The 490,292-nt window shown below is 44.8% G+C and overlaps 1 protein-coding gene and 1 long non-coding RNA gene across 2 annotated transcripts in view; both read right to left on the bottom strand.

Annotated features, from left to right (window-relative positions):
- Positions 1-40,370: 40,370 nt before the first annotated feature.
- On the bottom strand, positions 40,371-320,277 carry MCAM (melanoma cell adhesion molecule). The gene is made up of 17 exons (XM_088443798.1): positions 320,199-320,277; positions 198,401-198,525; positions 192,113-192,323; positions 186,103-186,170; positions 127,141-127,228; positions 121,868-122,047; positions 121,572-121,693; positions 116,502-116,643; positions 97,940-98,055; positions 94,326-94,467; positions 94,118-94,242; positions 90,597-90,753; positions 61,964-61,999; positions 58,076-58,111; positions 56,043-56,184; positions 45,023-45,134; positions 40,371-42,224 (listed from the first exon to the last, which is right to left on the bottom strand). The coding sequence occupies exons 1-17, from the start codon at positions 320,242-320,244 to the stop codon at positions 42,198-42,200; spliced, it is 1,875 nt and encodes a 624-aa protein (XP_088299924.1). The 5' UTR covers positions 320,245-320,277; the 3' UTR covers positions 40,371-42,197.
- A 169,525-nt stretch (positions 320,278-489,802) lies between these two features.
- LOC148508922 (uncharacterized) overlaps positions 489,803-490,292 on the bottom strand; it is a 3,247-nt gene continuing 2,757 nt past the window's right edge. The window contains exon 2 of the long non-coding RNA XR_015869526.1: positions 489,803-490,029. This is a non-coding gene — a long non-coding RNA (uncharacterized LOC148508922). The remainder of the gene's footprint in view (positions 490,030-490,292) is intronic.

Raw genomic sequence — 490,292 nt, 5'->3', positions numbered from 1 at the left:
ATGTATGCTTGCGTGGGTGATACTGTTGAAAACAAAATAATGTTACTATTACACAAGTACAGAAAAGCAATACACTGAGAAAGAAAGAGAGAGATAAAGAGAGAGAGAGAAAGAGATACCGTAGGTAGAGAGAGACTGACAAGGGAAGAAAAGGAGAGATACAGTATACAGTGCTGTAGAAAACAATGTGGTGTACTGTACTTACATGGCATGGGGCTTGCAGTACCTGCAGCCTCCTCATCAATGACGAGTCTGTCTGTGTGTACAGTATAAGAAAAAAAATATTATACAAAAAATCAAAAAGGCAGTAGCATGACACTATTGTGTCCATACTGTAACTGTTGTAATAATTACCACTGTCATTTGAGGAGGAGGCTGCAGAAGGTGGTGGTGGTGGTGGTCGTGGAGGTAGGACTGTGGAAAAAGAACACTGTCAGTTTCCCTCAAAACCATTTTGAAACAAATAAACTGTACAAATCTTGACCAGAGTCTCCATAACACCAAAAACAAACACACAAATGAGAGAGAGAGAGAGAGAGAGAACGGTGTGCAGTAGTGTGTACAGTACTTACTCCGACAAATCAGCCCACTGGTCCCTGCTGCTGGTGGTGGTGGGGGTGGCGGCGGCGGCGGTGGTGGTGGCGCTGCCGGGGCAGGCGCTGCTTGCCCTGTGGGGAAAAATACATGTCGTCATTAAGGAGCATTTGAAAACAAGAGTTCAGACCTCTATTCCAAACTGGAGAGGGATTACGGTACAATACTGTAGATGGCCTTAGGGAAATAGCTATTGATTAAAATACAAACCAATACAGTATACTGTAGTACAAAAACTACTGTAGTCTGTGAAGTTGGCATTGGGCCCAACATAAAACAGTATGGTACTGTACTGTACTGTATATAAAAAAATATACAGTCCAGTAAAATACTGTATGACCAAGTGGTGCAACGTCACACAGAGGCTCTGTGGGTGGCACTGTCGCCACCCCACGAGCTGTACAAGATGGCACAAAAGATGGCGAGAGTGATGTGGGCCCCATTGCCAGCAATGGAGACCCGGCGGTGCCTTTCCAGCTTCAACGAAGCATTCGAGGCACTGCCGGGTCGCCCTGTCATGCACATGCGCATGACACTGGAGCCCGAACCCAGCGGACTTTGCGACACCTCTCCGGAGGGATAAGTACGGTATTAATAAATACAGTACCAGTGGAATTTTCGTTTGTATCACAGTGATACTAAACGAAAATTCCCCCTCTGATTTCCCTTCGTTTGTAAATGGGGCACAGAGTGAGAAGTGATAAGATACCAGCCAATCAGCTCCCAAATTTCATTTTTCAAACACAGCCTGTGAGATGACAGTTGGGAGCTGATTGGAGACCCCTGAATCTGTCCGTGACATACAGTAATAATGTCAGACTTAAAGGGGGTAGGCCCAGCACAGAAAAATAGTGTGTACAGTACTGTAGGTTAACATAGATTTGGTCGACAGACATTAGAATGGTGGATCAATCAACTTGCCTTTTGTTACTGTTGGTTTATTAATCAAACAAGCCATGTCGACCAATAGTGTGTCACCCTTTAGTCCATGTACAGTACAGTACTGTAGATTTAATCAGCCTGTCAATCAAATGTCTGCCAGTCATGTCAGTATGTGGTAACAACTGTCAGTCATCGTCAGATACTGTAATATCCAACACCCTACAGTGCAGTGTACAGTAATGTAGAGTATGGCAGAGTCGTGCATTGTACTGTATTCGTTATTGTACAGTATACTGTAATTCATGTGATTATACAGCAATACTGTACTTACTTTGCCTTATACGCCTCCGGATGCGCTCTAGGCGAGGCCTGTCTCTCCTAAGCAAATCCGACCACCTGCGCTGCAGTGAGCGGACGTTGCGGCACAGGCCGTATAGCTGTAGTATTTCTTGGCTTGCACTTCTGTAGGCGAGCTCTTTGTCTTGGTTGGTGGCGAAGGCTTGGTCCCGCCACTTCACCAAGATAAAGAGCTCACCTGAGGAGAACCTTCGTGCCCTCATAGCAGCCATTTTCAATAGCCAGTGACGCACATCGTACTTCGCACAGTGCATAACGCACGACGCACGTCGACACTAATTCACTCGTTACGGCAGGCGTCTGTGGTGCAGTGTAATGTAGTCATAACCATAGTGGCAAAGTAGTGTGGGCATCACGGGATTGAAAAGTTTCTGAAGTCATGAAATCACTATTGTGTAACATTCATAGCGGCACACTACAGTAGTTGTCCTAGCAGATGGGGGATGGTAACTTTTCGTAGCCATTTTCAGGACACAAGGGCAGAGCTGACTGCTTACAGTAAATGGATTAACAAAGCATCCTTTATTATGGTAATGAGAGGCTCTTGCTTGCTTTGGGGGAAGGGACCTGATGCACTGTGTATGACTCTCGGCCAACTGGGCATGCGCCAGAAATCCCATCACAACCCTCCTACTGGGCATGCGCCCGCCAGAGATGGAAATTCAGCGCATGCTCAGTGATGGCATAGCGCTACATGGCGTATGGCTTGGTGCCACAGATCCCATTGTACCCCCTCCATTTCTAATCCATCGCAGATGGCTGACAGCCACCGTAGCGCCAACCGTGTAATACAGAGAGCTCTCTCTCATACAGATCCCACTACTACCGTACTTAGTGTGCAAGGTTGGAACAGCATCACCATTGTCATAAGTTGGCGATGCAACGCTATTTTGCGCTTCAAACGCTCAGACAGCTTTGAACACAGAGCTCTCTCTCACAGTCAGTAACCACTCTCAGACACAGTCCAAGAGACGTCGCTATAGTATGTACGGCTGAGACTGTTTCTGCCTTGTCGCATGTTTGCGTTTTGCGTTTTGGGCGCACAGTTTGTGATACAGAGCCCTGTCTCTCATTCTATACAGTCCATTCACTAACAGTTTCTGCAGTTATGAAATCACTATTCTGTGGTGCAAAATTCAATGGTACCGTCAGTTTTTAATATACAGTACAGGCACATTCATAGCGGCACACTAGTTGTCCTAGCAGACGGGGGATGGTGTCCTTGGCAATGGTCACTATTCATAGCATTTTTCAGGACTCTAGGGCAGAGCTGACTGCTTACAGTAAATGGATTAACAAAGCATACTTTATTATGGTAATGAGAGGCTCTTGCTTGCTTTGGGGGAAGGGACTTGATGCACTGTGTATGACTCTCGGCCAACTGGGCATGCGCCAGAAATCCCATCGCAACCCTCCTACTGGGCATGCGCCCGCCAGATATGGAAATTCAGTGCATGCTCAGTGTTGGCATAGCGCTACATGGCGTATGGCTTGGCGCCATGGATCCCATTGTACCCCCTCCATTTCTAATCCATCGCAGATGGCTGACAGCCACCATAGCGCCAACCGTGTAATACAGAGAGCTCTCTCTCATACAGATCCCACTACTACCGTACTTAGTGTGCAAGGTTGGAACAGCATCACCATTGTCATAAGTTGGCGATGCAACGCTATTTTGCGCTTCAAACGCACAGACAGCTTTGAACACAGAACGCTCTCTCACAGTCAGTAACCACTCTCAGATACAGTCCAAGAGACGTCGCTATAGTATGTACGGCTGAGACCGTTTCTGCCTTGTCGCATGTTTGCATTTTGCGTTTTGGGCGCACAGTTTGTGATACAGAGCCCTGTCTCTCATTCTAAACAGTCCATTCACTAACAGTTTCTGCAGTTATGAAATCACTATTCTGTGATACAGAGCCCTCTCTTGGTGCTACAGATCCCATTGTAAGGTATTCAGTACAAATTACAACAGTGGAGCACTCGCCACCCAGCGGTTAAGCACTGTATTACATGCAATTACAAAAGTGGAGCACTCGCCACCCAGCGGTTAAGCACTGTATTACATGCCGTAGCATATCCTTCGTTGAAGAATACCACGGTAAGTCCATGGCGCGACTCAGAGGCCTGCACGCCACGCCACAAGTCCATGGCGCGACTCACACCACGAGCAACAAAATAGCTGGGCAGATCTGTATGTCGGTCGGACTATCAGGAAATTTAAATTACGGTTCTTAGAACATAGACGTAATATTATGAATTGCATGACCAGACATAGTGTCGCTAGCCATTTTACACAGGAACATGGGGCCAATCCTGAATTACTCAATGCAACCATTACTGAGCAAGTACCAAGAACTCAAAGAGGAGGGGATCGATATAAAAGGCTATGCATGAGAGAGGCCTTCTGGATCCATGCACTACATACCTTGTTTCTAGATGGATTAAACGAAACCATCGAATTAGATTTTTGCTGAAATGTGTTCTCTTATCCCTAAAACACATCAATTAGTTTACAGAACCTAGTTTACAGAACCTAGTGCCGCTGTATCGTGATGTGATATGTGTGCTTTCATTTCTAGAGGTTATTAGCTATTAGTATGTTAAGGAATATCTTTGAAAGGAGTAGTGATCCCACTGCACTATCAGACTATGGACCTCATTCAGACCCGGTCGCAAGCGCTGAGTGCTCGCAACCGGGTCGATGTTTTGGTCCTGCGCACGCACAGCAGCCGCACTGCGCGTGCGTAAGCCCCGGAGCTAGAGAGAAACTCTCTCGCTCCGGAGCTCACTACAAAAGGGCCGGCTGTCGATGTTGATCGACAGCTCAGCCCGTTTTGTAGGCAGGGCGGGGGGGTGGCTACACAAACGGAGACGTTCCTGACGGAACGCTTGCCGTTTTGTGGGCGGCCGCACTGACATCAGCAGTAATGTCAGTGGGGAGTTTCCTGCTCGATCAGAGCAGGAAGCTCCCTGGTGCTTGCGGTTGCCGAGACCCAACCAAGCCCCGACCATCGCGACCATCACCCTGGTCGGTCGCTAAGCTGTGGGTGGTATCATATTCCAGTGTTGGTTACATGCTTGTATCCCTGATTTAACTGGTGGACGAAGTAGAGTGTTTAAGGCCATAACACTTACTGGTACCAGTGATTGTAATAACCAGAGATACCCATATATCCACCAATGTGTGCCTAAATATTCGGGACTTGGAAATACCAGTATAACAATAGGAATTGACACAAAAGAAGATTGGTTAGAACATACAAATCAATTTAACCTTTTTGGAAAAAATCATACAGCTATAACATCCATCATGGATATCTAATTATGCTGGACTGATCCATTATACCTTTATATGGAAATAAATTCTATTCACAGAGCTTGAATAGATCAATGCACTATTTTGTATTAATACCTATTTTTTATTGTTATTATGTACTGTATTTGCAACAGTGATATTAAATTACAACATATTTTTAAAATATCTTTGTGTGGTTATTCAGACAAGTGCTCTACCTCTATATTTCCATATCCTCTATCTCTAGCAGGCAGCAGATCCTGCTGGTTGAGCTGCCAGTCTGAAAACCAATATATTTATGTACTGAGTGAGGAGCGCATCTATCATTTTTTGTTGTTCATTATTATTATTACCAGTTATTTATATAGCGCACACATATTCTGCAACGCTTTACAGAGAATATTTGGCCATTCACATCAGTCCCTGTCCCAGTGAAGCTTACAATCTATACTCCCTAACACACGCTCACGCACATACACACTAGGGTTAATTTTTTGCTGGGAGCCTTAACCTACCAGTATATTTTTGAAGTGTGGGAGGAAACCAGAGTACCTGGAGGAAACCCACGCAAACACAGGGAGAATATACAAACTCCGCACAGTTAGGGCCGTGGTGGGAATTGAACCCACAACCTCAGTGCTGTGAGGCAGTAACGCTAACCATTACACCGTCTGGGATTATAGGTTAGATTCCCAAATATCACAATTATGTCACTACAGTAATTTAAATGGCATATCAGTAAGTGACTGTGGGCCTGATTCAGAGACGGATGCTCTGAAAGAGCGCTCGCTCTGAATCAGGGCGTTTTTGTTTTGTTTTTGGAGCGACCTCCTGGCCGCTCGCATAGCTGATGGTGACCACCCACAGCTATAGCGAGCGGCCAGGTTGATGGTCGCGATGGTCAAGACCAACGCGACCATCGGGCTTGCGACAAGACCCTTGTGGTAGGGTCTCGTGGCCGCAAATCCCAGAGAGCTTCTGGCTCTAAAAGAGTGATGTCAGTGGGGCCGCCCACAAATGGCAGGCGGTCGCTTGGGAATGCCTCCATTTGTGAAGCCACCCCCCGGCCACGCCTACCAAATGGGGCGAGCTGTCAATCACCATCGACAGCTCGCCCCCTTTGGTGCGAGACCAGGAGCGACAGAGCACCCGTCGCTAGCCGGGCCTCACCCATGCGCACAACGGAGCTGGCTCCATCGTGCGCATGCCCAGTGGGCAAACATCGACCCAGTTGGAAATAAGACACATACAGATATCCTACTAACTACGCTTCATAGCTAACAGAGCACGACTCATCATGCCGCTCACCGGATGTCGGCTCCATGGTTGGGACCCGCCGCTTAAGACAAATATCAGCACATGTATTGCAAGCAGGCGAGGGTGACCCGGCCCGGACACTCAACATCAGGAAGGAGTGAGACTCTATGCCGGTCTGCAGCACTACCGCACGTGTGTGAAAGAACTACAGAACACATAACACAAGGCATGGGTAAGTCTCAGCGTGGGATGCCGTGGCTGTAGACTTCTCTCATATGAGACTGTTATCACCACATGTGTTCGGAGTGCAAGGGTTACGTATGAAATCTCTCCATACGGTATAATTAACACTTATCCAGCTTTAATAAGCGTCATACAAAGTGTGTTGTGTATCATAATTGCAGCAAATACAGGACCAGTGATCACAGTAAGCCATTAGATGCGGCAGTAGGCCATCCTGCCTGAGCTGAATGTGTTTATTTCAGATGTGGACACCATTCCAGAGCATTAGAGCTTGTCCAGGAGTATAGTGGAGCAGCAGAAAAACCCAGCACTGCCCTGGACATATATGTACATATTGGTCTCCTTATGCACTGGATAGTGTATTATTATACAGTGTTAATAATTAACTCTATTGATGGTCTATAGTAGTGCACCCCTAACAGTACATATTTTCCAGATCTCCTAGTTGGTGAAAACTAAGGTGTATTTATTACTGGCTGACACATGTTAAAATATCCAAAGATGGTGCTAACTATTTAATTTGTGATACTGAGAAGAACATGCAGCACTAGTAACATTCTATTATATTACTATTTCTATTGTGGTCATGGTGTGGGCTGGGGAGGGGGGTTTCCAGGCAACCAGAAGCCCCCCTTCGTTTGCCTATGATGTCTATAACAGGTGCTAGGCTCCTCTTACATTTCTCTTGGCTATTTTCAGTATTCACTGCTGGACTACCTCTATCACCGTACATCAGACACCTCCTGTGAGTATCAGCAACCTCAGGGTTACTACTGCTGTAAGATGATCACGGCTCCTGGTATGATTCCCTTCACCTTCGCTGGCTTAACATTCCTACCCCCGACTATGTGTCTACAGTCCAGGCATCTGGAAGGTATGCAGCCTGTCTGCGCTGTCACTGGCCTCCCACAGCGTGGCTTGGGTTCCCCTTGTGCCTTGCAGCCTATTTACAGCCCAAGGAGAGAATAGCAGTCTGGCTGTCAGTGCTATTGACAGCTCTTATATATCAATAGGGATGGCCACCGACCATCGGCGATTGAAAATCATTGATGGTTTATGGCTGATGTTGAATAGTTTTACCATCGATGACAGAGAGCCAATGGTTCTTTGCCATCGACGGACGAGTAGGAGGCAATTTTTTTTTCCTGGATGGGATAGAGCTTAGCCCCACCCCTGGCACCCAGTAAGCCCCACCCCTTTTTTGATTGGCCCGCGACCCCCTGTTCCTCACTGGAATGGTGGCCATCGAGGGGTGCAAACCATTGATGGTTCACCATAGAGTAACCACCTATGGACCCTCGATGTTAGCCATAGATGGACACCCCTCTGATGGCCATCCCTATATACCACTCCTGACCTGACCCCTCTTTCTCTGCCAGGATCAAATCACTCCCAGCTGTATCACAACACCCCTTTCTGCTACTATCAACAATGTCTGCGAAATGTACATGTGCAGCACTAAAGGCCACTGCTATAAAAAATATCTGACATGCATAGGGTACATACATTTCCATACATTAACAATACCTTTACTTACATTTACATGACATCCCATATCCCTACAGTATATTTACCATTCACCTCATTAATGGCATTTTGGGGTAAATACATGAATTAAATATATTTTTACCTCATATTATACATGAATTTGACATACATTTTTCTGTTATATTGACAAAAACACACTTAGCAGGCGCTAATCAGAAATGTATAGAAGGTGAGTTTAAAAAGCAGCAAAACAAATTATGAGCCTGTGTAAGCTCAAACCCGTGATCAACCTAGTTGGACACCCCAAAATCCAAACAAAAAAAGTTTTGTGCTAGTTATATTAAGTATCACTATCTCTATTGGATATGGTAGAATGAACGATCAAGACACCAATCAATTTAGTTAGTAAATCAGTTTATAATATATATATATAAAAAATGTAATAGCAACAATAACAATAAAACAAAACTTCATATAAATTCATCTCCTATTGCTAGCAGCATATTTCATAATAGCAAACCACTTGGATATAGGGCCTGATTCAGAGCCGCTTGTAAGCGATGTTCGCACAACTGCGCATGCGTATGGGTCGTAATGCGCATGCGCAAACCAGTCATTGCGGTCGGAAATCGTGCGCTCGCAAAACAGCAAGGGGCTGCTAATTTGATTGACAGAATGTACCGTTTGTGGGTGGTAACAGGGGAAGGTGCTTGAAAACGGGGGTGTGGAGATCCGAACGCAGGCGTGCCTAACGGTCAAAAGGGCGTTTAATGGGAGTGCATAATTAGTAAAGGAGCGTCATCGACCACGTCACTTGGTTGTCTTTTAGCCTGCACTGCTCACAGTGATTGCGGTAGGAACAACCTACCACAAGCATTGTGAGCAGTTCAGATGCCTTTCGATGTACCCGATTAATCTAATAAATACCGGAGATGACGTGTGATGCGAACGGCAAAGGGGCGTCTTTACAAAATAGCTAGCGCATTTTTCGTTCGCTCGCTCAGACATAGAGGCGTCAACAGACCGCAAAGAGTGAGCGCTCAATTTAAATAGCTGGACCCTTTTTTGGAATGACCGTCCGCAAATAGCGTCCGGCTCTGAATCAGGCCCATAGTTCTTGTATATTGCGTGACCTAAGAAATCCTCCTCTAGACTATCTGTGCTGAATAGGTTTATGCACATGTTTAAATTGGCCCCATGGGGACCTCACCACATCATCCGTAAGGAGAAAGCAAAGTTCGTTCCCTGGTCTCCAGACCTGTAGTAAAGAGCGTCGCCTTGGAAACCTGTGATGCTGCAGACGCAGCCGGACTTCCAAAGTAACCGGCGATTCTACGGGCAAAGGTATTTTAAGTCAGCTTGTGACAGCCCCAAGTAGCAAAGAGACGGGTGAGTAGTCCCTCCAGTCCATGGATCTCCAGTTGATAATGGATAGAGAAGAAGGTATTTTGATGTTAGCGGTCACTCCAGAATGTTAATCCAGTGGCAGCACCAAGTCCACTGACGCGTTTTGCTTCCAAATTGGAGGATTTATCTGGATTTTTATGTTATAACAAGTAAAGTAGGTTATAGCACTCATTTCCCTATACCATACCATATTAGTATGTATATAGTTTTTATTAACCCATTCTCAGTTATATTTTCTCCTTAATATCTCACATTAACCCTTATCTAGGGTTACACTCAGGGCCGTAGAGAGCCGGCCTGGGCCCAAGGGAAGGGGCATGGCCTAATCCTGGGAGGCATGGCCATACCCCCTTTAGAATAAAACTGTTTTTGCAGCGCCATCAGGGAACATCCAGGGGGAGGGACACAATCAGTATGATCTCTCCCTCCCCTGCTCCACAGTCAGAGGAGACAGCAGTGAGCAGGCTCCCACTGCAGCCCAGCACACAGCTAGCAGGCCTGGATAAATAGTACCCCCTCCCCCTCCTCTGTACTGGTAATACTTAGTACTGTTATGGACACACTAGTGTACAGTTACTTTACTTTGTTGATTTTACAATAAAGTATTTTTCTTTTATACACAGATTGCCTCATCATCGACAACTTGGACCCGGACTGTCAGGTCCTAGTCAGCTGCACTCCACCTATCCAAATTGCAGCGCACTCTCCTGCATGCCCGCTTTCCCCACTGCTGTGAGTGGCATCTGTGCATGCAACAGCTTAACACTGCCATGAAGCCTAGTGTCCAGTCCCACTACCCAGTGGTTCTCACTCACCTGCTATAGCGCTGCTACGTTGTATCCACGAGGGCTTCTCCTGTCCATGAACGCAGCCATCTTGGTTTGATCATGTGATATTGCAAGTACCAATCCTATTCACTTCTTGGATCAGCTGTTAGTGTATAGCCAACCAGCAGCAGGCACTGGGTATATAAAACCTTCCTGAACTCTCAGTCAGTGTCTGTGCAACGCCTCCTAAAGGTTTCCTTTTGTCTCCTGCCAGATCTACTTTTGTCCCTGACTCGGTACACTTAAACCAGCTTCGAAGAACTTTTGCTATTTACTGAACATTGCTCAGCACCTTGCTCCAAGTACTTTTGTTATTTACTGAGCATTGCTCAGCACCTTGCTCCAAGAACTCTTGCTAATTACTTGCTCCTAGAACTCTGGGTCTCATTCAGACCCGCTCGCAAGCGCCTATGGCCTCGCTAGCAGTTGATGTTGAGGCCCTGTGCACATGCAGCGCTGCACTGCGCATGGGCAAGCCCCGGAGTGAGAGAGAAATTCTCTTGCTCCGGGGCTCACTACAAAAGGGGTGGCTGTCGATGGTGATCAACAGCTCGCACCATTTTGTAGGCGGGTTGGGGGGGTGGCTGGCCAAATGGAGGCGTACCCGAAGGAACGCCTTCCATTTGGGGTCGGCCCCACTGACATCACTCATGATGTCAGTGGTGAGTTTCCGGCTATATTAGAGCCGAAAGCTCACTGGGGCTTGCGGCCGACGAGACCCTACCACAAGGGTCTCGTCACAAGCCCCGATGGTCGTGATGGTCTTGACCATCGCAACCATCAACCTGGCTGCTCGCTAAAGCTGTGGGTGGTCACCCACAGCCTAGCGAGCGGCCAGGAGGCCGGCTCTGAACATAAAAGCGGAAGGCCTCATTCAGAGTCAGCGGCTCTGAATGAGGTCCCCTGTCTTTTACCTGGGCCCAACCCAGTGCTTCTGCATACAGGGGGTCATTCAGACCCGGTCGTAGCGCCGATGCGCTCGGAACGGGTCGATGGCCCCCCACAGAGCATGCGCACGCCGGCGCCGTCGTGCACATGCGTGAAACCCGCTACGACCAACAGCGCCGGTCGTAGCGGGTCTCGATCCAAAGGGGGCGAGCTGTCGATGTTGATTGACAGCTCGCCCCGTTTGGAAGGCGGGCCAAGGGGGTGGCAGCCCAAATGGGGGCATTCCCATGGGAACGCCTACCGTTTGGGGGCGGCCCCACTGACATCACTAGTGATGTCAGTGGAGAGCTTCTGGCTCAGACAGAGCCAGAAGCTCTCCGGGGCTTACGACAAGGGAGACCCTACCCTAGGGTCTCGTCGTAAGCCCCGATGGTCTTGACCATTGCGACCATCACCTTAGGCGGTCGTAAGGCTGTGGGTGTTAACCCACAGCCTTACCACCGCAAAGGAGGACGTCTTGAAAATTCAAGAGGTCCTCCCCTCATTCAGAAAGACCGCACGCTCTGTGCGACCGGCTCTGAATGAGGTCCTCAGTCTTCAGTCTCAAAAAATCATTTACGGACTGTTTCAAGCATCTATCTAGTGGAATATTACTCAGTATTGCTACTACGTATTCCCGGGACTGGTTATGTGCCTATACCACTATTTCCTCCAACCTTTCTTGTTATCATTAAAGTTCTATTCTTCAGATCAACTCGTGTCCAGTTCCAGCTTCTATACAGTCTGTATTCCTCTATCGTTCCTGTAATCAGTTCTCCCAGTCTCGTGCAGTCATATGAGGAAAACATATATCAGACTTCCTCAGTTTGTGCTGCCGAAATCTCAGCCAGCAAAGCCTGTTCTATCACAGGAGGCCAATTTCTCCAGAGTAGTGGCAGGCTATGGACATCGACAGTTCCATAGCTGAGGAGATGGGAGTGTCTCCTTTAGGTAATGCAGTGGTGAGAGAGAGAGTATACAGTATATGTAAATAATGTATAGTACAGTAGAGCACCATATTGGAATCTGATTAATGTAGTTATTAATTAAAAAAAAAAAAAGATAATTCCTCAACGCCAGCCAGGGACAACATTGCCCGCATGGCCCATGTGCCCTTTTTAGAGGCAGCTATACCCAAGGTTAAGTATAGCAATGCTTACTACTACAATATACAGTAGTGTATTACTTACAGTACATTGTGGATGTCAATATTTTAAAATATACTGTACAGTACTGTATATTAGTTTTGTAATACCTTTTTCTTTTTTTCCACAGATTACATTTTTTGGGTGATAGCCCTCTTCAGAGTGATGGTTCACATCTTAGTGAATTTATTTTGCTGTTTATTTCATTTAATTAATTATTTATTTGTAATATATCGATACTATCCTTAACGCATTTCCCTGCCTTTCATTGATTTCAGCAGCTTCATCAGAAGCCGCTGATATCAATGAAAGGCGGGGAAACGCGTTAAGGATATTATCGATATATGATACACCAGCTAGTTCATTTACATAACTTTGGACCTCACTTCCTAAAAGTCTTTTCAACGGAGTTGTGGGACTGACATCGAACCCAAACCCAGAGACGAGCACTACCCAAACAGCCCAGTGTACACTGTAAGATCGAAGCAGGACAGTTAAGTAAATTGTGATTAATTATATTACTATTAAGTACTTGAATGCTATCATTGGCGACTAATCCAAGAAGCTAATATAGTTTTGCTTATGCTTCTGCATGATCGGGGAATGATTTAAAAACTGTTATCTTCATGCATGAACAACTTTACTATCACTAATTACGCTGTTTACTGGTCTGGTTGAAATCAGAGATAATCTCACGCTGATATGTGGCAGTGAAATAAACTTGTCATTTTATCAGATGAACAGACGTTATGGTGATGCATATTTAACTGCGGATACCTGCATGTAATCTGTGGCAACTAACTGATTATGGGGTCTGTTTACTAAGCAGTGTTAGGTGACAGAGTGAAAAGTGATAAGGTGCCAGCCAATCAGCTCCCTACTGTAATTTTTCAAACACAGGGCCTGATTCAGACCCGCTCGCATGTGCACAGCGCTTGCAAGTGGGTCAATGGTCCCCCACTGTGCTTGCGCACGCCGGAGCCGGCATGCACATGGACGAGACCCGGCCAGAGACAGGCGCTCCGTCGCTACGGGTCTCGCACCAAAATGGAGCGGCTGTCGATTGTGATTGACAGGTCGCCCCGTTTTGGAGGTGGGCAGGGGGGGTGGCTGGCCAAACGGAGGCGTTCCCAAAGGAACACTTGCCGTTTGGGGGCGGCCTCAGTAGTGAGCTTCTGGCTCTATTAGAGCCGGAAGCCCACTGGGGATTGCGATGGACGAGACCCAACCACAAGGGTCTCGTTGCAAGCCCGATGGTCGGATGGTCGCGACCATCACCTGGCCACTTGCAAAAGCTGTGGGTGGTCACCCACAGCTTAGCGAGCAGCCAGGAGGCCGGCTCTCAAAAAAAAAAAATGCCGCCCTGATTCAGAGCGAGCACTCTGAAAGAACGTCCAGCTCTGAATCAGGCACACAGCCTGTGAGATCAGTTAGGAGCTGATTGGCTGGCACCTTATCACTTTTCACTCTGTTTCCTAACACTGCTTAGTAAATAAACCCCTATAACTTTGTGATGTGCTCTGGAGCCCGGGTGTTTTGACTTTAGAATTGTTTTAGCCCTGCATGTACATGTGAAGACTAACAAGCACGGACCAGACATTTAACAAATCTATGACTGGAATTGAGAGGCTAGATTAGGGATCAACATCAAATACTGTTGATTTTATATAAAATTGTGATTTTGATTGCAAGACACCGGCCGGTGTATTTAGATGTACTTTCTATTTTATTTATTTATTCTGTTTTATTAAATTTACCTTGAATCGAAGTGATTTTGTGAACATTTGCTTTTCCTGTACTAAACCTGAGGGATGAGTATTCCAACAGACAATAGCTGCTGGAAAGACAGGGTAACGGTTACATTTTGGAGATTTTGTAATTATTTATTTTTAAATCAGCGCCTGTATTTGCTTTGGTTTTTACTCTAAGTATAGTATTGTGTTGTGTGTGAGTCTGTGCCCCTGAGTCTAGGAGGAGGTCCCCACCACACACCTTGCACCCATTTATTAAATACGTACCTCTCCGGAGTTCTGCGTCGGCGGTACCATTGCTCTACAAAGCACCTGGAAAATGGCCGCCGCTATTTTCCTGGTATTTTGCGCATACACAGTGAGATCACCGGGAAATTGGCTGCTGCGCCATTTTCCTGGTGATCTGCGCATGCGCAGTAGACTCCGGCAGAGCACAAGAGTTTACTCTAGTGCCCAGAGTCTGCTGCATCTGCTCTGCCAACAGCTGGATGGAGAGGAGGGGGCCCAGGACGGAGACTGCACACAGGTCCCCTCCTCTGTTAATACGCCCCTGATAGGGGGAACTGTATATGGAGCACTGCATATGGGTAACTGTATAAGGGGCACTACTACTGGGGCACTGTATAAGGAGCACTACTACTGGGGCACTGTATAAGGGGCTCTGCATAAGGGGAGCACTACTATTGGGGGCCCTGTATAATGGGCACTACTACTGTGGGCCCTGTATAAGGGGCACTACAGTACTTCTGGGGGCACTGTATAAGGGGCACTACTACTAGGTCACTGTATAAGAGGCACTACTACTGGGGCACTGTATAAGGGGCTCTGCATAAGGGGCGCTACTACTGGGTGCCCGTATAAGGGGCACTACTACTGGGGGCTCTGTATAAGGGGCACTACAGTACTTCTGGGGGCCCCTGCATAAGGGGCACTACTACTGGGGGGCACTGTATAAGGGGCACTCTTACTGGGGGCACTGTATAAGAGGCACTACTACTGGGGCACTGTATAAGGGGCTCTGCATAAGGGGCGCTACTACTGGGCACCCGTATAAGGAGCAGGATGGAGACTGCACACAGGTCCCCTCCTCTGTTAATACGCCCCTGATAGGGGGAACTGTATATGGAGCACTGCATACGGGTAACTGTATAAGGGGCACTACTACTGGGGCACTGTATAAGGGGCACTACTACTGGGGCACTGTATAAGGGGCTCTGCATAAGGGGCGCTACTATTGGGGGCCCTGTATAATGGGCACTACTACTGGGGGCCCTGTATAAGGGGCACCACAGTACTTCTGGGGGCACTGTATAAGGGGCACTACTACTGGGGGCACTGTATAAGGGGCACTATTACTGGGGGCACTGTATAAGGAGCACTTTTACTGGGGCACTGCATAAGGGGCACTATTACTGGGGCACTTCTACTAGGGGCACTGTATAAGGGGGACTATTACTGGGGCACTACTGCTGGGGGCATTAAGGTGCATATGGAATGGAAAAGAATGTTCCCAGAGTGATGAGAAATAATGTTGACACACCCCCATTTTTCAGTGGCCACGCCCATTTTTTGTCGTGCGCACACACACAGTTCGGGGGGTGTATGTGTAATTTCTCAACTTGCCCTGGGCACCAAAGACCCTAGTTACGCCACTGCTGTACAGTCTTGTTACTGAGTACCAAACAGTACAGTATGTGATAGAAGCACTGGAGAAGTGTGGAATGGCTTCTATATCTGTCCCAGATTCCTGTCTTATGTCTTTTAAAACCCCCAGGAGAAGTTTGTTGGATAAAGCAGACTAGAAATGTCGGCTTCTGTGAAAAGCCGGAATGGATCCTGGGGGTGTGGAGGTGAGGAGAGGGAGGGCTCCATCCACAGGCCACTCCAGGTGTTGGGTCTTTCAGCCTGGTAGCAGGCTCATTAGGGCTTGCACCTGGAAATGTCTGATTCATGCTGGGTTTAGTGAGGGCTGAGTGTCTCATACCTGGGAGAGCAGGCCCGCAGGTTAGCTTGCTCATATACACTGTTGGCTACAAACCAGAAGGTACTGTGGACGGGGATTTATTTAGTGTTCTGTTAGTGAGGGAACTTACTGTCTAGTTAGTGCCCAGCCGGGCTAGAGTTTATTTTATGTTTTGTTTCTTTGATTATTGATATTGCACAATAAAAACTGGCGCCGACCAGCTTGTATGAAAATCCACAACTGGAGTGCTATTTCCTGGCTGCTGTGTGTAAGGAAGTGTCCATCTACCCCAGGAGAGGGACCCCCTACCCCGACCTTATTACAAGTATCACACACTTACATTATTCAATGCAGCTACTGTATAGCTGCCAACAATTTATCTTCCTTCTGTGGCCCAACAAACTGCACTTTACAGGATACACAGCATGGTTGTTCAAAAATTAAGTGCATGGTGGAAAAAAATACAATTTGTTACAAGTATAGTACACTTCTGTTCACAACATTTCCTCTGCCACTATCATTGTATCTGTTGACTACTGTAGCTGACAACATACTGTGCAACAAAAAACAATGGATACTCTTCAGTGCATACTGTACTGACAGTACTGTATGTCAGTCTTTCACACTCTGGGGCTGATTCACAGCCGGACGCTCTGACAAGAGCGCTCGCTCTGAATCAGGGCCCTCCTACCTAAAATTGGAGCGGCCTCCTGGCCGCTCGCATAGCTGTGGGCGACCACCCACAGCTTATGCGAGCGGCCAAAAAGATGGTCGCGATGGTCAAGACCATCGCAACCATCGGGCTTGCGACGAGACCCTGCGGTGGGGTCTCGCTGCCGCAAGCCCAGGAGTGCTTTTGGCTCTATCAGAGCCAAAAGCACTCCCACTGACATCACTAGTGATGTCAGTGGGGCCGGCTTCAGATGGAAGGCGTTCCCATGGGAACGTCTCCGTCTGGGCAGCAACGCCCCCGGCATGCCCACCAAAGGGGGCGTGCTGTCACTCACCATCGACAGCACGCCCCCTTTGGTGAGAGACCCATAATGACGGCTTGGCCGTCGCTATGCGGGTCTCGCGCATGCGCACGACGGAGCTCCCTCCATCGTGCGCATGCGCACTTGGGCACCATCGGCCCGCTTGCGAGCAGTCATCGCTCGCGAGCGGGTCTGAATCAGGCCCTCTATTCCCAAGTCTGAATCAGGCCCTCTGTCCTTTGGACCCCTACCATTTCATGTATTTGAAAACACCTGTGGATCTTTTCATTATTGTGAGGCTAACAAATACTGTACACCTGAGCAACAGCTTGGAGATCTGGAAAATTAAAACTGTTAGTGTTCATGAGGATTGAGTTGGAGAAACACTTCGGTATGCAGTTTAACATTACTGTTATTCAATCTATAACTCTTACAACATAGTCATTTAATGTTTATGCAAGAGGTTCCCAAACTCAGGGCCTGATTCAGAGGTGCTCGCTATTTGCAAGCGCTCGCTCTGAATCAAGGCAGATTTTTTTCCTTTTAAAATCCACCTCCAGGCCGCTCACATAGCTGTGGGTGACCACCCACAGTTTTTGCAAGCGGCCTGGCGATGGTCGCTATCATCACGACCATCGGGTTTGCGACGAGACCCAGTAGAGCAGGAAGTTCACTACAGACATCACGAATGATGTCAGTAGGGCCGCCCACAAATGGCAGGCGTTCCTTCGGGAACACCTCCGTTTGTCCAGCCACCCCTCCCTCCCCGCCTACAAAACGGGGCGAGCTGTCGATCAACATCGACAGCCGCCCCGTTTTATAGCGGCCCCGTTTTGTAGCGAGCCCCGGAGCGAGTGAAGTTCTCACTCGCTCCGGGGCTCGCGCACGTGCATTGCTCATGCCGCACATGCGCACCCCCCCTCCCTTGCATAGCGCTGCATGGAATCGTCAGCCACATTGCATCACCTTATATGCTGCATATAAGATCAGATGATGAAGCTGATAACTCCACGGGAGCGTGCACTACACACTGTAGTACATTCACACTGCACATTCTTTATTGATTCGTCGTTCCGATGTGTCAGAATTGGCCAAATCGTTATTTATCGTGTAGTTTGTTGGGGCCATTAGGGCCTGATTCAGAGTTGAAAGCAATGCTGATTTTCACACATTTGAGCGATTATTAGTGGGCTGGTATGCATTGCAGCCGCATTGTGCACGCACGGTGAATGAAACGCGATCGAGCTCGCTGTGAGGATTCACTGGCAATTGATCGACAGGAAGAGATCGTTTTGTGGATGGTAATGGGGAGTTCAGGCAAAACACGCCCATGTCAGGGCTGTTTCCTGAGCGTGTACTAGCCAGCTTCTGTGATTGCGTACGCAGAGAAAAATGCTCCAGTGTCTCAGTCACCGCAGCCATTCTCAGTGACCATAGATAGGAGTTGATGTTTTTAGGACATGCGTCCAATGCTGCGTTTATTTACACAGTTGCAGACAGCTGCGAGGGCATCAGTGGGTGTCTTAAATTTCACTGGCTGACGCATTAGCATATTTTAGCAATTGTTAAGTGGCAAAATGCGCAATGTGTTGTCATAAGCATACAACTCTTAATCAGGCCCTACATGGGCGTGCCTCTAGCTACAGATTGAACAAAATGGTTGCCAAGCGGTGAGACCAGCTTCGGGGGAGTCGACTGCCACGGAGTAAACAGTGGTGTGTATTTAACATATGTGCCATTGCTTTATTTGCGTGAATAGGGACATGGGTATTGTAGAAAAATAGGAATAATGCTAGTATTCATTACTTTTAATTTTCTATGTGACAAAGTAGTCATCGAGCAGTGAGACCACACTTGAGGGAGCTGATTGCCATGGAGCGAGCAGAGGCATGCATCTAAGATGTGCTGCTGCTCTATCTGTCAGACTAGGGACATGGCTATCTCTGGGGCTGGCACCACCGCACAGCTGCGGCGGTGGAAGTGCCCAACCACCAGCGGGACACTTTGGCCCACGGGTGGAACAGCGGGGCAGTGCCTGAAAAACTGGATTGTCCTGCTGAAATTGGAATGGTTGGGAGGGGTGTGCCCTCTATGGGGTGGAGCCCCTGTTCGACCGCACCGGTCGAGCATGCCTCAAGCCGTCCCTGCTATTAGTTTACATGTTCTTTGTGACTAAATACATGGGCGTGCATCTAGTTATGGATGGGACAAATAGGACACCGAGCGGTGAGACCAGACTCGAGGGAGCCACTGCCACGAAGTGAGTATCAGCGTAAAGTACCGAGGCATTGAGTCTAACATGCTGGCAGTATTCACCAGGGACCCCTGCAAGGAGGTTTGGACTTAGCTATGTCCAACACGCAGGTCATGGCCCTCAGACTTGGTTACCTAATACAGGTGCTGATGTATTCTGCTGGTGTACTTTGGATTGAAGCGGAGTATGATGAAGGCGTACAACGTAGTTGACCGGCCAAGTAAGAACCAAACAGACAAGACAGTACCAAGAATCAGATGTAATCAGTCATGGAGAATAAACGTAATACCAAGCTCAGTACCACGGAGGAGACGGAATTAGGTCACAAGCAAAGCCAAGGTCAGGAACAAGCAGTAGAATTCACTAAGAATGCTTGAGTATAGTTTGGGAGCTTATACTCTGGCACACGAGTGCCCTTAGGAGTCTCCTCCTATATAAGGAGGTGACTTGAAATTGGCACCTGTGTGACATCACCTATGGTGTGCCTGGTCCTTTAAGACTGCAGCTGAGTGGCCCGGGTGGCTCTCTGGCAACCGCAGCTGCTCCCCAGAAGTAATAGACAAGCTGCCGGGGACACACCTCAGCGTGCCCCGAGTGGCTGCAGAGATAGTCGGCTGAACATCGTAGCAGCAGGTGCTGGGACATCCCGTCCACATCCCCTTAGGACACCAGCGCTGCTGGACCCAGTAAGTAGATGCCGGGATTTGGCATGCTGTCACATTAGCCCCTCCTCTAGGGGTGGGCACAAAACACACCACTAATGGCTAGTTAGGGAACTTCTGATTAAATTTCCGGAGGAGTTGAGCATTAATATCCGAAGCCTTAACCCAACAATGTTCCTTAGGACCATACTCCTTCCAGTCTACCAAAAACTGAACTGTGCCTCAGGAAATTCTGGATTCCAGAATTTGTTTCACCTCGTATTCTAGCTTGGTGGTTTACTGAAATAACCAAAGGAGATTTGATGGGTGTTGAAAACTGGTTGATAACCAGAAGTTTGAGGAGGAATACATGAACACATTTGGTATCCTGAGTGTGCCAGGAAGTTTCAGAAGATATACCACCGGATTAACTAATTTGCAAGGGACCAATGAATCTAGGAGTGACCTTTATCATGGGTACCTTCAAGTGCAGATGTTTGGTTGATAACCAGACTTTATCACCTGGGTTCAGCAAAGGAACCTTCTTCCTAATTTTATAGACAAAAGCTTGTAATGTGATGAGGCTTTACACAGGTTCTTTAGGTTGGTCCACAGTACCATGGATGGCTGGAAGTGAAACTGACCAACTGACCAGTAGGCTGGCAATTTCCGGTAATACAGGATGTAGAATATACTGAATGAAGAGTGACCAGATGCCTCATTAAACAAATTATTGTGGACAAATTCAGCCAATGGTAACAGAGAGACCCAGTCATCTTGATTGGCAGATACGTAAATCTGAATACATTTCTCCAAATCTTAATTCACTTGTTCCGTCTGAGGATGATAGGCTGAGGAATAGCTCAAATAGATACCAAAACACTTACACAGTGCTCTCCAGAACGTAGAAGTGAATTGTACCCCTCGATCAGAGACTATGGGCCTGATTCAGAGCCGGACGCTATTTGCGCTCGCTCGTTCAGAAAAAGGGTCCGGCTATTTAAATTGAGCGCTCGCTCTTTGCGGTCTGTTGACGCCTCTACATCTGAGCGAGCGAACGAAACATGCGCTCGCTATTTTGTAAAGACGCCCCCTGGCCGCTCGCATCCTACGTCATCTCCGCTATTTATTTGATTAATCGAGTACATCGAAAGGCGTCTGAACTGCTCGCAATGCTTGTGGTAGGATTTTCCTACCGCAATCATGCGAACAGTTCAGGCTAAGAAACAACCAAGTGACGTGGTCGATGACGCTGCTTTGTTAATTATGCACACCCTTAAAACACCCGTTTTGACCATTTGGCACGCCTGCATTCAGATCACCACTCCCCGTTTTCAAGCACCTTCCCCTGTTACCACCCACAAACGCCTCATCCTGTCACTCAAATTAGCAGGCACTCGCTATTTTGCGAGCGCTCGATTTCCGACCGCAATGACTGGTTGGCGCATGCACATTATGACCCATACGCATGCGCAGTTGTGCGAACATCGCTTGGAGCGAACGACCGGCCGCTTACGAGCGGCTCTGAATCAGGCCCTATGTCCTTGAGGAACCCATGCAACCTTAATACTTCCTTAATAAATGCTTCTAACAAATTTGCATCTGATGGAAGTTCCTTTAACGGAACAAAGTGAGCTGCTTTGGAAACAGATATATATATGTATGGAATACTAAGTGCGCTGTCAATTAGCAGTTAGTCAGAGGTTGTCAGCCTCTAAACAGATAAACAAATATATATAAAGGGGGAGACTAGCACTAAATAATCAATTATGGTAGATATATTATAGAGCAACGGATGTATAAAGTATATAAAATAACATTTATTACATATACATGAACATTGATAAAATAAATAAATATCTCATGGGAGCATGAATAGAAAAAATCTTTCAAATGATTCAGCTGCTAGGAGATCCCCTGATTGGATAATAGTTAGGACACCAATACATTCTGGTATCATTTGCAATAAGGATTTTGTAGGCTTAGGTACAGCAAATATTTACCAAGTGAAAGTGTCTTAGAATGGCAGTCCAATTAGCAGATCACCGCAAAGGCAAGTTGAAATATGGTCCACTTGTAGCTGTATCCTGAGTCCAGTTGGAAAGAAAACAATCCAAGTAGTATGTTTTGCTGTATCCAGAATTCACCAAGTCCACCAGGTGCAGGAGAAACTCCAAAGTCAAAGCAGCATCAGTGAAAGGTATTTTAAAAGTGCTTAACGTGTATTGCTGGATATTATGACTCCAGCTTCATCAGAAGCATGCTTTGGAAAATCTATCCTCCACCACCCAGTTTGTGTTGAACCCTTGGCAGGACAGTAGTTCTATGTTAAAATCCATGGAGATAAGGGTCAAAGGATGATCAGGTACTGATAGTGGATGTAGAGGACCCAATAGATGGTGGGGTTGGGACCTTGTGTTGAGCACAGGTAGTACATGCTGCCATGAAATCCTTGACATACTGATGGACAGTAGACCACCAATAATCCCTTAGGATTAACTCCAGGGTTCTTTTCACACCCACATGACTGGTAAAGCGTGAACAATGTGCCCATTGGAGTAGCTTTGCATGAAGTTCGGGAGATATGAAAGTCTTCCCTGGGGGATCTTGAACTTGTTCGTTACTGCTACAAATCAAGTAGGGTTCAGAATGTGTATATCCTTCCGAACTTCTTCCTCCTCTGTGGAACTGAATGCCCTGGACAAGCATCAGCTTTGGTATTTTTGCTACCCGGCTGGTATGTGATAACCAAGTTGAAGTGATCACAAAAATAACAACCATCTGGACTGATGGTAGTTAAAGCAGTGTGCTGTCTTAGGTACATAAGACTCTTGTGGTCATTATAAACAGACACAAGGAATTTTGATCCCTCCAGCTGGTAATGCCATTCTTGCAGGGTCAGCGTGATGTTTAACGGTTCCTTATCCCTGATGGCATATTTCTTCTCTGGAGCTGAGAACGTTCGAGAAAAGAAGCCACACGAGTACCAGTTCCCCTCTTCATCTTTCTGTGAGAGCACTGTCCCAACCCCAACTGTAGAAGCATCCACCTCCAAGAAAAAAGGCTGATCACAGTTGGGTTGGCTTAAAATGGGTGCTGAGATGAAACACTGCTTTAGACAAGTAAATATTTCCTCTATTTCAGGAGGCCATACCCTGGTATCTTGATCCTTCTTGGTAAGAGCTGTGATGGGAGCTGCAACAGATGAGTAGTTCCTTATGAACTGCTGGTAAAAGTTACAGTAGCCCAGAAAGTGTTGTATTGCCTTCAACCTCACCAGATGAGGCCAATTAATAATGTTGGAGAGGTTTTCTGGGTCCATCTGAAGACAAGAAACCAAAGTGATATACCCCAGGAAAATTAGCTCCTTTTGCTCAAAGAAGAACTTTTCTTGCTTACAGAAAGGCTGGTTAGCCCGGAGTCATGACAGCACCTCACATAAGTGTTTGCAATGACATCTTCGGGAAATATTAGGATGTAATCCAGATACACCAGCACATACTTGTATAACAGGTCTCGGAAGATGTTATTCATGTACTTTTGGAAAACAGCTGGAGCATTGCTTAATTCAAAAGGCAAAACCAAGTACTCATAATGACCATCTTGAGTGTTGAAGACAGTCTTCCACTTGTCCCCAGATCAGATCCTGATTAAATTGTAAGCTCCACGAAGATCCACCTTGGAAAAAAAACTTTGCCCCTTTTATGCGGTCGAAGAATTCTGAGATCAGAAGTAGTGGGAACCGGTCCTTGATGGTGATGGCGTTTAAACTTAGGTAATCGATGCAAGGTCTTAATTTTCCATCTAGCGTGCTTGCGTAACCATGGAAGACTTAGGATAATTGGACTCTTGGCTGATGGGAGAATATAGAAGGAAATCAACTCCCTGTGGAGAGCACCTATCTGCATGGCAAATTCTGAAGTCCTGGAGCGGATGGTAGCTGTTGAAAGTTTATTCCTGTCCACTATGATGATACAGAGTGGAGTGTGAAGAGGCACACTAGGAATTTTCAACCGCTGGACTTTCTTGGATGTGATGAAGTTGCCTTTGGAACCTGAATCTAAGAAGGCTTTGAGAGTTTCAGAGGTTTTCTCCAGAACATAGTCATCTTGATTGTAAACTGGGAAGAAGCATTTTCTTTTGGAGTGTGCTAAAAAGCACCTAAATTGACCACAGCTCGATCAATTTGGCCATCTTGTTACCCAGACATTTTGGACAGCTAGTAAGGAGATGACCTGAATCACCACAGTACAGGTGCAGCTTGTTCTTGAACCACCTTTCCTTTTCTGTGCAGGAGGACGTGATTTCCTGATCTGCATAGGCTCTTTAAGAGGATCAATTGGTGCCATGAATCAAGGAGCGAGTTTGAAGCTGGAGAGATGAGACTGTTCCCTCTCTAATGCTCTTTCTCTGTGACAAAATGCATCTCTGTGATGTATAAGGATATTAGGACATCCAGAGATGTTGACAGTTCTCTGGATGCCAATACATCCTTAATTTGCTCTAAAAGTCCTTGCATGAATGCAACAACCAGGGCATCATTGTTCCATCTCAACTCCGAGCCAAGGGTTCGGAACTGCACCATGTACTGACCAGCAGTCATACTGCCTTGCTTCAGTTGTGAAATATCCAATGCTGCAGAGGAAACTCGTCTGGGTTCAGATTTTACGGAAAGCTGCTATGAAATCAGTGCTATGATTGACCAGAGGGTAATTTCTTTCCCACAACGGGGAGGCCCATGCTAGGGCCTGTCCAGACAAAAGTGATATAATGTAAGCCACCTTCATCCTTTCAGAAGGGAAATTTGCAGCCTAGACCTCGAACTGAATCGAGCACTGATTCAGAAAGCCCCGACAGCCTTTGCAATATCCATCAAATTTTGTGGGATTCGGAATCCGTAATGGCGCAGAAGCATCAGCAGCTTGAATGTCAACCACAGGAGGTGGTGCTGGTTTTACCAGCGGTGGTTGGATGGCACCAATTCATTGCATAAGCGTCTGTAGGCACTGCATAATTTGGCCTGGTCTTGCTCTTGTTTCTTAACTCTGGCAAGGAGTTTCTCCAGAAGATCTCATGGTGAAAGATAACCAGCGGCATCCAAGTTTGGGCCAGAGTTTTCTGGTGCAGCTCATGAATGGATAGTGGATGCTAGCCCATACTTCGAGATTGATGAGACCTAGTACTGAGGCGCAGAGTCTAATGTGCAGGCGGTATTCACCAGGGACCAACGCAAGGAGGTTTGGACCTGCATCTGACACACAGGTCACGGCCCTCAGACTTGGTTCCCTAATACAGGTGCTGGTGTACTCTGGATTGGAGTGGAGTACGATAAAGGAAATGTAGTTGACAAGTCAAGTCAGAACCAAATGGACAAGACGGTACCAGGGATCAGACATAAACAGGTCACAGAGAGTAGCCAAAGTCAAAACCAGAATACCAAGCACAGTACCAGGGAGGAGACAGAATCAAGTCACAAGCAAATCTAAGTTCAGGAATGAGCAGTAGGGATCACTAGGAATGCTGGACTTTGGGAGCCTATACCCTGGCACAGGAGTGACCTCAGGAACCTCCTAATATAGGATGAGACTTGGCACCTGGCCCTTTAAAACTGTTGCTGAGCGGACCTTGTGGCCCTATGGGAGCTGCAGCTGCTACCCGGAAGTGAGGGACAAGCTGCTGGGGATGCACCACAGTATGCCCCAAGCAGCTGCAGAGGGAGAGAGCCAGTCGAATACCGCCTGTTGCCCAATAGTACACCAGCGTTGCTATACCCAGTAAGAAGATACTGGAATCCGGCGTGTTGTGACATTTAAATGTTCTATGCAACTAAACACATAAGGATGCGTCTAGCTATGGCTGGGACAAATTGGCCACAGAGACATGCCTCGAAGGATCCTACCAACACAGAGCGAGCAACAGCGTGTATGTAAAATCTATATGTGCAACTAAGAACATGGCGATTGTAAAACTTAAGAGACCATGCTAATAGCCATTAGTTGTTCTATGCAACTAAATACATAAGCATGCGTCTAGCTATGGATGGGCCAAAGTGGTCGTCAAATGGTGAGACCAGACTCGAGGGAGCTGACCGCCACTGAGCGAGCAGCGGCATGTATGTAAAATATGTGTCGTGCTCTATCTGTGCAACTAGTGACATGGCTCTTGTAAAACTTACAGACAATGCTAGTAGCCATTAGTTTACATGTTCTATGCGACTAACTATGCATTTAGCTATGGACGGAACAAAATGGCCACTGAGCAGTGAGACCAGCCTTAAGGAAGCCGACCACCATGAAGCAAGCAGTGGTGTGCATGTAAGATATGCACTATCTTTGCGACTAGGGACATGGCTGTTGTAAAACTTAGGGACAATGCTAGTAGCCATTACTTTAAATGTTTTATGCGACTAAATACATGGGTGTGCGTCTAGCTTCGGATGGTACAAAATGGCACCAAAGTATGTATTTAATTACATAGGACATGTAAAGTAATGACTAGTAGTATTATTCCTATTTTGTACAATAGCCATGTCCCTAGTCACATGGAGCAGTGGCAGTCGGCTCCCTCGAGGCTGGTCTCATTGTTCAGCGGCCATTTTGTCAAACCTATTCCTTGATGCAAGCTCATGTATATAATTGCATAGAACATGTAAAGTAATGAACAGTAGTATTATTCTTATGTTTTACAATAGCCATGTCCCTAGGCACACAGATAGATCTCAGCACTTGGTGGCGATTGTGTTAAATTCAAATTGTGCTAGTTTGTGCCAGATTCTGCAACTTTTGAATTTTAAAATTTGTTTTAATAAGTTAAACTATTTATAAAATGTGTTACTGTACTGTATGTGGGGGCAACTAAATTGTTTTCCTCTGCCGCCACCAGTAAATAACCCCCAAGCGAACTATGGAATTGTTGCTCCATTCGCGTTAGACTGCTGGAGGGGGAAGTTTCTGATGGCAGCCTCCTGATTTGGCGAGCATTCATTTGCAAAAGTACTTTACATGGTTTGGGCACACTAAACATGAGCTTAGACGCGTTTGGCGGCTAAAAGTGGTATAATTACTTGCAAGAAGCGCAATAATTATTCCCTGTCCAGAACAATTTAATTGCTCTGAGGGGGGCACCCATTCATTATCATGGCTGTTAGAACAATTGATTATCCCCCTGTGTGTTGTAAAATACTGTATATGATTCAGTACAGTACTGATTGTTTTAAGATACTGGACAGTAAATATACTTACAGTATTTCTCTTGTCTCTTTATTATTATTATTATCGTTTATTTATATGGCGCCACAAGTGTTCCGCAGCACCTTACAAAGTACATAAACAAATAGATTGATTTACAGTGACTTACAGTACAGTACAATACATTACAGGACATGGATAATATACATTGCTACATTCACGACCATAACACCCAGATAAGCAACAATGCAAAGCAATCAAGTGTTAGGTGCCCTGGTAGAGAGTAAGAAGTAGATGAAGGTATAGTAAGGAGATGCACAAGAGGGTAGAGGGCCCTGCTCATAGGAGCTTACATTCTAAGGGGGAGGGACAGACAGACAGGGGTGAAACAGATGGGGTAGGCAGGGAGAGACGAGTATGTAGCAGCAAGTTAAGATGAGAGCTGGAAGGCTTTGATGAAATAGTGGGTCTTGAGAGCACGTTTGAAGGATTGTAGAGAGGCGGAGAGTCTGATGGGAAGCGGGAGAGAGTTCCAAAGGTGGGGAGCAGCGTGGGCAAAATCTTGTAGGCGGGAGTGGGAGGAAGTAATCAATTGGCATGAGAGGCGGCGTGCATTTGTTGAACGAAGAGGGCGGACAGGAGAGTGAAGGGAGATGAGATCAGAGATGTAAATAGGAGAGGAATGGCTGAGGGCTTTGTAAGTGAGTGTGAGAACCTTAAATTGCATTCTAAAGGGGAAGGGGAGCCCGTGGAGGGCTTGTAGAAGAGGGGAGGCAGATGCAGAGCGTTTTGAGAGAAAGATGAGCGAAGCAGCAGCATTGAGGACAGACTGGAGAGGGGAGAGAAGGGATTAGGGGAGGCCAGATAGGAGAAGGTTACAGTAGTCCAATCTGGAGATGACCAATGAGTGTATGAGGGTTTTAGTGGCATCCTGGGTGAGAAAGGGTCTAATCTTGGAAATATTTTTAAGATGAAAGCGACAGGACTGTGAGAGATTCTGGATATGTGGTTTGAAGGAGAGGGAGGAGTCCAGGATAACTCCAAGATAGCGCACTTTGGGACTAGAGGAGATAGTTGTGCCATCAATTGATAAAGAAATGGTGGGAAGTGTGGTTATGTAGGGGGGAGGGAAGATGATAAGCTCAGTCTTAGACATATTAAGTTTAAGAAATCGCTGGGACATCCAGGAAGAAATGGCAGAGAGACAGTTGGAGACACGAGTGAGGAGAGAGGGAGAGAGGTCAGGGGAGGAAAGGTAGATCTGAGTATCATCAGCATAGAGATGATATTGGAGGTCAAAAGAGCTGATTAGTTCACCTAGTGAGGATGTGTAGAGTGAGAAAAGGAGAGGTCCAAGAACAGAACCTTGGGGAACACCCACCGCAAGAGGCTGCGGGGGAGAAGAGGAGTCATGAGAGGAGACAGAGAAGGATCGTCAGAGAGGTAGGAGGCTAGCCAGGAGAGGGCAGTGTCACGCAGACCAAGGGAGTGAAGGATTTGCAGAAGGAGAGGGTGGTCCACATTGTCAAAAGCAGCAGAAAGGTCAAGGAGAATGAGCAGAGAGTAGTGGCCCTTGGATTTAGCAGCAAGGAGGTCATTGCTGACTTTTGTGAGGGCAGTTTCAGTGGAGTGGAGAGAGCGGAAGCCAGACTGAAAAGGGTCAAGGAGGGAATGAGAGGAAAGAAAGGTGGTAAGGCGCTTGAAAACAACACGCTCAAGGAGCTTGGAAGCAAAATGGGAGATGGGACGGTAGTTGGAGAGAGTGTTAGGATCAAGGGTTGTTTTTTTTTAGTATGGGGGAGACAAGGGCATGTTTGAATGCAGACGGGACAGTGCCTGATGATAGGGAGAGATTAAAGAGGTGGGCAAGATGGGAGAAGGCAGAAGGAGAGAGGTAGCGGAGGAGACGTGAAGGGATAGGGTCAAGGGGGGAGGTGGAAGGGGGGGAGGACTGGATGAGGGACATGACTTCATCTCCAGATACAGGGGAGAAGAAAGTTAGAGTCGGTAAAATTGAAGGAGAGGGGTGATCTGGGAAGAGAGGCTGAAGTGGATAGCAGGGGGACTGGTGGGATATGATGTCCTGACGTATGGAGTCAATTTTAGATGTAAAGTAGGTAGCAAAATCAAGGGCAGAGAGCGAGGAGGGGAGGCGAGGAGGGGGTGGGCGGAGGAGGGAGTTGAAGGTGGTGAAGAGACGTTGGGGATTTGAGGACTGAGAGGAGATGAGGTTCTTGAAATATGACTGTTTAGAGAGGGAAAGGGCAGCACTGTATGATGAGAGCATAAATTTCAAATGGAGAAAATCAGCCTTAGAGCGTGATCTTCTCCACTGTCGTTCGGCAGTTCGTGAGCACTTTTGCAGGTATCTGGTGCATTTGGAATGCCAGGGTTGAGGTGTAAATCTGCGAGGGTGAATAGTGATCGCCGGAGCGACAGACTCCAGAGCAGAAGTAAGGGAGGTATTGTATAGAGAAATGGCTTGTTCAGGGCAGGAGAGAGAGAGGATAGGGGAGAGAAGTGAGTCAAGCTGGGAGGAAAAAGAAACGGTGTCAATAGCGTCAATGTTACGCTTAGTGATAGTGGCCTTAGGAGGTAGAGGAAGGGAATGAGAGAGGGATAGGTTAAAAGAGAGGTGATGGTCTGAGAGGGGGAATGGGGAATTGGAGTAATCAGATATCACAACGGTGAGTGAAGACCAGGTCAAGCGAATGCCCACTCACATGGGAGGGTGAGGAGGTCCATTGGGAGAGACCAAATGAAGACATGAGGGTGAGGAGTTTGGAGGCAGAGGCTTCTGTGGGGATATCAATAGGAATATTGAAGTCACCAAGGATAATAGAGGGAAGGTCAGAGGAGAGAAAGTGAGGAAGCCAGGAAGCGAAGTTGTCAATGAATTTGGAAGGAGGGCCAGGGGGACGGTAAATGACAGCTACTCTAAGGTGAACTGGTTGGAAGAGGCGTATAGCATGAACCTCAAATGTAGAGAAAGTAAGAGATGGTTCAGAGGGTAGGAGTTGGTAGAAGTAACCGGGGGATAGAAGGACCCCTACCCCACCACCATGGCGACCCCCAGGCTGAGGGGTATGAGAGAAGATGAGGCCCCCAGAGGAGAGAGCAGCAGGGGAAGTGGTGTCAGAGGGTGAAATCCAGGTTTCAGTAATGGCTAGGAGATGCAAGTTTTTAGAGATGAAAAGGTCATGGGTGGGTACGAGTTTGTTACATACTGATCTGGCATTCCAGAGGGCACAGGATAGAGGGATAGTGTTTGTGGGAGAGATGTGAATTAGATTATTTGGGTTGCTGTAGCGAGAAGATGAGTTTAATATGGGAGGCCGAGATGAATGTAGTGGAGAGATTATGCGGGGACCAGAGCTGGGAAGGGAATCTGTAGGTGGTTGGCAGGGAGGGAGTTTAGTTTGATGGGGGTGGAATGGGGTGACATGGAGAGGAGGTTTGGAGGAAGGATTATCAGTGGGGTAGTAGGATAAAGGAGGGGTAGAAGAGAATGAAAGTGTATTAGTGGGAGAGAAGAGAAAGAACACGCAGACAGAGGAGGGGAGATAAAGGAAGGAGGAGGCGGAGGAGACAAGGGGGAAATGATATAGGTGGAAAAAGGGGGTAGAGCAGAGTATTAGGTAGACAGTGAGTGGAGGGGGAGGTACACATGATAATGGTGTGGAAGAGTTGGGTAGGGGGAGAAAAACTAGATGTGGGAATAAAGTATGAGTGCAGAGAAGCAAGTAACAAGGAAAATGTGCCTGCAAAATTTCCAAACTATTATTGAGCAGAGGAAAAGAGGAGAAATGGAATATTAAAGTAAACTGAATTAGAAGACAGATGACAGGCTAGGAAAAGAAGAGAGGTGGGAAGATATTATTTCTAAGACATATACTAAATTTGGCACTGAATACAGTAAGCTATGAGTTGTTTGTGAAACGAGCGAGTCAGTACAAATAATAGCAGGTGAAGTTCTTATAGTGAGCAAACAGAGGCCAGTGAAGATTGCCCAGGTGATGAAGGCAGCAGTTGCTTGTAGTGTAGATATTGTGAACTTACATTTCTTGATTATACTTTGTCCATATGTTCTTGTTAAAGAATAGATTCAGGTTAGAGTGGTCTCCTTCTGTTTAATGACGGTATACTGCCGAATTTGGTAAGAAATGCACTTTTACAAATTATGCACTTCTAATAATTATGCCCTACTCAGCCTCTCCATAGTTCCTGTTGACGCACGCAACAAGCAGTGGTAAATATCCTAAGTATACTGGGAACCCGGTTGCGTCCCACCCAATTATATAGGAGGTAACACTTTGAATATGCAGGGACACTATTAGCATTTATCTGGAGACTGGTGGCTTCTGGTCGAGTACTGCGGGAGCTCTATAATACATGCTGCAGCACACAGCTTGGTCTTTCTCTGCAGAACCGCATAATATTTTATTACATCTGGTGGCCTATTAACTGCTTGTTCACTGCTGTTCTTTCTGCTGAGACAGAGGTGACCAGGATATATTAACAAGTGCCTCTTTGGCCCATTATTGGGATCAATCAGATATTTACATTGGATATGTGAACAGCATAATTTATTCAACAGTTGGAAGATTTATCAGGAGTTTTTTTTTATAGTGCTTAGAGGCCAAGAAACCCGTGTCTTATTTAATAGACACTTGGTCTTACAACAAACATTTGAATATCTATTAAGAGTGCTGATTTGTAGGCAATTTGAGAAGTATTATTGCACTTTATTGCATATTGACACACTTGCATTTTAATTATAATTCTTTTTTCTATAAACATTTGTTACAATATGTGCAAACTGTGTTTTTAATAACCTGCATATCAGTCTTTATATTAATGTTGAATAAATAGATTTATAACAGCTTTTGGGATCATTGAGTGTTTATATACTAGCGCAGACATCTATGTTCTACGTAATTAATACATAGAAAATAGATGTCTATTTATTGATACATTATTCACAGACAATATACAGACAATATATGTATTGAACTGTACTCTATGTTTTAATTAGGTAATGTATTGTATTACTGTACTGTCTGAATAATGAGGTACATTTTTCTTTTTGCAAACTACAGTACTGTATTACAGAAAATAATGTTTACTCAAATTACTGTAAACACAGCAGTGTAATGTTTATTTATTTTTATAAATTTCGTACTAAAGTATACTATATGTATTTAAGGACTGTAGTAGTTTTCTTTTGTATTACTATAAGTAAAACACTACTGTACTTATTTCCTTGTGTTTTTAACTCATGGCAGCCATGGCTAACATGCCAGTGGTAATGTAATATCAGGGATGTACAATGCATATAGTACAGTGTAACAAAATACAGTATGAAGCCTTGAAATGCTGACACCTGTTAGCCAGTAGTACACCAGTATAGAACAATATGAATAAAAATTGTTATTGCGACTTGTACTGTGGCCTTGCGGCTCTTTACTGTATATTTATGTGTGGTCTATAGTGGTTAGCAGAAAAGCCATCTCTGTGTCATTGTACAGAAATGAAGGGTGGGGAGAGGTGCCGAGTCATGCAGTAAGTTAAGCAGCAGTACCCTATAAGTGGTCATCATGAATTCCTCTCCTGTTATTGAAAGCTGTGAGCATGTCTATATACCACCGCAGGTGATTAGTGTCATGTTGAGTAAGCTGCTAGCGACAATGTCTATAGTGGTTAGCAGAACAGCCATCTCAGGGCCTGATTTAGATCCAGACGCTATTTGCGGACGGTCGTTGTAAAAAAGGGGCCGGATATTTAAATTGAGCGCTCGCTCTTTGCGGTTTGTTGACGCCTCTATGTCTGAGCGAGCGTCCGAAAAATGCGCTTGCTATTTTGTGAAGACGCCCCTTTGCCGTTCGCATCACACGTAATTTCAGGTATTTATTAGATTAATCTTGAACATCGAAAGGCATCTGAACTGCTCGCAGTGCTTGTGGTAGGATTTTCTTACCGCTATCACTGCGAGCAGTTCAGGCTAAAAGACAACCAAGTGACGTGGTCGATGACGCTCCTTTACTAATTATGCACTCCCATTAAACGCCCTTTTGACTGTTAGGCACGCCTGCATTCGGATCTCCACTCCCCTGTTTTCAAGCACCTTTCCCTGTTACCACCCACAAACAGTACATTCTGTGACTCAAATTAGCAGCCCCTCGCTGTTTTACGAGTGCACGATTTGCGATCGCAATGACTGGTTTGCGCTTGCGCATTACGACCCATACGCATGCGCAGTTGTGCGAACGTCGCTCAGAGCTAACGAGCGGCCGCTTACGAGCGGCTCTGAATCAGGCCCTCTGTGTCATTGCATAGAAATGAAGGGTGGAGGGAGGTAAAGAGCAATGCAGTGAGTTAAGCAGGGGACCCTACAAGTGATCAACATGAATTTCTCTCCTTTTATTGAAAGCTGAGAGTGCATCTTTATACTGCCGCAGTTTTGTGATCGGATTAGCGGCATGTTGAGCAAGATGCTAGTGACAATGTCTATAGTGACAAAACCCTCTCTGTGGCATTGCATACAGTAGAAATGAACAGTGGTGTTGGGGGGGGGTGTTAGTGGCTTAGTAAAATTTTTTTTAACTGTATTGAGAATTATTATTCTATGACCCTGGCCTTAATGGGATTAGAACCCCAGTTGACCATTATGTCAAGCATTAAACATACCAATCACCCACTGCAGCAACTGACTGAGATGCTATTAGAGCCCATATTCACAGCAATCTTATCCATACTTGCCTACCCTCCCGATTCGTCCGGGAGCCTTCCGAAAATCGGGTGCTGCTCCCGGCTCCCCGGAAAGGCAGCCAAGCGGAATCGCATCATCGTGGCCACGCCCCTTGCTTCACAATGCGATTATTTACAATGACGCGATCACGCTGTCACGCCCCAAGCTCCGCCCCCAAACTAGCGTCAGTTGGCGCCCACACCCCGCTTTTTATTGCAACCCGCCCCCACTGAGAATGCCCAACAGCTTCCTCCCGGAAAGAGGGAGCGAGATGTAGGCAAGTATGACCTTACCCTGTAGCGCACCAGATGCATACTGAGACGCGTACCTGAGTCTGCTTTATGTTCTCATACTGTACAGTGTGTGTGTCTCAGACCCTGATGGTGGTAGGTGTAAGATTGATTTTTATCAGTTACAGTACAGTTGGACTACAAGTCACAGCCAGCCCGCACCGCACCTCAGCACCGAAAAGTGCCAGGATGTCCAGACAGTAATTGGCAGCTGGCACCTGTACTTCCAGTATTACCAATATATTTATAACAAATGCAGGACTGACACCGATTGATTTAATCATTTATTACACACTCACACTACTACAGTATACTGTACAAACATACCTACTACTGTATACTGTACAAACATACCTACTACAGTATACTGTACAAACATACCTACTACTGTATACTATAGCATCATGAATGACAATTCCTATATTGTTCAGGCAGGGCAGAGTGGTGAGGGGAGATGGCACAGGCAGTCCAGTGAGTACAGCAGTGACTAGAGGAGCAGGAAGAGGGGGGCTGATACCCACAGCCTATTCTGAGCACCCTGGGGAAGGGGCCAGTCACTGGGAGGCAAAGTCAGACGGCCCGATATGTGTGCTGCTTTGGCTGTTGGCCAGGTCATTTGCTTTAGTTTACCTGCAGCACTCCTATCAGCAGACCAGCTGCAACGCCGGTTATTCCACCCCTGTGCTCCAATCGCGGCAGCTATGAATCGGCCAGTGTGGCGGCGAGGAAGACGGGTGGAAAGGTGTGGGGGGACTGGTCAGGCCTGGCATAGTGGGAAATGTCCCGACTTCCCAGTGGCCCAATACGCCCCTGCTGACATCTCAAATGGGTGAGCAAATTTAAATGCCCACCTAGTTGTGATGTCAGCCAGGACACTTCGATCGCCGATTGGTAAGTGTGTATAGCTTACCAATCGGGTGTTATTTAAAAATAAAGCTCTGCTTTTCATCTTCATAATCCCTAATCCGTGGAATAACTAGTACATGGTAGACTTGTTGTGAGCAATGCTTTTATGCAAATGAGAAAGAGTATTCTTTAAAACAGGAACAGATAAGAGACTACAGTATGGCCATTCCGTTTCTTGTGTTAAAGAGGGATGTGGTATTTATCATTGTAAATAGTACTGGTCTGTAGCTTCCTGCCAGTGGTTTTTATTTTTTTTCATATCTCCATTATAAGTTGTATGCATTGCTGTATTTAACAATGAACCTCATTCAGAGCCGGACGCTATTTGCGCTCGCTCGTTCAGAAAAAAGGGGTGGCTATTCAAATGAACCGTTCGCTCTTTGCGGTCTGTTCACGCCTCTAGGTCTGAACGAGCGAACCAAACATGCGGTCGTTTTTTTGAAAACTACGCCCCCTGGCCGCTCGCATCCTACGTCATGTCCGCTATTTATTAGATTAATCGAGTACATCGACCAGCGTATGAACTGCTCGCTATTCTTGTGGTTGTTTTTTCCTACCGCAGTCTTGCGAGCAGTTCTGACTACAAAATAACCCAGTGACGTGGTCAATGACGCTGCTGTATTAATTATGCACACCCATAAAACGCCCGTTTTGACCTTTAAGCACACCTGCGTTCGGATCTCCACTCCCCGTTTTCAAGCACCTTCCCCTGTTACCACCCACATACGCCTCCTCCTGTCACTCAAAATAGCAGGCATTCGCTATTTAGCGAACAAACGATTTTCGACCGCACTGACTGGTACGCGCATGCGTATTACGATCCGTACGCATGCGCAGTTCTGCAAACATCGCTCGGAACGAACGAGCGGCCGCTTACGAGCGGCTCTGAATCAGGCCCAATGAGCTGTATTTTTCAACTTACCACTCGTTGCATATATTAGATTTCCTTGTCCTGCTGCAGCTGTTATCTTGCGCTGACGAGTGCTATGTTCCTGGAAGGTTGACCGGCAACTGAGTAGAATCCAGTGCGTCGACAGTACATCCCCCAGTACATAGCACCTTTCATTCACCCCAGTCCCTCACAGCACTCCATGGACCCCCCCTCCCCAGCAGTGACCAACCGCCCCTCCTCCCCTTCCTCCAGTAAGTACACTGCTGTAGCCAGGCTTGTTTCTGCAGACCGATGCTGATAACTGGCTGCCATCACAGCCTAGAGGGGGAGGCAGCCGGGAACAGATAAGGGTAGTCCTCCAGGATGTTTTTCATGTGTGAACTGTGCGCATGTGCAGTTCAGCAGACCAGACGCCGAGGATCTTCCGGATCTCCTCGGCGTCTGGTCTGCTGAACTCTGCATGCGCACAGTTCACACATGAAAATCTCAACTTCATTCGGCAACGTTGTTTAAAGAGAGAAACAGCGTTGCCAGATTTTTTAACACTAGTGTACGCCGGCGAGCTCCTCAATGATAAATTCTGGATTAAAAAATAAATAAATTGTGGTGAGGGCTAGTGCTAAATATCTTTAGAGTAAAAACTCATTAGTAAATGGAGCCCTTTGGACCTTATTTATCAACGAGTCTAGCATTCACAATGGGGGAGATGTAAGAAGCTCAGAATCGGAATCAGCGCACATTATGTGTGCTGATACAGCTTCTACCTGATGTATGCTGGGGGGGTTTGTCAGTAAAGATAGCAGCGCGATAGCCTGGGCCATGTATGAACGGTCAGATCGCCTGACCGTTCGGCCCGCTGTAGCTGTCGCTATCGACAGCTGCAGCCTGGCTCTGCCCTATCCCTGCAGATATGGCCATACAATGATAATCATATTAACCATAATATAAATAACAATAATAAATCTTAGAGAAGTGAGAAAACTTCAATCCCAAACTGTAAATAGACTAACTGAGTGGGTCAAAAGATATCTTATTAAAGAATACAAGAGAAGGGGAGCATTTCATTGAGACTGTGAGGGTGAACAGTGGGCCTGATTCAGAGCCGCTCGTAAGCGGCCGCTCGTTTGCTCCGAGCGATGTTCGCACAACTGCGCATGCGTTGTAATACGCATGCGCGAACCAGTCATTGCGGTCGGAAATTGTGTGCTTGCAAAATAGCGAATGCCTGCTAATTTGAGTGACAGAATGAGGCGTTTGTGGGTGGTAACAGGGCAAGGTGCTTGAAAACGGGGAGTGGTGATCCGAACGCAGGCGTGCCAAACGGTCAAAACGGGCGTTTTAATGGTGTGCATAATTAACAAAGCAGCGTCATCGACCACGTCACTTGGTTGTCTTTTAGCCTGAACTGCTTGCATGATTGCGGTAAGAAAATCCAACCACAAGCACTGCGAGCAGTTCAGATGCCTTTCGATGTACTCGATTAATCTAATAAATAGCGGAGATGACGTAGGATGCGAGCGGCCAGGGGGCATTTTTTACAAAATAGCGAGCGCATGTTTCGTTCGCTCGTTCAGACATAGAGGCGTCAACAGACCGCAAAGAGCGAGCGCTCTATTTAAATATCCGGCCCCTTTTTCTGAGCGAGCGAGCGCAAATAGCGTCCAGCTCTGAATCAGGCCCAGTGTTCAATAAATATATCCATTTGGATTCCCGTCTTAACAACGCTTTGTTGCGATCTCCAACTCTACGTGGTGCAGGTTCTTGTTATTTTGTATTTGATGGTACCACATTCGAACAATCAGGCCATAAAATATTTTACCACGCATATGCATGACTACATTGATCAATCCAATGATTTGAGAGCGGATACCACGTCCAATTTATCAAGGGAACAGAAAAGAGCCTTGGGTGACGAGTCAGTATTCAGATTTAGTAATTCACCCCGCCAATAAAGGTGACCCACAGCTATACGAGCGTCCAGGAGGACGCTCCATTTTTATGGAGGACGGCCCTCATTCAGAGCGTGCGCTCTGCTCAGAGCGTACGGCTCTGAATGAGGGCCATGGTTCGCTGACGGGTAACACTAAGGTGTACACGCCCCCGGGATGACGATGACGCCGGCGCCACCAGTGACGTCATCGGACCCCCTTCGGGACGAAACAGCGTGGTGAAGGCACACGGGTGAAGACTACTTAAGGTATGTGATGTATGTGTTTTTTTCATGTATTGATAAAAGTGGCTAACACTGAAACGTTGATATAAGACAGCACAGTATTGCCGTGATTTATTGTTCTGATGTGAAGTCTCTTTGATTGCCTCCTGATTATTGCTGCTACATTCCACTACATGGGAAGGACACCGCCGCAATTAACCATTTAATAGAGTGCCGGGTTTATTTGGATCCTATATATATAACATATATATAATATACACACATGGATATAAATGTTTATACACACACATAAATATATATATTACATACGTGTTTAAATAGATATACCTATCTATATATTATATAAATATATATACATATATATATATATATATAAATATATATATATATATTATATCTGATATACAAATATACAATAATGGTGATGGATGCATATTTATAAATTATATAGAATTTATAGATGTATTATAACTTACAGCAGCAGGTATCAGTTGCAGCACCGCACAAGTGTCATAGACAACCAACTCACAGCAGTCACTGGCACGCTCGGCTCTTCCCTCACAGACTTCCAATTTCTCACACTCCCTTATTCTGAGTCCGGCTCACCCACGGTGTCACACAAACAAGGCACCCAGACTGCCTTTTTGTTATTCCTCTCTCCCAGTCCCCGCCCGAAGCCTGGAAGTGGTGCCACTGCCTGCTGATAAGAGAGAGCTCGCGAGATGTAGTCTGTAACAAGTGAGTGACACGCTGTCACACCGACACAGCCGGTGCGGTAGGGATGGACATCGGAAGCCCACCATCATATGATGGCAGTGCTTCCACCATTTAATCTTTCGATGCGATGGTAACTAACCATCGCATCAAAAGCATTTAATGGTGAAAACTATTCATATGAATAGTAAAAGGGCGGGGTTAGGGGAGGGGCTCAGACACAAAGCAATAAAAAAAAAAAACCCAGGCAGGCCTAGCTGATTTAGGATGAGGAGAAGAATGGGAAACACTGCCATGCTGCTGCTGTGGGCACTTAAAGCAACAAGAAAGTGAAGTGTAAAAAACATGTATAAAATATACTTATAACACACAGAAAACTGACCTCTTACATCACCAGCAGAGACATCACTCCCCATCTCTGCTGTGAAAACGTTTTTAGCTGTCCCTCTGTGTGTGTCTGTGAGTGACAGCAGCTGCAGGGCCAGGGCAGCACACTGATTGGCTCTCACTGTCTCAGAGAGAGGTGGGCGGGCCAGATCTGAGGCAGTGAGAGACAGCCTCCAATGATCCCAGCAACATGAGCCAGGAAGGTAATCAGAGGCAGAGACACTGGGCCTGATTCAGAGCCGAACTATCTGACCAGAGCGCTCGCTCTGAATCAGTGCCCTCCTCCATGAAAATGGACCACCCACAGCATATGCGAGCGTCCATGATGATGGTCGCGATGGTCTTGACCATCGCGACCCTACCGCAACGGATACCCTGCGGTAGGGTCTCGCTGCCGCAAACCCTGGAATGATTTTGGCTCTATCAGCCATGGGAACGCCTCCGTCTGGCAAGCACGCCCCCGGCACGCCCACCAAAGGGGGCGTGCTGTCAATCAACATCGACAGCACGCCCCCTTTGGTGCGAGACCCGGAGCGATGGAGAGCCCGTCGCTCGCTGGGTCTCGCGCATGCGCACGACGGAGCTCCCTCCATCGTGCGCATGCGCAGTGGGGGAACATCGACCCGCTTGCGAGGGTCCTGCGCTCGCGAGCGGGTCTGAATGACCCCCACAGCACACAGCAGCCAGGGGAGGCAGAGCTTTTAGTTTTTAAAGAAAAGAAGCCACCATCGCAACACCATTGAATGATTACCATTCGATGGTAGCAAAAATCGGAATGCTGCCATCGAATGGTAAAAACACTAACATTGGAAGAAAAACATTGATTGTCGGCAAACATCGACCATCGATGTCCATCCCTACGGTGCGGTGACTGAAACCTCCGCCCCTCCCCCCCTGTACCCGCTCCCCACCCCTCTCGGCACCCCTTGGGCAACTGAATGGAGCTAATCAATGTTTTTAACAAGTGTATTTTGGACAAAAAATTGTTACATACAGTTATTTGTATAAATGTCTTCCATTGCCAAGTCAATGAAATATGTCTGTGCTGCAACAGAAAGATAGCTATTCAGATTAGGTTTCTTTATTTTTATATACTTAAAAAAACATAGGCAAAGCAATATTAGATCCCTTAAATTTACACACAAACCATTGCAAATATATAGAAGTTTATATATATAATATATACTGTAGAGACTCTTCTCAGCATGTGCAGTTGATGGCGAGCAGTAACATTGATATGACAGTCCCTGAAATGTGTGGTCATGTACTATTTTAAGGATATTGTAATATGCCCCCTATTACCCTGATTTGAACACATACAGTATGTAACTATTGAGGATGTAATTATGTGACCTGTTAATGCAGAATGAAGAAATAATCCAAGGGGGTCACAGCAATCTCTATATAAAGAGATGTAGTGTGAAGAATGAAGGATTGTCAGTGCTTATTTTCAATAGGTGATTTTAGTAAAGCTTAAAACTCAATAAATAGTTGTGCAGTCTTCTTTGTGCTTAATCATAAGTGCCTACCCTTCCCCCAAAATAACCATTTTACATCACCTGAGTATAAAATTAGTGTCAGAAGAGTCAAAGGTAGCCATATACAGTGCTACCATCTGTGAAGCTAACCTTCATATGGTCAGATCAAACCATCACTACTGTACAGTACAGTATGTGCAATGAAGATAGACTGCCACAGTAATAAGGCTGTATCACCACACACTTTACCTGCTGCTATTCAAACAATGATGCTTACAAAGGTGATATACTGTAAGCACTGATGCAGCATTTTGTCCAATTTCAAATAATAACAAGCTACCTCTGCACCAAATAAGCAGGGCTTTCAGCCATATACTGTATCACTGAACTATGGAACAGTTACTGTATGTTCACCTTAGGTGATGGTCGAAGACGCTGCTAGGTAGATAACCTTATTATTGTTTGGTACCAAAAACATGAAGATTTTACACATGTCAAAGCGCAACATTACATGTGCCAAAGCCCATGTATCTTGGTAAGCCAATAACTGCACAAAAATGAAAGTGCAATCAGTTAATATAGAATATTGATCTAGAACCAATTCCGTTGTACACACTGGGCCAAAATCAGAGATGTATGCTAACCCGATGGTTAGCGCACATCTCCGACGGTAGGAGTACTGCGCATGTGCAGCCCTCCGTCTGAGAGTTCGCTCGCAGAGCCTCACATCCGCAGCTTGATTGACAGACTGCGGCGTTTAGGAGGCAGGGTGGGAGCATTCCTGGGCAGCGTTCTCGGAAACGGGGACGTGACACCACTGTTTTCCTGGAGGGATGAGGCCAGGGTCTGCGTGGGTGCACACAGACTTCCTGGCTTTGCAAGTTGCCAGGACCCGGTCAGGCAGCGGTAAGCTTCAGCTACCGCAGCCTGGGGCCTAAGGGACAACAATAGGGACCGATGGTCGTGATTGTTCCGATGGTGATCCCAGGCTGTGACCACGCAGATGCAGCAAGGAGGTGTCTGGCACCTCCTTCTGCATTTGCATTTTAAATGGATAGAATTGCGCTTGTGTGCGGCTGTGCAATTCCATCCATCTCTGAATCAGGCCCACTGTGCAATGATGCCCCAAATTAGATTACCTGATTGTACCACAAATGGCCAAATCTAGCAGTTATGCAGGTATGCTGGAGGTCACAAAGATACCTATTGTGTAAAATGTCCATATGATAAAAGAATGCCCAGTTGAAGCAAAAAGTACAGTTTAACGTAAAGATGTTCATGCCAGCAGAGTCCTGGCACCAGAATAATGAGGGCGACCTCTGGTGGATTTTATTTCTTCAAAATAGCCACAGTTACAGATAAACTTGGAGACACAGGAGGTCACTTCAGGGTCCAATCTAATGTGCCAGGGGACTCAATTTCTTAGATCCATGTATTTTTCCTTTTTTAGAGAAAAATAAAAGACATCACTGGATGTTAATTTAAGTTGGAACAAACTTAAAATATGCATGTTTGTCAATATAAGAATGTTTTCATATAATGTACTGTCCTGTATTTTGATACAATAAGGATGTACAGATGTGTCCTCATACACTATTGCCACAGTCACGCAACACAGCCTTTCTTGGCGCACCAGGTTCCGTGTGACTAGGCTTGTACCAACATCTTTAATGCAACTTCTTGACCCGAAAATGGCTTGCATTCCGACTAAGAGCCGTATTCAATTTGAGCCGAGCCGCGTTGTTAACACGGCTCGGACTTAACGCCGACTTCACCTGTTTTGTAGGCATTAAAGTATCGCACGCGTGCACGCTTTACACATACTTTCAAATTGAATACGGGGTAAACGGCCCCCGGCGATACTGTAACAAGCGGAAAGTACTGTAATTTTTGGGGAAATCACCCTTTCACCCCCCAAATGATGCTCTGACATGGGGATTCACTATGGTACCCCCTGATTTGGCTTGCTGAAGGTATTTGGTGTTTTTAAATGGGCTCAATAGCTGCTAAATAGCGTTTTTCTATAGCTGATGCAGAATAGTATTTAGGAGTATTTTTTCTAGAAAATAACTTATCCCAGCAAATTTGGGGTACTTGAAAATGGGGGTCAGCATATTTAAAGTTGAAAAAGTGAATTTGAAAAAATCGTGAAAAATCCACCTGCCGCAAACACCTGCAATCAAAAAAACACCTGGGGCATACTTGGGGACCCCCCCCAGAGTCAAGTTCACTAGATTTTAAGTTTGTACCCCAACATTTTTTTTTTCGCCCCCTTTTTCAAAGTCAAATTTTGGGGTGTCCTTAAGTTTTTTTTTTTGACACAAATTACCTTTGGGGGACAGTCTGAAGGCTGCATGGGGGTTCCCAAAATGTTGCACCCCAAAACCCCTATTCTGCATTTTTTTCTGCCTGACAGTCATAGGCGATACTTTACTGCCTATTACATTGTATTGAGGCGGAAAATCTTTCAAATTGAATACGGGGTAAAACAAAAACAGGCGATAATTACCTCATCGGCGGTAACTTAATGCGGATCCGGACTTAACGCTTCAAATTGAATACGGGCCTAAGACGCATTTTCGGGTAAAAAAGCTGCAAAAAAGATGTTGGTGCACGAGACTGCACGGATTAATGTGATATACATTTGTACATCTGTGTGCAAATGGGTCTGAATCTGTATATGAAGTGCTACAATGCAGCAGCTGTGGCTTTTTCTCACGCCAAGTTCCGTTGTGCTTCTGTACATATTTAAAACGACTTCCTGTTTGGTTAAAGTCACAGCCCGATGTCTTTGGTACTGATTGAGTGGTGTTTTGCTGTGTGTGCAGTGTGATTAAGACAGGGGCTTACTCACACAAGGCTTTCGCGGCTAGGTGTATGAGGACACATCTGTAGCAACATTTTGCACTTTTACCCTCATGATTGGTTTCACACTAGCACTCTTTGAGCTTTTGTAAACCAAGCTCTCCTTATAGAACCTGCTGCTCTCTCTTCTGACTCTGGCCCTCATTCAGAGGCGGTCGCAAGAAGCGATCGCTCTCTCTGAATGAGACAGGCGCTTTTTTTTCTTCTATGCGACCTCCTGGTCACTAGCTAAGCTGTGTGTTACCACCCACAGCTTAGCGACCGACCAGGGTGATGGGCGCGATGGTCAAGACCATCGCGACCATCAGGGCTTGCGACGAGACCCTAAGGTTGGGTCTCGGCAACCGCAAGCCCCAGGGAGCTAACTGCTCTGATCGAGCAGGAAACTCCCCACTGACATCACTGCTGATGTCAGTGCGGCCACCCACAAAACGGCAAGCATTCCGTCAGGAACGCCTCCGTTTGTGTAACCACTCCACCCGCCCCACCTACAAAACGGGGCGAGCTGTCGATCAAAATCGACAGCCGCCCTTTTTGTAGTGAGCTCCGGAGCGAGAGAGTTTCTCTCTCGCTCTGGGGCTTGCGCACACGCAGTGCGGCTGCTGCGCGTGAGCAGGACCAAAACATTGAGTCGGTTGCGAGCGCTCAGCGCTTGCGACTGACTCTGAATGAGGTCCTCTGAGTATTGCATCGGTTGTTCAATTGAACAGCTGATATATTGTGTATGCGTCGGCCAGTGTGTACCAGCGAAATGTCTGTGAATGACTTAGTTTATAGACACATCACATCAGCTGTGCTGCACAGCCGATACCCAGTATATTTCCTGATATATTGGTGCATCATGCTGTGTGTACCAGCGGTCAGCCGACCATCTGTACACTTGCTACACGGCTGGTGGTGATTGACAGCTCAACTGGACGGGTGCATGTTAATGCCCGCACAGTTGTGACATCAGTTACGACGAATCGGGCAGACGGTATGCAGAACATATGTTCTACACAGTTTGCAGATCAGTCGATCTGCAGATATTTATGAGTCAGGAGTGTATCCACCTTTGGGGCCTGATTCTGCTTCATAGGCAATGTCGAAGTTCACGAAATTGCGTGTGTAAAAATCACAAAAAAGTGGTAGCCTCAGTTCTTGCACATTCATGTGCACACTTGAACACTACGGAAAGGGATGATAGCATTCGCATAAAGTTGCACACGTGACTGTGGCAAAAGAGACTAAAGCAGCAGTGTGTGATTCAGAATCAGGCCCTTAGATCTAATACACTAGAAAAGAGGCTTGGGGCAAGTAATGGTGCCCTGTAGCAAGTCGTCAATCTCAGATCACTATATTCAGTGTGGCTTTAACCTCCAAAGAATAAATCACCTGGTCTCCTGGATGCTGCTTTTCTTGAGGTCCAGGAAGTAGCACAGATTCTTCAGCTGGTGAGTCTGGCTTCATTTCCACAACAATTTTATCTTTGTCACCCACCTTTGTGCTAAACAAAAATATACAGAAAAAGAAATGTGTTATAAAATGATAAGCACACTTTAAGAGAAAAAAAACCTTTCTGGAGGCTAACAAACCATTATTATCAGTAACTATTTCTAAAGCACTGTACAAATGGGTAGCAGTGGATCAAGTTAGGGTAGGGCCAGAGGGCCTGATTCAGACCCGGTCGCAAGCGCTGAGCGCTCGCAAACGGGTCGATGGTGGCCCAGAGTGCATGCACACGACGGAACCGGCTCCATCGTGCGCATGCGCGAGACCCGGATAGCGACGGGCAAGCCGTCGTTCTGGGTCTCGTACCAAAGGGGGTGTGCTGTCGATGTTGAGTGACAGCACGCCCCCTTTGGTGGGCAGGGCGGGGGAGTGGCTGCCCAAATGGAGACGTTCCCATGTGAACGCCTCCGTTTGGGGCTGGCCCCACTGATATCACGAGTGATGTCAGTGGGAGAGGCTTCGGCTCTAACAGATCTCTCTGGGGCTTGCGGCAACGAGACCCTACCACAAGGGTCTCGTCGCAAGCCCGATGGTCGCGATGGTCTTGACCATCGCGTCCATCTTCCTGGCCGCTCGCTATAGCTGTGGGTGGTGACCCACAGCTATGCGAGCGGCCAGGAGGCCGTTCTAAAAAAAAAATAGCCCAGCCCTGATTCAGAGCGAGCGCTCTGTCAGAGCGTCCGGCTCTGAATCAGGGCCAGAGTGCAGTCTGTGTGCCCCTCCCCCCTCTGACCAGATGATTTCCACTTGACATGTACCGATAGCTAGAAAAATGGCGCAGGTCTCATTTTCCGTGGTGATAGTGTGCATGTACAGATCTCCAGAAACATGGCATCTGTGCTATGTTTCCAGTTATATCTGCGGCACCAATGAAGAGGTAAGTATTGTGAATGGGTGCAGGATGTGCACTGTGGGTTCCCCTGAACCCAGGCACACCATGCACCCATTATAGATATGCCCATGCTATTGGGGTGATTTATCGCAGGGTGAAAAACCATTATACTGGTCACCAGCAATAGGACTTTTTCTCACTTAAATCAGTTGTAAGCCCCACAGGTGATATGATAGACTGGCTTTTTTCCAGTGAGAGCAACCCCACATCTTCACATGGGAAAGCCTATTTTATTATTGGTTTTGCTGATTTTTTAAGGTGCCACAGTACTGTGCTACAGCTGTGGGGGTGCTTTAGTGTGGCGAGTAAAAGTTAAGATAGAGTGAGCTCTAATGAAAAGATGGGTTTTCAGAGAGCATTTAAAGATTTGCAGTCTGTGGGACAGTCTAATTGGGCATGGTTGGGAATTCCATACAGTAAGTGGATAGAGACCTGAGAGAAGTTTGTTGGCAGTAGTGAGAGGTGGTTACCATGGATGGGGCAAAGGTCAGAAGAAGATCTTAATGGGAGAGAGTTCTGAGCTGAGATATGAGATATATGAGGGGGTGTTATTGTTGAGGATGGATGTGGATTGATAATCTACAGTATTTAGATCTTTATCGATCTATCTTTATCTATCTAGATAGACATTCATTAGGTTTGACACCAAGTGATCGAAAGGCAATAGGTAGACAGGATCAACAGGTTAAAATGATCAAATTGTTGACAGGGTCAAAAGGGTGACACACAAATGGTCAACACAGAAAAGGTTGACACATTTTTTTTTTGTTATTTTAACTCTAGTGCCTAACCCTAACCCTCCCCCTAGTGCCTATGCCTAACCCAACCTAACCCTCATTTTTACCCTAACCCTAAAAATCTAAATGACACACAACCTTTTCTGTGTCAATCTTTTGACCCTGTTTGCCATATGACTGTCGATTTTAGTCCATGTCGACCTTTTAACTGTTGACCATTTGATTTTGTCAACCTTTTGACCTTGTCTACTTATTGCCTGTTGGCCATTTGGTGTCAACCTATTGACTGTCTATCTAGACACTGTAGATCTTCCATACCTGTACCATTGAGGATTTGTATGTAGGGTTGGTAATTTAAATTAGATTCTGAAGGACCAGTGTAGAAATATCTAAGGTGGTGTAGCAGATATGGAGCAGCAGCAGAAAAGAGGTGCAACACCAACAGGTAGTCGGAGTGGAGTGTATGTATGATGTGTCAGAGGTGGAGAAACTAAAGAAGTAGTTTGATAGGTAGAAAGAGAACCAGCAAAGAACTGTGTCCCTCATTCAGAGGCGGTCGGAGGATGCAAGCGGTTGCTCAGAAACTGGGCGGCCGCTTGCATCCTGACCGGCCGCCTCTGTTTCGGTTGTTAGGCTGTGGGTTTACACCCACAGCTCTAACGACCGCTAGGGTGATGGTCGCGATGGTCATAGACCATCGCGGCTTACGACGAGACCCTAGGGTAGGGTCTCACTTGTCGTAAGCCCCAGAGAGCTTCTGGCTCTGTCAGAGCCGGAAGCTCTCCACTGACATCACTGGTGATGTCAGTGGGGCCTCCCCCAAACGGCAGGCGTTCCCATGGGAACGCCTCCGTTTGGGCTGCCACCCCCCTGGCCCGCCTTCCAAACGGGGCGAGCTGTCAATCAACATTAACAGCTTGCCCCCTTTGGAAAGAGACCCGCTACGACCGGCGCTGTTGGTCGTAGCGGGTCTCACGCATGCGCACGAAGGAGCTGGCTCCCTCGTGCGCATGCGCACTGGACAAACATCGAGGTGGCCGTGCGGTCGTAGACCGTACGGCCGCCTCTGAATGAAGCCCTGTGTCTCGGAGGCCAATGGACTGCACAGTGTGAATGAGGAGAAGGTGATCAATAATGTCAAAAGCAGCAGAGATGTCCAAAGGAGAAGTCACCCTAATACTGGGTACACACTGATTGATATATCGGCCGTTCCATTAAACGGCCAATATATCTATAGAGCATCGTCGGGTGTGTACACCCAATATGTCTGTGAAAGACGTCATTCACAGACTTATCGGATCGTCCCTGCAAGCACAGCCGATGTCAATATATCTGAAAGATACAGTATATCAGTCATCTGTTGGTGTGTACAGGCGACCCGCCGATTGCCCGTACACTTGCCTCAGGGACCCAATGGTAAATGGCTTTTCAACTGGGCAGGCCACATTAAATGCCCACCCAGTTGTGATTTCAGCGCTGACACACATCGACAGAATGATTGGTAAGTGTGTATGCACTTACCAATCATTAGATAGATCGGCGGTTCAGCCAAACCCATCGATCTAGTGTGTACCCAGCTTTAGACTTTGCTGAAAGTAGAGCATTGATAACTTTTGTGAGTGCAGTCTCAGTGGAATGTTGTGGGCAGAACCAGTGAATTGAGAATAGAGTAGAGAGTGAGATATCTAATTGTACATAAGTCACTAAAGTGGTTTGGAAGCAACAAGGAGGACAGAAATAGGGCTGTAGTTTGAGAAAGAGACTGGGTCGAGAAATTTGCCTTTAGGATTGGAACAGAATAGAATACTTTATTGTCATTAACAGCACGAGTGGATGTAAGGTGTGCGGTCCAGGGGGGTGCACACCCTGCTCCCATAGTTAAATTATACTTGCTGCAGAGCAGCAAACACTAACTGGGAAAATGGTGGCGCCCATTTTCCCAGTGATCTGCGCATGCGCAGAAAAGATGTTCCCGGGAATGTAGGCACGGGCGCCATTTTGCTGGAGACATGAAGCCAGAATCTACAGCGATTAGTGCGCTGACAGAGACGAGGGGGCCCAAACGGAGGCTGAACATGGGCCCCCTCCTCTCTTAAAATGCCCCTGCGCACAGTTAATGCAGGTCAGACCTCACTCAGGAATTGCTTACTTCAGCGCACGCTATGAGGCCTCAGGCGGCGTCTAGTATCGCAGTGGCTAATTTATGCACGCCCTTGCAATGGCATTGAGACGCACTGGCACGCCTGACCACCCCCATCACCACCCACAAATGACAATTCTTGTCAATCACTCTGCCATGGGTATGCGTAGCCTCTGCGATCGCCGTCCTGATCACAGCATCTGGTTCGCGCACGTGCAATTCGATTCGTACGCATGCGCAGTTCGAATTAATCAGCCGATTGCGTTCGTATAAGCAACTGCATTCCTTGCTGAATCAGGCACAGAGACAGATCAAAGAGGTGAGCTAGATGTGACCATGCAGTGATGAAAGGGATTGGAGAAGTTGGAAAGGAATAGGGTCAAGGTTGTTGTGTGAGATCATTAGCGCAGAAACTTCATCTTTAATCACTGGAGAAATTAAATTGAGATTGGATTGGAGAATACAGGAGAGAGTGTTCGGGGTGCGCAAGATTTAACATGAGTAAATATTTTTACAAATAATGTTGATTTTGTCTTTAAGTGTGTGTCAAAATCATGGACTAGAATGGGGTAAGGGTGGGCAGAGAGTTGAAGGTAGCAAACAGAAGACTGAAGTTTGAAGTCAGTGTATATTAGAAAAACAAAGCATCTTGTTTGGTAAGTGAAAGGGCAGTGTAAGATGAAAAGATACATTTATAGTGGAGTGAGATATCCTCCTGTTATTTCAGCAGTGCAGGAGCACTTTTCAAGGTTTGGATTACTGTACACTATATGTGGTGGCTGGAGCTGTGTTACCTAAGGCTGAACTGGGTGTTTTGTTGTTGCAAGAGGCAGATTTTAGGGCACAGCAAGATAATGCCATGTTTGTGCCAACCTGGCTCTAACCTGTATTTCTCTAATGCACTTCCTGCATCTCTCAGAGCAAAGAAAGCAGAGTAGGTAAGTATGCCAACATCTGGTGACCAATCTGTCATGCAACCTTTGAGATTTCTTGTCTGTCAACGACACTTGGCAGTAACCTTTGGTAAAGTCCAGGGTGATTAAGTACCATGCTGTTACCAATCTTTCAATAAGTTCATCCACTCGATGCATTAGAAATTGCAATAGTATAGGCACCAATCGGGTTTCGGAATGAGTATAATGGAATTTAACCACTCACTATGTGAGTCTTCAGTTATATCTAATTCCAAAATGTTTTACATTTCTTTAGACACTGCTTCCCAATGGGCTTCTGGTACTCTATAGGGATTTAGGGTAACCTTAACCACTGGTTCTGTGATTGTCATGTTTAATGACATTTGTTTTCTGACATACCTGGTAAAACAACAGTCTATTTCTTACAAGAAATTATTTAGCCTCATGCTGTTAAAAATTTGAGAGGGTTTTAGATATTGTTACTTCAGGAACCAAAAGTACTTCTGTTACTGGAGGCACCTGTGTGGCTGACAGAGCTACTCTATTTTTCCAAGGTTTTATAAGATTTACAGTACATGGTAGATCTGTTCAGGCTTTCATTTCCCAGGATGGTACACCCTATAATTAACCTCACCCGCTTTTTCTATGTTTTGAAATGGTCCTTGCTACTTGGGAAAAAATGTACTGTCTACTGTACTGTGTGAACCAAAAAAGGAATCTGTCCCATGGAGCATATGTGCATAATTAGGCATTACGATTGTACACCCTTTGATTTGCCTGTTGGGCCGGTTCCAAAAGCTCTCTCATTATCTGCATCGCTGCAGGGAATATCCAGCATCTCAGGAAGATGCTCACCAAATAGTCCTGCATCTCAGAAACATGCTCACCGACAGTCCTGCATCTCAGAAACATGCTCACTAACAGTCCTGCATCTCAGAAACATGCTCACCAACAGTCCTGCATCTCAGAAACATGCTCACCAACAGTCCTGCAACTCAGAAACATGCTCACCGACAGTTTTATAAGGACTGCGTTGCCCCTTACCATGTTTCTCTTGCAATATCCAGCAATCTCCTTGGGTGTCTCCCATACAGCAAATAAAAAGAGGTGAGAACCCCATCGAAGATTGTGGAACCTCTCTAAAAGCCAGCAATAAATAGGGTAACAAATACGTTTTGTTAAACCTCTCCACTAAACCATCAGTCTGAGTGATACACAGAGGTCCTTAGCTGAACAACCTTAAACAGACTGTTCAACCTTTTCATGATTCTTGGCATAAATGTGGTACCCTGGTCAATTCGGATTTCCTTAGGTATTCCCAATCTGTTTAACATATGTACTAGTTCCCTAGCAATTGTCTTTGTAGACGTACTGTACAATGGTATAACTTCTGGATATCTGGAAGAGTAAAGAGTAATCCATTACCACCAAAATATACTGATGACCCTGGGCAGACTTTATTAGAGGTCCAACCAAATCCATAGCTACAGTATTCTCTCAAACGGGTCCTCAATAATAGGTAATAGAACAAGCGGATAGAGATGTGTCTTGCTACATCTTTGCTCATAGCGTGCCAAACAAGCTTCCCGTAAGTATGACGGATAGTGTAGGATCTGCAGAGAAATGGGGTCCCATGATGTGGGCTGCAGTCTTAGATGCATTGATCAATCCATGAACCAAAACCCCATTATTTATGTGAGTGATTTAACAATGGTGAGTGCTGAGTTTTGTGGTCTGGGCCTGGGAATGGCGAGTGCAGGTATGCACCCCAAATCTAGGAGTGGCGAGTGCAGTGGTTTTATGACTTTGTATATATATATATATATATATATATATATACACACACAATGGACGAAATGGGCTGGGGATATGCGCACCTGGGTCCACACTGACAGCAGGTAAGATTCAACACTGGGCATACTATAGTACTGGGCAGCACTGGGCACATCATAGTACCGTGCAGCACTGTTCACATCAAAGTGCTGGGCACACCATAGTACTGGGCTGCACTGGATACACCATAGTAATGTGTAGCACTAGACACACCATAGTTCAGGCACAATATAGTACTGTGTAGCACTGGGCACATGATAGTACTGGGCAGCACTGGGCACACCACCATACCCCGCTTTGGTGACCAGTGACTGGTGGGCTGTGACAGCTTTGCACTGATTTACAGACATGTTCCCCTCTGAGGCATGTCTAACGGACCAATATATAGACTACTTTCCCAAATATCACAATCACAGTAAAATAATGGGTACACACTATGCCGATGGCCCAATCAAGCGACAGACCCACAGGCCGAGCGGACGATTTTGGTAAGCATCCACACTTACCAATGGGACGCTCAATATGTCTGACCAAACATCACACCTGTATGGGCATTTAAATTTGCTTGCCCAGTTGTGGTGTCAGTGTCTGCGTTTCCTGCGGCCAGTGTATGGGTCGGTCGGTGGGTCGCTCGTACATGCTGGCAGATGTGCATGATATATTGCATCTGTCATGCTTCATAGCAGACGCGATATATCTGTTGTGTACATATGAGCCGACACACTTAACAATATATAGTTTGTCGGTTGTAGGAACAAAATATTGCATAGCGTGTCCCCAGCATTATTGTGGTTCTACCTTTGTGCACTGAGGGCCTGATTCAGACTCGCTCGCTAGATGCGTTCGCACGCAGCCGTCAGCTGCCAAAGTATGCAAATCCCACGATCACACGGGAAGACATTAGCAGGCCCATTATGTCTTGGCGTGCGATCGCGGTATGTATTTAGATGCCCACCAGCCTGATACAAGCCACCTTCCCTTAGTAACATACTTCATCTCCAGGAAGTGTATTCAACAATCGGTAACATCGGACCCATACGCAGCACTTGTGGCTGACCATACCCTACCGCAACCACTGCGTAATTCAGCCATGTGCCGTGTATCATGACGCTGCATCTTAATAATGCACGCCTCTGAAACGGCGTTAAGACACACAGACACGCCTGTGTTCGCACCACCACACCCCCGTTTCCATCGACCAACCCCTGTCACTGCCCACAAACGGCTTGTCCTGTCACTCATTCTAGTGAGGCATCTATGTACAGGGGGTCTGATTCAGACCCGGCCGCTATGAGCGTACGCTCGCTTCATGCGTATGCAAATATTTGAAAGTGACGCGGCGGGGAGTGATCACTCGCCAAAGCATAAGCACGCCCATCTTACCTGTACAAGCGTTCGCTTTGTGTATGCAGACTCCCCTTTGCGAATGCAGAGACGCCCACTGCCTCACTTCATCTTCTGGAAGTTTGTGAAAACATTGGTACATCGACCACTATAGGATGTGAACGCAGGGCTTGTGGTAGCTTTTTTCTACTGCAAGCATTGCGAGGAAAACAGAGTAAAAAAATGGCTGGTGACTTGTACTATGATGCTGCCTGTTAATTATGTACGCCTCTAAAACGGTGTTTAAACACTCAGGCACGCCTGCGTTCACACCTCCACTCCCCCGTTTTTACTGGACTGCCCCTGTTACCACCCACAAATGGCCTCTCCTGTCACTCACTCTGCTGGGCTGACTTTGCTGTGCGAGCGAGCGGTCTGCGAACGCACTGTGTAGTTTGCGCACGCGAACTGCGATGCATACGCATGTGCAGATTAGCAACCATCGGCAATAACGAGCGCACTGCGGATAGCGTCCGGGTCTGAATCGGGTCCAGGGTGCGAACACTTCCCGATCGCATGGACTAGTTCACGCACACGCACTGCTTCTTATATGCATGCGCACATTGCAAACATCAGCAGGCTACGTGCGAACGCAGCCTAGCGAGCATGTCTGAATCGGGCAATGTACACTGTAACACCCAGCAGCAGAAAATGTGTACATAGTAATAATTACCTATAAGGTAGGTGCCGGTAGCTCGGCTTTGTGCGATAATGGATAATATGTAACAGGGCTGTATGTGGTGCTGTGAGGTGGACATTGATGAGGCTGGGGGAGGTGCTATGAGGCGATTATTGTATATTGCTTCCTATATTTTATATCAGTCAATAGAATAGTCTGTTTCTCAGACAGGGCTGTTAGGTGATGTATTTGTCTTAGTTCTTAGACATAATGATTTTTTATATATCATTACACATTTAAATTGCAACCCAAATAGATAATCCATGACTATGGCCCTCATTCAGACCCACTCGCTAGCAGCTGTCCGCTCGCAAGTGGGTCGGTGGTCCCCACTGCGCATGCGCACGACGGAGGGAGCTCCGTCGTGCGCATGCGCGAGACCCGACGAGCGAAGGACTTTCCTTCGCTCGGAGTGTCTCATCAAAGGGGGCGTGCTGTCGATGGTGACTGACAGCACGCCCCCTTTGGTGGGCGTGCCGGGGCGTGCCTGCCAGACGTAGGCGTTCCCAAGGGAACGCCTACCGTCTGAAGCCGGCCCCACTGACATCACTAGTGATGTCAGTGGGAGTGATTTTGGCTCTGATAGAGCCAAAATCACTCCTGGCCTTGCGGTTGAAAAACCCAACCGCAGGCTTTTGCTCGCAGGTTCGATGGTCGCGATGGTCAAGACCATCGCGACCATCATCCTGCACGCTCGTATATGCTGTGGGTGGTGACCCACAGCTATACGAGCGTCCAGGAGGACGCTCCATATTAATGGAGGTGGGCCCTGATTCAGAGCGAGCGATCTGGTCAGAGCGTCCGGCTCTGAATCAGGGCCTATTTTGCCATTGCCTTTCACTGGTAGAAAAGCCGGGGCCACTTGATTTCATTTGCCCCCCAGACTATAAATTGCCAGCCAGCCCCTGACTACACCCTACCTCTTCAGACATATGGGGACACAAATCTATGATATGCAAAAAATCTTGCTATGGGTGAGTTTTCGGTGCACCTGCACAGTACAGAAATACGTATCTTGTACGTCCAACTCTAAGTGAGGCACAATGCCATACCAAAAGGCACATAAAGTAGGGACAACACCGGCTAGTCTGAATCATTGCAATAATTGTTGGAAGCTTTCAAACATCAAAAGTAGTCAAGCCATTTTGGCAATGTAAAGAAAAATGTACAATGATAAGTTAAACTGTAAAATGGACTGTGGAAAAAGAAATATTGTAAATTAATATTAAAGAAGAACAGTTACATAGTAGCGTGTAATTCTGAGGTATACCAGGATGTACTGCATGAGAAAGCTACTGTATCATATAACAGTATGAGGATGAGTCATCTCATTCAGGGACAGGGATAACACTAGTAGCAGATAGTCACATATTGAATCCAATGTGACCTGGAGTCTCAACAAATTAAGGGGCCATTTATCAACCAGTTTTATCATACGCAGAGCTGTAACTAGACTTCTTGGTATCCTGTGCCAGAAAGAGCATTGGTGCCCCCATCATTTTTCAAAGGGACATAATACACCCAAAAAAGAGGAATAGCCTCATGGGGAAGGGCCAAGGAAGATATAGGGGAAGCCAGGAGATGCTGGGGATGAAATAAGAGGAAGCTACAAGTAATAATGATAATAAACAGTAATTTGACAGGCCAAACAGCGCCCCCTGACCTGTGGTGCCCTGTGCGATGGCACCGGCCGCACTACCCTAGCTACGGCCCTGATCATACGCAACGTGTTTTAAAACTCGTTGCGTATGATAAATAGGGGTCTATTCATGAAGCAGTGAAGTGTCCTGTTTATCTATCATAGAGCAAGGTATCGTTGGAGAAGCTTATTACTTCTTAAGTCGGACACACGCTCCTGTGTGTATCGTATCACCATATATTTCAATGGTGGGTGCAATTCATAAAGGAGCATAAAGCTCAGCTTTCCCCTCCTCTGCTTGTACCGCATTGGCCATCTCAGGAGTGTGTGTATCTTCACGTGACAGGCACAGGAAAGTGGATAACTTGCCTGTCCTCGAAGCCAACCTCCATGTTAGCTCTGCCCCTTTGTATCCCATCACCCATTACACGCAGAAGCCTGCGCAGGCGCACTGAATATTCCTCGGAGCCGCCAGAGCATGCATTTTTCAAACAGATGACAGTTAGGAGCTGATTGGCTGGAGCACCATTATCATACACAACAACTTATTGCGTATGATAAAACTCGTTCATAAATGGGCCCCATAGTATAAAGAAAGACAGGGGAGTTGACAGAGGTATTGATGCAGGATGAAGGAGTTGAAAACTTACTGCTGTAGTGTGGTAAATCTGATAGTAACTACTCACATATCTTGTTTTCCAGAGCGTCCGCAAGGAATGCGTCCCTTCTTGTAAAGGAAGTATAGCACAGCTCCGAGAATGGCCAACAGAAGAATACACACAATGACAGCCACGATAATAACGCCATAGCTCTTTTCACTTCTGGAACCTACACAAATTATCACACATATCACAGTTAATCAATACATATTAGTACATTAATACATATTAGACATAAGAGGTACTTTTCATTGGCATACATATAGGATGATCATCGTGAACCATGTCAGAATCAGATTATTAGCATGCAAGATGTTACATTATCATATGTATCTGGCAGTCAAAAGACTTAGGGCCTGAGGGGTCTATTTACTAAGCAGTGTTATGGTGGGTACACTCTATACAGATATATCTACAGATGATGGTTGTTCGTACACACTGAACAAGCATCATCTGTGTCTGCCCGCAGGTCCCGGCGACCAGGGGGCGTGGTGGGGGCTGCCGCTGTGTGTGTATGGGCAGTCTGCCGACCGCCCGTACACACCTGCCGATGGACAGACATATCTGTCCATCGGCTGTGCAGCACAGCCATTGCGATATGTCGCGGGTACACACTGCCCGACGGGCAGCAGATACATTGGCCGATCAATTGATCGGCCAATGTATCTGTCAGTGTGTACCCAGCTTTAGGAGACAGAGTGAAAAGTGATAAGGTGCCAGCCAATCAGCTCCCAACTGTCATTTTTCAAACACAGCCTCTGAGATGTTAGGAGCTGATTGGCTGGCACCTTATAACCTAACACTGCTTAGTAAGTAGACCCCTGAGTCAGAGACGGATGCAATGCAGATATTGTCGCAGAACAAGCAATTGTTTGCTAATGCACATGCACAAACGCTGCTCTGCGCACGCACAGCGACTGCAATGCGATTACGTTCATAAAGAGGAACCACTCGCAAAGTGAGTGACACTTAGTCAGTTTGTGAGTGTTAATGTGGGCATGCATATATTAGCCACTGTGTTCTCCAGCGCAGCACGAGAGCTCTCTGCATGTCAGGATAGCTGCAGTGTTTGCGGCTGGTCAGACTTGCCTTACATGCTGCGTGACTGCCTGCCTTGCGTCAATAGTACCGATATTTACTCTGTTATCGTCGGACAGATATGGGAAGGCAGCAGTGGGCGTCCCTATGCTTGGGTTGGCTGTGGTTTGGACGCTATTAGCATATTTTAGCAACTGTGATCCATGAGAGAATGCCGTTGCGATTGCATTAGTGTACATCTCTGAATCAGGCCCTTAATACAAAGAAAACATCTGGTTCTACCTCTATACCCTGTTTCTATGCAAGGAACATAACTACCGTAGGTGCAGCTGCTATGGGGCCCACAACTGATGAGGGGCCTGTCTTCTCTGTCCCATGTTTCTATGTGAGATTTTTTACATTGAGCCATACATGGGGCACTTAAAAATGTCGCAAAGGTAGTTTTCAAGCGATCGCATGAACATGTGCTTTTGTGATCCATGTAAGAATTATCGGCAGCATGTCTGACATGAAGGAAACTCTGGCCCAACTGTGGCCTACAGCTATAAGGAGAGGAAGAGAGTGACTTCAAACCTCACTTGGCTGGGAGCCAGTCAAGCCAGACTGGCTCCCTAAACACACACCCAGGTAGTCAAAGCTTCCAGAGCATCTCAGTTTGACACATCTGCAGGTAAAGGGAAGAATCCAGCGATCCATAGAACACTGAAGGGGAGATGTATCAAACTGTCTAAAGAGTGGAGAATTTGCCCATGCTGAAATATGGCAGATGAAATTTTTGCAGTTAATAAAAGGCATGCCTTATACAGTTTGTATATGAGTTTGGGAGACAACCACTAGTCACCCATATGTGTGATCATGTTCTAATTGCACCAATAAAGCGATAAAATAAACAGCTCTGGGCATGTATCCTGAATTACTGGGGTTTGTCCTTGTGGCCACCCACATTTGTGGCTATCTGGGCACTGATGCTGTCAGGATGGAACCATGTGTGGTCAAGCTCCTTTCATCTAAAGTTTTCTTACCTGCTTTGGGGATAGGAACCACAGTGGCTCCAGGTTCTGTAAGACAACGTGAGAAACAGACTCAAATTAGGATATTGCTTTCTTTTTTTAAGCACTTTGTAAGACAATTAATACTTAAAATGACCTTATTTTTTATTACCAGTATTTGAAACACACTTTCATACTCACTAGGGCCAATTTGTTGTCAGAAGCCAATTAACCTACCAATATGTTTTGGAGGAAATCCAAGCAAACATGAGGAGAACATACAAACTCTACACAGATGTGCCATGATTGAGTATTTCATATATATGCCTTCAGTTTGTAGCATTAAAACCATGTTGGTATTGTGCTGTCTACATTCTCCTATCAGCATTTTCAATGTGGACATTATGACTACATCCTAGCGAATTAAACTCATGACTTCTTTGTTGTGAGTCAGTAAAGCTGACCACACAGGGATCTATGGACTAAACAGTGATAAGAGACAGAGTGAAAAGTGATAAGTCTGTGATAAGGTGCTAGCCAATCAGCTCCCAACTGTCATTTTTCAAACACAGCCTGTGAGATGGCAGTTGGGAGCTGATTGGCTGGCACCTTATCACTTACTTATCACTTTTCACTCTGTCTCTTATCACTGCTTAGTACGTAGACTCCTAAGTCATTTGTGCTGTCCAACTATTAAAATAACTAAGCAGAAAAAGTGAGACTAATATGATATACAATAATAGCACCTAACATCACATGTGCCTGTATTGTAAAACAAATATCTTTCCAATGAAAGTATTGGAGGACTTCTGAACACATATAGTATGAATGAGAAATCCGTCCAATGAATGCCACAGTAATTGTGCACTATTTGAGGCTCATATCTCATCCCACCACAGCCCTGTATTTATTACAAACTTCATTGCATATTTGAGAATAAGGATTCAATAGTTGAAATTAAACATTCACTAGCTAGTCTGTTTGGCATGGCCTATGTAACTGTTTCACACAGGGTTGCCGAGAGGGGGATACTAAATAGCCAGGCTTATTGGAGGGGCCCGATGGGGGTCAGGGTCAGCTGCTGAGGGGGGCATTGTTGAGAGATTTTTTGCTACTGCACAAAATATTGGAAAATCCCCATGACGCATGTGTACCACTGTGTATGCAGAGACCGCTGCTGCGCATTGGAATTGCTTCCATCAGAGCTGGTGGCGGAAAGCCATGGTTGTGTTGACATGTAGTTGAATGGTTAAACGGTACAAGTAGTCTCTTAACTGAGTGTTATTGTGCATGATTCATCAGCCACAATAACATCACAAGTCTCTTTTATTGTGCATGACTTACCAGCCTAAACAAAATCCCATGTCTGAGTCACCAGACTTAAAGGTCAGGCTGTGAGTGACACTGTGCTGTATGGCTTTACAGTACTTAGCCCAAGAGAGATTGATACCTTATCATATTGATGTTTATGTTCTATCACCTGTATCCTGTTATCGTCAATAAAACCTACTCTTTTTTGGCATCAAAATGTGGACTAACCTACTTGCTCACATCTGCTACGCACCTACCAATTTGTAGGCATCTGCCAATAGGTTGTTCCTTGGAGGTGACTGGAAGGCGGCTTAAAGTGATTGCAAAAAAAGGCCTTCTCATGGGCATGTTACGGAACTCTCACGGGCATGTCAATCAATTGAGTTCTCAAACACAGGACCACAGCCACACAGAGGACATGTTCAGAGAAAGTACAGAAGGAGACACTGCGACAGCCATAGGGCGTCATAAATGCCGATGGTGATCACCACTGGCAGATTTGCACTGTCCATGATCATTGAAATTCGGTGTTTCAGGGCTTGCAATGTCTGGTTCTCACAAGTACACAAGGGGAAGGCTGAAACTAGCATTTTCATGTTATCGCAAATGCAAATTTTAAATTGCAGCCGTGCATGCAGTAGCATCCACCTCTGAACAAGGCTCTCAGAAATTTAGATTTAACCATCTGTGATCTGCCATGGATAGCCTTAAAACCTTGGCTGTTAGGGTGCCTTGAGGACCATGTTTGAGAACCACTATTATAATTGGCAAGTGCCTTTATGAAAAACAAAACATTTTTTCTAATATATTTTATGATTGTAGTAGTAGTAGTGACGACAACTTACATAAAGAGTAATTGTAAGTGGGGGCTTATGAAATACTGTAGCTTTCCAGAACAAGGAGCAGTTATGTCTACTGCCTCCAGAGTAGATGAAGCAAGGGAGGTGGGACAGAGCAGGGGAGACGGGACAGAGCAGAGAGGGCAGGATGACGTGAATTCCAGACACTGTCCATCTGGGATTGCTAACCTTCTGGACAGATATCCTAATTTCCAGATTGTCTGGAGCAATTACAGATGGGTGGCAGCCCTACTTAGATTTTCTTTGTCATTCAAGTCCCAGTTGAGGTATATTGGTAGCTTTGTGGATTTTCTCACACATTTAAGCCATGCTCACAAAATAGGTATTGTCTTTGGTATGCCCACTAACCCTTTTTCCACAGAACCTACAAACCACTAAAAGGAAGAGCAAGAGACTTAAAATTGACTTTAACCACAAGGCCCAGGTACATACTAAAGACACCACTCAGTCCTCCAACACCCAGCACATTCACATCACTGTATCACAGAAACAATCCCATATACATTTCTTCACCTTTGTACTACAGAAATCTCTGACCACAGATGTCGCCAAGAAAAGTAGTGGTTGCAGAAAGGTTTGCAGATTTGCTCATGGGAAAATGCAGAGGGGGAGGTGACAATTGCCCTGAAACCTCACCTCCGTTGGCTGGGCGAATGGGACAATAAAAGTAGTCTATAATACAATATAACTAGATCTGCAGCCACAACATTCAGTATACAATAAGCTGTTGCACATTCCCAGTGGCAGTGGATTTTTCTACCAAGAGAATAGCTGCCAACAAGAAGAGAGCGGTGTCTTCACATGAATTGTAGCATAATATTTCAATTCACAAAATCAAATGGAGGAAATGCTACTACTTGGAGCTTGTAATTATACAGTATCACAAATAAGAGGAGCAGAATAGCCTGCATGGCACTACACTTCATTAGGTATTGAAAAAAATATAACTATAAAACTAGTGAGAAAATGACAAAAAATATTTATGAAGTAAAATGAAAGGTGCTAGAAAACAAATTCTCCTATAATAGATATAATCCTAAATTAAAGTATTGTATATTTTATTACACAGATAGGAAGCCTGTTGTCAGTGTTAACTTTGTCTTTTAAATCCTATATGTTATTGCAGTGGCTTCATATTGGAAGCACTATCTGCTAATCACATGCTGGAAGGCAGTCTGGACTGTGATCGGCGGAAAGTGCTTCCAATTCCCTGCCTCTCTGCCAGCTGAAATATGCTCCTAGGGGTTGCAGCCTATGCAGTCCCTCGAAGTCATGAGGTAGAAGGGGGGGGATGTGAATGCGCAAGTTTTCCTGACAATTGTAATGGGTTTATAGGGGCTGCAGCCAATGTAGCCCCTAGAAGTCAGAAGATTGTGTGCATGAGCAAGTCTCTGGCTTTTTTCCTTTTACGTCTCCTACACACATGCGGTGCTGCTCAGATAGCAACGCAGTGGCAGCCCCCTTTAAGTCTACAGGTACTATGGGGACTGCCAATTAAGAGTGGTGTAGAAATGGCTCATAAGGGTACTGTATATTCATAACATTTCTCAGTAACTCTGATTCTTAACACCTAAGGCCAATTGGTGCACAAATGAGTTAAAGGAAAGGGTTTGAATGTATGATTGTGCACTCAATGGTGCGCACTTCTCTTCACCACATAAACAGTATTTCTAGTGGTTAATGACGCAGCCCATCATGGTCTGTGAATAGAAAATGTGTGGTCAGCTCCTCTCATCTAAAGATTTTTTACCTGTGTTGGTGATAGGAACAACCGTAGTTTCAGATTCTGTAAGGCAACGTGAGAAATAGACTCAAATTAGGAAGTTCATTTTTAAAATTGAAAATTGTAATTCATCTTATTGTATTGCTTTTGTTTTTTAAAGCACTTCATAAGACAATTAATACTTAAATAACTCTTTATTTGCAGACCATTAAAATAAAATGACAGAAATAGTAACCAATAGTAACAACATTGATATTATACTTCCAAAATTTTTATTTACATACAGTGAAAAAATGCGTCAGCAATAATTCTTCCCATATAGTACATATCAATACAGTAATACACAAATAAATACATATTTTAATTATTGATACAAAATATTTCAACTGGAATTAATCAGAGACATTGGCCCTCATTCAGAGACGCTCGCTAGCGGCAGTACGCTCGTTCCGAGCGATGTTCGCACATCTGCGCATGCGTACGGTTTTTAGTACGCATGCGCGAACCAGTCAGTGCGGCCGAAAATCGTTTGTACGCTATATAGCGAGTGCCTGCTATTTTGAGTGACAGAATGAGGCGTATGTGGGTGGTAACAGGGGAAGGTGCTTGAAAACGGGGGAGTGGAATTCGAACGCAGGCGTTTTAAGGGAGTGCATAATTAATACAGCAGCGTCATTGACCACGTCACTTGTTTTTTTTTAACTCAGAACTGCTCGCAAAATAGCGGTTGAAAAAACCAACCACAAGAATAGCGAGCAGTTCATACGCTGTACGATGTACTCGATTAATCTAATAAATAGCGGACATGACGTATGGTGCGAGCGGCCAGGGGGCGTTTTTATCAAATAAACGAGCGTATGTTTTGCTCGCTCGTTCAGACTTAGAGGTGTGAACAGACTGCAATGTGCGAACGGATCATTTGAATAGCCACCCCTTGTTTTTGAACGAACGACCGCAAATAGCGAACGGCTCTGAATGAGGGCCATTATTCAGAGTCAGTCTGAAACCTAAATTTGCAATTTGTTTTCAAAAATCGAATTTCTGCTATATACAGTATACATAGGCAATCGCATCTGCAAACCTTGAGGTTTTTGAGACCAATCGAACAGTCATCTTTAGTCTCTTCATAGTTATCATAAGTGATGTTTCATCATATTTATTTTTAAGACAAAATATACAGTATGATACCCAAAACTCTGACAAACTTCTGATATATGTACTTGATAATGTTTCATGATGTGTTGTCACTCAGATTTCAATATCATTCTTGTCCCAATTGAGGCATATTGGTAACATTGTTTGTTGATTTCTTCATAAATTGTAAGCAATATTCACAAGGAGTTATTTTTTTCGTTGAAAACTCTTGCAGAAAAATATATCTGTTCTAAAGAATATTCATGTATATATAAGCTGCTCCTGTGTGGTACCACCATGAACATTTTTGTAGCTTTGTACTCTTCAGATACTTTTAACATTTCTAGATTTCAGATTTCCAAGGTAAAGAGCACAGATACATAAAAATATTAAAATTGGAATAAAGACCATTCATTCTATTATTCTTCTTTCGGTAGGCTGGGTGTCAGGATTTTGTAGTGGAGCTAACGATAGGCGTCAGGATTTCGACGCCTATCTTTAGTCCCATGTCGGGGTGCCAGTGTCGGGATATTGGCGGGCGGGATAGCGCCTGCCGGTATCCTGACTGCATCTTGTTTTACAAAGGTTCTCTAATGGGATGAGCAGGCTAAAACTGGGTAGATTGGGGTTTTACTGTGTAAGATCTAGGTGCATTCATGCACCTCAGGAAGAAAGTGCTCATGTCAAATATCATAGAGCATCTTAAACAGCTAGAAAACTTTACATGGCTGCCTAAGGATCGGCATACACTAGCATTAGAATCCTTTTTGTGCTATATGGTGCGAGATGTCTGACGCGACTCATGCTCCGCCATGGGAGAGACGATTCCTGGACATTCATACCTTCTCCTGAATTTAGCATACAAGGACGATATGCATGACGCATCGAATTCTCTTCGCATGCATGCCGGTGTTGGTAACACCGGTATGCATGAAGGAATGCGCAAAGGACCGCTCTCTCTGTAAGAGTGGCCCTTTGCGAATGCGGGACTTCTGGGTCAAATACCCAGACGCCCCTCTGGTGTCCTTCAGCACATGCGCAAAAGGACGCACGCGCCGTGGGGGGTACTGGGAGGGATCCGATTGTATCCCTCTCACAGCACTCTCCCGATAGAAGCCCATAGGCTTCTATAGGGAAACGCCGTCAGGAGATGGTGTTAATCACCACAACCGAGCCCCAGAATGCATCGCATTCCAAGGCTTGGTGCATATGAGAAATGTGGTCAAACACCGAAAATGCATTTCCCCTTGCTGCATCCCACACAAAATCTTTTATAGTGTCCTAGGCATAGGTATTTTTGTTACAGAGAAATTGGTAGAAAGTCACAGATTAAGCACAGTGATGCATGGTGTGATATATGACGCAACTCACTCATATTGGTCCTCAGGTTATCGTCTGAGTTGCACACAGCAGCTGCATGTAATGCCAGTGCCAGCATCCATGGTACCCGTTCATTGAACTACAGTACATTACCTATGTAAGATGTATATTTGTACAACACTGTTACCTGTATTCAATTAGGGAGCGAAAAGTCTGTGCTGGACTTTTCGCTCCACATCGGAGCTTTTCTGGGGATAAAGTATCGGGCGGGTGCCCGCTTTATCCCCGTATTCAATTTAAAATAAGCGAAAACGGGAGCCGGCGAATAGGGATCTAGGAAAAAAAACGGGAATATTCGGGAAATAATTGTAGGACCCCCTAAAGATGTCCGGACATGGGGGATCACTATGGGTACCCCCGTTTTTGCCTGCAGGAGAAAATCAGGTTTTTAAATAGCCGCGGCAGGTGTTTTTTTCCCGACATTGAAGAAGTGATACAGAAAAGCACTACCCCTGAACCTATTTCCCTATTTTTAAACATTGTTTCCCCTTTTTTTTTCACCCCAAATTTTGTATTCATTTTTTTGGGGTGTCCCTATTTTTTTAAAAACTTTTTTTTAACACAGTTTATTTTTAAAGGACATTCCCAGGGGTGTAGGCTATTTTTGTTTAAAGCCTGCACCTCTAAACCCCAATTCTGCACTTTTTTCATCATGTAAAACATGGTGAAAAGTTATCCCTGTTTTTTTTCAAAGACTTTTCGAGCTAGCGAAAAGTCTTTGAAATTCAATATGGGGATAATTGAAATAGGCGAAAATGACATAATCGGTGACTTTTCGCAGCCTAATTGAATACCCCCCTGTGTGGTTTAACACATGGCACAGTTTAGTCACAAATTGGATTGCATTTGTATTTTGAACAGTGGAGCTTACTCAGAGCCACGCAAGTTGGCTGCAATTGTAATTTCATTGCATTCATGTAACTAAGGGCCTTATGAGATGTACACAGTGCCGATATTTACACAGTTGAGCGATTATCAGTAAACTGAACGTGTCTAAGTCTCCTGGTGCATCCAAATTAATCAGTGAAGTCCCCTGGTGCATCTTAGTCGCATTGCATTGCCCCTAGATTATGGGTCCTCCTCCCCACTGTCTCACAGCCTTCTTCTCTAGCACTTCTATGACAGCCTTCACATTCAGAGCTATACTGTGTATGGAGAATTGTGTTGCTAATTGTTACTTGTGTTCTGTTTTATATTTTGGTTACTGTATTGTAATGTAATGTTCTGTGTACCCTTTACTGTATGTAAGACGCTGCAGACCACTGTGGCGCCCTATAAATAAAATGTAATAATAATAATAATAATATCCTTGAAATCTGGACCGTGAGAGGGCTTTGAGAACTGTATTTGAGAAGCATTGCCTTATCTTATGCTTTCAGTGACTCACACCAAACACAGGGACATAACTAGGGGAATCCTTTCGATGATCTGGACTTGCACCCTGCAGCTTGTACAGCCGTCTGGAGCGTAACTTCCTAGTGCCTGTGGCACCTCCCCCTCAGTATGATGTCATGATGTCTTGTGTTCAGGGGCAGGGCTGGGTTAGGGCGCAGTGCCACCCTGTTCCGGCACTGACCAAACATATGGAAAAATGCTTTTCTAGGCAAAATTCTACCTATATAAAACAACATGGTATTGCCACAGAACATTTTTAATTGAGAGGTGTGTCCTAAAGTAGTACATTTTCAAACATGTGCATTGCCTTCCAAAATTGCTCAGATTATTTGTACTGGGGTGTTTCAGGTGTTAATCAGGTATTAACCTACAGTAGATTGCTGCACACACATAAATTTGCAGTATATTATTGTTAGCGTCGATAGCAAAAGTTTTTCTGTTTTGTATTAATTTATGGCATTAATATTGCCATGCTGCTGGTACCATGTATGATATGGGTAAAACCGAGCGTGGGCATATTTCTTTTCTGTTTTGTTTCAAAAATTTGCCTTGTGCTATCATGGCAGCTTTCAATTAAGGCTATAAAAGGCCTAGTTGGGTGTGGCTAATAGCCAGCCCCTGTATAGATGTGTCCCTCTGTATCTAGGAGGTGAGTACATTCAACTGCAATGTAATGATGTGCTGGGCATATATGCTAGTGTTAGGGACCTGCAGAAAAATGGGGTCCCTTGATGCTGGGCTGCAGGCTTAAATGCTTTGATCAAATCATGACAAAAACCCCTTTGTTTTATTTGCTGCACACACTTAAATTTGCAATATATTAATGTTAGCGCCGACAGTCAAAGTTTTTCTGTTTTGTATACATTTATGCAGTGCTCGATGTGAGCCGGTATGTAGCGGTATGGCATACCGGCACTTCAAGCATTAAACATTTTTTTTTTTCATTTGCAAGGACGGAGGGCGGAGGCGTGACTACAGGAATGTGCGGGGAAGCTACTTGCCTCTGCCCGCTGCTGTCAGTGACTGACGCTGCTCACAGGCTGTCAGTCACAGGAGGACAGCCCCGGCCCCCTAAAGCAATAGCCAGCCGCAGAGATAAGATTGCGCGGCTGGCTCCGATGCCTGTTTACCCCGCCCATCAGTGCCCGCCCCTTACCCACTGCCGGAAGCTCTCTGCCACATCCCCGCGGAAGAGTCCAGCATTCTACCTCAGCCGCTGCCACCTGCCCTTCTGCCCTGCCAGCCAGTGCGTGGCTGTGTGCTTGGCCGGCCCCTGAAGTAACAGGACAGCCACTCATACTGCTCGGGTGACAGTCTGCATGTCCGCTTGAGCACTGGAGCTTATTTTTACTGCTGTTGCTTCCACCCTCCCTAGTAAAGCATTTGCTCCACCTTTTTCATTCTCAGTTAGAGACCACAAGAAACTGCTAAGTAATATCAGATTTCAGTTAATATTTCTCTATAGTGTGTACCCCTCCACTCCACCCTTTGTGTAGCCCTCCTCTGTGTACCTCATTTTCTTTGTGTACCCAACCCTCCTCTGTGTACCCCTCCTCTGTGTACCTCATTTCCTTTGTGTACCCCACCTTCTCTGTGTACCTCATTTCCTTTGTGTACCCCTCCTCTGTGTACCCCACCTCCTCTGTGTACCTCATTTCCTTTGTGTACCCCACCTTCTCTGTGTACCTCATTTCCTTTGTGTACCCCTCCTCTGTGTACCTCATTTCCTTTGTGTACCCCTCCTCTGTGTACCTCATTTCCTTTGTGTACCCCACCTCCTCTGTGTACCTAATTTCCTTTGTGTACCCTACCTCCTCCGTGTACCTCATTTCCTTTGTGTACCCCACCTTCTCTGTGTACCTCATTTCCTTTGTGTATCCCTCCTCCGTGTACCTCATTTCCTTTGTGTACCCCACCTCCTCTGTGTACCTCATTTCCTTTGTGTACCCCACCTACTCTGTGTACCTCATTTCCTTTGTGTACCCCTCCTCTGTGTACCTCATTTCCTTTGTGTACCCCTCCTCTGTGTACCTCATTTCCTTTGTGTACCTCACCCTCCTCTGTGTACCTCATTTCCTTTGTGTACCCCTCCACTGTGTACCTCATTTCCTTTGTGTACCCCACCTCCTCTGTGTACCTCATTTCCTTTGTGTACCCCTCCTCTGTGTACCTAATTTCCTTTGTGTACCCCACCCTCCTCTGTGTACCTCATTTCCTTTGTGTACCCCTCCTCTGTGTACCTCATTTCCTTTGTGTACCCCACCCTCCTCTGTGTACCTCATTTCGTTTGTGTACCCCACCTTCTCTGTGTACCTCATTTCCATTGTGTACCCAACCTCCTCGGTGTACCCCTCCTCTGTGTACCTCATTTCCTTTGTGTACCCCACCTCCTCTGTGTACCTCATTTCCTTTGTGTACCCCTCCTCTGTGTACCTCATTTCCTCCCTCCTCTGTGTACCTCATTTCGTTTGTGTACCCCACCTTCTCTATGTACCTCATTTCCTTTGTGTACCCCACCCTCCTCTGTGTACCTCATTTCGTTTGTGTACCCCACCCTCCTCTGTGTACCTCATTTCCTTTGTGTACCCCTCCTCTGTGTACCTCATTTCCTTTGTGTACCCCACCCTCCTCTGTGTACCTCATTTCGTTTGTGTACCCCACCTTCTCTGTGTACCTCATTTCCTTTGTGTACCCAACCTCCTCGGTGTACCTCATTTCCTTTGTGTACCCCTCCTCTGTGTACCTCATTTCCTTTGTGTACCCCACCCTCCTGTGTACCTCATTTCGTTTGTGTACCCCACCTTCTCTGTGTACCTCATTTCCTTTGTGTACCCAACCTCCTCGGTGTACCTCATTTCCTTTGTGTACCCCTCCTCTGTGTACCTCATTTCCTTTGTGTACCCCACCCTCCTCTGTGTACCTCATTTCGTTTGTGTACCCCACCTTCTCTGTGTACCTCATTTCCTTTGTGTACCCAACCTCCTCTGTGTACCTCATTTCCTTTGTGTACCCCTCCACTGTGTACCTCATTTCCTTTGTGTACCCCTCCTCTGTGTCTCATTTCCTTTGTGTACCCCTCCTCCTCTGTGTACCTCATTTCCTTTGTGTACCCCACCCTCCTCTGTGTACCTCATTTCGTTTGTGTACCCCACCTTCTCTATGTACCTCATTTCCTTTGTGTACCCCACCCTCCTCTGTGTACCTCATTTCGTTTGTGTACCCCACCCTCCTCTGTGTACCTCATTTCCTTTGTGTACTCCACCTTCTCTGTGTACCTAATTTCCTTTGTGTACCCAACCTCCTCTGTGTACCTCATTTCCTTTGTGTACCCCTCCTCTGTGTACCTCATTTCCTTTGTGTACCCCTCCTCTGTGTACCTCATTTCCTTTGTGTAACCCACCCTCCTCTGTGTACCTCATTTCCTTTGTGTACCCCACCTTCTCTGTGTACCTCATTTCCTTTGTGTACCCCACCTCCTCTGTCTACCCCCACCTCCACTGTGTACTCCATCTCTTTTGTGTACCCCACCTTCTCTATGTGCCTCATTACCTGTGTGTTCCTTACCACCCCTTTGTACCCCACAACATTTCCCTTTCTGTGCCAATGGGCTCTATTTATTAACATTATTTTTACTAAAATAAAGTGAAAATGGGTGTTTTCACACCCTTTTCACATTATTTTAGTATCACCTGTAGTTATTACAGGGCAATTGGAGTAGAATTAGTAAAATTCTACTCCAACCCCTAAGTATCACTTATTTTTAGTAAAGCAGATCGCATTTCCCATAATTGTAATGAGAAATGTGATCTGACCAGAGTTACTAAAAATAAATTGTAAAAAAATACCGGGGGAAGCTCTGTGATAATAACGCCACCTGGAGGTGGCGTTATCCAGGGTCTCCCCCGGTTACCGGGCTCCCACTCTGCTCTAATGGGGAGAGCAGAGGCGGGAGCCGGTACCAGTAATCAGCTGTGTGGTCTAAGCAGACCGCAAGCTGATTGCTGTAAAAAAAAGAAAAAAAAAATGAAACATTTTTTTTTTACTTACCTGAATCCAGGGACCGGTGATCGGGCCTCCGGTGATGGCTCCTCTCTGGTCAGCAGGTCTCCCACAGTGCACTGCTGCCCGGTCATCAGGTGATCGGGCCCCAGTGCAGTATGGGAGATCACCTGATCGGGAGCCCGGAGATCACCGGAGGCCAGGAGAATGCAGGTAAGTGTAATGAAGGGAGGGGGGGGTCGCGGGGGGCCGCAATCGCGGGGGGCGGGGCTTAGCACCAGGGGGCGGGGCTTAGCGTCGGTGGGGGGGCAGCAGCGACGGTATTTCCGGAAATACCGCGACTAGAGTGCGGATGGGGTCCGCAGGGACAGAGCTTTATCGCAAGCTCTGTCCCTGCAAGGGATTTATAGTAAATCCCTGTGATATTGCCTGAATTCGCAATGCGAATTCACTCGGTAATATCACACTACAATCCGCATTCAATATGCGGATTGTAGTAAATAGAGCCCAATATGTTTATTTTTCATGCAATGCCTATGGGCGGTATCCATTTACCACCGAATGTGATTTGGGCGCTAATGGATCCACTGGATCTATCCAAGCAGCCCTGTAGTCCTGCCAGATGAAGACACTTATTGGTGGAAACACATAGGTCCGTAAACTTATCACGGATTGTATGTTTTTTTTCGGCCTAATTATCCTATTTGTTCACCCAAAACAAATGGGATAGGGTGAAAACGTCAAAAATCAGCGAAAAACAGGTATTATCATAGAAAAATCCCCGATTTTCACCACCGAAAATATATACAGGTTACTTGGATACTGTCCTAAGTATTTTTGTTTTCTCCTGTGGCCGATGTATTTTTTATTTTCCCATCGGTGCCAATGGGGTCAATTCAATGTATGGCAATGTGAATAGCTCTGGTAACAAGCTCCTGGAGCTATTCAATTGGCCATGTAGTTTAGGTGTGTACACAATAGACGATTTGTGTACGCACCGGTATCGGCAGCGAATGACCCGGCAGGGGCGGCAGCATCGTTAAGTGCGCACACACTAGCCGATGCCTGTAACGATGGGGAGCACACATTGTTAACGATCTAGTGCATACACACTAAACGATTAAACAAAATGGTCATAACGATGTGTCATTATCGGCAATATCGTTTAAAAAATCGTCTACTGTGTACGCACCTTTAGTCCAACTAAAGGATTTATGCTCACACCCTCCTGAGAGTGCAAGCAGAAATCTGAATAAAGTCCCAGCCGCAATGCCCTTTTTAAGTTTAACACGGCGCTGACAGCATTGCGGTCAGCACTTTATTTGGAAAATGCCGGTTAGCACGCCTAAACACCTCGCTTAAGGCTTGCTAACGCGCATCTCCCGACTAAGTGCCGGACATGGGTGAAACAACTGAATTGACTCCTTCCCCGCGCTATTCACATCACATTTAATTCAACTGCCCCAAATATGTGCGTTTTTTCATGCAAAACCTGTGATTTTTTTTTTTTTTTTTTCATGCAAAACATATTGGGGGAATTCCTCTGAGTGGTGTTTAAAGTCAATTCTATTTATTCGGGCGCCCATTACTTTTGAAGCACCTTGAAGCACCAGGTTTAGCTAAACCTGTCTACACTCATGGTATCAGCACCCCAACAGCTGTTTTGGCATCCAAACCAGTGCTCGAAGTGGGGCGGTATACGGCGGTATGACATACCGCCACTTCCTGCCACCACTTCGTTTTTGCCACGGTAAAAAAGGTACCAGCATTGGGATCAGCTGCCAGCCAATCCTGGTTCGCGGACAGGCTAACAATTAAAGAAGGGGTGGCCACAAGCCAATTATGGCTCGCGGGCCCGCCAGCCAATGAGAAGCTTACAAGTGGCAGCTTCTCATTGGCTGCCGGCCAGTGCCGGCTTTAAAATGCTGCCTCGTCTGCGGAAACATCTCTCTCCACTTGGTTGGGAACCACCGAGTGCTGTTCCTTAGTCGGCGTCAGCACGCTGCTCACATAGGCGAGCCTGATCTTCAATCCCCCAGCGTGACTTAGGTTGCAGGGACAGTACAAGGCAGGGTGAGTATGTGCACTGCTTACCGCTCACTGCTAACACATGAAGGGGGGGGGGGATCAGTTGGAGATTGAAAGTTCCATACCCCCACCTCCAAATTCCCACTTCGAGCACTTATCCAAACCATGGACTTTTCACACATTTTTTCTCTCACCACCTCATCAGGCTGCGAGAAGAAATGTGTTACCCACAGTAATGTGTACCCGAAGGAGCAGAATTTGAATTGCTGCACTGGACCCAGAACAATTGTATCTGTTTTATTTATTTCCTTTGGGGCCTATTTCTTTCTGAGCGGTGCCAATGTGTGTGTGTTTATTTTATTTTTTTCATGGATAGCTCCTGTGATTTATCTATTTCCTGTGGGAGCCTATGGAGTATATTTACTAAAATGCAGGTTTTAGTAGTGGAGATGTTGTTCATACTGTAGCAACCAATCAGATTCTAGCTAGTATCTTCTAGAATAGGGGTTGGCTATAAGCAGTCCCCAGATGTTGTAAAACTACACATCCCAGCATGCTCTGCCACAGTTTTGCTATTTGGTCATAAAAAAAGTATTGCAATACATCCTGGGATTTGTAGTTGCCGCTTATAGCCCACCCCTGTTCTAGAAGGTGCTGGATACATGTTAAGTAGAATCTGATTGGTTGCTATGAGCAACATCTCCACTTTTAAAAACCCACACTTTAGTTTATATACCCACAGTGTTTGTTTTTTTTCATATGGGTGCCAGGTTTTTTTTTTCCATGCAACGGTTATGCGATTTATTTATTTCCTGTAGGGGCCTTTTTTCATTATGGGTGCCAATGTGTGTGTTTTTTTTTTCATGCAAAGATTGTGATTTATTTCTATTTTGCAGCGGGGGACTATGTGTTTGGTGTTTCCCTATAAGTGCCAATGTGTGTATTTTTTTTTCATGCACAGATTATTTGATTTACTTATTTTCTTCGGCGGGGGCCTATGTGTTTGAGAGGAGCGAGAGGTGCAAAAGGTGAGAGATGAAAGGTAGGAATGAGAGATGGATGCATGACATGCCCCCATTTTGAGTAGCCACATCCTTCACGACACGTAGCCACACCCCTTGTGATGCATAGCCACACCCCTCGTGATGTATAGCCACACCCTTTTTTTTTGCACACCTTCGGCGCGCCTACTCGGTCTCCATACCCCCACTTCAAAATTCCCACTTCGACCACTGCACTTATGGCACTTAATATTGCCATGCTGCTGGTACCATGTATGATATGGGTAAAACCGAGCGCGGGCATATTCTTTTATATATATATATATATATATATATATATATATATATGTTGGGCCTCCCACATCCAAAATACTTGGGACCGGGAGAATTTTGGATATCGGATACTTCCTTATTTTGGAATATATGCATACTATAATGAGATATCTTGGGTAAGGGAACCAAGTCTAAACACAGAATGCATTTATGTTTCATATACACCTTAGAGATATATACGTAGCCTGAAGATAATTTTATACAATATTTTAATAATTTTGTGCATCAAACAGTTTGCTTACATGATGATGATGATTATCCGTTTAGTCGAAATCGACTTTCGGACACTTTATGGATCAATGAACGCCACGTTTCTCTTTCTCTGACCGCTTCCTTCAGGTCATTTATGGGCATGTTTGTGTCAGCCTTTATTGTGTCCAGCCAACGAGTTCTTTGGCGTCCTCTTCTTCTGGATCCGCTGACGAATCCAAGCATTAGCGCTGTTTCTAGGGAAGTAGCCCGCATGACATGTCCAAAATACGAGAGTCATTGTTTGGTGATCTAGCCTTCTAATGATATTTTTGGTTTGACCCGCTCTAGGATTGCCTTGTTCGTATTCATTGCTGTCCATGGTATGTGCAGCATTCGCCTCCAGCACCACAATTCAAAAGTATTGATTCTCTTGCGATCTGCCTTCTTGAGTGTCCAGGTTTCGCATGCATACATAAAGATCGGAAAAACAATTGCATTGACCAACCGTGCTTTTGTTGAGCTGCTGATATCGTTGCTCTTCCATATCTTCATCATTCCTAGCATAGCATTGAGGCCAAGTGCAAGTCATCGCTTTATTTCAGTAGATGATTCTCCGCTGCAATCAATCTTAGAACCCAGAAAGAGGTAGTCTCGTACCGTTTCGACTTCCTCATTATCGATTGCAATATAGACTGCATCGTCACTTGCCATAGTCATTATCTTTGTTTTCTTGATGTTGAGGTACAGTCCTATGCTCTCGCTTTCTTCTTTGACTCTTCTGACCAGATATTCTAGGTCATTTCTACTTTCAGCAAGCAGAGTCGTGTCATCGGCATATCGTAGATTGTTGATGTTCCTCCCTCCGATTTTTACTCCAATTGTAGACTCGTCCAAACTGCATCGTCTCATGATCATTTCGGCGTAAAGATTGAATAAAGCTGGCGAGAGAATACAGCCTTGTCAAACGCCTTTTCTGATCTTGAACCAATCCGTGTTGACAAAAGCTGTCCTGACTGTGGCTTCTTGACTCATGTAGAGCGATCGCATCAGTTTCTCCAGGTGCTCCGGAATGCCCATCTGCCGTAAACATTTCCATAGCTTGTCGTGATCAACGCAATCGAATGCTTTGCTGTAGTCAATGTAGCAAATGTACACGTCCTTTTGATACTCTCGTGTCTTTTCCATAATCCATCGCAGGTTTGCGATTTGATCTCTGGTCCCTCGACCCATGCGAAATCCAGCCTGGGTGACTGGGAGCTCCTTCTCTACAAAGTAGGCCATGCGTCTTTGAATAATCTTCAGCAATATTTTGCTTGCGTGCGATATGAGTGCAGTAGTCCGATAGCTGCCACATTCCTGTGCATCACCTTTTTTTGGAAGCGGGACAAAGACTGATCTAGTCCAATCTTTGGGCCATGGGTTCATTCTCCATATCTGCTGGCAAAGTGATGCTAGTGTTGTTTACATACCCTAAATTAATTTATGTTTCATATACAGCTCATACACACAGCCCGAAGATAATTTTATACAATATTTTCAATAATTTTGTGCATTGAACAAAGCTCGTGCACATAGAAACATCAGAAAGCAAAGGTGCCACTATCTCAGTCGCACTCAAAAAATTCCGTATTTTGGAATATTCCGTATTTTGCTAAATATTTGGATATGGGAGACTCAACCTGTGTGTGTATATATGTATATGTTGGAAAAATGAATTGGCACATTTAGATAAAATTAAATGATCTGCAGGGCTGTACATTTTCACCATTGTGGACCTCAGATGCGACCGCATTGCATCCTTGGAAATTAACACTGATCTTTGCCCGTTTTCAGAGTTGGACACATCTGCTGCCCCTTTGTAGCCACTTGTTAAACTAGCCGTTATCACCATCAGTGTGCATCTGCACAAGCCCTCTATTTGGTCCAAGAGTTCCATCCGAAACCAGACAGGTCTTAGCATACTTTTGAACTCAGCATAATCTGTAATTCCGACGTGTAAATGCCCAGTTACACCCAATCATTGGCATTTCAAGTGGAGACAGCAATGACTCGGAAGCACTTGAAGTCACTCAGACTTGCGCGTCCATGCACAATCCGAAAAAAATAATTGCAAGATACAGCTGCAGCATCTACTTCTTTGCACTTTGAAATCATTTTACTTTTATTTGTATGAAATTGTTATTTAAATCACCACTTGAAATCTCTCCAACGTTAGTGACAGAAATATTATCTATATGGCAAAAGTGCATTATTTTAACTTAAATGAAATTGAGATCCTTTTGTGTGACTAGAGTCTCTTTCTGAGTAAGTGATCGAAAGCATCAAAATTTTAAAGAATCATTTTTAAATAGTGTTTCCTGTGGCGTCCATAACCTCAGTTTTTGTTACAGCATTCTAAATGGAACTAGATGTCTCCAAAACAGGGGCGTTTATACTGGACATGTCTGCAGATAGATGATAGTTATCTGTTATCTACATTTCTGTTACATTATCAAAATGATAAACAGTGGCATTTAAATATTTATTTCTAATGCAGCATAAAAACAAGCAGAATTACTGTAAGTTAAGGTGCCATACATGGTGTGATTTTTTACATGATTCGTCCGTTTTCAATCATTCGTAACGACCAATCGTGTAAAAACTAAAAGTGGAATATTCCAGTACGATTACGATGCTGATGTGCGTTCCCGGCGTCATGTATCGGCATCGCAGATCAACTGAACCTGCAGTAAGATTTCGACCTATCGTGAAGGATTTGACACACATCGTACGCTGTTTTGCTTGATGTACGATTGCGATGTGCGATATATACGATGTCCCTGGCCACTCCCCTCCTCCATTTTCTGACAGATGGGAGAAGAGGAAGCAGCAGCATCAGCATCGTCTATCTTGCGGACGTTTGCCTATAAAAAGTGTGTAATCACCTGTATTCTATGTACACCCTGAACCACCAATGTACCACTGCACCCCCAATGCGTATAAACCCCTGCCCCACCAATGCATAGTAACCACTTAACCCCCAATGCATATTAATCCCTGCCCCACCAATGCATAATAACTTCTATCCCCCTAATGCGTATTAACCCCTGCCCCACCAATGCATAGTAACCACTGCACTCCTAATGCATATTAACCCCTGCTCCACCAATGCATAATAACTTCTGCTCCCCTAATGTGTATTAACCCCTGCCCCAACAATGCATATTAACCAGTGCACCCCCAATGTATTAACCACTGCTCCACCAATGCATAATAACTACTGCCCCCCAATGTGTATTTTAACCCTTGCCCCCCCGATGTGTATTTTAACCTCTGCACCCCCAATGTACTCTATGCCACCAATGTACTAGCCTATCAATGGTTAATATCCACCACACCAGCAATGTACTCACTCCCCCAACCAATGTTATGACAGTGTAGGACAATGTAAGTTGTCCCCCAATTGTTTTTTTTTTTTAAAAGTACTATGAAAATAAACTGACACGTTTAAAAATGTATTTCGAACACATGTAAAACATATCAACTCATTAAAATAATTCAACTGTTAAAACACTAAAACTTTCAAATTTTATAAACATTAATTTTTTAATTTTTCCACAGAAATGACAAGTGCAAGAGAGCGTCAATTTGTGACGGGGTTTCTTGAGTGCTATCGCGCCCACGAATGTTTGTGGCGAATCAAGGGGCCCGATTACAGTAACAAAAACAAGAGAGCTGCTAAATCGAATAACTTGTCACTTTAAAGGTGCGTATCCACTACAAGACATGGAAACGACAGCACAATTTTGACATTGTAATCGTGCTGTCATTTCCATGTCTTTGATGTGCCTACACTGAACGTTCTCTCGTTCAGTTTAGGCACATCCATCATCCTCCCCGTACATGCTGAATGTACGACCGATGATAGATGTCAGAAACGACCAGCGGGCGCGCGGATCACTGGTCGTTTCCGATCAAAATGTGCCCGATGCGTGCGCGATTTGCAAGCGATTGCACAATAACGACGTCGTTATCATGCAATCGCTTACTTAAATCACTATGTGGATACGCGGCATTAGCAAGACCTTCCATGACGTGGCTTTAATGAAGTGGGTGAAAGACAAAATCCCAAATTTGCGTACAGTGTACTTTAAAGAAAATAAAAAGCAGCAGGAGTCGTGGGTATCTGGAGCAGGGGCTGAAGAGGTCTACACCAGTAACCTGTGGTAGTTCGACCTCCTCAAGTTCCTGCATGAGCAGGACCCGCAGCGCCCATCTCAAGCACTTATGGTTGAGAATGTCCTTGGAGAACAGCAAGAGGACTCTGCGGAAACAGAACTTCAGTCCTCTTTGGATGTGGTAAGTACAGACATACTGCATACACACCATGCCAAATGTTTTTTAAAAGTTCAATAGTCCACAACTGTCCATATCACACTAGTGATATGTCCTCCTGCCATGGTACTGCCCCCACTCCATTAAAGTAGGCCAGGTATTGCTCCCTGACCTCTTTAGCCTGCACAGTCCCTGTTGACTCCACAACTGCAGATGGGGCCGCAGAGGGCATTTGCAATGTCTCCTGTGGATGGTTGGGGGCGGCTGCCATAGCTGTGTCTATTGTCCTCTGTTGTATAGACTAAGTTTTTCGGAGGTAATTGTGGAGGACCTCTATTTTGTACGTAGATTTATAGCCGTATGGAAAATTCGGAAATGGTTGCATAGAATGCCAAAGGTGTTTTCCACTATCCTTCGTGCCATGGATAGATGGTAATAAAAGATGCGCTTTTCTTTTGTCAGGCCCCTTTGCGCATATGGCTTCAGCAAGTGTTCATAGAGAGCAAATGCCTCATCAGCCACAAAAACGTAGTTTAGGCCATGCTTCGTTGCCTCTGTATTTGGCAAATTCAGACGGTTGGTGTTAAGTCTCTCTTAGAAGAGGGTTTGTTTAAATGACCCTCCATCAGAAGCACGGCCATTTTTGCCCACATCAACAAAAAGAAATGTATTTGGCGTTCACCACCGCCATGAGCACTAAACTAAAAAGAACCCTTATAATTGTATTAAAAGGATCAACTGTGGGCAGTTGGGTTAATGCGCATATGTTTGCCATCAATGGCTCCTCCGCAGTTGGGGAAATTCCACCTAATATCAAATTCCTCAGCAATGGTCTGCCACTCCTCCACCATTGTTGGGAACTAGAATAAAGAAAGAAAAAACAAAATATTAGAAAACATGTTATTAACATTAATCTTTTCTCTTTCTTCTCCAACAGTCTACAACACCAGACGTCAACCTAACTACTAGTCCACAAATGGCCACCCGTAGCAAGTACGAGGCCGAATTTACCCAGCCTGCTGCAAGGCGGTGTAGGTACCAGCGCAAGACCCAGGCGCAGCAAGATCCATTGCTTAAACAGGTTGAGCAGGCCCTACAAAAGCCCCCGGATATGTTCGATCACCTGGGCACTCATATAGCCAGTAGTCTACATGAAATGGAAGGTCAGCAACTCCATGCCAAGAGGATCATATACGAGACAGTGATCCGGGAGCGTATGAAGCAGCTGGGCACCACATCTAGGCTGACGGATGAGTCTCTGCCCCTGACAATAGTGCAGCCCCGCTATGGGTCATCCTCATCACAGTCATACCCACCACCAAGCTACAAGGCCACACATCTGAGGCCAACCCCATCCTACTTACGTTACTCCCGAACCTTCCAAACCCTCCACATCCTCCTCTGAGGTTCTTTACAGAGCCATTTTGGCAGAGGAAGAGGAGCCACCCCATTTTTACAATTTTTACATATATAGTAAATTTCAAATATCAACAAGTTTTATCTCTCCCAATACCTACTGCATGGTATATGGTGCGGATGATGCAGATTGGACAGGGTCACTAAACGCATGACGCAAGGACAGATTGGGGAATGCCGGGGCCTCAATCTGGACTTGCGCAATGTACCTCTTGGCCAATTCAATCCGTCATCTGACACACCGTATACCATACAGCTGGCTAGCTATTGGGAGAGATACAACTTCTTGATATATCAGCTTTTATACATTTAAAACCATGTTGGTTTTGGTAACCATTAAAAAGCAGCCATGTTGGTTTTGCTTTTAAGTAAAATTATGTTTAGTGATGTTTAGAGTTTTTTCCCTCAGTGTGAAAAAAACAATAAAAAAAAAAACATTTTCTTTCACCAGACACAAATGTGTAGTGTTTTTACTCACTTTAAAGTAGTGGAACTTCGGACATTCACAACGGCTTGACAGGTGTCTGGTATGATGCGCCCCAAAGCCTGGGGGGAAATGAGGGTCCCAAACTACAGGTCTTTAAAGGACCTTCCTGTAGTCAGGTACCTCAGGGTAGCCATCAACCTCTCCTCAGCCGGGATGACCATCCTCATTCTGGTGTCCTGCCTCTGGACATAGGGTGGTCACCAGACGCAGCAACTCCTGGAAGGTGGCATCATCCATACGCAGGTAGTTGCGGTAATCTTCTGGGTTGTTCTCCCTAATCTCCATCAACAGGGGCATATGGCAGCGGGTCTCTCTCCTCATCAGCCCCTCCTTGGTCCAGCTGGACCTCATCCTCCTCCTCTCCTCAGCTCCATCACCTTTCAGCTTCAGCAGATAGCCATAGGCTAGCAGAAGCTTATAGCGATAGGAATCCATCACCACAAAACTGATTTAGTATAGAACACACTTTGTTAAAGGCAAGCCCAAACAAAGCAAATCACAATAGCAATGTACAGCGTTCAGCAGGATATAAAACCAAGCCTCACTATAAAGCAAAGTGTGCCCAATCGATGCTGCCTTTTATACCCCCTAGATAAGCCCTCCCCTATTGAGATTCTAGCAGATACATTGTGAGGTGGTTTGCTGACATACGATATATCTTTAACGATTTGCAAACGCTTAAGACACTTCAAATTGTATGCTCGTTTACAATCGTACAATTTTTTTGTCACAAATCGAATTTCAACGGAAGAATTTTCAAGGGAAATCGTATACGAGATCGCATCTTATGCCTATCGCACCGTGTATGGGGCCCTTTAGTATTTGAAGTTACTGTAGCTGCATCATTTGCACGTCTTATGACAGATAAATTCGCAGTTATGTCAAAAGCAGTTCTGGTTGCAGGTCCTGTGTAAAGTTTAAAATGAGGTCAAGTTACAATTGTCCTCATACATCTAGCCTCAATACGCCAAGCAGCGCGACTTGCCTTGCGTGTGAGTGAGCCGCTAGGTCCCATGTTTCTCTGCTAGCATCGGCCAACTTTTCTGCCAAAAATGTATCTAAGTCGCAATGCGATGCACTGGGACGCACCAGGAGACTGTGCTGATTCATTTTAATATGTGACAATTGTATATCTGTGTGCACCTGAGTCTGTATATGAAGCACAATGAAACTTGGAATGAAAAAAGCTGTGGCCGCTACATTGTAGCACTTCGTATACAGACTCAGGGACTCAGTCACACACAGATATACAAGTGTCACATATCAAATTAATCAGCACAGTCTGCGTATGTCTCTTAGTTGCGTTGCATTGCGACTTAGATGCATTTTCAGAAAAAAAAACACAAAAAGACGTCCGGCACTAGCAGAGTTTCACAGGCACCGGTGCGAGAGCGGCTTTCTGGCGTGACTGCAGCAAAGATGTGTAAGGATTCTAAATATTCAAGGGAAAGGGGGGTGGGAAATAGGATCCTGCACAGGATTTACTATGTGTATAAAATCTAATATATGAAACCAACAATAGAGGCGGTACTTATTGATAGTCCGGTGTTGGTGGTGCTCCCAGGAATTAATATATTTCTACATACGATTTTGTTTTTGCACAGGCAAAAATAATGAAAAATTTCCTTTGTAGGGAACTCTTTTATACACTAGTTTGTCATTTTGCCTGTGCAAAAACAAAATAAGATGTGTAAGGACACATCTGCAGATATTGGCAGTGTTTATTATATATTATATTAGCCTGTGGTACACATAAGCAATAGTATAAAATGCAATTCACTGAATGAGGAACTTTCACTTTTGCAAAGTATGTTGTCAACCGAAGCAGAAGGGACCTCACAGACACAAATACATTACTAGGCCTTAGATTTTCTATAAACACGATTTGGGCTGATACAGAGTCACATGCAATGTGGCTGTAGTTATGGGCAGCCACGGTAGCCTGATTTACTACCTTATGCTAATGAGAGCATCCGTTCAACGAATGCGGGTGTGTGTATGCAATCAAAAACCTGTGCCAACCATTGGTTTTATGTGGCAGCTGCCACAACCATCAATTCATTAGAATCTACACTTGCACCAGTCCCATGCTAGGTGCAAGAGATCTATCAGAAACAGGCTTCCCTTCCCTATACACATGACTCAGACTCGAACAGAGATACATGCCCATGACAGTCCCACAAGTCGGGGTGGTTACATGTGATCACATAGTCACTGCCCAGTTCATGCTTGTTTCACAAAAAGACAGATGCATCCAAGTTCCAATTAAAAATAGGACGGGCATACGCAAAGATGCTTAAATTCCCATCTGCGTATGCGCTGTATGTAAAAGCTATCCATTTGCATACCTAAGAGATCTGTATGACTCACAATTAGCTCCTATGTGACATACTGTATTTATCAGATTTCAGCATTAAATATGATTTTTTTATTTAATCACCATGGTAACAATTTATTTATCAGTGCCATTTATCAAACATATTTGACTGGGGCAGCTGAACGTAAAGTCAATGGCGATATTAACAGGGGCGCCGAGAAGGGGGGGAGCGGGTACAGATTACCCGGGCCCGGGCTTCCTGAGGGGCCCGGCGGGGGCCCGGGTCCGACGCCGCCCCCCCCTCCCTCACAGCAGCCCAGCAGCCTGATGAAGAGGACATTTCCCTGAATGCATGTCCTGACGGCTGGGAAAGCCTGCTTTCCATCTGAGGATTCCTGAATGAACACTGCCGATGATGGCAGGGATATAGCCTTCCACCCAAGCCAGAATCCGGGACACCACTGTTAGTGTCACCCGACTTCGGGAACCTCCTAGGTGGTTTACATAAGCCATCATGATGGCGTTGTCAGACTGTACCTGCACTGTATTTCCGTGGAGGACCTGTCCTGTATGCTGGAGAACCTTGAATACTGCTGTGAGTTCTCAGATGTTTATGGGAAGCGCAAAAACTACTGGTGTCCACCTGCCCTGGAACAAGTGTGGACCCGTCACTGCTTCCCAGGCACGGATACTGGCGTCCGTCGTCAGAAGGACCCTGTCCGCAATCCCAAAGGGGGTGCCCCTTGTTTAGGTGAGCTTACCGCAGCCACCAGACCAGAGAGAGACAAACCTCCGGGGAAAGCACTATTGACTTTATCCTATGGGGCAACCCATCCCATCCGGAGAGGATCAAGTTTTCTAGAGGTTCAGAGTGACACTGGGTACTCTCCACCATGTCGAACAGCGACACCCTGGAACCCAGGAACCACATTGCCGAGTGAATAGACACTCGTTGACTCTGCAGGCAGCTGCGTACCTTTGCCTGTAATGCAGAGATCTTTTCCTCAATCACAAAGATTCTCAGATGTTGGGATATGGAGCATCCTCTGTGAAGAATCAGAGAGGACCATTTCCAGTGTATCAGTCAGCCCTAACGTAGCAACACAGATATTGTCCGTTGCAGATGGCACTGAAGTATCTCTGGAGACTCTGGTAGCACCAGGAGGTCGCCTGGATTGGGTAACAAGCGGACCCCCTGCATCCGCAGGTGGGCTGCCATAACTGCCATGACCCTGGTAAAACTGGAAATGCTTATCGACCACTGCAAACCTGAGGTGTTCTAAGAAAATAGGGACATTCAGGTAGTCACCCTGAATATATCCAACGAAACCACAAAATTCCCAGGCTCCATTGAATGATGGAATGCAGGGTCCCCCTCCTGAACCGAGGAACCCTTAAAAATTTGTTGAAGGATTCGAGGTTGAGGATGTCCACGTAAGACCCATTGGGTTTCTGTACCAGGAAGAGGATGGAGTAATACCTCGTTCCCCTTTGGGGCAACGGAATAGGTACTATAACTCCTGCCTGGAGCATAGAGTGTAACACCCTCAAAAATTACAGGGCCTTGTCTTGAATTGACAGAAGACCTGTAACGAAAACCCGTCTGGGAGGCGTTTACCGGGAGGAGAGGACATACCTTCAAGAAAATACTTCTCTTACCCCAGTGGCCGTGGAGGTCAGACACCAGCACTGGGCAAACTGGAGAAGCCGGCCTCCAACTCTGGGGTCCCCCGAGAGGAGGCCCGTCCCGTGAGGCTGAAGGCTTATAGTCCAACTTGGGACGTCTTGTACTCTAAGTCTGTTCTTATGGTTGAGCAATTTCCTGGCTACTGACTGTCTTGGAAAGCTATATTTTAGACTTAGCCTGGCCTCACAGGGCCGAAAAGACGAAGCCCCAGACCCCGATGGGACTGTAGCGATGGCAGACACGCAGACGTAGCTGCGGCCTGCGGGGCCACAATTGTGTCCAGATGAGGGCCAAACAGGACCTATCCCGTAAAAGGCAAAGCATTCCAAATGGAATCTGCGTCCGCTTTCCAAGAGCGCAACCACAGGGAGCGGCGAGCCGCTACTACTGCCGAGCCGCTACTGCCGCCGAGGAGATTCTGGAAAGGAGTAGGCTATATGTAAGACTGTCTCATTATGAACGTGGCTAAGTCTCTGAGAATTTGCCACTATCCACCTGCTCTGCTGGAGAGTCAGTGTGCAGAGATCCAGTTACCTACCCAGCGCTCCATGGCTCTGGCCCCCCAGCACACGGCCATAGCCGGCCTGGAAGCCCCTCCAGCAAGGGAATAATTTAGATTTTAAATATATTTGCACCTTGCAATGTGTAACCTCCTTCAAGGAGGACCTGGAGGGCATGGGCAACGTAGCACTCCTCACTAGGCGTGTAACAGGAGAATCTACCTGTAAAGATAACTCCCTTTCGAAAAAATAATTATCCACAAAGGGGTATGCAAAAGGTCAACTGTTTTTGAGGCTGGAACCGCTTATCCGGATTTTCCACACCTCCTCTAAATGATCCACCTGACCAGATAGAGGAATTACAGTGGCAACACCCTTATCCTTAAGAAGGCATTTTTGGATTTAGCCACGGGGGATATGTAATAACCAAAGCCGCACGTACTGCCCGTATAAGGCCAGGTATATAGACTTTAGACCCAGACTACGCCTCCTTTGCACTAAGGGGCTCGTGTCTGAAAAAGTCAATAATGTCACCGTCATCAGACGTCATGTCCTTACCCGTCTGAGACCCGAAAGGCCGTTTAGAAGGCTGAAATGGTGACTCCCCCTGTAAAACGTCCATCAGGTGCTATACCATTTGGACAATAAATTCACCCACACAGGCTCCTGCGAGACCTGGGGGGGCGAAAAACAGGCTACACTGGGGTATCATCAACTGTCCAGGGACCCATGCATGTGATGAGACCACCACTCGCTGCGATAACCCCTATGGGAAAACGCAGGGGGCGTTGCCCCCAAGGGCTGTAAGCATCTTAGCCAGCCGGGGGCGGTCCCCTTTTTGTGCAGGCACAGTGACAGAAATGGGGCGTGATATATAGAATACAACATGCCCTCCATAAGCCCTCAGCGTCTACATATCCCTCCGCTAACTGCACATGATATCAGTACATTATAGCTGGAAGAGGATATCCTCGTTCACTTTCAGACATGAGGAGTGTGAACGGAGCGTATGTGACCTCCCACACAGAAAAACCACGTTTACCGCACCGCAAGGGCTGTAGCAGAAGAACAGGGATAGGAAAAAGGCTGACAGTCAGAAAGGAAAGTACAGGCAAACAGCGCTAGCATTTAAGTCACATACAATGCACAGATAATATCCTGCATTACAAGCACTGCGATCAACTACAAAGACCAGAGCCTGGTAGGAAACAGTGCTGCATACACTCACCTTAATTGAAGGAGAGGTATGCGGAGGACCCGGACCGCAATGGTACCTATAACAGCTTCCAGCAGCGTTTGTCATTCCCAGCACATGTAGTGAGAAAATGGCCACCGAGGAGCAGAGAGGAGGCGGGCCTGGGGGAGGAGCGCTGACACAGCCCGCTCAGACCGCTGTGGAATGGCACTGTGCAGCGGGGGAGGCTGGAAATTTAACTCTGTGGTGCCTGGATGTCTGCCGCCATACCCCAAGGTATCCTGTGGATACCCTATGGACCCTGCAGTAGAAATAACATTTTTAAGGACATTTTCCTTAATTAACGTTATTTTAGTATTCACAAAGAGACTTAACACGGGAGATATCACTGATATCTCCTGGTTAAGTCCCCCTGTGTTAATTTCCACACTCCCCATACATTAGTATGGGGATGTGGATATTATGGTATTCATCAAATTTGATGGTGTTACTATTCGCCACTGTGAGGTGGCGAATAGCAGGTAAAACTTACCTGTGTCAGCGTGGGCAGGTCCCCCAGAGTCTTCCTCCGTCGCTCTGGTCCCAGAACACAATAAAGTTTAGAAAAAAAATATATATATTTTTTTCTAAACTGTACAGTGTGCTGCTGGGAGACCACATGTCAGCACAGCCACCGGAGCCGGAGGCGCTGCAGCGGGCAGGTAGGTGCGGGGACGGGGGAAGGTGAGGGGAGGGGGGTTGGGGACACACAAAATTAAAGCAGCTGTAGGTAGTGCTGCGCATGCACTGGTTTTACAGATGTAACAGTGCATGCGCAGCACGGATTCCAGCTGCGGTAAGTTCATGTAGATAAGGAAAACTATCTATTTTCTGAAAACCTGTCATCGCAAAAATGACAGCTTTTTGAAATAGATAGTTATGGAGAGGAGGAATTTTGAATTCCTCTGGTAACTAGGTAGAACTCCATGCAAGTTCTAAACCTAATTACCTCCATCAAATTTTTATGATGAATAGGCCCCTTTGACACACAGCCATTGTTTTCTGGGCCAGGCAAAAATCTTGAAAATAATTACATGTCCCTCTTTATTTTAATATATTTAGATGCTTTATTTTTTATTACATAAAATGGGTCTTCATAAACTAGAAAGAATAATGTAATAATTATTTGGCAAGGTGGCAAGCCCATGGTCTCACATGTATCTTCCATATTTGTATATGATGCATATAATATACTAAATAGTGGCTTTGACTAGATATGTCCATGTCACTTTAGGTAGACATTCCTGTTACCACTTAATTCTCTGTTTATTATTATATTTATGTGTTACTCAAAGCACCATCATATTACACTGCTCAGTAGAGAGAATATTTAATTCACATGAGACCCTGCCCTGTTGGAGCTTACAATCTACAGTAAGTTGTATACTACGCAAACATGCACTGGAACGGGCAACTGTGAAGCAGCTGAAGACAGTGGGCTGGAGCTTATGCAACTTTGGCCCTGATTCAGACCCACTCGCGAGCAGCTGTCCGCTCGCAAGTGGGTCGATGTTCTGCACTGAGCATGTGCACGACGGAGGTAGCTCCGTCGTGCGCATGCGCCAGACGCGACGAGCGAAGGAAAGTCCTTCGCTCGTTGTGTCTGATCAAAGGGGGCGTGCTGTCGATGTTGATTGACAGCACGCCCCCTTTGGTGGGCGTGCCGGGGGCGTGCCTCCCTGACGGGGGCGTTCCCACGGGAACGCCTCCCGTCAGAAGCCGGCCCACTGACATCACTAGTGATGTCAGTGGGAGTGATTTTGGCTCTGATAGAGCCAAAATCACTCCGGAGCTTGCGGTTGAAAACCTCAACCGCAGGCTCCGGCTCGCAGTTTCGATGGTCGCGATGGTCACGACCATCGCGGCCATCAAAATGCACGCTCGTATAGGCTGTGGGTGGTGACCCACAGCTATACGAGCGTCCAGGAAGACGCTCCATTTTTATGGAGGGCGGCCCTCATTCAGAGCGTGCGCTCTGCTCAGAGCGTACGGCTCTGAATGAGGGCCTTTATTTTAATAATTACCCTCACAAACCAATTTCAAATAAATCAAATTAACAAAAGTCCTTTAACTAGTGTCAAAAATGGAAATAAAAATAATCTCAATAATTAGAAGAGGGTTCAATTACTTTTGATAGATACATATACACACATGCACATATATATGAGCCAAAACATTATGACCACCTGCCTAATATATATCACAGCATTAGGAGGTTGGAGATTTGGGTCAGGACCCTTTGGTATAAATGTATGTGCTGGAGTGAGAGTAAGGCTGGATTGTCTAATAATGCTACTCTCCATGCAGGTCACTTGTAGTGGTAGCAAAAGGCTAATGCTGCAGAGGGATAAAAAATTAAGCAGGTTGCAGTAGTGTTCTGGAACTGGGTGTTGGAAGCATGCTGCAGAAATATACTGTACACTGGGTGCTGGAGCACAACTCATGCAGGCTGCATACATATACTGGATCTGGGTGCTGGAAGCATAACTGAAGCAAGCTGAAGACATACTGTACACTGGAACTGGGTGCTGGAAGCACAATTAAAGCAGGCTGCAGGACTATACTGGAACAGAATCCTGTGGAACATTACAGGAACAGGTTGCTGGAATATACTACACAGTATATAACAGAATGCTGTGAAGAAACACTGGAACAGTTTGATGGAATATACGCGAACGCGTCCAGCCCATGATACCGGTTAGTACGGATATTACTCTGCCTACATTGAGTTCACTCAGCCAAATTGGCTGTGAGAGCAAGCGGTATCCTTTGTAGAACTATCAAGGACATAAGACCGCTAATAGACCACGGAATTGGTCAGGCTATTGCACTATCCATTAGTCGTCACTCTGTTCTAATTTTCAGAAGTAACTATTGACACACAATTAACATTGGTTCGTGTTGTATATTTATATCAACAGTACTGGCAGACTACAGATCCCAGCCAGACACAGAATCACTGAAGAGATATCATTATTGTGCAATCTATTGTGTGCCAGGTTGCCTTGGTGGATCAAGTGGCATGTTTTCATTCAAGTGTACTTTAATATAAAGAATCTTGATATACTGCATCATCAGTCTAGATGCAGTTTTTAGATTAATCCATTAAGCATCAGATACAGCTGATACATTGAGCGGTTGAAATCAATTATATCCACGTACAGATACATTTATTCCAGTTCTAGCTGTCACAGTATTTATAACCAATTTGTTGTTGTTTTTATATGGAGATATTATATCTTTTAATATGTCTATTTTATTGTATGCACAATAAATAATTTGCGATTCAGAGAAGTTGTCATGTGGATCAATCAAGTATACTCCATTATACAGCAACAGCAGCGCAATCTTTTTTCTGTTTATCTTGTAGTTTTTGTTGTGTCAGTCCAGCAACTGACATTAAGGTATGCTGCGCTGGTGCTAGTATATATACATTTTCATATACAGTAGTATACCATCAATATTGTTTCTATTATGATTGTTATATAAGGAGCACTAGGTAGGAATTGAGATCCCAAGATCTCAACTCTTTTCTCTTCATTGGTACATGTGATCAGAACTGCTGAGAGCTGGTTGGCAGAGTGGATCATGTGACACGCAGATGGTGACACCCATAGTCCAGAATGGCAGGAACCCAATGGGAGGAGGATGCCAGTCACATTTCAGATAAGTGACTTAGGAACTTGGGGATGCATCGGGTGACCAGCAGGGGCAAAAATGGACACTAAGAGACATTGTTGGACCCAGTAATGAGGTCCTGGGCTCCAGGATGTGACAGTATGCTGTTGGTTCTCCGTGTGCTGCCAAAATAGCTCTGACCCAACAAGACAAGAACTCTACAAGAACTCTGAAGATGTCCTGTGGAACCAGGACTTTACCAGCAGATCCTTTGACTCCTGTAAGTTGCAAGGTGGAACCACGGTGGACTGGACTTGCTGTTACAACACAGTTCCTCGACTGGATTGAAATCTAGTGAATTTGGAGGCCAGGGCAACACCTTGAACTCTTGCTTTTCCTAAAACCATGGTCAAACAATCAGTCCAGTGTGGTAGGGCGTATTATCCTGCTCAAGTAGAGAATATAATATAAGTCCCTTGCGCACTGGAGTTGATGGGGAGGAGCGTGCTGCACGTATTTGGGAAGATGCCTAAAGCCTCTCATAGATAAATATAATATAGTTCATAGAAATACTGCGCTCACCCCTATACATCCAGCAGCGCTCACCACTCAAACGGGAAAACTTCCAGAACAAGGTACATTTCAGCCACTCTGCCTTTTACCCTCACCAGACTAGCTCATTGATTTTGATCATTGAGACTTTTGGACACAGAAACTGAGTTCTATGGGCTACAGTTCTGCTACAAATAGACTGTTTTACCTGGTATAGATACATATACTTATGTATGGCAGGTTTTCTATTATATGATTTTTTTTTGTGTAGAATTCAGCAATATATCACGACTTGTATTGTATATACATTTGTGAAGTAGCTGTACCATTACCACGGTATTGTTTTACAAAATTTGGATGTGTAGGCTGTAATACAATAAATTGATACTTGAATAGACCTAATTACTATTACTTCAGACCAACTCCCTACTGTGTATATAAAACATCTATACACTCTTCACACTCAGCCACCAGACATATAGGGGTGAGCGCAGTATTTCTATGAACTATATTATCCTCAAGTAAGCTACTTCCATTGGTCATTACCATTGCCAGGAAAATTATATATCTGGTATGCAATAATGATTATATATGTTGTATGTGTCAAATAAACCTCCACATGAATGGCCGGACTCAGGGTTTCCCAGCAGAACACTGCCCAAAGCACCGACACCTATTTCCAGCATGTTTTCTCACCATAATGCATCCTGGTGACACATTTTGCCTAAGTAAATGATGCACATGTACCATATAGTATGATACAAAAGAAAACTGGATTAATCTGTTGATTCAAGGTCCAGTTCCATCACTTACATGACAATTGTAGGCACATTTGATAGTTTAGAGGGGTTAGTATGGGCACTCTGACAGTCCCATACACAGCAGGGTGAAATGCACTGTGTGTCATGACACATTTCTCCCATCACCATCATTACAAGTTTCTGCAACCCTTCTGTTGACTCGTACCAGATTTACTAGCCTTTATTGATCTCTTACATCGATTAACACATACTATACATACACATGTATTATGATATATATGTCATTCTCTGAAAAATATACATATGACTTACTTTCCTGTAAGAGGATATATCCCATGTCGTTGTCCAACTCATTGTAGGCCTTACATGTGATATTTTCATTAATCAAGTCTTGTGTCACCAACAAGGTCAGTTCGCTAACTACTCCATAATCACTTACACTGGAAACTTGAGCAATCTGAGCATTTACCTGTGAAATTAGACACATAGAATGAATGCAAGGAACAAATGTGATACAAAGTGATTAGTGAATAAATACTGAAAGCAGTGCGAACAGTAGAGACTTCCATTGACTGGAAAGATCATAAGTTTAGTACAGAGGGCCTGATTCTCATGTGCATGCAATGCCAATGTTTTTGCAACTGAGCGATTATTTGCTACAGTGCATGCACAGCAAATTCTGAAAACCCCTACGACGCATGCATTACACTGAGGGCCTGATTCAGAGCCGCTCGTAAGCGGCCGCTCGTTCGTTCCGACCGATGTTTGCACAACTGCGCATGCGTACGGATTTTAATACGCATGCGCGAACCAGTCAGTGCGGCCGAAAACCGTTTGTTCGCTAAATAGCGAATGCCTGCTATTTTGAGTGACAGGAGGCGTATGTGGGTGGTAACAGGGGAAGGTGCTTGAAAACGGGGAGTGGAAATCAGAAACGGGCGTTTTATGGGTGTGCATAATTAATACAGGAGCTTCATTGACCACGTCACTTGGTTGATTTATAGTCAGAACTGCTCGCAAGATTGTGGTAGGAAAAACCAACCACAAGAATAGCGAGCAGTTCATACGCTGTTCGATGTACTCGATTAATCTATTAAACAGCGGACATGACGTATGGTGCGAGCGGCCAGGGGGCGTCTTTTTCAAAATTACGACCGCAAGTTTTGTTCGCTCGTTCAGACATAGAGCCGTGAACAGACAGCAAAGTGCGAACGGTTCATTTGAATAGCCACCCCTTTTTAATGAACGAGCGAGTGCAAATAGCGTCCGGCTCTGAATCAGGCCCTGAGTGTATCCTGATGCATACGGGAGTGCTGGTATTAGGAATAGCGAGGCAAAGCCAGGGGCATTCCCGGGGGTGAACGGGATGTGGTCTAAAAAAATGCTGTCTCATGGGTGTGTTATGGCAGTATCGTGTGTGTCTCAGTGTAAGCGGCTGCATTCAGACGCACAGGCACAGAGGCCACGTTTAGGCGGAGTTCAGAAAAAGACACTGCATCTGTCATAGGCAGGTGCAAGTGTCGATGGTGAACGTGATGATGCACCAAAGGTGCATTGTTGAGAAGCACTGGTGGTGTTGCAGCTTCCCATGTGCATTGAATGTGGGTGTCATTGGACTTGCACATTCTGGCACATGCTAAAATTAGCATCTGCATATTATCCCTGCTGCAACTCCGTAAAAAGTCGCAGTCGCGGCTGCAATAGCGTGCATCTCTGAATCAGGCCCAGAGTATTGTTTCTAAAAAATTAGATGGACTATATAAGGTAGATAGATAGAAACTTACTAGATTCATTTTAAAGCAACTTTAATTATATTTTTAAATGAATTATACTGTACATATGTGTCTTCATATATCTATTCCTTTTGCACCATATGGTGCGAAACGCCTGACGCGATTCCCATTGCTTTTTCCTTCATTGTTCTACTTTTCTCTCAATTTTGTGTCTTAGGACCTGATTTTGAGATTTACACTAATGCAATCGAAACTGAGATCTTTCACGTATCGCAAAAATAAAATATGCTAATGCCTTCCAAGCTTAACCAAGCATGGAGGCACACACTGCTGCCTTCTCATATACGTCTGATGACATGCAACAGCATAAACATCGATGACATTAACGCAGATCGGACAGTCACGCAGCTTGTAAGTCAAGTCTGACCTGCCTCTAACAATACGGATCTCCTGACACGCTGAGAGCTCTCACTAACTTTGCGAGTGAATCCCACACACAGTGCAATCGCTGCACATGTGCAGTGCGGTGTTCGCATATGCACAATGGCTAACAATTACTCAATCTGCATAAATATCAGCATTGTGTAAATCTCGGAATCAGGCCTATAGTGTACTAGGTACTTATGATTAATGTTTTGGTGCAACTAAGTAGAAAAGTCTGTGGCATGACAAACAGGGCTATTTGGTACGATTTGAGCATAGGTGTAAGTGGACACATCTGTATATTTAAAATTTCTGATATATAAATACAGCTACTTATTGGAGCATATCCAATTGCATACGAGGTTTCCCCCGCAAATATTTACGCGGACATCATGACCAATTTTCTATTACACTCCAGATACCCATGGTATCCAAAAGAAAAAAATCGGTCGCATATTTTGGGGAAATTTAAAGGAAAAAATTGGGAACAACCTGTACCCTAAAGACAATTCCAAAAATATTGAGTAATGGTTATTAAGGTGCCTACAACACATCAGAACGACAGATCATGTAAAATATGCCCAAATCATAAGTCCCCACTCACGATCACGATGCGCATCCCCGCAGGTTGCACATCGCATCTTCAGATCTACCGTGCTGTAGGGCAGATCTGATAATCTCAAGTCACTATGCACTGGATAGTTTAGGAGGCACGATAGATCGTGTGTCAAACTGGCAGCTTTTTCAGACCAAATCGTGCCCACGACTGCCGGGGAGCTCCCGTGGAGAGTTCAGGGGGAAATCGTACACATCGTGGGATTGTGAGCACATCGCTATGTGTGTTTTTTTAAATATGCATTAAATGATTTGTGCATTTTTTAGAAAAAAAAATAGAAAAGCAATTTTTTTTTATTTATTACACATTAATAAAATTAAAAATGCAACAAAAGTAGCAAAAAAAGTGATTTAGGGGTAATTTTATACCAATTAAAAAAAAGAAAAAGAAAGATAATAAAGCAATTATTTTTTCAAGTAAATAAATGCTTTCATTTAATTTGGGGTACAAAAATGAACGAAAAATATTAATTTGGGATAATTGGAGGACATTACTGGATTTAACGACCAGTAATGACATTTAATTATTGGACCAATTAGGCTAACGGAAAGCTTCCAATTTCGTTGGAAGCCATTAGAGAGGGGGTATCCAAGGGATTCTGAAAGGGTCCCCGACATTGTAAGCTTAAAATAGGAATTTAAACTTTTTTTAGAAATTCTTTGGAGCTGCATGAAAATAGCTGTGGTAGTTCCTACAGAAATTACTGCAACTAATTTTCTACTCGGCAATTGAGTAGGAAAAATGTTGCGGCTGTGGGAAAGACCCAGCCCTGCAGGATTTTTCAAAATTTTGCGTGCAATTGCATATGACCCATTTATTTTTTTTAATATATGTATTTTACATTTTTAACTAATGGCAGTGAATGCCAATAGCAAAGGGATGTACCACATTTGTAGGAAGTTAGGATGACCCAGCTGTCTAAGGAAATAAAATGTAAACAATTCCACTTTTAATAAAAATCACATCCTTATTTAATGTTTCAAGCACAACAATATATTATATAACTTATATATTGTGAACATAGCAGGTATGCCTAACAAAATGCATACATGCTAAATTACCTCAGAGCCATTGATATACCAAGTTATTTGGGGAAGTGGATAACCAGTTGCCTTGCATCTTGCAATCACATTTTTGCCTTTTTGCACCCCTACATATTGTTGACTGACTTCCACATATGGTTTTCCTGCAAATAATGTGAAACATTAGATATGATGATCTTTGAACGCTGATTGATGTTTTATTTTTACAAATCACCACTTCCAATACCTTTCACAATCACTTGTAGCTCCTTGCTGACGGTAAGTACCGGTACACTAGGCAGGTCAACAACACATGTGTACTGCCCTCCATTACTGTAATCCTCCAAGCTAATGTTTAAGATAGGACCATTTGCTATTGTTATCTCATCCTGTATATGTCAAAAACACAAACAAAAAAACAGTATAGAGGTTACAAATCAGAATCACTGGAATTAGTTACATAGCTATTTCAGTTTAAAAAAGACATACGTCGATCAAGGGCAACCCTTCAGCCTCAAAATCCCTAGTCAGTAGAACTAGGTGAAGACAAAAAAATAAACAACAATAAAACATACAATACCATGTACACTAGTTTAATTTACCACATAGAAAAAAATGCGCAAACACACATATATCTTTTAAACATGGTTCTCAGTGAGTATGATGCTTATAAAATTGAGCCTGATGTACAAGTATTCACTAAAACGAGGCCTCAAAGTGACTGCAGAAATATGCTAGATACATAGTTATTGATATATCCAACCTTAAAAACAGCATACAAATCAATCCAGAACAAGAACAGAGTCAGTGACCATCAACATGTTAACTTAGGACATGTATATAGAACACACAGAGATATGTCTCCTAGGAATGGGTATGAAATACCGCCGGCCGCATGGCGGTTCGATTTCCGTCAGCGGCAGGCCGACATCAGCAGAGTTCCGAGCAGCGGAAGCCTGACAGCGCTGGAAATCCCGATCGTGGATAGGTGAGTATCTACTAACCTAACCTAACCTAACCCCCCTAACCCTAACCCTCCTTAGGGGTGCCTAACCCTATCTTCCCCCCCAAGTGCCTAACCCTAATCCCCCCTCTAAGTGCCTAACCCTAACCACCCCCTTCCCCGCTGCCTAAACCTAAGTCCCCCGGGGGGGTGCCTAATCCTAAATCCCCCCAGGGGGTGCCTAACCCTAATCCTCCCTCCCCCTAGCCTAACCCTCCCGGGGGGGTGCCTATCCCTAAGTCCCCCCCGGGAGCCCTAAACCTAACCCTCCCCCCCGCGGCTGTCCGCTCGCGGCGCCCGGCATCACTACGATTGGGATGCCGGGCGCCGGTCTCCCGGCATCGGGGAAATGCGGGCGTCTACATCAGTCGGGAAGCCGGCTGCCGGTATTTAGGCAGTCGGCTTCCCGATTGCTTCCCGTCTCCTAAGGGTTGGGTATGGGATGCCGCTAGTCAGAATCCCGCAACCCATAAGGAAAAAGGGTAAGACTAACCCTTACCCCTACCCCTCCCTCCATGGTGCCTAACGCTAACCTCCCCCCTAGTGCCTAAACCTAACCTCCCCCTCCCTGCACCCTAAACCTAACCCTCCCCCCTAGTGCCTAACCCTAACCCTCCCCGTAATGCCTAATCCTAACAATGCACACTAACCCTCCCCTAACGCCGGCTGTCGGGATTCTGGTACCCCGCACAACTACATTTCCTCTCCTAAATAGTGTGTTTTAAAGGTACACACAAGTCAAAATCACAAAGGGAACATCAGGAGCGAATGTGGATGGCAGCAACATGCATGTGGTTTGATTCTTTCAAAACTGGCAGACAATGGGGCATATTCAAATGTCGCTCCTGACCTATTCAGTTAGCAGGGATAATCTGCGCGCGAGTCCCAGAGACCCCGCACGCGAGTCCTCACAGTCGGCCTTTACCTGGCAGCACATGGAGGTGCAAGGTAAAATCCACATAAAAACCACCAAACTGGGCTCACGCGGGTGGGGAAAAAAACATTTATTCTGCAGTTTACGCGGAATCAGTGTGTTTCTGCGCGTGAGTTCCAATTTTTCGGCGCTGGAAAAAGGCTATTTTATTGAACAGCTTTTCCCCGCGCCGCAGGAATTTTGGCCGGCAATTGGTCGCGGGGTAAACCCTGCGGCTAGTTGGATGTGCCCCAATGGATGCGATTGTATGCAAACTGCATGTTCTGCTGAATCTGAAGGGCCTCGCCCTCTATGAACCTTGTTACTCAGTGGACCTGCTAAAATAAGGAGAATTGGTCCCTGCCTTGCTGTCAGAGAAGTGAAAAGCATGACTCGATGGTCAAGATAGAGCTCCAGAATAATAGTGACTATAGTCCACTACAGTAGGGTCGGGTTCTATTATATGCCTATGTGATATAAATATCTATATATTAATTCTATAAGGTTTTCTTACTGTGAGACCTATTTTGAGAGAAAAACTGAATGTAAAAATATGGTTGCGGTATCAAAATTAAGGTCTTACCATGTAGAAGTGCCGGTTGAAGAGATTGGGGCAATGGTTTGGGTGGGGCGGAGCGGCAAAGTTCTCATGTAAAGTAGTGTGTTATAATGACAGCATTCCCACTAACTGATTAGACTAAATCACATGACTGTGCATTATTTCCCATTGGCCACACACTTACAGTGTAACCGCTCACTTGAACTAAATCCAACTGTCACATGACAAATCCAACTGTACACAACAGCATCACTCATACAGACACTACTCACAGGAAGGTAGCACATCCCTGCTTCACTGACAGCGGCACATCCCTGCCTCACTGACAGCGGCACATCCCTGACTCACTGACAGCGGCACATCCCTGACTCACTGACAGCGGCACATCCCTGCTTCTCTGACAGCGGCACATCCCTGCCTCACTGACAGCGGCACATCCCTGCCTCACTGACAGCGGCACATCCCTGCCTCACTGACAGCGGCACATCCCTGCTTCACTGACAGCGGCACATCCCTGCTTCACTGACAGCGGCACATCCCTGCCTCGCTGACAGCGGCACATCCCTGTTTCACTGACAGCGGCACATCCCTGCCTCACTGACAGCGGCACATCCCTGCTTCACTGACAGCGGCACATCCCTGCCTCACTGACAGCGGCACATCCCTGCCTCACTGACAGCGGCACATCCCTGCCTCACTGACAGCGGCACATCCCTGCCTCACTGACAGCGGCACATCCCTGCCTCACTGACAGCGGCACATCCCTGCCTCACTGACAGCGGCACATCCCTGCCTCACTGACAGCGGCACATCCCTGCCTCACTGACAGCGGTACATCCCTGCCTCACTGACAGCGACACATCCCTGCCTCACTGACAGTGCATATGTGTGTGTGCATGTGATAGGGAATATAGATTGTAAGCTCTTCTGGGGCAGGGACTGATGTGAATGGCCAATTATTCACTGTAAAGCGCTGCGGAATATGTGTGCGCTATATAAATAACTGGTAATAAATAATAAATAAATAATAATAATAATTCTCACTTGTAGCTTCCTCTTTTTTTATCCCCAGCATTTCCTGGCCTCCCCTATCTCTTCCCTGGCCCTTCTCCATGAAACCATGGCTATTTTTCAGATGCACTATCTGTTGTCCTTATTTAAAAAATGGGAGGGGGAGGTGCCAATGCTCTCTCTGGCACAGGGCACCAAAAAGTCTAGTTATGGCTCTGGTATCAACCATACTAAAAGCAGGTGTTAACATGGGATATGACCAATTATTAGTAGGAAACACTACTTTGTGGTCTTGATGTGTAGCTTAGATAAGACTAGTAACCGTAATGGAATACATAACGCTACTGATGCCGTCTGAGCCAGATGATAACTTACTCGTTTCCATTGGATCTCTGTTTGAACTGATGCATTTGCCTGACAGGTTACACTCAAAACACTTCCAAGCATCACAATAACAGGGGACTCTTCAGAAAACACAGGAGGATCCAGAACTAGGAAAGGGGAGAAGATAGGTTAAACACTATGATATAAACTATGTGATTATATTCAAATAATATTTAATTCTAAGTACAGTAGCATTTGTCAGAAAACTCTGTGTGTGGCACCCAAAGTGTGCTTACCATGTCCATTTGCAGTTGGTCTTCACACTGCCTCCTTGTGCTCCATGCTGACTGTGCTGTCTCTGCCATTCTCCCTGCCTATAAGGGAGGGTGCATGACACTTTGCTAGCTTGTGTGGTCATGTGACCACTGACATCATGGAGGTAGGCAGTTCAAATGAGACTTCCTATTATGGGCTTACAATCTTGCTCCAGCTACTTTGCTACTGACATTGCTCGTGTATTACAGTGTACGAACACTGGTATTTCTATGACCATTCTTCTCTGTTATATCCCTGTAGCTTCTAATTCCTTTCTTGTTTGTGACTCTCCTCTGCTAAACGACTATAGCTAATCTGTGACCTCTCAAGTATTCAGGGCCGGCTCTAGGGGTGTTCGAGCAGTGCGGTTGCACAGGGGCGCCACCCACAGAGGACGCACCCCTCCCCAACATCCCGATTTCAGCGGAACAGCATTGTCCCACTTTTCCACCTGTGGGCTGAAGTGGCCCGCGGGTGGTCAAATCGGGAGGTTGGGGACCCCCGCCGCCGCAACTGTGCAGCGGTGCCGGACCCCCGGAGTGTGAATGGATGCAGCGCATGCAGGAAAGGGCTGGGGAAAGCCCAGCCAGTGACAGAGGAGGCTGGGGAAAGCCCAGCCAGTGTGGGCACGCTTCCTAATAACGTCACTTAGGGGTGTGGCCTATGGTAATGAGGCCACGCCCCCAATTTCGGCCGCCGGGCGCATCGTGACGGGCCAGCACAGGGTGCCCAGACCCCTGGAGCCAGCCCTGCAAGTATTACTTCGGCTTGTTGACACCTCTTTGTGCAATCCTCTACCATTCTATCATACTAGAAACCAGTGCAGTGGGCTGCAACCTGTGTACTGGATGCAGTGAAGCCCAAACCTCCTTGCAGGGGTCCCTGTGAATACCACCAGTGTACTAGACTCCATGCTTCTGTTTCTAGTTGTGTAAATACTAGCTGTTGGATCGAGAATCCTGACTCTCCACAGATTTATGACAGATTTATGACAGGCATTAAACACCTTTATGCTATTTTAAGTTATTGGCTTGTTTATGTCCTTGCCGACTTTTAGCTTAGCGTTTCAACTAATTTATGTCTCTACACAGTTGTATATTGGATATAAGATAACATTGAGGTCTGTATATAAATATATCCAATGAAGTGATAAGATGTGCTGTAACTAAGGGCAACACAAATAGTCAACTATGGCCCACATTCAGAGCCGTACGCTCTGAGCAGAGCGCACGCTCTGAATGAGGGCCGTCCTCCATAACTATGGAGCGTCCTCCTGGACGCTCATATAGCTGTGGGTCACCACCCACAGCCTATACGAGCGTGCAGTTTGATGACCGCGATGGTCGTGACCATCGTGACCATCGAAACTGCGAGCCGGAGCCTGCGGTTGAGGTTTTCAACCGCAAGGACCGAAGTAATTTTGGCTCTATCAGAGCCAAAATCACTCCCACTGACATCACTAGTGATGTCAGTGGGCCGGCTTCTGACAGGAGGCGTTCCTTTGGGAACGCCCCCGTCAGGGAGGCACGCCCCCGGCACGCCCACCAAAGGGGGCGTGCTGTCAATCAACATCGACAGCACGCCCCCTTTGATCAGACACAACGAGTGAAGGAAAGTCCTTCGCTCGTCGCGTCTGGCGCATGCGCACGACGGAGCTCCCTCCGTCGTGTGCATGCTCAGTGCAGACCATCGACCCACTTGCGAGCGTACAGCCGCTCGCGAGTGGGTCTGAATCAGGCCCTATGTCTTATGATGTAAACACAAGGCTAAAAATAAATGTACATAGTAAAAAAAATTTAGGAGGGCATATTCAAGCCTACCAGCATCTGATAATTCCTTTAGTATATCAAGCAGAGTTAAATAATGTATCAACTTTGGGTACTTGGACAGTTTGTCTGAAAACTGCAGATTTGGATGAGCTCATCCAATCAAGGGTCTGCAATGTCAGAACTTAAGGTGCCCACACACATACCGACTTTTCATCCAATTTGGCCGATTTCGATGAATTGTGACGACAGATCATGTAAAAAATGGCCAAATCGTGAGTTTCTACACTTGATCACGATGCCGATGCGCGTCCCCGCTCGTCGTACATCGCATCTTCAGATCTGCCGTGCTGTAGGGCAGATTAGCCAATCTGGGATACAATGCACTGGCTGCAAGATAGATCTTAAGTCAGATTGGACATTTTTAACTCCAAATCGTGACCACGACTGCCTGGGGAGAGTTCAGGGAGAGTTCAGGGGAAATCGTGTACATTGGCTGATTGGGAGCAAGTCGGTATGTGTGTGGGCACCATTAGGCACTGTCTTCAGATTCTGGAGAGATTCAGGACACAGAAGACCAGGGACGTACAGTCAGGGTAGAGCCTCCCCTGTCATACTCCTGAGATTTGAAATAAAAATTATGTAAACACAAAGAAGATATTTCTAACTTATAAACATCTTCTTTGTTTATTGTAATAATTTTTATTGTTAACACTCAGTAGCTTTGTGAAGCTCCCTGGGACTGCTTCTGTATAGTCAGACACTGCTTGCAGAGCTTGGGGCGGGGCCACACCATGGGCAATAAGCTGCACATAAAGAGAGCTAATAGAGGCATGCCTCTGAGTATGGGGGAGCACTGATGGACACCTTGGATGTGTCATGTGACCAGGAACTGCACTGCAGTGTTTAGAGATTGGAGCTCAGTCAGCAGCAAGAGAATACACAAATCTGCAGGTAGGAGAGTGTCATGTGACCAGGACGTGCTCGGCAGTGTTTAGAGATCGGAGCTCAGTCAGCAGCAGCAAGAGAAGACACAGTGATGCAGATAGGAGAATCAATGGACACTGAAGCTCAGTGTAGTGAGGGAGAGTTACAATGAGTAGGGGGTGAGACAGACTCCCAGCACTCAGACCCATCTCAAATGCGTGCTTCACTAGCCATTGACCTCACCGCACATCACCGCCGAAGGCTACCAGGTTTGAAGTCATTATCAGGGACCACTGGCAAGTACAGTTTTCATAAAGATCTATACATTATTGGAAAATACTGGGCCTGATTCAGAGCTGCTCGCTCTGACAGAGCGCTCGCTTTGAATCAGGGCCAGGCTTTTTTTGGGGGGGTCGGCCTCTTGGCCGCTCGCATAGCTGTGGGTGACCACCCACAGCTATTGCGAGTGGCCATGATGATGGTCGCGATGGTCAAGACCATCGCGACCATCGGGATTGCGACAAGACCCTTGTGGTAGGGTCTCATGGCCGCAAGCCCGAGAGATTTCGGCTCTAACAGAGCCAGAATCTCTCCACTGACATCACTCGTGATGTCAGTGGGGCCGCCCCCAAACGGCTCTGTTCGGGCAGCCATCCCCCCGGCCCACCCACCAAAGGGGGCGAACTGTCACTCAACATCAACAGCTTGCCCCCTTTGGTGCGAGACCCGGAGCGACGGATTACCTGTCGCTAGCCAGGTCTCGCGCATGCGCACGATGGAGCCGGCTCCGCCGTGCGCATGCGCTGTGGGCCACCATCGACCCGGTTGCGAGCGCTCAGCGCTTGCGACCGGGTCTGAATCAGGCCCACTGTACGGTAAATTACATAATACATCGATGATAAAACAGGACAGTGATACACAATTACACAGATCTACATATAAACATAGAACATAATTATGTAGAGAGTACAAGATGACATAAGAGTTTGGTAAAGGACTTGCACGAAAAACATGAACATTTCAACCTAATCACATACAGAAGCAAATAACCATGGGACGTAACAGGGACAAGTGAGGAAGATGGACAATGGATAGACATGAGACATAGCATAGACCACCCTGCCATGAGAAATGTTTTTATAAAGGAGTCTGGTATTTACATGTACATGTTATTTTAATGTTATTTTAATTGTATTAGTTTTATTAACATTTTTATGAACACATATATCTATATATAGATAGATAGATAGATAGATAGATATTATAGGATGGCATTTGTGCTTAGCGCTACACCTATGCGTATGATATACTGAGTGTTATATGCAAGAAATGTGCATCTGCAGAGGTTGAGGAAAAGCTTGTGACTATGTGACGTCTACACAAATCAAACCAAAGTTTTAGTAAAATATCAAGATGATTTAATGCTAATTTACTTCAATCATCATTTGGAGTCACAGTGCTCCGATAAAATGATATGGATGAGGCAAGTCTCCGTATGCCAGTAGTTATGTGAGAGCGTATCAGGTCGTTTATGGGGTAGAGACTGCCAGGGACATTATTCGGCTCCTTCAGGGTGCCTCTATCCATATTTCCTGTGGAACTACGTTACCCTTGTCGCACCTGTGGTGCGGGAACAACCTACTCTCCCCTAGAGTCCAATGATAATGAGTGGTGATGAAAGACCAGGGTAGTGAATGGGCCCTTTTATCCTATGTCACCCCTGCAAGTGCACAGTGTAGATGTTATGATGTTTGTAAACAGTCACGAGAAAAGACAGACTGCAGCTGTGGCGTCCTGCGCTGAGACTTACCCTTGCCTTGCAGGAGGTTGGACAACCGTAATGCACTGTACCCCAGGTCTCTACCCCACCAGTGACCTGATACGCTCTCACATAACTACTGGCATACGGAGACTTGCCTTATCCATATAATTTTATAGGAGCACTATGACTCCAAATGATGACTGAAGTATATTAGCATTAAATCACCTTGATATTTTACTATAACTCTGGCTTGATTTGTGTAGACATCACAGACACAAGCTTTTCCTCAACCTCTGCAGATGCACATTTCTTTCATATGACACTCAGTATATTATACGCATAGGTGTAGCGCTAAGCACAAACCCCATGAATAGTACGTATATAGGTGAGAGTGGATGACTCGTGTGCTGAGCTGCTCCCACCCACATTAGAATTTGGCAGAGCGCTACTACGGATATAATGCAATAAGGCAAGCTCAGGGAGGACAGAAACCTCTCGTGGAGCAGAAGGGCATGTACAGTATTTTTTTTATTTCTGACTTTTTATATTAAGGATCTTCGCGGGAGCACTGCCCAGCGGCCAATGTGAAGAGACGTAAGTAAGAGAGTGGTAAGTACTGCAGTGGGGCCTGTTCTACACTGGGAGGAGGCACAGCATAAGGGGCACTACTAGGGGCATTACTGGAGGCACAACATAAAGGGCACTACTGGGGCACTGCATAATGGGCAGTACTGAGGGCACTACATAAGGGGCACTGCATAATGGGCACTACTAGGGGCACTGCATAATGGGCACTACATAAGGGGCACTACTAGGGGCATTATGGGGGACATTGCATAAGAGGCGCTACTGGGGGCACTGCATAATGTGTACTACTGTGGGCACTGCATAAGTGCACTACTAGGGTCTTTACTGGGGGCACAACATAAGGGGCACTACTAGTGGTATTACTGGGGGCACGGCATAATGGGGACTACTGGAGGCACTGCATAATGGGCACTACTGGGGGCACTGCATAATGGGCACTACTGGAGGCACTGCATAATGGGCACTACTGGGGGCACTGCAGAAGGGGCTCTAATACAGGGGGCATTGCATGAGGGGCTCTTATACAGGGGCATTGTATAATGGGCACAACTACAGTGGCATTGTATAAGGAGCTCTTATACAGGGGGCATTGCATAATGGGCACAACTACAGTGGCATTGCATAAGGAGCTCTTATACAGGGGGCATTGCATAATGGGCACAACTTCAGGGGGCATTGTACAAGGGGCTCTAATACAAAGAGGCACTGCATAAGGTGGACTACTACAGGGGACACTTCATTCGTTTTTATTAATAATAAGCCTTTCAAAATTGCATATACTGTAAGACTTTTTTTTCTTGCGGCCCACACACTCTTAGGGCCTGATTCAGAGCCGGACGCAATTAGCGCTCGCTCGTCCTGAAAATAGGGGTGGCTATTCGAATGAACCGTTCGCTGTTTGCGGTCTGTTCACGCCTCTAGGTCTGAACGAGCGTACAAAACTTGCGGTCGTTTTTTGGGAAACTACGCCCCCTGGCCGCTCGCATCCTACGTCATGTCCGCTATTTATTAGATTAATCGAGTACATCGAACAGGGTATGAACTGCTCGCTATTCTTGTGGTTGGTTTTTGCAACCACAATTTTGCGAGCAGTTCTGGCTTAAAAAAAACCCAGTGACTTGGTCAATGACGCTGCTGTTTTAAATATGCACACCCATAAAATGCCCGTTTTGACCTTTAAGCACGCCTGCGATCGGATCTCCACTCCCCGTTTTCAAGCACCTTCCCCTGTTACAACCCACATACGCCTCATTCTGTCACTCAAATTAGCAGGCATTCGCTATTTTGCGAGCACATGAATTTCGGCCGCACTGACTGGTTCGCGCATGCGTATAACGATACGTACGCATGCACAGTTGGGCAAACATCGCTCGGAGCGAACCAGCTGCCGCTTACGAGTAGCTCTGAATCAGGCCCTTAGACCATGAATTTTCGGCCCGGTTGGTATTTTGAGTTTGACATGCCTGTTCTACAAAGACCAGACCTGAAGGTGCGGCACATGTCGGCAGTGAGGTGCTTTTAGTAATTGGCTCCCCAAGGAGAACAATGCTTCTTAACACCAGACAGGACATCATTTTATTTTGGATGACATATGACCATACAGTTACACTAATGTGGGAGGCACATTGCTCATTGGACAATTGAGCATTTACCATCTGTATCAGGAGAACAGGTAAATCCAGAGCCATAATGGGACTAAAAATAAGCCCTGGCATTAAAAGCACACAGGCACACCTCGCGTCAGCATCTGGCTCCTGGCATAGATTCCTCCCCTTACTATTCCTGACTCCTCCCACTTTTTTGTCTATGCTCTTACAAATATCATTAATATTAGAACAACATACAAGTGTACATCATTCTCTGTATTAAAATACACACAACAATGCACATCCTGCAGGGGGATTCAAACATGTGCCATACTCAGACATTTGGTATTTGGTTGGTTGATTCTGTTAATTATAGCTGGCACTACATTGGTATAGGTCACGCACAAAGAAAAGGGAAGGCATTTTCCAAATTAACCAAGCCCTAGCTTAGCGGTCGTAGAGGATTTTATATTAGAATTTTTCAGGGCAGGGGTGCTAAACACAGAGGATAACACATCTGTGCACACCAAAGCAGAGCCAAAACTACACATTTTGGTACTCTTTTTTCATAAAGATCATTGGTGCCGTCATCCGCAAGTGAATCAGGGAGAACTGACGCATTCGAAAAAAACAGGTGTAGTCTCGCTGGGAAAGGGCGTGACCTCATAATAGTAGCCTCAATTCAAATTATGCCACATAGTAGTGCCCCTTCGTCACATTACACCGACACTAGTGTCCCTTACAACGAGATGTAGTGTCCCTTATTCACGTTACGCCACACAGTAGTCGATTTTCACGTCATGTCACACAGTAGTGCCCCTTATTCACAATATGCCATATGCCCCTTATTCACGTTACGCCACACAGAGCCATATCACGTTGTGCTACACAGGGCCCTTTCACGGTATTCCAAACAGGGCCCATTCATGTTATGCCACACAGGGCATATTCATGTTATGCCACACAGAGCCCAATCATGTTATGCCACACAGTAACATCCTTATACACATTATGCAACACAGTAGTAGTGCCCCTTATAACACTTCATGCCATGCAGTAGTAGTGCCCCTTATACATTATACCACACACAGTAATGCCCCTTACAACACATTATGATACACATTATGCCACACAGTAGAGCCCTTTATAACACTTTATGCCACACAGTAATGCCTCTTACACATTATGCCACACTCATTATAACCCATTATGCCACACTGTAATGTCCCTTATAACATTATACCACACACAGTAATGCACCTTATAACATTATGCTACACACAGTAATGCCCTTTATGACATTATGCCACACATAGTATTGTCCCTTATATCTTTATGCCACACATATTAATGCCCCTTATAACATGCCACATGCAGTAATGCCCCTTATAACATTATACCACAAAATAACGCACTTACACAGTATGCCCCCCACACCCCTGTGTCCCACCAGCAACATCTCACTTCTCCCTTTGTGTATCCAGCAGCCTCTGTCCTCCCCCAGTGTGCAAGATCAGCAGGTGAATTTGGTGCCCAGCATCCAGCGCACCAGCAGCAGCCACAGTCATGGAGAGATAGTGTCACCATCATGTGAATCTGGCGCCAGTCACAAGCCAATCAGAGCTCCAGAAACTGGCAGGCGCTGCTGATTGATTGGCTCGCAACCAGTGCCAGATTCGAATGAAGGCGGCGCTGACTCTCAAGGGCTATCTCTGCAAGCCCACCAAATTCACAATGCTGCCATCCGGGCCCCCCATGGCGGCACTGGCCAGACCGGCCTATCTGGCTATCAACCCTTCTGGAATTTGCCAGAACTGTTAGATGGCCAATCCATATCAGTGGGGTTGGGTAAGGAATGCCGGCGCTCGAGATCCTAGCGATCAACAGCCCAATGCCAGCATCCCGACAGGGTTAGGATACCGACATCTGTTGGTAGGTATCCTAACCCTACCCCTAACTCTCCCTCCCCTCACCCTGAACTAAACCCGCCAGTGCCTAACCCTCCCTGTCTAGTCCCTAACCATAACACAACCACCTAGTGTCTAACCCTAACCATCATCCTAGTGTCCAACCCTAATCCTCCCTATCCGCCCACTACTTACCTTCGGGATCTCAGCGATCGGAATGTCGACGCTAGGATTCTGACAGGTGTCAGGGTTATGATGACGATATTCTAAGTGCCAGCATACCATGTGCTGGGATTGTGACTACATCCCTATCAGTGTATACAGTACAATATGAACACTGTTATTGTTCAGTGGTGTTTATTCCTTTTGGAGGTTTAATCAATAATATAGGACTCTGTGAACATATTGTAGAGAGCCTCAGACTGTTTTTCAATAGAAAAATGGGTGATCCTCCCTCCGGAGCTTACTAATATGAAAAACTGGTGAAAAGATGAATACAATGAAAAAAAAAAAATTTAATTACATTCCTTTTTGCAAGAAAATGTCATATGAGTTCTTTCATTCACAGAGATTCATATAATACACCTTCTCCTTATTAAATCTTCCTCCAATGTATTCTCTGATAAAAATTTCTCATAAATCGGCAGGGCTTTCAGAGCTAAACTTAACATGTCTAAGACTGAGCTGATCATCTTCCCACCCTCTTCCATTACGTCTCTTCCCACAATTTCATTATCTATTGATGACAAAACTATCTCCACTAGCCCCAAAGTGCGCTGTCTTATCCTAGACTCCTCCCTCTCCTTTAAGCCACACATTCAGCCCCTCTTGCAGTCTTGCCGTTTCCATCTCAAAAATATTTCCAGGATTAGACCCTTCCTCACCCTGGATGCTACTAAAACCGTCATCCACTCACTGGTCATCTCCAGATTGGACTACTGTAACCTTCTCCTAGCTGGCCTCCCAGTCTCCCACCTCTCTCCACTACATGCAGTCCTCAATGCTGCGGCCCGGCCCATCTTCTTCTCCAGATGTTGTACATCTGCTTCCCCTCTCCTTCAAGCCCTACACTGGCTCCCCTTCCCCTTCAGATGCCAATTCAAAGTTCTTACACTCGCCTACAAAGCCCTCACCAAATCCTCTCCCACTTACATCTCTGACCTCATCTCCCTTCACACTCCAGCCCATCCACTTCGATTTTGCCTGTGCTGCTCCCTATCTTTGGAACTCTCTCCCTGTCAGACTCTCCACCTCTCTACAAATCTTCAAACAGGCTCTCAAGATGCACTACTTCATCAAGGCCTTCCAGCTCTCATCCTAACCCACTTCATGCTCTTTTCTCCCTATCTACCCCTTCTGTGTCACACCTGTCTGTCTGCTCCTCCACTTTAGAATGTAAGCTCTCACATGCAGGGACCTCTTCCCTCATGTGCTTCTCCTTACACTTTCTTCTTCTCCTTACTCCCCACAAGGGCACCTAACACTTGACTGCTAACTCCCTGCTGCTTATTGTGAGCTATTGTTTGGAGGTTAGGGGAGCCTCACTGGGAGTATCCACCCTTAGGCTGCTTAAAGTTGCGCACAAGGAATTTTCTACTGTTTATTTTGTGATTTTATGTTTTTCAGATTTGGATACAATACTTATTAACAAGTATCAAACTGCAGCTGATTGAACAATTTGATACCCATATGATACATTGTATTGGAACCCAGAAGTTTGCTTTACGGGTTTTTTGCTTATATTTTAACTATGGTAAAATAATTTTTTGTATATGTTTAGTTTTTAATTGTATATGTGCACATATTTTCTTTTGTGATTTATGTGAATACATTTATATATTTTTTTTAAATTAATGAATTTTTTTTATAAATTTTCTTAAAACAATTAAAAAAAAATTACAGAAAAACTAAATAAATGCTGCAGACATGGAAAATAAATGTGGTGCAGAAAATAACATTAAACAGTGTAGTAAAGTAATTATAATAATCAAAACAGGATATACGCAAACCCACATCTTAGAAATGTAGTATACCATGTACCCATTCGGGTACACATAGCCTGAGACCAAGGATGGGTATATGAGGCATAGAACACATAAAAAATAATTTACAGAAATACACTGCCAATAGAGAACCAAAATAAATAACCGCATACCGAGACAGGAGAAATAAAATAAAACAAACCATGTTCACCAGTATAGCAAACTAAAATAAAAAGCCCAAAGCAAACCCCCCCATAACCCCCACTCCGTATAACCTAACCCCAACTGTGGCATACTTGGATCACTAAATACCCCACCTCCCCCAACTACACTAAACTACCTAAGAACCCCCTCCCTCAACTCAAATTAAGGATAGTAAAACATTATTCTATATGCTGACATTATTTCATTAGTATATTTATTTTAGCCTTATCATCCGATAATTTTTAGCCATGTTATGGATATTTTTACATGGAGACTGAATAGTCTGTATAGTCCTAAATCCATATTGTAGTACATACTAATTTGTTTTATACTGTATTTATATGTATCTTGTATTATTTATGTTATGATTTGCTGCTGCTATTTCTATTATTCTATCTGTATATGGCTGCCCACAGTGTACTAATATAGTATACCTAAGAAAATGGCCACTGCCGGACCCTGCAGTATGTCTTATACAACCAATAAAATGGCCGCCGTCATTCTGGAGTCCATAGGCAACCAACAAAATGACCACCATTCTATTTCAGCGTTCTTAATGGCCTGTTTACTTCAGTCCGAAGGCAGAGTATACAACAAACGTGCCCATACACGCTCTAGTGCCTGCTGCCGTCCTTCTCCGGCGCCCACTGTTCGGACCTATGGGAGTGACGTCAGGAGGGTGCAGGGGGTGCGATCGCTGGGCCGGCAGGCCCCTTAAGCCACCGGGCCCCTTAGGAACCGCACCCCCTGCACCCTCCGGCGCCCCTAGGTAGCTGCCTAAGCTTGCCTAGTGGTAGCGCTGGCCCTGCACAGGAGGAGAATTCAATTGACAAGGGATGATATATGGAGGTGGATAGCTGTGTGTCTTGAACGGTCTGAGAGGGGATCGAGATCGATGGACATAATATGACTACATGAGTATCAATTTTCCCTAATATATGATGAATTATTGAATTGAGAAGCATTGCATTTGCTTGGCATAAGCGTTGATGTGAGTCACGGATTGGCAATCCTTGTCAGTACACTGGGTGGTGATGAAGACTAAAAAAGAGATGAAATACATAAAAATTATTGACATACTATATTGGAGAGTGCCCTTCTTTCATGGACTTTAAGATGTGTTTCGCTTCAGGAGTGGAATACAATGGTGTGGCACCCCGAAAGTTGGATTTAATTGAAGGAAGAGTGTAGGAGCAAATGGATCAATATTATACATATATATATATATATATATATATATATATATACATATATATATATATATATATATATATATATATATATATATATATTAGGGGTGAGTGGGTTCGGATTTCTGAAATCCGAACCCCCCCGAGCCCCCTCGATCCGAGGCCGATCCGAGTCAGGCTCGACTTTTCCCGCCTGACTCGGATCTGAAATCGAGGCAAAACGTCATCATCCCGCCTTCCGGGTCTCGCGGGTTTTGGATCCTATATAAGGTACCCGCGTCGGCGCCATTTTCTCACTCGGCTGTATACAGTGAAGAGGGAGGGTGGGAGTTAAGGCTGGCTGGGCTGTGTAGTGTAGTGCAGTCTAGTGTTGTGCTGTGCTGTGCTGCTGTTGTCCAAAGTGTCCACTCCTCCAAAGTCCACAGGGGCTGGCTGGACTGTTGTGCAGTCAGCTGTCCATAGGGGCTGTGTCCAAGTCCTATGCAGTGTCCCAGTCCTAAAGGGGTGCTGTAGTGTTGTCTAGGGGGTGCTCTGTCCATCAGGGGTGCTCCCCCCAAGAGCAAAAAAAAAAAAATTTTTTTTCTGTGTTTGTGAATTGTGTGCACAGTAGCCGCACGTGCATCAACAAAGTAGTGCCAAGCGTGCGCCTGTGTCATAAGTAAAGGGGTGGCTGGCTTGACCTTAAAGGGTGCTGTAACCCCCAAAGTGCACTCCAAACAAAATAAAAAATATTTTCTGTGTTTGTTAATTGTGTGCACTGTGGCTGCACATGCATCAACAAAGGAGCAGCGCCCAGCGTGCGCCTGTGTCACATTAGTAAAGGGCCGGCTGGCTTGTCCGTTAAAGGGTGCTGTAACCCCCAAAGTACACTCCAAACAAAATAAAAAAATATTTTCTGTGTTTGTGAATTATGTGCACTGTGGCTGCACGTGCATCAACAAAGGAGCAGCGCCAAGCATGCGCCTGTGTCCCATAAGTAAAGGGCCGGCTGGCTTGTCTGTTAAAGGGTGCTGTAACCCCGAAAGTACACTCCAAACAAAATAAAAAAATATTTTCTGTGTTTGTGAATTGTGTGCACTGTGGCTGCACGTGCATCAACAAAGTAGTGCCAAGCGTGCGCCTGTGTCCCATTAGTAAAGGGCCGGTTGGCCTGTCCGTTAAAGGGTGCTGTAACCCCCAAAGGGCACTCCAAACAAAAAAAAAATATTTTCTGTGTTTGTGAATTGTGTGCACTGTAGCCGCACGTGCATCAACAAAGTAGTGCCAAACGTGCGCCTGTGTCATAAGTAAAGGGCCGGCTGGCTTGACCGTTAAAGGGTGCTGTAGCCCCCAAAGTACACTCCAAACAAAATAAAACAATATTTTCTGTGTTTGTGAATTGTGTGCACTGTGGCTGCACGTGCATCAACAAAGGAGCAGCGCCAAGCGTGCGCCTGTGTCCCATAAGTAAAGGGCCGGCTGGCTTGTCCATTAAAGGGTGCTGTAACCCCCAAAGGGCACTCCAAACAAAATAAAAAAATATTTTCTGTGTATGTGAATTGTGTGCACTGTGGCTGCACGTGCATCAACAAAGGAGCAGCGCCAAGCGTGCGCCTGTGTCCCATAAGTAAAGAGCCGGCTGGCTCATTTCTTAAAGGGTGGTGTAACCCACAAAGTGCACTAGTCTCCAGAAAAAATAAAAAAATATTTTCTGTGTTTGTGTGTGCCTTAGCCGCACGTATATATCAAATCAATATAACATAAATGGAGGACCAAACTTTTTCCGATAAAAATAAAACAGGGAAAGATCAAGAACCACTTCCTCCTAGTGCTGAAGCTGCTGCCACTAGTCATGACATAGACGATAACATGCCATCAACGTCGTCTGCCAAGGCCGATGCCCAATGTCATAGTAGAGGGCACATATAATCCCAAATGACAAAGTTCAGGGAAATGACCTAAAAAAAAACATTTAAATCATCTGAAGAGAAACGTAAACTTGCCAATATGCCATTTATGACACGGAGTTGCAAGGAACGGCTAAGGTCTTTCCCTATGTTCATGACTAGTGGTTCAGCTTCACATGACGATGGAAGCCCTCCTCCCGCTAAAAAAATCAAACGAGTTAAGCTGGCAAAAGCACAGCGAAGAACTGTGCGTTCTAAGAAGATATTACAAATCCCCAAGGAGAGTCCAAGTGTGGTGGCGGTTGCGATGCCTGACCTTCCCAGCACTGGACGGGAAGAGGTGGCTCTTTCCACCATTTGCATGCCCCCTGCAAGTGCTGAAAGGAGCACCCACAGTCCACTTGCTGATATGCAAATTGAAGATGTCACTGTTGAAGTACAACAGGATGAGGATACTGGTGTAGCTGGCGCTGAGGAGGAAGTTGGCGAGGAGGATTCTGATGGTGATGTGGTTTGTTTAAATCAGGCTCCGGGGGAGACAGTTGTTGTCCGTGGGATGTAAAAGCCCATCACGGTCATGCCTGGGCAGAAGACCAAACATTCCACCTCTTTGGTCTGGCAATATTTCTATCCAAATCCGGACAACAACTGCCTTGCCATATGTACCATATGTAAAGGTGAAATAAGTAGGGGTAGGGATGTTAACTACCTAGGAACATCCTCCCTTATATGACACCTTCAGCGCGTTCATAAAAAGTTACTGTCAAGTTCAGAAACTTTGGCTAAGACCGTAAGCAGTCCAGGGACACCTAAATCCTGTTGTCCTGTTGTATCCAAGCGCCTGCAAACCACACCGTCAACTCCCTCCTCGTCAATTTCCTCCTTTGTCAGGATCGGAAGTAGTCCTGCAGGCCATGTCTCTGGCATGACTGACTCTCCTATCCGGGATTCCTCCGGAGGATCCTGCATTGCTACACCTACTGCTGCCGCTGCTGCTGTTGCTGCTGGGAGTCGTTCATCATCCCAGAGAGGAAGTAGGAACACCACTACTTTTACTAAACAACTGACCCTCCAACAGTCCTTAGCGAGGAGGATGAAGTACGACAGCAGTCATCTCGAAGCAAAACGTATAACTGAGGCTTTGACTGTTATGTTGGTGTTAGACGTGCGTCCGGTATCCGCCATTAGTGCAGTGGGATTTAGACAATTGATGGAGGTAGTGTGTCCCCGGTTCCAAATCCCATCTAGATTCCACTTCACTAGGCAGGCGATACAGAGACTGTACAGAAACATCAGAAAAAGTGTCCTCAGTGTCCTGAAAAATGCGGTTGTACCCAATGTCCACTTAACCACGGACATGTGGACAAGTGGAACAGGGCAGACTAAGGACTATATGATTGTGACAGCCCACTGGGTAGATGTATCACCTTACGCAGCAACAACAGCAGCATCACCAGTAGCAGCATCTCAGAAACGCCAGCTCGTTCCAAAGCAGGCTACGCTGTGTATCACCTGTTTCAGTAAGAGGCACACCGCCGACAACCTCTTAGAGAAACTGAGGGAAATCATCGCCCAGTGGCTTACCCCACTTAGACTCTCCTGGGGATTTGTGATATCTGACAACGCCACCAATATTGTGCGGGCATTACATCTGGGCAAATTCCAGCACGTCCCATGTTTTGCTCACACAATAAACTTGGTGGTGCAGAATTTTCTGAAAAGCAACAGGTGCGTGCAGGAGACGCTTTGGGTGGCCCGAAAAATTTCTGCCCGCTTTTGCCATTCAGCGACTGCGTGCCGAAGACTCTTGAACCTGCCCCGTCATTACCTGAAGCAAGAGGTTGTGACGCGGTGGAACTCAACCCTCTATATGCTCCAGAGGATGGAGGAGCAGCAAAAGGCCATTCAAGTCTATACATCCACCTATGACATAGACAAAGGAGGGGGTATGCACCTGACTCAAGCGCAGTGGAGAGTGATTTCCGTGTTGTGCAAGGTTCTCCAGCCCTTCGAACTTGCCACACGTTAAGTCAGTTCAGACACTGCCAGCTTGAGTCAGGTCATTCCCCTCATCAGGCTTTTGCAGAAGCAGCTGGAGAAAGTGAAGGAGGAGCTAAGACGGAGCGATTCCACTCGGCATGTGGGACTTGTGGATGAAGCCCTTCATTCGCTTTGCCAGGATTCCAGGGTGGTCAATCTGTTGAAATCAGACCACTACATTTTGGCCACCATGCTCGATCCTAGGTTTAAAACCTATGTGGTGTCTCTCTTTCCGGCCGACACAAGCCTGCAGAGGTGCAAAGACCTGCTGGTGAAAACACTGTCAGCTGAAGCGGAACGTGACACGTCAACAGCTCCTTCTTCATTTTCTCCCGCAACTGGGGGTGCCAGGAAAAAACTTAGGTATCCTAAGCAACCCGCTGGCGGTGATGCAGGGCAGGCAGGACCAAGTTTGGACATCTGGTCCGGACTGAAGGACCTGGCAACAATTTCTGACATGTCTACTGTCACTGCATATGATACTGTCACCATTGACAGAATGGTGGAGGATTACATCGGTGACAGCATCCAAGTAGGCATGTCAGACAGTCCGTACCTGTACTGGCAGGAATAAGAGGCAATTTGGAGGCCCCTGTACAAACTGGCTCTATTTTACCTGAGTTGCCCCTCCTCCAGTGTATACTACGAAAGAGTGTTTAGTGCAGCCGGGAACCTTGTCAGCGAAAGGCGTAGGAGGTTGCTTCCACAAAATGTGGAGAAGATGATGTTCATAAAAATGAATTACCAACTCTTCCAGGGAGACCAGCCTCCAGAACGTACAGAGGGACCTGTGGTGGTGGATTCCAGCGGGGATGAGTTAATAGTATGTGAGGATGAGGATGTACACAACACTGAAGAGGGTGAGGAATCGGTGGATGAGGACGACATTTTGCCTCCGTAGAGCCAGTTTGTGCAGGGACAGATTAATTGCCAGCTTGCTTTGTGGGGGCCCAAACGAACCAATCATTTCAGCCACAGTCGTGTGGCAGACCCTGGCGCTGAAATGATTGGTCTGTTAAAGTGTGCATGTCCTGTTTATACAACATAAGGGTGGGTGGGAGGGCCCAAGGACAATTCCATCTTGCACCTCTTTTTTTTCTTTGCATTATGTACTGTTTGGGGCCTAGTTTTACAAACTGCCATCCTGTCTGCCACTGCAGTGCCACTCCTAGATGGGCCACGTGTTTGTGCCGCCCACTCGTGTCGCTTAGCATAGCCTTTTGGACATAAAAACACTATTGTGAGGTGTGAGGTGTTCAGAATAGACTGGAAATGAGTGGAAATTAAGGTTATTGAGGTTAATAATAGCATAGGAGCAGAAAAAACAACACATTCTGTGATTTTACCTGTTTTTATTCTTTTTAAAAAAAAAAAAAAAACAGATCCAAAACACAAAACCCAGGACCCAAAACACGGAAGGGTGGTTTTGGCAAAACCAATCCAGATCCAAAACACAAAGAAAGATCCAGATCCAAAACCAAAACACAAAAAGTGGCCGGTGCACACCCCTAATATATATATATATATATATATATATATATATATATATATATATATATATATGTGTGTATACATATTTAGATTTTGATTTTTTAAAATTTTTAAAGATCCTATTTTATTCGACAAGTGCCATTAGGTCTTTTACCCTAGACATTTGTAAAGCATGTCTCTATCTCCAGACTACAAATTATCAACTTATCCTGAGAAAACGACCTTCAAAATAGAAAGGACAGGAAGGTCACTAATGCCCCTTTTAAACCCCCCCGGGTCTAGACTATGTGAAAGGGGCAGACCAGGGTTGGAGACTCGGGTCCACGACCCTGCTCTATACCAGGGTCATGGACTAAGACATGGGAAATTCATGGGTTGATAGACCCGTGTATATCCTTGGACGTCAGTCGAAAAGGAGTTTTACATTTTTAGTACCTATCTATTACTTTTGTAATTATTTGTATATGTTGTTTTGTTGTTGGCACCCTGGAACTGGCTTGTAATATTGAATGCCTGATAAACAAAGGGAAAAATGTTGCCTACCTCTGCCATGCAGCAATGTACTAAACAGAGGTCCTTGCACATTAATACATAAACACCTCTAAACTATCTCAATTTTGGCAGGACAGACAAGATATTTGGAGGATTGCCATGCCTTGCCAAAATTTAAGAATTTAGTCCTAACTGTTAGGACTGCTGGGAGGTGTGAACCATTCACTGCACTGAGTGGTCGCACAATGCACATGGCCATAGTGGGGGTGTTTTTAGGGGAAGGTGGTTGGTGGCAGCCTAGCACATCAGTAGGACTAGCCATGTCATGGGGCATGTGACACACCCTAACATGACCATGCTCTGTTCCCAGTTAAAGTTTATACCCTTTACAGTTTTCTCTCACATGTGTAGGATATGGACATACAATACTGTTAATGAACTTTTCCGTTTCAAAACATAACAAATTACTTCACTTACAGTGGACGTGCATTTCAGTATCTGCTGACATATCTTCAAAAGATTCTACATCATATGCTGAACAGTGATAGCCACCAGAATCCTCACGTGAAACAATCCAACGTTGTGATTCCAAAGGTGTATCATTAGAGTCATTACCTTTCTGGGAACAAACAGGAGACACTAATAATGTTAGATAATTTAGATACAATCTGGCTTGTTTACCACAATGGCTTTTGGCAAATACTCATATTGTACAAATACACTGTATGGGGCTGATACAAAATTTAATGAAGGCATAGTGTATCCTGCAATTATTCACTTTGCACATTCCCATAATATCATCATATCCAAGTATAATAATGCAGAATCATATGAATTTTGATCACAAGAAAACTTACGGAGGTGGGAATAGGCGTTCTCATGAAAATGTGGCCCATACAAACCAGCATAAGTTTTCATACAACTATTATGAGGCTTATCTTTTGAAACTAGTATAGAGCAGGAGGAAGTATGCGATTGATGATGACGACTAAAACAGACGCGTATGCTGCAAAGCAGAGGCAGGCACAAATAGAGATGCATATAGCTCTGCAGATGTGTGGAAATATGCTATTTTTCAGTGCTCATTTATTTGACGAATACTCTGCATCACCCCCTCTATGCCTCTCTATATCTGTGTACCTGCAACGTGCTAAATAGTTTAAACAAATCTCTGCCAATAGACAAAAGAGAAATGATCATTATTCCGATCTTCCTTCCCTCCCGTCTCCACAGACACCTATTCTCAGTGTCGGACAGGGGTATTAAGGGCCCACAAGGGAAATGAAGCTGCAGGGGCATGTTGAGGGGCTGTGACTAACCACTCGTAGGTGTCGTCATCAATGGGTTGGGCGTGACCATCCCACAAAAGACAATGCATATTATTCATTCTCAAATTCACAGACACAACACTGTGCCCAATTTAGTCTAATATATTTTATTTGTACCTCCTGTAGTCTAATAATAATAATCAGTGGCAGCATAATAACAATAATAATAATAATAATACTGTAGTAATAATAATAATAATAATAATAATAATATCATCCTGTGTCATCTTTAGTTTAATAAATATAATCGATGCCTAGTCTAATGCATGTTGAGTCTCCCATATCCAAATATTCCAAAATACGGAATATTCCGAAATATTAAATATTTTTAGCGTGACTGAGAAAGTGAAACCTTTGCTTTCTGATGGTTCAATGTACACAAAATTTGTTTAAAGCACAAAATTATTAAAATAAAGTATAAAATAACATTCAGGCTGTGTGTATAAGGTGTCTATGAAACATAAATGAATTTCATGTATGTACACAAACTTTTTTTGATACACAAAATTATTGAAAATATTGTATAAAATGACCTGCAGGCTGTGTGTATAAGGTGTATATAACACATAAATGCATTCTGTGTTCAGATTTGGGTCCCATTCACAAGATATCTCATTACAGTAGGCAATTATTCCAAAATACGGAATATTCCGATATCCAAAATACACCTGGTCCCAAGCATCTTGGATATGGGAGACTCAACCTGTAATTACCTGTACCTTCCAGGCTTGGACTGGGCCACTGGGGATTCGGTGAAATCCCCGGTGAGCCCCATTGATTTGTAGCCACGCCCTCTATTGCGGGAGGGCGTGACCTACAGCACCGTTTGTATAGTAGGCTGCAGTGCAGTTGTTTGCCGAGCAGTCAAGGCTGGGACTTACCCAGCAAGCGGCACAGTGCACTGAGTGCAGTCAGACTCAGCACTGCAGTGCACTACTGGGTAATAAATCCCAGTAGTCTCTGCAGAGGGGTCAGAGGAGCATATGCTGAACTCTGATTATAGGAGCTCAGCACATGCTCCTCTGACTTGGAGATCAGCAGCAGCACAGCCTCATGGGTGTGACTCATTGTAAGGCTGTGACTGCTGCTGTGATTGCTGCTCTGCCAGTTGCTGTCTGAGGATGCTTCTGGTGAGTACACCCTGTGGGTACTACTGTGTGGCATAATGTGTGGGCACTACAGTGTGGCATAATATGGTGGGCACTACAGATGGCATGTGTTGGCACTACAGTGTAGCATAATGTGTGGACACTACAGGTGGCATAATTTGTAGGTACTACAGTGTGGTATAATGTGGCGGCACTACTGTGTGGCATATGTGGGCATTACAGTGGCATAATGTGTGGGCACTACAGTGATATACTGTTTGGGCACTACAGGTGGCATAATGTGTTGGCACTACAGTGTAGCATAACATGTGGGCACTTCAGGTGGCATGTGTGGGCATTACAGTTTGGTATGTGTGGGTACTACAGTGTAGCATAATGTGTGGGCACTACAAAGTGGTATAATGTGGATGCACTATAGTGTGGCATAATGTGTGTGCACTACACTGTGACATAATATGTGGACACTGCAATGTAGCATTATGTGTGAGCATTATAGTGTGGCATAATAATTAGGGCACTACAGTGTGGCATAATGTGTAGGCACTACATTGTGGCATAATTTGTGGGGCACTACAGTGTGGAATAATGTGGGGGGCACTATAGTGTGACATACTGTGGGGGCACTACAGTGTGGCATAATGTGGGGGGCACTATAGTGTGGCATGTTAGTACATGTATAGTGGTCTAATTTAACCACAACTGACCAGCATTGCAAGGGTTACTGGGTGGCTCTCTGTCTCCTCCATGCCTACCACTACCTCCCTGAGCCCTACATACTCACCACTACCTATCTGCACTGCCCTCCTGATCCCTCCTTACCAAACATTATGTCTCTGCACTCCTATCTGACCCCTCCATACTCACCACTGTCTAACTGAACTATTCCATTGATCCTTCCATACCAAATGCTATCTCTCTGCTGTTTGTACTATCCCCCTGGCCCCTCCATACCAAACACTGCACTGCCTACATGACCTTTTCATGCCCACCACAACCTCCCTTTTCCACATAACCGACTGCTATACATAGGAGTAGATCACTGACCTCTCCAACTAATATATATATATATATATATATATATAAAAATATATATATATATATTACTTATTAGCCACACACTCTCCAGTGATTCGCCACACCCCTTTGTGGGCATCTATTATTGCGTTCCATTGTGGGCCCTTCATGCTCCAGCCCACTACTGGTTCCTCCTTTAGTCTAGTAATAATAATCTGTATCCACTTTAGCCTAGTGATAATTTGTACCCTCTGCACCACTCACCGCCACCAGGGCCGTAAGGAGGATGGTGAGCATGGGATGCCCTGCGGAAAAGAACCAGTTTTCACTGTCATCTCAATTTCCTGGACACTAGCATGTTATGCTAGCAGTGTGCCCGGCTCTTTCTCTCCACACTCCAGATACTTACCTGCCTGGCTCCCATCTGCACTCTGCACTGTGTGGGGAGAGGCTCCCACAGTGCCGTGCAACTCAGGAAGCAGATGGGGAGGAGGCAGGGGAGGGCTGGGCACTGTGTGGTGGTACTGCTCGCACACCTCTTGTTATGGCCCTGACACTGTGGTTCTGACACACACTGATGCACACTCTGGACCTCATTCAGAGTCGGTCGAAGCGGCCGCACGGTCGTTCGGGAAAAGGGGATGGATATTCAAATGATTCCCTCGCAAGTTGCGTCCCTAAGTTCGGATCGGTAGCTGGCCGACCAAGGGGAGGAAGCGGTCGGAATTAAAAAAAATACGCCCCCTTCTCGTACACATTGCACGTCATCTCCGGGCATATAAGGATTAATCGAGACCATCGGGAACCACCGGAACTGGTCGTAGAGCTTAAGGTTGACCATACCCTCCCTTAAGCTCTACGATCATATCAGTGTAAAAACCTCCCATGTCACATGTGCCATGACGCTACTTTGTTAATTATGCACTCCCATAAACCGTATTCACTCCCATAAAACGCCGTTCGCATAATTAGGCACGCCTGCGTTCGGATCTCCACTCCCCCGTTTTCAAGCACCTTCCCCTGTTACCACCCACAAACGCCTCCATCTGTCACTCAAACTACCGACCTGGCTGTGTTCAAGGAGAGAGAAATTTCTGATCGTAGCGGCTAGTTTGCGCACGCGCATTGCGAACTTTACGCATGCGCAGTTTAGCGAACATCGGTGGCGTACGACCGTGCGGCCGCAACGACCGACTCTGAATGAGGTCCTCTGTCCCTCTCTCTCTCACACACACTGGCTTGAGGCCGACTCTGTTCCAAATATAAGTATTTATGATTATGGCATGCTCCTTGCCTTCCATTTCGCTGCATAGACAACCAAAAACTTATTCCAAACTGGTCTTGCTCTATATAAACAAATCCTAACAAACTTGCATGGCCAGAAAGCACAATATACAACTGATACTAATGCCCATTATAGACTATGAGATGATGGATAGCACTCTATATTTGAAAAGACCTAACAGAGGGCCTGATTCAGAGAAGGACGGAATTGCACAGCCACGCACAAGCGCACCTCCTTGCTGCATTTGCGTGATCCCAGCGCTGCGACCCAGGTCGCAGCCTGGGATCACCATTGAAAATATTGCGACCATCGGTCGCGATTGTTGTCGATGTTCCATTGGCCATGGCGGCTGCGGGAGCTAAAGCTGCCCTTCAGCCTGGCCGGGTCCTGGCAGCTTGCAAGGCCACACAGACCCTGGCTCATCCCTCCCGGAAAACAGTTTCCGGGAACGTTGCCAGGGAATGCCCCCGCTCCGCCTCCCAAATGCCGCAGCCAGTCAATTAGTATGCTCCTAAGGGGGAATGGCCACACTGTTGTTGTTAATCATTCCTGACAGGCCCAGGTCCCAGATGGGCCCTAAACAGGCATTGCAAATGTGCTCCCCCTTATTGCCCCATAATATCCATGAAATATTTAAAAACAATAGGTAACTTTCATTGTATTTTTTCCTCGTAAAATCCTTGATAAGTAAACAAATATAGGGCCAACATATTATGCACATCACATATAATAATTATCATTCATATCAGGGCGGTAAGGCCTTGGGTGATTGTATATTGGAAGACAATACAGAAGCTTGAATGCTACTTGCCTTATATAAGTTAATTTCAGGTTGTGGATTTCCATTGCCCTCACATATCAGCTCTATAGTATCTCCTTCCTTTATCTTCTCAGACTGGCTCTTTATAAATAGTCTTACTTCAGTGTTTATGTCTGTGGATAGAGAATCAAATAGGAAAAAACATATCTGCATAAGAGCTATTTGAAGCAAATTTCCAAAATACAGATATTTTACCACAGAAATGGTAATATACAACAACAATAAAGAGTCTCCAAGATCTCCAAATAAATAACCAGACATTACCAAGCCATTAATCAAATACTCACAAAATACTGTAATGTTTTTTTTCTGTGACTCCTTCATGTGAGCACCCTTTGGAAGATAGTATGAGACCTCACAGTAGAAAATAGAATCAACATCAGACTTCTGCACAGGGCTGAAAAGAGTGCTCTTGACTGTAATTAAACCACTGGACTCCACTGTCACCTGAGAATTGACTTCCACAGCTTTAGAAAAAAAAATAGAAATAAGATATTACTATAATATATATATATATTCTGAATTATAGGAATAATGTTTTTTTAAATGCTCATTGTTACAAAAAAATTATGTATTTAAAGTTTTAGGTATTTAATAAAGTTTTTTTTAAAGGTCCAATGTGATCTCATACATGTAATCCTTCAATTAATGTATGGAGTTTCACTATAGTCTGTGCTTCCTTTCGAAAAAGGTGAGACCTTAGTACAGTATCATTCACCACTGTGAAATCTGCTTCGTAACAGATAAATGCATTTAGGTTATATATTTGCGATAACGATCCCTTTTCCACATTCTCCGAAAAAAAAAAAAGACTAAAGCATAACCTAAAGAAAACCAGGCACACTAGAACTAGGGGGTACATTTACTAAGATTCAAGATGGGTCGAGATGACCATCTCGGGTGATTTATTCACTTTTTTCCTACTTGCAAATTCACAAAAGGCAAAAGTCGATTGAGTTAGAGAGAGATTTCTCTCATCTCACTCGTAAAACTCGGGTGAGACAGCAATCTCGAATCAAATCACCAATCGGGCCAACTCTGAAATACTTTTCACCTGAAACATACATCTCTCAAATTTACCAAGAATCGGGATGACAAGCTCGGGTGAGATAGGAGCAAACTCTCTGTCAAAATCACTTTACAATCTCTGACTGAGGAGTTTTTACCTGGGATAAAATATTGGGAGCATGTCCGCTTATCCCCGTATTCAATTTGGATATGGTGGAAACGGGACCCGGTGGAAAAGTAAGTATCGGAAAAGTCCTGTCAATTTTTGGGAAATCATCCTGGCACCCCCCTAAAGATGTCCTGACATGGGGGATTACTATGGGTACCCCCGAATAGCCCTGCTAAAGGTATTTGGGGTTTTTAAATGGTCTTGATAGGAGCTATTTCGCTTCATTGAGCAAGTGAACACATTTTTGCTAATTTTTTTGGAGAAAATAAGTATTCCCATCAAATTTGGGGTACATGAACATGGGTGCAAGCATAGTTCAAAGTCACTAAAATAAAGCTTTAAAGTGCACAAAAAACACACCTTCAGCAAGCACCTGCAATAAAATAAACATCCCACATATTTCCAGACCCCCCCAGAGGCTATTTCGCTAGTTTTTTAAATTATCCCCCAACTTTTTTTTTTTCGTCCATTTTTTCAAGTGATTTTTTGGGGTGTCCTTTGTGTAATTGTTTGTGTTTTTTGACACAGTTAGCATCAAGGGGGGTGTAAAAAGGGTTAGGGTGGTCCCCGCAAGTTTGCACCCCAGAACCCCAATTCTGCACTTTTTTCCGCCGGGCATCCATTGCCGATACTTTTCTGCTTGTTACAATGCGCAATCTTTTTGCACCGGTGAAAAGTCTGGGAAATTCAATACGGGGATAAATGAAATCGGTGAAAATTACGTCATCGGCTAAAAAGTTTTGCCGAAAATGGCTTTTTGCTCCCAATTGAATACGGCCCCTAACCCGTTTTTTTGCAGGTACAACACAAGCAGCTTACACATATCTCACTGATATGTGCAGGCTGCTTGTTAGGGAGAGTTGTGCAAAGAGAAATCACTGCAATCTCAGGTGACATAACTCACTCGAGCTTGCTTACAAATCACCCGAGAATCCTGACCTACATCACCATCGGCAAACTTGTTTAGCCTCAAATCGTCTGTTGATAAATTTGAGAGATAAAAAGAGATTAAATCACCCGAGTTCAGGTGAATTACACCGAGATGAATCACTTTGCAAATCGGGAAAATCCAGATTCTTAGTAAATTTACCCCTTGGTATCATACACGGGCAAAAAGAGGATCTAAGGAGTACTGAAATTAATTTAGGAACACTACCCTTATTTCTGTCTGGAATATGGAAGACACAAAGAGACTATTCAATTTGCCATGTTGTTAACCCCAACTAGAGGATTCCTGCGCACAGCCTCCTGAGGTGCAAGCAGAAATCCGACTAAACTAGGGCCACAATGTTGTAACGAAAACTGAAGGTTTTCGCCAAAAAAACTGCATAATTTTCACCAAAAAACGTTGAAAACGGCAAACAGGCGAAAATGGAGAAAAAAAACTGGAGGGAAGTTTTCTCCATCCCAGACCAGGAGAGAGAGAGAGAAAAAAAAAAAGCAAAATCCCTATTTTTGGCTAAAAATGTGGGGATTTCTTTCAGAACCGTTTGGACACCCCCCTAATGATAATTACTGCAATAAAAATTAGTAAGTTGCGTACTTTTCAAAAAAAGTGCAAATTTTGTGCGAAAAAAAATATTGTATTGGGTCTGATGTTTTGCAGGGCTGTATAGATGCATCAAGTGTTTTAAACATTGCATCCGGTCATAGCAGGTGGTTTTATAAGGGTTTTTAAAATTGCCTTTTTACGACACGAATATATACTTGCACCCATTTTAACATTTCTGTGGAACAGTAATTTCCTGTACACAAAATAGCTTTCTATTATTTTCAACAATATTTTTTTTTTCACTCAAGATTTGCGCGGTCGTTTTACGCCAAAGTACGCAACTTCTGAAAAAAATTTGAGTCATTTATCAGTAGGGGGATTGTCCAAAGGGTTCTGAAAGAAATCTCCAAAGTTTTAGGCAAAAATAGGGATTTTGCATTTATTTTCTCCTGGTCTGGGATGGAGAAAACTTTCTCCAGTTTTTTATCTCCATTTTGGCGAAAAAATTGGCAGTTTTTGCGCTAATTGAATACGGCCCTTAATGCGTGCGCTAACAGTATTGCAGCCAGAACTTAAGATGGAGAATGCAGGTTACCTTGACTAAACTCCCAGCTTTAGGCTCCATAATCTGCATCTCCTGACTTAAGTGCAGGCTGCAATGGAGACAATTGAATTCCCGCTGCTATTCAACATTGCACTGAACTAAATCGCCCCCAAAGATGGCATTTTTTATTTACATTTTTGCTCAATTTGTTTTCATGATTTTTCTTAATTATTTAAAATTCTAAAGAGAATATGCCGACAAAACCCACCTGAGATACAGAAGGAAATGCCAGAGGCAGCACAGGATCCCTAACTTAACACCATAAGCAACCTTCCAAGTGCACAACTGCCATAAACATTTTATTCAATTGCAAAAAAGTCTAATGGTGCATACACACGGTCAGATTTTCCTTCAGATTTGTACAATAACGATTCTAAAAATCGTTCAATCGTTCATATCTGAAAGAAAATCTGACATGTGTCCCTGCAACGATGAACGATGCGTGTTCCCGTTAGTCAGATAACGATATCTGACATCTGATGTGTTTGCAGTCAGATTGGTCAGATTTTCATTAATACTGTCAAAAATCGTTCGTAGTTCATGAAATCGTTGGTAAAATCGTTGATCGTTCATAGTTCATCGTTCATCTGACATATCTGACCGTGTGTATGCACCATTACAGCAACCTCTACGCTAATGATATAGAAGAAGGTTGGTATGGAAGATATCACACACTAATTGAAAAATATCTATGAACACATTTATTATTATAAACAATCCATTGACCGGTCAACAAGATATTTTTTAAAAAGCCTCACATAAATTGTACATAAACAGTAATTAAAATTATAAATAAAAACAGATATTGCAGACTATTTAATAACAATTATTAGGGCTCCGCTTATTTAGCTTGTTAAAGGAGGTGGATCTTTTTTTTGCCAAAAATGCATCTTAGTCACAACACAATGCGACTAATATGCACCTGGAGACTTTACTGATTAATGCCACTGGGTCCAGCATGCCCAAAAATGAGGCACACATCCACTCTCCCGTTTTCTGTAACGCTGCCTGTCGGCGCCTCGTTGCCCCCCCCCTTCAAATACCAGCAGCATATCAATCATGCTGCTGGATTTGGGGAACTGCGAGTGACATTGCAGCCTCGGATTTGCACCTGCGCAGTGCGGCTTCTATGCATGCGCAGGTCTAAAAACATTGGCGATGTACGTAAACATTGTATCTCTGAATTAGGCCCTGAGTCGCACATTTATATTGTCTCTCTGAATTAGGCCCTGACTTGCACATTTATATTGTCTCTCTGAATTAGGCCCTGACTTGCACATTTATATTGTCTCTCTGAATTAGGCCCTGACTTGCACATTTATATTGTCTCTCTGAATTAGGCCCTGACTTGCACATTTATATTGTCTCTCTGAATTAGGACCTGAGTCGCACATTTATATTGTCTCTCTGAATTAGGCCCTGACTTGCACATTTATATTGTCTCTCTGAATTAGGCCCTGAGTCGCACATTTATATTGTGTCTCTGAATTAGGCCTTGACTTGCACATTTATATTGTCTCTCTGAATTAGGCCCTGACTTGCACATTTATATTGTCTCTCTGAATTAGGCCCTGACTTGCACATTTATATTGTCTCTCTGAATTAGGCCCTGAGTCGCACATTTATATTGTCTCTCTGAATTAGGCCCTGACTTGCACATTTATATTGTCTCTCTGAATTAGGCCCTGAGTTGCACATTTATATTGTCTCTCTGAATTAGGCCCTGAGTCGCACATTTATATTGTCTCTCTGAATTAGGCCCTGACTTGCACATTTATATTGGCTCTCTGAATTAGGACCTGAGTTGCACATTTATATTGTCTCTCTGAATTAGGCCCTGATTTGCACATTTATATTGTCTCTCTGAATTAGGCCCTGAGTCGCACATTTATATTGTCTCTCTGAATTAGGCCCTGAGTCGCACATTTATATTGTCTCTCTGAATTAGGCCCTGACTTGCACATTTATATTGTCTCTCTGAATTAGGCCCTGAGTCGCACATTTATATTGTCTCTCTGAATTAGGCCCTGAGTTGCACATTTTTTGTGTGACATTTTTTCAGAAATTCCTGTGAATTTCAATTTAGGAGGAATTAATTAGTTTATCTCTAATTGTTATTTTTAAAATGATGGAAATGACTGAAAGCCTTGATGTTTAAGATAAAAGTTCTAATTATTATTTTCCAATTATACACATTACTGTACATTATAATAATGCAATTATACTATCAGTAAATGTAGTTTCATTTACATGCAAAACCTCATAATCAGTTCAATTAGTTACATACCATCTTGTCCATTTCTCAAAGGTGATACATTCTTATACCATGTGATATTGGGAGTGGGAAATCCATTTGTACTTTCACATGTTCCAATCTGTAAGGCAAGAACTATGTCAGAGGCATCAGTGACTACTTATTTTTAAACAAGTCATATTTCTCATTTAAAAGAAAATATTGCTAAGATCTATATTTATCCGGTATTAACAATGTTTATTTTCTGCGTAACCTAATAATACAGTTGTTCATACACTTCCCTGTCTCACTTCACCATTGCATTTACAGCACAGATTATGCCACGCAAAACAATAAGAAAGGCATACTTGCCTACTTTTGAAAACATGTTTCAGGGAGATTCTTCCTAGTAGTAGAATTGAGGGGGTGAGTCATGCTCCGCCCATAGGGTGTGTCTAGCTCCACTTGTAATACCCCGCTAAGTGAAGTATTACTTCTGCCATTTCATTACACAGGGATACAGGCCCTGATTCAGGGCCGGATGCTCTGACAGAGCGCTTGCTCTGAATCGGGGCCGGACGCTCTGACAGAGCGCTTGCTCTGAATCAGGGCCGGGCTATTTTTTTTTTGAACGGCCTCCTGCCCGCTCGCATAGCTTTGGGTGACCACCCACAGCTATAGAGAGCGGGCAGGAAGATGGCCGCGATGGTCAAGATCATCGCGACCATCAGGCTTGCGACGAGACCCTTGTGGTAGGGTCTCGTTGCCGCAAGCCCTGGAGTGCTTTTGGCTCAAACAGAGCCGAAAGCACTCCCACTAACATCACTTGTGATGTCAGTGGGGCCGGCCCCAGACGGTAGGCGTTCCCATGGGAACGCCTCTGTCTGGGCAGCCACGCCCCCGGCATGCCCACCAAAGGGGGCATGCTGTCACTCACCATCGACAGCACGCCCCCATTGGTACGAGACCCGGAGCGATGGCTAGCCCGTCGCTATCCGGGTCTCGCGCAAGCGCAGGACGGAGCCAGCACCATCGTGCGCATGCGCACTGGGCCACCATCGACCCGCTTGCGAGTGCTCAGCGCTCGTGAGCGGGTCTGAATCAGGCCCACAGTTCCCAGCAATCTCTGCAGCTGCTCAAGAGGTCAGGGGTAGATCACGTGACCAGTGTCAGCTGATCAGACATATGACAGTTGGAAGCAAGCAGCAGTTGATCAGTATTACCCCTTTTACACCAAAGTCCGCTGAAGCCGGCCACACCGGAGCCAGGTTTGCCGTGACCCGGCTCTTTCGGCGTTGCAGTGGATGCTTGGAGATGATGTAATCTCCAAGCGCCACTGAAGCCAGCCAATCAGGTAGCATGCAGCACGATCCGGGTCATCGTGACCCGGATCGGACTGTTTACACTGCAGAGTGACATGGATAAGACCCATGGCCAACCCTGCAAACTATCCGATTTGGATCCGCGGGTCCCTGGATCCGGGTAGATCCATTTACACTGACAAAAATCCCAGGTTGATGCGTGTTCATGTGCATCAAGTCGGTGTAAAGGAGGTATTAGAGTCTGAGGTAACTTTCGGAGAGCAGGATGCCAACTGTGGTAAAAGGCTCCTGATAGGAACCAGTGGCTGTGTGAGCTGAGGCAGCAGACGGCCCCAGAAGGTGGGGGTTTGCTTAGTAGACCCAGGGCCGCTGACAGCCACACTGGGCCCAGGAAACAGGGGCGTGGCCTAATCGTGGGAGGCGTGGCAACACCCCCTTAGAGATAATTTTTAAAAAAAAAGTTATATTTGTGCCCCTCAGAGTGATCGCTCTCCCATAGGCATAGTAGACTGTTCCGGCTGCTGCTTTAGCAGCCATGAGCAGTCTCCCAGTGCAGACCAGCACACAGCAGTGTGTGCTGGGCTACTGTGACATAAGCATAAGCAAATTGTCAGCTCAAGTGGCACTTGATGCAGCAATGCTTCTCCTTCAGTTTCTCCAGCAAAATGCATCTGCCGAGAAAAAAACTAAACTTTCCCAAAAGACCCACTGGTGATGCAGATGAGTCAACACAACCAAGTTTTGACATCTGGTTGGGTCTAAAAGAATTGCCTACAATTAATGAGACCTCAAAGAATGGTTGAGGACTATTTTACAATTTTTAATGATAGCATCCAAATAGGCATGTCAGACAGTCTGTTTGACTACTGGCAGAAAAAAAGGCAATTTGGAGGCACTTGCACAAACTGGATTTGCTTTACTTGAGCTGCCCACCCTCAAGTGTGTAAAGAGTTTTCAGCACAGCCAGGAACCTTGTCAGCGAATGGCATAGGAGGCTATTTCCTCAAAGTGTGGAAAAGATGACGTCCATCAAAATGAACACCAAATCATATGCCATTACATCAAATCATTACAACGGCACTTGTAATGGTGGATTCCAGCGGGGATGAATTAATATTGTGTGAAGATGATGTACACACTGATGAGGGTGAGGAATTGGATGATGATGGTGACAACAGTTTGTGCACGTAGAGATCATTGCCAGCAATGCCAGCTGCCAATTGGTAGCTTGTTTTGTGGGGGCCCAAACAAACCATTTGCTTCATGATTGATATTGTTGATGTGTTGGTGGTGAAGATGGCAGGTGCTTGGATCTAGCAGAGAGAAGGAAGCTAGCTGACGCTGGACTGCTTGTTGGTACTTTTTTAGCCAAAGTTTCTGTATTTTGAAAAAACCTCTTGGATGGATGCACTGCAGATGATGTAACAGGGATGAGGTTCCTAGATGGTTAAGGATTATACCTCTACTTACTCTGGCTTTACAAAGGGTTATTGATGGCTTGACAATTGTTGTCTGGATTTGGGTAGAAATAATTCCACACATAAGAAGTTGAATTTTTTGTCTTTTGCCCAGGCATGACAATGGGCTTTTCCTTACACAAACAACATCCTCATCATCAGTATCCTTAATTAGCTATAAAAATATCCTGCTCATCCTAGTGCACTTCCACAGAAGCATCCTTGATTTCTATGTTAGCATGTTCACTTTTGCTTACATCATCAGAACCACCAATCATAAATAAAGGCCAAGGCCTTAGCCTTTCCTTGCCACTTCATGTGGTGAAAGGCATATTGCCAATTTTATGTCTTTCTGCAGCTAACTTTCCCTTTGATGTTGTTTTCTTTACCACTGTAAAAGATTGGTTCTTGATTTTAGATGCCCTGACTTAAGCCCTGTATGCCCTTGGGCATCGGCTTTAGTAGATGATGTAGATGGACTAGTATCATCATGATTGATGGCACTGGCAGCAGGTCCAGCACTAGTACGTGTTTCCTGCTCTCCTCTCAACTGATCGTTCTCCATATCAACAAACATGAATGAAGTGGGGTACAGCACACACGTCAATTTGTACTAATTTTAAATATTACACTGCGGTATCAATGACCTACAGTGTCACAAGATTTTTTATGAATAATAAAATAATAACACTGCACTACCACTTACAGTGTTACAATATTCTTTATGAATAAGAGAAGAATAACACAATGCGCCACCACTTACAGAGTCACAAGATTTTTTATGAATAAGAAAAGAATAACACACTGCGCTACACTTACAGGAGTAAATTTACTAAGTTTCAAGTTTTGTCGATATTGCAATCTTGGGTGAGTTTAGGCATGTTTTTCATCTAGCAAATTTACTAAAGACAAACTTGGGTGAGTTTGTGAGAGATTTCTCATTTTTCACTTTGAGATTGCAAACTTGATTAAACTCACCATTGGCCAAACTCTGAAGTACTTTTCATGAAAAAGATACAAGGGAATTTGCTAAGAAACGAGATTACAATCTCAGATGGAATTGGCTCCGGCTCCTGACTGGCTGAACAGCCCACGTGGGAACTGTAAGGAGCCGGAGCCAATCAGCAGCCGCTCTACAGTTAGCGACCGCTGATTGGCTGCCGGCTCCTGACAGTTCACACTGAGCAGTCAGGAACCGGCTAGCGGTTTATGTGGTCACACACATACACTGCTACTGTAAGTGTCTTTTCCGGGTGCTGGTTTGTTTTTTTGCCAAGACACGGAGATGCTACGGAGACCGGCGCCAGGAAGGAGGTGAGTATTGTTGTTGTTTTTTTTAGGTACTCCCGGTGGATTCTACTTGGAGAAGCAGACCGAACGACGGCCAGCAGGTAAGTATGTGTGAGTGGGGTAGGTAGGTAGGTGTATGTAAGAAAGTTTTACTTTCTATGGTGTGTGTGTTGTGGTTTTTAAACTATTTGTGGCCGGAGGCTGACCACACGTGTTTAAAATGTTTGCCACGGCGCTGAAAGGGTTAACTCCCTGTGCTGCGGCGTCATATTTAAAGAGACAAAGGGCGCTCGGCGCCATGTTTAAATGTATTACCGGCGCTAGGCGCCAAGTGTTTATACATAAAAACGTACTCAAGATGGTATGTGCAGCACTGAGCCAGGACATGTATTTAAAATGTATGATTTTAAATGTAAACTGGGTTTAAATGTACTTATAGAAATGTCACATGTCCTGACCTTTGGAGACAAACTGCTCGTTAAACATCCTCACCTAGGAATGGATATGGTAATTACCCTAGCCTGGTAGTGGGGATGGATATGGTAATTACCCTAGCCTGGCAGTGGGGGGTTAGGTGGTGACTGAAGAAGCCTTTCCTTTGAAATGCGGGCTAGGGAGACTCCTGTGTGTCTGTATACGATACCAAGCAAAGATGTAAAAGACAAGCAGTTTGTGCTTAGGAAACCAAATGTTTTTGGGTGGTATCAAGGAAATTGATTTAATTTCTGTGAAATGTAAGACGTATTTATTTATGTTTTCTGAGATAGCCTGATTGGCTAGAAGGAACACAGGGTGGATTTGCCCCTCTGTGATGTTGTGTGTAAGAATGACATAAAAAGAGGGCCTGTGAGCCCTGTATGTTTACAACCCTGTAACTTCTTTGAGGAGAAGAGCTGCTGATAAGATTCCTGTATCTGGTACATCCTTGTAAATCCTGTGTGGAGAAGAATTGCTGTAACATCTTATGTATGCTGATTATTCCCCTTCAATCCGAAGGGAGGGTCTTTTTTAAGACTGAGAGCAATAAACACCTTTGCCTTTAAATTCTATTACATCTGTATCCTGCGACCAACAGAATGGCGCAAAACGCTATTCCGTTCTCCTGCTGTTCTGGGTGAGAGCTCCGTGTCTCCAAGTTCAAGCCCTCTGCCAAACTACCGTGCAGACCTGGTCCATTGTGAGGGATCAGGTGGGAACAGCCGACACCAAACAGGAGGTGTGTCTGCAGTTGGTCAACGCATAAGTGGTTCCAGCTGCCTAGGCAGGAGCCTGATTGTACGTAAAAAGCGGTTCCAAACGCCGATGGTAGAGTTTGGTGGTGGCAGCATCGTTAAACGCCCACGGCGCAGTGGGCGGAGTCAGTGACAGGCGGTCACTGACGGTGAGTGGGAGTCCAAAAGCGCTAACCCGTGACCAGTGACGGCCTAGGCGAAAGGCATCCGGTCACACTATTTTTTATTACAACAGGGGTATGGGTGCGAGTTGCCTGCTGGCACTTTTAGTTCCACAAGTGCCAAAGGGAAGGCATGCTGGCACCTGTAGTTTCAAGATAAAAAACAATAGTTTATTACTGTTTAAAATACTATTACCTCTGTACCCACAGCCCAGGGGTGCAGGGAAGAGCCCTAGGCTTCAAACTAAGCCTGGGGGTCCCCACCTCCCCTGAGATCCCCGGCTTGTGCTGACCGGCTTGGTGTGTGAATGCTTTGGCTGGGGTGACCCGGTGATAGGGTCCCCTGGCTGTGGCATTACGCCACAGCCGGATTTGAGTCTGGTGCTGGTTTTAAATATAGGTGAACCCCTACGCATTTTTTTCCCCTTATATTTAAAAAAGGACTGGCTCAGCAGCCAGGTGCTGGTTCCTAAAATATGGGGGGGACCCTATTCATTTTTTTTCTTGTATTTTTAGGAACCAGGACGGGCTGAGCAGCCTGGAGCTGGTTATGCTTTGGGGGGGATCCTACATCATTTTATTTTTTAAATTAACACTTTTTTTTACAGCTATAACACAGGCAGCCTTCACGTATCTCACTGATATGTTCAGGCTGCTTGTTCAGGAGAGTTAGGCAGAGAGAAGACACTGCAATCTCGGGTGAGTAATCCCCTTCAAAACTTGCTACATCGGCCAACTCAACTGTCAGCTAAACTCACTTCTTAGTAAATTGGTGAGTTTCAGAAGCATCAAATCACCCGAGTTTTGGCGATGCTAATCGAGTTCAAAATTTAAAAAAATCGATCAGACTCGATTCTTAGTAAATTTACCCCAGTGTCACAAGATTTTTTTTGAATAAGAAAAGAATAACACACTGCTCTGTCACTTACAGTGATGTCATTATTTTTATATATTACACATGATATTTATCACTTTGTTGTGGCATACTCACCTACTTTTTTGTAATCCTTTCCGGGAGCAGCCGGAGAAGAACGGCTGCTCCCTGCTTCGGAGGGCGGGGCCAGACTATAGTCATCATTAGGCCCTGTCCCTTTTACAGGAGAACTCAGTGATCCGCGGGTCTGTGCAGAGGGGGCGGGGCTAAATGAAGCGAATTTGCATAATTTAGCCCTATCCTCTCCCTATGGACCTGTAGATTTCTCAGATAATCTCCACATCCTGCCCACTTCACTAGGAAGTGAGTGGGATGCGGGAGATCTGCCTTCTATTCCGGGGGTTCGGGCGGTTACCCGAAAAATCGGGAGCTTCCCGCAACACAGCAGCAGGTCTTTATGTACTGCAGCCCCTGCCCCTTGATTGACAGAACAACAGTGAGTGACACAGCAGCACCCCCACTTTATGTACTGCAGCCCCAGCCTGACACTGCACCCTTGAACAAATAGTGACAAGTCACTGACAACAACACACAACACTGACTGCAACCTAGAAAAACAGAGCACGTTTGCTCTGTACACTCTCCACAGAAAATGGCGCCGATCACCGGGACCTTCATAGAATCCAAAACCAGCGAGAATTCAACAGCGGGAGGATGACGTTTTGCCTCGTTTTCAGATCCGAGTCATGCGGGAAACCCCAAGCCAGACTCAGATCTCACCTCATATCACGAAGTTTGGGTGGGTCCGGTTTTCAGAGAACCAGACCTGCTCATCTCTACACATAACCCGGTCATATTGATAATGCAGTTATTATTAGGGGACTAGCTAGGTGAAACTGGTACCAAGGATTACTTAAAGTAGTGTTAAACAAAAAAAACACTCCCCCTTGCCTGAGAAATCTGACATCTGCCAAAAGCAGTTGTGTGAGTCACAGAGAAAACTAATTCACATCCTCACTCAAATCAGCTATAGAGGGGGGGCTGTGACCACCAATAGTGCAGGATAAAGGACAGAGAGACTTGTAATGTGTTGTTAATTTCAGGCTTGCTGACAATCTGGCTGCTCTTTCCGGGAGAGGCAGCCAGTTCGGCAAAGCAAGGGGGTGTGACGCAGTTTTGTCGTGATCGCGTCATCGTTGCCCTGTCCCCGCTACACAACGCCGAGATTACCAGCACTGTGTAGCCGGGGGCAGGGCCACGATTGCGCAATTCAGCGCGAATCGCATCATCAGTTACCCACGGACCCGCCATCTATTCCAAGGTGAGAGCAGATACCGGTGGGGGGTGCAGGCGGGTGGCGCCGGCCGGCAGACTTGCCCACTCTTCCATGGGGCTTGGAGCGACACCGGATTTTCTAGGAGAGTAGGCAAGTATGGTTCATTTCCGGCGAGAAACTGTGAGATGTGCCAATCTATCTTTCCTGTAAGCTGCACAACAGAGTTTAACTCTCACTTCCATGTTTTTCAGACTCAAAAAACTCAAGATTTAAACTCTCATACAGATGTTTTCCCATTTTGAAAATACAACTCGACCAATGTAATAGTGTCAGAGTTTACTGCTAAACTCTCACATTTTCTAAACTCTCACCCTATTACATTTGGTCCATAGGCCTTGTTATAAGTGATGAGATTTCTCAGATTTTTAGGGGTAAATCTACTAAGATTCGAGATGGTCCCAATTTTCAAAGTGATTTATCTTGCTGGAATTCGCCCAAATTCGGGTGATTTAATCCCTTTTCTGTTACCAAATTTACCAACAGATGATTTGAGGCTAAATGAGTTTGCCGATGGTGAAGCAGAACGAGATATCTCTCCCGAGTAACTCATTTTGCAGGAGATTAGTCACCCGAGATTGCAGTGTTTTCTTTCTGCAAATCTCTCCCGAACTAGCAGCCAGCACATATCAGTGAGATATGCGCTTGCTGGTTGTGTTTTAACCCTTGTAAAAATTATAAAAATGTTTTTAAAAAAGTGACGTGAGGTCCCCCCCCAAAACACTAACCAGCCCCGGGCTTGCCAGCCTGTCCAGGTTCTTAACATTGCAGGGAAAAAAATGTGTAAGGATCCCCTGTAAAGTAAGAACCAGCACAAGGCAGCAGGGACAGAGCTGGTTTGAAATATACGGAGAAAAAAAATGATGTGAGTTCCACCGTAAATTTATAACCAGCCCTGGACCCTTTCTAACGTTGGGCTGATGTCACAGCCAGGGGAGCCCTTTCACCGGGCCCCCCAGCCGCAGCATCAGCCCTGACCGTTAGTCAGCCCAGGCCAGGGATCCCTGGGGAGTTGGTGAACCCCCAATAAAGGGGTCACCCTCTCCAAGGCACCCCTGGCCTAGGCTGATAGCCACCCCTGGGTGGTGGGTTGATTGTGTTAGGTGTAGTGGAAAAAATAGATTTATCATCATTGTCTTTACAGTGAAACTACAGGTCCCAGCAAGCCTCTCCCGTCTTTTTTTTTTTTACAAATTATCCCTATTTTTACAAGTTACAGAAAGAAACATACACAAATCACAATGATTTGTGTATGTTTCTGACCATCTCACAGCTCAGGGGGGTTGAGAGTTTGAAAAGTGATTTTGACAGAGAGTTTGCTCTTATCTCACCCGAGCTTGTCATCATGATTTTTGGTATATTTGAGAGATGTATGTTTTAGGTGAAAAGTACTTCCGATTCAGCCTGATGGTGATTTGATCGAGATTGCTATCTCACCCGAGTTTTATGAGTGAGATGAGAGAAATCTCTCTCTAACTCACCCGACTTTGCCTTTAGTAAATTTGCAAGTAGGAAAAAATCAATAAATCACCCGATATGGTCATCTCGACCTATCTCGATTGTTAGTAAATTTACCCCTAATTCTATTTTTTTTTGTTTTAAACTGAATTTGCATTAAAATCTGTGTGTCAATTTATTTAACCACTTAACTGACAATTTTTTTTTCTAAAAACTGCTCAGAATTTGTCATTATGAGTGAATTAGATGAAGAACATCTATTTCAACTTATCCAAAATGATTTAATTAAAAAAAAAATATTATTTTTTTAACATTTGTAAAATTTATAATTTTTTTTCAAACATTGGAACATTGGATCATCACCATAGGAACATTGGAAACATCACGACTTTCCATTTTACAGCGGTTACAGGCACCAGGTAGTTTTAGGGGGTGAGGTGGGGGGCTAATTTACCTTTTCCACTGGCTGCTAGTCTCAGCAGCCGCTGAGTGGGAGGTCCTGCTGTGCTGACCAATCAGCAGTGACCGACAGCACAGCAGACACTGAGGGAGGGAGTAGGGAAGCAGGGGGACCGGAAGGTCCTTCTGAGAGCAGCAGCTGCGGGGAGATTCTCTTCCTACAGCCGTCCTCACTGTTTATCTGACTGATCGGAATATTGTGACCAGACCAGATAAGGCATTACCTGGTATGGTCGGAAAAATACGACCATGCCAGGCAAGTGGTTAAAGTATTTTTGTACCTGTAAGCCTTGGAAACCTTTTTTTAATTTAAACTACATTTTATTCTAGCATATTTCTCTGTGTTCCTGGATGAATTTTGAAGCCTGTGAGGCCCATGCTAGATACCTACAATATGTGAATTAAGTGTGAAATATTAATAACTGCGTGCAAGTAGAATTCAACGGCTACCTGGTGGAGTAAGATATTTCTGAAAATAATCTCTGTATGGTGGCAGTTGATTCCTTAATCCATAAATGCTGACGTAACCATTAAGTCATTGACAGCTGTTTCAGAGTGACGTATCTGGGGACAGACTGAATTTTGACATTTTGCTGGACAGCAGTGGGATCAAAATATTTTTTGTTATTGAAAGAACTCAAGTGAATTAGTGGTGTATATTCCTGAGAGGGCCAGCATTATAATTGAGTAGAGAATACGCTCAAATACAGTGCAAATCGTTTCTGTTCCCCCCTCTTCTTTTTATTTACTATTTTATTTGCCAAGAAATGAGATTCAAGATGACAGAATATAAGCATCTGAAAAAGGATAAGCTTCTGGCCTGTGAAGACAGAGGAACTATTGTTTCTGGCAAGAATTGAGATCAACTGATCCAGTTGGAGAATGATCAGAATTCAGGTGCTGGAAAAAGTCAGGCACACGCCAGCTCTGTTTTGGAGAACTAGCTGGCAATGGACATTACAACAAATCCCCAGTGAAGGTCGGACACATCTGTTAGTTACGGTGAGGTTCCTGCCTTGTACAGGTACTTACAAACTGCCCTCAAATATCTGAGGGATACAGACAATGTGTATTCCTTGCAGCTGATACAACAGTTACAAACAGCCGCAGAATGCCAAGCAGCTGTAAAACGTGAGCTGCCAAGGGAGCTGCAGAATGGGAGGCAGAATGCAGGCACCAGTTAGGATCAATAGCCAGGTTGCAGCCAAGGACTCACATGTCACTCTGCCCCGCCCAGAGCATTTACCTGTGCTGAAATAAGATGGGGACCTGGATAAGTTTTTCATTGGAGTTGAGAAATTCTGCAGTCAGTGGGCTTACTGTTTAACTCCTGGACTGAGTGGAAATGCTTTGGATGCATTTGCAGATCTTCCCCCTGAGATAGATAGCAATTATGCCGCAATCAAACAGGTAGAGATTCAGAAATTCTCTGGTACTTATGCTGGACTTTTAGCTAAATTATTCATGGTTCTGCATCAGTGGATTGAGGGGCTGGGGGTCACCAAATATGATAAACTAAAAGATCTAATTCTCCAGAAACAATTTATCTTGCTGTGCCCAGCAGATGCCAATGTGCAGGTCTTGGCTCATGAGCCCCAATCCTCTCAGGAGGCTGACAACCTAGCAGACAAGAAAAGCTGTATCAGAGCTCTGGCATATATTGGGAAAGAAGAAAAAAGGACTCTTTATGGGGGCACACAATAGGTAACGAGATATGGCTGATATAGCTTGTTAAAAATTAACCTTTAATGAATATATTTAAAAGAGCAATAATCAAAATTTAGGACAAACTGATATACATACAACAAAAAACATATAATTGACTGGAGACTGTTGTCTCTCAGTATGGACAAACAAATATACATACAACAAGAAAACTCTATAATATGCTGGAGATTATTGTCTCACAGTACAAAGAAATCTGTAAGGATACATTCCTTCTGGATGTTAAAAAAGCCAGGCGAGATAATAAAGTCAGTCAATTAAATAAATAATATGCTGAACCAGCAATATAATGTAACTCCAGTTAAACACAGACCAGGCATGAAAAATGATAAATGCAATTCATCTGTATCGCAATATCAATGCCTGCATGCACTCTGATAATTAGCCACAAAAAGATAATGAGATAATACCAATATTATTATTCATATAACCTAACCATCAGTATATAAGCGATCAGCCAGCAAATCAATGAGTGATTCATGTAACACATAAATCATACTTAGTGCCTGATAACATATTAGCTCTTAACATATAACATATGCCGAGTTGTACATAAGGAACACATGTATGACATTGAATAGTCTCTAATATATTTACAGTGACTGCAGTCAGATGTCAAAATAATACGCTGATAGGATTCGTGGCCGTCTGCCCTGATGCGCCAGGCAGTGCAGGGGGTATGCGCCACTTACCTGATCAGCGAGCCTCAGTAGGTATGGTCAGTGGTAATTTCACTAGCACGAGTGCATGCCACTGTGCCTGGGGTAGACGCCGGCGTCACGTGTGCGCACCACGTGACCCGGAAGTAAGACGCACGTTTCGCCGTTATCAGGCTTGCTCACAGTCTCCACCCTAGTTTCTCAATCCCAATACAGCATACTAATAGTTGAGATCAACCAATCATATTTCCCTGCATTGACTGGCAGATTAAAGAGCCAATACCTACATGTTCTCCATCAGCCAATAAAATGGAGTACGAATATGATAGACATTTGTATTTACAAATAGGAAGGCTCAAAAAACGGCAATGCATAGAATAAATAAGATTTATAATTATATACCACAGTAACCTTCTATAAGGGATGATACTATTGAAAAAAGGGTGATTAAAAATATACAACATATAGAAATTGCTCGTGAACACGATTATAAATAATAAAATGTATATCAGTGTTGTGAGTAGAGTTCAATACTGCTTAATTTAACCCTGTAGATACCTGATATTATTCACAGATATGATGAAATCGTGTAAGTTGAAAAAGTTTTTATTGGATCGGTAGAGTATCATCCTAATACAAAAATATACAAAATATAGAAATTGCTCGTGAACACGATTGCAATTAAATAAAAATGTATATCAGTGTTGTGTGTAGAGTTCAAAACTACTTCATTTAACCCTGTAGATACCTGATATTATTCACCAATATGATGGGATCATGTAAGTTGAAAAAGTTTTTATTGGATCGGTAGAGTGTCATTATAATACAAAAGATAGGGTGATTCGAACAAGGTAAGTAATATCCTGTCATAATGCTACAAAGAGCAGCTACTGCACATCATTATATAATATAGTGAATGATGCGTGAGCGTACTCATAAGAGCGTACAGGAATTCGAGTCAGGAAATATGGCATCTACTGTTGCATTGTATCAGCTGAGGGGTACCTGATGAAAAACATTGCAGGCGCCTCTCCTGAAAATCTACAATGAGAGTACCATGATTAAAAAGGTAGATAAAATAGTTAACACAGTAAAAGATAGAATTGAAATGAAGAAAAAATACATCAGTATAATGTTATCAGAGACCCATGCAATAACTGATCATTTCCCTTATGGAATTGATGATTAGAGAGCAATGGGGACCTGTATACTGGTATGAAGAAAGAAAGTACATATTGCACACATGGCAGCCGTGTTGGACACTAAACTTTGTTACACGGGCATTGCAAAGTAAGTGAAACCATAAATACAGGTCGCCATGCTACATATTTGGAAAAGTTGTGACAAAGGTGATAGGTGAAAAAACAATAAGGTAAAAAAATTGAATTAAAACTAAAGGTGTAAAACAGTGAGAAATAAATAAACTATAATTAATATTGTGATAATTAATTAATATAATTGTGTTAGTGTAAGGTCAATCCGCTAATTCTAAATTGGGTTGACTGTAATTAAAGTGACTGTGACTGAATGGTGATATATAAGAATAAATTAAGTGTAAGTGTGACTAAAATTAGTGATCATCTGTAAAAAAATTGAATTAAAATTTCCAGTTAAGTAAAAAACTGACATTTTTAATACTCTTTTACTTTTTATTTTTTATATTTTATATAAAGGGATTAATAAAAATAATTTTTTTCTTCAGGTAGATAGGAAAACACCAAAATTTATGTATTCATTCATCCCAGTCGGAGCAACTGCTCCTAGTCTAAATGTCCATTCACTTTCTTTCCTAAGCAGAGCATTGGTGATATCTCCTCCACGTATACCTAGTTTAATTTTTTCTAGTCCACATACTTTCAGATCTTGATGGGATTTATTATGACAGTAATAGAAATGTCGAGCTACTGTAGTGATTTGCTTCATCCTTTGTAAATCCCTGGCTGCATTGCGTATTGTACCGATGTGTTCTAATATACGTTGTTTTAAGGGCCGAATGGTCATACCTACATATTTCTTATCACATGGGCACATAATGCAGTATATAACTCCTTCAGTCTTACAATTTATATAGTCATGAATTCTCACATCATTGTTGAATCTGTCTTTAATCCTGTCAGTTTTTAAAATATGACTGCATATTTTGCATGTACCACAGGCAAAAGTGCCTGATGCAATGGATTTTTTAGTTGTGGACCTCAGAAAATGACTATGGACCAACTGGTCCCTGAGGTTTTTAGATCGTCTCCACCCCATAGCAACTCTTTCTTCCAAAACTTCTGCTAGATCTGTGTCAGCTAGCAGAATAGGCCAATATTTTTGAATTGCCCCTTGAAGTTCTTTCCACTCTCTGCAAAAATTGGCAATGAATCTTATTTTGCCAATCTTGTCCTTTTTCGTCTTATCCTTAAAAATTAAATCCTGTCTTTTGGTATATTGTATACCCCTTTGGGCTTTCTTGATAGCTGTATTGCTATAACCTCTTTCACGAAGTCTTTGTGACAGATCTAGGCTTTGTTGCTTGTAATGAGTATCATCAGAGCAATTCCTGCGCAATCGCAGGAATTCCCCTTTTGGTATGTTGTCCACCATTGGTGGATAATGTGAACTCGTCTGATGGAGAAGACTGTTGGTGGCGGTTGTTTTTCGATATAAATCAGTAGCAATCATACCTTCATCATTCACATATATCAACAAGTCTAAGAAGGGTATTTTTTCTTGGCTGATATCATGTGTAAGGGTGATGTTAAGAGCATTGCTGTTCAGAGTTTCAATGAACAGCAATAACAAATCAACATCACCCTCCCAGATCATTAATATATCGTCAATATATCTGATCCATGTGATAATATGAGATGAGAGATTGTCATTGTCTTCATGAAAAACAGATTCCTTCTCCCACCACCCTAAAAAGATGTTGGCATACGTAGGGGCACACGCAGCCCCATCGCAGTTCCTCTCGTCTGTAAATACAGTTTATCATTGAACGTAAAAAGGTTATGATATAGCACAAATCTCAACAGGTCCAAAAGGAACTTATGAAAATCATTAGAGCCTTCCATTGACATAAAGTATTGTACCGCCTTAATACCAATATCATGAGATATGCTGGTATAAAGGGCTTCAACAACCAATGTCACCAAATATTGATTTTTCTCAAGTTTAATATCATTCACTTTACGTAATACGTCAGTCGTATCCTGGACATAAGAAGACAAACTTGTCACATAATGTCTTAGATGTAAATCTAAGAAAGTACTAGCCCGTTCGGTCAGGCTGCCCTTTCCTGATACGATCGGTCTCCCTGGTGGAATATCAAAGTTTTTGTGTACTTTTGGTAACATGTAGTATGTTGGTATCTTAGGATACTTGACTTGGAGAAATGCATGTTCCTGTGCCGAGATGATTTGATCCCTCAAGGCTCTGTCAATGATGTTATCATACAGAGTTTTATAATTCTCTATGGGATTATATCTCTTTTCTTGATAACAGTCTGATACATCAAGTTGCCTGTTGGCCTCCCTTATATACATATCTCGTGGCCAGATTACGACATTGCCTCCTTTATCAGAGGGTTTAATCAAAATGTCTTGCCACTCTCCAATTTCCTTCAATGCATGTTTCTCATTGAAGGTCGGCACAGGAACATGCATTTCTCCAAGTCAAGTATCCTAAGATACCAACATACTACATGTTACGACTGACGTATTACGTAAAGTGAATGATATTAAACTTGAGAAAAATCAATATTTGGTGACATTGGATGTTGAAGCCCTTTATACCAGCATATCTCATGATATTGGTATTAAGGCGGTACAATACTTTATGTCAATGGAAGGCTCTAATGATTTTCATAAGTTCCTTTTGGACCTGTTGAGATTTGTGCTATATCATAACCTTTTTACGTTCAATGATAAACTGTATTTACAGACGAGAGGAACTGCGATGGGGGCTACGTGTGCCCCTATGTATGCCAACATCTTTTTAGGGTGGTGGGAGAAGGAATCTGTTTTTCATGAAGACAATGACAATCTCTCATCTCATATTATCACATGGATCAGATATATTGACGATATATTAATGATCTGGGAGGGTGATGTTGATTTGTTATTGCTGTTCATTGAAACTCTGAACAGCAATGCTCTTAACATCACCCTTACACATGATATCAGCCAAGAAAAAATACCCTTCTTAGACTTGTTGATATATGTGAATGATGAAGGTATGATTGCTACTGATTTATATCGAAAAACAACCGCCACCAACAGTCTTCTCCATCAGATGAGTTCACATTATCCACCAATGGTGGACAACATACCAAAAGGGGAATTCCTGCGATTACGCAGGAATTGCTCTGATGATACTCATTACAAGCAACAAAGCCTAGATCTGTCACAAAGACTTCGTGAAAGAGGTTATAGCAATACAGCTATCAAGAAAGCCCAAAGGGGTATACAATATACCAAAAGACAGGATTTAATTTTTAAGGATAAGACGAAAAAGGACAAGATTGGCAAAATAAGATTCATTGCCAATTTTTGCAGAGAGTGGAAAGAACTTCAAGGGGCAATTCAAAAATATTGGCCTATTCTGCTAGCTGACACAGATCTAGCAGAAGTTTTGGAAGAAAGAGTTGCTATGGGGTGGAGACGATCTAAAAACCTCAGGGACCAGTTGGTCCATAGTCATTTTCTGAGGTCCACAACTAAAAAATCCATTGCATCAGGCACTTTTGCCTGTGGTACATGCAAAATATGCAGTCATATTTTAAAAACTGACAGGATTAAAGACAGATTCAACAATGATGTGAGAATTCATGACTATATAAATTGTAAGACTGAAGGAGTTATATACTGCATTATGTGCCCATGTGATAAGAAATATGTAGGTATGACCATTCGGCCCTTAAAACAACGTATATTAGAACACATCGGTACAATACACAATGCAGCCAGGGATTTACAAAGGATGAAGCAAATCACTACAGTAGCTCAACATTTCTATTACTGTCATAATAAATCCCATCAAGATCTGAAAGTCTGTGGACTAGAAAAAATTAAACTAGGTATACGTGGAGGAGATATCACCAATGCTCTGCTTAGGAAAGAAAGTGAATGGACATTTAGACTAGGAGCAGTTGCTCCGACTGGGATGAATGAATACATAAATTTTGGTGTTTTCCTATCTACCTGAAGAAAAAAATTATTTTTATTAATCCCTTTATATAAAATATAAAAAATAAAAAGTAAAAGAGTATTAAAAATGTTAGTTTTTTACTTAACTGGAAATTTTAATTCAATTTTTTTACAGATGATCACTAATTTTAGTCACACTTACACTTAATTTATTCTTATATATCACCATTCAGTCACAGTCACTTTAATTACAGTCAACCCAATTTAGAATTAGCGGATTGACCTTACACTAACACAATTATATTAATTAATTATCACAATATTAATTATAGTTTATTTATTTCTCACTGTTTTACACCTTTAGTTTTAATTCAATTTTTTTACCTTATTGTTTTTTCACCTATCACCTTTGTCACAACTTTTCCAAATATGTAGCATGGCGACCTGTATTTATGGTTTCACTTACTTTGCAATGCCCGTGTAACAAAGTTTAGTGTCCAACACGGCTGCCATGTGTGCAATATGTACTTTCTTTCTTCATACCAGTATACAGGTCCCCATTGCTCTCTAATCATCAATTCCATAAGGGAAATGATCAGTTATTGCATGGGTCTCTGATAACATTATACTGATGTATTTTTTCTTCATTTCAATTCTATCTTTTGCTGTGTTAACTATTTTATCTACCTTTTTAATCATGGTACTCTCATTGTAGATTTTCAGGAGAGGCGCCTGCAATGTTTTTCATCAGGTACCCCTCAGCTGATACAATGCAACAGTAGATGCCATATTTCCTGACTCGAATTCCTGTACGCTCTTATGAGTACGCTCACGCATCATTCACTATATTATATAATGATGTGCAGTAGCTGCTCTTTGTAGCATTATGACAGGATATTACTTACCTTGTTCGAATCACCCTATCTTTTGTATTATAATGACACTCTACCGATCCAATAAAAACTTTTTCAACTTACATGATCCCATCATATTGGTGAATAATATCAGGTATCTACAGGGTTAAATGAAGTAGTTTTGAACTCTACACACAACACTGATATACATTTTTATTTAATTGCAATCGTGTTCACGAGCAATTTCTATATTTTGTATATTTTTGTATTAGGATGATACTCTACCGATCCAATAAAAACTTTTTCAACTTACACGATTTCATCATATCTGTGAATAATATCAGGTATCTACAGGGTTAAATTAAGCAGTATTGAACTCTACTCACAACACTGATATACATTTTATTATTTATAATCGTGTTCACGAGCAATTTCTATATGTTGTATATTTTTAATCACCCTTTTTTCAATAGTATCATCCCTTATAGAAGGTTACTGTGGTATATAATTATAAATCTTATTTATTCTATGCATTGCCGTTTCTTGAGCCTTCCTATTTGTAAATACAAATGTCTATCATATTCGTACTCCATATTTATTGGCTGATGGAGAACATGTAGGTATTGGCTCTTTAATCTGCCAGTCAATGCAGGGAAATATGATTGGTTGATCTCAACTATTAGTATGCTGTATTGGGATTGAGAAACTAGGGTGGAGACTGTGAGCAAGCCTGATAACGGCGAAACGTGCGTCTTACTTCCGGGTCACGTGGTGCGCACACGTGACGCCGGCGTCTACCCCAGGCACAGCGGCATGCACTCGTGCTAGTGAAATTACCACTGACCATACCTACTGAGGCTCGCTGATCAGGTAAGTGGCGCATACCCCCTGCACTGCCTGGCGCATCAGGGCAGACGGCCACGAATCCTATCAGCCTATTATTTTGACATCTGACTGCAGTCACTGTAAATATATTAGAGACTATTCAATGTCATACATGTGTTCCTTATGTACAACTCGGCATATGTTATATGTTAAGAGCTAATATGTTATCAGGCACTAAGTATGATTTATGTGTTACATGAATCACTCATTGATTTGCTGGCTGATCGCTTATATACTGATGGTTAGGTTATATGAATAATAATATTGGTATTATCTCATTATCTTTTTGTGGCTAATTATCAGAGTGCATGCAGGCATTGATATTGCGATACAGATGAATTGCATTTATCATTTTTCATGCCTGGTCTGTGTTTAACTGGAGTTACATTATATTGCTGGTTCAGCATATTATTTATTTAATTGACTGACTTTATTATCTCGCCTGGCTTTTTTAACATCCAGAAGGAATGTATCCTTACAGATTTCTTTGTACTGTGAGACAATAGTCTCCAGCATATTATAGAGTTTTCTTGTTGTATGTATATTTGTTTGTCCATACTGAGAGACAACAGTCTCCAGTCAATTATATGTTTTTTGTTGTATGTATATCAGTTTGTCCTAAATTTTGATTATTGCTCTTTTAAAATTTATTCATTGAACAGGGTTCCTATCCAGATCAGACCCGGAATGTATCCGGCGCCGACTCGGGATATTCCCGAATCGGCGCTGCTCACACCACAGTCGGGCTTTTCCAGCGTGAAAGTCGACGCTTGGAGATGACGTCATCTCCAAGCGCCACTGAAGCCGGACCAATCGGCCGGTTTGCGGAGCACTGCGGGTCATCAAGACCCGGAGTGCGCCGTACACACAGTGTACGCCCGTGTTAAACCCTGCTATTTACCTGGGTTGGATTGCCGGGTCACTCACCCCTTTTACACCAAGGAGCTGCCCGGGTTAACCCTGCAATAACCCGGGTTTTAGCTCTGGTGTAAAAGGGGTATTAGCTTGCATCCACACTGAAGGTGGTTATCAAGCCTGAGGAGGATTAGATGTGTACACACAGAGCCTGATTCTGACGCGGTCACAAGCACTGAGCGCTCGCAACCGGGTCGATGGTGGGCCAGTGCGCATGCGCACGACGGAGCCGGCTCCGTCGTGTGCATGCGCGAGACCCGGATAGCGACGGGCACTCCGTCGCTCCGGGTCTCGTACCAAAGGGGGCGTGCTGTCGATGTTGAGTGACAGCACGCCGCCTTTGGAAGGCGGGCCGGGGGGTGGCTTCCCAAACGGAGGCATTCCCATGTCAGTGGGTGAGATTTCGGCGCTGTTAGAGCCGAAATCTCTCTGGGGCTTGCGGCAACAAGACCTTACCACAAGGGTCTCGTCGCAAGCCCAGGAGGCCGCTCTAAAAAAAAAATAGCCCGGCCCTGATTCAGAGCGAGCACTCTGTCAGAGCGCCCTGCTCTGAATCAGGGCCACAGTGTGAAGAAGATGTGATTGCAGACAGAGGATAGCTGTCCACTGTTTAATAGCACAGATTGCAATGCTATAATAATTATAAGGAATCTGACATTACAATTACATGAGTGCTGGGTTTTGGCAATGCATTACATATGATATATTATTTGGAGAGTGACCCATTTATAATTGCAATAATATCCACACCATAATTAATAAAATTGATTTAGTCACAGAGATTTGCCATATAAAATCCCATGCTGGTAATTTAATTACCATCCACCTTGGCAGTACCTCAGCACTAGTGAATAAAAGGTTACATTGTGTACCTTGTCTGTAACACATATCATCCCTACTAGAAGGTGTAATATAAATCTGGGATTTATTATATAATAGGACTGAACATTGATTTATTCACAGTGCACGATCTGTGAACAATCAAATCATTAGCGTTCACTCACATTAAGAGATTGAGTGACAAAGAGAGATCTGTTATGTATACCTACACTGGTAATCTAATTTCTATTTACCTTAATAATATCTCAGCATCAGTGGATAGAAGATTACACTGTAAATATCCTCTGTAACATACATCATCACTATTAGAAGGTGCTATATTAATACTAGATACATTAAATAATTATTGAGACGGACAGCAGCATTCCTGCACACAGCATTTTTTTAAACCACTATTTTTTTCTTTACTTCACATCATTTATTTTTTATATTATTTTGCAGTCTTTCTTAGATGATATTTTAATATATATATACATATATATATATATATATATATATATATATATATATATTAGGGGTGTGCACCGGCCACTTTTCGTGTTTTGTGTTTTGGTTTTGGATCTGGATCTTTCTTCGTGTTTTGGATCTGGATTGGTTTTGCCAAAACCACCCTTCCGTGTTTTGGGTTCTGGGTTTTGTGTTTTGGATCTGTATTTTTTTTTTTAAAAGCATAAAAACAGCTAAAATCACAGAATTTGTGGGTTTTTCTGCTCCTATGCTATTATTAACCTCAATAACCTTAATTTCCACTCATTTCCAGTCTATTCTGAACACCTCACACCTCACAATAGTGTTTTTATATCCAAAAGGTTGCACCGAGGTAGCTGGATGACTATGCTAAGAGATACGAGTGGGCGGCACAAACACGTGGTCCATCTAGGAGTGACACTGCAGTGGCAGACAGGATGGCAGTTTGAAAAACTAGGCCCCAAACAGTACATAATTCAAAGAAAAAAAAGAGGTGCAAGATGGAATTGTCCTCCCACCCACCCTTATGTTGTATAAACAGGACATGCACACTTTAACAAACCAAACATTTCAGCGCCAGGGTCTGCCACACGACTGTGGCTGAAATGATTGGTTCGTTTGGGCCCCCACAAAACAAGCTGGCAATTAATCTGTCCCTGCACAAACTGGCTCTACGGAGGCAAGATGTCGTCCTCATCCTCCGATTCCTCACCATCTTCAGTGTTGTGTACATCCTCATCCTCACAGAGTATTAATTCGTCCCCGCTGGAATCCACAACCACAGGTCCCTCTGTACGTTCTGGAGGCTGGTCTCCCTGGAAGAGTTGATAATTCATTTTATGAACATCATCTTCTCCACATTTTGTGGAAGCAACCTCCTACGCCTTTTGCTGACAAGGTTCCCGGCTGCACTAAACACTCTTTCGAGAGTACACACTGGAGGGGGGGCAACTCAGGTAAAATAGAGCCAGTTTGTACAGGGACCTCCAAATTGCTTCTTTTTCCTGCCAGTACAGGTACGGACTGTCTGACATGCCTACTTGGATGCTGTCACCGATGTAATCCTTTAACAGACAGACGCACGCTTGTCGCTGCTGCTTTAAGGATGCAGGTGCGGCTACAGCCCACACATTTCACAAAGACAGAAAAAAAAAGAAGAATATTTTTATTGTTTGTGGAGCGCACTTTGAGGGTGTCACCACCCTTTAACAGACACACACGCTTGTCGCTGCTGCTTTAAGGATGCAGGTGCGGCTACAGCCCACACATTTCACAAAGACAGAAAAAAAAATGAGAATTTTTTTATTGTTTGTGGAGTGCACTTTGAGGGTTACACCACCCTTTAACAGACAGACGCACGCTTGTCGCTGCTGCTTTAAGGATGCAGGTGCGGCTACAGCCCACACATTTCACAAAGACAGAAAAAAAAATAAGAATTTTTTAATTGTTTGTGGAGCGCACTTTGAGGGTTACACCACCCTTTAACAGACAGACGCATGCTTGTCGCTGCTGCTTTAAGGATGCAGGTGCGGCTACAGCCCACACATTTCACAAAGACAGAAAAAAAAATAAGAATTTTTTTATTGTTTGTGGAGCGCACTTTGAGGGTTACACCACCCTTTAACAGACACACACATGCTTGTCGCTGCTGCTTTAAGGATGCAGGTGCGGCTACAGCCCACACATTTCACAAAGACAGAAAAAAAAAGAAGAATATTTTTATTGTTTGTGGAGCACACTTTGAGGGTTACACCACCCTTTAACAGACAGACGCACGCTTGTCGCTGCTGCTTTGAGGATGCAAGTGCGGCTACAGCCCACACAATTCACAAAGACAGAAAAAAAAAGAATATTTTTATTGTTTGTGGAGCGCACTTTGAGGGTTACACCACCCTTTAACAGACAGACGCACGCTTGTCGCTGCTGCTTTAAGGATGCAGGTGCGGCTACAGCCCACACATTTCACAAAGACAGAAAAAAAAATAAGAATTTTTTAATTGTTTGTGGAGCGCACTTTGAGGGTTACACCACCCTTTAAGAAATGAGCCAGCCGGCTCTTTACTTATGGGACACAGGCGCACGCTTGGCGCTGCTCCTTTGTTGATGCACGTGCAGCCACAGTGCACACAATTCACAAACACAGAAAATATTTTTTTTTTTGGTTTGGACTGGAGTGTACTTTGGGGGTTACAGCACCCTTTAACGGTCAAGCCAGCCGGCCCTTTACTTATGACACAGGCGCACGCTTGGCACTACTTTGTTGATGCACATGCGGCTACTGCGCACACAATTCACAAACACAGAAAATATTTTGTTATTTGGTTTAGAGTGTACTTTGGGGGTTACAGCACCCTTTAACGGTCAAGCCAGCCGGCCCTTTACTTATGACACAGGCGCACGCTTGGCACTACTTTGTTGATGCACGTGCGGCTACTGCGCACACAATTCACAAACACAGAAAATATTTTTTTTTTTGGTTTGGACTGGAGTGTACTTTGGGCGTTACAGCACCCTTTAACGGTCAAGCCAGCCGGCCCTTTACTTATGACACAGGCGCACGCTTGGCACTACTTTGTTGATGCACGTGCGGCTACTGCGCACACAATTCACAAACACAGAAAATATATTATTTTTTTAGCACTTGGGGGGAGCACCCCTGATGGACAGAGCACCCCCTGGACAACACTACAGCACCCCTTTAGGACTGGGACACTGCACAGGACTTTGGAGTGGACACAGCCCCTATGGAGAACTGACTGCACAACACAGTCCAGCCAGCCCCTATGGACTTTGAAGTAGTGGACACAGCCCCTATTAACAACAGCAGCACAGCACAACACAGCCAGCCCCTATGGACTTTGAAGTAGTGGACAACAGCAGCACAGCGCAGCACAGCACAGCACAACACTACTCTGCACGACACTACACTACACTACACAGCCCAGCCAGCCCTAACTCCCACCCTCCCTCTTCACTGTCCACAGCCGAGTGAGAAAATGGCGCCGACGCCTGTACCTTATATAGGATCCAAAACCCGCGAGACCCGGAAGGCGGGATGATGACGTTTTGCCTCGATTTCAGATCCGAGTCAGGCGGGAAAAGTCGAGCCGGATCGGGGGGGCTCGGGGGGGTTCGGATTTCAGAAATCCGAACCCGCTCACCCCTAATATATATATTGTGACACAGTTAGGTTAGGGGGTCCCTCTCCTGGGTAGAGGACGCCTTCCTTTCACACACACACAGCAGCAGGGAAGCAGCACACCAGTATGGATGCAAGTACAAGCTGGTCGGCGCCAGTCTTTATTGTACAATGTCAGAAATAACATAAAGAAAACATAAACATAAATCCTAGCCCTGTCGGGGCACTAACTTCACAGGTAGTTCCCTCACTACCAGAACCTGGTAGGGCCTAATGCCCTGGAAAACTAACAAGCCTGTTACCAGGCTGCGAGAACCAAAACCTGGAGTGGCCGTGGGTGGAGCCCACCCTCTCCTCTCACCCACAACCCCCAGGTCCCAAACCGGCTTTTCAAAAAACCGAGACTCAAGCCTGCTACACTGCAGACTTTCTCCTGGGGATTTAAAACACATAAGACAGGAATCTGGGATAAATGTCCCTGTCACAGACCACTTTACCAGTGATCCTATCACAATAAATATATATATATATATATATATATATATATATATATAAAAGCTCTATTTTATTTAAATTGACCTTTTGTGCACCACAATATACAATTCTTTGTCTTTCCATTTTCTATATTTGAATTTTTTTTTAAGTGGTAGCACCCCCTTGCCACACATATATTCCAATAAGAAGGCATTAGGGGCCATATAGATAACGAGCTATAATCTATACCTTGCGCGGTTGTTTTTTTTCTTTGTGTTACTACAGTACTATTATGCCCTGATTGTGTTGCAGAAGCGATCATTAATAAATGGGGGCCTTAGTCTGGTCAGAAAGAAATTAACTTCCTACTGTCAGTTTAGCCAATAATATTGTAAACGTACCAGGGTCAGGAATTGGTGTGAGAACTGTATGTAAAAATTTATCCGATGCAATTCCTGTGTTAGCAGTGGTAACTCAGAAAACAGCAGCACAGAGGAACTGTACCTTAACCCCTGCAGATCTGGAGGGCAGCTCATATAGATTGTAAGCTTGCGAGCAGGGCCTTCCTATCTATATATCTGTCTGTTATTACCCAGTTTTGTTCTATTAATGTTTCCAATTGTAAAATGCAACGGAATATGCTGCGCTATATAAGACATTGTTAATAAATAAATAAATCTGCAGCCAATTCCGCTCTCTCCCCCGCCCTCCCTGTAGAATCTGCAAGCTCATACACTGAGCTGGGAGGGGGCAGGTAAACCACCTCCTTGTTCCCTCACTCTGAACATCTGGTCAAAAGTGAATCAGTAAAGCTGGGTACACACTGACAGATACATTGCCCGATCAATTGATCAGCCAATGTATCTGCTGCCCGTCGGGCAGTGTGTACCTACAATATGTCGGTGAACGTCGGCATTCACTAACATATCGCATTGGATGTGCTGCACAGCCGATGGACAGATATGACTGCAGACATATCTGTCCATCGGCAGACTGCCCGTACACACACAGCGGCAGCTGCAAGGAGGGGGGGTAGGACACGCCCTCTGGCCGCTGGGATCAGCGGGCAGATACAGATGATGGTTGTTCAGTGTGTAAGAACAACCATCATCTGCAGGTATATCTGCATAGTGTGTACCCACCATAAGAGGGAGGGTCAGCCAGGCATAACATGAAGATATAAACAAAAGATATTAAGGCTGCGCTTATCACAATCTATCCCAGAGTAGCAGCAAATGGGAACACCGCAGGGATACTCCTTTCCCTGAATACAAATAAATTGACATAAAAAAAGAGAGTGTGTGGTTTCCAGCACTCACTTCGGGCTAAATAAATAAATGAATTAATTAATGAATAAATAGATACACCTTCTTAGATGAAGTAAGGCTATTTATTGATGTTCATCATAAAATTCTATTCAATGGTTCACCTAAGCAATAAAATATACACTAATCAAGCAAACATTTGATGTCTAAAATCTATGTTAAATTGGACCTAATATCATTATAAAAAACTTAAAAAGCACATATAAAGACAACACAGACAACATCTCTGTACTTGCTGATAATAAAACGTTTTGATGAGTATTATCTGTATACACGAGTATTCTACTTCCAGGCAAAATTCAGCACCTCTGTATGGTAATGGTAGCGGGGAAACACGTCTCCTGGCATGCTTACTCACCCCATTCGTCGGGCTCTGGCCCTCATTCAGAGGCGGTCGCGAGAAGCGATCGCTCTCTCTGAATGAGGGCGGCCGCTTCTTTTTTTTTGTGTGGCCTCCTGTTCGCTAGCTAAGCTGTGGGTTACCAGGTTGACGTGATGGTCAAGACCATCGCGTCCATCGGGGCTTGCGACAAGACCCTAAGGTTGGGTCTCCGCAACCGCAAGCCCCAGGGAGCTTCCTGCTCTGATCGAGCAGGAAACTCCCCACTGACATCACTGCTGATGTCAGTGTGGCCGCCCACAAAACGGCAAGCGTTCTGTCAGGAACGCCTCCGTTTGTGTAACCACTCCACCCGCCCCACCTACAAAACGGGGCGAGCTGTCGATCAACATCGGCAGCCGCTCTTTTTGTAGTGAGCTCTGGAGCGAGAGAGTTTCTCCCTCGCTCCGGGGCTTGTGCACGCGCAGTGCGGCCGCTATGCGTGCACAGGACCAAAACATCGAGCCGGTTGCGAGCGTTCAGTGCTTGCGACCGACTCTGAATGAGGTCCTCTATCTCTAGGTAGTTCCAGTTTTAAATGTCCCATTAGCCGTCCTCCCGCTGGTCATTCAGCTTCCAGGCTCTAAACTCTTATTTACTGGGATCGCGGCTCCGTCACCAGGCAGGTGAAGTGTTGTAGTCTGCCGGCAGACTGTACCACGCTGAATCTGTGATCGATGTTCCTCTATCAACTAGTTTCGCCCTGCAGGCTTCCTCAGGATAGTGCAGATGCTCGATCCCTTCACCTAGCTTGGAATAAATCCCCGATGGCTCTGTGACGTCACTTTTACTTGCTTCTCATATTCGGAAAGAAGACCAGCTGAAGCATGTGTGTATTCCAATGAGCACACAATTCTGTGAATTAGCAGCTCCACCATTTTGTGAGTGACAGCAATCTCACTCTGTGAGAGTGCAAGAATAGAACTATAAAGATAGTAAATAGGGCGCTGTGGTGAGAAGTCTTCCCAGCAGCTGCAAAAAGGGGAGGTAGTCAGCCTCCTATATGACAATATAGAAAAGAAAATATGCAGCGCTGATAATAGATGCAGTTTAATATAAATATAAAAACAATACAATCATGAAAATAAAAACATCAAAATATAATTTGTGTGTGGTAATATTGTGGATCCACTGTGATAGTAGATGGAGGTCCAAATAACAACCTCATAAAGCATGCATATTATCCTATAGGCACTCTTGCTGCAGCAATATACTGGATGGGCACTGATGTAATGTCTCGCAAGGTAACTTGGGATATAGTTGTAAATCCAACAATGGGAAAGATTTTACCAGCTTGTGTCCAGATGAAATGAGGGTCCCAAAATTAGCGATGATATCACACCGGCGAACATCCAACGTACGGAAAGACCTCTAAAAGATTGATGCTGGAACCAGGGATGGCGTCCCAAGTTGAGAAAACTCCAATACAGTTCCTGAATAGTGTACAAATGATGAGTGCCTGTTAGGAAGAACCACCAACGCGTTTCACTACCACCTGGTAGCTTTTTCAAGGTGTCTCTATGGCTGATATACAGCCCTCTTATACTGCTTTTCATTAGGCTCAATCGTCCTCAGATGGATCCAATTAGTTATATAAAAAACTACTTAGTAGTCAAAAATTAAATAAAGAAACAAACCTCCTGTTGTCTGTATCGTTTGTTTCTTTATTTCATTTTTGACTACTAAGTAGTTTTTTATATAACTAATTGGATCCATCTGAGGACGATTGAGCCTAATGAAAAGCAGTATAAGAGGGCTGTATATCAGCCATAGAGACACCTTGAAAAAGCTACCAGGTGGTAGTGAAACGCGTTGGTGGTTCTTCCTAACAGGCACTCATCATTTGTACACTATTCAGGAACTGTATTGGAGTTTTCTCAACTTGGGACGCCATCCCTGGTTCCAGCATCAATCTTTTAGAGGTCTTTCCGTACGTTGGATGTTCGCCGGTGTGATATCATCGCTAATTTTGGGACCCTCATTTCATCTGGACACAAGCTGGTAAAATCTTTCCCATTGTTGGATTTACAACTATATCCCAAGTTACCTTGCGAGACATTACATCAGTGCCCATCCAGTATATTGCTGCAGCAAGAGTGCCTATAGGATAATATGCATGCTTTATGAGGTTGTTATTTGGACCTCCATCTACTATCGCAGTGGATCCACAATATTACCACACACAAATTATATTTTGATGTTTTTATTTTCATGATTGTATTGTTTTTATATTTATATTAAACTGCATCTATTATCAGCGCTGCATATTTTCTTTTCTATATTCTCACTCTGTGAGAGTTCTGAATCTGCAGTTAGCCACATGGTGTCATGGCATACCATATCAGTATTACGCAAGGAACACGTCCATTAAGGCGTCAGCCTTAATTATTGTAATTTCATTGCTTTTTGGAGTTTGAGTGGCAGAAATTCAATAGGTTTTGTGAATTTTCAGATCATGTCTAAGCAGCCGTAATTGGACATGTGAAACTGTAAGGTTTTTTTTCTATGGAATATATATATATATATATATATATATATTATATATATATATATATTATATATATATATATATTATATATACACATAAAATCACTTTGAAACAAAACAGCAATGCTGAAATAAATTATTTAAAGATGCCGTGCTTGGTTCATACTAAATAAATATATGCACTCACAACAAAGAGCCAGCAGCAGCAGCAGCAGCAACAGCCTGCCCGACGTCCGTGTCAACCAAATCCTAATTGGTTTTCCTTAGAACAGAATGCTAATAACTTTCTTGGTAATCTAAAAGGTTTCTTTCCTTGTACGCACTGCAAGATGTGCCAGTATTGTAGTCAAAATAAGAAAGAATTCTATAATGCTGACAATACTAAGAAAGGACAAAAAAATAGTAGAATGGATTGCCTCACTACCTCAGTGATCTACATGATAGAATGTAAGTGCTGTAAGAAATACATAGGGAAAACAAAAAGACAATTAAAATTAAGACTCCTGGAACACACAAGAAATATTAAAAATAAAATCCTCAACCACAGTGTTCCCAGACATTTTTTGGAATGCCAGATATCTTCCTTGAATGGTTTTTCATTTAAGGGTATTGAGCATGTTACTTTAGTAAAAATTAGTGAGAAGGGAAACGTATTGAATACATACTCTCAATACCCTGAGTCCTCAGGGATTGAATGAGGGGTATGATATTATCCCCTTTTTGTTAAATTGAAGCTCCTTTGCATTTCTTGATACTGTAGTATCCTAATTGATAAAATTCTACGGTCTTTAAAGGATTAGCTAATTCAGTTATAACTATATACAGTATAATAAGGCTTCTTGGTTGATATATTAATACCAGGGGCATATTTAAAATGGGTGCAGGGTGAAAGGTGCACACTGGCCCACACTGCAGACATTGCACCCATATTATACTTACCTCTCCGGAGCCCCATGTCGGCGCCGGTGTCAGTGCTGTAACAATGCCTGGAAAATGGTCGCTGCTGACATTTTCTCGGTAACCTGCACATGCGCTATAGACTCTATCAGACTGAGAGGAGGTGTCCCGTGACGGAGACTGAACATGGGCTCCCTCCTCTCATGAAACGCCCCTGATTAATAGATTAACTGTATGTAATTTTTCCTCTCTGAATACATTTTTTGTGTCTTATATGGTTTTTATTACTGCTTTTCCAGCGTTTGAATCTAAGAATTAGGTATAGATTGATGAGTTTAAGGTCTATATTAATGAATGAAGTTTTAATTTAAAATTTTTAAAACATTTTTAGAATTACTAATTAGATGTAGACAATGAATTTTGTCAATTACAGAGAAGAATTTTAACAAGAAAGTATTACGCATTAGCATAATTAACTAATATTCTTGGAGCTTAATACATACCTCCCAACAATTGTTGAGGAGGATACGGGACTACCGTGCGCCGTAGGCGTGCAGGCCCGAAAAGGGGCATGGCGTGCTGGTAAAGGGAGCGTGGCTGGGCTACCCCCAGGCTTCCCCCTTTACTGTGAATAGATGCTGTGCGCATGCACACAGCATCTATTCTCGGTCTGCATTCCCCTAACTTCCCACCCACCGCGGAACACTGCGGCCCGCGGGTGGGACAGCGGGACAGTCCCAGAAAAACGGGACTGTCCCGCTGACTGCGGGACAGTTGGGAGGTATGTTAATATGAAATGGCTTCGCTCAATATACTGTAATTCTACTAGATATGATACTTAAAAGTATCAATGGTTTATATTCACTTTAGAATTATATGACTTGATTATGTTTCTTTTTGAAATAAGCCTTAACTGTAATATTGTATTTACCTGTGAAACACTGTTCCTTTATATAGTCTGATCTTATGACAGGTACCATAATAATGAGTGAGTTACTATTAGAGCTCCAGATGGTGTCTCTGATATATGGAAACATAACTTTAATAATATGACTGCTGGTAGCAAAAAGGCTATATTAATAATAAGACAAAACCCTACAACAAAATGGCGCCCCCCTGATTGAGGAGTATACGGTGGAAATTGTGTTATAGTAAAATATTTTTATGAATAAAATATTGTAGATTATAAATTATGTTTTTTAATGATTTTGGGACATATTCATCATCGAAGGCCGTATGGCCTCCGATGATGAAGTTTTGAACTCGCTGCGAGGGATACTTAAGTATCCAACTCGCAGTGGGGGAAAAGTGACACTGGAGCAGTTCATCATTGCTCCGGTGAGGGGAAAACTGCTCTGAAAAGCAGTTGTCCCCATGGTTAGTATTCCAGCTACTTCTGTAGCTGCGTTACTTACCTGCTGCCCATCGTCCTCGGGTCACCCATGCGCAAAGCAGCCGGGGAGCTGGTGAGAAGGCGGCAGAGGGATCCTCTCGGATCCCTCATTGCAACCCCCTGAACTTCTTCCCATAGGAAGGACCGGGGATCCGAGAACAAGCGCGGTCTGAAAATTACACTTGTTCTCTGCAGCAAACTCCGAAAAATAGTGTTTCCACTGGTTACCGGGCCATTTATCGTTTGATGAATAGGCCCCTTTGAGTGCTATGGATATAACTTTGCACTGTTTAATGTGAACAAAATCTTTTTAAACAAATTTTAAGAGCTGCTAATTTATTGCCATCTGATTGGTTACTATTAACTAGCCCTATAAGATGAGCTAAGTGCGCTGTCAAGCCACACCCACTGCCGACGTCTCAAAGACGAAACGTGTTTGGGACGTAGCTTGGTGATGTCACGACGCTGTGACGTTTCCGGCTGTGAAGTGAAGTCCGAAAGTAGGGATCCGGAGCAGGGACACTGCTATTACTGCATGTATTGCAACACTACTTTGCAGTCTAACTACTACTCCCGCTGCTGATGTTACTGGGCTCTGTGTATCCCGCGATTGTGGACAAATCTATATGCTGTACTATGGAAACTTTGATGTAAGTTCTTTATTTGTGCTTTAATTAAATATCTTTATACTACATTCATCGTGGTGCGTACCTTATCTTCTTCTTTGACTATATATATAGTATGTGTGTGGCACTTATGAGCTGATTCTGAGTAGCACACAGCTGTATCTTTTGATGAGGCTGCATTCATATGCTAAACCAACTGCAAATATAATTAAAACTGAGATACCCACTTGCAGAGGTGCAGTTCTGTCTTGGAGTGTCTTTAGACCATTGGTGCACCATCGGACACATTATCAAAACTTGCACCAGCCCTATGGCAGGTGCATTTTCATCGACCAAGTATGGCCTTCTGCATGAGTGGGATGCAGCCGCCTACAGCGTTATGCCTGCATCTGCTTAGTCACCCCATGTAATCTCTCAGCAACACCAAGTGAACTCCACAGATCGTGCGTCTGATTCTGTTCTGTGTCTCTGAGCGCTAACAATGGAAATGCATGTGCTGTGTGACTGGGCTGACTGCTTTGAATTAAAACTGTTAGGATCCGCAATAGCGGATCATCTTGGTGGCAGGTCCCAGCTATAGTTGTCACTGGGATACTGCATCTTGTCCTGATCCATGTTCCGGCTGTTGCAGACAGCCGGATTCCTGTCTTGTCTGTATTCAGCTCTAGCTGTTTGTGTGCTGGATTCAGCTGCACACTAATTAATCATGTCTTGTCTGCATGCACAGTTCAGGTGCACACTAGCAGTCATTAGGAAGGGCTCTCTGCAGGAAATGCCTTTTATTGGATCCTGCTTCGCATAAGTTACAGCAAGCCCTTCACTCCATGCCGGCTATAGCATTTGTTGTGGCTTTTGGTTCAAGTGAGAGCTTATCCTTCTGTGTGTTCCAGCTCCTCGTGCTCAGGGCCTGATTCAGAGCCACTCGTAAGCGGCCGCTCGTTCGCTCATCTGCGCATGCGTATGGGTCGGAATGCGCATGCGCCAACCAGTCAGTGCGGTCGGAAATCGTGTGTTCGCAAAATAGCGAATGCCTGATAATCTGAGTGACAGGATGAGGCGTTTGTGGGTGGTAACAGGGGAAGGTGCTTGAAAACGGGGAGTGGAGATCCGAACGCAGGCGTGCCTAAAGGTCAAAACGGGCGTTTTCAGGGTGTGCATAATTAACAAAGCAGCGTCATCGGCCACGTCACTTGGTTGTCTCTTAGCCTGAACTGTTCGCATGATTGCGGTAGGAAAAACCTACCACAAGCACTGCGATCAGTTCAGACGCCTTTCGATGTACTCGATTAATCTAATAAATAGCGGAGATAATGTATGATGCAAACGGCCAGGGGGTGTCTTTACAAAATAGCGAGTGCATATTTCGTTCGCTCGCTCAGACATAGAGGCGTCAACAGACCGCAAAGAGCGAGCGCTCTATTTAAATATCCGGCAGCTTTTTCAGAACGAGCGAGCGCAAATAGCGTCCAGCTCTGAATCAGGCCCACTGTGTCTGTGATCTTCCTGCAAGTTACATCTAAGCAGTGACTGTCGCTTCCCAGCGTGAGTGTGACAACAGAGCAGTACCTGCCACACCTCAGTGTCTGTGGATTCCCAGCAAGTACATTAAAGCAGTGTCAGCTGCACTTCAGTATTGTGAGCTTTTGTTTTTTCATTTCCAGCACTCTCAGCAGCCTCTCTGTGTGTCTGTGTGTCTAATCAGCTAATAACACCCAGCTGTCAGCACTACTATTGAGTGCTAGGTGCGCAATCTCCAAGTTACAACAACTCATTTTCAGTTGCAAGTCATTGTCTGTATATTCAACCAAGCAATAACTTTTACAGCAATTCCTGATATCCCTCAGTTCATACTAGCTATTCAGGCTGCAACTAGTAAGGTAAAGTGTCTCACTTTTTTATATAGAGAGATTTTATTTCATGACCTGTGCGCTCCTCAATAGAGACAAATTTACATCATCACTATGTGCCATTTTTCTTTCCTTTGTCATGTGAGGTCAGGTTAACAAGGAGTGTTTTCTCTTGTTCATTTGTAGACACTCATATTACACAATTGATAAGCGAAGAGGGAAGGGAGATTAACATTTATAAAAGGTAGGCAGTGTGCACATCTCTAGTAGGCACTAGTCACACCCCACAACAGTGGCGTAAATTCATCCCAGACGCCCGGAGGCAAGTCATAATTTGGTGCCGCCCGTCACAGCCGCTGACACTGTATTGTTGCAGTTCGCATGCAGACAGGCTATAGATAGCCGAAGGCAGCAGCTGATGGTCTAACATGGAGCTTTCCACTAGTGTATGGTGGCTTCTCAGGTGCCGGAAAGAGGTGCCATATATTGGGCGGCCGTGACAGAACAAACTGGGTACATAGTTACAGCCCTAAGTGGGGTGAATATGTTGTGGACAATGGAGGAGGTGCCCCCTTCAGAGCTGGAGCCCGGCGGCAGGCGCCTCCATTGTCTCCCATAGTTCTGCCCCTGCCCCACAGCACAGGCTACAACCCCTGTGCACACAACAGACCCACAACACTGGTTACACATCCACACAACTAGTTACGCCTCCGCGGCCATTCGTCACACCTCTTGCAGTGGCACACAAAAGGCCCTTCATGAATATGAGCTTGATGCTCATGTGGACCTTAATCTGGCACTGCTGGCCAGGCATATTAACTGACACAGCTAGGTAATGTCGCTCCTGTCATTCATGCCAGCTGGTCGTAATGTCTGGAGATGTGGGATGGGCCCCTCTTATTTCCCTGCCCATTCTAGCAGAGCCCTTTGAGTGAGTGGCTGTAGTCATTGTGGGCCCCTACCTATCTCCAGTAGCTCAGGGAAGAGGTATATCCTGACAGTGGTGGATTATACCACCAGGTATGCTGATGCAGTAGCCCTGTCCTCCATTGATGCAGACAAAGTAGCTAATGCCCTTATAGCCATTTTCGCCAAGATGGGGTTCCCAAAAGAAATGTTAACTGATCAGGGTATTTAGTTTGTCTAATCTCATGCAGAGTCTGTGTAAGAGGATACAGATGGATCACCTTATAGTGTCCCCCTATCACTTGTAATCGAATGGACTTTGCGAATGCTTTAATAGCACTCTGAAACAGATGCTTAGGACCTTTGTGGAGTTCCAGGGAAGAGACTGGGAGAGGCTCCTGCCGCTCCTCCTGTTTGACTACCGTGAGGTGCAGTAGGAATCCGCCGGTCTCTAACCCTTTGAACTCGTGTATGGGCGCCTCGTGCGCAGCCCTTTAGATTTGATTATGGAAGAGTGGGAGGGCAAATTGATCACCCCTGAAACTTCAGTGGTACACTGTGTGGTACAGGTCAGGGAAAAAACACAGGGCCTGATTCAGAGCCGGACGCAATTAGCGCTCGCTCGTCCTGAAAATAGGGGTGGCTATTCAAATGAACCATTCCCTGTTTGCGGTCTGTTCACGCCTCTAGGTCTGAACGAGCGAACAAAACTTGCGGTCGTTTTTTGGGAAACTACGCCCCCTGGCCGCTCGCATCCTACGTCATGTCCGCTATTTATTAGATTAATCGAGTACATCGAACAGGGTATGAGCTGCTCGCTATTCTTGTGGTTGGTTTTTGCTACCACAATTTTGCGAGCAGTTCTGGCTAAAAAATAACCCAGTGACGTGGTCAATGACGCTGCTGTTTTAAATATGCCCCCCCATAAAACGCCCGTTTTGACCTGTAAGCACGCCTGCGATCGGATCTCCACTCCCCGTTTTCAAGCACCTTCCCCTGTTACCACCCACATACTCCTCATCCTGTCACTCAAATTATCAGGCATTCGCTATTTTGCGAGCACATGAATTTCGACCGCACTGACTGGTTCGCGCATGCGTATAACGATCCGTACGCATGCGCAGTTGGGCAAACATCGCTCGGAGCGAACGAGCTGCCGCTTACGAGTGGCTCTGAATCAGGCCCACAGTCCCTAATGTGGATGGCCCAGAGCAACCTAAAAGCTGCTCAGGCAAAACAGAAACTCTGGTAATGACCGCAGCAGGAGAGAATGCATATTTGAGGTGGGACAAATTGAACAGAATTGAATAGATAAATGTATATTATGCTTTCTAAATCTCCTGACGAGAACAGAAACTAAATGGTCTAAATGTGACTGCAAAGTATTTCACCTCCTGTGCCTCCTTTATTAATTATAATCATAGGTAACTAGCTTATTCTTTACTGAATCCTTGTGCTATAGTTTCTAATGCCTTATGATTTGTAATAGTTAAATTGTTTTAAGGATTCTCTCAGTCTATTGACTAAAGTGAATGCTTGATTTCTTTGTAGCCTTAGATGTATGGTATGTGGTCATTGTTGACGTAAGCCATTTTTATTGCTAGCTTTCTCTGGCTGGCCAATTGGGGGTTTTCATTAATTAGTGTCCACACTTGCCTGCTTCCCTGTATAAGTGTCAGTAGTTTGGCTGGGTGCAGCTTTTTTCAAAGTGCAGTGTTTTTAAGTGCAAAACTAGCGTTAGACCTGCGTTAAACCGAGGAGAAACAGAAGGAGAAACAGAAGGAGAAAAGATCCATCAAGCAACAAACCTCAACAATCTAAAGACTCAGACTACAACTGGAGTCCCTGTACAATCACGGCAAGAACACTTCTATTACTATTAATAATGCTGGCCTTCTGATTCTCGCATACAATTCAATGCTTATCGTACTTTTTCCCATGTAAGTTTACATCTATCTACTTTGAAACACTGGGTCTCGCGCAGGACGCTCGCAAGTGGGTCGATGGTACCCAAATGCGCATGCGCACGACGGAGGGAGCTCCGTCGTGCGCATGCGCGAGACCCGGATAGCGACAGCCAAGCTGTCGCTCCAGGTCTCGCACCAAAGGGGGCGTGCTGTCGATGGTGAGTGACAGCACGCCCTCTTTGGTGGGCGTGCCGTGGGCGTGGCTTCCAGACGGAAGCGTTCCCATGGGAACGCCTACCGTCTGGGTCCGGCCCCACTGACATCACTAGTGATGTCAGTGGGAGTGATTTTGGCTCTGATAGAGCCAAAATCACTCCTGGGCTTGCGGCATGCGAGACCCTACCGCAGGGTCTCGTCGCAAGCCCGATGGTCGCGATGGTCTTGACCATCGCGACCATCATCATGGACGCTCGCATAAGCTGTGGGTGGTAACCCACAGCTATGCGAGCGTACAAGGGGCTGCTACAAGTTTAGGTAGGAGGGCCCTGATTCAGAGCGAGCGCTCTGGTCAGAGCGTCCGTCTCTGAATCAGGCCCACTGTCCTTTATCTCAGCTCTCCTGCCTAGCCTCACATCCTCTGTCTGCTTACAATCTGCATTATTTTTCAAATTCTGCACACATTAGATCCCCACTTTTAATCCTCCCTATAACAATCTTGTTATTCTGCAGACATATTGATACACTGTTTTTTGACACATCACTGGTTTTTTTTCACTTGCATTCCTACAAATTTCTTGCACTCATATCTCATTTACATTTCCAAATTTCATTTCTCTTGTTTACTTATAAACACCATGACAAGGTTTTCGTCAACTCCCTCCATCATTCAGTCTCTACCTAATCCTCAGTTCTGCCCCCTGCTTCCACCTTTATCCTTTCCCCCTTATTTCTTCCACCTCCTCCTTCCCTTCTCCCCCTCCTCTGTCTGCCTACTCTCCCCTCCTCTCCCATTAGTCCACATTCTTCCTGTTCTACCCCCCTCATTGTCCTACTACCCCACCACTAAACCCTCCTCCTACACTCCTCTCCCTGTCACTTCACCCCACTGCCATGCACATCTCCCTCCCTGCTCACCTCCTACAGGTTCCCTTTCTAGCTCAGGCCCGCACCATCACTAAACTCGCTTCATATCGGTCCCCCAAATTAATCTTACCTCCACGTTACAGCAACCCGGATAATCTTATTCACATCTCCCCCACAAATGCTATCTCTCTATCCTGTGCCCTCTGGAATGCCAGGTCAGTCTGTAATAAACTGGTCCCCACCCATGACCTTTTTATCTCCAACTCTCTGAATCTCCTAGCCATCACTGAAAGTTGGATCTCACCCTCTGACACCACTTCTCCTGCTGCTCTATCCTCTGGGGGCCTTGCCTTCTCCCACACCCCCCGGCCTGGGGGTCGCCATGGTGGTGGTGTTGGGGTCCTTCTGTCCACCAGTTATTCCTACCAGCTAATACCCTCTGAACCATCCCTTACATTCCCCACATTTGAGGTTCATGCTATACGCCTCTTCCAACCAGTAAACCTCAGAGTAGCTGTCATTTACCGTCCCCCTGGCTCTCCCTCCAAATTCCTTGACAACTTCGCTTCCTGGCTCCCTCACTTTCTCTCTCACTTCCCTCCATTATCCTAGGTGATTTTAATATTCCTATTGATATTCCCACAGAATCCTCTGCAGCTAAACTCCTTACCCTCACCTCTTCATTTGTTCTCGCCCAATGGAACTCCTCACCCTCCCATGTGAGTGGGCACTCACTTGACCTGGTCTTTACTCACCGTTGTGATATTTCTGATTACTCCAATTGCCCATTCCCCCTCTCTGACCATCACCTTCTCTCTTTTAACCTATCCCTCTCTCCTTCCCCTCTTCTAACTCCTAAGGCTACCATTACTAAGCGTAATATTGAGGCTATTGACACTGTTGCTTTTTCCTCCCTGCTGGACTCTCTTCTCTCCCCTATAATTTCTCTCTCCTGTCCTGAACAAGCTACTTCCCTGTACAATTCATCCCTTACTTCTGCTCTTGATTCTGTTGCTCCAGCAATAACCACTCACCCTCGCAGATCCACACCACAACCCTGGCATTCCAAATGCGCCAGATACCTACAAAAGTGTTCAAGAATTGCAGAGCGTCAGTGGAGAAAGTCACGCTCTAAGGCTGACTTCCTCCATTTCAAATTTATTCTCTCTTCCTACAGTGCTGCCCTGTCTCTCTCCAAACAAACATATTTCAAGAACCTCATCTCCTCCCAGTCCTCAAACCCCTGGCGTCTCTTTCCCACGTTCAACTCCCTACTCTGTCCTTCCCCTCCTCGCCTTCCCTCCTCGCTCTCTGCCCTAGACTTTGCCACCTACTTTACATCTAAAATTGACTCCATACGTGAGGACATCATATCCCATCAGACCCTCAGCACTCCTCCCCCTCCTTGCCCTTACCACCCCTCCCCTTCTGTCTCACCAACTCTGACATCCTTCTCCCCTGCTTCTGGAGAGGAAGTCATGGCCCGCATCCGGTCCTCCCCTCCTTCCACCTCCCCTCTTGACCCTATCCCTTCCCGTCTCCTCTCCCACCTGTCTCCTTCTGCCTGTTCCCATCTGGCTCACCTCCTTAATCTCTCCCTATCATCTGGCACTGTCCCTTCTGCATTCAAACATGCTCTTGTCTCCCCCATTCTTAAAAAACCTACCCTTGATCCTAACATACTTCCAACTATCGACCCATCTCTCTTCTCCCTTTTGCTTCCAAACTCCTTGAGCGTATTGTCTACAACCGCCTTACCACCTTACTTTCCTCCCACTCCCTCCTTGACTCATTTCAATCTGGCTTCCGATCTCTCCACTCCACTGAAACTGCCCTCACGAAAGTCAGCAACGACCTCCTTGCTGCCAAATCCAAGGGCCACTACTCTCTGCTCATTCTCCTTGACCTCTCTGCTGCATTTGACACTGTAGACCACCCTCTCCTCCTGCAAATCCTTTACTCTCTCGGTTTATGTGACACTGCCCTCTCCTGGCTTTCCTCCTACCTCTCTGATCGTTCCTTCGCTGTGACCTCTCATGACTCCTCTTCCCCTCCACTTCCACTAAAGGTAGGAGTTCCCCAAGGTTCTGTTCTTGGACCTCTCCTTTTCTCCCTATATACATCCTCTTTAGGTGAACTCATTAACTCCTTTGACCTCATCTCTATGCAGATGATACTCAAATTTACCTTTCCATCCCTGAGCTCTCCCCCTCGCTCCTTACCCGTATCTCCAACTGTCTCTCTGCTGTCTCTTCATGGATGTCCCAGCGCTTTCTTAAACTTAACATGTCTAAGACTGAGCTGATCATCTTCCCACCCTCTTCCACTACATCACTTTCCACAATTTCATTATCTATTGATGGCACAACTATCTCCTCTAGCCCCAAAGTGCGCTGTCTTGGAGTTATCCTAGACTCCTTCCTCTCCTTTAAACCGCACATTCAGCACCTCTCTTAGTCCTACCGTTTTCACCTAAAAAATATCTCCAGGATTAGACCCTTCCTCACCCAGGATGCCACTAAAACCCCCATCCACTCACTGGTCATATCCAGATTGGACTACTGTAACCTTCTGCTAGCTGGCCTCCCAGTCTCTCACCTCTCTCCACTACAATCTGTTCTCAATGCTGCTGCTCGGCTCATCTTCCTCTCCAGACGTACCACATCTGCTTCCCCTCTCCTTCAAGCCCTACACTGGCTCCCCTTCCCCTTCAGATGCCAATTCAAGGTTCTTACATTTGCCTACAAAGCCCTCACCAAATCCTCTCCCGCATACATTTCTGACCTTCTCTCTCTTCACACTCCCGCCCGCCCACTTCGCTCAACTAATGCATGCTGCCTCTCTTGCCAACTGATTACTTCCTCCCACTCCCGCATCTGAGATTTTGCCCGTGCTGCTCCCTACCTTTGGAATGCTCTCCCTCTCCCTATCAGACTCTCCACCTCTCTACAAATCTTCAAACGGGCTCTCAAGACCCACTACTTCATCAAGGCCTTTCAGCACTCATCCTAACCCACCTCATGCTCTTTCCTTCCTATCTTCCCCTTCTGTGTCACGCCTGTCTGTCTGCCCCTCCCCTTAGAATGTAAGCTCTCATGAGCAGAGACCTCTTCCCTCATGTGCTTCTCTTTACATTTTCTTCTACTCTCTACTCCCCATTAGGGCAACTAACATGGGACCGCCAACTCCCGGCAGCTTATTGTGAGTGCTTTAATCACTATTTCAGCAATGTATATAAGTCGTGTCCTTGTCCTGCACTGTAATGTACTGTAAGTTACTTGTTTCCTGTTCACCTATTAGTTCTATGTACTATGTAAGGCGCTGCGGAACACTTGTGGCGCCATATAAATAAAGGATAATAATAATAATAATAATAATAATAATAATAATAATAATGTAGACATAGAACTTAAGTCCTTTTTATAGTCAATTTTTATAGTCACAACTTATTACATAACTTTTTATTTATATATAATTTTATACAAACACCTATTTATAGTAAAATCATAATAAACATTTATCTATTCAATTCTGCCCAGGAACATGTGCTTGGTGCCAAAACCTGAGGCACACACGGTAACAACATCTGTTTTTTTAACGAATGATCAATAAAGATTCACCTATTTAAAGAGCTCTGGGAGCTGATTCTCCCATTCTTGAGAAAGGACCTAGACGGTCCGAAACGCGTAGAAGCTAAAGAGGAAGAAAGCCAAGTCAACTCCGATAGCGTCTGAGGATAACATCCTGCGCCGGGCGTCTGACGTCATCCATCCACACCGCGGCTAAGTCGACTGCCCGCAACAAGTCCCCGCCAAAGAAGAAGACGGAAACCCCTGACGGAGGAAATTCCTGAGAAGATCGGCGGTAAGGTAGGGACAGTTAGATCGGGCTCAGGCGGACCACAATACGGACCAGGGTTGGTCTTCCTCCCACTTAGTCTCAAAAGACTATAAATATTACAATATATGTTTAATGTTTATGCTTTCCACATAGCGCACTTTTATATTTCACAGAAGATGTGAATAAGTGAATGGCTAGAGTGACTGAGGAAAATATTACAAATATTGCAGTAATCTTATTGCTGACCTAAAAACAAAAACTATGTAAAGGTGAAGGGTGATCAGTGTGGAATAGGAAGAGAGCAGGGGTGAAGATATAGAGTGAGAGGGGGGGAAGGAGGGTAGAGGGGGCCAATCGATGTGAGTCGCCACAGTCCAAATATCCAGAACAAACAATCAAAAAGCTAAATCGTGTTTAACGGGGGTTCGGCCTTAAAGTGAATGGTCCATGGAGTCGAGACCTTGATTAGGTGGCTTGGGGTGTCGTGTAATACAGAGGTGATCCTTTCCTTTCTGTAAATGGACCAGATCGCATTAATAGTAGCTGAGAGGGAGGGAGGAATGGGTGATTTCCATTTGGAGGCTAAGTGGCATTTAGCTGCATTCAGAATATGTTTTATTAGCTTTTGAAGTGGGCGTGGAGCCTGTGGTTTGGGCCGGGATAACAAAGAATAGAGCGAAGAGTTAGGCATTGAAATTCCAGTAATAGACTTAATTAAGTCATGGAGTTTTCTCCAGAAGGGTTGATTGTGAGGGCAGGACCACCAAATGTGCAGCAAGGTTCCTCGTTGGCCACACAAGTGCCAACATAAATCTGAAGTGGAAGGATATATTGCGTGTAGACGGGTAGGAACCATGGGCCTGATTCAGAGCTGAACGCTCTGACCTGAGCGCTCGCTCTGAATCAGGGCCCTCCTCCATGAAAATGGAGCGGCCTCCTGGCCGCTCGTATAGCTGTGGGTGACCACCCACAGCATATGCGAGCGGCCAAAAAGATGCTCGCGATGGTCTTGACCATCGCGACCATCGGACTTGCGACGGAGGGTCTCCCTGCCACAAGCCCTGGAGTGATTTTGGCTCTATCAGAGCCAAAATCACTCCCACTGACATCACTAGTGATGTCAGTGGGGCCGGCTTCAGACGGTAGGCGTTCCCATGTCAATCAACATCGACAGCACGCCCCCTTTGGTGCGAGACCCGGAGCGATGGAAAGCACGACGGAGCTCCCTCCGTCGTGCGCATGCGCAGTGGGGTACATCGACCCGCTTGCGAGAGTCCTGACACTCACGAGTGGGTCTGAATGACCCCCCATGTACCAACGAAAGTAGAATTTGTAAGTGTTTTCCTTTATTCTTACAGAGATGGAGCTCTTGGCAATCTCCAGCCTAATTTAGGACCACTCCTTAGGGGTCAAAGTCTCGCCTGTGTCACGTTCCCAGGAGAGCCTGTGGGCCTCCTTTGGAGGTTGGTTGTGTGATAGTAGCAACTTATAAATGGTTGAGATAGAGGCTCGAGAGTGCCTATATAAAGATTCTTTGGGAAGACAGGTGATGGGTGGAAAGTTTGTCAAGACGGAGTGATAGAAATGGCGAATTTGAAGGTATTGATAAAAAACTTTATGTGGGATGGAGAACCGAGTCTGTATACTAGCAATATCAGGAAAGGTACGCAATGGAGCAATATCGAGAGGAAAGAGAATATTTTGACAGGTCCAGGAATGGAATAAACAGTGATTGTTACCAGGGGGAAATGCAGGGTTACCTTTATGGCTTTTAAATACGCCCTAGCACCGTCCGTTGTGCTGCAGGCCACAGATTTAAAAGGAGGTTCATAATATAGACCAATGCCTTTAATTATGGGTTGGGAGCTGTACTCATTCAGGTCAATAAAAAGGGGAAGAGCATCCTGTAATTTTTCTTAAAAGGAAATTGCTTCCCCGGAAAAAGAGTGAAAAAGAGTGTTTAGCAATTGTGTGGTCCCTCTAAAAGTTACAGTCCTACCTGTATGGTTGGGACTTTATGGTCATCACCAATCACAACCCCCTCATTTGCCTGAAAAGAGGGTCTGGGGATAATGGGAAGCTCTTAAGGAGGAGCCTCGCCTTGCACAGTAAAATTTTACGATTCAGCATCGCAAGGGCGCTGATCACGGGAATGCCAATGGTCTTTCCTGGAAAAGGCAACAGAGGAAACTTATTTACATCATTACTAAAATCAGCCAGAGAGAGGATGGCTGTGACCACTCATTTTGCAGGAAAAAGGACAGAGAGACTTATAATGTGGTGTTCATTTTTGGGGACAAGCTGTAAGGCTGATATGTGTTAATCTATCTTTCCTGCAAACAGAGATATAGGCCTTGTTGTAAGTTATTTGACTTTTCTGATTTTTATTTCTTTTAGTTTCTTGAAACTGAATTTGCATTAAAATCTGTGTGTCAATTTATTTAAAATATTTTTGTACCTGTAAGCCTTGGAAATCTTTTTTGAAAGGTCATGGGTACAACAAACTCCTCTAGCTGGCCCAGTCCTCCTACTGGCTCTGTCCTCCCTCAGGCTCGTGATCTCCTATACAGATTCAACTGCCTCCTAACCTCTAATAAAAAGGGCCTATCCATTAGCAGATCTTTCTGAAAGACAAAAGACAAAGGATTTATCTTTTGAAAATTCCTGGGGCTGCTGTGACAGATATCTGTCATGTACAACAACAGATTTTTGCAAACGACGAACGATATTGCATGACATCATTCTGGGAGTGGATTTTTTTGTTATGTTTCTATTCATTTTCATTAAAAAATCGTTCGTCGTTTACCGCGACAGATATTTCTAATATCTGTCAGCGATAAACGATAATTGACCAACATGTTGGAGAGACAAAAGACCAAATTTGTCGGCCACGAGAGTGCACATTTTTATCGTTCAGAGCCTATCCATTACCAGATAAATTGAACGACTGAACGATAAATCGTTCATCGTTCAAATGTATCTGCTAATGGATAGGCCCCTTTAGCTGGATTCTGCTGCCTCAATCGACATCCTAGCAGCACCGCTCCACACTCCAGCATTATTCAACGTACCGGGGCTGTCTTGATCTCCGCTCTAGCTGCCATCCTTACTCAACACCGTGACCTCGACCTGCCCTTCCTTCTCGGTGTTCCTCCACACAATCCTGATGTTTCTTCAACTGTGTCTGCTGCTCCCTCTCTGCTCCTCTTCAATTGCAGCTTTCCTGGACTGCCTCTTCAATGCTCCAGCCTGTCTCCATTAATTGTAAACTTTGTCTCTACCTAGTCCTCCAGGTTCCCATCTGCTGCCCGATCTGCTTTTCCTCCTATACTCCTTCTCCTGGATGTCTGATCCTCCTTGGACCCCTGGTAACTAGCTAATTGACTGACTGTATTATTTCTGGACTAATGGATCCATACATCAGCAACGAATAGTCGCAGTTTCCCGACTCCATGGTCAACATGGGGTCCTCTACTCCCATCCTTCACTACCGAATATATTGAGCTAACCTTTGCCTTTCCTTTCCCTTATTTATTTTACTTAACGCTAGTCTGTGTGCCAGTCCTGTCTTGCCTCATCACTTTGTACTGTAACTTGGCTTCGCCCCTTCCATTGCTGTTTCCACTATCACTACTTTGCCCCATTCAAAACATCAGCCTAACTCTACCCCCGCATAGCCCAACTCATCCTGCCTGTACTGTAACATTTTGCTCCCTTTTACCTGCCTGTATTGTATTTTAATTGCCTATATTACAGTTGTAATTGCCTGTATTGTAGTTATAATGGTCTGTATGGTAGTAATAGGGCTTTATTGTGTTCTGTACTGATGAAGCCCCCTGAGCATAACAAATTGTGCCGATGGGGCGGGGCCACCAGAGTTGGGAATTACAGCTCTGCCTCAGAATGTTTTAGGGGGTTTACATCATGCAGTGTGCATAGCTGGAGCATCCAAAGGATGCTCCGGGTGGCACTACAGCAGCGATTATGGCTCAATGGTGTCATTCCAGGCACCCTGCTATTCAGATGCAGGGGCCATTGGGCAGCGACTGTGCCACCCACAAACCTCTGTACTCTGTGCAGCATCAGCACTTGCACACCCCTAGCTATGGCCCTGCCTGGCTGCTCTTAGCCACATTCAGCTCCCCCATCTCCCCCCTTACCTGTCCACCTCTGACTTTGCCTCTGTCTTCACTTCCTCTATCAGGAAGAACATTTCCTAATCTCTGGCCCTTCACTCTCTCTCCCCCATCCCCTCTCTCCAACTCCACCCCTCTTTGCTGTTTTCTCCCCACAACCAGGGAGGAAATGCCATATGGCCTCAGATGATGAAGTATTGAATTCGCTGCGAGGGATAGTTAAGTATCCAATGGAACGTGACACTGAAGCAATTTATCATTTCCGGTGAGGGGACAGCTGTCAGAAAAGCAGTTGTCCCAGTAGCTAGTTTCGCAGCTACAGAAGTAGTTGCATTACTTACCTGTTCTCATCTTCCCAGCTACACATGTGTGACCTCGGGTCATGCAAGCACAAAACCTCTGGGGAGGTAGTGAGGTGGCGGCGGAGTTATCCGCTCGGATCCCTCTTCGCAGCCCTGGAACTCCTTCCCATAGGAAGGAACGGGGATCCGAGAACAAGCGCTGTCTGAATATCAGGGGTCAGTAGTGATGTCAGTAGGTCCTCCCACAAACGCCCAGCGTTCCTAAGGGAACGCCTGCGTTTGTGTAGCCACCCCCCCTATCAGCCTACAAAACGGGGCGAGCTGTCACTCACCATTGACAGCCGCCCCGTCTTGTAGCGAGCCCCGTAGCAACTGAAGTTCAGTCGCTCGGCGGGGCTCACGCATGCGCACGCTGGACGCAGCGCATGCACAGAGGCCAAACATCGAGCCGCTTGCGAGCGCTGTGCGCTCACGAGCGGGTCTGAATCAGGATCTACATGTGACACATATAGGCGTCACCGGGTCTAGTGACAACCGATACGCACCCTGACTGTCCCTGTGCACCGGAGATGCACGTCCGCATCTGAAAAGGGGTGTGGCCTTGCAGGGATCCCAATGAGGTCACTCCGGGGCATCCCAGTATTGCCGGAGATGATGGGCTGCCCCCAGAGACTGTGCAGACTGCACTGTCTGCTACTCTTCTATGAAAGAGCCGGGTGCTGCAGGAGAATGTCAGACTGCAGCACTCTGCTCCTGTCACTGTAGATGAGCCGGCATTTTGCTGTCACCCCTTCTGGGGGTCACACCCAGTTGTGGCTGGCACCCCCATCATGACTCCACTGTAATAACTGCAACACAAATTACATTTGTAATCTCCTGAGATAACAGCGAGCACAAACCTGCCAGATGTTGAGCTAATTGATGCCACTAAAGATCTAATATAATGTGCATAATACTGCTTGCATCAAGACACACATAAGACTACACTATGTAGAAGACTCAGAAGATGGCCCATATAAAACTAGCTGCATTCTAATGTGTCTATTCAAAAACTGTTTGTCTGATCTGCACTCATCATAACATGTTTGACCCACTTCAATATAGCAATTAAAAATATTTTTATTAGCACTGTATACTTTTCTACGATTTTAGTTCCCTCATTTTCACACTGACCACCTTTTAGCATAATCATACTCCCTCTCAGCTCACTGACTCCCCCCCCCCTGCAGCTGTCACTGCCCCTTCATGGCTCACTGCCCTCTCGCAGCTCTCACTGCCCCTTGCAGAACTCACTGCCCCCCAGTCACAACACTTACTGCACCCCTTACAGCTTACTAATCTCTTGAAGCACGTACTGCTCCTCACGGGCAGCAAGACTTTCTCTCTCAGTTCCAGGCTCCGGGCGGAGATTGGGAGGGATAGAGGCAGGTGACCGCGGGCACTGCATTGCCCGCGCCTGACCGGGAGGATCTTTTGCTCCGCCGCCCCTGTATTACAACAATGGCATCCTACAGTCATGTGCGAACGCCATGACGTCAGGCCGTGCCCGCGCGCTTGCTCTGTGAAAAGGAATGGAGGACGAGCTGTGCACCAAGGCCCCGAGGAGGACACTTCACCCAGCCACCAGAGGGGATCAGACGTCAGAGAGTTTGATTCAAAGCAATTCTTTGGTTTCCCCAGGTAAGGCAATGTTTCTGGCTGCAGCTTTGCAGGGCAGAAGGTGGGAGGTGCTTTGCTTGTTGCGATTTATTACTCTGTAATGGCGGGAACCCCTATTTTTATTAATTCTTTTTTTTTATGTAACTTAAACCGGCGCTGGAATCCCAACAGCAGTCGGAACTCTGGACCTCATTCAGAGTCGGTTGTTGCGGCCGCACGGTCGTACGCCACCGATGTTCGCTAAACTGCGCATGCGCAAAATTCGCAATGCGCGTGCGCAAACTAGCTATTACGATCAGAAATTGCTCTCTCCTTCAACTTGGCCAGGTCGTTAGTTTGAGTGACAGGATGAGGCGTTTGTGGGTGGTAACAGGGGAAAGTGCTTGTGAACGGGGGAGTGGAGATCCGAACGCAGGCGTGCCTGACTATGCAAACGGCGTTTTATGGGAGTGCATAATTAACTAAGTAGTATCATGGCACATGTGACATGGGAGGTTTTTACACTGACTTGATCGTAGTGCTTAAGAGAGGGTATGGTCAACCTTAAGGTCTACGAGCAGCACTGATGGTTCCCGATGGTCTCAATTAATCCTTATATGCCCGGAGGTGATGTGTAATGGGAACGAGAAGGGGGCATATTTTTAGTCTTACGGCCACATCCTCCCTTCGCTCGTCCAGCTAACCATCCCATCTTAACTACGCAACTTGCGAGCGCTTCATTTGCATATCCGGCCCCTTTTACCTTACGACCGTGCGGCCGCAACGACCGACTCTGAATGAGGTCCTCTGTCTCCAGAATCTGGAGCACCAGGGGTTAGGGTTAGGTTTATGGTTAGGAATATGCACTATGTTAGGGTTAGGCACTAAGGGGAGGAGGGTTAGGTTTAGGCACCAGGGAGGGAGGGTTAGGGTGCGGGGAGGTTAGGATTAGGCACTAGTGGGGAGGTTAGGTTCAGGCACTGGGGAGGGAGGGTTAGGTTTAGGGTGCGGGGAGGGGGAGGTTAGGATTAGGCACTAGGGGGGAGGTTAGGTTCAGGCACCATGGGGGAGGGTTACATTTAGGGTGGGTGGAGGGGGAGGTTAGCTTTAGGCACTAGGGGGGAGATTATGTTCAGGCACCGGGGATTGTTAGGGGTAAGGACCTACCTAATGGTGTCGGGGTTCTGACTGTGAGGATACTGCTGTCGATATTTTGACCGCCGGCATCCCGACCGCCATGATTCCATACTCAACCCTTTCCAACACTATATTATTATTTTATGGGTTTTTTTTTTCAGATAATATTTTTAATGTTTAATTTATATAGATATTTTTGAATCTGTGGGGCGATTTAAATGTTTTGCGTGCCCCCCTGCTGGCTGTCTATACAATTGTAGCTTTGTTTGGCTGCCTAAAGCTGCAGGGTGGGGGGGACATATTTCTTCTCGCAGCCTCCTGAGATGCAAGAAGAGATGTGTGCAAAGTCCGTTGTTTGGGCACCCAAACCAGGACCTCATACACCCAAACCAGGACCTCACACACCCAAACCAGGTATTCAGACACCCAAATCAGGTCTTCAGACACCCAAACAAGAACTTTAGAGAGATTTAGCTGCTTTCAGCTGCTAAACCCTATTTTGGGCGCGTTAAATACTAATGGGTGTCTAATCTGAGTAACAATTTATTTGCTCTGATAGATGCCCATTAGTTTAGACACCCAGCAGGGGGCACGCTAAACATTTGAATCGCCCCCTGTATATCTGTATAAAGCATACATTAACAAATTAATTTGTAATTTCAAAAATTATAGGTATTAGAAAAAAAGGGCAGGGGGATGGAGGGGATACAGGGGGCAGTAGGTGATACAGGGCACAAGACTGGTTGAACTTCTATTGTATGATGATGACATGGTTACATTCTTACACAAACAGGCATTTTCTGGGACCATGTGATCTGTAACATGAAGAGTGAATACTGACTGAACACAACATCTGCCCAGGGAGGATCAGTTTCTTCAGAGGTTCTACGTTGCAGAGAAACCACCATATAGAAAAGGTGTATTTGGAACAGAATGGAGAGGAATGTTCCCAGAGTGACGAGAAATGGGTGGCGTGTCATGATGACACGCCCCCATTTCCAGTGACCACGCCCCTAATGACACGTGTATATATATATATATATATATATATGTATAAATATATGTCTGTATATAAATATATATATATAGAAATATATGGAGAAAGGCGGCACTCAGAGTCTTTTCAATCAAAAAGTGAACCCTATTTCAGGGTGATTTATTGGGACCTCAGGACAACATCAATTGTAACGGGGGCGTGCCATAATACCACGCCCCCATTTGGGCCGCGCGCGCCTTCGGCATGCAGATGTCCCGACCGCTGAATCACCAGTGTTGGGAGGTATGATCCTAATAGTGAATACTTATGTCCCAGGTGCTGGTAGCTAGGTCATGCTCCTGTGGGTGGGTGCTTCTCACATGTTAAACACACCCCAAAGAGGTGCAGCCCTGTCCCTAAAATGCTGTGGCCACACCCTGTCCAGGGGGGGCCCTGGGAAGTTGCTGTATCGGGGCCCAGGATTTCTCTTGGCAGCCCTGGTGACAGTGGGTATTATGGGCCAGGCCCTGCTCTAATTGGACACCTACAGGCTCTGCGTCACACTGACTGCAGTGTGATGTAATGATGCCTCCAAAGCCTGCTGAGAGTAGCAAAAGAAGATGAAGGCAAGATGCTAGGCCTTTTCCAGCAAATTAATCTGTAGTGTGACTGGTTGCAGGGTGGGAAGGCGATCACTGTAGCAACTCTGGTAGTTGCATCATCAGGAAGGGAGGGGCTGTCCTTCTTCGGCCAGACCGCCCACTATCCTCCCTCCTCCAGCCAGATCGCCCACTACTCTCCTCTGGCCAGACCGCAGCGATGTTCTCCTTCTTCGTTAGGGCCCACAGCCGGCTATGACGTACTGTAATGAGCAAGTCTGACTCATCACAGTACTGCTGATAATGCAGCCAGCTACGGATGGCAGGCCCCTTCACTGCCATGGGCCTCGGTGCACTGTACCAGCTGCACCGCTGGTAGTTCTGCCCCTGGTTTAAGCACAATAAGGGCCTTGGTGCATTGCCGTTTAAAACTTCTGTCCTGCCAGAAGTCACCTGCTCTGCTGCAGTAATCTAATAGTTTTCTGCCAGTTTTTGCCAGTCATTCTTGGATTTCTACTTCTCCCTGCTTGTAGTAGTCCAAGCATGCACTCTGTCTTTGTCAGTTCTGCATCTGCTTGGTAAGCTACTTTTTTCTGGACCTGGATTCTCTCCTGCTCCCACCCCAGCCCATTTCTTGTGCTGCCTAGTTTCCACATTGACTCTTTGTATCTGAATTTAGTCCTGGAGGCATTCTCTGCAGGAGTCGTGTTGTAATCTATACAAGCATACAGTGACACGGTCCTCCCTTGGTTTTCCTCCTATCTCTCTAACCATTCCTTTTCAATCACAACCCCCTCCTCCTCCTTGTCCTTTCTCCCGCTCCCATTAGGAGGTGCCTCAAGGCTCAGTTCTAGGCCGCCTACTTTTTTCACTTTACACATCATTACATGGAGAACTTAGAAGCTCTTTTGGTCTTCAATACCATCTTTATGCTAAAAACACCCAACTCTATCTGTCCTTCCATGTACTCTTCCCTACCATACTCTTACGCAATTGCCTATCCCCAATCTCCTCTTGGATGTACCAACATTTTTTTCAGACTGTCCAAGAATGAGCTTATTGTCTTCATCCTTCTTGTGCCTTTTCCCCTCTCCATCTCACCCTCACTGTCGACAACACCACCATCTCGTCTGTCATTAAGTCTGAGGTCTGGGCGACACCCTTGATTCAGAGCTCTCATTCACTCATCACATTCAGTAACATTGTGTCAGTTCCATCTCTGGAATATCGCCACATTTCGACCCTTCCTCTCCCTTGATGCCACAAAAACATTTGTCCATTCCCTCAATATCTTTTGATTTGACTACTGCAACCTACTTCTTGTTGGTTCCCCCTCAGCCACCTTTCTTCTCTCCAAACTCTCCTTAACGCTGCAGCTAGACTGATCTTTCTATCATGCTGCTCTGCCTCCCCTCTTTGCCAATACCTCCACTGGCTCCCTATACTCTACAGCATCCATTCAAAACTTTTCATCTAACTTTCCAGGCTGTGAGTCTTTTCTCCCTCCTACATCTCCATACTCATTTTTCATCTAACTTTCAAGACTGCAAGTCTTTTCTCCCTCCTACATCTCCATACTCATTTCCCTTTACACTCCCTTTTGTCCTTCCTGATCAGCCGGTGACAGCCGCCTTTCCTCCTCCCTGATTACCACCTCTCACTCCAGCTTCCAAGACTTCTCCCATGCTACCAACTATCTATAGGATGCTCTCCCTCATTCTATTAGGCTCTTCCCTAATATCCATTGCTTCAAGTGTGCCCTCAAAACTCACTTATTCACTCTTGCTTACCAGATCTCTGCCTAATTTGGCCTTCCCTCCCTCTGTGCTGACTATTATGTCTCACCAGTACTGTCACTCCCTCCCTTTCCCTTTTAGAATGTAAGCTTTGGTGAGCTAGGCCCTCCTAACATTTCTACCCTCTCCTCTTTTCCAGTATCTCACACAGCTGATTTGGGTCATTATTATTATTTATTATTCCCACATTTGTTAAGTGTCATTATTATTCCCACATTTGCAACTACTGTATGTGGTTGTGTTTTTACTGTTTTTGTTTTAATATATCAGTTTTTGCTCTCGACTGTTACTATGTATTTCTGTTAATAATGTGGTACGTTGTAACTAAATGCTAATAATAAGAGACAAAGCTGAAGTGAATGCCTAGTGGGGCATATGCAGCAGCTCTATCCCTTGTACTGAATGTTGTGGCTGCAGCACTAGTAACATTGCATTGAATTATCCTGCTATTGTGGTCAGTATTCAAGCCACAGACAAGGCCGGGGGTGGGGGGTGGTTTTAAGCAACTGTAAAGTAATCCCCACTTCCCTGCATATACTCTTTCCTGGTGAATGCCTTTATTTCTTGTTCCCTCAGTACTGTCTTGCCATAGCTCATTTATACCATGACACTGTGTTGTGTCTATTCAAAGAGTCTTACCTAGTACCACCTATTTTACTAACACTTGGATAGATGTACTATGTTTTGGTAAGAGATAAAGTGGAGAGAGATATAGTAACAACCAATCAGCACCTAACAGCCATTTTTCAAACACAATCTGTAATGTGACAGGAGCTGATTGTTTGGTACTTTATCTCTCTCCACTTTATCTCTTACCAAGGCATAGTACATCTATCCCACTGTCACTGACATTATATACATACATCCTCTAGTGTACATTGCATGTCTCATACCTCTCTTTCATCACCTCCTATTGCCCATTCCGCCTCACTATGATATTCAAATGTGTTCTTACACATCTTTGCAGTTGTCACACCAAACAGCCCTCTCAGTGCGCTAGGTCCCTTGAGACTTTGTTAGCACCGGGCATTTTTTTTGTGCCTTTTTTTTATGAAAATGCATCTAAATCACAATGTATATCTGTGTGCGACTGATTGTACATCCCAAAATACCAACGTTCGATGTATAATAACTCAAATTCTTTACTATTTATGATTTGAGTCTACAGGACTAGAAGGATTAGGAAGAAGATCCTAAATAGTAAAGAATTTGATTTATTATACATTGAACATCCCAAGATACCAACGTTCTATCAACTTCCAAAGCTTCATAAGAATCCCACCCATCCCACTGGATGCCCAATTGTCTCAGGAATCGGCTTCCTTTCCTCAAACCTACCAAAATATGTAGACTAATTTCTACAAGATTTGGTTCAGCAACAAAAAAGTTATTTAAAGGACACACTCAACTTTCTTCAAAACCTTGAAAATATTAAATGGAAGGAAAGTTACACTCTGATGTTCATTCATTTTAAACATGTATATCCCATGACATTGGATATGAAGCGACCAGATTTTTTTTGTCAGAACAAACAACATTACCAACTTTATTATGAGTTGTATCAAATATATCTTAAACCGAAATTACTTCTGGAATCAAGGGACAATCTATAATCAGGTCAAAGGAACCGTGATGGGTTCACCCTTCGCTCCTAGCTATGCGAACCATTTCATGGATAGGTGGCAGGAGGAACAGATTCAGCAATATAACCCATATAAACAGAATATCATTTTTTGGAAACGGTATATTGACAACTTGTTTTTCATATGGGACAGACCAGAAAATACTCTGATGGATTTCTTCAATTACCTGGAGATTAATAATTTTGGTTTAGAATTTACGTCCACCTCAAATAAAGAAATGGTGATTTACTTGGACTTTCATCCTCGACAATACCATCAATACAAGAACACACACAAAAGAAGTAAGTGGGAATAATACACTCTCAAGATTTAGTAATCACCATAAGAATTGGATCCAGAACATTCCGGGAGGTCAATTCAGACGGCTTAAAAGAAATTGCACTCAACATGAAACATATCTACAACAAAGTGAAAAAATGTAACATTTCTACAAAAAGCCTATGATGATATAAAACTACGGGAAGAAATAGAAAAAATAGTTCTACATGATAGAACCAAAATGATTCAATACAAACAGAGACGCAAACAAGATGATTTCAACATAGCTTTTGTGACACAATACAGTCAACATTACATACTAGAATCAATATTGAAAAAAAACATTGGTATGTTTTACAGTTAGACAAACAGTTGAAAACTTTACTTCAAGAAAAACCAAAAATTATTTACAAGAGAGCACAAAATTTAAAACAGGAACTAGTTAGAAGCTAATGTATATCCAAGTGAAAGAAGTAGAACACACAGACAGAGAAGAAAGGTAACTTCTATTGCCTAAACTGCCTGCCTTGCAAAATAACAAAGAAAACATCTACACAGCCTACCATAAAGTTTCAATAAAACGTAACAAAGAAAAAATACAAAATAAAAGACAAAATCTCTTTTGATACAGGAGGACTTATATCTATTACAGTGTCCATGTGGATATCAATACATAGGACACTCAAAGAGGAAATTAAAAACTAGGGTCGTAAAGCACATTTGTAATATTAAAAAAGGCCTACAAACTAATAGTGTCTCGAAACATTTTTCAAATTTTCACGATAAAAATCCCACTGAATTAAAATACACCGGGATCCAAAAATTTACTAAAAATTGGAGAGGAGACCTTTCACAAGAATTAAAAAAGAAGGAAACTCAATGGATTTATTTTATGCAAACTTTACAACCTACAGGATTAAATGTTGATATAGAATTATAAGTAATTTTTATTAATATATACATACATACACATTTAATATAATTATTTTCATATCATATAAATATATTTTTTTATATGTAGAAGCACAATACCATCAATCAGTATGGTACCATGTTCAACCACATGGTTACCACCTTAAATAAATGGACTTGGATTAACTTCTGTATTAACTGACTTCCATTTTTTAATAAATCAATAAAGTTTTACTCATAAAAAGGAGAATTCATGATTGAGATGCTATCCTTGACAAAGAGTGGTAAGCCAGAAATGCGTTGGAAGTGTATGCACCACAAGACTGAAGCCGGGAGTGACGTCATCTTCGGGCGGAAGATCGAGACAGACACCATGGGAACCAGCAGGCAAAAGCTGAACGGAACAGCAAAGGTAAGCAGAAATAGGGACAGCTAGTCAGTTCATACCTACTGCCACCTAAGCACAGCGGACACAGCCGGTTTACATCGGAAACCCCATTCTCTTTAATGGACTTCTTTCAATACACTCGAAAGAGTTATATAAACATATTATAAATAACAACGTTTTTTTTCCTCACAGATATTGCGCTCACACATTTTAACACATTTACAAGCGCTCTATATTTTGAATTCTATTCCTCCCCCTAATGTTAAGTCACAGCTCCTATTTCCTACTCTCTCAGTTACACCATCACAGACCCTTATACAGACCCTTGTGGCTGTTACTAGCTATGCCTGCCCTGCCCTCTCTTACTACTGCTAGCTACAGTCAACACATCTAAGCCCTGCCACTTACCTGTGCAACTTACCCCCTGTCACTTAATCTACATTTAATCTACTCATGTCATCATACTACCCCCTTGTTAGTTTTCATGACCCTCTGGTAGTCATTGGCACTGTGTTAGCATTTTTCAATGCTACAACAACACAAGTGAAGACATTTGACATGTTATTGTTACTAGCATGCAGAGGTCCTTGTACGGCTTCTACAGCACATTGTGATCTGTAGAGGACTGCACAAGATGCAATGCCCCTATCGCTAGTAATTATGTGACTGGGTATGGTGACGTTACAAATAGTGGGTTCCATTTTCAGACCAATTTCTTTATTTTCACTGCACAATTGTCCCTAACCATCATTCCCAGTGCTGCCTGGTGCACATATTTTTTAGGAAATGCCACTGTCCTTTCCACAGTTTCTCTGGTCATCATTTGCTGTTGTACATCTGGTTTTATACCCTAAATCTGCAATCACAGACTTCAGGCAATGTGTAATAGCCAGCCAATGTTTGCTTAATGTATACTGTTCTACTTCTTTTTGGAAAGGCCTAGCAGATGTAACTTGGCATGCAGACACAAGTACTTTTCTTGTAGAGAGGCCTAAGTCATCCGTTTTGTGTTTTGATTTTGTAGTTTTGTTGGTTCAGCCTCTAAAAATATGCTCTAACTATGATGTAAGCTCATTTACATCCTAAATTGTAATTTTCACTAGATATTAGTTTTATTAAGGACTCCACTCACAATGCAGTCCTGCCATCACTATTCGCGGCAGCTCAACCATCCTAATATATCAGTTTTTTATATAGTTTCTTTTGTCACCATGGTAATGGTATGCACAGCCCTAACCACACCTCTCTGCTGGATCCCAGGTGTCGTCGCTTACTGATGATGTCACCAGGACTCCAGTGTGTGTGGCAGGGGCGGGAACTTGAATCTCACTGGGTGGATACACAGGTATTTATGTCTCTTTTTGTTCTTTGTACTGCATGTCTTGATAAAAGAGCCAACGCTCTGAAACGTTGACTATATATCCTGGCTGCGCCTGTTATTTATGAGAAGTGCTGTTGAGACCCTGAGTGCCATCCTTTCACTATACAGTATGTATATATATATATATATATATATATATATATAGGCAAACGCAGGGGGGGTTCCGTCTGCCTGGAAACCGCCGTCCCCAGCACACACCATAGCCACAATAGGAATAGTAATATAATACAATGCTACTAGTGCTGCAAGATCTTCTCAGTATCACAAATGAAATGATTAGCAACACCTGTGGATCTTTTAATGTGTCAGCCAGTAATAAATACACCTGTGCACCAAGTAGGAGATGTGGAAAACATGCACTGTTAGGGGTGCACTGCTATAGACCATCAATAGGGTTAATTATTAATACTGTATAATAATAGACTACCCAGTACATAAGGAGACCAATAGGTACATATATGTCCAGGGCAGTGCTAGGTTCTTCTGCTGCTACCCCAGACTCTCGGACTTGCACCAATGCTCTGGAATGGTGCCCACATCTGAAAAAAATATTCTGCTCAGACAGGATGGACCTACTGCCGTATATAATGGCTTACTGTGATCGCTGGTCCTGTATATGCTGGAATTATGCAACACAATATACTTTGTATGGTGCACTTTAAAGCTGGATAAGTGCTAATTATACCATCTTCATGGACTGGCCACACTCGCTCTAAAATCAAGCATTTGGAAACCCCCCTCTAGAAATCCTGCATTTGCCACTGATATACATATATATTCCCCTTGATGAAGACCTGATCGGATGAAACGCGTTGAGGCTGCAATTTCTTGCCACATGAACTATTTTTAATTTCCAGTTCAGATTAGGATATACTTTTTAATAATTTATTCCTATTTATCTTGTCTTTTGCAATGTTGATACTACTGTTAGTGGACACTTGTTACACTTTTAAATTATACATATAAATGTTTAAAACACGCCAGTCACCATTTATCAATTTCACTATTTGCACTCAAATCTTTATTGCATACTGCCAATGCTATATTCTTATAGATTTAAACTGACACCCATATTATTGGGGACTGGGGACTGCGGTTTTATCACAGGATATTCACAGATAATCAATTTGGGTATTTGCTTTACTGGTGCTGTTCCATACACATTCCCATATATATATCAACCACCTTGCCAGCCAGTGGGCCAATCAAAATTTAGGCGGAGCTTTGTGGGTCATATTGGGGTTAACAGTCGATGGCCATCCCTAATGGCTAGTATACGTTTAATGTGAATTGTATTTACGACTCTTTTCCTGTAACAAAATGAAATTCGTTTTGCAGGAATATAGTCAAATAAAATGAATTCCATGTACAAATAAAAACAAAGTTGTCAATTACTAAAAGGAAGGGTTTGCCTCTCTGTCACAAAGAGAAAAGAAGAGATTACCGGTGCATACTGCTCACCTTACCACCAATGTTTCCTGTACAGCTATGTTCCGTTCACACAGTGTCTGGCAGTGAAATGGTGGTTAGAGGGGTGTAAGGGGCAAGTGGCAATGGAGAACCAGCAAAGCCTTTCTTGCTTCAGCCTTCCATGCTTTACTGAGTCCCTGCTGGATTGAAGCGGGTTGAAGCAAAGACTGCTTCTGGGCATGCACATTAGTCAGCAACCTGTCATCACAGCAGAGGATGCTGCAGAGGATCAACACAGTGCTGAACCTCACTAGAAAGGTTAGTCATTTAAATACCGGCATATTAATAATTATCACAGTGAGATGCAGTTATAATAGAAATATGCCATTGGCAATTAGAATAATTATTAAATAGAGCCCTAAGAGTTATAAAATGAAAATATCTGTCCCCACAACAATATTATTGTGAACCTGATGCAGAAGGACAGTGGTGTCAAATGCTCCTACGTATATGAAACCATACTTGCCGACTTTTAAAAATCCTCCTCCAGGAGACCCCAAAAGGGGCAATCATCTCCAATGGATGGGGGCACAGCATCATGGCTCCACCTTCTTGCTGTTCAAAGCAGTGATTCAGGCATTTTACAGTGGAGGCATTGCCATGATCGCATCATCAAACCGCCAGGCTGCCCACCTCACTCGGGAAGTGAGCGGCACGAGGAAGACTGGCTCACTCTTTTGGGGTTTGGGAGAGCCCCTTGAAAATTCAGGACTCCCCCAGACATTATAGAAGAGTTGGCAAGTACATATGAAACAAAGCTCACACATTCTAATTGTCTGCATTTATCATGTGCAACAGCTTTCATAAATGCACCAATTGTAAGCTGTAGCTGTATAAGTACTATTGCAATTGACAAGCGCTACCATACGTATAAAAAACATTAAAGTAATAAAATAACATTCAGCTGTGAAACAATTTCAAAATACACTGCTGTCATATTTCTCTTGTTATTTTCCTGGCATTCTTAATTCATTTTTATCTTTATCAAAAACTGTTTCCTTTTTCATGTTTACCTCAGCAGCATTTTCTGTCACTGATATTCCAGAGTCTTTCATTACAATTTCTGGTTCTCCTGGAGCCTCTAAACAGAGAAAAAGAGCAGAATGTGACATGAACTGTATTGATAACCTCCTGTAGTTTACATAACATACATATTTACACAAATAAATTATTTATTAACAATTATTTATGTAGCACACAAATATTATGCAGCATTTTACAGAGAAAAGATTCCAGTCATTCCCATCAGTACTTGTCCCAGTAGAGCTTATAACCTATATCCCCTATCACATGGACACACATACATTTTAGGGTTAATTTTATTCAGAAGCTAATTAGTCTAAAAGTATGGTTTTGTACTGTGGGAGGAAACCGGAGTTCCTGAAGGAAAGCCAAGCAAACACAGGGAAATAATACAAACTCCACCTGTCTAGGGCCTTGGATAGGAATTGAACTCATGACCTCAATGATATGAGACAATAATGCTAACAACTATGCCAAAATGTAATATTGCATCCATAAAAGTAATACAGAACAAGAAGCGTTGAGGAAATGTCACCCTTCCTACCAGTATATGTGGTGGAGAAGGTATGACCTATGAGCTACCCTAGGGTGTGGCCGGCATGTGGAGCAAGTGGAGCTGGCATACTGTGGCCAAAGTGAACAGAAATGTCTTTGGATGAATTCTTAATCTGTGGCTTTGGTTTGGTTGCTGTTTTCTCTGCCCATAGATTTCTCTAACTCATTCTTCTGTGTACAGATGTGTCCTTTTTACTGTGGCTTCAGGTATACCAAATAGCCCATCTTGACGAGCCAGGTCCCATGCAACTTGGCTGCGCCCAGCTGCTTATTTGCATAAATAAAAAATCTGGGAGTGACAGAACTGAATTACTAGCATACACTGACCACTGGGGAGGGGGACATTTGTTCATCTGCGTGCGACTGAGTCTGTATCTGTGTAAAATGAGCTCAGAAGAGAGTAGCAGCGTTTTTTTCTCAGGCCATTCCATTGTGCTGTATCTGCCACTTTGTATGTGTGTAAAACCAATTCCTGTGCAGTAATGTCACAGTCTAGCGTCTCTAGTACACTGTGAGTGGCTTCTTGCTGTGTCTGCGATGCAACTAAGAAGAAAAATGTAAAGAAAATACAGTACGCTACTCCTTTCAAAGAATCTCAGTCGTGCTGTATAGTGTAAAGATGCCCGGTGTATGAGGACAAATCTCTATTGTCTACATTTCCCTTGTTACTGTATCTGTACATATGCCATGTGTGCATCTTAGACTTCGTTGACATGGACTACCCTGAGACATGTTTAATATGGAAAAGATACTGCTGTAGGCAGAAGAACCCGCAGGGTTTTCTGCAGTTCTCTTTTGTACAAAAAACAAGTGTTTACCTTGGAACTAAAATGCTCACAATAAGACCACTAATAAATAAAAAAACAAATGCTTTACTTCCCAATAGTTCCAATTGTGTTTCTTGATCTCCAGTCGAAACAGAATATGAGAAAATCCCAATAGTGTATATAACATCCCAGAGCACATAAATTTGCACAATATGATTTATAGTCCATGGATTATCCAACGTGTGAAGTTTTCCAATACTATGTCGATAAGAAAGAATCACCAACACCTACAAATGGAACCATTGGGAGGTTTGATATTGATTTTTATGTATTTATTAGATATCTTATTATAATATTATAAATTGTATATTGTGAACATTTTAGTATTAGGGTATAGTAAGTATTTAGGAGCAAAAATATTTATAAATCGCGCTGGCAAAAATAGATAAAGTTAAAAGTAAATAATTATTTAATGATAGATTGGAACAGATATTATATTAGGTAAAACATCTATTGAGATAAAAAACACGCATTACATGAAATAAATACATCATTTAGCACAATATAATTGAACATAGGTAAGAAAAATAAAAAATCAAGAGTAAAGCTCACAAAAAATAAATAGAAGAATAAATAAATTAAGAAAAATTAAATGATAGTCAAATAGTGCTATAACCACATAGTTGATGAAATCCAAAATAGGTAGAGTCCGGGAAATGTGGGTGTCTATATCTAGACGCCCGGCATTTCACCCATGCCGGGATAAGACAGTCGGGAAGCCGGCTGCCGGTATTTAGGCAGTCGGCTTCCCGATTGCCTCCCCTCCCAGTTAAGCATTAGAATGGGAACTGTGGTGTCACAGTGACAAGTCTTTTTTGAAACGTGTTGGAAGCTCCTATTTCTTACCTCATGAACTATTTTTCATTTCCAATTCAGATAAGCATATACTTTTTAATTATTTATTCCTATTTATCTTGTCTATTGCAATGTTGATACTACTGTTAGTGGACACTTGTCGCACTTTTAAATGATACATATGTTTTAAACATGCCAGTCACTATTTATCAATTTCACAATTTTTCACTTTAATCTTTATTGCATACAACCAATGCAACCAAAGGATTTCTATTTCTCCTCTTTAAGTACAATGCAGTCCCCATATCCATGAATAGAGCTCCTGAAGTGTGAAGAGGGAACCATCTTGATCCCTCCGTCTCCTTTGGCTCTCACAATGTGCAAGTGTGACCTAAGGTCATACATGTGCAGTAACACTGCTGTGACACAACCCAATAGTGTCAACTTTTGCTGCTTGTATTAGGGGTGCAAGTAAAGGTTTTAAAAGTTTTTCATATTTGCTGGGCCAGCAGCTAATTACAAGCATTGCCCCAGCAGAGGAGCAATTATTATTATTATCCTTTATTTTTATGGCACCACAAGGGTTTCACAGTGCCTTACTAATAAGCAAAACAAAAAAACAAATCACTTACAGTACAAAACAATGCAGGACAAGGACATGGTTTATAAACATTGCTGCATCCGCGATCATAACACTCAAACAAGCAGCAGGACGGTAGCAACCAAGGGTTAGGCGCCATTGTAGGGAGTATGTGAGGAAAAGGATAAGCACATGAGGTAAGAGGGCCCTGCTAATGAGAGCTTATATTCTAAAGGGGACAGAGAGGGGTGACACAGAAGCGATACACAGTGAGGAAGCAGTGGATTAGGATGAGAACTGGATGGCTTTGATGAAGTGGGTTTTGAAAGTCCATTTGAAGTTTAGTAGAGAGATGGAGAGTCTGATAGGGAGAGGGAGAGAATTCCAGAGTTAGGGCAAAATCTTGGTGGCGTGAGTGAGAGGAAGTAATCAGTTTGCAGAAGAGACAGAATGCATTTGTGGAGTTAAGTGGGTGAGTGGGAGTGTGACGGGAGATATAGTAAAGTCAGAAATGTAAATAGGAGAGGATTGGGTGAGGGCTTTGTAAGTGAGTGCGAGCAGCTTGAATTGGGTTCTGAAGGGGAAGGTAAGCCAGTGCAGGGCTTGCAGCAGAGGGGAGGCAGACGTAATACATTTGGAGAGGAAGATGAGCTGAGCAGGAGCATTGAGGACCGATTGTAGCGGAGAGAGGTGGGAGTAAAAGAGACCTGATAGGAGGAGGTTACAGTAGTCCAATCTCAAATCTCAAGATGACCAGTGAGTGGATGGAGATCTTAGTTGCCTCAAGGGTGAGAAATGGAAATGGCAGGATTGCGAAAGGTAGTAAATGTGTGGTTTTAAGGAGAGGGAGGAGTCAAGGTTAACTCTAAGACAGCACACTTAGGGGCTAGAGGAGATGGTTCTGTTGCCAATAGATAATACAATTGAGGGAGGGGGGGAGGGAGGGAAAGAAGGTGATCAGTTCAGACTTAGACTTGTTCAATTTAAGATAGCACTGGGACATCCAGGAAGAAATAGCAGATAGACAGTTGGAGATATGAGAGAGAAGAGAGGGGGAGGGATCAGGGGAGAAGAGGTAGATATGAGTGTCATCAACATAGAGATGATATTGGAGGCCATAAGAGCTGATGAGCTCACATAGAAAGGAACATAAAGGGAGAATAGGTCCCAGAACAGAACCTTGGGGGACAACTACTATTAGTGGAAGTGGGTGGGAAGTGGAGACATGAGAGGAGACGGAGAAAGAGAGTAGCCTGAAAGGTAGGAGGACAGCAATGAGAGGGCAGTACCACGCAGACTGAGGGAGTGTAGGACTTGCAGGAGGAGAGGGTGGTCCACAGTGTCAAAAGCAACAAAGAAGTCAAGAAGAATGAGCAGAAGAGTAGTAGCTCTTGGATTTGACAGCAAGGAGGTCATTGCTGACTTTCATGAGGGCAGTTTCGGTGGAGTGGAAATGACAGAAGCCAGACTAAAATGGGTCAATCAGGGAGTAGGAGCAAAGAAAGTCGGTAAGGTGGTTGTAGACAATCTGCTCAAGGAGTGTGGAGGCAAATGGGAGGATAGAGATGGGTCCATAGTTGGAGATCAAGGGAGGCGAGGGCATGCTTGAATGCTGAAGGGACAGTGCCTGATGTGAGGGGGAGATTGAAGAAATAGGCAAGATTGGAACAGACAACAAGAGAGATTTAGTGGAGGAGGTGGGAGGGGACAGTATCAAGGGGGGAGGACCAGATTATGGCCATGACTTAATCTACAGATACAGGGAAGAAAGATGTCAGAGTTGGTAAGATGGATAGGGAGATGTGATCTAGGTAAGGAGAGGTGGGGTGCTGAGGTTCTATTGATGTTGATGTTCTTACGTATGGAGTCAATTTTAGAAGATAAATGGGTGGCAAAGCCAAGGGCAAAGAGTGAGGAAGGGGGCAAAGGAGGGAGTTGAAAGTGTTGAAGAGACGATGAGGACTGGGAGGAGATAAGGTTCTTGAAATATGACTTTAGGGGGAGATAGGTCAGTACTGTAGGTTGAGAACATAAATTAAATGGAGGAAATCTGCATAGGAGCTCAGTTTCCTCCACAGACCACTGTTACTCAGTGGTTCGTGAGCACTTTTGCAGGTAACTGGTACATTTCGAGCGAGGTGTGAATCTGCGAGGTTGAGTGGTGAATGCTGGAACAACAGAGTCAAAAGCAGAAGTAAAGGAGATATTGTAAAGGGAAATGGCTATTTCAGGGCAGGAGAGAGAAAGATAATAGGGGAGAAAATTGAGTGATGCAGGGTGTTAAAGATATGGTGTCAGTAGTCTTAGTAGTGGCAGTCTTGGGGTGCAGTGGTGGAGGGGTGAGGGACAAGTTAAAAGAGAAAAGGTGATGGTCAGGGAGAGGGAATGGTGAATCGTTATGATCAAAGATATCACAGTGGTGACTGAAGACCAGATCAAGTGAGTGTCCACTCATATGGGAAGGGGATGAGGTCCATTAAGAGAGACCAAGTGATGATGTGAGGGTGAAGAGTATAGAGGCGGAGGAATTTTTGGGGATACCGATAAATTGTTGATTAACAATGTTTTTCTTGTGAATCACAGCAAGATGAGCTAAAAAGTTCTGCAGACTAAATAAACTCCTAAAACACAGAAGAAAAATCTTTCACCTATTCAAAGCTTAGATTTGGGGGATACCTGGAATACTGTAGCTGTAATTTAAGACATTATTAATACCACCGCTCTTAAATACTACATGGGACCCATGCTCTATCTGGCTTTCGTTTTCAATTTGGTGGTTTTGTTTATTTTATCCTTACATTTAAATGAACCTTACTATGTTTATATACAGTTTATGACTTGAGATACTTTGAATATTTCTTACTAATAGATTGTATCTATTTTATATACTATAAGGCTATAGCTATGTTCTTTATTTGCATAGTCAAAAAAAGGAAAAAAAATATTGTTCATTTTATTAATCAATGCTTCAAGTTAATTAAATTCTATCAAGTTAATTAAATTCTATTTGTGCTCACTTCAAATTTTGGGATAAATAGAGACAATTGAAAATTATGGAACTTTTACCCCATATTTATATTTTCCTGTCAAATATGAGATAGAAAAATAGAAATGTACTTACAGGCATGAATATATATGTACAAATGTATTCACTGTCAATGATCATATTCAGATTACATCTAATCTATCTTCACACATATAAACAAAATAATTTATGCTTTGTAGCTCATACTTAGTACTCACTGTAAACTCTCAGTTCTATAATGCTTTCCTTAATGTTACCATCCTGATCCTCAACATGACAGATGAACAGTTTCTCATCCTGAACTTGAACATCATTAATCACCAATGTAGAATTGTTTTCCAAACTGATACGGCTTTTCAGTTCAGATTCTTCCCTGAATTCTCCTTTGGATCCAGTAGTATAAATCTTGTGATGATGCCCTTTATTGTCCTATGATTAGGAAATAGTAACCATTAACTCCATTATAAGTCATCAAAAATCCAGCCTCTCACATTGAATGAGAAAACATAAGTCAAATACCATGCTTCAAGATCAAATGGATTGTACACCCAATTGTTTTTTTTACTCATTCAGCTTTTCTTAGTAAAGGAAATAGCTACAAGTTACTTTTTACAAAGAGCTTTATTTCTCTACTGAGTTAAAACATAGGGCCGTGGATTGCAATTGCTAATACGCACCCAATCGTCCGATTGTTGTGTACTGCACATGCGTATGCATTGCAGAGCATGTGCGTGAACCGGCCACTGCGAATGACTGCGATCGCAGTTACTACGCAGAGTGATTGACAGGAAGTACCGTTTGTGGGAGGTGACGGGGGTGGTCGGGAAACGCAGCCATGCCAGTGCGTTCGAACGCCGTTGCAGGGGCGTGCATAAATTATCCTCTGCAATGCCATACACAGCCTGAGGACTCATAGCCTGCACTGAGGTTAGCAATTTCTGAGTAAGGTCTGACCTTGTGCAAGTGTACGTGAAGCTGCGATGGTACTCAATTGTACCGATGGTTTTGCAGTCCTTTTAAACATTATGGATGTGTGTACTGTAAAGTGGGCGCCCTTATGATGTGCTGCGGTGGCACAGCGATCACAATGGATTAGCATACAATCGCAGTTGAACTGCTTGAGTAAACGCTATTGCAATCGCAGTTGCTATCCTTACTGAATCAGGCGCATAATTTCTAAGCAGAGCCGGCCCTTGGCATAAGCATTCTAGGCAAATGCCTAAGGCATCTGGAATACCTTAGGGGCATTCCACGGCTGGGGCATAGTGACAGGCGTGGCAACTACAGGCAACCACAATCAGAGCTGAGCTCCTATTGCGCAGCGGTCAAAATGAGCTTCTCCGCATGTGCAAAAGCTCAATCTGGCTATAAGTAAAACGGCCGAGGGCGCAGCATGCCCAGCCACAGCCACTTCTCCAGTGGACCTTTGCAGAGTAAGTCGTGAGTCACACCTCAAGGCTCCGCCTCCATCAGCCGCCCAGCACCCACCAAATCCAGCAGGGACGGTCCAGGAGCTGAAAACACAAGCAGGAGCAACCGCAACTGCCTCCCTGGCCCTGAGAGAGGGAGTCTTTCTAACTAATTAAGTCAGCTGAGCTCTCACCTGGGAAAAGGGTGCTGCTGGATGACTGAGAGGTGCTACCGGGGTGCTAACTGTGCTGAGAAAAAGGTGCATAGGCCAGCCTGGCCAGGATTGCTGACTGTGTTGGATGACTGAGAGATGCTGGGTGGGACTGTGTTGGGAAAGGGGTGCTTAATTAATGAGGCCAGGGGTGCTTTGCTGAACGAGGGGTGCTGACTGTGCTGTCAAAGGGGTGCATTATTAATGAGGCCAAGGGTGCTGTGCTGGATGGGGGGTGCTGTGCATAGTGAGGTCAGGGGTGCTGTGCTGGATGAGGGGTGCATAATGAGGCCAGGGGTGCTGTGCTGTTCTCCCTCTCTGTCCCCCTGTGTGCTCTATCCTCCCTCACTGTCCCCCTGTGTGCGCTGTCCTCCCTCACTGTCCCCCTGTGTGCGCTGTCCTCCCTCCCTGTCCCCCTGTGTGCGCTGTCCTCCCTCCCTGTCCCCCTGGGTGCGCTGTCCTCCCTCCCTGTCCCCCTGTGTGTGCTGTCCTCCCTCACTGTCCCCCTGTGTGCGCTGTCCTCCCTCACTGTCCCCCTGTGTGCGCTGTTCTCCCTCACTGTCCCCCTGTGTGCGCTGTCCTCCCTCACTGTCCCCCTGTGTGCACTGTCCTCCCTCCATGTCCCCATGTGTATACTGTCCTCCCTCTCTGTCCCAATGTGCCCTGTCCTTCCTCTCTGCCCCACTGTGTGCGCTGTCCTCCCACCCTGTCCCCCTGTGTGTGCTGTCCTCCCTCCCTGTCCCCCTGTGTGTGCTGTCCTCCCTCCCTGTCCTCCTGTGTGTGCTGTCCTCCCTCCCTGTCCCCCTGTGTGTGCTGTCCTCCCTCACTGTCCCCCTGTGTGCCCTGTCCTCCCTCCCTGTCCCCCTGTGTGCCCTGTCCTCCCTCTCTTCCCCACTGTGTGCGCTGTCCTCCCACCCTGTCCCCCTGTGTGCGCTGTCCTCCCTCTCTGTCCCCCTGTGTGCGCTGTCCTCCCTCACTGTCCCCCTGTGTGTGCTGTCCTCCCTCCCTGTCCCCCTGTGTGTGCTGTCCTCCCACCCTGTCCCCCTGTGTGCCCTGTCCTCCCATCCTGTCCCCCTGTGTGCCCTGTCCTCCCACCCTGTCCCTGTGTGCTCTGTCCTCCCACCCTGTCCCCCTGTGTGTGCTGTCCTCCCTCACTGTCCCCCTGTGTGTGCTGTCCTCCCTCCCTGTCCCCCTGTGTGTGCTGTCCTCCCTCACTGTCCCCCTGTGTGCCCTGTCCTCCCTCCCTGTCCCCCTGTGTGCCCTGTCCTCCCTCTCTTCCCCACTGTGTGCGCTGTCCTCCCACCCTGTCCCCCTGTGTGCGCTGTCCTCCCTCTCTGTCCCCCTGTGTGCGCTGTCCTCCCTCACTGTCCCCCTGTGTGTGCTGTCCTCCCTCCCTGTCCCCCTGTGTGTGCTGTCCTCCCACCCTGTCCCCCTGTGTGCCCTGTCCTCCCATCCTGTCCCCCTGTGTGCCCTGTCCTCCCACCCTGTCCCTGTGTGCTCTGTCCTCCCACCCTGTCCCCCTGTGTGTGCTGTCCTCCCTCACTGTCCCCCTGTGTGTGCTGTCCTCCCTCCCTGTCCCCCTGTGTGTGCTGTCCTCCCTCCCTGTCCCCCTGTGTGCGCTGTCCTCCTACCCTGTCCCCCTGTGTGCGCTGTCCTCCCATCCTGTCTCCCTGTGTGCGCTGTCCTCCCACCCTGTCCCTGTGTGCTCTGTCAGCCCTCCCTGTCCCCCTGTGTGCACTGTCCTCCCACCCTGTCCCCCTGTGTGCACTGTCCTCCCACCCTGTCCCCCTGGGTGTGCTGTCCTCCCTCCCTGTCACCCTGTGCCCTGTCCTCCCACCCTGTCCCCCTGGGTGTGCTGTCCTCCCACCCTGTCCCCCTGGGTGTGCTGTCCTCCCTTCCTGTCCCCATGTGCCCTGTCCTCCCACCCTGTCCCCCTGGGTGTGCTGTCCTCCCACCCTGTCCCCCTGGGAGTGCTGTCCTCCCTCACTGCCTCCCTTTGTGTGCTGTCCTCCTTCACTGTCCCCATGTCCCTCACCTCCTCTGTGTAAAACACTACCTCTGTGTGTTTTTCCCCACCTCTGTGTACCCCTCCACCCCTGTGTGCCTCACCAGGAAAAATGCAGGGTTAAAAAGGGGTAAAGTTTATGAGTGGTGCAGGGGGTAAGTAAGGGAAGGAGAAGCAGGGGTGACATGACCCCATTTTGAGTGGCAACGCCCTCGTGACGATCAGCTTTGGGAATAGGGTAAGATATAACAGGTAACTCTGCATCTTGGTAAAACCCTGCTGCACTGCAGGTGGGGCAGATTTAAAATGTGCAGAGAGATTTAGATATGGGAGGAGTGTGTCCAAACTCAATTCTAAATTGAAGTGTAAAAATAAAGCTGTGCAGTATTTGGGGATGCAGTTAGCAGACCGGCGCACGGGATGCTGCCGGTCTGAATCCCAACGCTGGAAGTCCGACATGGGACTTAAGATAGGCGTCGAAATACCGACGTCTATCTTAATCCCGACGCCAGAACACAGACAGACGCCATCCCGAACCAGGTAAGTTTGGGGCATCTTAGCTGTTAGCAGGCGGGGGAGAGGGTTATGTTTAGGTAGCATAGTGGGGTTAGTGTTAGGTTTTTTTGGGGGGGAGGCTAGGGTTAGGCATCCCTAGGGGGGGTTAGGCTTAGGCATCACTGGGGGGGGGTTAGGGTTAGGCACTATTGGGGGGGGTAGGTTTAGGCACTAACGGGGAGGGTTAGGCTACAAGAAGGTAGAGTTAGTTATAGTTATTCTGACAGGAGGCATCCCGACAGCCGGCATTACATACCAATTCCTAGTATTTGTGGGCTACATGCAAATGCAGGCAGTATTTACCCCACATGCCATGCATTGCAACATAGTTTGTCCAGGTACAAAGGGCCTGATTTACTACGGATCGCAATTCTGCTTAAACGCACGCACTGCAGTTGCTAATATCAGCGGGGCTATATAAATGTTTGCATTCACATTGTGAACGCAGCTAGAAATAAGGACACCCACTTCCACTCACATGCGTATGCTAGGGCAACACACCGAAACAATCGGTAACATTGAGTAACATCGGACCCATATTCACACTTGCACAAGCCCTGATCTTACTCAGAAATTGCTAACAGCCACGCACGCTATCAGAGCTACAACTGTTTTTGGCCACGCCAATTTAAGTACGCCCGTGCAACGGCATTGAAAAGCACTGCCACGCCTGCGTTCGCCCAACCACCCTCTTGTCACCACCCACAAGCGGCACTTTCTGTCAATCACAGCTGCTCTGGGTCTGAGTAGCCTCTGCAAACGCAGTTCTCATCGCAATTGCTAGTTCGCGCACATGCCCTGCGATGCATATGCATGCGCAGAACGCAACAGTCGACCGATTGCGTGTGTATTAGCAACTGCATTCCTTGCTGAATCAGGCCCCGAGTTACTTGCTATATCTTACTCTATACCCAAAGCCGAATCAGGCCCTGAATCATTATTTTTCCTATGTTACCTAATTGATCATGATTTCTCAGGTTCCAGATTTCCATCTTTTTTAAAGCTGCTATTTTATATTAAAGCTGCCTCTCCAGTTAATATTAACTGAGCAAATCCTTCCTCTTAATGGAGTTGAGGGAGCTGCAGATAGTGGGCCTGATTCAGACCCTGTCGCAAGCACTGAGAACTCGCAACCGGGTCGATGGTGGCCCACAGCGCATGCGCACGACAGAGCCGGCTCCGTCGTGCGCATGCACGAGACCTGGCTAGCGACGGGCAATCCGTCGCTCTGGGTCTCGCACCAAAGGGGTGTGCTGTCGATGTTGGGTGACAGCTCGCCCCATTTGGTGGGCAGGGCCAGGGGGGGTGGCTGCCCAAATGGAGGCGTTCCCAAGGGAACGCTTGCCGTTTGGGGGCGGCCCCAATGACATCACTCGTGATGTCAGTGGAGAGCTTCCGGTCTGTTAGAGCCGAAAGCTCTCTGGGGCTTGCGATGAACGAGACCCTACCACAAGGGTCTCGTCTTGACCATCGCGACCATCATCATGGCCACTCGCTATAGCTGTGGGTGGTCACCCACAGCTATGCGAGCGGCCAGGAGGCTGCTCCTAACAAAAAAACAGCGCCCGCCCTGATTCAGAGCGAGCGCTCGCTTTTTGCGAGCGCCTCTGAATCAGGCCCAGTGTTCCTGAGCACTCCTTGGTTCTGTAATCCAGCACCACAGTTGGCATACAGTGTATGGAGGTGTTATCATTGAGACCAATAATAAGATGAAAGCACAGAGTTTACAGATTACTATGGGTCCTCCTGTTCACATGCATCTCAGTGGTCAGTTTAAAATGGTAAACTAGCAGTTTACCACAGAAATGGAGGAGCACCAAGAAAAAACTGTCACAGTATGCAGTCCCCCAAGTCTCCAGAGGAAAGACCAACTCCATGCATATTTAACGATTAATTGCAGTTGTTGGTTTGTTTTTTTGTTGTCAACACATCTATGCTTGATAAAAATAACCATTTTGTTTGAACATATTTACTTCATTCTCCCACTTTCAGTTTTCAGTATAGTGTATTCAATTTCTAATAATTTTTGACTAATCTCCAAAATGTTGGTGAGATTTCTCAAATTGTGTGAGCTCCCCCGGACAGGCTGAAAGCGTAGGCCAGCTTCCCATAGAGGTGGTGAATCACTGAATAGTGGCCCTGCTTCACAATCCTGGCACTATACAGCAAGGGTGTTGTCAAAATGAAACAATTTAGGGGATCAAGCACCCCACCCCGCACCTCCCACTTGGGCCTCTTAATTTGGCTACTCCCAGGGCTCCTGGGTAAAATGTTGGCGTACATAATTAGAAAACTGCACAGGTTCACTGTGATACAGATACTTACATATAGCCACTGCAGTCTGGTGTTGCTGAAATCATCAACATTCAGTGCTCTACATGGTAAAGATACTCTTTCACCCAGTCTGACCTTCTGCACCTTGGTCTCATGATCATGTTGCCCCCATACCTCTGCAAAGAGACCATGTCAAAATTCAATAAATGTACAAACAAAACTGAGAGGCAATAAATTATATATGACAAGGGGGTCTATTTATTAATATGCAGCAATAAGGCTGATTCTTTATCACCATATATCGCAGCAATAAGAAACCCCATATCTTCCCCAGTTTATCAGTAAAATATCACTGGTGATACTCAGCTACCTCAGTGACACTGGCCCATTGTGGTAAGCGTTAACTTACAACTTTGAAGAGCAGTATAAAGAGATATGAGCATGTGCAACCTGGCTACCAGATTCACAGATGAGCAATGGAACTGAGAGGCCAGACTTGGGTTTTCATACTCACTTAGCAGGAAAAAAAATAATAGTTAAAAATAGATAACAAATATTTAAATAATTCATAATAAAAAATACTTTAAAAGTAATCACATAAATAATAAAGCATTTTTACATAATTTTTCAATGGCGATTCTGAGTAAATGGTTAAATAGACTTCAGAGCCGTAACTAGACTTTTTGGTGCCCTGGGCCAAAAAGAGCATTGGCGTCCCCCCTTCCTACATTTTCTATATAATACATAAAACGTATCCCCGAAAAAGAGGCGTGGCCTCATGGGTAAGGGGCATGACATCTGATTTGACAAAGATTATGGGGTACTAATCCCGTTGTACCACTGTTATCCAGGTGTCACTGCCAAATACAGTGTGAATCCAAATGGCTGCAGTGATGATGCACAATAATTAAATTGATGGGCCCAAATACTGGCCTCTGCCCTGCGGTGCCCTGTGCAGTGGCACATGTCGCACCACCCTAGTTACAGCCCTGATAGCTTACCCATTCAAAGTATGGAAAAGTCTATCTCTGAAGAAACTCAGTTACTCTTATCACTGGTAAGGGTTAGTGCAGACAATAGAAGAATGTACTGTATGTGGCAAAGATGCCTTAAGATGTCTTAGTTAAAAGGAGCAATAGGAATTACTTTTATTTATTGATTACAGAAGTTGTGCCAATGTGCTACGATTATAATGCATGATAGATTAGGGTTATAGCTTAAATAATCCACATATTTAGTAAAGAAATGCATTGAAATACAATTTTAGACCACTAATAGTCATCCATATACAGTATAAATAATAAATAATCACCTGCGCACCAAACTTAGAAAGGCTGCTTAAACCCAAGTGATAAACACCAATCACAGAACAAATGTACAATAATATAAAAGTATATAAATTCCAAATAAATGGGAGAGAACCTAGTTTTTAAATAAAAAATGGTAGTAAGCACTCATAAAAACAGTAAAACAACTTTTTTGAGGTATTCCTGTACAGGTGGGTAGTACTTCCCTGTTATCAATCCTCTGAACAAGTGTAACAGGGGATTAATCATCAAGAGGATGCAATAATAAAAGTATAAAAAGTATATAAAATATATAACCGCATATATAAAATAATAGTCCCTGAGTAGAGGTCCCTCCTCACACTGATGATAATCAATCTAGTCCACAAAAGTATATGAAGTCTCATATCCAAATATTGTTCACTTAAACGATAAATCCAGTCCTGGTTCCTTCAAATGAATAATGTTTTCAACACTAAGTGTCCCACAGTGTCAGACGTTCCTCAATTAGAAATCATAAAAAACATAAGGTGAACACACCCATAGTGTAAAAAAGTACACATTTTATTCATATAAAATCACAGGTAAAAAATGGCTGCGTACCATATATGACATTTCTAGAAAGGTACAGTGTAAGACATATAGGGGTATTTTACAATAGCTCGCCCCTATTGAGCTGCACCTTGTTTCTTCAGGTCCAAGGTATTGCCAACAAGTGGAACACCAACAAATTTCAACCTATAACAGGTCTTTTTCAAGGTGTGTCTGTGTGTTTGGGAACCAGGTATTTATAGGCAATGTCATTATCCCTGCGCACTTCCTGTGACTGTGGGCGGGACAGGGTTCTCTATCACAATAAAAGACAGATAGACTACTACCCTTTATATCATTTAGTGGCTAGAGGAACAGCACCAATCCATCCAAAGGTATACAACAAGCCATGACCTTAGTCCAGCAAACTGGAGAATACTTTATGCATTTTATGCAAGCTACTGAAACCATTTGAAATTGTAACCAATGAAGTGAGTTCAGACACTGCAAGCATGAGTTAGGTGATTCTCTTAGTTAAACTACTGGAAAAGCATCTACAGAAACTGAAGTAGGACATGAAACAAAGCGATTCCGCTAAGTATGTTGGACTTGTAGATCAAGTTTTTTATACACTTTACCAGAAAGAAAGTTTACAACATCTTGAAATTGAATCACTACATTTAGGCAACCATGCTTATCATATATAATATCTTTCTTTCCAACTGACACAGATCTTAAGAGATGCAAAGAGCTCCTTGCGAGCAAATTTTCAGTTCAAGTGGCATGACATGTCGACGTCTCCTGCTTCAGTTTCTCCTGCAAATGATATTGCCAGGAAAAAATTATCCTTTTCCAAGAGACCCAATGGTGATGAGGATGAGTCAACTCAGCGCACCAGAGTGAAGGACATTTCTACGGTGCACTACTTTTCATTATGAACTAAGGTTGTGTGTTTGACAGGCAGTGTACATATTACTTACTGTACTTTACTGGGGCATTAACGTTCTTTTGTATCTTGCAATGCCATCCATTACCACCTTCTCATCCAGGTGTATAGGTTCAGTTTCCTGCAGTTTCTCAGCAGATACAGAGCGGTATTAGCAAATTATATATTCATATACAGATGTGTCCTCACTCGTTTTTGCTGCAGTAATGCCAAACAGCCCCTTTCGGTGTGCTGGTTCCCATGAGACTCTTCTAGTGCCGGAAGTTTATTTGCATCTTTTTTTGCTGAAAATGAAGCTAAGTTGCCATGTGGTGCGACAAGAGTGCACCAGGAGAATATGCTGATTAATTTGATTAGCAACACTTGTATATCTGTGTGCGACCGAGTCTCTCGATCAGCATGTAAAATGCCACAATGCAGCGGCCGCAGCTTTTTTCCATGCCAATTTCCGATTACAGACTCAGTGGCACACAGCTATAAAAGTGTTGCATATCAAATTACTCAGAATAGTCTCTTTGTGCTTCCTAGTCGCATTGCATTGTGGTTTAGATGCATTTTCAGCAAAACAAAACACGCCCAATACTAGCAGAGTTGCACGGGACCTGGCTGCTCACTCACGCCAGGCATATCGCACTGCCTGGCGTACTGAGGATAGATGAGCAAGGACGCACATCTGTAATTTATTATCGACTTCGACTAGGCTGTTACTCGAATCTTAAAGCCTGTGATTTGCTGTTTGGTTTCAGTTTCAACTTTAAAAATCATTGTGATTTTGGAGGCTTGTTTTTATTAATGTTTTCCTCAGATTTGTTTTTTTATAAAGTTATATTATTACTGTAATCAATCAATCATTTATTTGGCTTCCACTAAATACTCCACCTCCATTTACCTGCCTTGCCTCAGGCCTAGTTCTTCCATAGCATCGTACAGTTTATATTAAATTGCCATCCTGTCTGCCACTGCAGAGCCACTATGTTTCATAGATGTGCTGTATCATTTTTAAACCGTCTTGTGTTTGTGCCGCTGCTGTCGCTTACTTTAGCCAGCCAGCTTGCTGCAGCCTTTTGCCAATATGGGTGAAAACAAAATTGTGAGTTGTGAGGTAGTCAAAATGACTGGAAATTATTGGAATTTTTTGTTATTGAGGTTAAAAATATTGTAGTATCAAAAACAGGCCCACATTACATGATTTTACCTGTTTTATCAATGTTAAAAAAATCCCAAACTAATCACAAACAACCAAACGGTGGTCTGCACACATCTCTAATAATAACTGTACTGTATACTGTAAGCACTAACGGGTAGGGCCCTCTTCCCCAGGTGGTTTTCCTTCCCTCACTCATACCATCACTGCCTACAATGACACCAATCCCTTGGGTTCTGCTGCCCTGCTTCTTATTTGGGTATTATGACTACCGATGGGTGCCTAATGTTTAAGAACTTTGTCCATGTCTTGCAATCTTCTGTACTGTAAGTCACTTTTTTTCTTGTTTTCTTCATACTGTTTCTGTAATGTACTGCGGACCCACCTGGTGGCAATGCATAATTAAAGGCTAATAATATTAATAAACAAGGCTCTGGTCTCACTGCCCTCAGAGAAAAGTGTATGAGGCTGTGCTCAGAAAGGGAGAGCTTAGCAGGGTGCAGCAAGTGACGTTTTCTTGTTCTCCTCCTCTCATTTTGATACAGTCCAATGTCCAACCCACTATATTTTCAAATTACAAAAAATAAGGAAAGTATAAAATCAGAGTGAGGTTTAAAACATTTAGGGGAATATTTATCAATTATTATTTGTGATGGGGCTTCGCAAATAATAAGTATCCCTTAAATGTTCATACAGCCGCTTTCTTGATGAATTTACCAAGCTCCAGAATGAAAAGCATTCTAGAGCTTGTCCCTGGTAGCTAATGCCATCTGTAGGCTACACTTCGCAAACAGTTCAGAGAGAGGGATCCCTCCCTTTCACCCCCACCACTGGCGTATGCCTGCTCAGCACATGCACAGTAGTGTGCTGGCTCCAGGGAAATTAATTAAAGTGACTGCTAATGCAATTCTTTTACTTTTACACATTGCAGGGACAGGCTAGTATTAGAGTGTTCAATAATACATCCGGACGGTAGCTCATTTCTTATTGCTGAGAAGAGCTGCGATAAGAAATTATAAATATCAGGTCAAAAACATGAAAATTAATAAATGGGCCCCTTAGCCTTCAAGTAAATAAAGAGCAAAGGCACATATGGAAATGTATCTGATCATGCTAAACAGTTTCTTCCAGCATGTTAAGTATCTACATATTGTGGGAATGATATGAATAATTACAACCGTTCAGAAAAATGAAATGTTGATGCTGGTCAAAAGGAAATCTTTCTTAAAACTTTTTAATTACTAGTAAATGGACTGTACTGACCATTAGCAGTAATACACAATTCAAAAACTACACAGTACTATAACTTAAAAACAAAAATATAGTGGGTAAGTAGTATTGTGTAAAACATACCTCCCAACATTTTAACTTGACAGTACATGAGTATTTGGTTAGTGCTAGCACTATGCAAACCTAGGTGGTTGCCTAGGGTGCCAGGACTTACAGTAGAGGGTGCCTAAACCACAAGATAAGTGACATAGGGGTATACTGTATAATAATCATTTTATGGTAACAGTAAAGATTACAAACTTGTACAGATTTTATAAAAAAAAGGGAAAACACACTTATGAAAAAAAAATACTTTAATATAATTATCAAAGGAAAAAAATACTTTATTTTAGTAATAATGTATTTTTCTCTACAGTGCGTCTGCTATCTGCATCCAGCGACCTGGGGGCTTCTTAAATATGCTGTAGTTCTTTAGGTATTAACTTCATATGATAAATAGATCCCATAATATTTTTCAGTGTATTTATTGAGTGGCCTCCTCACTATGGGCCTGATTAAGACCCGGTCGCTAGATGCGGTCGCTCGCTCCCAGCGTATGCTTATTCGGCTAAGTGGCGGCATAGAAAGCGATCGCTCGTCAAGCAGAAGCATGCCCACTATGTCTTGGCGTGCCCACTAGTGCACGTCATCTCCAGGAAGTGTCTGCACCCATCTGTACATCGAGGACCATAGGAAGCGATCGCAGCGCTTGTGGTTGCCTCTACCCTACTGCAAGCATTGCGAGCACTTCAGTGTAAAATACAGCCAAGTGACGTGTACAATGACGCCTCCATACTAATTATGCCCACCCATTAAACTCCGTTTTGATGCTCAGACACGCCTGCGTTCACACATTCACTCCCCCGTTCGCAAGCACCTTCCCCTGTCACCACCCACAAACGGCGCAATCTGTCACTCAAAGTAGCGTCCAGTCTGTGTACTACGAGCGCATGATTCCCGGCCGCAATGAATGGTTTGCACATGCGAACTATGATGCACGCGCATGCCCAGATGTGTGATAATCGCACCTAGCGAGTAGCCGCAGCTTAGCTAGGAGGTCTGAATCAGGCCCTATGCATTAACAGCTGACATGTAGGGTCAGCAGATACTTAATTACCTTTAAAGTAGGGGTGTGCACCGGCCACTTTTCGTGTTTTGTGTTTTGGTTTTGGATCTGGATCTTTCTTCGTGTTTTGGATCTGGATTGGTTTTGCCAAAACCACCCTTCCGTGTTTTGGGTTCTGGGTTTTGTGTTTTGGATCTGTATTTTTTTGAAAAAAAGCATAAAAACAGCTAAAATCACAGAATTTGTAGGTTTTTCTGCTCCTATGCTATTATTAACCTCAATAACCTTAATTTCCACTCATTTCCAGTCTATTCTGAACACCTCACAATAGTGTTTTTATATCTAAAAGGTTGCACCGAGGTAGCTGGATGACTATGCTAAGAGATACGAGTGGGCGGCACAAACACGTGGTCCATCTAGGAATGACACTGCAGTGGCAGACAGGATGGCAGTTTGAAAAACTAGGCCCCAAACAGTACATAATTCAAAGAAAAAGAAGAGCTGCAAGATGGAATTGTCCTTGGGCCCTCCACCCACCCTTATGTTGTATAAACAGGACATGCACACTTTAACAAACCAAATATTTCAGCGCCAGGGTCTGCCACACGACTGTGGCTGAAATGATTGGTTCGTTTGGGCCCCCACAAAACAAGCTGGCAATTAATCTGTCCCTGCACAAACTGGCTCTACGGAGGCAAGATGTCGTCCTCATCCTCCTCATCCACCGATTCCTCACCCTCTTCAGTGTTGTGTACATCCTCATCCTCACAGAGTATTAATTCGTCCCCGCTGGAATCCACAACCACAGGTCCCTCTGTACGTTCTGGAGGCTGGTCTCCCTGGAAGAGTTGATAATTCATTTTATGAACATCATCTTCTCCACATTTTGTGGAAGCAACCTCCTACGCCTTTCGCTGACAAGGTTCCCGGCTGCACTAAACACTCTTTCGGAGTACACACTGGAGGGGAGGCAACTCAGGTAAAATAGAGCCAGTTTGTACAGGGACCTCCAAATTGCTTCTTTTTCCTGCCAGTAAAGGTACGGACTGTCTGACATGCCTACTTGGATGCTGTCACCGATGTAATCATTTAACAGACAGATGCACGCTTGTCGCTGCTGCTTTAAGGATGCAGGTGCGGCTACAGCCCACACATTTCACAAAGACAGAAAAAAAAAGATTTTTTTATTGTTTGAGGAGCGCACTTTGAGGGTTACACCACCCTTTAACAGACAGATGCACGCTTGTCGCTGCTGCTTTGAGGATGCAAGTGAGGCTACAGCCCACACAATTCACAAAGACAGAAAAAAAAAGAAGAATTTTTTTATTGTTTGTGGAGCGCACTTTGAGGGTTACACCACCCTTTAACAGACAGACGCACGTTTGTCGCAGCTGCTTTAAGGATGCAGGTGCAGCTACAGCCCACACATTTCACAAAGACAGAAAAGAAAAGAAGAATTTTTTTATTGTTTGTGGAGCGCACTTTGAGGGTTACACCACCCTTTAACAGACAGACGCACGCTTGTCGCTGCTGCATTGAGGACAGTATCATATGCAGTGACAGTAGACTTGTCAGAAATTGTTGGCACGTCCTTCAGTCCGGACCAGATGTCCAAACCAGCCCTTGACTTATGACACAGGCGCACGCTTGGCGCTGCTACTGTGTTGATGCACGTGCAGCCACAGTGCACACAATTCACAAACAGAAAAAAAAATTTTATTTGGTTTGGAGTGTACTTTGGGGGTTACAGCACCCTTTAACGGTCAAGCCAGCCGGCCCTTTACTTATGACACAGGCGCACGCTTGGCACTACTTTGTTGATGCATGAGCGGCTACTGCGCACACAATTCACAAACACAGAAAATATTTTTTTATTTGGTTTGGAGTGTACTTTGGGGGATACAGCACCCTTTAACGGTCAAGCCAGCCGGCCCTTTACTTATGACACAGGCGCACGCTTGGCGCTACTTTGTTGATGCACGTGCGGCTACTGCGCACACAATTCACCAACACAGAAAATATTTTTTTATTTGGTTTGGAGTGTACTTTGGGGGTTACAGCACCCTTTAACGGTCAAGCCAGCCGGCCCTTTACTTATGACACAGGCGCACACTTGGCACTACTTTGTTGATGCACGTGCGGCTACTGGGCACACAATTCACAAACACAGAAAATATTTTTTTATTTGGTTTGGAGTGTACTTTGGGGGTTACAGCACCCTTTAACGGTCAAGCCAGCCGGCCCTTTACTTATGACACAGGCGCACGCTTGGCACTACTTTGTTGATGCACGTGCGACTACTGCGCACACAATTCACAAACAAAGAAAATATTTTTTTATTTGCTTTGGAGTGTACTTTGGGGGTTACAGCACCCTTTAACGGTCAAGCCAGCCGGCCCTTTACTTATGACACAGGCGCACACTTGGCACTACTTTGTTGATGCACGTGCGGCTACTGCGCACACAATTCACAAACACAGAAAATATTTTTCTATTTGGTTTGGAGTGTACATTGGGGGTTACAGCACCCTTTAACGGTCAAGCCAGCCGGCCCTTTACTTATGACACAGGCGCACGCTTGGGACTACTTTGTTGATGCACGTGCGACTACTGCGCACACAATTCACAAACACAGAAAATATTTTTTTATTTGGTTTGGAGTGTACTTTGGGGGTTACAGCACCCTATAATGGTCAAGCCAGCCGGCCCTTTACTTATGACACAGGCGCACGCTTGGCACTACTTTGTTGATGCACGTGCGGCTACTGCGCACACAATTCACAAACACAGAAAATATTTTTTTATTTGGTTTGGAGTGAACTTTGGGGGTTACAACACCCTTTAACGGTCAAGCCAGCCGGCCCTTTACTTATGACACAGGCGCACGCTTGGCACTACTTTGTTGATGCACGTGCGACTACTGCGCACACAATTCACAAACACAGAAAATAATTTTTTATTTGGTTTGGAGTGTACTTTGGGGGTTACAGCACCCTTTAATAGTCAAGCCAGCCGGCCCTTTACTTATGACACAGGCGCACACTTGGCACTACTTTGTTGATGCACGTGCGACTACTGCGCACACAATTCACAAACACAGAAAATATTTTTTTATTTGGTTTGGAGTGTACTTTGGGGGTTACAGCACCCTTTAACGGTCAAGCCAGCCGGCCCTTTACTTATGACACAGGCGCACGCTTGGCACTACTTTGTTGATGCACGTGCGACTACTGCGCACACAATTCACAAACACAGAAAATATTTTTTTATTTGGACTGGAGTGTACTTTGGGGGTTACAGCACCCTTTAACGGTCAAGCCAGCCGGCCCTTTACTTATGACACAGGCGCACGCTTGGCACTACTTTGTTGATGCACGTGCGGCTACTGCGCACACAATTCACAAACACAGAAAATATTTTTTTATTTGGTTTGGAGTGTACTTTGGGGGTTACAGCACCCTTTAACGGTCAAGCCAGCCGGCCCTTTACTTATGACACAGGCGCACGCTTGGCACTACTTTGTTGATGCAGGTGCGACTACTGCGCACACAATTCACAAACAAAGAAAATATTTTTTTATTTGGTTTGGAGTGTACTTTGGGGGTTACAGCACCCTTTAACGGTCAAGCCAGCCGGCCCTTTACTTATGACACAGACGCACACTTGGCACTACTTTGTTGATGCACGTGCGGCTACTGCGCACACAATTCACAAACACAGAAAATATTTTTTTATTTGGTTTGGAGTGTACATTGGGGGTTACAGCACCCTTTAACGGTCAAGCCAGCCGGCCCTTTAATTATGACACAGGCGCACGCTTGGGACTACTTTGTTGATGCACGTGCGACTACTGCGCACACAATTCACAAACACAGAAAATATTTTTTTATTTGGTTTGGAGTGTACTTTGGGGGTTACAGCACCCTTTAATGGTCAAGCCAGCCGGCCCTTTACTTATGACACAGGCGCACGCTTGGCACTACTTTGTTGATGCACGTGCGGCTACTGCGCACACAATTCACAAACACAGAAAATATTTTTTTATTTGGTTTGGAGTGTACTTTGGGGGTTACAACACCCTTTAACGGTCAAGCCAGCCGGCCCTTTACTTAAGACACAGGCGCACGCTTGGCACTACTTTGTTGATGCACGTGCGACTACTGCGCACACAATTCACAAACACAGAAAATATTTTTTTATTTGGTTTGGAGTGTACTTTGGGGGTTACAGCACCCTTTAATGGTCAAGCCAGCCGGCCCTTTACGTATGACACAGGCGCACACTTGGCAATACTTTGTTGATGCACGTGCGGCTACTGCGCACACAATTCACAAACACAGAAAATATTTTTTTATTTGGTTTGGAGTGTACTTTGGGGGTTACAGCACCCTTTAATGGTCAAGCCAGCGGGCCCTTTACTTATGACACAGGCGCACGCTTGGCACTACTTTGTTGATGCACGTGCGGCTACTGCGCACACAATTCACAAACACAGAAAATATTTTTTTATTTGGACTGGAGTGTACTTTGGGGGTTACAGCACCCTTTAACGGTCAAGCCAGCCGGCCCTTTACTTATGACACAGGCGCACGCTTGGCACTACTTTGTTGATGCACGTGCGACTACTGCACACACAATTCACAAACACAAAAAATAATTTTTTTTTTGGTTTGGACTGGAGTGTACTTTGGGGGTTACAGCACCCTTTAACGGTCAAGCCAGCCGGCCCTTTACTTATGACACAGGCGCACGCTTGGCACTACTTTGTTGATGCACGTGCGACTACTGCGCACACAATTCACAAACACAGAAAATATTTTTTTATTTGGTTTGGAGTGTACTTTGGGGGTTACAGCACCCTTTAACGGTCAAGCCAGCCGGCCCTTTACTTAAGACACAGGCGCACGCTTGGCACTACTTTGTTGATGCACGTGCGGCTACTGCGCACACAATTCACAAACACAGAAAATATTTTTTTATTTGGTTTGGAGGGTACTTTGGGGGTTACAGCACCCTTTAACGGTCAAGCCAGCCGGCCCTTTACTTAAGACACAGGCGCACGCTTGGCACTACTTTGTTGATGCACGTGCGACTACTGCGCACACAATTCACAAACACAGAAAATATTTTTTTATTTGGTTTGGAGTGTACTTTGGGGGTTACAGCACCCTTTAATGGTCAAGCCAGCCGGCCCTTTACTTATGACACAGGCGCACACTTGGCACTACTTTGTTGATGCACGTGCGGCTACTGCGCACACAATTCACAAACACAGAAAATATTTTTTTATTTGGTTTGGAGTGTACTTTGGGGGTTACAGCACCCTTTAACGGTCAAGCCAGCCAGCCCTTTACTTATGACACAGGCGCACGCTTGGCACTACTTTGTTGATGCACGTGCGACTACTGCGCACACAATTCACAAACACAGAAAATATTTTTTTATTTGGTTTGGAGTGTACTTTGGGGGTTACAGCACCCTTTAACGGTCAAGCCAGCCGGCCCTTTACTTATGACACAGGCGCACGCTTGGCACTACTTTGTTGATGCACGTGCGGCTACTGCGCACACAATTCACAAACACAGAAAATTTTTTTTTTGGTTTGGACTGCAGTGTACTTTGGGGGTTACAGCACCCTTTAACGGTCAAGCCAGCCGGCCCTTTACTTATGACACAGGCGCACGCTTGGCACTACTTTGTTGATGCACGTGCGGCTACTGCGCACACAATTCACAAACACAGAAAATAATTTTTTTTTTGGTTTGGACTGAAGTGTACTTTGGGGGTAACAGCACCCTTTAACGGTCAAGCCAGCCGGCCCTTTACTTAAGACACAGGCGCACGCTTGGCACTACTTTGTTGATGCACGTGCGGCTACTGCGCACACAATTCACAAACACAGGAAATTATTTTTTTTTTGGTTTGGACTGGAGTGTACTTTGGGGGTTACAGCACCCTTTAACGGTCAAGCCAGCCGGCCCTTTACTTATGACACAGGCGCACGCTTGGCAATAGTTTGTTGATGCACGTGCGGCTACTGCGCACACAATTCACAAACACAGAAAATAATTTTTTTTTTGGTTTGGACTGGAGAGTACTTTGGGGGTTACAGCACCCTTTAACGGTCAAGCCAGCCGGCCCTTTACTTATGACACAGGCGCACGCTTGGCACTACTTTGTTGATGCATGTGCGACTACTGCGCACACAATTCACAAACACAGAAAATATTTTTTTATTTGGTTTGGAGTGTACTTTGGGGGTTACAGCACCCTTTAATGGTCAAGCCAGCCGGCCCTTTACTTATGACACAGGCGCACGCTTGGCACTACTTTGTTGATGCACGTGCGGCTACTGCGCACACAATTCACAAACACAGAAAATTATTTTTTTTTTGGTTTGGACTGGAGTGTACTTTGGGGGTTACAGCACCCTTTAACAGTCAAGCCAGCCGGCCCTTTACTTATGACACAGGCGCACGCTTGGCACTACTTTGTTGATGCACGTGCGACTACTGCGCACACAATTCACAAACACAGAAAATATATATTTTTTTGGTTTGGACTGGAGTGTACTTTGGGGGTTACAGCACCCTTTAACGGTCAAGCCAGCCGGCCCTTTACTTATGACACAGGCGCACGCTTGGCACTACTTTGTTGATGCACGTGCGGCTACTGCGCACACAATTCACAAACACAGAAAAAAAAATTTTTTTTGGTTTGGACTGGAGTGTACTTTGGGGGTTACAGCACCCTTTAACGGTCAAGCCAGCCGGCCCTTTACTTATGACACAGGCGCATGCTTGGCACTACTTTGTTGATGCACGTGCGGCTACTGCGCACACAATTCACAAACACAGAAAATTATTATTTTTTTGGTTTGGACTGGAGTGTACTTTGGGGGTTACAGCACCCTTTAATGGTCAAGCCAGCCGGCCCTTTACTTATGACACAGGCGCACGCTTGGCACTACTTTGTTGATGCACGTGCGGCTACTGCGCACACAATACACAAACACAGAAAATTATTTTTTTTTTGGTTTGGACTGGAGTGTACTTTGGGGGTTACAGCACCCTTTAACAGTCAAGCCAGCCGGCCCTTTACTTATGACACAGGCGCACGCTTGGCACTACTTTGTTGATGCACGTGCGACTACTGCGCACACAATTCACAAACACAGAAAATATATATTTTTTTGGTTTGGACTGGAGTGTACTTTGGGGGTTACAGCACCCTTTAACGGTCAAGCCAGCCGGCCCTTTACTTATGACACAGGCGCACGCTTGGCACTACTTTGTTGATGCACGTGCGGCTACTGCGCACACAATTCACAAACACAGAAAAAAAAATTTTTTTTGGTTTGGACTGGAGTGTACTTTGGGGGTTACAGCACCCTTTAACGGTCAAGCCAGCCGGCCCTTTACTTATGACACAGGCGCATGCTTGGCACTACTTTGTTGATGCACGTGCGGCTACTGCGCACACAATTCACAAACACAGAAAATTATTATTTTTTTGGTTTGGACTGGAGTGTACTTTGGGGGTTACAGCACCCTTTAACGGTCAAGCCAGCCGGCCCTTTACTTATGACACAGGCGCACGCTTGGCACTACTTTGTTGATGCACGTGCGGCTACTGCGCACACAATACACAAACACAGAAAATAATTTTTTTTTTTGTTTGGACTGGAGTGTACTTTCGGGGTTACAGCACCCTTTAACGGTCAAGCCAGCCGGCCCTTTACTTATGACACATGCGCACGCTTGGCACTACTTTGTTGATGCACGTGCGTCTACTGCGCACACAATTCACAAACACAGAAAATAATTTTTTTTTGGTTTGGACTGGAGTGTACTTTGGGGGTTACAGCACCCTTTAACGGTAAAGCCAGCCGGCCCTTTACTTATGACACAGGCGCACGCTTGGCACTACTTTGTTGATGCACGTGCGGCTACTGCGCACACAATTCACAAACACAGAAAATCTATTATTTTTTTAGCACTTGGGGGGAGCACCCCTGATGGACAGAGCACCCCCTGGACAACACTACAGCACCCCTTTAGGACTGGGACACTGCACAGGACTTTGGATTGGACACAGCCCCTATGGAGAACTGACTGCACAACACAGTCCAGCCAGCCCCTATGGACTTTGAAGTAGTGGACACAGCCCCTATTAACAACAGCAGCACAGCACAACACAGCCAGCCCCTATGGACTTTGAAGTAGTGGACAACAGCAGCACTACACTACACTACACAGCCCAGCCAGCCCTAACTCCCACCCTCCCTCTTCACTGTCCACAGCCAAGTGAGAAAATGGCGCCGACGCGGGTACCTCATATAGGATCCAAAACCCGCGAGACTCGGAAGGCGGGATGATGACGTTTTGCCTCGATTTCAGATCCGAGTCAGGCGGGAAAAGTCGAGCCTGACTCGGATCGGACTCGGATCGGGGGGGCTCGGGGGGGTTCGGATTTCAGAAATCCGAACCCGCTCATCCCTACTTTAAAGCTGGTGGCACTTCCTTTGTATGGGTAGTGTGGATTGGGATTGCAACTCTGGGTATGATGTCAACATACTTGCAAGAGGAGAACATGCTTCTCTACCCATGCTCCACACGAGGTCAGAAAATGGGTGGGGTTGGCTGGGACAGTGCTTAAGCATTAGAAGGTTGCTCCATGCCCAATGAAAAGGTAGTGTGTTTGTGTGTGTGTGTGTGTGGGGGCTGCCTTTATGTGCCCAGGTTTATGCATTTTCTCTGCAAGGTTTGTGGCCACATAACATTGGGGGCGTTATTCAGAGATAGGAGCATATTAATAAAAAAAAAAAAGCAAGAACAGGAACAATTTGCACTTTAGCAAAACTATGTTGCTTTGTAGATGGGGAGATTTAAAATGTATAGAGATATTTCTAGTTGGGAAAGGGTGTATCCTTGCTTAGTACTGCAAGTACTCCAACTTTTCTTTTTACAGTTGGGAACACAGGGGGTAATTCAGACCCACTCGCGAGCGGCAGTACGCTCGCAAGTGGGTCGATGTTCCCCACTGCGCATGCGCACGACGGAGGGAGCTCCGTCGTGCGCATGCGCGAGACCCGGGGAGCGACGGGCTTTCCATCGCTCCGGGTCTCGCACCAAAGGGGGTGTGCTGTCGATGTTTAATGATTTAAACCAACTTTCATTACAACTGAAATTCCTTGTGGTGCCTGTCCATGTAGCGGCAGTCTTATGGTGGCAGCCGAGGCTGCTCCAGCAAAAGTGCTTAGATTTTAAGTGCTTAGTTTAAAGTGTAAATAGAACATTTAAACTGAAGTCGGAGTCATTCAGGAATTATTACTAACTATACTAGTACCTGGAAGGACCTGTGATGTGATTTCTCATTTCTTCTCATCCACAGGTAATTAACTACTGCACCCAGCATACTGCTGCTTGGTTTATATTTGCACAATCTTTAAAACTGATAGGTAATTAACTACTGCACCCAACATACTGCTGCTTGGTTTTTATTTGGACAGCCTTTAAAACTGGTAGGTAATTAATTAACTACTGCACCCAACATACTGCTGCTTGGTTTTTATTTGGACAGCCTTTAAAACTGGTAGGTAATTAACTACTGCACCCAACATACTGCTGCTTGGTTTTTATTTGGACAGCCTTTAAAACTGGTAGGTAATTAACTACTACACCCAACATACTGCTGCTTGGTTTTTATTTGGACAGCCTTTAAAACTGATAGGTAATTAACTACTGCACCCAGCATACTGCTGCTTGGTTTTTATTTGGACAGCCTTTAAAACTGATAGGTAATTAACTACTGCACCCAGCATACTGCTGCTTGGTTTTTATTTGCACAGCCTTTAAAACTGGTAGGTAATTAACTACTGCACCCAGCATACTGCTGCTTGGTTTTTATTTGGACAGCCTTTAAAACTGGTAGGTAATTAACTACTGCAGCCAACATACTGCTGCTTGGTTTTTATTTGCACAGCCTTTAAAACTGATAGGTAAATGACTAAACAGTATTTAATATTATTTTAAAATCTGTATCAAGGCAGGAAATTACTTTGTATCTGTGTTGGTATATTGTCCTCTCACCATTTGTTTTTTTTACCGTTGACCCTTTGTTGTGTGAGGAGGGTGTTAAGGTTGGGGGTGGAATCAGTGTGGACACCTGGTTTGAGTCATACTTATTTGTTATATTTGTTATTTTATATTATTATTATTATTATTATTATTATTATTATTATTATTATTATTATGTTATATTTGTTATTTGTTATATTTGTTATATTTGAGTCATACTTATTAAGGTGCTTACACATGGTCAGATTTGAACTATGAACGATTTTTGACTGCATTAAAATGACTGAAATCGTCCAAAACTGACTGCAAATACATCAGATGTCAGATATCGTTATCTGACCATCGGGAACACGCATCGTTCAAACATGTCAGATATGTCAGATTTTCCTTCAGATATGAACGATTGAACGATTTTTTAAATCGTTATCGTTCAGATCTGAAGAAAAATCTGACCGTGTGTATGCACCATTAGGCTGCTCCAGCAACAGTGCTAAGATTTGAAGTGTAAATAGAACATATAAATTGAAGTCGGTGTTATTCAGGAGTTAAACAGGAGAACAGAAGGTAACAAATCAGCAATTTCTGCTTTTATCTACCACCACATTCCCATCATGCCTATGGATTGTGCCCGCACCTGGATCTCCAATGCTGCCCGCATCCCTCCTGATCTCCCCATGCAATCTGCTTATCCACTCCAACTATGCCATACCGAATGACGCAGCAAAATGACCTCTCAAATTGTCCTTGGTTGTTGCCCACAAATCATGAGGCTTGGTGCAATTTTGCTGAACTCACTTATTTTTTTCCTCTTAAGTTTAGACTAACCTCTCCATACATGTTATATTACTGTGACCCTTGTATCCAGCCCATCTGTGTCACCCGTGTTTGTCTGCCCCCTCCCCTTTACATTGTAAGCTCCCACAAGCAGGGCCCTCTTCCCACATGTGCTTCTCCTTCACTTAATTATACTATAAACAGACCCAACCCATGGTTACAGACACCATGCTGCTTATTTAAGTGTTATGCAGCAATGTATAAATCATGTATTTGTCCTCCATTGTTTGTACTGTTAATATCTGTTTTCTTGTGTGCTCACTTGTTTATGTACTGTATAAGACGCTGCAGAACCCTTGTGGTGCCATATAAATAAAGGATAATAATAATAATAATAATTATAATAATAATAATAATAATAATAATATATGCTACATTTAAGGAGGACTGATTACCACTACCACATTTAAGGGATGAGGTGCCACTTGATACATTTGATCTGCATTCTGAGGCTGAATGTCCCAACTTGTGACATTTGTAACACCTGTACTTAGGGCCTGATTCAGAGTTGGGAATAGAGAGAGATACAGTCAGGTGCATAAATATTGGGACATTGACAGAATTTTCATATTTTGGCCTCTATTCACCACCACAATGGCTTTGAAATGAAACAAACAAGATGTGCTTTAACTGCATACTTTCAGATTTAATTTGAGGGTAGTTACATCCAAATCAGGTGAACGGTGTAGGAATTACAACGGTTTCTATATGTGCCTCCCACTTTTTAAGGGGCCAAAATTAATGGGACAAACTAAACAATCCTAAATCTAACTTTCACTTTTTAATACTTTGTTGCAAATCCTTTGCTGGCAATTACAGCCTGAAGTCTGGAACGCATAGACATCACCAGACGCTGGGTTTCATCCCTGGTGATGCTCTGCCAGGCCTCTACTGCAAATGTCTTCAGTTCTTGCTTGTTCTTGGGGCATTTTCCCTTCAGTTTTGTCTTCATCAAGTGAAATGCATGCTCAATCAGATTCAGGGCAGGGGATTGACTTGGCCATTGCATAACATTACACTTTTTAGCCTTAAAAAACTCTTTGGTTGCTTTTGCAATATGCTTTGGGTCATTGTCCATCTGCACTGTGAAGCGCCGTCCAGTGAGTTCTGAAGCATTTGACTGAATATGAGCATATAATATTGCCCGAAACACTTCAGAATGCATTCTGCTGCTTTTGTCAGAAGTCACATCATCAATAAATACAAGGGAACCAGCCATACATGCCCACGCCATGACACTACCACCACCATGCTTCACTGATGAGGTGGTATGTTTTGGATCATGAGCAGTTCCTTTCCTTCTCCATACTCTTCTCTTCCCATCACTCTGGTACAAGTTGATCTTTGTCTCATCTGCCCATAGGATGTTGTTCCAGAACTGTAATGGTTTTTTAGATGTTGTTTGGAAAACTCTAATCTGGTCTTCCTGTTATTTTGGCTCACCAATGGTTTACATCTTGTGGTGAACCCTCTATATTCACTCTTAAGAAGTCTTCTCTTGATTGTTGACTTTGACACATATACACCTACCTCCTGGAGAGTGTTCTTGATTTGGCCAACTGTTGTGTAGGGGTTTTTCTTCACCAGGGAAATAATTCTTCTCTCATCTACCACAGTTGTTTTCCGTGGTCTTCCAGGTCTTTTGGTGTTGCTGAGCTTTCTTTTTAAGAATGTTCCAAACAGTTGATTTATCCACACCTAATGTTTTTGCTATCTCTCTGATGGGTTTGTTTTGATCTTTCAGCCTAATGATGGCTTGCTTCACTGATAGTGACAGCTCTTTGGATCTCATATTGAGAGTCGACAGCAAATGATTCCAAGTGCAAATGTCACACCTAGTATCAACTCCAGACCTTTTACCTGTTTAATTGATAATGAAATAACGAGGGAATAGCCCACACCTGTCCATGAAATAGCTTTTGAGTTGATAGTCCCATTACTTTTGGCCCCTTAAAAGTGGGAGGCACATATAGAAACCGTTGTAATTCCTACACCGTTCACCTGATTTGGATGTAATTACCCTCAAATTAAATCTGAAAGTCTGCAGTTAAAGCACATCTTGTTTGTTTCATTTCAAAACCATTGTGGTGGTGAATAGAGGCCAAAATCTGAAAATTCTGTCAATGTCCCAATATTTATGGACCTGACTGTATATATACTTTTTGAAAATATCCATATTTTAAAACAGTAGTTGGTTTTTCATAATTTTATATTTTTAATGATATGATGGCACAGCAGATGCCTTACCTGCAGTACTGTCCAGAGCCGAGGAGTGCAGTGAGTCACTGACACTCAAAGTCTCATGGGAGCTGCATGGGAGGAGCAGCTCCCCTGGACTCGGCCATCTCCTTGACTACGAGGAGCTGCTGTGGCAGCTCCGACCATAGCCTGTTCGGAGCTCCGACGGTGGCCCAGATTAGATGGAGGCAAACCTCTCTGGCTCACAAAAACAAATATAATAATAATCAGCGCAAGGGGGTAGGGGATTTCCATGGTCACTTTACTGCAGAGCCTGTGAATATAAACATATCACAAGCAATACAAGACAGTATTAATGGACCTAGGAGACCGAAATCTCTATAATGTCTTTTTTATTTAATTTGATTTGACTGCACTTAAGTTCCATTTTCTCAGTTGTTCAATATTAACACACAAAAGCCCACATAATAAAAAAGGATGGTAAGACTTGCACCTAGCATTCAGAACAAGAATAGTATAATTGTGTTACTATCCTACTGTGAATTAGAGATGTGCGGGTTCAGATTTACTCGGATTTACTCGGTTCTTTATGCCAAATTTATCGCAAGTTCGGATTCGTTCGGATTTATTTAACTGGCTATCCAAAACACGTGATAGCCAATAAAATGCCGTTTTTGATAGCCTTCCTTCTCTTGTGCTTGCTCTCGATGCAGAGAAAGCCTTTGACAGGGTATCCTGGTCATTTATGATGCACACGCTTACTACTTTTGGCCTCGGGGATAAATTTCTACAAGCTATTAAATCCCTTTACTTTAATCCAACTGCATCTGTTCTTGCTGGGGGGATACTTTCAGATCCTTTTTCTATAACTAACAGTACTAGACAAGGCTACCCTTTATCGCCCCTTATTTTTGCGTTGATTATAGAACCGCTGGCCAGGAGAATACAGCCTAACCCTGATATATCTGGTGTAAATATTGGAAACTCTCAATATACTCTCTCTTTATTTGCTGATGATATTCTTATTACTCTGACTAAACCGCTCACCTCTCTACCAAACTTATTTCGCAAATTGTCCCTATATGGAGATCTGTCAGGTTACAAAGTCAATCAAACTAAATCTGAAGCTCTTCCCATTCATCTCCCGGTTGATCTGAAACGACTACTGCAATCGAATTTTACTTTCCATTGGAGAACACACTCTTTGCGATATCTTGGGGTCAATATTACTAAAACACATGATCGCCTATATAAAGCGAACTACCCTCCTTTGTTTAAATCAATTGAACAGGATATTCTGCAGTGGAAAACTTATTTTATTTCATGGATTGGGCGTATCAATGCAATAAAGATGAATGTTCTACCAAATTTGCTTTATTTGTTTCAGACACTACCTGTGGCGATACCAACCGAAATCCTCAACCAACTCCAATCTCTATATTGTAAATTTATATGGAACTATAGAAGATCCCGTATACGCCGGGATATCTTAGCCAGACGATCATCAGAAGGAGGTCTGGGTTTGCCTCTGCTTCTACGCTACTATAAAGCTTCTCAGTTGAGTCAGATGGTAGCCTTGCACGCTCCTAGTTTTACTAAACACTGGGTTGACCTTGAGAATGCTTTAGTGGGTTTTGATGCAATCTCACACTTGCCTTGGTTACCTTATAAATACAGACCCCGCACTGCCTTCTCCATACCAACGGTAGCTCTAAGACTCTTCATATGGGATAATCTTAATAAAAAACTCTCTCTCTCCACCTACTCATCTCCTCAAACCCCCATATGGAACAACCCATCCTTCCCACCAGGCCTCTCACCTGTCATGGCATCTCCATGGTCCAGGGCAGGTATTACCCGCCTCCGTCACATCATAGGACAATTCGCCCCACAATCATTTAATGATATTCAGGAAAAGTACAGCATCCCCAACTCGTTACACTACCAATATTTGCAAATTCGCCACTTTGTCACTTCTTTATTTTCCACTATTTCATCTCGAAATCCTTCTCCTATAGAAAGATACTGCATACACCGATCTACTTACAAGGGTACTATATCCTTTCTTTACCACTCTATATTGGCACCGGAATCCCCCTCACTCTCGACACACGAACTCGCATGGGAGGCAGATTTGGGACACCCATTAGGTGATGACACCTGGGAGACAATTCGTCTTACTATTTCTAAATGTTCCCTTAGTGTGACAATCAGAGAAAATTCATATAAAGTTCTCACCAGATGGTATTTAGTCCCAGAACGCCTCCACCATATATATCCCAACACCTCTAAGTTGTGTTAGAGGCAATGTGGTCATGTCGGCACATTTTTTCATATTTGGTGGTCGTGCCCAAAGATAATCCCATTCTAGAATATGGTTTGTTCCCTCATATCAACTGCTGTTACCCTACCTTTCTCTCTTTCCCCCGCTAACCTTTTACTCTGTGTCCCGGTTGATCAGGTGTCCAAATACACTAACAAACTAATTCTTCACATCTTCTGTGCAGCCAAATACCAACTGGCACGCAACTGGAAAAAAAATAGTATCCCAACTCAACCAGAACTCTTAAATAGAATCTGGTTTGTATCCAAAATGGAGTATACTACCAGCTTATTAAATAACTCAGGGCCTGATTCAGAGCCAGACGCTCTGACCAGAGCACTCGCTCTGAATCAGGGCCCTCCTCCATTAAAATGGAGCGTCCTCCTGGACGCTCATATAGCTGTGGGTCACCACCCACAGCATATACGAGCGTCCAAAAAGATGGTCGCGATGGTCTTGACCATCGCGACCACCGGACTTGCGACAGAGACCCTGCTGTAGGGTCTCCCTGCAACAAGCCCTGGAGTGATTTTGGCTCTATCAGAGCCAAAATCACTCCCACTGACATCACTAGTGATGTCAGTGGGGCCGGCTTCAGACGGTAGGCGTTCCCATGGGAACGCCTCCGTCTGGCAGGCACGCCCCCGGCACGCCCACCAAAGGGGGCGTGCTGTCAATCAACATCAACAGCACGCCCCCTTTGGTGCGAGACCTGGAGCGACAGCTTGGCTGTCGCAGTCCGGGTCTTGCGCATGTGCACGACGGAGCTCCCTCCGTCGTGCGCATGCGCAGTGGGGAACATCGACCCACTTGCGAGCGTACTGCCGCTTGCGAGTGGGTCTGAATGACCCCCTCAGTGCATAAATTTCATTTAATATGGTCTCCCTGGTACTCCTCCCAAGCAGTTACTCTTCCAGGCCTTTCATGAACCACGACCCCTATCTCTGCTCCTGATGTTTTCATTTATCATTTTATATTATGTTGTCCCGACTCGCTTACACACTTCCCCCTTCTCCTTTTTAATTTCTATCCTTTCCCTTTACCCCAAATATCTTCTGATTGAACTTTATTTTTTACCATATCTTATCAATGTTTTTATGAAAACTTAAGATGATACTTTTCTCAATTTCAAATCAGCTGAAGATTTTTTTTTTTTCTTATGATGTCACCGGTGTATTGTCTCTATATTACTTTATACATTGTTATTGGATAATGTATCTATTGTTACACCAAATTGTCTTATTGTTTATCTATGATAATTCTAATAAACGATTTAAAAAAAAAAAAATGCAGTTTTTGATATCCCAGTAAAACCGAACCCGCACCTCTCTACTGTGAATGTCTCTGGAATGTGGGCCTGATTCAGCTTAGGACGGAATGGCAAAGCTGCATGCAGGCATCTTTGCAATTCTGTCCTTGCAATTATATTAATGCAGCCAGGGGTGCCGAGAGGGGGGGGGGTGGGTGGGTACTATTTACCCAGGCCCGGGCTTACTGAGGGGCCTGGTGCCACCACCCCTCCCTTTCTCCCTCTCACAGCAGCCCAGCACACAACGTGTGCTGCAGTGGGAGACTGCTCTTGACTGCTGAGCAGCAGCCACAGCAGTCTCCTATGCCTGTAGGGGGGGAGCGATCACACTGATCGCTCCCCCCTGGCTTTGCGCCGGGCTGAGGGGCTTACAGCGCCTCCCTCCCCAGCGTGCAGCGATGCTTTGCGGCGCTGTAGAAGTGTGTGTTTTGGTTTTTTTGCTCAAGGGGGCGTGGCCACGCCTCCGGAGATTAGGCCACACCCCCTCTTCACCTGGGCCAGGCAGGGCTCTCTACGCCCCTGGATGCACAGGAGACATCATGCAATTCATCATACATTCCTTGTAATGCAGCACATATTGGGTACAGATCCCCTGTGATGTAGCACATACTCCATGTAATGAAGCAAACATGCCCTGTAATGCAACACATATGCCCTGTTATGAAGCACAAATCTCATTAATAAGCACTCTTCCTTGTGCACAAATCATAACTTTGGGTACACATCCATTAATGTAGTCATGAGTGTGCTGTAGAGTGGTACCCAGTTTCTTGTAGTACACATCCTTCTTATTCTTCTCCCCATTCTTTCCTCCACGGTGAGCAGAGGAAACAATGGCCTGGTGTTGCATCCACCAGGACCCATCTCAGGGAGATTGCTAGACTCTTCATGGAGTCTTGAAGATCACTATTATAGGGACTCTCCCTGATGTTAAGAGAGTCACCAAGTATGTTTCAATTGCTACAGTAGATACACAACAGATTTGCAGTAGATATGACAAGCACCACATTGATCTATCGCAGTGATCTTCAACCTTTTCAACTCGAGGCACACTACACAAGATGTTACAATTGCCAAGGCACACTATCCGGCTATGCGGTGTGCGTCACCAATGAAAAAACATAAACATTGGCTCCCACATAAAAATATACACACATATTGGCCTCCACAGGAATAAAACACACTACATTGGCCTCCATAGGAATAAAACACACTACATTGGCCTCCACAGGAATAAAACACACTACAATACAATTTTCGCTGAGCTGACCACCGCGGCACACTTGACAACCGCTCGCGGCACACTAGTGTGCCACGGCAGAGTGGTTGAAAAACGCTGATCTATCTGTTAAGTAATGTACTTTTGTCAACAAAGTATGGTCTCTGTATTTTACTGTGGTAACTAGAATATGGGTTCTGAGTTGTGCTGACACTGACTTTTGTCCTCCAATATATAAGCTTTGCATTGTACTGTGTTCATAAGATACTGGGCACTGCATCTCTGGGTCCCATAGCAAAACCTGACCTGGGTAGGAGCCAAGCTATGATCTGCTCTGTACATATGTATATATAACTAAAGTATTTGCCTTTTCAATGAGCTGTGTTAGGCAGAGTACATTAGGATATCCTTTTTAACAAAGCATGCTGGACTAAGGAGTTTTACAACTGTGAAGCACTGGGAAAGATATCCTATACGGTCCAAGCACAAGTGTAATGGGAGAGCAAAATGGCTACTGACAGCCATGTTTATTCCTTGTCTTTATGCCTGTGTCAGACATTAGGTGGTGTATCAGGCATGAAATGGTAATGAATGTAGCTATATATGCATGAGTTAGATTTTAGAGGGTCCTAATCAGTAGTTAACCAATAGAGTAGTTTGAATTAGGTTAAACCCATATTAGTAAGTGTTGACTGGGCATAACAAGCAGGATGCTATATAAGTTTAAGACAAAGGAGATTCCAGTAGCCTTTGCCTGGACCTGATCTGCAGTTGGTGACCAGGAACTGATGTGTCTTTGAAATCCAACTCCATTTTGTGGGGATTGAGGCTCCTGGATTAAGTTTCTGGCCATTTATATCCCAAAACCTGAAGCTACATAATGTATTATTTTGATATGTTGCTATTTTGTAATAAGTTTTCTAAGATATTGGTTTGTGTGGCTTGATTAACTCTTTGTATCCAGGAACCTTACTTTGTTCCACCGAGAACATTGAAGTGGTGTCAGCAAGTCGAATACATAAACATGCTGGGGATGTGTAGTCAATGGCTTAAGGGTCGTGAAGACCATTGTATATTACCTTCATGGTTCAGAAGTTCCGGACAATACTGTTCCGTAATGAGGGAGTGTTGTAAATACATTCAGCCTGTAAAGTGTGAATTTCCTTATGAAGATTTACAAGCAATTGATCTAACTGTGCATTCAAAGAATGAATGTCGAGCTGTGGCTGCAGTGTTAAGCATAGCTGTAAAGCGTGCTATCAGGCACAGCTGTATATGATTACAGGGCAGCATAATTCACGAGAACAGAATGCGAAATCAAAATCATGCATTAGTTTGCAAGAATATGACGCGGAAACACTGCAGCAACAGTTCGAAACATATGTTGTAAATACTGTAAATAAAAAACAAAAGTGAAGGGGGAGAAAGGGTGTACCCTCAGCAAAAATCCGCACATTGATTGTACAGCCATGGCCAAAAATTTTGAGAATGACACAAGTATTGGTTTTCACAAAGTTTGCTGCTTCAGTGTTTTTAGATGTTACTATGGTATACTGAAGTAAAATTAGAAGCATTTCATAAGTGTCAAAGGCTTTTATTGACAATTACATAAATTTTATGCAAAGATTCAATATTTGCAGTGTTGACCCTTCTTTTTCAAGACCTCTGCAATTCAACCTGGCATGCTGTCAATCAACTTCTGGGCCACATACTGACTGATGGCCACCCATTCTTGCCTAATAAATGCTTGGAGTTTGTCAGAATTTGTGGGCTTTTGTTTGTCCAACTGCCTCTTGAGGGTTGACCATAAATTTTCATTGGGATTAAGGTCTGGGGAGTTTCCTGGCCATGGACCCAAAATTTTGATGTTTTGTTCCCCGAGCTACTTTGTTATCACTTTTGCCTTATGGCAAGATGCTCCATCATGCTGGAAAAGGTATTGCTCATCACCAAACTGTTTTTGGATGGTTAGGAAAAGTTGCTCTTGGAGGATGTTTTGGTACCATTCTTTATTCATGGCTGTGTTCTTAGGCAAAATTGTGAGTGAGCCCACTCCCTTGGCTGAGAAGCAACTCCACACATGAATGGTCTCAGGATGCTTTACTGTTCAGGTTGCGGGTTCTACCAGCTCCCAAGGGACCAATTCCTCAGCAGCTGCTGCACGTAAATGGACAGAGGAGCAGTGGTCATATACTGCTGCTGAGTTACAGAATTTAGGTAGTCATTTCAGACAGAAATCAGGAGAGCCCCTCCTTGAATGGTTGTTACGTTTATGGGAGGAGGGGGCAGACAGTGTGATTTTGGATAAAAAGGAAGCTCCCTAGATTGATCCAAGAGTACGATTGTACATGCAACGTGCAAATACTACACAGGGAGATTTTTCTTTGTTGTATCTGATACGTGATTCAATCAGAAAAGTGTACCCTTATCCCAGTGATTTGGACCCCAGTAAACCATGATATGATATTGGGGAAGGGATACACAGGTTGCGAGTGCTTGGATGCATGGCAATTGTGACTGAGACAGACCGAGTGACACAGGATAGAACTTAAATGATGGTCACTGATCCTAAATGGGAAGGTCCTGACATGGCTGTAGTTACACAGAGAATGACTTCGATGTTGTTGCAATATGCTCCTTCTGTGTATAAATCACCCCTGTTTACTGTTATTAGTGGTTGGTACACAGAAGCGTGTATGGCAAGTCTGTGAGTCTCTGGGACAGCTGGCAGCCTTGAGTCAGGGGATGGGGGAGGAAAGGGAGAGACAGCGTCCTGTTGAAAAGACAAAAGTGGAAAAGCAGCCTGTCAGATATAAGGTTTCCAAAAGCCAGATGTTTTATGACTTGTTGAATACAGGAGTACCAAAAGAGCAGATACATGGTATATCTACTGCAGAGATGTTTAAGAAGTGGAAAGTGTTACAGGAGAAGAACAAAGGGAAGGGTGGGGGTTCAGCATGGTCCAAGTGCATAGCAAACAGTGATGTGGAGGAGGAAGTAACACAGAGCCCAGTTCAGCCATCAGCTCCACCCAAGCCATCTTCTTATGCAGAGGCAGAAGAGGCCCTGCATAATCATGGATGGGGAGTCAGGGGTGGAGATCCCTCAACATTGTCCACTCAGTGGCATGTGTCTCAGCCCTGCCCATGATGGGATGGTGAATCCTTGATTCAGTCTCCCCAGAAGGCAGTGAGTTATGACATATGTAATGTACAATTGGGGGAGGGAACTTACACACAATGTACAGCATTGCTAGATACTGGGGCAGAGGTGTCTTTCTTCCATAGGCCACAGGTACCCAAGGGCAGCACTAGCTGGGTAGCAGTAGAAGGTTTAGGAGGTAAACAGACATGGGTGGCCCGAGCTCACTGTAGACTGCAGATCGGGGAAGAACTGTGGTTCCATGCTGAAGTATTGGTTTCTGAGCTTCCAGACAATATAATTGGAAAGGATATACTGAGGGGGCAGTCCATAGACCCCCATCCGGCACTTATATGTTTGGATGCTCTGTAAAGGCCTTTACAGTGTCTGCAGTGATATCGGTAGTCAGAGGGAATGCAAAATTCGACCCAGTGTACATTCCTCCTCCAGCACACCCAGTGAACCTGAAGCAGTACCGCATTCATGGAGGGTGTGACAAAATCACCCAAACAATTGAAGGACTGCTCAAAGCTGGGGTGCTCAGAGAAGCCAGTAGCCCCTACAATGCTCCAGTGTAACCTGTGGGGAAACTAGATGGGACATACAGACTGACCATTGACTATCGGGAGCTCAACAAAGTGACTCCTTTAGCAGCAGCTGTGCCAGACATGATCACAATTGTGGAGAAGATTCAAAACACATCAGGTGAATGGCATGCTGTAATTAACCTTGCAAATGCATTCTTTTCTATTCCAATGGCCCCGGAGTGTCAATACCAGTTTGCCTTTACCTGGGATGCCAGTTAACTCCTACTGTTCTCACTCAAGGTTATAAGTATAACCCCATGATCTGTCATAGTTTGGTCTTCAGGGACCTGGAGATGATCACCCCACAACTGCAATGTACAGCCTATCACTACATTGATGATATCATGCTATCAGGACCATCTGCAGAGGTAGTGGGAGAAGATCTACGATGGCTGGTGCAATACATGGAGAACAGAGGCTGGGCCATAGCCAAAGACAAGGTGCAGGGCCCAGCCCAAAGCATCAAGTTCCTGGGAATGAACTGAACTGGCCCTAAAAGAACCATTCCACAGCCAGTGATGAAAGCAATTACACAAATGAAGATGCCAACATCTGCGAAAGAAGCACAGAAAGTGCTTGGAACTTTGGGATACTGGAGATCATTTATACCACATTTGGGTCTTATTCTAAGGCCTACCTACAATGTTACCAGGAAGAAGACTGAGTTCGTCTGGACAGCTGATCAAGAAGATGCTGCTAAGCAAGCTATCCAGGCACATAATGCCCTGGGCTCAGGTTAACCAAACTTCTACCTGAATGTCACAGTCACAGAACATGGCATGTCATGAGGCCTATGGCAGAAGAGTGCAAACAGTGGTGAGAAGAAGATTCCAATAGGTTTCTGGGCAAAACAATTTGCACCTGCCCAGACCAGGTACTCACCATTGGAGAAGAACCTCCTGGCAGACTACACTGCCCTGCAGCATGTGGAGAGCACAACAATGCAACAACTAGTTACTGTTCGAACTGATTTGCTGGTGGCCGGGTGGGTGCAACAAGAAGGACTTGGGGCCCACACAGCAGTGACTCAGAAGCAAATTCTGCAGAAGTGGAAGTGGTACCTGTCTGAGAGAGGAGGAGTATCCAATCAAGACCCTTCACAAGTGGCCACACAAATTGCTGGCCTAGTTAATTTTGAAAGCACAGAAAATGAATTAACACCCCTGCAGACTGGAGATCCTGTGCAAGTTGCTGAACCCTATGATTAACTGTCACAAGAGCAGCAAAAATATGCCTGGTTTACAGATGGATCAGCTACTTTGACATCACAAGGGTGCTGTTTGGCTGCAGCAGCATATCAGCCTGTTACACAAGAACTGTTACATAAGAATGGTGAAGGTGGATTAAGTCAATATGCAAAATTGCGAGCTCTTCTGATAGTATAGGAAGAAATCAAAGGTCCTCTCATCTACACAGAAAGCTGGGCTGTGTTCCCAGCCATAACCACTTGGATACCAACCTGGAAACAGAACAATTAAAAAGTTCATGACAAAGTGATCTGGGGAGGCACCGCTCTGTGGAATGAATCTGGAATCAGTGCAACAGAAGGCCTGTGTCAGTGGGCCATGTCAATGCTAACACTGGACTAGAAGGAAATGATGTTGCAGATGCTCTGGTTCAAGTCAAAACTGTGGCTCTCACTCCAGAGGAACAAATAGACTTGTACAACCTGGGAGAGTGGGCACATGCTCAGAGTGGACACAGAGGAGCATAAGGAACCTATGCCTGGGCACAACGAAAATGCATTCCAATGACACAGCAGATGGCAAAAGAGATTATGGAAAAGTGTGAAACCTGCCAGTTACTCAACTTCCTCAAGAAACTCACTGGAGATGTGGGATCCATTTATTGGGGAAAGCGTGCAGGACAGGTGTGGCAGATTGATTTCATTGGCCCTTTGCCCACTAGATGTGGGGGGATACAGTATTGCTGCACTGTGGTGGATACCTATTCTGGGGTACTTGTCGCATGCCCCTCAGCTCATGTAGATCCCTACTGATTATGCTTAACAGTACATATAACACAAAAAATGTAATACTCCATACCTAGTGGGAAGGTATGGGTTCTCCCTGCTGAACAGCAAACAGACAATAAAAAGGGAGAGATAGTGGAGCAAGGTGTAGGACAGACATATTATGTGTTGCTGGAGGGTGATACTAATCCTGTCTATTTTCCTTCCCACAGATTGTACCCCAAGACGATATAAATGGCATTCTCCAATCCATTGGGTCCTCGACCAGACAGAAGCTTTTGGACAGTGACAGCGGTTATATCCAGTGCTGTAGTGGGAATTGTGTTCCTGATCTGGTGTGGTGTCTGCAGCCTTCTGTATTCCATGAGGAAAGTGAAGTTATAATGAGCCATGGGAATACTCATTTGTACAATTACATTACAGCGCAGCAGAACAGTTACAGATTAAAGATTGTTAGATTTGCACACATGCTCCCTTATCTGCTGGATCCATTGGAGTTGGAGTGCCACTGAATAGAATTGAGATTCTGAGTCTGAAGCATTCAGCTGGCTCAGGGTTCAGCACCACATTTACTGGACAATCTGTACCTTAAATAGTGACAACTTTAAATGATGCACCTGAATTTTGTATTGAATCACCACCTGTGTTTAGAAATTTGGCATTCCATGTTGAAAACCACACGTTAACACTCACCCCTTCAGCCCTGAGGGTGGGACAATCAGATTGTTCCCATACAGCAGTAAATTTCACATATAAAAGGGGATTGTTTATTTCTGAATGTAGGGTGGATAGGAAGACATTTTAGATGCAGGATGTAGGGGTCCAATTTTCAGTACTGCCAGTGAATGGTGGGTTCTGTTAAACAGTACACGGAACTGTATTGATACCCCAGACATGATGCAAATGACACCTGATCATGAAGAGAGCAGAGATCTTTTGGCCAATGTATACACTGTGGTGGCTATCATTGCATATATCATTCCATATTATGGGCTCTATTTACTACAATCCGCATTTGTATTGCAGATTGTAGTGTTATATTAGCGACTGAATTCGTAGTTCACAGGGATTTACTACAAATCCCTTGCACGGACAGAGCTTGCGATAAAGCTCTGTCCCTGCGAATCCCCTTCGGAGCCTTATCACGGTATTTTCACAAAAAATACCGTGACAAAGTGCCCACGCATGCGCCGACCGGCCGTTGCTGCTAACCCCCGCGGTGCTAAGCCCTGCCCCCGGTGCTAAGCCCCACCCCCCGCAATCGCAGACTCCCAGCGACCCCACCTCCCTTAATTTTACTTACCTGCATGATTCAGGCCTCCGGTGATGTTCTCCATGCCTCCGGTCAGGTGATCTCCCATACTGCACTGGGACCCGCTCATCTGATGACCGGCAGCAGTGCACTATGGGAGACCAGCTGACCGGAGGGGAGTCATCACAGGAAGCCCGATAGTGGTCCCTGTAGTCAGGTAAGTAAATTTATTTTTTTACCAATTTTTTTTTTGCAGTGATCAGCTTGCGGTCTGTTTAGACCACACAGCTGATTAGTGGGACCGACTCCCACCTCTGCTCTCCTCGTTAGAGCAGGGCAGGAGTTCAGTAACCGGGGAAGACCATGGATAACGCCACCTCCAGGTGGCATTATTATCACAGGACTTTCCCTGATATTTTTTTACAATTTATTTTTAGTAACTTTGGCCAGATCACATTTCCCATTACAATTATGGGAAATGCGATCTGATTACTAAAAATAAGTTATACTTAGGGGTTGGAGTAGAATTTTACGAATTCTACTCCTATTGCCCTGTAATAACTATAGGTGATACTAAAATAATGTGAAAAGGGTGTTTCACTTTATTTTAGTCAAATTAATGTTAATAAATAGAGCCCTATGTGTATTACCTTTGTGGGAGAAAGGCCTACAAATGGTTGCCCTATGGGGGATTTGGTAATTGTACATTGGGACGTTTGATCCCCACCACATTCTTTACAGACAGGAATCAAGTTAATACTAAACAGATTCCACATCATTTGTTAACCAAGAGAGCAGTGCGACCTTTATTTGATGTGCCTTGGGTGAACAGATGTTGCATTAAGAAGGCATTTTCATTTATAATTGATTTGGCTACCCTATTGGATAACATCACTCAAATATATGCATGTTTCACCTAAGGAGAAAATTTGCATATATATATATATATATATATATATATATATATATAAAAAATATATGATTAAAAAATCTATATATGTAAGATAAGAAAAGCAATAAATATATAAATAAAAATTATGAAAATTGTTTTAATAAAAATAAAATTGTACTGATAGAATCAAATAACTGTAAGGGGACTATGTTAAATTGAGGAGTTTTATTGTAGTCTTAAACTCATATACTTATGTAAGGACAAACAAACACATACAGTAATCACAGGGAAACATGAAGGGAAAGGGAGGGATGACAGTGAGGGAATTGCTGAAAGGGTAGAATTAAAAACGTTTGTATAAAAAACCTTTTGGGTAAAACGTTCAAAACATTATAATAAATTGATAATTGAAAAATAAGTCGATAAATGAAAAATAGCTGACTTCCAAGTAGAGTTGGTTAATGTGGGTTATCAAGTATATAGTTTTATAATGCCAGAAAGAAAAGGACTTTTGTAAGTCCAAATAAGTTCAGTATAGGAAAATCTGATGCTTTTGCAGTGGGTGCAACATAAATTGTAGAGACATGTCAGGATTCCTGATCGTTGTTAATTGATGTTTTGATGTTCGGGAGACCCGAGTCCAGTGGCGGGTGCTAATGACTATCAGTGCTGCAGACACTGATTGTGTCACCCGGCAATGAAGGGGTGGAAAGGTAAGTATGTTCGGATGCCGTTCACATGCACTGTTGATTGTCAGTGCTCGTGTAGCGTCTCCTTAGTGGTACAGAGGAGAATAGACTGGTGCTGCGGGGGTCACTTAGGAGGACAGCACACGCGGCGGGTGATCCGCCAGCGGGTGCCGTGTTCCTGGTTTCCCCGGCTGACACAGCTTCTCCTATTGCCTAACCAACTCTTACCTTCACTTGCGGCTTCGTCTGTCCCAGGTGTTAGCCGCTGCTCTGCCCTCCAAGCGTCCTGGTAACTCTGGTGCTCCAATGCGTGTAAAGTATGATCAGGTAAGTCTGTGTAGGTAAGTGATCCAACACGTTTCAGCCAACTCCGGTGGCCTTGAAGAAGGCCACCGGAGTTGGCTACGGTGGTTAAACCCTGCAAATTGGATTTCAGGATTAGGGGGTTGGTTTACTGCACATGCTCATCTATGGAAATCTGATCATAATATGCATGTATCTTGGGATCAAGGTACTATTTGTTTGTGCAGGGAAATGTTGTAACACACTGGATTCAGCTAAATTGATGACAATTAGGAGGAGAGATTCATATGAGAACATGATATACATGTCTTCCACACCATTAAGCCAAGGGTGGACTGTAATGGGAGAGCAAATGGCTACTGACAGCCATGTTTATTCATTGTCTTTATGTCTGTGTCAGGCATTAGGTGGTGACTAGACAACCATAAATCCTCAAGACGTTGTCTTTTGCTATATAGACATCATACTTGCCAACTATCTGGCTGCCCCTTCCGGGAGGGAGCAGCTGGATCGGCTTGACTGGGGGGCGTGGCCAGCAAACGGGGGCGGGCAGACGACAAGTTTGCGGGGTGGGGCCAGAGCCACGCGATTGCGTCATTTTGGCCCCGCCCCTGCAACACACTGCCGATATTACAGGCAGTGTGAAGCAGGGGGCGGGGCCAAAATGACACAATTCGGCGTGAATCGCGTCACAGGCCCCCCGCTGCCGGGGATTTTCTTGTAATTGCGCTGGGGGGAAGGAGGGGTTGGCAGCTGCCGGGAGACTTGCCTGCCTTCCCGGGAGGTCGGGAGCGGTACCTGATTTTCGGGAGGCTCCCGACCAAATCGGGAGGGTAGGCAAGTATGATACACATGTGTTAGGTTTTTAGAGGGTTTTTATCAGTAGTTAACCAATAGACTAGTTTGAAATAGGTTTATGAGCAGCAGCCGTAGCAGTCTCCTATGCCTGTGGGGGGAGAGCGATCACACTGATTGTGCCCCCCCTGGCTTTGCACCGGGCAGAGGGGCTCACAGCACTGCAGAAGTGCCCCCCCCTTCACCTGGGCCCGGCAGGGCTCTCTACATCCCAGTCACTGGTATGTATATTTCTCCCTGGTATGGGGTCCAGTGTTTAAACTGATCAATAGAAAATGATTCTTCTTTGAATATTGGGCTCTGCTTTGTATACTGGTTCCCAAAATGGAGTTATGCTTTGTATACTAATCACCATAATGATTTCTGCTTTGTTACTGCTAACAGCCTTCAGGGCCTGATTCAGCAAGGGACACAAGTGAGAGATCGATGTTACCGATGTTTGCGCTATCCTGTGTACTGATTGACCATTGAGTAAAGGGAGATGGGTGGCACTATGTATTGCTGGGCGTCTGCATCCTCGTGTTGCGGATCCCGTGTGGATACATTGATTAGCATATACTCGCAGCGGACAGTCCGTGCGAGCTCTCACATGCGTCCCTTGCTGGTATCAGGCCCTCAGTCACTGAATATCATTCATTTGTTTTTAAAACTGCACTACCACCTAACACTTTCATTCACCACTTTATTATGGTTGGAAAAACAGGTGTTATAGTGGATTGTTGGTCCTCCTGCTCACACGCCGTAGTGGAAAATTCTTGCACTAAGCAGCCGTCAGAGCTCCAGAGAGGGAGAACAGCTATAATCATACTGGCTTACTCTACCGGAATGTCCGCAAAGCTACTGAATCTTGGGTGGCTATACTGGCCACTCGGAAGACAAGTCAAGTCTCCTGGAGTCTGTCCATTGAGAATCGGTATGAAATACCGCCGGCCGCATGGTCGGTGGTTCGATTCACGGCAGCCCGACACTGGAACAGATCCCGGCAGCATGAGCCCGACAGCGCTGGAAATCCTGATCGTTGTAAGGTAAGTAATGACTAACCTAACCTAACCCCCCTAACCCTCCTTAGGGGTACCTAACCCTAACCTCCTCCCCAAGTGCCTAACCCCCCCCCTTCCCCGCTGCCTAAACCTAAGTCCCCCGGGGGGGTGCCTAACCCTAAGTCCCCACCGGGGGTGCCTAACCCTAACCCTTCCTCCCCCTAGCCTAACCCTAACCCTCCCGGGGGGGGTGCCTAACCCTAAGTCCCCCCCGGGTGCGCTAAACCTTACCCTCCCCCCCCCGCGGCTGTCCGCTTGCGGCGCCCGGCATCGCCTTGATCGGGGTGCCGGGCGCCGGTGTCCCGGCGTCGGTGAAATGAGCGGCATCTACATCTAGACGCCGGGCATTTCACCCTCGCCGGGGTATTACAGCCGGCTTCCCGATTGCATCCCGTCCTATGCCACCTTTTACCACCTACTTCTCAACTGAAGTGTGCAGTCCTGGTGGCTGATGACACGATGTCAGCTGAATCACATCATCGTGGCCACACAATGCCAGTAATCAAAAATAATTGTATAGCAGAGGGAGCTGGGCTATGATTATGTAATTGAGCTGTCCTGCCACCTTCATCACCCACTTCTGCCACGCCATATCTCGCCAAACTGGCTGCCCCCTTCCAGAGGGGCAGCCCAGAAGTAGGCAAGTATGGCTATAATGCTCTAGGTGGTAGTGCAGGTGTAAAAGGTGAATGTACAGTGGAATCTGTTTGCCTAAAACACAGAAGTAACTTTTTTACATAAACTGTGCTGCATTTCCCAATTTTATTGCATGTTTCACTAACACTTTTATACCTCCCAACTGTACTGATTTGTGCTTTGTGTGACTTACTGTAGCATATGCTTGTAGTTGCTTTTCAGTGAACATATTTTACATCTGCATTTTGCACATAAATACATTTGTTGCTTTGTGTCTTCCTCCTTGTATTTAGCTTGAATTGCTCTCTAAACATATCAGTCTCCCAAAACTTCACTCTCATCTAGTCCTCATATTCATTCTGCTAACTCTCCTAATCCATCTTGTATAATAGCAGTCCTGTATTCAGCAGTCCCTCCCAGAATCCTGCCAGCTGCTGCAGTGCTTAACAAGATGTATTTTCCTTTCATACAACAGAGCTTTCACAAGTCAAACCCCAGACTCAGGTTTTAAATGCCCCAAAACGTAAACAGAGAGAGTTAACAAAAAATGCAGAACATCACATTTATTGAAGCCTGTGTTGCTAGGTACACACCTGACAGATATGCCAACTAGACAAATTCCGATGAGCAAAACGATCCCGATAACACCAAATGTGGAGCATACTCAATACACAATAATTGCTTCATTTCAATTAATCACTTGGACTTCAACTGGTTGAGGTCATGTTTTTTATATGCAGGGTCAGGCTGAGTTCTGCACACACTACAAATTCTGAACAATGCCTTTCCTATGGAACCGATATGCCTGTGAAAATTCTGATGGGTTAGTGACTAACCGTCGGTCCCTGGTACTGCATACCCGCTAAAAAATGCTCAGGCCAACGACCCAATATCTGACTAGTCAGTCTGAGAAATGTATAGTGTGTGTACCCAGCCTCTGAACCTAGTACAGTATTGACAAACAAAGGGGGATAAACTGCATTAGGTCCCCCTATTTTCCACTAACCAGCAATAGGATAAACCAGCAGGGGCAGCTGACGCTTTAGTAGGGGGACACAGTATGGGGTCCCTCTGCCGTAACAGCAACCAGCCCTCGACTGTTCAGCCCAGGGCTGGAATACCTAAGGAAGTGGGCACGCCCCAAATATAATGGGGTTCCCTCTCTTTAAGGACAACCAGCCTGGGCAGAAGGCACATTTCAATACCAACCATAAACATGCATACTTCCATAAAGAGATTTGATCGCATCTCCCGTGTTACACTTGATAAAGGAAGGGAAAGCACAGTAAGGGCGTGTTCTGCTACTGTATATGCGACTGAGGTGGACACTGGATTCAGATGCATAAACACCTGTCAGGAGGCATATGTCTTGCAGGTACTGGGGTCTGGTGTAAATATGATGATGACCAGCCACATTAGCTACCCACTACTGATTGGCTGATTGCATCCTGACCGTTCACACTGATAGTACTTAGGGCCTAATTTAGAGATGGACGCTAATTTGATCGCAGCTGTATTTTTCCACAGTGCGCAGTTGCAAAAACATGCTAATAGTTCCTAAGATCACCCTAGCATAGGGACGCCCACTGCTGCCTTCTCATCTGCGTACAACGTTGTTTACCTGCATAAATATCGGTATCGACGCACACTGACCAGCGGCAGGTTCGACCAGCCGCAAACACTGCAGCTGTCTTGACACTAGAGATGAGCGGTTCAGATTCTGTGGAATCCGAACCGCTCCGAACATAGGGGTTCCGAGTGCACCCGAACGCTGTTCGGGTGTTCCCCGCCTGCCTCGGATCCCCGTTCGGGGTCGAAGGGCGGCCTCCTGATGTCGGATTCTCGCGAGAGAATCCGACTTCAGGACTCCTCTAGTGTAGGGCAGAACGCAGTTATAGCGCTCTGCCCTACACAGACACAAACACACAGCCGCCAGCGGCAGCTGTGTGTTTGGATTGACACGCAGAGAGCTCTCATGCTGCGTAGATCGTAATGGCTAATTTATGCACGCCCATGTAACATTTAAACAGTAAGACACTCCTGCATTTTTCTGTCCCCCAAACACTGACTACGTCACTCTATTTAGCGAATGGGTTCTCTGTGCATGTGGAATCACAAGACAATCTCAGTCCGTGCGCCTAATACAAATGCACAATGGCAAACAATCACTCGATCTGGGTAAAAATCGCCATTGCGTCCTGCTCTGCATCCGGCAGTTGTTTGTGCCTACAGTAGCTGAATATCATTGTTACTTTTAGTTTGGATTTGTGTCTGTATTAAATTAAGATTTAATACTATAAATGTGGCTTTTGGATTTATTAATAGCTTTATTCAGACAATATTTTCTTATTTGCATGACACATCATTACAGTATGTTGTACAAATAGGGTAATGTGAATTTCATAAATGACTACTAAAACTGTTAAACCATATTTCTGCACTATCCCAATGCTTTCCCTACACATTCTCTATTCTCTATCTCTTCAAGTACATACTTGCAGTGGCGTAACTAGGGGGGGACGGGCGGGGTGCGTGCCCTGGGCGCCGTTGGACCGGCGACGCGGGGGGGGCGCCGCCGGCCACGGTACCGGCCCGCCCGCCCTAGTTAGCCAGGGTAGCACCGACCGCAATGAGTGCGGTCAGCGCTACACATTTACACAGGACCGGCGCTAGGCTTCCAGCGCCGGTCCTGTGCTGCACGCCTGAGCCCGTTCCCTCCCCCTGAGCGCTTGCCCAATAGCGCCAGGAGGCGGGCTCAGGCTGTGCATAACACACGCATCGCCGCCAGCGCTGGCGGCGATGCGTGTGTTAAACAGCAGCCAATGAGAGTCAGATAGACTCTCATTGACTGCCGCAGCACCCACTGCAAGAGCCGGACTTCCGTCCGGCTCCTGCAGTGGGTAATGGGACAGATGTCATGACGTCTGTCCCATTATGCTGAGCGCGCCAGCCCGGGAGGACTGGTGGGCAGCGGCGGCAGGAGAGGCGTCGCGGACTGGAGGAGCAGCAGCAGCGTGGATTCAGGTAAGTTTTTATATATATATTTTTAAAAACCTGTCAGCACTACTGGGGGCACAACGGGGGTGGCTACCACTGGGGGGACCTCTACTGGGGAGGGGGCACAACGGGGGGGTGGCTACTACTGGGGGCACCATTATTAGGAGGACCTCCACTGGGGGGGGCTATTACTGGGGGCACCATTATTAGGAGGACCTCTACTGGGGGGGCTATTACTGGGGGCACCATTATTAGGAGGACCTCTACTGGGAGGGGGGCTATTACTGGGGGCACCATTATTAGGAGGACCTCTCCTGGGGGGGGGCTATTACTGGGGGCACCATTATTAGGAGGACCTCTACTGGGGGGGGCTATTACTGGGGGCACCATTATTAGGAGGACCTCTACTGGGGGGGCTATTACTGGGGGCACCATTATTAGGAGGACCTCTACTGGGGGGGGTATTACTGGGGGCACCATTATTGGGAGGACCTCTACTGGGGGGGGCTATTACTGGGGGCACCATTATTAGGAGGACCTCTACTGGGAGGGGGGCTATTACTGGGGGCACCATTATTATGAGGACCTCTACTGGGGGGGGTATTACTGGGGGCACCATTATTAGGAGGACCTCTACTGGGGGCACCATTATTGGGAGGACCTCTACTGGGGGGGCTATTACTGGGGGCACCATTATTAGGAGGACCTCTACTGGGGGGGCTATTACTGGGGGCACCATTATTAGGAGGACCTCTACTGGGGGGGGTATTACTGGGGGCACCATTATTGGGAGGACCTCTACTGGGGGGGCTATTACTGGGGGCACCATTATTAGGAGGACCTCTACTGGGAGGGGGGCTATTACTGGGGGCACCATTATTAGGAGGACCTCTACTGGGGGGGCTATTACTGGGGGCACCATTATTAGGAGGACCTCTACTGGGGGGGTTATTACTGGGGGCACCATTATTGGGAGGACCTCTACTGGGGGGGCTATTACTGGGGGCACCATTATTAGGAGGACCTCTACTGGGGGGGCTATTACTGGGGGCACCATTATTAGGAGGACCTCTACTGGGGGGGGTATTACTGGGGGCACCATTATTGGGAGGACCTCTACTGGGGGGGCTATTACTGGGGGCACCATTATTAGGAGGACCTCTACTGGGAGGGGGGCTATTACTGGGGGCACCATTATTAGGAGGACCTCTACTGGGGGGGCTATTACTGGGGGCACCATTATTAGGAGGACCTCTCCTGGGGGGGGGCTATTACTGGGGGCACCATTATTAGGAGGACCTCTACTGGGGGGGCTATTACTGGGGGCACCATTATTAGGAGGACCTCTACTGGGGGGGGTATTACTGGGGGCACCATTATTGGGAGGACCTCTACTGGGGGGGCTATTACTGGGGGCACCATTATTAGGAGGACCTCTACTGGGGGGGCTATTACTGGGGGCACCATTATTAGGAGGACCTCCACTGGGGGGGGCTATTACTGGGGGCACCATTATTAGGAGGACCTCTACTGGGGGGGCTATTACTGGGGGCACCATTATTAGGAGGACCTCTACTGGGAGGGGGGCTATTACTGGGGGCACCATTATTAGGAGGACCTCTCCTGGGGGGGGGCTATTACTGGGGGCACCATTATTAGGAGGACCTCTACTGGGGGGGGCTATTACTGGGGGCACCATTATTAGGAGGACCTCTACTGGGGGGGCTATTACTGGGGGCACCATTATTAGGAGGACCTCTACTGGGGGGGGTATTACTGGGGGCACCATTATTGGGAGGACCTCTACTGGGGGGGTGCTATTACAGGGGGCACTTAATCGGTACGGGGAACCTCAACTGGGGACCACTACTTGGGGGGGGAACTACTACTGGGGGCATTATAAAAGGGGCCTACTACTAGGGGCACTGCACTGGGGGGACCACAACTGGGGGCAATAACAGGAAGGACCACTACAGGGACCACTGGATAGGGGGGGTCACTACTGGGAGCCTGCATCAGGGGGACCACTACTGGGGGCACTGCATGGGAGGGGGGGGGACTACTGCTGGGGGCACTATATAAGGGGCTTACTGCTAGGGGCACTGCGAGGACCACTACAGAGGGCACTAGATAGGGGGGACCACTACTGGGTGCCTGCATAAGGGGGACCACTACTGGGAAACCTGCATGGGGGGGACTACTGCTGGGGGCACTATATAAAGGGCACTGCATAGGGGGGGGACTACTACTGGGGGCACTATATAAAGGGCACTGCATAAGGGGATACCACTACTGGGTGCACTGCATTGTGGGGACTGCTACTGGGGGCACTGCATAAGGGGGAACACTACATAGGGCACTGCATTTGGGGGGACCACTACTGGGGGCACTGAGTGAGGGGAACTAATTGGGGGCTGTATAAGGGGCACTACTATGGGCCTGCATAAGAGGGACCACAACTGCATACTGGGGGTACTGTATAAGGGGTACTACTGGGGTTAAGGTGCATATGGATAGGAATGTTCAGCGTGAAAAGAAAGGGGTGTGTCATGTTGACACGCCCCATTTTTAAGTGGCCACGCCCATTTTTCCCGCACGTGCCTTCGGCGCGCGCACATATCGGAGTTTTTTTTTGGGGGGGGGGCTCCCTTTTCAAATTTGCCCTGGGCTCCAAATACCCTAGTTACGCCACTGCATGCTTGTCTACTCACCAGGAATTTCTGGGACTCTCCCAAGTTTGGGGGTTTTCTCCTGGACTCCCAGTAGAGGTTTTCCAGTCTCCCAGCATAGTAGACACCATGTATGATTTAGAAGAAGCTTGACATTCTGAAGGTGTAGGCCACATGTTTTAGATAGTGCTCATTGTGATAAATTTACAATAATAAATTGAAGTCTATAAATAGGGCCTGATTCAGAGTTGTACGCTATGCCAATGTTTTCGCAGTTCAATCTGCAAAGCATACGTTTATGTCATACATTACCATAGTTGCACGCAGCTACTTTGTATTCGCAGTGTGATTTACAGTCAGGGAGCATTTGGAAGAGGTAACGGGTACTGGCGGCATAGAAAGCAGGCATGTCATGGGGGCATGTCACATTCTGCATCTGCAATCCTGTATGCAAGAAACTTGTTTCGTCATCAGTTCCCATGGCCAATTTATGGGCTTATTCAGGACTGCGATAATCGAATGATCTGCGACCGATGCTGCGCCTTTCTATGCAAATGCAACATTTTATGCAGATGCTTGGATTTGCAAAGCTGCAGGTGGGAGTCTCAATACATCAGCTGGCGACTGTGACATTTGCATATTTAACATTGCAGCTGCGTACACATACACATCAGCGACAGCATAGCATACAGCTCTGAATCAGGCCCTTAATTCCATTTGACAATCTAGTAGTAAGCTGTGACAGTCCAGCAATTCATGGTTCTCTTTATTACGTAATGAAACAGAACAATTAGAGCCTAATTCAGAGGTGGATGCAGTCGCAGCTGCGACTGCATCTTTGTTTGCACCAAGACTTTATGCTACTGCCATAGCCACTGGGATTCCTTCTGGGGCCCACTGGCTGCATCACTAATTCGCCACTGTGCATAAAAAGACGCTCCATTGGTCACACCATTGCACCAGCCCTATGGAGATGTAGAATGTCTGTCTACTCTGAACAGCCGATGTCAGTGCAACTGCAACAAACTACTCATTTGCAGGCAGTGACAAACCCACAACATGCCCATGTCAGAGATGCCAACATTCTGGCTGCCCCTTCCGGGAGGGGGCAGCCAGATCGGCAAAATCGAGGGCGTGGTCGGCATTTGTGGGCAGAGCGGGGGCGTGGCCACACAATCACATAATTTTGTCCCCGTCCCCACTACACAATGCCTAGAATCCTGGAATTGTGAAGCAGGGGGCGGGGCCAAAATTACGTGATTTGGTGTGAATCGCATCACCGGGATTCTCATTTATCACGCGGGGGGGGGAGGGTTCGGCGGCTGGTTTCCACAAAAGCATAAGAGGTGTCCTGGGACCACCCGTCAAGGAGGGGGGGTTGCTGTCATGCTCTGGATTATAAAAAAACACTTTATTACCTCTCCAGTGCACAGAGGTGTGATCATGCTGCACCTCTCTCCCGGCTGGTACTGAGGTTTGTCTGCGCTGCTCCTGCACCGTCCGCTCAGTGTCCTATCACTGAGCATGGAGATGGCCCTCCTTGGTCCTTGCTCACAGCGTGTCTTCCCAGCATTATAGCACACAAGCTGCAAGCCAGAGTTCCCTCCTAAACCACAATATTGGCGCAGCCATGTTGGACTCCTCCACCACTTACAGTGCTGATCCCATACCAGCATCCAATCCCTGGGGATTCTCCCTTATAAATTCCATTTCCTATGTTGCCAGTACAATGTCGCTTCTTGCTGAAGTTACAGCTCAGTACTGAGGAACTCATTCAGACCCACTCACTAGAGGCGTTTGCTCGCACCCAGTGTATGCATATCCGGCACACACCCAGCAAGGCAGGCGATTGCATGGCAAGGCATAAGCACGCACACTATGTCTTGGTGTGCGATCACTTTCTGTCTGCAGACGCCCACCAGCCTGTCTTAAGATGCCCACTTGCACACGTCATCTCCAAGAAGATGTAACCATTGGTACATCGTGGACCATCGGATTCGATCGCAGCGCTTGAGGTTGACTATACCCTGCCACAAGCACTGCGATTACTTCAGTATGAAATACAACAAGGTGACGTGTTCTATGACGCTCCATCTTTATTATGCACTCCTCTGAAACGGCGTTAAGATGCTTGGGCACGCCTGCATCCGCACCTCCACTCCCCCATTTCTAATGGCCTGCCCCTGTCACCACCCACAAATGGCTTCTCCTGTCGCTCACTCTGCTGGGCTGTCTATGCGCAGAAAGCGAATGCCTCCCTATCTTTCGCACTGGTTCGCACACCCGCACTGCAATGCATACGCAGTATGCGAACATCGGCCAGCTACGAGCGAACGCATCCTAATGAGCGGGTCGGAATCAGGTTCTGAACTCCCAGGTATTCTGCATCTGAATGGTCCCAGTCCGTTGTATCCAGTTTCTAGATCTGGTGAAAAAGGTCTCCTATACCATCTTGCACATCAGTCTGGTTTTACCACTGAGATTTGTTCTTACCGCAACCATCGGTTCCAGCCGATACATCCAACCATCGGTCTCATCCGATGCCTCCAACATCGGACTATTATCAATGAAGTTCCTCAATTCATCAACATCGGTCCTAACCGATCAAGTTAATCAATTAATCAGCATCGGTCCCAACAGATTAAGGCCCTCATTCAGAGCCGCTCGTTAGCGGCAGTACGCTCGTTCCGAGCGATGTTTGCACATCTGCGCATGCGTACGCTTTTTAGTACGCATGCGCGAACCAGTCAGTGCGGTCGAAAATCCTTTGTACGCAATATAGCGAGTGCCTGCTATTTTGAGTGACAGAATGAGGCGTATGTGGGTGGTAACAGGGGAAGGTGCTTGAAAATGGGGAGTGGAGATCCGAACGCAGGCGTGCTTAAAGGTCAAAACGGGCGTTTTATGGGTGTGTATATTTAAAACAGCAGCGTCATTGACCACGTCACTGGGTTATTTTATAGCCAGAACTGCACGCAAATTTGTGGTAGCAAACACCAACCACAAGAATAGCGAGCAATTCATACGCTGGTCGATGTACTCGATTAATCTAATAAATAGCGGACATGACGTAGGATGCGTGCGGCCAGGGGGCGTTTTTAACAAATAAACGAGCGTATGTTTTGCTCGTTCGTTCAGACTTAGAGGTGTGAACAGACTGCAATGTGCGTACGGATCATTTGAATAGCCACCCCTTGTTTTTAAACGAACGACCGCAAATAGCGTCCGGCTCTGAATGAGGGCCTAAGTTCATCAATCCTTCAACATTGGTCCCAACCGATAAAGTTCCTCAATTCATCAACATCGGACTCTGATCAATTATGTTCCACAATTCATCAACATTGGAATCTTATCAATTAAGTTCTTCAATTCTTCATCTGTCTCAAACTGATCAAGTTCATAAATTCATCAACATCGATCCCAACTGATCAAGTTCATCAATTCTTCAACATCGGACTCATATCAAGTACTTCAAATCATCAACATTGGTCCCAACCAATCAAGTTATTCAATTCATCAACATTGGTCCCAACCGATCAAGTTAATCAATTTATTATTATTGGACTCATACTTATTAAGTTCTTCAATTCTTCAACATCGGTCTCAAACTGATCAAGTTCATCAATTTTTCAACATAGGATTCCATTCCATCAAGTTCTCAACATCGGTCTCAAACCGATGCAGCTCTCAATCCAGCATCATCGGTCCCAAACCGATTCTGCTCATTCATTCAGTATTATATATTCAGTTCTATTCCAACCTGCTGTTCAATAAAGACTTTCTATTCCTGTTCTCGTCTAAGCATCCACTGCCATATCTCTACCTCCTCACATCTATACATGAGGAGGTCATGACTCAAACCACCTAAATTCATCCACGCCTCTTAAATCTCCTCTTCAGTCTCCCACGCCTGTTCCAACCCAAAACCAACCCCCAGGCGTGACACGAAAAAGGGCTTGTTTTCATTTTGCCTTATATTAATGGGAATATATATTAATGAGGAAATTGTGGAAGGGGACAATTTATAGATTGCAGTAGGCATCAAACATCACAGCCAGGGTCTTATGAAAATCCCTAAGTATGTGCCCATGGTTACATTACACTAATCTCCCACCAGAAAAGGAAATCTAATTACTGAACTGGTCCGCAAAACAATGTGCACCTAATCTGTGTTTGACTAGCAATGCCTTCGCTCAACTAAACAGCTTGGGATATATATTTACTAAAGTGAAAGTTTTTAGAAGTGGAGATGTTGCCCATAGCAACCAATCAAATTCTACTTAACTGACACCTTCTAGAATATAATAGCTAGAATAAGCTTGGTTGCTATGGACAACATCTCCACTTCTAAAAACTCTCACTTTAGTAAATATACCCCCTTGTCTCTGGATGGGCAATATACTTGCCTTCTCTCCCGGATCATTCAAGAGGCTCCTAAGAATGAGGTGGCGCTCCCAGACACCCAGAACCGTGCACAAGTCTCCCAGAACAGCCCAAGTGAAATGGGCAGTGTAAAAACCCAATGGTCAGACCCTAAGCTCACAGGGTGTACCCCAGGACTTCTGGGTCAGGTCAACAATATCTTTATTAGAGATTTACTTAATACAAGTTATTTAAACCAGCAAAAGAATACACATTTAAATTAGGGATGTGCAGGCTCGGATAGGTTCGAGTTTGCACGTGGAGTTCGGATTTTTCCCTCCAAAAAAACGGAACTCAGAAAGAGGCAAAACGTCATCTTACATGGACGAACATCATCATTCCTGGACAAAAGTCCAGGAATGATGATGTTCGTCCATGTAAGATGACGTTTTGCCTCTTTCTGAGTTCCGTTTTTTTGGAGGGAAAAATCCGAACTCCACGTGCAAACTCGAACCTATCCGAGCCTGCACATCCCTAATTTAAATTAAAACCAGACCAACAGGTCCCAATAAACACCAGTTTATCAAAGACTCCCCAGAACTTTCCCACACTGTCCATGATTAATTATTATTATTATTATTATTATTATTATTATTATTATCGTTTATTTATATGGCGCCACAAGTGTTCCGCAGCGCCTTACAAAGTACATAAACAAATAGATTGATTTACAGTGACTTACAGTACAGTACAATACATTACAGGACATGGATAATATACATTGCTACATTCACGACCATAACACCCAGATAAGCAACAATGCAAAGCAATCAAGTGTTAGGACTTAATGGTCAACCAATCTAGATGCGATATGCCAACCAATCTAGATGCGATATAATTGTGTAGGAGCAAAGGAGTCTGCTGGAGTTTTTGTTTAGCAGAGACAATAATTGTAGAATGTCAGGCTGAGCAAACAAGTCTGCAATCCTGAGAAATGCTTGTAATCCAGTTGCCACAATATCACCAAGCATAATACCATAGTTGCCTACCCTCCCGCTTCACTGTAGAGTCTCCCACTGCCCTGGAAATGTAAGCAAAACCAAAGGGTACTGTCACCTGCTGATCCTAGTCCCCTAATAGTGGAGTAGATACTGTCAACTCCTTTTTAAGTGCTCCTGTAATTGGTACAGCCAGTGTTACCTGAACCTTGTTTACAGCAGTAAGCAATGTTGGCCTACTTGTCCATTTGCATAAATTATGCTAGTGTGATACCATACGTCCCCTAGGAATACTGCAGAGCATGGTGACTAGCAGCAGCTCCTGTGCCACCCTTTCTTCTCTCAGAACCATGCAGTGACCAGACTGGGCAGGGGCGTTTCTAGAGAGGACGGGGCCAGTGTGCAGTCTCCGACATGGGCCCCCTCCTCTCCGTCCGGTGACTGGCAGCGCACTGAGCTGTGCGCGGCCAGTGCCGGAGTTATAGACTCTGGGCACTAGAGCGTGCCCAGAGTCTATAGTGTATGCATAGGTAACCGGGAAAATGGCCGCGATGGCCATTTTCACTGTACTGCGCATGCGCAAACGGTGGGAAAATGGCCGCCACGGCCATTTTTCAGTCGTTGTACAGCGCCGTACGCCCGCGCCGACGTGGGGACTCCGGAGAGGTAAGGATTATTATGGGTGCAGGGTGTGCGGTGCGGCCCCCTCTTATGCTATCCTATCCTCAGAACAGTGCAAGCGCAACTGAAAACCCCTGTGTATTCATTAAAATACTGTACAAAGACCCCTGTATCAGTATAAATAGTACTGCGTCACCTTATTCTTGACTAGAGAATTCACCTTGACACCATGTGTTCCCTTTAGAATATTGACATGGCCTCTGTGTTGTAATGGTTGTGTTCACAATGGTGATGGAGAGGTTCCTTGTCACAATACCAAGGTCACTGTTTCACTGCATAATAGCACAAAAACTAACCGGGAACGTGTGTCACCATGCCACCACTATGAATAATGTGGTGCCTTACAAAAAAAACATAGTAGTCCTTATACAAAATTGTCACAGTATTACCATGTGGAATACAGAATCACAGGCTCTTTTTATGTTAATTTTGCATTTTCATGACCCCTATTTCATATTGCCTTTTCCCACAATATCCACCCTTAGCCTCCCCTCACACTTTTTTTAGGTTATACTGCGTTAAAATGCTTGTGTTGCAGAGACTGCTATAATGAATTATTCACACTCTGTATTACAGTATGCTTGTTTTGGAATGACTACGTCTTGGGGAGCACTCTTTTTCTGTTTATTTGGGTAAATGTGTAACAAATTATATATGACATGGGATGTATAAAGGCAGGTGAATCTTTCATTCTTTAATATAAGCAAAATATTTCAAGAATAAAGATGCATGGAGACGCATGCACAGTAGCACGTCAGAGGTTGCCTGGACCTGTCTGCAGAGATCCCTTAGGACCTAGTGGCCGCAGGCTCAGTCTGACCTGTGAGAATGCTGGAGGCAACACAGGAGAGCACTAACGGTTTTTTGTAACTGCCATGCCACCCATAAACAAACAAACCCCCTCTGGCAGCAGGTGGAGATAGACACGCCCTTTGGGTGGAGCATGACACGGCGCTTTGTGTGGCGCATTCTACTGTCTACTATAATCTCCCTGAACCAGACATAGGCAAGTATGTATAATACTCAGCATACTTGCAGAAGCTGAGACTCCAACGCCTATAGCAAAACACATGGAGCTAGCTTGCATCCTCTTTTAAAGGGTGCCACTGCCAATTCCAGAACTAAAGTCCATCCTGCATAGGTAGGTATTAGTAAAACTTCTCCTCTGATTGTTAGAGTTCAATGAGGGGCTATACAAGAGAGTTGCCATGTCTTAGAGCCAAGATGATTTCTCCTGCTGGGTTTTTGACACAATGTCTGACTCTGGGGAAGACAATGGGATCTTGATATAATTAATCCCTTGGTGATGGTGGAGGACAGCAAATCACTCCCTGTTTTAACACCTTCTAGTTATTTGTGACATCAGAGGGGGTCCAGCTGCTTCCAGCTTTCTGTCCTTAGTGTCTTTACAGGAAGTGACTTGCCCAACATAAAACATCACACCTGGCCCTGTTTAAGAACAATAGCTGACTGCTCAATGCTATACTCCAGGTGACAGCTGGGAAATAGCCATCTTAGTTATGTGCATTCCTTGGGAGTCCCAGTAGCCATCTTACAAACACTGGCAGAATTGGCTGGGACAGTCCATTCTGTCATAGGTGGCCAATATCGTGATTCCCATTAAATCGCGCCATGAAGGCCCTGCCCCTGCTTCATAATTCCAGTAATCATGGCCGTGCCGGCTTAAGGCACATTCGATCAGGCTATAGAGGGCGCATCCCTCCCAACCATTCCTGATTTCAGCGGGACAGTCTGGTTTTTTGGGCACTACCCCGCTACACACGGGGCGAAGTGTCTCGTGGGCGGTCGGGAAGTTAGGAACCTCCAGCGCCGCACCTGTGTGGCGGTGCCGGCCCCGGTGAAGAGGAATGGATGCCGCTTTCAGTGCAGGAAGAGGTCTGAGGGCAGCCCAACTACTGACGTAGTGCTGGGCTCGCCCCCCAGCCTGACGTTAAAGGGAGGCATGCCATACAGGAACATCCCCAAATGACATAATTTAGGGGGAGAGGCCACTCTCTCATTTTCGGACAGCTAAGTCCCGTCCTGCACAGGGCACGGCTTCCCTTGAATCATGGCATTGTATAGTGGGTGGTGAAGCCATGATGACGCAATCAAATAATCACACCGCCCACTTCTGAAGCACCATGCCCCCACAGTGCCGATCTGGCTGCCACCACCCGGAGGGGGCACACAAAGGTTGGCAAGTATGCTGTGCAAACCTGTGTTCCTCATCTTGTCTGTAGACCCATGTGCCCCAGTGGAAATCTGGAAGCACTGTTTTATGGATGGTTTGCAGTCAAGAATTTACCTCCCATGTATGGCCGGTTTAAGCAAAGTGTTCAGCGTTAGGTGTGACTTCAAAGGATAAAAGTGTTTTGTGAAGTGTGAGACATAATAAATAATGAGAAATAAGTACAAAGATAAAAGCCCAAATCAAGAGAAGTATAATATTCATATTGACAGTTCTCTCTTTTAGGGGCCTATTTATCAAATAATTCCCTGAAAACAGCCATTTTCAGGGGATACCCGCAAATATTAAGGATCCCTTGAATGTACGATGGAAGGTCTGCAGCAGATATCTGATATCTACTGCGGCCCTTCCATTTCGACACCAGCCGCAGCTCCCAAAAGTTTCTATGGAGAGCTACAAAGCTATCAGATTTACCAAGTGAGCTTAGCCCCAATAGGATAATGTCTGCTCCAGATGACCTTACCCTGTAGCATGTGCAGTGTGCACCGGGGACCCAAAGTAGGAAGTAGTGTGATAATTATAATAATTATATCGCTCCAGTTACTCCTTATCAGAGCCATCTCCTTGCAAGAGAACATTGGTAAATTCCCATGGAAATATTACTTTTCACTATGTGAATTTAAACAAAAAATATGTATAAAAGGCGTAAAACCTGGCTCTGACCTGTGCTCAGCGGCGTCAAGGGCGGGGGTGGCGGGTACTAATTACCCAGGCCTGGGCTTGCTGGAGGAGCCCGATGGGGGCCCGAGTCCGGCACCGCTCCCCCTCCCTCTTACATCACAGCAGCCCAGCACACGCTGCTGTGTGCTGGGCAGCAATGGGAGACTGCTCGTGACTGCTAAAGCAGCAACCGGAGCAGTCTCCTATGCCTATGGGGGAAGCGATCACACCGATTGCGCCCCCGATTGGCTGTGCGCCGGGCTGAGGGGCACACAGCATCCCCCTCCCCAGCACGGGCGGCGCTGCAAAAATTATTTTATCTTAGTTTTTTTCTAAGGGGGCGTGGCCATGCCTCCAATGATTAGGCCACGCCTCTATCACCTGGGCCCGGCACAGCTGACGGCGGCCCTGCCTGTGCTCACTCTGGTCTCAGTGTCCTGGGTTGGAGCTGGGTTTTTGGTGGAAAAGGGGTATGGTATTACTGCTAATCAAACTCTGGACTGTCCCAAGGGGAGGAGTTTCCGCCTACTGAGATTTCCAGCCCTCTGTGAGATTAGCAGGCAGCCAATAAGAAGCCACTACAGAACCAACTCCTTCACATTTATCACTGCAGGATGGTCCGTGGGTGTCTTCTGCTCCCTACCTGCACTGCACTAGTTAGTAGCGATCATGCACATGGCAGATGGAGATGAGAGCCTGGGCGGATCCAAGAATCAGGAGCTGAAATTCACTGTGGGTTTTAGAGCAGTGGTGGATTTTTACTGGGGCGGGCCTAGGTAAAATCCGCCATTATTTAAAAAGAATAACGCCCTCCTGCTGTAAATTAATATGGATGTTAGAAGTCAACAATGTGTTTTCCAATATTCATATCATGGTAAAATGGCAAGATGGATGAGACAGCTGCATGTGGAAACTAATTTTACAGAAAATATGAAACCTGTAAATATAAGGATTATTTGAAATTGAAAAACCAAAGTAGGAGGTTGCAAAGTGATAAACTGATACAGTATTAAAACAACAATTTTCTGATCATCAGTCAGTGGCGGATCCAGGGAGGGAACGATAAAACACAGCCCCAGCACCGCCCACCTACTGATCCTGTACCCACTGGCGTCACAAGGGGGCCTGTACCTGTAGGCTGCACAGCAGTGCAGATGTGGGAGAGCAGAGCCACACATGGTGTAAGCAGCGGGCGGCAGCCGAGACCTGACCGTGGCAGTCACAAGCAGGCAGGCAGTCAGCTGTTAGCCCGAGGCACCCACGCTGGCCAAAGAAGGAGGAGGAGTGACATGGGATTTGTAGTTTATCTTATACTGCTCAGACTCTGATCAGTAAAAGATAAGCTACAAAGCCCATGAGGCATTACCTGCAGCATGAATAGGGTGCAAACCCATGGCTGCTACATTAGAGGCTGAGCACTGGGATATCTTGTCTCCTGGAGTCCTGGTTGGGGTGACATGGATGGATGAAAGTTTGTGGTGAAGCTCCGGCAGCCTGGGACACTGGGTGACTGGTCAGTAACCCAGCTGAAAGAGAAGTTGGTTGACACAGTCTGGAGAGCAGCACTGTCACACTGTATGCTGTGTACATAGCTAAAAGCAGTGCTGCTAAATTGCTAATAGCTCTAGCATTGGCTCTTGTTGTTGTGCTTGGAGGGAGAAACCTCACATATGGAGGCCTCTTTAATTGCTGTTACCCTCTGGCTGGATAATTGCTGAATTGCATGTCAAGTGTGTACTTCCTGCCCTGTCAGTCAGTCAGAGGGATGCATTCTCCTCCATTCACAGTAGTGTTGTGGACATACTAGTATACCTGTGTCCACGCTATTACATACATACAGTACAGAGTTCATCAGAGGCAGGCTCCCTAGAGGCATACAATATATGGGGGGGTGATGGGCAAAAAATATAGAGGGAATAAGGGGAGGCAGTGATGTGCATATAGGGGGTAAGGGGAGGGACTGATGGGAATATAATTTATAGGGGATGAGGGGAGAGAGTGATGGGCATAATATATATAGGAGGGGAGGTAGTGGGCATATCATATATAGGGGGTCAGGGGAAGGAATGATGGGCATATAATATATAGGAGGGGAGGGAGGGGAAGGAGTGGTGGACATATTATACATAGTTGGTCATAGAGTCACTATATACACTACATTGTAGAAACGGGATGTAATTATGTGATGCCGGAATGACAGCTAGGGATTTATGACAGGTGTCAAGATACCGACGCTGTCATAATCCCGACGCCGGAATGCAGAACGACGCTGGCCCGAACGAGGTAAGTACGGACGCCAGTCTTCTTAGCCACGGGGGGAAGGGTTAGGTTTAAGGCACCCGGGGGGGGAATTAGGGTTAGGACCCCCGGGGAGGGTTAGGGTTAGGCTAGGGGAAGGGGGGGTTAGGCACCCAAAGGGAGAGGTTAGGGTTAGGCACCCCCCCCGGGAGGGTTAGGTTTAGGGTGCGGGGAGGAGGGGTTAGGGTTAGGAACTAGGGGGTAGGTTAGGGTTAGGCACCCCTAAAGGAGGCTTGGTGGGGGAAAGGGGAGGGTTAGCTGTACTTACATCCGCTGTCGGGATTTCCTCCATTCGGGAGGGGGGGTTAGGGTTAGGCAATAGGGGGTAGTTTAGGGTTAGGCATCCTTAAAGGAAGCTTAGGGGGGGAAAGGGGAGGGTTAGCTGTACTTACCTCCGCTGTCGGGATTTCCTCCATTCGGCCAGACGCTGTCGGGATTTGAACAGGCGGCTATATAGCCGCCGGCAATACAATCCCATTCTGTAGAAACAAGTGGGGAGATAAGAGGGTGAGTTGCCTCATGGAGCTGCTTGGGAGAGGGGGTAGAGTGCTTAGGATGGGTCATAAAGACATGGGAGAAGAGAAGGAAAACTTAAAGAAAGGGAAATAAAAATGATAGAAGTAAAATATTAATAATGAGTGGTGATAGGAATGGCTATGATGTGAGGTTACTGCGTGAAAATGAGACGGGCCAGGACTTGAAGTGGGAGGAGGAATGAGTAAAGGGGGAGGAGTCAGAATTAATTATTAAACCGCCCCCCCCTAAAAGAGAAGTCTAGATCCGCCACTGTCATCAGTTGAGAATTTTGATGATATCTGATCTTCTAATCATGTTGCTTCTTTAGCCCATCGCACAAAGCTTGTTATTTCTTGATGAATAATCAGATCTATTTATGCCACTTTCTCTTAATTATTTTCTGTTAAAGACAAAAACCATATTGTTTCCAGTATTCTTATGGTTCCATTTTTAGGATCTTAAGCCAAACCATATTTCTTGAATGTAATTGGAATTGTTCTGTGATGGACCAAACTGATTGCCTAATCTACTATTGTTTCTACAGTATGAACTAGGGGCCTGATGCAGCAAGGAACACATGCCCTGATTCAGAGCCGGACGCTCTGACAGAGCGCTCGCTCTGAATCAGGGCCGTCCCTCCTACTTTTTGGAGTGGCCTCCTGTCCGCTCACATAGCTGTGGGTGACCACCCACAGCTATAGCGAATGGCCAAAATGATGGTCGCGATGGTCAAGACCATCGCGACCATCGGGCTTGCGACGAGACCCTTGCGGTAGGGTCTCGCTGCCGCAAGCCCTGGAGTGCTTTTGGCTCTATGAGAGCCAAAAGCACTCCCACTGACATCACTAGTGGTGTCAGTGGGGCCGGTCCCAGACGGTAGGCGTTCCCATGGGAACGCCTCCATCTGGGCAGCCACGCCCCCGGCATGCCCACCAAAGGGGGCGTGCTGTCAATCACCATGCCGGCTTGGCCGTCGTTATTCGGGTCTCGCGCATGCGCACGATGGAGCCGCCTCCGTCGTGCGCATGCGCACTTGGGCAACGTCGACCCGCTTGCGAGTGCTCAGCGCTCGCGAGCGGGTCTGAATCAGGCCCACAGTTGCTAATATGCATGCCATTTCTATTGCAACTGTGATTGCAGTGGCTATGCAGATCCATCACAGAGTGATTGACAGGAAGTGCCATTTGTAGGAGGCGATGGGGGGTGGTCTGTGAAGCGCAGACGTGCCAGTGCATTTGAACGCCGTTGCAGGGCTTGCATAAATTAGCCACTGCGATGCCCTATGCAGCCTTAGGCCTGATAGTATGCGTGGAAGTTAACAATTTCTGAGTAAGGTCAGGGCTTGTGCAAGTGTGCATGAGGCTGCAATGGTACCGTACTTGATTGTACCAATGTTTTTGCAGTCTTGCTAAACATTACGGATGTGTGTAAGGTAAAGTGGGCGTCCTTATGTAGTGCAGTGTCTGCATTGCGATTGCAACGAATTAGCATACAATCGCAGTTGAACTGCGTGCTTAATTGCTATTGCATTCGCAGTTGCGTTCCTTACTGAATCAGGCCCTAGGGACAGATTTGTAATTCCAGTGTGAAATTATTTGCACTAATGTAATTGCTAGAATAAGGGCTAATCTTAGTTACAAATTCTGAAGATATTCTACAAAATATCAACGTTTAATTAAATAAGGCACAGGCACATGTTCTGCATGTTTAAATCAGGGTTGCCTACCTTTAACATTCTCTTCCCGGGAGCAGCCCGGGTAAGAGAAGCAGCAGGGGGCCGACGGGGGCGGGGCTTGACGATTCACGTCATTAAGCCCCGCCCCCTTGCGGTAAAATTGCCGCGATTGGGCACACTTTACATAGCGGCCGGGGCCAAATGCTGTGATTCATGCAGAATCACAGCTTAAGCCCCGCCCCCTTCACGGAGACCCGCGATTGGCGCGGGTATTCTCCTAATTCTGCCCACTTCACTAGGAAGTGGGCAGAAAAATCGGGAGCCTCCCGCGAAAACCGGGAGGGTAGGCATGTATGGTTTAAATAGATTAGTAAAGTAATAACCAGCCATCAGAACAGAAATTACATACTAAGTGCCTGATTTAGAGATGGATGCAGTTCACATCGCTATTGTGTCTTTCACATCGCTGATGCGTCTATCTGAAGGGATCGGACTGCAGCTCAGGAATCAGTGCATGCGGCAATGCAGGACCCGTACTACACATGCGCAGGCGTCCCACCAGCAGAAATGTACTGTACGCAAACTATTAGGGTTATGTACATCTCTGAATGAGTACTAAAGGGCCTGAGTCAGAGCTGCACACAAATCCCATCGAGACTATGATTCTGTATACAGCAGACTTGTGAAAATATGCTAAAGACTTGATATCTTGTCACAGAGCGTCTCTTATCCTCATACAAAAGAGGAAACATCAGAAACACCGGTCACACTTTGAACTTCTAAGCATCCCTATGCTATCTCAGAATGTTCGTTTCACTTATGAACCAAGGGCTTCTCCAGCTGTATGCAAATTCGCAGCGGCTCAGTGGGAGACACGTAGAAAACAAAGGTGACACACCTTCGTTTTTGTAGTCACCTCCCTGTTACCTCCCCAAATGGTCACTACCTGTCACTCACTTTGTGTATAAAACTTAATTCACCATCGCTAATTAATCGCCGCGTGTGCACACTGCGGCTGTGATGCTTGCACAGTGGCAAAAAAATCGCTCCATTGCGTCTAACATCGACATTGCGCCTGAATGAAGCCCTAAGTCACACTAAGTTTATCAGGTTATTTTTTTCTGTCTCCAAGGTACAAGACAGATAATGAAAAAACAGAAAAAACTGTCAACATTTTGTTTTTATTTTTGATATTAGACTGTAATATAGTACAAAATATATTACTTTAAAGTTAAACATAGCTTAAAAGAAATATTAGTAAAGATTTCATTGCGGTCCCAACTTGAAATATGGTAAGGAAAATCTTAAAACATCAAGTTATAAACACAAAGGGCATGATCGTAAGTGGGACGCAATGTTGATGTAGGACGCAGTTGAGCACTTTTTTTCTAGTGCGCATGCGTCTTATCTGCACTGTGAATGCACTCAGAGTGGATGCACACAAAGTTGCAGTGCCAAATGTGAAGCACGATCTCAGAAATGCCTTGAAAATGTATTGGGAGTTCCTGTGCGCTGACATGGAGGTGGCCATGCAGCAGAGAGATAATACATGTTATAGCCATGTTATGGGAGTGTAGTGGGCATGTCACCATAGTGGCTGCAGACTCACATAATCACTCACATTGGTGGCCACACTCTGACGGACAATCTGCATCTAGCATGGCGCAGGTGCAAGTTTCAATGGTGCGACCGATAGTTGCATCTAAAGATGCACCAAGCGGTGGTATTTAAGCATCTAAAGATGCTCAAAGTGGCCGTCTCAGTCCTTGCACAGCCAGATGCACGGTTATACACCAAGGAAGGACTTGTAATGGTATTAGCATACAGTCCCAGAATCAAGATCGGCAAAAAATTAACACATGGACATTGCAGAAACTGACTCGGAATCAGGCTCAAACATTTTAGCTCTTCAGAGTTAACCAATCACATTCAAATCAAATTAATAAATCACATAAAAAGAAAAAAAAAAGATTATGAAACAGCAATACCTACAGTCCTTCCAGCAGTGGCGTAACAATGGCCCCCGCAGACCCCACGGTGGCTTGGGGGCCGTTGCTACGCCACTGCAAATGTGAACGCTGGCCTCTGAAGTGATGAGAGGCTAAGGAAGCCTTTGATCGCTTCAGAGGTCATTGTTCCCAGTGATGCAGTGCGCAGGTGACGTCATGACGCCACCCGCGTTGTGAGGAGCCTGCGCGGCCGCTCCTCCAGGATTAAGTTAGATCCAGTCAGCACAGCAGTGGCAGCGAATGCACGGATGGCGGCCATGTGGCATCAGCAATGCCCAGAGTGGACAGGTAAGTACTGGGGTCAGGTAAGTACTAAGGGGGCAATACTTTAAGGGGCACAAATAGTGGGGCACTGCATACAGGCACAACTACAGGGGGCACTGCATATGGGCACAACTACAGGAGCCATGCATATGGGCACAACTACAGGGGGCCCTGCATAATGGGCACTACTACAGGGGGCACTGCATAACCCTAACCCTCCCTCCCCGGTGCCTGAACCTAACCTCCCCCCTAGTGCCGAAACCTACCTCCCCCTCTCCGCACCCTAAACCTCCCCCTCCCTAGTGCCTTACCCTAACCACTAACCCTCCTCCTAACCCTGCTATTTATCTTCAGGATGCCGGCGCCGGGTTTCTGACAGGTATTGGGACTCCAGCACAGGCATCCCCTTTTAGAACACCTTTCTCTCTTCTTGACTGTGTGATCCATTGTGATCAACTTTACACTGAACACAATAATGTGTTCAGAAGATGTATTTGTGGTCTGTTTAGTGTTGGTCCCTGTACCTCAGTCTAATGAAGCTAGAGACTGTTGATCCATCCTGTATGCTAGGCTATTGTTTGGACCCCGACAATAGGTTAAGGTGCCCGTACATCTGACAGGTATTTCCGCAATCCTGTGACGCGATCGGAAATGCCGATCTTCCGGGTGGAAACGCCGGCCGGCCAACATCGATGTTGGCGACGGATCGCTGAAATATTACATGTCAAATGTCCCCGATTTGATGATCGTGGTCGTTTTTTGATCGCGATCGTCAAATCAGGAAAATACAACATGTTGGATTTCTGCGATCCCGCGATGCCGGGTTGCCGCATCGCGGGATCGCAGCAATCCATCGCTGATGGATGGGCCCCATTAGAGTTGAGAACAGATACTGTCTTTACTGAATGAGCTAGGGGTCTGAAAAGTTCAGAGAGGGGCTTCTTCTGAACAGGCACATCCATTATGTGGGGAGTCTCAGGGAGTCCTGCACGTGCCTGGAGTTTGTATGGGAGCCTCAAAGTGGAATGGATCTGGCTATGCCAACTGCTGAACCCATCCCATAGTAATTTTACCACAGTATTGGCCAGAAGTACCACTTCAATGCCTGTTACAGCAGGGCTGCCAAGACATCAGACGGGCCTCATTACTAGCGAGAGGGCATGGCCTAGCTACATCCACTCAGAGAAAATTTAACTTAGAAGCTTGTGTTCACCACCATGAAATGCCAACATATATACATGGCCTGGGCCCCTACCACGACCGCCAAGTTATCACCCCTGCCTGTCAAATGATTTATTTGGAATAATGTTTATTGCCATATCACATATTATTTCAAATGCATTTACCTATCTAGCCACAGAATTATTCTGCAAAGTTTGTACTGTTCACAGCCCACCAATCCCAGAGCCAACCCAAGGACATTACCCAATACTCTGTTAACAAATTAGTTTGATGGCTTTTCCCTCAGCCTAGGTGTTTCTCTCCTACACTCTATTAGTGCATGCAATTAGTTTGACAGGGTTTTCCTGTGGACAAATACCCCGAGGACTTTAGTTAGGTTTAAGTGAAGCACTGTGAGATTGAGGTCAGACCTAGACACTCTTAGTAGAGACATCTATTACCAGCTCAGAAACACGAAGGCCTCAAGGGCTTCATATATTGTTGGTAAACAATAAGGAATGATGTTCACACCATTGAAGGCATAATAAATGCAGAATAGTTAACAAGCCGCCAATAATATACTTGATATGGATGTAAAACAAAAGGTTAATTTATTCTGACAAGGCTACTTTAAAAACTAGTCAGTTAATGGAGATATAGTGTAAATATAATTATACATAATGGATTATGGACAAGCCCCTTTGAGGAAGCGAAATCCCAGCATGTGGTAATTAACCATTGTGGTATAGTACTGCTGAACTCTGCTAATGTTAAAGGTGCATACACACGTAACGATTTCGTAACCAACGATTTTCTGTCAGATTTTCCCTTGAAAAAGTGAACTATTTTTTGAAGTGTATGAACGATTTTATGAACGATGAAGGAATAATGTTTCTTCCTTTAATGAAAATCATCATGTTGGACAGTCTGTAATGGACGATGAACGATAACTACAAACTACAAACGGGGGTGCGCATTTGTGAATATCGTTCATCGTTATAACTCATAAACTGAACGATTTTTTGAACGATTTAACGATAATTACGTCATTATCGACATATCGTTAAAAAAAATCATTACGTGTGTCAAGTGTACATTGTTTACAGATTTTAAACTGGATATTTGTTTACTATCAAGTATTGTATAGCTGATGCAATTTTATTTTATGTGAAAACAATTCTACTAATAGTGGACAAAAGTGAACACAGCGCTTAAAAAGTGAATGACGATGAATGAGACATTCCTTTTGTGATTGGTATACACATTGTGCCATTCATAGTGATGTGATCATAATAACCATTACTACGTATCAGCAAATATATCTAGAACATACCAACCTGATATGCAGTGTTTTCAAAGCATTTTTGAATTATTTAAAAGACTACTAATCACCAAAATTAAAATTTTTAGTCATGAACAATGACCGTAAATTACATAATGTTGTGTTATCCTGTCATTATACTGCAGCTTTGTTCAAATGTAAAGTAACTCCTCCCCTCTGTATTCAAGATAAAGGAAGCCCCTCCCACATAGTTCTTAATTTATTTATTTCATTATTGTTATCCTGTTGTGAAATTAAAGGACCTGAGCGGCATAGCCATGCCCCTTCTAGAAATAAAGTTAGACGCTATACGCTGCAAAGGGGGACATTAGATCCATTCTCAACAGCTTGCCTGGGCCTCTCCAACATCCCCAGGCCCAGAAGTGGAATATGTGTGTGTTATTTGCCAGGGTCTAAGCAGAGTAATACTAGTATACACAGTGCCAGATTAAGGTCCACATAGGCCTGGAGCTGAAATTTATGAAGGGTCTATTGTGTGCCACTGCAGGGGAGTGTGACAAGCGCTGTGGTGATGTGACTAGTGAGGTGTGGGCATGCATAGTGTGTGGGTGTGATCTACACAGTGTGTGTGGCTATCTCCATGGAGGGCATGGGTGGCATCTACCGTCAACCACTTTATAGTGAAGCTATAACCAGAAAAAAAATATTGTGAGTGAGAACTGTGTAGTTTGCCTTTCCTTTAGATTAATAAAAAAGAAAAAAAAAATCCAACATTGTTCACTGATTTTGGCATATTTCTATAGCCTAGCCACTGCGGTAAATTAATAAATGAACTGTCTTTTTAGCTGTTGTTGTTTTTAAATAAAGTATGGCAATGCTGGACCATGGTGGTAATGGTTAACTTTCACCGCGTCTGTAACAAGGTAACAACCTGGCAGATTCAAGGTTGTTACCTTGTTGCAGACACGGTCAATATATTGGTGATGTGCAGGGCATAAAAAATAAAAATATCTCCCCCCGGAAGGTGTTGGAAAATAATAGTTACGTAATCTATTTTATTAGATGTCCTTGTGAGAGGGAGCGCAAGAGAAAGAGAGGAATCTAAGATAGATAGATAGATAGATAGATAGATAGATAGATAGATAGATAGATAGATAGATAGATAGATAGATAGATAGATAGATAGATAGATAGATAGATAGATAGATTAGATAGATAGATTAGATAGATAGATTAGATAGATAGATTAGATAGATAGATTAGATAGATAGATAGATAGATAGATAGATAGATAGATAGATAGATAGATAGATAGATAGATAGATAGATAGATAGATAGATAGATAGATAGATAGATAGATACAGAGCCGTAACTAGACATGACATTTTGGTGCCCTGTGCCAGAAAGAGCTTTGGCTCCCCCCTCATTTTTCAAAGGGACATAGGGCCTGATTCAGAGCCGGACGCTATTTGCGCTCGCTCGTTCTGAAAATAGGGGTGGCTATTCAAATGAACCGTTCGCTCTTTGCGGTCTGTTCACGCCTCTAGGTCTGAACGAGCTAACCAAACATGCGGTCGTTTTTTGGAAAACTACGCCCCCTGGCCGCTCGCATCCTACGTCATGTCCGCTATTTATTAGATTAATCGAGTACATCGACCAGCGTATGAACTGCTCGCTATTCTTGTGGTTTGTTTTTCCTACCGCAATCTTGCGAGCATTTCTGACTATAAAATAACCCAGTGACGTGGTCAATGACGCTGCTGTATTAATTATGCACACCCATAAAACGCCCATTTTGACCTTTAAGCACGCCTGCGTTCGGATCTCCACTCACCGTTTTCAAGCACCTTCCCCTGTTACCACCCACATAAGCCTCCTCCTGTCACTCAAAATAGCAGGCATTCGCAATTTAGCGAACAAACAATTTTCGTCCGCAATGACTGGTTCGCGCATGCGTATTACGATCCGGAACGAACGAGCGGCCGCTTACGAGCGGCTCTGAATCAGGCCCATAGGACCTCGATGTTTGGCCAGTGCGCATGCGCACGAGGGAGCCGGCTCCCTCGTGTGCATGCGTGAGACCCGCTACGACCGACAGCGCCGGTCGTAGCGGGTCTCTTTCCAAAGGGGGCGAGCTGTCGATGTTGAGTGACAGCTCGCCCCGTTTGGAAGGCGGGCCGGGGGGGGGGGGTGTGGCAGCCCAAACGGAGGCGTTCCCATGGGAGCGCCTACCGTTTGGGGGAGGCCCCACTGACATCACAAGTGATGTCAGTGGAGAGCTTCCGGCTCTGACAGAGCCAGAAGCTCTCCGGGGCTTACGACAAGTGAGACCCTACCCTAGGGTCTCGTCGTAAGCCCCGATGGTCGCGATGGTCTCTGACCATCGCGACCATCACCCGAGCGGTCGTTAGAGCTGTGGGTGTAAACCCACAGCCTAACGACCGAAACAGAGGCGGGCGGTCAGGATGCAAGCGGCCGCCCAGTTTCTGAGCGACCGCTTGCATCCTCCAACCGCCTCTGAATGAGAGCAATAATGCACCCAAAAGAGGGCCATGGCTTCATGGGGAAGGGCCAGGTAAGAGATAGGTGGAGGTTAGGAGGTGCTGGGGGTGAAATAAGAGGAAGCTACAAGCAAGAATGATAATAAACAGTAATTTGACAGGCCCATACAGCACCCCCTGACCTGTGGTGCCCTGTGCGATGGTACCGGGCCGCACTACCCTAGTTACGGCCCTGCATAGATAGATAGATATTACAGAGCATCACAGTGACTTCCATATAATATAGAGTGAAGACAAAGAAGAAGAAGTACTCTCTTTTTTGTGGGGCACTCAACCTACCTTGTTAAATTTAAAACTTCGCTTTTATTAATAGCCACTAAAAAGTGATGATAATAATTACACACTTAATATAAAAAAACTTCTGTACCCAAAACATAAAACAAAACAATATGAAGTCTGGCCAAAATAGGTCCAGTTGGTAAAAAGACTGACTGACTTGATAAGGGAGATCAATGCATATCTAATTTCTTAGGCCCTCATTCAGAGCCGTACGCTCTGAGCAGAGCGCACGCTCTGAATGAGGGCCGCCCTCCATAAAAATGGAGCGTCTTCCTGGACGCTCGTATAGCTGTGGGTCACCACCCACAGCCTATACGAGCGTGCAGTTTGATGGCCGCGATCAACATCGACAGCACGCCCCCTTTGATCAGACACAATGAGCGAAGGACTTTCCTTCGCTCGTCGCGTCTGGCGCATGCGCACGACGGAGCTCCCTCCGTCGGGCGCATGCTCAGTGCAGACCATCGACCCACTTGCGAGCGGACAGCCGCTTGCAAGTGGGTCTGAATCAGGGCCTTAGGCCCTCATTCAGAGCCGTACGCTCTGAGCAGAGCGCACGCTCTGAATGAGGGCCGCCCTCCATAAAAATGGAGCGTCCTCCTGGACGCTCGTATAGCTGTGGGTCACCACCAACAGCCTATACGAGCGTGCAGTTTGATGGCCGCGATGGTCGTGACCATCGCGACCATCGAAACTGCGAGCCGGAGCCTGCGGTTGAGGTTTTCAACCGCAAGCCCGGAGTGATTTTGGCTCTATCAGAGCCAAAATCACTCCCACTGACATCACTAGTGATGTCAGTGGGCCGGCTTCTGACGGGAGGCGTTCCCTTGGGAACGCCCCCGGCAGGGAGGCACGCCCCCGGCACGCCCACCAAAGGTGGCGTGCTGTCAATCAACATCGACAGCACGCACCCTTTGATCAGACACAACGAGCGAAGGACTTTCCTTCGCTCGTCGCGTCTGGCGCATGCGCACGACAGAGCTCCCTCCGTCGTGCGCATGCTCAGTGCAGACCATCGACCCGCTTGCGAGCGGACAGCCGCTTGCGAGTGGGTCTGAATCAGGGTCTTAGTTCCCAATTATGGTGAGTCAGACATGGTAACCATCATGACACCATAAGTCAGACATATGGCAAAAATATTAGGAGAATTTTTGTATATTAGGTAAAAACAAATAAAATAAATTATATATATATATATATATATATATATATACACAGTCAGGTGCATAAGTATTGGGACATTGACAGAATTTTCATATTTTGGCCTCTATTCACCACCACAATGGCTTTGAAATGAAACAAACTAGATGTGTTTTAACTGCAGACTTTCATATTTAATTTGAGGGTAATTACATCCAAATCAGGTGAATGGTGTAGGAATTACAATGGTTTCTGTATGTGCCTCCCACTTTTTAAGGGGCCAAAAGTAAAGGCCCCCATACATCAGAGATTGATTGCAGCAATCGTGCAATTTGCAATCGATTGTGTATAAAAATCTTTCCCTTTTTCAATCGATTCAATTCTGCAATCTGCAATCGATTGAAAAAGGGAAAGATTTTTAAACACAATCGATTGCAAATTGCACGATCGCTACAATCAATCTCTGATGTTTGGGGGCCTTAATGGGACTATCAACTCAAAAGCTATTTCATGGACAGGTGTGGGCTATTCCCTCGTTATTTAATTATCAATTAAGCAGGTAAAAGGTCTGGAGTTGATTCTAGGTGTGACATTTGCATTTGGAATCAGTTGCTGTCGACTCTCAATATGAGATCCAAAGAGCTGTCACTATCAGTGAAGCAAGCCATCATTAGGCTGAAAAATCAAAACAAACCCATCAGAGAGATAGCAAAAACATTAAGGGCTCTATTTACTACAATCCGCATACTGAATGCGGATTGTAGTGTGATATTACCGAGTGAATTCGCATTGCGAATTCAGGCAATATCACAGGGATTTACTATAAATCCCTTGCAGGGACAGAGCTTGCGATAAAGCTCTGTCCCTGCGGATCCCATCCACACTCTAGTCGCGGTATTTTCGGAAAAAATACCGCGACTAAGAGCCCGCGCATGCGCCGACCGACCACCGCTACTACCCCCCCACCGACGCTAAGTCCCACCCCCCGGCGCTATGCCCCGCCCCCCGCGATCGCGGACCCCCTCCCCGCGACCCCCCCCTCCCTTCATTACACTTACCTGCATCCTCCTGGCCTCCGGTGATCTCCGGGCTTCCCGATCAGGTGATCTCCCATACTGCACTGGGGCCCGATCACCTGATGACCGGGCCCCAGTGTACTATGGGAGACCAGCTGACCGGAGAGGAGCCATCACCGGAGGCCCGATCACCGGTCCCTGGATTCAGGTAAGTGAAAAAAAAAAATGTTTAATTTTTTTTTTCTTTTTTTTACAGTAATCAGCTTGCGGTCTGCTTAGACCACATAGCTGATTATAGGTACCGGCTCCCGCCTCTGCTCTCCCCGTTAGAGCAGAGTGGGAGCCCGGTAACCGGGGGAGACCCTGGATAACGCCACTTCCAGGTGGCGTTATTATCACAGGGCTTCCCCTGGTATTTTTTACAATTTATTTTTAGTAACTTAGGTCGGATCACATTTCCCATTACAATTATGGGAAATGCGATCTGCTTTACTAAAAATAAGTGATACTGGGGGTTGGAGTAGAATTTTACTAATTCTACTCCAATTGCCCTATAGTAACTACAGGTGAAACTAAAATAATGTGAAAAGGGTGTGAAAACACCCTTTTTCACTTTATTTTAGTAAAAATAATGTTAATAAATAGAGCCCTAGGTGTGGCCAAATCAACTGTTTTAAACATTATTAAAAAGAAAGAAAACATCGGAGACCTCAGCAACACCAAAAGACCCGGAAGACCATGGAAAACAACTGTGGTGGATGACAGAAGAATTATTTCCCTGGTGCAGAATATCAAAAAACATATAAATCTATAATAGATATATATATACATAGGTGGATCTCAGAATGACAAAACAGGCTGACAGCAATATTGTATTAGTAACAGAGGTAGAAAAACCTATACAGTGTTAGTCAGTTATCACAGGTATCCTCCTAAGCGTGTATATTTTATATACAGGTTGAGTCTCCCATATCCAAAATGCTTGGGACCAGGTGTATTTTGGATATCGGAATTTTCCGTATTTTGGAATAATTACATGCCATAATGAGATACCTTGGGAATGGGACCCAAACCTAAACACAGAATGCAGTTATGTATTATATACACCTTATACACACAGCCTGAAAGTAATTTTATACAATATTTTTTATAATTTTGCACATCAAAAAAGTTTGTGTACATACATGAAATTAATTTAGGTTTCATCTACACCTTATTCACACAGCCTGAAGGTTCTTTTATGTTTTTAATAATTTTGTTCTTTAAACAAAGTTTCTGTACAGTGAATTATCAGAAAGCAAAGGTTTCACTTTCCCAGTCATGCTAAAATATTCCGTATTTCGGAATATTTGGATATGGGAGACTCAACCTGTAGTAGTATTAAATCATATACAGAATAACAAAAAAAGGCTGAGCAGCAATAATTTAGTAGTAGCAGAAATAGAAAAACTTATGTAGTGTTAAGCTGGCCACACACTAGACCAACTTTCATCCAACCATCCAACTAGTTGATTGGTTGGAATGAAAATCTGGTATGGAATGGGAGTAAATGATGATCAGCAATTTGCTCCTAAATGCCAGAAAACAGATGAAAATGGTCGTCAGACAAGTTTGTTAAATGTTTGATCTAAACAATTTGTTCAAACAACAGTTTTTGTCCATTTTCCGGCGTTTGGGAGCAAATTGCTGATTGTCATTTGCTTTCATACCTTACCAGGTTTTCATTCCAACCAATCAACTAGTTGGCTGGTTGGATGTAAGTTGGTCTAGTGTGTGGCCAGCTTAAGTCAGTTATCACAAATATCCTCCTGAACATGTGTACTTACACAAATGTATTAAATTATACACAGAATAACAAGACAGTCTGAACAGCAATACTGTAATAGTAGCGGAGGAAGAAATTTTTGTATATAGTGTTAGTCAGTTATCACAGGTATCCTCCTGAACGTGTGTGCTTTATATAGTTGTATTAAATCATACACATTGTGTGAGCAGTTTTATAATGTTCAACATTTCCAAGTAATTATATTGACAAAAATAGTGATAAATTCAAGTTTTTATGCAACTGATAAGAAAAGATAATCAGAGAGAAAGTCTATCCACTGAAGTATGGCAGAAATGGCGGCTGCAGGGTGTCTTAAGCTGTATACACACGTAAAGATTTTCTATCCAACTAGTTGATTGGTTGGAATGAAAATCTGGTAAGGTATGAAAGCAAATGACAATCAACAATTTGCTCCCAAACACCGGAAAATGGACAAAAACTGTTGTTTGAACAAATTGTTTAGATCAAACATTTAACAAACTTGTTTAACGACCATTTTCATCTGTTTTCTGGCATTTAGGAGCAAATTGCTGATCATCAGTTACTCCCATACGTTAGCAGATTTTCATTCCAACCAATCAACTAGTTGGATGGTTGGACAGAAAATCTTTACGTGTATACCTAGCATTACACATGCACAGAACACCCTGTGAGCGGATCTCTCCCTATACATGGAGATAGAAATAATAGACCATAGGCATCTGCTGTTGGAAAGAATACTAGGGGGGTGAATGGGATGAAATACAGTGCAGATCTACTCTCCTGCATCTGTGCAACGAGAGTGCCTTAGCAGGGTAGATATGAGATGAATAGTAAAAGTGTATATGTGTAGAGGAAAGGGTGATTCCCCAGGGTGCTGGCCCTCACAGTGTGTGTGCGTAGCACAGTGAGCGGTACTGAGAGTACCCTATTACACTGAATAAGTGCAGTAAGTAGGGACATCTGTGCAGAGGGCTTGTCCTTACTATGCCCTGATGTGAGAAACAGTGCAGGGACAGAGAAAAGGTGCAATCTGCACCCTTCCCAGAAAAATACCTGCAGTTAAAGATGTTGCTGCTAGTGGTGGTCAGCCAAGAAGGGGGTTCCCCTGTGCACTAGGGGTTCCCTGAGGTTGCCCAGATGCGCATTTCGCCGGGAGGTTTTCTCAGTGGGTGGCCTGCAGAGACTGGCGTTGTTTCCAGGTATATAACGGCGGCGGGCAATGAAAGTGCAGCACAGAAAATTGGCATATTGTAGAGCCAATCAGCGGGGATCATAGTTCCGTCCAATGGAGAAGATGTAATATGATGGACATCTATAGAAGCCAATCAGTGTTGGCTTATCCTGTGTCCTCAGGAAAAGTACATGAGTAATTAACATATGTAAACAGAGGATGACTGTTCCTCTGTGTTGCAGTTAGAATACCGCAGTATAGAAGGGATACTCAATTACTGGGAAGGAATTTAGAAATACAGAAGTGACAGGTATGCATTAGTATATGTATAAAGAATATATCTAGTATGCATACACATAGTTATGTATAGTGAGGTGACTAGATGTTATGGATGGTAGGTGTAAGGAAAATGAAGGTTGATAAATAAATATAAGTACAGGTTGAGTATCCCATATCCAAATATTCCGAAATACGGAATATTCCAAAATACGGAATATTTTCAGCATGACTGAGATAATGAAACTTTGATTTTTGATGGCTTAATGTACATAAACTTTGTCTAAGGCACACATTATTAAAAATATTGTATAAAATAACCTTAAGACTGTGTGTATAAGGTGTATATGAAACATAAATGAATTTCATGTCTGTACACAAACTTTTTTTGATGCACAAAATTATAAAAAATATTGTATAAAATGACCTGCAGGCTATGTGTATAAGGTGTATATAACACATAAATGCATTCTGTGTGTATATTTGGGTCCCATTTCAAAGACATTTCATTATAATATGCAAATATTCCAAAATACGGAATATTCCGATATCCAAAATACCCCTGGTCCCAAGCATTTTGGATATGGGAGACTCAACCTGTAGAATAAAATAAATAATGAAATAATGTTGTAACTATGATTAGTAGTAATAATAATAATGACTTAAGATCAATAAGTAAAAATATCAGTAAAAATAAATTTAATTGACAAAAATTAATATAGAGACATTGACATTTTTGCATAATTAATTGAAGATAGTAGATGGCAGCAATGGTAATTGTACGTCTACTGGCCGTGACAATCATATGTATGGAAGGGGACTGATATTATAGTGATTGTTTGTGTGAAAAAAAGGAAAATATAAAAAGCAAAGAAAAAGGGCGGAGGGGGGGGGGAGAGAGGAGTAGGAAATAGAGGAAATGAGGTTGGCGACATAAGTCGTGAGGTGTAAATAAGACAGGTGAGGAAATGTGAGAGTATATAGTGATTGAGAATATTCATCATGGATTAACTTGTGAGATATGTGAATGAATGTGAGAGGCTTGTTATGAAATGTATACCCATATATACAAACGTATGTGTACATAAACTAAGCATAGATGCAGGGGTGTATCTTGGGTCCGAGCGCCAGCCTCCAATTACTGCTTCTACTTGAAAAAATAAAATAACACACACTGGGGGTAGTTTAATTGAGACACCTGTAGAAATAGGGAGAATATTTTTTTTTTCTTTTTAATATATATATATCTTTTACAGAACTTACTCTATTGCAAACCACTATTTACTAATGTCAAAATACACAGGAAAATCTTGAAAACATAGCATCAAAAACAAATATGAATTATGGGTAAAATAATTTACATATATTCAAATTGGACTGTACACTGCATTATGCTTTTTTAATTCACTGGTAAAACCGCCCACATGGGTCCATTGCAATCTCACACACAATAATAAAAACAGCCCATAAGGATTATATCTTAATCCAGACATCTGAGTATCCACAATCTATAAAGATCATGGTCAATTCCCCATACTAGGAATAAAATAATTGTATTAGTACTTACACTGGGGGTAGTTCAACTTACACGCCTGTAGAAATAGGGAGACAATATATATATATATATATATATATATATATATATATATACTTTTTTTAATATATATATTTTTATATTTATTCAGTTATAACACTTACTACATGCAAGCACTGTTTATAAATAATAAAATAAAATAAAGTGATTGGTATGTAGTGGGTATTGTGGGAGAAGAGATATATTAGAAAAAAAGAATAAAAAAAAATTAGTCTCTCTAATTTTAAATGTTTCTGTTATAAAGGGACATATAAGAAGCCTGATACACATTAACAATAAATGGAGGACACTGATAAGAGCAGAGGAGACAGAAAGAGACCAGGAATCATTTACTAATGACACCTGTCTGCGGCGCAGAGCAAACAGGAGACCAGGGATCATTTGTTAATTATGTTGGGTGGCAACCTGGCGAGGGCCATTCAGGCCAATAGAAAGATACGCCCCTGCATAGATGTATACATCTATATATGCATACAATGTATGTATGCATATGTAAGTGTGCGCGCGCATGTACATGCATGGATAAGGGCAATTCATATAAGAAAATAAATACTGATAGTAATATAATGATTAAGAGGTTTTGTTCACAAACCTGGATGAGTGTATTGTGATGTGGTTAATTTAAATTTAAATATCTACAGGGTAGATTAAGTGGTGGAAAATAAAAGGATTAATTGAAGTATGAGGATTATGTAGAAATTGTCTATAGTAAAACAATTGTATATTATAAATGTTGAAGATAAGTCGGGAGGAGGAAAACAAAGGGGGAAAAAAACCTACAGAAATACACTGTAGTTGTTTCCTGCATTAAGTCCATAGGGAGCGACTGTATTTAGTCTGAAGATCCATTTGCTCTCCCTTTGTAGTAATGTTTTATTCATGTCGCCTCCTCTGATGCCCAATCTAATATGCTCCAAACCAAAAGCTTTTAGATCTTGGGGGATCCTTTGTGTGTCTTCAAGAAGTGTCTTGCAACGGAGGTTAATTATTCATCTTCTGTGTGATGGTCATCGCATTTCTTACATTGCCAACGTGTTACAAAACTCTCTGTTTTAAGATTTGGGATGTCATCCCTACATATCTTAATTTGCAGGGGCATTCGAGGCAGTATATCACCCCCATTGCATTGCAATTGATGAATTGTCTAATCTCAACGGTTTTGCCGTATCTGTCTTGAGTTGTATCTTTCTTTATTATATATTCGCAGGCTTTGCAGTTACCACACGGATATGTCCACCTGATTTTAGTGATCTTTGGAGGGTTTTTGTTGAAGTGGCTTTGTACAAGAGTGTCCCTCAAATTGGTGGATCTGCGCTAGCTGAAAGCAGGTTTTGTTCCTAATGCTTTTTTGAGATCTTCATCCATAAGAAGATTGTGCCAATGTCTCTGGATGACATTCTGTAGCATTTTCCACTGTTTGCAGAAATCCCCCACAAAGCAAATTTTACTGGAATTTGAGTTTTTATGGTGAGCAGGAAAGATAAGATCTTCTCTTTTCATTTTGGAGACCAGAAATCTGGCATTCTTAATGGATTTTCTGCTATATCCTCTTTTTTGGAGTCTTTGAGTGAGTTCTGTGCCTTTTGTTGCATAAATATCATCTTCAAAGCAGTTCCGTCTTAAGCGCATACATTCTCCTTTAGGTATGTCTCTGACCGTTGATGGAAAATGGGAGCTGTCAACATTTATAATATACAATTGTCTCACTATAGACAATTTCTACATATTTTACATAATCCTCATACTTCAATTAATCCTTTTATTTTCCACCACTTAATCTACCCTCTAGATATTTAAATTTAAATAAACCACATCACAATACACTCATCCAGGTTTGTGAACAAAACCTCTTAAGGTGCATACACACACAACGATTTTTTTGAACGATTATCGTTAACAATATCGTTTATTGTTCAATCATTGTAAAAATCGTTCACTTTCTGAGTGAAAACGATGAACGATCATCTTCATGCGCGTTCACGTTTGTAGTTCAGTCAGACTGGCCAACTCAATGATTTTCATTAAGTTAATATGCAAAAATCGTTTGCAGTTCAAAAAATTCGTTCAATACACTTTAAAAAATCTGACAGATAATCTGACAGATAATCGTTCATAAAATCGTTCAGAAAATCATTGGTAACAAAATCGTTGTGTGTGTATGCAGCTTCTATCATTATATTACTATCACTATCAGTATTTATTTTCTTATATGAATTGCCCTTATCCATGCATGTACACGCGCGTGTATATGTGCGCGTACACACTTACATATGCATACATACATTGGTATGCATATATGTATACATCTATGCTTAGTTTATGTACACATACGATTGTATGTATGTGTATATATTTTAATAACAAGTCTCTCACATTCATTCACATATCCCACGAATTAATCCATGATAAATATTGTCAATCACTATATACTCTCACATTTCCTCACCTGTCTTATTTACACCTCACGACTTATGTCGCCAACCTCATTTCCTCTATTTCCTACTCCTCTCGTTCCCCCCCCTCCGCCCTTTTTTTTTCTTTTTTTCTTTTCCTTTTTTTCACACAAACAATCACTATAATATCAGTCTCCTTCCATACATATGATTGTCACGGCCAGTAGTCGTACAATTACCATTGCTGCCATCTACTATCTTCAATTAATTATGCAAAAATGTCAATGTCTTTATATTAATTTTTGTCAATTAAATTTATTTTTACTGATATTGTTACTTATTGATCTTAAGTCATTATTAATATTACTACTAATCATAATTACAACATTATTTAATTTTTAATTTTATTCTACTTATTATATTTATTTATCAACCTACATCTTCCATCCATAACATCTAGTCACCTCACTATACATAACTATGTGTATGCATACTAGATATATTCTTTATACATATACTAATGCATACCTGTCCCTTCTGTATTTCTAAATTCCTTCCCAGGAATTGAGTATCCCTTCTATACTGCGGTATTCTAACTGCAACACAGAGGAACAGTCATCCTCTGTTTACATATGCTAATTACTTTCCTGAGGACGCAGGATATGCCAACACTGATTGGCTTCTATAGATGTCCATCACATTACATCTTCTCCATTGGACGGACCTATGATCCCCGCTGATTGGCTCTACAATATGCCAATCTTCTATGCACCACTTTCATTGCCCGTCGCCGTGATATACCTGGAAACAGCGCCAGTCTCTGCAGGCCTCCCACTGAGAAAGCCTCCGGCGAAACGCACGTCTGGGCAACCTCAGGGTACACCTAGTGCATAGGGGAACCCCCTTCTAGGCTGACCACCACGGGCAGCAAAAGCTGTAACTGCAGGTATTTTTCTGGGAAGAGTGCAGAGCGCACCCTTTCTCTGTCCCTGCACTGTTTCTCACATCAGGGCATAGTAAGGATAAGCCCTCTGCACGGATGTCCCTACTTACTGCACTTATTCAGTGTAATAGGGTACTCTCAGGACCGCTCACTCACAGTTCACTGTGCTCCGCACACACACTGTGAGAGGCAGCACCCTGGGGAATCACCCATTCCTCTACACATATACACTTTTACTATTCATCTCATATCTACCCAGCTAAGGCACTCTCGTTGCACAGATGTAGGAGAGTGGATCGGCACTGTATTTCATCAGATTCACAACCCAACAGCAGATGCCTATGATCTATTATTTCTATCTCCATGTATAGGGAGAGATCCGCTCACAGGGTGTTCTGTGCATGTGTAAGACACCCTGCAGCCGCCATTTCTGCCATACTTCAGTGGATAGACTTTCTCTCTGATTATCTTTTCTTATCAGTTGCATAAAAACTTGAATTTATCACTATTTTTCTCAATATAATTACTTAGAAATGTTGAACATTATAAAACTGCTCACACAATGTGTATGATTTAATACAACTATATAAAGCACACACGTTCAGGAGGATACCTGTGATTAACACTATATACAAAATTTTCTACCTCCGCTACTATTACAGTATTGCTGCTCAGACTGTCTTGTTATTCTGTGTATAATTTAATACATTTGTGTCAGTCTTTTTATTTTTACCAACTGGACCTATTTTGGCCATACTTCATGTTGTTTTGTTTTATGTTTTGTGTACAGAAGTTTTTTGATATTAAGTGTGTAATTATTATCATCACTTTTTAGTGGCTATTAATAAAAGCTAAGTTTTAAATTTAACAAGGTAGGTTGAGTGCCCCACAAACAAGAGAGTACTTCTTCTTCTTTGTCTTCATGTAATACAACTCTCAAGGGCATACCTCCAGAGAGAGATTTCTTCATTTATATACAGTATTTCTTTCTCATATCTTGATACACTTTGGAATACACCTACCTCTAATCCATATTTTCAGTGTTCTAAACCAGTGCTTAGGATATCCCTACCCCCCCTTCCCCAAAGCTTTGATATAATATAGAGTGCAATAGACGGCCATATAATACAGAGTGCATGCCATATAATACAGAGAACATTGCTGTGACTGCCATATAATATAGAGAGCTTCACAGTGACCGACATATAATACCAAGCATCCAAGTGACTGCCATACACCACAAAGAACATCGCAATGAGTTCCATATAATACTGAGAGAACTTCAACAACGACCACAAAATACTGAGGACATTACACCCACAGACTATGCCCCTGAAATTAGATAGCAAGCCGCTGGCAGATCTATGGGCCTGATTCATGGTCAGACAGTATTGCACAGGTGCAAGGAAGCGGCTGTGCAATATCATATAAAAAATATTTAAATACAGCAGGAGGCGTCTATAGGAAACAGACGCCTCCTGACAGCAACAGTGATCTGAGTGCAGCATCTGTAAACGCTGCCTCGGATCCCCATCGCAACTATCGTTCTCGATGGTGGCAGCACCAGCCAGTCTGAGTAAGTTCCAGCTTATTCAGGCTGGCAGCCTGCGAGGCCAGGAAATCTGCATCCACAGGCGCACCCTGGCCTCGGCACACCTGAAAAACGGGGGCAACATGTGCAGAACGGGGCCTGCGCAGCTTTCCGATCTGAAAACTGCATGGGATTCCTCATCTGCGTCTGACCATGAATCAGGTCCTATATCTATAATACAGCACCATCCTTCACTCCCACCTCCCTCCACACTGTGTGCACCGCAGCCAGCGTGTCAACACATACACACTGACACTGCGGCTGTACTTTAGTGAAGCAGAACCGGAACAGAAGGCCAACATAGCTCCAGTCTGCAGCCCGCAACACCACTAAAGGTGATCATTGATCTGCATCACCCTTCAGCCTGCCTCTGAATGAGCTGCTGTTTCTTAGATGCTGCTGTTGGTGCCCTCTATATATATATATATATATATATATATATATATACTAGGGGTGAGCGGGTTCGGATTTCTGAAATCCGAACCCCCCTGAGGCCCCCCGATCCGAGGCCGATCCGAGTCAGGCTCGACTTTTCCCACCTGACTCGGATCTGAAATCGAGGCAAAACGTCATCATCCCGCCTTCCGGGTCTCGCGGGTTTTGGATTCTATATAAGGTACCCGCGTCGGCGCCATTTTCTCACTCAGCTGTGGACAGTGAGGAGGGAGGGTGGAAGTTAGGGCTGGCTGGGCTGTGTAGTGTAGTGTTGTGCTGTGCTGCGCTGTGCTGCTGTTGTCCATAGGGGCTGTGTCCACTCCTCCAAAGTCCATAGGGGCTGGCTGTGTTGTGCTGTGCTGCTGTTGTCCATAGGGGCTGTGTCCACTCCTCCAAAGTCCATAGGGGCTGGCTGTGTTGTGATGTGCTGCTGTTGTCCATAGGGGCTGTGTCCACTCCTCCAAAGTCCATAGGGGCTGGCTGTGTTGTGCTGCTGTTGTCCATAGGGGCTGTGTCCACTCCTCCAAAGTCCATAGGGGCTGGCTGGACTGTGTTGTGCAGTCAGTTGTCCATAGGGGCTGTGTCCACTCCAAAGTCCTGTGCAGTGTCCCAGTCCTAAAGGGGTGCTGTAGTGTTGTCCAGGGGGTGCTCTGTCCATCAGGGGTGCTACCCCAAGTGCAAAAAAAAGAAATATTTTTTCTGTGTTTGTGAATTGTGTGCGCAGTAGCCGCACGTGCATCAACAAAGTAGTGCCAAGCGTGCGCCTGTGTCATAAGTAAAGGGCCGGCTGGCTTGACCGTTAAAGGGTGCTGTAACCCCCAAAGTGCACTCCAAACAAAATAAAAAAATATTTTCTGTGTTTGTGAATTGTGTGCACTGTGGCTGCACATGCATCAACAAAGTAGCACCAAGCGTGCGCCTGTGTCATAGGTAAAGGGCCGGCTGGCTTGACCGTTAAAGGGTGCTGTAACCCCCAAAGTCCATTCCAAACAAAATTAAAAAATATATTTTTTTGTGTTTGTGAATTGTGTGCGCAGTAGCAGCACGTGCATCAACAAAGTAGTGCCAAGCGTGCGCCTGTGTCATAAGTAAAGGGCCGGCTGGCTTGACCGTTAAAGGGTGCTGTAACCCCCAAAGTACACTCCAAACAAAATAAAAAAATATTTTTTTTGTGTTTGTGAATTGTGTGCGCAGTAGCAGCACGTGCATCAACAAAGTAGTGCCAAGCGTGCGCCTGTGTCATAAGTAAAGGGCCGGCTGGGTTGACCGTTAAAGGGTGCTGTAACCCCCAAAGTGCACTCCAAACAAAATAAAAAAATATTTTCTGTGTTTGTGAATTGTGTGCACTGTGGCTGCACGTGCATCAACAAAGGAGCAGGGCCAAGCGTGCGCCTGTGTCATAAGTAAAGGGCCGGCTGGCTTGCCCGTTAAAGGGTGCTGTTACCCCAAAGGGCACTACAAACAATATAAAAAAATATTTTCTGTGTTTGTGAATTGTGTGCACTGTGGCTGCACGTGCATCAACAAAGGAGCAGCGCCAAGCGTGCGTCTGTCTGTTAAAGGGTGGTGTAACCCAAAAGTGCACTCCAACAAAAATAAAACATTTTCTTCTGTTTGTGAATTGTCTGCACTGTACGTGCATCCTCAAAGCAGCAGCGCCAAGCGTGCGTCTGTCTGTTAAAAGGTGGTGTAACCCCCAAAGTGCGCTCCACAAAGAATAAAAAATTCTTCTTTTTTTTCTGTCTTTGTGAGTTGTGTGGGCTGTAGCTGCACGTGCATCAACAAAGGAGCAGCGCCAAGCGTGCGCCTGTGTCCCATAAGTAAAGAGCCGGCTGGCTCATTTCTTAAAGGGTGGTGTAACCCACAAAGTGCACTAGTCTCCAACAAAAATAAAAAATTATTTTCTGTGTTTGTGTGCGCCTTAGCCGCACGTATATATCAATATAACATAAATGGAGGATAAAACTTTCTCCAATAAAAATAAAATAGGGAAAGATCAAGAACCACTTCATCCTAGTGCTGAAGCTGCTGCCACTAGTCATGACATAGACGATAACATGCCATCAACATCGTCTGCCAAGGTCAATGCCCAATGTCATAGTAGAGGGCACATACAATCCCAAATGACAAAGTTCAGGAAAATGACCTTGAAAAAAACATTTAAATCATCTGAGGAGAAACGTAAACTTGCCAATATGCCATTTACGACACGGAGTGGCAAGGAACGGCTAAGGTCTTTCCCTATGTTCATGACTAGTGGTTCAGCTTCACATGACGATGGAAGCCCTCCTCCCGCTAAAAAAAACAAACGAGTTAAACTGGCAAAAGCACAGCGAAGAACTGTGCGTTCTAAGAAGATATCACAAATCCCCAAGGAGAGTCCAAGTGTGGTGGCGGTTGTGATGCCTGACCTTCCCAGCACTGGACGGGAAGAGGTGGCTCTTTCCACCATTTGCACGTCCCCTGCAAGTGCTGAAAGGAGCACCCACAGTCCACTTGCTGATATGCAAATTGAAGATGTCACTGTTGAAATACAACAGGGTGAGGATACTGGTGTAGCTGGCGCTGAGGAGGAAGTTGGCGAGGAGGATTCTGATGGTGATGTGGTTTGTTTAAATTAGGCTCCGGGGGAGACAGTTGTTGTCCGTGGGATGAAAAAGCCCATCACGGTCATGCCTGGGCAGAAGACCAAACATTCCACCTCTTTGGTCTGGCAATATTTCTATCCAAATCCGGACAACAACTGTCTTGCCATATGTACCATATGTAAAGGTGAAATAAGTAGGGGTAGGGACGTTAACCACCTAGGAACATCCTCCCTTATACGGCACCTGCAGCGCGTTCATAAAAAGTTACTGTCAAGTTCAGAAACTTTGGCTAAGACCGTAAGCAGTCCAGGGACACCTAAATCCCGTTGTACTGTTGTATCCAAGCGCCTGCAAACCACACCGTAAACTCCCTCATCAATTTCCTCCTTAGTCAGGATCTTGCCTCTGTAGAGCCAGTTTGTGCAGGGACAGATTAATTGCCAGCTTGCTTTGTGGGGGCCCAAACGAACCAATCATTTCAGCCACAGTTGTGTGGCAGACCCTGGCGCTGAAATGATTGGTTTGTTAAAGTGTGCATGTCCTGTTTATAACATAAGGGTGGGTGGGAGGGTCTAAGGACAATTCCATCGTGCACCTCTTTTTTTTCTTAGCATTATGTACAGTTTGGGGCCTAGTTTTTCAAACTGCCATCCTGTCTGCCACTGCAGTGTCACTCCTAGATGGGCCACGTGTTTGTGCCGCACACTTGTGTCGCTTAGCATAGTCATCCAGCTACCTCGGTGCAACCTTTTGGACATAAAAACACTATTGTGAGGTGTGAGGTTTTCAGAATAGACTGGAAATGAGTGGAAATTAAGGTTATTGAGGTTAATAATAGCATAGGAGCAGAAAAACCCACACATTCTGTGATTTTAGCTGTTTTTATGCTCTTTTTTCAAAAAAATACAGATCCAAAACACAAAACCCAGAACCCAAAACACGGAAGGGTGGTTTTGGCAAAACCAATCCAGATCCAAAACACGAAGAAAGATCCAGATCCAAAACCAAAAAACGAAAAGTGGCCGGTGCACACCCCTAATATATACATATATATATATGTACACACATATATATATATATATATATATATATATATATATAAATATACTGTTTATATGGACCAGTGTGTCCAGCTCTCCCTGTTTAGATCAATGGCGCCGGGTGCCCGCACAGAAGGAAATTTCCAATAAAAAACAGCGGTGGTGCAGCCCTCCTTGCGGCTTTGTGAAATAACAAACTCTTAGGGCGGCATGTATTATGGCAATGTTTCAGTGCCCTTTATTGCGGCACTTGTCAGGCTCCTGACGAAAGTGCCGCAATAAAGGGCACTGAAACGTTGCAATACTACATGCCGCCCTAAGAGTTTGTTATTTCACAAAGCCACAAGGAGGGCTGCACCACGGCTGTTCTTTTATATATATATATATATATATATATATATCACATATACACACACATATACATACAAACATACACACATATACAAGTGCTGACATAAACACATACATAGGTGGCAGACATTAAACTGACCTGGTTATGCATGCTGTTTTCGGCTGGTGACAGCTGCCTTCCCTCCTCTGCAAGGCAGCTTAGCCTCTGCGCTCCACTCTGACCTCATAATTTCAGTTTCCAGGGCTAGCTGTCAGCCCAGTTGCCGAGGAAGGCGGGGAGTGAATGGGTGGGGCTTCACATGACCCAAGCTTCTAGTGAACCGGGAGCAGCCATGGCCGAGTTGCTTAAGCAGGACCTGGGGGTGGAGCTTCAGGCCACATAGAGGCGGAGCTTTGGACTGCACAGAGAGGATATTTGAAAGACCAGGGGCAGAGCTTTAGTCTGTCCGGGGGCAGAGCTTCGGACGACCAATGGGATGGGGTGGGAGGTGAATGGTCCAGGCTTCGGATCCTTCACCTGCTGCACTGCAATACAGACAGGATTCAGTGCAGTGCAGACAGTGGCCCTGATTCAGACCCACTCGCGAGCGGCTGTCCGCTCGCAAGTGGGTCGATGGTCTGCACTGTGCATGCGCACAACGGAGGGAGCTCCGTCGTGCGCATGCGCGAGACGCGACGAGCGAAGGACTTTCCTTCGCTCGTAGTGTCTGATCAAAGGGGGCGTGCTGTCGATGTTGATTGACAGCACGCCCCCTTTGGTGGGCGTGCCAGGGGCGTGCCTGCCAGACGGAGGCGTTCCCAAGGGAACGCCTATCGTCAGAAGCCGGCCCCACTGACATCACTAGTGATGTCAGTGGGAGTGATTTTGGCTCTGATAGAGCCAAAATCACTCCTGGCCTTGCGGTTGAGAAACTCAACCGCAGGCTTCTGCTCGCAGTGGCGCAGTGACCATCGCGACCATCATCCTGCATGCTCGTATATGCTGTGGGTAGTGACCCACAGCTATAAGAGCGTCCAGGAGGACGCTCCATATTTATGGAGGTGGGCCCTGATTCAGAGCGAGCGCTCTGGTCAGAGCGTCCGGCTCTGAATCAGGGCCAGTGTTCACAGAGTTTTTCTTTTCCTGTCAGTACTGTCTGCACTGCAGTGGATCCTGTAGGCCTATTTTCATGGTGGGCTTGGAGCTGCAGCTCCACCCGCCCCATTATTAATCCGCCCCTGAGTATACACCAGCAGATCCTCAAAGTAACCAAACAGCCAAGGACTCAACCAGTAGTGTGGTTTATTGAGTGGTAGTAAGTTTATACAGCCATACTCACTGTTACTCCTCACTATCTGATGAAGCGGAGCTTGAGTGAAAACATACAAAGCACCAGCCAGTGATGTATGTGGAAAGCGGCGGTAGCAGGAATTCTATGGATATATTGCAGGGTCTCAGTGGATCTAAGTGGAACACATCTGTGTCCCAATGCGACTCTTTTACACAATGGGCAAAAGAATAGAACAGGGCTGTCATTTAGAAACTGCTGCAAAACTGCCGCCAAACCCCCGGGGTTTAGAACAGAATAGAACCCGCCGTCAAACCGCCGGGGTTTAGAATCAGCCGCTTAGTAAATTTTGCCCAATGACAAGATGGCGCTGCACATGTGCAGAATACCAAATGGTGGCATTTTGGCTAGGTCATGGACATTGCGCAGTAGCACACTCCATACTTCAACACCCTCTCTCACTGCAAGCTTCTCAATGTTACACAATCTTTCTTTTTTTCCTTAAGTGATGCTGTTTCTTGGAATATTACATCTCTTGACTTGACAAGATTTCTAGTATTTGGATTCCAGAGTTTACTCTCAGGGCAATAACCAATAATTAACAATAGTAGCGGCTCCCTCTTGGATAATGATCCACAGAAACTCCACATGTAAATGACCGCCACTGTGTGTCCTAAAGCTGGTTACTGCTTGCTGTGTAACAATATAGCATTTGGTCTGTTGAAATTGTGTGTTTTTAGAATTTATGTACTCTTTTAAGAAGTGTTATATGCACCATACTTGCCTACCCTCCCGATTCAGCTGGGAGGCTCCCGAAAATCGGGTGCTGCTCCCAGCCCCCTGGAAAGGCAGGTAAGGTGTATAAACCCTGGCAGCGCGCAGGGGGGGGGGCGGTGATGCGATTCGCGCTGAATCGCGTTATCGTAGCCCCGCCCCCTGCCTCACAATGCCATTAATCTAGGCATCGTGAATAGGGGACAGGGCCACGATGACGAGATTGTGCTGTCATGCCCTGCCACAAATGACGCGATATGCTCCAGTCCAACGACCCCCTTTTCGCCACGACACGCCAAATGTTGGCAACCCTGATATGCACCTCTTTAGTTTCTTCGGGCCTGTCTCTACAATATAACATCATTATTATTAGTGCTATAGGAAATGTACTATATAAAAATTAGCACTATCAGACTTATTTGTTCTGTCAGTTTATCTTTTTGTATACATCTGCCTCTTTCCACTAATGTGCAATTTGCACGCTCACTTACACCATTCTGCTTTGGCATGTACGCAATGGTCAATCGTTGCTCAATTCCATGCTTCTTTAGAAAAAAATCCACATCTTTGTTTAGATACTCTCCTTCATTATCAGACTTCAAGAACTTTAGTCTGAGACCGGTTTGATTTTCTACCAATTTCTTGTAGTCTGCAATTTTCTTCATCTTTTCACTCTTTTCTTTGATGAAATAAATGTGTATCATTCTTGTTAAATCATCTATGAATGTTATGAATTATCTACATATTAATTTAACTTCCACAGGACCACACACATCTGTATGCACCAACTCCAGGGGTGCCTCAGCTCTGCTTGCTGATTTTGGAAATGGATGGCTCTGCAATCCTGTTATAAAGCTTACACACATGGGCTTTTCTGTATCAGTCATGGATATTCCTGTAACCATCCCTTCCAGGAGTTTATGGACAGTCTAATATCCAAGGTGACCCAACCTTGTGTGACAAAGTTACATAGACTGTAGGTCACATGTCATCAATGCATAACACTGTTGTCTGTCAAGAACATATAATTGAGGGCTCCAGGTATCTGAAGCTATCACAGTGCCTATTTTGTTCTGTGCAATGTACTTTCCTTTTGCGAAATGGACTCTTAGCCTCTTTGTTCCAAAACACTAATGGCTATTATGTTTGTTCCCATATCTGGTACATAAAGCACATCTTGGATTTTCAGTGACTTTGGTTGTAATCTATATTTTCAAATGGGTAGTCATTGTCTCAAATTTTGTAGCTCTAAGCACTTAATTTCCAATTCATTTAATTGTTATAGGGTCACACATGGCTAATGTAGCAACCACTCTTCATTGCAGCTGAAATGCCAAGTAGCATCTGAGGGCCTGAATCAGCAAGGAACACAGTTACTAATATGCACACAATCGGCCAATTGTCGCTTATTAACCATGCGTATCCATCACAGTGCATGTGCGCAAACTAGCCACTGCAATTGGGACTGCGATCACAGCCGCTATGCAGACCCATCACAGGGTGATTGACATGAAGTGCCATTTGTGGGTGGTAATGGGGGGGTTCGTTGGGCAAAGCAGGCGTGCCAGTGCATTTTAAAACCATTGCAGGGGCGTGTATAAATTATCCACTGCGATACCCTACGCAGCCGGAGGCCTGATAGCTTGCGTTGAAGTTAGTAATTTTTGTGCGTGAGGCTGCAGTGCTATTCGATTGTACCAATGTTTTCGCCGTCTTGCAAAACATTACGGATGTGTGTAAGGTAAAGTGGGCATACTTATGTAGGCGGCCTTGTGATCGCAATTGATTAGCATACTATCGCAGTTAAACTGTGTGTTTAATCGCTATTGCATTCACAGTTGAATCAAGCCCTGAGTCAATATACCAGTAATCATTTTTGCTGCTGCACTTATTATTCTGCATAGCATTTACATTCTTCAATTTACATTTAGTTGCTTTGTGCCCTATTTGGTGACATATATAACAATTGTACTTGAATTGTCTGGGCTTCTCACTTTAAGGCGGGATGCATGATGCATCGCACTCGCGATGCGATGCATTCCGCCGGTCATCGCATGTATACAGGCATTGGTAACGCCGGTATGCATGACGATCCCTGCAAAGGACCGCTCTGTCAGTAAGAGCGGCCCTTTGCGATGGAGGAACTTACGGGGTTATGACCCAGAATCCCCTCTGTTGTCCATCTGTGCATGCGCAGAAGGACACACGCGTCGCGGGTGGTGCTTGGAGGGATCCGATTGGATCCCTCTATCAGCACTCAGCGGAGAGAAGCTCATAGGCTTCTATGGGTAACACCATCAGGAAGATGGCGTTACTCACCGCAACCAAGCGGCAAAGGGAACCATTTTCAGGGTTTGACCACATTTTTCCCCTTGATGCATCCCACACTTGGACCTAGCAGCATTATGTAAGAGAATACAGTAAGGTGTGTGTAGTGTGTAGGCTGCCACCAACCCCGAATTAGTCTGCACAGTCCGGAGACTTTGTTCAGTGCTGTAGCTATCGCCCCCGGCGCCCTGTGCAGGCCACGCCCCCTCCATATGGTGTCACATGGAGGGGGCATGGCTTGGACCTGACACTAGCAGTGATTACAGCAATGCCCGGAACATCCTGAGGAGGGTGCTGTAAGGGCAGCGTTGTGACCATCTGCAGAGATTCTGGCAGCAGGGTGCCGTTACAGGCACCATGCTAGCCAGATACAGGAGCTGTGGGTGAGCGGCGGTGCTGCCACAGAGTGCTGCGCTCTGTGAGGCTGCACCGCTCGCGCACCCCTAGTTACGGCCCTGCCTTTGTTATCCTGGACATGTCCAGAAATATTTTTTTTTCCATTCAGAACCTCCTAAGCCCTCTCTGCGTCCCCCTTATCTCCTGACTATTCTTCCAGGATTTTCAGGACTTGCACTGCAGGTAGTCACTTAGATCTCTTTTGCCAGGACCTAGTGACTTCAGCTATGGGTGTGGAGTCACAGGCAGCTTGTGGGACAGGTAACTGGAGAGGTAAATTAAAAGATAGTGTAGGCATGTGGAGCAGTCAGATGGCATATTAGGGGCAAACATGTTTGACTTATACAAAAGTAGGAGGTATATTCGCAAAACTGATGATATAAACCATTTTTCAGTCCTTATTAGAGTGGCAAGAAAACAGTCTGAAATTTGACAAATAAAATTGTTGTAACCCTACTGTGGTTTTGGACACATCACCTGTACGGGAGAAAGGTGGCATTCCTAAGTGTGTGGGTACTTTTGCTATGGACACACTGGATAAGATACAATTGTTTTTGGCGCTGCGAAAATTAATTGGTGCCCAATGTAGTAATTTAATTGTTTTGGGCACCCATTAAATATCACACTTGTCGTGCCCAATTAGACATGGTATAGTTGCTAAACCCATCTAAAGTCTTGGTTCAGGCCCAAACCACAGACTTTTCACACATTTCTGCTCGCCTCGTCAGGATGGGGTGAGCAGAAATGCCAATGCCAATGGCTGTTTGTACCTGAACAGAGTAACAATTGAATCGCTCAAGCAATTGAATTGCCCCCATAATGACGTAGTATAAATACAATGCTCAGTGTTCTCCCCACGCTTTATTTGTAGTGCGGTTCGTCCGGCAAAAATCAACTGCCATACATCACTGTGATGCTGCCGAAGGGTGTGCTGCACTGACTCCTGCCGCACACTGATACGCGGCTGAAAGTTGTGCTGCACTGCACATAAAGAAACGTCAGTGTAGCATGACATTCGGCCATGTCACAGTGCCAGGTGGTGTCAGACTGGAGGGCAGAGAAGATCCCTCCCCCTGTATAAAAGGAAGAGTTCGGTTGCTGGTGAGAACAGTTACCCGCCAGGAAACAGTGAAGAGAGTGGTCCACCTGTGTCCACTATCTGTGTTTCAGCAGCCACTTGTTAGTTACTGGGGGGCCTGTGTAACCAGCAAGTAGGCGCAGTACATGGGATAGCAATCAGTCCAGCCAATAAGTGGGGGCTGTATCTGGGTGCTGTTAAAAAAAAGTCCAAAAAAGCAAGTGTGCAGCATTTGATTCACGTTTAAAACATTTATTGGTGTACAAAAACTAAGTGTGCAGCATCTGGGCCATGTTTAAAAGATGTATTGGTGCCTAAAAATAAAGTTTGCAGCATCTGGACCACTCTTAAAATATGTATTGGTTTCCAAAAAGCAAGTGTGCAGCATCTGGGCCACTATTAAAAAAATATTTGTGTCCAAAAAGCAAGTGTGAAGTATATGGGTCACTCTTAAAATTATATACAGTATGTGTTCAGCCATATACACCGTCGAGTCACATTATTATGACCATCTCCTACATTTGATGTCGGCAGTGTGTAGCCCATGAAGTAAGTCACGTGCCGTGCGCTGGCTTGGTGGGTATATAAGGTGTGCAATAGGCCATCTGCACACATATCACTGGTTGCTGTCATAGGTAAAAAGCGCGATTATTGGCTTTCAGGCCAAGGGTGGCAGTATTTCTGAAACAGCACAGTTTGTGAACTGGTCGCGTGCTGCTGTGGTGAAGGCGTATTGTGTCTGCACAAATGGCACCACTGCATATAACTGACGTGGAAACTGCGTAGCACCACGTGCCATTGATGTGAGAGGTGAATGTCGGCTATGAAGGTGCATAAGGGCCGATCGTCAGGCTACAGTGGAGCAGCTCATCATCAAATGAACCTGGGGGCCACCAGACGTGTGTCTAAATTGAGAGTTCAGCAAACCCTGCATAATATGGGGCTCTGAAGCAAACGGATGCTCACTGCACCTATGCTAACGAAGGTGCGTCAGTAGAAAAGGCTTACATTTTCACGCCTGTATCATAATTGGACTAGGGATGTGCAGGCTCGGATAGGTTCGAGTTTGCACGTGGAGTTCGGATTTTTCCCTCCAAAAAAACGGAACTCAGAACGAGGCAAAACGTCATCTTACATGGACGAACATCATCATTCCTGGACAAAAGACAAGGAATGATGATGTTCGTCCATGTAAGATGACGTTTTGCCTCGTTCTGAGTTCCGTTTTTTTGGAGGGAAAAATCCGAACTCCACGTGCAAACTCGAACCTATCCGAGCCTGCACATCCCTAAATTGGACCTCCGCGGATTGACGAAGGGTTGCCTTCTCAGATGAGTCACGTTTTCTGCTTCATCGAACGAATGCATGTTGGGGTGTCAGACAAGAAACATCAAAGAACAAATACCCTGCAACCATTGTTGGAAGAACACAGGTGGTGGCAGCGTTATGGTCTGGGGAATTTTTTCAAGGCATTCTCTGGGCTCACTCATCCATGTGGAAGGCACCCTCAACAGATTTGGTTATGAATCCATACATGCTGATCGCCCCCTGCTTTACAATGCCGGTAATATCGGCATTGTGAAGCGAGACAATGCAACATGTCACGCGGCTAGAAATGTTCGATAGTGGTTGGACGAGCACGACCAAGACTTCCAATACATCCCTGGCCCCCTAATTCCCCGGACTTGAACCCAATTGAGAATCTGTGGGACCACCTCGATCGTTGTGTTCGCTCTATGGATACCCCACCGGATGTAGTCTGAAACCCGAAGGTCTAAATGCCGACCGCCGGCTTCCCGACTGCTTTATCCTGACTAGGGACGAATGACAGGCGTCTAAGTGTAGACGCCTGTAATTTGCCCGACGTCTTGAGACCGGCGCCCGGCATCCCGATCGGGCGGATGCCGTGCGTCACAGTGGACAGCCGCGGGGGGGGGGAGGGTTAGGTTTAGGGCTCCCGGGGGGACTTAGGGTTAGGCACCCCCCGGGAGGTTAGGGTTAGGCTAGGGGGAGGGAGGGTTAGGCACCCCCGGGGGACTTAGGGTTAGGCAGCGGGGAAGGGGGGGGTTAGGTTTAGGAACTTAGAGGGGGTTAGGCACCCCTAAGGAGGGTTAGGGTTAGGGGGGTTAGGTTAGTTGATACTTACCTTTAGGACGATCAGGATTTCCAGCGCTGTCGGGTAGCCGCTGTCGGGAATTGAACCGCCGGCCATGCACCCGCCGGTAATACATATCACACCCACTTCACCATGCACCCTCCAGTAGCCGTGGGAGGCACTGCAGTCAGCATGGCTCCAGATACCTGTGCCAACCTACCAGCACCTTATTGAGTTACTCCCATCTCGTCTAGCTGCTGTACGTGCTGCACACGACTGTTACTTTGGCTATTGGCTGGGGCTCATAATAATGTGACTTGACTCACATAATGAGTAAGAATTTAAAACAGAAAACATTATTCTAAAATTGGAAGTCCTGCAATTTTAAAGTATAAAAATAGTAAACTAGAATGGGCAGTTGCATCAAAATAGTTTGAAGTAAAGTCCTACAAAAATCTAGCAGAGCATACCAAATAATCTGATGCTGATATCACTAGAACAGGGGTTCCCAACCACGGTTCTCAAGGCACACTAACAGTCCAGGTTTTAGGGATAGCCTTACTAGAGCACAGGTGACTTAATTAGTTCCTCAGTTATTTTGATGAAACCATCTGAGCACAATCATGGATATCACTAAAAGCAGGACTGTTAGTGTGCCTTGAGGACCAAGGTTGGGAATCACTGCACTAGAGGGACCAGATCTTACAAACTTTGATTATGAAAAAATATGAGATATGGTAAGAACTTACCCTTGTTATCTCTATTTCTACGAAGTCCATAGGGTTCCACAGGATACCTTGGGGTATAGGCGATGGCGGCAGACATCCAGGCACCACAGAGTAAAATTTTCAGCCTCCCAGGATGCACTGGGGTCCCTCTCCTATACCCCGCCCCCGAGCCTCAGGCCACTCAGTTTCGTAACAAGCCATAGGCCGGAGCAGGAGCAAAAAAGAGAGAGAAGAAAGTCTGGAACACACAAGAAACACATTCTCACCAGAAGGAGACGGAGAAACCGGTGACCAGATCAAAGCCCATCTGCATTACAGGTGCGACAGGGCAGGAGTCCTGTGGAACCCTATGGACTTCATAGAAATAGAGATAACAAGGGTAAGTTCTTACCATATCTCATATTTTCTACTTCAGGGTCCATAGGGTATCCACAGGATACCTTGGGGATGTCCCAAAGCAGTATCCTTTAAGGGTGGGGACGCTCCTGTGCTGTAAGGAGAATCCGCCGCCCGAAGGAAGCATCCTCAGAGGCGAAGGTATCAAAAACATAATACCTTACAAAAATATGGCCAGATGACCACGTGGCTGCCAATCACCGCTGAAGCGCCACGTCGAGCTGCCCACGAAGGACCCACAGACCTAGTGGAAGAGCTTTAAAAGAGGATGGAACAGGAAGACCTGTGAATCCATCCTGCCAAAGTTAGCGCAGTGGCAGGCCAACCTATTTTATGGAAACCAGAAAGGACAAAACCGAGAGTCTGATTTGTTAAATGGACTGGTACGGTCAACTTAAATTCTTAGAGCCCGTACCACATCCAAAGAGGCCTCACCAGCAGAAAGGACTGGGGAAGTAAAGGCAGGTACTATAATTTCCTCATTTATGTGGAAACTAGACACCACCGTAGGTACAAAACCAGGGCAAGTGCGATGCACTGCCCTTTTTCTAGGAAAGATGAGAAAGAGGGAGGTCTACATGACAGAGCCCCCCATTCTGAGATCCTACCGGCCAAATCAATGGACAGAAGGAATACATTCCTAGCCATAAGCCATTTGAAGTCCACTGAGCCCAGTGGATCAAATGGCGGTCCTCAGAGAGCCCTAAAGACCACAGCCAAATCCCAAGGAGCCACATGAGGAACAAAGGGATGCCGAATATAATGTATACCCTGCACAAAGGTGCGGACATCAGGAAGAGTAGCAATCCTACGATGAAACCAACAGGGCAGAAACCTGCACCTTCAGGTAAGCAAGGCGAAGAACGTTATCTAAGCCCACCTGTAGGAAAGCCAACACTCTGGATATCCGGAATACCCGAGGAGCAGAGCCTGGAGGGCGACACAACTGAAAGAAAGTATGCCATACCTGATGGTAAATTCTTGCAGATAAAATCTTCCGAGCTCTTAGCATGGACATAGGCCCTGTTAACTATAGAGCTGGAAAAACTCCTAGACCTTAAGAGGGCAGTCTCCACCGCCACACCGGCAAGGACAGACAACCAAGGTCTGGGTATCAGCCAGGATCCTGAGACAACAGGTCTGGTCGTAGAGGTAACAGCTTCGGAGTGTTAACTGAAACACTCCAAAGATCTGAGTAATAGTGCCGTCTGGCCCACGCACGAGCTATCAGCAGGAGCGCGCCTCCTTCTTGCTATTACTGGAGGAAGGGATAACGGAGGGACGAGGTACACAACTTAGAAGGTCCACTGGACCAACATACGTCTACCATAAGAGTCTCATCTCTCAAAGGCTCCACTTGTTCACCAGAAGATTGAACACCTCCTGATGAAGAGGACATTTCCCTGAATGCACGTCCTGACGGCTGGGAAAGCCTGCTTTCCATCTTAAGATTTCTGAATGAACACTGCCGATGACGGCAGGGATATAGCCTTCCACCCAAGCCAGAAGTCGAGACACCACTGTTAGTGTCGCCCGACTTCGGGAACCACCTAGGTGGTTTACATAAGCCATCATGATGGCGTTGTCAGACCGTACCTGCACGGTATTTCCGTGGAGGACCTGTCCTGCATGCTGGAGAACCGTGAATACTGCTCAGAGTTCTCAGATGTTTATGGAAAGCACAAAAACTACTGGAGTCCACCTGCCCTGGAACAAGTGTGGACCCGTCACTGCTTCCCAGCCACGGATACTGGCGTCCGTTGTCAGAAGGACCCGGTGCGCAATCCCAAAGGGGGTGCCCCTTGTTTAGGTAAGCTTTCCGCAGCCACCAGGCCAGAGAGAGACAAACCTTCAGGGAAAGCACTATTGACTTTATCCTATGGGGCAACCCATCCTATCCGGAGAGGATCAATTTTTCTAGAGTGACACTGGGTACTCTCCACCATGTCGAACAGCGACACCCTGGAACCCAGGAACCACATTGCCGAGTGAATAGACACTCGGCGACTCTGCAGGCAACTGCGTACCTTTGCCTGTAATGCAGAGATCTTTTCCTCAATCACAAAGATCCTCAGATGTTGGGATATGGAGCATCCTCTGTGAAGAATCAGAGAGGACCATTTCCAGTGTATCAGTCAGCCCTAACGTAGCAACACAGATATTGTCCGTTGCAGATGGCACTGAAGTATCTCTGGAGACTCTGGTAACACCAGGAGGTCGCCCGGATTGGGTAACAAGCGGACCCCCTGCATCTGCAGGTGGGCTGCCATAATTGCCATGACCCTGGTAAAACTGGAAATGCTTATCGACCACTGCAAACCTGAGGAAAAACACTGGTGTTCGAAGAAAATAGGGACATTCAGGTAGTCACCCTGAATATATCCAACGACACCACAAACTTCCCAGGCTCCATTGAATGATGGAATGCAGGGTCCCCCTCCTGAACCAAGGAACCCTTAAGAATTTGTTGAAGGATTCGAGGTTGAGGATGTCCATGTAAGACCCATTGGGTTTCCGTACCAGAAAGAGGATGGAGTAATACCTCGTTCCCCTTTGGGGCAACGGAATAGGTACTATAACTCCTGCCTGGAGCATAGAGTGTAATACACCCTCAAAAATTACAGGGCCTTGTCTTGAATTGACAGAAGACCTGTAATGAAAAACCGTCTGAGAGGCTTTTACCTGGAGGAGAGGACATACCTTCAAGAAAATACTTCTCTTACCCCAGTGTCCTTGGAGGTCAGACACCAGCACTGGGGAAACTGGAGAAGCCGGCCTCCAACTCTGGGGTCCCCCGAGAGGAGGCCCATCCCGTGAGGCTGAAGGCTTATAGTCCAACTTGGGAGTAGGACGTCTTGTAAGCCAAGCCTGTTCTTATGGCTGAGCAGATTTCCTGGCTACTGACTGTCTTGGAAAGCTATATTTTAGACTTACCCTGGCCTCACAGGGCCAAAAAGACAAAACCCCAGACCCCGATGGGACTGTAGCCGATGGCAGACAGGCAGACGTAGCTGCTGCCTGCGGGGCCACAATTGTCTCCAGATGAGGGCCAAACAGGACCTGTCCCGTAAAAGGCAAAGCATTCCAAATGGAATCTGCGTCCGCTTTCCAAGAGCGCAACCACAGGGAGCGGCGAGCCGCTACTGCTGCCGAGGAAATTCTGGAAAGGAGTAGGCTATATGTAAGACTGTCTCATTATGAACGTGGCTAAGTCTCTGAGAATTTGCCACTATCCACCTGCTCTGCTGGAGAGTCAGTGTGCAGAGATCCAGTTACCTACCCAGCGCTCCATGGCTCTGGCCCTCCAGCACACGGCCATAGCCGGCCTGGAAGCCCCTCCAGCAAGGGAATAATTGGATTTTAGATATATTTGCACCTTGCAATGTGTAACCTCCTTCAAGGAGGACCTGGAGGGCATGGGCCACGTAACACTCCTCACTAGGCGTGTAACATGAGAATTTACCTGTAAAGGTAACTCCCATTCGGAAAAATAATTATCCGCAAAGGGGTATGCAAAAGGTCAACCGTTTTTGAGGCTGGAACCGCTTACCCGGATTTTCCATGCCTCCTCTAAATGATCCACCTGACCAGATAGAGGAATTACAGTGGCAACACCCTTATCCTTAAAGAAGGCATAGTTGGATTTAGCCACGGGGGATATGTAATAACCAAAGCCGCACGGACTGCCCGTATAAGGCCAGGTATATAGAATTTAGACCCAGACTACGCCTCCTTTGCACTAAGGGGCTCGTGTCTGAAAAAGTCAATAATGTCACCGTCATCAGACGTCATGTCCTTACCCATCTGAGACCCGAAAGGCCGTTTAGAAGGCCGAAATGGTGACTCCCCCTGCAAAACGTCCATCAGGTGCTATACCATTTGGACAATAAATTCACCCACACAGGCTCCTGCGAGACCTGGGGGGGCGAAAAACAGGATACACTGGGGTACCATCAACTGCCCAGGGACCCCTGCATGTGATGAAACCACCACTCGCTGCGATAACCCCTATGGGGAAACGCAGGGAGCGTTGCCCACAAGGGCTGTAAGCATCTTAGCCAGCCGAGGGCGGTCCCTTTTTGTGCAGGCACAGTGACAGAAATGGGGCGTGATATATAATACAACATGCCATCCATAAACCCTCAGCGTCTACATATCCCTCCGCTAACTGCACATGATATCAGTACATTATAGCTGGAAGAGGATATCCTCGTTCACTTTCAGACATGAGGATTGTGAACGGAGCGTATGTGACCTCCCACACAGAAAAACCACGTTTACTGTGAGGTAATAAACACCCTGCAACACCGCACCGCAAGGGCTGTAGCAGAGGAACAGGGATAGAGAAAAAGGCTGACAGTCAGAAATGAAAGTACAGGCAAACAGCGCTAGCATTTAAGTCACATACAATGCACAGATAACATCCTGCATTACAAGCACTGCGATCAACTACACAGACCAGAGCCTGGTAGGAAACAGTGCTGCATACACTGACCTTATTGAAGGAGAGGTATGCGGGGGACCCAGACCGCAATGGCACCTGTAACAGCTTCCAGCAGCGTTTGTAATTCCCAGCACATGTAGTGAGAAAATGGCCACCGAGGAGCAGAGAGGAGGCGGGCCCGGGGAGGAGCGCTGACACAACCCGCTCAGACCGCTGTGGAATGGCACTGTGCAGCGGGGGAGACGCCGGCTGTGAGACAGGGAAGGCGTTCTCCCCTGGCCTGCTATTAACCCCTGGGACGCCGTGCTGTACCGCACATGCTGCGGTCCGCTGTCCCTGGTGGTCTAGTGGAAGGCGCAGGATCAGTACCTGGCCCCACGCGCAGCCGGTCCCCAGGGAGCCCCCTGCCTGGGGACCAAAAAGGACTGTGTTACTGGCGGGTGCCCACCGCGGGACCCCTCCGCTTACCTTGTCCCCCGTGCATCCGGCCACAGTCCAGGTAGCCGGGGTCACCGCTAGCTGTGACCCCAGCTACCAACCAGCATCCCCGGATCGGTACCGGCGTTCTGGTACCGGCGGGGTGTAGGAGTGACAGCATGGATGTCAATACTGACTGTCCTATGCTGGAGCACTCTAGTTGTGCAGCCACAGCTGCGAAGAAATCTTCAGGGGCCTTGAAAAGACCCCCCTCTGTACGGTGCTCCTGGTCCGGCCAGGCACCGACGAAAACTGAGTGGCCTGAGGCTCGGGGGCGGGGTATAGGAGAGGGACCCCAGTGCATCCTGGGAGGCTGAAAATTTAACTCTGTGGTGCCTGGATGTCTGCCGCCATCGCCTATACCCCAAGGTATCCTGTGGATACCCTATGGACCCTGAAGTAGAAATCTGCAAACAATTGGGCCTGAACAAAAGAATAATTAATATATAAAATATTAATCTCAAGTTTAAATCAATATACAGTAACTTCAGGATATCATTATTGTGAAGGGTTCCACATGGCTACTTCTTGATGCCACCTGGTTGGCAACATTTACTGGGGGGAACACTGATGCTTATGGAGTTTACCCAGTTACAAATGGACATTTGAGGTGTTTAAATACCAACACTGCCCAAGAGCCTGCTGTCAAGGTATCATCTAAACGAGTGGTTCCAAACTTTCGTGAAACACGGAGCCCTAGAGTATCAGCATTTTTTTCATGGCCAAAAGTTTCTTATTGAGAAACTTATCAAAAATTATTAAATAATGTGCTTACCTGTCACCCTTAGGCTCAATTATGTGGTGGTGGACAGGGCTGTTCTTCTGTCTGTCTATATACGTCATGATTGGCAGCCACCAGCACTGGTTTAGTATATCACATGGACAATAAATAATTTGGTTTGGCCCTGGATCACCAACCCGTGACTCCTCTGCGAGTGCCCTGCGGATCCCAGTTTGAGAGCCACTGATCTAAACTTATGTGGACACTAGGGGCGGGATGCAGTAAACGAAAAATGTGGTAAAATCCCCGTTTACCGCATTTTCTGAATACATCATACTCCTGGCCGCCGGGCTCCGATGCGGAGGGTAACGCTTTTGCTGGCATTACCCTATAGAAGCCTATGGGCTTCTAACGCATCGCGCTGCTATAAGGGATCCAATCGGATCCCTCCCAGCATGCCCCGCGGCTGTCATAAACCCGGAAGTCCACTGTGCAGCAGAGATCGCAAAGGACAGCTCTTATCAGAAGAGTTGTCCTTTGCTGTACTGATCGCATATGTTAGTGCATATGTGCTCAGTACAAATGCGATGTCCGGCGGTAAGTGTCACTGCATCCCACCCTAGGTCACTCTATACTAATAAACAGTCCTTAGACAAGAAATAAAATTTCAAAGCGTTACACCTAGTGGGCCAGATTCAGAGGTGGATGCAGTGGCGATGACGGACACAAGCGGCCAAAGTTTCAGTCTGCACCTGCGTCCGAGTTGCACTACTCATGCATCCTGATGGATAACTCTCAAAGATGCAGATTTAAATTGCGTGCAGAGAGATGCAATTTCAGTGTGTCATGAACAGCAACTGCGTCTAAATAGAATCTGCACTTCCATAGGGCTGTTGTAATCTTCGATTGTGCATCTTAATAAGCACAGCAACGGATTAGAGCCGCAGCCATTTGGCACCTTAGTAGGAAGACCATTGGCTGCGGCATTTGCATAAAGAAGTAATCGTGGCTGCAATTGCGTCCACCTCTGAATCAGCCCAGTGTGTCTGTATGGTGCAGTAATGTTTGATAACCCAGGACCAGTAAGTGTGCGCTTTTGCATCTGTGGTTGTAGTCGCGCCTGTGTTTTTATGCAAATGCTGATATCAGCCCTTCCCCTGTGTACAAGTGTGCGTATGAATGTGCAAGGACTTTAAGTGTCTATACATGCTGTAATACCGTTGGTGCGTCTTTAGACGCTACCACTCTCTGCCCTGACCCTCCGTCTCAGTTTACAACTCTACCCTCACCTCCGCTCTTCACTCTACTCCCTCGGCTGACACATTCAGACTTTGCCCGTCTGTTCCCCAACCCTGGCACTCTAAATTCAGTCACTATCTTCATAAATGCTCATGCACAACTGAAGAGTATTGGAGGAAATCACGCATTCACACTACCTCAATTTCTAATGTGTGCTCTCTTCCTTTAGCTCAGCTCTGTCTCACGCTAAACAATCATATTTCAAATACCTTTAACTCCCCCCCCCCTACTCCTCCATTACCATCTCCCTCTCTGCCTTTGACTTTCTTACCAAAACCAAATTGAATATATCAACAACACTATTTCCTCTCTCCAGGGTGTGCTTGAAAGGGACAGAGTAGTGAGGTAATAAAAATGGGCTTGCAGGAGTGAGGTTCATACAGTGCGTTTAACAAGACTGGGAAATTAGTGGGCTGTTAGGGGTTGGAAATATTTGAAAGTAACGGGAAGGCGGGATATTACAGTGTATTGGAACAGTATAGAGAAGGGCATATTTCAGGGGGTAGGGAAAGGATGGATGTGTGGGTATATTACTATGGACTAGAAGCAGTTTGAATGTGAGAATTTGCCTGGAATGTTTGAAGAAGTGGGGACATTACAGTGGGCTGGGGGTGTGGAGCTGGGAGGTATTAAACTGGGCTGAGGGGAGTGGAGTTTTACAGCAGTTTTACAGTTACAGCAGTTTACAGCAGGCTAGTAGTCGTGGATCCATGAGGAATATTACAGCATACTTTCTGGCAGCCTTCTGCGGGAGGGGGCAGCCAGGTAAGTGCAGCCCTCTGCGTGGGGGAGGCGTAAGTGGGCAGTGCTGGGGCGCTCCAGTGCGATCGCATCATCGCGTCCCCGCTCCTGCTTTACAATGCCAATATTACCGGCATTGTAATGCAGGAGGCAGGGCTTTGAAGACATGATTCGGCGGAAATCACATCATCGCCCCCCCCTCGGACTGCCCACTTTCGCTCACTAAGTGGGTGCTACCGGGTGTGGGCACGGGGGGGGCAACGTCCATTCCAGGAGAATTGCCTACCCTTGCGGGGGGGCTGGGAGCGGCACCTGATTTTCGTGAGGCTCCCACCAGCCATCCCAGGAGAGTAGGCAAGAATGTATTACAGTGGGCTTGGAATAGATGGAGGGGTAAGTGTATCCAGTGTCAGAGTCGGGAGAACTGGGAAGAAGGTGGTACACTGTGACTTTTATACCTTAAAATAAGTAATAGAAGCTCATAGAAACAAGCATTTCTCCTGTGTATAGGTATAAGCTGTTTGCAACTTTTTGAAAGTTATAAATGTTTTTGTCAGGGCTGGTTGCAGGCAGGAAGGTCTATTTATTAAACATGTATGCTGTTGATTTAGCATCGGTGCTGGTTTGGGGGAGGGAGACTTACAGTGTTCACTCCTTGCTAGACTTTCCATATTTTACATATCTTTTTCATTCTCTAAACAGAGCCCCAACATTTTGTGTATTCAGACAAGCAGCAACAGGTAGTGAAAACTGCAGAACAGGTAGGAGAGAGCAGAATAGTCTGCCAATTGTCCTGATTGTGGTGGGGCAGTCCCAATATTGGGTGACTGCTCTGCCCGGTCAGGACTTTGTCCTCAGTGCAAGGACAGTTGGGATGCATATCCCACTTACACTGCTATTCTTGTGAAGGGCAAATTGCATGTACCTAGCAGTAATGCACACATTATTGCCACTGTATGATGGGAAGGGGTCAGAGAGCATCATCCACACACTGGCTAAAATGATGCCCATGACCCTTGTACTGTGCCAGAAGGAAAGGGGAATCACTCAGGTGAGGAGACCAGGGCAATTATTCTTTCCTTCTGCCCCTCAAGTGGCTGGCCACACCCCTACATATTTCATATTCTCAAAAATCCAAAAGCTTATAAACGGTTCATACTATAGTGATATTTCATGCTAGTTTAAAGAAAAATCAGATTGAAAAAAAAAAAAAAGACATCAGAAACCATCATCTAAGTATACAGATGACGCTACTAAACTTTACTGCCTAACTATTGGTCCCGAGTGGCAAACTGTTAAGGTGACACGTTATAACGAGGTATTTGGAACTGGTACCACCCATTACCAAATATCTAGTTTTGCCTATGCTGAAAGCTGCAGGGAGCCAGACAGGAATGGTGTAAGTAGTTCAACTGTGGTAATACAATAAGTATATGGCCCGACTCACTAGACTGCTGCCTGATCAGCTTACTGGTTAAGCAGACATTAGTTGGGTGGTCCTGAGTCCGAGGGGCTGGCTCCTTGTGCCCCCTTTAATCCAGCTCTGCAATGTCAACTAGGTTTTAAGCAGGAGTCTGGTTTACCTAATAGATGATCTGACTCTGGAATGGATATACTACAGCAAGAGCCCATAAGGAGAACTCTTCCACAGTTGGAAGGGGTGATAGGGAAGGGAGAAAAAATACAGGGATCAGAAAGTACAGAGAAAATCAGATTAGTAACAGTATCACTGAGGGCAGATCTTCCAAACAAAAAAAGGCATTAAAGGGAAGAAGAAAATTGTTGTTCAGGGTATGATGCACTTCATTAAACAGAGTTATTAAAAAGATAAAAGTTAACTATTACTAGTTATACTTTATAATAATAGAGAGAAGTCCATTGGTACACCAATGTTTAATTAAGTGCACCATTCCCTGAACAACTTTCTTCTTCCCTTTAATGACTATATTTTGTCGTAATTTGGCAGCACCCCTGAGCATGATACTTATGATACAGGATTATTGATAAGTGGTCTAACTGACATTATTTTATGTCCATATATACAATATTACAATGTGTGCAGGTGTTTATGTACCTCTCCTGTGAAACAAAATTGGGCAAAGGTCTGTAAATTGTGATGTAAAATAAGCACCCTATGTAATAGGGTGCGAGACCATGCAAACTTGCATGTTTCGCCCATCCCTACAATTCGCAATGACAATTTGCATCCGCTGTTTTGCCATTGTGAAGATACAACTCAGCCAATCTAATAGAATGAGAGTTTTAACCCGCACAATATTACTTACCTAAAACTCGCAAAATAATAGACCTGCTTCAGGCCAATGAGTATAGCCTGAGCAGGTGCGAGTTATACAGAAACACGAACAGATCTGTGAGATCCGTGCATGCTTCTGTGTTAGAAAAGCTAGAAAAGCATAAAAAAAATATATATACGTGGGATGCTCCCTAAAAGCCCTACCAGCACCTGGCCTTTCTGAGCTAGTCCTGGTTGTGAAAATATGGGGAAAAAATTAATAGGGGTCCCCATATTTTCATCAACCAGCACCAGGCTCAGTGAGCCAGTCCTGGTTGTGAAGATACAGGAGACAAAATTAGCAGTTTTACGTTTATAACCCCTCTCGAGAAAGCAATCATATATCTTAGTTGGCATTCAGCCAATTCCGGATCAGTGTTGTTAGGTTTGACCCCTCATAAACTGAGAAATTTGGAGGCTATTCTGGTCTATCTCTTTTCTATATAGAATCGCGCTAAGCCTGGCATCAGTACAGGTGATTGTAACATCGAAGAAGTTAACCGTATCCAGACTACAGTGGCCAGTAAGCCATACTGTACTGTCAGGGTGATTCAGCTCGGCCAACATAAAATTAAACCCCTCCATGGCGCCCTTCCAAATTAAAAAATACCATCAATAAATATATTAAAGTATAAAATCTCATATTCATGCATGAAGATAGTGGCATACACTAGTGCTACATTAGAGCCCATTGCGGTGCCCACACCTTGAATATATTATTTATCTTCATACATGAAATGGATATGTACCAGAAGCAGTTCCAGAAGTTTCAATATCAATATCAATTCAATTAGGGGTCCACCAGTAGCTTTCTTGGTCAACAGTGACCTTAATGAGCAGAGCTCCTTTGCACGAGAGATAATTGTGTACAAAGAGTTGCTAATAATACCTCATCCTTCAAATCATTCAATGATGTAATTTTGTCTATAAAATCAACTGTATCCCTCACATAGCTGGGAATCAAGGGGATAAGGTCCTGAAGAAAGTTGTTCACAAAGACTGCAAGGGTTTGTAGTAAGGAACCCCTGGAAGAGATGATCCGCCTGGGAATTGTGAACCTTGGGAAGCGTGTAAATGACAGGACATACTGGATGTTCTACTTTCAGAAAAGTGAGATGTCCTCTGTCAGCCAACCAAGGTATGCAGCCCTGTCAATGACAGCATCAATGATCAATGATCCAATGATTCTAGGCATTAGATTACAGTCACATTTCGAATAAGTGCTCTCATCCGATAATTGTCATTTAATCTCAAGGTCATAATCCATAGAATTCTGCAGGACAACCGCCCCACCTTTATCCACTGGGCATATGGCAATAGAGCAGTTGCTCAGCAATGACTTCAGAGCTTGTCTCTGCTCTGGTGTCAAATTGCCAAATTTCTGCTGAGACATAGATGTATAGAAATCTTGTTCTGTCATGAGTAAAAAGGTACGTATGCTAGCGTTGGATGACTGAGGATCAAAAAAACTAGGTCAGCGTAATGGCAAGTTGGTACACTCACCAGAGGCCTGATCGCCTATAGACTTACCAAAATATTCCCTCAATCCTAACTTGCGTCCAAATTTGTAATGGTCAACCGCTAGATTAAAGTTATCATGTTTAAATGTTGGCACAAAAGACATACCCAAAGACAGTAACGATATCTTGTGAGAGGACAACTGATAATCAAACAAGTTAAAAATTTAATTCAGATTCTCCTCCGTCTCTTCTCCTTGTGCCCCTCTCACCTCAGGTGGGGCCTCCGAGAACTCCTGTAACACCCCCAGTTTGCCCCCTTGGGCCTGTGCCTAAAAAAACACTTGGAGGCAGAGAGGCTGAAGTATCAGAATCAGATGCAGATTGTGAGGATACAATGCTCTAAAAAAATCTTTGTCTGCGGTCCTTAGAGGGTTCACCCATCAACCAATGATAAACCTGGTGGGTCAGATAATCATTGTTAACAGTTTATAATTTCTTTCTTTTGAAGGAAATTATTCATTCTTGAATTACTCTATCTGTGATTGTGATTTTTCACACCAATTGTTTGTTCGATCTGATCTCAATGTTGGTGAGCTGGACTTCTCCAAATCAACAATCTCCTGTCTGATCTTAATCACTTCTAGTCCGACTTCTCCTACTACTAATAAGATCCGATCCAGCGAACATTTATTTAACACACCACACCATTTGCTGCAAAAGGTGACCCTGGTGCGGCCTATGGTGGGCATGTTAGAAATCAAAACACTCTCTTTATAATTTATTTATTCATTTATTCATAATTTATTTTATATTCATCTCAATACATATCTAATATTTGTGTATGTTTCTTATATGCATATATGTAGATATACAGTCAGGTCCATAAACATTGGGACGTTGACAGAATTTTCATATTTTGGCCTCTATTCACCACCACAATGGCTTTGAAATTAAACAAACAAGATGTGATTTAACAGCAGACTTTCAGATTTAATTTGAGGGTAATTACATCCAAATCAGGTGAACGGTGTAGGAATTACAACGGTTTCTATATGTGCCTCCCACTTTTTAAGGGGCCAAAAGTAATGGGACAAACTAAACAATCCTAAATCTAACTTTCACTTTTTAATACTTTGTTGCAAATCCTTTGCAGGCAATTACAGCTTGAAGTCTGGAACGCATAGACATCACCAGACGCTGGGTTTCATCCCTGGTGATGCTCTGCCAGGCCTCTACTGCAAATGTCTTCAGTTCCTGCTTGTTCTTGGTGCATTTTCCCTTCAGTTTTGTCTTCATCAAGTGAAATGCATGCTCAATCAGATTCAGGTCAGGGGATTGACTTGGCCATTGCATAACATTCCACTTTTTAGCCTTAAAAAACTCTTTGGTTGCTTTTGCAGTATGCTTCGGGTCATTGTCCATCTGCACTGTGAAGCGCCGTCCAATGAGTTCTGAAGCATTTGACTGAATATGAGCATATATTATTGCCCGAAACACTTCAGAATTCATTCTGCTGCTTTTGTCAGCTGTCACATCATCAATAAATACAAGGGAACCAGTTCCATTGGCAGCCATACATGCCCACGCCACGACACTACCACCACCATGCTTCACTGATGAGGTGGTATGTTTTGGATCATGAGCAGTTCCTTTCCTTCTCTTCTCTTCCCATCACTCTGGTACAAGTTGATCTTTGTCTCATCTGTCCATAGGATGTTGTTCCAGAACTGTAATGGCTTTTTTAGATGTTGTTTGGCAAACTCTAATCTGGTCTTCCTGTTTTTGTGGCTCACCAATGGTTTGCATCTTGTGGTGAACCCTCTATATTCACTCTTGTGAAGTCTTCTCTTGATTGTTGACTTTGACACATATACATCTACCTCCTGGAGAGTGTTCTTGATTTGGCCAACTGTTGTGAAGGGTTTTTCTTCACCAGGGAAATAATTCTTCTGTCATCCACTACAGTTATTTTCCGTGGTCTTCCGGGTCTTTTGGTGTTGCTGAGCTCTCCAGTGCGTTCTTTCTTTTTAAGAATGTTCCAAACAGTTGATTTGGCCACACCTAATGTTTTTGCTATCTCTCTGATGGGTTTGTTTTGATTTTTCAGCCTAATGATGGCTTACTTCACTGATAGTGACAGCTCTTTGGATCTCATATTGAGAGTTGACAGCAACTGATTCCAAATGAAAATGTCACACCTAGAATCAACTCCAGACCTTTTACCTGTTTAATTGATAATGAAATAACGAGGTAATAGCCCACACCTGTCCATGAAATAGCTTTTGCGTTGATAGTCCCATTACTTTTGGCCCCTTAAAAAGTGGGAGGCACATATTGAAACTGTTGTAATTCCTACACCGTTCACCCGATTTGGATGTAATTACCCTCAAATTAAATCTGAAAGTCTGCAGTTAAAGCACATCTTGTTTGTTTCATTTCAAAACCATTGTGGTGGTGAATAGAGGCCAAAATCTGAAAATTCTGTCAATGTCCCAATATTTATGGACCTGACTGCTAACCTCGGGGAGCATAATGATTCACGTGGTGCGTATTGATCTCGCTGCTCGATATGTGGATTGTCAGACAAGCTGACTTGAGTATGAGTATGGTGGATTTATCTGGATATGATGTATTGTATACCAATTAACTATGTCATTATGTCCCAGGGTGGACATTGGTTGGTTATGGTGCCACTTATTGATTGACTGGGATATTTAGAAGCCTGCTAGATAGGATTCAGGGTCTGCTTCAGCTTTGGAAATAGAGTGAGAAAGAGCACGTTACTCTGAACCATGACAAACCATGTTTCAATGCAAGGGGTGCAAATACATACATTTTATTTTGCATGTAGGGTAGATACTGGCTGCTTTTGCATGTAACCCACAAACACTGCACAGCTTTATTTTTACACTGCAATTTAGATGTCAGTTTGGACACACTCCTCCCAAATCTAAATCTCTTTGCACATTTTACATCTGCCCCACCTGCAGTGCAGCAAGGTTTCAACAAGATGATCAGTTACGTGCTGTTTCTCACTCTGGCCCTGATTCAGAGTCGGAAGCTCTGACAGAGCGCTCGCTCTGAATCAGGGCCGGCCCTCTTACTTTTTTGAGCGGCCTCCTGGCCGCTCGCATAGCTGTGCGTGACCACCCACAGCTATAGCGAGCGGCCAAAATGATGGTCGCGATGGTCAAGACCATCGCGACCATCGGGCTTGCAACGAGACCCTTGCGGTAGGGTCTCGCTGCCGCAAGTCCTGGAGTGCTTTTGGCTCTATCAGAGCCAAAAGCACTCCCACTGACATCACTAGTGATGTCAGTGGGGCCGGCCCCAGACGGTAGGCGTTCCCATGGGAACGCCTCCGTCTGGGCAGCCACGCCCGCAGCACGCCCACCAAAGGGGGCATGCTGTCAATCACCATCGACAGCACGCCCCCTTTGGTGCAAGACCCATAACGATGGCTTGGCCGTCGTTATTCGGGTCTCACGCATGCGCACGACGGAGCCACCTCCGTCGTGCGCATGCGCACTTGGGCAACATCGACCCGCTTGCGAGCGCTCAGCGCTCACGAGCGGGTCTGAATCAGGCCCTCTATTCCCAAAGCTGCATCAGGCCCTCAGTTACCCCTTCTGGACTTGTTGCTGCTGTTGCATATTCTGCATTGCTCTACCTCCTGAGGATGGCCCTGATAGGACTGAAACGTTGAGTAATATTTCAGCCATTATTTCATGTGAGGATTAAAAATGTTATACTATTTAGGTGCAGGTTTTTCAAAGCGATGATCCTACATGTTTCGTCCACATACCGGACTTCAAAACCTGCACCTACCACACAAGAGGTCCACCTAAGAGCTCACACCTGTAAGGGTGTAGATGGCAGATAACATCTATCCTTCTGTACTGGGGCAGGTTTACTAAAAGTTGTTTTATGCTATTTATGTATTGATTTGTATTGTAAATTGTTTTATATATTTTTACCTCTGTTGATATACCAAGAATAAAATATTCAGGTATAAGAATTATGGGCTGACATAGGGCTTTTATTTTATGAATAATATCCAAAGCATAAACAAATGGTGATTTGAAGAGTAACTAGAAGATTGTGTTTGACCAACAACTAATATTGCAATAAATCCCCTCAAGTGGTGGAAAGTTGTAGTGCGCCAAAGGTACCCCTTTTTTCCATTTCTATTTTTAGGTCCACCTAATTGGTGCAGCTGAACCAGTGTGTACGCGAGAAATAAGGGTTAATTTTGTATATTATAAATATATATATATATATATATATATACACACACATACACAATACTGTGCAAAAGTTTTACTCAGGTGTGGAAAAAAGGCTGAAAAGTAAGGATGCTTTCAAAAATGTTAATAGTTTATTTTTATCAATTAACAAAATGCAAAGTGAATGGACAAAAGGAAAATCTAAATCAAATCAATATTTGGTGTGACCACCCTTTGTCTTCCGAACAGCATCAACTCTTCTAGATACACTTGCACAAAGTGAGGGATTTTGTAGTGTTATAGTCATGTGTATGATTAACCAATCATACCAAACAGGTGATAATGATCATCATTTTCATATGTAGGTTGAAACAGAGTCACTAACTGAAACAGAAACTGCTGTGTATGAGGCTTAAAACTGGGTGAGGAATAGCCAAACTCTGCTACAAAGGTGAGGTTGTGGAAGACAGTTTCATGTCACAGGTCATCCACCATGGCAAGACTGAGCACAGCAACAAGACACATTGTAGTTATACTGCATCAGCAAGATCTCTCCCAGGTAAAGATTTCAAAGCAGACTGGGGTTTCAAGATGTGCTGTTCAAGCTCTTTTGAAGAAGAATAAGGAAACGGGCAATGTTGAGGACCGTAGATGCAGTGGTCGGCCAAGGAAACTTAGTCCATCAGATGAAGACACATCATGCTTACATCCCTTCAAAATCGGATGTCCAGTAGTGCCATCAGCTTAGAACTGGCAGAAACCAGTGGGACCCAGGTACACCCATCTACTGTTCAAAGAAATCTGGCCAGAAGTGGTCTTCATGGAAGAACTGCAGCCAAAAAGCCATACCTTCGATGTGGAAACAAGTCTAAGCGACTTAATTATGCACACAAATGTAGGAACTGGGGTGCATAAAACAGCAGGTGCTCTGGACTGATGAGTCAAAATTTTAAATATTTGGCTGTAACAGAAGGCTGTTTGTTGAAGAGATGAAGGGCTGAAGAGTGGTACAATAATAAGTGTCTACAGGCAACAGTGAAGCATGGTGGAGGTTCCTTGCAAGTGTGGGGCTGCATTTCAGCAAATGGAGTTGGGGATTTGGTCAGGATTAATGGGGTCCTCAATGCTGAGAAAATACAGCAAGATACAATTGTAAAGTGCAATGGAATATGTTACGCTATATAAGAAACTGTTAATAAATAAATAAAGATACTTATCCATCATGCAATACCATCAGGGAGGCTTCTCATTGGCTCCAAATTTATTCTGCAGCAGGACAACGACCCCAAACGTAAAGCCAATGTCATTAAGAACCATCTTCAGACTTCCGACTCTGCCACTATGCAGTGAGCTGTGCCTGGCTGCAGCTCCGCTCTGGAGCCAGCGATCCCACTTTTTCACGGCTGTTTGGCAGCCTCTAATCTGCCCCCTGAAGTGCCCACTGACACTCCTGACCCCCCTAACCTGTATGGAGCTGTTTTTTTCCGCCATAAATGCCGGGGAAATCACGGAGGAGTCACTCAGAGCACCGCCCCTCAGAATCCAAGACTTCACTACAGGGAGATTCTGTGTCCACTGCTACACAGCCTGCTGTGCAGCTCTCCTCTGAGCCTGCTACAGGTACCTCTGAATCTTTTATTACATATGGGGAGGTGGTTCAAGCCATTAAAGAGGCTATGACACCCATGTTTCAGGAACAGGCAGATCTATTTCAGCAAACACTGTCTGCCTTAAAAGACCAGCTGCAGCAATTATCCCAGAGAGTCACTGAGACTGAAAATGTGTCTGGTTTAAATTTTCATGAACTTAACACTCTCAAGGCTGACTATGCTACACTACATACATCTCGTTTGCAATTACTTTCTAAAGTTGATGACCTTGAAACTAGGTCGCGTCCCAACAATTTAAGAGTAGTAGGATTACCAGAAATTCTTAAAGGGACAGATCCCGTTAAACTTTTGTCCAATACACTCCCTGCTCTCTTGGATTTTGCTGAGAGTTGTCAGGTTATTACTGTGGAGATAGCTCACCGTCTGGGCCCACAGAGGAACACCCCTGACCGAAGACCTCGAGTAGTAATATTTAGATGCCTGAACTTTATTCATAAGGATATCATATGGTCAGCATCTCGCAAACACCGTAATTTAGCATGGGAAGGCCACCGATTATTTATATTCCAGAAATCACCAAGGCCCGGAAAGAATTTTCCCCTATCTGCCAAAATTTAATTCAGCAAGGTCGTCGCTTTGCTCTTTATTCCCGGCATGTTTGGAATTGTATGATGGTGAGACTTATAAAGATTTCACTATTGCAGCAGGTGCCGAGGCATATCTGAGAATTATTTGAATCCGAAAAAGCTGTTAGGCCCTCTTTTCCTGCCTCTTCTGTGGGGGTTTGAGCAAATCATATCTTACTGCCACTTACATTTATGCAGTTTATAACCTGCACTGCTCTCCATTGATTTCTGTATAACAGTTGAAATGTTCTACTATATTGCTTTTTACTTCACAGTTCTAAGTATGTTGTTTGCTGAGGGTTACGTTGCTACTTATTTAGCTGGGCCTGGCTAAGAGTCTGCTGACCGGGACACTGTTTTTCGGCGCTTAACACCAGTGCCTACCGGAAGCCTTTGTTTTGATAATGATACAGTCTATTTACTATAATATGCATTTGCTACTATTTTTAGTAATAGCTGTATTTCTCTCACCCCTTTGTTTGTCTTTTCCCTACTGTGTTCTAATTTCCTATCCTTGTCTATGTACGTATTATTTCTTCTGTTCGTTATGACATTTTATGGAAAAAAAAGACGCTCTGCCTGTTTGTTGCATGGTCTACACCCTTCTAACTTTATTTTAGACTAATGTTATGTCACAGATAAAATTTGGTACTTGGAATGTTGAGGGATTTAATTCCCCGATTAAACGCAAAAATATATTATTGAATTTAAATAAGCTGCATTGTGATTTAGGGCCTGATTCAGAGCCGTTCGCTATTTGCGGTCGTTCGTTCAAAAACAAGGGGTGGCTATTCAAATGATCCGTTCGCAAATTGCAGTCTGTTCACACCTCTAAGTCTGAACGAGCGAGCAAAACATACGCTCGTTTATTTGTTAAAAACGCCCCCTGGCCGCTCGCACCATACGTCATGTCCGCTATTTAGTAGATTAATCGAGTACATCGACCAGCGTATGAACTGCTCGCTATTCTTGTGGTTGGTTTTTGCTACCACAATCTTGCGAGCAGTTCTGGCTATAAAATAACCCAGTGACGTGGTCAATGACGCTGCTGTATTAATTATGCACACCCATAAAACGCCCGTTTTGACCTTTAAGCACGCCTGTGTTCGGATCTCCACTCCCCATTTTCAAGCACCTTCCCCTGTTACCACCCACATACGCCTCATTCTGTCACTCAAAATAGCAGGCATTCGCTATATTGCGAGCACATGAATTTCGGCCGTACTGACTGGTTCGCGCATGCGTATAACGATCCGTACGCATGCGCAGATGTGCGAACATCGCTCGGAACGAGCGTACTGCCGCTAGCGAGTGGCTCTGAATGAGGGCCTTAGTGTGCTTGCAGGAGACTCATTTGGCTAAACTCAATGGGTGGAATGCAATTGATTCCTGCCCCCATCGCGCCCGAAGGAGCTATTCAATTCTTACTCCTGTCGGGCACGATCAGATGCCAGCGCTACATTTCAGCTCGCAGCCCCTGGGGGATGAGAGCTGAAATGTGCGAAAAGTGACATGTTTGGGCACCCAAACATCACTTTTCGCGATCGCGCCCAACACTTTGGGTGCGATCAGCACGAAAATCCTGACACTTTAGACGGGAGATGCGGACCGCGAAAACAATTGAATTCCGCCCAATATGTCCAGATGAGTGGTGGTGATGGCCAAGCACTCTCTTCCTATCTCAGTTCTCTCGACTAAGACATACCCCGAAGGACGTTATGTCATTATAGACAGGGGCTGGCTGTCAACTTTTAGTCTGGGGGGCACATGCAATTAAGTGGCCCGGGCGGGAGGCGCAGACCGAGGCCTGGCACCGCAGATGCAGATGGAGGTCCGCGCCCTGGGTCAGTCCGCCCACATAGTATCCGGGTCGGTCCGGGCCCCATAGCATCCGCATTTACTGCACCTACAGTAGTTACGCCACTGCACACATATACACACATACATACAGTTACACGCATACATACAGACACACTTATTCACAGTCACACACTAATACACACATTCATACAGTCACACACTAATACACACCTAGTCACAAATTAATACACACACATAGTCACATACATATACACATTTATTCATTGTCACACACTAATACACACATACATACAGTAACACACTAATACACACCTACAGTCACACACTAATACACACCTACAGTCATAAATTAATACACACACACAGTCCACATATAATCACATACACACACACACATATATACAGTTACACACACACATTCATAAATATACTCACATACACACAGTCACAGACATACATACACACACACTTATGCAGACATACACACAGTCACATACAAACATGCATAAACACACTTAATATAAACACATACACAGACATACATACACAGTCAAACACACATACATACAGTTACAGAGACACATACATACACACACATACATGCATACAGTTACAGAGACACATACACACACAAATGCATACATACATGCATAGTTAGAGACACATACATACACACAGATAGATACATACATACAGACCCAAAAGATTGTTGGGTTGCGCTTCAGAGTGAAGCTTAATAAAATTTACTATAATGTAATGACCACTTGACGTTGAAACAAAATATTTAGACAAGGCTTCTCTTAGTAAAATATAACAAATTTAATATACATAATCAAAATTAGCAATTGTGACACATATGAGATATATCAAATCTACCACATAATAAAACATACATGTATAAAATAGTGTCCCTTGGACTTAAATCGGTCCTTGTATAAAACAATGTGAAATATGAAACCAGGTAACTTGAGTATAAATCCTCACTAATGAAATGCAATTAGTCACAGTCTCCTGTATAGTTTAGTTGCGTACATATAGGACCTCATTCAGACCTGCTCGCTAGATGCAATCGCTCGCATGCAGCGTATGCAAATTTGTCAAAGTGACGACATGGGAAGCGATCGCTCGCCAAGACATAAGCACACCCACTTTGGCCGTGCGAGTGATTGCTCTGTGTATGCAGATACCCATTAGCGTATGTTGAGACGCCCACTAGTGCACGTCATCTCCAGGAAGTGTATTAAAACATTGGTACATCGAGCACCATCGGTAGCGATCGCAGCGCTTGTGGTTGCTTGTGGTAGGACTTCAGTGTAAAAAACAGGCTTGTGACGTGAACTATAACGCTGCCTGTTAATTATGCACGCCTTAAAAATGGCGTTGAAAATCCCGAGGCACGGCTGCATTCGCACCTCCACACCACCGTTATTAGTGTCATGCCCCTATTACCACCCACAAACGGCCTCTCCTCCTTTGCTGGGTGAGGCGAGCAGGCTGTGATCGCACAGAGTAGTTCGCGCACGCGCAGAACGAAGCGTGCGCATGTGCTTTCGCAAACCATCGGGCCGCTTGCGAGCGCACAGCACTAGCGAGTGGGTCTGAATGAGGTCCATAGTGTGCAATGCTCACCAGCAAGTTGAATAGCACAAGTTGGGATTCCTTTAGCTTGAGCGTATGGGATCCAGAGGAAATGCTTTCACTCAATATTAGTGTCTGTGCCTCCCCGTATAACTTGTGGAGGATGGCGGCAGTGCGCCTCCGCTGTATGGCTCTCCTCCTGAGTCTGGGGAACCACAGAGTCTCTACAACGGCTGGTATGGTATCCAGGGTTGGCTTGACAGCAATGTGGGCCATGGGCAAAGCAATGCACTGTGGCCCCTACCCACCCATTCACGGGAAAAACATGTAAATGGTCAATAAAATTAGACCCTCCTGCATGCCCATCAGACCTCCCACACATGCAGAGAGACTCTGTCTGACTGGTCTGAAGCCGGCGGATGAGGTGAAACTGGGACTGAGGTGAGTACTCATCACGGGGGGGAGGTTAGATCGGAATACAGTGCACCGGCAGCCATCTTATAAAAATATCACAAATGTACCTACTGGCCGTGGCTGCGGGGGGGCAGGTTGGGGGGCCCCTACAAGCCTCGGGCCCTTGGGCAACTGCCCAACAAGCCCAATGGAAGAGAAGGCCCTGGTGGTATCCCAGCACTGATCACACCATCCTCCCCGTGGGAATCACTTGCCTCTGGTTACAGCCGGTAATAGCCACTTGATACTGGATGCACCAGTTTCGGTTCCTTCAGGGAGCTTTATCCTGAAGGAAGCGAAACCGGTCAACAAAAGGATAATAGTGCCCACAAACTGCATCCAGGCAATCCAGATATACCTGCTCTGTCACTTTGTGTGGAACTTTACTATTTGGAGGAGTTTACTTTTACCAAGGTCCATCAGTGTGCATCCAGTATCAAGTGGCTATTACCAGCTGTAACCAGAGGCAAGTGATCCCCACGGGGAGGACCCGGTGCGTTCAGTGCTGGGATACCACACCAGCCACTGTAGACTTTCCTTCGCTCGTTGTTTCTGATCAAAGGGGGCATGCTGTCGATGTTGATTGACAGCACGCCCCCTTTGGTGGGCGTGCCGGGGGCGTGCCTCCCTGACGGGGGCGTTCCTAAGGGAACGCCTACCGTCAGAAGCCGGCCCACTGACATCACTAGTGATGTCAGTGGGAGTGATTTTGGCTCTGATAGAGCCAAAATCACTCCGGGCCTTGCGGTTGAAAACCTCAACCGCAGGCTCCGGCTCGCAGTTTCGATGGTCGCGATGGTCACGACCATCGCGGCCATCAAACTGCACGCTCGTATAGGCTGTGGGTGGCTGGTGACCAGCAATTCTTAAAGTTCTGCCTAAACCGGGCAAAGACTTGGAATGCTCTAGCTCCTATAGATCCATTTCTCTCCTCAATATTGACTATAACATTTAATTAATAATACTGGCGGAGCAAATTAAAATGTTACTGCCCAGGCTGATTCATGAAGACCAGACTGGGTTTATCTGGGGGCAACATTCAACGGCCAATATACGCAGGGTGCTGGCAGCGTCTTATTGGGTGCAGTCATTAAAGACTGCTGATTTTCATACCATTCTTTCCTTTGATGCCGAAAAGACCTTTGACCTGGTGTCCTGGGATCATTTATTTTACATAAATTTGGATTTCATTCTGACTTTAACACGCTTCTGACTTCGCTGTATGCTAGTTCATGCTCACAGATTGTTTGTAACGGCTATATTTCTGATATATATAAGGGCACCAGGCAAGGGTGTCCCCTATCACCTCTCCTATTTGCTCTTGCACTGGAGCCGCTTGCCATTGCAGTACGTGGTTCCATGGCATTCCGAGGAATCCGGATTGGTGCAGTTGATCTTAAGGTGTCATTATTTGCCGATGATATGCTTCTATTTATGTCCAACCTGGCTTCCTCGGTTTCAGAGGTGCTTCGTCTGATAAACCTTTTTGGACCTATTGCGGGCTATAAGGTGAATTTAGCAAAGTCGGAATACTTGCCTCTTTCTGGGACCCCTGATGATTTTCTTTCAATCCCTATATTTTCACAGCTACGTCTGGCACATCCTGCTCTAAAATATTTAGGGATATAAATTTCTTTTGACCCTGGGAAGCTATACTCAGTACATTTTTCTCCATTACTCCGCCTTCTCTCAATATTGCTGACAGACTGGTTGTCTTTACCTCTATCTTTGCTGGGTTGCGTTGCTGTTCTGAAAAGTACTGTATTCCCTAAGATCTCATACCCCATGCAAGTTGTCCCCACCTAAAGGTTGTCCCCTCATGGGCTCGCTGCGCTCAGCACACTTCGGGCTCGTTGGCTCGCTACGCTCGCCACAACTTTAGTTTCCCCTCTATGCCCACTTGGATGGTAGGGAATGACACTGGACACTGGGAATGATGCTGGACACTGGCTGATGACGTCAGGGTCCTCTCTGTGAAGGGGATTTAGACATTACCATGATTGGTAATAATAATGAGTGTAGGACACTTGGGTACTCTCCGCAATGAGTCTGTATAGTACACAAGTACCGAAATATATGGTTCCTAGCGAAACAGGTCATTGCCTTAAATGTCGCTATACCTCAGCTTCTTTCTATCACAATTTCTGGGAGTGTGGTAAGATTCGTCAATTCTGGAATAAGATAATGTTTTTTATTAATAACATTTTTTCTTTACACTTAAGTCCAGATCTTTTGGCAATATTATGTCTTCATTATGCTAACTGGGACTTGGGCCCGAATCGCAGGTCTATTATCCCATTACTCTTTATTATTTTAACTGCGGCCAAAAAAGCTATTTTAACCAAATGGACCAGTTAAACCCCACCTTTTCTTTCAACAATTATTACTCAAAATTCTGTACTTTGACAGGAGGGCCTCATTTCCAGACATCGAAAAGGGAGTTATGAGATTTTATAAGAGATGGGGTCCATACATTGAATATAACTCCAATCTCAGACTCAAAAACTACAGGTATTTGAAAATACAAGTTGGTACTTATTGAGACAACTCACTTAACTATAACTAGTAGAATTATTTTGCTTAATTTCCAAGTTATCAGTCCTCACATCATTATTTTGTCTGTGAAGATAGGGTAATGTGACCAGCTGCTACAGAGGGTTGTGTTTCTGATTACGTTTACTAGGAAGATGTCATTATGTTCTGATTAACAATTGTTCTGTTTCTTTTCCCTATGTCTTGTTTATCCCCACTATTTGTAACCACTAGATTATTGCAACATTTTGTATGTTGGAGATACTTTCTCCTTACTTTAATAGATTTTTCTTTCTTTTTGTCAATATGGGATAAACTCAAAGCTGGACTTTGAGTAATGAGCCCATTCTCAACATCATCGAGTCTGCCTGGGATTACATGAAGAGACAGAAGGATTTGAGCAAGTCTACATCCACAGAAAATCTGTGGTTAGTTCTCCAAGATGTTTGGAACAACCTCCCGCCGAGTTCCTTCACAAACTGTGTGCAAGTGTACCTAGAAGAATTGATGCTGTTTTGAAGACAAAGGGTGTTCACACCAAATATTGATTTGATTTAGATTTCTCTTCTGTTCATTCACGTAGCATTTTGTTAATTGATAAAAATAAACTATTAACACTTCTATTTTTCAAAGTATTCTTACTTTGCAGCATTTTTTCCACACCTGCCTAAAACTTTTGCACAGTACTGTATATATATATTTATATATATATATATATATATATATGTTAAATGTTATATATCTATACACGATTATGTCATTTTTACTTATTGTTTCACTATTAACTGCGTGATGCAGCCAGAACAGCAGTGCCAGCCACCCCTTACATTCCTGTGTTGCTGCTGGAGGAGTGACTCAGGCAGCAGCTCCCCCTCAGCCATTTCACTCATACTATACTGTACAATGAGCTTCCCCTCCCACCACCATGTCCTGAGCATTATAGCTTTAATAAAGGACACATTAAAATTACACAGGTCCTTTGGCTGACTAAAACAGCAGCTGAGAGGTGAAATGGATAATTGGGAGTAAATTTACTAAAAGTCGATTTTGGTTCCATTTAAAAATCGACCAAAATACTGTAGAACCAACATCCCCACAAAACCTACCACAGACCAAACAATCGATTTTTGCTTCCATTCTGATTTTGATGGTGTATTGATTTCTATTTGAAATTCTGGGCCTGATTCAGCAAGGATCGCAATTCTGCTTATAACGCACTGCAGTTGCTAATATCAGCGGTGACATGTAAATGTGTGCATTCACATTGCGAATGCAGCCTGACATAAGGACGCCCACTTCCTCTTACTCACATCCATATACTTGGGCAACATAGCGAAACAATCGGTAACATCGGACCCATAGGCACAGTTAAGGCAGGTCAGACCTCACGCAGGAATTGCTAACTTCTGCACACGCTATGAGGCCTCATGAGGCGTCTGGTATCACAGTGGCTAATTTATGTACGCCCACGCAACAGAGTTGAAACTCACTGGCGCGCCTGCATTCTCCCGGCCACCCCCCGTCACCACCCACAAACGGCACTTCCTGTAAATCACTCTGCTCTGGGTCTGCTTAGCCTCTGCAAACGCAGTCCCCATCGCAATTGCTAGTTCGCGCACACGGGCAGTGATGCATGCGAATTAATCAACCGATTGCGAGTGTGTTAGCAACTGTGTTCCTTGCTCATTCATGTTCACTATTTGAAGTTCTAAATGTGTTCTAGTTACCCTCAATAGAAACCAAAATCAACCCAAAATAGACACAAAATTGTACAAAGCTTTCCTTTTGGCCAAAACAGATGTCACAAAAACAGATGTATTCCCCACAAACACCTTCATCCCAGTGCTAATTTGCAAATCCACGATTTTAAAAAGTTATTTCTATGCCTATAAATGGCTGATTTATACAGCCAGAGTACCCCACATGGTTCTCTCCCGTGTTATTTTCCATCATATTAAGTTTTCAGACAATTATACATGATTCAAAACCAAAAAAAACTGTTTCTGATGGTTCCATTGAAAACGGTGATTGTGGGTTGATTTTTTTGTCTATTTTCAAATCGACTGTTAGGAAATAAGCTTTTTCTACTGGTGGTTATGGGGAAGTACCAATGGTCTATTTGAAGTTCTTTTTGTGTCTGGAGTGGAATTTCTGGGGATTATGAGACGGTTTTGCCTTTAGTATATACCTGATTGTCAAAATCACCACCAATTCACCTCATAATCACCGCAAAATGGAACTGAAAATTGACCCTTAGTAAATTTACCCCTGAAGTCAGCAAACCACAGAATCTGTGTAATTCCTATGGAGATGATGAGGCAACACTAGGTACAGACAACTCATCTGAGAGTCTTCCTTACCTATATGGTGGTTTCTCTGCAATGGGGAACCTATGAAGAAATTGATCCTTCCTGGGCAAATGTTGATTTAAGTTGTTATTCACTATTCACATTTGCGTAGGAATATTATATATATGTACTGTTGAATGTCACCACCCTCCTAATTAGATATGGACAGATTTCTGGGAGTCGGGATGCCTGCTGTCAATATACCGACAGTGGTATCCCGATGCTCAGGACCCCGACAAGGGACCGGTAAGTATAGTAACCCTCCCCCTACTACCCCTAACCCTGTGTTCCTACATCCTAACACTAACTCTCCCCCCACCCCATCCTAACCCTCCCTGTTAGTGCCTAAACCTATCCCTCCCCCTTAATGCCTAAACCTAACCCCCCCAGTGGTGCCTAACTCTAACCAACCCCCGGGGGTACCTAACCCTAACCCCTCCCCTAGCCTAATCCTACCCCCCCCCCCCGTGATGGCTAAACCTAACCAAGCTTCCCCCGTGGCTAAGTTCTAACCAGCCTTGCTATATTTACATTCGGCATACCAGTTGTCAGAATTCCGGCATCGGCACCGTTCTTCTGGCCGGGTAGTGGCATAGTGGTAAGTATATTAACTACATCCCGTAAATAACAGATAGCGTTCATCTAACTAGGAATGGTAAGAGTACTGATCACCGGCAATTGTTGAAATCATGGTCAGGTCACCACAGCTTCTGGGTAGCTCAAAGATGTTAGGCACAGGTGGACCAGATGTGCCTTTATCCCCAGGAGATAATTAAGTATGTACTTTGGTTTTATCAGGAACAGTTCGCAAATAAAGCCATTCAAATAACTTTTAAGATCTGACCCTTATCACCTCATATCCCTCACCTTCCCACCCCATACCCTAATGAATTGTGCTACCCAAGTCTGTATGTACCCCTGCATGTTTTATGTTGTGCATTTTTATTCTTTTGCTCATAGTATATTTTGTATTAAATCCATTTATTAAATCCCACAGTGTGTCATATCCACAATATTTAACATTAGCTATATTGTGTATCATACATTAACCATTTCTAGTTAGGTGAGCGCTATCTATTATTTACTTTGTCCATAATTACGTATTGGCCACTTATGTGTAGCATAATTAGATATTGTGACACTGATGTGTGGCATTATGTGGCACTGATGTCTGGCATAAATATGTATTGGAAGAACAGATGTGTGGCATATTATGTATTGGGGACACAGCTGTGTGGCATGTTACTGACCAGAGTAGTACACACAAACGTTGTTCCCAAGGTTTGATTAAAAGAGTGTGAGTGAGGTTTAATGTAGATGGCCTGGGGGAGTACGAGCCGTTTGGTAAATCTTTATCTTTCACCCAGAAACCTTGCCCATAGAGGATCACTTAACATTGTGAGATGAAGCTGTCCTTGCTTTGTGAGAGAGCTCCCCTTGTTGCTTGGCAGTGAGCTTGGGAAGCCCCCTCTCATCCACTGCTCTGCTTAGCAGAGCAAGTAGAGAATAGCTGCTGTGCGCATGCACAAGGTTTCTATTCACTGGAGAGAGAGCCTAGGGACATGCCCAAAAATGAGGGGATGGCCTACATAGGGCCACTTTCAGATTTCTTTCAAGGCTACTTTAAATTAATACTGAAATCCTCTTGATTATCATAGGCTGCAACCTGATCTATCCAGCCTTGCCAGAAACTATTCCCCATTTTGTTTATTGTAATGTTTAAAATTAATTAAGAAAAATGGATATCCGTGTGTGTCTTTTTGCCAGTGTTGCGTGTGCAACTTTATGCTAATACCGGTACAAGCCCTTCCCAGGTGTACAGCCGTGCATCTGAATGTGCAAGGACTATCGAAACTTGCACCAGCCTGATTCTGAGATGGCCGCTTCCTCATACATGTGTGTGTTTTTTGCCAGTTTTGTGTATGTGACATTATGCTAACACTAGTACAATCCATTCTCTTGTGTACAGCCGAGCATTTGAATGAACTGAGAATATAAAAGCTTGCACCACCGCAACACTGCCAAAACACAACCATAAGATGGTACATGTCCATGTGTCTGTATAGCCACCTCCCAGTCACCACCCAGGAATGCCCAATGCATGTCCAATACATTTCACACACCATGCATCTCAATCAGTACTGCAACTCTGTGCATACACACAATGTATTGCCTACTCTGTACAGTACATACACACAATGTATTGCCTACTCTGTACAGTACATACACACAATGTATTGCCTACTCTGTACAGTACATACACACAATGTATTGCCTACTCTGTACAGTACATACACACAATGTATTGCCTACTCTGTACAGTACATACACAAAATGTATTGCCTACTCTGTACAGTACATACACACAATGTATTGCCTACTCTGTACAGTACATACACACAATGTATTGCCTACTCTGTACAGTACATACACACAATGTATTGTATACTCTGTACAGTACATACACACAATGTACAGGTTGAGTCTCCCATATCCAAATATTCCGAAATACGGAATATTACGAAATACGGAATATTTTTAGCATGACTGAGATAGTGAAACCTTTGATTTTTGATGGTTTAATGTACACAAACTTTGTTTAAGGCACAAAATTATTAAAAATAAAGTATAAAATGACCTATAGGCTGTGTGTATAAGGTGTATAAGACAGATAAATGAATTTCATGTATTTATACAAACTTTGTTTGAGCTACAAAATTATTTAAAATATTGTCTAAAATTACCTTCAGGCTGTGTGTATAATGTGCACATGAATCATAAATGCATTCTGTGTTTAGATTTAGGCCCTATTCCTAAGAAATATAAATATCTTATGCAATTATTCCAAAATACGGAATATTCCGATATCCAAAATACCCTTGGTCCCAAGCATTTTGGATATGGGAGACTCAACCTGTATTACATACTCTGTACACATGTTTAGAGATTTTTGTGCACACGCAGTTGCGAAAAATCACTCAACTCCTTTAACATTGCACTGCGTGAGACTCGGAATCAGGTCACATGTAGGACTGTATTAATGGACAGTTGTATATAATAAGCACAGAATAATAATTTTTTTAGTATACTATGTATGTTTCTTATATATATCTTCAACATAATCATAAGTTGTAAGTTTATAGAGTGTTGAATTTAGGTATTAATTTTTAATGCCACAATAATTTCATATTTTTTCACCAAATCATTCATGTCCAGTATTTTGCTTATTTTTTGAAGTACAAAGTAAATACTTTTTGTGGTAGACATATGCTACATTAGCCATTTCTGCTAGCAAAGTGCTTTGCATATTTACTTAAGTATCATGATTGTTTTTTTTAACACTTTCAGGTCTATCTGAAATAGTGAAACTGCAGGTTATTTACATCTGGAAACTACTTTTATTTTCAATAACCTCCCCATAGATGGTGTGCTGCACATTGCATTTACACATACTGATTACTGTACTGTAGATTTCAGCACACACAAAATAAAATGAGTCTCTATGGTTACAATATTGTTATGCCTCAGTTGGCCAGATCCTGCACACATGTCACAGAGAAGGGTGCTCTGACCATTCTCAAACGAATAGATTGAATTTCCTTTCTGGTTTGTAACTTTTTTGAGTTAAGCTGACTATACACTGCACAATAATAGTGCAGCCGACCAACTGACAGAGGGCAATAGCGACTACCCGATAATCAAACTGCCTACACACTACATGATATATGGCTGAACAACTGTAGGGTGAATAGGATAGGTTTGAAACTGAGGACCTTATTCAGAGGCGGCTGTACGGTCTACGACTGCACGGCCGCCTCGATGTTTGGCCAGTGCGCATGCGCACGAGGGAGCCGGCTCCCTCGTGCGCATGCGGGAGACCCGCTACGACCGACAGCGCGGGTCGTAGCGGGTCTCTTTCCAAAGGGGGCGAGCTGTCGATGTTGATTGACAGCTCCCCCATGGGAACGCCTACCGTTTGGGGGAGGCCCCACTGACATCACAAGTGATGTCAGTGGAGAGCTTCCGGCTCTGACAGAGCCAGAAGCTCTCCGGGGCTTACGACAAGTGAGACCCTACCCTAGGGTCTCGTCGTAAGCCCTGATGGTTGCGATGGTCTCTGACCATCGCGACCATCACCCGAGCGGTCGTTAGAGCTGTGGGTGTAAACCCACAGCCTAACGACCGAAACAGAGGCGGGCGGTCAGGATGCAAGCGGCCGCCCAGTTTCTGAGCGACTGCTTGCATCCTCCGACCGCCTCTGAATGAGGCCCTGAAACCCTTTTTTCAGCCATTTTGAAAGATCATCTCATCATTCAAAACCAGTCGCTTGGTCAACTGGTTTGCACGGTTATGGTGCAGTATATGGCCAACTTGAGATGAAAATAAGGAGCCTATTTATTAATGTCCCCATTTTTACTACATCAACATTTGTAGCAAGTACTAATTGATTTACATGACTATTTATCATTGAAGTCATGCTGCGGCAGCGCATCTGACAAGAGGATAACTTTCCCCATTATTGCAGTGATGAAGAAAGTATATGTACTGGGCATGAGCACCTTCCAGGCTGCCTGGGAAGGATCTGAAGATCCCTCTCTGGTGGCAAAAATCTTCTCCTGCACTTGGCATTTGGTATATAGCAGAAATTCATAAATCATGATTATTTAAGGGTAAGCTTAATAACTGGGCCTAAAAAATTAACTTGACATCATTTTTGGGCCCAGCAAAATCTAAAAAACTAAAACATATAAAATCTTGCTCAACTACTGACCAACATACTATAAAAATTCCTGATCTTAACTAGACTGTTTACCAGGGCCGTAGCTAGGGTAGTGCGGCCGGTGCCATCGCACAGGGCACCACTGGTCAGGGGTAGCTGTTTGGGCCTGTCAAATTTCTGTTTATTATCATTCTTGCTTGTAGCTTCCTCCTATTTCATCCCCAGCATCTCCTGGCCTCTCCTATATTTTCCCTGGACCTTCCCCATGAAGCCATGGCCCTTTTTTGGGTGCATTATGTCCCCTTGAAAAATGAGGGGGGCGCCAATGCTCTTTCTGGCACAGGGCACCAAAAAGTCTAGTTACGGCTCTGCTGTTTACCTTCCCAACCCAGGAAAAAACATCGGAAAGTGTGCACTGTTGGATGGATCTGGGTGGAGTGGGAGATAACAGGAGTGGTTAGGATGAATCTTAGGTGTGGCTGATTTACTCTTTAAAACGTTGGTAGGTATGGACCAGCCATTTAGCAAGAATAACTTTTTTGGACAAAATGTAGATTGACGTAATGTATTTGACTTTTTTGTTTAGTTCTACTTTAAATATAAAACAGATTTGAGTCTAATGTTGGAAAAATACTCCATAAACCATGCATTATGAGGAACTGGACTGTTATTAAATCTACATTTGAAGCAATACGTCTCCAAGACTCGCCATGCAGACTTATTTTCTCTCTCAGATAAACTCTATAATGTCCTGCTGGGGACTAGATGCACTGTCAATCTACCTCACAAATATGCACTGAATGAAGTAGTCTCATTTTTATATATTTGTTTTTTATGTTCTTTCATGTTGTCTAACATTTGTGAACAATTATTTGGGGGGATATTTATATTTAAAAGACCTATGGGGTCCTTTATTAAAATTATGTGTACTAGAGGTGAGCGCAATTATCAACCTTATTCCACATTTTGAGGAGCGAGATTTCTGAAATATTATTTAAGGGTGGGGAGAGGGCATTACTAAGATTCATTTTGTGTTGTGTGGAGGGGTGTATCCTCCTGAAACCTATCTAATCAGAGCATTCACAGGGATGGGACATTCACAGGGAAGTTACAGGCCCACCCCCTCCAGGCCCAAAAGCTATCACACCCCCTGCAGCAATAATTCTGCCATTGAGTTCATCATATATTTTTAATCATCTTTTGCACCTTTCAATGCACAGTGAAGACATGCAATTCTAGGTGCATTTGTCCTTATGTAAAATGAACCTTTGAGCACAAAAGTGCCACATGTAATAAAGGCAATCCCAATATCTCCTCAGTCTCATGATTAAATTAAGCCATAAATGAGGATTTTTTATCTTTGATTAATAAAAAGACTGGTAAGAGCTGTGACCATGGGGTGATGCTTACACTCTCGCACACTGCGCCTGTCTTTGCAATTTTTTCCGCCTGTCTGCAAGCCTTTAGTTTGTGGAGGCGTCAATGTGAACAGTATATAGAATACTATATATAGTATAAATTGTATAATTGTGTAGGACCAGTGAAAAACACTGCTGAATCTACTGGCACCAGTGGAAAACTTGGAGAAGCAAATGAAGTTAACCAGAAACTTTTTTGACATAATAAATGGAAAGCTAAGTCTCCCTGTGTAATTTATTCACTCATTAAACCATAAAATATACCATGTTAATAACCACATTATAGGGTCTCCACAAGTATCTATTGTTTAGTACATAATGAAATGAAAGGGATGGGAAGGCTGACATAACTGAATACCAAAAGTTTGGATGCTATGACGACAAAAGTTGACAAGGTCAGAGTTATCCTTTGTATGAATGGAGAGATCCATTCGGGATTTCATAGTATGAATCTGTAAATGCCAATCTCATACAATTTACACAGTGTATTTTCAGAGAAAGGGCAAGGATTAGAATTTCAGGAGGAGCAGGCTATATACCAACATCCCATCCAAAATAGTCCTAGCTGTTCTCATGCCTGTACAGCATCACAAAATAACACACACTCATCTAGTGTAACATACACTACTTACAGTAAATCAATAGCCGTAGTCTGTGACAGTCAATTGCAACAAGACATATTAGGTGTTTAGAATAGATATTTGCAGCTTTTACTAAATAAGGCAAGTCTGCATTTTCTTTCGCACTACCGTTTCCATGAAGATTATTCAACAAGCTTTAAAAATAGTAATAAACATAAAAGCATGCACTCAAATTATAAATGTAGTTATGAGACCAACAGCAAATACTATATAGGTATAATAAAATAAGTATCCAAAAACACAGTCACATATTTAAAATGGGTGCTTGGCAGCTTGTATTTATTATCACTTCACTCTCCAGACCTCATGGTGTCCTGTACACTTACGGTACTCACTTTACCACTCTTGGCTGTCAACTGAACACATTTCAATACTATCACAACCAAAAAAACAAAGACATGCAAATTAATTCTCACATATAGTAATTACTGTGTACTTATCTGCATTTGTCAAATCGTTTTCCCTTACAAGTTTTCTATCATTGCAAAACTGTATAAAAAATCTTTATTATCAATCCCTCCAAGAATGCAGTATATTAAATAAGCCAGTCATGGATGTTCTGCTTTAAATATAAAATAAATAAGGGTAAACACTAACAAATACATTGTAGAACAGCAGCTCAATAGAACTGAATACATAGAAGCAGCATCATTATCCATAACTATACAGCCTGATTTAATTCATGGATATATTAGTGTATCAGAGGACAGGTAGATGTATAGATACTAAGGTAAAAAGATGTAACAATTTTACCTAATTAGTGACTGTACTTGGCATAATAAATAGAAGTGAATTACCTCTCAGGCTGAGCAAGCACAGGGACAGCAGGATCAGTATATCCATGGTCCTGTTACTGTATACAGCAGCACCCTGCAGTGGCTGCAAGAGACTGAGAGAAGAGACAAGCTGACGTCAGGTTGGAGAGGGAGGGAAGAGGGTGTGAGTGTGGGAAGAGACAGGGGGTGTTGAGCAAGGAGACTGGAGGTAGGAGAGACCAGGGAGCATGCAAATAAGTCAGCAGCCTTTGCTTCTTATCACAGTCTGATGTTGTTTGTTCATTTCCTCTCCCCCTGTCCCACTTTATTTTGTTATTAACTATAGGGTATTATTATATGAGCTATAGTCCTTATGTGCAGTGGAAGACGATAAGAGGATACAGTAGAAAAGCTGGGGGATATAAGGTATATATCAGACAATTCCCATATTCTGCACTGAGGGACTGATTTTGAGTCGGACACCGCTGCTACTTTGCTAGTGTCTTTTGCCTATGCTGTATCTGCGGCTTTATGCTAGTATTAGTAATTCCTCTGATGTACAGCCCTGTGCGTCTGAATGCAAATGGGCAGAGACACCCACTTTGAGCGGCTGCAGTCGACATCATCGGATGCAACATCGGAAATTGCACCAACCCCATGCTAGGTGCAGATTCTTTATCGGAGTACTGTATGGTCTCCAATGTCTGAAACCACTCCTGTGACACACCTGCAACACTCCCATAAGAAGGAATATCTTCAGGCGTCTGCATGGCCACCCTCCAGTCACTGCCCAGCAATGCCCAATACATTCCAGAGTGCGTGCGGATCAATTAGTCTTCGACTCTGTGCGCAGATACCGTGGAACGCATGTGCCATGCACCTTTTTGGGATCTAAGTGCATTCACATGCGTAAAAAAATCGCCATATTACGTGAACATCGGCATTGCGCCTGTCTCAAAGAGAGAGAGAGAGAGAGAGATGGAGAAAGCAAGTCTTGTCAAAAGATTTTTAAACATGTTAAAAAATCAGGTGACCAGATCGCCAATCACCAGACCAATTTAGAAGTGTGTAGACTCCTGAGACTGGTTTGTCCAAGTCTTCTCCCAATTCATTTTGGTGAGTGGCAGCTGGTCTGCCACAGATTGGAAGAGTGTGTAGGTGACACAATGTTTTCAGCAGATTGTTTGAGAAGATGCAGATTGGAGATCTGGAGCAAAATTGTATAGATGTGTATGCACAGATTGGACATTAAATATACAAGGGGATATATTTACTAAAGTGAGAGTTTAGAAGTGGAGATGTTGCCCATAGCAACCAATCAGATTCTAGCTAATATCTTGTAGAAGGTGCTAGATAAATGTTAAGTAGAATCTGATTGCTTGTTATGGGCAACATCTCCATTTCTAAAAACTCTCACTTTAGTAAATATACCCCCAGGACTCCAGTAAGATTGCATCAGCAGTCTGGTCTGGAGTTGGATCACCGGAGGATTGGATAAGTGTGTACTCACTTTAAGTAGTATACTAGTTAGCCTGGAAATGTGGGACAATGGAAGTGAAGGGGAATAATGTAGGCTAAGTACAGTAAAGATGGGTTTGCACAAAGAGAACACATGCATACCATTACATATATGCCCAAGAAAGCCATTTTGTTTGTGGGTGGCTAAGAGCATGTGCAAATGGTGGATGATGATAATTACCAGTATGAGCAAACCACTTGTGATTGGCCATTTGTAAAGGCGCTGTTGATTGGTGCTTTCTTAATTTCTTGGGCATATATTATGATTTTGTGTGTATGTTTAATCCTTATTTTATTTATTTATGTACTCCTACACGAGACGGGGAGTTGTTTCTGATGCATTAGATAAATATTTGAAGTTTTATTAATGCCTAATAGCAAATCCATATTTTGCAAATAAAACAAATGGGTGTAAATGTATCTGACAAATGCCTGGTGGACACCAGTCACATAAACTACTGGTGCTGACCTGTATGAATCTTGCAGCTTAGTATCCTTTTTATCACTATCCCAAGGGCAGTTGGAGGAAGGAAAGCTTTTTCAAGATGGATTAGGTCTTCTTTTAATGCTATTTCAGTCATCTATTGTCTACTTCCTTTTTTCTTCCAGTGTTTTGTTATCATTACATGTTGCAGTGATAAATCAAATCACAGATGTACAATTTCTTAGATATTTTGAGGGAACCCCTTCCTTTTGTAGTAGAGGTTGCTTTCCAATGTCTTGTTAGATTACATTTTATATACAGAGCCTCAAATTAATTTCCTCTTCTGAGATTGAAATAACCAATATTATGCCAATCACTACTACTAAGATCCTTAATGGCCAAGCTTGGCTATTTTTTTTACTTTTATTTTTGTATATAAATTAATAACAAATTCAACATGAATATAATCTATTATATGTATCACCAGATCTGGTCTCTTATTATTTGATAAAAGTTTTTTTCTTTTTTTACAGCCCTGCAGAACCTGCACACATTAATTTTAGACCAAATGATGATGCAGTTTGGAACAAATCACTTCTTTAAGCCTTCATCCTATTCTTTAACAAAGTGTGAGGATCTCCTGGTGATCCTGGGAGAATATGGTATAAGTCAGGGGTCAGGGAACTTTTTTACCTTTTACCCCAAAATATATTTAGATATACCAACGTTACCCCCTTGATTTGAAAGGAAAGAAATCATATAGTAGTGCCCCCATATAATGCCCCTGTAGTAGTGCCCTCATAGTTATGCCCCAGTAGTAGTGCCCCCATATAATGCCCCTGTAGTAGTGCCCCCATATAGTGCCCCTGTAGTTGTGCCCCCATATAGTGCCCCTGTAGTAGTGCCCCCATATAATGTCCCTGTAGTAGTGCCCCCATATAGTGCCCCTTTAGTAGTGCCCCCATATAATGCCCTGTAGTAGTACTCCCATATAATGCCCCTGTAGTGCTGCTTGTACAAAAAAAACAAACACCTTAATCCCCGCTCCTGCATCCGCCGCCGTCCTGTCTGCCCGGCTGCTCCTCAGAACTATGGGAGAGACGTCATGACATCTCTCCCATAGTGTGCATGGAGAGAGCCAGAAGCTGGAGTTCAGAAGAGAACTCCAGCCTCCGGCTAACGCGGCGCTGCAGGGAAGGAGCTGGGCGCCCGCTGGTAATAACATCTCAGCGGGCGTCCGGCTTAGAGCCTCCCTGCGGCACAGCCGACATGCATAAGAATCATCCTATATTATAGAATGATTCATAAGCATGCCCAGCTGTCCGTCCATTACCTCCAGGAATTTAATTTTTACCCCATGTGGGGTAATTTACCCCTGTTCCCTGACCACTGGTATAAGTATTTAGAATTATAAATATCAGAGAGCACATAGTAGCATACAGTATGATAGCAATACACATTGAATAAATAGTAACATGAGCATAATATTTAAATCTGCCCTGCAAAATAATAGCCTTGTCTGTATTGACATTTTGCACATTTCACTGGCTAAATTAGGCCTTAACTACTCCAGGCAGAAATCCCCCTATATTATTGTATTACCTGGCTTTCCCCTGACATTTTTGATCTCCCGGGACAAAACACTTCCCATACACAGTTCACTATATAATACAAAAATAATTAGTTATACTTATACCTTATACTTATCTAGTTTTTCCTGTTTGCTATTGGAGATTTGCTGGGGGGAGATGCATTTGACCACTATTATGGCCCATCCCCTGCTAGCCCAGTGTTGTGAATCACATCATCATGCAGAGAGGGCAGAGCCTTAATGATATGATTTGCTGAGAATCATATCATCATGTCCTCGGAAGTGGGCAGGTTGTATGAAGTTAACCTGATTTTACAGACTCCGCAAAATTCAGAAGATATCAGTCACATGATGAAAATTATTGAAACTCATCCCAACATCCTTGGGCTGTGATGGCCAAAGTTATTAACAATATTAGAACTACTGGAGTGGCATATTTGCTATCCCAGTGGCACTAATATAATGAACAAAGGGGCTGATTCAGACCCGCTCGCAAGCGGGTCGATGTTTGCCCCCTGCACATGTGCCGCCTCTGGCGTGCGCGTGCGCGAGACCCGGCCAGCGACGGGCGCTCCGTCGCTACGGGTCTCGCACCAAAACGGGGCGTCTGTCGATTGTGATTGACAGCTCGCCCCGTTTTGGAGGCGGGCAGGGGGGGAGGCTACACAAACGGAGGCGTTCCCGAAGGAACGCCTGCCGTTTGTGGGAGGCACCACTGACATCACCAGTGATGTCAGTGGTGAGCTTCCTGCTCTATTTAGAGCAGGAAGGTCACTGGTGCTTGCAGGAACGACCATCACCTGGCTGCTCGCAAAAGCTGTGGGTGGTCATCCACAGCTTAGCGAGCGGCCAGGAGGCTGACACAAAAAAAAGCCCTGATTCAGAGCGAGCGCTCTTTAAGAGCGTGCGGCTCTGAATCAGGCCCAAAGATCATGTTTCATAAATCATCATAACCAGCTCAAGACATAACCACAAAAATATCCTGCACACTGGAAGTGACCAAAGTAGGCATTTACCAGAGCACCCATTCGCTAATTGTCAATCACATGTCTCTCATGCTGGTAAGTTGTTGATTTTTTTTTATTATGGATTTTTGTCTTGTTTTTTTCCCCATCAAGACAGAAGAATAGAACGTTTTAATTCCCATTCGGGCTGTGTCACTCTGATTTGTCAGACATTATTCCCAACTTTAAGTGGGACACATCTGACATAAAGGGAAAGTATTGTGTCTTAGTAATATTTTGCTTTAGCATCTTTTTCAACAATACCAGAAACATTTGTATCATCAGGAGTCTAAATTCCAGGAAAATTAACATTCAAAATTAAATATTGTGGTAGCTTAAAAAAGGGAGGATAGTATTGGGAAACCCAAACATCTGGTAGAACTAGACATACTGTAGGTACATGCACATCTGTAGTAAGGTAATATATTTCTATATGGGTGCCAGCTGTTCAACATTACAAGCTAAAAAAGTGCCACCACCATTTCAACATATACAAACATAAAAGTAATGAATGGGTACTAAAAATGTTAGTGGCTTCCCTCTCATTCCTTTTTTTAAAAGCTAGCTTGCGATGTTGACAATGTTGTAGACTGGAGGCTGTAAGCTTCAATCCTTTTTCTTATTTTCTGCTATTTACCTTCTCAGGATGCTATTCTTGTTGTTTGGGGGTTGGTGCATGTGCTGGATGTTCGATATCGAACATCCAGCACATGCAGGGTGATCAGACAACGATCATCTGTGTACGGAGCTTAACAGTAAGTGCCAGAGATAGCACAACACAATTAGAAAGTACATTTCTATAACAGCAGAAAAATTTTATTTAAAAGTAACAATCATTTATTAAAAACATAATCATAAATTAAAACAGACATAGTCAATGTAGAGTAACAGTACATATTTAGAGTCATCCAAAAAAATAAAGCCATTCAAGTAAAATTGTAGATAATTCATAGCAATTAGATTTAAAACACCCACAGACTAATAATCCGGAGCTTAATAGCAATGTTCCAATGGTGCCAGATTAACACATATAGGGCAAAATTTACTAAGCGGCGGTTTGACGGCGGTTTTTATTCTATTCTAAAGAGCAGCTCCATGGTCAGGAGGGAGGGAGTGTGCTGAAACAGTAGAAACCAGGAAGAATCTCCAAATAAATATGGCAATTCTGGCAATCGGGGGCCTCTTACGCGTTTCTCCGCCTTGTGTTGTGGCGGTTTCTTCAAAGGAAAAAGAGAACAATGCTATCAAGCATCGGATTATTAGTCTGTGGGTGTTTAAAGTCTAATTGCTATTAATTATTTACAACTTTACTTGAATGGCTTTATTTTTTTGGATGTCTCTATATATGAACTGTTAATCCTGCATTGGATATGTCTATGTTTTAATTTATTACTATGTATTTTGATAAATGCTTGTCACTTTTAAATGACATTATTGTGCTCTTATAGACATTTACTTTCTAACTGTGTTGTGTTTTATTGAGTTTGAGATGTACTCATGTAGGAACTGCAGAGAAATTAATGTGCAAAGAGCAGATCACGGAGTATGATATTATTAGCAATACATTTTATTAGTGCCTGATAATATTTTTATTTTATTTGTTGCCAGAGATAGCAAGTCAGTTAGCACTGGGCACATTAATGAAAAAAATTAAAAGTTAAAAATCCCTTTTAAGCCAAAATTAAGAAAATGGTGCCCGCTGGCCCCATATCGGGCCAGTCTGGCTGTTGTCATCCTGGGTCCCGGCCTCCTACAGTAGAGGGTGGGTTTTTGAGTGAGTGTAGCCGCCTTGTAATTCAGTACGAGTCTGAACCTGGCCGGAATTATTAAAAAAAGGCTACCTTTCCTATGGAGACAGTGGAGAGATTTAAATGATGTGGCCGCACAGGTGATCATACATAGGCAGCCCATGGCTACAGCAAGTGCTTCCAGGGTGCTGGATACTGGCCCAAATGCCTGTATAAGAACCCAGCCTGGGGGGCACACTTGCCCCTACCCCCAGGCCCAGCCTTCCCCAGGAGAAATGTCATAACACTCCTCCCTACACACACTGCGCCAGAGCTGGAAGGTGGAGCTCACGAGTGCAGGGAACATGATAAGTGTTGCATTAAATAATATGGAGTCAATAGCTATCATATGCCCCATTGTACTAATCAACATGTACATAGTGTAAATATCTATTTACTTCCTGACACATTACACACCCCACTACCGTCCTTTTTAATGCCCACATCTTGTGATTAATGGGAATTTTTTACTGTGCATGCAAGAACTTTTAAATGACTTTAGGAAATAGCATAATTGTTTTTCTCACTAAATACATTTTAAAGGAGCTGTTTGGAAAGAAGAAACAATGAGACCTCCTTCCTCCATTGTGACTATGTTTGTATCTCAGGAAGGAGAATTTCCTCTGACACATACAGTATGTCTAAAGGTGTGTATCCACTACACAAGAGTGGAACGACTGTACGATTACAACATTGTAATCATTCAATCGTTCATCATCGTGTGCAGTAGATAATTTGCCCACAATGAACGATATGTCAGTCAGTGCAGGCACCATCCGTCATCCCCGAACATGCACAATCTGACGATCTCATCAGGTTGGCCTGCTTGTTCAGGCGATGACAATGCCGACTATGACCAGCGGGAGCGCGCATCACTTGTCGCTGCCAGCATAATTACTGCACAATTAATGAGTGATTGAATGATAATGATGTCGTAATTGTTCAATTGCTCATTTTTCTCGTGTAGTGGATATGCGCCTTAACTTGCACACAAATTATTTAAAGATACATCACATCAATCCAGTCCCATTAATGAAGGGACACTTATTATCTGCTTAGCTGAGATAATTTAGACAATTTCATCCTGATTTGTACTGCTATAGAAAATCTAATGTAGAAAATACCTCAAATTATAAATGTTCTGTATAATTATTGAAATTGGGAGGATTTGGTAGGACAAGCAGTAGCTTGGACTAGTCTAGGTAACAGATCCATCTCTCGTTATCAGCAGCCAAAAAATTCCAGCATGCAATAAATGGATTTTGTGGAAGCTTTATGGGAAACTATTAATATTGGAGTATACACTGTTTAACTGCATTTATCTCTATAACCTCTTTTATGAACAATGGACCTGATTCAGCACAGGACGGAATTGCAAAGCTGCACGCAAGCAGCTTTGCAATTCCATCCTTGCAATTATGGTAATGCAGCAGGAGCCGCCATGCCACCTGCTGCATTACTTATAAGAGTTGCGACCAAGGAAGCAGCATTAGATAATCTGCGATAACATAGGCCGGCTAAGTGACCCATGGGGTAACGCAAGCCGGCCACCGCAGATACGACAAAGAGGCCAGGAAATATACATCAGTCGACGGAGATCCTGGCCTCTTCCCTTCCCCCCAACGGCTGCAACACGCCTACGTTTCGAGAAATAGAGGAATTTGCTGCCCCCCTCTCACCCATAAACGGTAGTAGACTGTCAATCATTGCGCACTACGGGTCAGACGCCTGCGTAGATTCCTGGCCATTAGGAATCATCAGTGCACTGCTGAATAAAGGCCAATGTCTGCCAATTTTGAATTTATTTGCCCAGTTAGTCGTTGTCAATCGGAACATCTGCAATGCATAAGATAAGAGTTTCCTTTGTTAATTTCCATGCTTATTTGACTTGTTTCAATGAAACCCTATTTTAATTAGAGATGTGCGGTTTGGTTCTCCAGAAATCCAAATTCACTGAAATTTCATGAATCCGGATAAATCAGAGTCATGTATCTGATCTTCTGAGGAGATCCGGATAAATCCGTGGCGCAGTTCTGATCTTTTCCCGGTTCGGAATGCGGATTTTAAATCTGAATTTCGGATTTTGGATAGCAGAAATTACATGATTTTAGTTGTTCTTAAATTTTTTTATCAATTTAAAAAAAAAAAAAACTAGATCCAAAACCAAAACCCGGGGATCAGCACACATCTCTAATTTTAACGCTTTTTATCATAAAGCCAGACAGTTATTCTGTACGGGCAGGAGATTTTTTCATCATGGACAATCACCTCTCCCAGCTCCATACATTGGGTCCTATTCATCATCAGAGGCCGTATCGCCTCCGATGATGAAGTATTGAACTCGCTGCTAGGGAAACTTAAGTATTCAACATGCAGCAGGGGAAACGTGACACCGGAGCAATTCATCATTGCTCTTCGGAGGGGACGGCTGCTCCGAAAAACAGTTGTCCCCGTGGTTAGTATCGTTAGTATCTCCTTCCTATGGGAAGCAGTTCCAGGGATCAGATCCCTCTTAGCATCCCTGGAACTCCTTCCCATAGGAAGGAGCGGGGATCCGAGAACAAGCGCCGTCTGAAGATGGCGCTTGTTCTCGGAAGCAAACTCCAAATACTTTGTTTTCGGAGTTTGCTGCATATCAGGGGGTCCTATCAGACCCCTGAAGATGAATAGCCAGGTAACGTAAATATACGGAAACTAGCGTTTCCACATGGTTACCAGGCCATTTATCACATGATGAATAGGAACTATTATCTCTAACAACAAATACTTAATATTGTACTCAGACACAACTCTAAATTAGAGATGAGCGGTTCGGATGCTCCGAACACTGGGGATCCGAGTCCTTCCACCTGACTCGGATTACACTTTGAGGTTGAAAGTCATCCTCCCGACGTTGGATTCTTGTGAAAGTTGGTTTCTATATAAAGCAACGCGACCGGGACTCGGCACCATTTCACCAGCGTTGCCGACTTTTTGGCTGCCCCTTCCGGGGGGGGTAGCGAGATCGGCATCACAGGTGGGTGTGGCCGGTATTGAGGGGTGGAGTGGGGGCATCCAATGCGATCATGTAATTTTGGCCCCGCACCCGCTACACAATGCCGAGATTGCCGGCATTGTGAAGTTGGGGGCGTGGCCAAAATGACGCAATTCAGCATGAATCGCGTCACCCCCCCCACTGCGGGGGATTCTTTTCTGTGAGTACAAGGCATGCTGATGTATGCTGCGCTGTACTCATGTCCATCTGCTCCAGTGTAAATAAAAAGTAAAATTATATTTTTGAAAAAAGTTTAAAAAGTAGCCCACGGTGTATACAATTACTGTAACTCTGTTGGCCAAACCCCACTGTGTATACAAGCACTGTGACTCCTTGGGCCGTAGCCCACTGTGTACTGTATACAAGCACTGCAACTCTGTTGGCCGTACCCCACTGTGTATACAAGCACTGTGACTCCTTGGGCCGTAGCCCACTGTGTACTGTATACAAGCACAGCGACTCTGTTGGCCATACCCCACTGTGTATACAAGCACTGTGACTCCTTGGGTCGTAGCCCACTGTGTACTGTATAAAAGCACTGTGACTCCTTGGGCCATACCCCACTGTGTATACAAGCACTGTGACTCCTTGGGCCATAGCCCACTGTGTACTGTATACAAGCACTGCGACTCTGTTGGCCGTACCCCACTGTGTATACAAGCACTGTGACTCCTTGGGCCGTAGCCCACTGTGTACTGTATAAAAGCACTGCGACTCTGTTGGCCATACCCCACTGTGTATACAAGCACTGTGACTCCTTGGGCCGTAGCCCACTGTGTACTGTATACAAGCACTGCGACTCTGTTGGCCGTACCCCACTGTGTATACAAGCACTGTGACTCCTTGGGCCGTACCCCACTGTGTATACAAGCACTGTGACTCCTTGGGATGTAGCCCAGTGGTTTTGGATCTAGTGTTCACAAAAGTGGCAGTCCCTGTCGCTGAAGTGCTTGGTTTATTAAAGTGTGCATGTCCTTTTTAATATCCAACATAAGGGTGGGTGGGACGGCCCAAGGACAATTCCATCTTGCACTACTTTTAATTTCTGCCACTGCTGAGTGGCAATGTTTTATAGATGTGCTTTAAACTGCGGTGTCTGTGCCGCTGCTCTGTCGCTTAGTAACCAGCCAACTCACTGCAGCCTTTGGCCAATAATGTTGAAAACAATATTGTGAGCTGTGAGGGGTCTAAATTGACTGTAAATGACTGGAAATTAATGTTATTGAGGTTAATAATACTCTAGGAACAAAACATGCCCAGAATATGTGATTTTAGCTTTTTTTGCCAATTTTCGTAAAAAATCCAAATCCGAAACCAGGCACGGCGGTTTGGCAAATCCAAATCCAAAGCTGGACTACGAAATCAGAGCCAAATCCAAATTCAGCAAAAATGGTCCGGCGCGCATCTCTACTCTAAATACACACACACACATTCTGTCACAACATAGATATTGATGATTCTGTTGCCGGGAACACCTTTTTTTTTACTACAAAACTGCCTGTACCCTACTGTGTTGACTCTTAGTTGCGGTGGGGAACGCCATATTCTAGACGGCGTTAACCATAGAAAACTATGGTCTTTTTTCCAGCAGAGTGTTGATAGAAGGTTCCAATTGGATCCCTCCCAGCACCCCCCGCGGAGAGCGTGGCCTTCTATGTATGCACAGAAGGACGCTGGAGGGGCTTCTGGGTCATAGACCTGGCAGTCCCTCCATCGCAAAGGGCCACTCTTACCGACAGAGTGGTCCTTGAGCGGGGATCTTCATGCATACCAGCATTATCAATGCCAGCATGCATGCGATGACTGGCAGAATGCATCCCACCCACTGTAACAAATACCATTGGTCAGAATTTATTGCACTGTGAGGCTAGAAGAATGTTTTCTCCAGCTCATTTAGAGGCATATTAAGAAAATTATTTTGAGGGGGATTTAACTAAAAAATGCTATTTTCAGGGTCTACCCGCAAAAATCCAGTAGCTTCAGGATTTAAGAAGGAGGGATCACAGCAGGTGGTGTTAGCCATTGTTCCCCATTGGCTACATTACACAAACATTTTTGGTAGAAAAATTCAAAGCTTTAGGGATAGCCAACAAAGGGTTGGTGCTTAGCGTCAATGACATGAAGCTATCGACAGAAAGTGATTGATGGTTTGCACCATTGATGACCATTCCTGCCGTGGGGCATGGCAGGTGGCAGGCCAATATAAGAGGGGGGTTGGGCTAAGCCCTGTGGCTCCTGAATGTGAGAAAAAAACACTGCTGCCTCTCTGATATTGGCGGTGGAGGCCATTAGCTCTCTGCCATCAATGGTAAAACCATTGGCGTCAAACCATCGATGTTTACTAGCATGGTTATCCCTATGAAGTATCTGTCCATGGTAATCTCCACATGCATATCTGTGGTCTCTTGACCTCGCATGTGCAGTAACCTGCCTAGGGTTTGAGCCCAAAAGTAAAGTGATCTTATTAGCGATAACTATTCTTCTTACACATCGCAGAGACAGGGTCCTATTGGCAGGGACGGATTGGGTCATCGGAAAAGCAGTACGGTTTCCGCTGGGCAGGTCGCAGCTGCCATAACGTGCATCTCTGAAATAGGCCTTTAATTTCTTATTGCCCCCATCTGTGCTTGGGAGCCAGGGCCGTGATTATGATGCAAATTACATCACCACTTTCCCTGTGCTTGCCTCATGGAAAAAGAAAATCTATCCAAGTTGGTCAAAATTTTTTTTGTAGTGAAATATCAACAAGTGAACTAAATGCAAACTAGAGATGAGCTGTTTGGTTTTGTTGAAAACAACACCCCCGCATCGAACTGAGGACCTGATTCAGACTCGCTCGCTAGGAAGCATTCGCACGCAGACAGACGATGTTTGGATTTTGCGCATGCGTACCAGTTGCATTGTGGATGGTTTTAGTAAAGGTGGGGTGTGAAGAAAGAAAGGAAAATATGGTTTTCTTTTATATTAATCACAAACCAACCAAAGTACTGGATATTGTACAGTTATACCTGTGGTTACTAGGGTTATTAAACCTGAAGGTGTAAATGAGTGCCTTTATTCACATTGATCTCATTGATCCTATCATACCAGCCACAGACAGGACTAGTCTATGAGGAATTAGTTATGTTTATCAGAGGGGGAACAATAAAACATCTATACAATATGATAATCTGTTATGGGCTGCCCAGTCTCCAGTATGAATGCACAATGGGAGCAGGGGCGTGCGTCTCCAATGGCTCCCATTGCTAGAGTGACAGGACAGACCCTAGCCTAGCAGGAGAGGAGGATGACCCACTGGTAACGGGAAAGTATATGGAGTCAAAGGAAGAAGGGGGCCTGATACAGCAGTGGACTGAGAGAGGACGCGCGTGACAGAGCAGCGGACAGGCAAGGGCAGTTCCAAAATGTCAATGTGAATGTCGACAGTAACAATGTTCTCACATGCAATTAGGGTTAGGCTGCAATTTTGGCTAGGGTTAGTCTGCAATTACCCTTAGGATTAGTTTTAGGCTAAAATAGAACTGTCAACATTCACAATGTGGACATTCTGAAAATGACGTCATTAGGGATGTCGACATGTCATTATTGACATTCTGAACATGTCAATATTCTGCATGTTGAAATATCATACTATACCACACTCGCATGGTCTTAGGTCAGCTTACTTTTTAAAACTATTGTCCCCCTTAGATCATAGTTGCCTACCTTTGCTGTCTCTTCCTCGGGAAAAGCCTGGGGAGGAGAGAAAGGTGGGTGGTGACGGGGGTGGGGCCTGACAAATCATGAAGCCCTGCCCCCTCATGGTAAAATGCCCGCGATTGGTTTAAATTTAAATAGGGGGCAGAGCAAAATGACCCGGATTGCGTCATTAAACCCTGCCCCCTGCACGGACACCAGCGATCGCCGCAGAAATTCTCTTAAATCTGCCCACTTCATTAGGAAGTGGGCAGAATGCAGTAGAAATGCCTACCCTTCCGTGGGTGCAGGGAGTTACCCGAAATATTGTGAGCCTCCCGTGAAAACCGGGAGGCAGGGCCGCCATCAGGGGGGGACTGTCGGGACTACTGTCCCGGGCCCGGGCACTCTGCCAAAAGAGAGGGGCCCGGCCCGCTCCTACCACCCATCCGCCGCTATTGTTACTAGAGCAAGGCAAAGGAGCCTCCTGTCGGCTGCCTGTCTGCCCGCCCTTCCGCCTGCTGCAAAAGAATAGGGCCCCCCCGCTGTTACTATAGCATGGCAAAGGAGCCTCCTGTCAGATGGAAGGAGCTAGATCCCCGACGTCACCGCGTGTCAGCAAAGCATGTGATCACAACACTGCTGTTGCTTGTAGCGTCACATGCTGTAGTGTTTTGCGTGCTTAGTTGGTTGCAGTTGGGGGTGATGCCGGGCAGGTGTTCCGGACTTCTGGTGCCGAGCAAGTGTTCCGGACAGCTGGTGCCGGGCAGGGGTTCCCGTGGCGGCTGGTGCCAGCCATGTGTTCCCGTAGTTGAGATTGATCGAAACCCACCTCCAAGGTGAGAAACTGTGCCATGTGTGGGAGATGCTGGGGGTAATTGGGCACACTGTCGAAGCGTGTGTGAGAAACAGGCAGCGGGCTGGTGGGGTGTGGCAGGTCAAATAGACGCTGGGAGCAATTGGGCACACTATGAGAGCATATCAGGGAATCGGGAGGCAGGTGAGTGATACTTTGGTGGCAATTGTGCACACTGAGGGAGCAGGGGTGTGGCAGGTAAGTAATACTTTGGGGGCAATTGTGCACACTGAGGGAGCATGTGGGGGGCAGTTAATGGAGACCCTAGGGGCAATTGGGCACACTGAGGGAGCATGTATCTGAAGCGGGGGGGGAAGGGCAGGGGAGTGAGACTCGGGGTGCCATTGGGCACACTGAGGGAGCATGTGTGGGAATCAGGGGTGTGGCAGGTGAGTGATACTTTGGGGGCAATTGGGCACACTGAGGGAGCATGTGTGGGAATCAGGGGTGTGGCAGGTGAGTGATACTTTGGGGGCAAATGGGCACACTGAGGGAGCATGTGTGGGAAGCAGGGGTGTGGCAGGTGGGAAGGAGCTAGATCCCCGACCGTAAATGTACCCCACTAACGTCACCGCGTGTGCCTGCCTGCCCGCCCGCTGCAAATGAATAGGGCCCCCTGCAGGGCCGGATTAAGACTTGTGGGGGCCCCAGGGCTACTAAGTTGTGGGTGCCCCAACCAATCAAATTGATGCTAAATCGCCTGTTGCCATTCCTATGCCACTGCATGATAGCATGACACATGGCAGGTGGCATTTGTAAGGAGTTTTGGGGCAGTAGAACATCTGGCAGGGAGGGTGATCTCTGGGCAGCCAGCTGCAACTTGCAATGCAAAGTTGCCGGCTGAAGCCTCCCATCACAGCTGCAATGGGCAGCGGAGGGCAGAACGCGCACACACATACAAGGAGGGGGCCAGGAACAGGTGTTACCTGTCAGGATCCCAGTGACCGTGAGCGGTGCGCATCGCGCCATCGGCTGCCATCATCCTTCTGCTGGAGGTGCTGTCTCTGGCCCGGCTTTCAGAGAGGAGCAGCAAGCAGCCTGGACTGGTAGAGCAGGGAGCCAGGCAAGAGAGCAGAGCGCCGAGGAGCACATCCACTCCGCCTGAGGGAAAGCCAAACTGGATCACGGACTGGAAGGTAAGTAGGGGAAGGGTCCGACTTTGCAGTCAGCTGTGCTTGCAGAAGCCAGACGGGCAAGGGAGGTGGCAGAGTGGGCCGGGTAGGGGCCCCCAGTGTGTGGGGGCCCCTGGACGACCGCCCCGTTCGCCCTGCCTATAATCCAGCCCTGGCCCCCTGCCGCTACTGCCTCGCCTGGCACATGTCCACATGAACAATAAAGTTTAATATCTGGCACGCGTGATGATGTCACCGCACCACTAAATGATAGAGGAGCCGCAGAGCCCTTCCAGACAACCCTAAGCACAGAGCAGAAGCCTGGATCTAACGTGAAACAAAAGGTAAAATAATTAATACGCTGCCTGGCTGAGGAAGAAGGGTCTGGCTGGACCAACACTGTGTGCAGACTGCAGTGAGGCAGAAGGGGGATAGAAACGTCAGAGTGCAGGACTGAAGAGACAGACTGTACTCACATAGGCTATATAGAATTAGACAAACTATATATAGTGTGTGTGTGTGTATGTATATATATATATATATATATATATATATATATCCAAATGGTCGGCACTCCCACAAAATAATGTTATTACGCCCCGGTGCCAACTCCCTCCATGAACATATACAAATAACAAGATTGTGGGGGGCACTCCAGGGTCTGGTATCGACGGTTAAATCATAAGTCGAACACGACAGCCATAGTCCAACGTTTCGGGTATTTTAATTACCCTTTTTCAAGGAATAAGAAGATATACAAAATATTAACATACCTTTATACACCCAGTGTGTAACAGCGTCTCCCGTCCACTGGTGCACGAGACACCCACTTCCGGAAACATGAACCGGAAGCGACCGCAGAGCCGGAGCGTCATCGTATCCCAGCAACCAGTGACGCCTAAATCACGTGACATCCCCACACCATAAACAAACAACAGCAAATCTGCAGGATAAAAATTAAAATCATGAGTATAAGTATTCGAATACATATAAATATAGACAGATTTAGACAAAATTAGCTGCGCTATTAATACTGATAGCTGGTAAATAATAAGCATGAAAGCATAACACACTTATAACACATATCCAGGAGACACAATGGTTGCAATACTGGAAAGGCAACTAATGCAGAAAATGTATATACTTAATAAATGCATAAGCCCAAAAAAGAAATATTCATAAAATCTATTATTCCTAAATCCATCATAAAAATGCATTAAAGGTTAAGTGATCATTAAGGCCACGGGGTTTATCTCATAAAGTGCCCGTGTGGGCTGTGCTATGTAGGTAAAACCATGCGTTCAATTCGTGAACGCATGGCATTACATCGGTCAGCCATTAGGGCTGCGATCAATGGGAAAACGTCGGATCAGCCCGTGGCTAGACATTTTTTTGAAGCTAAACACAACCTTGCCAGCCTCAAACACATTCTTATTGACCACGTTCCTGAAAATATCCGCGGTGGAGATCGCCACAAGAGACTCCTTCAGCTAGAGTCCCGATGGATTTTTACTTTGGATACGGTTAAACCCACGGTTAAACAATTTCTGATGGCAGCCCTGCCGGGAGGGTAGGCATGTATGTCTTAGATCCCCAGTTATCTGTTAATTCCATATATTTATTTATTAATGTGTGTATATTTTAGTAATGTTTTATGTTAAGGAGATATATACAGTGGTGTATTAAGTGTAATTCAAGTTAACACAAGTACCAAGTGTGCATGATGAGATGTAAATTAGCCCCTTGTGTTAATTCGATGTCTTGAATGCACTTCAAGAACTACCTTTATGTCTCTATTATATAGTGTGAAAAGGTTCCAATGATAGTTATTCACAGGGCTGGATTAATGCTTTTTGGAGCGCTGGGGTAACTAAGTTGTGGGGGCCCCCACCAAGCCACACGGAGCCTGCCCCCCCTCCACACGAAGCCTACCCCTACCCTCATGATTACTTACCTTCTGGCTCTGTGTTGTGAATGCAGCAGCACAGTCAGTGCTGCTGCATAGAGCTCAGAGCAGCTCGTGAAGCCCAACATCAGTTATCAGCGTCACGAACATGATATGTCACGTGATGCTGATCAGGGGACTCGGGAGCCAATCTGCACTCTATGCAGCAGCGCTGACTGCACTGTTGCATTAAGAACACAGATAAGCGGCAGCTCAGTCCCCAGGTGCCACTGGGCAGGATTGTCTGAGGAGGTTTTCCACATATGTATATATGTATGTGTTAATATATATATATATATATATATATATATAATGCGACACAGTCAGGATAGGGGTCCCTCTCCTGGGGTAGATGGACTCCCTCTTTACACACACAGCAGCTGTAGAAGCAGGATACAAGTCAGGGGTTCTCATACAAACTGGTCGGCGCCAGTCTTTATTGTGCCAAATGAATATAAACATGAACAAAACATAATCATAAGTCCTAGCCCGGCTGGGCACTAACTACACAGCAGATTCCCTCTCTATAATAATGGTACGGCCTATTGCCCTCACCATCAACTAAACACGTGCACAGTGCTTACAAGGATTATCACCAAGTGTCTCTGAACAGGCTAGTCTGCCTGCTCTCCCAGGTGTGAGACACTCAGCCACAAACAAACCATGCTTATATTAGCCATTTCCAGCTGGAAGCCCTAATGAGCCTGTCACCATGCTGAAAGGCCCAAAACCTGCAGTGGCCTGTGGATGGAGCCCACCCTCTCCTCACATCCACACCCCCAGGACCCAAATTGGCTTTTCCAAAAGCCGACACTCTGGTCTGCTTACAAAACAGACTTCTCCTGCAGGTTTTTAGAACACATAGGCCAAAAACCTAGGACAAATGTACCTGCCATTGACCACTTTACCAGTGCTTCTATCACATATCCCCCCCTTGGTTTCGACCTGTGGGGCGGAACAACCGCAGCCCCCAAACAATGGACACGTGACAAAGCATCTGCATTGGCCAGCTGGCTTCCTGGCCTGTGTTCTTCCATAAATTTAAAGGTTTGTAATGCCAAGAACCATCTCGTTATTCTCGCATTACTGTCCTTGTATTCTGACATCCACTTCAGAGGGGCATGGTCAGTGATCAATCTGAATTTTCTTTCCACCAAGTAGTATCTGAGAGTCTTTAACGCCCACTTTATGGCCAATGCTTCTTTCTCGACCGTAACATAGTTTCTTTCATGTACATTTAATTTCCGGCTTAAGAAGAAAATCAGGTGTTCTTCATCCTCTTTGCTTTGGGACAGGACTGCTCCGATGCCTACATCTGACGCATTGGTTTGTACAACAAACTCTGTCAAAATCAGGGGTCATCAGAACTGTTTGGGTACATAATGCTATTTTTAACTCCTGGAAAGCCTTCTCTGCTTCAGGACCCCATTCCACCATGACTTTCTGTTTGCCTTTGGTAAGGTCAGTCAGTGGGACTGCAATGGTGGCAAAATTGGGTATAAACCTCCTATAATACCCAGTGATCCCTAAGAAGGCTCTCACCTGCTTTTTATTCAGGGATCGTGGCCAGTTTTGGATTGCCTCAATCTTATTGAGCCGTGGCTTTATCAAACCTCTGCCAATGGTGTACCCAAGATATTTTACTTCTTGCATCCCCAGAAAACACTTTTTTGGGTTGGCTGTCAAACCTGCCTTATAGATGGAGTCCAACACTGCTTGTACTCTGGGCAAGTGAGACTGCCAATCAGGACTATGAATGACCACATCATACAGATAAGCAGCAGCATACTGTCTATGGGGTGTTAGAATCCTATCCATCATTCTTTGAAAGGTAGCAGGTGTCCCATGTAGCCCAAAGGGCAACATGTTGTATTTAAACAACCCCTCTGCTGCAGAAAAAGCTGTCTTTTCTTTGGCATTCTCAGTTAACGGCAATTGCCAATACCCTTTGGTCAAGTCAAGAGTAGTTAAATATCTGGCTGTCCCCAGCTTTTCAATTAGTTTGTCCACCCTAGGCATAGGGTAGGCATCGAACTTTGACACACTGTTCAATTTCTGGAAGTCATTGCAGAATCGCACACTCCCGTCGGGTTTTGGAATGAGCACAATGGGACTTGACCACTCACTATGCAATTCTTCAATTACACCCAACTCTAAAAATGTTTTAATTTCCTTCGACACTGATTCTCTTTGGGCTTCTGGTAACCTATAGGGCTATAGGTTAACCTTAACCCCTGGGTCAGTGATTATGTCATGTTTGATGACCATGGTTTTCCCTGGTAGGTCAGAAAACAGCATCCTATTTCTGATCATAAATTCCTTAACTTCCTGCTGTTGACTGACTGACAGGGTTTTTGCGACTGTCACTTCGGGTACCATGGGCCCTGGGTTTACTGGAGGGGCTCGGATGGCTGACAGTGCTGCTCTATCCTTCCAGGGTTTTATAAGATTTACATGGTATATCTGTTCTGGCTTTCTTTTCCCTGGCTGGTAAACTTTATAATTGACCTGCCCCACTTTTTCTAAGATTTCAAAGGGTCCTTGCCATTTAGCCAAAAGTTTACTTTCTACTGTGGGAACCAACACCAACAGTCTGTCCCCAGGAGCAAAGTTGCGTAAGCGAGCATTACAGTTGTATACCCTCTGCTGTGCCTGTTGTGTCTGTTCCAAGTGCTCTCTTACTATCGGCACAACAGCAGCAATACTTTCTTGCATTTGAGAAACATGCTCAATAACTATTTTATACGGATTGGACTGCCCCTCCCATGTTTCTTTGGCAATGTCAAGTAACCCCCTTGGATGTCTACCGTACAATAAATCAAAAGGGGAAAACCCTGTGGAGGATTGCTCTCTTATGGCCAACAGCAAATAAGGTAACAAGTAATCCCAATCTCTACCATCTTTATTCACTTCATGATTTTTGACATAAATGGGGTACCTTGGTCAGTCAGGATCTCCTTAGGTATTCCCAACCTGCTAATAGACATGGACTAATTCTCTTTCAATGGTCTTGGTTGACGTATTGCATAATGGTATCGGTACCGGGTAGCGTAATCCGTTATCACCAGAATATATTGATGGCCCCGGGCAGATTGCATTAATGGCCCAACCAAATCCATAGCTATTATTTCAAATGGAACCTCAATAATGGGTAACGGAACCAGGGGACTTTTGAAATGTGGCCTTGGAGCATGATACTGACATTCAAGGCAGGATGCACAATAGTCAGATACCTCTTTACGGACCCCGGGCCAAAAAAAACCTCTGCACAATTTGCTCAGTAGTTTTCTCTACCCCTAGGTGGCATGCCGTTATATGACCATAGGCCAGATCTAATACTGTTCTTCTGTATGCTTTGGGAACTATTAATTGTTCCACAATATCTTCCCCTTCTTAGTCACCTGATACAACAAATCCTGACATACTGCCATGTGAGGATATGACAAAGGACTATCGGGGTCTATGGGTTTACCATTGATCACCTTGAAATTCTCCTTGGCTCTTACCAGAGTAGGGTCATTCAACTGCTCCATGGCAAAGACCTCTTTCCTGACCTCAAGATCAGGTAGGCGGTCCATGGGCTCAGTAACACCCCCCCCCCCCTCAGTGGGAGGCACACCACCATCAGGCTCCGCATTCTCTAGTTCGCCAATCATACTAGAAAAATGGAACATCTCTGACTATGCTACTACGTCAGTAACCCTCTCAAATGAGTCAGGGTGATTTACCTCTGTGCAAAATCGGCTTTCCCACAACTTCCAGAAGTGAGCAAAGTCCCTGCCCAATATTGCATCATACATTAAGCCCTGTACCAAAGTCACAGAGACTATCGTGGAACCACATGGTGTTTATATGTTCACTTCTGCAGTATCATAATAGTAGGTATCCCCATGTATGCAGGTCAAACCAACAGTTTTCCCCTTACACTTCAAGGGTTCACCAGTTCAGCTTTCATAAGTGTAACCAGGCTACCAGAATCTAACAGTGCCTCTACTCAGTTGCCTTCTACAGTGAGTATACACATGTGCTTATCTGTCTCAACCTGACAGTCAGCAGTACAGGCTGGTTGTGCAAAGAAAGACCTGCGGTCGACATGAGCACTATCACATTGCATAGATTCAGAGGTAAGCGAACAATTAGCCGCAATATGGCCGAAACCACCACATCGGAAACATTGAATTACATTAATATCTAGTCTTTTATGGGGTAGGAACCTTCCTGGCCTGGCTGGCCCATCTCCAGGTTCCACACCCCCAGTCTTGAGTACATTCCACCGCCCAGCACCCTTCTCCCCTGGAACAGTCTTACCAGTGTCAATGGGAGTTCGCCAGCATGCCATCAGGGCTCGGTGGGGCACACTCATCAGCTCCTTAGCCCCCACGTACCTCTCCACCAGTTCGACTAGCTGGTCTGTGGACTTAGGATCTGCATGGCTCACCCACTTGCGCAGAGACACAGGTAGTGATCGCATGTAACGGTCCATCACGACTCTTTCCACAATCTGTGGTCCTTTCAGTGTCTCGGGCTGCTGCCATTTTGTGGTTAGATGGACGAGGTCATGCATCTGTGAGCGTGGAGGTTTTTCCATTTGGAACTCCCAGCGGTGGACTCGTTGGGCCCGAACAAATGAGGTGACTCGAAAGCGGGTTAGGATCTCCCGTTTTAACTTTGCATAGTCCTTGGCATCATCCCGGCTTAAATTATAGTAGGCCTTTTGTGGTTCTCCAGACAGGAAGGGTGCCACAAGACTTGCCCACTGCTCTTTAGGCCACTTCTCTATTTCGGCGGTTCTTTCAAATCCACATCATTACTCTGGGTCATCTTTTGCAGAAAGTGACTGACCCGTATGGTGTGAGCGTTAGTTAGAAGAGCAGGGGCAGCATCTCCAGACCGGACTACAAGCTGTTGTACCACCTCTTTTATGGCCTGGTGGGTTTCCTCGATGGTGACTTGTTGTTGCATCTGGGCTGCCTCCGAGGCCAATAGTTGCACCTGGGCGGATTCCTGCTGCGCTCTCCGTTTCTTCCATCCACATCCCACACACTGTGCTCCTCTTCTCCCATCCCCATCCCACACACTACTCTCCCCTTCTCCCATCCCCATCCCACACACTGCGCTCCCCTTCCCCCATCCCCCACACTGCTCTCCCTTGTTAATCTGCCCAAAAATATTTACTGACACATCCAAAATACAATTAAGTAAAATTAGTATAATGCTCCTTTAAATTAATGTAGACTAAAATGTACCCCCAAATACCCCAGGTGGTTTTCTAACATTGTACTGTTTTGTTTGTTCCATTTGATAATAAACATAACAGATGAAGTAAATTACCTCATTGCATGTTTTTAACCACACAGCAGTTTTCTACTCTGTGATTTACTGCAATCCCTGCCACTGTTGTATTCAAGTAAAATAAACAATGTAGGACCAGCATGGGCACCAACAAAATCTGTGGGGGGGGGGGGGTCCTAGGTGACACATCACTAGCAGCAGGGTGGCCGTGTCACATTTACTGAGTAACTTACTGGCAGTGGCAGCTGCTGCTGTCCGCCTGTCCCCCGCGCACACAACACATGCATTCCCGGGCCATCCCCAGTGTGATACGGCTCCTATGCCATATCACAGATTGCCTTTTTGTTAATTGTGTACCTGCAGGACACTCAGTAAGAGCATGTGACCGTGGCTGCCGCCTGCCCGACAGTAAAAGTCAGAACACAGCCACGGCTAAAAAGCATACACACTGGACCACCAGGGCCCTTTTCTATCTGAGAAGGTGGCCCACGACACTCGGAGATAGAGCGGCCCGGGGGCCACATGGCACCCTGCCCCCCGGCCCAACCCGCCCCTGCACACACATAAACACATACATACATACATACATACACATATATAAACAATAAAACAGTACACTTACATACGCTTACTTTTTATGCAGCTGCTGTTCCCTTCATTAGGCATGGTATTGGCTCTGCCCCCACTTCATGCAGGATAGCAGGCTAAATTGCTCCGTCAGCATGTTCTAGTGGTGGGGGCCCCTCTGTGTGTGGGAGCCCTGGGACGACTGCCCCTGTCGTCGTCCCCTTAATCCGGTCCTGGTTATTCATTATATTATAAATTCTGTATACTCGTTATGTTCTTCTATTGTTATATATCGTTCGATTCCCAATGTCAGATACTCATTGTTCCCTATGACTGCAGTTTGCCCTTAAACTAAAATAAGTGTTGGTAACTATGTTGGGGTCTAAAAAAAGACTTTAATATATATATATATATATATATATATATATATATATATATGTTAATATTTTATTAATTCTTCACATGAGAAAAGATAGTAAGGATAGTATAGAATGGTCACACCAGCATTAGCTAAATTAAAAGACCCAGTTTAAAATAAATATCAGGATATGATGACAGCAGGGATCAGTTAAACATTCCTTACTGTACATGGTTTCCAGCCTATCTATTAGAAAAAAAAAATCTGCATGTTGCCATATCTAGGGATGGAGGAGTATCATGGTTCCACTGTTAAATATTTGCTCTCCTGTCCACCAGTGCCAGGAGCTATATATGTTTTTAGTCTAGCTGCAAGACTAATGGTTGGTCTGTAAGGTCAGATAAAACCACCCAATTTCCAGTTTTAGTTAAAAACTATGTAGTATCGCCAAAACTAGATAATAGCTCCCAAGAGTGATGACTGGGTGGCACTGCCAATAAAGAAAATGTTGCTTATGCATATTTTTAACTGTATTATTCATATTATGCGGTCAATCCTATTAGTTGCAAAGGGTGCGATGTGCCGTTGCAACAGCGTTTAAATGCCGGCGAATGGTGCCGCATATCACAGCCTTCGCTACCCGACCCAAGCCTGGATTCGCATAATTTTGCTCGTGCAATATCAGGAGAATCCGGGCTGCCGTAAGGTGTGGCCACTGCCCCAATGACTCGCACCGGCGAGATTATCGCGGCTAATAGGATTGACCCCTATGTTTAAAAGTCTTTCCAGCTGCTGTGGAACTACAAGTAACAGCATGCATTTAATGGCACCCTATTCATCTCACTAGAGAATGAGGAATAAATATACCTACTTTCAACTGTCATAGTTTTGCCCCAGTTCTGCACTGGGACAGGTGTTTTTCTTGCTGTGACCTGAATCCCCCTCACTGTATTAGTTGACTGCAAGAAGAGACCCTTCCAAGGGCATTGGACAGTTATTTTACTAATACCAGTTCACCATTTGAACCTCATGGAGACTCCCAAATCACCAAAAATTAGCTTTTGTCAGGTAACTGTATATCAATTTTATTAAGCTGCACCCACAATTTAAGTGAGTAGGTATATTTATTTATATAATTCCCAGACCTCAACTAATCATAATAGCTGCCCCAGCACTCATGGGTAATGTAATCAGATTCCTTCTTTTGTTCTGAATATAATACACAGAAATCAGTATGTGATATAGGGAATAGCGCACACCTAGCAGATGATGATTGTTCATACACAATGAGCAGCCATCATCTGTCATCTTAAGCTTACGTATCAAGAAAATTCCTACACATAATCAAAATGATAGAGAGTTTATGACAAAGTGGGAAGAAATCCTGCTCAAAGAAATTAATTCAACTACTAATACATAACCATCAACAGAAATTACAAAATATAGAGGAAGAAATACAATCTCTTAACACACATTTAGAACATTATAAACAAGAACAAGAATTCATTAGCCTATCAGAGGTAACAGCAAATAAAATACTCAAAGAGGAAAAGATCTTGATAGAAACGAAAAAGAATAAAATTTTAAGAAATAAATTTGGAATAAAGACACGGAGGAATAAGAAATTGAAAACAAACCTAAAAAACTCCACATTAAACACCAACAAGCCAAAACACATTTAAACCAGGAACAAACCAACAAGTCCAATTTACAAATGATTAAACCTTACATATCAATATATGTCCAAGTTGCACAGGAATAATTGCACAAAAAGTACAACTTTTTCCAGGACAGAGGAACATCCAATTGAAGATACAATCACATCAGAATCAGACTTATCATTCTCAGATTATGAAATAGATGAAGGTTTAGCCAGGTTATCCCTAGAGAAAGGTTGGATAAACAGTAGTCTACTAACCAAAACAAGCAATGAACCAGAAAACACAATAGGAACATCAACTGCATTATCGGCAACACACCAATAGAGAGGTACAAAAGAATTTGATAAAATCCCCTTGGACGAGACAACACCTAACAATACTACTGAAATACCTTGTGTCACCCAGACTTTTTTAGGGCCACGCCCCAAAACACATACTCTCTCCATTCACACCGCTAGCTACAGGAAAAGGAAATTAGAAAGACCAGAAGAGGATGCAGGGGGGGAGAGAAGAATAAAGAAGATAAAAGACGACATGCAACATAGCCTGGGATAGGTATTTTTAACCTAAGCGATGCTACACTAACACATGATCAAATCAAACTGCTTGACAAAGGGTTACAATTTGCTCCATCAATAAATTAGACAAATTCAACACATATTTGGACCTACATAGTTTTGCATTGAAATTAACTTTAAAGAAATTTTTTGCTTCCACGACACCCACCCCCAAGAATGATCCAAGGACAGACCCATACAAACATATTCCCCTCAGACTATCATCCACTTTTTACCCCTACTATTTACAAGGACCACAAATCGAAACTTTAGTAAAAATGGTAGAGAAAGATATCAAAAAGATGAAAACTCAGACGAACAAATCAAATAATGTAACCAAAAAAGAGAGAATAGCTCTACAGGAATTACAGGATAACCACCAAATCATAGTCAAACCAGCAGACAAGGGGGGAGGGACAGTTATCTTAAATAAAAAGGACTATCTGAAATATGCACATAGACTGTTGGAAGACGAAACCACTTATAGAACACTCAAACAAGACCCAACAAATAATTTTAAGTCTCAACTAGACAAACTTCTGCAAAGAGGGTCGAATTCGGGCATACTGATCGACAAAGAGTTAAAATTCATACAACCACATCACCCAATAATTCCAGTATTTTAATATCTCCCAAAAATCCATAAAAATTCCACCGCACCGCCAGGTAGACCCATCATTTAGGCAATAGGCTCACTAACATTAAACCTATCAGAGTATTTAGATCACATACAGTCAGGTGCATAAATATTGGGCTATTGTCAGAATTTTCATATTTCGGCCTCTATTCACCACCACAATGGCTTTGAAATGAAACAAACAATATATAGAAACCGTTGTAATTCCTACACCGTTCACCTGATTTGGATGTAATTACCCTCAAATGAAATCTGAAAGTCTGCAGTTAAAGCACATCTTGTTTGTTTCATTTCAAAGCCATTGTGGTGGTGAATAGAGGCCAAAATATGAAAATTCTGACAATGTCCCAATATTTATGCACCTGACTGTACTACAGCCATAAGTACAGAAACAGCAGTCATACCTAAGGGACACTACATCCGTCCTCAATTGTTTGAAGGACATCAAATGGGATGACAATCTATGGTTAATTACAGCTGATATAACATCGCTATACTCAATTATAGATCATGAACAGGGCATTACGAGCATTGGGTACCATCTAAACAAAGAGAATTGGAAGAAATACAATGAGAATTCACACTAGATTGTATTGATTTTATCCTCAAACACAATTTTGTTTGGTTTGAGGACACTTTATATTTGCAAACCACCAGAACAGCGATGAGTACGAGGTTCACCCCGAGTTACACCAACTTATTCATGAGTTGGTGGGAGGACCACCATATTTGGCCCGGCCAGACACTCGGGGTGAATCTCGCACTCTGGAAAAGATATATAGATGACATATTGATCATCTAGCACGGAGATGAACAACAATTACAATCATTCCTGAGTAAACTAAATAACAATGATAGCCACTTCATTTTTACCGCCAACTATAGTAAAAATCAAGTAGCATTTTTGGACTTGAACATTTACATAGAAAATGATGAAATACACACCAAAACTTAAAATAAAAAAGCAGACATAAACAGTTATATTTTATCCAGCAGTTGGCATCATCCATGCTGGCTAAAATCAATCCCGAAAAATCAATTCATCAGACTATGAAGAAATTGTTCTAAAAAAGAAGTTTTCATAACACAAATTCAAGACCTTAAAAATAGGTTCCTAGAGAAAGATTACAATCCCACTACCATCGATCAAGCTTTCAACAAGGTAGGAATGCTAAATAGAGACCAACTTCTTAACTATAAGGTTACAAGCAAAAAAGGCACACATACCCTTTTCATCACAGATTATTCCAAACAATACAAAGACCTTCAAACAATCCTAAAAAAACATTGGCCAATTCTGTTAGAAGATGAGGTATTAGCAGAATATATACTTAAACAACCAACTGTGGTATACAGAAAAGCCCCTAACCTCAGAAAGAAGTTGATTAAAAACCATATTCCCCCGAAACAGCTTAAACAAACAACTATCAATGATACAAATCTCACTAATGGTTTTTTCTATTGTGGCACATGTGTAGGATGCTGCAATGGAAAGAAACAAAGTACTAAAGACTTTTACATCCAACCAAACAACAAACTCATACACAATAAAAAATAGATTAATTTGTAACAACAAAGGAGTGATTTACTTCCTAGAATGCGGATGCAATAAACAACATGTGGGTCACACACTCAGACCCCTGAAAGTGCGCATATACGAACACATACACAAAATAATGAGGGGACAAGAGGAACACAATTTATCTAGGCATTTCAAAGAACAGCACAATAGTGACCCTTTCTCACTGCAATTCATGGGTATACAAGAAGTCCCTCCTAACTGGAGAGGGGGTAACTATCTAAATAAAATCAACAAATTAGAACTAAAATGGATGTATGAGTTGAAAAAAAAAATCGCAACACGTGGTTTCAATAAAGACAACGAAGTCAAATCAATCATTTGTAAATAAGTGTGACTATCTGGATAAGTAGGAACAAACTGTAGTATCAATACACAGATACTCTGTCTCCATAACACATAGAAGGTATTATTAATACAAGTTAGCTCATAGTGTGATTATAGTTCCCGTGAATGATCACGACAACCTATTTTAACTGTTTTTAAATCTGTACACGATTTCCCCTTACACCTGCCGGCAAATATTCTGTTGATACTCGAGCTTTGCTACATCCCTACTAATCAAGCTACGAGTAACATTATAGTAGGACATGAAGTATTCTGTCAACATCAGAGACAGAATCATTATCACCACCTACCATATATGCAAAGAGAATAACCTAGACCGTAGGCTCATTAAAACACACCAGATTACATACAAAAAGATAAATCATATAGTCTGAGACCTAGTAGATCATTACCATTACTCTAAATGATATATCTATATAGGGGACATCATACCTCTATATTTTCTACTGTTTCATTCTAATTCTATTTATATTCTATTTCTATTTTTGTATTGGTTTGTTTTTATCTCTACTAGTATTTCTATTATATTTTATTTTACTTTACTAGATATATATATATATATTTTTTGTTCTCATCTCCATTGCCTTGAGGCGAATATAGGTATACTAGCATATACCTAATAGGGCAATATAAAAGATAGCCTATACGGACAAATTTGGCAGACAGAATGAATGACCAATGAGGGAGGAGAAAATTTGCCCTCCCAGAGGCAAACACCTCCAATTTGCATAGACAGGAACCACCGCAATGCTTTAAAAAGCAACAAATGGATTAATCCAGCACACCAACTACCTCACTAGGCTGAAACGCGTTGGGATACTAACAGCCACTGTCATCTACAACACCTAACTTGGGAAGCTCAGTGCCGGCACCCATAACCAGCCGAGCGTTCGTCATCTGACGCGCTCACCCGGAAGGACAGAGGACCACGGAGAGCAGGCGCCTAAAGAAAGAAGACATTCAGAAGTGAGAAGGGCAACGGACACCTGGGAGGATCGAGTGAGAGGGTAAGTCTCTGTACGGGACGGGTCGTCCAGCGACTAGTTCCTGTGGAGCTTTAACCGTGACTGACCCCCCCCCCGCAAACCACATATGGTCAGCTGCGGAGTTGAGGTCCCAGTGTTAGGCCTTTTACCAGACTTATCGCGGAGACCAGACCTGCAGCCAGAGGTAACGGGCGTTAGCAGCGGTGCGACCCGGCAAAGGTAGCTGTCGCTAGCAGCGGCGGGGACCTGGCAGCAGTGTGGCCGTTAGCGCCAGTGGTGCAGGCATTGGCATCGGGACCAGGCAGAGGTAGCTGCCTTGGTGGCAGGCCTGGTTCCAAGAGGATCCAGTCTCTGTCAGCCATTCTGCAGAGTTCAGCAGTGGTGCTAATATAAAAAATAGCATCTCAGCTGCATTAATTCAAGATGGCAGTCTCGAATGAATTACAGCTCTTGTGGCTGGCTTGTATAAGCCAGTGCGAGGTAGCGGCATGGCAGTCCAATGGCGGGGAGGGAGCATGGAAGAGCTTCTGAAAAAAGAAGACAGCCGTAGTCCTAGTTGATGGCGGCCCTGCAAAAGAGCTCAAAGGTTTCCGCACACTAGGGGAAGAAGACACCAGATGCCCCAGGGAGGTGGCAGCCATGACAAAGAGCTAATTGACTGCCATCCCCCAAGTGAAGACACCAGAAGCCCTGGTGGGTTGGCGCCCATAAGGTGAAGACACTGGAAGCCCTGGTGGGTTGGTAATTGCCAGGTGAAGATGTAGGAAGTCCTGGTGGGTTGGTGCCCACCAGGTGAATACACTGGAAGCCCTTGGGGGGGCTGAGGCCATAAGAAGGAGCTTAATGGCTGCCGTCCCCAAGAAAAAGATGCCCTGGTGGGTTGGCGCCAGCTGGGTGAAGACACTGGAAGCCCGCGTGGGTTGTTGCCAGCTGGGTGAAGACACTGGAAGCCCTGGTGGGTTGGCGCCAGCTGGGTGAAAACACTGGAAGCCCTGGTGGGTTACTGCCCGCAAGCCAAAAACGCCGGAAGCCCTGATGGGTTGGTTTCCTCCAGGCAAAGATGCCAAAAACCCTGGGTGGGCAGTGGCCATGATAAAGAGCTTAAAGACCGCTGTCCCCCAGACTGAGACTTTGGAAGCCCTGGTGGGTTGGCAACCACCAAGTGAAGATTCCGGAAGCCCTGGTGGGTTGGTGCCCGCCAGGCAAAGACGCCGGAAGCCCTGGGTGGGCGGCAGCCATAGAAAAGAGCTTAATGGCTGCTGTCCCCCAGACAAAGGCACCAGAAACCCTGGTGAGTTGGCGCCAGCCAGGAGAAGACATCGGAAATCCTGGTGGGTTGGTGCCCACCAGATGTAAAAGCACCAGAGGCCCTGATGGGATGGTGTCCACGAGGCAAAGATGCCAAAAGCCCTGGGTGGGCAGTGGCTGTCACGGTCCTGCGGGGCGACCCTCCAGATACGCCAATCTGAGAATCGCTGCCCGTGACTTTTACAGGTTACCTCAGCACGTGTGGTTAACTAAACCTGTTAATTGCCACCAGCAATGGGAACTTTAGTGTTAAAACAAAAGGTAAGCATAAAAAAGTAGATTTATTTTTCTTACCCAATTAGTTTGATTTGCTCTTTGGGAAGCACCGCCACTCCCAGAGAGGTCTTACTCAGCCCTTAATGCATAGCGGCCACCTACATATAGCAAATACATTATCCAAGCAGTTACAAGAGTCTTTTCTTTTTCTCTTGTACACATTCCTTTAGTTGCAATAAGGACATTTAAATATATTGTAGCTATAGTATAAGAATAGTTCTGATATCCTGACACTTTTTTTTTTAAGAAATAAATTATGCTAAACCAAGTAGTAGGAGAAGTATAAATGAATGAGGGGCAATGGCAAAGTGGTAGTTGGTGGAATTATAGAAACATACGATTTGATGGCAGATAAGAACCACTTGGCTCATCTAGTTTGCCCCTTTCATTTATCCTGTTGGCAACTTCAACCTTATTTGCTCCTTAGGTCTTTCTTAACGATACTTTTATGCCTATCCCAAGACTGTTTAAATTGTTCGACCATCCATGCTTCAACCACCTCTGATCGGAGGCGATGATGCAAACATTAAAATATACCACCATGAGCCTTTCCAGACAAGTCATAACCTTAGAGCTCCTCATTACCTGGAAGAGATAAGGAACATTTTATTAAAATAACTAAATGAAACAGAAAAAACTATAATGAAAAATCATAAAAATATGTAATAGAATAAGGTAACTACTATTATAACTTTGTGGATAAACAGAAAGCATAATATCCTCCACTTTACAGAGATGACAGAGTCTCCTTGTTAAATACGGCCTCACTTGCAATGCGACCCTCTGCCCAATATGTTGCATTTCTATTTAGGGATGAAAGAGTTAGATACAGAAAGAAGCGTGTGTTTTGCTTTTGAATTGTTCTATTAAATACAGCAACCAGCATCTCTAGTGTGATCACCACAAAACACTGACCTGGGTAAGTAACCATGTTCCATCTTGGATAAAACCATTTGACTAAAACTTTGCTCTTTTTCATAAATTATTCCAAACACTGATTTTCTAACTTTACATGTAAAACACTTAGGCATATACTTAGCAACGGACTAATTTGCAGGTGTAAGTAAAACAGGCAGTTTCTTTAAGGCAGTGGTAGCCAACCTTGGTCCTCGAGAGCTGCCAACGGTGCATGTTTTCCAGGTCTCCTCACAGAATTAAGTGACATAATTAGCTCCTCCTGTGGATCTTTTCAAATGTGTTAGTAAGTAATGACTACACCTGTGCACCTGCTGGGTGGGCTGGAAAACGTGACCTTTTAGTAGCTCTCGAGGACCGAGGTTGGCTACCCCTGCTTTAAGACCTCACTGTTGACCACAAACACATGTCTAGTGGGTAGAAAGTAATTGGAATAATCAGTTAATTGGAGCCTCATACCCATTTACATGCTTTTAGTAGCTTTAAAATAACCAGGGCTGCAACTAGGGGGGGCTGGAGGTGCACGTTCACCGCGTATGCCGCTGCACCCGCCACCAGTGTTCTTCAGCCCGGCGCCGCAAGGAGGCTCCAAGCTGGACGCCTGCTGAGATTTTATTACCAGCGGGCTTCCGGCTCCTTCCCTGCAGCACCACGTAGCCGGAGGCTGGAGTTCTCTGCCATAGGTCCGAGGAGCAGCCGGGCAGACCGGACAGCGGTGGATGCAGGAGCGGGATTTAAGGTAAGTATTTTTTTTTGTGTAAGCAGCACTACAGGAGCATTACTATGGGGGCATTACCATATGGGCACTACTACAGGGGCACTACTATGGGGGGCATTAGCATATGGGCACTACTACAGGGGAACTACCATATGGGCACTACTACAGGGGCATTACTTTATGGGCACTACTACAGGGGCATTACCATATGTGTACTACTACAGGGGCATTACTATATAGGCACTACTACAGGGGCATTACCATATGGGCACTACTACAGGGGCATTACTATATGGGCACTACTACAGGGGTATTACCTTGGGGCATTACTATAGGTGCACTGCTGAAGAGGGCATTACTATAGGGGAAGTGCTGCAGGGGGCATTACTATGGAGGAATTACCAGGGGGGCACCAAATTAATTTAATTTAACTTGCCCCAGGTAACAAAAATCCTAGTTTCAGACATAAAATAACACTAGTGAAAATTTGTATTTTTTTTAACGCCCCTGGATAAGAGGCATTATAGAGCATTTGCTCAGGTAGCAACTAGATATCTGTGTTGTTGCTTTATGGAAATGAATAAAGATAAAGTATTTATAAATCTATTGGGGGATTTTGATATGAAAAGGACATTACTTGAAAATTGGGTCTTCCATGTGTATTTGTCCTTCTGCTTATATTATATGGATAGAGAACAACTTTTCAGTCAGTAGGCTAGTAATAATAAGTATCTCCACCAACTGAACAGCTCATATGTCAATATTTTAGATTCTGTAAAGTTATTGGGTTAAATAGAATAGGCTGCGAGTTGTAAAAAAATACGAGTTTAGCACTAAACTCACAGTTTTTTATAACTTATACATAAAAAACATGTATAATAGGGTGCAAGTACATGCAAGCTTGCATGGTTCTTGCATTCCCGCAACTCACAATGGCCAAACTCACATCCAGATGTTTTCCCATGGAAAACATACAACTCGGCCAATGTAATAGAGTGCAAGTTTTTAACTCGCACAAAATGACTTATCTATAACTCGCAAAATAGTAGACCTGCTTCAGGCTAGCTAGTATAGCCATGAGAATGTGTGAGTTAGACAGAAGCATACAAAGATCAGCACAACCAGCACCGGGCTGTGAGTAGAGATCCCCCGTATTAGCCACAACCAGCACTGGACTCTTTCTAACGGGGTTGTAGTGCCACAGCTGTTGGACTCACTTAAAGCATACACAACCCACGATAGTCAGTCTAGGCTGAGGATCCTTGGGGAGGTGGGGACCCCCCCAATAAAGGGGTTCCCCCTCTCTAGGGCACCCAAGGCCTGGATTGATAGCCCGGGGCTATCCCCGGCACCCCTGGGCAGTGGGTGCCAAGTAGATTGTTGGAAAAAAGAGTTAAAATAGCATTGTCCTTTACAGGAGAGCTACAGGTACCAGCAAGTCTCCCCCACAAGCTGCCACAAGTACTGCAACAGTTTTGCTATTTGGCCATGCTAAAACTGTTGCAAGACATGATCGGATTTGTAGTTCAACCACACCAGGAGGGCTGCTTATTGCCCACCCCTGTTCTACAAGGTGCTATGTAAATGTTAAGTCGAATCTGATTGGTTGCTATGGGCAACATCTCTACTTCTAAAATCCCGCACTTTAGTAAATAAGTGTGTGTTAGTGGTGCTTTAAATTTGCAGCTCCAACCCACCGAGAAGTGTCAGTTTACAAAATCCACCATTTTGTAAATATTGCCCTATGTCAGCCCTGCGCTGTGTACACGTTGCACTGGCAACTAGAGGGCATGCTGAACACCCTTAAGTACCATGGGAAAGTGCATAATAGGCTTCTGCTAGTCACATGCAGAAGCTCCAACCTGATTGGCCCATTCAGGTCACATGCCCAAAACCAAGATGGTGGCACCCAGCAGTCCCCAGCGCAGCAGTGCTGCCAATCTCACCTGTCACCAGATGGCCTGTACCCTTGGAACAACCACGCGCACTTCACGCCAACCTCCACACACCAGCACCCCCACTGGTTGGACCACGCCAAAGAACCTGCACAAGCAGAGACCATGAACCACTAGGTACAACAACTCTGGTCATGACAACTGTGACTATTGGGTTAGAGCTGTGATCCTCCGGCTTTCTGGTGAGTATTTCTCCCCTAATCCCTATCCCTCTCTCTAGTATCTAACCCTAACCTCACTTTGCAGCCTGAACCTCTGCCTCCCGTCTGAAACCTAAGCCTAATGTTGACATTCTGACTATTTTGATATTTCACCTGTTGACATTGTGAGAATGTCAAATTGTTGCCTGTCGACATTTTAACAGTGTCGACATCATGGGGTGGGATGGCATTCGCATGCATGCTGGCGTTGGTTACGCCGGTATGCATGACCAGCACCACAAAGGACCACTCTCTCGGTAAGAGTGGCCCTCTGCGATGGAGGGACTTCCGGGTCTATGACCCAGAAGCCCCTCTGGCATCCTTCTGCGCATGCGCAGAAGGACACATGCACCACGGGGGCTGCTGGGAGGGATCCAATTGGATCCCTCTCACAGCACTCTACCGATAGAAGCCCATAGGCTTCTATGGGAAACACCATCAGGAAGATGGCGTTACCCACAGCAACCAAGCCCCGGAGTGCATCGCATTTCGGGGCTTGGTGCATATGAGAAATACGGTCAAACCTGCATTTTGACGGTTTGACCACATTTCTCAGGTTGCTGCATCCTGCCCCATAACTGTTGATACTGTACTGTTTACATGAATGTCAATATTGTCACTGTCAACCTTTTGACTACATCCCCTATATCTGTATCTCATATTTGTTTGTGGCATGGGAGAGGTTGGTGGCAAAAGGACTTGTATGTTTCATTTGTACTAGGCCCCAATATTTCTGATGGCAACCCTAGTTTGAGGACAAATACAAGTCCTTGTGGACCATAATAATTTGGCTAGTGCAATAAACAATGTTACCATATCCCATACTTGTCTACTCTCCCGTAAAGTCCAGAAGACTCCCAAATCTTGGGGATGCCCGGAAAAGTATGCTGGTCTCCTGGAGACACGCTACTGCTCTGCCCACTCTGCACTACCTGGGACCCCACACTAGGCTGCCCCCTACCAGCAGCAATGAGTCAGATGTTGGCAAGTATGAGTTCTACATATGATATGGAGCTCATAGAAAAATGCTGTCAGGAGCCCCTAATAAATATAATAACAATGACACCAGCCCAATTCACTCCTATATATTATTCAATTAAAATAGGGTTAGTTACTAACAATGTACAAAAAAACCTGCAATTACTTTTAATGTGTCTTGTTTGCCCTATTTCCAGCCCACAAACTGGGTATGACCTTCTAGCGTGGATTTGACATGTTTGAGTTATCATTTTATTTTCTATTTTATTTAAGCTCTTCTTCTCTAATTTGTAGTACTACCACTACTGAGTAGCTATTTTTTCAGCAAACTTGGGATGTGGGTGTTCAGCAGCCCATTATAGGCCCTCAGTGTATAACTGTTCAGCAAGGAAGTTCCCATGAGCCATTACGCTCAGTAAATCAGCTCCCAGGTGCCTTTCAGCACATTAACACAGTACATGAGTGCCGTATTGCTCTTCAACAGGTCATAAGTGCTTTGTTGAATCAATTCCACAATTTCTGAGTGCTGCGCAGTATCACATCTTACTAATGCTCTCTTGAATCTGTAACATTGCTTCCTATTCTTTATTATTTAGTAAAGTTAGCTCTGCTTGCTGTATTACATGGACATTGTCACAGCTACCTATTTGCATGTTCTTATATATATAAATGTCCTTACTCTGTAAGACATCTTACAGACGCCTGCCTGAAAAAAGCACTGGCTGGCAGAACAGAGTAGTTATTTAATGGCCTGACAATGCAGAATGAGATGCATTACGAGGGGGATGGGTGATGGGAAACATTTACTAATTCTTCCAAGGAGATGTAGCTGTCTGCAAAATAACTTGTCAGCATCACTAAACAGTATCAGCAAAATGCATCAGTGAAGACATAACTGTACACTATCTGTGATTATATCATTGATTCGTGAGTGGGGTCTGGATCGGAATGGGATTGAAATCCCGACAGCGGCTGCCCAACAGGATGAAAATCCCGACAGAGGCAGGTAAGTATGCTAACCTCCCCTGCCCCTCCCTCTAACCCTCCCTTAGTGGTGCCTAACCCTGACCTCCCCCCATGGGCTGCCTAACCCTAACCCTGCTTACCGCTCCCTAAATCTAACCCTCCCGGGGGGGGTGCCTAACCCTAACCTCTCCCTGTGGGTGCCTAACCCTCCCCCCTAGGGGTGCCTAACCCCCCCAAAAAAAACATAACGCAAACCCCGCTAACTGCCCTAAACCTAAACCTCTCCCCTGCGGCTAACAGGACGGACACCCCGGACTTACCTCATTCGGGCACGCATCATCCTGGATTCCGGGGATGGGATTATGATAGGCGGTGGTATTTCGACGCCTAGCCGGCATTCTGCTGTCGGGATTGTCAAATAACTACATCCCGTTTGGATCCCATGCAGTCATTTTCTCTATATGAAGAAGTCAGCTGTAATTACACTTGCTGTAGTATGTATGCATGGAGATAGATGCAAATATTTGCTAAAATGTAGTGCAGTATGCAGTAATGCAACCTCTCTAACCCCTATCCATATCTTGGTTTTATAGCTATCATTATCAGTGTGCTCTTGCAACACTCTATACTTGGCGCAGCAGACTTGTCAAAAAAACAGGTGTACTGTATCTCCATGGCATGAGCAGACCTTGGCCGACGTTTTCTCATAATCAGACGCCACCCTTGAGGGTGCAGCATCGGTGCCACACTGTCGAAGACAAAAAAAGGCACTTCAATGGCCATTCCTAGTGAAGTTATTATCATCTCTGTACTGGCTTGTGTTCAACCAGTGCCAGAGAAGGGTGATTTTGCACCTAGTGTCGGCCCTGCCCATGAATACGTGATGTCATGATGAATATCACACCAAAGGGGCAGGGCTGTCCACACCAGGAAGTACAGCACTGCCAGTAGCATCCTTAAAATGCTGCAGGTGGCTGTACAGGCTGTACTTTTGTCCAGGAATGATGAGGTTTGTCCTTGCAAGATGACGTTTTGCCTCTTTCTGAGTCCCGTTTTTTGGAGGGAAAAATCCGAACTCGGCGTGCAAACTCGAACCTATCTGAGCCTGAAGATCCCTAATTTATTGATGATGTGACTGCTGACAAAAACAGCGGAATGAATTCTGAAGTGTTTCGGGCAATATTATATGCTCATATGCAGTCAAATGCTTCAGAACTCATTGGACGGCGCTTCACAGTGCAGATGGACAATGACCCGAAGCATACCACAAAAGCAACCAAAGAGTTTTTTAAGGCTAAAAAGTGGAATGTTATGCAATGGCCAAGTCAATCCCCTGACCTGAATCCGATTGCGCATGCATTTCACTTGCTGAAGACAAAACTGAAGGGAAAATGCCCCAAGAACAAGCAGGAACTGAAGACATTTGCAGTAGAGGCCTGGCAGAGCATCACCAGGGATGAAACCCAGCGTCTGGTGATGTCTATGCGTTCCAGACTTTAGGCTGTAATTGCCTGCAAAGGATTTGCAACAAAGTATTAAAAAGTGAAAGTTAGAGTTAGGATTGTTTAGTTTGTCCCATTACTTTTGGCCCCTTAAAAAGTGGGAGGCACATATAGAAACCATTGTAATTCCTACACCGTTCACCTGATTTGGATGTAATTACCCTCAAATTAAATCTGAAAGTCTGCAGTTAAAGCATATCTTGTTTGTTTCATTTCAAAGCCATTGTGGTGGTGAATAGAGGCCAAAATATGAAAATTCTGTCAATGTCCCAATATTTATACACCTAACTGTATGTGATGGGACCCACATTTTTTGAGGGGTCCTTGGGACCTAAAAATTTTTTTGCTCAGCGCGATCACTGCTGTGCTATTTAAATATCTCCAAGTGCCTGAGTATTCAATGTCAAAGGTGTATGAGAGGTTTGGTACTTTGTCCCAGCATTGGTAACACACACACACATATATATATATAATTATATATATATATATATATATATATATATATATATATTTCCCCCGTCTTCTCCCATAATCATAAGCGTGCTAGGGAAAAAATTTAATTTTGCTTTAAAACTTGTCTGTGAGTTTGGAGTTGAATTACAAGATTGTGCGGAGATTACTTTTACCCGTAAAACCACATTGCTGACCTAAACTCCCAGCACGTCTCACTGAATTGAATCGCCCTCAAAATGCTTACTAATTGTAGTTGCCCTGGTGCCATAAGGGCTACAGGACTACCTTGTTTACAGAGGTGAAAGCAGCGGCACTCACGGGACTTAGAAACAAAAAGACTCGTTTCACAACAGTGAGTTAGTTCGAGGTTTCAGTCGGTGAAGACTTTTATCATAAAAGTCTTCACCGACTGAAACCTCGAACTAACTCACTGTTGTGAAATGAGTCTTTTTGGTTCTTTCTAAGTCCCGTGAGTGCCGCTGCTTTTATATAATATATAATATATATATATATATATATATATATCTGTCCAAAGATGCGACATAGGTTATAACATGGCATATGCTACATACCCATATAATTGGATTGCTGCACCTCCTCGCTTCCAATTTGCCCGATATCTCCCAGGGTAGAATTTCTGTTAAAATAGAGGAGGGGGTGCACCATAGTGCATAAAAAATATTCACAAGTTTCATAGTAATGTTCATATCAAATTGCTTAACTCTTTGGGCTGGTTACCACATGGCCTCATACTACATCAGTCGGGGCAAGCTGCTTCCACCACAATCTCCTTGCACTCTCACACTACGCCAGTCACCTCCAATAGAATTTCATCCGAGCCCTCTGACAGTCGGTGACGAAATGCATCAGGGCCATACCTGTACGGAACTTTGTGACATTGTGGTTGCTCCAACATGGAGGAACTTCTATTGGAGGTGACTTACGTGGTGTAAGAGTACGAACATTACTATGAAGCTTGTGAATATTTTTTTACGCCTGCCCTATGAAAGAAATTATATATATATATATATATATATATATACACATAGACACATATATAACAAATATACTTATATTGTTATGTATAGGGCTACATTCAAATACCTAAATAACTACACTAAAGTTTTATTTTCATGTGGCTGTACAAAACATTATTAGAGCATAATTTCCCGACAGCGTGGCTAAACCTGACGCCTATGTTAATCCCGACGCCGGGACCCCGACAGGACTCCGGACTGATCGTCCAGTGCCGGAGGTAAGTATCAATATAGCCGGGGATGGGGGTTAGGTTTTGGCACCCCCCAGGGGGACTTAGGGCTAGGCACCTCCCCGGGGAGGGTTAGGCTAGGGGAAAGGGAGGTTAGGTTTAAGTACTAGGGGGAGGTTAGGGTTATGGTGCCCATACACCTACACGATTTTCGGCCGATTGCCCGATTTTCAATGAGTCATAAGATGGATCTTGTGAAAATCGTGTATTTTGGTAAGATAAGATCCGATGCGCGCTCCCGCAGCTCCTATAATCGGATCGTATGATCAGATGTGCAGCCCATATGTTCCATCGTATCGTGTGCAGATCGTGCCGTTTATTTTGTTCATGCGATCCATCGTGCAGCAATTCAAGTCATTTCAATGACTGTTTCCCTAATGAGCCTGTGAGACACAGGATCAATCTTACGACAGATCGTGTGCTAAGAAAAACAACAAATATGCTGCCGAGACTGCCAGGGAACTCCGTGGAATCGGAGGGAAATCATATGATTCGGATCTTATGCTGGTCGGGTAGGTGTATGGGCAGCATTAGGCACCCCACCCCGGGAGGGTGGGTTAGGTTTAGGCACTAATGGGGGGAGGTTAGGGTTAGGCACTAGGAGGGTAGGTTATGAGGGGAGAGAGGAGGTTTAGATTACTTACCTTAGCAGTCGGGATTTCCTCCACGTCAGGCAATCACTGTCGGGATTTGAACCAGCGGCTACACAGTCACCGGCATTTCAATCCCATTCCATATATATATATATATAATATAGTATGTGTATGTGGTCCTGACGAAGGGGCATAATTGTTGGCTGACTTGGAATACACTGATATTGATTTATTTAAGTCTCTGAGTGCTGTTTTGTTTGTGGAGATATATATATATATATAATACACACACACACATATATATATGCTGCATTTAAAAAGTTTACATGAGAGAAAGTACTAATAAAAATATTAATAATTAAAAATAGGGATTACCATCAAAACATGCATAGCACCACCTTCCCTCTCCAACCCCTCCAAGCTGCTGCCAGAAATAAATGAATGCCTTAAGGCGGGTATCCAGTACTAGATATACAAACGAGAGCACGATTACGACTTTGCAATCGTGCTCTCGTTTGTATATCTAGTGATGTGCCTAGACTGAACGTTCACTCGTTCAGTCTAGGCAGATCAAGACACGGACCTCTCTCTGCGCTCTTGCTGCCGCTGGACCTCTCTGCAATACACGGGAAGGGAAACAAACAGTCACAGCCTGATGACGCTGGACACTCACGTTGTGAGTGTCTGGCGTCAACAGGCTGTGACTGTTTGTTTCCTTTCCCGTGTATTGCAGAGAGGTCCGGCGCCAGCAAGAGGAGAACAGTAGGTGCCCTCTATTGCTCCCCTGTACATGCTGAACCTGACGGGATCGTCAGGTTGAACAGCATGTACGGGCGATGATGGCAAAAACGACTAGCGGGCACGCGCATTGCTGGTTGTTTTTTTACATGCCCAATTTGCGGGCGATTGCACGATAACGACGTTGTAATGTGCAATCGCCTGCCAATATCGCCTAGTGGATACCCCCCCTTTACCCGCAGCAGAAAGGCAAAGCAATACACCACTCCTCCATATGGTAATGCCCCTGTAGTCCCCATATGGAAATGACTCCATAGTAATGCCCCTGCAGCACCCATATGGTAATACCCTATTAATAATGCCCCTGTAGTGCCCTTATAGTAATGCCCCCTGTAGTGCCCTTATAGTAATGCCCCCCTGTAGAGCCCTTATAGTAATACCCCCTGTAGTGCCCTTATAGTAATGCCCCCCTGTAGTGTCCTAATAGTAATGCCCCCTGTAGTGCCCTTATAGTAATCCCCCCTGTAGTGTCCTTATAGTTATGCCCCCTGTAGTGCCCCCTGTTGTGCCCAAATAGTAATGCCCCCCTGTAGAGCCCTTATAGTAATGCCCCCCTGTAGTGCCCAAATAGTAATGACCCCCTGTAGTGCCCTCACAGTAATGCCCCCTGTAGTGCCCTTATAGTAATGCCCCCCTGTAGTGCCCAAATAGTAATGCCCCCTGTAGTGCCCAAATAGTAATGCCCTCTGTAGTACCCTTATAGTAATGCCCCCCCTGTAGTGCCCTTAAAGTAATGCCCCCTGTAGTGTCCTTAAAGTAATACCCCCTGTAGTGCCCAAATAGTAATGCACCCCTGTAGTGTCCTTAAAGTAATGCCCCCTGTAGTGCCCAAATAGTAATGCCCCCCTGTAGTGGCCTTATAGTAATGCCCCCCTGTAGTGCCCAAATAGTAATGCCCCCCTGTAGTGCCCTTAAAGTAATGCCCCCTGTAGTGTCTTTAAAGTAGTGCCCCCTGTAGTGCCCAAATAGTAATGCCCCCTGTAGAGGCCTTATAGTAATGCCCCCTGTAGTGCCCAAATAGTAATGCCCCCCTTGTAGTGCCCTTAAGAGTAATTCCCCTTGTATAGCCTCTGACACACACAGAAAAGAAAAAAACTTACCTTAAACAAGATCCTGCATCTAGGCAGATCAAGACACAGACCTCTCTCTGCGCTCTTGCTGCCGCTGGACCTCTCTGCAATACACGGGAAGGGAAACAAACAGTCACAGCCTGATGACGCTGGACACTCACATGCTGTGACTGTTTGTTTCCTTTCCCGTGTACTGCAGAGAGGTCTGGCGGCAGCAAGAGGAGAAAAGTAGGTGCCCTCTATTGCTCCCCCGTACATGCTGAACCTGACGGGATCGTCAGGTTGACCAGCATGTACGGGCGAAGATAGATGGCAAAAACGACTAGTGGGCACGCGCATTGCTGGTCGTTTTTGGCATTTACATGCCCAATTTGCAGGCGATTGCACGATAACGACGTTGTTATCGTGCAATCGCCTGCCAATATCGCCTAGTGGATACCCCCCCTTTACCCACAGCAGAAAGGCAAAGCAATACACCACTCCTCCATATGGTAAAGCCCCCATAGTAATGCCCCTGTAGTCCCCATATGGAAATCACCCCATAGTAATGCCCCTGCAGCACCCATATGGTAATACCCTATTAATAATGCCCCTGTAGTGCCCTTATAGTAATGCCCCCCTGTAGAGCCCTTATAGTAATGCCCCCCTGTAGTGCCCTTATAGTAATGCCCTCCTGTAGTGCCCTTAAAGTAATGCCCCCTGTAGTGCCCTTATAGTAATGCCCCCCTGTAGTGTCCTTATAGTAATGCCCCCTGTAGTGTCCTTATAGTAATGCCCCCTGTAGTGCCCTTATAGTAATGTCCCCCTGTAGTGCCCTTATAGTAATACACCCTGTAGTGCCCTTACAGTAATGCCCCCCTGTAGTGCCCTTATAGTAATGCCCCCCTGTAGTGCCCAAATAGTAATGGCCCCCTGTAGTGCCCAAATAGTAATGCCCCTGTAGTGCCCAAATAGTAATGCCCCCCTGTAGTGCCCTTATAGTAATGCCCCCCTGTAGTGCCCAAATAGTAATGCCCCCTGTAGTGCCCTTATAGTAATGCCCCCCTGTAGTGCCCTTAAAGTAATGCCCCCTGTAGTGCCCTTATAGTAATGCCCCCCTGTAGTGCCCTAATAGTAATGCCCCCTGTAGTGCCCTTATAGTAATGCCCCCTGTAGTGCCCTTATAGTAATGCCCCCTGTAGTGCCCCCTGTAGTGTCCTTACAGTAATGCCCCCCTGTTGTGCCCAAATAGTAATGCCCCCCTGTAGTGCCCTTATAGTAATGCCCCCTGTAGTGCCCCCTGTAGTGCCCTTAAAGTAATGCCCCCTGTAGTGCCCTTATAGTAATGCCCCCCTGTAGTGCCCTTATAGTAATGCCCCCTGTAGTGCCCTTATAGTAATGCCCCCCTGCAGTGCCCTTATAGTAATGCCCCCTGTAGTGCCCCCTGTAGTGCCCTTATAGTAATGCCCCCTGTAGTGTCCTTACAGTAATGCCCCCCTGTTGTCCCCAAATAGTAATGCCCCCTGTAGTGTCCTTATAGTAATGCTCCCTGTAGTGCCCAAATAGTAATGCCCCCCTGTAGTGCCCTTATAGTAATGCCCCCTGTAGTGTCCTTACAGTAATGCCCCCCTGTTGTGCCCAAATAGTAATGCCCCCCTGTAGTGCCCTTATAGTAATGCCTCCCTGTAGTGCCCAAATAGTAATGCCCCCCTGTAGTGCCCTTATAGTAATGCCCCCCTGTAGTGCCCAAATAGTAATGCCCCCTGTAGTGTCCTTAAAGTATTGCCCCTGTAGTGCCCTTATAGTAATGCCCCCCTGTAGTGTCCTTATAGTAATGCCCCCTGTAGTGCCCTTATAGTAATGCCCCCTGTAGTGCCCTTATAGTAATGGCCCCTGTAGTGCCCCTGTAGTGTTCTTATAGTAATGCCCCCTGTAGTGCCCTTATAGTAATGCCCCCCTTGTAGTGCCCAAATAGTAATGCCCCTTGTAGTGCCCAAATAGTAATGCCTCCCTGTAGTGCCCTTATAGTAATGCCCCCCTGTAGTGCCCTTATAGTAATGCCCCCTGTAGTGCCCTTATAGTAATGCCCCCCTGTAGTGCGCAAATAGTAATACCCCTTGTAGTGCCCAAATAGAAATGCCCCCCTGTAGTGGCCTTATAGTAATGCCCCCTGTAGTGCCCAAATAGTAATGCCCCCCTGTAGTGCCCTTATAGTAATGCCCCCCTGTAGTGGCCTTATAGTAATGCCCCCCTGTAGTGCCCTTAAAGTAATGCCCCCTGTAGTGTCCTTAAAGTAATGCCCCCTGTAGTGCCCAAATAGTAATGCCCCCCTGTAGTGGCCTTATAGTAATGCCCCCTGTAGTGCCCAAATAGTAATGCCCCCCTGTAGTGGCCTTATAGTAATGCCCCCTTGTAGTGCCCTTAAGAGTAATTCCCCTTGTATAGCCTCTGACACACACAGAAAAGAAAAAAACTTACCTTAAACAAGATCCTGCATCTAGGCAGATCAAGACACAGACCTCTCTCTGCGCTCTTGCTGCCGCTGGACCTCTCTGCAATACACGGGAAGGGAAACAAACAGTCACAGCCTGATGACGCTGGACACTCACATGCTGTGACTGTTTGTTTCCTTTCCCGTGTATTGCAGAGAGGTCCGGCGGCAGCAAGAGGAGAACAGTAGGTGCCCTCTATTGCTCCCCCGTACATGCTGAACCTGACGGGATCGTCAGGTTGACCAGCATGTACGGGCGATGATAGATGGCAAAAACGACTAGTGGGCACGCGCATTGCAGGTCGTTTTTGTCATTTACATGCCCAATTTGCGGGCGATTGCACGATAACGACGTTGTTATCGTGCAATCGCCTGCCAATATCGCCTAGTGGATACCCCCCCCTTTACCCGCAGCAGAAAGGCAAAGCAATACACCACTCCTCCATATGGTAAAGCCCCCATAGTAATGCCCCTGTAGTACCCATATGGAAATTACCACATAGTAATGCCCCTGCAGCACCCATATGGTAATACCCTATTAATAATGCCCCTGTAGTGCCCTTATAGTAATGCCCCTGTAATGTCCTTATAGTAATGCCCCCCTATAGAGCCCTTATAGTAATGCCCTCCTGTAGTGCCCTTAAAGTAATGCCCCCTGTAGTGCCCTTATAGTAATACCCCCTGTAGTGCCCTAATAGTAATGCCCCCTGTAGTGTCCTTATAGTAATGCCCCCCTGTAGTGCCCTTATAGTAATGCCCCCTGTTGTGCCCTTATAGTAATGCCCCCTGTAGTGCTCCCTGTCATGTCCTTATAGTAATGCCCCCCTGTAGTGCCCTTATAGTAATGCCCCCCTGTAGTGCCCTTATAGTAATGCCCCCCTGTAGTGCCCAAATAGTAATGCCCCCTGTAGTACTATTATAGAAATGCCCTCTGTAGTGCCCTTAAAGTAATGCCCCCTGTAGTGTCCTTAAAGTAATGCCTCCTGTAGTGCCCTTATAGTAATGCCCCCCTGTAGTGCCCTAATAGTAATGCCCCCTGTAGTGCCCTTATAGTAATGCTCCCCTGTAGTGCCCTTATAGTAATGCCCCCTGTAGTGCCCTTATAGTAATGCCCCCCTGTAGTGCCCTTTTAGTAATGCCCCCTGTAGTGCCCTTATAGTAATGCCCCCTGTAGTGTCCTTATAGTAATGCCCCCCTGTAGTGCCCTTATAGTAATGACCCCTGTAGTGCCCCCTGTAGTGTCCTTACAGTAATGCCCCCCTGTTGTGCCCAAATAGTAATGCCCCCCCTGTAGTGCCCTTATAGTAATGCCCCCCTGTAGAGCCCTTATAGTAATGGCCCCCTGTAGTGCCCTTATAGTAATGCCCCCCTGTAGTGCCCAAATAGTAATGCCCCCCTGTAGTGCCCAAATAGTAATGCCCCCTGTAGTACCCTTATAGTAATGCCCCCCCTGTAGTGCCCTTATAGTAATACCCCCCTGTAGTGCCCTTAAAGTAATGCCCCCTGTAGTGCCCTTATAGTAATGCCCCTCTGTAGTGTCCTTATAGTAATGCCTCCTGTAGTGCCCCCTGTAGTGCCCTTATAGTAATGCCCCTGTAGTGCCCTTATAGTAATGCCCCCTGTAGTGTCCTTATAGTAATGCCCCCTGTAGTGCCCTTATAGTAATGCCCCCCTGTAGTGCCCTTATAGTAATGCCTCCTTTTGTGCCCGTATAGCCCCCTGTAGTGCCCTTATAGTAATGCCCCCCTGTAGTGCCCAAATAGTAATGCCCCTTGTAGTGCCCAAATAGTAATGCCCCCCTGTAGTGCCCTTATAGTAATGCCCCCTGTAGTGCCTTTATAGTAATGCCCCCCTGTAGTGCGCAAATAGTAATGCCCCCCTGTAGTGGCCTTATAGTAATGCCCCCTGTAGTGGCCTTATAGTAATGCCCCCTGTAGTGCCCTTATAGTAATGCCCCCTGTAGTGCCCCCTGTAGTGTCCTTATAGTAATGCCCCCTGTAGTGCCCTAATAGTAATGCCCCCCTGTAGTGCCCTTATAGTAATGCCTCCTGTTGTGCCCGTATAGCAATGCCCCCTGTAGTGCCCTTATAGTAATGCCCCCTGTAATGCCCCCCTGTAGTGCCCAAATAGTAATGCCCCTTGTAGTGCCCAAATAGTAATGCCCCCCTTATAGTAATGCCCCCTGTTGTGCCCTTATAGTAATGCCCCCTGTAGTGCCCTTATAGTAATGCCCCCTGTAGTGCCCCCGTAGTGTCCTTATAGTAATGCCCCCTGTAGTGCCGTAATAGTAATGCCCCCCTGCAGTGCCCTTATAGTAATGCCTCCTGCTGTGCCCGTATAGTAATGCCCCTTGTAGTGCCTTTATAGTAATGCCCCCCTGTAGTGCCCAAATAGTAATACCCCTTGTAGTGCCCAAATAGTAATGCCCCCCTGTAGTGGCCTTATAGTAATGCCCCCCTGTAGTGCCCTTAAGAGTAATTCCCCTTGTATAGCCTCTGACACACACAGAAAAGAAAAAACTTACCTTAAACCAGATCCTGCTTCCTCCGCCCTCTGGTCTGCCAGGCTGCTCCTCGTAACAATGGGATTGTCAGGCATCAGCGACCGCGGCGGCACTTCCTCCTTCTCCTCCGGGTGTAGTCAGCTGTCACTGAGCTGCTCACAGCTTCCTCCGCTCCTCACTGACACGCGAGCGCGCACGGTTCGACGTCATGACGTCACCGCGTGCTCGTGCACCAGAGGCCAAGAGGGTTGATTCCGATTGGTGCGCTCACACGGGGAGGCGGAGCTTGCATATATTGAAGGTCCTCCCGGTCAGATGAGGGCTGTTAAGAGCGGACGGAGCAGCGTTAATGCCGCCCTGACTCAGTGACTCTTCTCAGCCATTAAATACATTTAAAAAAATGCGAAATGGCGGCAGAGGCTAATGGGTGGTCCTGTGCTCCCCCGGACCACCCCTTAGTTTCGCCTATGCCTGTAATGCCCCCAGCAGTGCCCCCGCGTGCGCGCGCACACACACACGTACAAAAAAAAAAAGACATCTTACGTTAAACCCTGCTCCAGTGCTGCTGCCGTCCGTCCCCGGCGCCCGCTCCTCGGAACTATGGGAGTGATGTCATGACATCACTCCCAAGGTGCACTGCGGGACTTGGAGCTCAGGAGTGAGCTCCGGCTGCCGGTGGCGCTGGCGGGGAGAGAAGGAGCGGGCGCTCGCTGGTAACACACTCAGCGGGCACCCGACAAATGGAGGGTGCAGGGGGAGCAGCCACACCCCCTGCATCCTCCGTAGTTACGCCACTGGAGGTGGACCACTGATCAGTGGCGCTCCTTCTCCATGCAGCTCCTCCTCAGCAGTGGCCGGCCCGGATGACAATGGAGCCAGGTGCCCCATTCAGGGCTGGCGCCCGGCGGAAAATGACTCCATTGTCTCTGGGAGTTCCGCCACTGGGTCACATAAAGACACAGACAGACAAATGTGAAGAATAAATACCTAGCAAGTAGGATATATGGTGGGCGCTGTGATGGTGTACTGTGTAAAGCAGCTACCACAAAGGGGATAGTTAGTCCCACAAATTATATACAAAAGAAACAAAAAGAAAGATAGCGCTAATGAAGAATATTCAACAATTCTGTGGATAATTAAAAACAAGTAGTCCCTAATTTAATTACACACTGGCTAACTTTGGACTTACTGCAGATTACCCGGACATCGGACTGTGCAGTTCCTCCGCATCTTGGGCTTACCGGCATATCAACTACATAGATCACCGGGTTATCTGAGGACACCATACTGGATTACTTTCTTTTCCAGGAAGATCTTCCTCTATCGGTGGACTGGTAACTATGGCCCTCATTCAGAGCCGTACGCTCTGAGCAGAGCGCACGCTCTGAATGAGGGCCGGGCTCCATTTTCATGGAGCGTCCTCCTGGACGCTCGTATAGCTGTGGGTCACCACCCACAGGCTATACGAGCGTGCTTTGTGATGGCCGCGATGGTCGAGACCATCGCGACCATCGAAATTGCGAGCCGGAGCCTGCGGTTGAGGTTTTCAACCGCAAGCTCCGGAGTGATTTTGGCTCTATCAGAGCCAAAATCACTCCCACTGACATCACTAGTGATGTCAGTGGGCCGGCTTCTGACGGGAGGCGTTCCCGTGCGAACGCCCCCGTCAGGGAGGCACGCCCCCGGCACGCCCACCAAAGGGGGCGTGCTGTCAATCAACATTGACAGCACGCCCCCTTTGATCGGACACAACGAGCGAAGGACTTTCCTTCGCTCGTCACGTCTGGCGCATGCGCACAACGGAGCTCCCTCCGTCGTGCGCATGCTCAGTGCATAACATCGACCCACTTGCGAGCGGACAGCCGCTCGCGAGTGGGTCTGAATCAGGCCCTATATGCTTACCGGATTGCCCTATATATAAGGAACTTTTGCCATTGCTGTAAGTGGAACCTTCACTAACAGGGTTTTCAACAGGAATGGGAGTGAGATGATTATTACTGCTGTTAACAGCTCATTTTTTTTTCCAGTGGCCTCATGATTTCCGATACATATATGCAACATGTGAGGTTCTGATTTTGTTGTGGACCCGGGGTGGTGATAGGAGCAGACACAGAAGCAGATATAAATGAAAAAGTGGAGTTTTTAAAAAGTGACTTAAGCTGGCCACACACTAGACCAACTTACATCCAACCAGCCAACTTGTTGATTGGTTGGAATGAAAATCTGGTAAGGAATGGGAGTAAATGATGATCAGCAATTTGCTCCTAAATGCCAGAAAACAGATGAATTGGTCGTTCAGACAAGTTTGTTAAATGTTTGATCTAAACAATTTGTTCAAACAACAGTTTTTTCCATTTTCCGGCGTTTGGGAGCAAATTGCTGATTGTCATTTGCTTTCATACCTTACCAGATTTTCATTCCAACCAATCAACTAGTTGGCTGGTTGGATGTAAGTTGGTCTAGTGTGTGGCCAGTCTTAGAGGACATGGGAATGGCAAACGAAAAAGTCCAGGTATAGCACTAAAGTGCACTTGATAACTGTAGTGGGGTAAATGGGAGAATGTCCAGATAGTGACAGGCAGGAACAGTCCAGTATGCAAGTATGGTGAGCTGTAACCGAATGCAGGCAGAGGCAATGAAGTCCAGCTCGGTGTAAGTCAAAGCAAGGTGCAGGGAAGCAGCAGGTTCAGCTACTCAGGCAGGGGAAAATGTAAATGGAGGGTGCAGGGTAAGTCTAGCTGACACAGGTGCTCAGGCAATAGGGAAGGTAATTGGAGGAGGCAGGGGAATCCAGCAGGGTTGGAGCAGGGCAGGTGAAGCAGGCTTAGGCAATGAATTCAACAGAGAGGTGAAAGCACAGGAACTCTCTCTCTCAGCTCTCGCTGAGAAACACGTTGCATTGGCAATGCAAGGGAGCTCTGAACTCCCTTAAATCCCCAGTGCTCAGCCGTGATTGGTCAGAGAGGAGCACGTGACACACCAGGATAGGGCACCTAGGTCACATGTCCGGAGGCAAGATGGCGGTGCCCATGCCAGAACGGAACGGAAGCACCACCAGGCCTAACCAAACCAGAGTGACAGTATGCCCACACAGAAGCACGCACAGCCAATGCTCCACGCCAGGCACCAGCGCCACCGCCAGATGCCCCTCGCCATAGTGTCCTCACAGGTATCACCCACCGACCGCCATGCCGAGAAACCCTGGTCATGGCACAACATTGTTGTTTATTGTTTTTATGAGTTACTTTTTATGCTGTTGCATCTCAATATATGCTACATATTATTGTATAGTTTTTTCATGTGTATTCAATAGTAGTGATTACTGATTTTACACTGCAGAATTGTTGAATATATACAAATATACAGACTGAGGTACCTCTCACCTTGATGTGGAGTCTCCAGCAGCAATTCCCTCTTCCTCCACATTGCCAGGGCAGACATAGAACCTGCTGCTGTAGCCCCGTCCCCTTGCGTGGGTCAAAGGAACATGTGCTGGGCTCCACTAATGAGGGCTTAGCACATGCTCCTCAGACCCCAGGGGCTCACCAGAAGCTGCAGCCTGCAAGAAGGAGCTGCTGGTCTATAAGTTATATATCCCCCACCATCACCTGGCTCTAGCCTAATACGGGTCTCCCAGAATCAGGAGAACTGAATGGCCCCAGAACAGCCTTCATGGCTGCAGTAACGGAGCTGTGTTGGAGCAGCTCTAGCTGGGAAGGACTGGCTGTGAGAGGAGAGCCCAGGGAGAATTGCCCCCTGTGCCTCCCCCCTTAATCCTGCTCTAGTTGTTGGGTGCTGTTCCAGTCATCTTGCAAGCCAAACAAAGGTGCAGTGGGGCAGAGCCGGTGCTGCCCTAGTGCCCTGCACGATGGCAATGCTTGCACACACCTAGTTATTGTATGGCCTTGCATTCCACTCTGTATCAGCCTCTATGTTATTAATGTAATAGAGACGTGCATGGACACCCGTATTTTAGTTTTGGCAAAACCACCCTCAAGTGTTTTGTTTCGGATTGAGTTTTGGCTTTCTTTATAATTTATAAAAACAGCTAAAATCCTGTAATTGGACCGGTTTACATGCAATTCAAAACCCTTTTTTAAATCCGAGTTCCTAGTTTGCAGCGGCCTGAGCATGTCTTACTAAATGCATTGTATTATCTTTCTAACGTCCTTCAGTCACGTACATATAGCCTCCTTGCACGCTAAACATTCCTTAGAGACGCGCCATACCATGGCGTGACTTGGTAGCGACTTTTTACCTTCAAATGCATCTTATTCACACAATGATGCGAATAGGTAGCACAAGCATCTGCTGATTAAAATGATATGCAGCATGTCTATATTCTGTGAGTGACTGCGGGTGTATCTGCATGCGAAACACTACGTTACAGTGTCAGCGGCTGTAACACTGTAACATAGCATTTCGCATACAGATACACCCGCAGGCGCACAGAGAACATAGGCATGCTGCATATCATTTTAATACAATCAGCAGAAACTGCTTTTGCTACCTATTCGCATTGCTGTGCTAATAAGACGCATTTGAAGGTAAAAAGTCACACAAAAAGACGCTTATCGCTACCGAATCACATGGAGCTCCCGCGTTGTGTAGCACAACCTGTAGCGTACGCAGGATAGATGTATGTGGGCACATCCAGTGGCGGCTCCAGAGGTGGGGCTGCAGCACAGTCCAAAATTCAAATAGGGGAACCTCACCAACTGTCATTTCAAACGCTGCCAAACATACATGGCTGGGACTCACTGGCAGTTGGTGTGGCTCCCCTATTTGAATTTTGAACTGCGCTGCAGCCCCACCCCTGGAGCCGCCACTGGACACATCTGTAACTTTCTTTTTGAGTATAGTTTATCTCTGCTGTCCGGGGGTTTACTACAATGTGCAGTGCTCTGCGCATTGAAAGCACAGAGGAAAGTGAGTACAATAAAACAATGTAATTAGCAAAAGATGTAGGGAATGTACATGCAATGGAGGGATTGTACACCCCACTTTGCCCTGCAGCACCCCTCTTTTATACTGAGAGGCTTATTCTACAAAACAGCTCATGTGTTGCTGTAAAGGAATACAATTAACAACCTACCTGCTTTGCTGCAATACTAAGAGCCTATTTCTACTCTACTACTCCAGTCAGGAAGCGAAATATAGTTAACAACCTACCTGCTATGATGTTAAGATGAAAACTTCATCCTTCAAATTGCCTTATCTATTCCTGTCAGTCAAAGCATCAGGAAGGGAAAAACTGTTAACAATTTGTCACTGCACTCTCTCAGCTACAGCTCCATAGCAAGACATATCAATTCTGTCACCGGTGATGATACAATTTCAATTAATGTATGGCCATATATATGATAAGCTTATCATCAGAGATATTTAGTATCACACTCACTTGACCCGGCTCACCACTACATTCTGGTCCAAAACTGTGATGATGCCTGCCACGTAAAGACAATTGACTCCTACTTATGAGGTTTTAGAATAAAGTATGTATTATATGGATTTAAGTGTAGGAACTTAAATATTATGAGCCTGATACAGAGTCAGACGTGGATATGCAGTGAGATCTCTCAGATACCTGCATACTGCACATGTGTCATAGAAAGAAAGAGCTCACTGCTCATGCCCTGGAACATGCATACACAAACGGACAGAGGGCCCAATTTAGAGACAAACAAATTTTTGCAGAACGAGGTATTGTTTGCTAATACACATTCGCAAACGCTGCACTGCACTTGAGAAAGCGATTGTAATGCAATTACATTCCTACAAAGGAACCACTCGCAAAGTGAGTGACAGGTAGTCAGCATTTGGGGGTGCTAATGGGGGGTGGTTAGAGAAACACAGATGTCCCTGACCATTTAAATGGTGTATTGTGGGAGTGCATAAATTAGCAATTGCGTTCTCTTGCGCACAGTCACGTGGGGTGAGGTCAATGGCTGGGGAGACACACATGGAGATGGGTCTGAGTGCTGGGAGCCTGTTTCACCCCCTACTCTCAGTAACTCTCCCCTCACTACACTAAGCTTCAGTGTCCATTGATTCCCCTATCTGCATCACTGTGTCTTCTCTTGCTGCTCCTGACTGAGTTCCAATCTCTAAACACTGCAGTGCACTTCCTGGTCACATGACACACCCAAGGTGTCCATCAGTGCTCAAGGCACGCCCCCCATACTCAGAGGCATGCCTCTATTATCTCTCTTTCTGTACAGCTTACTGCCCGTGGTGTGGTCCACCCTCAGCTCTGCAAGCAGTGTCTGACTATACAGAAGCGAGGCTGAGCTGTGCTGCCTCATCTCTCGTATCCCTGCAGTCCCAGGGAGCTCCACAAAGCTGGTGAGTGTTAATTATAAAAATTATTATAATAAACAATAAAGATGTTTATAAGTTCTAAATATCTTCTTTGTATTATTCTAATCATTTTTATATCAAATCTCGGGAGTATGACATCCCCTGTAGGGATGGCCATCGACCATAGATTATTCATAATCATCAATGGTTTATGGCCAATGTCGACTGTTTTTACCATTGATGGGGGTAATCAGATGGTTTCCCTCCATCGATGAAACAGCATAACTAAATGTTGTTGTTTTTTGTAACCATCAATGATAACCACACCGATGGCCATCCCTACAAGGGAAGCTCTGCCTTCCCTGCCTACCCTGACTGGATTGGAGGAGCCAATTACATGCTCCTCTGACTTGTAAAGATCAGCAGAGGCACTGCCGCATGGGAGTGACTTTTTGTGAGGCTGTGCCTGCTTTGCTGCCAGCTGACTGAGGCTGTGCTGTGGCTTCCTATGAGGACAGTGTACAGGGATGGACTGGGAGCTCATCTCTCTGCTACTGACAGGTCAGGTAAGTCATTTGTGGGGGGCTGAAGCAATAGTGTATGTTATTTTTTATTATGTGGGGGACAGTGTATGTTATTTTTATTCTGTGGGGGCTAGTGCATGTTATTTTTATTCTGTGGGGGCCAGTGCATGTTATTTTTATTCTGTGGGGGCCAGTGCATGTTATTTTTATTCTGTGGGGGCCAGTGTATGTTATTTTTATTCTGTGGGGGCCAGTGCATGTTATTTTTATACTGTGAGGGTCTGTGTTTTTTTTCCCCGTGGGGACCAATTCTTTGTTTTTTTTCTGTTGGGGCCATTATGTGTCAGGGTTTTTTTTCGCATGGAAGCCAATGTGTGTGTGTTTTATTTTTCTCTGTGGGGTCCAATTTCTGTGTGTTTTTTTTCCTGTGGGTGCCAATGTACTGTATGTGTTTTTTCTCGTGGAGGACTGATGTGTGCCTTGGTAATTTGAAAATCTTGTTCGGTGTGCCGTGAGTTCAAAATCACTAGGTGTTTACAAATAGTTATCTGTTCATTTGACCACTGATCCCATTAACAAATGTCATTAAACCTCTCTGTCCACATGTCCGAGACATTGGACCTCATTCAGACCCGCTCGCAAGTGGTGAGCGCTCGCAAGTGGGTCCATGTTTAGGCACTGGGCACGCGCAGCGGCCGCACTGCACGTGCGCAAGCCCTAGAGCGAAAGAGAAATTCTCTCGCTCCGGAGCTTACTATAAAAGGGGCGACTGTCGATGTTGATCGACAGCTCGCCCCGTTTTGTAGGCTTGGCGGGGGGGTGGTTTCACAAACGGAGGCGTTTTGTGGGCGGCTGCACTGACATCAGCAGTGATGTCAGTGGGGAGCTTCCTGCTCGATCAGAGCAGGAAGCTCCCTGAGGCTTGCGGTTGCCGAGACCCAACCATAGGGTCTCGTCGCAAGCCCCGATGGTCGCGATGGTCTTGACCATCGTGACCTTCAACCTGGTCGGTCACTAAAGCATTGGGTGGTAACCCACAGCTTAGCTAGCGACCAGGAGGCCGCACTTCAAAACCCAAGCGGCCGCCCTCATTCACAGCGACCGTTCGCTTTTGCGAGCGCCTCTGAATGAGGGCCATTATCCTTCTGTGAAAGTTGCCCATATGTAGACATGATGATGTAGAAGAGTTTGTGTAAACTAAAACTTTCTCATTTGTTTTCCATGGAAAAAATGACATATCAGACAGAGATCCTGATTCAGAGGTGGATGCAGAAGTGCACACAGCCACAAATGCAGCTACATACCTTATACAAATGCTGCTATATACGCTGCGACTTTATACAAATGCTGCTATATACGCTGCGACTTTATACAAATGCTGCTATATACGCTGCGACTTTATACAAATGCTGCTATATACGCTGCGACTTTATACAAATGCTGCTATATATGCTGCGACTTTATACAAATGCTGCTATATACTCTTTCCCTGTTGTACATCTGTGCGTCTGAATGTGCAAGGACTGAGACGCCCACTTTCAGCATCCATGCTCGCAGTAATGCAGAGTAGTGAGTCCTTAGACGCCAACATCAGTCACACCATAGAAACGTGTACCAGCCATATGGCAGCTGTGTTTTCTCCGTCTGTCCATGCCTGTTGCTGTGCGTCTGTGAACCCATCCGTTTGCATTTACACTCCCACAACACTCCCATAATTTGCTCACTGAACTGACCTTTTTTGCTTGCACTACTATCCACCACCCAGTCACTGCCCAGGAACACCCATCACTTTTCCACAACATATCTGATACCGTCCATCTCGATTGTAGAACCAGCTTTGTGTACACACAGTGTAACGCATGCGCCTTACAAGTTTTTTGAAGTTTTTCTGCAGGCACAGTTGGAAAAAATCGCTCAATTACATGAAAATCAGCATTGCTTGCAGACTGTGTGCTGCTCTGAATCAGGCCCTGAGTACCATAAAATACTGAGGGACCAATTTTAAGTTGAACACATTTTGCATCGAATACGTAGACATAAAATGCTCCAGAAGAAAATATTTATTTTTATCACAGGTTGCAGAACTGGGTGTATATCACACTGCGTCCATCTCTATAACGGCATATGCACCAGTTGTATGGATAGAGAACATTAGTATACAGTATGTGCTAGGTTACAGAGCTGGGTGTATATCACACTGCGTCCATCTCTGTAACGGCATATGCACCAGTTGTATGAATAGAGAACATTAGTATAAAGTATATGCCAGGTTGCAGAGCTGGGTGTATCTCACACTGCGTCCATCTCTGTAACGGCATATGCACCAGTTGTATGAATAGAGAACATTAGTATACAGTATATGCCAGGTTGCAGAGCTGGGTGTATCTCGTACTGCGTCCATCTCTGTAACTGCATATGCACCAGTTGTATGGATAGAGAACATTAGTATATAGTATATGCCAGGTTACAGAGCTGGGTGTATCTCGTACTGCGTCCATCTCTGTAACTGCATACGCACCAGTTGTATGGATAGAGAACATTAGTATATAGTATATGCCAGGTAACAGAGCTGGGTGTATCTCACACTGCGTCCATCTCTGTAACGGCATTTGCACCAGTTGTATGGATAAAGAACATTAGTATACAGTATACGCCAGGTTACAGAGCTGGGTGTATCTCGTACTGCGTCCATCTCTGTAACTGCATATGCACCAGTTGTATGGATAGAGAACATTAGTATATAGTATATGCCAGGTAACAGAGCTGGGTGTATCTCACACTGCGTCCATCTCTGTAACGTCATATGCACCAGTTGTATGGATAGAGCACATTAGTATACAGTATATTTGCTAGGTTGCAGAGCTGGGTGTATCTCACACTGCATCCATCTCTGTAATGGCATATGCACTAGTTGTATGGATAGAGAACAGTAGTATACAGTATATTTGCCAGGTTGCAGAGCTGGGTGTATCTCGCACTGCATCCATCTCTGTAATGGCATATGCACCAGTTGTATGGATAGAGAACAGTAGTATACAGTATGTGCCAGGCTGCAGAGCTGGGTGTATTTCACACTGCGTCCATCTCTGTAACGGCATATGCACCAGTTGTGTGGATAGAGAACATTAGTATACAGTATGTGCCAGGCTGCAGAGCTGGGTGTATCTCGCACTGCGTCCGTCTCTGTAACTGCATATGCACCAGTTGTATGGATAGAGAACATTAGTATACAGTATGTGCCAGGCTGCAGAGCTGGGTGTATCTCACACTGCGTCCATCTCTGTAACGACATATGCACCAGTTTTATGGATAAAGAACATTAGTATACAGTATGTGCCAGGTTGCAGCGCTGGGTGTATCTCAAACTTCAATATCTCTGTAATGGCATATGCACCAGTTGTATGGATAGAGAACATTAGTATACAGTATGTGCCAGGCTGCAGAACTGGGTGTATCTCACACTGCATCCATCTCTGTAACGGCATATACACCAGTTGTATGGATAAAAAACATTAGTATACAGTATGTGCCAGGTTGCAGAGCTGGGTGTATCTCAAACTTCAATATCTCTGTAACTGCATATGAACTAGTTGTATGGATAGAGGGCCTGATTCAGAGCCGGACGCAATTAGCGCTCGCTCGTCCTGAAAATAGGGGTGGCTATTCAAATGAACCGTTCGCTCTTTGCGGTCTGTTCACGCCTGTAGGTCTGAATGAGCGAACAAAACTTGCGGTCTTTCTTTTGAAAAATACGCCCCCTGGCCGCTCGCATCCTACGTCATGTCCGCTATTTATTAGATTAATCGAGTACATCGACCAGCGTATGAACTGCTCGCTATTCTTGTGGTTGGTTTTTGCTACCACAATCTTGCAAGCAGTTCTGGCTATAAAATATCCCAGTGACGTGGTCAATGACGCTGCTGTTTTAATTATGCACACCCATAAAACGCCCGTTTTGACCTTTAAGCACGCCTGATCTCCACTCCCCGTTTTCAAGCACCTTCCCCTGTTACCACCCACATACGCCTCATTCTATCACTAAAATTATCAGGCATTTGCTATTTTGCGAGCACATGAATTTCGACCGCACTGACTGGTTTGCGCATGCGTATAACGATCCGTACGCATGCGCAGTTGGGCAAACATCGCTCGGAGCGAACGAGAGGCCGCTTACGAGCGGCTCTGCATCAGGCCCAGAGAACACTAGTATACATTATATGCCAGATTGCACACCTGGGTGTATCTCGCACTCATCTATCTCTGTAACGGTATATGCACCAGTTGCATGGATAGAGAAAATTAGTATACAGTATATGCCAGGTTGCAGAGCTGGGTGTATCTCGCACTGCGTCCATCTCTGTAATGGCATATGCACCAGTTGTATGGATAAAGAACATTAGTATACAGTATGTGCCAGGCTGCAGAGCTGGGTGTATCTCGCACTACGTCCATCTCTGTAACAGCATATGCACCAGTTGTATGGATAAAGAACATTAGTATACTGTATATGCCAGGTTGCAGAGCTGGGTGTATCTCACACTGCGTCCATCTCTGTAATGGCATATGCACCAGCTGTATGGATAGAGAACATTAGTATACAGTATGTGCCAGGTTACAGAGCTGGGTGTATCTCACACTGCATCCATCTCTGAAACGGCATATGCACCAGCTGTATGGTTAGAGAACATTAGTATACAGTATGTGCCAGGTTACAGAGCTGGGTGTATCTCAAACTTCAATATCTCTGTAACGGCATATCCACCAGTTGTATGGATAGAGGACAGTAGTATACAGTATGTGCTAGGTTACAGAGCTGGGTGTATCTCACACTGCGTCCATCTCTGTAACGGCACATGCACCAGTTGTATGGATAGAGAACAATAGTATACAGTATATGCCAGGTTGCAGAGCTGGGTGTATCTCAAACTTCAATATCTCTTTAACAGCATATGCACCAGTTGTATGGATAGAGAACAATAGTATACAGTATATGCCAGGTTGCAGAGCTGGGTGTATCTCAAACTTCAATATCTCTTTAACAGCATATGCACCAGTTGTATGGATAGAGAACAATAGTATACAGCATGTGCCAGGCTGCAGAGCTGGGTGTATCTCACACTGCGTCCATCTCTGTAACGGCATATGCACCAGTTGTATGGATAGAGAACAATAGTATACAGTATGTGCAAGGTTACAGAGCAGGGTGTATCTCGCACTACGTCCATCTCTGTAACGGCATATGCACCAGTTGTATGGATAAAGAACATTAGTATACTGTATATGCCAGGTTGCAGAGCTGGGTGTATCTCAAACTTCAATATCTCTTTAACAGCATATGCACCAGTTGTCTGGATAGAGAACAATAGTATACAGTATGTGCTAGGTTACAGAGCTGGGTGTATCTCGCACTACGTCCATCTCTGTAACAGCATATGCACCAGTTGTATGGATAAAGAACATTAGTATACTGTATATGCCAGGTTGCAGAGCTGGGTGTATCTCACACTGCGTCCATCTCTGTAATGGCATATGCACCAGCTGTATGGATAGAGAACATTAGTATACAGTATGTGCCAGGTTACAGAGCTGGGTGTATCTCACACTGCATCCATCTCTGAAACGGCATATGCACCAGCTGTATGGATAGAGAACATTAGTATACAGTATGTGCCAGGTTACAGAGCTGGGTGTATCTCACACTGCGTCCATCTCTGTAATGGCATATGCACCAGTTGTATGGATAGAGAAAATTAGTATACAGTATGTGCCAGGCTGCAGAGCTGGGTGTATCTCGCACTACGTCCATCTCTGTAACAGCATATGCACCAGTTGTATGGATAAAGAACATTAGTATACTGTATATGCTAGGTTACAGAGCTGGGTGTATCTCACACTGCGTCCATCTCTGTAACGGCACATGCACCAGTTGTATGGATAGAGAACATTAGTATACAGTATATGCCAGGTTGCAGAGCTGGGTGTATCTCAAACTTCAATATCTCTTTAACAGCATATGCACCAGTTGTCTGGATAGAGAACAATAGTATACAGTATGTGCTAGGTTACAGAGCTGGGTGTATCTCGCACTACGTCCATCTCTGTAACAGCATATGCACCAGTTGTATGGATAAAGAACATTAGTATACTGTATATGCCAGGTTGCAGAGCTGGGTGTATCTCACACTGCGTCCATCTCTGTAATGGCATATGCACCAGTTGTATGGATAGAGAACATTAGTATACAGTATGTGCCAGGTTATAGAGCAGGGTGTTTCTCACACTACGTCCATGTCTGTAACGGCATATGCACTAGTTGTATGGATAGAGAATATTAGTATACAATATGTGCCAGGTTGCAGAGCTGGGTGTATCTCACACTGCATCCATCTCTGTAACTACATATGCACCAGTTTTATGGATAAAGAACATTAGTATACAGTATGTGCCAGGTTGCAGCGCTGGGTGTATCTCAAACTTCAATATCTCTGTAATGGCATATGCACCAGTTGTATGGATAGAGAACATTAGTATACAGTATGTGCCAGGCTGCAGAGCTGGGTGTATCTCACACTGCATCCATCTCTGTAACGGCATATACACCAGTTGTATGGATAAAAAACATTAGTATACAGTATGTGCCAGGTTGCAGAGCTGGGTGTATCTCAAACTTCAATATCTCTGTAACTGCATATGAACTAGTTGTATGGATAGAGGGCCTGATTCAGAGCCGGACGCAATTAGCGCTCGCTCGTCCTGAAAATAGGGGTGGCTATTCAAATGAACCGTTCGCTCTTTGCGGTCTGTTCACGCCTGTAGGTCTGAATGAGCGAACAAAACTTGCGGTCTTTCTTTTGAAAAATACGCCCCCTGGCCGCTGGCATCCTACGTCATGTCCGCTATTTATTAGATTAATCGAGTACATCGACCAGCGTATGAACTGCTCGATATTCTTGTGGTTGGTTTTTGCTACCACAATCTTGCAAGCAGTTCTGGCTATAAAATATCCCAGTGACGTGGTCAATGACGCTGCTGTTTTAATTATGCACACCCATAAAACGCCCGTTTTGACCTTTAAGCATGTCTGATCTCCACTCCCCGTTTTCAAGCACCTTCCCCTGTTACCACCCACATACGCCTCATTCTATCACTAAAATTATCAGGCATTTGCTATTTTGCGAGCACATGAATTTCGACCGCACTGACTGGTTTGCGCATGCGTATAACGATCCGTACGCATGCGCAGTTGGGCAAACATCGCTCGGAGCGAACGAGAGGCCGCTTACGAGCGGCTCTGCATCAGGCCCAGAGAACACTAGTATACATTATATGCCAGATTGCACACCTGGGTGTATCTCGCACTCATCTATCTCTGTAACGGTATATGCACCAGTTGCATGGATAGAGAATATTAGTATACAGTATATGCCAGGTTGCAGAGCTGGGTGTATCTCGCACTGCGTCCATCTCTGTAATGGCATATGCACCAGTTGTATGGATAAAGAACATTAGTATACAGTATGTGCAAGGTTGCAGAGCTGGGTGTATCTCACACTGCGTCCATGTCTGTAATGGCATATGCACCAGCTGTATGGATAGAGAACATTAGTATACAGTATGTGCCAGATTACAGAGCTGGGTGTATCTCACAATGCATCCATCTCTGTAACGGCTTATGCACCAGTTGTATGGATAGGGAACAATAGTATACAGTATGTGCTAGGTTACAGAGCTGGGTGTATCTCGCACTTCGTCCATCTCTGTAACAGCATATGCACCAGTTGTATGGATAGAGAACATTAGTATACAGTATATGCCAAGTTGCAGAGCTGGGTGTATCTCACACTGCGTCCATCTCTGTAATGGCATATGCACCAGTTGTATGGATAGAGAAAATTAGTATACAGTATGTGCCAGGCTGCAGAGCTGGGTGTATCTCGCACTACGTCCATCTCTGTAACAGCATATGCACCAGTTGTATGGATAAAGAACATTAGTATACTGTATATGCCAGGTTGCAGAGCTGGGTGTATCTCACACTGCGTCCATCTCTGTAATGGCATATGCACCAGCTGTATGGATAGAGAACATTAGTATACAGTATGTGCCAGGTTACAGAGCTGGGTGTATCTCACACTGCATCCATCTCTGAAACGGCATATGCACCAGCTGTATGGATAGAGAACATTAGTATACAGTATGTGCCAGGTTACAGAGCTGGGTGTATCTCAAACTTCAATATCTTTTAACGGCATATCCACCAGTTGTATGGATAGAGGACAGTAGTATACAGTATGTGCTAGGTTACAGAGCTGGGTGTATCTCACACTGCGTCCATCTCTGTAACAGCACATGCACCAGTTGTATGGATAGAGAACAATAGTATACAGTATATGCCAGGTTGCAGAGCTGGGTGTATCTCAAACTTCAATATCTCTTTAACAGCATATGCACCAGTTGTATGGATAGAGAACAATAGTATACAGCATGTGCCAGGCTGCAGAGCTGGGTGTATCTCACACTGCGTCCATCTCTGTAACGGCATATGCACCAGTTGTATGGATAGAGAACAATAGTATACAGTATGTGCAAGGTTACAGAGCAGGGTGTATCTCGCACTACGTCCATCTCTGTAACGGCATATGCACCAGTTGTATGGATAAAGAACATTAGTATACTGTATATGCCAGGTTGCAGAGCTGGGTGTATCTCAAACTTCAATATCTCTTTAACAGCATATGCACCAGTTGTATGGATAGAGAACAATAGTATACAGTATGTGCTAGGTTACAGAGCTGGGTGTATCTCGCACTACGTCCATCTCTGTAACAGCATATGCACCAGTTGTATGGATAAAGAACATTAGTATACTGTATATGCCAGGTTGCAGAGCTGGGTGTATCTCACACTGCGTCCATCTCTGTAATGGCATATGCACCAGCTGTATGGATAGAGAACATTAGTATACAGTATGTGCCAGGTTACAGAGCTGGGTGTATCTCACACTGCATCCATCTCTGAAACGGCATATGCACCAGCTGTATGGATAGAGAACATTAGTATACAGTATGTGCCAGGTTACAGAGCTGGGTGTATCTCAAACTTCAATATCTCTGTAACGGCATATCCACCAGTTGTATGGATAGAGGACAGTAGTATACAGTATGTGCTAGGTTACAGAGCTGGGTGTATCTCACACTGCGTCCATCTCTGTAACGGCACATGCACCAGTTGTATGGATAGAGAACATTAGTATACAGTATATGCCAGGTTGCAGAGCTGGGTGTATCTCAAACTTCAATATCTCTTTAACAGCATATGCACCAGTTGTATGGATAGAGAACAATAGTATACAGCATGTGCCAGGCTGCAGAGCTGGGTGTATCTCACACTGCGTCCATCTCTGTAACGGCATATGCACCAGTTGTATGGATAGAGAAAAATAGTATACAGTATGTGCTAGGTTACAGAGCAGGGTGTATCTCGCACTACGTCCATCTCTGTAACGGCATATGCACCAGTTGTATGGATAAAGAACATTAGTATACTGTATATGCCACGTTGCAGAGCTGGGTGTATCTCACACTGCGTCCATCTCTGTAATGGCATATGCACTAGTTGTATGGATAGAGAACATTAGTATACAGTATATGCCAGATTGCAGACATGGGTGTATCTCGCTCTCATCTATCTCTGTAACGGCATATGCAACAGTTGTATGGATAGAGAATATTAGTATACAATATGTGCAAGGTTGCAGAGCTGGGTGTATCTCACACTGCATCCATCTCTGTAACTACATATGCACCAGTTGTATGGATAGAGAACATTAGTATACAGTATATGCCAGGTTGCAGAGCTGGGTGTATCTCAAACTTCAATATCTCTTTAACAGCATATGCACCAGTTGTATGGATAGAGAACAATAGTATACAGCATGTGCCAGGCTGCAGAGCTGGGTGTATCTCACACTGCGTCCATCTCTGTAACGGCATATGCACCAGTTGTATGGATAGAGAACAATAGTATACAGTATGTGCTAGGTTACAGAGCAGGGTGTATCTCGCACTACGTCCATCTCTGTAACAGCATATGCACCAGTTGTATGGATAAAGAACATTAGTATACTGTATATGCCAGGTTGCAGAGCTGGGTGTATCTCACACTGCGTCCATCTCTGTAATGGCATATGCACCAGTTGTATGGATAGAGAACATTAGTATACAGTATATGCCAGGTTGCAGAGCTGGGTGTATCTCAAACTTCAATATCTCTTTAACAGCATATGCACCAGTTGTCTGGATAGAGAACAATAGTATACAGTATGTGCTAGGTTACAGAGCTGGGTGTATCTCGCACTACGTCCATCTCTGTAACAGCATATGCACCAGTTGTATGGATAAAGAACATTAGTATACTGTATATGCCAGGTTGCAGAGCTGGGTGTATCTCACACTGCGTCCATCTCTGTAATGGCATATGCACCAGTTGTATGGATAAAGAACATTAGTATACTGTATATGCCAGGTTGCAGAGCTGGGTGTATCTCACACTGCGTCCATCTCTGTAATGGCATATGCACCAGCTGTATGGATAGAGAACATTAGTATACAGTATGTGCCAGGTTACAGAGCTGGGTGTATCTCACACTGCATCCATCTCTGAAACGGCATATGCACCAGCTGTATGGATAGAGAACATTAGTATACAGTATGTGCCAGGTTACAGAGCTGGGTGTATCTCACACTGCGTCCATCTCTGTAATGGCATATGCACCAGTTGTATGGATAGAGAAAATTAGTATACAGTATGTGCCAGGCTGCAGAGCTGGGTGTATCTCGCACTACGTCCATCTCTGTAACAGCATATGCACCAGTTGTATGGATAAAGAACATTAGTATACTGTATATGCTAGGTTACAGAGCTGGGTGTATCTCACACTGCGTCCATCTCTGTAACGGCACATGCACCAGTTGTATGGATAGAGAACATTAGTATACAGTATATGCCAGGTTGCAGAGCTGGGTGTATCTCAAACTTCAATATCTCTTTAACAGCATATGCACCAGTTGTCTGGATAGAGAACAATAGTATACAGTATGTGCTAGGTTACAGAGCTGGGTGTATCTCGCACTACGTCCATCTCTGTAACAGCATATGCACCAGTTGTATGGATAAAGAACATTAGTATACTGTATATGCCAGGTTGCAGAGCTGGGTGTATCTCACACTGCGTCCATCTCTGTAATGGCATATGCACCAGTTGTATGGATAGAGAACATTAGTATACAGTATGTGCCAGGTTATAGAGCAGGGTGTTTCTCACACTACGTCCATGTCTGTAACGGCATATGCACTAGTTGTATGGATAGAGAATATTAGTATACAATATGTGCCAGGTTGCAGAGCTGGGTGTATCTCACACTGCATCCATCTCTGTAACTACATATGCACCAGTTTTATGGATAAAGAACATTAGTATACAGTATGTGCCAGGTTGCAGCGCTGGGTGTATCTCAAACTTCAATATCTCTGTAATGGCATATGCACCAGTTGTATGGATAGAGAACATTAGTATACAGTATGTGCCAGGCTGCAGAGCTGGGTGTATCTCACACTGCATCCATCTCTGTAACGGCATATACACCAGTTGTATGGATAAAAAACATTAGTATACAGTATGTGCCAGGTTGCAGAGCTGGGTGTATCTCAAACTTCAATATCTCTGTAACTGCATATGAACTAGTTGTATGGATAGAGGGCCTGATTCAGAGCCGGACGCAATTAGCGCTCGCTCGTCCTGAAAATAGGGGTGGCTATTCAAATGAACCGTTCGCTCTTTGCGGTCTGTTCACGCCTGTAGGTCTGAATGAGCGAACAAAACTTGCGGTCTTTCTTTTGAAAAATACGCCCCCTGGCCGCTGGCATCCTACGTCATGTCCGCTATTTATTAGATTAATCGAGTACATCGACCAGCGTATGAACTGCTCGATATTCTTGTGGTTGGTTTTTGCTACCACAATCTTGCAAGCAGTTCTGGCTATAAAATATCCCAGTGACGTGGTCAATGACGCTGCTGTTTTAATTATGCACACCCATAAAACGCCCGTTTTGACCTTTAAGCATGTCTGATCTCCACTCCCCGTTTTCAAGCACCTTCCCCTGTTACCACCCACATACGCCTCATTCTATCACTAAAATTATCAGGCATTTGCTATTTTGCGAGCACATGAATTTCGACCGCACTGACTGGTTTGCGCATGCGTATAACGATCCGTACGCATGCGCAGTTGGGCAAACATCGCTCGGAGCGAACGAGAGGCCGCTTACGAGCGGCTCTGCATCAGGCCCAGAGAACACTAGTATACATTATATGCCAGATTGCACACCTGGGTGTATCTCGCACTCATCTATCTCTGTAACGGTATATGCACCAGTTGCATGGATAGAGAATATTAGTATACAGTATATGCCAGGTTGCAGAGCTGGGTGTATCTCGCACTGCGTCCATCTCTGTAATGGCATATGCACCAGTTGTATGGATAAAGAACATTAGTATACAGTATGTGCAAGGTTGCAGAGCTGGGTGTATCTCACACTGCGTCCATGTCTGTAATGGCATATGCACCAGCTGTATGGATAGAGAACATTAGTATACAGTATGTGCCAGATTACAGAGCTGGGTGTATCTCACAATGCATCCATCTCTGTAACGGCTTATGCACCAGTTGTATGGATAGGGAACAATAGTATACAGTATGTGCTAGGTTACAGAGCTGGGTGTATCTCGCACTTCGTCCATCTCTGTAACAGCATATGCACCAGTTGTATGGATAGAGAACATTAGTATACAGTATATGCCAAGTTGCAGAGCTGGGTGTATCTCACACTGCGTCCATCTCTGTAATGGCATATGCACCAGTTGTATGGATAGAGAAAATTAGTATACAGTATGTGCCAGGCTGCAGAGCTGGGTGTATCTCGCACTACGTCCATCTCTGTAACAGCATATGCACCAGTTGTATGGATAAAGAACATTAGTATACTGTATATGCCAGGTTGCAGAGCTGGGTGTATCTCACACTGCGTCCATCTCTGTAATGGCATATGCACCAGCTGTATGGATAGAGAACATTAGTATACAGTATGTGCCAGGTTACAGAGCTGGGTGTATCTCACACTGCATCCATCTCTGAAACGGCATATGCACCAGCTGTATGGATAGAGAACATTAGTATACAGTATGTGCCAGGTTACAGAGCTGGGTGTATCTCAAACTTCAATATCTTTTAACGGCATATCCACCAGTTGTATGGATAGAGGACAGTAGTATACAGTATGTGCTAGGTTACAGAGCTGGGTGTATCTCACACTGCGTCCATCTCTGTAACAGCACATGCACCAGTTGTATGGATAGAGAACAATAGTATACAGTATATGCCAGGTTGCAGAGCTGGGTGTATCTCAAACTTCAATATCTCTTTAACAGCATATGCACCAGTTGTATGGATAGAGAACAATAGTATACAGCATGTGCCAGGCTGCAGAGCTGGGTGTATCTCACACTGCGTCCATCTCTGTAACGGCATATGCACCAGTTGTATGGATAGAGAACAATAGTATACAGTATGTGCAAGGTTACAGAGCAGGGTGTATCTCGCACTACGTCCATCTCTGTAACGGCATATGCACCAGTTGTATGGATAAAGAACATTAGTATACTGTATATGCCAGGTTGCAGAGCTGGGTGTATCTCAAACTTCAATATCTCTTTAACAGCATATGCACCAGTTGTATGGATAGAGAACAATAGTATACAGTATGTGCTAGGTTACAGAGCTGGGTGTATCTCGCACTACGTCCATCTCTGTAACAGCATATGCACCAGTTGTATGGATAAAGAACATTAGTATACTGTATATGCCAGGTTGCAGAGCTGGGTGTATCTCACACTGCGTCCATCTCTGTAATGGCATATGCACCAGCTGTATGGATAGAGAACATTAGTATACAGTATGTGCCAGGTTACAGAGCTGGGTGTATCTCACACTGCATCCATCTCTGAAACGGCATATGCACCAGCTGTATGGATAGAGAACATTAGTATACAGTATGTGCCAGGTTACAGAGCTGGGTGTATCTCAAACTTCAATATCTCTGTAACGGCATATCCACCAGTTGTATGGATAGAGGACAGTAGTATACAGTATGTGCTAGGTTACAGAGCTGGGTGTATCTCACACTGCGTCCATCTCTGTAACGGCACATGCACCAGTTGTATGGATAGAGAACATTAGTATACAGTATATGCCAGGTTGCAGAGCTGGGTGTATCTCAAACTTCAATATCTCTTTAACAGCATATGCACCAGTTGTATGGATAGAGAACAATAGTATACAGCATGTGCCAGGCTGCAGAGCTGGGTGTATCTCACACTGCGTCCATCTCTGTAACGGCATATGCACCAGTTGTATGGATAGAGAAAAATAGTATACAGTATGTGCTAGGTTACAGAGCAGGGTGTATCTCGCACTACGTCCATCTCTGTAACGGCATATGCACCAGTTGTATGGATAAAGAACATTAGTATACTGTATATGCCACGTTGCAGAGCTGGGTGTATCTCACACTGCGTCCATCTCTGTAATGGCATATGCACTAGTTGTATGGATAGAGAACATTAGTATACAGTATATGCCAGATTGCAGACATGGGTGTATCTCGCTCTCATCTATCTCTGTAACGGCATATGCAACAGTTGTATGGATAGAGAATATTAGTATACAATATGTGCAAGGTTGCAGAGCTGGGTGTATCTCACACTGCATCCATCTCTGTAACTACATATGCACCAGTTGTATGGATAGAGAACATTAGTATACAGTATATGCCAGGTTGCAGAGCTGGGTGTATCTCAAACTTCAATATCTCTTTAACAGCATATGCACCAGTTGTATGGATAGAGAACAATAGTATACAGCATGTGCCAGGCTGCAGAGCTGGGTGTATCTCACACTGCGTCCATCTCTGTAACGGCATATGCACCAGTTGTATGGATAGAGAACAATAGTATACAGTATGTGCTAGGTTACAGAGCAGGGTGTATCTCGCACTACGTCCATCTCTGTAACAGCATATGCACCAGTTGTATGGATAAAGAACATTAGTATACTGTATATGCCAGGTTGCAGAGCTGGGTGTATCTCACACTGCGTCCATCTCTGTAATGGCATATGCACCAGTTGTATGGATAGAGAACATTAGTATACAGTATATGCCAGGTTGCAGAGCTGGGTGTATCTCAAACTTCAATATCTCTTTAACAGCATATGCACCAGTTGTCTGGATAGAGAACAATAGTATACAGTATGTGCTAGGTTACAGAGCTGGGTGTATCTCGCACTACGTCCATCTCTGTAACAGCATATGCACCAGTTGTATGGATAAAGAACATTAGTATACTGTATATGCCAGGTTGCAGAGCTGGGTGTATCTCACACTGCGTCCATCTCTGTAATGGCATATGCACCAGTTGTATGGATAGAGAACATTAGTATACAGTATGTGCCAGGTTATAGAGCAGGGTGTTTCTCACACTACGTCCATGTCTGTAACGGCATATGCACTAGTTGTATGGATAGAGAATATTAGTATACAATATGTGCCAGGTTGCAGAGCTGGGTGTATCTCACACTGCATCCATCTCTGTAACTACATATGCACCAGTTTTATGGATAAAGAACATTAGTATACAGTATGTGCCAGGTTGCAGCGCTGGGTGTATCTCAAACTTCAATATCTCTGTAATGGCATATGCACCAGTTGTATGGATAGAGAACATTAGTATACAGTATGTGCCAGGCTGCAGAGCTGGGTGTATCTCACACTGCATCCATCTCTGTAACGGCATATACACCAGTTGTATGGATAAAAAACATTAGTATACAGTATGTGCCAGGTTGCAGAGCTGGGTGTATCTCAAACTTCAATATCTCTGTAACTGCATATGAACTAGTTGTATGGATAGAGGGCCTGATTCAGAGCCGGACGCAATTAGCGCTCGCTCGTCCTGAAAATAGGGGTGGCTATTCAAATGAACCGTTCGCTCTTTGCGGTCTGTTCACGCCTGTAGGTCTGAATGAGCGAACAAAACTTGCGGTCTTTCTTTTGAAAAATACGCCCCCTGGCCGCTCGCATCCTACGTCATGTCCGCTATTTATTAGATTAATCGAGTACATCGACCAGCGTATGAACTGCTCGCTATTCTTGTGGTTGGTTTTTGCTACCACAATCTTGCAAGCAGTTCTGGCTATAAAATATCCCAGTGACGTGGTCAATGACGCTGCTGTTTTAATTATGCACACCCATAAAACGCCCGTTTTGACCTTTAAGCATGTCTGATCTCCACTCCCCGTTTTCAAGCACCTTCCCCTGTTACCACCCACATACGCCTCATTCTATCACTAAAATTATCAGGCATTTGCTATTTTGCGAGCACATGAATTTCGACCGCACTGACTGGTTTGCGCATGCGTATAACGATCCGTACGCATGCGCAGTTGGGCAAACATCGCTCGGAGCGAACGAGAGGCCGCTTACGAGCGGCTCTGCATCAGGCCCAGAGAACACTAGTATACATTATATGCCAGATTGCACACCTGGGTGTATCTCGCACTCATCTATCTCTGTAACGGTATATGCACCAGTTGCATGGATAGAGAATATTAGTATACAGTATATGCCAGGTTGCAGAGCTGGGTGTATCTCGCACTGCGTCCATCTCTGTAATGGCATATGCACCAGTTGTATGGATAAAGAACATTAGTATACAGTATGTGCAAGGTTGCAGAGCTGGGTGTATCTCACACTGCGTCCATGTCTGTAATGGCATATGCACCAGCTGTATGGATAGAGAACATTAGTATACAGTATGTGCCAGATTACAGAGCTGGGTGTATCTCACAATGCATCCATCTCTGTAACGGCTTATGCACCAGTTGTATGGATAGGGAACAATAGTATACAGTATGTGCTAGGTTACAGAGCTGGGTGTATCTCGCACTTCGTCCATCTCTGTAACAGCATATGCACCAGTTGTATGGATAGAGAACATTAGTATACAGTATATGCCAAGTTGCAGAGCTGGGTGTATCTCACACTGCGTCCATCTCTGTAATGGCATATGCACCAGTTGTATGGATAGAGAAAATTAGTATACAGTATGTGCCAGGCTGCAGAGCTGGGTGTATCTCGCACTACGTCCATCTCTGTAACAGCATATGCACCAGTTGTATGGATAGAGAACATTAGTATACTGTATGTGCCAGGTTACAGAGCTGGGTGTATCTCAAACTTCAATATCTTTTAACGGCATATCCACCAGTTGTATGGATAGAGGACAGTAGTATACAGTATGTGCTAGGTTACAGAGCTGGGTGTATCTCACACTGCGTCCATCTCTGTAACAGCACATGCACCAGTTGTATGGATAGAGAACAATAGTATACAGTATATGCCAGGTTGCAGAGCTGGGTGTATCTCAAACTTCAATATCTCTTTAACAGCATATGCACCAGTTGTATGGATAGAGAACAATAGTATACAGCATGTGCCAGGCTGCAGAGCTGGGTGTATCTCACACTGCGTCCATCTCTGTAACGGCATATGCACCAGTTGTATGGATAGAGAACAATAGTATACAGTATGTGCAAGGTTACAGAGCAGGGTGTATCTCGCACTACGTACATCTCTGTAACGGCATATGCACCAGTTGTATGGATAAAGAACATTAGTATACTGTATATGCCAGGTTGCAGAGCTGGGTGTATCTCAAACTTCAATATCTCTTTAACAGCATATGCACCAGTTGTATGGATAGAGAACAATAGTATACAGTATGTGCTAGGTTACAGAGCTGGGTGTATCTCGCACTACGTCCATCTCTGTAACAGCATATGCACCAGTTGTATGGATAAAGAACATTAGTATACTGTATATGCCAGGTTGCAGAGCTGGGTGTATCTCACACTGCGTCCATCTCTGTAATGGCATATGCACCAGCTGTATGGATAGAGAACATTAGTATACAGTATGTGCCAGGTTACAGAGCTGGGTGTATCTCACACTGCATCCATCTCTGAAACGGCATATGCACCAGCTGTATGGATAGAGAACATTAGTATACAGTATGTGCCAGGTTACAGAGCTGGGTGTATCTCAAACTTCAATATCTCTGTAACGGCATATCCACCAGTTGTATGGATAGAGGACAGTAGTATACAGTATGTGCTAGGTTACAGAGCTGGGTGTATCTCACACTGCGTCCATCTCTGTAACGGCACATGCACCAGTTGTATGGATAGAGAACATTAGTATACAGTATATGCCAGGTTGCAGAGCTGGGTGTATCTCAAACTTCAATATCTCTTTAACAGCATATGCACCAGTTGTATGGATAGAGAACAATAGTATACAGCATGTGCCAGGCTGCAGAGCTGGGTGTATCTCACACTGCGTCCATCTCTGTAACGGCATATGCACCAGTTGTATGGATAGAGAAAAATAGTATACAGTATGTGCTAGGTTACAGAGCAGGGTGTATCTCGCACTACGTCCATCTCTGTAACGGCATATGCACCAGTTGTATGGATAAAGAACATTAGTATACTGTATATGCCACGTTGCAGAGCTGGGTGTATCTCACACTGCGTCCATCTCTGTAATGGCATATGCACTAGTTGTATGGATAGAGAACATTAGTATACAGTATATGCCAGATTGCAGACATGGGTGTATCTCGCTCTCATCTATCTCTGTAACGGCATATGCAACAGTTGTATGGATAGAGAATATTAGTATACAATATGTGCAAGGTTGCAGAGCTGGGTGTATCTCACACTGCATCCATCTCTGTAACTACATATGCACCAGTTGTATGGATAGAGAACATTAGTATACAGTATATGCCAGGTTGCAGAGCTGGGTGTATCTCAAACTTCAATATCTCTTTAACAGCATATGCACCAGTTGTATGGATAGAGAACAATAGTATACAGCATGTGCCAGGCTGCAGAGCTGGGTGTATCTCACACTGCGTCCATCTCTGTAACGGCATATGCACCAGTTGTATGGATAGAGAACAATAGTATACAGTATGTGCTAGGTTACAGAGCAGGGTGTATCTCGCACTACGTCCATCTCTGTAACAGCATATGCACCAGTTGTATGGATAAAGAACATTAGTATACTGTATATGCCAGGTTGCAGAGCTGGGTGTATCTCACACTGCGTCCATCTCTGTAATGGCATATGCACCAGCTGTATGGATAGAGAACATTAGTATACAGTATATGCCAGGTTGCAGAGCTGGGTGTATCTCAAACTTCAATATCTCTTTAACAGCATATGCACCAGTTGTCTGGATAGAGAACAATAGTATACAGTATGTGCTAGGTTACAGAGCTGGGTGTATCTCGCACTACGTCCATCTCTGTAACAGCATATGCACCAGTTGTATGGATAAAGAACATTAGTATACTGTATATGCCAGGTTGCAGAGCTGGGTGTATCTCACACTGCGTCCATCTCTGTAATGGCATATGCACCAGTTGTATGGATAGAGAACATTAGTATACAGTATGTGCCAGGTTATAGAGCAGGGTGTTTCTCACACTACGTCCATGTCTGTAACGGCATATGCACTAGTTGTATGGATAGAGAATATTAGTATACAATATGTGCCAGGTTGCAGAGCTGGGTGTATCTCACACTGCATCCATCTCTGTAACTACATATGCACCAGTTTTATGGATAAAGAACATTAGTATACAGTATGTGCCAGGTTGCAGCGCTGGGTGTATCTCAAACTTCAATATCTCTGTAATGGCATATGCACCAGTTGTATGGATAGAGAACATTAGTATACAGTATGTGCCAGGCTGCAGAGCTGGGTGTATCTCACACTGCATCCATCTCTGTAACGGCATATACACCAGTTGTATGGATAAAAAACATTAGTATACAGTATGTGCCAGGTTGCAGAGCTGGGTGTATCTCAAACTTCAATATCTCTGTAACTGCATATGAACTAGTTGTATGGATAGAGGGCCTGATTCAGAGCCGGACGCAATTAGCGCTCGCTCGTCCTGAAAATAGGGGTGGCTATTCAAATGAACCGTTCGCTCTTTGCGGTCTGTTCACGCCTGTAGGTCTGAATGAGCGAACAAAACTTGCGGTCTTTCTTTTGAAAAATACGCCCCCTGGCCGCTCGCATCCTACGTCATGTCCGCTATTTATTAGATTAATCGAGTACATCGACCAGCGTATGAACTGCTCGCTATTCTTGTGGTTGGTTTTTGCTACCACAATCTTGCAAGCAGTTCTGGCTATAAAATATCCCAGTGACGTGGTCAATGACGCTGCTGTTTTAATTATGCACACCCATAAAACGCCCGTTTTGACCTTTAAGCATGTCTGATCTCCACTCCCCGTTTTCAAGCACCTTCCCCTGTTACCACCCACATACGCCTCATTCTATCACTAAAATTATCAGGCATTTGCTATTTTGCGAGCACATGAATTTCGACCGCACTGACTGGTTTGCGCATGCGTATAACGATCCGTACGCATGCGCAGTTGGGCAAACATCACTCGGAGCGAACGAGAGGCCGCTTACGAGCGGCTCTGCATCAGGCCCAGAGAACACTAGTATACATTATATGCCAGATTGCACACCTGGGTGTATCTCGCACTCATCTATCTCTGTAACGGTATATGCACCAGTTGCATGGATAGAGAATATTAGTATACAGTATATGCCAGGTTGCAGAGCTGGGTGTATCTCGCACTGCGTCCATCTCTGTAATGGCATATGCACCAGTTGTATGGATAAAGAACATTAGTATACAGTATGTGCAAGGTTGCAGAGCTGGGTGTATCTCACACTGCGTCCATGTCTGTAATGGCATATGCACCAGCTGTATGGATAGAGAACATTAGTATACAGTATGTGCCAGATTACAGAGCTGGGTGTATCTCACAATGCATCCATCTCTGTAACGGCTTATGCACCAGTTGTATGGATAGGGAACAATAGTATACAGTATGTGCTAGGTTACAGAGCTGGGTGTATCTCGCACTTCGTCCATCTCTGTAACAGCATATGCACCAGTTGTATGGATAGAGAACATTAGTATACAGTATATGCCAAGTTGCAGAGCTGGGTGTATCTCACACTGCGTCCATCTCTGTAATGGCATATGCACCAGTTGTATGGATAGAGAAAATTAGTATACAGTATGTGCCAGGCTGCAGAGCTGGGTGTATCTCGCACTACGTCCATCTCTGTAACAGCATATGCACCAGTTGTATGGATAAAGAACATTAGTATACTGTATATGCCAGGTTGCAGAGCTGGGTGTATCTCACACTGCGTCCATCTCTGTAATGGCATATGCACCAGCTGTATGGATAGAGAACATTAGTATACAGTATGTGCCAGGTTACAGAGCTGGGTGTATCTCACACTGCATCCATCTCTGAAACGGCATATGCACCAGCTGTATGGATAGAGAACATTAGTATACAGTATGTGCCAGGTTACAGAGCTGGGTGTATCTCAAACTTCAATATCTTTTAACGGCATATCCACCAGTTGTATGGATAGAGGACAGTAGTATACAGTATGTGCTAGGTTACAGAGCTGGGTGTATCTCACACTGCGTCCATCTCTGTAACAGCACATGCACCAGTTGTATGGATAGAGAACAATAGTATACAGTATATGCCAGGTTGCAGAGCTGGGTGTATCTCAAACTTCAATATCTCTTTAACAGCATATGCACCAGTTGTATGGATAGAGAACAATAGTATACAGCATGTGCCAGGCTGCAGAGCTGGGTGTATCTCACACTGCGTCCATCTCTGTAACGGCATATCCACCAGTTGTATGGATAGAGAACAATAGTATACAGTATGTGCAAGGTTACAGAGCAGGGTGTATCTCGCACTACGTCCATCTCTGTAACGGCATATGCACCAGTTGTATGGATAAAGAACATTAGTATACTGTATATGCCAGGTTGCAGAGCTGGGTGTATCTCAAACTTCAATATCTCTTTAACAGCATATGCACCAGTTGTCTGGATAGAGAACAATAGTATACAGTATGTGCTAGGTTACAGAGCTGGGTGTATCTCGCACTACGTCCATCTCTGTAACAGCATATGCACCAGTTGTATGGATAAAGAACATTAGTATACTGTATATGCCAGGTTGCAGAGCTGGGTGTATCTCACACTGCGTCCATCTCTGTAATGGCATATGCACCAGCTGTATGGATAGAGAACATTAGTATACAGTATGTGCCAGGTTACAGAGCTGGGTGTATCTCACACTGCATCCATCTCTGAAACGGCATATGCACCAGCTGTATGGATAGAGAACATTAGTATACAGTATGTGCCAGGTTACAGAGCTGGGTGTATCTCAAACTTCAATATCTCTGTAACGGCATATCCACCAGTTGTATGGATAGAGGACAGTAGTATACAGTATGTGCTAGGTTACAGAGCTGGGTGTATCTCACACTGCGTCCATCTCTGTAACGGCACATGCACCAGTTGTATGGATAGAGAACATTAGTATACAGTATATGCCAGGTTGCAGAGCTGGGTGTATCTCAAACTTCAATATCTCTTTAACAGCATATGCACCAGTTGTATGGATAGAGAACAATAGTATACAGCATGTGCCAGGCTGCAGAGCTGGGTGTATCTCACACTGCGTCCATCTCTGTAACGGCATATGCACCAGTTGTATGGATAGAGAAAAATAGTATACAGTATGTGCTAGGTTACAGAGCAGGGTGTATCTCGCACTACGTCCATCTCTGTAACGGCATATGCACCAGTTGTATGGATAAAGAACATTAGTATACTGTATATGCCAGGTTGCAGAGCTGGGTGTATCTCACACTGCGTCCATCTCTGTAATGGCATATGCACTAGTTGTATGGATAGAGAACATTAGTATACAGTATATGCCAGATTGCAGACATGGGTGTATCTCGCTCTCATCTATCTCTGTAACGGCATATGCAACAGTTGTATGGATAGAGAATATTAGTATACAATATGTGCAAGGTTGCAGAGCTGGGTGTATCTCACACTGCATCCATCTCTGTAACTACATATGCACCAGTTGTATGGATAGAGAACATTAGTATACAGTATATGCCAGGTTGCAGAGCTGGGTGTATCTCAAACTTCAATATCTCTTTAACAGCATATGCACCAGTTGTATGGATAGAGAACAATAGTATACAGCATGTGCCAGGCTGCAGAGCTGGGTGTATCTCACACTGCGTCCATCTCTGTAACGGCATATGCACCAGTTGTATGGATAGAGAACAATAGTATACAGTATGTGCTAGGTTACAGAGCAGGGTGTATCTCGCACTACGTCCATCTCTGTAACGGCATATGCACCAGTTGTATGGATAAAGAACATTAGTATACTGTATATGCCAGGTTGCAGAGCTGGGTGTATCTCACACTGCGTCCATCTCTGTAATGGCATATGCACCAGCTGTATGGATAGAGAACATTAGTATACAGTATATGCCAGGTTGCAGAGCTGGGTGTATCTCAAACTTCAATATCTCTTTAACAGCATATGCACCAGTTGTCTGGATAGAGAACAATAGTATACAGTATGTGCTAGGTTACAGAGCTGGGTGTATCTCGCACTACGTCCATCTCTGTAACAGCATATGCACCAGTTGTATGGATAAAGAACATTAGTATACTGTATATGCCAGGTTGCAGAGCTGGGTGTATCTCACACTGCGTCCATCTCTGTAATGGCATATGCACCAGTTGTATGGATAGAGAACATTAGTATACAGTATGTGCCAGGTTATAGAGCAGGGTGTTTCTCACACTACGTCCATGTCTGTAACGGCATATGCACTAGTTGTATGGATAGAGAATATTAGTATACAATATGTGCCAGGTTGCAGAGCTGGGTGTATCTCACACTGCATCCATCTCTGTAACTACATATGCACCAGTTTTATGGATAAAGAACAGTAGTATACAGTATGTGCCAGGTTGCAGCGCTGGGTGTATCTCAAACTTCAATATCTCTGTAATGGCATATGCACCAGTTGTATGGATAGAGAACATTAGTATACAGTATGTGCCAGGCTGCAGAGCTGGGTGTATCTCACACTGCATCCATCTCTGTAACGGCATATACACCAGTTGTATGGATAAAAAACATTAGTATACAGTATGTGCCAGGTTGCAGAGCTGGGTGTATCTCAAACTTCAATATCTCTGTAACTGCATATGAACTAGTTGTATGGATAGAGGGCCTGATTCAGAGCCGGACGCAATTAGCGCTCGCTCGTCCTGAAAATAGGGGTGGCTATTCAAATGAACCGTTCGCTCTTTGCGGTCTGTTCACGCCTGTAGGTCTGAATGAGCGAACAAAACTTGCGGTCTTTCTTTTGAAAAATACGCCCCCTGGCCGCTCGCATCCTACGTCATGTCCGCTATTTATTAGATTAATCGAGTACATCGACCAGCGTATGAACTGCTCGCTATTCTTGTGGTTGGTTTTTGCTACCACAATCTTGCAAGCAGTTCTGGCTATAAAATATCCCAGTGACGTGGTCAATGACGCTGCTGTTTTAATTATGCACACCCATAAAACGCCCGTTTTGACCTTTAAGCATGTCTGATCTCCACTCCCCGTTTTCAAGCACCTTCCCCTGTTACCACCCACATACGCCTCATTCTATCACTAAAATTATCAGGCATTTGCTATTTTGCGAGCACATGAATTTCGACCGCACTGACTGGTTTGCGCATGCGTATAACGATCCGTACGCATGCGCAGTTGGGCAAACATCACTCGGAGCGAACGAGAGGCCGCTTACGAGCGGCTCTGCATCAGGCCCAGAGAACACTAGTATACATTATATGCCAGATTGCACACCTGGGTGTATCTCGCACTCATCTATCTCTGTAACGGTATATGCACCAGTTGCATGGATAGAGAATATTAGTATACAGTATATGCCAGGTTGCAGAGCTGTGTGTATCTCGCACTGCGTCCATCTCTGTAATGGCATATGCACCAGTTGTATGGATAAAGAACATTAGTATACAGTATGTGCAAGGTTGCAGAGCTGGGTGTATCTCACACTGCGTCCATGTCTGTAATGGCATATGCACCAGCTGTATGGATAGAGAACATTAGTATACAGTATGTGCCAGATTACAGAGCTGGGTGTATCTCACAATGCATCCATCTCTGTAACGGCTTATGCACCAGTTGTATGGATAGGGAACAATAGTATACAGTATGTGCTAGGTTACAGAGCTGGGTGTATCTCGCACTTCGTCCATCTCTGTAACAGCATATGCACCAGTTGTATGGATAGAGAACATTAGTATACAGTATATGCCAAGTTGCAGAGCTGGGTGTATCTCACACTGCGTCCATCTCTGTAATGGCATATGCACCAGTTGTATGGATAGAGAAAATTAGTATACAGTATGTGCCAGGCTGCAGAGCTGGGTGTATCTCGCACTACGTCCATCTCTGTAACAGCATATGCACCAGTTGTATGGATAAAGAACATTAGTATACTGTATATGCCAGGTTGCAGAGCTGGGTGTATCTCACACTGCGTCCATCTCTGTAATGGCATATGCACCAGCTGTATGGATAGAGAACATTAGTATACAGTATGTGCCAGGTTACAGAGCTGGGTGTATCTCACACTGCCTCCATCTCTGAAACGGCATATGCACCAGCTGTATGGATAGAGAACATTAGTATACAGTATGTGCCAGGTTACAGAGCTGGGTGTATCTCAAACTTCAATATCTTTTAACGGCATATCCACCAGTTGTATGGATAGAGGACAGTAGTATACAGTATGTGCTAGGTTACAGAGCTGGGTGTATCTCACACTGCGTCCATCTCTGTAACAGCACATGCACCAGTTGTATGGATAGAGAACAATAGTATACAGTATATGCCAGGTTGCAGAGCTGGGTGTATCTCAAACTTCAATATCTCTTTAACAGCATATGCACCAGTTGTATGGATAGAGAACAATAGTATACAGCATGTGCCAGGCTGCAGAGCTGGGTGTATCTCACACTGCGTCCATCTCTGTAACGGCATATCCACCAGTTGTATGGATAGAGAACAATAGTATACAGTATGTGCAAGGTTACAGAGCAGGGTGTATCTCGCACTACGTCCATCTCTGTAACGGCATATGCACCAGTTGTATGGATAAAGAACATTAGTATACTGTATATGCCAGGTTGCAGAGCTGGGTGTATCTCAAACTTCAATATCTCTTTAACAGCATATGCACCAGTTGTCTGGATAGAGAACAATAGTATACAGTATGTGCTAGGTTACAGAGCTGGGTGTATCTCGCACTACGTCCATCTCTGTAACAGCATATGCACCAGTTGTATGGATAAAGAACATTAGTATACTGTATATGCCAGGTTGCAGAGCTGGGTGTATCTCACACTGCGTCCATCTCTGTAATGGCATATGCACCAGCTGTATGGATAGAGAACATTAGTATACAGTATGTGCCAGGTTACAGAGCTGGGTGTATCTCACACTGCATCCATCTCTGAAACGGCATATGCACCAGCTGTATGAATAGAGAACATTAGTATACAGTATGTGCCAGGTTACAGAGCTGGGTGTATCTCAAACTTCAATATCTCTGTAACGGCATATCCACCAGTTGTATGGATAGAGGACAGTAGTATACAGTATGTGCTAGGTTACAGAGCTGGGTGTATCTCACACTGCGTCCATCTCTGTAACGGCACATGCACCAGTTGTATGGATAGAGAACATTAGTATACAGTATATGCCAGGTTGCAGAGCTGGGTGTATCTCAAACTTCAATATCTCTTTAACAGCATATGCACCAGTTGTATGGATAGAGAACAATAGTATACAGCATGTGCCAGGCTGCAGAGCTGGGTGTATCTCACACTGCGTCCATCTCTGTAACGGCATATGCACCAGTTGTATGGATAGAGAAAAATAGTATACAGTATGTGCTAGGTTACAGAGCAGGGTGTATCTCGCAATACGTCCATCTCTGTAACGGCATATGCACCAGTTGTATGGATAAAGAACATTAGTATACTGTATATGCCAGGTTGCAGAGCTGGGTGTATCTCACACTGCGTCCATCTCTGTAATGGCATATGCACTAGTTGTATGGATAGAGAACATTAGTATACAGTATATGCCAGATTGCAGACATGGGTGTATCTCGCTCTCATCTATCTCTGTAACGGCATATGCAACAGTTGTATGGATAGAGAATATTAGTATACAATATGTGCAAGGTTGCAGAGCTGGGTGTATCTCACACTGCATCCATCTCTGTAACTACATATGCACCAGTTGTATGGATAGAGAACATTAGTATACAGTATATGCCAGGTTGCAGAGCTGGGTGTATCTCAAACTTCAATATCTCTTTAACAGCATATGCACCAGTTGTATGGATAGAGAACAATAGTATACAGCATGTGCCAGGCTGCAGAGCTGGGTGTATCTCACACTGCGTCCATCTCTGTAACGGCATATGCACCAGTTGTATGGATAGAGAACAATAGTATACAGTATGTGCTAGGTTACAGAGCAGGGTGTATCTCGCACTACGTCCATCTCTGTAACGGCATATGCACCAGTTGTATGGATAAAGAACATTAGTATACTGTATATGCCAGGTTGCAGAGCTGGGTGTATCTCAAACTTCAATATCTCTTTAACAGCATATGCACCAGTTGTCTGGATAGAGAACAATAGTATACAGTATGTGCTAGGTTACAGAGCTGGGTGTATCTCGCACTACGTCCATCTCTGTAACAGCATATGCACCAGTTGTATGGATAAAGAACATTAGTATACTGTATATGCCAGGTTGCAGAGCTGGGTGTATCTCACACTGCGTCCATCTCTGTAATGGCATATGCACCAGCTGTATGGATAGAGAACATTAGTATACAGTATGTGCCAGGTTACAGAGCTGGGTGTATCTCACACTGCATCCATCTCTGAAACGGCATATGCACCAGCTGTATGGATAGAGAACATTAGTATGCAGTATGTGCCAGGTTACAGAGCTGGGTGTATCTCAAACTTCAATATCTCTGTAACGGCATATCCACCAGTTGTATGGATAGAGGACAGTAGTATACAGTATGTGCTAGGTTACAGAGCTGGGTGTATCTCACACTGCGTCCATCTCTGTAACGGCACATGCACCAGTTGTATGGATAGAGAACATTAGTATACAGTATATGCCAGTTTGCAGAGCTGGGTGTATCTCAAACTTCAATATCTCTTTAACAGCATATGCACCAGTTGTATGGATAGAGAACAATAGTATACAGCATGTGCCAGGCTGCAGAGCTGGGTGTATCTCACACTGCGTCCATCTCTGTAACGGCATATGCACCAGTTGTATGGATAGAGAACAATAGTATACAGTATGTGCTAGGTTACAGAGCAGGGTGTATCTCGCACTACGTCCATCTCTGTAACGGCATATGCACCAGTTGTATGGATAAAGAACATTAGTATACTGTATATGCCAGGTTGCAGAGCTGGGTGTATCTCACACTGCGTCCATCTCTGTAATGGCATATGCACTAGTTGTATGGATAGAGAACATTAGTATACAGTATATGCCAGATTGCAGACATGGGTGTATCTCGCTCTCATCTATCTCTGTAACGGCATATGCAACAGTTGTATGGATAGAGAATATTAGTATACAATATGTGCAAGGTTGCAGAGCTGGGTGTATCTCACACTGCATCCATCTCTGTAACTACATATGCACCAGTTTTATGGATAGAGAACAATAGTATACAGTATATGCCAGGTTGCAGAGCTGGGTGTATCTCGCACTGCTTCCATCTCTGTAATGGCATATGCACCAGTTGTATGGATAAAGAACATTAGTATACAGTATATGCCAGGTTGCAGAGCTGGGTGTATCTCGCACTGCGTCCATCTCTGTAATGGCATATGCACCAGTTGTATGGATAAAGAACATTAGTATACAGTATGTGCAAGGTTGCAGAGCTGGGTGTATCTCACACTGCGTCCATGTCTGTAATGGCATATGCACCAGCTGTATGGATAGAGAACATTAGTATACAGTATGTGCCAGGTTACAGAGCTGGGTGTATCTCACAATGCATCCATCTCTGTAACGGCTTATGCACCAGTTGTATGGATAGGGAACAATAGTATACAGTATGTGCTAGGTTACAGAGCTGGGTGTATCTCGCACTTCGTCCATCTCTGTAATGGCATATGCACCAGTTGTATGGATAGAGAACATTAGTATACAGTATATGCCAGGTTGCAGAGCTGGGTGTATCTCACACTGCGTCCATCTCTGTAATGGCATATGCACCAGCTGTATGGATAGAGAACATTAGTATACAGTATGTGCCAGGTTACAGAGCTGGGTGTATCTCACACTGCGTCCATCTCTGTAACGGCACATGCACCAGTTGTATGGATAGAGAACATTAGTATACAGTATATGCCAGGTTGCAGAGCTGGGTGTATCTCAAACTTCAATATCTCTTTAACAGCATATGCACCAGTTGTATGGATAGAGAACAATAGTATACAGCATGTGCCAGGCTGCAGAGCTGGGTGTATCTCACACTGCGTCCATCTCTGTAACGGCATATGCACCAGTTGTATGGATAGAGAACAATAGTATACAGTATGTGCTAGGTTACAGAGCAGGGTGTATCTCGCACTACGTCCATCTCTGTAACGGCATATGCACCAGTTGTATGGATAAAGAACATTAGTATACTGTATATGCCAGGTTGCAGAGCTGGGTGTATCTCACACTGCGTCCATCTCTGTAATGGCATATGCACTAGTTGTATGGATAGAGAACATTAGTATACAGTATATGCCAGATTGCAGACATGGGTGTATCTCGCTCTCATCTATCTCTGTAACGGCATATGCAACAGTTGTATGGATAGAGAATATTAGTATACAATATGTGCAAGGTTGCAGAGCTGGGTGTATCTCACACTGCATCCATCTCTGTAACTACATATGCACCAGTTGTATGGATAGAGAACATTAGTATACAGTATATGCCAGGTTGCAGAGCTGGGTGTATCTCAAACTTCAATATCTCTTTAACAGCATATGCACCAGTTGTATGGATAGAGAACAATAGTATACAGCATGTGCCAGGCTGCAGAGCTGGGTGTATCTCACACTGCGTCCATCTCTGTAACGGCATATGCACCAGTTGTATGGATAGAGAACAATAGTATACAGTATGTGCTAGGTTACAGAGCAGGGTGTATCTCGCACTACGTCCATCTCTGTAACGGCATATGCACCAGTTGTATGGATAAAGAACATTAGTATACTGTATATGCCAGGTTGCAGAGCTGGGTGTATCTCAAACTTCAATATCTCTTTAACAGCATATGCACCAGTTGTCTGGATAGAGAACAATAGTATACAGTATGTGCTAGGTTACAGAGCTGGGTGTATCTCGCACTACGTCCATCTCTGTAACAGCATATGCACCAGTTGTATGGATAAAGAACATTAGTATACTGTATATGCCAGGTTGCAGAGCTGGGTGTATCTCACACTGCGTCCATCTCTGTAATGGCATATGCACCAGCTGTATGGATAGAGAACATTAGTATACAGTATGTGCCAGGTTACAGAGCTGGGTGTATCTCACACTGCATCCATCTCTGAAACGGCATATGCACCAGCTGTATGGATAGAGAACATTAGTATGCAGTATGTGCCAGGTTACAGAGCTGGGTGTATCTCAAACTTCAATATCTCTGTAACGGCATATCCACCAGTTGTATGGATAGAGGACAGTAGTATACAGTATGTGCTAGATTACAGAGCTGGGTGTATCTCACACTGCGTCCATCTCTGTAACGGCACATGCACCAGTTGTATGGATAGAGAACATTAGTATACAGTATATGCCAGGTTGCAGAGCTGGGTGTATCTCAAACTTCAATATCTCTTTAACAGCATATGCACCAGTTGTATGGATAGAGAACAATAGTATACAGCATGTGCCAGGCTGCAGAGCTGGGTGTATCTCACACTGCGTCCATCTCTGTAACGGCATATGCACCAGTTGTATGGATAGAGAACAATAGTATACAGTATGTGCTAGGTTACAGAGCAGGGTGTATCTCGCACTACGTCCATCTCTGTAACGGCATATGCACCAGTTGTATGGATAAAGAACATTAGTATACTGTATATGCCAGGTTGCAGAGCTGGGTGTATCTCACACTGCGTCCATCTCTGTAATGGCATATGCACTAGTTGTATGGATAGAGAACATTAGTATACAGTATATGCCAGATTGCAGACATGGGTGTATCTCGCTCTCATCTATCTCTGTAACGGCATATGCAACAGTTGTATGGATAGAGAATATTAGTATACAATATGTGCAAGGTTGCAGAGCTGGGTGTATCTCACACTGCATCCATCTCTGTAACTACATATGCACCAGTTTTATGGATAGAGAACAATAGTATACAGTATATGCCAGGTTGCAGAGCTGGGTGTATCTCGCACTGCTTCCATCTCTGTAATGGCATATGCACCAGTTGTATGGATAAAGAACATTAGTATACAGTATATGCCAGGTTGCAGAGCTGGGTGTATCTCGCACTGCGTCCATCTCTGTAATGGCATATGCACCAGTTGTATGGATAAAGAACATTAGTATACAGTATGTGCAAGGTTGCAGAGCTGGGTGTATCTCACACTGCGTCCATGTCTGTAATGGCATATGCACCAGCTGTATGGATAGAGAACATTAGTATACAGTATGTGCCAGGTTACAGAGCTGGGTGTATCTCACAATGCATCCATCTCTGTAACGGCTTATGCACCAGTTGTATGGATAGGGAACAATAGTATACAGTATGTGCTAGGTTACAGAGCTGGGTGTATCTCGCACTTCGTCCATCTCTGTAATGGCATATGCACCAGTTGTATGGATAGAGAACATTAGTATACAGTATATGCCAGGTTGCAGAGCTGGGTGTATCTCACACTGCGTCCATCTCTGTAATGGCATATGCACCAGCTGTATGGATAGAGAACATTAGTATACAGTATGTGCCAGGTTACAGAGCTGGGTGTATCTCACACTGCGTCCATCTCTGTAACGGCATATGCACCAGCTGTATGGATAGAGAACATTAGTATACAGAATGTGCCAGGTTACAGAGCTGGGTGTATCTCAAACTTCAATATCTCTGTAACGGCATATCCACCAGTTGTATGGATAGAGGACAGTAGTATACAGTATGTGCTAGGTTACAGAGCTGGGTGTATCTCACACTGCGTCCATCTCTGTAACGGCACATGCACCAGTTGTATGGATAGAGAACATTAGTATACAGTATATGCCAGGTTGCAGAGCTGGGTGTATCTCAAACTTCAATATCTCTTTAACAGCATATGCACCAGTTGTCTGGATAGAGAACAATAGTATACAGTATGTGCTAGGTTACAGAGCTGGGTGTATCTCGCACTACGTCCATCTCTGTAACAGCATATGCACCAGTTGTATGGATAGGGAACAATAGTATACAGTATGTGCTAGGTTACAGAGCTGGGTGTATCTCGCACTTCGTCCATCTCTGTAATGGCATATGCACCAGTTGTATGGATAGAGAACATTAGTATACAGTATATGCCAGGTTGCAGAGCTGGGTGTATCTCACACTGCGTCCATCTCTGTAATGGCATATGCACCAGCTGTATGGATAGAGAACATTAGTATACAGTATGTGCCAGGTTACAGAGCTGGGTGTATCTCACACTGCGTCCATCTCTGTAACGGCACATGCACCAGTTGTATGGATAGAGAACATTAGTATACAGTATATGCCAGGTTGCAGAGCTGGGTGTATCTCAAACTTCAATATCTCTTTAACAGCATATGCACCAGTTGTATGGATAGAGAACAATAGTATACAGCATGTGCCAGGCTGCAGAGCTGGGTGTATCTCACACTGCGTCCATCTCTGTAACGGCATATGCACCAGTTGTATGGATAGAGAACAATAGTATACAGTATGTGCTAGGTTACAGAGCAGGGTGTATCTCGCACTACGTCCATCTCTGTAACGGCATATGCACCAGTTGTATGGATAAAGAACATTAGTATACTGTATATGCCAGGTTGCAGAGCTGGGTGTATCTCACACTGCGTCCATCTCTGTAATGGCATATGCACTAGTTGTATGGATAGAGAACATTAGTATACAGTATATGCCAGATTGCAGACATGGGTGTATCTCGCTCTCATCTATCTCTGTAACGGCATATGCAACAGTTGTATGGATAGAGAATATTAGTATACAATATGTGCAAGGTTGCAGAGCTGGGTGTATCTCACACTGCATCCATCTCTGTAACTACATATGCACCAGTTGTATGGATAGAGAACATTAGTATACAGTATATGCCAGGTTGCAGAGCTGGGTGTATCTCAAACTTCAATATCTCTTTAACAGCATATGCACCAGTTGTATGGATAGAGAACAATAGTATACAGCATGTGCCAGGCTGCAGAGCTGGGTGTATCTCACACTGCGTCCATCTCTGTAACGGCATATGCACCAGTTGTATGGATAGAGAACAATAGTATACAGTATGTGCTAGGTTACAGAGCAGGGTGTATCTCGCACTACGTCCATCTCTGTAACGGCATATGCACCAGTTGTATGGATAAAGAACATTAGTATACTGTATATGCCAGGTTGCAGAGCTGGGTGTATCTCAAACTTCAATATCTCTTTAACAGCATATGCACCAGTTGTCTGGATAGAGAACAATAGTATACAGTATGTGCTAGGTTACAGAGCTGGGTGTATCTCGCACTACGTCCATCTCTGTAACAGCATATGCACCAGTTGTATGGATAAAGAACATTAGTATACTGTATATGCCAGGTTGCAGAGCTGGGTGTATCTCACACTGCGTCCATCTCTGTAATGGCATATGCACCAGCTGTATGGATAGAGAACATTAGTATACAGTATGTGCCAGGTTACAGAGCTGGGTGTATCTCACACTGCATCCATCTCTGAAACGGCATATGCACCAGCTGTATGGATAGAGAACATTAGTATGCAGTATGTGCCAGGTTACAGAGCTGGGTGTATCTCAAACTTCAATATCTCTGTAACGGCATATCCACCAGTTGTATGGATAGAGGACAGTAGTATACAGTATGTGCTAGGTTACAGAGCTGGGTGTATCTCACACTGCGTCCATCTCTGTAACGGCACATGCACCAGTTGTATGGATAGAGAACATTAGTATACAGTATATGCCAGGTTGCAGAGCTGGGTGTATCTCAAACTTCAATATCTCTTTAACAGCATATGCACCAGTTGTATGGATAGAGAACAATAGTATACAGCATGTGCCAGGCTGCAGAGCTGGGTGTATCTCACACTGCGTCCATCTCTGTAACGGCATATGCACCAGTTGTATGGATAGAGAACAATAGTATACAGTATGTGCTAGGTTACAGAGCAGGGTGTATCTCGCACTACGTCCATCTCTGTAACGGCATATGCACCAGTTGTATGGATAAAGAACATTAGTATACTGTATATGCCAGGTTGCAGAGCTGGGTGTATCTCACACTGCGTCCATCTCTGTAATGGCATATGCACTAGTTGTATGGATAGAGAACATTAGTATACAGTATATGCCAGATTGCAGACATGGGTGTATCTCGCTCTCATCTATCTCTGTAACGGCATATGCAACAGTTGTATGGATAGAGAATATTAGTATACAATATGTGCAAGGTTGCAGAGCTGGGTGTATCTCACACTGCATCCATCTCTGTAACTACATATGCACCAGTTTTATGGATAGAGAACAATAGTATACAGTATATGCCAGGTTGCAGAGCTGGGTGTATCTCGCACTGCTTCCATCTCTGTAATGGCATATGCACCAGTTGTATGGATAAAGAACATTAGTATACAGTATATGCCAGGTTGCAGAGCTGGGTGTATCTCGCACTGCGTCCATCTCTGTAATGGCATATGCACCAGTTGTATGGATAAAGAACATTAGTATACAGTATGTGCAAGGTTGCAGAGCTGGGTGTATCTCACACTGCGTCCATGTCTGTAATGGCATATGCACCAGCTGTATGGATAGAGAACATTAGTATACAGTATGTGCCAGGTTACAGAGCTGGGTGTATCTCACAATGCATCCATCTCTGTAACGGCTTATGCACCAGTTGTATGGATAGGGAACAATAGTATACAGTATGTGCTAGGTTACAGAGCTGGGTGTATCTCGCACTTCGTCCATCTCTGTAATGGCATATGCACCAGTTGTATGGATAGAGAACATTAGTATACAGTATATGCCAGGTTGCAGAGCTGGGTGTATCTCACACTGCGTCCATCTCTGTAATGGCATATGCACCAGCTGTATGGATAGAGAACATTAGTATACAGTATGTGCCAGGTTACAGAGCTGGGTGTATCTCACACTGCGTCCATCTCTGTAACGGCATATGCACCAGCTGTATGGATAGAGAACATTAGTATACAGAATGTGCCAGGTTACAGAGCTGGGTGTATCTCAAACTTCAATATCTCTGTAACGGCATATCCACCAGTTGTATGGATAGAGGACAGTAGTATACAGTATGTGCTAGGTTACAGAGCTGGGTGTATCTCACACTGCGTCCATCTCTGTAACGGCACATGCACCAGTTGTATGGATAGAGAACATTAGTATACAGTATATGCCAGGTTGCAGAGCTGGGTGTATCTCAAACTTCAATATCTCTTTAACAGCATATGCACCAGTTGTCTGGATAGAGAACAATAGTATACAGTATGTGCTAGGTTACAGAGCTGGGTGTATCTCGCACTACGTCCATCTCTGTAACAGCATATGCACCAGTTGTATGGATAAAGAACATTAGTATACTGTATATGCCAGGTTGCAGAGCTGGGTGTATCTCACACTGCGTCCATCTCTGTAATGGCATATGCACCAGTTGTATGGATAGAGAACATTAGTATACAGTATGTGCCAGGTTATAGAGCAGGGTGTTTCTCACACTACGTCCATGTCTGTAACGGCATATGCACTAGTTGTATGGATAGAGAATATTAGTATACAATATGTGCCAGGTTGCAGAGCTGGGTGTATCTCACACTGCATCCATCTCTGTAACTACATATGCACCAGTTTTATGGATAAAGAACATTAGTATACAGTATGTGCCAGGTTGCAGCGCTGGGTGTATCTCAAACTTCAATATCTCTGTAATGGCATATGCACCAGTTGTATGGATAGAGAACATTAGTATACAGTATGTGCCAGGCTGCAGAGCTGGGTGTATCTCACACTGCATCCATCTCTGTAACGGCATATACAACAGTTGTATGGATAAAAAACATTAGTATACAGTATGTGCCAGGTTGCAGAGCTGGGTGTATCTCAAACTTCAATATCTCTGTAACTGCATATGAACTAGTTGTATGGATAGAGGGCCTGATTCAGAGCCGGACGCAATTAGCGCTCGCTCGTCCTGAAAATAGGGGTGGCTATTCAAATGAACCGTTCGCTCTTTGCGGTCTGTTCACGCCTGTAGGTCTGAATGAGCGCACAAAACTTGCGGTCTTTCTTTTGAAAAATACGCCCCCTGGCCGCTCGCATCCTACGTCATGTCCGCTATTTATTAGATTAATCGAGTACATCGACCAGCGTATGAACTGCTCGCTATTCTTGTGGTTGGTTTTTGCTACCACAATCTTGCAAGCAGTTCTGGCTATAAAATATCCCAGTGACGTGGTCAATGACGCTGCTGTTTTAATTATGCACACCCATAAAACGCCCGTTTTGACCTTTAAGCACGCCTGATCTCCACTCCCCGTTTTCAAGCACCTTCCCCTGTTACCACCCACATACGCCTCATTCTATCACTAAAATTATCAGGCATTTGCTATTTTGCGAGCACATGAATTTCGACCGCACTGACTGGTTTGCGCATGCGTATAACGATCCGTACGCATGCGCAGTTGGGCAAACATCGCTCGGAGCGAACGAGAGGCCGCTTACGAGCGGCTCTGCATCAGGCCCAGAGAACACTAGTATACATTATATGCCAGATTGCACACCTGGGTGTATCTCGCACTCATCTATCTCTGTAACGGTATATGCACCAGTTGCATGGATAGAGAATATTAGTATACAGTATATGCCAGGTTGCAGAGCTGGGTGTATCTCGCACTGCGTCCATCTCTGTAATGGCATATGCACCAGTTGTATGGATAAAGAACATTAGTATACAGTATGTGCAAGGTTGCAGAGCTGGGTGTATCTCACACTGCGTCCATGTCTGTAATGGCATATGCACCAGCTGTATGGATAGAGAACATTAGTATACAGTATGTGCCAGGTTACAGAGCTGGGTGTATCTCACAATGCATCCATCTCTGTAACGGCTTATGCACCAGTTGTATGGATAGGGAATAATAGTATACAGTATGTGCTAGGTTACAGAGCTGGGTGTATCTCGCACTTCGTCCATCTCTGTAACAGCATATGCACCAGTTGTATGGATAGAGAACATTAGTATACAGTATATGCCAGGTTGCAGAGCTGGGTGTATCTCACACTGCGTCCATCTCTGTAATGGCATATGCACCAGTTGTATGGATAGAGAAAATTAGTATACAGTATGTGCCAGGCTGCAGAGCTGGGTGTATCTCGCACTACGTCCATCTCTGTAACAGCATATGCACCAGTTGTATGGATAAAGAACATTAGTACACTGTATATGCCAGGTTGCAGAGCTGGGTGTATCTCACACTGCGTCCATCTCTGTAATGGCATATGCACCAGCTGTATGGATAGAGAACATTAGTATACAGTATGTGCCAGGTTACAGAGCTGGGTGTATCTCACACTGCATCCATCTCTGAAACGGCATATGCACCAGCTGTATGGATAGAGAACATTAGTATACAGTATGTGCCAGGTTACAGAGCTGGGTGTATCTCAAACTTCAATATCTCTGTAACGGCATATCCACCAGTTGTATGGATAGAGGACAGTAGTATACAGTATGTGCTAGGTTACAGAGCTGGGTGTATCTCACACTGCGTCCATCTCTGTAACGGCACATGCACCAGTTGTATGGATAGAGAACATTAGTATACAGTATATGCCAGGTTGCAGAGCTGGGTGTATCTCACACTGCGTCCATCTCTGTAATGGCATATGCACTAGTTGTATGGATAGAGAACATTAGTATACAGTATATGCCAGATTGCAGACATGGGTGTATCTCGCTCTCATCTATCTCTGTAACGGCATATGCAACAGTTGTATGGATAGAGAATATTAGTATACAATATGTGCAAGGTTGCAGAGCTGGGTGTATCTCACACTGCATCCATCTCTGTAACTACATATGCACCAGTTTTATGGATAGAGAACAATAGTATACAGTATATGCCAGGTTGCAGAGCTGGGTGTATCTCGCACTGCTTCCATCTCTGTAATGGCATATGCACCAGTTGTATGGATAAAGAACATTAGTATACAGTATATGCCAGGTTGCAGAGCTGGGTGTATCTCGCACTGCGTCCATCTCTGTAATGGCATATGCACCAGTTGTATGGATAAAGAACATTAGTATACAGTATGTGCAAGGTTGCAGAGCTGGGTGTATCTCACACTGCGTCCATGTCTGTAATGGCATATGCACCAGCTGTATGGATAGAGAACATTAGTATACAGTATGTGCCAGGTTACAGAGCTGGGTGTATCTCACAATGCATCCATCTCTGTAACGGCTTATGCACCAGTTGTATGGATAGGGAACAATAGTATACAGTATGTGCTAGGTTACAGAGCTGGGTGTATCTCGCACTTCGTCCATCTCTGTAACAACATATGCACCAGTTGTATGGATAGAGAACATTAGTATACAGTATATGCCAGGTTGCAGAGCTGGGTGTATCTCACACTGTGTCCATCTCTGTAATGGCATATGCACCAGTTGTATGGATAGAGAAAATTAGTATACAGTATGTGCCAGGCTGCAGAGCTGGGTGTATCTCGCACTACGTCCATCTCTGTAACAGCATATGCACCAGTTGTATGGATAAAGAACATTAGTATACTGTATATGCCAGGTTGCAGAGCTGGGTGTATCTCACACTGCGTCCATCTCTGTAATGGCATATGCACCAGCTGTATGGATAGAGAACATTAGTATACAGTATGTGCCAGGTTACAGAGCTGGGTGTATCTCACACTGCGTCCATCTCTGTAACGGCATATGCACCAGCTGTATGGATAGAGAACATTAGTATACAGTATGTGCCAGGTTACAGAGCTGGGTGTATCTCAAACTTCAATATCTCTGTAACGGCATATCCACCAGTTGTATGGATAGAGGACAGTAGTATACAGTATGTGCTAGGTTACAGAGCTGGGTGTATCTCACACTGCGTCCATCTCTGTAACGGCACATGCACCAGTTGTATGGATAGAGAACATTAGTATACAGTATATGCCAGGTTGCAGAGCTGGGTGTATCTCAAACTTCAATATCTCTTTAACAGCATATGCACCAGTTGTATGGATAAAGAACATTAGTATACTGTATATGCCAGGTTGCAGAGCTGGGTGTATCTCGCACTGCGTCCATCTCTGTAATGGCATATGCACCAGTTGTATGGATAAAGAACATTAGTATACAGTATGTGCAAGGTTGCAGAGCTGGGTGTATCTCACACTGCGTCCATGTCTGTAATGGCATATGCACCAGCTGTATGGATAGAGAACATTAGTATACAGTATGTGCCAGGTTACAGAGCTGGGTGTATCTCACAATGCATCCATCTCTGTAACGGCTTATGCACCAGTTGTATGGATAGGGAACAATAGTATACAGTATGTGCTAGGTTACAGAGCTGGGTGTATCTCGCACTTCGTCCATCTCTGTAACAGCATATGCACCAGTTGTATGGATAGAGAACATTAGTATACAGTATATGCCAGGTTGCAGAGCTGGGTGTATCTCACACTGCGTCCATCTCTGTAATGGCATATGCACCAGTTGTATGGATAGAGAAAATTAGTATACAGTATGTGCCAGGCTGCAGAGCTGGGTGTATCTCGCACTACGTCCATCTCTGTAACAGCATATGCACCAGTTGTATGGATAAAGAACATTAGTACACTGTATATGCCAGGTTGCAGAGCTGGGTGTATCTCACACTGCGTCCATCTCTGTAATGGCATATGCACCAGCTGTATGGATAGAGAACATTAGTATACAGTATGTGCCAGGTTACAGAGCTGGGTGTATCTCACACTGCATCCATCTCTGAAACGGCATATGCACCAGCTGTATGGATAGAGAACATTAGTATACAGTATGTGCCAGGTTACAGAGCTGGGTGTATCTCAAACTTCAATATATCTGTAACGGCATATCCACCAGTTGTATGGATAGAGGACAGTAGTATACAGTATGTGCTAGGTTACAGAGCTGGGTGTATCTCACACTGCGTCCATCTCTGTAACGGCACATGCACCAGTTGTATGGATAGAGAACATTAGTATACAGTATATGCCAGGTTGCAGAGCTGGGTGTATCTCACACTGCGTCCATCTCTGTAATGGCATATGCACTAGTTGTATGGATAGAGAACATTAGTATACAGTATATGCCAGATTGCAGACATGGGTGTATCTCGCTCTCATCTATCTCTGTAACGGCATATGCAACAGTTGTATGGATAGAGAATATTAGTATACAATATGTGCAAGGTTGCAGAGCTGGGTGTATCTCACACTGCATCCATCTCTGTAACTACATATGCACCAGTTTTATGGATAGAGAACAATAGTATACAGTATATGCCAGGTTGCAGAGCTGGGTGTATCTCGCACTGCTTCCATCTCTGTAATGGCATATGCACCAGTTGTATGGATAAAGAACATTAGTATACAGTATATGCCAGGTTGCAGAGCTGGGTGTATCTCGCACTGCGTCCATCTCTGTAATGGCATATGCACCAGTTGTATGGATAAAGAACATTAGTATACAGTATGTGCAAGGTTGCAGAGCTGGGTGTATCTCACACTGCGTCCATGTCTGTAATGGCATATGCACCAGCTGTATGGATAGAGAACATTAGTATACAGTATGTGCCAGGTTACAGAGCTGGGTGTATCTCACAATGCATCCATCTCTGTAACGGCTTATGCACCAGTTGTATGGATAGGGAACAATAGTATACAGTATGTGCTAGGTTACAGAGCTGGGTGTATCTCGCACTGCGTCCATCTCTGTAATGGCATATGCACCAGTTGTATGGATAGAGAAAATTAGTATACAGTATGTGCCAGGCTGCAGAGCTGGGTGTATCTCGCACTACGTCCATCTCTGTAACAGCATATGCACCAGTTGTATGGATAAAGAACATTAGTATACTGTATATGCCAGGTTGCAGAGCTGGGTGTATCTCACACTGCGTCCATCTCTGTAATGGCATATGCACCAGCTGTATGGATAGAGAACATTAGTATACAGTATGTGCCAGGTTACAGAGCTGGGTGTATCTCACACTGCGTCCATCTCTGTAACGGCATATGCACCAGCTGTATGGATAGAGAACATTAGTATACAGTATGTGCCAGGTTACAGAGCTGGGTGTATCTCAAACTTCAATATCTCTGTAACGGCATATCCACCAGTTGTATGGATAGAGGACAGTAGTATACAGTATGTGCTAGGTTACAGAGCTGGGTGTATCTCACACTGCGTCCATCTCTGTAACGGCACATGCACCAGTTGTATGGATAGAGAACATTAGTATACAGTATATGCCAGGTTGCAGAGCTGGGTGTATCTCAAACTTCAATATCTCTTTAACAGCATATGCACCAGTTGTCTGGATAGAGAACAATAGTATACAGTATGTGCTAGGTTACAGAGCTGGGTGTATCTCGCACTACGTCCATCTCTGTAACAGCATATGCACCAGTTGTATGGATAAAGAACATTAGTATACTGTATATGCCAGGTTGCAGAGCTGGGTGTATCTCACACTGCGTCCATCTCTGTAATGGCATATGCACCAGTTGTATGGATAGAGAACATTAGTATACAGTATGTGCCAGGTTATAGAGCAGGGTGTTTCTCACACTACGTCCATGTCTGTAACGGCATATGCACCAGTTGTATGGATAGAGAACATTAGTATACAGTATGTGCCAGGTTGCAGAGCTGGGTGTATCTCAAACTTCAATATCTCTGTAACGGCATATCCACCAGTTGTATGGATAGAGAACATTAGTATACAGTATGTGCCAGGCTGCATATACTGTATCTCATACTGCGTCCATCTCTGTAACTGCATACACACCAGTTGTATGGATAGAGAACAATAGTACACAGTATGTTCCAGGTTACAGAGCTGGGTGTTTCTCACACTGCATCCATCTCTGTAACTACATATGCACCAGCTGTATGGATAAAGAACATTAGTATACAGTATATGCCAGGCTGCATATACTGTATCTCGCACTGCATCCATTTCTGTAACGGCTTATGCACCAGTTATATGGATAAAGAACATTAGTATACAGTATGTGCCAGGCTGCAGAGCTCGGTGTATCTCACACTGCGTCCATCTCTGTAACGGCATATGCACCAGTTGTATGGATAGAGAACAATAGTACACAGTATGTTCCAGGTTGCAGACCTGGGTGTGTCTCGCACTCATCTATCTCCGTAACTGCATATGCACCAGTTGTATGGATAGAGAACATTAGTATACAGTATGTGCCAGGCTGCAGAGCTGGGTGTATCTCAAACTTCAATATCTCTGTAACGGCATATGCACCAGTTGTATAGATAGAGAACATTAGTATACAGTATGTGCCAGGTTGCAGAGCTGGGTGTATCTCAAACTTCAATATCTCTGTAACGGCATATGCACCAGTTGTATAGATAGAGAACATTAGTATACAGTATGTGCCAGGTTGCAGAGTTGGGTGTATCTCATACTGCGACCATCTCTGTAACGGCAAATGCACCAGTTGTATGGATAGAGAATAGTAGTATACAGTATAAGCCAGGTTGCAGAGCTGGGTGTATCTCACACTGCATCCATCTCTGTAACTACATATGCACCAGTTGTATGGATAGAGAACATTAGTATACAGTATATGCCAGGTTGCAGAGCTGGGTGTATCTCAAACTTCAATATCTCTTTAACAGCATATGCACCAGTTGTATGGATAGAGAACAATAGTATACAGCATGTGCCAGGCTGCAGAGCTGGGTGTATCTCACACTGCGTCCATCTCTGTAACGGCATATGCACCAGTTGTATGGATAGAGAACAATAGTATACAGTATGTGCTAGGTTACAGAGCAGGGTGTATCTCGCACTACGTCCATCTCTGTAACGGCATATGCACCAGTTGTATGGATAAAGAACATTAGTATACTGTATATGCCAGGTTGCAGAGCTGGGTGTATCTCAAACTTCAATATCTCTTTAACAGCATATGCACCAGTTGTCTGGATAGAGAACAATAGTATACAGTATGTGCTAGGTTACAGAGCTGGGTGTATCTCGCACTACGTCCATCTCTGTAACAGCATATGCACCAGTTGTATGGATAAAGAACATTAGTATACTGTATATGCCAGGTTGCAGAGCTGGGTGTATCTCACACTGCGTCCATCTCTGTAATGGCATATGCACCAGCTGTATGGATAGAGAACATTAGTATACAGTATGTGCCAGGTTACAGAGCTGGGTGTATCTCACACTGCATCCATCTCTGAAACGGCATATGCACCAGCTGTATGGATAGAGAACATTAGTATGCAGTATGTGCCAGGTTACAGAGCTGGGTGTATCTCAAACTTCAATATCTCTGTAACGGCATATCCACCAGTTGTATGGATAGAGGACAGTAGTATACAGTATGTGCTAGGTTACAGAGCTGGGTGTATCTCACACTGCGTCCATCTCTGTAACGGCACATGCACCAGTTGTATGGATAGAGAACATTAGTATACAGTATATGCCAGGTTGCAGAGCTGGGTGTATCTCAAACTTCAATATCTCTTTAACAGCATATGCACCAGTTGTATGGATAGAGAACAATAGTATACAGCATGTGCCAGGCTGCAGAGCTGGGTGTATCTCACACTGCGTCCATCTCTGTAACGGCATATGCACCAGTTGTATGGATAGAGAACAATAGTATACAGTATGTGCTAGGTTACAGAGCAGGGTGTATCTCGCACTACGTCCATCTCTGTAACGGCATATGCACCAGTTGTATGGATAAAGAACATTAGTATACTGTATATGCCAGGTTGCAGAGCTGGGTGTATCTCACACTGCGTCCATCTCTGTAATGGCATATGCACTAGTTGTATGGATAGAGAACATTAGTATACAGTATATGCCAGATTGCAGACATGGGTGTATCTCGCTCTCATCTATCTCTGTAACGGCATATGCAACAGTTGTATGGATAGAGAATATTAGTATACAATATGTGCAAGGTTGCAGAGCTGGGTGTATCTCACACTGCATCCATCTCTGTAACTACATATGCACCAGTTTTATGGATAGAGAACAATAGTATACAGTATATGCCAGGTTGCAGAGCTGGGTGTATCTCGCACTGCTTCCATCTCTGTAATGGCATATGCACCAGTTGTATGGATAAAGAACATTAGTATACAGTATATGCCAGGTTGCAGAGCTGGGTGTATCTCGCACTGCGTCCATCTCTGTAATGGCATATGCACCAGTTGTATGGATAAAGAACATTAGTATACAGTATGTGCAAGGTTGCAGAGCTGGGTGTATCTCACACTGCGTCCATGTCTGTAATGGCATATGCACCAGCTGTATGGATAGAGAACATTAGTATACAGTATGTGCCAGGTTACAGAGCTGGGTGTATCTCACAATGCATCCATCTCTGTAACGGCTTATGCACCAGTTGTATGGATAGGGAACAATAGTATACAGTATGTGCTAGGTTACAGAGCTGGGTGTATCTCGCACTTCGTCCATCTCTGTAATGGCATATGCACCAGTTGTATGGATAGAGAACATTAGTATACAGTATATGCCAGGTTGCAGAGCTGGGTGTATCTCACACTGCGTCCATCTCTGTAATGGCATATGCACCAGCTGTATGGATAGAGAACATTAGTATACAGTATGTGCCAGGTTACAGAGCTGGGTGTATCTCACACTGCGTCCATCTCTGTAACGGCATATGCACCAGCTGTATGGATAGAGAACATTAGTATACAGAATGTGCCAGGTTACAGAGCTGGGTGTATCTCAAACTTCAATATCTCTGTAACGGCATATCCACCAGTTGTATGGATAGAGGACAGTAGTATACAGTATGTGCTAGGTTACAGAGCTGGGTGTATCTCACACTGCGTCCATCTCTGTAACGGCACATGCACCAGTTGTATGGATAGAGAACATTAGTATACAGTATATGCCAGGTTGCAGAGCTGGGTGTATCTCAAACTTCAATATCTCTTTAACAGCATATGCACCAGTTGTCTGGATAGAGAACAATAGTATACAGTATGTGCTAGGTTACAGAGCTGGGTGTATCTCGCACTACGTCCATCTCTGTAACAGCATATGCACCAGTTGTATGGATAAAGAACATTAGTATACTGTATATGCCAGGTTGCAGAGCTGGGTGTATCTCACACTGCGTCCATCTCTGTAATGGCATATGCACCAGTTGTATGGATAGAGAACATTAGTATACAGTATGTGCCAGGTTATAGAGCAGGGTGTTTCTCACACTACGTCCATGTCTGTAACGGCATATGCACTAGTTGTATGGATAGAGAATATTAGTATACAATATGTGCCAGGTTGCAGAGCTGGGTGTATCTCACACTGCATCCATCTCTGTAACTACATATGCACCAGTTTTATGGATAAAGAACATTAGTATACAGTATGTGCCAGGTTGCAGCGCTGGGTGTATCTCAAACTTCAATATCTCTGTAATGGCATATGCACCAGTTGTATGGATAGAGAACATTAGTATACAGTATGTGCCAGGCTGCAGAGCTGGGTGTATCTCACACTGCATCCATCTCTGTAACGGCATATACAACAGTTGTATGGATAAAAAACATTAGTATACAGTATGTGCCAGGTTGCAGAGCTGGGTGTATCTCAAACTTCAATATCTCTGTAACTGCATATGAACTAGTTGTATGGATAGAGGGCCTGATTCAGAGCCGGACGCAATTAGCGCTCGCTCGTCCTGAAAATAGGGGTGGCTATTCAAATGAACCGTTCGCTCTTTGCGGTCTGTTCACGCCTGTAGGTCTGAATGAGCGCACAAAACTTGCGGTCTTTCTTTTGAAAAATACGCCCCCTGGCCGCTCGCATCCTACGTCATGTCCGCTATTTATTAGATTAATCGAGTACATCGACCAGCGTATGAACTGCTCGCTATTCTTGTGGTTGGTTTTTGCTACCACAATCTTGCAAGCAGTTCTGGCTATAAAATATCCCAGTGACGTGGTCAATGACGCTGCTGTTTTAATTATGCACACCCATAAAACGCCCGTTTTGACCTTTAAGCACGCCTGATCTCCACTCCCCGTTTTCAAGCACCTTCCCCTGTTACCACCCACATACGCCTCATTCTATCACTAAAATTATCAGGCATTTGCTATTTTGCGAGCACATGAATTTCGACCGCACTGACTGGTTTGCGCATGCGTATAACGATCCGTACGCATGCGCAGTTGGGCAAACATCGCTCGGAGCGAACGAGAGGCCGCTTACGAGCGGCTCTGCATCAGGCCCAGAGAACACTAGTATACATTATATGCCAGATTGCACACCTGGGTGTATCTCGCACTCATCTATCTCTGTAACGGTATATGCACCAGTTGCATGGATAGAGAATATTAGTATACAGTATATGCCAGGTTGCAGAGCTGGGTGTATCTCGCACTGCGTCCATCTCTGTAATGGCATATGCACCAGTTGTATGGATAAAGAACATTAGTATACAGTATGTGCAAGGTTGCAGAGCTGGGTGTATCTCACACTGCGTCCATGTCTGTAATGGCATATGCACCAGCTGTATGGATAGAGAACATTAGTATACAGTATGTGCCAGGTTACAGAGCTGGGTGTATCTCACAATGCATCCATCTCTGTAACGGCTTATGCACCAGTTGTATGGATAGGGAATAATAGTATACAGTATGTGCTAGGTTACAGAGCTGGGTGTATCTCGCACTTCGTCCATCTCTGTAACAGCATATGCACCAGTTGTATGGATAGAGAACATTAGTATACAGTATATGCCAGGTTGCAGAGCTGGGTGTATCTCACACTGCGTCCATCTCTGTAATGGCATATGCACCAGTTGTATGGATAGAGAAAATTAGTATACAGTATGTGCCAGGCTGCAGAGCTGGGTGTATCTCGCACTACGTCCATCTCTGTAACAGCATATGCACCAGTTGTATGGATAAAGAACATTAGTACACTGTATATGCCAGGTTGCAGAGCTGGGTGTATCTCACACTGCGTCCATCTCTGTAATGGCATATGCACCAGCTGTATGGATAGAGAACATTAGTATACAGTATGTGCCAGGTTACAGAGCTGGGTGTATCTCACACTGCATCCATCTCTGAAACGGCATATGCACCAGCTGTATGGATAGAGAACATTAGTATACAGTATGTGCCAGGTTACAGAGCTGGGTGTATCTCAAACTTCAATATCTCTGTAACGGCATATCCACCAGTTGTATGGATAGAGGACAGTAGTATACAGTATGTGCTAGGTTACAGAGCTGGGTGTATCTCACACTGCGTCCATCTCTGTAACGGCACATGCACCAGTTGTATGGATAGAGAACATTAGTATACAGTATATGCCAGGTTGCAGAGCTGGGTGTATCTCACACTGCGTCCATCTCTGTAATGGCATATGCACTAGTTGTATGGATAGAGAACATTAGTATACAGTATATGCCAGATTGCAGACATGGGTGTATCTCGCTCTCATCTATCTCTGTAACGGCATATGCAACAGTTGTATGGATAGAGAATATTAGTATACAATATGTGCAAGGTTGCAGAGCTGGGTGTATCTCACACTGCATCCATCTCTGTAACTACATATGCACCAGTTTTATGGATAGAGAACAATAGTATACAGTATATGCCAGGTTGCAGAGCTGGGTGTATCTCGCACTGCTTCCATCTCTGTAATGGCATATGCACCAGTTGTATGGATAAAGAACATTAGTATACAGTATATGCCAGGTTGCAGAGCTGGGTGTATCTCGCACTGCGTCCATCTCTGTAATGGCATATGCACCAGTTGTATGGATAAAGAACATTAGTATACAGTATGTGCAAGGTTGCAGAGCTGGGTGTATCTCACACTGCGTCCATGTCTGTAATGGCATATGCACCAGCTGTATGGATAGAGAACATTAGTATACAGTATGTGCCAGGTTACAGAGCTGGGTGTATCTCACAATGCATCCATCTCTGTAACGGCTTATGCACCAGTTGTATGGATAGGGAACAATAGTATACAGTATGTGCTAGGTTACAGAGCTGGGTGTATCTCGCACTTCGTCCATCTCTGTAACAACATATGCACCAGTTGTATGGATAGAGAACATTAGTATACAGTATATGCCAGGTTGCAGAGCTGGGTGTATCTCACACTGTGTCCATCTCTGTAATGGCATATGCACCAGTTGTATGGATAGAGAAAATTAGTATACAGTATGTGCCAGGCTGCAGAGCTGGGTGTATCTCGCACTACGTCCATCTCTGTAACAGCATATGCACCAGTTGTATGGATAAAGAACATTAGTATACTGTATATGCCAGGTTGCAGAGCTGGGTGTATCTCACACTGCGTCCATCTCTGTAATGGCATATGCACCAGCTGTATGGATAGAGAACATTAGTATACAGTATGTGCCAGGTTACAGAGCTGGGTGTATCTCACACTGCGTCCATCTCTGTAACGGCATATGCACCAGCTGTATGGATAGAGAACATTAGTATACAGTATGTGCCAGGTTACAGAGCTGGGTGTATCTCAAACTTCAATATCTCTGTAACGGCATATCCACCAGTTGTATGGATAGAGGACAGTAGTATACAGTATGTGCTAGGTTACAGAGCTGGGTGTATCTCACACTGCGTCCATCTCTGTAACGGCACATGCACCAGTTGTATGGATAGAGAACATTAGTATACAGTATATGCCAGGTTGCAGAGCTGGGTGTATCTCAAACTTCAATATCTCTTTAACAGCATATGCACCAGTTGTATGGATAAAGAACATTAGTATACTGTATATGCCAGGTTGCAGAGCTGGGTGTATCTCGCACTGCGTCCATCTCTGTAATGGCATATGCACCAGTTGTATGGATAAAGAACATTAGTATACAGTATGTGCAAGGTTGCAGAGCTGGGTGTATCTCACACTGCGTCCATGTCTGTAATGGCATATGCACCAGCTGTATGGATAGAGAACATTAGTATACAGTATGTGCCAGGTTACAGAGCTGGGTGTATCTCACAATGCATCCATCTCTGTAACGGCTTATGCACCAGTTGTATGGATAGGGAACAATAGTATACAGTATGTGCTAGGTTACAGAGCTGGGTGTATCTCGCACTTCGTCCATCTCTGTAACAGCATATGCACCAGTTGTATGGATAGAGAACATTAGTATACAGTATATGCCAGGTTGCAGAGCTGGGTGTATCTCACACTGCGTCCATCTCTGTAATGGCATATGCACCAGTTGTATGGATAGAGAAAATTAGTATACAGTATGTGCCAGGCTGCAGAGCTGGGTGTATCTCGCACTACGTCCATCTCTGTAACAGCATATGCACCAGTTGTATGGATAAAGAACATTAGTACACTGTATATGCCAGGTTGCAGAGCTGGGTGTATCTCACACTGCGTCCATCTCTGTAATGGCATATGCACCAGCTGTATGGATAGAGAACATTAGTATACAGTATGTGCCAGGTTACAGAGCTGGGTGTATCTCACACTGCATCCATCTCTGAAACGGCATATGCACCAGCTGTATGGATAGAGAACATTAGTATACAGTATGTGCCAGGTTACAGAGCTGGGTGTATCTCAAACTTCAATATATCTGTAACGGCATATCCACCAGTTGTATGGATAGAGGACAGTAGTATACAGTATGTGCTAGGTTACAGAGCTGGGTGTATCTCACACTGCGTCCATCTCTGTAACGGCACATGCACCAGTTGTATGGATAGAGAACATTAGTATACAGTATATGCCAGGTTGCAGAGCTGGGTGTATCTCACACTGCGTCCATCTCTGTAATGGCATATGCACTAGTTGTATGGATAGAGAACATTAGTATACAGTATATGCCAGATTGCAGACATGGGTGTATCTCGCTCTCATCTATCTCTGTAACGGCATATGCAACAGTTGTATGGATAGAGAATATTAGTATACAATATGTGCAAGGTTGCAGAGCTGGGTGTATCTCACACTGCATCCATCTCTGTAACTACATATGCACCAGTTTTATGGATAGAGAACAATAGTATACAGTATATGCCAGGTTGCAGAGCTGGGTGTATCTCGCACTGCTTCCATCTCTGTAATGGCATATGCACCAGTTGTATGGATAAAGAACATTAGTATACAGTATATGCCAGGTTGCAGAGCTGGGTGTATCTCGCACTGCGTCCATCTCTGTAATGGCATATGCACCAGTTGTATGGATAAAGAACATTAGTATACAGTATGTGCAAGGTTGCAGAGCTGGGTGTATCTCACACTGCGTCCATGTCTGTAATGGCATATGCACCAGCTGTATGGATAGAGAACATTAGTATACAGTATGTGCCAGGTTACAGAGCTGGGTGTATCTCACAATGCATCCATCTCTGTAACGGCTTATGCACCAGTTGTATGGATAGGGAACAATAGTATACAGTATGTGCTAGGTTACAGAGCTGGGTGTATCTCGCACTGCGTCCATCTCTGTAATGGCATATGCACCAGTTGTATGGATAGAGAAAATTAGTATACAGTATGTGCCAGGCTGCAGAGCTGGGTGTATCTCGCACTACGTCCATCTCTGTAACAGCATATGCACCAGTTGTATGGATAAAGAACATTAGTATACTGTATATGCCAGGTTGCAGAGCTGGGTGTATCTCACACTGCGTCCATCTCTGTAATGGCATATGCACCAGCTGTATGGATAGAGAACATTAGTATACAGTATGTGCCAGGTTACAGAGCTGGGTGTATCTCACACTGCGTCCATCTCTGTAACGGCATATGCACCAGCTGTATGGATAGAGAACATTAGTATACAGTATGTGCCAGGTTACAGAGCTGGGTGTATCTCAAACTTCAATATCTCTGTAACGGCATATCCACCAGTTGTATGGATAGAGGACAGTAGTATACAGTATGTGCTAGGTTACAGAGCTGGGTGTATCTCACACTGCGTCCATCTCTGTAACGGCACATGCACCAGTTGTATGGATAGAGAACATTAGTATACAGTATATGCCAGGTTGCAGAGCTGGGTGTATCTCAAACTTCAATATCTCTTTAACAGCATATGCACCAGTTGTCTGGATAGAGAACAATAGTATACAGTATGTGCTAGGTTACAGAGCTGGGTGTATCTCGCACTACGTCCATCTCTGTAACAGCATATGCACCAGTTGTATGGATAAAGAACATTAGTATACTGTATATGCCAGGTTGCAGAGCTGGGTGTATCTCACACTGCGTCCATCTCTGTAATGGCATATGCACCAGTTGTATGGATAGAGAACATTAGTATACAGTATGTGCCAGGTTATAGAGCAGGGTGTTTCTCACACTACGTCCATGTCTGTAACGGCATATGCACCAGTTGTATGGATAGAGAACATTAGTATACAGTATGTGCCAGGTTGCAGAGCTGGGTGTATCTCAAACTTCAATATCTCTGTAACGGCATATCCACCAGTTGTATGGATAGAGAACATTAGTATACAGTATGTGCCAGGCTGCATATACTGTATCTCATACTGCGTCCATCTCTGTAACTGCATACACACCAGTTGTATGGATAGAGAACAATAGTACACAGTATGTTCCAGGTTACAGAGCTGGGTGTTTCTCACACTGCATCCATCTCTGTAACTACATATGCACCAGCTGTATGGATAAAGAACATTAGTATACAGTATATGCCAGGCTGCATATACTGTATCTCGCACTGCATCCATTTCTGTAACGGCTTATGCACCAGTTATATGGATAAAGAACATTAGTATACAGTATGTGCCAGGCTGCAGAGCTCGGTGTATCTCACACTGCGTCCATCTCTGTAACGGCATATGCACCAGTTGTATGGATAGAGAACAATAGTACACAGTATGTTCCAGGTTGCAGACCTGGGTGTGTCTCGCACTCATCTATCTCCGTAACTGCATATGCACCAGTTGTATGGATAGAGAACATTAGTATACAGTATGTGCCAGGCTGCAGAGCTGGGTGTATCTCAAACTTCAATATCTCTGTAACGGCATATGCACCAGTTGTATAGATAGAGAACATTAGTATACAGTATGTGCCAGGTTGCAGAGCTGGGTGTATCTCAAACTTCAATATCTCTGTAACGGCATATGCACCAGTTGTATAGATAGAGAACATTAGTATACAGTATGTGCCAGGTTGCAGAGTTGGGTGTATCTCATACTGCGACCATCTCTGTAACGGCAAATGCACCAGTTGTATGGATAGAGAATAGTAGTATACAGTATAAGCCAGGTTGCAGAGCTGGGTGTATCTCACACTGCATCCATCTCTGTAACGGCATATGCACCAGTTGTATGGATAGAGAACATTAGTATACAGTATGTGCCAGGCTGCATATACTGTATCTCATACTGCGTCCATCTCTGTAACTGCATACACACCAGTTGTATGGCTAGAGAACAATAGTATACAGTATGTGCCAGGTTATAGAGCAGGGTGTTTCTCACACTACGTCCATGTCTGTAACGGCATATGCACCAGTTCTATGGATAGAGAACATTAGTATACAGTATGTGCTCGGTTACAGATCTGGGTGTATCTCACACTGCATCCATCTCTGTAACGGCATATGCACCAGTTGTATGGATAGAGAACATTAGTATACAGTATATGCCAGGTTGCAGAGCTGGGTGTATCTCAAACTTCAATATCTCTGTAACGGCATATACACCAGTAGTATGGATAGAGAACAGTAGTATACAGTATGTGCCAGGTTGCAGACCTGGGTGTGTCTCGCACTCATCTATCTCCGTAACTGCATATGCACCAGTTGTATGGATAGAGAACATTAGTATACAGTATGTGCCAGGCTGCATATACTGTATCTCGCACTGCATCCATCTCTGTAACGGCATATGCACTAGTTGTATGGATAGAGAACATTAGTATACAGTATGTGCCAGGTTGCAGAGCTGGGTGTATCTCACACTGCATCCATCTCTGTAACTACATATGCACCAGTTGTATGGATAAAGAACATTAGTATACAGTATGTGCCAGGGTGCAGAGCTAGGTTTATCTCACACTGCATCCATCTCTGTAACTACATATGCACCAGCTGTATGGATAAAGAACATTAGTATACAGTATATGCCAGGTTGCAGAGCTGGGTGTATCTCAAACTTCAATATCTCAGTAACGGCATATGCACCAGTTGTATAGATAGAGAACATTAGTATACAGTATGTGCCAGGTTGCAGAGCTGGGTGTATCTCAAACTTCAATATCTCTGTAACGGCATATGCACCAGTTGTATGGATAGAGAACAGTAGTATACAGTATATGCCAGGTTGCAGAGCTGGGTGTATCTCACACTGCATCCATCTCTGTAACGGCATATGCACCAGTTGTATGGATAGAGAACATTAGTATACAGTATGTGCCAGGCTGCATATACTGTATCTCATACTGAGTCCATCTCTGTAACTGCATACACACCAGTTGTATGGCTAGAGAACAATAGTATACAGTATGTGCCAGGTTACAGAGCTGGGTGTTTCTCACACTACGTCCATCTCTGTAACGGCATATGCACCAGTTCTATGGATAGAGAACATTAGTATACAGTATGTGCTCGGTTACAGAGCTGGGTGTATCTCACACTGCGTCCATCTCTGTAATGGCATATGCACTAGTTGTATGGATAGAGAACATTAGTATACAGTATATGCCAGATTGCAGACATGGGTGTATCTCGCTCTCATCTATCTCTGTAACGGCATATGCACCAGTTGTATGGATAGAGAATATTAGTATACAGTTTGTGCCAGGTTGCAGAGCTGGGTGTATCTCAAACTTCAATATCTCTGTAACGGCATATGCACCAGTTCTATAGATTGAGAACTTTAGTATAGAGTATATGCCAGGTTGCAGACCTGGGTGTATCTCACGCTGCATCCATCTCTGTAACGGCATATGCACCAGTTGTATGGATAGAGAACATTAGTATACAGTATGTGCCAGGCTGCAGAACTGGGTGTATGTCACACTACATCCATCTCTGTAAAGGCATATGCACCAGTTGTATGGATAGAGAACATTAGTATACAGTATATGCTAGGTTGCAGAGCTGGGTGAATCTCACACTGCACCCATCTCTGTAATGGCATATGCACCAGCTGTATGGATAGAGAACATTAGTATACAGTATGTGCCAGGTTACAGAGCTGGGTGTATCTCACTCTGCGTCCATCTCTGTAATGGCATATGCACCAGCTGTATGGATAGAGAACATTAGTATACAGTATATGCCAGGTTGCAGAGCTGGGTGTATCTCACACTGCATCCATCTCTGTAACGGCATATGCACCAGTTGTATGGATAGAGAACATTAGTATACAGTATGTGCCAGGCTGCATATACTGTATCTCATACTGCGTCCATCTCTGTAACTGCATACACACCAGTTGTATGGATAGAGAACAATAGTATACAGTATGTGCCAGGTTGCAGAGCTGGGTATATCTCGCACTGCGTCCATCTCTGTAACGGCATATGCACCAGTTGTATGGATAAAGAACTTTAGTATACAGTATGTGCCAGGTTGAAGCCGAGAGAAAACACTAGTAAAATATACAGTATTTTCCTGGTTTACTGCAGGACCATTCAGTAGGCAGTGATAGCCAATCTGATGTATTTTGGGGGTCACATTGGGCAAACATCTAACCTTTATAAGGGCCGCACATGGGGATACTGTGATAATGATGCTACAGTATGTCTAGCTAGCATGATGGGGATCAATGATACATGTGAAATTGGCCTAATTTGAAAGGTTACATTTATATGAGGTTGTGGGTTCGATACCCACTACGGCCCTAACTGTGTGGAGTTTGTATATTCTCCCTGTGCTTGCGTGGGTTTCCTCCGGGTGCTCTGGTTTCCTCCCACACTCCAAAAATATACTGGTAGGTTAAGTGACTCCCAACAAAATTACCCCTAGTGTGTATGTCTGTGAGCATGTGATAGGGAATATAGGCCCTCATTCAGAGCCGCACGTTAACAACAGTACGCTCGTTGCGTTCCGATGTTGACTAACCGCGCATGCGTCGGTGTTACACTGCGCATGTGCGTACGGCAGATTGCGAGCTTTTTTTCTCTCGTTCCTAAAATAGCGTACAGGAAGTGACATGTCAAATGTGATTGACAGAACAGGGCGTTTTTGGGTGTTGACGGGGGTGGAGATGAAAAAACGCAGGCGTGGCGAGGCGTTTTTGGGGCGTACATACATTAGCAGATGCGAACGTCAAATGTGTTCGGACCGTCTCATACGTCACTGGAACATCCGCTTTCCCTTCAAAATGCTCGCACAGCTTAGGGTCAGGATTACTCGACCACATTGGCGATGGCCTTCTCCTCCGTCCCGGGACTCAACGATGGTGCTGTGATTAATCGCGGCTGGTCAGTAAAGTAATTAGTGTTGGATTGAAAACCGGCTTGGTATGTGTTTGGAAAGCAGTTTATTGGGATAGCACAAAAGCGTACGCAGGTGGAAATCAGAGCTGCTAATGTCATGATTACACAATCAATTAGCGTACATTTTTGGTGTTTTATTTTGGCCACAATTTGTTGGTTATGGCCTATTGTAACAATAATGTCATCATGTTTTAATTAGCTCCCCTTTTTTTTGGTTTACTGTGGAATTTGCATCGCTATGTGATTTTTTAAACGTTCCTTAAAGAGGCCTTTTTTTTTTTTAAGAGGGTCAGTTTTTGCCTTTAGGGCCAGGATTAAATGTAACCCATTTGTACAATAATGTCACAATACAATGTCAGTTTTTTGTTTTAAATTTATTGTTTAAACACAAACAAATTGGCCTAATATTTTGTTGCCTTTTTTTTGTGGCAAAGATATTTGTTAAAAAAAAAAAAAAATCCATAACTGGTAACATAAACGTAAATACCAAAATTAAAAACATTTCACAAGAAAGGAGAGGGAAGTTTTGACCAGAAAGGAATATGAGCCAAGCACAGAAGGAGTGTGGGAAAAGTCGCCATTGCTGTCACCATTTTCTCGCCCGTTTGGCTGGGTGAGGGTGGGCGCCAGACCGGGTCCGGGATGCCATCGGGCTGGCCTGTCCAGAGGCAGATGTTGTGGCCTCTGGACTAGGCACAGGGCTAGGCACATTTGGAGGATTGGCTGATGTTGTGCCAGAGGTGGAGGATCCGGATGTTCCGGCAGGAAGGGAGGTCGGCTCCACCATGTGCTGGCGAACGAGCTGCTCCAGGGCATCGGCGATGCGGATGTTGGCCCTGGTATTTTCCGCCAGGGCCTGAGCAATGGTCACGTTGGCCGCAGCATTTTGCTCCAGGGCCTCAGCCACCCGTATCAGACTGGCGTCCATCCTCTGCAGAATCTCCGTATGGAAATCCGATTTAAAATTGAGTTCTGTGAGGAGGCCCACTGCCTGCGAGGGGGCACGCCCTGGACTGGCTTCTGCAGGGTCCTCAGCCGGATGTACTGGTTCCTCCCCTGCAGAGCCAGCAGAAATTCTGCGGCCAAGGCTCCCCTCTGGAGCAGACTCATCCGCCTCTGTCTCTGTTAGGAAAAATGCGAAAAGACTCACATTAGAATCTACATATTGGCACAATAGCATTTCAGAGTTGGTGACATCACAAGACTTACCTTGGCCAACATGAGGAGCCGCAAAGTCTGGCATGTCCGTATCCATGTTGGACACGCCAAACACCTCCACAGCCTGCACACACCCCTGTGCCAGCTCTTCTAAGTCTGTCAACTCCAATGACACAGGGGTGGGACCCCCACCTGTCCCCCTTGCATGCCTAGCCCTGTCGGCAAGTTTTTGCTTGAGACGATATTTGAAGTCTGCCCATCTGTGGAATGAAATTGGAACCATTATCCTTTTTTTTACAATGGGGTTTGTTTATAGGATGGGAAAGTGTTTACCGCCGTTTGACATCCCGGGCTAGACGGACATAATCACCCACCCTATTGACAGCAACGGCGACCTCCTCCCACATTCTCCACTTCTGGCTTTGGCTCATATTCCTGGCTGCCTGGGGCAGGATGTCAACGCACTTCTGGATCAAAACCTCCATCTCCTTGCTTGTGAAATGTGGCTGCCTTTTTTTTTGGCAGCTTTGGCGGGTTGACTGGGGCCAGCAGTCTCTTCCATGTCATCCTCCTCACCTATTTGGGTAAATATGCAGATTTAGCCACTTCACAACTTGCACAATATTATGTTTTTAAAGAATCATTGAGACAAAATGCATGAAGGCCTTACCGCCGGAATTTTGGCCATTGTTTCCCTGGTCTGAAGCCATGTCTCTGCTTCCAGAATGAAATCAACCAGAAATTAAATGTGATTTCGTGACGTATTTATACATGCATCCTTAGTTTGCGGCCGCATCATTGATTGTGCGTCCCTATGATTCATCCTTAATTTGTGCGGGAAAATAAACACTATTTATGGCTTGGTGTGTGTGGAGTCGAGGTTGCGTTGTTGGATTGTTGGCGGTTAAGTTGGTTGGATTTGGTTGTTTGCGGTTGGAGGATTTGGCGGTGTTTGTATTTTTTTTGGTTTGCTACAGTTGTTTTGGTTTTCCGTTCGCATTTTTTTGGTTTATTTTTTGCCATCGTTTCCTGATTTGGTAAGTTTTGTGCAGTCTAATTTGTGGCCAATTGGTGTCTACTTCTGGTTTTTTGTTTGATATTTTTTTTTTAACACTAATTTCATCTATTTTAGTTTGTTTTGGCTTTCGGACCCAAAGACCTTTTTGAGGGAAATCTTATATATTCGATTTTGGTAAGTCCATTATTTTTCTTGCATTTGCGAACTAATTAACGCATTTTTGACTGTTGGTGTAGTGACTTTCATTTGCGAAATAATTAAGGCATTTTTCGAGGCTTATTCATCATGTAAACCAGTTTTGCTTTTCCCTTTTCCATTTTTGGGGTCCATTTGACCCCTATTTGACGTACGGTGTGCAATGTCGTTTTCATCGATGGCCAAATGTGTGTTTCGCCTATTTTATGTGTTGGCTTGCACCAATTTGACAAACATAAAATCACCCTCTAAATTTTTGATGTCTCATTTTTGGCTTTTTTACAGTTTATACGTATCATGACAATACCCCGGCATGTAAGCAGCTATGGATGGTATCATAAAGCTAAGTTGTTTTATGTTACTTTTGGGGTGGCTCAAAAGCCTTACATTGAAAACTTTGAATTTCAGGTAGATCTGGGGCGAATTGTTCTGGCCCTGCTCCCGGAAGACGACCAACCTCAAACTCGTCCCAGGCGTAGGCATCGTAGGCATGCAAGGCCCCAGATATTTTGAACACGTGTCACCCTTTTTGGAATGCCCGATGATGAGGTTTTAAGACGCTACCGTCTACCTCCCAAAATCATCATAGACACTCTCTCATTAATAGAAAGTGATCTTGAGCGGCAAATTGACAGTCCAACAGCAATACCACCACTGACGCAATTTATGGCGGTGTTACATTTCTGTGCCTCAGGATCGTTTCAAACAACGGTGGGAATAGTGGCGGGCATCTCCCAATCCTCCTTTTCCCGGATCCTGAGGGCAGTGATGGAGGCACTTTTCAAGCACCTCCATCATTTTATTAAAATGCCTTTGGATATGGGTGCCCTTAGTGTGGCCAAGGCCAATTTTTACCAAATAGCTGGCTTCCCACACATCATAGGGGTTGTGGATGGTACTCACATACCACTTCAGCCTCCAGCACGGCTGGAGGCAATATTTAGAAACCGTAAACACTATCACTCCCTGAATGTAATGGTGGTATGTGATGCCTCCCTCCAGATCCTGTCCCTGAATGCTAAATTACCAGGAAGTGCTCATGACTCCTTCGTCATCCGGCAATCAGGGATATGGCAGAAATTAACCAACCTACAAGCTAGTGATGCGTGGCTTCTGGGTAAGTGGAGACCTTTAGTACATAACAATGTTAAGCTTGATACACAGTGTTCCTGATGTTGTCTATTTTTTTTCACAGGAGACAGTGGATACCCTTGCATGTCCTGGCTGCTCACTCCTTATTTGGCTCCCACACCAGGGCCACAAAGTGCATATAATTCCGCACTTACAGCCACCAGGCAAGTGGTGGAGCGCTGTATCGGCCTTTTAAAAGGCCGATTCAGATGCCTCCACCGCTCTGGTGGCGAGCTCATGTATGTGCCGGATATGGTGTCTAAAATTGTGGTCCTGTGTGGGATATTTCACAACATTGCCATAAGGAGTGGTGTCCCAATGCAGCCAGAGGATGCCTTACCTGAGGATGGCCCCCCCGAGGTTGGTCGGAGGTCAGTATGTGGGGGGGCCATACGCGATGATGTTGTGGCCAGATTTTTTAGGTAAGTTGTAACAAAACTACAGTGTTTATACCTAATGTGTTTGTGTTTGTTTGCGAACATCTAATTTTGTGTTTTTTTTCTCACCATCTTCTGTTGTTCACATAATCTTTGGCACTCCAACGCTCACTACTTCCTGCTACCCTTACCAAACCTGGATCTGGTCCTTTTGGGCATATATTCTGGAACCCATATCGCAACGCCATGTTTGTGGAATCATGTTGGCATGGTCCTTCGTCAACCAGTTCTTGATTTTTTGTTTTTAATTATTTCTTGGTATGTGTTGTATTTGAATTTATCACTGTGTTCTTTTTTTGGGAGTGACCACTTTGTTTTCTCTGTTATGTTGTGAATAAATGTTTGGAGAGTGAAATGGTCTTCCTTTTTTGGGACGTTAACAGCAAGTGTAACCAGGTTAACACAAGTTACATTTGACTAAGGGGTAATCCAGTACTGACGCCAGTTGAGCTAAACTGAAATATGTTTTCAGCTTCCCAACCCACACCAAAAGGAAGCCTGGCCCAACCTTGGGATTTGTAAGATTGGCCTAAGCAGCTTGCGCACCAACTAGGAACCTGTAAAATGTAGAAATATGTAATTGACACTACACCCAAAAAGGGAAATGACATTGTTACTGTTATGTGTTTCTTGTGTCTGTTTGACATACAAAGACAAAACACAATCTAACTTTTAAAAAAGGGAAATCCTTGCAGGAACAGTCTACTTATGTCAGGCTAAACTATCTTGGTTTTGGATTTAAAAAATGAGCCAGAACGTATATTTGTATGAAAAAATTTATTTTGAAAAGTTAACAAAAATAAAAAAACTACTGGCGAAGGAGGCCAGACAGCCGGTCGAGGGCCACAAGAATGCCAATTACATGTTGGCGCATCTGGCCAACACAATCCGCCACCTCTTGCCGACGTCTCTGTTCCTCTGTGGGTGAGAAAAGTGTGTGGGTTAATACAACAATAGGGAATCCACATTAAAAAAACAAAAACACAACGAAATCACTCCTAAACCTAAAAAAAAATAAAAAAAGGGGGTGCTGCCAAAAATACAAGGCCTATGTACAAATTCCCACAGGTGTGATATGTGTATGTTGAAATCACCAGGAAGAGGTAAAGGCAAACTGCGAAATCACCAAAAGTCAAGCCACAAAAACACGAAGAAAGGCACGACACATGATTACATACAAACAGTTTGTGCTTTAAAAAAAAACAAAATAAAAACATACCGGGAGCCAAAACGGGAGCTCCGGAAATGCCTCCATGATCCTCCTCGGAGGATCCGTCATTCCCCAAAGAATGGGGAGGAGTTATGATGGACTCCGGGGAGGGGGTAATTGGAAGAGGGGTGGGTGGAGGAGAGGGGGAAGTGGGACGGAGGGGAAGGAGGCCCGACATTTCCGGGAGAGGGTCTGGGAAGGATGGGGAGGAGTGGGGAATAGGGGAAAGATTTGGGGTGGAGTGTTGGCTGGGGGTTGGGGATAGTGGCCGGGAACGCCGTCTGGACGGACGGTGACGGCGGAGTCTTGGCTGTCCCCCTAAAATATGTCAAAGAAATTGCGGTTAGTTTATGGACAAATCCGGGGACCAAAACTAAAAAAAAAACACAACCCAAAAAATAAGCCAAATAGGAGTAGAATGAATAAATCAGAAATAGAGGGAAAACATGCACACGCAGATATGAGTACAAATAATAAATAGGACAGACAGGAAAACATGCACACGCAGATATGAGTACAAATAATAAATAGGACAGACAGGAAAACATGCACACGCAGATATGAGTACAAATAATAAATAGGACAGACAGGAAAACATGCACACGCAGATATGAGTACAAATAATAAATAGGACAGACAGGAAAACATGCACACGCAGTTTGCCCCACAAACACAAACATTAAAACCACAATACATAACACTTACTTTCCTCGATCTGCATGCGAAAGCATGCCAGCAAGCGGGGCGTTCGCCGTTGCAGGTCGGACCACCTGCGCTCCAGCTGCCCGATGTTGCGGCGTGAGCCGAAGGACCGCAGGCGGGACCGTGCCTCCGCATACGCGGAGCGCTTCTGCCGGTTGGTGATGGGTGGAGGCTGGCTGGTGATCCGGCGATCCATGACCTCCGTAAGCACCAGCAGCTCGCGCCTGGTGAATGCGGAGGCTCTCATGATGGCAATGGTGTTTTTCTTAAAAATCATTTTTGATAAAGTGTGTAAAAATTTTCTGATTGGCTAATGTATTTTGGAAATTAACAGGAGCAATTTTATTGGTTAGTGTATGAGTCATGTGTTCGACAGGGCCAGAAATCTCTGGAGAGTTATGATAGGCTTGATGCAGTGACATGCGTAAGCAAATTTAAATAAAGAAATGAACCCAGGGAAATATGCGGGGATCCACAGCAATAGAACAATTGTTTAATTGTGGTTCACATGTTTTTTGAACAATAAAAGCGAATGTTTCATCCGTACGTATTCTGCGGGTAAACACAAACACGGACAAGAGTAAAGTTTCTTGCATTGTGTTGAAAAAAAAAAACAATTAAGCTAATTGATACATTGATTGGCATGATACGATTGATGGAGGTAGGCAGAATAAAGGAGCAGGTAATCGACATCTGACAAGGCCACTTCCTGTTTATACTTGTGCGTGCGTTCCTTTCAAGCCATTTCGGGGATGTACGCTCGCTATTTCGTACGCTCGCTATTTCGTACGCTCGTTAGTTAGAGGAGGGGTCGTCAGAGTTTAGGGAGGAATTTTAGATGCGAACGAAAATACGAGCGAGCCATTGAATTTTAATATTTTTGTACGTACGCCTAACGTACGTGCGCCCGCTTGCGAGTGGGTCTAAATCAGGGCCATAGATTGTAAGCTCAACTGGGGCAGGGACTGATGTGAATGGCCAAATATTCTCTGTAAAGCGCTGCGGAATATGTGTGCGCTGTATAAATAATTGGTAATAATATACAATACTATGGTGTTCCTTTAATGGCTGGCTGCTCCTCTCTGGTCAGATGGCCACACCCCTTCCAGCAGCTGGCCACACCTCTTAGCAAGCCTCTGTGATTGATTGCATTCCCCTGGTGGGCCATTCATGCTTCAGTCTGACACTGCTTCTTGTACACAGTACATATGTACATCTTCTCTTTTATAATAGCCTGTCCCCCTTAGCCTTTTTAAGCTTAGTGGTTAAACTAGTTTAGTCAGGCATGTATTATGACTCATCAGGGAGGGTAGTTTATTTTATTTGCAAGCTCATTGTTTCATCAGGGGTCACAGGAAAGATCATCTATTCCACTTCCCTTTAGTGCGCATCAATGAACAAAATAACTGTGTAAACTCTGTTATAACCGTCAATTGTCCTTGGTTCCTTTTTCCTGTCAATTCCCACTTAATTTGTCCTTATTTATTAACAGTTTCTTATATAGCGCAGCATATTCCATTGCGCTTTACCGCGTTTCTGTATCCTAGATTTATTATTTTTGGTTTACTTTCTGCTTGCATTTTTCTGTATGCCTGCACACTCCATTTCTCTACTGAATCAACTGCAAATTTCTACTCACCCAATATGAGTAGATTCATTGTCACCCAATGAGTAGATTAATTGTTATCCCATTTGTCTATCTCCTTATTTATTGTTTTGTTGCTGGTATTCTGCCTGGCATCCAGCTGCTTATGTTTGTTCACCATACTCTCCTCAGGCAGTGATACCATATATTGTTACCGACATGACTTTGAAACTGAACATTGCCTACTCCTTCCAGAGATGTTAAACCAGCCCACTATCAATGCTCCCAATCCAATTGAATTGCTTTTTCCATTCGATGATGGGATTGCGATGGTTGCCACAGTCCTTGAGCATCTAAAGACACTAGGGGTAAATTTACTAAAATGGGAGCTCAATTAAGAAGTGATGTTGCCCATAGCAACCAATCCGATTCTAGGGATTATCCTCTAGAAGGTGCTAGATAAATGAGAAATAGAATCTGATTGGTTGCTATGGGCAACATCACTTCTTAATAGAACTCCGATCTTAGTAAATATCCCCATTAAAGTGGGCATCTCAGTCTTTGCACATGCAGAAGCACATATGTACAAAAGGAAGGGCTTGTTGCAGAAGCAATACCAGCAAAAGAAGCACACAGGAAACGCTGCAGCGTCTGACTCAGAATCAGGCCCTTAGACTGTTTACCAACAATATTCTGATGATAAGTACAATGTATGCCATGAGTAACAGCAAAGTAAGGGTCAGCAGTATCTTTTTCAATGCCGTGGCCCTAGTGTAGAGGTCTACAAAGGGCAACTGAGCTTCTGTTAATTCTGTCTTATAAAATAAAAATTAATGGGATAAGAAGAACATTGGGCCTGATTCAGACCCACTCGCAAGCGGCTGTCCGCTCGCAAGTGGGTCGATGTTGTGCACTGCGCATGCGCACGACGGCGGGAGCTCCGTCGTGCGCATGCGCCAGACGCGACGAGCGAAGGACTTTCCTTCGCTCGTTGTGTCTGATCAAAGGGGGCGTGCTGTCGATGTTGATTGACAGCACGCCCCCTTTGGTGGGCGTGCCGGGGGCGTGCCTCCCAGACGGGGGCGTTCCCAAGGGAACGCCTACCGTCAGAAGCCGGCCCACTGACATCACTAGTGATGTCAGTGGGAGTGATTTTGGCTCTGATAGAGCCAAAATCACTCCGGGCCTTGCGGTTGAAAAACTCAACCGCAGGCTCCGGCTCGCAGTGGCGATGGTCGCGATGGCCAAGACCATCGCGGCCGTCAAACTGCACGCTCGTATAGGCTGTGGGTGGTGACCCACAGCTATACGAGCGTCCAGGAGGACGCTCCATAATTATGGAGGGCGGCCCTCATTCAGAGCGTGCGCTCTGCTCAGAGCGTACGGCTCTGAATGAGGGCCTTTGTGTGAAATGGATTATCTTGGAAAGCCTGATGAAATACAAATAACTCATAATTTTAGATTATGTAATATCATTTAGGATTGGTTCAACTTTAATTCATTCAGATGTGAAAAACACTTGCAACAATGAAAAATCCATTTACCCTTTGAATTGTCAGTCTGAGCTTACACACTGCTGTATGTGAGTCACTAACAACGCAGATGGAAAGTCATGTCTTTCTGTAAATGGATTACTATCCATGACTACAATGGTCTGTGTTTATGATGAAGAGAGGGAGACAAAAATGTAAGAGACGCACAGAAGAAGGAACTGCTCAGTAGTGGGCATATTAACACAAATTAGAGCAGAGTGAAGTTGTTTATTTGCCCAACCAAACAGTAACTTTAAATTGACAGGGAAGCTGCAGAACAATTAAACAAAATGTTATTTTAGCTGCAGACCTTCACATACATTTTCATGCAGCATCCTTACTGTTGATAAAATGTTGTTGTCTACGCTAATGTACATGTTTTATGAAATAATATCATTAAATAACTTTCTCTGATACTTGCAATTGATTCCATGTATGTGACTAGGCAGCAACAGCACACTTTGGGCCTGATTCAGACCCACTCGCGAGCGGCTGTCCGCTCGCAAGTGGGTCGATGTTCTGGACTGAGCATGCGCATGACGGAGGGAGCTCCGTCGTGCGCATGCGCCAGACGTGACGAGCGAAGGAAAGTCCTTCGCTCATTGTGTCTGATCAAAGGGGGCGTGCTGTCGATGTTGTTTGACAGCACGCCCCCTTTGGTAGGCGCGCCGGGGTCGTGCCACCCTGACGGGGGCGTTCCCACGGGAACGCCTCCCGTCAGAAGCTTGCCCACTGACATCACTAGTGATGTCAGTGGGAGTGATTTTGGCTCTGATAGAGCCAAAATCACTCCGGAGCTTGCGGTTGAAAACCTCAACCGCAGGCTCCGGCTCTCAGTTTCGATGGTCGCGATGGTCACGACCATCGCGGCCATCAAAATGCACGCTCGTATAGCCTGTGGGTGGTGACCCACAGCTATACGAGCGTCCAGGAGGACGCTCCATTTTCATGGAGGCCGGCCCTCATTCAGAGCGTGCGCTCTGCTCAGAGCGTACGGCTCTGAATGAGGGCCTTTATTTGATAAAATGTGATATATGACCTATTTTAATATTACTATAGCTTACATTATTTAGATATTTGGGTATTATTTCTGGAAACACAGGGCCACAAATTGATTGTTAATTGGCTTATACTGTATACGATTTTGTCCTGGAGAAGCAAATACTGAAAATTATTAAGAAAAGAGTAATGGAAAAAAAAAAAGTTTAACTGCTGGTTCAAACAGTTCTCATCCCTTGTCCTATTTTAGTAGTTCTTCAGGAAATGGTTTAGTGATGAGGGGGGCAACTATTTATAGTTTTTTTTTCTGAAAAAGTTATTTTTTTTCTGTCTCTTCCACAACATGGGCAAAAAATGGTGTCATTGTGAATGTGCAGAAGCAGGGTCTCCTGAGGGGGAGGCAGAAATGAGGAGGGGATGCTACTGTAACACTGATTAACTTCATTCCATAAAAGGCAATGGGAAAGTGGAGGGGTGAGGGATTGGTTTGCAAGCACAAGTGCTCCTTCATTCATGTGTAGAATAGAGAAGTGTTTCTTAGAGGAGAGAGTACAAATTATACCCATAGCTAGCTCTATATCATTCTAGTCAAAGTATAAAAGTAAACGAAATTACATGTCACCTCTCAGAAGAAAAAGTGTGCACGGGCCCTGATTCAGAGCTGGACGCTCTGAAAGAGCGCTCGCTCTGAATCAGGGCGTTTTTGTTTTTTTTGAGCGGCCTCCTGACCGCTCGCATAGCTGTGAGTAACCACCCACAGCTATAGCGAGCGGCCAGGTTGATGGTCGCGATGGTCAAGACCATCGCGACCATCGGGCTTGCGACGAGACCCTTGTGGTAGGGTCTCGTGGCCGCAAGCCCCAGAGAGATTTTGGCTCTAACAGAGCCGGAATCTCTCCACTGACATCGCCCCCAAAAGGCAGGCGTTCTCATGGGAATACCTCAGTTTGGGCAGCCACCCCCCCGGCCCACCCACCAAAGGAGGCAAGCTGTTACTCAACATTGACAGCTCGCCCCCTTTGGTGTGAGACCCGGAGCGATGGATTGCTCGTCGCTAGCTTTTGTCATGTGCATGCACTGTGGACCACCATCGACCCCGTTGCGAGCGCTCGGCGCTTGTGACCGGGTCTGAATCAGGCCCACAGTGTATAACAATTACAATATTGCACAACTGAGATTATTTTTATGGACAGTGGGCCTTATTCAGACCCGGTCGCAAGCGCTGAGCGCTCGCAACCGGGTCGATGTTTGCCCACTGGGCATGCGCACGTCGGAGCCGGCTCCGACATGCGCATGTGCGAGACCCGGCTACAGACGGGTGCTCCGTCGCTACGTGTCTCGCACCAAAGGGGGTGAGCTATCGATGGTGATTGACAGCTCGCCCTGTTTGGGAGGCGGGCAGGGGTGGTGGCCTGGCCAAATGGAGGCATTCCTGCGGAACGCCTGCCATTTGGGGGCGGCCCCACTGACATCGGCAATGATATCAGTGGGGAGCTTCCTGCTCGATCAGAGCAGGTAGCTCCTTGGGGCTTGCGCTTGCCAAGACCCAACCTTTGGGTCTCGTCGCAAGCCCCGATGGTTGCGATGGTCCTGACCATCACGACCATCAACCTGGTCGCTCACTAGAGCTGTGGGTGGTAACCCATAGCTTAGCTAGCAACCAGGAGGCGGCACTTCACACCACAAGCAGCCGCCTTCATTCAGAGCGACCGCTTGTATCTAGCGATCGTATCTGAATGAGGGCCAGTGTCTGGAATTATTCCAAGTATCCTACATTTTAGTTTTGGAATTTAAAGTACATCAGTTTACTAGCACAAAACTAGGCACATATTTTATATCAGTGGTTCCAATCCTCAAGTATGTCCAACAGGCAGTGACCTAACTAGGATAATTGGAGCCCAGGGCAAGATGAAAAATGGAGCCCCCCCCCCATGTGAACGTGCGGCGAAAAAGTGGGCATGGCCACTTAAAAATTGGGGCATGTCAACATGACACACCACTGTTTCTCGTCACTCTGGGAACATTCCTTTCCATTCCATATGCATCTTAATGCATACGTAGTAGTAGTGCTCCTTTTGCATTGTCCCCAGGAGCAGTGCCCCACGTAGTAGTGACCCTTGTACAGTGCCCAGTAGTGTCCCTTATGCAGTGCGACCAGTAGTGCCCCTTATACAGTGCCCCCAGTAGTCCAACTTATACAGTGCCCCCAGTAGTGGTCCCCCCTATGCAGTGCCCTCAGTAGTGCCCGTTATACAGTGCCCCCAGTAGTGGTTCCCTCTATGCAGTGCCCCCACAGGGCCCCTTATACAGTGTCCCCAGTAGTGGTCCTCCCTGTGCAGTGCCCCCAGTAGTGATCCCCCTTATGCAGTGCCTCCAGTAGTGTCCCTTATACAGTGTCCCCAGTAGTGGTCCCCCTATGCTATGCCCCCAGTAGTGATCCTCCCTATGCAGTGCCCCTTATACAGTGTCCCCAGTAGTGGTACCCCCTATGCAGTGCCCCTATACAGTGCCCCAGTAGTGGTCCCCCCTATGCAGTGCCCCCAGTAGTGTCCCTTACATATATCACAAAGACACACACAAAAAACAATACTTAACTAAATCTCCGCTCCTGTTCCTCCATCCTCCCACTCAGCACTATGGGAGAGACATCAAGACCAATGGTGCCCAGGGCACGAGCCCCAGGCGACACCCCCCTAGTTACTCCACTGCCAACAGGTCATGATTTTTGTCTGTATCAGTAATTATCCCATCTGTACAGTGCTGGATTTCCCAATAGGCATGTGAGGCATGTCTCTAGGGGCACTACTGGCTGGGGGCAGCACATCAGTGCCCCAACATCAGAGCTTTCTAGTGCCTAGATGAACTGCAGCTATTTGGATTGAGAACAAAGACTAGATGGCGCATTAGGGAAAGGCTCAGGAGTGGGCTCATGTGCAGTCCAAAAGCTTGGAAGATTAAGTTTGTATCAGAGAGCTTACATGTGCTATCCAGAAGTCTGGAATAGGAGGTTCTTAGCCCACGTTAGAAGCCTACAGAAGGTGAAAAAAAAAACAGGTAGCTGATGGAGTCGGCTCGACAAACGCCCATGGGGGAGGTGGGGCAGGCGTCCAATAATATTGTGTCTAGAATGCCGGAAGTACTTTAGGATTGAAATTGAAAGCCATCACTATATATCATACAACACAATGATATATTATTATTACTTTTATTAATAAGGTGCCATGATGGCTCCATTCAGACGCATATGCAAGCATCACTCCATCTGGCTGCGCAGCCTGCTTGCAACCCTATTCTAATGCAAGTATCAACCTGTCTATGCCAGATATCCACCCGTTTTCATGCAGATGTCGTACACTCTTTTCCCGTCCACAGCCATCATAATTAGCATTCAGGACTTAACCTGCATACACACACAATGATTTAGTTAATGAACGATTTTAGTAAACGATTTTCTCCCTTGAAAAAATGAACTAAAATCGTTTACTAAAGTTGTTCATTTACTATGTTCATTTAAGTGTAACGAACGATTTTTTAGAACTACAAACGATTTTTGCATATTCCCTTACTGAAAATCGTTGAGTTGACAAGTCTGACTGAACTACAAACTACAAACGTGAACACGCATGAACGAAAATCGTTCATCGTTTGACTCAGAAAGTGAACGATTTTTACAAAAGATTATCGTTAAACGATATCGTTTCACGATAATCGTTCAAAAAATCGTTGTGTGTATGCAGCTTTATACTCTCTACATGCAGGATGCAAAAGATCTGTCTGAAGCAGGCACCTCAACTCCATCCACACAAAACTAAAACAAAACACTTTCGTGACACTCCCACGAGGTGGATCTGTTTCAGTGCATCTCTATGTTAAACACCTAGTTGCTGCACAGCAATGCCCTTTTCACACAAAGGGCAGTATCAAAGTTATAAATGCGATAAACCCTAACTGCAGTTTTCGGAGGCTTAATGCAATACATATGGTTCACCATATGTATTAAAAGGGGACCGCAGCAGATATTGGAGATATCCATTGTCGAAGCTGAATAATTAGCTGAGACAAGTTCAGTTTAAAATTTAATCGCGGCAACGCCATCTTGCGACTGGCCGCAAGATGCCATCTTGAAAATGAGATCGCAAGACGCCATTTTGCGAATGGCCGCCTAAGCGCCATTTTAGATAAACTCACATTTTAGTACGTGGCGATGATACTATTAGCACCATGCGATTGCATTTTTCACCGTTTCTCATACACACATTAATACGCACAATTGCGCTGTTAACTAGTCGCATATTAGCGAATGCATAGGACTTTGTATGAAACCGCTGTTTTATTAGCTTTATGCTCACGCATCTGCCCCAAGTTAACTAGCATCCTTATATCAAACCCTGAATACCCACATATTACATATTCACACATAAGGTTCAATAAGCTTTAAAGTGTATGATTTAAGTTGGTTCAGTTAGTTTAAATGCTGAGAAATAAAGATATTGGATAACTAAGGTATTATACATGCTAAACAAGTCGTGTTTGGTTTTGTACTGATGCGTATTCTTTTTACAGTATTCCAGTGTTATCGGTGGGGAGATCGCATCATGCAAACTCGAGTTATGGATCGCAGAGCCTACAAGCAACAAAATGTATATTTCATGAACAACTGTTAGGATGTTGCAGGGGGCGGGAAGGGAAAGATCTCCAGCTGTTAGAGGCAGGGAGAGTCTATTTGAACCAGCCTGTTAAATGCGCTGTAACAGATGCTTCTCCCCTGGGAACCAATGACATCAGCAACAAACTTCTCCATTGTCCTGTTTATTCTGGGGGGGTATAAATATGTGTGCTCAAACGCTGGTTCTTAGTCTTCGTGCTGAATGCTGTATGACAAGGGGTCTCTTGCTGATGCCTATCTTCGGGTCCGGAAGCACTGCGTATGTATACTGTACTTGGGTCTGTATAATTTATTTTGCGCCTCAATTGTGTCTGGATCAATTGCGTGTAACGGTCTGAACTTTTACTTGAATAACACTTGTGCTTTGGAACCACAGATTCCAGGTCTAAGTCTTTATTTACTGTATGACTGCATACGCAAATTAGCGTCATCTTTAGAAGGTATAGGCAGGATATTAGAAGGTATAGGAAGGTGTGTATAGAGGTTCTGATCCAGTATCGTTAGTTGGGGGCTCGTAGTGAAGTCACTTACCTGCTCACACGGTACATACGGCTATCGATATTTCAGCAAAGGGTGGAGTGGCCTCATGCAGGGTTTGCCTGCAACCGCTTTGTGCTGAAAGATCGCTATCCATCTCCATGTGAATCAAGGAAGCTGACTAGAATCCAGGGACAAGAGAGGAAAAAGTTTGTTTTCCTCTGTTGATAGAACCTTACGTTTAAAAGGGGTGTCGCAGTACTGAGTACGCGGCTAAGTCGCAGGTTTGTGCATAGCAAAGACGCACTTTTGTGTACGCTGTTAAAAAGCCATTATACGGTTGTGTGGTAGTCGCATTATTGTGTATGCAACTGGTTGCACAATAGCGTATACGTACTTCCGGTTGTGCTGCCACGTGTTTGAACAAAGCCATTGAGGTTTACATTTTTTTCTATTACCAATATCTGGGTTAACGTGTATTTTTCTGCGCAGGAGAAAAGTGTGTAACAGTGAATATTTGTTGAACAAAGTTAAGGGTATCGTATGATCCTTAAGGGCTAGGTGCAAGGGTTAGCCTAGCTGCTCGGTAAGCAGCATTACCGTTCTATACACAGTAGCAGGTGTACATGTTGTCTTTGTTGTAGAGAGGTGCATGAGAGTAGCCGACATATAAACTCTCATAGGTGTGGAAGTTGCCTTACTAAATCTTATCCGGGTGTGGAAGTTGCCTTTTTCAAATCTTATCCAGGTGTGTGGGCGTCGCCAACTTAAATCGTCCACAGGTAAGTGAAAGTATCTTGATTGTCTTTCACCAGTTTAAATCTTTATTGAAAAGCGTAGGAGTTGTCTCAGAATGGGAGCCACGCAAACAGTAGAGATGTTAGGTAATGATGTGCTGCTAATGGAGGCGCCGATCGGATCGGCCCGTCGTATCATGCATACCAAGTACGGTACTTATGCAATAAGGTATTGTGATTTATGGTTTAATATGACGAGGAAGAGTGTTAGACCATTTCCCAGGATTGGTAGCTTTGATAAAAATGTGTTAGACAATGTCCGGGATCACATCAGTTTGATGCGCTCCCGAGAGATAAAGGTTAAGTATTTTGAATGTTTAAAACTGTGGTAGCATGAAGGGGATGCGTGCCTTAAAAATGTGCAAACGACGCAAACTAGCGTCGTGAGCACACTGCCAGAAAATACATCCGCGACGCTAAATTGCAATACGGGCGAGCCACAAAATGGCGCGCACGTGCGGCAAGCTAGCATCGTGGAGAGTATTGCCAGCAGTTCACGCTCACCTCCCCCACCTTATGTGGATGGAGGTGCAAGTACAGTTACCAAAAATACCCATAAAAATGTAACAAGCAACTTGTACCCTCTCTTAAGCAACTATAAAGAAAATGTTCATGATACGAATGATGAGCCTATTGTAATGTCTGCCATTTCCCATGCTGTGCAGATGATAGATGCTGCATCACCAAAACCACGAGTGGTGCCGCCATCTCCATTGGTAACAGCAAGGGAAGTGTTAATGCCCTCTGCACCCGTAGAGGAAGTTGTTCATACCATACGCAGCAGCAGACTAAACCCCCAGCCAGGTAATCAGGTCAAAAGGTAGCAGCGCTACCGGTCTGCATCCCATTCGGAAAATAACTGTTCCAAATGGAAATGCAGATGCAAACGGTATAGTGCCCACGAGGGACGTAGTAATGCATTGTCCTGCCAAGAAAAGAGCAGAACTAAATTCCATCATAAATGATTTCCCCGATCCCAAAAAGGAATTAGCCAAATGTCAAAGATTTTTGAGAAATTTGGGTAGTTCACATGAACCCACTAATATAGTTTGGCGTGTGGTGTTAAGGGCCTGTCTGCCACGCAATACTGACGTGACAAAATTTATCACGGATTGTGTATTGGATGGTGACATTCCCTTAACAGACCAAGTAAACCAAGGTAATATTTCCCGCATTGTAACTCAATTGGGTATATATTTTCCAGTAGTAGTTAACTGGAACAAAATTTTCGCCATTAAGCAGAAAGAGAGTGAGACTGCAGAAGATCGGGCTCTGCAGGCTATCACCCAGTACACTGGGATAGAGGATATTAAAGATAGCACTCACCACCGGGGGATGATAGTCACAGTACTTGTGGACGGTCTGAAAGAGAGTTTAAAAACTCGGGTTCAGACCTCACAGCCTGGCTGGTGGGGACTCACAATAGATACCCTCATAGAAACCGCCATTGAACATGATAAAAACATCTCCAAGAAGAGAGAAGCCCAGAGCGAAAAACTAATGGCTGTCGGTATACAAGCTCTGGAGGGAATGACGGTAACATCACAGCCAACAGACACACTTGCACTTGCACACACGCTCACTTCTGAACAAGTATGTGCTCTCACTAACCCCACGCAACAAACACAACTCTATCCCACTAACCCGATGCAACCACAGCTCCCAGGCTACCCACCAACTTCTTATCCCCCACAATAACCTTACCCTCCCTATCCTTACCCATATCCACCACCTTTACCCTCTGCGCAAACCTCACACCACATGTCTTCACCCGAAACAAGAACATGTTTTAACTGTAAACAAACAGGACACTTACGTAGAAACTGTACAGTAAAAAGAGTAGGGATCCCACATCAGGGAAGACCTGGATATCCCCATAAGGGATATGCGCAGAGGCCAACAAATGTTCAGCAGGCACCAGCTTCAATTGTAGCCGTAAATGCTTTATTGGAGAATGGTAGCCAACGCTAGGGGTCAGGTCATACCTGTAGTCTACAGATAGTCTGGTTAACGGGAAGTACTAGGGAAGAACCGGTCATGATGGTTGATGTAGCTGGTACTGAATATCCTTTTCTTGTAGACACAGGGGCGACCAGGTCAGTGATAAAATCTCCCGTTAATTTGCAGGTGACCAACGAGACAGTACCAACAATGGGTGTAACAGGTAAAATGGAACATTATCCTTTAACAAAGTCCACAGAGGTTAGTATTGGGCCGTTGCATACCAGGCATTCTTTTCTCCTGGCTGCTGCGGCTCCTACTAACCTACTGGGTAGAGACTTGTTATGTAAGATGGGATGTGTTATATATTGCACCCCTGATGGTGTATTTTTGGATACCCCAGAGAGAGTTGCACACGAGGTGCGGGATATATTGAACACTCCCCAAAGGATAATGTATCACTCTACAAGTTTAAATGAAAATCCATCTCAGATAAATAAAATGTTGTCCCTAATTCCAGATTCCCTTTGGACTAAAGATGGACAGGAAACTGGATTAATGGCAAACGTAAGCCCAGTAATGGTAAATTTAAAAAGCGGAAGGCAAGCTCCAAAAATTCCCCAGTACCCACTAAAGCAGGAGGTAGAATTAGGGGTTTTTCCAATAATTGAGTGATTATTGCAACAGGGAATTTTAGTTCGTACAGCTAGTGTAGCCAACAGTCCCATCTTTCTGGTGAAGAAGAGTGGTGGGAGGGGTTACAGGCTGGTACAAGACCTTAGAGGTGTTAATAAGGTAGTAGAGAGCCAATTCCCTGTAGTGCCAAATCCAGCTGTCATTTTGATGCAACTCATTTCACTGTCATTGACCTCTGTTCTGCTTTCTTCTCTGTGCCTCTCCATCCTGACTGTCAGTATCTATTCACATTTACATACAGTGGTTTACAATATACATGGACACGATTACCCCAAGGTTTCATAGACAGCCCCAGTATCTTCTCCCAGGCATTGCACGACTGTTTACAATCTTTTCAACCTGCCAATGGATCTGTTCTAATTCAATATGTGGACGATTTATTGCTATGTTCTGACTCGTTTATGTCATGTTTGAATGATACTAAACTTTTGTTACTTCATCTCTCACAAACAGGACACAAGGTGGCTAAGGACAAACTACAGCCGTGCCAATTCAGAGTAAAATATTTGGGACACTGCCTAACCCACAGGTTATGACACCTTACAACAGATAGAATCCAGGCCATGCAAAACATGACACTGCCGCAGAATCAACAGCAAATTCGTGCCTTCTTGGGAATGTGTGGATACTATAGAATGTGGATACCAGGTTTTTCTATTTTGGCCTTACCTTTACAGGAATTAGTCTCTTCCTCAAAGCCCGATCGTGTCATACACACAGAGGAATCAGAGCAGGCTTTCCTTAATCTTAAGGATAGTCTGACAAAAGCTCCTGCATTGGGAATACCCGATTATGAAAAACCTTTTGATTTGTATTGTACGGAAGCCAATGGTTGTGCTGCAGGTGTCCTTACACAAAAACATGGTGATGCCAGTAGGCCCTTAGCATACTACAGTGCCCAATTGGACAAGGTGGCAAGATCACTCCCCACCTGTTTGAGAAGTGTAGCAGCTACCGCTCTATTGGTGAGTAAAAGTGAGGACGTAGTATTGGGCCATGATATGATTGTCTACACTCCCCATGCTGTATCTGCTCTGTTGAACTCAGCTCAAACCAGACACATCTCCTCGACTAGGTTCACCAAATGGGAACTAGCTCTAATCGCTCCTGCAAATATTACTGTTAAACATTGCAGTACGCTGAATCCAGCAACATACCTACCAAATGTACAACATGATGTACAAAGGGTGGAAGGAGAGGAGTTGCTGGCGGGAGGTGAGTTCGGCAGACATAATGATACGCACGATTGTATGACATATCAGAATCAGACCTTTACTGCTAGACCTGACATACATGACACACCTTTAGAGAATGTGGATGTAACTTTTTATACGGATGGGAGTTGTCATAGACAAACAGACACAGGTGAATTATGTACAGGTTATGCTGTTGTAAATAACACAGACATCATAGAAGCTAAACCTCTCGGTCCTCCTCACTCAGCCCAGGTGGCAGAGTTAGTAGCACTGACTAGAGCATGTGAACTGGCAGCAGGCAAATCTGCTAACATTTACACTGACTCGAGGTACGCGTTCGGGGTGGTGCACGATTTTGGGGCTCTATGGCGTCTGAGAAATTTTATGACAGCAGCAGGCACACCAGTTGCACATTCCCGACACATAAAACATCTTTTAGAAGCAATCCAACTGCCCAAAGCGGTGGCAGTAATTAAATGCAAAGCCTACACATGTGAGGATGACCCGGTGTCACTGGGCAACAACAGAGCTGATGAAGCTGCAAAATGGGCAGCAGGGTTAAAAATATTTTCTCCAACTGAAACAATTATGTCATTTCAAACTATTGATATGCTGAAATTAATTGAGATACACAATTTGTGTTCAATTCAGGAAAAATCCATTTGGAAGTCCAAGGGATGTGGGCAAGAGTCCTCTGGGCTCTGGAGAGACAGACATGGTAAACCAGTACCCCAGCCTGGCCGAGGCAGCACACGGTCTGACTCATCTGGGTAAACAGGGTATGTGTAAGTTGGTGAGGGCATACTGGTGCGCACCAGGTTTTTCTTCACAAGCAGAAAAGATAGCAATGTCCTGTCTGACCTGCTTGAGAAAGAACATAGGGAATGCGATCCCTACCGAACCATCCCACATTCCACCGACTGATGGACCTTTCCAGGTGATACAAATTGATTTCATCCAATTACCACCCTGCAGGAACCTTAAGTATGTATTAGTATGCACAGACGTATTTTCTAACTGGGTTGAGACCTACCCAGCGGCCACTAATACTGCTGCGTTTACTGCCAAGAAAATAGTTCAGGAATTTGTATGCAGGAACGGTATTCCTAAAATCATCGAGAGTGATAGGGGCACCCATTTCACAGGTGATGTTTTTCAAAATATGTGTAAGCTGATGGGTATTAATAGCCGACTTCATACCCCCTACCGACCGCAAGCCAGTGCCAAGGTAGAGAGGATGAACGGGACTATTAAAAATAAGCGAAGTAAAATCATGGCAGAGACTGGACTAGGATGGCCAGAAGCGTTACCTTTGGTCCTACATAGCATAAGGACCACTTCCAGACCTCCTCTGAATCTGTCCCCATTTGAAATATTGTTCGGTAGACAACCTCATTTGATTATAAGTCCACAGGAAGACCTGAAGGGTAACAACGAGGTAACTGTAAAGTATCTGATATCAATGAGTAAGCAGTTAAAACAACAGCAGCAGAAACTGAAATTGTTGTCTAATGATATGCCTGAAACGAACTATCATGATGTTGAACCAGGAGAATATGTAATGATCAGAAATTTCTTGCATTCAGGTTGTTTGATCGGTGAGAAGGTCCGTACCAGGTGCTGCTGACGAGTATTACATCTTTGAAGGTGGTCGAGAGAGATACCTTGGTCCATTCCACTCACTGCAAAAAGGTCAATCAACCGGTGGAGAAAAAAGTCAGAGACAAAGCTGATAGCGTGGACCTGTCGATCGTGAGCTTGTTCCGGGAGGATTGAACAGGTTGTAGTGAGATACCTGAACTGAGAGAAATTTGCAGGTCTTGTTGTGACAATGGACGGGCCTGCTGTGTTCATTTTCATATTCTCTTTTAGAGTGTTCACCGTCCTGGTCAGTCCGGGGATATCCAGTGTCTGTGATGGGGGACCGATTGAGGAAACGGGAGCTGATGGCAGTGCTGATGGAGTGGAATCAGGAGGAGTGCAATGCCAATCAGGGGAGTGTCTGACCAATCTTAGTACTGTTATTGTTAAGAGAGCTGTCATTCCGGATACTCGTGGAAGGTGTGGAGGTTTATTGTCTGAAGATTCCTGTATTTGTGAGCTTTGTGGGTCCCTAGTTGATGAGAACTGTATCCAACGGTGCCAACCTAAATATAATTCGTACTGGGGTGGGTATCCTCTAGAGGATTATCATAGCATGGTAGGCAAAGTGTTAAATCAAACTGATTGCTGGGTGTGTTCACATGTGCCACAGGGACAGCATAATGTAGGGTTGGTGCCATTCCCGCTGAATATCACAGAATTTTAGAATTACAAAAAGGGAAAACATTGGATGGAAAATTCCTCTCATCCAAACAACCTCATTTCAAACTCTATCAATTCCAAGTAGATAGATCACTTTTGTGTTTAAACATAACCAACCCCAATAAACCCGGGAGTTGGGAAGTGACGGGGAATAATCAGACGATGACATTCTCACAAAGGGTTGATAATGAGTTCATAAACCATAATCTGCTGCACTCCATTAAGTCTGGTGGGAAACATTTTAGGTATCGGTATACATTGAGACCCACCAAAGAAATTATTGGTAAGGTGCCAAATGGTTATTGTGCTAAAATAATACAGCCAGAAACTTGCATGTACCAGATGGAAGAATCAGAAATAGCATTGTTTGCAAGGGAAATGTGCTTAATGATAATGATGCATACCATTCCTTATGTTCTCCCTGATACTGTATATTTCATCTGTGGAAGAAAAGCGTATAAATGGCTCTCCCCGAGTTCCGAAGGTTTGTGTTACCTGGGAAGAGTAGTCCAAGAAGTTAGGACCCTCACACATGTTGAAATGCTGGGTATACATAAAAACACACAGTCACCATATCTTCACACACAATATGAACACAGAGGCAAAAGAAACATGGTACCTGGTGATGTACATAAAGCCACTCAGTTAATCAGTGAGACAACTGGCTTTCAAGTTCTAGTCGCATTGGATCCCACCAGGATCGCTCGGGGTACATTAAATTTTAGATATATCCAGGAACTTGCTAAATTGATAGATAATATCACCGAGATGTACGATGACACATTCAGGTATACAGGGAGAGAATTGCAAGCGAACAAGAAAGAACTGGTGCAACACAGGCTAGTGTTGAATTATTTAACTGCTGTTACTGGAGGGCATTGCGTAACATTGGCCACCCAATTTGGAGTAAAATGTTGCACCTATGTCACCAATGATACCACCGACCCTAAGGAGGTGATAGACCGGAAGATGGATGAAATTCTGCAACTAAAGTGGGAATTTCGCAAGAACCATAACGCTTCAGTGGCTGAAGTAGGGGAGAAGATAGAAGGATGGGTGTCATGGCTGAACCCAGTGAAATGGTGCTCAGGTCTAGGGGAATGGGTCCAGGAAGTGATCGCCAGCATAGGCAAATTCTTAATCCTTATACTGATTATTATCATCATAATTGGCATATGCGTCCGGTGTGTTCCTATTGTGTTGAAGTGTGGAATATGTAAAAACAGAGTAAAACAAAAGAATGAAACTATGATGGTGGTCAGTAATGACAATATGTATACCGAGGTAAATATAGAACTGCATTACAACCCTGAACTAGGAAATACTATTGTTTGATGTATTATATTTAGACATGCATAGAATGTATTATTGAAATGTTATTCATAGAATACCTCAGATAATGTAAAGTCTCAATTCCCCTTCAAAACTGCTTTTATAAGACTGGTGCATTCCCACACCTTTCACATGATCTTCCAAGATCCGCGGTGTGCGTATAATAGTAGTTTTATGTCCCCACCCAGAGACACATTATTGATGGATTAAGAACCACCTTGTGCCATCCCATAATAACACTAAATAATATGTAAATGTAAGCCTAAATTAAATTCTAATAGCAGATTGTGATAGCATGTTGTTTGCTATCAAAGGGTGGACTGTCGAAGCTGAATAATTGGCTGAGACAAGTTCAGTTTAAAATTTAATCGCGGCAACGCCATCTTGCGACTGGACGCAAGACGCCATCTTGAAAATGAGATCGCAAGATGCCATTTTGCAAATGGCCACCTAAGCGCCATTTTAGATAAACTCACATTTTAGTACATGTGGTGATGATACTATTAGCACCATGCGATTGCATTTTTCACCATTTCTCATACACACATTAATACACACAATTGCACTATTAACTAGTCGCATATTAGCGAATGCATAGGACTTTGTATGAAACCGCTGTTTTATTAGTTTATGCGCACGCATCTGCCCCAAGTTAACTAGCATCCTTATATCAAACCCTGAATACCCACACATTACATATTCACACATAAGGTTCAATAAGCTTTAAAGTGTATGATCTAAGTTGGTTCAGTTAGTTTAAATGCTGAGAAATAAAGATATTGGATAACTAAGGTATTATACATGCTAAACAAGTCGTGTTTGGTTTTGTACTGATGCGTATTCTTTTTACAATATTCCGGTGTTATCGGTGGGGAGATCGCATCATGCAAACTCGAGTTATGGATCGCAGAGCCTACAAGCAACAAAATGTATATATTCTGATCCAGTATCGTTACCATTGAGGACCGATGGCACAGCAATCCCCATAGAATTATATGGGGCTGTGGTGTGCTGGTATGCAGCAAGCTCCAGAAAGTGAAACCTTCTGAAGCTTCTGCACGATAGGCAACGCCTTCTATAGATGGTGTTGCCTATAGAAACCTATAGTATTAGTCCCTCAGAAATCCCCAGGAAGGGATCCTTTCTGGGGCGTTTCTAGTGAGGAGGGGGCCTCTACGCAGTCTCCATCACGGGCCCCTCCTCTCCGTTCGGCAGCCGGCAGCACTCGAGTTGTGCACGGCGCGCGCTGGAGTTATAGACTCTGGGCACTAGAGTCTATAGCGCATGCACGGGTCACCGGGAAAATGGCCATGGCGGCCATTTTACCTGTACTGCGCATGCACAACCGATGGGAAAATGGCCGCTGTGGCCATTTTCCAAATGTTTTTACAGTGCCGGACACCCGCACCAACGTGGGACTCCAGAGAGGTAAGCATATTATGGGTGTAGGGTGTGCGGCCCCGCCTGGACCCGGGCCTGCATGCCCCGCACACCCTGCACCCATTATACAGTCAGGTGCATAAATATTGGGACATTGACAGAATTGTTGCAAATCCTTTTCAGGCAATTACAGCCTGAAGTCTGGAACGCATAGACATCACCAGACGCTTAGTTTCATCCCTGGTGATGCTCTGCCAGGCCTCTACTTCAAATGTCTTCAGTTCCTGCTTGTTCTTGGGGCATTTCCCTTCAGTTTGGTCTTCATCAAGTGAAATGCATGCTCAATCGGATTCAGGTGAGGGGATTGACTTGGCCATTGCATAACATTCCACTTTTTAGCCTTAAAAAACTCTTTGGTTGCTTTTGCAGTATGCTTTGGGTCATTGTCCATCTGCACTGTGAAGCGCCGTCCAATGAGTTCTGAAGCATTTGACTGAATATGAGCATATAATATTGCCCGAAACACTTCAGAATTCATTCTGCTGCTTTTGACAGCAGTCACATCATCAATAAATACAAGGGAACCAGTTCCATTGGCAGCCATACATGCCCACGCCATGACACTACCACCACCATGCTTCACTGATGTGGTATGTTTTGGATCATGAGCAGTTCCTTTCCTTCTCCATACTCTTCTCTTCCCATCACTCTGGTACAAGTTGATCTTTGTCTCATCTGTCCATAGGATGTTGTTCCAGAACTGTAATGGCTTTTTTAGATGTTGTTTGGCAAACTCTAATCTGGTCTTCCTGTTTTTGTGGCTCACAAATGGTTTGCATCTTGTGGTGAACCCTCTATATTCACTTTTGCGAAGTCTTCTCTTGATTGTTGACTTTGACACATATACACCTACCTCCTGGAGAGTGTTCTTGATTTGCCCAACTGTTGTGAAGGGGTTTTTCTTCACCAGGGAAATAATTCTTCTGTCATCCACCACAGTTGTTTTCCGTGGTCTTTTGGTGTGGCTGAGCTCTCCAGTGCGTTCTTTCTTTTTAAGAATGTTCCAAACAGTTGATTTGGCCACACCTAATGTTTTTGCTATCTCTCTGATGGGTTTGTTTTGATTTTTCAGCCTAATGATGGCTTGCTTCACTGATAGTGACAGCTCTTTGGATCTCATATTGAGAGTCGACAGCAACTGATTCCAAATACAAATGTCACACCTAGAATCAACTCCAGACCTTTTACATGCTTAATTGATAATGAAATAATGAGGGACTAGCCCACACCTGTCCATGAAATAGATTTTGAGTTGATAGTCCCATTACTTTTGGCCCTTTAAAAAGTGGGAGGCACATATAGAAACCGTTGTAATTCCTACACCGTTCTCCTGATTTGGATGTAATTACCCTCAAATTAAATCTGAAAGTCTGCAGTTAAAGCACATCTTGTTTGTTTCATTTCAAAGCCATTGTGGTGGTGAATAGAGGCTAAAATATTAAAATTCTGTCAATGTCCAAATATTTATGCACCTGACTGTAGATTTGTCCCTGGATCCTTTTAGATCATTTTCTGTTCCCTGACCATTGCGTATATGCAGTCTGATGTAAACGCATGAGCAATAGAACTCCCGGGTCATAAAACCGAAAGTCTTCTCATCTCAACAGTCAGCCCTTATTGGAAGAGCTGTTCAGGCAGGTAAGTGTATCTGCATACTGGTGATCAAAGATGCCAGTATGGGCGACAGAGGACGGGATGTATCACAATTATTATATGAAAATGTATACATCCTGTCCAAAGAGCGATTTAGTAACAGATGGAGCAATCAGTCTGCACCTTCAAACTCAGTTCTTCTGCGTATGCCTTGTACTGTACGTATGCAGTCTGCAATTGCTTTCTACAATGCATTCACATTTTGCAGATATCCAACTGCCTTTGGTTTTAAATCTGACATAGAATCACGCCCATATTGCATTTAATATACTGCAAGATTACTGTGCTGTACATCAGAAATCAAACAGGACAGTTAAATACAGGCTCAATACTTTACAGATATCCAAAAATACAAAACATAATTATTATCCACAGATTTCATAATTACGTGGAGGGATAGACAGCCCTGCTTGTAAAAGTGTACAATATATTGCTTAAGACATTAAAAAATTCAAACAGCATTTGTGAAAAAAAGAATAATATATTACACCTCCCAATTTGCAAGCAACAGAAGTGCGGATGGGCGGAGTTTAGACACATAGTGGACAGATCACGGACGAGGCTTATTTTGGTAAACGTTTTGCATTTCAAACTGTTATATAGCATGCATAGACAAATAGTGGATAGTTACCCCACCCACAAAGTAAGATCTAATTTTGACAATATTTTTGCTTGATCTGGCATATAATTACAACTATATTTTCCTATAAATAGTCTGCTCCACCCAACATGACAAAGGGGTCCATTCATAAAGAACATGAAGTGGCACACGAAAAATATCACTATACTGTATATCAGATCACATTAATGCGATATATCGTGATGTTTAGTAGCCATTCATGTATACTTGCCTCTCCGAAGTCTATATTTTCATTACGCATATGCCGGCTTCTGAGGGCAACTGGTCAGTTCAGACCTGCTGCAAAGAACACTGGGCAAAGGGGACAGGGCCAGTGACGGGTACGAGGCAGACAGCCGAGAAGTATGCAACTTCCCTGCTCTGTTCAGCTTGCGGTACAGATTACACCATCCTCATATGACAAATCTGTGCGCAAGAGAGGAACGGAAAGCTGAGCTTTCCGTTTTTCTATGAATCGCACTCTCCATACAAAAGCAGACATGGAATGGGTACACCGCTGCAGAAGTAAAAAACTTCACCATGTTGGTGCATACACACGGTCAGATTTTTCCTTCAGATGTGAACGACGATTTAAAAATCGTTCAGTCGTTCATATCTGAAGGAAAATCTGACATATCTGACATGCCTGAATGATGGACGATGAACGATGCGCGTTCCCGTTTGTCAGATAACGATATCTGACATCTGATGTGTTTGTAGTCAGACTTGGACGATTCCATTCATTTTAGTGCAATCAAAAATTGTTCAAATCGTTCAAAAACTTTGGTAAAATCGTTCAAATCGTTCATCTGACAAATCTGACAATTCTGACCGTGTGTATGCTCCATTAACTTGCTCCATGAATTGCATGAAGCAGCGAAGAGCCCTGATTTCAGCTAAACAGGGCTCTTCTCTGCTTCATGAAGACCCCAAAAACAAATAGCACTAAATATGCAAAAAATAGCCAGATAGTGCAGATAATAAGTACCCAAGTTAAGCAGATAGACAGACAGACACAAACAGACAGATAGATAGAAAGATAGACAATGATACAGGTTGCACTCAGCTATAATTTATACTTCAAATAATGACACTGCAAACACGTTAGTAGTCTGACATTTCAGATATTATCTTTCTTTCTTCAGAGGCGGTATATATATATATATATATATATATATATATATATATATATATATAGTCAAATGAGATATAGTGGCACTCTCAGGACTTGTAATCCAACATATTCGTGGTGTAATGACACCTAACACACAACAGCTACCTCCGTGTGGCCAATGTTTTTTTTAATACAACATCTTGTATTAAATGAAACGTTGACCAGAGAGTGCCACTATATCTCATTTGACTACTTGTGAACTTTCTTTGGAGGCACCCAGGTTGGATGGTATTTATATTGCACTGAGTGCCAGTGCAGGTTTGTTTGTTTTATATAGCAGGCAATAGACCAGCACTCCCTTCTTCCTTAAGTATAAACAGTCCACAGTGCCCTCCAGAATATAAGTACATACAAGAAGCGGTGGCAGCACTCGTGTGCAACAAAATTAATTAATCACATACAGTGTAGCTCCAACTTTTCGGTTTTAGTTCAAACCTTCGGCAGGCTTCACATACAGTGGGTAGCGTGCCGCTATAACGCTTCCTGCTTCGCCTCTTTACCGAGGCGAAGCAGGAAGCACTACCGATGAGATGTAAGAACATCTCATCGGCCGGAGAGGGGGAGCGTTAACTCCCCCCTCCTGTGCTACCCGTTAGAGACAGCAGCACATCAGCCTAGTGCTGTCCCTGCTGTGGAGATAGGGCAGTGCCAGGCTGTAGCCGTCGATAACGACAGCTACAGCCGGCCGAACGGTCATGCGGTATGACCGTTCATACATGGCCTTGCCGCTAGGCGCTGCTATCTTGTAGATAGCAGCACCGATAATAACAGGGGCGCACAGAGCCCCTGTCATTTACCGCCCAGACCCCCGATCATACATCAGGGAGAAGCGGTATCAGTGCACATAACGTGCGCTGATACCGTTTCTGGGCTTCGTACATCTCCCCCAGTATCTGGGAACGGAGGTGTGTATGTCGCTGTTGCTTTATTCTCCATATGGCAGCTGCCATCGTTGGATGCACCATGAACGCCGCGCCTGTGGTGTTCCGTGCTGAAAGTTGAAGCACGCTAAATGTACTTGATCTATTCAGCTCCGACTAATGTAGGATGGTTTGGCGAAATTAGATGTGGTGTCCAGCTTAGTCCCAACGCGTTTCAGTCTTGTTCTGGCCTTTTTCAAGGGTGCCATCTCTGGCTGGATACATGATATATATACTTTCTTGTTGTTAATAATTGTTTTGTCTTAAAGCACTGGGGGCGATGATTGACACATTGTAGTGTTAGCAATGGATGAGTGAATGGATGTGAGGGAAAAAAACATCGGGATGGTGTTGTTCACATAAAACATATATAAGTAAAATGATGCATGTAGGAAGACGTGGTTTCTGTTATGTTATTTTTGTATGTAGTTCAGAACTTGAAATTATATATATAATATATAATTTCAAGTTCTGAACTACACACAAAAATAACATAACAGAAACCACATCTTCCTACATCCATCATTTGAGCACACCTCCGTTCCAAGGTACTGTACGTGAAGCCCACCCCTTGAGGACGTGGTAAGTACCTAAGAACGAGACCCACATACAGCCCTGACACTGCCGCAAGGTCACCACACCATCCAGATAGCCGGCCAACGGAAAGTATAGAGTGCACTCATATTTTCAAGATAAAACACATCAATACTGAACCCCCGGCCGGCCCGCAGATATACCACAAAGGACATATTCTAAACACTTCTTTTTTGATAAGAAGATAAGGACTTATACCATTTATACGGGACTCCCTATCCCCATCTTGCTCTCTCCCCCTTATTCCCAATCCCACCCCTACACTAAACACAGTTTGTCTATAAGTCCTGTGTCAAGACACTACTTATCACTCACCCCCACCTCTCGTATGTCCACTCTGTCTTTTAGAATATATGTGTTCTCTGTACTGTAGCCGGCTCAAACATTGAAAACTTTTAAAACAGATATGAAACAGATGATACAAATCATACTGTTCTGAGACATTTTTGCAACATTTAAATAAATTACATTGTTTCTTTTTAAGATAGTCTTTAAGTGTAGTCTTTATTACCACTGCAGTATAGCACACTGGGTCTCATTCAGACCCGCTCCCAAGCGCAGGACGCTCGCAAGCAGGTCGATGGTCCCCAAATGCGCATGCGCACGATGGAGGGAGCTCCGTCGTGCGCATGCACGAGACCCGGATAGCGACAGCCAAGCCATCGCTCCGGGTCTCGCACCAAAGGGGGCGTGCTGTTGATGGTGAGTGACAGCACGCCCCCTTTGGTGGGCGTGCCGGGGGCATGGCTACCAGACAGAGGCGTTCCCATGGGAACACCTACCGTCTGGGTCCGGCCCCACTGACATCACTAGTGATGTCAGTGGGAGTGATTTTGGCTCTGATAGAGCCAAAATCACTCCTGGGCTTGCGGCAGCGAGACCCTACCGCAGGGTCTCGTCGCAAGCCTGATGGTCGCGATGGTCTTGACCATCGCTACCATCATCATGGACGCTCGCATAAGCTGTGGGTGGTAACAGAGGCCAAGAGGCCGCTCCAAGTTTAGGTAGGAGGACCCTGATTCAGAGCGAGCGATCTGGTCAGAGCGTCCGGCTCTGAATCAGGCCCACTGTCTGGTGTTTTAACCAATAGACACAATAAGAATATCAGATTAATTATTACAAAAAACTATTTGTATGCAGTATAGGTTAAACTCAATACACACAAGGTTAGCTCTAGGGTATCACCACAAAGGTGAAAAATTATTTTTTGACGATGTTAGTATACCATGTCCAGTGTGCAGAACCAGCAATTTTCAGGCAAGGGAACTAACGACTCAAATTTTTTAATAAATTTAGTAGTGTCTTTCAAGGGAATGTAGTCGCTGGCTGTCACAATCCTGACAGCGGAATGCCGGTTAGAAATTTATGATAGGTGTCGAAATACCGATGCCTATCATAATCCCGATGCCGGAACACTGAGGACGCCATCCTGAAAGAACTGGGGCCATCCTGGGGCACCCTTAGCGTTAGCCGTGGGGGGGGGCTGGGGGGGGAGTAATAGGATTAGTAAGTCTAGCGGGGTTAGGGTTAGGTTTTGGGAGGGGAGGGTAGGGTTAGGTAACCCATAAGGGGGAGGGTTAGGCACTCCCAGGAGGAGGCTAGGGTTAGTCACCCCCCCGGGAGGGTTAGGTTTAGAGAGCAGTAAAGGGGGATTAGCGTTATGCACCCCTGAGGGTAGGTTAAGATTAGGCACTAAGGAGGGAGGTTAGGGTTAGTCACTACTAAGGGAGGGTTAGGGTTAGGAGGGGGACAGGGAAGGTTAGGGTCCTTACCTGCCCCTTTTGGGATCTTGATCCTGTCGGGCATCCGCTGTCGGGATTTGAACTGCCGCCATTTCAATCCCATTCCCTTTCAAGATGGTAGGTTCTGATTGAACTACTGGCTGCAAAAATGTATCAAGATATTTAGCAATTGCATAAAATAGTGAGTTCCTTGCCGCTATAATCGGTCTGCCCGAGGGAGTGGTGGAGTGCTAGTGTATCTTAGGGATAGTATATAGTATTGGGGCTACCAGAAACCTTGGAAGCAATGGGCCTGATTCAGAGCCGTTCGCTATTTGCGGTCGTTCGTTCAAAAACAAGGGGTGGCTATTCAAATGATCCGTTCGCAAATTGCAGTCTGTTCACACCTTTAAGTCTGAATGAGCGAGCAAAACATACGCTCGTTTATTTGTTAAAAACGCCCCCTGGCCGCTCGCACCATACGTCATGTCCGCTATTTATTAGATTAATCGAGTACATCGACCAGCGTATGAACTGCTCGCTATTCTTGTGGTTGGTTTTTGCTACCACAATCTTGCGAGCAGTTCTGGCTATAAAATAACCCAGTGACGTGGTCAATGACGCTGCTGTATTAATTATGCACACCCATAAAACGCCCGTTTTGACCTTTAAGCACGCCTGCGTTCTGATCTCCACTCCCCGTTTTCAAGCACCTTCCCCTGTTACCACCCACATACGCCTCATTCTGTCACTCAAAATAGCAGGCATTCGCTATATTGCGAGCACATGAATTTCGGCCGCACTGACTGGTTCGCGCATGCGTATAACGATCCGTACGCATGCGCAGATGTGCGAACATCGCTCGGATCGAGCGTACTGCCGCTAGCGAGTGGCTCTGAATGAGGGCCAATGTTTGTTTGATTTTGTCTGTAATGAAATGTGAATCCACGGCATTCATAATAATTTGATTGAATTCCTCCTTAAAGGCTGGTGTGGGATAACAATAGAGTTTTCTATACACTTTAACATCAGCCAATTGCCTGTATTGCTTTGCATCCTGCACCACATCACTTCCTTGTTGGCAGGACGTATAATTATATCTTTGTACATATATAGGAAATGGACCTCAGACTGCACACCTTGAACATATATATACATAATTGGAGGTGCTACCTGTGGAAACAATTGATATATGCACAAAAAGAAGAAATACAAGTGCTCAACTCCAAATTAACTGATTGTATATAAATAAATACATTTTTGCAGTGAATAGAGGTTTTTGTCATAATCTTGGCCAAGCTGGGCCAGTTTGGAGGTGTCCTGTGCTCTGGATTTGAACCCTAGTATGTTAGGGACCTACCCGACAGAGGTTACCCGGATATGGCGGATAGGCCCATAACCTCGGCCAAGATTATGCCAAAAACCTCTATTCACTGCTAAAATTTATTTATTTATATACAATCAGTTAATTTGGAGTTGAGCACCTGTATTTCTTCTTTTTGTGCATATATCTTTGTACTTACCAAGGTTCATTAAGGCTATATTCGCCTTTAGTAAGATTTTTGTTTATGGTCGTCTCTTTAATTGCATTGTTAATCGTCTGGTTATCAACCATCCGGGTGAAGCATTTAATCGATGTACAGTATTATGAGGTCAAAGTTAGAAATATTCTCAAAAATAGGCATTTTTGTCAGGGCCATTGTTCTGATGGACCAAAAAATTATTTCAGTCTCAATTGTCTTGAAAATTTGTGGAGGTCTACCTTCCACTGAAAGGAGTCAAAGACATTTGTAGGAACAAAGGATAACTCTTTGTTCAGTACACTGACCTCATCCGACGTCAGTGTTTAAGATGACAGATTGTAAATTATGTATTTTTCTTTGTTTGTTCTTTTATAGCTCCTCGTCCATTGCCCTCCTCGGCGCGTGGCAGACCTTTTGTGGAACCGCGTTGTGCGAGGGTCTTTACGCATAAAGGGGGTATCTGACTTAGGGTAATGGTGGATTCTTCCAGGTTGTGTTGTCGGCACTAGAAGTGTGTCAAAGTAATTCCCTCCTTCCCATCTGGATCTGGACCTGTTTGGTAATCTGGATGAAGAATTAGAGGCCCAGGTATAAACTTTACATTCCTGATAATCACGCTGGACTGTCAACAATTTGTCTCTTTTAAATTTAACCAGGTCTTTCTTGTAGGTATTGTGATTCCAGTCAAGCCGTTTACCGACTGTATCTGCTGCTAACAATTGGTGATGTGCAGTAGTAAATGCAGTGATCTTATTTTTAACAAGCTCCCTTGCTGACTCCTCTATCCCGAGTAGCATTAGGTCAAAGCTACCTAATTTAGCACCGCCACCCACTTCCTACAAAATTCCTGGTTAAAACATCCAATAGTGGGTATGTTTTGTACCCTAAGAACTTGTGGTATCTGTTTGCTATGGAAATAGTCTGATAATGTTACCCCATGTAAGAAGTAGGGTTGTGTTTTGGTTTTAGATCTGTATCCCCTTGTGGTTTGGATCTGGATTTGGTTTTGCCAAACCGCCACTTGCGTGTTTTGATTTTGGATCTGTATTCTTTTTTCAAAAGTTGATAAAACCTGCTAAAATCACATAATTTGTTTTTTTTTTGTTTTTTATGGTCAATGTAATGTAAATATGTGTACAAACAGAAGCACAAACCTGTCCACCACCACATAACTGAACCTAAGGATGACAAGTAAGCACAATTTACTTCACTTTACTACTTCATTAGATTTTTTTCTGAATTTCTCAATAACAGGCTTTTGGCTTAGGGGTGCCGTGAAAACAATTCTGATACTCTAGGGTGCCATGATTCAAAAAAGTTTGGGAACCACTGTCCTACAGTATTATTGACCTCAATAACATTAATTTCCACTAGTTTCCAGTCAATTTTATTTTCATCTGGTTTAGGCCCAAAATTTGCACCAAGCTAGCTGGCTGACTAAGCTAAGCAGCAGCAGTGGGTGGCACAAATGCGTGGCAGTTCAACTTCCAACATGGCACATCAGGAATCAAATGTTTTTATTATTCAAGAGGCCTGAGGGAGTTGGAGTATGTATGTAGTTGAAGGCAGGGAAAGAACGATTTGATTAGTAGTACATTTTATTTCATTTTTTGATTCCAAAGCAAATTTATGTGGGAGGAGGGGAGGAGGGGAGGCATTTACAAAAAAATATTTTACTCATTTACATCAGTCCTTGCCCCAAAATAATTCTTGAGTGCTATGCCTGCTGCTGCGGGGAGTGGATTTTCATCCCAGAAGGGGAACAGGAAAACTACTAGCAGTGCTTTAAAAACAATTGACAGTTAAACAATCCTTTGCAAAGATTCAACTTCACTAGAAAAGCATTTCCCAACCTGTACATTTAATTAGCGGTCTCCAAAATGCTATTGTATCCAATGTCCACTTAACCACAGATGAACATAACAAATGCAAGATTTAAGGTTTAATTCTTACATTGTGTCTTTCTTGAGAATCCTTGAGTGCTATTCCTGCTGGTGCTGCTGCTGGGAATGGATTTTCATCCCAGAAGGGATGAAGACATTGGAGTAAATTTATCAAAGGTCGATTTGACTTTTGTTTTGAAGTTCGATTTAGCTCACCTGAAACCGACTCAAATCGAAGGTTCAAATCCCTCTAAAATCCCCTCATTTCTGAAGATTCGATTTGAGAAGCATTTCTCAAATCAAATTCGATTTGGTTCGGTTTGGAACAGAGATTTGCTGTTCAATTTGACATGTTCATGTACAAATCATGCAGCAAATCACACTTCAAACCGAACTGCAAACCCCGACAACATAGAACTGCTTCATGTTTTCAATTTCAGCATGAGCAGTTCGTTTTCACACAGATTCATGCAGACATCAGTGAGAAGAGTTAAATGTAGAAAAAAAATTATGTGAGGTACCCTCTCAAAATACAACCAGCCCTGGACTTTTCATAGCCAGTCCTGGTTGACTAAGTACAGGGAAAAAATTGCGTAGGGTTCCACTGTACTTAGTACAACCAGCACTGGGCTCTGGGAACCAGTCCTGGTTCTGGAATTACAGGGAAAAAATTGCATAGCATCTCCCTGTAATTCCCAGAACTGGACCCTTTCTAGCAGGGGACTGATGCCACAGCCAGGGGAGCCCTATCACTGGGCCCCCCAGCCGCAGCATCAGCCGCTAGTCAGCCCAGGCCAGGGATCCCTGGGGAGTTGGGGACTCCCCCAATAAAGGGGTCCCCCTCTCCAGCGCACTCCTAGCCTACGTTGATAGCCTGGATGGTTATTACTTAGTGCGTGGTTTACGTTTTGTTATTTTAAGAAGACCTTGGATGCCTACTGGACAAGGGGACCACTCCAGGTAAGTGAGTATGTGTGAGTGTGTATGTATGCATGAATTAAAACTTTACTGTCATGGTGTGTGTGTGTTTTTTTCAACATTTCATTACAGGTGAACCACACGTACCAGTGGGCCTTTAATGCCTCGCATGCTGGTACTTGTAGTTCTCCAAGTACCAACATGCGTGGGGAGGCTTGCTGGGACCTGCAGTTCTACTGTAAAGACAATATTTTATTCTTCTATTTTTACTCTACATTTACACAATCAACCTGCCACCCACCACCCAGGGGTGGTGGGGATAGCCCCGGCTATCAGCCTAGGCTAGGTGTACCGTGGAGAGGGGAACCCCTTTATTGGGGGGTCCCCAACTTCTCAGGGATCCCTAGCCTGGGCTGACTAGCGGTCAGGACTGATGCTGCAGCTGGGGGGCCCGGTGATAGGGTTCCCCTGGCTGTGGCATCAGCCCCCCTCTAGAGAGGTTCCAGGGCTGATTCTGGAACTTACAGTGGAACCCTACGTGATTTTTTTCCCTGTAAGTCCAGAACCAAGACTGGTTCCCAGAGCCCAGTGCTGGTTGTATTAAGTACAGTGGAACCCTACGCAAATGTTTCCCTTTACTTAGACAACCTGGACTAACTTTCAAAAGTCCGGGGCTGGTTGTGTTTTGGGGAGGATACCTTTTTTTTAACAATTAACTATTCGTTTGCTTTTTACAGTCAGATACATGCAGGCATCTCACTGATGTCTGCATGTATCTGTGTTAATTCGACCTGCTCATGCTGAAATCGAAAAACATGAAGTAGGTCTATTCATTTGGGGAATTTCAGTGCTGGTTGCGCTGAATACAGGGGATCCCTACGTCATTTTTCCCCTGTATTTTGGCAACCAGGACTGGTTCTGAAAAGCCTGGTGCTGGTTGTGCTTCATACGGGAGACCCTCTATGTTGTTTGTCCCCTTTATTTTCCACAACCAGTCCTGGGTTTCCAAAGCCTGCCGGTGCTGGTTGTTTTTTTTTGGGGGGGACACGCCATTTTTTTTACACAGGTGTCATTTTTTTTTTTTAAACACAGAAGCACAATGGGTCTCACTGATCCCGTTCCTGCTTCTGCGTTTATTTATACACAGATGCAGGTATCATGGATCTTTCATATCCGAGCGTGGATCAGTCTGTTGCTACCTTCCCCGGGTCCCGCCGCCCGCACTGCTGCCACACTGCCGCCTGCTACCTTCCCCGGGTCCCGACTGCAGCTAATGCCTATTACTCCCCCCTCCCCTGGGTCCCAGCCGCAGCTAACGGCCACTTTCTTCCCCCGAGCCCACCGCAGCTATCACCTGCACTGCCCAGCCTTCTTGGTGCACCCAAGTGAAGCCACAGTGAGTACACCTGCTGGAGGCTCCTACTCTACAATGGTAGATTTGTGAGGTAATAGTTTAAAAACTGTTACTTTCTCAATTACCTAAACCCCAAAAGCACCTACCCTGGAACAATAGCTACCTAATAAAACAGACCCCCAAGTCTAAATTCGCCCCCTACCTTGAGTTATACCTTCCCAGAAATCTCCCCATAGAGAACAGCAGAAAAGTGGTCCTAATTGAGAGTATCAGAAAATACTGCCAGTTGGAACTTTAGATTCCTCCCAAATCCTCATTTTTTTTTTTTGCCCTGAAATTTGGCATGCAAGCTGCAAAAATGCAAAAGGACACATCTATAGGTCTCTGGACTCTCCACTTACCGGTCGAAGCATACTACTTCATGTTCGCAATGCTGCTGTGAATCGACTCCTGGCAGCATAGCGGACATGGGGTCTGATTCAGCACAGAATGGAATTGAAAAACTGCACGCAAGCAGCTTTGCAATTCTGTCCTTGCAATTAAAGTAATGCAGCACGCCTCATCATGCCTTTAAACCCCCTCCCACCAGACCAGCAGTTGCTGCTCACCCACAAATTATATTAACATTTTTAGGGAAGATTTACTAAAGGCTGGTTGTATATGAAATGTAAAAACTGCCGCCATTTGCATCTGTATTTCAGATTTAAATCATTTAACTATGGAGAGGTCCAGTCCATCAATAGGACTTTTATTTCTCAGATTGATTATCCATCTTCTTATCACAACTTGTGCATGCCATCACACAGAGATCTCAGCTGGCCTGCCCCCATCAGTGCCAGATTAAGGTTTACATAGGCCTAGAGCTGAAATTTATGAAGGGCCCATAGTGTGCCACTGCAAATTTTAAGCATCCCCAGGATTTTAGAAGGAGTACACTAGACAATGTGCGTACTCAGCGACGGCACAATATTAACCGTGCGGTCCGTAACACACTGCACGATCTGGTATATGACCAGCCGATATATATTGTTCCCCCGCCGAATCCAGAACCATGGTGTCGGCCCCCAGATATTCAGATTGTCCTGCACTGCAGGCAGATCTGAAGATACAATGAAAGATGCGTCGGAGCACGCAATAGTGCATACTCACGGGATGATGTGGATGATTTGTCATTCTGATTCATCCCAAAATGACAAATCATCCAAAATACCATCTTGTGTGTACTCAGGTTAGGGCCTTGGTGGCAGATGGTGTATGAAGGGGTAGCGCCAAAGGAAAATCTCGACCTGGGCTCCAATTGGTCTAGAACCCTGGTCCTGTATACTGGAGCCGGAATGGCAGAAGAGGTGGAGGAGCAGCGAATAGAGACAGGGTGAGACAGAGGGGGATAGGAAATATGTGTTGTGTGTGTGTATATATATATACACACACACTGCAGCAGGTCCGGCGCTCCCATACAGACATATATTTTCTTACGGTGCCCCCATAATAAATAAATACATACATCAAAGGTGCAGCACTCAGGAATAATATACGAGGATAGATAGATAGATATATAAAAATGAGATAGATACAGTAATAGATACAGTAGATAGATAGAGAGATACACAGCCCCAGGGGAAGGTCATAACACACAAAGCAGAGCAGGACCAGACATTACACTGTGACTGACTTGTTGGATTAATGTAGACTTCACCTCACAGATGGTGACAGCTGCCCAGTACCCATGTGTTTCTCAGCCAGCTACTATCCATAAGTAATTCTCGAGCAGCTCTGTGGCTCCACTTTTCATATATTTTCAGTGCCTAGAACCAGGTGCCCGCCAACTGAGTTGCTGAGGAGAGAGGGATTGGGGGAACTGAATGTGCGGGGCTCTTTAGGTGACATGGAGGCGGGGCTTAGGGTGCCGCGTGTGGGCGAGGCTTCAATGGACGAATGGGTGGGGCTTTAGAGAGCTGGATGAATGGGCAGTGCTTTGGACATCTGGGAGGTGAATGGGTGATGCTTCTGATATCCAAGCACTGCAGAGCTTTTATACGGCCGGGGACTAGATGGGCAGAGCCTAGGAAAGCCGGAGGTAAATGGGCTTTGCAGTGCGGCTGGTGGTGGTAACAGGAAATGCTTTCCTGTTGTCAATGTCAAAACTATAGAAGTTCCTGTGGGCCTATTTTCGTGGGTGGGCCTGGAGCTGTAGCTCCACCTGCCCCATTGTTAATCAAGCCCTGTCCCCCATGCAGCATATCATGAATTTATTTTACCTGTACTGGGTGATCTCCACAGCTCTATGATCCCTTAGGTCAGGCTACTACAAGTAGTCATGGCCATGGGTGGAATGGGATGGAAAATCAGCCCGGGAAGTTTCTGGCCTGATTCTGAGTCGGACGCAGTTGCAGTCACTACAACTACATTGTGTAAAGCCATATGTCCGAATGTGCAAGGACTGAGATGCCCATCTACAGCATCTACACACGGTGCAATCATGCTTTGTGCTGCATCTTTAGACCCCACCATCGGTGGCACCATCAAAACTTGCACCAGCTCTATGCTAGGTGCAGACCCATCTGAGTATGGTCTTGAATGTGAATGATTCAGCTTCTCTGTACACACCCACTTTCAGCGGCATGCCTGAGGACACTCCAATAACACGCCCCATACTACGTTACATCTATGTCTGATTAGCCAACCCCCTGTAACCACCCAGGAACAGCTAACACATTTATAATAAACTTCTTCAAGTGTGTAACTCAATCTGCACTGCTGTGACTCTGTACAAACACCATCGGGATGTATGCGCAGTGCAACGCAGACTAAAAACATCACTCCACTGCATCTGACTCAGAATCAGGTCCATTATGTTGTATACTATGCCATAGTGGTGTTTCACATTACCAATTTCTAGTGATGTGAATTCACAAAAACTTCATACTATAACAGAATTAGCATGAAAGGCTGAGATGTCAATATCAGCATCAGCAGCTGGGGGAGTGTAGGTGCATACTGGAAGGGAGATGTGAATATGTGGGGCAGAATGTTCATGTGCTTTTCTTAAGGCACCCATCCACTAGACGATTATGTTGAGCGATAATGATCGTCCAATTGTTCAATCGTTTGCAAATAGTTTGCAAAAATGGCTAAAACGACCAGCGATGCGCGTGCCTGCTGATCGTTTAGACAAAATCATCAGGTTCAGCATGTTTGCAAATGATTGATGACCCTGCACTGAACGACTGCTCGTTCAGTGCAGGCTCATCACACACTGACAAATGACTGCACGATTACAATGTCGTAATCGTGCAGTCGTTTTCAGATCTGCAAGTGGATGGGCACCTGTAGTCGGGGGCCCTTGTAGCTGGCTATATTATGATAGATGTTCAGTGATATCCCTCATTGTTCTGTCATAAACCATTGATGTTCCTGTGTTATTAGCCAATTGATCATATATCGCCTGTAATAGGACAGAAGCAGCCAATGCTCCTTTAAACTAGAGATGTGCGCCGACCCTCGTATTTTGGTCCTTTCCAATCAATTCTGACTAAGCTAAGTGACACAGTGGGCAGCACTAACATGTGGCAGTTCAGCTTCCAATTTCCAACACGGATACAGTGTGTTATACAGTGTGGGCTGGATACACCAATAGTGCACTTACTGTGACAGCAGTGTCGGCAGAGCGGGGTTGCTGATGGTGTCCTCAGTGCATGGAATGGCAGTGCTGCGGTGCTGGCAGTGTCTTCAGTGCAGTGTACCGGCAGTGTCAGCAGAGCGGAGGTGCCAGAGTTGTCTTCAGTGCAGGTTTGCTGGCTGTGTTGGCAGTGCGGGGGTTGCAGATGGTGTCCTCAGTACATGGAATGGCAGTGCTGTGGTGCTGGCAGTGTCATCAGTGCAGGGTACCGGTGGTATCAAGAGAGCGGGGATGCCAGCAGTGTCTTCAGTGCAGGTTTGCTGGCTGTGTCGACAGTGCAGGGGTTGCTGACAATGTCCTCAGTACATGGAATGGCAGTGCTGGCAGTGTCCTCAGTGAAGGGTACCGGCGATGTCGGCAGTGCCAGTGGTGTCTTCGGTGCAGGTTTGCTGGCTGTGTCGGCAGTGCGAGGGTTGCTGACGGTGTCCTCAGTACATGGGCTGGCAGTGCTGTGGTGCTGGCAGTGTCCTCAGTGCAGGGTACCGGCAGTGTCCTCAGTGCAGGGTACCGGCAGTGTCAGCAGTGCAGGGGGTGCCAGCAGTGTTTTCAGCGCAGGTTTGCTTGCTGTGTTGGCAGTGCAGGGGTTGCTGATGGTGTCCTCAGCACATGGTATGGCAGTGCTGGCAGTGTCCTCAGTGAAGGGTGTTGGCAGCATGGGGGAGCCAGTGGTGTCAGCAGCGGGGCTGCTGTTGGTGTCAGCAGTGGGGGTGCAGACAGCTGGTGTGTCGGCAGCGGGGTGTGCCAGCAGCAGGTGTGTCGGCAGCGGGGGGTACCGGCAGCGGGAACCAGCGCCATCTTCTCCTAGCTGCGTTTTCCCTGCATTCAATGGGCTTAACGCTGATTGGCTGAGAGCCTTGACAGATGGCTCTGTCAGCCAATCAGCGCTTTGCCCATTGAAAGCAAAGGGATTTTCAAAAATGGTCGCTTGAGGCAAAACCTCGAGATCCGACAGCAGATCGCGAGGTTTTGCCTTGGGAGAGGGATCAGGGGCAGGCAGGGAGATCCAAGCTTTTCTCTAATCGCCCCGGATCCCTGAAATTCCGGTGGGTTCGGTTTTCTGAGAACCGAGCCTGCTGATCCCTACTTTAAACAACAATAGATCACATTTGTTCCCATCTGGGCTCCAGGATAGCTGCACCAAAGAAATATAGAAAACTTAGCTGAATGTACTGTACATCTATTTTTTTCAGTACACCTACAGTATCTCAAGGGAAAAAAACAAACACTCCTCTTTTAAACATTGTTCTTGTGGTGTCTGTGCAATGCAACCAATTCCCTAAAACACTGAAATACCCATTATTAAAACCATTATTAATTCTCTGACGCAGTCAGAACAGTGTAGCAGAGAAGTTGCCTCTTACCTCCTTGCTGGAGGCGTCTTGTGAGGAGTGACTCACAGATATCAGAAAAGGACCAGGTGCCTGATTCAGAGGCGGACGCTATTTGCGCTCGCTCGTTCAGAAAAAGGGGCTGGCTATTTAAATGAACCGTTCGCTCTTTGCGGTCTGTTCACGCCTCTATGTCTGAACGAGCGAACAAAACATGCGAACGTAATTTTGAAACAAACGCCCCCTGGCCGCTCGCATCATACGTCATGTCCGCTATTTATTAGATTAATCGAGTACATCGAAATGCGTCTGAAATGCTCGCTATTCTTGTGGTTGGTTTTTCCTACCACAATCATGCGAGCAGTTCTGACTATAAAACAACCAAGTTATTATGCACACCCTTAAAACGCCCGTTTTGACCTTTAAGCACGCCTGCGTTCGGATCTCCACTCCCCGTTTTCAAGCACCTTCCCCTGTTACCACCCACAAACGCCTCATTCTGTCACTCAAAATAGCAGGCATTCGCTATTTAGCGAGCACACGATTTTCGGCTGCACTGACTGGTTCGCGCATGCGTATTAAAATCCGTATGCATGCGCAGTTGTGTGAACATCGGTAGGAACGAACGAGCGGCCGCTTACGAGCGGCTCTGAATCAGGTCCCATGGCAGGAGCTACTGTGGCTGGGCATGCACAGCTGCTCCCCCTCAACTAACACCTTACAATGAGCCCCTGCTCATGCGCAGAAGCTCCAAACACTGCCCAATTGGAGCTAAGCTCTGCTCGCAACAGGTGTGATGAGCCACTGCAGATATCTAACAATCCAGAACTTAAGACACAGCAGAAAGTTACAGCACAACAACATAAGAACATAATGAGGGGAATTCAATTTTTTTCGCCTACGGCTGATAGCGACTGGCACCCAACAGAGCAATTCAATTGATGCTCTGTCCGGGGAGCGTACAGCCAGAGGAGCTCACATTTTTGCGCACAGCCACCCGGGCAGGTGACCAGGAAAGTGCGATAAGTCAGCAATTTGGCCACCCAAAGCAGGACTATAGATGGGTTTAGCCGTTTTACGCAGCTAAACCATGTCTATTTGGGCGCTACATGGGAAATTTGAATGGGCGCCTAAAAACAACTGAATATAGCACCCCTTCTCCCGTCACTTTAGACGAGAGTTAGGGTGCGATAAAACAATTATATTCTCTTGAAAGGAAACTATGGGAGAAAGCCCAGACACATAGCATGGGGCTCCCTTTAGTGATATACACTCACTACAGCCTGTATACACCAACACACAGCTCTATATAATACTGAAGCCCCCTATATGTCGACACACAAATGTATATACCACAGACACAAAACTGAAATACAGTTATATATATACCACAGCCCTCTATATAACACCACAGCCCCCTAAACTACACCACAGCCTGCTATAGCACCACATCGACCTATAACAAAACCACAGCCCCCATACAACAATAAAAGCCCCCCTATAATACAGTCCCCTATATAAAGGGGGGTATCCACTAGACGATAAAGTTGAACGATTGAACGATAATGATAAAATCGTTCGATAATCGTTCAAACATCGTTTGAACATCGTTTGCAAATCGTGCAGTAATTGTTTCTAACGATGTACGATGCGCGCTCCCGCTGGTCGTTTGATCGTCTCTTCCATCGACTGAACATGCAGGTCAATTTCACTTGATTGCTTACAAATCGTTTACACATCGTTCTCACTGAACGATCAAACGATGAACCACTATCTGCCCACTACAGCTGAAAGCTCTCAATCACAGATTGAAACAACATAGTTTATCGTTAGATCTTTTGCAAATCCTTTGCAAATCTTTTGCAAATCCTTTGCAAATCTTTTGCAAATCGTTCAGAGTGGAAGATCAAATTTCAAGGGAAACTTCAAGGGAAAATCGTTAAGAGGTTGGACAGGGAGTAGATCGTCTAGTGGATGTGCCCCATAACACTACACAGAGCCGGCCCTAACCAATTTGTTGCCCTAGGCAAGATTTTGGATGGTGCCCCCTATCAGATAATCCCACCACACTACACTCTGCAGACACTCTCCCCCACCTCTTCATACATACTCTTCCTTGCTTTAGGAGACTGGCAGAGGACATAAAATTGTGATTCATCTGCCCCTATTTTATGTATCTATTACATAGGGGTGTATCTAGGGATCCGAGCGCCCTTGGCAAACTTTGGACTGGCGCCCCCCTCCCCCCATAATTTCTGAATAACTACAGCATACATTAAAAAAGTACTTAAAATGATTCCCCAGCTACCCCCCTATGCAGTGCCCCCAGTAGTAGTCCCCCCTATGCAGTGCCCCCCAGTAGGGGCCACCCACCATATAGTGCCCCCAGTAGTAGTCTCCCCTATGCAGTGCCCACAGGAGTATTAACCCCTAGGAAGTGCCCCCAGTAGCGGCCACCACCACAATACAGTGCCCCCAGTAGTAGTCCCCCCTATACAGTGCCTCCAGTAGTAATCCCCCTATGCTGCATTGTCCCCAGTAGTAGTCCTCCCTATGCTGCATTGCCCCCAGTAGTAGTCCCCCCTATGCTGCATTGCCCCCAGTAGTAGTCCTCCCTATTCTGCATTGCACCCAGTAGTAGTCCTCCTATACAGTGCCCCCAGTAGCGGCCACCCCCATAAAGTGCTCCCAGTAGCGGTCCCCACTATTTGGTGCCCACAGTAGCAGCCATCCCCCCATAAAGTGCCCCCAGTAGCGGCCACCAGCTATGCAGAGCCCCCTAGTAGCCCCCCTCCCCCCTGTGCCAGGCTTACACACACTGTCCACCGCTGTTCGATCCTCCCGGCCCGCTCTGCAGTGCATTATAGGAGAGATGTCATTACATCTCTCCCATTATCCGCTGCGGGGGGAGCCGGGGGAAAGTGTCACAGTGAGAGCCACATAATGCAGAGTGCATCACAGTGAGGGTCATATAAAGCAGAGAGCATCACAGTGAGGGCCATATAATGCAGAGTGCGTCGCAGTGAGAGCCATATAATGCAGAACACGTCACAGTTAGGGCCATATATAGCAGAGAGCACAGCAGTGAGGGACATATAATGCATGCAGAACACGTCACAGTTAGGGCCATATATAGCAGAGAGCACAGCAGTGAGGGACATATAATGCAGTGTGTCACAGTGAGGGACATATAAAGCAGAGTTCATCGCAGTGAGGACCATATAGTGGGGAGTGCACAGCAGTGAGCACCATAAAACACAGAACAGTGATCAGTGACCCACATATAACTTATAACACAGATAGTATAAACACACCCCTTACACACATACACATAAAATGAATACACCCCCCCCCCACACACACACACACTACAGTAATACACCATGACCACACCCCTAGATGATACTGGCACTTACCTGTCCTGGAAGAAGTTGTGTGGTTCCTGCTTGGGCGCCATGGCACAGGATAGGAGAGGAAATAGAAGAGCCTGTGAGATGATCACAGAGAAGGGACTGGAGAGGAAGGGGTTAGGGGGCGGGGTCTCGGGTAGGGAAAGCAGTGTGCATGTAGAATAGACAGGGGGCGGAGACCCGGGGTAAGGGGGCGTGGTCTCAGGCAGGAAAACGAGTGGGCATGTATGTAGTATAGACAGAATGGGATGGGGACTCAGGGGGAGGGGATGGTCTCAGGCAGGGCCAGATTAACAATGGGGCGGATGGAGCTACAGCTCCAGGCCTCCACATAAAAATAGGCCCATTGTCATGACAACATGATGATGACTGGCCATCTGCTCTCCACATAAATCATAAGTAGTGAAATGGTATTTATGTTTACCTCACAAAATGAAGCATTGTTTTTCCTTTACATATTTAGGGAGACATTGGGGCTGAGAGTATAGGGATGTACAAGCCCACATGGCACTGGCCACACCCACACAGCACTGGTTACACCTCCTCTGCTTCTCATACTAGGCCCTTGGTCATTTTCAGCTCCAGGCCCATGTTGCCCTCAATCCGGCCCTGGTCTCAGGCATAGTGACAGCCAGGTCAGAGCGAGAATAAGAAGGAGCCACAGCACAGTCAGACTGCCCGAGGCCAGCCGCAGCGCAGAGTATTGTAATAATGAGTCAGTGTGTGACTCATTATTAGTACTGCTGGCTGCAAGCCCCTACATTGTTGCGGGACCCAGTGCATTGCACCGCTAACAGTACTGAGCCGCTGGATGCCCCTTAGGCATTCCAAACGCCCTAGGCATTTGCCTAGAATACCTATGCCTAGGGCCGGCTCTGACACTACACCCCCCAATATAACATCACAGCCCCCTATATAACACTGCATCCTCTATATAAAAACAGCCCCTTTATAACAGCACTGACAGTCACCTGCTGGACCCACCAGCCACAGTCATGATGCTGCCAGGCTGCCAGCATTGAAGAAGATCCATTCCCTCTCTGTGATGCTTGCAGCTGCACCTGGCTCTCAGAGATACCCCGGGCCCAGTCTACTAGAAATGGCTACTGAGTGAGTGTCTCAACACAATGACTCAAATCATTCAGATGTTCAAATGCTTTGAGTCATTCAACGTTTGGTGTGTCGAGAAACCCACCTCTCTAGCCTCTCTGTCAGTGGGAGCCGCTACCGCCGGGGTCGGGGTATGTGTGCACTGATTCAGTGCGGAAGTATGGTCAGGTCGGATCAGCAGTGCAGGGGGTGGAGCTGTCAGCGACTCAGGGTAATATTCAATTAGTTTTGCGTCCGTGATAAAGTTTTGCCTGCCCGACTTTGCGCCTACATCGCATGTTTTGGATGCAGAAAGTTATTGTGCGCGCCCCCACTATTCGCCCTATTCAATTCCAAACCACGCAAAAACAGGACCCGGCGAATGTGAAACAGGCGGAAACTACTGTCAGAAGTGGGGAAATCAGCCTGAACCCCCAAAAAGATGCACTAACATTGGGGATCAATATAGATGATTACTAAGGCCCTAATAAAGCTATTATGTGTAACTTAAGTTTTGACTATTGCTTGCTATTAGCGTCCTTTGAAAAGTGGTGAAGAATGGCATTTAGCAGTAATTTTTGGTGAAAATAAGTAGTCCTGTCAAATTTGGGATACTTGAAAATGGGTGCTAGCATATTTTAAAGATGCTAAAGTGAAGTTTGAAAAAAAGTGAAAAACGCACCTGTTGCAATCCCAAAAACACCTGGCCTGTACTTGAGGACACCCAAGAAGTCTATTTCGCTAGTTTTTATGCTTGTCCCCCCACTTTGTACTTTTTTGCCCCCAAAATGAAAGTACTTTTTTTGGCGTTCTAAGGTTTTTGTGGGGATTGTTTGACACAGTTGTCCTTTCCAAGGGTTCTGAGTGGTTTCCCCACCTATGCACCCCAAAATAAAAAATTGCACTTCTCTTCTCCCGCTATTCACAGGTGAATCTTTTTTGCCTATTACATTGCATTGATTTTCCGCGTATGTGAAAAGCGGCTTGAATTGAATATGTAGATAAGTTTCCACCACGCGAAAAGTCCCCATCTGCAATACTTTTTTGCGGTTCTCGGCTTTTCACGTCTAATTGAATACGGGCCTCACTCGGAGTCGTGCTGCTGCTACCAGGGCTTGGAGTCGCCGGCACCCCTGCTTGCTACAGCTCTAAAGAGCCGTATCCCGAGATACTGTTTTGAGACACTCCACTCCACTGAGTTGAGCCATGTGGGTCAACTCAAAACAGTGAATCACTCTGCCCATCCCTACCAGATACTGCCTGGCTCCTCCCCTTCCTGTTACACAGATCCCTGCACAGTGCACACATCCTATGCTGCTGCTCTCATTGCACGGTGTCTAAGGCAGGGTACGGGGCTGTCTACTTGCTTCAATGCAGAGAGTGGAGCCCCGCCCCCCACTCACTCAGCAGACAGGTACACTGACGCGGTAGTCTGCAGCAGCTAGCAGCCCTCTAAGAGATGCAGCCTGCTATGGTGCTTCCAGCGCGGCCAGTGTTAGACACTGAGCCTGCACTGCCTACATCCAGACCAGACACCTCAGTACTAGCAGCTGGCCCTGGGGGAGGGGCACATTTGAGCCAACCCAGCGGGAACTGTCCCGATCTCCTGGTGGCCCAGTCCGCCCCTGGTGATGGCCCACTCTTATCCTATCTGCAACTCGACCAATTGACCCTAATAGTTATATACCAAATTAAGTTTTAAGTGCCGGACCAGCTATCAGGTTGTCTATTTAGCTCCTGTCACTGAGGATGAGTAGGCACTTTGGTGACCTGCAGCCTCTTGTGACACCAGTTGGTTTTAATGGTGATAGTTTCCCCTAAACTCATAAAATAAAGTACAAAGATGAGATTCTTTCAATGGCCAAAACAAGGGGCAGATTGGCCTTTACTTTAAGCGGGAAGAATCCTAGTGGGCCGATTGGTCTGTGGGGCTGCTTGTCAATTGGGGCCCCACCCCCCAAATTGCATCACCTGGCTGTCACTTGTCTTTAGAATCACAGGCAGCCCAGCTGCCTGTCAGAGTTAGCCTAGTGCTCTGCTGCCCATGGCCCGCCTCTTCTCACAAGAAGGGGCTTTACTTACTGTCTACAATTGCACCAGGAAGGGAGCAGTCTCCTACACTGCCTGCACCCGGAAGAAGAGAGCAGCCGGTCCGCGGCCGGCGGCAGGAAGTGGGGTAACGGGGCCGCTTAGACAGCCAGCCCGATTGTTTCCTCTCCACTCTGTCCCCTCCCCAGGCTGTGAAGTTAAACTTTACCTTCCCAGCCTAAGGAGGGTTCAGAGTGGAGAGGAGACAATCTGGGCTGGTTGCCTGTGAGACTCAGGCAGAACTCGGCTGGGGTGGCTGCCTGTGAGACAGACAAACAAAACTGTCAGAGACTTCCATCGGCACTTGCTGCAGGAGTCATGCCTTATTTGTTTTTAAAGACAGACTGGCTGATAGGGAGATGAAAATCTGTCTCTGGGGGATGGAGGGCTATTCTGTACTAGTCTGGGGTGGGGGAGGAATGATGTTCTGTCTGTCAGTCTGGGGGTGGTTATTCTGTACTAAAGGGAGATTATCTGTCTGTGGGGGAGGGGGCTATTTTGTGCTAAGGGGGATAATGATCTGTGAGGGGAAGGGGGCTATACTGTGCTAAGGGAGATGAGCTGTGTCTGGGGGGCTATTCTGTGCCAATGGGAGATGATCTGTGTGGAGGGGGCTATTCTGTGCTAAGGGGAGATGATGATCTGTGGGGAGGAGGGCTATTTTGTGCTAGGGTAGGATGCAGGATGATGGCACTGGGGAGACACAGGATGATGGCGCTGGGGAGACGCAGGATGATGGTAATTGGGGAGGCACAGAAGGATAGTGCTGAAAAGACACATGGAGGGATGGTCTGGAGACACACTAAGGTGATGGTGCTGGAGACACAAATAGAGGATGGTAGGACCGCTGGTACTATTAGAAGAAATGATTGGGGGACAGTAATCATCAGTAAGACAACAATTCTAATGAAATCATATTACTGATGCAAATGGTACCAATTGAGCAACTATATTTTATTAAGCTAAAATTGTTTGATATGGGAAACCCACATTTATTATCTGGTTGAACCTCTGTTGCATGATAATGACATTGGTGTTATTGCGACACATACAGGCGGCTTCCAGACCATGGGATCTTGTACATGAATAGTAAATACCAACTCAAGACACTGCCTGTCCAGGGAGCATCAATTTCTTCAGAGGTTTCCCGTTGCACAGAAATAATAAAGGTAAGAAAATGCTCATTCACATGCTTGTTGTGCTTATTCACTGGAGAGAGGGACTGTGGGGAAGCCCATCAGCTCCTGGAGCGGTGGGCACGCCCCCAGCATGACTAAAACAGGTTGAGTGGCTTGCGAGCATGGCTTTCCGCATTAGGCCACACCCCTTTCCACGAGGCCAGACCCACTTTTTCGGCGCGCGCAGATAGGGCCACTTTCACAATTTTTTCCAGGGCCACATTAATTTCCCAATCCGCCCCTGGCCAAAACAGTCGATAACAATTGGAATAGAAACAGTCATGATACATTTTATCAATCATACCCTGGTGGTTTATAGATTTTCCAACTTCTCCTATAACGTGTCTCTGTAAACACATGGAAAAGAAGAAAGCCAATATGGGACACATCTGACAGGCTTTTGTGTATTTTTCATCCTTTGATGTCATATTGGTCTTTTTTTTTTTCATTTTTCATATGCACACAGGGATAAACAAAGGCCTTATTCAGAGTCAGTATGAAAAGGACTATCAAAATACGATCACAATCCATTCATATTTTTGCGGACAATTCAGATTCAATTGCCCTTGGCTGTGGCTCCCTCCACTAGTCACACCAGGATGAGTTGAGACTGAAATGCAGAGATGTTGAGACAGCCACAGGGGCCGAGTACTGAGGGGGCATGACCAAAATCCAGCCTGTGTAGCCACTCCCACTCCAGAAAAAAATCAGTGTAAAATGCCACAAAGGGAACGTTTGATTTGGTTTCAGTGAGTATTTGTAAATTCATAAGCACAGCTGCAATGGCTCCAGTAGGTGTTCTGGTGGCTGTTCACTTGGTGTAGATTGCGATAATTTGCGCAAGGTCAGTGAGAAAGAAAAAATCTTCAGACACAAAAAATTGCAAATAGCATTTTAGATTGTCTCTGAATAAGGCCCTATATAAGATTAGTTGGAAAATCTACAACTGTAAAATCATTGAAATTTATTGTGAGTTTCCAGTCTAATTATTGTTGACTGTTTGGACATTGAAAGCACCTGATCTTTGTACCTTGTTATAGATTCTTGTCCATTTGAGTGTTTAGTGGCCAAGGGTGGATTAGGAACTTAAAAGTGACCCTGTAAAAAATTCTGAAAGTGGCCTCATGTAAAAGTGACAGGACCAAATCAAATTTACGAGGGATCCAATAGAAATGTAGGCTGGATTAGCAAACCATTAGCCATTGCCACAATATAATACAGAGATCATCCATATGACTGACATGCAATATAGACAGCATTCCAGAACCCACCATACAGTAAAGATGGCATGCTGTACAGACAGCCTCCTAGTGACCGCAATACAGTGCAGGCAGCATCTAATGGACCATCATGCAATAATGACAGCATCCCAGTAATCGCCATAAAGGATGCACAGCATCCCAGTGACTTCTATTACTGTACAGACAGCTTTCCAGTGACCACCATAGAATACTAAGCACATCTCAGTGACAACTATTACAGTACAGACAGCATCCCATAACAATACAGTACATACATCATCACAATGAAAGCCATACAGTACAGACAACATCCCAGTGACCACCATACAGTACAGATAGCATCCAAGTGACTGATATATAGTAATCCCTCCAGAGGCTGTGGAGTATATTTACTAAAGTGCAGGTTTTTAGAAGTGGAGATGTTGCCCATAACAACCAATCAGAATCTACTTAACATTTATCTAGCACCTTCTAGAAAATAACCTGCACTTTAGTAAATATATCCCTGTGTATCCCATTTCCTACACTACTTTCATACATATGTGAACATGTTAATTACAGTTTGGAATGTTGAACAAGCAAATTCTTAAAATATGTATGTCTTGATAACCCTTTAAAATAAATATTTTATATTTGGCTCACAGATTATTATGCTACATATGAATTATGCAATCCATCCATTTGTCCTGCAGCATGATGTCGGTATAACGATGTCATATTACAATTTTTTTGGTCTATTGGTGTATCAAGGTGCATTACAAGGAAGGGCTCTTTATGATTTGCTAGGGTTGGAAATGTTGTGAAAACTCTCGCTGATCCACAATACACCTCTTATCAAAAATATTAGGTACAGGACTCGAATTGCCTCAAATTTACTTACAATGGGACTGATTAAGAGGTGTATGCTAAGTGCCTGTACTGCTGATGACAGGGCCAAATTAAGGTCTGTGGAGGCCCCAGGGCAACTAAGTTGTGGGGGCCCCCTTCAAGCCACACAGTGGCGGCGCTCAAGAGTGAGCTCCATCCGGCTCCCTCAGTGCACGCAGCAGCCAATGAGAGTCTGCGTGACTGGCGGATGTGTATTTGTTACTGTGGGGTCAGGAGGCTGCCGTTTGGTCTCAAAGGGGGATCCAAGTCAGGCGGGGAACACCCGATCAGCGTTCGGGTGGACTCAGATCCCCGATGTTCAGAGCGGTTCGGATTCCACAGAATCTGAACCACTCATCCCCAATATATACACATATCAAAGCAGTACACATACATACTTACACTTGATGCATCAGCAAAGTATACTCACTCAGTTGCAGCACTGTTGTAAGCAGCAACAATAATCAGACTTTTCTCTGAAATTGGACACCTATTGATAAATAGGCCCCAAAGTCATTTATTGGCAGGCATTAGGGGTCAGCAGATAAGTTGACTTTATGTCTTTTTTGTCACAATGGATTGCATAGACAGAATTATAATTCCCTATATTAGAAATAATCATATTGTCAGGACTGGGGACTTAGGACTGCTCAGTAGAGGCTCAGGTACTTGCTCACTGATGGTATGGGAGGTTTGCAGTAGAGATGGTTGTATAGAAGTCCTCCTCATAGATGGAATAAGCAACAGGACAATATATGTGGGTGTTATCATATAGCAAAGACTAAGAGCAGGACTTATGGTAAGCACTGGGCTGGACTGCGACCAGAGTGGATCATGACTTGGAGAATACACTGATAATTGAATGAGACTAGTTTGGAGAATACACTGGTGCTGTAGTGAGACCAGACCAGACTTGGAGTATGCACAAAGTGCTGTAGTGAGACCAGACCAGACCAGACTTGGAGAATGCATTTATGCTGTAGTGAGACCAGACTTGGAGAATGCACTAGGTGCTGTAGTGAGACCAGACTTGGGGAATGCACTAGGTGCTGTAGTGAGACCAAAGTTGGAGAATGCACTAGGTGCTGTAGTGAGACCAAAGTTGGAGAATGCACTAGGTGCTGTAGTGAGACCAAAGTTGTAGAATGCACTATGTGCTGTAGTGAGACCAAAGTTGGAGAATGCACTAGGTGCTGTAGTGAGACCAAAGTTGGAGAATGCACTAGGTGCTGTAGTGAGACCGGACTTGGAGAATACACTGATCATTGAATGAGACCAGTTTGGAGAATACACTGGTGCTGTAGTGAGACCAGACCAGACTTGGAGTATGCACAAAGTGCTGTAGTGAGACCAGACCAGACCAGACTTGGAGAATGCACTAGGTGCTGTAGTGAGACCAAAGTTGGAGAATGCACTAGGTGCTGTAGTGAGACCGGACTTGGAGAATACACTGATAATTGAATGAGACCAGTTTGGAGAATACACTGGTGCTGTAGTGAGACCAGACCAGACTTGGAGTATGCACAAAGTGCTGTAGTGAGACCACACCAGACCAGGAGAATGCACTAGGTGCTGTAGTGAGACCAGACTTGGACTTATGCTGTAGTGAGACCAGACTTGGATAATGCACTAGGTGCTGTAGTGAGACCAGACTTGGACTTATGCTGTAGTGAGACCAGACTTGGATAATGCACTAGGTGCTGTAGTGAGACCAGACTTGGACTTATGCTGTAGTGAGACCAGACTTGGATAATGCACTAGGTGCTGTAGTGAGACTGGACTTGGAGAATACACTGGAGCTGGAGTGGAACCAGACTTAGAGAATACACTGAAGTGAGGGGTAAATTTACTAAGATGGGAGTTCTATTAAGATGTGATGTTGCCCATAACAACCAATCAGATACCAGGTATTATCTTCTAGAAGGTACTAGATAAATGAGAAGTAGAATCTGATTAGTTGCTGTGGGCAACATCACTTCTTAAATAGAACTCCCATCTTAGTAAATGTACCCCTTGGAGTGGAACCAGACTTGGAGAATACACTGGAGCCGGAGTCATCAGAGTGACTAGCGCAACTAGCATGGGAGTGAGTCTTTATACCCTGTGCCTCATCGGGATTGGCTAATGTGGTCAGGTGGCCGCCGACCTGGATACCCATTGGGGTCAGCTGATTAAGGATAAACATGGCGGCCAGTGTCCGGGGCCAGCGGGAATGCCAGCACACTGTGGACCCTCCAGAGACACAGCTAGCCAGACAGGAGCCACCATGACCGCACTCAGTGTCAAAAGCCGGTGGGAACACTGCCGGAGCTTTGATGCCCCTGAGACCACCGCCACGCTGGGGACCTGCCCGCAGCACTGAACCGATTATCATTAACTTGAAGGGCATGGTGGAGTTTGTGGTTCAACAAATGCCATAATGCTCTTTTAAACAATGACTGCCAGTGTATGCTTGAACATATAATTCCAAAATAGCTTCAGTAGTTCCTCAATAACGAGCCTAAACACTATCATTGCACACAATTGACAATGTTCCTGCCCGCCAAACCTGTACATTTTTAGGCAAATCCATTTATTAGGTTATACGATTGTTTAGAAAATTTGCTTCCCTCTTCTTTGTGTGATGTGGTGTTTCAAATTAATTGCTGCCTAGGGGGCAGGAGATGGACAAACGCTTCCTAGAGATTTATTACGAATGTAGACAATGTAAAGTACTCCGGCGCATATACAACGTGACCGGACTAGAAATCAGTATAAAATGTATAACAGTTTATTATTTCACACACTCTAAAAGTAGAAATAAAATAACAGCAGTAGAATTACATTAATTGAATTAATATAATCAATATTAGTATGTATAAAAGAACAATAATGATGTTCATACATATAATTAATAAATGCACAAAATGTCCTAAAGATGCTCCTGGAAGGTCACTACTTCCTGATGTGGACAGTCCTCCCCTAGTGTGAAGTCATGACATCAAGTGTTAGAGAAGCAGGGTTGGCTCTGACTCTGCGTTTGACTCTATATTTCTGCATTCTCATTTTCTGGGCATGCGCAGAGGGAATTCATGTCAGATACGCTACACAAGCGTATGTATATGTTCAACTTTGCATAAGCCCACACATTGCTTTCCATGTAATTGTTGTTTCTACCTAATTTCTCATTCTGCTTTCCATAATTGCATCTGCCTTACAAAATTGTATTGGTAATAACATTGCACCCCCATAATTCTTTGACTAAAGTGGGATTGCTTCTCCTCAATTTCATTCCGTTTCTCTCATTTCCTTTTCACCCTGGATACCCTTCCCACAGTTTTAATCATCTAAAGTCTGTAGCCTCTGCAGCTGCCCTTGTCACTCAACAAACTCTTTGCAGATTAAGGTCCTTGTTTCCCAAAGAACCACTTTGCAATGATCCCCCAGAGAAAGGTGGAGAAGGATGGGGAGGGGAAACACATCCTCTCAGTGATGCTACGGTTCTTCTCACGAGCCCTGGGCTCTTTCCCAGGGTTCTGTGCTTTCTATTTCAGGATCAAGAGTGCTAGTGCAGTCTGTGTCTGTCTTCTGGAGATGAAATTCCTCACTACACTGTCCTCACGCAGCTGGCTGGGAGTCTGACCCACAGTTTATATGAAAATGCAACATGCTGCTTTGCATTATGGAACTTCAAAAAAGATCAAAGATGACTAAAGAACAACTGAACTGAGAGTGAATGGGTTAATAATTTTGGAGGAACGGCGGCATGGCAGATTGTTAGGTCACTGTAAAGCAGATTTATTTACAATATGCACTGCTAAGTTTTGTAAAGCTACAAAAGCACAAAATAGGATATTCATTTTTAAAATTTGAATCCACATTGCTGGAACCACAGATGCAAATCGGCAACAGCTTTCATTCATGCCCGGACTGTAGGCCTGATTCAGCAGCGTACACATTTGCAGTTATGTATGCACATCGGTCGATTGTTCGCAACTGCGCATGCATATAAACTGCACTGCGCGTGTGCTGTGATCGCACTGCGATTTCGCACACACAGAGGAATCAATCGCAGAGTGATGGACAGGCTGTGAGCGTTTGGGGGTGGTGACAGGGGAGTGGTCGTAGAAACGCAGGAGTGTCAGTCCCTTTCAAACGTCGTTGCATGGGCGTGCATAAATTAACCACTGCGATTGCATTCGCAGCTTCAGTACTTACTGCAAGCGACGAAATTTGCAGTTTCTGCGGCTGGTCAGACCTTGTATCAATTGTGTGCGACATACCGATGTCCATCGATGTTACCGATGTATAAGCAGGAGTGAGAGGTATTACAGATGTGAGAAAGCAGCAGTGGGCGTCTCTATGCTGGATGAGATATGGCCAGAGCCGGCCCTATGCATTCTAAGCAAATGCCTAGGGCAGTGTTTCCCAACCTCGGTCCTCAAGGAACACTAACAGTCCTGGTCTTAGTGATATCCATTCTAAAGCACAGATGGTTAAATCAAAATAACTGAGGTACTAATTAAGTCACTTCTGCTCAAGTACGGCTATCCTTAAAAACTGGACTGTTAGTGTGCCTTGAGGACCGTGGTTGGGAACCCCTGGCCTAGGGCATCTGGAATGCCAAGGGGCATTTCATGGCTCTACAGCTCCCTCTCTGCAGCCCCTCAGCCAGAGACAGGTCAGAATGAGCTTCTGCACAGGAGCTCATTTTGGCTACAGCAGACAGGGAAGATGGCCGCAGCTGCAGGTGAGCATTCTGTGCTTGCCCAGCCCCATGGTCCTTTGTGGAGCAGGGCCGTGAGTGACAGCTCACGGCTCCGCCTCTAAATTTGCCGCCCGCTGCCAAGTGCCCATCGAACCACAGGGAACTGCAACACAGGCACAGCCTAGAAGTCAGGACGGTCCCAGCAACTCCCACTCCAGCCTGGCTGACCAGAGACCTCCAAACAAGAGTGAGTCTCACGGTAAGTTAGCTCAGGCTGAGAGGGGGGTGGAACCTTGTGCATATTACGTGTGTGTGTATGTATATATTTACTTGTGACTGGTATTAAGCACATACATATAATATATATATATATCTTTTGGCATCTACGTATAAACACTAATGCTGGGTACACACTGGCCAACATATACATCGGCAGATATATTGTGTGCCCGTCGGCCAGTGTGTACAAACAAGTTGGGTATGAGATGCCGGCAGTCGGGATCCCAGTGGTCAGAATCCAGACCCCGGCATCCTGACAGGGTTAACCCTAACCTCCCCCCCTAGTGCCTGAACCTAACCTCCCCCTCCCTGCACCCCAAACCTAACCCTTCCCCCTTAGTGCCTAACCCCTAAACCTATACCTCCCCCCAACCATGCTACCTACCATTTAGTATCCTGGAGGTCGGGATGCTGGCATTGGGATTCCGACCGCCGAGATACACAATATATCCCATACGCCCAATATGACCGTGAACAACATCGTTCACAGGCATATTTTGCTCAGCTGTGCAGCACAGCCGTTGGCAGATATAACTGCTCATCGTGCTGCGTGTACGGGCGATCAGCTAACCGCCCTTACACCTGCTGCAGACGCTGGTGAGGAGGGGGTCGCTATGTGACGCCCCGGCCAGCGGGACCGCAGGTGATGGTTGTACAGTGTGTATGAACAACCATAATCTGCAGATTGGTGGTGGGATTATCTGCTAGGGGGCACCAGCCAAAATCTTGCCTAGGGTACCAAATTGGCTAGGGCCAGCCCTGGATATGGCAGGCATTAGCATACATTCAAATCTGCGTTTCGTATGAATTCACGTCTGCATACGCAATAGCGATCGTTACTGAATCAGGCCCTGTGTTTGTGTAAATGAGATAATGCTGAATGCAGTAATGATAAGTGATGCTCTGAAGAAAGCAAATGTTAGTGTACAGGAAATTGGATACAATACTACAGTACAATAGAGGAGAAGAAAAAGATATATTCCACTAAATGCATTCATTAAAGAATGTAAGAAAGAAATAGAAGTAGAACCAGGATTAGGAATAATACATCTGTATAGAGGTAACGGAATTAAACAACCCCTGTATGAAATTTAAACTGAGAGCAGTCTAGTGCTTGCTGTTTTGCTGTACACTAGAGCTATTAAAGGAGTCAATTAGAGTGCATGAAATACCCTGTTAGAAATATGAGCGACTCAACCACATATAACCCTGACTCAAAAAGCCAACTGCATAAGCACATTGCATACCCCTCCCCCACATCCAGCCACCTGCTTTATGTCCTGAACATGTTTGCAGCTGTATATGTTGATGGATGCCAGGCACCTGTCTGAATAAGGAAAAATATAGAAGAGACATAATGCCAGAATGGAACAAAAGGATGTCAGAATGGAAGGGAAGCAATCGGGAAGCCGACTGCCTAAATACCGGCAGCCGGCTTCCTGACTGTCTTGTCCACCGGTATGGGTGAAATGCCGGGCGTCTAGATGTAGACGCCCGCATTTCCCCGACCCCGGGAGACCGTCGCCCAGCATCACGATCGTAGTGATGCCGGGCGCCGCGAGCGGACAGCCGCATGGGGGGAGGGTTGGGTTTAGGGCTCTCGGGGGGGACTTAGGGTTAGGCACCCCCCCCCGGGAGGGTTAGGTTTAGGCTAGGGAGAGGGAGGGTTAGGGTTAGGCACCCCCGGGGGGGACTTAGGGTTAGGCACCCCCCCCAGTGGACTTAGGTTTAGGCAGCGGGGAAGGGGGTGGTTAGGGTTAGGCACTTAGAGCGGGGATTAAAGGTTAGGCACTTTGGGGGGAAGTTAGGGTTAGGCACCCCTAAGGAGGGTTAGGGTTAAGGGGGTTAGGTTAGTGTATACTTACCTACCACGATCGGGATTTCCAGCGCTGTCGGGCTTCCGCTGCTTCTAACTCTGCTCCTGTCGGACTGCCGCTGACGGGAATCGAACAGCCGGCCATGCGGCCGGCGGAATATCATACCCATTCCGAATGGAAAGGGGAAATATAAGCAGATAATTAAAGGGTAAGGTTACATAAGCTGGGTAAACACTGGCCGAGGCCAGTGTGTATAGACGATACATCTGTGAACGATATCGTTCACAGACATATCGAATTGGCTGTGCTGCAAAGCCATTGGACAGATATGTCTATAGACATATCGTCCATCGGCAAGTGTGTACAGGCGATCAGCCAATCGCCCATACACACAGCTGCAGCCACGGGGAGGGGTGCGGATACGCCCCCAACTCGCCCCCTGGCTGCTAGGACCCGCGGCCAGACAGATGAGGGCCGTTCAGTGTGTATGAACGCCCATATTACTCGATCTGCAGATATATCTGTCAGGTGTGTACCCATCATTAGAAAAATAGAGGTATGAACTACATAGTACTAGAGATGTGCGCCGACCCCCGTGTTTTGGATTTTTATTCTGTGTTTAGCCTGTTTTTGCTCCTACAGTATTATTAACCTCAATAACATTTATTTCCACTCGTTTCCAGTCAATTTTGACCACCTCACAACTCACTATATTGTTTTCATCCAGTTTAGGCCCAAAATTTGCACCAAGCTAGCTGGCTGACTAAGCTAAGCGGCAGCAGTGGGCAGCACAAACACGTGGCAGTTCAATTTTCAATATTGCACATCAGGAAAATACAATTGTTTTTTTTTAATCAAGAGAGGCCTGAGGGAGTTGGAGTATGTATGTAGTTGAAAGCAGGGACAGGAAGGGTTGATTGGTAGTACATTCAATAAAATTGGAAAAAGTGGATTTTCTCATCCCAGAAGGGGACCAGGAAGATTTTGAGTAGTGCTTTCCAAAACAATTGACTGTTTAAATAATCCTTTGCAAAGCTTCCATATGAAAAAGCATTTCCCAACCTGTACAGGGACATAAAAAAAAACATAGTTAGTTAGTGGCCTCGAAACTTCCACTTAACCAGCACAGATATGTGGACAAGTGCAAGATTTAAGATTAAGGGGTAAATTTAATTTACTAAAGTGAGAGTTTTTACAAGTGAGTTTTAGAAGTGATGTTGCCCATAGCAACTAATCAGAATCTACTTAACATTTACCTAGCACTTTCTAGAAGATAATAGCTAGAATCTGATTGGTTGCTATGGACAAGCAACATCACTTCTAAA

The sequence above is a fragment of the Taudactylus pleione genome, unplaced genomic scaffold (assembly GCF_031769625.1).
Source record: "Taudactylus pleione unplaced genomic scaffold, aTauple2 ptg000334l, whole genome shotgun sequence".
Classification (NCBI taxonomy): domain Eukaryota; kingdom Metazoa; phylum Chordata; class Amphibia; order Anura; family Myobatrachidae; genus Taudactylus; species Taudactylus pleione.
The sequence above is the reverse complement of the archived record's forward strand: the minus strand, read 5'-3'. Positions and strand labels throughout refer to the sequence as shown.

Coding starts and splice junctions, on each gene's coding strand:
- MCAM (XM_088443798.1), bottom strand. CDS start 320,244: ATGGATATACTGATCCTGCTGTCCCTGTGCTTGCTCAGCCTGAGAG. Junction 62,000..90,596: donor ATATATCCTCTTACAGGAAA/GTAAGTCATATG, acceptor GTTGCCTTACAG/AATCTGAAACTACGGTTGTT. Junction 42,225..45,022: donor AGCAGCATCCAGGAGACCAG/GTGATTTATTCT, acceptor TCTCTAAAAAAG/GAAAAATACATGGATCTAAG.